Genomic DNA, 576,716 nt, shown 5'->3' with positions numbered 1-576,716 from the left:
AACAAAAATTAACGTGTGCTGTGCGAATTTTTGGGGGGTGGCACTGTGGAACTCAACACGCAGCAGAGCACAGCTGTTGCACTACTTCACAACAGCCTTGGCAGACATATAAAATGTGACATTGGGAAACAATGAAAGCATACAGAAAGGACGTGCCTCAAACTCAGCCTTGAGAGCTAGACATGTATACAAGATAACACAGTCGCGTACGCCAGAAAGGGAGAGCCAAAGGGTGGTGCCCACACTGAGAAGGGAGTAAATATGAATAGAGTAGATTGAACAATGTATTAGAAATGTGTTAAACTCTGATAGGTAGATTGTAAGCCAAGCCTCCAAAAGAGGGGCGGCAGTAAGGGATAAAACTACGGTGCTGAAACCAGATCGGGGCTCTTCGTATCCACGGGTACGGAGGGTCCGCTTTTGCAAACGCGCTAATAAAAGGGTTACCCTTATATTGAAGTCCTTTGTCAGTTTCTATCCACGGACAACTTCCCACAACTTTTGGCGCCCAACGTGGGGCTCTCGACGGGCTGCTCGGGGGGATCTCGGAATCCGGGTAGGCGCCCCTCCGTCTTTTCGGAGTGACCCGAGCCGGAGTCCACCCGTGACAGTTCACGAGGGCTAAAAGACAGGACTTGATATAGGGGGATAGAGAGAGAGAACTAGGTCTCATTTTTGGCGGTCCGGGACCGCGAGCACCCAGCGGGGACGCCCGCCTGTTCACTAGTTGCGAGAAGCGACGCTGGACTGTATTGGGTGAGTAGACATGAGAACTTTGTAAACTGTGCTGTGGGACGGGGGTGAGAGACTCGTCTCTTGGATGAAAGAGAGGCTCCATACGGACGCGTGAGTGTGGATCAGGGTTTCGGCCCTGACGGGAGGATTAGCTTGCGGTTCCGTCTCTCCCGCGAGGGAAGCGGCCAGGCGATTCCGTGTGATTGTGTGAGTGAGTGAAATTGGAGACATTGTAAACCATGGGTAAGGGTCAGAGTAAACGACAGAAGGATTCAAAGGACAAGGGCCCAATTGACCCTAACAGTCCGCTGGGTCAAGTATTGATCCAATGGGACGAGGACTATTTGAAAAAGTTCACCGGTAACCTCATAAAGGTCACCATGATCAATTTTTGCAGGGTGGTCTGGCCAAAGTACCCGATAGGGCCAGACGCCATGTACAACTGGGATCCTGAGGGGGAGACAGATAAATACTGGATGACTCAATTGCGAAACTATTTGATAGCTAATAAGAAAGATAAGGAGAAGCCTTACCTGGAGGTGTGGTTTCACGTTCAATTTTTTGGACCCGACCCACCCCCAACTAGGCAGTTTCTAATGAAAAAGAAGGAGGAGGAGTCGGACGAGGAAACACATCCCGTCCCCTCTGCTCCTCCGGCCATACAACGGCCACCTAGTCCGGTAACGCCCCCCGCTATAATAAACTCACCGACAGGAGGCCGGCCCGAAAGGGAAAGGAACTCCTCTTCCCCCGCCATTGAGGAAATTGAGACTCCAGAGGGAGGACTGAGCGATACAGCCGCCTCGCCGCCGCCATATTATGCGTTGCACAGGGAAGTACAACAACTGAAAAGGGACGTGTATAATTTCCCCCTCCCTGGAAAGACGTCTCACGCTTCCCCTGGGTCTGAGACATTTCGGAGTTATAGGAAGGAGAATGGTTGGAAGTTCGTCCAGTCTCGGGATCCGAATGAATCCCCAGTTCAGAGTTTCCCCCTCCGGGAAACCCCAGGGGGCATTGATAATGCAGGCCACCCGGTTATGGTATATGTGGTTAGTCCCATAAAGCCATCGGAACTCAGAGAACTGAAGCAGACCTTACCTAAAATGCATGAGTATAGTCAGGAGGTCGCGAACCTCCTACAAATGTGGATGGGACCACACATATATACATATACTGAACTGATGTACATTCTGGGCCATCTATTCACCCCAGAAGAAAAAGCAATGATTAGGGGGGCAGCCATGCAGTATTGGGAGACTAAGGAATTACAGAGAGTGGCGGCTCCACCGCCCGTCGGTGCAGGGCAGCAACAGGCGGTCCCCGCGGAGACTAAGTTCCCCATAGGGGATCCGAATTGGGATATAAATGATGAGGCGCACCGGACACATTTGAAAGATTTGAAGGAAATGATATTGGAAGGTATCAAGCATGCCGTGCCTCAAAGTACCAACTTGACTAAGGCTTTTGAAGTTAATCAGATGAAAGAGGAGTCGCCGGGCGACTTTATACAGAGGATTAGGGACCATCTGACTAAGTACTCGGGAGTGGCGCCGGATACACCTGCCTTTGATAGCCTCCTAAAGATGCAATTTGTGACAAAGGCATGGCCCGACATTCAGAAAAAGTTGCAGAAGATGACCTGGCAGGACGCCGTGATCATAGATCTAGTAAGGACAGCACAACAGGTATATGTTAATAGGGAAGCGGTAAAAAGTAAACAAAAATGTCAGATGATGGCAGCTACTTTACAGAAAACATGGGAAATCAAGAAACAGCAGGAGGTTGAGGCCACTAGAGGGCAGAGGGGAATGGCATATCAGGGAAGGGGGCGGGGAAGGGGAGGAAATACCTCAGGCCCCGGTATCATTTGCTATCGGTGCAACAAACCCGGCCATTTCGCCCGGGAATGCCGAACTCCAAGGGCTAAAGTACCTGAGAGGGAAGAAGTTAGAAGGGGGAACCAGGCGCCCAGGCAAAAAGGAGCGGATTAGGATACTGGAGCGGCTGAGTTGTTTAGTTTGTATGACGAATAGGGAACCTCCGGCTCGCTCCAAGGGGCCCGGAATGAGCCACTGGTGAATTTGTGCGTGGGTCCCTCTAAGAAATCAGTGGTCTTTTTGGTCGACTCCGGAGCGACCCAGTCTTCTGTATGCATATCTATTCCCGGGGTGCGCAAGACCATGTCAAACTTGAAAGTGGTAGGAGTGAGCGGAAAAGCGAAAGAAGTTGTACAATTAGAAGAAACTACTATAATGAGGGGAAGCCGAATGGCAAAGGGGTCCTTATTGTTTATTCCCGAATCAGGAATAAATCTATTAGGACGAGATCTGATGGTAGGACTGGGGTTTCAGTTGCTGGACTTAGACTTAGGAACCCCCATGTATCCCTTACAGATAGAAGACGAGGAGCAAATAGACCCAACAGTGTGGGCAGATGGGAAGACGGTGGGGAGGCTAGAAATAGCCCCAATCAAGATCACAGTAAGACCCGGGATTACCCAGTCGTGGACCCCCCAGTATCCCATGACAAAGAAAGGAAGGATAGGGTTACAGCCCGTAGTGGATGGGCTTCTGGAGCAGGGACTGCTAGAACCCACCATGTCACCTTTTAACTCCCCTATTTTAGCAGTGCAAAAGAAGGATGGGAAATATAGAATGGTTGAGGATTTGAGAAATATAAACAATATAGTGGTACCCCGGTTTCCAGTAGTGCCAGACCCTTACACGTTGTTAAGCCGTATCCCACCCACTACCTGATGGTACACGGTTATTGACTTGAAGGATGCATTCTGGACTTGTCCCCTGGATGCTGAAAGCCGAGATTTGTTTGCTTTTGAATGGGAGAATGCGAACACAGGCAGGAAACAACAGTACAGATGGACAGTTTTGCCCCAGGGGTATACAGAAAGCCCACTCCTTTTCGGGCAAGCGATAGGGGAGAAGTTGGCGGACTTTACTACCACTGGCCCCAACCTCTTGTTGGTATATGTTGATGATTTGCTGATAATTGGGGAAAAGGAAAAGGAAGTGAAACAGGATTCTATAAGATTGTTAAACTGGTTGGGAAAGCTAGGAGTGAAAGTATCGAAGGAAAAACTGCAGTTCGTCCAAAAGAAAGTAAAGTACTTAGGGCACTGGTTGGAAGGGGGAACAAGGAAGCTAGACCCAGAAAGAGTTAAGGGAATTTTGGAACTACAACCCCCAAGAAACAAAACAGATATAAGGAGGATGTTAGGGTTGCTGGGGTATTGTAGATTATGGATAGACCAATATGCAAAATTGGTTCAATTTTTGAACCAAAAGCTTATTGGGGACGAAAAAGTAACGTGGAAGCCAGAGGATGAATTAAGATGGGAAGAAATAAAACGAACACTGGTCGGGGCCCCAGTCTTAGCACTGCCTAATCTCCAGCAACCGTTTCATTTGTAAGTAACGATCAGTTCCCAGACCGCGGTAGGGGTTTTGGCCCAAAAGAGAGGGGGGCGGTATCAGCCGGTCACATACCTTAGCAAAACCCTGGAACCAGTAGTGCGGGCATGGCCCACTTGCATCCAGGTGGTGGCGGCAGCGGCTGTATTGGTGGTGGAGAGTAGAAAATTAACTTTTGGAGGAGCGCTGATAGTTCATAGCCCCCACCAGATATCCACCATAATGACTGGGGCGGCCTCCACATGGATGACGGATGGTCGTTTGGTGAAATATGAAACCATATTACGAACAAGCCCCAACATCACCTTGGGGACTGACCGAAATTTAAACCCAGCTGAGTTTCTGATCGGAGAGAGAAAGAGTGGGAGCCAGATGAACATGACTGTATGGGTACTATACAATTAATGTCCAAGGTCCGGGAGGATCTGTCAGAAATGCCCCTGGTGGGGGGGGAAAGGTGGTACACTGATGGTTCTAGTTATGTTGAAGAGGGGAAAAGAAAGTCAGGATACGCTGTAGTTAAGGAGGACGGGGAGGTGCTTGAGAGTGGGGCTTTGCCGGCGACTTGGTCGGCTCAGAAATGTGAAATCATGGCTCTGACACGAGCCCTTGAGTTAGCTAGAGGCCTAGAGGTGACTATATGGACAGACTCTCGCTACGCATGGGGGGTGGTACATACCTTTGGTAGAACTTGGAGAGACAGAGGGTACATTAAGGCGGATGGAAAACAAATCGAGCACATGGCATTACTAGAAAGATTACTAGACGCCCTCACGGAACCAGAAAAGGTGGCAGTAGTCCATGTCCCGGCTCACACCAGGGGAATGAGCCCCGCGGAAGTGGGAAATAGGTGGGCTGATTTGAGGGCGAAAGAAGCCGCCAGGGATACCCCTAGCGCCACACTAACCCAGCAATATAGTTTGAAGGTACCGGTCCTGATTAAAGAAGACACAGGAGACCTGGTTTTTACCTCTCAAGAATTAGACTACATGAGAAAGGAGGGATGGGAACATAGGAATGGTGATTGGGAGACCCCAACCGGGCAAATGGCAATACCTAAAGCTACGATGATGGGGATCCTAGAAAAGGTACATGAAAGTGGGCACTTCGGGACGGAGGCGATGATTAATATGGTAAAACCCCTGTATTGGAGCAAGGACATGTGGCCCATGGCTCATTCGATAGCTTGGAAATGTTTAATTTGTCAGAAAGTAAATAAGACCAGAGCAAAGAAAACTGAAAAAGGGGGAAGACCCCTCACAGTCTGGCCGTTCCAGAGGATACAGGTGGACTTCACAGAACTACCAGAGAGAGGGGGGCAGAAATATTTGCTGGTATTTAAAGATCATCTTACAGGGTGGGTGGAAGCCTTCCCTAGCAGGAAGGCAACGGCACAAGTGGTGACTAAAGCCATCTTAGAACATATAGTCCCCCGGTACGGTGTAATTGAGGCCATCGACTCGGATAGAGGCACCCACTTCACTCAAAGGATTTTACAGGAAGTGATGGCAGCCTTGGGAATTAAGTGGGACCTGCACACACCGTGGCACCCTGAAAGTAGTGGCAAGGTAGAGAGGGCGAACGCAGAGATTAAAAAGCACTTGACTAAACTATATCTGGAGAATGGGTTGCCCTGGACAAAGAACCTTCCACTGGCTTTATTAAGAATGCGGGTGGCGCCGAGAAAGGACCTGGGAGTTTCTCCTTTTGAATTGATGACAGGGAGACCCTACCTGGCCCAGCTGGGACAGCCTCTCGTAGAATTTAGGGATCTGTTCCTAAGAAAATATTTACAGTCACTCTCCCAGTCTTTGTTATCTCTCCATAGACGTGGTGTTTTGGTCCAGCGTCCTCCTCTCCTAGAACATCAGCATACATTCCAGCCCGGTGACCGGGTCCTGATAAAAGCGTGGAAAGCGGAGAAATTGCACCCTGCTTGGGAAGGTCCATTCCAGGTATTGCTTATCACCGAGTCGGCGGTGAGGACCAGAGAGCACGGGTGGACTCATTATCACAGGGTCAAGAAAGCCCCACAGGACTGGAGGGTAATTGTTGATCCCGATGACCCGCTGAAGGTGACGCTTACCAATCAGGGAACCAGGAACCGGAAGGAATCCAAACGCTAACCCCAATGTGTCTATTCTGTACCTGCAAGTGTCTTTTTGAATGCTGTTGCTGTTCTCACTGTGAAGGGTGTGTCTGCTGCGTCCATTGCACAGAGGAGTGCAATCTCGTGTGCATAACGGACATTATACTCCAATACTGCACGGTTGAGAGAGGAGGGGAAATTGCATATTGTAGTCTGGTTCCGACCCCCACAGTGGTTCAAGCCCTCAAGGAGTTGGAGGAGACATAATATGAAAACAAGTTGGTTGAAGGGATTCCTGTTGGGCCTTCTAATGGCCGGTGTGGTTTGGGGCTCCGCAGAAACATCGTCATGCGCAGAATGTATTCAGGTCACTAAAACTGGGAGTAGAATTACAAGGACTCTGATGTATTACAACGTTGCCCCAGAGTGTAGAGAGGCGTTAGACCCATGTGTCTATAATCAGACACAGTACTTCAGGTGCAGAACCAAAGAAAATAAAATTGAGTGTTATGAACCTCTAGCAGTGGGACCTATTACCTCCAGCATATATGTATATGGATATAAAGGGGGAACAGCAAATAAAGCGAGTGAGAGGGTACGTATGTTTTCCCTAGCACAAAACAGGCAAGGATATATAGCCCACAACTCTACTAGGGGCACGGAGAAGATACCGTATTTTTCTCTCTATTACACGCAGATTTTTTCTTCTAAAAAGGAAGGGGAAATGTCTGTGCGTGTTATGGAGCGAATGTGGGGGGGTCCCTGGAGCCGATTAGGGGAGCGCAGGAACAAAAATCAGCAAAAATCAATCGTGCGTTGTGTCCGAGAGGGAAACCTGAAAAGAGGAAGTGGCAGTTTTCCTGCATTCTGCCTCAGGGTCTTACTGCCCACCCTCCTCTGTTTCGTTGCTGTGTTTGCTCAAACGGAACAAAGAGCAGGCAAATCCCCTCCCCTCCAGGCAAGCAGAGGGGAAAGCAGAGGTCTTTCCTTCTAGTAATTCCTCTCTGTGCTCCTCGCAGGCAGCCAGAAAGCATGCAGGAGGAGAGAGAAAGCTGGCTTCGGTTTGTGGAAACTTTTGCCTTTCTTTCCTCCCTCCCGTAAAATCCCTCTCCTGCTTTCTTAGCCAGCTGCTTCTCTGCACAACGCTCTCTTGTCCCTTCTGTGTTTTTCCTTCACTCCCCACTTAAAATGTAGTTACAAAGCATGGATCCACATGGATCCTCAGGATCTTTGCATTGGGCCACCCCAAATTCACCATCAGATCACATAGCAGCCTGCCCCCCCAAAATCACACACCCACTGTTGCCTGGGGCTGCAATGGTGCAAAAATGTGGTTAAAAAGCATGGATCCACATGGATCCTCAGGATCTTTGCATTGGGCCACCCCAAATTCACCATCAGATCACATAGCAGCCTGCCCCCCAAAAATCACACACCCACTGTTGCCTGGGGCTGCAATGGTGCAAAAATGTGGTTAAAAAGCATGGATCCACATGGATCCTCAGGATCTTTGCATTGAGCTACCCCAAATTCACCATCAGATCACATGTCTGTGGCCACAGCATGAAGCACAAAAATGATACATCCACTGTTTCATTCAGAATTTTTTTCCTTGTTTTCCTCCTCTAAAAACGATGTGCGTGTTATGGTCAGGTGCGTGTTATAGAGCGAAAAATACGGTACATGTTTGTTTCGATGCGTGTACTGCTATCATCAAAGGACAAGGGCCTAACGACCAGGATGGAGTTACCTGTGGGTCATTAGACTGGGAGAGGTCTTATCTCCAAGAGAATAAGTATTTGTTTCAACAGCTTACGGGTTCTAACGTAGGGGCCACCCCCATAACCAATTACAGGTATACTGGAGGGGTGGAAGAAGCACCCTCATATAAAGGACCAGAGGGGATAAACATTACCAGGGGGGCGGCTTCAACGGCCTGTGGTTCAGGGAAATGTAACCCTATATGTTTGTGGGCCGAGGAGTTGTCTTCCACTACCCCCAAGTATATACATTTCGGATTGGGGATCGATGGTACTGGAAAGGACCCCTATGGATATCTGATAGTTCAGATCCACACCACAAGAGTAAGTAAACGGCCTATAACGGTATACGAGAGTTTTGAAGAAGAGATACAGCAATTGAACACTCTACTCCTGCCTCCAAAGGCTCATAACATGTTTTTAAGCCTGGCCGAGACCATCGCTAAAGAATTGACTGTGAGGAATTGTTTTGTATGCGGAGGGACTAACATGGGAGATCAGTGGCCCTGGGTAGCTCACGAGGTAAATTACATGGAAGTTCAGAGGAACGAAAAGAATTATTCATATCAGCATCCAGGTAATGAAGTGTGGCGCATATCAAACAGTTTGGTGGGAGTGGAGTGTTTTGTGAGGAATGTATCGGCAGAAAGGGGAGGTACAAAGGTGGGGGATACTCCTTGTGTAGGACAATGGAATAATAAACAATGGTGGAGCTCAGATAACATTTCCAGGGAATGGCCATCAGCACTAGCCAATATGACTAACATGACGTTTCTCAGGGACACCTCAAGAGAATGGACAACTCCAGACGGATTCTATTGGGCTTGCGGAGAATATGCATATAATAAACTGCCTTTAGATTGGGTGGGGTCCTGTGTGTTGGCCACTCTGCGACCAAGTTTCTTTCTGCTCCCCCTAGAGACGAAAGCCAAGTTGGGTATGCCCGTATATGAGGAACTAGGGCCCAGGAGAAAGAGGGCGATTCACATAGGGACATGGAAAGATAGTGAGTGGCCCCCAGAAAGAATAATCCAGTATTACGGCCCTGCAACCTGGGCTAATGATGGGACGGCGGGGTCTTTTGGAAGGGACCCAATCTATCTCTTAAATCGTATTATTCGCTTGCAAGCTGTAGTAGAAATTATAACCAATGAAACCGCTGCCGCTTTGACAAAACTTGCTAAGGAACGTGCAAAAAGCCGCACCTATATTATGCAGAACAGATTAGCGCTCGATTATTTATTAGCGAAAGAGGGCGGGGTTTGTGGGAAATTTAATTTGACTAACTGCTGTATCGAGATAGATGATAGTGGAAAGGTAGTAAAAGACATAGCCAACCGAATGATAAAAATAGCGCACGTGCCGGTACAAACATGGGAAGGCCTTAATTTCAGGGAATTGTTTGGCTCATGGTTCCCGAAATTGCCAGGGTTACAAGCCATCGTAGCACTAATTGGATTAATAGCCGCTGGATGTGTGTTGATTCCCTGTGTGTTGCCCATCTTTATGAAAGCAATCAACAACTCACTCTCCCTGTTAGCCCAGCGACACGTAACCACTCAGTTAATGGCGATGAGATACAAACTCATCCCCACTGATGATGAAGAACAAGACCATTGGGAATTGTTGCGTGAGTTTGAGGCAAGGTACAAAAGAGAGGGGGGATTGTGAGATTGGGAAACAATGAAAGCATACAGAAAGGACGTGCCTCAAACTCAGCCTTGAGAGCTAGACATGTATACAAGATAACACAGTCGCGTACGCCAGAAAGGGAGAGCCAAAGGGTGGTGCCCACACTGAGAAGGGAGTAAATATGAATAGAGTAGATTGAACAATGTATTAGAAATGTGTTAAACTCTGATAGGTAGATTGTAAGCCAAGCCTCCAAAAGAGGGGCGGCAGTAAGGGATAAAACTACGGTGCTGAAACCAGATCGGGGCTCTTCGTATCCACGGGTACGGAGGGTCCGCTTTTGCAAACGCGCTAATAAAAGGGTTACCCTTATATTGAAGTCCTTTGTCAGTTTCTATCCACGGACAACTTCCCACAAAAATATGTGAGAATGGTATGATTTTTGTAGAGTTATATTAATATTTTAAATGCCCCCCCCCCATTTTAGCTTCTTTTCAGCTTATATCCTGTTTGTAGTTCTTCTGTGAAGTATAAGATACAGTAGTCACTTATATTATTTACGTCTACTATCCATCAACATGTGATCCATACAACATGTATTTTTAATCTTTTGTTGGAAGCTGCCCAGATATTATTATTATTATTATTATTATTATTATTATTATTATTATTATTATTATTATTGCCAACTCCTAGAGGCCATGGGGGCTTCAGCCCCCACAATAAATATTTAAGGGACCAGTGCCCCACAAAGTTGATGGGCATTCCCATTCAAATGGTGTGTCTGTACTGTGTCATGTGATCAATTTTGCAGGGCAGGGCTTACCTGGGCCCCCACAATATTTCATTCAAGTCGGCACACCTGATGTGATCTGCTATTTCTATGCTGTCGTGTTTGCTTTATTGATTTATAAACTAAGTGCAAAATTACTAAAGCACATTTTAAAGGAGACAAGATTGAATTTTTGGGTTCCTTTAGGAGGTAGGGTAGTATATACATTTAATACACAAATAAATAAATTCCTCTGTTTCCAGACTGAGGCATAGCTGTCAACCTTCCCTTTTTTGCAGGAAATTCCCTTATTCCAGTGCCATTTCCCGCTGCTTCCCGCTGCTACCCTGGATTGTTAGAAATATTGTAGACTGTCCCCAGGACAGGTGAGGCTGCTGATCCCTTATTTTCAAATCTGAAAGTTGACAGCTATAGACTGAGGCCTTGTTTTTCTGGTGTCTGATCCTTCCTGTATGTCCCCAGAAACATTTACATTCTATAATTTCCTATCAAACTAGGTGCATGAGGAAACACCCTTTTCAGATGTGGCAAACATGTTTTCTTGTGCAATTTCTCAGGGAATTTCCAATTTTGAATTCTTGATGCCATTCATTATCATGAGCAGTGCAATTAGTTGCTGCATGTCAAAAATAAAAAGCAACGAACAAGCCAAAATGTCATCTGTGTAGTTGTAGTTACATTTATTATCATGATGAGTATTATAATTAACTGCTGCTTGCCGAAACAAAACAAAAAAAAAGGAACTTAGTTGTGGTTTCTGTTAATTAAATTAACAATATATACCATGAAGGATGCCATAAGTATATCCTCTAGCACTTAGAGGGAGGGCTAGCAACTAAAATGAGGCATTTATTCATCAGAATGATCCTCAGGTCTTTCTATTTGCAATTGCAGACTTAAGGACTGTTTGAACATTCAGATTAGGCCATTGTAATTTTGCAGGCTGTTGGGACTGTTTTATAGACTTCAACAGGAGAATCTGCATGTAGATGGAAAAATTGAACTTGTGCTGGGGATAATGGTTCTCTTGGTGTTATGGATGCTCATTCTGCTCCCTCACATAGCATGCAAGGCTCACACTGTTAAATGCAGGGTCTGGTATCCACACCCTCCATTCCACAAGTATCATCAATCAGGAGACCTCCTCATTGGTGCTGTTGTTTCCCACGGTGGCTTCATCTCCTTCTCACCAGATTTCACGATAGAACCTCCACAGCCACTGAGGGAAGATTTTTTGTAAGGGTTTAATTTTTTTACTTAATATTGGCTTCATTTATCTTAGAAGTAGAATGATTGGTGGTTAGCAAGTCTTGGGCTGATTGTCATCTGATGCCTTTTTAAAATGTCTTGTGGGAGGGGGGATTATTAGGTTGTCTTTGGTTTTGGTTTTATTATGTGTTCTGTGTTTTTTTTAATATGGTGATTATATGTGCATATTGATGATGATAATTTGTAGAATATCCTTCTGATACAAAATGTAACTCTCATTCTAGAGTATTGCCTAAGAATTACCAGCATATTGTGGCCTTGGTCTTCGCAGTGAAGGAGATTAATGAAAACTCTCAGATCTTACCCAATGTTACCTTGGGCTTCCACATCTATGACAACTATTACAATTCTATGTGGACCTACCATTCTACAATGCTGCTCATGTACAGTTTGGAGAGATTTTCCCCAAACTATAACTGTGATCTACGTAATAAGCTAACTGCAGTAATTGGTGGTCTGGATTCCCAAATTTCTTCTAATATGGCCATTTTCTTGGATATGCACAAGATTCCACAGGTAAGATATGCAAATAAGAGTATGACAAGTTTACAATTCCTTCACAACTCCTTAGTCATAGTTGGGTGCAATGGATGCTTTTGAAGGCAACAAATGAATCTTATCTTACATGTTAGTGTCATCTGTGGGAGCGGGGTGTTATTGTTTTATTTTGTTTTTCTTCTCATTTTTATTGTGCATTTTATGTTTTGTACATTTTTATGCAGTGAACCACCATGAGAGCTTCAGATGAAGGGTGGTACACAAATTTAAATCAACATCATCCTCATCATTTTTAGGTGCTAGCCCTATTCTTTGGATGAGAGCAAGTTTGCTACTCTCTCTTTTATTAAGGAAATCATGGGAGTCTTCCTTCTGGAAGAAGTGACTAAGCAGGATTTCACATAGTACAAGGGGTCAATCAGATTGGGAAGTGCATCCTCATTTTAATGGCAGTGCCACCCGCAACCTCTTATTTTTTAAATCTTCATGCCATCTACCTTTCCAATGTTTGGCAATATGGGACTAGGCATTTGACTATACAGGGTGTAAACTGGAATTGCTGGGATATTTTTAAATCAATGTTAGGTTTTTGTTTGCTTCTTTTTGCCTACTCCACGTTACCTTCTACTGATACAGATTAGCTTTATGAATTTCTATGTTTCATTTCCTAAACTGGTAGGTGGATTTGATCATCATCAAGCATCCAATTTTTCTATGCTTAGGTATGAGCACTCCTTTCACTGCCAACCAGCTTAGAAGGCTGTTTGGTATGGTGCCCTGTCTGGCCTTCTGGATGCCCCCTGTGTAACATGTACCAACAGCGGTGGGGTACACTAGTCAATCACAAACTCCCAGTGATCCCATTTAATGAGAGATGGGAAACTGCTTCATCCCATGCGATTAAACCGATGGAGTTCAGCTGGGGTAGTTTTGCAGAGTTTGGTGTTTTCACCAGTCTGCAAAGATTCAACCTGACTGCACTTAATTATGTTTGGTTATATTTAATAAATATAACCAAAACTGGCCTCCTGATTCTCCCTTCTGGTGTGCAGGAAAACACAGTCTGTATGGCCCGTTCATAACCTATAAATGCCACATTCTCATTGACTTTTAGTTCAAAGTACTTAATTACAGTGGTACCTCGCAAGACGAATGCCTCGCAAGACAAAAAACTCGCTAGACGAAAGGGTTTTTTGTTTTTTGAGCTGCTTCGCAAGACGATTTTCCCTATGGGCTTGCTTCGCAAGATGGAAACGTCTTGCAAGTTTGTTTCCTTTTTCTTAACACCGTTAATACAGTTGCGACTTGACTTCGAGGAGCAACTCATAGAACGCGGTGTGGTAGCCTTTTTTGAGGTTTTTAAAGACTTTGGTGATTTTTGAAGCTTTTCCAAAACTTTCCCGACACCGTGCTTCGCAAGACGAAAAAAATCACAAGACGACAAAACTCGCGGAATGAATTAATTTCGCCTTGCGAGGCACCACTGTACTTTGTTTTCCCCTCAGAATATTTACTGTGAATTGATTCATGAATCTCAAGGAGATTCTTCAGGACTACATATTATCATAATGCACCCCACTCTGTAAATAGCCCTCGGAAAAAGGTAATTTAGGAAGCTTCCAAACCAGCTGTTTATTGAGCAGTGATTACTGTATATTTGTAGAAAACCTGCATGGAGCTTATATAGCATTGCCTCTTTATTAAAAATATTTATATCTTATCCTTCTTAATTTCACTGAATAAAACTCTGATAATTATTCTAAAAATGCATCACTTGCAGACAGATCATAAAACAACTTTAAATTTGAGACACCTTCATACAGTTCACTAACTTTGCAAGTAAAATGGCTGTCAGAGTAGAAATGACATGTGCCAATAGTGCCAATTTCTCTAGCACTAATGGGTAATGAATGGGAGTTTAAATCACCAATAGTGATTTTTTTTATCTTCAACCTCATCTTTACATGTATCCTTAGCTAACATACAGCCCTGCTCTGGAGACGAACTATAAAACCCCAGGCCTTTTCTTCTACCAGATGGTCCCTAAGGAAGACCTTCAGTATGATGGGATTCTCCATCTGCTTCTGCACTTCAGGTGGACATGGATTGGGACCGTTGTTATGGATACTGACAATGGAGAAAGATTTGTGCAAACTGTGCTTCCAACGTTTCCCCAGAATGGTGTCTGTCTTGCCTTCATAGAAAGAATCCCCATTCCAACTTTTATCCCAGAGGTGAACAGCATGGTGGATCGTGGGAAAGAAATAAATGATAAAATAAGAAACAGCAAAGCCAACGTAATTGTGGCTTGTGGGGAATCTTATTCCTTGCCATTTTTTAGATGGTTGTCATTTCTGTCAGGTGTAGACCACATGGCAAAGAAACCCAAAGGCAAAGTGTGGATAACAACAGCCCAGATAGAGCTCAATTCATTCTCCTATCAAAGGAATTGGGATATAGAAACTTTCAATGGTGCAATAGCCTTCTCATATCAGTACAATGATGTGCCAGGATTTCACCAGTTCGCTGAGAGCAGAAACCCTTTCAGCACTTCTAGAGATGGTTTCATCAGGGACTTCTGGCAACATGCTTTTGATTGTGCATTTCCAAATACAACAGTGGGTGAGGTTCCTGAGAATATTTGCACAGGAGAGGAGAAGCTGGCGGACCTTCCGTCCATCTATTTTGAAATGAGCATGACTGGCCATAGCTACAGTGTCTACAATGCTGTTTATGCTGTAGCTCATGCATTACATGCCATGTCTTCTTCAAGACTGAAAAACATAGCAATGCTGGATGAAGGGGATCTGAAGCTTCAGAATCAACCATATTGGAAGGTAGTTAGCTAAACATCCTCATGGGGTGTAGTTAAACTAATTTGAGAAGTAAGCTGTCTCCCTATACTCTTTCAGTACTTATGGTTATATCTTCCTTAGTCTTTCTGAAAGCTAGAACCATCATATTTAATTCAACCATCAAGCTATCTCTACTTTCTTATTCATTGTGTATGTTTTGAACCCTAAAATCTTTGTAACCAGTACAGAAATCCACATTTTGAAGCTATGTCTTTTATAATCTTAGGAAAGTTTGCTCCTGCATCTGGCTGCAAAAGTGGTCCAGGCAGGATTGCTTTTGTGTGGGGACAAAAAGACTGGCATGCAGCCACTCCAGTTTCTGATACTAGAAAATTTCAGCAGGGGGAGGGGGGCAGAGGTATTTAAGGTGATGCTTTCTGCCTTTTTGTCCTCTTTCTTTCTGAGCACAGTGTGAGTTTAACTGGTTGCCTTATTTGGGGGGGAAGAATAATTTTTTGTCCTTTTCTGTGATTGGCTTACAGAGGCATTCCCCCCCTCCTATTCCATACTGTCATGCCAAGCTGCCACAGTTAGTGGTGCATAGTGGATATTTATGTTGATAGGTCATGTTGATGATGGGTGGGAAAGGTAGAGACTTAAACATGTGGTGAGTAGGGTCTGGAACCTGTGTCACTCACTCTTGAGGGGGCATGAATGGGTTTCTTAAAAAGCTCAATAACTTTGCAAAACAAATTAACAAATGCCGGAATTATGAGACAAATGCAATTTCATGACCCACCTGCATCATTTTCTAAACCTTTATATTTTCAATCTAGCTCCATCACTTTCTGAGACATATCTCATTTAACAACAGTGCTGGACAGAAGATTTCCTTTGACCAAGATGGGAAGTTAGTAGCTGGATTTGATATCATCAACTATTTATGTGGTTCAAATATATCTAAAGTAAAGATTGGAAAGGTTGATCCTAGGGCCTCTTCAGAACAAGTATTATCCATCAGTGAGAATGCCATCACATGGGCCAACTGGTTTAACCAGGTAGGATCCAGTTAATAGCAATTACCAGCTACTACTTGTTCCTTGAAGTACTGGCTGTCAGTAATGATACACAAAATTAATTTCCTGAGGTATTGCTCAAATGAAGATACTTTATATAAATTTGTAAAAGTTTATATACTTCATAACATTATGCTTGGCATAGAGAAAATGGATAAAGGTAAAGGGACCCCTGACCATTAGGTCCAGTTGCGGACGACTCTGGGGTTGCGGCGCTCATCTCGCTTTAATTGGCCAAGGGAGCTGGCGTTTGTCCGCAGACAGTTTTTCCGGGTCATGTGGCCGGCATGACTAAGCTGCTTCTGGCGAACCAGAGCAGCGCACGGAAACGTCGTTTACCTTCCCGCTGGAGCGGTGCCTATTTATCTACTTGCACTTTGACGTGCTTTCAAACTTCTAGGTTGGCAGGAGCAGGGACGGAGCAACGGGAGCTCACCCCGTCAAGGGATTCAAACCACTGACCTTCTGATCAGCAACTCCTAGGCTCTGTGGTTTAACCCACAGCGCCACCTGTGTCCCAGAGCAGTTTTTCCGCCTCTCACATAACACTAGAACCTGTGGATGAAACTGAAGACAGATAAAAGAAAGTAATTCACACAGTGCATACATTAAGCACTAGATGGCATTATAACCAATATATATATATTCCTCTAATATACATGAAATCTCCTCTACACCCACATTCCTGGTACTTTTTACAACTTTTTACTACTTTCCAGCATATTTCCAGCATATTCCAGTCCATTGGTGTAGAAGGACACCACTAGTGGTAATGGTTGAAAGACTGGACAGAGATGGGTAGAACAAGATGAATTCCAAATGCTAATCCTAATTTTCCAGTTTGATAGTGATAATTGGGCATGCATTTGTGGGACTGGAGTCACATAACATGGTCACAAGACTTCAAAAGCATGTTAGCATATGATGGAACCATGCATTACTAGCAGCCATTATGCTTCTTAAAGATAAATCTGAAAATGAAAAGCCCACCTCAAAGCTTTAAAGGTCATCAAAGGAAAGATTATTGGTTTTTGTCCTATTTGCTTTATGAATTAGACACAACCTATTTCTGAATGCGTGGAAAGATGCCGTCCAGGTTCTAGCAAGAAAGTGAAGGAAGGGAAGCCATTTTGCTGCTACGATTGCATCTCATGTCCAGAAGGGAAGATTTCACATGAGGAGGGTAAGGCTTATATTGTATAGGTTTATTAATAAAATGAATGCAGTCTAGAGGGATAGGTTTGTAAAGACCACTTTATGTAGAGATAGATAGATTTTCTATGTTGCACTTCACCATATGGCTACAGGGCCATGTAGAATATAATGAAATATGTCAATACACACCTCTAGAAATCAGTTAAAATATTAATGCAAAATAAACTCACCATAAACTAACAGTGGATAACCTAAGATAATTAAAGGTACAACAAATTGAACTAAATCTCCCCCCCCCCAAAAAAAAACACCTAGAAGAATAGTCATAAACTCATTCTACTTTTTTTAAAAAAATGTTGGCTTATTTTGGTAGGGGTGGGCGCTGCACAGGACAGCACTGAAAAGGTATGAATCAATATATGTTATTTAAATATATGTGCAATAATTCGACCTTGTGTCTGGCAAGGCCCACCACCACGAGGTCTGGTGAGACCTGCTGCCACCACAAGATTCTGTTAGGGTTGGTGCTGCCACGAGGCCCGGCAAAACCACTGGCATACTTCTGGAAGCCTGTGCCACACTGGAAGTGCACTGGAAGTGTGGCATGGTTCCTGAAGAATGTCAGGGGCCACAGCATGCTTCTAGGCCTTGGCAGAGGCCCTGTAGATGTGGTGATGGAGGAAGCAGGAAATCACAGATTGACATAAGAAGCCGGAGCAGCTTCTGTCAATCAGTGCCATCCCATACAAATTGGGACTGTTGGTGGATGTGTCATGTTGGTCTCCTACTAAAAGGAACCAGAAAATATCACCCTTGGGTCTGGAAAAAACCATACTTTCTTCTGCTGTTTTTCTTGAACATGATAACATCATAATCTAGTTTGCTTGTTTATACAAAGTAACTTGAAACAACTTACAACAGAATGCCACTTCTACACTTGAGTGGGGGCAAATTTGCCACACTCCATTTCCCCTAGGAAAGGAGATGTGGTCTCTTCCTGGAGAGGAATTGTGGTCTCTTCCTGGAGAGGAATTGTGGGTGGCCCACCTTAATGTGTGGAGCAATCATAGAGAGGGGGAGCAGGCTTTTAAGCTTTGATCCTCCCTGAATGCTGCAGACTTCTCTTTGGAGAGCCCCACCCCCCACTCCTTCCCAATGCAATGTAGGCTTGGGTTAGGTGGTCATTTCGGAGCTGAATAGGAATTTGGGAGTGAGCCCATAATTCACCTTGATATTTCTCTATTTTGCCTACTTCGTACTCTTTAGTTTAGTTTAATTGTCTGTTAGTCCAGACAGAAAATACAAGTCAAGAGAGGTGGGATAAATAACTGAGGAAGTATTGGGTTAAGGACACTCTTGAGTCACTTTATGTTGCCTTGATTGGGGTCATTGGGTGTGCCCTTTAGGCTGGCATGCACACTGGGGTGAATGCTAACTTGGTGGGGCCAGTGTGTGCTTCTCGGGTCACCTACCAAAGATTATTAGAGTTTTCTTTCCAATCTTTTGCTCCAAGGTGACAGGCATCTCCTGTAAACATACCCAGGAGTAGGAAGTGACATGTTTCCTTCTGTCTTAAGAAACTTTTCCGTTCAAGCTATATTTTGGTTTTGCTAGCTTTAATTTGGTTTTTAGATATATAATCCCAGATAATTCTGTGTCCCGAGTCTTCCTTTGGGTATTTAGACAAATACATAACACCCCCCTTAAAATCAGCATTAAACTATGAGTAAAATCTAAAATGTAGGCACCATGACTATGGAGCTGGCTAAGTAGATCACTGTCCTTAGTCATGAACAATATTTGGTGCTTTGTTCCAGATGGATGCAACAATCACAGACAAATCATTACTTGAAGAGTGATGTACATTTAATACCTCTGAGAGGAACAGATATAGATATGTTTATGGGATGAATATAAGATTGACAGAGACTCATTTCTTTTTCAGACATGGGTGACTGCTTTAAATGCCCAGGTGAACATTATCCAAACAAAAACCAGGATGCATGTATCCCCAAGGAAATAAATTTCTTGTCTTATGAAGAACTATTGGGGGTCAGTTTAGCTTCTTTTTCTCTCTTCTCTTCAGTTATCACAGCTCTGGTACTAGGAATCTTTATAAAGCACCATGACACTCCCATTGTCAAAGCCAACAACCGGGACTTGACCTACACTCTCCTCCTCTCCCTCCTGCTCTGCTTTCTTTCTGCCTTGCTATTCATTGGTGAACCTCAGAAGGTGACATGTCTCCTTCGGCAAACTGCTTTTGGCATCATCTTCTCAGTGGCTGTTTCTTCAGTGTTGGCAAAGACTATCACTGTGGTTCTGGCTTTTATGGCCACCAGACCAGGATCAATAATGAGAAAATGGGTGGGAAAAGGACTGACCTACTCTGTTGTCTTTTTCTGCTCCTTTATTCAAGCAGGCATCTGTACTGTGTGGCTGGCAACTTATCCCCCATTCCCAGATGTTGACATGCACTCAATGACAGAAGAAATCATACTAGAATGCAATGAGGGGTCTGTGGCAATGTTCTACTCAGTCATTGGCTACATGGGCTTCCTGGCCATGGTCAGTTTCACAGTAGCTTTCTTTGCCAGGAAGTTACCTAACAGTTTCAATGAAGCCAAGTTCATCACTTTTAGCATGTTGGTCTTCTGCAGTGTTTGGTTATCCTTCATTCCTTCTTATATGAGCACCAAAGGAAAATACATGGTGGCTGTGGAGGTTTTCTGTATCTTAGCATCCAGTGCTGGGTTGCTGGGCTGTATCTTTTCCCCAAAATGTTATCTAATTTTGTTGAGGCCAGAGCTGAACAATAGGGAACAGCTAATAAGACAAAATATTTGTTGAATGTGTCCATGAATTCTTCTGCAATCTGCAGTGCCCAGCACAATATGTGTATGTTCTAGAATAGCTCTAGATTTTTTCCTTGCAGCATTTGTTGTATGTAAATTTTCTTTGCAGCTCTCCAAACACTCTCTAGCAGTTTGTTACTAGATCTTGTCATATGTACATCCATGCCCATGAACCCATATCTGATATGCATAAGATCTTTATTCTTTTTAGTGTGTGTTGTTGTTTCCTTTATTGTGGGTTATGGCTTGTTCCAGTAGTTGTATAGAAGGCATAGGTGCTGAACCTCTCTCCTCCTGAGAGTCATATTTCATTCTGGACAACCTTCTGAGATGCATGTATCAGTCCCTCTCTGTCCATCCAAGGAATGAAGAAGCACTGTCAAACTTCAAGGAAATATTTCAGACAGGTAAAACCACCCAAGGAATGTGTAAAGCAGCACTGGTATATGATCTGGCAGCCAAGGGAAAGCCTCAATAGAGAGATGTGGAAGGATCACCCTTAGCCCTCAGGTCTGAGGTGCATTACCCCTGTTCTAAGCAGTCATCCATAATTTGTAACAGCCAGGTGAACTTTGCTTGCCTTTTGTGCTCATTGTCACAACTACGAAGATGAATAATACAATTCATAGGATCCCCAAATCTTCACTAGCAAGGACGTTTCTTGGACAACCCATTTGGCTGTAATTTATATTGTAATAGTTGCTTATTGAGCCAATAAACTAAATTCCAATATCTGACAGAGCTAGCATGCTTTTTAGTAACCTCTTCTTAATCTGAAACCAAGGTAGCAAGATGCAGCCATCAGTCAATAGTGGTGTATTTCCCCTTCCTATTCCCTGGCTAAGTTTCACCACCAGATATAGCCAAAGCATCTACAGTTCTAAAACTGAACTATAGGCAGTTTGAAATAAATCTAAATATTTTCATCCAGGAATACCTGTGCCTGTATGTGCATGGTTACACTGCTGGTATATTGTAATTGAGAGAATGAGTATGTGTACCCTCTACTTCTTCAGTTACCTTTTTGCTTGTCTATGAAAAAATAGACAGGGTGATGATACAATGACTACTGCAACTGAAACAAGAGAATAGCACCAGCAAGAGTGCAGTAAATAAAGAGTTCACTTGTAATTGTTCAAGATAAAATCTATTTTGGAAAGAGAAGAAATGAACTCTGAACCACTGATATATTACGAGGACAAGTGAAATCTTTATTTACTGTGTTTGTTATTGTTTAAGATAAAACCAATTTGGGAAACAAACTACTTTTGTCATTTTTATGGACATTTATGGTTTGTTTACAGATTATTGTCTAACTAGCATGTTTTATTTATGTATGGAAGGGATTTTACCTTATGCTGGTCTAGGACTGTAATAAAGATTTGGAATTTACAATATACAGTTTGTGTATGTTACTTTAAGTATAAATACATTTAAGTATATCTATCTATCTATCTATCTATCTATCTATCTATCTATCTATCTATGGAGAAATGTGAAATGTGAATTTAAAATGGTGGCTATGTTTTAATTTGTGCATTGTTTTGGAAAGTGCAAATTTTGCAAGTTTGCCTTAAAATGTGATGTAAAGATCTTCTCCAGTCAGGCATTTAAAAGCTCAAATGCATATTCCTAGTCTGATAAGTGGAAAAGAAAACTTCTATTCAGATGTGATAAACATGTTTTCTTTTGCAATTCTACAGGGAATTCCCACATTTGAGTTCATATCACACTCCCCTTTATGTATAAAAGCTATAATTAATTTCTAAAATCCACTGCACCATTACAGTTTCCCCTTAGAGAGCTAATATCACAAACTGAGGATGGCACAAAAATGCCCTCTAGCAATCAGAGGTATGATGAGGGACTAGGAACAAGCATGCATACACCACTCTTATCACTTTACTTATACTTCATATCTTGGACTAATTCAAGGATACCATCAGCCTGACTGAGGATCCAAGTCAAGTCATCGTAACCACAGAGAATATCATGATAATGATGCAGGTGGAAGTATAGGAGAATCTGGATGCAGAGTGAAAGGTGGTGATCAATATGATAGTATTAGTTGTCTTCCTGCTAATACTGCTTTCTCATATTGCATCTGAGGATCACTATGGTAAATGCCGGATCCATACTCCACACCCTCCACTTCAAAAATATCATCAGTCAGGCAACATCATAATTGGTGGGATTGTTTCTCATAGTTTCATCATTGTTAACTCAGTAGCCTTCACAACAGAACCCCCAGCACCTTCATTTGAAGATCTTTTGTAAGGAGCTAATCCTTTTTAACTTGTTTTGTTTTGTTTTGTTTTGTTACTTGGTCTTAGTCTTAGAAGCTGCAGTCGCATAAAAAAATGTTTTCTTGGACTGTAGAAAAAGCTAATGCATTTAACGGAAAGCTGCAGAAAGAAGCAAATTCCATGTGGCAAAGCAAAAAATTGTCTACCCTCAAGAGAGTTAAGGGCTTCCACATTGAAGGAAAGGAGTTAGCATTTCCCAGATTGAATCATTTTGCCCACATGGAGGAAAATGTACTGGTAACATAGTCCACCCACCATTGTAACAGGATTGGTCCAAATATTGCCTCTTCAAATATGACTACTACTGTTACTACTATTGTTAAAATTTGATGGTGGGAGATTCTATCATTTCTTACATTTCTTTTGAAGTTAAGGTGGAAAAAGAGAGAAAGAGAGTGTGAGAGAGAGCAGGAAGAATTTTAGCTCTTCTTTCTTTTACATACGCCTGCATCTCATCCTTCTCTATCCCATGGTTCCTTTCATTCATCATATACATACTGTGTCCACTTGCACTTTTTTGTGTTTTCCATTCTTTCTGATATTTCTGTTATTTGGCTTCAAAAACAGCAGTGTTTCTATGTTTCATTTTACTTACATTTCCTGACTCTTTCCAATCATGAGAGTTACCATAACTATCTCAGTGTTTCCCATATGCATATTAAAATAGACTGATTTCTTCTTCTATTTTTTTCCTTCCAAGAATGTATTTTTTGAAGGAATATTTATATGACTTTGAGGTGGCTATCATGCTATCATTATGAATATCTATACTGCAAGGTTACAACATCAATAGAAAGAGTAAATATAAATGTGAGTGTGCTTTGAATCATAGTAACATACCTTATCAATACTAACATTTTGAAGATACTGTAAATACTCATATTGCTGATTGTTTAATTTTTCCCACCTGAAAAAGCATATGAATATTAGTGATGAATCTGATGCCGAACAAAATTTCAATAATTTATTAAGGGAAGACTATATGACTCATTGTAGTTTTTAATCTTGTCCTAGTATGGTGCCTAAAAATTACCAGCACATCCTGGCCTTGGTATTTGCTGTACTGGAGATAAATGAAAATCCTCAGTTATTATCAAATGTCACCTTGGGTGTCTGCATCTATGACAGCTATTTCAGTGCGCAGAGGACTTACCATGCTACTATGCTTCTTACATCCACATTGGAGATATTTGTCCCTAACTATTTATGTGACACCCAGAATCATTTGGTAGCAGTCATTGGAGGACTGGATTCAGATATTTCTCTCTATATGGCCACTGTATTGGATATCTACAAAATTCCACAGGTGAGGTATATGTGTGTATGAATATTATAAATAATAGTGGTAAAATGAACAACTTGTGAGGACAAATGCTTTTTTCACATTTAATGAGAATGTGCACATAATATTTTCAAGAAGAAGAAATTAAGCCTCTTTGACGGTAAGCATTTATCTATCTATCATCTATCTATCTACATCTATCTATCTATCTATCTATCTATCATCTATCTATCTATCTATCTATCATCTATCTATCATCTATTTTATTAGATTTGTATCTCAACACTTCTCCCATGGCAGACGAAGGTGGCAAACATCAAACAGTGAAGCCATACAAGTTCAAATAAAATAGAAACATAGTCAAAACATTTTTAAACCTTCTAAAAACATGCTCCCTTACCCACCTTGTGGAACATGTGTATCTGAATATCATTTTGGGCATTATCCATCCAATATATGTGCTCTCTAAAAGGCCTTCGAGAATCTGTATATCTTGAAAGAGTTTTGGACTTGGCTTATCTCCAAGATAGACAAAAAAATTCACATCTTCCTTCCAAGTTTGAGCCCCATGTTATCTGTCCTTGAACTCAAAGATTACTAAAATCTTGTTTGATTAAATGAGTGCTGAAAGACTCAATGGCTCTCCAACAGGTACATAGTGTTAGGCTTTTCATTGGTCATTTGACTGACTTGTTGGGTCAGTCATGGTGATAGTACACAGGGGTCAGGAAACTGGCTGGTGAAAGAACATTGTAGATATAAAAGTCGCACTTGAGATTGAGTTAACATTACTGGGACTTCAGTTATAGAAGGCAAGGGAAGATAGACCACTAAAGAATAGAAAAGTTGTTACTGAATAGATTAGTAGATGTTGTTGTCAGGAAATAAGAGAATAATGTAGTAATATAATTTAAAATAGGTAAAAAGGTAAAGGTAAAGGGACCCCTAACCATTAGGTCCAGTCGTGGCTGAATCTGGGGTTGTGGCGCTCATCTCACTTTATTGGCCAAGGGAGCTCGCTAGCATGACTAAGCTTCTGGCGAACCAGAGCAGTGCACGGAAACGCCGTTTACCTTCCCGCCAGAGCAGTACCTATTTATCTACTTGCACCTTGATGTGCTTTCAAACTGCTAGATTGGCAGGAGCAGGGACCGAGAAACCGGAGCTCACCCCGTCACTGGGATTCAAACCGCCAACCTTCTGATCGGGAAGTCCTAGGGTCTGTGGTTTAACCCCCAGTGCCACTCATGTCCCTAAAATAAGTAAAGCATTTATTAAAAACCAAGTAAAGAATCCCTCTTAAAAACCCATCCCAGCAGAATATCTGTGAAACAAAGCAAAAGAGGTGCACCTCATGAAACAGTCAAATTTTACCTATTAAAGGACAGGGTAAGGCTGTGCATCTTTAAAATAAGCCAGAAGCTAAGCAACAAAGATGCTAGATGCATCTATGGGTGTTACATAATTTAGAAGTTGCCAAAGAAAAATCGCTCTCCCAGGTAATCATTCCCAACACTCCAGGAACATAATAAGTATTATTATCATAACTTTCACGGACATCTCCTCTTTCATCTTCAGCTAACATTCAGTCCTGCACCAGTGATGAATGATAAAACCCCAGGACTTTCCTTCTACCAGATGGTCCCCGAGGAAACTTTTCAGTATGAGGGCATTCTCTCTCTGCTTCTGCATTTCGGGTGGACGTGGATTGGGGTCATTGTTATGGATAATGATAATGGAGAAAGATTTGTGCAAACTGTGCTTCCAGTCTTTTCCCAGAAGGGTGTTTGTTTTGCCTTCATAGAGAGAATCCCCACCCTTTCTTTTGTCACTGAATTCATGGACATCATAGAAGAAGGGGTCAAAATAAATGAAAGTATGCTGGGCAGCAAAGCAAATGCAGTAGTGATCTATGGAGAATCTTATTCCATGTCATTTTTTAGATGGCTTCCGGTTTTATCTGTTGAAAATAAATTAGTGGGGAAAGTTTGGATAGCTACAGCCCAGCTGGAGCTCAGTGCATTTCACTATCAAAGGCATTGGGATGCAGAACAATTCCATGGTGCTATACTCTTCAGATATCAGTTTAGTTATTTACAGAGATTTCACAAGTTTCTTAAAAAAAGAAATCCTTTAAATACAATAAAAGATGATTTTATAAAGAATTTCTGGGAGCATGTATTCAGCTGTATATTCTTAAATGTCACTGGCAACTATGTGGATGGAGATATTTGCACAGGAGAAGAGAAGTTGGAGAGCCTCCCTCTCCCTTTTTTTGAAATGAGTATGACTGGGCACAGCTACAGCATCTATAATGCAGTCTATGTAGTGGCCCATGCTTTACAAGCCATGTTCTCATCCAGAAGGACATATGGCACAGTGTTAGTCAGAGGAAGACCTGAACTTCAGAATCAACCATTTTGGCAGGTAATGGGCATTCTCATGCGGTAACATACTGTATTTTGAAGGTAACAAAAGATACTAATTTGTCTTAAAACTGTACCTATGCTGATATTTTCAGCTTTCTTTCTCTGACCACTGCATAGAAATAAAAGAATAGTGCATGCTTCAGTCAGCTTTCCTCTCCTTTCCTCTTTTTTTTTTTTTTTTTTTGCATATAAACCTACTATCAATACAGTGTATTATGGTATTATGGGTTATGGATATTCATTTTCTGATTTGTGTAGTATGATGGATGACCATTTTTTTCCTACCAATTTTTGTTCATCCCCAATAGAGTAAATTTTTTATGCTATTGTCTTCAGAATGAAGTTAGGAAAATGCAGGTCAGGAGTTTTATAAATTCTTCTAAAGTGTCCATTTTAAGTTCAACATCTGGCACACTACAGTAGTACCTCGGGTTAAGTACTTAATTCGTTCCGGAGGTCCGTTCTTAACCTGAAATTGTTCTCAACCTGAAGCACCACTTTAGCTAATGGGGCCTCCTGCTGCCACCGTGCCATCAGAGCACGATTTTTGTTCACATCCTGAAGCAAAGTACTTAACCCGAGGTACTATTTCTGGGTTAGCGGAGTCTGTATCCTGATGCATATGTAACCTGAGGTACCACTGTACTATATAAATGCTGTTATTTATTTATCTTCTTTACGTCTAGCTCCATCACTTTCTCAGAAGTGTTTCATTTAATAACAGTGCTGGGGACCAGATTTCTTTCGATCAAAGTGGGAAAATAATAGCTGGATTTGATGTTATAAACCTGATTGTTTCCTCCAACCAATCCTTTCATAAAGTGAAAGTTGGTAGGCTTGATCCTCAGGCTCCTCCAGACAGAGTGTTAACCATCAATGAGAAGGTCATAAGATGGCACAGCTTGTTTAACCAGGTAAGAACTGACTGTCAGCGCCTTGCAAACTGTTTAATAGTTCAGTGAGTTTTAAGTCACTATTCTGACATGGTTAAATGGAATAAAATAAAATTTTAGCTGTAAACTACCTTAAATCCCTTTTGGATTCTTTTGTGAGCTCTAGGACACTATTCTAAAATATAATACTTTTTGTAAAAAATATTTTTTTAATGAAGTAGAATTAAAAAACTGGTGTATGCAAATATATACAGAACATTAAGTATATGCAAACATAAATATATATATATGTTTAAAGTTTTTGAAGGTAACATCAAATCAAATCCATCTGATCTATATTACAGTTTACTCCTATGAATCACCGATTTCAGGAGCAATTCTATAGCATGATACACAACAATGAGTAGAGTTAGAATCCAGTGGATCTCTAGCTGAACTGGAAGTTTCCTGGCCTGGTATTTTATCCCAATTGTTCCCTTCCTTTCAAAATAATAATTATGTTGTACCCACATGTGCAATAACTTTTTGTAAACAGCTTTGAGGTTGTTTTCAATCAGTGAATACATTTTATGAAATGGATAAATATGCTCCAGCTATTTATAATTCCTCAGTACGTAATGGCTTAATGATTCTCTAAGAAACAACTAAAAGTCCCCAAAATCTTAAGGCTACCAAGTTCATTTTTCTTGACCTTTTTCATTTCTGGATTAGGCACAACCTCTATCTGTATGCACTGAGAGTTGTTATCCTGGTTATAGCAAGAAAGTGAAGGAGGGGGAGCCATTTTGCTGCTATGATTGTATCCCATGTCCTGAAATGAAGATTTCAGCTCAAAAGGGTAATACACAAACACACACACACTTTACAGGTTCCCAATATCGGATTAGAAAAGTATAGTTCTGAGGGACAGACAGTGTGGTTTGTTTTTCTTCAGTGTTTGAAACGTTATAGAACCATTTGACAGTAAGAAGATATTTCAGATTTCTCTGATCTTTATTGGTTTTTTTTTACTTGATCAGGTGAAAACATTCCTCTTCAATTAGGCTTTTCACTGATTAAGAAATCTGAGGTTGGCATTTCTGTTGTTATTATGTTGTGTATTATGTGTTTTTATGTTGTACCCAAGCATGTAATCTTTAGATGAAGAGCAGCATATAAATTAAATAAATAATAACAATATGTTACCTTTGCTTTCCAGATATGCATGACTGTTTTGACTGCATGGACACAACCTATCCAAACATCAAGCATGATTTTTGCATACCCAAGGCTAGAACATTCTTATCTTATAAAGAACCTCTGGGGATCAGCTTAAGTCTCTTTGCACTTTCCTTAGCATTAATAACAGCTCTGGTGCTGGGAATAATTCTGAAGCACCACAACACTCCCATCGTCAAAGCCAACAACCGGAACCTCACATACATTCTCCTGATTTCCCTTCTGCTTTGCTTCATTTCTGCATTGCTTTTCATTGGCCATCCTGAACCGGTAACATGTCTTCTCCGACAAACTGCTTTCAGCATCATCTTCTCAGTGGCTGTTTCTTCTGTGCTGGCAAAAACTATCATGGTGGTTCTGGCATTTATGGCCACAAAGCCAGGAAGCAGGATGAGGAAATGGGTGGGGAAAAGCCTGGCCAACTCCATTGTTGCATCCTGTTCCCTCATGCAAGCAGGCATTTGCAGTGTGTGGCTGGCAACCTCTGCCCCATTCCCAGATGTGGACATGCACTCAGTGACTACAGAAATTTTATTAGAATGTAATGAGGGATCTGTCATTTTATTTTCTTGTGTCTTGGGCTATCTTGGCTTCTTGGCTATTGTCAGTTTTGTTGTGGCTTTCTTTGCTCGGAAGTTACCGGACAGTTTCAATGAAGCCAAGTTCATCACTTTCAGCATGTTGGTCTTCTGCAGCGTGTGGCTATCCTTCATTCCAGCTTATCTGAGCTCCAAGGGCAAATACATGGTGGCTGTGGAGGTCTTTTCTATTTTAGCTTCCAGTGCTGGGTTGCTTGTGTGCATCTTTGCACCCAAATGTTACATCATTTTGTTGAGGCCTGAGCTGAACAACAGGGGACAGCTAGTAAGAAGATAAGACTGAATACATGCTTTTTGTTACAATCTGTGGTCTCGATGCATTTGTGGACGCATGCACACACCTTTCTGATATGTTTCCTTTTCTGGAGCTGTCCAATATACATTTTATTCAAAATTCTCCAAGCACTTACTAGTTTGAAATACTAGTGAAACTCAGAATCAACCTTTTTAAAAATGTATGTACAGAAGGTAAGTCATACAGACTTACATATGTACAGAAAGTACATAAGTCAGACACATTCAAGAAATGGGATCATCTTAATAGATGGTCCTGGTTGCAGGCAGGCTCTCAACCTGGTTCCTCCCACCCTGGCGTAAGTGGAGCTATCACACACACGCTGGGGTGGCACCACAATTACCCAGGGCTATTGCCCAATCATGTCAAAGGGTGATAGTGGGGGAAAGTATATAATCAGTGGTTCTTGCTTTCATGGCCACCAAGCCAGGATCCAGAATTGGGAAATGGGTGGGAAAGGCTGGCCAATTCAACTGTACTTTGTGGCTCCCTTATACAAGGAGACATTTGCATTGTGTGGCTGGCAATCTCTCCTCCATTGCCAGAGGATGACGTATACTCAGTAGCTGAAGAAATTATGCTGGGATGTAATGAGGGGTCTGACACTCTGTTTTACTGCGTCCTTGGCTATATTGGCCTCCTGGCCATTGCCAGCTTCATTTTGGACCTTCCTGTCTAGGAAGTTACCAGATACCCTACTTTCAATGAAGCCAAGTTTATCACCTTTAGCATGTTAGTATTTTGCAGTGTGTGGTTATCCTTCGTCCCAAATATAGGGAAATATAGGGCAGCTGTGGAAATCTTTTCTCTCTTAGCCTCCAGTGCTGGGTTATTGGCCTGTACATTTTCTCCTAAATTTTACATTATTTTGTTGAAGCCTGAATTGAACAAAAGAGAACAGCTAATACAAAGAACTAACTGAAGAATTAAATGATTCTGTCTTCCTTTCTAGTTAGTAAAGTACAATTATTCTAATTATAAACTGACTCTTCATTTCATAAAAGTTGAGGGTTGCTTTTCATTCTACAGTACACACTTATAAGATTTTAGCTCTCAGGTGGTTAAGAGCAGAATGGTGCCATAACATTATTATCTACACACACACACCCAAACTCTGAAGTCACTGCTGATATGCGAATCCATCATCTGGGAGTGAGTCTCATTCCATTCATTGGGATACTTACACGTGAGTAGACATGCTTAGATGTGCTCTGCAAACAAATCAATTCTGAGAATGAACCTGGCCTATCAGATTTTAATATGCCTATATTTAGGTTTTTTTTGTTTGTTTTGCTCATCATTCTGTTTTCCTTTGTAAACTATGCAGTGTAATAGAGAAAACTGAAGGTGTGAAGGTTCAAAGGTAATTTTTACACATTCTGCTTCAACATGTTTAATATCCTCCGCAAAATAGGGAATCCTGCCTGATATAAGTTCCCAATTTTGATTGTAGATTTAGCAGAATGCACAAAGAAATCCTTTGAAGAAGGCCAGCATATTGACATTGTGCAAGAGTGCCACCTAGAACATCTAGGATTCTCACCTCCTGTATTAATCTCTGAATGGGTAGGTGTCTACTGGATTTGTCTTTGAATACACATCTCAAATTAAGGTGTTCTACACAATGGGTCAACTGTTCTGAACAGGTAAAGCCTTTAGTCATGAAATGTCAGGGCTGTTAGGGATGTGGAAATTTCCTCTCAGGCAAAGAGCCCATTGGCATTACATATGGACTGCATTTCTTGATAGGGCTAGTCTAAGTCTTTCTTAGGGTGATTGCCTTTTTCTACTGGTCTTGAACGCCTATACATTTGTGACGCTTTATCCTCAGCTTTATTCTTCCTGGAAGAATCTAATCATTAGACCAAAAATGCACCTTTCTGAAACTCTCTTTTGCAAGGAACGCTACTCAAGTAAATAACAAGTAGTTCAGTAAGATTGACTTCATTGATCTTATTGGTTGTGTAATCATAGCCTTCTGTTTCCCTATCGTTTTCGTCATGTTTTCTTAATAAAAGATGCCAAGTTTTACATGTCAATTTTTATAGTCCTGTCTTCTCTGTATGCCAATAAAGGTTGATTGGTTGATTGAATGAAAGTATTTATACATTGATGTTTGGTTTTCCTAGTTTTGAAAGGCAATTCAGCTGAATTTCTCACTACTACCCTTTTGGTTCTATGATTGTATAGCAAAGTGATGGAGTTCTATAAGATAATGGTTTTGAGTTTGAGGGTAGTATATTCAGAACTTCTCTCATGGTTTATATTGCCCAACTCAAGGATGTTAGGCTTCGGGTGGGAAGTCCTGAAAATGGGGTGAAAATATTTATATAGCTGGAGAGATTTGTGTGAGGTCCTGACTGATAGTAACCTATCAATACTCTAGGGGGTGTGAATCCTTATACTAAAAAATATTCTCTACTCAGGCATTTAAAAGCTCAAGTGTACATTCCTAGTCAGATAAGTGGAAAATAAAACTTCTATTCAGATGTGATAAACATGTTGTTGTTGTTTTTTGCAGTTCCACAGGCAATTCCCATATTTGAATTCATATCACACACCCCTGGCTGTGTTTTAATTTTGTGTATTGTTTTGGAAAGTGCAAATTTTGCAAATTTGCCTTAAAATGTGATGTAAAGATCTTCTCCAGTCAGGTATTTAAAAGATCAAATGCATATTCCTAGTCTGATAAGTGGAAAAGAAAACTTCTATTCAGATGTGATAAACATGTTTTCTTTTGCAATTCTACGGGGAATTCCCACATTTGAGTTCATATCACACTCCCCTTTATGTATAAAAGCTATAATTAATTTCTAAAATCCACTGCACCATTACAGTTTCCCCTTAGAGAGCTAATAACACAAACTGAGGGTGGCACAAAAATGCCCTCTAGCAATCACAGGTATGATGAGGGACTAGGAACAAGCATGCATACACCACTCTTATCACTTTACTTATACTTTATATCTTGGACTAATTGAAGGATACCATCAGCCTGACTGAGCATCCAAGTCAAGTCACCGTAACCACAGAGAATATCATGATAATGATGCAGGTGGAAATATAGGAGAATCTGGATGCAGAGTGAAAGGTGGTGATCAATATGATAGTATTAGTTGTCTTCCTGCTAATACTGCTTTCTCATATTGCATCTGAGGATCACTATGGTAAATGCCGGATCCATACTCCACACCCTCCACTTCAAAAATATCATCAGTCAGGCAACATCATAATTGGTGGAATTGTTTCTCATAGTTTCATCATTGTTAATTCAGTAGCCTTCACAACAGAACCCCCAGCACCTTCATTTGAAGATCTTTTGTAAGGAGCTAATCCTTTTTAACTTGTTTTGTTTTGTTTTGTTTTGTTACTTGGTCTTAGTCTTAGAAGCTGCAGCCGCATAAAAAAATGTTTTCTTGGACTGTAGAAAAAGTTAATGCATTTAACAGAAAGCTGCAGAAAGAAGCAAATTCCACATGGCAAAGCAAAAAATTGTCTACCCCAAGAGAGTTAAGGGCTTCCACATTGAAGGAAAGGAGTTAGCATTTCCAAGAATGAATCAGCTCTATTCATTTTGCCCACCTGGAAGAAGATGTACTGGTAACATAGTCCACCCACCATTGTAACAGGATTGGTCCAAATATGCCTCTTCAAATATGACTACTACTGTTACTACTATTGTTAAAATTTGATGGTGGGAGATTCTATCATTTCTTACATTTCTTTTGAAGTTAAGGTGGAAAAAGAGAGAAAGAGAGTGAGAGAGAGAGCAGGAAGAATTTTAGCTCTTCTTTCTTTTACATACGCCTGCATCTCATCCTTCTCTATCCCATGGTTCCTTTCATCATATACGTACTGTGTCCACTTGCACTTTTATTGTGTTTTCCATTCCTTCTGATATTTCTGTTTTTTGGCTTCAAAAACAGCAGTGTTTCTATGTTTCATTTTACTTACATTTCCTGACTCTTTCCAATCATGAGAGTTACCATAACTATCTCAGTGTTTCCTATATGCATATTAAAATAGACTGATTTCTTCTTCTATTTTTTTCCTTCCAAGAATGTATTTTTTGAAGGAATATTTGACTTTGAGGTGGCTATCATGCTATCATTATAAATGCCTATACTGCAGGGTTACAACATCAATAGAAAGAGTAAATATAAATGTGAGTGTGCTTTGAATCATAGTAACATACCTTATCAATATTAACATTTTGAAGATACCGTAAATACTCATATTGCTGATTGTTTAATTTTTCCCATCTGAAAAGCATATAAATAATAGTGATGAATTTGATGCACAACAAAATGGCAATAATTTATTAAGGGAAGAATATATGACTCATTGTAGTTTTTAATCTTGTCCTAGTATGGTGCCTAAAAATTACCAGCACATCCTGGCCTTGGCATTTGCCATACTGGAGATAAATGAAAATCCTCAGTTATTATCAAATGTCACCTTGGGTGTCTACATCTATGACAGCTATTTCAGTGCGCAGAGGACTTATCATGCTACTATGCTTATTACATCCACATTGGAGATATTTGTCCCTAACTATATATGTGACACCCAGAATCATTTGGCAGCAGTCATTGGAGGACTGGATTTAGATATTTCTCTCTATATGGCCACTGTATTGGATATCTACAAAATTCCACAGGTAAGGTATGTGTGTATATGAATATTATAAATAATAGTTGTAAAATGAACAGCTTGTGAGTTCAAATGCTTTTTTCACATTCAATGAGAATGTGCACATAATATTTCCAAGAAGAAGAAATTAAGCCACTTTGATGGTAAGCATTTATCTACATCTATCTATATCTATCTATCTATCTATCTATCTATCATCTATTTTATTAGATTTGTATCTTAACACTTCTCCCATGGAAGACGAAGGTGGCAAACATCAAACCGTGAAGCCATACAAGTTCAAATAAAATAGAAACATAGTCAAAACATTTTTAAACCTTCTAAAAACATGCTCCCTTACCCACCTTGGGGAACATGTGTATCTGAATATCATTTTGGGCATTATCCATCCAATATATGTGATCTCTAAAAGGCCTTCGAGAATCTGTATATCTTGAAAGAGTTTTGGACTTGGCTTATCTCCAAGATAGACAAAAAAATTCACATCTTCCTCCCAAGTTTGAGCCCCATGTTATCTGTCCTTGAACTCAAAGATTACTAAGATCTCGTTTGATGAAAGGAGTGCTGAAAGACAATGCATTCAATGGCTCTCCAACAGGTACATGGTGTTAGGCTTTTCACTGGTCATTTGACTGACTTGTTGGGTCAGTCATGGTGATAGTACACAGGGGTCAGTAAACTGGCTGGTGAAAGAACATTGTAGATATAAAAGTCGCACTTGAGATTGAGTTAACATTACTGGGACTTCAGTTATAGAAGGCAAGGGAAGATAGACCACTAAAGAATAGAAAAGTTGTTACTGAATAGATTAGTAGATGTTGTGGTCAGGAAATAAGAGAATAATGTAGTAATATAATTTAAAATAAGTATAAAGGTAAAGGGACCCCTGACTATTAGGTCCAGTCGTGGCTGACTCTGGGGTTGTGGCGCTCATCTCACTATATTGGCCAAGGGAGCTGGCTAGCATGACTAAGCTTCTGGCGAAACAGAGCAGTGCACGGAAACGCCGTTTACCTTCCCGTCGGAGTGGTACCTATTTATCTACTTGCACTTTGACGTGCTTTCAAGCTGCTAGATTGGCAGGAGTTTGAATCCCGTCACTGGGATTCAAACCGCCAACCTTCTGATCGGGAAGTCCTAGGCTCTGTGGTTTAACCCACAGTGCCACTCATGTCCCTAAAATAAGTAAAGCATTTATTAAAAACCAAGTAAAAGAATCCCCCTTAAGAATCCATCCCAGTAGAATATCTGTGAAACAAAGCAGAAGAGCTGCACCTCATGAAACTGTCAAATTTTACCTATTAAAGGACAGGGTAAGGCTGTGCATCTTTAAAATAAGCCAGAAGCTAAGCAACAAAGATGCTAGATGCATCTATGGGTGTTTCATAATTTAGAAGCTGCCAAAGAAAAATCGCTGTCCCAGGTAATCATTCCCAACACTCCAGGAACATAATAAGTATGATTATCATAACTTTCACGGACATCTCCTCTTTCATCTTCAGCTAACATTCAGTCCTGCACCAGTGATGAATGATAAAACCCCAGGACTTTCCTTCTACCAGATGGTCCCCCAGGAAGCCCTTCAGTATGAGGGGATTCTCTCTCTGCTTCTGCATTTCGGGTGGACGTGGATTGGGGTCATTGTTATGGATAATGATAATGGAGAAAGATTTGTGCAAACTGTGCTTCCCGTCTTTCCCCAGAAGGGTGTTTGTTTTGCCTTCATAGAGAGAATTCCCACACTTTCTTTTGTCACTGAATTTATGGACATCATAGACGATGGGGTCAAAATAAATGATAGTATGATGGGCAGCAAAGCAAATGTGGTAGCGATCTTTGGAGAATCTTATTCCATGTCATTTTTCAGATGGCTTCCAGTTTTATCTGTTAAAAATAAATTAATGGGGAAAGTTTGGATAGCTACAGCCCAGGTGGAGATCAGTGCATTTCATTATCAAAGGCATTGGAATGCAGAACTATTCCATGGTGCTATAGCCTTCAGATATCAGTTCAGTTATTTACAGACATTTCACAATTTCCTTGAGAAGAGAAATCCTTTAAACACAATAGAAGATGATTTTATAAAGAAATTCTGGGAGACCGTATTCAGCTGTGTCTTCTTAAATACCATTGACAACCATGTGGATGGAGATATTTGCACAGGAGAAGAGAAGCTGGAGAGCCTCCCTCTCCCTTTTTTTGAAATGAGTATGACTGGGCACAGCTACAGCATCTATAATGCAGTCTATGTAGTGGCCCATGCTTTACAAGCCATGTTCTCATCCAGAAGGACATATGGCACAGTGTTAGTCAGAGGAAGACCTGAACTTCAGAATCAACCATTTTGGCAGGTAATGGGCATTCTCATGCGGTAGCATACTGTATTTTGAAGGTAACAAAAGATACTAATTTGTCTTAAAACTGTACCTATGCTGATATTTTCAGCTTTCTTTCTCTGACCACTGCATAGAAATGAAAGAATAGTGCATGCTTCAGTCAGCTTTCCTTTCCTTTCCTTTCCTTTCCTTTCCTTTCCTTTCCTTTCCTTTCCTTTCCTTTCCTTTCCTTTCCTTTTTCCTCTCTCCCTCATATAAACCTACTGTAAATACAGTGTATTATGGGTTATGGGTATTCATTTTCTGATTTGTGTAGTATGATGGATGACCATTTTTTTTTCTACCAATTTTTGTTCATCCCCAATAGATTAACTTTTTTTTATGCTATTGTCTTCAGAATGAAGTTGGGAAAATGCAGGTCAGGAGTTTTATAAATTCTTCTAAAGTGTCCATTTTAAGTTCAACATTTTGCACACTACAGTGGTACCTGGGGTTAAGTACTCAATTCGTTCCGGAGGTCCGTTCTTAACCTGAAACTGTTCTTAACCTGAAGCATCACTTTAGCTAATGGGACCTCCCGCTGCCACCGCACCATCGGAGCACGATTTCTGTTCTCATCCTGAAGCAAAGTACTTAGCCCGAGGTACTATTTCTGGGTGAGCAGAGTCTGTAACCTGATGCATATGTAACCTGAGGTACCACTGTACTATATAAATGCTGTTATTTATTTATCTTCTTTACGTCTAGCTCCATCACTTTCTCAGAAGTGTTTCGTTTAATAACAGTGCTGGGGACCAGATTTCTTTCGATCAAAGTGTGAAAATTATAGCTGGATTTGATGTTATAAACCTGATTGTTTTCTCCAACCAATCCTTTCATAAAGTGAAAGTTGGTAGGCTTGATCCTCAGGCTCCTCCAGACAGAGTGTTAACCATCAATGAGAAGGTCATAAGATGGCACAGCTTGTTTAACCAGGTAAGAACTGACTGTCAGCGCCTTGCAAACTGTTTTATACTTCAGTGAGTTTTAAGTCACTATTCTGACATGGCTAAATGGAATAAAATAAAATTTTAGCTGTAAACTACCTTAAATCCCTTTTGGATTCTTTCGTGAGCTCTAGGTCACTATTCTGACATGCAATATGTTTAAAAGAAATACATGATTTAATGAAATAGAAATAAAAAACTAGTATATGCAATTATAAATAAAACATTAAGTATATGCAAACAAGCATAAACACATTTCTGTTTAAAGTTTTTGAAGGTAACACCAAATCAAATCCAGCTTATCCATATCACAGCTCAGTCTTGTAAATGTCTAATCACAGATTTCAGGAGCAGTTCTATAGCATGATGCACCCCAATCAGCAGAGTTAGGATCCAGTTGATCTCTAGCTGAATTGGAAGGTTCCTGGTGTGGTAATTTGTCCCAGTTGTTTCCTTGCTTTCAAAATAACAATTATGTTGTACCCACATGTGCAATAACTTTTTGTAAACAGCTTTGAGGTATTTTACAATTAAGCAGTGAATACATTTTATGAAATAGATAAATATGCTCCAGCTATTTATACTTCCTCAGTACATAATGGCTTAATGATTCTCTAAGAAACAACTAAAAGTCCCCAAAATCTTAAGGATACCAAGTTCATTTTTCTCGACCTTTTTCATTTCTGGATTAGGCACAACCTTTATCCATATGCACTGAGAGTTGTTATCCTGGTTATAGCAAGAAAGTGAAGGAGGGGGAGCCATTTTGCTGCTATGATTGCATTCCATGTCCTGAAATGAAGATTTCAGCTCAAAAGGGTAATATATCACAAAGGTTTCCAATATCAGTTTCGAAAAGTATTGTTCGGAGGGACAGACCTCTAAAATCAATCTGGTATGTTTTTCTTCAGTGTTTGAAATGTAATTTTAAAAAATTGATAGTTTTTTCAGATTTCTCAGATCTTTATTGTTATCATTTTTATTTGACCAGCATTCTGAATGTTTCATCGGTGGTTTTTAACTCCCTTAATCTCTAATATAATTTTCCTTCACTCCATAGTCCAAATTAACCAGAGGAACAGAGCTTTTCAATGGCATTCTCACTAACCAGTTGAGAGGGGTTTTCAATTAATTTGCTAAAATGAACTGAGGATATTGGATCAACTGAGTTTTGGCCACATAATCACCTATAGTTAATGTTACTCTTTGTTTATATGTGGTGTTTTGGCCACAAAGGCCCCAGGTTGCTCAAATGGGTTGGCTCGAATAATACAATTAAAAATGAATTAAGAAAAGAACATCTTGACATTTTCTAAAAATGTGAGAGCAACCAAATGTCATCAAGTCTCATCTGTCTTCTTCTTGTTGTTGTTTAGTTGTGTCTGACTCTTTATGACCCCCCCCCCATGGACCAGAGCACGCTAGGCACTCCTGTCTTCCACTGCCTCCCGCAGTTTGGTCAATCTCATGCTGGTAGCTTCTAGAACACTATCTGACCATGTCGTCCTCTGTCATCCCCTTCTCCTTGTGCCCTCCATCTTTCCCAACATCAGGGTTTTTTCCAGGGGGTCTTCTCTTCTCATGAGGTAACCAAAGTATTGGAGCCTCCGCTTCACAATCTCTCCTTCCCGTGAGCACTCAGGGCTGATTTCCTGAAGAATGGATAGGTTTGATCTTCTTGTAGTCCATGGGACTCTCAAGAGTCTCCTCCAGCACCATAATACAAAAGCATCAATTCTTCGGAGATAAGCCTTCTTTATGGTCCAGCTCTCACTTCCATACATCACTACTGGGAAAACCATGGCTTTAACTATATGGACCTTTGTTGGCAAGGTGATGTCTCTGCTTTTTAAGATGCTGTCTAGGTTTGTCATTGCTTTCCTTCCAAGAAGCAGGCGTCTTTTAATTTCGTGACTGCTGTCACCATCTGCAGTGATCATGAAGCCCAAGAAAGTAAAATCTCTCACTGCCTCCATTTCTTCCCCTTCTATTTGCCAGGAAGTGATGGGACCAGTGGCCATGATCTTCGTTTTTTTGATGTTGAGCTTCAGACCATATTTTGCACTCTCCTCTTTCACCCTCATTAAAAGGTTCTTTAATTCCTCCTCACTTTCTGCCATCAAGGTTGTGTCATCTGCATATCTGAGGTTGTTGACATTTCTTCCGGCAATCTTAACTCCGGCTAGGGATTCATCCAGCCCAGCCTTTTGCATGATGAATTCTGCATATAAGTTAAATAAGCAGGGAGACAATATACAGCCTTGCCGTACTCCTTTCCCAATTTTGAACCAACCAGGTGTTCCATATCCAGTTCTAACTGTAGCTTCTTGTCCCATACAGAGATTTCTCAGGAGACAGATTAGGTGATCAGGCATTCCCATTTCTTTAAGAACTTGCCATAGTTTGCTGTGGTCAACATAGTCCAAGGCTTTTGCATAGTCAATGAAGCAGAAGTAGATGTCTTTCTTGAACTCTCTAGCTTTCTCCATAATCCAGCACATGTTTGCAATTTGGTCTCTGGTTCTTCTGCCCCTTCAAAATCCAGCTTGCACTTCTGGGAGTTCTTGGTCCACATACTGCTTAAGCCTTCCTTGCAGAATTTTAAGCATAACCTTGCTAGCATGTGAAATGAGTGCAATTGTGCGGTAGTTGGAGCATTCTTTGGCACTGCCCTTCTTTGGGATTGGGATGTAGACTGATCTTCTCCAATCCTCTGGCACACTGCTGAGTTTTCCAAACTTGCTGGCATATTGAGTGTTGCACCTTAACAGCATCATCTTTTTAAATTTTAAATAGTTCAGCTGGAATACCATCACTTCCACCGGCCTTGTTATTAGCAATGTTTTCTAAGGCCAATTTGACTTCACTCTCCAGGATGTCTGGCTCAAGGTCAGCAACCACACTACCTGGGGTGTACGAGCCATCCATATCTTTTTGGTATAATTCTTCTGTGTATTCTTGCCACCTCTTCTTGATGTCTTCTGCTTCTGTTAGGTCCTTACTACTTTTGTCCTTTATTATGGTAATCTTTGTATGAAATGTTCCTTTCATATCTCCAACAGATCTCTGGTTCTTCCCATTCTGTTGTTTTCCTCTATTTCTTTGCATTGCTCATTTAATTGCTTGTCTGTCTAATTTTCCTCAACCCCCCCCCCCCCAGACCCTACTGGTGGGGCATTACAAGGATTTATTCCTCACAAATCCTCTCTTTCCTCTTCCTGAACTTCCTCACAGCCCCTAGAAGGCTGCGAAGAATAACCACCATTGATCATGGGTGTGGCCAGAAACTTTAAAAATGCCCTTCTAAGTGAATTCCAGAATTAGCCTCTTCCCCTAGCATTATAAAAAGATTGAAGCCTTCATACATTGTTTTTTATGCTTCCATACAAACTCTCCAAAGGTCAGATTCATATGTTCAGAAAAGTTACATGGGAAGTAAAACATAGCTTAGTTACAAAATGGTGAAAGTTCCTCAATTATTGGTATATTAATGCAAGAGTGTCTGATGACAGCATGCAGTTAAGCAGCAACAACCAACTCAAATATCTTCACACATTGAGCTTCTTGGTTAGACTTGCTGGGGAGGGGGAAAGACTTGATTATCATTTTTCCCCAAGGTAAGAGGAAATGACCTAACTAAGCCTGGTAGGACAGCTTAATCTATGATATTAACCCCTCCATGTGTTACTTAGACTTAAGCATATTGGTTACAGGAAGCTGATTATCTCATAGTGCCTTCATAACATATCTTTAGGTGCCAGGTGAAAACATTCCTCTTCAAATAGGCTTTTCTCTGATTAAGCAATTTGAGGCTGGCATTTCTGTTGTTATTATATTGTGTATTATGTTTTTTTATGTTGTACCCCAGCGTATAATCTTTAGATGAAGGGCAGCATATAAATTAAATAAATAATAACAATATGTTACCTTTGCTTTTCAGATATGCATGACTGTTTTGACTGCATGGACACAACCTATCCAAACATCAAGCATGATTTTTGCATACCCAAAGCTAGAACATTCTTATCTTATAAAGAACCTCTGGGGATCAGCTTAAGTCTCCTCACACTTTCCTTAGCGTTAATAACAGCTCTGGTGCTGGGAATAATTCTGAAGCACCACAACACTCCCATCGTCAAAGCCAACAACCGGAACCTCACATACATTCTCCTGATTTCCCTTCTGCTTTGCTTCATTTCTGCCTTGCTTTTCATTGGCCATCCTGAACCGGTGACATGTCTTCTCCGACAAACTGCTTTCAGCATCATCTTCTCAGTGGCTGTTTCTTCTGTGCTGGCAAAAACTATCATGGTGGTTCTGGCATTTATGGCCACAAAGCCAGGAAGCAGGATGAGGAAATGGGTGGGGAAAAGCCTGGCCAACTCCATTGTTGCATCCTGTTCCCTCATGCAAGCAGGCATTTGCAGTGTGTGGCTGGCAACCTCTGCCCCATTCCCAGATGTGGACATGCACTCAGTGACTACAGAAATTATATTAGAATGTAATGAGGGATCTGTCATTTTATTTTCTTGTGCCTTGGGCTATCTTGGCTTCTTGGCTATTGTCAGTTTTGTTGTGGCTTTCTTTGCTCGGAAGTTACCGGACAGTTTCAATGAAGCCAAGTTCATCACTTTCAGCATGTTGGTCTTCTGCAGTGTGTGGCTATCCTTCATTCCAGCTTATGTGAGCTCCAAGGGCAAATACATGGTGGCTGTGGAGGTCTTTTCTATTTTAGCTTCCAGTGCTGGGTTGCTTGTGTGCATCTTTGCACCCAAATGTTACATCATTTTGTTGAGGCCTGAGCTGAACAACAGGGGACAGCTAGTAAGAAGATAAGACTGAATACATGCTTTTTGTTACAATCTGTGGTCTCGATGCATTTGTGGACGCATGCACACACCTTTCTGATATGTTTCCTTTTCTGGAGCTGTCCAATATACATTTTATTCAAAATTCTCCAAGCACTTACTAGTTTGAAATACTAGTGAAACTCAGAATCAACTTTTAAAAATGTATGTACAGAAGGTAAGTCATACAGACTTACATATGTACAGAAAGTACATAAGTCAGACACATTCAAGAAATGGGATCATCTGAATAGATGGTCCTGGTTGCGGGCAGGCTCTCAATCTGGTTCCCCCCACCCTGGTGTGGGTGGAGCTATCGCACACACACCAGGGTCGCACCACAACTACCCAGGGTTATTGCCAAATCATGTCAAAGGGTGATAGTGGGGGAATGTATAAAAGCAGCCGCGCGACATGTGCCAGGCTCCTGCTTTGCGTTGCTGAATACCTGCCCACCCTCCCTTTAATTTAGATCCTTTGGCCTTGCTTTGGGCTCTGGTTGGTTGCCCGGCTTGAGTCAGGGGCCAGATAGAAATTTTTCCATTTGGTAAATTGGCACTGGCCACTTGGTTTTTGCCTACCTCTTAGCAATCGTCACAATTTTGTAAGGTTTGGCGGTTAGGCATTGGCTTATTGTGAATGGGGGAGGGGAGGTCAGCCATCGCCTGCCCCTCCAGTGTCAAGGGTATTCCGTTAAAGGAAGCCGGGGCCTGGTTCCTGTCTGAAGTCCGCTTTAAGGGTGAGGGCCATGCCAGGCCGCTGGGAACACCAGGGGAGATGCAGGCGGGCCAAATTTTTGCCCCAAAAACCTTAAACAAAACATCTGTGTCTGTGTTAATTTATTTATCTTAATGGGGGGGATCTGCTTGACGGTCTTGCCATGCTACTAAACAGCAACACAGAAATGAGGATCAGCGTAGGTTTAAATGGAGGTATGATGAATGCTTTTAAAACATTGTGAGGATTAAAGTAAGTTTGCATTCTGGTTCCCATTCTCTTTAATTTTATAGTAATAGGGTTTTTTAGCCAATGCAAACTTGGTATAGAAATTGCTTGGATCAGCACACTACAGAGAGAACAAATCACTAGGCAACTGCTTCTAATGAATTCTGAATTCTAGACAAAATAAATGTTGCTTTTTCAATGCAAGTCAATGTGAAGACCAAGTATTATGATTTCTGAATTTTAATTCCGAGATGAGGTCTTAGGCTACATGCACACAACAAAGTGCTTTGGATTCTGAACCATGCAACAGAAATTGCAAGCAGCAACAATAGGAACAAAAACAAACAAACAAAAAAACCCCTAGAAAAACATGATCTACAGTTTGGTAAAAATAAGATGATGTAAGGCAGCTTCCTATATTACCTGATAACCTCTGGGTACTTGGTTTCCAAATGAGATGCAAAAGCTGCTCTCATCAGAAAAGAGATTTGGGGAGCCATGTCATCAGCTGGTGTTGGTCCACTGTGCTTCATTAAGTCCAGAGTCAATGCAGCCATCTACCAGGAGATTTTGGAGCACTTCATGCTTCCTTCTGCAGACAAGCTTTATGGCGATGCTGATTTCATTTTCCAGCAGGACGTTGTCACTTGCCCACACTGCCAAAAGTACCAAAACTTGGTTCAATGCCCATGGGATTACTGTGCTTGATTGGCCAGCAAACTCGCCTGACCTGAACCACATAGAGAATCAATCTATGGGGCATTGCCAAGAGAAAGATGAGAGACATGAGACCGAGCAATGCAGAAGAGCTGAAGGCTGCTATTGAAGCTTCCTGGTCTTCCATAACACCTCAGCAGTGCCACATGCTGATAGCATCCATGCCACGCCGCATTGAGGCAGTAATTGATGCAAAAGGGGCCCAAACCAAGTACTGAGTACATGTGCATGCTTCTACTTCTCAGAGGTCCAATATTGCTCTATTTGCAGTCCTTGTTTTGCTGATTTCATTTAATATTCTAATTTTCTGAGATTATTAATTTGGGGTTTTCATCAGCTGTATGCCATAAACATCACAATTATAACAAATAAAGGCTTGACATATCTCGCTTTGCATGTCATGGATCTATCTCAGATATTAGTTTCACCTTTGAAGTTGAATTACTGAAATAAATGAACTTTTCCACAATATTCTAATTTTCTGAGTTTCACCTGTATACATTTCCACAATTAAATATCCTCCATTGTAATGATACATTCATCAACTTTCCTTCTTCCCCTTCCATGGTTCTTTTAATTTTCCCATAATTTCTGCATATTCTAATAAAACCATTTAGTTCAATTCCCCCCATTCATATTTCTTTATTGTAGTTCATACTGTTGAATTTACCTTAATTCCTGCTAGCCTTTTCACTTGTTTACAGTTATTATTCAAATATTCCACACACAAAATCTACTCCTCTATATGTATGCTTGATCTTCTTGCCCTCTTCTGCTGGTGAGGCCTGATAACTCTGCATATTCTATCATTTTAAGTAGCCATTCCTCCTTCTTAGGGGCCTCTCTCACCCGCCATTTTTGGGCTAACAAAATCCAAGCTGCTGTAGCTGGGCATCTGGGTATCTATGTCTGCACCATTCCCAAAAGTAATGCCTCTGTTCTTGGGGGGGAAATGTTTTTTTAAAAAATATATTTTTTCCATCACATTATATATCATTTCCCAGTACTCTTTAACTATTTTGCATACCCAGCTCATATGGAAAAAAAGTTCCTTTTGCTTCTTTGCATTTCCAACACACATGAGATTCAGATTCAGATTCAACACACATCTTTTATTTTTATCCTTTATTTTTATTTTTATCAGTTTGATCGGTGTTTCAGGTAAAAAGCAAAAGGCTGTTTAAGCCCTACTTTCCACATGATGGAAGTTCAATATTAATTACTATAATCCCTAAAATCACCCCACACCACATTCCCCACGATCAATGATTAATTCTTCCCCAATTTGAATTGTAAAATAGGCTGCTCTTTAGATTGATGACATGTTTGTGAAATTAGACCACATACTTTCCTTATCAGATACATGTATGAGTGACTGTTCTACACGTTGAGATCAAACCTATCCAAATAAAAACTATGATTTATGTATTCCCAAGGATATAATTTTCTTGTCTTTTGAAGAACCTGGGTGCTCAGTTGAGCCCTTTCTGCTCTTTCCTGTTCTTTGATCACAGTTCTAGTCTGCTTAACATTTGCGATGAACCACAACACTCCCATTGTCAAAGCCAACAACTGGCAACTCACCTACACTCTCCTCTCCCTCCTGCTCTGCTTCCTTTCTGTACTGCTATTCGTTAGGCAGCCTCAGAAGGTGACTTGTCTCCTCCGACAAACTGCTTTTGGCATCGCCTTCTCAGTGGCTATTTCTTGTGTGCTGGCAAAAAACCTCACTGTGGTTCTTGCTTTCATGGCCACCAAGCCAGGATCCAGAATTGGGAAATGGGTGGGAAAGAGGCTGGCCAATTCAACTGTACTTAGTGGCTCCCTTATACAAGGAGGCATTTGCATTGTGTGGCTGGCAATCTCTCCTCCGTTGCCAGTAGCTGAAGAAATTATGCTAGGATGTAATGAGGGGTCTGTCACTCTGTTTTACTGAGTCCTTGGCTTTATTGGCCTCCTGGCCATTGCCAGCTTCACTTTGGATCTTCCTGGCTAGGAAGTTACCAGAGACTTTCAATGAAGCCAGGTTTATCACCTTTAGCATGTTAGTATTTTGCAGTGTCTCCTACCAACCTAGCAGTTTGAAAGCAGGTCAAAGTGCAAGTAGATAAATAGGTACCGCTCCGGCGGGAAGGTAAACGGCGTTTCCGTGCACTGCTCTGGTTCGCTAAAGCGGCTTAGTCATGCTGGCCACATGACCCAGAAGCTGTACGCCGGCTCCCTTGGCCAATAAAGCGAGATGAGCGCTGCAACCCCAGAGTCGGACATGACTGGACCTAATGGTCAGGGGTCCCTTTACCTTTACTTATTTTGCAGTTTGTGGTTATCCTTTGTCCCAAATATAGGGAAATATATGGCAGCTGTGGAAATCTTTTCTATCTTAGCCTCCAGTGCTGGGTTATTGTCCTGTATATTTTCTCCTAAATGCTACATTATTTTGTTGAAACCTGAATTGAACAAAAGGGAACAGCTAATACAAAGAACTGACTGAAGAATTATGTGATTGTGTCTTCCTTTCTAGTTAGTAAAGTACAGTTATGCTAATTATAAACTGACTCTTCATTTCATAAAAGTTGAGGGTTACTTTTCATTCTACAATACACACTTCTAAGATTTTAGCTCTCAGATGGTTAAGAGCAGAATGGTGCCATAACATTATTATTTACACACACACACCCAAACTCTGAAGTCACTGCTGATATGCGAATCCATCATCTGGGAGTGAGTCTCATTTCATTCATTGGGATACTTACATGTGAGTAGACATGGTAACAAATCAATTCTGAGAATGAACCTGACCTATCAGATTTTAATATGCCTATAGTTAGGTTTTTTGTTTGTTTTGCTCATCATTCTGTTTTCCTTTGTAAAATATGCAGTGTAGTAGAGAAAATTGAAGATGTGAAGATTCAAAGGTAACTTTTACACATTCTGCTTCAACATGTTTAATATCCTCCGCTGAATAGGGAATCCTGCCTGATCCAAGTTCCCAATTTTGATTGTAGATCTAGCAGAATGCACATAGAAATCCTTTGAAGAAGGCCAACATATTGACATTGTGCAAGAGTGCCACCTAGAACATTTGGGATTCTCACCTCCTGTATTAATCTCTGAATGGGTAGGTGTCTACTGGATTTGTCTTTGAATACACATCTCAAATTAAGGTGTTCTACACAACTGTTCTGAACAGGTACAGCCTTTAGTCATGAAATGTCAGGGCTGTTAGGGATGTGGAAATTTCCTGTCAGGCAAAGAGCCCATTGGCATTACATATGGACTGCATTTCTTGATAGGGCCAGTCTAAATCTTTCTTAGGGTCATTGCCTTTTTCTACTGGTCTTGAATGCCTATACATTTGTGAAGCTTTATCTTCAGCTTTATTTTTCCTGGAAGTATCTGATCATTAGTCCAAAAATGTACCTTTCTGAAATTCACTTTTGCAAGGAACTCGACTCAAGTAGATAACAAGTAGTTCAGTAAGATTAACTTTATTGATCTTATTGGTTGTGTAATCGTAACCTTCTGTTTCCCTATCATTTATGTCATGTTTTCTTAATAAAAATGCCAAGTTTTACCTGTTAACTTGTATAGTCCTGTCTTCTCTGTTTGCCAATAAAGGTTGATTGGTTAATTGAATGAAAGTATTTATACATTGATGTTTGGTTTCCTTAGTTCTGAAAGGCAATTCAGCTGAATTTCTCACTACTACACTTTTGGTTCTATGATCATGTAGCAAAGTGATGGAGTTCTGTAAGATCAGGGTTTTGAGTTTGAGGGTAGTATATTCAGAACTTCTCTCATGGTTTATATTGCCCAACTCAACTATGTTAGGCTTGGGGTGGGGAGTCCTGAAAATGGGGTTAAAATATCATTCATGCAGCTGGATAGATTTATGTGAGGTCCTGATTGATAGCAACCTATCAATACTCTTGGGGGTTTGGATCCTTATACTAAAAATATTCAAGAGCATCTCTACTCAGGCATTTAAAAGCTCAAGTGTACATTCCTAGTCAGAAAAGTGGAAAAGAAATCTACTATTCAGATGTGATAAACATGTTTTCTTTTGCAGTTCCACAGGGAATTCCCACATCTGAGTTCATATCATACTCCCCTTAAGTCTATAATTAATTTCTAAAATCTTCTGCACAATTACAGTTTCCCCTTAGAGAGCTGATAACACAGAGGATGGCACAAAAATGCCATGAAGCAATCACAGGTATGATTAGTGACTAGGAACAAACATGCATATGCCAGTCTTATCACTTTACATATACATTATATCTTGGACTTTATAATTCAAGCATATCATCAGCCTGACTGAGGATCCAAGTCAAGTCACCGTAACCACAGAGAATATCATGATAACGATGCAGAGGGAAATATAGGAGAATCTGGACGCAGGGTGAAAGGTGGTGATCAATATGATAGTATCCGTTGTCTTCCTGCTAATACTGCTTTCTCATATTGCATCTGAGGATCACTATGGTAAATGCCGGATCCATACTCCACACCCTCCACTTCAAAAATATCATCAGTCAGGCAACATCATAATTGGTGGGATTGTTTCTCATAGTTTCATCATTGTTAATTCAGTAGCCTTCACAACAGAACCCCCAGCACCTTCATTTGAAGATCTTTTGTAAGGAGCTAATTCTTTCTTACTTGTTTTCTTTTGTTTTGTTTTGTTACTTGGTCTCAGTCTTAGAAGCTGTAGTCTCATAAAAAATGTTTTCTTGGACTGTAGAAAAAGCTAATGCATTTAAGGGAAAGCTGCAGAAAGAAGCAATTCCACAGGGCAAAGCAAAAATTGGTTACACCCAAGAGAGTTCAGGGCTTCCACATTGAAGGAAGGGAGTTAGCTTTTTCCTAGATTGAATCAACTGTGTTCATTTTGTCCACCTGGAAGAACATGCATTGGTAAAATAGTTCTCCCACCATTGTAACAGTATTGGTTTAAATATGCCTCTTCAAATATGACTACTACTGTTACTACTATTGTTAAAATTTGATGATGGGAGATTCTATCATTTGTTACATTTCTTTTGGCGTTAACGTAAAAGAAAAAAGAGCAGGAAGAATTGTAGCTCTTCTTTCCTTTACAAACTCCTGCATCTCACCTTCTCTACTCCATGGTTCCTTTCTTTCATATTTCTGTTATTTGGCTTCAAACACAGCAGGGTTTTTTGTTTCATTTTGCAGTGGTACCTCGGGTTAAGTACTTAATTCGTTCTGGAGGTCTGTTCTTAACCTGAAACTGTTCTTAACCTGAAGCACCACTTTAGCTTATGGGGCCTCCCACTGCCGCTGTGCCGCCAGAGCACGATTTCTGTTCTCATCCTGAAGCAAAGTTCTTAACCCGAGGTACTATTTCTGGGTTAGCAGAGTCTGTAACCTGAAGCGTATGTAACCTGAAGCGTATGTAACCCGAGGTACCACTGTATTTACATTTCACGAATCCTTCCAAAGATGAGAGTTACAACTATCTCAATGTATACTATATGCATATTAAAATAGACTGATTTCCCCTTGAAAGAATGTGTTTCCTTGAAAGAATATTCATATGACATTGAGGTGGCTTTTATGGTGAATTGAAATGCTGTCATTATGAATGTCTATACTGCAGGGTTACAACATCAATAGAAAGAGTATATATAAATGTGAGTGTGCTTTGAATCATAGTAATATACCTTATCAATACCAATATTTTGAAGATAAATATCCACATTGTTGATTGTTTAATTTTCCCCACCTCAAAAAGCATATTAATACTGATGAAGCTGATGCAGAACAAAATTGCAACTATCAAGGGAAGAATATATATCTGATTGTAGTTTTTAATAATGTCCTAGTGTGGTGCCTAAAAATTACCAGTACATCCTGGCCTTGGCATTTGCAGTACTGGAGATAAATGAAAACCCTCAGCTATTACCAAATATCACCTTGGGTGTCTGCATCTATGACAGCTATTTCAATGCGCAGAGGACTTATCATGCTACTATGTTACTTACATCCACCTTGGAGATATTTGTCCCTAACTATTTATGTGACACCCAGAATCATTTGGTAGCAGTCATTGCAGGACTGGATTCGGATATTTCTCTCTATGTAGCCACTGTACTGGATATCTACAAAATTCCACAGGTAAGGTATATGTGCATATGAGTATTATAAATAATAGTGATAAAATGAACAGCTTGTGAGGACAAATGCTTTTCTCACATTCAATGAGAATGTGCACATAATATTTCCAAGAAGAAGAAATTAAGCCTATTTGATGGCAAGCATTTATCTATCATCTATCTATCTATCTATCTATCCATCTATCTATCATCTATCCATTTTATTAGATTTTTATCTCAACCTTTCTCCCATGGGAGACCAACGCAGCAAACATCAAACATTAGATGCCATACAAGTTCAAATAAAATAGAAACATAGTCAAAACATTTTTAAAACTTCTAAAAACATGCTCCCCTACCCACCTTGAGGAACACTTGTATCTGAGTATCATTTTGTACATTTTCCATACAATATATGTGATCTCTAAAAGGCCTTGGAGAATCTGTATATCTTGAAAGAGCATTGTACTTGGCTAATCTCCAAGATACACTAATAATTCACATCTTCATCTTCCTCCCAAGTTTGGGCCCCATGTTATCTGTCCTTGAACTCAAAGATTACTAAGATCTTGCTTGATGCAAGGAATGCTGGAATACAATGCATTCAATGGCTCTCCAACAGGTACATGGTGTTAGGCTTTTTGTTGGTCATTTGAGGCTGTCTACATGCAGGGTCATATCTGCCCCAATCGGCTATAATCCCTGTCATGACTGTTTTTGAGAAATGCTTCCTCTTTCCCACTGACACACAGGGTAGATGTTAGTCAGGGAGACAAAGAGCTGGGGTGCAAAAATTCTTGACTTGTTAGGCCAGTCATGGTGATAGTACGCAGAGGCCAGGGGACTGGCTTGTGAAGGAACATTGTAAAAATAAAAGTCCCACTTGAGAATTGAACATTACTGGGAAATAGGAGGAGAGCCCACAAAAGAAAAGAAAAGTTGATACTAGATTCCTAGATGTTGTGGTGAAGAAATAAGAGAATAATATGATAATATAATTTAAAATAAATAAAGGATTCAATAAAAGCCAAGTAAAAGAACCCCCCTCAAAAACCCAGCCCAGCACAATATATGTGAAAGAAAACAGAGGAGGTGCATCCCATGAAACTGTCAAATTTTACCTATTAAAGGACAGGGTAAGGCTGTGCATCTTTAGAATAGGACAATGATGCTAGATCATGGATACGCAAACTAAGGCCCAGGGGCCAGATCCAGCCCAATTGCCTTCTAAATCCAGCCCATGGATGGTCCGGGAATCAGTGTGTTTTTACATGAGTAGAATGGTTATTTGTGGGGCATAGGAATTTGTTCATTTTTTTTTTTTCAAAATACAGTCCAACCCCCACAAGGTCTGAGGGACAGTGGACCCTGCTGAAAAGGTTTGCTGACCCCTGTGCTAGATGCATCTATGTGGGGAGGGAGTTGCATAATTTAGAAGTTGCCAAAGAAAAATCCCTCTCCCAGGTAATCATTCCTAGCACTCCGGGAACATAAAAATTATTAACATTTTTATTATTATTTTCACTCACCTCTTCCCTTTCATCTTCAGCTAACATTCAGTCCTGCACCAGTGATGAATGATAAAACCCCAGGACTTTCCTTCTACCAGATGGTCCCCCAGGAAGCCCTTCAGTATGAGGGGATTCTCTCTCTGCTTCTGCATTTCGGGTGGACATGGATTGGGGTCATTGTTATGGATAATGATAATGGAGAAAGATTTGTGCAAACTGTGCTTCCAGTTTTTCCCCAGAAGGGTGTTTGTTTTGCCTTCATAGAGAGAATCCCCACACTTTCTTTTGTCACTGAATTTATGGACATCATAGAAGAAGGGGTCAAAATAAATGATAGTATGATGGGCAGCAAAGCAAATGTAGTAGTGATCTATGGAGAATCTTATTCCATGTCATTTTTCAGATGGCTTCCGGTTTTATCTGTTGAAAATAAATTAGTGGCTAAAGTTTGGATAGCAACAGCCCAGCTGGAGCTCAGTGCATTTCACTATCAAAGGCATTGGGATGTAGAACTATTCCATGGTGCTATAGGCTTCAGATATCAGTTCAGTTATTTACAGAGATTTCACAAGTTTCTTGAGAAGAGAAATCCTTTAAACACAAGAGAAGATGATTTTATAAAGAAATTCTGGGAGCATGTATTCAGCTGTGTCTTCTTAAATACCACTGGGGATCCTGTGGATGGAGGTATTTGCACAGGAGAAGAGAAGTTGGAAAGCCTCCCTCTCCTTTTTTTTGAAATGAGTATGACTGGGCACAGCTACGGCATCTATAATGCAGTCTATGTAGTGGCCCATGCTTTACAAGCCATGTTCTCATCCAGAAGGACATATGACGCAGTGTTAGTCAGAGGAAGACCTGAACTTCAGAATCAGCCATTTTGGCAGGTAATGGGCATTCTCATGCGGTAGTATACCGTATTTTGAAGGTAACAAAAAATACTAATTTGTTCATAAACCTCTACCTATGCTGATATTTGCAGTTTTCTTTCTTTGCCTTCTGCATAGAAATGAAAGAATAGGCAATGCTTCAGTCAGCCTCCCTCCCCCACCCTCTTTTTGGTATTACGGATACTCATTTTCTGATTTGTGTAGTATGGTGGGTGACCATTTTTTTCTGCCAATTTTTGTCCATCCCCAGTAGAGTAACATTTTTATTATGCTATTTCCTTTAGAATGAAGTTGGGAAAATGAAGAAAGATACAAAAGACACTAATTTGTCTTAAAACTCTACCTATGCTGATATTTTCAGCTTTCTTTCTCTGCCAACTGCATAGAAATGAAAGAATAGTGCATTTTTCAGTCAGCTTTCCTTCTTTTTTTTTTTTGCATATAAACCTACTGTAAATACAGTGTATTATGGGTTATGGATATTCATTTTCTGATTTCTGTAGTATGATGGATGACCATTTTTTCTGCCAATTTTTGTTCATCCCCAATAAAGTAACATTTTTATTATGCTATTACCATCAGAATGAAGTTGGGAAAATGAAGGCCGGGAGTTTTATAAATTCTTCTAAAGTGTCCGTTTTAAGTTCAACGTTTTACACATTACTATAGAAATGCTGTTATTTATTTATTTTCTTTTTGTCTAGCTCCATCACTTTCTCAGAAGTGTTTCGTTTAATAACAGTGCTGGGGACCAGATTTCTTTCGATCAAAGTGGGAAAATAATAGCTGGATTTGATGTTTTGAACCTGATCGTTTCTTCCAACCAATCTTTTCATACAGTGAAAGTTGGTAGGCTTGATCCCCAGGCTCCTCCAGACAGAGTGTTAACCATCAATGAGAAGGTCATAAGATGGCACAGCTTGTTTAACCAGGTAAGAACTGACTGTCAGCACCTTGCAAACTATTTAATAGTTCAGTGAGTTTTAAGTCACTATTCCAACATGTCTAAATGGAATAAAATAAAATTTTAGCTGTAAACTACCTTAAATCCCTTTTGGATTCTTTTGTGAGCTCTATGTCACTATTCTGACATGCAATATGTTTAAAAGAAATACATGATTTAATGAAGTAGAAATAAAAAACTAGTATATGCAATTATAAATAAAACATTAAGTATATGCAAACAAGCATAAACACATTTCTGTTTAAAGTTTTTGAAGGTAACACCAAATCAAATCCAGCTTATCCATATCACAGCTCAGTCTTATAAATGTCTAATCACAGATTTCAGGAGCAGTTCTATAGCATGATGCACCCCAATCAGCAGAGTTAGGATCCAGTGGATCTCTAGCTGAATTGGAAGGTTCCTGGCATGGTAATTTATCCCAGTTGTTCCCTTGCTTTCAAAATAACAATTATGTTGTACCCACATGTGCAATAACTTTTTGTAAACAGGTTTGAGGTATTTTACAATTAAGCAGTGAATACATTTTATGAAATAGATAAATATGCTCCAGCTATTTATAATTTCTCAGAACATAATAGCTTAATGATTCTCTAAGAAACAACTAAAAGTCCCCAAAATCTTAAGGATTTTTTCTTGACCTTTTTCATTTCTGGATTAGGCACAACCTCTATCTGTATGCACTGAGAGTTGTTATCCTGGTTATAGCAAGAAAGTGAAGGAGGGGGAGCCATTTTGCTGCTATGATTGCATTCCATGTCCTGAAATGAAGATTTCAGCTCAAAAGGGTAATATATCACAAAGGTTTCCAATATCAGTTTCGAAAAGTATTGTTCTGAGGGACAGACCTCTAAAATCAGTCTGGTATGTTTTTCTTCAGTGTTTGAAATGTAATTGTAAAAAATTGATAGAAGTTATTTCAGATTACTCTGATCTCTATGGTTATCATTTTTATTTGACCAGCATTCTGAATGTTTCATCGGTGGTTTTTAACTCCCTTAAACTCTAATATCATTTTCCTTTAGTCCATAGTCCAAATTAACCAAAGGAGACAGAGCTTTAACTTAATACAATTTCTTACTTTTATTTAATACAATTTCTTAAAATCAGGCTTCCTTCTCCTGTTCTAAACATATATCAATCATTTCATATTTAGTGTCCAGTTGTCATCCTTCACTTGCTGTTAAACCATTCTTCCGACATTTCCTCCTTACAGACATCGCCCTGTTACATCATATAAATATAAAAGAAGTCCTTCATATACATTTTAGTTCCAGACCTGGTGTGTGCTGGGAGAGTTCATTACTATCTTCCATTGTTCAATTCTCGGCACTGTTTATATAGATGGTACAAGGTCACATTCCATTCCTTCAGTTTTTTCAGACTAGCAGATGGGCCGCAGCCATAAATAACTCACAGGGTGCATTTCCAGTTTCCACAGTTAAAATTTCCCTGTAGAGTTCTTTCTTGGCACACGGTTAAAAGCTAAATCATTTCTCAAATCCAGTCTCTTTTCCACATCTGTTTGGCTGCAGCTCATTCTCCTCCATCCACTGCATTCCTCCAACAACCCCCCAGCCTAGATAGTCATAAATAAAACACATTCAGCCTTAATCAAGGGGCGGGAGCAGAGCAAAACCATTTTAAATTTATTACTGAGCATAAATCAAAAGCCTCCCCCCCCTCTTTTTTGAAGTTCCAGACAGAGTAACAAAGGCAACAGCTACACACGTCTCTTTCATTGTGCAGGGGAGGACAAGAAAAGAAAAGACCATTTGAAAACCATATGAAAACTCGGAGCACCTTGTCCTTACTCTTCCTTTCCTGGCTGTTGTGAGAATTTTCAAGCTTTAGAAAAACATTCAAATGCCTTCAGAAAGCTAAGCCCAGTCCTTTCGGCAGTTGATTGATTGCAGCCTATTAGCATATGTCAGCCCAGGAGTGCCTCTTGATTAAAACCAATTATCCAGACTAAAGAGGAACCCTCCACAAATTATGCCAGTAATGGAGGCTCATCCATGGCAGGGACACACTCCCAGTTTGCCCCCACTCTGCCTTTCAAGTTGGCAGAATCAGGGTTATGTCGCACTGTGGGATAAAGTGAATGCCCCACTGGTGGGGCATTGCAAGTATTTATTCCTCATGAATCCTCTCTTTCCCCTTCCTGAACTTCCTCACAGCCCCCAGAAGGCTATGATGAATAACCACCATTGATCATGGGTTTGGCCGGAAACTTTAAAATATCCCCTTCTAAGTGAATTCCAGAATTAGCCTCTTCCCCTAGCATTATAAAAAGATTGAAGCCTTCATACGTTGTTTTTTATGCTTCCATACAAACTCTCCAAAGGTCAGATTCATATGCTTCAGAAAAGTTACATAGACAGTAAAACATAGCTTAGTTACAAAATGGTGAAAGTTCCTCAATTATTGGTATATTAATGCAAGAGTGTCTGATGACAGCATGCAGTTAAGCAGCAACAACCAACTTAAACATCTTCACACATTGAGCTTCTTGGTTAGACTTGGTGGGGAGGGGGAAAGACTTGATTATCATTTTCCCCCAAGGTAAGAGGAAATGACCTAGCTAAGCCTGGTAGCACAGCTTAATCTATGATATTAACCCCTCCATGTGTTACTTAGACTTAAGCATATTGGTTACAGGAAGCTGATTATCTCATAGTGCCTTCATAACATATCTTTAGGTGCCAGGTGAAAACATTCCTCTTCAAATAGGCTTTTCTCTGATTAAGCAATTTGAGGCTGGCATTTCTGTTGTTATTATGTTGTGTATTATGTGTTTTTATGTTGTACCCCAGCATATAATCTTTAGATGAAGTGCAGTATATAAATTAAATAAATAATAACAATATGTTACCTTTGCTTTTCAGATATGCATGACTGTTTTGACTGCATGGACACAACCTATCCAAACATCAAGCATGATTTTTGCATACCCAAAACTAGAACATTCTTATCTTATAAAGAACCTCTGGGGATCAGCTTAAGCTTCTTCGCACTTTCCTTAGCGTTAATAACAGCTCTGGTGCTGGGAATAATTCTGAAGCACCACAACACTCCCATCGTCAAAGCCAACAACCGGAACCTCACATACATTCTCCTGATTTCCCTTCTGCTTTGCTTCATTTCTGCATTGCTTTTCATTGGCCAGCCTGAACCGGTGACATGTCTTCTTCGACAAACTGCTTTCAGCATCATCTTCTCAGTGGCTGTTTCTTCTGTGCTGGCAAAAACCATCATGGTGGTTCTGGCATTTATGGCCACAAAGCCAGGAAGCAGGATGAGGAAATGGGTGGGGAAAAGCCTGGCCAACTCAATTGTTGCATCCTGTTCCCTCATGCAAGCAGGCATTTGCAGTGTGTGGCTGGCAACCTCTGCCCCATTCCCAGATGTGGACATGCACTCAGTGACTACAGAAATTATATTAGAATGTAATGAGGGATCTGTCATTTTATTTTCTTGTGTCTTGGGCTATCTTGGCTTCTTGGCTATTGTCAGTTTCATTGTGGCTTTCTTTGCTCGGAAGTTACCGGACAGTTTCAATGAAGCCAAGTTCATCACTTTCAGCATGTTGGTCTTCTGCAGTGTGTGGCTATCCTTCATTCCAGCTTATCTGAGCTCCAAGGGCAAATACATGGTGGCTGTGGAGGTCTTTTCTATTTTAGCTTCCAGTGCTGGGTTGCTTGTGTGCATCTTTGCACCCAAATGTTATATCATTTTGTTGAGGCCTGAGCTGAACAACAGGGGACAGCTAGTAAGAAGATAAGACTGAGTAGCATACTTTTTTTACAGTCTGTCGTCTGGATGCATTTATGCACGCATGCACACACCTTTCTGATTTGTTTCCCTTTCTGGAGCTGATCAATATATATTTTGCTCAAAATTTTCCAAGCACTTACTTGTTTGAAATACATGTAAATTCAGAATTAACTTTTAAAAAAATGCATGTACAGATGGTAAGTCATACAGACTTACGTATGTACAGAAAGCATTTTTAAGTCAGACACTTTTTTAAAAAGTGTCTGACTTAATCAAATCAAATCAAATCACATAAATTCCGAATTACAAAGCCGAATTTTGAATTTTGTTGAGGGAACCCATATTTCAAGATCCAAAGGGGGATTCTGATCATCTTCTTGCCACTGCGTTAATGTCCAAATCAGTCCAAACAGCTTTCATAATTCTATCCAGTCTTATCTTGCTGTTTCCACATCACATCTTGTTCATATATTTTCTCTTTTTTCTTTCTGATCTCTTCTGATAGTCTCCTTAACACCAATAATAATCCTGTGTGAATTTTTCCGTTCTTCCAATCCTCAAATCGAGATGGTTTCCATATATCATCGCCTTCATAGATAACAGCGCTCTTTCCATCAATTACAGAACTGTCGTTCTTAAGTCCCACTGAAGAGTTTCACCCACAATATAAAAACAGCTCTATTTCTCTATTTCTCCTCTCAGACTTAAGTCCTCTGACAGAACTTCCCAATATGGCGACGGAATTTTTAACTGCGTCATTCCAAAGCCCTTATACATTCCACGCTCTTCTTAAAACATGCTTTGGTTCGAAAGTTTATCTCCACACAGCCTTAAATCCACAGCTTAAGTCCTTAAAACGACATTTCTGACTTATGGGGGGGGGATTCTAGTTTAATCACATAAAGGAAAGAAAGGAAAGGTTTTTTCCCCTCCCCCATCAGTCCCCTTGCCATACCGAGTCTTGGCATATCTTCTCATGATTTATACTTGTTCCTCTGACTCGTCTTGTTTTATCAGAGATCTCTTCTGTTAGCAGTCTTTACTCCCCCTTCTTCCTTGAAATATGTGCATTCGCTTCATCCAAATTGTTTCTTTTGAAGTTCTTGCAGCTAGTGGTGTGGATCAGAGATGGCGTCCAGGAGCGCCGAAATCCCACAGGAGGGCATTGTGCCTAGTGCCCCCATCCCCACAAATTCGGGGGTGGTATAGGGCACAGCAGGCAAGGGCAGTCCCCCACCACAATCCTGGGGGGGGGTAGGGAAGCTATTTACTCCCATCACAGCCTCCAATTTACCTCGTGTGGGTCAGAGAGATGTTATTGTCAGCCATCTTCTGATGCATCCCTAGTGGTCCCTCCAAGTCAGATACTTTCAAGAACTATCCATTAACACAGAAATGAGGATCAGAGTAGGTTTTAATGGAGGTATGATGAATGTTTTTTAAACATTGTGAGGATTAAAGTAAATTTGCATTCTGGCACCCACCCTTTTTAATTTTATAGTAATCGGGTTTTTTAGCCGATGGAAAACTCCCCATCTTCAGTAAATAGGAACAAAAAGATTTCAGTTTTGATGTATGTAGATGATTTAGTGTTCCTCTCTATTTCTTAATTGTGCCTCAAAAATCTCATGGATGTGTTCACTGCATACTGTAAAGAAGAAAACCTGTTTATAAACTACAGAGAGAACAAATTTCTAGGGTGACTGCTTCTAATGAATTCTGAATTCGAAACAAAATAAGTTTTGCTTTCCCAATGCAAGTCAATGTGAGGACCAAATGTTACGATTTCTGAATTTTAATTCTGAGTCCATGTGTCTGTTCTGTCCTGTTTCTGCATTTTTAAAAATATGCAGAAAAGTAGCATTTCTTTTTATGTGCATGTGAGAAAGTCCAGCGATGTCCTCTCTCCAGAATCTCTGGAGCCGACTGAGGACTCCCACGTAGGTTACAACCTCTATTGTGCCAAGAGGGAGGTCCTGACCCTTACCTGGTCTACTCCTCTGGCTACGCCTCTCCAGCAGCAATTGGTTCACTGAAGTAAGTTAGGCGGAAACCTCAGGTTTGCAACTTGGAGAGGCAGTCCAGGACTGCTTACCAGGGAATCGCTTAGGATCGGGCATGCTGCATGCGGCCATGCAAATAGTGCCCTCCTTCTGATGTGGAGAGCGGTCATTGGGTTTATGTGCATGAGTGTAATATTTCTCAAAAATATACATTTTATAAAGTAAAATGATACCCCCTTTTTAACAAAAAAACAAAAAAACCTTAACAACTCCATTAGACCATTCAGGAACGGGGGGAGGGACCACTAATGGAAAACTAAGCTGTGAGCTGCACATCAGATCCGAGTTGTTACGCAAAGAAGGGAGCAAAGTAAAACTTCTGTCCAGATGTGGCAAACATGAATTTCTGATATTATCTACAATTATACAACCTTGACTTCGTAATTATTATCCTTTGTAATTTTATTGAAAAATAAAAAGTGCAAAATTACTAATGCACAGAGCGAGACATAAACAAAAGAAACAAGAAATAGTACCCATGTAGAAAACAAATCAGAAAAAGATATTGTGTATATTACAAAAGGAAGGGACTTGTTATTGTAGTTAGCCAGATGTTAATCTAAAATGGCATTTATGAAAATAATAATAATCAGCATATCAGCTCCAAGGCGGAAAAGGGGGAAAAGTAAAACCTCTGTCCAGGTGTGACAAACAATATTTTCTGAAATCTTCTACAGTTCCACAAAGGAAACCCCCACTTTGACTTTGTAATTATTTTCCTTTGTTATTATAAAGTAGACTGTAATTAACTCTGACACATGTATAACTACCTGCAATTATTAGTGCTGGAGACTGCAAAGGATGTTATATATGTGTCATGTTAAAAAAATATGGCTCAGGACTAACAATATTTATTCTTCCTGTTTAACGTCTATTGCAGACTGAAAAGTATTCAAATCAGCCTTTGAAACTTGCAGGCAATATATAGAGAGGTCAGTGGGAACACAATAAAGTAAGTCTAGTGAAGATTTGTCCTAACACTCAGGATGGTGCTATTTGTGATGTCGCTGCTGGCATTGCTTCCTCACATCTCATGCAAGACTCACATTGTGAAGTGTCATGTCCATGATCCACACCCTCCACTTCACAAGTATCACCAGTCAGGGGACCTCATCCTTGGTTGCATAGCTTCTCACAGTTTCATTGTCTCCAAACAATTATCCTTCACTGAAGAACCCCCACCAGCATTGTTTGAAGAACTTCTGTAAGGGGTTCTCCCATCTTTTTTTATTTTAGCCTTAGATTTGCATCTTCATAGCCAAAATTTAGACTTGGTATGCTACTCACCAAGCTATTTTAAAATCTCTTTAAAAGTATCTCTCTGGTCATAATTCAGAAAGCATTGTGAATTGTAAGTATTTTGGAAACACCAGTACTCGAAATATGAAGCTTACTAAGATGTAGTTGTTGTTGTTGGCAACTGTCCGTCTTGAGGGACAATGATGTGTGCCTCCGAGAGTGCAGATTTTTTCCTTGCTGTTTACTCCCAATGCCTTTCCCATGAATTTGTGTAGCCAAAAGGCAGCAGATGTTTAGGATCACTTTTCCTTCTCCTAGATGGGCTGCCTTCCAAGATTTACAACATCCATCTGCCCCTCATTTCCCTCTACAGTATGTGCAATAAGCACCTTCTTAACTGTTGGACCCACTCTTTGTCTTCTCTGCTCAATCCACCAGAGACTGTCTTCACATGAAGGAGAAGTCCCTAACTTACTGAGGGTTTGAGACCCATTGACTACCGTCACCTAGTTTAAGCTGGCCAGTGAAGCTGTTCCCTGGGGTGGCATGGTAACAGCTTCTAGGAACCACAGATGAGAACTTGATGTATCCCCTACCAGAGGCCCTCCCCCTCCCCTAAACCTCCATATACCCCACCTTACTGAGAAGGACCTATTATTATATATAAAGATGATTATTGATATTTACTTTGCTTAGGACAATTTAGGCTTAGAACTATTTAGGCTTACCTAAAAATGTGGCAAAAATGATGGAGTAGTGATAATTTTACAAAGCATGAGTAGGTTTCTGATGTTTAATGTCACATTTGTTCTAGTGTCGTAACTAAGAATTACCAGCAAATCCTGATCTTGGCATCTGCAGTGAAAGAGATCAATTAAAACCGTCAGATTACCAGGTTTAAATTATGGTTATGGTTATGATATAGATTCTTTTCTTTTCTTTTCTTTTCTTTTCTTTTCTTTTCTTTTCTTTTCTTTTCTTTTCTTTTCTTTTCTTTTCTTTTCTTTTCTGGTCCAAGCCTTTTTGTTGAATTTTCCTTTGGCCAAAAATGAATATCAGAGCTAAATGCATTCTTCCCTTTGGGAAACATATCAAGCATTTATGCTGAATTTTCTTTTGGCCAATGTGGGGGTGGTGATTTAAACTTAATATGCACAATTTCAGATTTTCACCAATAAAATGAGCAAGCGTGGTGGTTTCAACATGGTGGTGGGGGTTGTTAATAATATTATTTATCACCCATCCTTCGGTGTAAGGTCCCAGGGTTTGTAACAACATTAAAACAACATTAAAAACAATGCGAAACAACAATTTTAGAAAATCAATATGCAAAATTTGGGCTCAGATGTTCTAATACTACCTACTTCTATTACATGTCACATTTCAAATATTTACCCAATTACTTGCAGCAAAATCTGGGTGCCACTCCAACTGAGTGAATATGGGATTGCAACTTTTTTGAAGGCAAGAGTTGGACTTTGTATAATGTTGAGGAAAACTATGTTGAAATACATTAACAGGATGCATTGGATTATAACCTGATGAATGTTCCAGGTCATGATTAATTTGAAATTGCTTTATGCATTGCATTGGTTAATTGTAATGTTATGTATTACATTGGTTAATCATTTCATTTTAAGTAGGCCACCCTAGACTACTACCATAAATGTGGTATAAAATAATGGAAAAGATTTTAGACAATGTAGGATATGATGTAGATTGCAATTCTCATTCTAGCGTGGTGACTAAGAATTACCAGCACGTCCTGGCCTTGGCATTTGCAGTAAAAGAGATCAATGGAAATTCTCAAATCTTACCCAATACCACTTTGGGCTTCCACATCTTTGACTGCTATTTCATTGCAAAGGGAACATATCATGCCACACTGCTCCTTACGTCCACCACAGAGAGATTTGTCCCCAACTATAAATGTGACACTCAGAATAATTTGATAGCTGTCATTGGGGGTCTTGACCCCCTAACTTCTCTTCATGCAGCAACAGTCTTGGATATCTACAAAATTCCACAGGTATATCAGTCATTGTGCTGTGCATGATAGATTTAAAGGTGTTTGCTCCTCATGATTGTACTGCGTGAAATATTTCACTGTGTAGTTCAGAGGCTACAATATGTGAACTGGTGTTGTGTAGGCTTTCATAACTTAGCAAGACTCTTATTCAGAAAATACAGAAGAACGTCCTCTCTCACACACACATGCATGTGGTTCTTTTACTTTTTCTTGCCACTAGTTGTTTCATCATCTGAGCTTGTAAAGAATTCAGGATCTGCTTCAAGGAAACCTGTCAGTCTCCAAAAGGAAGTTAGATGCATTATCTCAGAGCAGAGATGAAGACTATTTCAAAAAGTTCCAATTGTAATAATCTTCAGAGGAGTTAATAATTGACTATGTCTCTCAATCAGCCACCAGTTTGTTTGTTGTTGTTGGTTTGTTTGTTTTTTTTTGGGGGGGGGATGTTCCAAAGACATCAGGGAAGCAAAAGTTCTCTAATTGCTGCAGAAAAATATAATACGATGGTTGATTTTCTCCTACTGGTAGGGTGAGAGTTGAAAATGGCACAGGAGGCAGATCAAAAGGGGAGTGGAAGGTTATGGAGTATTGACCCCATCAAAGGAACATTTTGTTAAGAATTAATGAGGCTATGCTAATATTGGAACATGCCTACTAGACTGCACCACTTAAATTTGATGTTATCTCCACTATAATCACAAGGAGGCAGGCAGGAGTGTGCCTTTATCACATTATGAAAGGCCTACACATTTTTTAAGGATTGGAGGTGACATACTGTAGTAAAGATCAATATAGATCCTTCACCAATCCTATAATCAATCTTGCGGGGAGGGCGCGAATAAGCAGGTCCTGCAAAATGATTTGATACCATCCCTGGTTGTCACTGTCCAAATGGCATTAATACAATCTTGAAAATATTAGCTAGTCTTATAACAAAATCTGTGAAATGAAAATTGGATGCAGTAAAATAGAATTTCCAGGGTTGAAAGACAGTGAGACAGCTTATTTGAAACATGGGTGAAATCTTAAAAATGCTGTGAAAATGCTTAATTATTTATTTATTTATTTTGAAAAATACATTGAATTTTGCATGGCTCACTGTCACTATCTAGTGCACTTTAAAACACAATTAAAATGTTTTATTTGCAGCTGTGTAGCTGAGTCCATGGTTTCCTCTTTCCTCACCTTTATCAACACTCATAGTGGGAGTCCTCCACCTACAGATCTCAGAGCTTCATGCGGGGGGGGGGGGTGGCTTTCATAACTACACTAGAAGTCTCAATAAATGTTCAGTAATTTTTGTATGATAAATATATTGTAGTAATTTATTGAACAATATGGACCTAAATGCATAAACCTTCCTTCCATATTTATTTATTTATTTGTATTTATTTATTACTTAAAACCACTTGTTGAAACAGTAAAAAACAGTAAAACAGTAAAAACAATAATATTTCATAACCATACTTTTAAACATACAAAAGTTAAAATACTACAACAGATCCAAAGTGTATCAACTTAAAAATCATCTGGGTAGGCATACGTAAACAATAATGCTTTTAGGAGGCACAAAAAAGAGTCCAATGAAGACATCTGCTTGATTTCAATGTGCAGGAATTCCAAAGTGAAGGCCCAGCCAAACTAAACAAACAAGTTATTAAAAATGTGGAACAGGTATTACGAAGCACCTATAAAGGTAAAGGGACCCCTGACCATTAGGTCCAGTCGTGGATGACTCTAGGGTTGCGGCGCTCTTCTCGCTGTACTGGCCGAGGGAGCCAGCGTACAGTTTCCGGGTCATGTGGCCAGCATGACTAAGCCACTTCTGGTGAACCAGAGCAGCGCACGGAAATGCCGTTTACCTTCCTGCTGGAGCGGTATCTACTTATCCACTTGCACTTTGACGTACTTTCGAATGGCTAGGTTGGCAGGAGCTGGGACCGAGCAACGGGAGCTCGCCCCGTCGCAGGGATTCAAACCGCTGACCTTCTGATCCGGAAGCCCTAGGCTCTGTGGTGTAGACCACAGTGCTACCCTGTGATTTCAATGCACAGGAATAACAAAGTGAAGGCCCTGCCAAACTAAACAATCAAGTTCTTAAATATGTGGAACAGATATTACGAGGCACCTGTAAGATTGCCAATTCCACTATCATAGCTGTAAGATAGGCACATGTGGGGTAAGGTAGTTCTCGTAGTTATGCAGTTTCGTTTATTGTGCTGCTATACATTTAAAAATGTTGCAGAAAAACTCGCTGGATATCTCCATTAAAGCATAGGAATCTGTTTGTTTTCTTTTCTGTCTCTCCTCCCTTTAGCTCACATATGGTCCTGCTCCCATCATGCATGATAAAACTCCAGGCCTCTCCTTCTACCAAATGGTCCCCCAGGAAGACCTTCAGTATGAGGGGATTCTCTCCTTACTTCTGCATTTCGGGTGGACATGGATTGGGCTCCTTATGATGGATCTCGAGAATGGAGAACAATTTGTACAAAAGGTGGTCCCAATGTTTTCCTCTAGTGGTATCTGTTTTGCGATCATAGAGAGAGTCCCCAAATTAACTTTCATCACCGAAGCTAAAGACTTGTTACAAGAGTGTGCAAAAATACATGATAAAGTAATGAGGAGCAAAGCCAAGGTGATTATCCTCTATGGAGAATCTTATGCAATGCTATTTTTTAGATGGTTTCCATATTTGTCAGAAGAAGAAGAGATGGGAGAGGAAGCAAGAGGTAAAGTGTGGATAATGACAGCCCAGATGGAGCTGACGTCTGTGGTCTATCAAAGGACTTGGGATACACAAATAATTCATGGGGCTCTGTCTTTCGCAATTCACTCAAATAGTCTACCAGAATTTCACAAATTTCTTGAACACATAAGTCCCTCCACCACAAATGGAGATTATTTCATCAAAGACTTCTGGCAACAGGCCTTTGCTTGTGTCTTCCCTAGTACAGTCACAAATGGTGTGGATCAGGAGATTTGCACTGGAGAGGAGAACCTGGAAATGCTTCCTACACCTTTTTTTGAAATGAGCATGACGGGCCATAGCTACTGTATATACAATGCTGTTTATGCCATGGCCCATGCTGTCCATGCCATGTTCTCATCCAGACTCAATTCTAGATTTATGGTAGACAACAGGAAGCTGCCATTTCAGAATCCGCAGCTATGGCAGGTAATGAGGCTGGCTTCCACTTGTAACAGTGTACCAAAACTTTGGTGTTGAAATAGTGCACGACTTGTACAATAAATTAACTCCATGAACACTTCTATTCCACTTCTATTGACTTCATTTGTTAGATTTACGTACACCCTCATTCTCTCTTTTTAAATGTAGGTTCATCATTTCCTCAGAAGTCTGTCATTTAATAATAGTGCGGGAGACAAAGTTTCCTTCAACCAGAAAGGGGAGTTGGAAGCTGGGCTAGATATTATTAATTGGGTTGTTTCACCAAACCAATCCTTTCATAAAGTTAAAGTTGGCAGGATGGATCCCCAGACTTCTTCAAATCAATTATTCACCTTCCATGAGGATGCTATAACTTGGCACAAGTGGTTTAACCAGGTACAATTCAACTGTAGTTATTTTGAGTCCTCAGTGTAAACATAGTTTCACCTGCCAATGATGAGCTCGTAATGTATGAAGATTTGATGATCTGTTTGTGCTATAGATGCATCTTTTGCATTGAATATATGTAAAATGATGATAATTGATTAATGTCCAAAGTCAGTTTCCAATTAGCCGAGAACCCTGGGAAGCAGCATTTGCTTTCCAGCATGACTGCGGTGTCTTCCAGGAGCCATGCTCCCCCTTCTTGCACAGCTAGGAATGGAATGCTCCACCCCCTTGGTTTGGCAGGCATTGGTCTGGAAACACCAATCAGGTGTCGGGAGACAGGTGGTCTTTTGGCTCTGCAAATGAGGACTGCACCCAGAATCCCCCTTCTTGGATTGCCACTGGATTCACCACCCAATCTTCTAGGAAGGCCAAGGGGCTATAGTATCCTTCCCAATGGCGCCCCTTGTGGGATCATGACACCTGGTGCATGTCAGCGGGCGGATCCCAGTCAGGGTTGACACCCCCCTCCATTTACCTAGGAGGCAGGCTTCTTGATACCAAGTACGTGCTCAATGCCTTGGCCGAAACCTACTTACACCTGTAAACAATAAAATTGTGGCCTATTTCATCTTATTTCTGGTTGGCCCCTCAGGCACCATGTGACTGGGAACGCAATCACACACACTGATTTCAATTAGTCTGTTCAGAGTAGTACATCAATGAAAATCACCTAAAATATCAAATTCCATCCATAGGATCAAACTATGTCCTCTTTAAGCATTGTATTTATGCAATAATTCCTGACACCTGCTTGAAGTCTGCGCAGTGAGCAAACCAGCTAGCATCACCTCATAGTAGTTCTCTGCAGTCTCAATATGTAGAAAATTTTATTTCATGCTTTCCTCTATCAAAACAGCACTTAATACTCTGTAACACACTGATTCAGCCACCTCACTATACTGGGTAGTTTGCATGTTTCTTTTCAAAACTGTTCTTCCTAAAATTGATTGAAAATTTGGGTTGAAACTATTAATAGTCGTTAAATCATTCAGATGAAACATGACCACTCTCTTTGGTTGGCACAAACATAAGGCAGCATTAGATAATTGTTTCAGGCACTGAATGCAGAGGAGTCATGAACTGGAATCTCCTAGAGTGAAGAATGACCACCCTTCTGTTCCTGATAGCAGCCTTCTGCGTTCAACACCCACCCACTCTTCCTAATCTTCCACACTGCCTCACTTTGAGAAAGGGCAAGCAGCATACCCTCCAACATGTTGACGGCGGAAACCAAGAAATACATCTTCCCAACCACACTCCCGTGTGAGTCACGTGACCTGCACGAGATCAGGGAGCCTAAAAGCACACATTTTGGGGCTCCACAATCTTGTGCATTTTTCAGCTGAGAGCATGGCACCCAAAAGTGGGATGTCCTGATTTTATCATGGCAGTTGAGGGGTATGCAGCAGGTCATTACTTCCTCACAATTATAGATTACAAGCTCAATATCCTCCTTTTTCATTCATGGATTAGGCAAGGCCTATTTCTCTATGCAATGAGAAATGCAATCCTGGTTCAAGCAAGAAAGTAAAGGAAGGGGAGCCATTTTGTTGCTATGATTGCATCCCCTGTCCAGAAGGGAAGATTTCAGACCAGACGGGTAAGCAACAATGTATATAGAAATAGGAAGCAGATTGCATGATTTTCAGAAGAATAGCGTTATAAAAAAATAAGTATGTGCATACACCAGGCCTGCATTCAGATACCACTTTATATTCATTTTCCTAACATTTTTTAGCTAATTATTTCCAGGTTTTATGTGACCTTTCAGGTGACGTGAAAGAAGTATGTGAAAACAGGCAGAATCTAGGAGAAGTTTAGTGATCATTTCAATGTGATTAGATTCCAGTACTAAATACATTTGCAACCCTGTTAACCTAGGAAATTGTGGGCATTTTGTGTTGTAGTTTCACATGATCAAATTTGGGGCAATATTCCAGCATATCACTCCTTCCAGCCAGAAGCTGTATCTCAATTGTTTTAATATATTATATGTGCGCAACAACTTTGGTAGAAAAAATGAAATGCAGACTACAAATGTTATATGTTAATATGCATAGGAGGGCTTTATGGTATCATTTCAGTTTGTGTGGTGTTCCAGGGAAAAAGCAAATAGCTGTTTAAGGCCCTAAAGGTTTTTCTTAGCGGGTCTCCGCTCTGCCGTAGCGGACAACCCTTTTCCGCAGAGCCCCTCTTCACAGTGTAAAGAGGACCGCCATTGCCGTTTCGCGCCGCCTCCGGAAGTCAATTCTTCCCCAATTTGAATTGCCAAATTGGCTGCTCTTGAGATAAATGGCATGTTTATGAGATTAAGCTATGTATTTTCCTTTGCAGATATGAGCGACTGTTCTACATGTTCAGACCAAACATATCCAAATAAAAACCATGATTTATGTATTCCCAAGGAAATAAGCTTCTTGTCTTTTGAAGAACCTGTCGGGATCAGTTTAGCCCTTTTTGCTCTTTCCTGTTCTTTGGTCACCGTTCTAGTCCTCTTAACATTTGTGAAGAACCACAACACTCCCATTGTCAAAGCAAATAACAGGGACCTCACTTACACTCTCCTCCTCTCCCTCCTGCTCTGCTTCCTTTCTGCACTGCTATTCATTGGACAGCCTCAGAAGGTGACCTGTCTCCTCCGACAAACTGCTTTTGGCATCGTCTTCTCAGTGGCTGTTTCTTGTGTGCTGGCAAAAACCCTCACTGTGGTTCTGGCTTTCATGGCCACCAAGCCAGGATCCAGAATGAGGAAATGGGTGGGAAAGAGGCTGGCCAATTCAATTGTACTTTCTTGTTCCCTTATACAAGGAGGCATTTGCATTGTGTGGCTGGCAATCTCTCCCCCGTTGCCAGAGGCTGATATACACTCAATGGCTGAACAAATTATACTTGGATGTAATGAGGGGTCTGTGACTATGTTTTATTGTGTCCTTGGCTTTATTGGCTTCCTGGCCATTGCTAGCTTCACTTTGGCCTTCCTTGCTAGGAAGTTACCCGACACATTCAATGAAGCCAAGTTTATCACTTTTAGCATGTTAGTGTTTTGCAGTGTGTGGTTATCCTTTGTTCCAACCTACTTGAGCACTAAGGGGAAATACATGATAGCTGTGGAGATCTTTTCTATCTTAGCCTCCAGTGCTGGATTATTGGCCTGCATCTTTTCTCCCAAATGTTACATTATTTTGTTGAAACCTGAATTGAACAAAAGGGAACAGCTAATACGAAGAACTAACTGAAGAATTATGTGATTGTGTCTCCCTATCTAGTTAGTAAAGTACAATTATGCTAATTATAAACTGACTCTTAATTTCATAAAAGTTTAGGGTGGGTTTTCATTCTACAGTACACACTTCTAAGATTTTAGCTCTCAGGTGGTTAAGAGCAGAATGGTTCCATAACATTATTATTTTCAAAAATAAGACACTCCCCCCAAACTCTGAAGTCATGGCTGCAATGTGAGCATGTCACTTTGGAGTAAGCCTCATTCCATTCATTGGGATACTTAAATGTGAGTAGACATGGTTAGAAGTGCTCTACCAAAAAGTCCATTCTGAGCATGAACCTGGTCTATCAGATTCTAATATGCCTATATTTCTTAGTTTCTTTGTTTTGTTCATGAAAAGGGACAGCCTTTAGTCATGATAGGTCAGGGCTGTTAGGGATATGGAAATTTCTTGTCAGGCAAAGATACCATTGACATCACATATGGAGTGAATTTCATAATAGGGCCAAGTCTAGGTCTTTTTTGGGTGATGGCCTTTTTCTACTGTTCTTGGATGCCTATACATTTCTGAAGCTTTATCCATAGCTTTAATATTCCTGGAAGTATCTGATCATTAGTCCAAAAATGTACCTTTGTGAAATTCACTTTTGCAAGGAACTCTACTCAAGTAGATAACAAGTAGTTCAATAAGATTGACTTTATTAATCTTTTTTACAAGCCTGTGTTGGTTGTGTAATCATAGCCTTCTGCTTTCCTATCATTCCCATCATGTTTTCTTAATAAAAGATGCCAAGTTTTACCTGTCAATTTGTATAGTCCGGTCTTCTTTGTGTGCCAATGAAGGTTGATTGGTTGACTGAACAAAAATCTTTATACATTGATGTTTGGTTTCCTTAGTTTTGAAAGGCAATTCAGCTGAATTTCTCACTACTACCCTTCTGGTTCTATGATCATATAGCAAAGTGACAGAGTTCTATAAGATAAGGGTTTTGGGTTTGTGGATAGTATATTCAGAACTTCTCTCATGGTTTATATTACCTGTCTCAACTATATTAGACTTGGAGTGGGAAGTCCAGAAAATGGGGTTTAAGTATCATTAATACACCTGGACAGATTTATGTGAGGTAAAGCATCATCCTAATTGATAGCAACCTATCAATACCCTTGGAGTGTGAATACTTATATTAATAAATATTAAAGAACATCTCAGGCATTTAAAAGCATAAGTGTGCATTCCTAGTCAGAAAAGTGGAAAAGAAAACTTCTGTTCAGATGTGATAAACATGTTTTTGTTTGCAATTCCACAGGGAATTCCGACATTTGAGTTCATATCATACTCCCATTCATTTATATAGTCTATAATTAAATTCTAAAATCTACTGTACAATTACCATTTCCCTTTAGAGAACTAATCTGAGGATGGCACAAAGATGCCCTCTAGCAATCACAGGTATGATGAGGGACTAGGAACAAGCATGCACACACCAGTCTTATCACTTTACTTATATTTCATAACTTGGACTCAGATAGATTCAGTCTATCATCAGATTGACTGAACATCCAATCTGGTCACGATAATGACAGAGTACATCCTGATAATGATACAGGTGGAATCATGAGTTAGAGTGAAGGGTGGTGTTCAGTATGATGGTATTAGTTGTCTTCCTGCTAATACTGTCTTCTCATATTGCATGTGAAGAGCACCTTGTTAAAAGCAGGATCCATGCTCCACACCCTCCACTTCAAAAATACTGTCAGGCAGGCAGCATCATAATTGGTGGGATTGTTTCTCACAGTTTCATTGTTGCTAATTCAATAGCCTTCACAACCAAACCTCCAGCAACTTCATTTGAAGATCTTACGTAAGGAAGTAATCTTTTCTAACTTTGCATACTGTCTCCTCTTACACTTCTGTTGTTCTTTCCTTTCTTTCTGAATTTTTTATTACTTGGCTTGAAACAGAGCAGTGTTTTTGTGTTGTTGTTGTTTTCATTTTATTTACCTTCATGAATCTTTCCATTTTGAGAGTTACCATAACTATCTCAATGCATGCCTTTTGCACTGTATAAAAATGGACTGAATTTTTCTTTCTTTTTTCCTTGCAAGAGTGTGTTTCTTTGAAAGAAAATTCATATCACGTTCAGTGGCTATCATTATGAATGTGCATAGAATAGGGTTAGAAGATGTGTCTGATTTTGGTTGTAACTCTTGTTCTAGTGTGGTGCCCAAAAATTACCAGCACATCCTGGCCTTGGTATTTGCAGTACTGGAGATAAATGAAAACCCTCAGCTATTACCAAATGTCACCTTGGGCGTCTGCATCTATGACAGCTATTTCAATGCTCAGAGGACTTATCATGCTACTATACTACTTACCTCCACATTAGAGATATTTGTCCCTAACTACTTATGTGACACCCAAAAACAGTTGATAGCAGTCATTGGAGGACTGGATTCGGATATCTCTCTTCATGTGGCCACTGTATTGGATATCTACAAAATTCCGCAGGTAAGGGATATGTGTATATGAGTAGTATAAATGATAGTGGTAAGATGAACTAAGCAGCTAGAGACCACAGCAGCTATTTTTCAAATTCATTGAGAATATTTCCAAGAAGACAGAATCAGGCCAATTTGACAGTCAATATGTATTTATTGATTTGATTTGATTTGATTTCTATCCCAACACTCCTCCAAAAGGAGCCCGAAGTGGCAAATGTAAAAATGTAAAAATAATATGTTAAAATGAAATAGAAACATAGTTAAAACATTTTAAAACCACCTTGGGGAACATGTATATTTGAATATCACGATGTATCTTAAAAGAGTTTTGTCATAACTGCTCCAACTGGCTATAATACCTGTGATTATTACATTTGGGGAATGCTTCATCTTTCCCACTGATATTTAAAGGTAGATGCTGGCCAGGGAGACAAAGAGCTGGGGCGCAAAAATTCTTGACTTGTCACGGCAGACGTGGTAATTGCACACAGGGGCCAAGGAACTGGCTCTTAAAAGAACAGTAGTGGTATGAAAGACCCACTTGAGAATTGGTGAATATTATTGGGATTTCAGTTATAGAAAGGCAAGGGAAATAGGAGGACAGCCCACAAAAAAGGGGGAAGTTGATACTGAGTAAATTCCTAGAATTGTCGGGAAGAAATGAGGTAATGATGTAACAATATAATTTCAAATAAGTAAAGCATTTACTAAAAACCAAGTAAGAGAATTCCTCTAAAAAACCGCCTCAGTGCAATACCTTTGAAACAAAACAGAAGGTGTGCATCCCATTAAAATTCCAAAATTATTTTCAGAAAGGCTGTGTGTCCTTAGAACATGGCAGAAGCTAAGCAACAAAGATGCTAAATGCATCTTTGTGGGGAGGGTGTTGCATAATTTAGGCACTGCAAAGAGAAATCCCTCTCTCAGGTCATCACTCTCAGCACTCCGGAGTTGGGAGGAACTATGAAGACATAAAAGTGATATGTAATTATAATAATAATTTTCACTCACATCTCCCCTTTCATCTTCAGCTAACATTCAGTCCTGCACCAGTGATGAATGATAAAACCCCAGGACTTTCCTTCTACCAGATGGTCCCCCGGGAAGCCCTTCAGTATGAGGGAATTCTCTCTCTGCTTCTGCATTTCGGGTGGACGTGGATTGGGGTCATTGTTATGGATAATGATAATGGAGAAAGATTTGTGCAAACTGTGCTTCCAGTCTTTTCCCAGAAGGGTGTTTGTTTTGCCTTCATAGAGAGAATCCCCACCTTTCTTTTGTCACTGGATTTATGGACATCATAGAAGATGGGGTCAAAATAAATGATAATATGATGGGCAGTAAAGCAAATGTAATAGTGATCTATGGAGAATCTTATTCCATGTCATTTTTTAGATGGCTTCCGGTTTTATCTGTTGAAAATAAATTAGCGGGGAAAGTTTGGATAGCAACAGCCCAGGTGGAGATCAGTGCATTTCCCTATCAAAGGCACTGGGATGTAGAACTATTCCATGGTGCTATAGCCTTCAGATATCAGTTTAGTTATTTACAGAGATTTCACAAATTTCTTGAGGAGAGAAATCCTTTAAATACAATAAAAGATGATTTCATAAAGAAATTCTGGGAGACCGTATTCAGCTGTATATTCTTAAATGTCACTGGCAACTATGTGGATGGAGATATTTGCACAGGAGAAGAGAAGTTGGAGAGCCTCCCTCTCCCTTTTTTTGAAATGAGTATGACTGGGCACAGCTACAGCATCTACAATGCAGTCTATGTAGTGGCCCATGCTTTACAAGCCATGTTCTCATCCAGAAGGACATATGGCACAGTATTAGTCAGAGGAAGACCTGAACTTCAGAATCAACCATTTTGGCAGGTAATTTTCCACACATTCTCATGTGGTAGCACACCATATTTTGAGGGTAACCAGTGAAACTAATGTGTCCATAAACTCTACCTATGCTCACATTTTCAGCTTTCTTTCTCTGCCCACTGCATAGAAATGAAAAAATAGTCTATGCTTTAGTCAGCCTTCTTTTTATGTGTCTTTTTGGTATATGAACTTACTGTACCTACAGTGTATAATGGGTGCTAGTGGTTTTTTTTGTGTGTGGTTTCATTCCTTCCAAACAGAGTAACATTGTTATTATGCTGCTGCTTAAGAGTATATACATTTAGCTCAGTTGGTCTCAGCACAAATCACAGAGATGTGGGTTCAAGCCCCACATTAGGGAGAAAGATTGCTGCATTGCTGGGAACTTGACTATATGACACTTGTGTTCCCTTCCAAGCTCCATGTCTTCATCTGCCCCAGTTTCAACAAAACCTATCTCTTCCATATCAGTTTCAGCAGCCACAGCGGGAGCTGGAACCTCCCAACAGTTTACCTCACCCCCAAAGGCACTGTCCTATATTGTTTCAGTACAGACAGATGCCAACCATGTAGTCAGAAAAACACAGCTCTCCTTTAAAAAACATTTCTAAGGTGTCATCTTTTTAAGTTCAACACTTTACATGCTACTATATAAATGCAACTGTATGTTTGTTTGTTTGTTTGTTTGTTTGTTTGTTTATTATTTTCTTTTTATCAAGCTCCATCACTTTCTCCAAAGTGTTTCATTTAATAACAGTGCTGGGGACAAGATTTCTTTTGATGAAAGTGGAAAAATGATAGCTGCATTTGATGTTATAAACTTGATTGTTTTGTCCAACCAATCCTTCCATAAAGTAAAAGTTGGTAGGCTTGATCCTCAGGCTCTTCCAAGCCAAGTGTTGACCATCAATGACAAAGTCATAAGGTGGAACAGCTTGTTTAACCAGGTAAATACTAATTGTCAGTACATTGCAAACTATTTCTGACTTGCAATGTTAATTCCTTTTTTAAATGATTATGAAATAAAAATAAAGTAAAAATAAAAACAAATATATGCAAATAAATAAAACAAAACATTAATTGTATACAAACAAGCATAAACACATTTACGTTTTAAAGTTTTTTGAAGGCAGAAGCTTTTATTCATCCAGTCAAAGGTAACTATTGTTGTTAAACAAGACCCTTGAAAGTGTTCTTTTCACTAGCATAATGAAACCATTTCATTCTAAGAATCCTTACTTTACATAGGGGACCATAAATGTCAGGAGTCCGGGTTCCCAGCTTGATAACATAGTAAGCATAGGTAATTAAAAAGGAGGATTTATTGCAAAAACAAACAGATCGCTCCGGATGGCTCTAACACAGCAGCCGACATTATCACTTGAGATGACCCTTCTGAAGACTTCTTCCGGTTCTTACAGACTATATTGAGCCGTCGTCCCTTACTTCTCTTATTGGATTAGCTACAGCCTCTTCCTGTTCTGACAGACTGTCTATGTGTCTGTTCACTCCTGTTTGAACTTCCCGAGAGCTTTGGCTGTGTTCTAGCCCGCTACTCAGTTGTTCCCTCGGCAACCGGCATTCCAATGTCCAGAGGACTTACCACTGACTGCTGTGTTCTTTGCTCAGCCTGCATCAAATCTACGCCTCTCTGTTCTGCAGCAGGCTGTAAAGTTCCACTAGGAACTGGCTCATTCCCAACAGTAAACCTCAACTTTGCCTTATTTGCTATTGAATTTTGATAAATTGCAAGATGTAGGTAATTTCTCCTATTGGTAGTCTTCATTTAAGAGTCAAGTAACAATTGTTTTGTATCCCCACATGCAATACCTTTTGTGAAACTGCTTTGAGGTATTTTACAATCCAGTAGTATATAAATTTTATGAAATAAATATATATACTCCAGCTATTTATAATTTCTCATCATAATGGCTTTCTTATTCTCTAAGAAACAAGTCCCCAAATCTTAAAGATCCAAAGCTCAATATGCTTGTCCCTTTTCATTTCTGGATTAGGCACAACCTTTATCTGTATGCACTGAGAGTTGTTATCCTGGTCATAGCAAGAAAGTGAAGGAGGGGGAGCCATTTTGCTGCTATGATTGCATTCCATGTCCAGAAAGGAAGATTTCAACTCAGAAGGGTAAGACATATACTTATGCCCTTTCCTTCATACACCTTCAAGAATCTTCTCCCAATTTCAAACCTCAGTTCCATGCAGCTGATTGCTCACAGTTATGATGTCCACCTCCTCTGGTGTGCACTTATTCTTAATCTAAATTAAAACCCAATTATTAGAAGAACCTCCACATCCAAAGGCAATTTTGGGGGTTTCGCATCATGTGAAGTGCGTAGCACCCAGTGCCCCCTGCCCATCCCCCGTGGTGAGCAATTGAGGCATAGGCAGATTGCCAGTACCTCCCATAACCTGAGAGTTTTATAGGGGATGGTTTAACTCCTTCTATCTCATTTTTTCACCCTGTTCTTCTCTCCAGTGTTGAGAGAGCCATTGCCATGGCATGCTATAGGAACCAGAAGCCTGAAACAAAAAGGTTTTAAAGGTAATGACCACACACCAGAATTCTGGATGGGCAGGGGTTGTGGCCCAGCAAATTCCCTCCACCTTTGTAAACCATTTTCTTGTGTCTGGCCATTGGAACCCTCAACAGCCGGCCATCAGAGCTTGCAGGATTGCCCAACAAAATTGAATCTGAATAGGGCAAAAATGCTTTTTCACGGGCAGGGGTGGAGCAGCAGACTGTAGTGAAGACTGTAGTCCACCTCCAGAGTATTTAAGCTGATGGTATTCAGCAGTTTGGTCTGCTGAGCAGCAACCTTCCCTCCCCCAACATATATACGTTATCTTAGTTCTTTGGTTCTTGCAGTGGTGCAACATGATCATCATATTCTTGGCCGGGAGGGAATTTGCCCTCAAACAAATTGGGCGTGTTGTGGCATTTTTTGCCTTTCTCATAGCAATTGTCTCAACTAACTAAGCCTAGCAGGACCTGGCTAAGGCTAGCAGGACAGCTTACTCTATAGTATTAACCCCATTCATGTGTTAATTCAACTTAAGTAAGTTGGTTACAGAAGACTAGTTATCCCACAGTCCCGTCATTACATTTCTTTAGGTACCAGGTGAAAACATTCCTCTTCAATCAGGCTTTTCTCTGATTAAACAATCTATGGCCCTTTGAATGAATTATGTTATATATTTTGTGTTTTAATGTACTCTACCCTGTGATATTTGGGTGAAAGGAGGTATGTAAATTTAATAACAATAAATTACCTTTGCTTTTCAGATATGCATGACTGTTATGACTGCATGGACACAACCTATCCAAACATCAAGCATGATTTTTGCATACCCAAAGCTAGAATATTCTTATCTTATAAAGAACCTCTGGGGATCAGCTTAAGCCTCTTTGCACTTTCCTTTGCATTGATAACAGCTCTGGTGCTGGGAATAATTCTGAAGCACCACAACACTCCCATCGTCAAAGCCAACAACCGGAACCTCACATACATTCTCCTGATTTCCCTTCTGTTTTGCTTCATTTCTGCCTTGCTTTTCATTGGCCATCCTGAACCGGTGACATGTCTTCTCCGACAAACTGCATTCAGCATCATCTTCTCAGTGGCTGTTTCTTCTGTGCTGGGAAAAACTATCATGGTGGTTCTGGCATTTATGGCCACAAAGCCAGGAAGCAGGATGAGAAAATGGGTGGGGAAAAGCCTGGCCAACTCCATTGTTGCATCCTGTTCCCTCATACAAGCAGGCATTTGCAGTGTGTGGCTGGCAACCTCTGCCCCATTCCCAGATGTGGACATGTACTCAGTGACTACAGAAATCATACTAGAATGTAATGAGGGATCTGTGATTTTATTTTCTTGTGTCTTGGGCCATCTTGGCTTCTTGGCTATTGTCAGTTTTGTTGTGGCTTTCTTTGCTCGGAAGTTACCAGACAGTTTCAATGAAGCCAAGTTCATCACTTTCAGCATGTTGGTCTTCTGCAGTGTGTGGCTATCCTTCATTCCAGCTTATCTGAGCTCCAAGGGCAAATACATGGTGGCTGTGGAGGTCTTTTCTATTTTAGCTTCCAGTGCTGGGTTGCTTGTGTGCATCTTTGCACCCAAATGTTACATCATTTTGTTGAGGCCTGAGCTAAACAACAAGGGACAGCTAGTAAGAAGATAAGACTGAGTAGCATGCTTTTTGTTACAGTCTGTGGTCTGGATGCATTTGTGCACAGATGGACACACCTTTCTGATATGTTTCCTTTTCTGGAGCTGTCCAGTATACATTTTGCTCAAAATTCTCCAAGCACTTACTAGTTTGAAATGCATGTGAAACTCAGAATCAACTTTTTTTCCCCAAACAGAAATGTTACGCATTTACAGAAGGTATTTTTAAGTCAGAAACATTCAATAAAAATATAAAATGTTGTCTATACAGGTGCTAAATTTCTGAAATCCAATATGTTATGAAAGATTTGGGCACTGAATTCTTACCAAAATGGCACTAAATCTAATTACCGTTACACAAATCTGGTAATGTGTCAGATTATACAGAGAATCATTACATTTTACAGAAGAACATAGTAGGATTTCAAGAAGAGGCCATCAAGCCTTCTAGTTTATTTTTTGTTGTGATATCTCTCCATATGGCGTGGATGTGATTGCCCAAAGTCGGATATCTTAAAGGCTTATAGAAGCCTTCTGGAATTGGCAGTTATACCTATTCAGGCCGGCAATTTGAAGGATCATCACTGTGACAACAGGTGACTGATTGGTGGATAACCCCACCTGCCCACCAAAATGACATTTTCAGGAATCTAAAGGTGGTGTTCAGCTAATTCCTAACGCACATGACTAACTTAGGTTCATTAATTTCAGGATCCAGCCCACTATTGGAAAGGGTTTCTCACCCCTGCCTAGGGGTCTTAGTAGACCACAAACATGACATTATTCAACAGTGTGAATTAGCAGCAAAAAAGCTAATGCTATTCTAGGTTTTGTGAATGGAATTGTGGTGTCCTGATCAAGGGTAGTAACAGTACCACTCTATTCTGCCTTGGCTAGTCTGCACCCTGTGTACTGTGTTCAGTTCAAGGCACCACAATTTAAGAAGAATATTGACCAGCTGGAAAGAGTGCAGAAGACGGTGACCAAGGAATGCTTCACATGTACTGAAACTGAAATCTACTCAAGTAGATAACAACTAGTTCAGTAATATTGAATTTATTGATCTTTTTTGCAAGCCTGTGTTGGTTGTGTAATTGTAGCCTTCTGTTTCACTCCCATTTCCATCATGTTTTCTTAATAAAAGATGCCAAGTTTTACCTGTCAATTTGTATAGTCCGATCTTCTCTGTGTACCAATAAAGGTTGATTGGTTGATTGAACAAAAGTCTTTATACATTGATGTTTGGTTTCCTTAGTTTTGAAAGGCAATCCAAGTGAATTTCTTACTACTATCCTTCCAGTTCTATCATCATATAGCAAAGTGATGGAGTTCTATAAGAAAAGGGTTTTAGGTTTGTGGATAGTATATTCAGAACTTCTCTCATGGTTTATATTGCCCACCTCAACTATATTAGTCTATGGGTGAGGAGTCCTGAAAATGGGGTTTAAATATAATTCATACAGCTGGACAGATTTCTGTGAGTTCAAGGATCATCCTTATTGATAGCAACCTATCAATACTCTTGGGAGTGTGAATCCTTATACTAATAAATATTAAAGAACATCTCAGGCATTTCAAACCTTAAGTGTACACTCCTAGTCAGTAAAGTGGAAAAGAAAACTTCTATTCAAATGTAATAAACATGTTTTTGTTTGCAATTCCACAAGGAACTCCCACATTTGAATTCATACTCCCATTCATTTATATAATTAAATTCTAAAATCTACTGTACAATTACCATTTCCCCTTAGAGAACTAATCTGAGGATGGCACAAAGATGCCCTCTAGCAATCACAGGTATGATGAGGGACTAGGAACAAGCATGGACACACCAGTCTTATCACTTTACTTATACTTCATATCTCGGGTGTAATGATTTAGGCATATCATCAGATTGACGGAGCATTCAATCTGGTCACGATAATGACAGAGTACATCCTGATAATGATGCAGGTGGAATCATGAGTTAGAGTGAAGGGTGGTGTTCAGTATGATGGTATTAGTTGTCTTCCTGCTAATACTGTCTTCTCATATTGCATGTGAAGAGCACCTTGTTAAAAGCAGGATCCATGCTCCACACCCTCCACTTCAAAAATACTGTCAGGCAGGCAGCATCATAATTGGTGGGATTGTTTCTCACAGTTTCATTGTTGCTAATTCAATAGCCTTCACAACCAAACCTCCAGCAGCAGCATTTGAAGATCTTTGGTAAGGTACTAACCCTTTCTAACTTTGCATTTGTTAATTCGTCTCAGTCTTAGGAGCTTATCAAAAATATTTTCTTGTTGAAATGTAGAAAAAGTAATATATTTAAGGGAATGCTGAAGAGAGAAAGAAATTCCACATGACAAAGCAAAATTTGTTGTCGTCCCTGAGAGTGTTCAGAGCTTCTACCAGGAAGGAATTGAGCTTTTTCCAGATCCAGTTAGCTGTATTCATATTGCCCCCCTGTAGGCTCAATAACACATTCCCCAATCATTGTACCACCACTGGTCCAAATACACCTCCTCAACTATGGCTACTATTGTTACTACTACTGTTAAAAATTGATGATATGAGATTCTGTCATGTATTTCCTTTGTCACATTTTTCTGAATGTAAGGTAAAATTCAGAGTAGAAAGAATTTTTGCTCTTTCCTTTACAAACTCCTGCATCTCACCCATCTCCACCTCCTGTTTCCTTTCTTTCATCATATGCATACTGTCTCCTCTTAAACTTCTGTTGTGCTTTCCCTTCCTTCTGATTTTTTTGTTACTTGGCTTGAAACAGAGCAGTGTTTTAGTGTTGTTGTTTCCATTTTATTTACTTTCATGAATCTTTCCATTTATGAGAGTTACCATAACTATCTTAATACACGCCTTTTGCACTGTATTAAAATGGACTGAATTTTTCTTTCTTTTTTCCTTGCAGGAGTGTGTTTCCTTGAAAGAAAATTCATATCACATTCAGTGGCTATCATTATGAATGTGCATAGTATAGGGTTAGAACATCAGTAGATGTATCAATGTGAGTGTATTTTCCATTGTGTCAGTCATAGTAATATACCTATCAATACAATTTTTTGATTGTTTACCTTATCCCACTACAAAAGGCATATAAATAAAGACTGATGAACCTGATGTAGAACAAAATTGCAACAATTTATTAAGGGGAAAATATTGTCTGACTGTATTTGCAACTCTTGTTCTAGTGTGGTGCCCAAAAATTACCAGCACATCCTGGCCTTGGCATTTGCAGTACAGGAGATAAATGAAAACCTTCAGCTATTACCAAATGTCACCTTGGGCATCTGCATCTATGACAGCTATTTCAATGCTCAGAGGACTTATCATGCTACTATGCTACTTACCTCCACATTGGAGATATTTGTCCCTAACTATTTGTGCGACACCCAAAATCAATTGATAGCAGTCATTGGGGGGCTAGATTTAGATATCTCTCTTCATATGGCGACTGTACTGGATATCTACAAAATTCCACAGGTAAGGGATATGATTTTGTTTGATTTGTATCCCAACACTCATCCAAACGGAGCCGAAGGTGGCAAACATCAAAATTTAAAAACAATATGTTAAAACAAAATAGAAACATAGTTAAAACATTTTTAAACCATCTAGAAACATGCTCCCCTACCCACCTTGGGGAACATGTATATATGCATATCATTTTGTACATTTCCGATCCAATATATGTATGTGATCTTTAAAAGCTCTTGGAGAATCTGTATATCATGGAAAAGTTTTGTCCTTGGCTAATCTCCAATAAATACGAAATAATTCACACCTTCAGCTTCCTTCCAAGTTTGAGCCCCATGAATTCTGTCCTTGCCCTCAAAGAATACTAAGGTCTTGTTTGATGAAAGGAGAGCTGAGAGAAAATGTATTCATTGGCTCTCCAACAGGTTCATGGTGTTAGGCTTTGTTGGTGGTTTGAGTCTGTCTACAGGCTGTGTCATAACTGCCCCAACAGGCTATAATACCTGTGATTACTGTTTTTAGGGACTTAAGAATTGCTGAACATTATTGGGACTTAAGTTATAGAAGGTCAAAGAAAACAGGAGCAGAGCTCACAAAGGAAAGAGGAAGTTGATACTGAAATGCATCTATGTAGGGAGGGTGTTGCATACTTTTGTTGTTGTTTTTTATCCATTTAGTCGTGTCTGACTCTTCGTGACCCCATGGACCAGAGCACGCCAGGCACTCCTGTTTTCCACTGCCTCCTGCAGTTTGGTCAAACTCATGTTGGTAGCTTCGAGAACACTGTCCAACCATCTCGTCCTCTGTCGTCCCCTTCTCTTTGTTCCCTCAGTCTTTCCCAAAATCAGGATCTTGTCTAGGGATTCTTCTCTTCTCATGAGGTGACCAAAGTATTGGAGCCTCAGATCTGTACTTCCAATGAGCACTCAGGGCTGATTTCCTTAAGAATGGATAGGATTGATCTTCTTGCAGTCCATGGGACTCTCAAGAGTCTCCTCCAGCACCATAATTCAAAAGCATCAATTCTTCGGCGATGAGCCTTTTTTGTGGTCCAGCTCTTACTTCCATACCTCACCGGGAAAACCATAAAACTATACAGACCTTTGTCGGCATGGTGCCAAAGAGAAATCCCAAAGAAAAAATTAATTTGGGTAAGGCTGTGTGTCCTTAGAACATGGCAGAAGCTAAGCAACAAAAATGCTAAACGCATCTGTGGGGTGGTGGTGGTTTGCATACCGTAATTTAGGAGCTACCAGAGAGAAATCCCTCTCCCAGGTCATCATTCTCAGGACTCTGGAGTTGGGAGGAACTATGAAAACATAACAATAATTATAATAATAATAATTTTCACTCACATCTCCCTTTCCATCTTCAGCTAACATTCAGTCCTGCACCAGTGATGAATGATAAAACCCCAGGCCTTTCCTTCTACCAGATGGTCCCCCAGGAAGCCCTTCAGTATGAGGGGATTCTCTCTCTGCTTCTGCATTTCGGGTGGACGTGGATTGGGGTCATTGTTATGGATAATGATAATGGAGAAAGATTTGTGCAAACTGGGCTTCCAGTCTTTTCCAAGAAGGGTGTTTGTTTTGCCTTCATAGAGAGAATCCCCACCCTTTCTTTTGTCACTGAATTTATGGACATCATAGACGATGGGGTCAAAATAAATGATAATATGATGGGCAGCAACGCAAATGTAGTAGTGATCTATGGAGAGTCTTATTCCATGTCATTTTTTAGATGGCTTCCGGTTTTGTCTGTTGAAAATAAATTAATGGGGAAAGTTTGGATAGCAACAGCCCAGGTGGAGATCAGTGCATTTCCCTATCAAAGGCACTGGGATGTAGAACTATTCCATGGTGCTATAGCCTTCAGATATCAGTTTAGTTATTTACAGAGATTTCACAAATTTCTTGAGGAGAGAAATCCTTTAAATACAATAAAAGATGATTTCATAAAGAAATTCTGGGAGACCGTATTCAGCTGTATATTCTTAAATGTCACTGGCAACTATGTGGACGGAGATATTTGCACAGGAGAAGAGAAGTTGGAGAGCCTCCCTCTCCCTTTTTTTGAAATGAGTATGACTGGGCACAGCTACAGCATCTACAATGCAGTCTATGTAGTGGCCCATGCTTTACAAGCCATGTTCTCATCCAGAAGGACATATGGCACAGTATTAGTCAGAGGAAGACCTGAACTTCAGAATCAACCATTTTGGCAGGTAATTTTCCACACATTCTCATGTGGTAGCACACCATATTTTGAGGGTAACCAGTGAAACTAATGTGTTCATAAACTCTACCTATGCTCACATTTTCAGCTTCCTTTCTCTGCTCACTGCATAGAAATGAAAAAAATAGTCTATGCTTTAGTCAGCCTTCCTTTTTTGTGTCTATTTGGTATGTGAACCAACTGAAACTACAGTGTATAATGGGTGCTAATGATGTTTTTAGTGGTGACCAATTCCTCAGCCAAATTTCATTTCTTGCAAAAAGAGTACCATTGTTATTATGTCACTGTCTCCAGAATATATACATCTATCTCAGTGGGTAGGGTATGAGACTCTTAATCTCAAGTTGTGCGTTGCAGGGAACTTGATTATACGACACTTGTGTTCCCTTCAAACTCTACAATTCTATGAAGTCAAGAACGGCATGGTGCATCTGCAGCAGCACAACTGGATGTCTCCATCTGCCCCAGCAGCAAAAAACATGACTCTTCCATATCAGTCTCTACAGCCACAGCGGGTGCTGGAAGCTCCCAACAGTTTGACCTCACCCACAAAGGCAACATGTAGTCAGAAAAATGCAGCTCTTCTTTAAAATACAGTCATATCTAGAGTTGAAGTAGCTTTGGGTTGAGTGTTTTCGGGTTGCGCTACGCAGTGACCCAGCAGTAACGAAATGTGTTACTTCTAGGTTTTGCCGCTCGCACATGCGCAGACGCTCAAAATAACGTCACGCACATGCGCAGAAGCGGTTAATCACAACCTGTACAGGTGCGCAGGCACAGTTTGCGGTCGCTTCAGGATGCGAAACGGGGCTCCGGAACGGATCCCGTTCGCATCCAGAGGTACGACTGTATATTTCTAAGGTGTCCTTTTTTAGGTTCAACATTTTATACACTACTATATTAATGCAACTATTTATTTCTTTATTACTTTCTTTTTTCTAGCTCCATCACTTTCTCCGAAGTGTTTCGTTTAATAACAGTGATGGGGACAAGATATCTTTTGATGAAAGTAGAAAAATGATAGCTGCATTTGATGTTATAAACTTGATCATTTCCTCCAACCAATCCTTTCATAAACTAAAGGTTGGTAGGCTTGATCCTCAGGCTCCTCCAGACAAAGTGTTAACTATCAATGACAAGATCATAAGGTGGAATAGCTTGTTTAACCAGGTAAGAACTGTCAGTTATTTGATACTTCGGTAAGCTCTAGGTCGCTATTCTGACATGCAATGTTAATTTCTTTATAATATGATTACTAAATAAAAATGAAGTAGAATTAAAATTATATATATATATATGCAGATAAATAAAATAAACAATTAATTGTATACAAACTAGCATAAACACATTTACGTTTTACAGTTATTTGAAGGCAGAAGCTTTTCTTTATCCAGTCAATGGTTACTATCTTTGTTAAGCAAGACCCTTGAAAGTTGTTCTTTACACTAGCATAATGAAAGCATTGCATTGCAAAAATCCTTATTTTACATATGGGACCATAAAACTCTGCTTTGCCTTATTTGCTATTGAATTTTGATAAATTGCAAGATGTAGGTAATTTCTCTCAGTTGTACTCTTCCTTACAGAGTCAAGTAACAATTATATTGCACCCACACATGCAATAACCTTTCGTAAACAGCTTTGAGGTATTTTACAATCCAGTAGTTTATAAATTTTATGAAATAAATATATAGGCTCCAGCTATTTATAATTTCTCATAATATAATGGCTTCCTTATTGTCTAAGAAACAAGTCCCACAAATCTTAAGGCTCCCAAGCTCTTTTTTTTTTGTCCTTTTTATTTCTGGCTTAGGCACAACCTTTATCCGTATGCACTGAGAGTTGTTATCCTGGTTACAGCAAGAAAGTGAAGGAGGGAGAGCCATTTTGCTGCTATGAGTGCATTCCATGTCCAGAAAGGAAGATTTCAACTCAGAAGGGTAAGACATATACTTCAGAGGTTTGCCATATCAGATTAGCAGAAGTATCGCACTAAGGGGCAGTCAGCTGAAAACAGGAATATGTCTGATAAGTTATTCTTCAGTGTTTGAAATGAAATGTTTTGCCATTCCCAACCCCCCAATATAAACCCAATTAAACAAATTAATTTCAAAGTAATACAATTTTGTTAAGAGCCTTCCCACACACCATTCATGGTAGATCATTATGATCTAATATTAGTGTTTCATATTCTTATTTATTTCTATTACATTCCATTTTTCAAAATTATCACATAATTAACAGCTGCATTCTTAATGGTTTCTATTTGTTTTATTATATTATTTAACTTCAAAAAAGAAAAGAAAAAAGGTTTCAATTGAAGAACCATAGCTTTTCCCTTTTCATTCTGCGTGCGCCACATCCAAAAGTCAGTTGTTAGTCTCTTGGCCTTATATGTCTCTCTTATGTTTTCCTTTTTCCTGCGGTATTTGGGGCTATCTCCTACTATTGTTGTATTCCATCCTTGTTGGTGATGAGCTGCAACTTCAAGGTTAAACCCTCTTCTTTCTCAGACTCATCTCCTTCCCATAATACTGAAGCAGTTCCAAATCGAAAACAGTAGATTCCTCCCTTCCACAGGCATCCAGAATCAACAGGTTGCAGAGATGTGCCATTTCTTCCTCTGGCTGAGAAGGGAGGGGAAAGGCAGTGCCATTCCTCTTCCAACATCCAAAGCTACTATAGCATTTTGCTTTTTATTTATTTTTTAAAAAGTTATATATCCATGATTTCTTTCAGCCTTTCAGTCTTTTTAGAGGGAGTAAGCTTTAACTCACAGTGACATCCTTCCAAACAAAACAACCAAGCTCTTTCTGTCTCTCCCCTCCTTACTCCTTTCAAGCCACATGCAGCTTTACATCTTCTGCAATGGCGCCACTGCACTCTCTCTCCCTGGCGCTGCTGTGCCAGCCCTCTCTGTTTCCCTTTCTCTCAGGTGAAATCCCCAATGGAGAATGAATCACGAGCGACAATGGGATTTTCTTTTGGGAAAACAGGTTGCAAACAAACTTTATTATAACAGATGTAAACAAGGAGTTTTGGTTCTTCTTCTTCCACAGAATTGTAACAAACAGTGAGTTGCTTTCTATTACAATGTATTCTGTTTCAAGTTATAGGCTGTATGCTGTTCAAGCTTATGGTTACTTTCTTTTGCACATCTTTCATAGATCAGACTTCTCCACAAACACTTCTTGGAATTTAGGATTTCCACTGTACTGTTTCCTTAAAAGAAAGGTAAAGGACCCCTGACAGTTAAGTCCAGTTGCAAACGACTCTGGGGTTGCAGCACTCATCTTGCTTTACTGGCTGAGGGTGCTGACGTTTGTCCGCAATTTTTCCGGGTCATGTGGCCAGCATGACTAAGCCACTTCTGGCAAAACCAGAGCAGCGCACGGAAATGCCGTTTACCTTCCCCGGAGTGGTACTTATTTATCTACTTGCACTTTGACATGCTTTCAAACTGCTAGGTTTCCTTACAAACCCCCAAATCCTCCTTGGCCTTGGAATCACTACTGCCCTTTCGTGTCAGAGTACTCCCTCTGAAGACCCTTTTTCCTGTAGACACCGTGTGGGACTGTGTCTTGTCTATTTTAACAGTGTTCTGCGATTCAGAAGCTTAGAGCATATACTGAGAATTCTTGGCTTTCCTCAGCTCTACCACCTGTCAGAAGAATGAACTCTCCTGACAGAATCCAACTCACAGACCCCATGAATCTTTCACACAGTCTCTCACTCCACTCAAATGGCCTCCCTGGGAAATATTTGGCCAGTCAGGAGCTGTTGCTAGTTAACTGTTTGCTGTAGTACAACTCATGCAACACATTGGCAACTAATATACACACAATAATTACCAAAATGATTATGCATTCTTTATCAATCTTCTGAGAAACATATACAAACTTATGCAAAGCCACAGAGACTTGTGAACTACCCAACCTAAGATGAACTTATAATGTCTGATTTCTAGTTAACTGTTTGGTGGCGGGGCGGGGGGAACACTCAGTGACTCAACCTGCTCGGCAAACAAACTTTTCCATCACATCTTCTTTTAAATCACAATGATACATTGTACATCAAACCATCTATACTTCTATATCTTAAAATTCAATATTAGGAGAGGGCTGCTGAACCATATATTTAAAAGCTTCCATAAAATATAACAAAGAGCCACCCTCTGCACCATCCACCTCCCACAGAAGATAGAATATTCCCCCAATTTCAAACCTCAGTTCCATGCAGCTGATTGTTCACCATTATAAAACCCAGTTATAATGAGAACCTCCTTGCAATTTGTGGGGTTTCAGATCAGGCGAAGTGCATAGCAACCAATGCCCCCTGCCTGCCCCACAGTGAGACATTGAGGCACAGGCAAGTCTCCAGTATCTCCCATACACCAGAAATTTATAGAGGGTTTAACCCCTTCCATCTCCTTTTTTCAGCCTGTGCCTCTATTCAGTGCTGAGAGAGTCATTGCCATGGCACAATACAGGAACCGGAAGCCCGAAACAAAAAGTTTTGAAGGTAATGGCGACTCAGAAGTATTCTGGATGAGCAGGGGTTGTGGCCCAGCAAATCCTCCCCAACTTTGAAAATAGTTTTCTTGTCTCCCGCCATTGGAAAACCCCGACAGCCAGCCATAAGAAGGTGCAGGATTGCCCAACAATATTGAATCTGAATTGGGCAATAATGCCTTTTCATGGGGGCAGGGGTGGAGAAGCAGACCATAGTGAAGAAGTCTTCACTCTGGTCCACCTCCAGAGTATTTAAGCTGATGACACTCAAAAGCGTGGTTAGCAGAACAGCAACCCTCCCTCCCACACCATAAATATGGTATCTTGGTTCAAAATGGTCATCGAATTCTTGGCCAGGAAATAATCTGCCTTCAAACAATTTTGGCCTGTTGTGGGTTTGTTTCCCTTCCTCATAGCAATTATCACAATGAGCTAAGCCTAGCAGGATGTAGCTAAGGATAGCAAGACAGCCTATTCTACATTACAAACCACATCAAGTGTTAATTAGACTTAGGCATGTTGGTTATAGAGACTGGTTATCCCACAGTGCCGTCATTACATGTTATTAGGTGCCAAATGAAAACATTCCTCTTCAATCAGGCTTTTCTCTGATTAAAGAATCTATGGGCCTTTGAATGAATTGTGCTATATATTTTGTGTTATAACGTACCCCACCCTGTGACATTTGGGTGAAAGGAGGTATGCAAATTTAATAACAATAAATTACCTTTGCTTTTCAGATATGCATGACTGTTATGACTGCATGGACACAACCTATCCAAACATCAAGCATGATTTTTGCATACCCAAAGCTAGAACATTCTTATCTTATAAAGAACCTCTGGGGATCAGCTTAAGCCTCTTCGCACTTTCCTTTGTATTGATAACAGCTCTGGTGCTGGGAATAATTCTGAAGCACCACAACACTCCCATCGTCAAAGCCAACAACCGGAACCTCACATACATTCTCCTGATTTCCCTTCTGTTTTGCTTCATTTCTGCCTTGCTTTTCATTGGCCATCCTGAACCAGTGACATGTCTTCTCCGACAAACTGCATTCAGCATCATCTTTTCAGTGGCTGTTTCTTCTGTGCTGGGAAAAACTATCATGGTGGTTCTGGCATTTATGGTCACAAAGCCAGGAAGCAGGATGAGAAAATGGGTGGGGAAAAGCCTGGCCAACTCCATTGTTGCATCCTGTTCCCTCATGCAAGCAGGCATTTGCAGTGTGTGGCTGGCAACCTCTGCCCCATTTCCAGATGTGGACATGCACTCAGTGACTACAGAAATAATATTAGAATGTAATGAGGGATCTGTCATTTTGTTTACTTGTGTCTTGGGCTATCTTGGCTTCTTGGCTATTGTCAGTTTTGTTGTGGCTTTCTTTGCTAGGAGGTTACCGGACAGTTTCAATGAAGCCAAGTTCATCACTTTCAGCATGTTGGTCTTCTGCAGTGTGTGGCTATCCTTCATTCCAGCTTATGTGAGCTCGAAGGGCAAATACATGGTAGCTGTGGAGGTCTTTTCTATTTTAGCTTCCAGTTCTGGGTTGCTGGGTTGTATCTTTGCACCCAAATGTTATATCATTTTGTTGAGGCCTGAGCTGAACAACAGGGGACAGCTAGTAAGAAGATAAGACTGAATACGTGCTTTTTGTTACAGTCTGTGGTCTGGATGCATTTGCGCACACATGCACACAGCTTTCTGATATGTTTCCTTTTCTGGAGCTATCTGTTATAAATGTAGGGGTTACTCATGCGCAAGTTGGTGCCACTCCTGGCTAGTTTGCCTTGTTAAACCTTTTCTGTCTGGACAGCCCTACACTTCGTGGCTGTTCAGTCGCTGGCAGAATCCGTCAGTGGGCGTTTCTTAAACCTTTTCCAGCATAAAAGTTGTTTGACTGCAAGTCTCCTCCTACTCTCCCTGCGCGGAAGTCTTCCGCGCAGGGAGGGCGTGGGTAGCGGAGGACCCGTGCTCTCCTCGCTGATCTCCAGCGAGGAGTCCTGGAGCCCCCTCGCCGATTCCCCCATCTGCCCCCTTTATCCCTGGTGTTATGCTGATTTCCTTCCCCAACTAGTGAGCCGCCTCTCCCCCTGCTGGGCCCTTCTCCAGCATCGTTTGAGAGCCTCGCCTCCGCCTCTGGCTCCGATGTCAGTTCCCTGACACTATCCAATATACATTTTGCTCAAAATTCTCCAAGTACTTACTAGTCTGAAATACATGTGAAACTCAGAATCAACTTTTTCCCCCCCAAGGGAAATGTTGCGTATGTACAGAAGGTATTTTTAAGTCAGTCACATTCAATAAAAATATAAAATGATGTCTATACGGATGCTAATTTTCTGAAATTCAACACGTTATGAAAGATTTAGGCACTGAATTCTTACCAAAATGGCAGTAAATGTTATTACTGGTACACAAATCTGGTAATATGTCAGATTATACACTTTTATTATTTTAATAATAACTTTTAAAATAAAAAATAGTAGGAACTCAAGAAGAGGCCATCAAGCCTTTTAGTTTATTTTTTGTTGTGATATTTTTGTTGTGATATTTTGGCATGGATGTGAGTCTGGAACAACATGCCCTTACTTACATCATTATCATCATCATAAAATTTTATTTGTTCCCCGCCCTCCCCGGGCAAGTCGGGCTCAGAGCAGCTAACAACAAGTAAAAATAGCACAGTGTACATAAAATCACATGGTCAATTAATTAAAACACATTCTAAAATCAGTAGTAGATAGGTAGCCGTGTTGGTCTGCCATAGTCAAAATAAAAAAAATCCTTCCAGTAGCACCTTAAAGACCAACTAAGTTAGTTCTTGGTATGAGCTTTCGTGTGCATGCACACTTCTTCAGATACACGTGTGTATCTGAAGAAGTGTGCATGCACACGAAAGCTCATACCAAGAACTAACTTAGTTGGTCTTTAAGGTGCTACTGGAAGGAATTTTTTTATTCTAAAATCAATTCAGTATCAAATAGCAACCATTGGGTTAGAGTTCTAGGAGAATTACAGAACGAGACATGGGGTCAGACTGTGCCTTAGCCAAAGGCCTGGCAGAACAGTTCCGTCTTGCAGGCCCTGCAGAAAGATGTCAAGTCCCGCAGGGCCCTACAGGCTTATAGAAGCTTGCTGGAACTGGCAGTTATACCTATTCAGGCTAGCAATTTGAAGGATCATCACTTTGACAACAGATGACTGATTGGTGGATAACCCCACCTGCCCATCAAAATGGCCTTTTCAGGAATCTAAGGGTGGTGTTCAACTAATTCCTAATGCACATGACTAAATTAGCTTCATTAACAAACAAACAAAAAGATTCCTTCCAGCAGCACCTTAGAAACCAACTACGTTAGTTATTGGTATGAGCTTTTGTGTGCATGCACACTTCTTCAGAATCCCACTCTCAGGATCCAATCCACTAGTGGAAAGGGTTTCTCACCCCTGGCTTGCCAGTAGTACATGTGAAAAGGATCTAGGGATCTTAGGTAAAGGTAAAGGGACCCCTGACCGTTAGGCCAGTCTCCATCCTGTGTACTGTGTTCAGTTCTAGGCACCACTATTTAAGAAGAATATTGACCAGCTGGAACGAGTGCAGAAGAGGGTGACCAAGTAATGCTTCACATGTACTGAAACTGAAATTAACTCATGTAGATAATAACTAGTTCAATAATATTGACTTTATTGATTTTTTAAAAGCCTGTGTTGGTTGTGTAATTGTAGCCTGCTATTTTACTACCATTCCTGTAATTTTTTTTAACAAAAGATGCCAAGTTTTCTTAATGAAAGATGCCAAGTTTGAGGATAGTATTTTCAGAACTTCTCTCATTGCCCACCACAACTATATTAGGCTTGGGGTTAGGAGTCCTGGAAATGGGGTTAAAATATAATTCATACAGCTGAACAGATTTATGTGAGTTCAAGGATTATCCTGATTGATGGCAACCTATCAATACTCTTGGTGGTGTTAATCCTTATACTAATAAATATTAAAGAACATCTCAGGCATTTAAAAACATAAGTGTGCATTCCTAGTCAGAAAAAGTGGAAAAGAAAACTTCTATTCAGATGTGATAAACATGTTTTCGTTTGCAATCCCACGAGGAACTCCCACATTTGAATTCATACTCCCATTCATTTATATAGGCTATAATTAATTTCTAAAATCTACTGTACAATTACCATTTCCCTTTAGAGAACTAATCTGAGGATGGCACAAAGATGCCCTCTAGCAATCACAGATATGATGAGGGACTAGGAACAAGCATGGACACACCAGTCTTATCACTTTACTTATATTTCATAACTTGGACTCAGATAGATTCAGTCTATCAACAGATTGACTGAGCATTCAATCTGGTCATGATAATGACAGAGTACATCCTGATAATGATGCAGGTGGAATCGTGAGTTAGAGTGAAGGGTGGTGTTCAGTATGATGGTATTAGTTGTCTTCCTGCTAATACTGTATTCTCATATTGCATGTGAAGAGCACCTTGTTAAATGCAGGATCCATGCTCCACACCCTCCACTTCAAAAATACTGTCAGGCAGGCAGCATCATAATTGGTGGGATTGTTTCTCACAGTTTCATTGTTGCTAATTCAATAGCCTTCACAACCAAACCTCCAGCAACTTCATTTGAAGATCTTTCGTAAGGAACTAATCTTTTCTAACTTTGCATTTTTGTTGTTGTTAGTTCGTCTTAGTCTTAGGAGCTCATAAAAAATATTTTCTTTGTTGAACAGCAGAAAAAGTAATACATTTAAGGGAATGCTGAAGAGAGAAATAAATTTGATAGGACAAAGCAAAATTTGTTGTCATCCCTGAGAGTGTTCAGAGCCTGAACAAGGAAGGGAATGAGGTTTTTCCTGATCCAGTTAGCTGTTTTGCCCCCCTGGAATATAGATAACATATTCACTCCACCATTGTACCAACGTTGGTCCAAATATACCTCCTTAACTATGACTACTATTGTTACTACTGCTGTTAAAAATTGATGATGTGAGATTCTGTTATGTATTTCCTTTGTCACATTTTTTTGAATGTAAGGTAAAATTCAGAGTAGAAAGAATTTTAGCTCTTCTTTCCTTTACAAACTCCTGCATCTCACCCATCTCCACCTCCTGTTTCCTTTCTTTCATCATATGCATACTGTCTCCTCTTATACTTCTGTTGTGCTTTCCCTTCCTTCTGATTTTTTTGTTACTTGGCTTCAAACAGAGCAGTGTATTTGTGTGGTTGTTGCTTTCATTTTATTTACTTTCATGAATCTTTCCATTTATGAGAGTTACCATAACTATCTTAATACACGCCTTTTGCACTGTATTAAAATGGACTGAATTTTTCTTTCTTTTTTCCTTGCAGGAGTGTGTTTCCTTGAAAGAAAATTCATATCACATTCAGTGGCTATCATTATGAATGTGCTTAGTATAGGGTTAGAACATCAATAGATGTATCACTGTGAGTGTATTTTCCATTGTGTCAGTCATAGTAATATACCTATCAATACCAATTTTTTGATTGTTTACTTTTTCCCACTACAAAAGGCATATAAATAAAGACTGATGAAGCTGATGCAGAATAAAATTGCAACAATTTATTAGGGGGAAAATATTGTCTGACTGTATTTGCAACTCTTGTTCTAGTGTGGTGCCCAAAAATTACCAGCACATCCTGGCCTTGGCATTTGCAGTACTGGAGATTAATGAAAACCCTCAGCTATTACCAAATGTCACCTTGGGCGTCTGCATCTATGACAGCTATTTCAATGCTCAGAGGACTTATCATACTACTATACTACTTACCTCCACATTAGAGGTATTTGTCCCTAACTACTTATGTGACACCGAAAAACATTTGATAGCAGTCATTGGAGGACTAGATTCGGATATCTCTCTTCATGTGGCCACTGTATTGGATATCTACAAAATTCCGCAGGTAAGGGATATGTGTATATGAGTGGTATAAGTGCTAGTGGTAAAATGAACTAAAGAACTAGAGACCACAGCAGCTATTTTTCAAATACTATGAAAATGTGCACATAATATTTCCAAGAAGAAGAAATCAGGCCCATTTGACAGCCAAATTTTATCTATCTATCTATCTATCTATCTATCTATCTATCTATCTATCTCTATCTATCTATCTATCTATCTATCTATCTATCTATCTATCTATTTTACTGTATTTCATTTCATTATTTCATTTCATTTCTATCCCAACACTCCTCCAAACGGAGCCGAAGGTGGCAAACATCAAAATGTAAAAACAATATGTTAAAATGAAATAGAAACATAATTAAAACATTTTTAAACCATCTAGAAACATGCTCCCCTACCCACCTTGGGGAACATGTATATATGCATAACATTTTATACATTTCCCATCCAATATATGTATGTGATCTCTAAAAGGTCTTGGAGAATCTGTATATCATGAAAGAGTTTTGTCCTTGGCTAATCTCCAGGAAACACTAAATAATTAACATCTTCAGCTTCCTTCCAAGTTTAAGCCCCATGAATTCTGTCCTTGCCCTCAAAGAATACTAAGATCTTGTCTGATGAAAGAAGAGCTGAGAGAAAATGCATTCAATGGCTCTCCAACAGGTTCATGGTTTTAGGCTTTGTTGGTGGTTTGAGGCTGTCTACAGGCTGTGTCATAACTGCCCCAACAGGCTATAATACCTGTGATTACTGTTTTTAGGGACTGTGTCCTCTTTCCAACTGACACACAAAGGTAGATGCTGGCCAGGGAGACAAAGAGCTGGGGAGCAAAAATTATTGACTTCTCAGGTCAGACATGGCAATTGTACACAGGGACCAGGAAACTGGCTCTTAAAGGAACAGTAGTGGTAAGAAAGACTGACTTGAGAATTGGTGAACATTACTGGGACTTCAGTTATAGAAGGGCAAAGAAAATAGGAGCAAAGCCCACAAAGGAAAGGGGAAGTTGATACTGAAATGCATCTATGTAGGGAGGGTGTTGCATAATTTTGTTGTTGTTGTTTAGTCATTTAGTCGTGTCTGACTCTTTGTGACCCCATGGACCAGAGCACGCCAGGCACTCCTGTTTTCCACTGCCTAATGCAGTTTGGTCAAACTCATGTTGGTAGCTTCGAGAACACTTTCCAACCATCTCGTCCTCTGTCGTCCCCTTCTCTTTGTACCCTCAGTCTTTCCCAAAATCAGGATCTTGTCCAGGGAGTCTTCTCTTCTCGTGAGGTGACCAAAGTAGTGGAGCCTCAGCTTCAGGATCTGTCCTTCCAGTGAGCCCTCTAGGCTGATTTCCTTAAGAATGGATAGGATTGATCTTCTTGCAGTCCATGGGAGTCTCAAAAGTCTCCTCCAGAACCATAATTCAAAAGCATCAATTCCTTGGTAATCAGCCTTCTTTATGGTCCACTTCTCACTTCCATACCTCACTACTGGGAAAATCATAGCTTTAACCCTACTGACCTTTGTCGGCAGGGTGCCAAAGAGAAATCCCTCTCCCAGGTCATCACTCCCAGCACTCCAGCGTTGGGAGGAACTATGAAAACATAAAAGAGATTAATAATAATAATAATAATAATAATAATAATAATAATAATAATAATAATTTTCACTCATATCTCTTCTTTCATCTTCAGCTAACATTCAGTCCTGCACCAGTGATGAATGATAAAACCCCAGGACTTTCCTTCTACCAGATGGTCCCCCAGGAAACCCTTCAGTATGAGGGCATTCTCTCTCTGCTTCTGCATTTCGGGTGGACGTGGATTGGGGTCATTGTTATGGATAATGATAATGGAGAAAGATTTGTGCAAACTGTGCTTCCAGTCTTTTCCCGGAAAGGCATTTGTTTTGCCTTCATAGAGAGAATCCCCACACTTTCTTTTGTCACTGAATTTATGGACATTATTGAAGATGGAGTCAAAATAAATGATAGTATGCTGGGCAGTAAAGCAAATGTAGTAGTGATCTATGGAGAATCTTATTCCATGTCATTTTTTAGATGGCTTCCAGTTTTATCTGTTGAAAATAAATTAGGGGGGAAAGTTTGGATAGAAACAGCCCAGGTGGAGATCAGTGCATTTCACTATCAAAGGCACTGGGATGTAGAACTATTCCATGGTGCTATTATCTTTGGATATAAGTTCCGTTATTTACAGAGATTTCATGAGTTTCTTAAGAAAAGAAATCCTTTAAACACAATAGAAGATTATTTTTTAAAGAAATTCTGGGAGACCGTATTTAGCTGTGTCTTCTTAAATACCATTGGGGACCATGTGGATGGAGATATTTGCACAGGAGAAGAGAAGTTGGAGAGCCTCCCTCTCCCTTTTTTTGAAATGAGTATGACTGGGCACAGCTACAGCATCTATAATGCAGTATATGTAGTGGCCCATGCTTTACAAGCCATGTTCTCATCCAGAAGGACATATGGCACAGTATTAGTCAGAGGAAGACCTGAACTTCAGAATCAACAGTTTTGGCAGGTAATCTTCCACACATTCTCATATGGTAAAGGTAAAGGGACCCCTGACCCTTAGGTCCAGTCATGACCGACTCTGGGCTTGTAGCGCTCATCTCGCTTTATTGGCTGAGGGAACCTGCGTACAGCTTCCGGCTCATGTGGCCAGCATGACTAAGCCGCTTCTGGCGAACCAGAGCAGCGTATGGAAACGCCATTTACCTTCCCGCCAGAGCAGTACCTATTTATCTACTTGCACTTTGACCTGCTTTCGAACTGCTAGGTTGGCAGGAGCAGGGTCCAAGCAACGGGAGCTCACCCTGTCGCGGGGAATCGAACCACGACCTTCTCATTGGCAAGTCCTAGGATCTGTGGTTTAACCCACAGCGCCACCCACGTCCCTTCTTCTCATGTGGTAGCACACTATATTTTGAGGGTAACCGGTGAAACTAATGTGTCTCTAAACTCTACCCATTCTCACATTTTCAGCTTCCTTTCTCTGCCCACTGCGTAGAAATGAAAGAATAGTTTATGCTTTAGTCAGCCTTCCTTTTTTGTGTCTATTTGGTATATGAACCTACTGAAACTACACTGTATAATGGGTGCTAGCGATGTTTTTAGTGGTGACCAATTCCTCAGACAAATTTCATTCCTTGCAAAAAGAGTACCATTGTTATTATGTCGCTGCCTCCAGAATATATACATCTATCTCAGTGGATAGGGTATTAGACTCTTAATCTCAGGTTGTTCATTGCAGGGAACTTGATTATAGGGGACTTGTGTTCCCTTCCACTCTACAATTCTATGAAGTCAAGAACAGCATGGTGAATCTGCAGCAGCACAACTGGATGTCTCCATCTGCCCCAGCTGCAACAAAACATGACCCATATCATTCTCTACAGCCACAGCAGGCACTGGAACTTCCCAACAGTTTGACCTCACTCACAAAGGCACCATATAGCCAGAAAAATGCAGCTCTTCTTTAAAATATATTTCTAAAGTGTCATTTTTTTAAGTTCAGCATTTTACTCACTACTATATTAATGCAACTATTTATTTCTTTATTATTTCCTTTTCTTTTTTCTAGCTCCATCACTTTCTTCAAAGTGTTTCATTTAATAACAGTGCTGGGGACAAGATTTCTTTTGATGAAAGTCAGAAAATGATAGCTGCAATTGATGTTATAAACTTGATCATTTCCTCCAACCAATCCTTTCATAAAGTAAAAGTTGGTAGGCTTGATCCTCAGGCTCTTCCAGACAGAGTGTTAACCATCAATGACAAGGTCATAAGGTGGAACAGCTTGTTTAACCAGGTAAGATCTAACTGTCAGTCCATTGAAAACTATTTCTGATTTGCAATGTTAACTTTTACATAGGGGACCATAAACCTCTGCTTTGCCTTATTTGATATTGAATTTTGATAAATTGCAAGATTTCTTCCAATTGTAGTCTCTCTTTCAGAGTCAAGTAACAATTATTTTGGATCCCAACATGCAATACATTTTGGAAAACTGCTTTGAGGTATTTTACAATCCATTAATTATATATATATGCTCTAGCTATTTATAATTTTTCATAACATAATGGCTTCCTTATTCTCTAAGAAACAAGTCCTCAAAATCTTAAGGATCCCAAGCTCATTTTTTCTTGTTGTTTTTCATTTCTGGATTAGGCACAACCTTTATCCATATGCACTGAAAGTTGTTATCCTGGTTACAGCAAGAAAGTGAAGGAGGGGGAGCCATTTTGCTGCTATGATTGCATTCCATGTCCAGAAAGGAAGATTTCAACTCAGAAGGGTAAGACATATACTTATGCCCTCTCCTCCATCCACCTCCAACACAAATCTCATTTCCATGCAGCTGATTGTTCACACTTATAATGTCCATCTCCTATGGTGTGCTCTTTTTCTTAATGCCAATTAAAACCCATTATAAGAAGAAACTCCACATCCAGGGGCAATTTAGGGGGGTTTCACATCCTGTGAAGTGCATAGCACCAAGTGCCCCCTGCCCGTCCCCCGTGGTGAGCCATTGAGGCATAGGCAGATTGCCAGTACCTCCCATAACCTGAGAGTTTCATAGGGGGTGGTTTAACCCCTTCCATCTCCTTTTTTTCAGCCTGTTCTTCTCTCCAATGTTGAGAGAGCCATTGCCATGGCACGATACAGGAACCAGAAGCCTGAAACAAAAAGTTTTGAAGATAATGGCAACTCAGCAGCATTCTGGATGGGCAGGGGTTGTGGCCCAGCCAATTCCCCCCACCTTTGAAAACCATTTTCTTGTGTCTGGCCATTGGAACCCTCTACAGCCAACCATAAGGGCTTGCAGGATTGCCCAACAATATTGAATCTGAACTGGGCAAAAATGCAGCAGACTGTAGTGAAGAACTCTTCACTCTGGTCCACTTCCGGAGTATTTAAACCGACGGTAGCCACCAGCAACCTTCCATCCCACAACATATATACGGTATCTTAGTTCTTTTGTTCTTAGACTGTGCTGTGGTGCAAAATGGCCATCGTATTCTTGGCCAGGAAGGAATTTGCCCTCAAACAATTTGAGCCTGTTGTGGGGTTTTTTGCCTTCCTCATAGCAATTGTCACAACGAGCAAAGCCTACCAAGACCTAGCTAAGGATATCAGGACAGCCTAATATATAATACCAACCCCATCGTGTGTTACTTAGACTTAAGCATATTGGTTAAAGGAGGCTGGTTATCCCACAGTGCCATCTTTACATATCTTTAGGCCCCAGGTGAAAACATTCCTCTTCAATCAGGCTTTTCTCTGATTAAAGAATCTATGGGCCTTTGAATGAATTACCGGTATGTTATATATTTTGTGTTTGTATGTACCCCACCCTGTGATATTTGGGTGAAAGGAGGTATGTAAATTTAATACCAATAAATTACCTTTGCTTTTCAGATATGCATGACTGTTATGACTGCATGGACACAACCTATCCAAACATCAAGCATGATTTTTGCATACCCAAAGCTAGAACATTCTTATCTTATAAAGAACCTCTGGGGATCAGCTTAAGTCTCCTCACACTTTCCTTAGCGTTAATAACAGCTCTGGTGCTGGGAACAATTCTGAAGCACCACAACACTCCCATCGTCAAAGCCAACAACCGGAACCTCACATACATTCTCCTGATTTCCCTTCTGCTTTGCTTCATTTCTGCATTGCTTTTCATTGGCCATCCTGAACCGGTGACATGTCTTCTCCGACAAACTGCATTCAGCATCATCTTCTCAGTGGCTGTTTCTTCTGTGCTGGCAAAAACTATCATGGTGGTTCTGGCATTTATGGCCACAAAGCCAGGAAGCAGGATGAGGAAATGGGTGGGGAAAAGCCTGGCCAACTCCATTGTTGCATCCTGTTCCCTCATGCAAGCAGGCATTTGTAGCGTGTGGCTGGCAACCTCTGCCCCATTTCCAGATGTGGACATGCACTCAGTGACTACAGAAATTATATTAGAATGTAATGAGGGATCTGTCATTTTGTTTTCTTGTGTCTTGGGCTATCTTGGCTTCTTGGCTATTGCCAGTTTTGTTGTGGCTTTCTTTGCTCGGAAGTTACCGGACAGTTTCAATGAAGCCAAGTTCATCACTTTCAGCATGTTGGTCTTTTGCAGTGTGTGGCTATCCTTTATTCCAGCTTATCTGAGCTCGAAGGGCAAATACATGGTAGCTGTGGAGGTTTTTTCTATTTTAGCTTCCAGTGCTGGGTTGCTGGGTTGCATCTTTGCACCCAAATGTTATATCATTTTATTGAGGCCTGAGCTGAACAACAGGGGTCAGCTGGTAAGAAGATAAGATACATGCTTTTTGTTACAGTCTGTGGTCTGGATGCATGTGTGCACACATGCACACACCATTCTGATATGTTTCCCTTTCTGGAGCTGTTCGATATATATTTTGCTCAAAATTCTCCAGTCACTACTAGTTTGAAATACATGTGAAACTCAGAATCAACTTTTAAAAAGTATATACAGAAGGTATATAGAAGTATATACAGAAGTGATACAGACTTATGTATGTACAGAAAGTATTTTTAAGTCAGACACATTCAAGAACTATACAGCAACACAGAAATGAGGATCAGAGTAGGTTTAAATGAAGATATGATGGTATGCATTTTATTATAGTCTGTGGTCTGGTAATATTTTAAATTATACAGAGATTCATAATATTTTAAAGAAAATAATAAGAATTCAAGAAGAGTGTGGCTTGGCTAAAATGAGCTTGCTTATAGGAACGTACTGAAGCCTGCTGCTATTCATCAATTCCTGCTAGCAATGTGAAGAATCTTCTTCTGCAGGAACAGCTTGAGCTGCACCTACAAAGTGATTTGTTTTTGTTTGTCACTTGATGTAACCCCATCTGTCCATAAAAACAGCCTATTGAGGAACCTTAGAGTGGTATTCTATCACGTCTGGATTTGGGTTTAGTTAGTCCTGAATCCTCCCATGTCAAATTGGTACTATTCTGTAAAGCCGAATATGCTTCAGTTAGGGTCAGAAGTGGAATGGGACATGCCAATGAGGCATTAATTGTGTATGATCTAATCAGACGTTGGAGGAAGATGTACACAAAGTCCTATGTAGAAATACAGTATCTATATGTATGAAAATGCAGCAGCTATTAATTCAGAATTTTGAATATTTACACAGAAAGCTTACGATCTCTCCAGTGTACATAAACTTTGTCAAGTTACAAAGAAAAAGCTCTGTGAGTTTGTTCATTTGTTTAAAATGAACAGCTTACAATTTTTATAATTTTAGAAGAATTGTATTAAATTCTCAAGTGTATCACACCCTACTTATGGGATGAATCCTACCTAATTTCAGAAGGATACCTGCAGTTGATTTTCTATGAGGCCATCACTAACATGTATGAGGTCATTAAAAAGAAAATACCATACATCATAGAGGTGTCACTAGGTGGGAATACTTCCAAATTACAGAGAAATAGTAATTGTCTTTGTGCATTGCTATTCATTGGCCACCCTCAGAGGGTAGAATAGCTTCTCCGACAAGCTTTTTTGGCACCATCTTATCAGTGGCTGTTTCCCATGTCCTAGCCAAAACCACCACAGTGGTACTAGCTTTCATGGCCACCAAAATAAATAAAAAATCTTTCCAGTAGCACCTTAGAGACCAACTAAGTTTGTTATTGGTATGAGCTTTCATGTGCATGCACACTTCCACCAAGCCAGGATCTCAGATGAGGAAATGGGTGGGGTGAAAGCTGGCCACGTTCATTATTCTTCTCTGTTCCCTTATCCAAGCAGTTATTTGTTCAATATGGTGGGCAACCACTCCACCATTCCCTGATATTGACAAGGATTTCATGGCTGAAGAAATTGTACTGCAATTCAATGAGGGGTCTGTGGCTATGTTCTGCCATGCCTTGGACTATTTGGGCTTTCAGGCCATTATCAGTTTCACAGTTACTTCCCTTGCTCAGAAGTTGCCAGAAAGTTTCAAGGAAGCCGAATTTACCACATTCAGTTTATCAGTGTTTGGTAGTATTTGGTTGTCCTTTGTTCTAAGCTATATGAGCTCCAAGGGAAAATACTGTACCTAGTGGTTGTGCAGGTATTTTCCATCTTGTCTTCCAGTGTTGTCATGCTGGGTTCTGTATTTTCTCCAGAGTGTTATGGAATTCTGTTGAAGCTTGAGCTGAGCAGTAGGCAACAGTTGATATGAAGAAAGATTCAGGTAGGTAGCCGTGTTGGTCTGACGAGGTCAAAATAATTTTCAAAAAATTAAAACATTTTTTAAAAATAAAAAATTGTCTAGTAGCACCTTAGAGACCAACTGAGTTTGTTCTAGGTATGCGCTTTTGTTCCTCTTTTGACAGACAGTAGAGGGAGAAGTAGGCGACTGGGGGGGGGAGGCATTGAAAGCTGAATAGATAACAGAATTTAGTGAGTAGGAGTGTCAGAGACGTTCCTCTTTTGACAGAGAGGATTCAGAATTGGAGGAAGAAAGGACAGAGCTGGCAGGCAGTGAGGAATTCCAGGGGGTGGGGGAAGGAGTCACAGCACACAGAAAGGAAATTTACCAGTTCTGATAATGACACAGACAGAGGAGAAGATACTGCAGAGGGGGAGGGGGTTGAGTCTCCCAGAAGCAGACGCTGGAGTCGCTTAATGGAAAAGCAACTCATGGGGAAAAGGAAGAGGAAAGGGTGGAGATCATGTTTCGGTCCGAAGAGATTAGTTTTGGCAACTGGTAGTGAGAGTGATGAGTAATGTAGCGAAGCTCCATGTACAAAGCTTGCTAATTGCTAATAAATCTAAGTAAGAAAATAACCAGAGAGCTTATCATGTGTGGAAGAGCCTACAGACCTGACAAGGAGGAGTTTGAGGCAGAAAGCAGTCAGTAGGATAGGAGGCAGAAAAGAGGCATAGGTGCCTCCCTCTCCCTGCTGTGATAACTCCTCTCCACCTTTGTCTCCCAGAACCAAAAGGAGGATGAAAAGGGTGGAACAAAGACAGGTATGCAGGCACAATCTCTGATTGCTTGAAAAAAAGAGAGAGGAGGGCCTTAGACAGCTGTGGGGAGGCAGGGAGCTTCAGTCTCCACTCCTTCACAGAGCCAAGGTCTACCAAAGAAGAGTTGCTGTGTTTATTAGGCCTGGCACTCCTGTGCAGAACCTGTTTTTTCTAGTAAACAGTTAACTCCATCTACTTCGTGTAATTTACAGTTGGTTGGCTTGTTCCAGACAGTGAGACCTAAAAACTGCCTTCTCACTTATGAGGCCTTTTGATAGGGTTAGGATCTCATTTGGGGCTCACTTTGTAACATTCACTTGAAGTTTGGGGCTTCCCTAACCACTTTCTAACCACTTTTGGATGCTTTTTCATCTCTGTTCAAACCACCTGCCTTTTGGCTCTTGGCTTACTGACCATACATTTTTAGAAAATGAAAATGTGCTCAACTGTTGGGGGAGTGATTTGACATAGCTTGTGTTTTCTTTCCTTGTAAAGGGCATGTGATTTGCTCTTTCTAAATTTCTGAGACCATAAAAAATAATTATTTTATTTTTACCAACTGTTACGGTAAAATCTTGGTGTGAGACTGCTCTGCCACCCAGCTCGTCGGACTAAGTCTGCGGGTCCCTGCGGAGAAAATGAGCGCAGCCGGAGACAGGAGCAAGATGCAGAAGATCCACGTTTGTTGCGCAACAGGTTCAAGGCAAGATTGAACCCCGAGGATGGGGTGACATGAACTTTTAAAACTTCCCTCCATGTCCCAGAATACAGTGCAAAATCATCATCAATACATCACGGTTACATCATGAATACATTAAGAAAGGGTTGGGTTACACAGGATTAACATATGGAGGAGAGAGGGGGGAATATGCAGAGCTGGAGATATGCACAGATAAGTACATCCTGAGTACCGGTGGTGAGAGGACAATAGTCCAGGTATGCATAGTCTGCCACCTGGCACTGCCCGGAGGAAAGGCTTGGCAGAGTAATTGACGGGATTAGGGTCTTCCTGAGTGTACGTGATACCTCGCTTGAGGGATTATGAAGGACCTTTGTACACACACAGAGAGAGACAGAGAGACACAGAGAGCAGGAATTCAGCTGCAAGGCTCAGATAGTGACACAGACATAGAAATAGTTAGTGTGCAATCACCCTGAGCGCGTAGACTCACGAGATCAGCCAAGAAGCACAAAAATTACAGGAAGAGGTGGGGGTTTTCCTGTTGAGGGAGAAGGGAGCGGAGATAAGTCCTGGCAACCAGTGGCGTAGCGTGGGTTGTCAGCACCCAGGACAAGGCAAGTAATTTGCGCCCCCTAACCCGTGGATTTGCGCCCCCTAACCCGTGGATTTGCGCCCCTAACCCTAACCCCCAGATGTTGCGCCCGGTGCGGCCGGCCCCCCCTGCACCCCCCACGCTATGCCACTGCTGGCAACTGTGGCATCGGAAGAAGACTGAAATTAGCGGACTGGCTTTTTGTTGAACCAATAAAACCTAATTAATTAACTGCCAGAGTCATCTCGTGTGTGTGGGAGAGACCCAAGCCTTACAGGAGAAGTGTTTGCAAAATGTTTATATTAGTCAAAAGTGTATTTAGAACTTGTTCATTAGGATAAATTTGCACTACAATGCTGTTGAATTTTCATGAGGATTTAAAAAAAAATTGCTTCAGAAATGTGCAGAACTGAATTAAAAATGGTAAAACTAAAAAACAGAGATTAACCAAAACTGACAAATCTGTTTATCCCTAGAGGCACATATATATTTTTCCTCCCACATATTTATATTCTCTAGCTCATAGATACCAGTAAATAATTTCTATGACCAAACACTTTTATTTCCTGTCTGACTTCAGAACAAAGCCTTGAATTTTTGATTTCCTTCCCTTGCTGTCCTAAATTTCCCCCCTTATTCAACTAAGTAGAATTAAAAACATCTGTTCAGATGTGACAAATATGTTTGTCCAAAGGGAAGGTAATCACCATTCAAAACTGGAAATTCTCTAGAGAAAACATGTTTGTCACATCTGAATAGAGGTTTTCAAAAGTGTAATTATTTCATATGCTTGTCAAAAACCTTTGTTATGTTACAGTGAACAGTACTAAAACCAATCAGACATTTGTGAATGATGGTACAAATATGCCTTTCAGTTGTCAGAGCTGGAATTAGGGACTAGAAGAAGCAAGGATCAACCAAACAATGCTTTTCATTTGCACTCCACAGTTCACACACATTAGGTGACTAAATGGCCAAGTACGCCAGGCCATTTTAGTCAGTTTATATGAAATTAGGGCATTTCTGTGTAAATAGAAGGTTTGTATCAAGAATGATTTTATTATTAGTCTTGCTGATGACAGGACTTCCTCATGCAATATGCAAGCCACAGATTGTTAAATGCAATGCCCACAACTCACACATTCCACTTCACAGTTATCATCAGGAAGGAGACCTCATCATTGGTGGCATTGCCTCTCACAGCTTCATCATCTCCAGTCCAATATCCTTTCATGAAGAACCACCACCACCATCATATGATGAGATAAAGTAAGGACATAAAATATTTAACATTAAAATTACAATTCTTTTTGATAAATGGTTATTTAGTGTATAATAAGAATGTTATAAGCATTAGCATACATGTATATGCCTGTATGAAATAATATCTTCAAATGGTTTTGATCCTTATCCATTGCTTAAGTACATCCTACTTTCAACAAGTACCTAACTTAAGCAAGTGCAGGTTATTTCAATTTTTGAATATGATCATCTGATGTTGTTTAGCTCTCTAATCATGCCTAGAAAGCTCCATGATGTGGATTTTGTCAAGAAATGTTTTTGCATCAATAAAGTAATGCATGATACTCATGGAAGTTGTGTGGTGATAATTTTACAAAGTGTGGCCTATGTTTCTGATTCAAAATATCGCTTTCTTTGTAGCGTGGTGCCTAAGCATTACCAGCACATTCTGGCCTGGGCATTTGCTGTAAAGGAGATAAATGAAAACCCTCAGATCTTACCCAATACCACTTTGGGGCTCCTTATTTATGACAGCTATTTCAATGCCAAGTGGACGTACCATGCCACAATGCTTCTTATATCTGCCTTGAGCAAGTTTGTCCCCAACTACATATGTGATACTGAGAAAAATCTGATAGCAGCCATTGGGGGACTGGACTCCCAAACTTCGCTTCATGTGGCAGTAGTTTTGGATATGTATAATATTCCACAGGTGGTATCTTCTTTCTTTCTTTCTTTCTTTCTTTCTTTCTTTCTTTCTTTCTTTCTTTCTCTCTCTCTCTCTCTCTCTCTCTCTCTCTTTCTTTCTTTCTTTCCCTCTGAGTGAGACAGGATAGGATTTTGTTTGGAAATGGAAATGTGGGCATTTCTAGTGATTAAATGGACCATATAGCTTGTTTAAATATGAGATCTAAGCTAAGGATACATTATTGATGATTTATGAATAAAAAAAGCTAGACCTGGATGAAAAGGAAAAAGTGACAGAGAACAATTGGAGTAAAATAAATTACATTATTAGGAGCAGCTTACAAGAACCAAGGCAAAAAAAAAAGTTAAGAAGTGTATCTTTCATGGAGGAAGTTCTGCAGATGCGAGGCAGGTGCAGCAGTTTGACTTTGCAGTAATGTCTCAGTAAATGTTAAAGGCAAGCATATTCATAGGTGAGAAATAATTGATTCATATAGGAACATGTGGTCATGCTTTGAACATTCAAAACTGTATTGTTAAAACAATGTCATTCAAATTCTTTCTCTTCTCTGCCCAAACATTGTTTAGCTCATATATGGCTCTGCTCCAGTGATGAATAGTAAAGTGTCAAGTGCTTCCTTCTACAAGATGGTCCCTAAGGAAGCTCTCCAGTATGAGGGAATTCTCTCTTTGCTTCTACATTTCAGGTGGATGTGGATTGGGGTCAGTGTTATGGAAACCGACAATGGAGAACAATTTGTGCAAAGTGTGGTTCCACTTTTTGCCCAGAATGGTATCTGTTTGGCCTACGTAGAAAGAATTCCCAGACCAACGTTAGTCACAGAAATTTTGGAAATGTTTGTCCGGGGGGCAAAAATACGCGACAGAATCATGGACAGCAATGCCAATGTAATAGTGATCCATGGTGAATCTTATTCTTTGACAATTTATAGATGGTTTGACTATCTATCAGAATTAGAACATGTGGCAAATAAACCCAAAGTATGGATAGCAACAGCCCAGGTGGAGCTCACTTCATTTGTCTATCAGAAGACATGGGATACAGAACTAATCCATGGTTCTCTGTTATTTACAATTCACTCCAATGACCTCCCAGCATTTTCCGAGGCTGTTAAGGACAGAAACCCTTCCAGCGTAACAGGAGATGGATTTATCAAGGACTTTTGGCAACAGGCTTTTGTTTGTGAATTCCCTACAGGTGGGGGCAAGGTGGAGGGCGATATTTGCACTGGGAAGGAGAAGCTGGAGAGCCTTCCTGGACCTTTTTTTGAAATGAGAATGACTAGCCACAGCTATAGCATCTACAATGCTGTCTATGCTGTGGCCCATGCTTTGCATGCTATGTCTATATCCAGAGTCAGATATAGAGGAGGAATGAAGCTTCAGACTCAACAGTGCTGGCAGGTAAGAGACTGAACATCACCTTGTGACTCACTCTTTGTGCTCACACTTTCACCTTCATTCCTCTTGACAGTGATTGGAAATGATACCACATAATGTGTTTTCTCTAATTGCCATCTCCAACTTGTAAACCCAAGTTTACTATCATAATGTAAAACTGAATGGATCGGGATCAATTTATGAGTAATTGTGGCATCAACTCCCAGGCTAATTTTTTTTTTAATAGTTTGACTGTATAAAACCAAAACACACTTTTTGAAACAATATCTTTGACATAATCTAACATATTTGATTAGATTTTATAATTTGCAAATCAACAACAAATAAAAAAAATAAAACCACTATTTCACGAGTCCACAACAATAAAGAATCTTAATATTATTATTTTCCTCTTTTAAGCAAACTCTTGAATATTGTTGTGAGGAATAATATTCCATTCGATAGCATTATGAATTCTAACATGGCCACATCATTTTAAAAACAGATAAATTGGTCAAGGAAATGGCTACGAAACAGCTGCAAGCTTTCCTCAGTGTTCTGAATGTGAGACCCACCAGTGTTTGGGGAAGGAGACAGTTGGGCCCCCAAGCACTGTTGATCCAGTTGGCGGGATCTGCTATTGGAGGTTGAGCAGGGAAGGGGATTTTCGCAGGGAGGGGGATTTCCTTACCTTCTGCAGTGCCTCACCCCCAAAACAATCTGAAATATGTTCTGGAGAACTGGATAAGCATCTAGAACAGTGTTTCCCAAACGTTTTTGGGCAACGGCACACCTGTTTACTGAAGAAAAATCTCGCGGCACACCACCATTAAAGCCCCGCCCCGTGACGTCAGCGCGCAGCCGCACGCCGGGAGGGACGCACAAAAGTGAAAGTTTTTTCCCTCGGCAGCTCCTCTCAGCTGCGCTCAATCCGCCTCGGAGCGCAGGAGCGATGCCTCTCTCTGGCTCTCCCTCCGCGCAGGCTGAGGGAGGGAGGGAGGGGCGCATGTAACCCGTCTCTGCTGGGAGACCAAACCCAGCGAGGCAGAGTCGCGCGGAGGCGCCCAGGCAGCGCTGCCGGCTGCGAGGAGGAGCGCCAGGCAGCAGCAGGAGGCGCGGCCTCTCCTCGCCGCCGCCGCCCCGCCTCTCGCCGCCCGACTCGCCCGCCTCCCTCCAGGCATCTCGCGGCACACCAGCCGATGTCTCACGGCACACTCGTGTGCCGCGGAACACCGGTTGGGAAACACTGATCTAGAATTGATTTTGTACCCATGTGCTGGGGATTAGAGAGGGGGAGAGAAATGTCCATAATTGCCTTTGCTGCTTTGGCTCAAAAAAATAGAATCTAGCCTGCAAGGAACATGGTGCAGCTGATGCTGCCACCTTGGCAGCAATAGCAGGTGTTGCATTCCTTGGAGCAGAGCTTTCCAAACTGTGTGTTGCAACACATTAATGTGTTGGCTGCAGCATGTAGGTGTGCCATATGAACGTTCCTTGTGCTCCTCCCTGATCAGGAGTGTGCAGATCAAGAGATATGTTGTGTCCCCATACATTTCACTTTTACAATTTATGTATGTGTCCCTATCTCTTATAAGGGGTTAGTTAAACCTCCGGTTTGCTAGTAAAACTGAATTACTGTGTCGCGAAATGATACGTGTCTAAAAAGTGTGTCACCAGCATTAAAGTTTGGAGGCTAAATCTGTTGCCTTGGAGGCTAAATCTGTTGCTCCTGTGGATCCTGATGCCTGAGGCAATCTCCTCACCTAACCTCATGGGTGTGCTGGCCTTGCCTCTTAGCAGCTGTGCTCTACTTATGTTGTCTCTTAGGTCAATCATATCTGAAGAGGGGTAGAGTTGATTCTTCTGTTCTTCAAAAATGATTCAATCTCTGGACTCTTCCGCTCAAAATATTCATCAACTGTGGCTTTTCCTTTATCACCTTACTAACTTTTTACACCATATACAGTGTGGGAACCTGTTACGCTCCAGAAACAATTGAAGTCCCGCTCTCTTCACTGTCTGCCAGTATGGGCAATGGTTAAGGATAATGGAGTATAATATCTGAAAGGCTGCAATTTCCCTCATCTCTAGTATATACTTTCAGTCAGTGCTTTTTTAAAAAGAAAAATGTTTAGGGGTACTCTCATTTTCTTACTCATATTGAAATACTGCCCCTCAATAAGGCCAAACTTAGATTCACCAAACATTTAGGGGTATGCATCCCCCTGCATTTCCCCAGAAAAAAGCACTGCTTTCAGTGCCGACTTTAGGTGGAGCTCAACACAGAGATTTGTTCCATAAACTTGCTGGAGTCGGCTGAGTCTGGAGCCAAATCAGGCCTATTCAGAGGGGTCTGTGCATCTGACATCCCAGCAGGAAAGCCACTTGTGAAGCAGCAGCCCCTGGGATCAATGCCTCAATGCAACAGCAATGAGATTTATCATGCATGATGGAGGGTGCTCTTTTAACAAGAGGCTTCCCTGCAGAAAAGTCACTTTGGAAGAAGCACCCCACAGAATTGATCCCACTCTGCTCACAGAGCGAGGGTAGCAGATGCAACATGTGCTTCTTTCTGCTCATCTTCCAGCCATCCTGGTATGATGGTGATGATGAAAGCATGGGCCAAACTGGCTGAGTCCTCTGGATTGAGCTAATGGCAAATATGGGACATGGGCTGTGTCCACCCATAGTATATACATCATTGTAATTTTGCTGATTCATGTAGTGCATCCTCCTGCAAACTCTGGGTCCAAAATAGTGAGCACTTATCTACCACTCTTCAGTTTCCAAGATCAAATTACAACCTTTTCTAAACTTTTTTCTTGTCCTTTTCAATCTAGCTCCATCTCTTTCTACGTGGTGTCACATTTAACAACAGTGCTGGAGACAAGATTTTTTTTGACAAGAATGGGGAGTTAACAGCTGGGTTTGATGTTATCAACTGGGTCAAGTCCTCCAACCATTCTTATCATAGAGTAAGAGTTGGAATGATGGATCCCCTGGCTCCCCAGGGTCAAAGGTTTACCATCAATGAGAAGGTCATAACCTGGCCCAGATCATTTAACCAGGTAGGCACTGGCTGTTTGGATGGTCTACCACTATTTTGTTAAGGGCTCTTACCTGGTATGCAAAGCTGATTTCATCTGACAGTGGTCGACCCTTGAAAAATACTGAATTTCATCTGTAAAAACAGTTATTAAGGCAAAACAACAACAACCCCAAAGACTTCTGTACTGTTTATGTATTGATCAATATATTCATTAGCAAGAGAATGGAGGAGGATTACCTGCATAGGCACCTCTTTTCCCTTCTTGTAATTTGTGGAACTGCAGTCATTGGATGTTATTCAGCTCAGTCATACTCGAAGCCAATTCATTGATATCAATAGTCTGGTTAGTCTGGATTATGTTCAGTGATTTCAGTGGATCTGCTCTTACTAGGAAGTGGAAAAGCAATATCTATAAATGAAAACACAGCCCTAAGTGAGGTCTTCTTTGGCGGGGTGGGATAGATGAACTATTTAAAACTGTCTTTTTCATCTTTGACAGAAGTCTTTGTTATTTGCAGGCATATCATTCCACTCTGAGGGGATGGACCATGCTTAATTTCAGAAGCATATCTACAGTTTATTTCCCCCTAAAGGGGCATCCTTTACCGTTTGAGAGAACGGAGCTTGATTGATTGGTTTTCCTTTCTGATATTCCTAAACTTATATAATTAGGATTCAAATGCATAGTGCACAGCAGCTGCAGTGTGCTACGCATTTACTGGAGGTCAAATCTGCTGCCCCTTTGGATCCTGCCATCTGAAGCAGTGACCTTGTTTTGCCTCATGTATGGGCTGACACTGCCCTTTTCCAAAGCACAGTGATTGAAAAAGCCATGATAAATGCATTACCACTCATTAGGAATTAGACCTGTCAGTCACAAAGAGTCTCCCCACCCTGAACCTGTCAGGTGTTCTTCAGAATCCCCCCTCACCACAATTGCTCATTTTTTGGGAGAAGGGGGGTAGAAATTGTAGCAAGTTTGAGAACAAATGTTTCAGTTTTTGCAGACACAAGGTCTATGCAGAATCATTTTAGAGGCCTCTGCTTCACTTTGGGGTGCTTTGAAGAGATCCTACTTCAGTTCACAAACCCTTTATCTGTCCAAGGGGTTCCCTCCGCTCAGCATTGAGGTTACATGCAAAGTCAGGGCACAGCACTATTAACAACATTCCCAACATGTCCAATATTAGCATGGTTGTAGAACACATTGAGTAACAGCCCCAAACTTCTTCACAAACAGTGTAAAGGCCCAGTACTTTCAAGTGTCTAAGATCATTATTCTCAAAATAGTCATTGTCCTCTTTCATTTATGGTTTAGGTTCAGCCTCGCTCTGTATGTAGTGAGAGCTGCTATCCTGGTTTTAGCAAGAAAGTGAAGGAAGGGGAACCGTTCTGCTGCTATGAATGCATCCCCTGTCCTGAAGGGAAGATTTCAGATAAGAAAGGTAAGAAATATACTCCAACATTCAATGAGTGCATCAGCTGTAAAACATACATATAAAGCAGTGATGAGGAATCTTTCTAGCCATGTGGACCAGTATTTAATCTCCTTCCACACTAGGGGGAGTTCTTATTAAGATCATAGCAGGGTATTAAAGGGATAATACAGTCAAACCTCAGTTCCCAGACGCCTCCGTTATCATACGTTTCAACTTGCAAATGCTGAAAAGTCCCCCCCCCTTTTTTTCATTGACTTTCGACCGCCCTTGGATCCTCGGATGTCAAATATTTCAGAAGTCGAAGGGTCTTCCAGAACAGATTATGTTTGACAACCGAGGTTTGACTGTACTCACCTTGCACATTATGATCCTGATCATTCACATGAATGAAAGAAATCTTGCAATTTCCAATGACATGTGCAGCATCACATCTAGCTAAGGTCTTGGCTGTGGGAGGGTGTGAATTCTTCTTTGAAGCAAGTAACCTTGAGGCCATTCTCCCCAAATGACATTAACCTGCTCAATACCTGATACAACAGGTGATGTCAGATAAGGGGCAGAATGAACTGTGTTGCCAGTGTACAATTGGGAACCTTAAAGTGGGGCTCACTGTTGCCAAAAAGCAGCTGGTTGGTGGTGAGAGCAAACTATCTGGGATCAGCTTGTGCTATGGAATGCCACATGGTGAACTCTGTAGCACAGCTGGTCCAAGCAAAAAGAGAAAGCTTATGTCAGGTCCTATCAGCTGGTCGGCACTGACTTCAAGCTCTATGAGTCTGGCTGCAGTATAGGGGCTTGCATAAAGCTGAGCAGGGCTCTTTGCAAGCTTCTTCTTGTAAACAGCCCAAGCAAAGAGCCCTTTTCATTTTTCAAAGTTAAGATTAGCCTGCAAAAAAAGTTGACAATTTTGGGTATGAAAATTAATCACCATCTCTTCATCATAGTTATTTGATTGAATCAAAATATATTTAGGGAGTGGTGTTAACATAACTGTCCTGAACAAACCTAGGCTGATGAAGACAAGTTAATGACATTTTAGTTCTTTATTAGGAAAGCACTCAGCTCCTAAGGTGCAAAGGATTTACACACTACTTCCTGCTAACTAGCTGTCTAGGCAATCTACCTCTGCATACCTGTGCTCTGTCTCAGACAGTTAATACAACTGTGTGACCCCATCCCCTATGCTGCCTTCTTCTTCTTCATTAAATTTCTATACTGCCCTTCATTCCAGGATCACAGCACAGTTTACAATATAAAAACACAATAATATATTCCATAGTAACAAATGAAAACAAAACCCCACAGTTTAAAAGGTCATCTATTGTTCAATTAGCAAAGGCATGGGAGAGGAGGAATGTTTTTGCCTGGTGCTTAAAGATATGTAACAAAGGTGGCAGGTGAGCCTTCCTAGGGAGAGCATTTGACAAGCAGGGAACTGGCTTCCAGACCTATCACGGAGAAGGGCAGAGGGAATGCTGAACACATGACTTCACAATTTCCTACAGCCCTTCCTGAAGATCTTCCTCTGCCTCCTTTTTTCCTGTGTCTGCCTGCCTGGTCTCTTCCTTATGACTCCCCTCTTCCTCCACCCCGGCAGCTGCCTTACAGGTGGAAGAGGACCCGACAAAACACTGTCTCCTTCCTCGGATGATCCTCTTCCTCACCAGCCTCCTCTGCCCCCTCAGACCCCTGTTTGTCGCTGACAATAACTCTATTCTTAATTCAGTCTGTAATTTGAAGAGAATATGTGGTATTTTACCCTATAAATATGGACCCTGTTACTTCTGTATTACAGTTTCACCTGTTTCTTTTTCATTCACCTGTTTCTTTTCATTTTTCTTTTTTTCAGAATGGTTTCATATTTGTTTTTCTATTTATGTATGTATAGTGTTTCTTCTAAAATATTAAGTAGTTTAAGAATGCAATTGAATAAAATTAATATGTATATTCTAATATGTAGAAAAGTTCTGGCATGTTAAAAAGGTATTCTCCCACAGATATGAATGACTGTCATGAATGCACAGATGAAAACCACCCAAACAAATATAAGGATTCTTGTGTTCCCAAGGATATAAGCTTCTTGTCTTATGAAGAACCTTTGGGAATCAGTTTAGCATCTTTGGCTCTTTCCTTTTCTTTGATTACGGCTATGGTGCTAGGATTGGTTTTGAGGCATCACAACACTCCCATTGTCAAAGCCAACAACCGGCAGCTCACCTACACTCTTCTCCTCTCCCTCCTCCTCTGCTTCCTTTCTGCATTGCTATTCATTGGACAGCCTCAGAAGGTGACATGTCTCCTCCGACAAGCAGCTTTTGGCATGATCTTCTCAGTGGCTGTTTCCTGTGTCCTAGCAAAAACCATCACAGTGGTTCTAGCTTTCATGGCCACCAAGCCAGGATCCCAGATGAGGAAGTGGGCGGGGAGAAAGCTGGACACTTTCATTGTTTTCCCCTGTTCCCTTATCCAAACAGTTATTTGTTCTATATGGTGGGCAACCACTCCACCATTCCCTGATGTTGACAATAATTCCACGCCTGAAGAAATTGTACTGGAATGCAATGAGGGGTCTGTGGCTATGTTCTACTGTGTCTTGGGCTATTTGGGCTTTCAGGCTATTATCAGTTTCATCGTTGCTTTCCTTGCTCGGAAGTTGCCAGACAGTTTCAACGAAGCCAAGTTTATCACATTCAGTTTGCTAGTGTTTTGTAGTGTTTGGTTGTCCTTTGTTCCAAGCTATGTGAGCTCCAAGGGAAAATACATGGTGGCTGTAGAGATATTTGCCATCTTAGCTTCCAGTGCTGGGTTGCTGGTTTGCATATTTTCTCCAAAGTGTTACATAATTATGTTGAAGCCTGAGCTGAACAGCAGGGAACAGTTGATGAAAAGGAAGACTTGAATGTTGTGCCCAAATAATGCGCACTGCTAGTTATCATAGTCTGCAATCCATACGTGTGTGTCCATGACCCCTAAGGTTTGCAAACATTTCTCTCTCAATATAGAATATTTTCGTAGTTGTTGAAACACCATGTAATATAAAAACGGCAAACTTCCATCCCAGAAGTATACAGCAACACAGAAATGAGGGTCAGAGTAGGTTTAAATGGTAGAATGATGACTGCTTTTAAAACATTATGAGGAGTGAAGCAATGTTTCATTCTTGCTCCCATGGTTTTTTACTGATATAGTATACACCCCCTCTTTAGTAATTAGGATCAGAATTTTCCCAGCCTTGATTAGATGATTTAGTGGTTTTCTTTATTCTCTGATTATGTCTCAAAAATCTTTTGGAGATCTCATCCGAAGATCTCAGGGCAGTTCATAAGATGGTTCCTGGATCAGCAGGTTATAGAAGAAACTCTTTCATTTTGATACCTGGGTGTTCTCTTTGATGAAACCCTCCCTTGGAAGTGTCATATGGATGCAGTTAAAGTAAAGACACAGAAAACCATTGGGGCATTAATGAAGTTATACTACAATAATGGAGGGCAGCTAATTGAACCTGCCTTAAAGATATTTGGCAGCAAAATGTTTACCCAAATGTACTATGGCATTGAAATCTGGGGCTCTGAGTAGAACTTCATTATGTATTGTTTTGGAAACAATGCAGAATAATTACTCTCTACCATCAGGAATAGCAGCAAGTAATCTGAGTGGCCAACAATCAAAGCAAGAGAGGGCTATGCTCTGTTAAAACTATGTTAAAAATGCTACTATGCCTCTTGAGCTTTTTCCTGCTCTGTGCTATTATAAATAGATATATGTGATGGGGAGTAAAGGAATGGGAGGGTTGCTATAAATCTTGAACAGTAGAGGAGGTGACAAAAGTATTTGGTCTACTTCTCACAGTTGGCCAACATGCTCAAGCTTTCTAGTGAATTGAAATTCAACTCTCAGTTCAATTATTTACTTACTTTATTTCTTAATTTTCTATACCACCCTTCATTCGATGATCACAGGACAGTTTTCAGTATAATTATGCAATTCTCCAGATTTTTTGATACAGCTTCTATACAAAAAATGGGCTTCTCTAGTTGCACACCTCACCTCTGCCCACAGTGCACAGCAGCTAGGGCCCACATTGTCTTGCCAGCCCTTAGGGGAATTCCCCAGCTGGCAGAATCTAGGAATCTCCAGCCAAATACTGTCTTCAGATGGGCCGGTAGGGGGCCCTGCTGAAGGGCAGAGCCTTGCCAGCCGGATGGGCATTAGCTGTTGGCCATGTCTGGTCAGTCAGCAATGCATATAAGTTGGCTACTCCTACCTTCTGCAGTGCAGATATTTGACATATAAGATGCAGACAAAATGTGCATTTTATGGATGAATGTATTGAAAAATATTTTATAATTAAATGGTTCAGATTTTACATAAAACTGTGTATTAAAGACATTCAATTTAAATTGGATTTTTTAATGAAGCTGCTAAAATATGTAAATACATACAATGAGTTGGAATGGAACAATAACTGAGCAAGAGTGATTATTATTCAATTTCTAACCCATGCTTCATCAGCAACAAGTATGTTCCTGTTCTCTGTCGCATACCACAGTACTGTAATTCGTGATGACATTCTCTTTCTGTGGATAATTCTAAATAGAAATATTCCTGTCTTGGGTGGGAGAAAATGTTCACCTGTGAAAAACAAATTTTCTTCTGCAATTCCCCAGGGAATCTTCAAACCTGGATCTGGTGATTGTCTTTCCTTTAATTATCAAAAGAGCTGTAATTATTTTGCTGCTTGTAAAAAACAAAGCAAAACTGAGGTGTTTTAGTGACCACTTGCTAAATGAGTAGCAAATACTGTGAAATATAAATATACCTAATACCATTTAGAAATAAGAAAAGGAACAAAGAAGATTTATACTCCTGTCTTTAGGCCTATCAGTACACTGAATGAATGCTCAAATCAAATTGTGACCATAGAGACTCTTATACTGCAATCCTATACATGCCTACTCAGAGGTAAGCCGTATTGAGTTCAATGAGACCTACTCCCAAGAAAGTATGTATAGGATTGCAGCCTTAATATTCAGCTACAGATGCGGGGGGGGGGGGGAGGGAGAATAAAAAAGTTTATCAAATGAAGATTTGTATTTGGATTCTAGGATGGTCCTATTAGTGCTGGTGGTGCTGGTTCTGCTTCCTCACATGGCATGCAAGGCTCATAATATTCAATGCAGGGTTCATTTTCCTCACCCTCCATTTGACAAGTATCATCAGTCAGGAGACCTCATCATTGGTGTTATTGCTTCCCAGAGCTTCATTGTCTCCAGTTCACTAACCTTCAGTACAGAACCTCCACCAGTATTATCTGATGAGCTTACGTAAGGATTTCTAAAAAAAAATATTTAATTTTTTTATTTAAAAAACTAACACCCTGCTATTTTTTTAATTCCACAAAACAGTATAGTAAAGGCAGTAAATGCATTATAAAACCAGTAAGAGGTAAAAACAGGAATTCTGAACTAACAGGATCCAATCTCATGGGTTGGGAAGAGCCTAGGCAGAATGATAACAAGACATCCGAAGCAACTAATAGATGGTCCCTTTTGTATGACAGATTATTTTTTTGTATGATTGTTGTTGTTGTTTAGTCATTTAGTTGTGTCCGACTCTTCGTGACCCCATGGACCAGAGCACGCCAGGCACTCCTGTCTTCCACTGCCTCCCACAGTTTGGTCAAACTCATGCTGGTAGCTTTGAGAACACTGTCCAACCATCTCATCCTCTGTCGTCCCCTTCTCCTTGTGCCCTCCATCTTTCTCAACATTAGGGTCTTTTCCAGGGAGTCTTCTCTTCTCATGAGGTAGCCAAAGTATTGGAGCCTCAGCTTCACAATCTGTCCTTCCAGTGAGCACTCAGGGCTGATTTTGTATAACACAGTGCCACAAGTAACCTATGTGACCTATGTGGTCTGAAAGGTCTGTTCGGGGGCAGGCACTCCTTCAGGTAACCTGGTCCCCAGTTGGTCTGGGCTTATATGGTGGTTAAGTAGCTGATTGACAAGCTGTAGTAGTACCCTTGCTATTTTCCTTCCTTCATTCCCTTGTGTTACCCAAGTAATCACTTTGAGAGTTCCTGATCCGGAGACGTGACTTATTGGATTGGACAGACGAAAATGTTGGTGCAATTGAGGGTGCTGCTGAAAAAGCGGTGTACTTTCTCCTGCTGTTTCTTGTTCATTTGTCCACTGCTTTCTGTGTTACATGAAGGGTATTCTGACATTACCTGGTACCTGGATACAAGTAATCCATGCAGGTATTAAAAATTGCCATCCACAACTGTCTGCTGAAAAAGAGAGTGTTCTGCTCACATGTCCTCCTGCATTCTTTCCAACTGGCTTTGATCACAGTTTTCATTCTATTTTTTCTATGTCAGCATACATCTTCATCCCTGTCTTCACTCATGAATTTCTTTTCTTTTTTTCTTGACACAGTAGCACAGCAAATATTAAAACACAAAATACGCCTCCAAAACATTGGGTTGTGGCCAACTTGGTTATACTCAGAGTACGCTCATTGAAATCACTGGACTTAATTAACCGTGCCCATTCATTTTAATGGGTCTGTCCTAAGTATAATGTAACTCGATGCAACTCATACATTCTTAATCATATCTGGGAATAATCAGGGCTTTTTTCCAGCCGAAACTCACCAGAACTCAGTTCTGACATCTCTCAAGTGGGCATCATTGCCAGTATAAGAGAACAAGGGAGGTGTTCATAGTGAGTTCCGGCAGCTCTTTTTCTAGAAAAATAGCACTGGGCATAATCAAACTCATTCTTCTTGGAACTTCCAAAGAGTATTTAGCGTTACAAAAAATACCAAGTGCATTCAGTTCCCACCCTGTGAAGAATTAGAAATTCACAACACAACTCTGTTTGTAGTGTAACCCTACCCATGTCTACAGAGAATCTCAAGTGCGTCTCACTGACAAGTACATGTGAATTCTATTTCAGCCTAAATACTGTATTTTGGATCATAACAGCATCCTTTTAATATTTCTTCGATTTACTAAAGGTGTTTCTCATCAGCAGGACTCTCACACAAATGTACAGATGAACTGGATACTCACAATAGGTCCCTACAGGCCAGTACAATTTACTCCTAGCAGCAATAAATCTCCAAGCACTGAAGTGCAGGTTTCTGTAACCTTGATACACACAACCTGTCTTTTAACGGGGCCATCTGACAGCAAAAGACGTGCTCAATTTGTAGTTCGTTTTGTTTCACATTTCACATTTTCTGTGAACTATGTTTTGTAGATACAGCAATGAGTTTCAATATCATCATTTCCATCTTTCCATCTATATCAGGGGTAGGCAAACTAAGGTGCGTGGGCTGGATGTGGCCCAATCACCTTCTCAATCCAGCCCGCAGACGGTCCGGGAATCAGCATGTTTTTACATGAGTAGAATGTGTGCTTTTATTTAAAATGCATCTCTGGGTTATTTGTGGGGGTTCATTTTTTTTTTAATATAGTCTGGCCCACCACATGGTCTGAGGGACGGTGGACCGACCCCCAGGTGAAAAAGGTTGCTGACCCCTGGTCTATATGCATTGTTTTTAAGACATCCCCTTTTAACAGGTATAATGATTTTTGTGACACTTTCTAATGCTATCTAGACATTTTTCATTCTCAGTCACATTTCTGGGATTTTTTTAAAAAAATAGATACAGTGTATGTTACTTTATTCATTTGATAACAGGGTTAGTTCTGATTCATTTATCATTTTTGGTACCCTAGTAGCCATCCCTCAGAATATCAAGCAACACTTACTTATCTTCAAATGTGACTAAGAAATTATTGTGTAGAAATTGTTCAGCAGATGAGAACCGCCGCCACCTTTCTTCATATTTGATTCTTGCTGTTTGGAAAGGAAATAACAAACCAAGAAAGGATGGGCTGTGTCATGTTTTATTATTTAAATATTTATATATAAAAATTCATAGAATCATAGAATTTTAGAGTTGGAAGGGACCCCAAGGCTCATGTAGTCCAACCCCAGCAACGCAAGAATCTCAGAATATATACCACTATGTCAATGAAAAAATATATATCAAGTGATTCACAGCCATAAACATAAAACCATACAATAAGAACAAGATAAAATGTTCTTATGATGATCACTGATGTTGTTTAGTACTATCACCTCACTTCTTGAAGATGATGGCTAATTCTGTTTGGTAGTTTCACCTTTGTGTAGACCATGTTATGCTAAGGAATGCCTCCAGAAGTTGTGTAAATCCTATAATGAATAATAATACTGAAAGGAGATTATGCATAACACAGTTGTGATATTTGTGCAAAGCTTAGCAAAATATACCTCTTGTTCTAGTGTAGTGCCAAAGCATTACCAGCATATCCTAGCCTTGGCATTTGCAGTAAAGGAGATAAATGAAAACCTCCACCTCTTATCCAATGTTACCTTGGGCTTCCACATCTATGACAGCCATTTCACTGCAAAGTGGTCCTATCATGCCACAATGCTACATTTATCTGGACTGAATACATTTTTCCCCAACTACAAATGTGGCAATCAGGATAACTTGATATCAGTTATTGGTGGACTGGACTGTCAAATCTCTCTTCATGTGGCCACAATCTTGGATCTATATAAAGTTCCACAGGTAAGGTTTATGTGTAGCATGAAATTTTGAACTTATTTCATACCTTCTTTATCCTCCCAGATTCCATTTCATTGTTGAGTGACATAATTGTGTAAAATGAAGGTAATGAGGTAGCTATGATATTTTCTGTGCCTGTCATGTCCAGACTAAGAGAAACAGCCATTATGGTTTGTTCATTTTGTGTTGGTTTGTTCATAAATGAGAAAAAGAAAAAGCTGAGCTGAGATTCATGAAAAAAAATCTTCTGGGTACTCATGTAGTTCAAACAGAAGAATAGATCTACAGCATCTGGCCAATTTGGATAAGAGTGCAATTTAAGGTTTTAATTCAAACTCTATTTTATTTGGTCATCTGTTATAAACACTCCTGTGGTGAGATAAGAAGGCCAGATTTAGGCTTGATGAGGCCCTAAGCTTCTGAAGGTAATGGGGCCCTTTATATGCCCAGCTGTCCTTTGTCAACAACAAATTGTTGCTGGTTTTTGTGTTGAATATATGCTGTGTGGTAACTTATGGACCTAATAGGTATCTAAAGTCATTTGCACATAACAAAACACTGTTATTTTATTTGTTTTTTTATCTTATATTTTAGAAATGTATATCCAGTTTTTTCCCCTTAAATTTTTTGGGGGGACCCAAGAAAGTAGGGCCATAAGCTATAGCTTGTTTAGCTCATACATAAATCTGGCAGTGGAGCTACATGAGTCCTGAATCTAAAATGGACCACCTGTAGGAAGGTACCCAAATTTTCAAAAGTAGATCCTGAATTTAGCTGGACTGAGCAAAAAGCTCAGAATTTGAGTAACTTGAATACAGGTAAAATGCACTTTGTCAGGCCATACGTCCCAGAGCTGCTGAGGTTGCAGAAATAACAAGAGGGGCTCCTCTGCCAATTTTTCAGAGCCCTCTTGTCAGTCCTAACACTCAAGAGGAAAGTATAGGGAAGGAGGCAGTCTTTCATGTATTAGAGATACAGTGGTACCTCGGGTTAAGTACTCAATTCGTGCTGGAGGTCCGTTCTTAACCTGAAATTGTTCTTAACCTGAAGCACGACTTTACCTAATGGGGCCTCCTGCTGCTGCCGCACCGCCGGAGCACGATTTCTGTTCTCATCCTGAAGCAAAGTTCTTAACCTGAAGCCTATTTCTGGGTTAGTGGAGTCTGTAACCTGAAGCGTATGTAACCCAAGGTACCACTGTATAACTTATTTGTGGCTTTAATGCTCAGAAATGACAACATGCAAACATGCTTACATTATACTTAGATTCTTTTCTTCTGACTGCTTGTGTTGCATTGGGTTTAAAACATTGTGTGATTAAAGGGAAACAAGTACTCCCCAATGCAGTTATTCCCTCAGCCAGTTATCTTCCTGATGCAAGGTGGACATAAAATTTGATCAGTATCAGAACTCTCTTTATAGCATGGAAATAACAATATTCACTTGCTTGCCAGCTTGCATTATTTTGTGCTGAATGCTGGACACTTGAAACTTCACAATAAATGTTGTTGTTACTATTATTATTATCATCACCACCTCCCCCTCCATTCCACATCTCTCCATTTAGCTAATATATGGCCCAGCTCCAGTGATGCATGACAAAGTCCCAGGCCTTTTGTTCTACCAGCTGGTCCCTGAGGAAGCCCTTCAGTATGAAGGGATTCTCTCTTTGCTTCTGCATTTCAGGTGGAGGTGGATTGGGATAATTGTGATGGATAATGACAGTGGAGAAAGATTTCTGCAAAGTGTGCTTCCAAGGTTGTCCCAGAGAGGCATCTGTTTTGCCTTCATAGAGAGATGCCCCATGTTATCCTTTGTCACTGAAATGGGAAGCATGATGGAAGATGGGGCAAGAATACATGATAAAATCATGGACTCTCAAACAAATGTATTGGTGGCTTCTGGAGAATCTTACTCTGTTATGTATTTGAGATGGTTGCCATATCTGTCACACCTACAACATGACTCCAACAAACCAAAAGGCAAAGTATGGATAATGACAGCCCAGATGGAGCTTGTCTCATTGGTCTATCAAAGGACTTGGGATACACAGATACTCCATGGTGCTCTGTCCTTCACATTTCACTCCAATAATCTATCAGGATTTAAAACCTTCCTTGAGAGCAGAAGCCCTTTCAGCATAAAAGGAGACAGTTTTATCAGGCACTTCTGGGAACAGGCCTTTGACTGTGTATTCCCAAATATCTTGGTTGACAAGGTGCAAGGGAACATTTGCACAGGGGATGAAAAGCTGGAGAACCTTCCTGGAACTTATTTTGAAATGAGCATGACTGGCCACAGCTACAGTATCTATAATGCTGTCTATGTCATGGCACATGCTCTACAAACTGTATCTTCATCTAGTCTTAAAAAGAGGGCAATGGTGGATGGAGGAAGATGGACAGTTCAGACTAAAGACTTGTGGCAGGTAATGGGCTAATATTTCATCAAACATTGTATTATATCCTGTGTGTTGAGAAAGATCTCAAAGATCTTCATATTTACATTTCCCTACCTCTTACCATCAGGTGGAAAATAGTTCCATATTTTCTGCCTTTATCTGTGAACACTGATGTGTTCCTCCACTCAGAAGCTACCCATGCCATCATTGAACTGATGGTGTTGAATTTAGTCTAAATGATCCCACTGTAGAATGTTCTAAACTCTTGCCTTTTCTTAAAGGCGTTTATAAAATTAATCCCAAAGCAAGATTCAGATATAACTTCTGATCTTGGAGGTTTTATCCAGAAATATCAGGGATGACAATGAGGGGAGGAATCAGAATAAAAAAAAATGAGCACAAATTGAAAGCTTTTGCTGATGATTTGGTTATTACAGCAGAGGATCCAAATAATTCTCTCCCTAGAGTATTAGAAATGTTTTAGAAGTTTGGACAGGTGGCAGGATTTGAACTCAAAAAAATAAAACTAAATTGTTAGTTAAAAATCTTAAAGAAAGAGTAAAGAAGGAGCTATCAGAATCTATAGATATAGAAATCCACAAAAAGGTAAAATACTTAGGAATATAGTTGACGACAAAGAACCTCAGTATTTACAAAGATAATTATGAAAAAGTCTGGAATGAAATAAAAAGGAATCTAGAAAAATGGAATAGGATGACTCTTTCCCTCTTAGGAAGAATTGCAGCACTTAAAATGAATGTACTACCAAAAATGTTGTTCCCATTTCAGACAATACCAATAATAAGTAATAATGTCTGCTTCAAGAAATAGCAAAAAGATATTTCAAAATTTATCTGGAGTGGGAAAAGGCCAAGGATAAAACATAAAATACTTATAGATTTAAAAGAAAGAAGAGGCTTTTCCCTTCCAAATTTTGAAATTTACAATGAAGCAGCATGTCTTACTTGGATTCGGGATTGGATAAAATGGGGGGGGGGGAGAGAGAATAGAGTTGGAAGGACATGATAACAGATTTGGTTGGCAAGCATACCTGTGGTATGGGAAAGCTAAAGTACACAGAGGATTCCATAATCATATAATAAGAAAATCATTAATAAAGGTATGGGAAAAATACAAAGAATTACTGGAACCCAAAACTCTGTGGTGGTTATCACCCATTGAAGCGCTATCAGTTAAAACATCAACAATGAAAGAAACATGGCTAACATACAGAGACTTATTAATAGAATAACAAGGAAAGTTAAAATTGAAAGACTATGACGAAATAAAAGAAAACATTCAGTGTTGGTTGCAACATAGACAATTAAATGAAATTTTAAAAGAAGACACTAAGAAAGGATTTACTTATACGGTTTCTAAATTCCAAAAGGATATTATAGATGATAATTCCAAACTATTAAAGAAGGTGTATAATATATTGTTGGAATGGGAAACCAAATATGAAGAAGTCAAATCAGTAATGATAAAGTGGGCACAGGATGTAGGCCATAATATATAGTCTGAGAATTGGATAAGATTTTGGAAAGTGAATTTGAAATTTAAAGATTGCATACGGTTGAAGGAGAATTACATGAAAATGATGTACAGATGGTATATCACACCAGTAAAATTGGCAAAAATGTATAAAACAGAACAAAAGAACTGTTGGAAGTGTAAAGAAGGGGAAGGTACTTTTTATCATATGTGGTGGGATTGCAAGATTATTTTTTAAAAATGGGAAATGATATACAATGAACTGAAAAAAAATGTTTAAAATAACATTTGTTAAAAAACCAGAAGCTTTTCTGTTAGGTATTTTAGGACAAGAGCTGCCGAAAGAAAAAAGAACATTATGTATGCTACAACAGCAGCAAGAATTCTAATAGCACAAAATTGGAAGAGTGGAGTACCATGTAAAGAACAATGGCAAGAAAAACTGATGAACTGCGCAGAGTTAGCAAAGTTAACGGACAAACTGCAAGAAAAGGGCAATAGGGACTTTGAAAAAGAATGGGAACCTTTTACAATATATTTGCAGAAACAAAAAATAATGGGCTCGTTGGCAGGATTTAAATAAACATTTACAACTTTATTTAAACAAAACAAGAAATATAACAATGTGATAACATAGTATTATATACAAACAGCAGAATGTATCATCTGATGTAATAAACCAGAAATGGAAGCTGAGGAAAGTCAGTAGGGAGGGGGTGAATTGAAAAAGGAATGTTTCTTATTGATATTGGAAATTTGTTTTGAAAATATGAAATCAATAAAAAAATTAACAAAAAACAAAAACAAAACACCACTCTTGCCTTTTCTTTTCATTCTAGCTGCATCATTTTCTGAGAAGCATTTCGTTTAACAACAGTGCTGGGGACATGATTTCTTTTGACAAGAATGGGGTGCTTGTTGCTGGATTTGATATTATCAACTGGATTATTTTCTCCAACCAGTCTTTTCAGGGGATGAAGGTTGGGGCAGTGGATCCCCAGGGTTCTTCTGACCAACTATTCACCATCAATGAAGATGCTGTGACATGGCATACCTGGTTTAACCAGGTAGAATCTAATTGTATGCAATTTGGATTGACTTCCAGGTTTAATGAGCACTGACACTGTGTTCTGATATGCAAAATGATTTTTAGTGGACAATGGATGACTGCTCTAAAATAGAGTGTGTTAATTGAGAAGGCTAAAAAACCCCACAGGAATATATAAAATTGCCATATAAAATTATCTTCCAAAGGTACTTTCCTCTTGATATTATTGACTGAGGAATTTTAATCAATTCTTAGCATGCTATATAAGAACTTTTTCAAAGGAAAGAAAGTATATGTTCCTTCAGAAACACACAATTTTTACACTATATTGCAGATATATGTATAATGCAGTGTCATCTCCTTAATCTGAATGCAATAGTTAGTTCTCTATATTGAACCCATTCATATAGTACTATTGCAGAATGGGTTGCAGGTGGATTTTTCTATAGCCCCACCTGATACTACTGTGGCAACATTGGAAAGACCCAGAAATAAATGGATTCAGCCAATCACATGTATTCTACCCATCTAACTTACATTTTCCTTTCCCACTTAAGTGACAATCAGGTTAGAGACACCCAGGTTACCTTTTGCCTTCCTATCAGAAAATAACAACAGTTCATAATTTACAGTAGACAGGAAACAAGGCAAACATTGCCAACATGATGATGTAGAAAAACGTGGGAAAACATAACTATAGTAACATTTTAAAAGGCCCCAGTATAAGGATTCCAATCTTCTCATTCTCACTCTTACAGATAGGTAGCCGTGTTTGTCTGCCATAGTCAAAATAAAAAAAATCCTTCCAGTAGCACCTTAAAGACCAACTAAGTTAGTTCTTGGTATGAGCTTTCGTGTGCATGCACACGAAAGCTCATACCAAGAACTAACTTAGTTGGTCTTTAAGGTGCTACTGGAAGGAATTTTTTTATTCATTCTCACTCTGCTCTTTTTGTTTTATGGTTTCAGCACAAAATATTTATTATTGTACTGATTATTGCTATACTGTATCCTTCATGTCTTAGGTAAGGCCCATTTCTGTGTGCAGTGAAAGCTGCAATCCTGGCTCTAGCAAGAAAGTGAAGGAGGGGGAGTCATTTTGCTGCTATGATTGCATCCCATGTCCTCAAGGGAAGATTTCAGACCAGAAAGGTAAGAAATGAATTACCGGTATATAGAACTATCATTTATATTGCTTCAAAGAATTGTTCTTGAATATACTGTTTATAATGCTTGTGGTACAGTACCACTCCCAACCAAAATGGAGGCACCATAGCCACACCCTTAGCTCCCCTAAAAAAGAAGACTCAGTAGTATTTTCCAAGGGGAGGAGTGGGCAATGACCCACTGGTCTACATGAGCCAATACTGAGAGGGAGTTTGCCACAAAATATTAGGTAGCTGCTCCCATGGGTGCCTCACTTCACCCCCAATTCTTGCATCCTTCCTTCCTTGGCAATATGTACTGTTCAGATTTTGTGAGAGGAAGTCAATAACTTTTCATTTCAGACATGAATGATTGCTACAAATGCATGGAGCAAAGCTATCCAAACAAAGAACAGGATTTCTGTCTTCACAAGATTGTCATCTTCTTGTCTTATGAAGAACCTTTGGGGATAGGCTTGGCCTGTTGCGCTCTTTCCTTTGCTTTGACCACTGCTCTGGTGCTAGGGACATTTATGAAGCACCACAACACTCCCATTGTCAAAGCAAATAATAGGGACCTCACCTACACTCTCCTCACCTCCCTTCTACTCTGCTTCCTTTGCGTTTTGCTATTCATTGGACAGCCTAAGAAGGTGGTGTGTCTTCGACAAATTGCTTTTGGCATCATCTTCTCAGTGGCCGTTTCTTGTGTGCTGGCAAAAACCATCACTGTGGTTCTGGCTTTCATGGCCAACAAACCAGGATCAAGGATGCAGAAGTGGGTGGGGAAGAAGTTGGCCAGCACCATTGTTTTCTCCTGCTCCTTTATTCAAGCAGCCATTTGTACTGTGTGGCTGGCTACTACTCCCCCTTTCCCAGACATTGACACAAAATCACTTACTGAAGAAATTGTACTAGAATGTAATGAAGGATCTGTACCTATGTTTTATTGCGTCTTGGGCTACATGGGCTTGCTGGCCACTATCAGTTTCACTGTAGCTTTCCTGGCCAGGAAGTTACCTGACAGTTTCAATGAAGCCAAGTTCATCACTTTCAGTATGTTGGTCTTCTGCAGTGTTTGGGTGTCATTTATTCCAGCCTATCTGAGCTCCAAGGGAAAATACATGGTTGCTGTGGAGAGTTTTTCTATTTTAGCCTCCAGTGCAGGGCTGTTGGGTTGCATATTTTCCCCAAAATGTTACATTCTTTTGTTGAGGCCTGAGCTGAATAAGAGGGAACAGCTAATAAAAAGAGGTTATTGAAGCATTTAAGTATCTGCATGTTTGGCTATAGTTTTTGTGCTGGATATTTGAATGTTTCCAGAACAAATTATTATGAGAGGTTCTATTGAAACTGTTCTCCTACATAGCTCTTCCTCATAGTTTTATAATTGCTGTGTCTAGCATGGTGGTGGTTGCTTGCACTAGGATGTTCCCCACATCCCAAAACTTCTTGTTTCCATTGAGAAGAAAAGCATTTTTTTCCAGAATATTTGAGGTTAATCTCTTGATCTCCCTATCTTCAAAGGAAGACCATAATAAGCAAAACTTACATCTTTGCTATCATTAATCACCTCATAATAATCTGCCAATGAAGAGTTGGCAATCAAGAACAAGCCAGTCATCTTTCCTCCTGGAGGTCAGTATCCCACATTATCCGACTAAATAGCATTTGAAAAGTCTATTTCTTTTCATGCTGAAGACCATGGTTTTGTATTCCTGGGGTCTTTTTCATTTTTATGGATGGAAAAACACTCCATGCATTCGTTCTGTCCTGTTTCCACATTATTTTTATTTTTAAAATACGCACAGAATAGCATTTTTAATACACATATGCACATTTGCGAGTAACATGTTTTTTAAAAAAATCTTTAAAGAAAGACCAAAACGCCTTGCTGGGCTTTGGAATAATAGTTATATAAGCATGGTTGAATAGTATTGAGCTGATTCCTTCTCTAAATATCTCCAGATAAAACATGTACTAACCACCTTCTATGGAGCAGCAGCTTTTACAGCCTCAGTGACCCCAGAGATATTGAAGTAGTCGAACCACTTACATCTGTAACCAATAAAGTTGTGGTCTGTTTTAGCTCATTAACCTAAATACTCATGTCAGTGTGTTTAGGGACAATAGGGAACTGCAGGGCATGGGCCCTTGACACACAAGACCACTCAACTTTCACGGTGGGTGGTGTTATGGCTGGGCATCTCGGCCCTTATTGTGATCTGGCTCGGGGGCAGGGGATTGATGCCCTCTCCTGTCAACTCCTGGCCGCGTCACACCCGCCTGGCCAATCAATGCTGGAGAAGGGCGTGGCCATGGGTGTTTTAAACTGCGGCACTGCCAGGGGGCTTCCCTCTCTCACCTTCTCATTGGATCTCCCAACCCACCCGTCCTCTTTTTAAGCTTTGGTATGACACAATCTTGCTATGGACAAATGTCGGCCAACTTATTGTTGGAGCCGGTAGGAATTTTTCCACTTAACGAAGCTGCTATTTGGTTTTCGCCTACCACAACTTTGTAAGGTTAGGCACTGAGTAAGCCTTTGTTTAATGGAGGGGAGGTTGTATCCTCCGCCTGCCCCACCTCTATAAGGGCAATCTATTAGCAGGATCCAGGGGTGTGGATCTTGTCTGAAGCCCAGGTGTGGGCTACGGCCATGCCATGACCCCAACAGGGATCCCTTGTGGTGTCCCAATTGGTGTAAGTCATAGGGCTCCCCCTATTGGTAGCTTACCCTTAGCTGGACTCCCTGCAGACAGGTGGGAGTCAAGATACTGACTGGCTTCACCCTAAGCCAAACCACTCCCATCTGTAACCAATAAAGTTGTGGCCTGTTTTAGCCAATTAACCTAAATATTTGCATCTCTGTGTTTATTAATCAATAGGCAATTGAGGGGCATGGGGTCTTGGCACGCAAATGCTCACTGCCAATATCTCCAGATAAAACACTTGCCAACCACCATCTATGGATCAGCAGCTTTTATAGCCTCAGAGATCCCAGAGATATCGAAGCAGCTGATTAATTCTTGTGCAACAAAAAAACCCCAACCATCAACATATATAAATCTTTGTTACTAGCAAACCAATTTGATATACAGGTATTGTGGGAGGAATGGAATAAAGAATTAGAGATCTCTATTTCAACCACACAGTAGGAAACTGTTTTAAGTGCTATAACAAGAGCATCTCAGAAACTTAAACTGAGGCTCATACAACAAAAAATAACATTTAGAATATACTGGACCCCATTATGTTTGTGTAAAAAAGGCTATCTAGGGTATCTAACTGTTGAAGATGCAATAGGGATAATGCTTCTCTAAAACATATGTTTTTTCATTGCCCTGTACTGAGAGATTTTTGGCAGAAGGTAACTGAAACTATCAACAGAACCATACGGAACAACCTTACATTTACAGAGCAAAATATCCTTTTGAATTATATACCCAGCATATGAAACCTTACAAAAGGACAATATGAGTGGACTCTCCATGCTCTTACCACAGCAAAAAGACTGAATTGGAAAAATAAAAATGCAGCTCCCTTCTACAATTGGATGGAAGACTTTTACAAACTCAAAACATGTGAACAACTTGCATATAAACACAGACTTGCCATGGACAAACTCAATTATATTTGGAATCCATTCTTACAAATACTGTATAATAGGTTAAGGTCTGGTGAAGTATAATAACAGCTTTGTAAAGTAAAAAGGAGAGAAATAAATAAAGATCAAAACTCAATTGGACCATTCAGGAAGGGCAAAAAACTAATGGAAAGCTAAGCTCTGAGCTGCACATCAGATCAAAATTACTAGGCAGAAAATGAAGCAAAGGAAAACTCATGTCCAGGTGTGACAAACATAATTTTTTGAAAGCTTCTGCAATTCCTCAGGGGAAACTCCAACCTTGACTTTGTAATTATTTTCCTTTGTTATTATAAAGTAGACTGTAATTAATTCTGCCACATGCAAAACCACCTACAATTTTTAGTGGTGGAGACAGTGAAGTATTTTATATAAGTGCCATGTTCAAAATATGGCTCAGGACTAACAAAATCTTATTCTTCAGGTTTAAGTTTATTTCAGACTGACAAGTATTCAATACCTGCCTTTGAAACTATAGACAATACATTAAGGGAGGTGTCAGTGGAAACACAATATAATAAGCCTTGTGGAGATTTCTCCTTACACTCAGGATGGTGGCATTTGTGGTGTTGCTGCTGGCACTGCTTCCTGAAATGACATGCAAGACTCACATTGTGAAGTGTCATGTCCATGATCCACACCCTCCACTTCACAAGTATCACCAGTCAGGAGACCTCATCCTTGGTGGCCTAGCTTCTCAGATCTTCATAATCTCCAAACAATTATCCTTCACTGAAGAACCTCCACCAGCATTGTTTGAAGAACTTATGTAAGGGATTTACCTACTTTTTGTGAACAGTCTAATACTGGCATCCTTATAATGGTGGCTTTGGGGTTTGACTGTTGAAGAAAGCTTCAGGGAAATAAAGGTATGGGGAAGGGTGTGCCAGGACTAGGGAGGAGGCTCCCTGTTCTCTAGAGCATGGACAAAGCATCATGACTCTGTGGGCCTAGACAGATATGCTAGAGATGCCGTATTCCAACTAGGCAGCTGCTATCTATGCAGGTGAGTGTTGTAGTTTTGCACACATGGTAAATAATTTAACAGCTAATCTCCAATTTCAGTATCATCTCAGTGGAAAGCTGCTGAGGGTTTGACACCCATTGACTACACTCACCTGGTTTAGCTGCAAAGAGATTTCCTGGGATGTGGTCACGATGGCATGGTGGCAGCTTCTAGGAGCCACAAATGAGAACTGAGGGCAGGGTGGGAGCCAAAGGTGGACAAACTATCCCTGAAGCAGCATGACCTGTTCACCACCAGAGGTCTTACCACTCCCTTATAAGCCCATACACCCTACCTTACTGCGAAGCACACTACCTATTATTAAGTACAAATATACTTCCTTTCTGCTTAGGGCAATTTAGGCTAAGGGTTATGAAAAAAAATGGCAATATGCAATATATAAAAATGATGCATTGGTGATCATTTTACAAAACATGGGAAACATGTCTGATGTGGAATGCAACTCTTGTTCTAGTGTAATAATTAATAATTACCATCACATCATGGCTTTGGCATTTGCCATGAAAGAGATCAATGAAAACCCTCAGAATCTCAGTTTTAAATTGATACCAATTTCTCGCTTTTCTTTTGTTAGGTCAAGCAATTTTGTTGAATTTTCTTTTGGCCCAAAATGGGTATCTGAGCTAAATCCATTCACCCCTCTAGGAAATAGAGGGGTGTGTCTAGCATTTTTGTTGACCTTTCTTTTGGCCAATACAGGGATGGTGCTTTCAACTTTAGAAAAGCAATATGCAAAATTTGGCCTTTGGGTCAGTAAACTGAGCAGAGATGGTTACATCATCATCATCATCATCATCATCATGTATTTCATTACCAAGCATTCACTGTAAGGTCCCAGGGTGGGTTACAACATTTAAAAATATATATATTAAAAAAATCACAACACAACTTTAGAAAAGTAATATATGAAGTTTGGACTTGAATCTCCTAATGAAATATTCTGGTATGATGTGCTACTTTTCAAATATTTATGTAATAACTTAAAGCACACTCCAACTGCCATTGAGTTCATTAAGACTTACTCCCAACTGAGTGACTAAGGGATTGCCACTTTCTTGAAGCCAGACTTTGTACAGCATTGAGGGATTCTATATTGATACACTTTAACAGAATGTTTTTGATCATAAGCTGAATAATGTGCCTGGTCATGAGTAATTTGAAACTACTTTATGTACTACATTGGTTAGCTGTAATGTAATGTATTGCTTAATTGTTTCTTTTTTAAATAAGACACCTTAGATGAGAGGTTTTCAATCTTTTTGAGTCCATGGCTTCCATGATCAACTACATTCTTTCCGTGGCTCTCCTGTGGGAGAACATGCTCCAAGCCTCAAAAGCTGCAGAGCTGGCAGGCCACCACCCAATTCTGAACACCCTCCCTTGTGGAGTGTTTCCTCAGGCTCCTCATCTCTCCTTGAGAGTCCTTCAGGGAGCAGCTGCAACTAGCCCTGGTCCATGAGCCACCCCCCAAGAGAGGTGACTCCTGCTAACATCCCACAGGGGCCTGGGAAGAAGATGCCCCCAGCCTTAGTGGCCTGACAGAGACTGGTCAAAGGTGAACATGAGGACAGCAGCTTACTCACCTTGGGAGGCATCAGTGACAACAGCAGACACCACTGATCCTGCATGGCGGGAGGGCTCCCCTTCAACTGCCAGGTAGGCCTTTCAGACAGCAAACACAAGAAAGGCCAGCATGGTGCATGCCTGCCCAGCCTCCCACTTGTCTGTCCATTCCCAACAGCAAGGGCTAGCAGACTGGCTGGCTGGGCTCCCTCACTCATTTGCTTGTCTACTCCAAGGCCGCCTCAGCTCTAGGCAAACAGCGCCTCCTGGCCAGCCCCAGAGGCACCATTCGCCTGAGGAGCTTGTAGCCAGGGCTGCAGCAACAAACAGCCAAACAAGCCATTGGGAGGAAGATGCATGAGGGCATCAGAGAAAGGAGGGAACCCTCCCTGACCATCATTCAAGGCACCCCAAGGTGCCATGGCACACTGGTTGAAAACCACTGCCTTAGAGTAGTACCACAAATGTGGTATGAAATACTGTAATATAAATTCATGGGAAAGATGTTTAAAATACAGTAATTTTTAATTTTTCTTGGATACCTTCTTGTGGATACTAGTAGTCCAAGGTCAACACAGCACCTACTTAATTACCAACAACTGTGATAAGCTAAGGTTTAGCATGGGGAAACATGCAGGATGGAAATGTAATCAACCAATAGTCCTTTCAAAACTCTAATTTAAAAGTCATGAGGTGTAAAGAGAATTTATGTTTTCTTCCCCTCTCCAAGACAAGAGCAAGAGGATTGAATCCTGCAGGCTACTGCTTCACAATAATCTGCACTGCTGTGAGTAGTGGATTCAATCCTGCTCGGAACGTCTTCACTACTGTGTTCCCTGCAGGGGACATACCATTGTAGACTTCCCATTCAACACATAGTACACTGATAGTGCCAGATCACTCTGTGTGACCCACCCAAGAGAAATAAGGAGCTATCTTCAGGGGACTCTTGGGAAGCTCAGATTCCCCTGAATAGGTCTGATTGTGTTCAGTCTTCTGCTGACTGTGATGTGCAGCTCTAGAAATCTCCACAATCACCATACTGCAACTAATATTTCTATGAGAAGAAAGGGGTTGGTTGCTATCGAGATTAATGTCATGTTTGTGAGATCAAGCCAGACATTTTCCACTTGCTGATTGAGGGTCCTGCAAGTTCAAACTAAACTTATTCACATTTTTAAAAAACAAAACAAAACACAACAACACAAAACAAAACATTATTTCTGTATCCCCTGGCATATAAGCTTCTTATTCTATGTAGCATGGGCACAGCCCCAGTAACATACTAAGGAAATGTCTTTCCCAGAAGCATTTGAGTCTAGTTTCAAAGGACTCAGCAGTTGGGTTTTCGAAGGCAACTGAGTTACTGATTGAAGAATAGACATGTATTTGTTAAAAGTAAATTAAGCTTCCCTACACCCCACCCTGACTGATAATTCTTCCCACCAATGGTTTGTCCCCATTTGTAATCAATGAGAGGACATTTGATATATCCCAGAATGAGTTAATAAAGTTCAGTATGAATATTCAGTGTGGTCCTCCTAAGACATGTTCATGTGTGTAATGGCTTGGGTCTCTCCCACAGAAGCGAGACAACTCCGGAAGTAACTATCTTAGATTTATTGCTTAAACACATAAATCACTGCAGAGCTCAGTCCTCAGTGTCTTCTCCCAAGTTTGCTGTTGGCATGTCTGAGCTCCACCTCTTCCTCCCCCAGCAACGAAACCCCCACTTTCATTTTCTTTCTTTTTCCTGCTTCTCGCATATTCTCCCGAGCCTACATGTTTTTGGACAGGCTATTTCCGGTGCCCCTGCTTCTGAGCCTGAACTTGAACTGACAGTTTGTGTTTTCCCCCTTGGACTCCTCCCTTCCTGCTCTTTGTACTCAAAGATTAGTTTTCTACTACAGCTCGGCTGCCCTTCCCCCCTTTCACATTCCAGGCTTATCTCCTCTCCTTGGCTCTCAGCGGTGCTCAACCTCTGAAACCTGTGTTTCGTCTCTGACAATGTGTTTTCTAATTCCGAAACGTGGTGTTGTACACCTGATTATTTGCTCTCATTTCGATACGCAACTGATTAGGGGAGATATTTTCAGAAGTGACAAACTAGCTCCCTTCTGCTATTCCACAGTGAAAACCTGACATCAAAAAATGACAATAATTAATTCTGCTGCCTCTCAAACTCCCTGTGGAATTTGAATAAAAAAGAAATTGAAAGATACCATTTACTAAATATACCAATTAGAGTTTAGAACTACTGCTTTCTATCAGCAATATTTATTATTCAAGGCAGCATGCCTCTTTACAGACTGAATGAACATACATATTAGCCTTTGAAGCTATAGACACTCTAATAAGGGAGTTGACAATGGAGATAGTGTAATGTCCCTCAAGTGAAGATTTGTCCTTGCACTCAGGATGCTGATATTTCTGGTGATGCTTCTTGTACTGCCACCTCACACAACATGCAAAGCTCACATTGTGAAGTGTCATGTCCATGACCCACACCCTCCACTTCACAAGTATCACCAGTCAGGAGACCTCATCCTTGGTGGCATAGCTTCTCACAGCTACATCATCTCCAATGCCTTAACCTTCACTGAAGAACCTCCACAGGTACTGCCTGAAGAGTTCATGTAAGGGAATCCCTTCTTTGTTCATTTGAATAGTCCACCCTATAGCTTAAACCTTACATCTGTGTCTTACTGTGTCTTGTTTCCTTTTGTATTATTATTATTTTTTTTACTTTCAAAAAAGAATAGAGCTAAACAGGTAATTTCTCAATTGCCCAGCCCATAGAAGGACAAGCTGTTGAATTTTTTTTAGAGGATACATAAATCAGATGAATGCATTGTCTGAACGCAGGATTATAGAGATATCACCCATCAGTGCTCCATAATCTTAGAAAAATGGATGGATGGTGGGGATGTTGCATAGGTCCCCGAACGTATTAAATGAATGGACTCCACATTTTTTTTTGGAGGGGGGGATTCAAACAGTCAATATGAGTTAGTTTTTTTTGCAAGTGTGATATGATAAGAACATATATTTGGTCTCATATTCACATCCTCTCCACTCCCCCAACCCACCCACCCCACTACAAAATTTATTGTTTTGGTTATTGACCACTGATACTTCCATAATTAGGAAGTGATGATTAATGGCTCAGAATGGTTGGCTACCAAAACCTAAACATTTTATTTGGGTTGAAAAAATGAGTGTCCAACGTAAAATTATAGTTATGAATACAACCTGTTCAATTTTTATTTTCAAAAATGCTAAGCTATTTCATTTAATTTTATTTTAACCCATAGAAAAGCAAGGCTTGTGGCTTCAGCTGTAGAAAGGCAATACTGAAAATGATGAATGTAATTTTCCAATTTCTTTGTTTGTGCTGTTTCAGGGTCCAAAAGAGTTGGTCAAAGGAGCTGTTTATCCTTATACAAAAAGTGGATGTAAGAATATCGGGTTTAAAGATAAATATGCAAATTAAATTACGGTTTTGATACCAATTACTTTTATTTTGAAGTCAAACAATTTTATTGAACTTTCTTTTGGCCAGAAATGAGTATCAGACCTAAATCCATTCTCACTTCTGGGAAAGATGTTAAGCATTTAGGTTGGATTTTAGCCAATACAAGGATGGTGCTTTAAACTTTAGAAAAGCAACATGCAAAGTTTCAGCTTTGTGTCTATAAAATGAGCAGGGCGGTTTCATCATCATCATCATCATCAATTTTATTCTTACCTGTACTTCATCATAAGGTCCCATGGTGGGTTGCAATATTATTATTATTATTATTTTAAAAAATACAATCCATAACCAAAACTTTAGAAAAACAATATGCAAATGTGGACTTGAATGTGATAATACCATCTCCTGCCCTTGTGTGCTACATTTCAAATAATGGTTTACAGCACAATCCAACAGTGAAATTGAGTAAAATAAGATTTATTCCCTGATGTGTGACTATAGGTTTAAAAGCTTATTTGAGGCCAGACATAGACTTTGTATCACATTGAGTAAAGCTATGTTGTTGTACCTTTAACAGAACACCTCTGCTTATTATGTGAAAATTTTCTGGGTCATGAGTAATTTGAAACTACTTTCTGGATCACATTGGTAATTAGCAAAGGATAAGCCACCAGAGTGCCATGGGTGACCCAGTCAGATGGGCAGAGTATTACTACTGCTGCTGCTATTACTACTACTACTACTACGACTACTACTACTACTACTACTACTACATTGGTGAAAAACCAGTAATTTGAATTTTACACAATGTAAGTTATCTTTCTGATTCATATTGCAATTCTCATTCCAGCGTGGTGCCTAAGAATTACCAGCATGTCCTTGCCTTGGCATTTGCAGTAAAGGAGATCAATGGCAACCCTCAGATCTTATCCAATACAACCTTGGGCTTCCACATCTTTGACAGCTATTTCATTGCAAGGGGGACTTATCATGCCACAATGCTTCTTACGTCCAGCCCAGACAGATTCGTCCCCAACTACAAATGTGACACTCAGAATGATTTGATAGCCGTCATTGGGGGACTTGACCCCCTAACCTCTCTTCATGCAGCAACAGTCTTGGATATCTACAAAATTCCACAGGTATTATCAGTCTCTGTGCTGAGCACAATGGGTTTAAGGGGTTTTTCCCTTAATGTTTGTATGGCCAACCATATTTCACTTTGTGGCTTAAAGGTTAAAATATGGAAACTGGTGTTGTGAAGAAAAATATAACCTTAAATAAAAAATCCTGAATCTGTTTATAGAATAAAGAAAAACAAAATAACATTCTCTCACACACAAACATGCATGAGGTTCTTTTACCTTTTCATGCCTCTATGTGTTTCGTTATCTGAGCTTATACAGAATTCAGTATCAGATTGAATGAAACCAGTCACTCCCCAAGAAGAGTTTAGATGCATTAACTCAGAGCAGAGAAGAAGGTGATTTAACAGAGTTCCAGCTTTGTTAATCTTCATAGAAGACAATTATTGAGAAATATATTAAAAGCCACAAATCTTTGGGCAGATATATACGAAAGGCACCAGGGATGCAAAGGTCGTAGCCTCAGAAACTTATAATATGATCATAGCTGTCAACGGTTTCCTTTTTTTAATTCCCTTATTCCGAATAAGATTCCTCGCAAGAAAAGGGAAAAGTTGACAGCTATGAATATGATGGTTGATTTTGTGGTGGAGGTCGAGTGAGAGTTGAAAATGGTATGGGAGGCAGATCTTGGAGTGCACTTCTCAGAAGGGGAGTGGAAAGTTATGGAGCATTGACCCCAACTAAGGAACATTTCATTAATAATTAGGGAGACTATGCTAAAATTAGCAAACAAGTAGCATTGCATGCCTATTAGATTGCACCACTTAAATTTGATGTTCTCTCCATTGTCTTTGTAGAGATGCAGGCAGAAGGGTGCCTATATGAAGGGGATGCATATATTTAAAGGATTTGAGGTGCCATAGAAAAGGATCAGGATAGATCCTGCATGAATCTCCCTGGTCCAGAAAAATACTTTTAATGCCATTTGGGCAGTGATGACCATCCCAAATGGCATTAACACTCTTCTGCAAATACAAGCAGATGTTATAACAAAATCTGGAAAATGGAAAAAAAAATATGACACAGTAAAGTAGGATGTTGGGGTTGAAACACAGTGAGACTGTTTCTCTGAAACATGACATCCTCTTTCATCTCCTTTATCAATACTCATATTTACACTCCTCTAGCTCCAGCTCTTAGAATTTAATTTGAGGGCATCCATTCATAACAAAGTAGAACACAAGAAACACATTTCATTTTTTAAAAGAATATTTTGCATTCATTAATTGAACCATAGGAACTGAACTCCATGAGTCATGATAATTTATTTATTTATTTTTTAAAAAAAACGCTTGATGGTAAAGAATACCATAAAAACAGTTAAGAGAAGAGAAAATTTAAAAAATCAAGAAAAGAATCACCACCATAGCTTAAAACATATAAAAGTTAAAATACAGCAGCAAATTAAAATTACCTCAGCTTTCTAAGCATCAGAGTGGGCTAATCTAAACAAAAAAATGGTTTAACAGTGATTATAAAGAGGACAGTGAAGCCAACCATTTGATTTAAACAAGCAAGGAGTTACAAAGTGTAGGCACTACCAAACTAAACAATCACGTTCTTTTTATGAATGAAGAAAATATATTATGATGCACCAGTGGCAATGCCAATTCCACAGAGCATAGCGATCACATAGGCACATGTGGGATAAGGTAGTTCTCGTAGTTATGCAGTTTCATTTATTGTGCTGCTATGTTGAATAAAATCTGACTGAATATCTCCATTAAAGCATTCCTATTTGTTTTGTTCTTTTTCTCCTCCACGAAGCTCACATATGGTCCTGCTCCCATCATGCATGATAAAACTCCAGGCCTCTCCTTCTACCAAATGGTCCCCCAAGAAGCCCTTCAGTATGAGGGGATTCTCTCCTTACTTCTGCATTTCGGGTGGACATGGATTGGGCTCCTTACGATGGAACTTGAGAATGGAGAACAATTTGTGCAAACAGTGGTTCCAATGTTTTCCTCCAGTGGTATCTGTTTTGCCTTCATAGAAAGAATCCCCAAAGTATCTTTCATCACTGAAGTAAAAGTGTTGTTACAACAGGGTGCGAAAATACGTGATAAAGTAATGGGTAGCAATGCCAATGTGATAGTCGTCTACGGAGAATCTTACTCAATGATATTTCTTAGATGGTTTCCATATTTATCAGAAGAAGAAGAGATGAGAGAGGATGTAAGAGGTAAAGTGTGGATAATGACAGCCCAGATGGAGCTGACTTCTGCAGTTTATCAAAGGACTTGGGATGCACAAATAATCAATGGGGCTCTGTCTTTCACAATTCACTCTAATGCTCTACCAGAATTTCACAAATTTCTTGAACACATAAGTCCCTCCACCACAGATGGTGATTTTTTCATCAAGGACTTCTGGCAACAAGCCTTTGCTTGTGTCTTCCCTAGTACAGTCACAGATGTTATGGATCCGAATATTTGCACTGGAGAGGAGAACCTGGAAATGCTTCCTACACCTTTTTTTGAAATGAGCATGACGGGCCATAGCTACTGTATATACAATGCTGTTTATGCCATGGCCCATGCTCTCCATGCCATGTTTTCAGCCAGACTCAATTCAAGATTACTGGAAGACAATAGGAAGCTGGTATCTCAGTTTTATCAGCTGTGGCAGGTAATGTGGCCAGATTTCCCTTGAGACCTTGTGCCATAGATTGGTGTTAAAATAGTGCAGTAAATTATCTCTCAGACAGTTCTGGTCCTTGTTAGATACAGTTAGCATGGTCTTCATCTGTAAAACTGACACAAACTTCTCTTTTCTCTCTTTTCAAAATCTAGTTTCATCATTTCCTCAGGCGTGTGTCATTTAATAATAGTGTGGGAGACACAGTTTCCTTCAACCAGAAGGGGGAGTTGGAAGCTGGGCTTGATGTTATTAATTGGATTGCTTCGCAAAACCAATCCTTTCATAAAGTTGAAGTTGGGAGAATGGATCCCCAGACATCTTCGGGTGAAATATTCACCATCCATGAGGATGCTATAACTTGGCACAAGTGGTTTAATCAGGTACAATCAGATTGTAGCTATTTTCAGTCCTGATTTTAACACAGTTTCTCTGCTCAATGTTGAGTTTGGAATTTATAAAGAATTTGGGAACTGATTATACAAAGTACACTTCATGAAATTCCTCTTCAGGAGCTCTTTGATTTTAGGTATTGATAAGTTGTTGGGTGAACAAAGAATATGCCTTTTTTGCATTGAAGATGTGTAAAATATTCATTATTGATTGAAATATATAGTTAGTCTGCACTTATTTGGTGTCCAAGGAAGTGGCATTTGGTTCCCAGCATGGCTGTGACATCATCCCAGGGCCATGTTTTCCTTCCTGTGCAGCTGGTGGTTGGATGCACATCCCCTCCCTCCCCGGCTGTACTGGCAGGAAGTGGGTTGCTTGATACCGCAGACATATCCAATACCTTGGCTGAAACCTACCTATTTCTCTGATCTTCAACCTAATACCCACGCCCTGTATCTTATCACTAATTTACCCCTCACCTGGCCTCAGGTATCACACACACTAATTTCAGTGAGTACACTCAGAATACTGCATCATTGAATATTACCCAAAATATCAAATTCCCTTCATAGGACCAAGCTATATGTCACTTTTAAGCATTTTCTTTATGCAATGATTTCTGTCAGCTGCTTGAAGTCTGCTGAGTGAGAGTCAGGGAAGTGAGCAATCTAGCTATCACCACCAGACAGGAGTCCTATTCCCTCTCAACAAGTGGAAAACTTTATTTCCCGCTTGCCTGTAACAAAACAGCTCTTAATACTTTGTAATTCACTGATCCAGTAACCTCACTATTCTGGGTACTTTGACTGATGAGAGGAGGCTACAGTGTTAGGTAATGGGCAAAGGAGGAATGGTGGAATCCATCTCCCCATCCTGGCTCTTCTAGGGAGGAAGAAGAGGTAGATGGCATATACTGTATTTACAACAGGCATTTGAGGGAGGTCACAGCTCAGAGACAGATGAGGGGGAAAGTTGGGAAATCATGGGAGAGGTGGACCAACACTTGGCTGACACGTTGTCATTAGAAATCATATCAGACCCTCCATCTCCCAGACCCTGATGATTCTTAAATGTATGAGAGCAAGGAGCTCAAAGACATAGGGCACTTAGGAGCACCTGTAGAGGAGGTGATTATGTTGATGGATGGGGAAGTTGGAAACAGAAAAAGTGAGGGTGGAGATTCACTCGGGACAACACCGTTATCCAAGAGGCAGGGTTCTATAGCCTCTCTCTGAAAAGTCTGAAATAAAAAAAAGGACTGTAAGAAACCTTTCCTTGTCTTTATACTTTCCTGGGTAACCATTCGGGAGCCGACGACAGCATCCTGGCACCATACCATCACAATAGCATGTTTCTTTAAAAATATTTATTCCTATAATTGATTGAATATTGATTGAATATTGAATATTGGCAATGAGACCAGAGTTAAATAATTCAAATGGAACAAAATGGACATGACCACACTCCTTGATTGTGGCATTGCCACTATCGTAAGGCACAATTAGAACATTGTTTCAGCTGCTGGATACAGGGGAGCCGTAAACTGTTATTTCCTGCAATGCAGCTAATATAAATGACCAGTCTTCTGTTTATGAAAACAGCCTTCTGCATTCAATGCCCACCCTCTCCTCATCCTCCTCACTGTCTCACTTTTAGAAAGGGCACATGGTTCCTTCCTCACAATGAGTGCATTCTGGACAAGGTCAGCCTGCATCACCACTTTTATGTTGTGACTAAAGGTTCAGTTTGAAATAAGATAATTTAAAATTAGCCATCCCCATAATGACTCCATAATTCTCTTTTTTCCTTCATGGATTAGGCAAGGCCTATTTCTCTATGCAGTGAGCAGTGCAGTCCTGGTTCAAGCAAGAAAGCAAAAGAAGGGGAGCCATTTTGTTGCTATGATTGCATCCCCTGTCCAGAAGGGAAGATTTCAGACCAGAAGGGTAAGCAATAATGTCTTTAGAAATAGGAGGGAGTTTACGTGATATTTAATCACAACAGGGCTATACATTCAAAATGTATAATCTGCTGCTCTTGAGATAAAAGGCATGTTTTTAGGAAAAACGTTAAAATGATATGCATTGAAATTAAACTAGGGGGATACGAGGAAGTCACTTAACAATGTTAAGAGGATTAGTTTCAATAAGGTTATGCTTTATGTTTGTCTGTTTATTTGTTAGTGTGTTTTTAATTTTGTGAAAATCAATAAATTTTTTTTAAAAAAGAGGGATTAATGGTATGTTTGTGAGATTAAACCATGTATTTTCCATTTCAGATATGAGTGATTGTTCCACATGTTCAGAACAAACATATCCAAATAAAAACCATGATTTATGTATTCCCAAGGAAATAAGCTTCTTGTCTTTTGAAGAACCTGTGGGGCTCAGTTTAGCCCTTTCTGCTCTTTCCTGTTCTTTGGTCACCGTTCTAGTCCTCTTCACATTTATGAAGAACTACAACACTCCCATTGTCAAAGCCAACAACCGGCAGCTCACTTACACTCTCCTCCTCTCCCTCCTGCTCTGCTTCCTTTCTGCACTGCTATTCATTGGACAGCCTCAGAAGGTGACGTGTCTCCTCCGACAAACTGCTTTTGGCATCATCTTCTCAGTGGCTGTTTCTTGTGTGCTGGCAAAAACCCTCACTGTGGTTCTGGCTTTCATGGCCACCAAGCCAGGATCCAGAATGAGGAAATGGGTGGGAAAGAGGCTGGCCAATTCCATTGTACTTTCTTGCTCCCTTATACAAGGAGGCATTTGCATTGTGTGGCTGGTAATCTCTCCCCCGTTGCCAGAGGCTGATGTACACTCAATGGCTGAAGAAATAATACTTGGATGTAACGAGGGGACTGTGATTATGTTTTACTGTGTCCTTGGCTATATTGGCTTCCTGGCCATTGCTAGCTTCACTTTGGCCTTCCTTGCCAGGAAGTTACCCGACACGTTCAATGAAGCCAAGTTTATCACTTTTAGCATGTTAGTGTTTTGCAGTGTGTGGTTATCCTTTGTTCCAACCTACTTGAGCACCAAGGGGAAATACATGGTAGCTGTGGAGATCTTTTCTATCTTAGCCTCCAGTGCTGGATTGTTGGTCTGCATCTTTTCTCCCAAATGCTACATTATTTTGTTGAAGCCTGAATTGAACAAAAGGGAACAGCTAATACGAAGAACCAACTGAAGAATTAAATGATTTTGTGTGTTGAGGTCCCCAAGACACCCCCCCCAAAGAAAAACACAATTGACACTTAATTTTTGTTTAAGGTTTTTGGCATAATTTTGGCCACAACTTTATTCAAATTACAGCAATGTGAGTGGTTGCTTAGGCATTGGTAGCACTAACTGACCCTGCATGGGGACAGCTCTGACATTCGCACCCCCCGCGAAGTCAGCAAGGGTAAATCACCTGGGGAGAGAGACGGGACTGGGAATCATGCCTCACCTCTCCCCAGAATGCTCCCAGGGGCTTGCGTGGCCCTAGCCCCTTGCCAGGGGGTTTTGGACAAAAGCATGGGGAGCTCCTTGGTTCCTTTAATGGAAAACCCTTGAAGCAGCAGCAGCATTTTGGAGGGGCAGGCACAGCCGAATCCATACCCCTCCACCACCAGCAGCATTTTGGAGGGGCAGGCACAACCAACCCTTACCCCTCCACCAACCAATTCCAAGACCAATGCCTAACCACAAACCTTACAAGTTGTGGCGATTTGCTACGCAGTAGGCAAAAACCAAGTGGCACACACTAATCAGCCAAATGGACACAATTCCTACCAGGCCCCTGCCCCAAAGCAGACGACCCGATGACAGGCATAACAAGGTCAAGCAAACAGCCTAAAATTAGCGAAGGGAGGGCGGGTGATCCGAAGTAAGCAGCGAAAAGAGGAAGTGCCTCACTGTGAGCATTGTATTTAACAAATAGGGCTGTCAATCAACAAATGGTAACATCTAGATTTTCCTATTAACAGCCCACCCCTGCTTAAAGGATGGCCAAACTATTTGCCTAGTAACAGTGAGGTGTCTTGTCAGCCCCACCCGCAACCTGTGCTCTCCATGAGGGAGAACACACTTTGTCTTCCTATCTGGTTATTAAATTACAATTATGCTAATTATAAACTGACTCTTCATTTCACAAGAGTTTAGACTTTTTATTCTACAGGAGACTTTGTTAACATATTAGGGCTCAGATGGTTAAGAGCCAAATGATGCCATAACTCTATCATTTAGAGCAATTAAGCATTTTTGTTTTTCTCAAACTCTGAAGTCAGGGCTGCAAGGCTAAACCTTTACCTGGGGGTAAGTAATGTTCAGTTCATTAGGATATTTACATGTGAGCCGAATGAATCTGGGCTATTTCATTTTAATACTGCAGCTTCTAGGGTAACCAAAACGGTCTCCCATTCCAAGGCCGCAACATGAAGGTGAATAGGAAGGCCTATGTTGTTCCTCCCCCTCTCCTTATAGCCCCATAACATAGTCTCAATATGCTTAGTAACTGTCTGCGACATAGCTCCCTATGCACGCAAGGAAACCAGTGCTATCAATGGAAAGGAATCAGCTGCTCTTCTCTTTAAGGCATTCAAACACACCAAGAGAGAAGGCAAAACAGACCCCTCTTCATCAGAGAAGGAAACAAGTATAGGGGAATGTTGCTTGCTAAACACAGATTTCCCTTTTTGCTTTGCTCCTTCTTTATTATTCTGAGGAGTCATAGCAGAAAGTCAACTGCAGATGCTAGGGAACAGAATATAAACAGAGTGGCAGGGAGCCCTGTCAAGCCAACTACTCCCAAAATTGTCAAGTCCTCAAAGTATCAAAAAGAAAAGGCGGCACAAAAAGCTGAAAACATATTGCAAGCTTTAAATTGCCAACAATACCTCCCAAAATATCAGATCAAAATCAGAGATGCTAGCCTCAATTCACTAAAATGGCTACAGACAAGCATGGGCTAAACAAGCTCACCCTTCGAGGCCACCTTAAGATACCTCCTTCTTAAATTACAGCTGTCTAAAGTCTTCTACTAAAGTAATGGACCTTCCCATTCACAGTAATAAAACACAATTTTCAGAGGTGCGCAGAAGTTCTGAATGTGGCTACTGTGCCCCTAAAGGATCAGGTGAATGACCTGGGGATCATTTTGGACTCACAGCTGTCTATGAAGGTGCAGGTTAATTCTACACCCAGGACCACTGTCTACCAGCTCCATCTGATACACTGGCTGAGACTCTACCTCTCTAAGCCACTGTCTCGCCAGAGAGGAATATGTTCTGGTTACTCCCACTTGGACTATTGCAGTGTGCTGTATGTGGACTACATGTGAAGGTAACACAGAAACTAAATCTAATCCATAAGGTGGAAGCTAGACTGGTGACTGGGAGCAGCCACCTGGACCATGTAACGTCGATCCTAAAAGATGTACATTGGTCCCCATTAGGTTTCTGACCACAATTCAATGTGCCTCTACCTCCATTGCTCAGCTCAGACATGGAACTCCAGTTCTGAGGGCCTTCTGGTGGCTCCCTCACTGTTAGAAGTGAAGTTGCAAGGAACCAGGCAAAGGGCTCAGCAGCTGGGTTTCTGAAAGCAGTTGACCTGCCGATTGGAGAAGCTTATCTTTGTTAAAGGTAAATGACACCACCCCACACCCCACTGTGACTTATAATTCCTCCTGCCAGCGGTTTCCTCCCATTTCCAATCTAGGAGAGGACATTTGAGATCTCCCAGAATAAGCTAATAAAGTTCTGTGTGAAACTTCAGTGTGGTCCTCCTAAGACATGTCCATGTGTTTTCCAACTCCAGACAATGGTGACCTTCATCAGATGACTTGCTCTTTTAGATTCCTGACTAATTGGGGAGGGAATATGTTCAGATGTGACAAACTAGCTCCCTTCTGCTATTCCACAGTGAAACCCTGTCATTGCAAAAATGGCAATAATTAATTCTGCTGCCTATCAAACTCCCTGTGGAATATGAATAGGAAAGAATCTGACACATGGTATTTAGTAAATATAGCAATTAGAGTTTAGAGCTACTCCTAGAGATTAACAATATATATTATTCAGGGTTCAGGCTTCTTTACAAGCTGAATGAGCATTTATATTTGCCTTTCAAACTATAGACACTCTAATAAGGGAGTTGCCAGTGGACATAGTGTAATATCCCTTGAGTGGGGATTTTTCCTTGCACTCAGGATGCTGATATTTCTGGTGATGCTTTTTGTACTGGCACCTCACACAACATGCAAAGCTCACATTGTGAAATGTCATGTCCATGATCCACACCCTCCACTTCACAAGTATCACAAGTCAGGAGACCTCATCCTTGGTGGCATAGCTTCTCACAGCTACACCATCTCTAATGCCTTAGCCTTCGCTGAAGATCCCCCACAGGTATTGCCCGAAGAGCTGGTGTAAGGACTTCTTCCTTTGTCCCTTTGTTTAGTCAGCCCCAGAACTCAAATCTGGCAGCTGTGCCTTACTGATTTTTTCTTCTGTATTTTCTGCTATTTTCAAAAAAAAAAAGAAAGAAAGAAAGAAAGAAAGAAAGAAAGAAAGAAAGAGAATAGAAACATTAAAACAGGTACTTTCCCAAATGCCCAGCTGTAGAAGGAGAAGCAGTTGAGAAAATTTTGAGGATACATAAATGAGATGAATTCATTGTCTGAATGAATGAGAGCAGAGACCTCATCTGCCAGTGTTCCACAATCTTAGGAAAATGGATGAGGATGTTGCATAGGTCACTAAATGTATTAAATGAATGGACTTCACATTAGGGGAAAAATCAAATAGTTTTGCCTTTCCTTTGGTCAATTTGTTGTTGAGTATTGTTTTGTTTTGTTGCAAGGGCAATATGCAAAATGCTAAGTTTAATTATTGTGATCATAGAAAAATAATAACAATGAAATTAATTGTATACTGAATGGGTTAAAGCTTCCTGTTCCCCATAACAATAAAATAAGGAAGACTATAATAATGATTAATTGATTTAATCAACATATAAGCCTGAATATTCTAACTGCATATCTATTAATTTTAAAAACCATTGTACACCTTATTCTGCAAATGAAACTAAATCCTAGGTCATAAATTTTATTCTTTTTTTTACCTTCATATATTCCTGATAATGGTACTGATTGATCTCATATTCACATCCTCTCCATCTTCTCCACTTGCACTAGATAATTTATTGTTTTGGTTATTGACCACTAATACTTCTATTATTAGGTGAAATGCTAATTAATGGCTCAGAATGGTTTGCTACCCAAAAAAAACACCTTGTTATTTTCCTTTAAGAATCTCTCATGGTAAAAGACTATTGACTTTAAAAATGCATGCTCTACATAAGATTACTGTCATGAATACAACCTATTCATTATTATGTTTAAAAATGCCAGGCAATGGAGTTTAATTTTATTTTGCCCCATAGAAAAGCAAGGCTGGGGGCTTCAACATTAGAAAAGCAATACTGAAAATGATTAATGTAATTTTCCAATTTCTTTGTTAGTTGGAGTACTCAAAAAGAGCTAACCATTTATCCCTATACATTAAGTAAATGTTAGAATCGCATGTTTAAAGTTAAATATGCTATTTACATAATACATTTTATTTTTTTCAAGTCAAATATTTTTGATGAACATTCCTTTGGCCAAAAATGAGTATGAGAATTGAATCCTTTTGGGAAAGACGTCAAGCATTATGTTGAATATTCTTTTGGCTGATACAGGGATTGTGTTTCTACTTTAGAAAAGCAAGATACAAAATTTCAGATTTTGGCCAATGAAAAAGCAGGATTGCTGATTTTAACATTATTATTATTATTAGTAATAATAGTAGTAGTAGTATTACATTGGTTAAAATGCTGTAATTCTAATCTTACACAATGTAAGATATCTTTCTGATGCAGATTGCAATTCTTATTCTAGCATGGTGCCTAAGAATTACCAGCACATCCTGGCCTTGGCATTTGCAGTAAAGGAGATCAATGGCAACCCTCAGATATTACCTAATACCACTTTGGGCTTCCACATCTTTGACAGCTATTTCATTGCAAGGGGGACTTATCATGCCACACTGCTCCTTACGTCCAGCCCAGACAGATTCGTCCCCAACTACAAATGTGACACTCAGATTCATTTGATAGGTGTCATTGGGGGACTTGACCCCCTAACCTCTCTTTATGCAGCAACAGTTTTGGATATCTACAAAATTCCACAGGTATAACAGTCTCTGTGCTGAGCACTATGGGTTTAAGAGGGTTTTCCCTTAATGTTTGTATGGCCAACCATGTTTCACTTTATGGTTTAGATGCTAAAAAAAATCCTGAATTTATTAATACAATTAAGAAAAACAAAACAACATACTTTTTCATTCCTCTAGGTTTTTCATCATCTGAGTTTATAGAAAATTGAGAATAAGCTTGAATGTAAGCTTGTTAAGCTTCATAGAAGACAATTATTGAGAAATATATGAAATCAGCCACAAATCTTTTGGGCAAGAATGTACAAATGACACCAGGGAAGCAAAGGTCATTCATCTCCTTTATCAATATTCATATATACAGTCCTCAAGCTCCAGCTCTCTCAATTCCATTTGAGAGTGTCCATTCATAACTGAAATAGAACACAATCTTTATAAATATTTTACAATCATTAATTGAAGATTAGGAACCAAACTCCATAAGCCATGACAATTTGTTTACTTATTATTACTTAAAACCACTTGAATGCAAATGAAACCTCAAAAGCAGTTAAGAGAAGAAGAAAAAAGGAAAAAAAACCACAACCAAACCTTAAAACATATAAAGTTTAGAATACTGCAACAATATAAATTTACCTCAGCTTTCTAAGCAACTGAGTGGGCTAATTTAAACAAAAATGTTTTTAGCAGCAATTTAAAAGACCACAGTGAAGCCAACTGCTTGATCTAAAACAGGCAGGGAGTTTCAAGGTGAAGGCACTGCCAAACTAACCAATCTTCTTACAAACGCAGACCAGATATTATAGCGGTCACATAGGGACATGTGGGATAAGGCAGTTCTCTTGGTTTTGCAATTTTGTTTATTGTGCTGCTCTACATTTTTAAATGTTGCAGAAAAACTCACTGGATATATCCATTAAAGCATTCCTATTCATTCTGTTCCTTTTCTGCACCCTCCTCCACGTAGCTCACATATGGTCCTGCTCCCATCATGCATGATAAAACTCCAGGCCTCTCCTTCTACCAAATGGTCCCCCAGGAAGCCCTTCAGTATGAGGGGATTCTCTCCTTACTTCTGCATTTCAAGTGGATATGGATTGGGCTCCTTACGATGGAACTTGAGAATGGAGAACAATTTGTGCAAACAGTGGTTCCAATGTTTTCCTCTAGTGGTATCTGTTTTGCCTTCATAGAAAGAATCCCCAAAGTATCTTTCATCACTGAACTAAAAGACTTGTTACAAGAGGGTGCGAAAATACGTGATAAAATAATGGGTAGCAAAGCGAATGTGATGGTTCTCTATGGAGAATCTTACTCAGTGATGTTTCTTAGATGGTTTCCATATTTATCAGAAGAAGAAGAGATGGGGGAGGATGCAAGAGGTAAAGTTTGGATAATGACAGCCCAGATGGAGCTGACTTCTGCAGTTTTTCAAAAGACTTGGGATACACAAATAATCCATGGGGCTCTGTCTTTCACAATTCACTCTAATGCTCTACCAGAATTTCACAAATTTCTTGAACACATAAGTCCCTCCACCACAGATGGTGATTTTTTCATCAAGGACTTCTGGCAACAAGCCTTTGCTTGTGTCTTCCCTAGTACAGTCACAGATGTTATGGATCCGAATATTTGCACTGGAGAGGAGAACCTGGAAATGCTTCCTACACCTTTTTTTGAAATGAGGATGACGGGCCATAGCTACTGTATATACAATGCTGTTTATGCCATGGCACATGCTGTCCATGCCATGTTCTCATCCAGACTCAATTCAAGATTACTGGAAGACAATATGAAGCTGTCATCTCAGGTTTATCAGCTGTGGCAGGTAATGTGGCCAGATTTCCCTTGAGACTGAGTGCCGTAAAGGTAAAGGGACCCCTGACCTTTAGGTCCAGTCGTGACCGACTCTGGAGTTGCGGCGCTCATTTCGCTGTGTGCCATAAATTGGTGTTAAAATAGTTCAGTAAATTATCTCTCTGATGGTTCTGGTCCTTCTGGAATAGAGTTAGCATGGTCTTCATCTGTAAAACTGACACAAACTTCTCTTTTCTCTCTTTTCAAAATCTAGTTTCATCATTTCCTCAGGCGTGTGTCATTTAATAATAGTGTGGGAGACACAGTTTCCTTCAACCAGAAGGGGGAGTTGGAAGCTGGGCTTGATATTATTAATTGGATTGCTTCACAAAACCAATCCTTTCATAAAGTTGAAGTTGGGAGAATGGATCCCCAGACATCTTCGGGGAAAATGTTCACCATCCATGAGGATGCTATAACATGGCACAATTGGTTTAATCAGGTACAATCAAATTGTCGGTATTTTGAGTCCTGATTGTAAACACAGTGTCACTGGACAATGATGTCCTTGGATGTTACACTTCATGAAATTCCTCTTCAGGAGGTCTTTGATCTTATGTATTGATAAGTTGTTGGGTGAACAAAGAATATGCCTTTTTTTGCATTGAAGATGTGTAAAATATTCATTATTGATTGAAATGTATAGTTAGTCTGCACTTATTTGGTATCCAAGGATGTGGCATTTGGTTCATAGCATGGCTGTGACATGATCCCAGGGCCTGTTTTCCTTCCTGCGCAGCTAGTGGTTGGATGCACATCCCCTCCCCCCGGCTGTACTGGCAGGAAGTGGGTTGCTTGATACCACATACATATCAAATACTTTGGCCGAAACCTACCTATATCTCTAATCATTTTTTTTTTGGCCTAGTTCAACCTAATACCCATGCCCTGTATCTTATCACTAATTTACCCCTCACCTGGCCTCAGGTATCATGCACATGGGAATGCTAACACGCACACTAATTTCAGTGAGTACGCTCAGAATACTTCATCATTGAATATTACCCAAAATATCAAATTCCCTTCGTAGGACCAAGCTATATGTCACTTTTAAGCATTTTCTTTATGCAATGATTTCTGTCAGCTGCTTGAAGTCTGCGGAGTGAGAGTCAGGGAGGTGAACAATCTAGCTAGCATCACCAGACAGGAGTCCTATTCCCTCTCAACAAGTGGAAAACTTTATTTCCTGCTTGCCTGTAACAAAACAGCCCTTAAGACTTTGTAATTCACTGATCCAGTAACCTCACTATTCTGGGTACTTTGACTGATGAGAGGAGGCTACAGTGTCAGGTAATGGGCAAAGGAGGAATGGTGGAATCCATCTCCCCATCTTGGCTCTTCTAGGGAGGAAGAAGAGGTAGATGGCATATACTGTATTTACAACAGGCATTTGAGGGAGGTCACAGCTCAGAGACAGATGAGGTGGGAACGTTGGGAAATCATGGGAGAGCTGGACCAACACTTGGCTGACACCTTGTCATTAGAAATCATATCAGACCCTCCATCTCCCAGAACCTGGTAAGCCTTAAAAGTATGAGAGCAAGGAGCTCAAAGACAGAGGGCACTTAGGAGCACCTGTAGAAGAGGTGATTATATTGATGGATGGGGAAGTTGGAAACATAAAAAGTGAGGGGGAGATTCACTTGCGACAACACCATTATCCAAGAGGTTGGGTTCTATAGCCTCTCTCTGAAAAGTCTGAAATAAAGGACTGTAGGAAACTTTTCCTTGTCTTTATACTTTCCTGGGTAACCATTCGGGAGCCGATGACAGCATCCTGACACCATACCATACCATCACAATAGCATGTTTCCGATAATTGATTGAATATTGATTGAATATTGAATATTGGCAATGAGATCGGAGTTAAATAATTCAAATGGAACAAAATGGACATGACCACGCTCCTTAACTGTGGCATTGCCACTATCGTAAGGCACAATTAGATCATTGTTTCAGCTGCTGGATACAGGGGAGCCGTAAATTGTTATTTCCTGCAATGCAGCTAATATAAATGACCAGCCTTCTGTTTATGAAAACAGCCTTCAGCATTAAATGCCCACCCTCACCTCATCCTCCTCACTGTCTCACTTTGAGAAAGGGCACATGGTTCCTTCCTCACAATGAGTGCATTCTGGACAAGGTCAGCCTGCATCACCACTTTTATGTTGTGACTAAAGGTTCAGTTTAAAATAATTTAAAATTAGCCATCCCCATAATGACTCAAAGGTCAATATTCACTTTTTTCCTTCATGGATTAGGCAAGGCCTATTTCTCTATGCAGTGAGCAGTGCAGTCCTGGTTCAAGCAAGAAAGCAAAAGAAGGGGAGCCATTTTGTTGCTATGATTGCATCCCCTGTCCAGAAGGGAAGATTTCAGACCAGAAGGGTAAGCAATAATGTGTTTAGAAATAGGAGGGAGATTATGTGATATTTAATCACAACAGGGCTATAGATTCAAATTGCATAAACGGCTTGAGATTAATGGCATGTTCTTTGGAAAACTGTTAAAATGATATGCATTGAAATTCAACTAGGGGGATACGAGGAAGTCACTTAACAATGTTAAGAAGATTAGTTTCAATAAGGTTAAGATTTATGTTTGTCTGTTTATTTGTTAGTGTGTTTTTAATTTTGTGAAAATCAATAAAAAAATTTGAAAAAAGAGAGATTAATGGCATGTTTGTGAGATTAAACCATGTATTTTCCATTTCAGATATGAGTGATTGTTCCACATGTTCAGAACAAACATATCCAAATAAAAAACAAGATTGGTGTATTCCAAAGGAAATAAGCTTCTTGTCTTTTGAAGAACCAGTGGGGCTAAGTTTAGCCCTTTCTGCTCTTTCCTGTTCTTTGGTCACCATTCTAGTCCTCTTCACATTTATGAAGAACCACAACACTCCCATTGTCAAAGCCAACAACCGGCAGCTCACTTACACTCTCCTCCTCTCCCTCCTGCTCTGCTTCCTTTCTGCACTGCTATTCATTGGACAGCCTCAGAAGGTGACCTGTCTCCTCCGTCAAACTGCTTTTGGCATCGTCTTCTCAGTGGCTGTTTCTTGTGTGCTGGCAAAAACCCTCACTGTGGTTCTGGCTTTCATGGCTACCAAGCCAGGATCCAGAATGAGGAAATGGGTGGGAAAGAGGCTGGCCAATTCCATTGTACTTTCTTGCTCCCTTATACAAGGAGGCATTTGCATTGTGTGGCTGGCAATCTCTCCTCCATTGCCAGAGGCTGATATAGATTCAGTGGCTGGACAAATTATACTCAGATGTAATGAGGGGTCTGTGACAATGTTTTATTGTGTCCTTGGCTATATTGGCTTCCTGGCCATTGCCAGCTTCACTTTGGCCTTCCTTGCCAGGAAGTTACCCGACACGTTCAATGAAGCCAAGTTTATCACTTTTAGCATGTTAGTGTTTTGCAGTGTGTGGTTGTCCTTTGTTCCAACCTACTTGAGCACCAAGGGGAAATACATGGTAGCTGTGGAGATCTTTTCTATCTTAGCCTCCAGTGCTGGATTGTTGGTCTGCATCTTTTCCCCCAAATGCTACATTATTTTGTTGAAGCCTGAATTGAACAAAAGGGAACAGCTAATACGAAGAACTAATTGAATTTCTTTAATTAGTGAACCAGAGTCATGTTTATTATAAATTACCTCTTCATTTCATAAGAATTTAGGGTTGATTTTTCTTCTACAGTGGATGCTACTAAAAAGTCAGCTCTCTCTAATAAACATTGTTCCCCGTCCCAAAAACACTAAAGTCAGGGCTGCAATGCTAACCCTTTATCAGGAAGTAATTCTCACTCCATTCTTTGGGATACTGACATAGAATCACAGAATTGTGGAGTTGGAAGGGACCCTCCACAGTGCAGGAATTTGCAAACATGTGAGTAGACATGGGTAGAAGTACCGGTACTAAAAAAACAAATTTATTGTGGGGATGAAGCTGGTCTTTTACATTTCAGTATGTCCATATTTGTTTGTTTTTTGCTCATGAATCTGTTTTCCATAGTATCATAGAATTTCATAGAATCATAGATTTGGAATAGACCACAAGGGCCATCGAGTCCAACCCCCTGCCAAGCAGGAAACACCATCAGAGCACTCCTGACATATGGTTGTCAAGCCTCTGCTTAAAGACCTCCAAAGAAGGAGACTCCACCACACGCCTTGGCAGCAAATTCCACTGTCGAACAGCTCTTACTGTCAGGAAGTTCTTCCTAATGTTTAGGTGGAATCTTCTTTCTTGTAGTTTGGATCCATTGCTCCGTGTCCGCTTCTTTGGAGCAGCAGAAAACAACCTTTCTCCCTCCTCTATGTGACATCCTTTTATATATTTGAACATGGCTATCACATCACCCCTTAACCTCCTCTTCTCTGTGCTAAACATGCCCAGTTCCCTTAGCCATTCTTCATAAGGCATCGTTTCCAAGCCTTTGACCATTTTGGTTGCCCTCCTCTGGACACGTTCCAGTTTGTCAGTGTCCTTCTTGAACTGTGGTGCCCAGAACTGGACACAGTACTCCAGGTGAGGTCTGACCAGAGCAGAATACAGTGGCACTATTACTTCCCTTGATCTAGATGCTATACTCCTATTGATGCATCCCAGAATTGCATTGGCTTTTTTAGCTGCCGCGTCACACTGTTGGCTCATGTCAAGTTTGTGGTCAACCAAGACTCCTAGATCCTTTTCACATGTACTGCTCTCAAGCCAGGTGTCACCCATCTTGTATTTGTGCCTCTCATTTTTTTTGCCCAAGTGCAATACTTTACATTTCTCCCTGTTAAAGTTCATCTTGTTTGTTTTGGCCCAGTTCTGTAATCTGTCAAGGTCGTTTTGAAGTGTGATCCTGTCCTCTGGAGTGTTAGCCACCCCTCCCAGTTTGGTGTCATCTGCAAATTTGATCAGGATGCCCTTGAGTCCATCATCCAAGTCGTTGATAAAGATGTTGAATAAGACCGGACCCAAGACAGAACCCTGTGGCACCCCACTAGTCACTCTTCTCCAGGATGAAGAGGAACCATTGATGAGCACCCTTTGGGTTCGGTCAGTCAGCCAGTTACAAATCCACTGAGTGGTGGAATAGTCAAGACCGCATTTTACCAGCTTCTTTACAAGAATATCATGGGGCGCCTTGTTGAATGCCTTGCTGAAATCAAGGTAGGCTACATCCAATGCATTCCCTTCATCTACCAGGCTTGTAATTCTGTCAAAAAATGAGATCAGGTTAGTCTGACATGACTTATTTTTCAGAAATCCATGCTGACTATTGGTGATCACAGCATTCCTTTCTAGGTGCTCACAGACTGTTTGCTTAATGATCTGCTGCAGAATCTTCCCTGGTATTGATGTCTGACTGACTGGGCGATAATTATTTGGGTCCTCTCTTTCCCCCTTTTTGAAAATAGGGACAACATTTGCCCTCCTCCAGTCTGCCGGGACTTCGCCTGTTCTCCAGGAATTCTCAAAGATGACTGCCAGTGGTTCTGAGATCACATCTGCCAGTTCTTTTAATACGCTTGGATGTAGTTCATCTGGCCCTGGAGACTTGAATACATCTAAACTAGCCAAGTATTCTTGTACTATCTCCTTAGTTATTCTGGGCTGTGTTTCCTCTGCTGAATCATTTGCTCCAAATTCTTCAGGTCGGGCATTGTTTTCTTTATCGGAGAAGACTGAGGCAAAGAAGGCATTGAGGAGTTCAGCCCTTTCTGTGTCCCCTGTTTGCATTTCACCATCTTCTCCTCTGAGTGACCCCACTGTTTCTTTGTTCTTCCTTTTGCTACCGACATACCATAAAAGCCTTTTTTGTTGCTTTTAACCTCTCTAGCAAGCCTGAGTTCATTCTGTGCTTTAGCTTTTCTGACTTTGTGTCTACGTGTGCTGGCTATTTGTTTGAATTCCTCTTTGGTGGTTTCCCCCCTTTTCCATTTTTTGTACACTTCCTTTTTTAATCTTAACTCAGTTAAAAGTTCTTTAGATAGCCACCCTGGCTTCTTTAGGCACCTTCCATGTTGCCGTCTCATTGGTATTGCCTGAAGTTGTGCTTTTATTATCTCCCTCTTAACAAACTCCCAGCCATCATGAACTCCCTTTCCTTTTAGTATTACTGTCTATGGGATCTCACCCAGCACTTCCCTAAGTTTTATGAAGTCGGCTTTCTTAAAGTCAAGAAATTGAGTCCTAGTATGCTTGGCTGCTCCTTTCCGCTGTATAGTAAACTTCAGAAGAGCATGATCACTCGCGCCTAATGATCCTTCCACTTCTACCCCACTAACCAGGTCATCAACATTGGTTAGGACCAGATCTAAAATGGCTGTTCCTCTTGTTGCTTCTCCCACTTTCTGGACAATGAGGTTGTCTGCAAGGCCAGTGAGGAATCTGTTTGACCTTATGCTCTTGGCTGAGTTTGACATCCAACAAATATCCGGGTAATTGAAGTCCCCCATTACTACTATCTCCCTTCCTTTTGCATGCTTGGCCAACTGTTCCAGGAAGGCATCATCTATGTCCTCCGTTTGGCTTGGGGATCTATAGTAAACTCCCACAATGAGGTCTCTGTTATTCTTCTCTCCCTTAATTTTGACCCAAATGCTCCCACTTTGGCTTTGAGGTTCTAAATCTTGGATCTCTTCACAGGTATACACATCCCTGACATATAACGCCACTCCTCCTCCTTTCTTGTCTGGTCTGTTTCTCTGAAATAGATTGTATCCCTCCATTATTACATTCCAATCGTGGGACTTATCCCACCAGGTTTCAGTGATGTCTATTATGTCATATTTAGTTTGCTGTACCAAGAGCTCAAGCTCATCTTGTTTATTTCCCATGCTTGTATCAGATCCAGTGTAATAGAGTGCTCTGTATCAGGTGCTGAATTTCAGTAATTCAACTTAAAAGGTGAAACTAATATATGAGATAGATTCATTTCATTTAATATATTCATTTAATTTAATATTCATTTAATGATTTCATTTAATATTCTAATTTTCTGAGATTGTTAATTTGGGGTTTTCATCAGCTGTATGCCATAAACATCACAATTATAGCAAATAAAGGCTTAACATATCTCACTTTGAATGTCATGAGTCTATCTCATATATTCGTTTCACCTTTTAAGTTGAATTACTGAAATAAATGAACTTTTCCACAATATTCTAATTTTCAGAGTTTCACCTGTATACCATATTTACTTGAATCTGATGGTCACCTTTTTTGACCAAATTACATTGCAAAAATTAAAGTGCACATTAAATTTGGTGGCACATTTACATTCAGAAGTAAATACTTTTTTTGTTTCAAGATTCTGAAAATTGAGATGTGCATTAGATTCGATGGTGCATTTGGCTTGGGTAAATATGGTAAGTCCTTTGAAGAATGGCAATATATTGAGATAGCACAACTGGACCACGTTGAATATATGCAATTATCACCACCTGTATTGATTTCTGAATGGGTAGATACCAAATGCATTGTCTCTGAATACACATCCTGAAATTAAACTGTTCTAAGCAATGGATCAAGTGTTCTGAACGAGCAATGCTTACAGTAATGACAGTTTAGGGCTGTTAGGGACATAGAATTTTTTCTCTCAGGCAAAGAGCTCATTGACATCACAGATTAATTGTATTTCCTGACTGGGCAAGGCACCAATCTTTGTTAAGGTGAATACCATCTTCTACAGGTCTCAGATGCCTATAAATCTGTACAGCTTTACCTTAAGCTTTAGTTTTCCTATAAGCATATGATAAGGAGCCCAAAAATATTTGGTTCTGAACTGCTATTTTATAAGGAACTCTTCACATGTACTGAAACCCAATTCTGTTCAATTAGGTAACATCTAGCTCAATAAGATTGAATTTATTTGTTTCATGTACAATCCTGTGTTGTGTATAATTGTTTTCCTTCTGTTTCCCTACCATTTCCTGCTCTTCTTATTAAAGGTTTTTATATATTAACATTTGGTTTCCTTGGTTCTGAAAGGCAATTCAGTTGAATTTCTCACTGCCTTCCTCCTAAGCTTCAAAGTTCTATAAGATATGTTATTTGTGTTTGAGGAGAGTAAATTCAGAACTTCACTCATGGTTCATACTGTACCCCACAAGTCTGTTGAGCTGGTGCTGTGAGAGCCCTGAAAATAGGGTTAAAATATCATTCATACAGCTGGACAGAATCGGGTGAGGTAAAGGATAATAATCCTGCCTCATAAAAAGATATCAATACTTCTTGAGGGTGTGAATCCTTATACAGAAACTGGTTTGTCCAGTAAAGAACCCGTACTATCTATCACAAGCCACCTTCAGACCTCTGTGCTAAATGTGAAAAAATATGGGAGGAGATACCAAGCACCTATAAATTGGGATCAAAGCTGACCTCTATGCACCCATACCTCTATTCAGTTTTAATAATCCCATGTTTAGGCACAATGATAGCCTGAAATGAGTTATGGTTATGCAGCAGCAAAACTAATTTAGCACCATTGCAGTCAAGCAAAAAAGCAACTTTTGTATGATGGAAGTGGTAACAATATGTATGGAAATACAGGCTTTTATAATGTACTTTCGGGAATTTCCAGGGAATGCTTTGCTGGGTTTGTTGCGTATGGCTTCACTTTATCTCTAGAATAAATGTGCAATTATTCCAAAAATAATACCAATAATATCAAATAAAAATAAAGAATGAAACCTGGCAAATAAGTGCAGGGGTCTTTGGGTTGGTACCCATTACATATATTTTTGAGGAGGAAGAATTAAATGAACTTGCTTTCCAAAGAATTTCCACTGAATGCAAGCATGGACCATCAGTCACTATCATCTGTGGATACTAGCAGCACAAGGTCACCACAACGGCCTGTTTAATTACCAACAACTGTGAGAATGCAGGGCTAATGTTTAATTGGGGCACCTTTGGGAAAACATGCAGGATAGTAATATAATCAGTCATAAATGTTTTTAAAACTCTACTGTAACAGTCATGACGTGGAAAGAGAACTTGTGTTTCCTTCCCCTCTCCAAGCCAAAGCAGAAGCATTGACTCCTGCAAGGTACAGTTTAACAATTCTCATTCCAGCAATGAGTGGTGGATTCAATCCTGCTTGGGTCTCTTTCACTATTATGTTCCCTGTAAGGGACATATTGTTGAAGCAAACCCCTGTAAACTTCCCACCCAATGCAGAGTCCACTGGCAGATCACTCTGGGTGACCCACCCAAGGGAGATAAGGAGCTATTTTCACAGGACTCTTGTGAAGCTCAGATTCCACTGAATAGGTCTGATTGTGTTCAGTCTTCTGCTGACTCCGGTGTGCAGCCCTAGAAATCTCCATAATCACAATACTGCAACTAATATTTCTATGAGAAGAAAGGGCTTGCTATTGAGATTAAGGTCATGTTTGTGTGATCAAGTCAGATATTTTCCACTTGCTGATTGAAGTTCCTGCATGTTCAAACTAAACTTATCCAAATACAAAACACTATTTCTGTATTCCCAGGAATATAAGCTTCTTGTTTTATGGAACATGTAAACAGCACTAGTTACATACTGTCTTTCCCAGGAACATTTGAGTATAGAGTTTCAAAGGACTCAGCAGTTGGGTTTCTAAAGGCATGAGAAGAGGCACGTCTTTGTTAAAAGTAAGCAAAAGCACCCTGCACACATACACACCGACTGATAATTCCTCCGACCAATGGTTTGCCCACATTTCTAATCTGTGAGAGGGTGTTTGATATTTTCCAGAATGAGCTAATAAAGTTCTGTATGAAACTTCAGTGTGGTCCCCCTAATACATGTCCATGTGTTTTCCATTTCTAGACCATGGTATTGTAGATCTGATGACTTGCTCTTATTCTGATACCAAAATAATTAGGGGAAAATTTGTTCAAATGTGACAAACTAGCTCCCTTCTGCTATTCCATAGTGAAACCCTGTCATTGCAAAAATGGCAATAATTAATTCTGTTGCCTATCAAACTCCCTGTGGAATCTGAATAGGAAAGAATTTGAAACATGGTATTTAGTAAATATACCAATTAGAGTTTAGAGCTACTCCTAGAGATTAACAATATATATTATTCAGGATTCAGACTTCTTTAAAGACTGAATGAGCATTTATATTTGCCTTTGAAACTCTAGATAATCTAATAAGGGAGTTGACAGTGGACATAGTGTGATAGCCCTTGAGTGGGGATTTTTCCTTGTACTCAGGATGCTGATATTTCTGGTGATGCTTCTTGTACTGCCACCTCACACAACATGCAAAGCTCACATTGTGAAATGTCATGTCCATGATCCACACCCTCCACTTCACAAGTATCACAAGTCAGGAGACCTCATCCTTGGTGGCATAGCTTCTCACAGCTACATCATCTCTAATGCCTTAGCCTTCGCTGAAGATCCCCCACAGGTATTGCCCGAAGAGCTGGTGTAAGGACTTCTTCCTTTGTCCCTTTGTTTAGTCAGCCCCAGAACTCAAATCTGGAAGCTGTGCCTTACTGATTTTTTTCTTCTGTATCTTCTGTTATTTTCAAAAAAAGAATAGAAACATTAAAACAGGTAATTTCCCAAATGCCCAGCTGTAGAAGGAGAAACAGTTGAGAAAATTTTGAGGATACATAAATCAGATGAATCCATTGTCTGAATGAATGAGAACAGAGACCTCATCTGCCAGTGTTCCACAATCTTAGGAAAACAGATGAGGATGTTGCATAGATCACCAAATGTATTAAATGAATGGACTTCACATTAGGGGAAAAATCAAATAGTTTTGCCTTTCCTTTGGTCAATTTGATGTTGAGTTTTGTTTTGTTGCAAGGGCAATATGCAATATGCTAAGTTTAATTATTGTGATCATAGAAAGATAATAACAATGCGATTAATGGTATACTGAATGGGTTAAAACTTCCTGTTCCCCATAACAATAAAATAAGGAAGACTATAATAATGATTAATTGATTTAATCAACATATAAGCCTGAATATTCTAACTGCATATCTATTAATTTTAAAAACCATTGTCTACCTTATTCTGTAAATGAAATTAAATCCTAAATCCTAAATCTTCTTCTTCTTTTTTACCTTCATATATTCCTGATAATGGTACTTACTGATCTCATATTCACATCCTCTCCATTCTCTCCCCCTGCACTAGATAATTTATTGTTTTGGTTATTGTCCACTAATACTTCCATGATTAGGTGAAATGCTGTTTATTTCTCAGAATGGTTGGCTAACAAAAACAAAACCTTGTTATTTTCCTTTAAGCATCTCTTATGCGAAAAGACTATTGACTTTAAAAATGCATAAGATTACTGTCATGAATACAACCTATTGTTATACATTAAGTGAATGTTAGAATCACAGGTTTAAAGTTAAATATGCCATTTACATTATAAATTTTATTTTTTCAAGTCAAATATTTTTGATGAGCATTCCTTTGGCCAAAATTGAGTATGAGACCTGAATCCATTCTCATTTCTGGGAAAGATGTCAAGCATTATGTTGAATTTTCTTTTGGCCAATACAGGGCTGGTGTTTCAAGATACAAAATTTCAGATTTTGGCCAATAAAATGAGCAGGGTTGGTGGTTTCAAAATAATAATAATAATAATAATAATAATAATAATAATAATAATAACAACAACAACAACAACAACAACAACAACAACAACAACAACAACAACAACATTGGTTAAAATGTTGTAATTCTAATTTTACACAATGTAAGATATCTTTCTAATGCAGATTGCAATTCTTATTCCAGAATGGTGCCTAAGAATTACCAGCACATCCTGGCCTTGGCATTTGCAGTAAAGGAGATCAATGGCAACCCTCAGATGTTACCTAATACCACTTTGGGCTTCCACATCTTCGACAGCTATTTCATTGCAAGGGGGACATATCATGCAACACTGCTCCTTACGTCCAGCCCGGACAGATTCGTCCCCAACTACAAATGTGACACTCAGAATGATTTGATAGGTGTCATTGGGGGACTTGATCCCCTAACCTCTCTTTATGCAGCAACAGTCTTGGATATCTACAAAATTCCACAGGTATAACAGTCTCTGTGCTGAGCACTATGGGTTTAAGGCGGTTTTCTCTTAATGTTTGTATTGTCAACCATGTTTCACTTTATGGTATAGATGCTAAAATATGTAAACTGGTATTGTGAATAAAGCATAACCTTAAATAAAAAATCCTGAATTTATTAATACAATTAAGAAAAACAAAACAACATACTTTTTCATTCCTCTAGTTTTTTCATCATCTGAGCTTATAGAAAATTGAGGATCAGCTTGAATGTAGCCGGGCAATCACCAAAAGGAGGTTAGATGCATTAACTCAAAGCAGAGAACAATGTGATTTAACAGAGTTGCACCTTTGTTAATCTTCATAGAATACAATTATTGAGAAATAGATGAAATCAGCCACAAATCTTTTCGGCAAGAATGTACAAATGACACCAGGGAAGCAAAGGTCATTCATCTCCTTTATCAATATTCATATATACAGTCCTCAAGCTCCAGCTCTCTCAATTCCATTTGAAAGTGTCCATTCATAACTGAAATAGAACACAAGTCTTAATAAATATTTTACAATCATTAATTGAAGCATAGGGACCCAACTCCATAAGCCATGACAATTTGTTTACTTATTATTACTTAAAACTGCTTAAATGCAAATGAAACCTCAAAATCAGTTAAGAGAAGAAGAAAAAAAGAAAAGAAAATCACAACCAAACCTTAAAACATATAAAGTTTAGAATACTGCAACAATATAAATTTACCTCAGCTTCCTAAGCAACTGAGTGGGGTAATTTAAAGAAAACTGTTTTTAGCAGCAATTAAAAAGACCACAGTGAAGCCGACTGCTTGATCTAAAACAGGCAGGGAGTTTCAAAGTGAAGGCACTGCCAAACTAACCAATCTTCTTACAAACGCAGAACATATATTTTAGCGGTCACATAGGGACATGTGGGATAAGGTAGTTCTTGTAGTTTTGCAGTTTTGTTTATTGTGCTGCTCTACATTTTTAAATCTTGCAGAAAAACTCACTGGATATATCCATTAAAGCATTCCTATTCATTCTGTTCCTTTTCTGCACCCTCCTCCATGTAGCTCACATATGGTCCTGCTCCCATCATGCATGATAAAACTCCAGGCCTCTCCTTCTACCAAATGGTCCCGCAAGAAGCCCTTCAGTATGAGGGGATTCTCTCCTTACTTCTGCATTTCGGGTGGACATGGATTGGGCTCCTTACGATGGAACTTGAGAATGGAGAACAATTTGTGCAAACAGTGGTTCCAATGTTTTCCTCTAGTGGTATCTGTTTTGCCTTCATAGAAAGAATCCCCAAAGTATCTTTCATCACTGAACTAAAAGACATGATGCAGGAGTGTGCAAAAATACGTGATAAAATAATGGGTAGCAAAGCCAATGTGATGGTTCTCTATGGAGAATCTTACTCAGTGATATTTCTTAGATGGTTTCCATATTTATCAGAAGAAGAAGTGATAGGAGAGGATGCAAGAGGTAAAGTGTGGATAATGACAGCCCAGATGGAGCTGACTTCTGCAGTTTTTCAAAAGACTTGGGATACACAAATAATCCATGGGGCTCTGTTTTTCACAATTCACTCTAATGCTCTACCAGAATTTCACAAATTTCTTGAACACATAAGTCCCTCCACCACAGATGGTGATTTTTTCATCAAGGACTTCTGGCAACAAGCCTTTGCTTGTGTCTTCCCTAGTACAGTCACAGATGTTATGGATCCGAATATTTGCACTGGAGAGGAGAACCTAGAAATGCTTCCTACACCTTTTTTTGAAATGAGCATGACGGGCCATAGCTACTGTATATACAATGCTGTTCATGCCATGGCCCATGCTCTCCATGTGATGTTCTCATCCAGACTCAATTCAAGATTACTGGAAGACAATATGAAGCTGGCATCTCAGGTTTATCAGCTGTGGCAGGTAATGTGGCCAGATTTACCTTGAGACTGTGCGCCATTAATTGGTGTTAAAATAGTGTAGTAAACAATCTCTGTAATGGTTCTGGTCCTTGTGAGATGCAGTTAACATTGTCTTTATTTGTAAGACTGACATAAACCTCTCTTTTCTCTCTTTTCAAACTCTAGTTCCACCATTTCCTCAGGGGTGTGTCATTTAATAATAGTGCGGGAGACAAAGTTTCCTTCAACCAGAAGGGGGAGTTGGAAGCTGGGCTTGATATTATTAATTGGATTGCTTCGCAAAACCAATCCTTTCATAAAGTTAAAGTTGGGAGAATGGATCCCCAGACATCTTTGGGGAAAATGTTCACCATCCATGAGGATGCTATAACATGGCACAAGTGGTTTAATCAGGTACAATCAAATTGTCGGTATTTTGAGTCCTGATTGTAAACACAGTTTCACTGGACAATGATGTGCTTGGATGTTATGAAGAATTCACGAGTTGATTAAAGAAATTAAATGTGAAGTTCCGAAACAGGGGATGTGCTTTAGATTTTATTGAGAAGTTGTTGGAGGAACAAAAAATATGCATCCTTTATATTGAATATATGTAAAATAATTATCATTGCTTGAGGTCAGAACGTAGTCTTGGGGCTCTGGAGAAGCAGCATTTGCTGTCCGCCAAGGCCACAGCATGATCCCAGGGGAAAAGGCCAATGAGGTGCCTGTAGGAAGGTGGGCTTGCAACCCTGTAAAATAGAATCACACCCGGAGTCCCACTTCTTGGATTGCCATCAGATTCACTACCCACCCACCCAGGAAGGGTTGTCATTGTCTGTCTGACCACATCGGGGCTGATGGGCCATAGTTGGGTTGGTAAGGTTTGCCTTAACTGCGGCAATTCACTCCAGCAGAGATTGTTCCATGGGCTGGATTGTGTACGTCCTTGAGCGCGCACCCATGGTTTTCACCGTTTGCGTCTGCGCAGACAAGGTTTCCAAAGCTATGGAAGAGAGTCCCCAAGCTGCACAGCACCGGTTTAGCACAGTGATTGGGGATTCACTGATTGGGTGGCTCGGTTCAGGGGAGGCTCGTGGGCTGGTTAAACGACCCCCGTGAGCCATAGCATCATTTCCAATGGCAGTCCTGGCAGGATCCTAACACCTGGTGCATGTCAGTGGGTAACCTCTGATTAGGACTGATCCTACCTTGCATATAAACCAATAGGTGGATTCCTTAATACTAGGTACATACCCAATCACTTCGCCAAAACCTATTTACGTCTGTAATCAGTAATGTTTTGGCCTATTTCAACCCAATAACCATCTTATGTCTGATTTTCCCCTCACTGGGCTTCAGGCATCATGCACCTCGTAATGCAAACACACACTGATTTCAGTGAGGCTGCTCAGATTACTACAACAATGAATATCACCCAAAATAGTTAAAATTCAAATTTCATCCATAGGACTAAAGTATATATCCCCTATAAGTATTGGATACATGCAATAAGTATATGTCCCCTATAAGTATTGGATACATGCAATAATTCCTGACAGCTGTTTGAAGTCTTTGCAGTAAGAGGAAGGGTGGTGAACAAACCAGTTAGCCTTACCTCATAGTTGTCTTCTACCCTCTGAAGGGGAAAACTTTATTTCCCACTTGCTTCTGTCAAAACAAGAAATAATACTCTGTAACACATTGATTCCATCTGCCCCACTATATTGGGTAGTCTCAGTGACAAAGCGAGGGTACAGTCCACGCCATTAGAAATGCATGTTTCTTTTTTAAAAAAAGAAAAAAGAAAACAAAACTGTTCTTCCTAAATAAAATTGTTTGAAAATTGGGGTTGAGACTATTAACGAGAGTTAAATCATTCATATGGAACAAAATGTCCATGAACACTCTCTTTGATTGTGGGATTGGCAAGATTATAAGGCAGCATTAGATAATTGTTCCAGGTACTAGATGCAGGGGAGTAGTCAATTGCTTTCTCCTGGAATGCAGCCACCATTAATGACCACCCTTCTGTTTCTGATAGCAGCTTTGAACATTCAACACCCACTCTCTCTGTCTTCTCCAAACTGCCTCAATTTGAGAAAATGGCAACAGGTTACCTGCTCAAAATGTGTGCATTCTATTTTTTCCCCCAAAATTTTTTATTGGTTTTTACAATATTAACGACAAACAAAAACACAAAACGAACAAACATAACAAACATAATTCATAACCTAATTGAAAATAATAGTTATTAACTTTGTAGAGTGACTTCCTCGTTTCCCCTTAGTAGAATTTCATTGCATATCCTTATAACGGTTTCCCAAATCCCAATTTTTATACACTTTAAATTAAACATTAACATCTTTAACTCTTCTCCTTATAGTATTAAACATATTACTTTATCAGTTAACATAGATACAATCCTAAGCCCATTAAATATCTGGAAGCTATTTCCAGTTAGTTTAGCTTAACAAATGTAGCTAAATAATTATTAAATTTCTTCCATTCTTCGTGGTATTCCTCCTCCTTCTGGTCGCGGACTCTTCCGGTTAGGTTGGCTAGCTCCGAAAAATCCAACATCTTCATTTGCCATTCTTCTACTGTTGGTAGTTCTTGAGTTTTCCGCTTTTTAGCTAACAAAATGCGAGCAGCAGTTGTGGCATACAAAAATAATTTAAGATCTTTCTTGGGCAATTCCAAACCTGTTATTCCAAGAAGAAAGGCCTCTGGTTTCTTTATAAATGTATATTTCAACATTTTTTTCAATTCATTATAAATCTTTTCCCAGAAGTCTTTCACCCTGGGACAGGTCCACCACATATGAAAAAATGTTCCTTCCTTTTTTTACATTACCAACATATATTATAACAATTATGATATATCTTTGCTAATTTTACAGGAGTCAAATACCATCTTCATTATATTTTCCTTTAACAATGTACATGCTGTGAACTTGACCCCTTTCTTCCACAATCTTTTCCAGTCTTCAAACATTGTATTATGTCCTAAATCTCTTGCCCAATCTATCATCACAGATTCAACTTGTTCATCTTTTGTATGCCACTCCAGCAAAAGCTTGTACATTTTAGATAAATTTTTACCTTCAGTATCCAACAACTCCATCTCCAACTTAGATTTTTCCAAGGCAAAACCGTTTTTCTTATCTAATTTATACAATTCATTAATCTGGTGATAATGTAGCCAATTTAGCTTATCTTTAATTTGCTCAAATGGTTTTAATTTAGAACCTTCCTCTTCCTCTATTAATAAATCATAATATCTCAACCATTTGGTATTCATTTTTTTTTTTCCTGGGCCTTTGCCTCCATTGTTGAAAGCCATCTGGGCATCTTTCTTTCTAAAAGGTCTTTGTATTTTATCCAAACATTATACAACGATTTCCTAATTATATGATTTTTAAATGCTTTATGGGCTTTTACCTTATCATACCACAAATATGCATGCCAACCAAACACATTATCAAATCCCTCCAAATCTAATAAGTCTGTATCTTCTAATTTCATCCATTCTTTAATCCAACAAAGTGCAGCAGCTTCAAAATAGAATCCCCCTCTTTCTTTAGAATCAGTAAGTAATTTATATTTAATTCTGGGTTTCCTCCCCTGCCAGATAAATCTAGAAAGAGCTTTTTGCCATTCTTTAAAACATTTCACATTATCTGTAATTGGGAAGGCTTGAACCAGAAAAAGCATCTTTGGCAGCACATTCATCTTAATCACAGAAATCCGGCCCATTAATGACAATTTTAAGTTAGACCATACAGTGGTGCCTCGCAAGATGAAAAGAATCCGTTCTGTGATTCTCTTCGTCTAGCGGTTTTTTCGTCTTGCGAAGCAAGCCCATTGACGGATTAGCGGATTAGCGCTATTAGCGCTTTTAGCGGCTTTTAGCGGCTTTTAGCGGCTTATCTGCTGATCAGATCAGCTGATAAGCAGATTAGCGGCTTAGAAAAAGGGGGGGGGAAAGGGGGAAAAACCAGCAGGAACTCGCAAGACATTGTCGTCTTGCGAAGCAAGCCCATAGGAAATTCGTTTTGCGAAGCACCTCCAAAACGGAAAACTCTTTCGTCTAGCGAGTTTTCCGTCTTGCGAGGCATTCGTCTTGCGGGGCACCACTGTACCTCTAAATCTCTTTTAATTTCATTCCATATTTTCTCATAGTTATCCTTATATAGATTCAAATTTTTCCCAGACAGGTTCACCCCCAGATATTTAACTTTTTTCACAAAATGTAGGCCCATTTTTTCTTGTAGTAGTTTTCTTTCTTCATTATCCAGATTTTTCTCTATTACTTTGGTCTTGCTCTTGTTTAATTTAAATCCTGCTACCTGACCAAACTCATGTATTAGCTCCAGTGCTTTAACTGCACTGGAATCTGGATCTTGTAATGTCAAAACTAAATCATCAGCAAAGGCTTTTAATTTGTATTGTTTCGAACCTACTGTAATACCTTTAACTTGTTCATCTTTTCTAATCATACTTAGCAAGACCTCCAGAACCGAGATAAACAGCAGAGGGGACAGTGGGCACCCTTGCCTGGTTCCCTTCTCAATTCTAATTTCCTCTGGAACCACATTATTTACAATAATTTTAGCTTTTTGTTCTTGATAGATTGCTTTAATACCATTTAGAAAATCATGACCTATCCCCATACTCTCTAAGTTATGTAACATAAAACTCCAAGAAACATTGTCAAAGGCTTTCTCAGCATCGATAAACATTAACATTGCTTTACAACTCTTTTTTGCTTCTAACTTTTCCAAAATATCCACAACATTTCTAATATTGTCTTTCATATGTCTTCCAGGCAGAAATCCTGCCTGATCTTTATGAATATACTCAGATAAAACTTTCTTTAGCCTATTAGCCAGTATATTTGCTAAAAAATTATAATACACATTAAGTAGGGAGATTGGTCTGTAGTTTTTAACATTGGATCTATCCAGACCCTGTTTAGGAATCAGAGTAATGTAAGCTTGTTTCCAGGTTTCATGTGCTTTGCCCCCCCCCCCGTAAAATTGAATTAGATATTTCTACCAGAGGTTGCATAAGCCAATCTTTCAATGTCTTATAATATTTCGCTGATAGACCATCAGGTCCTGGTGTCTTGCCAAGTTGCATTGAATTTATTGCGTATTCCACTTCCTGACTTGTAATTAAGCCTTTTAGTAGATTCTTTTTATCCTTTGGAATCTGTTGCAGTCCATTGTTCTTTATAAATTGCTCGATTTTCCCTAAATCTTCTTTTTCTTTTTAATACAGTTGTTTATAATATTTATAAAAACATTTTCTAATGTCTGCAGGGTTCTCTACCGATTTTCCGTCTGTAACAATGTTTGTAATAGTACTTTGTTTTTGTCTCTTCTTTAGTTGCCAGGCTAGTAATTTCCCACATTTATTTGCAGATTCAAAATTTCTTTGTCTCATCCATCTTATCTTCCATTCAGTTTCTTGCTTAACTAACTATGAATACTGAACCTGTAAGACTTTAATTTCTTTTTGGATCTGCAAATTCTTTGGGTTTCCTCTAAGCTTCTTCTCTTTATCTTTCAGTTGTTCCATAATTTTGTCTTTAGTCTCATTCTGTGACTTTCTCCTAATTGCGTTTTGTTGTATCAGAAACCCTCTCATTACCACTTTGCTGGCCTCCCAAATCATCCTTATTTCCGTTCCTTGATTAAAAATGTGTGCATTCTAGACAAGGTGCACCTGCATCAACACTTTTATATTGTGACCAAAAGTTCAGTTAAAATTAAGGTAACAATTTAAGGTTGACCCCCCACAAGTTCTTGAGGATTCCAAGCTCTATATTCTCTTTTTTCATTCATGGATTAGGCAAGGCCTATTTCTGTATGCAGTAAGAAGTGCATTCCTGGTTCAAGCAAGAAAATGAAGGAAGGGAAGCCATTTTGTTGCTACGACTGCATCCCCTGTCCAGAAGGGAAAATTTCAGACCAGAAGGGTAAGCAGTAATGCATATAGAAAGAGGAAGATTGTATGAAATTCAGAGAAACAAGGCTAAAAATGCACAAGGATGTGTGTATACACTAGGACTGCATTCAGATAACACTTTATTCCATTTTCCAAACATTGTTAGCTAATAATTTCAATTTTTTAATGTGGCCTTTTAAAAGATGTAACAGTAGATGCTAGAATTTAGAGGGAGGTTTCTTTACCACGTCCATGTCATTAGCATTCAGTACTAAATGCATTTGCAATTTTGTTAACCTGTAAAATTGTATAGCCATACCTCTGCTTACGTATCCTTCCGCTTACATAAACTTCGGGATATGTAAGTGGCAAACCAGGAAATATATTGTGTGTACGTGCAGAAGCAGTCCCTCCATTTGCAGAAACCTCTGTATCTGACGGAGCTCCAGAATGTCTGCAACCAGAGGTACCACTGTATTTGTGTTGTAACTTATTGTGATGAAATTGCAGGGATTATTTAAGGGATGCAGGTATAAGGGACGCTGGTGGTGCTGTGATATAAATAACTGAGCCTAGGGCTTGCTGATCGGAAGGTTGGCGGTTCGAATCCACACGACGGGATGAGCTCCCGTTGCTTGGTCTCAGCTTCTGCCAACCTATCAGTTCGAAAGCACATAAAAGTACAAGTAGACAAATAGGTACCGCTCTGGCGGGAAGGTAAATGCACTGGCAGAAGAAAAGGAGTGCGGGGGGAGCGCACCGCCCTTCAGCACGATCCCAATGGGGTGCCATCACAGCTGCCCTCCCGCCCATGCTGGGTACCACGCCCCCAGTACGCGTGCCAACCCCACCCCCGCCTACTCTCTGCCCCCCGGTGCTGAAGCATGAAGCTCCACCACTGGGTAAATGACGTTTCCGTGCACTGCTCTGGTTTCACCAGAAGCAGCTTAGTCATGCTGGCCACATGACCCAGAAAAACTGCCTGTGGACAAATGACGGCTCCCTCGGCCAGTAAAGTGAGATGTGTGCCGCAACCCCAGAGTCGTTCGCGAATGGACTTAACTGTCAGGGGTCCTTTGCCTTTGTAACAAAATATATTTCCTTCCAGCCATATGTTGTATTTCAATTGCTTTTGTCAGCTAATTTGAATTGCATGTGTATAACAGCCTTGGTAGAAGCATTGAAATACAGATTACTAGTGCAATAAGCAAACATGCATAGCAGGGCTCTGTGGTATCATTTCTGTTTGCTTGGTTTTCAAGTTAAACAAAATGGCTGCTTAAGGCCTTAAAGTTTGGAAGAATTTGAAACTTTCCACTTTAGAAAGACTCAGCCTTAATTACTGTAGTCACACTACATTTTACAGGATGAATAACTTATTCTTCTCCAATTTAAATTGTAAAATTGGCTGCTCTTGAGATTAACGGCATGTTTGTGAGATTATGCCAAATATTTTCCTTTTCAGATACGATTGACTGTGCTACATGTTCAGACCAAACTTACCCAAATAAAAACCATAATTTCTGTATTCCTAAGGAAATAAGCTTTTTGTCTTTTGAAGAACCTGTGGGGCTCAGTTTAGCCTTTTCTGCTCTTTCCGGTTCTTTGGTCACCATTCTAGTCCTCTTCACATTTATGAAGAACCACAACACTCCCATTGTCAAAGCCAACAACCGGCAGCTCACTTACACTCTCCTCCTCTCCCTCCTGCTCTGCTTCCTTTCTGCACTGCTATTCATTGGACAGCCTCAGATGGTGACCTGTCTCCTCCGACAAACTGCTTTTGGCATCGTGTTCTCAGTGGCTGTTTCTTGTGTGCTGGCAAAAACCCTCACTGTGGTTCTGGCTTTCATGGCCACCAAGCCAGGATCCAGAATGAGGAAATGGGTGGGAAAGAGGCTGGCCAATTCCATTGTACTTTCTTGCTCCCTTATACAAGGAGGCATTTGCATTGTGTGGCTGGTAATCTCTCCCCCGTTGCCAGAGGCTGATGTATACTCAATGGCTGAAGAAATAATACTTGGATGTAATGAGGGGACTGTGATTATGTTTTATTGTGTCCTTGGCTATATTGGCTTCCTGGCCATTGCCAGCTTCACTTTGGCCTTCCTTGCCAGGAAGTTACCCGACACGTTCAATGAAGCCAAGTTTATCACTTTTAGCATGTTAGTGTTTTGCAGTGTGTGGTTATCCTTTGTTCCAACCTACTTGAGCACTAAGGGGAAATACATGATAGCTGTGGAGATCTTTTCTATCTTAGCCTCCAGTGCTGGATTGTTGGTCTGCATCTTTTCACCCAAATGCTACATTATTTTGTTGAAGCCTGAATTGAACAAAAGGGAACAGCTAATACGAAGAACTAACTGAAGAATTAAATATTTGTTTCTATAGTTTATTGAACCAGGGTTATGCTAATTATAAACTGCCTCTTCATTTTATATTAATTTAGTGTTGATTTTTCTTCTACATTGGATGCTACTAAAACATCAGCTCTCTCTAATCAAGATAATAAAATTGTTGAGCTTCCCCCCCCCTTACAAAGACACCAATAAAACAAGTTTGTATCATTGACTTGACAAAGTGTCTCCTTTCAGAAACTCCTCCCCAGATATCAATTCCACCTTTGAAATCCCAATAATGTCTGGGAAAATCTGGTCTTAAGGCAGCCCTAATTTTTATATATATTTGATTTCATATTTATTTCTCAATCTGGGAAAGTTTGTGAAGGATAGATTTATGAAATTTATTAAGATTTGTTTTAAACCACTTTCAAAGAGCGCATTTTCATATCAATGTAAGACCAAACAAACAAAAAATATTGATGGAAACATACTTTTAATAACATCAAAATGCATCAAAACATTTTATGTCTGAGTGTAACCTTGAGAAATTAGTGGGGGAAGCAATTTGGCTAAATGGACTGTATGTTATGGCAAACTGCATATATTATGTCAGTGTTAGACATTCTAGTTCAACTGAAAATGAGGAACAGTAGAATGTAGAACAGAGAGGAGGAGGAGGAGGAGGAGGAGGAGTTTGGACTTGATATCCCACCTTTCACTTCCCTTAAGGAGTCCCAAAGTGGCTAACAATCTCCTTTCCCTTCCTCACCCACAACAAACACTGTGAAGTGAGTGAGGCTGAGAGACTTCAGAGAAGTGTGACTAGCCCAAGGTCACCCAACAACTGCATGTGGAGGAGCGGAGAAGCGAACCCGGTTCCCCAGATTACAAATCTACCACTCTTAACCACTACACCATGCTGGCTCTGAATAGAAGGAGCAGTTAAAGAAAAAAAATGATGATACCTTTAATTCCAATTCTCATCAAAGTCTTTTGCATCTATTCTGCCTCCATATAGCCCTGACATTTAGGATGTGGGTGTGGGAAGGAGATTTGGCAGCCACATGGCTTGGAATCCCTGACATAAATTATGACGTCCATTTATAGACCCAAGCAATTGCCTATGCAGAAACGCAATAGAAATTAATACTAAATCTTTCTAAAATTAAAAGATTGGGATGAATGAGTAAATTGTCCCTTCAAAGAAAACAATACCTCACTTATTAGAAGTAAGGATCACTGGTCTATTGCCACTTCTATTGGGGTTCCCTTATATGCTGCCTCTGGTTCCACAGTGGTGGCCATGCACGGACAATAAGGTTCTTTATAGATGAGTTTCCACAGGGCTTCTTTGACATCTTTGTTTCTCAGACTATAGATCATGGGGTTGAACATGGGTGTGATGACAGTGTACAACAAAGAGAAGAGTTTATTGAGAATGGGTGACTGTTTTGCTGATGGGGCTGCATAAACAGTACCTAAAGTGACATAGAACAGTGTCACCACAATGAGGTGAGAGGAACATGTGGAGAAAGCTTTCTGCTTCCCTTTGGCAGATGGAATTCTCAAAACAGTCGAAATAATTTTGGCATATGAAGCCAAAGTGAGAAGAAAGGGGATCATTGTCACCATGGATGCTAAAATGAATGTGGTCATCTCTGCTATATGAGGGTCAGCACAGGAGAGCTTTATAATAGGGCTTAAATCACAGAAGAAATGGTCAATTTCATTGGAGGCACAGAACGGCAATCGGAAAGTTAGCACGATAGTCACTATGGGAGTCAGGAATCCACTTATCCAGGAACCAGCTGCCATCTGAAAGCAGACTTTGATGTTCATGATGGTTGTGTAGCGAAGTGGATTGCAGATGGCTAAGTACCGATCATAAGACATCACTGCTAAGAGATAGCATTCAACGACTGCCATGGAGCCAAAGAAATAAAACTGGGTAATGCAACCAGAGAAGGAGATGGCTTCACGTACTTTAAGAAGAGTCTTCAGCATCTTTGGGACGACTGAGGTTGTATACCATATCTCCAGGAAAGAGAAATTTAACAGGAAGAAATACATGGGTGTGTGAAGGCCTCGGCTGAGTGATACAGTAATCAATATGAGGATGTTGCCAGAGACTGTAATCAGGTAGATAGCCAAGAATGTCACAAATAGAAAGATTTGTAGACCATGAAGATTCCCGAATCCCAAGAGAATAAATTCTGTGATGGTTGTTTGATTGTTTTCTAGTAAAATGAGCATCTGAATGCAACAAAAAAATTATAACAAAGAGAAGAGAAACAATAACAACTACAACAACAGTAAAATGGTTACAGTTATATGGAATAAAATAAAAGTACAATTCAGACCACAGAAAGTATTTCTAGCTGCTTCTTTCAGAATATCCTATGTACTATGTTACTAAATAGAGAAGAAACAATAGTTAGTAGCCTGTGTTGTTGTCCAGAGTTGTGGAATCACTGTCCTAAAACTGCTACAACTTATCTGGCTGATGCTGGGTAAATATACAATGTCAAGTTAGGGGCTGTGCAGGCACACTGAGAGAGGGTTGCAATCCAGCATGAGCTGCTATGGCCTCATATCCACCAGGGATCTGGAAAAATATTTGGAGTTTGGGCTTAGTACACATTTTGTAACAGGCCAGTAATTTTTAGTATAGACCCTGAAATCCTATACATGGTCAGTTAGAAGCCCCTGGATTAATTTATTTGATGTGGTTTACTGCTACACAGGCATGCAAATGATTGTAGTTCTGTAGCTTTATCATATGGATATAGGAGTAAGGTAGGGTTGCCATATTTCAAAAAGTGAAAATATGGACACAACATTTTTTGATTTCTCTCCGTTTTACTCCTATTCATTTCTCTGACAACAAAACTTGCAATTTTCCCCAAGTCTGTAAAGCCATGATGAGCATCTGGACTCAACAAATAATAATAAAGCCATTAAATCAATTTGGATGGAAATAACATTGTAATGGAAATGGCTACTCCCCACATGAAATGGGGGGCACTGTTTGTGTGGTCGTGCGCAGCCTCCCCCCAAGCCTACGCAATTCCCCGCAATGCAGCCCACCTTTGCCTCCCCAAGCTAGATACCTGGAGGTTCCTGCCTAACCTTAAACAATAACCCAACCCCAGCTGGGGAGACGTTGCCAGGGGAATGGGCCAGGTAGGATTGGGACCGCCCTGCACACACAATAGAGGGTGGAACTTACCTGGGAGCCCTCAGTCAGCTCCAGAGCTTCTCCCACCCGACCCTCCCTCAGTTTATGCCTTCTTATTGCAGGTTACCTCTTCTTTACAAGTATGCATATAAACGCCCACTGCCTAAGTCAAGGTCTCCCTACATCTGAAAGTTTAATAAAGTTGTGGCCAATTTTAATCCCATAGCATGTTGTCATGAATCATTACTCCACCCAGGTGTCGCCTGGGGTCAGGGGGTCTCCGCCTGGCCATGCAATATATTTATCACAGCTCAATAAAGACACAATTCCCCCTCCCATGTTCTGAAGGAATATTCATTTAAGAGGACTTGCTTTTTCTTGTATATTTGAGAGGAGACATTTATAGCAGAAAATTTTATCCAGTGCTATGTACTATTGTGCAGTGCGAACGAGTAGAGGTATTTTTATACATTTTTATCCTTAATTTCAGTTCCTTTCAGTTCCTGTTCATTTCATTTGAAATGCTTTCAAAAAAGTATTTATGCATTTCCCTTCAGAACTGTCAAGAACTACACTGCATCTTTCAAAGATACACAATTTCCACCAGGTAATGAAGTTTAACCCACCAGGTCATATTCAATTGGAGTCAAATTGCTTAAGCAACGCTGTGGAAAATCAGAATAATCTGGGGCAATCCAGTGCTTTAACAGGAATACTATATTGCCATGAATTGCCTGGTGGAAACAGGGCTCCCACACATATGACAATACCCACACATATATTACAATCCAACTTCTGAATAATTATGAATAGGATTTCACAGCATATAATCAGTATATTGCTCAATGTAGGTTTTATACCCCACACATCTTACTGGGTTGCCCCAGCCACTCTGGGCAGCTTCCAACATATATAAAAACCATAATAAAACATTAAACATTAAAAAAACCCTTCCCTTTACAGGATTGCTTTCAGACAGTTTGGGGGCTGCCTAACTCCATACCCCCAACATTTCTCCAATGAAAATAGGGACATCCTAAGGAAAAGTGGGACATTCTGGGATCAAATGAGAAATCGGGATGGCTTCTCTAAATCAGGGACGTCCCTACAAAATAGGGACACTTGGAGGCTCTGCAATCCAAATAACAGGGAAATTAGCTGAAGTGATCATTCTGCCTTTTATTTCTACACAGTTGCTTACCATTGTACTGAAATGAATGACACATGAAATGCAGTCATACACATTGGTTATTTAGATATAAGTTGCAGTACCTTCAGTGGAGCTTACTCTTATGTAGTGTGTGCAGAGTCTTAATAATCAAAACATGAATTTCTTTGGGGCCACAATCATATGCACACTTACTCAAACAGAAAGTGCCGAGGAAATGCTCATAGGAAATTTAACTTCTGAGTGAATGTGCTTTGGAGTTTGCTGTTCATCACTTTCTTCAGCTCAAATGAGCAAATCACAATGTGCCAGTTACTTCTCCATCCAATTAATGATTAACTAATGAAAATCACTCTTACAACATGTGGTAATGGTAACCGTTATGTTATAGCAGTTTCAAAGATACCATGTGCAACACTTGCATATATTTTTTTTTCATTTGCCAACGGCTGGATATGTGTCCTGATTCCCCTGATATGCCTTCCATTGCCCATTCAAACAAGGTGGCAGTCATGCAATCATGAGTATGTATGTGTGAGTTAGACTGATCCCAAGCTCTTTCTTACTTTCAGGATGTGAATTGAGAGTTTTCACTGTTTATCTATAGCAAGGTCCATGATCAAGAAGGTTCCAAAGCTTCTTGACCATGGGAGTTGCTAGAGTTTTATCATGTTAGAGTATGCAGACACTTGGACACAAAGGCACCGGGCAAAATAAACAAGCATAAAAAAACACAGGTGTTACTAGGATCTGAGTTGAAATGTCCTAAAGATTTACCAGTATTACCTTCCTTTAGGGTAAATTAGTGAAAATTATGAAAAGGTCTGCAGATAGATGTAAGACTGAATGGCTATAACTTGAAATAAAACATGCTGAATAAAATAAAAGTGCTGTGATATGAACCTCTGAAATCAAACTTATTAAAGATAAATTTAAAATAGCTTACCATTATAAAAAATGTCCCATGTAACCATTTCTTGATTTTCCGAGAGGCTACAAATAATTCATTTAAACGTTTTTCAGGCCGGGGAGCTGTATATTTGATCCTCCTCCCACTTTTGATATTTTAGAAACTAACTCTGAATTAAGGTTTGATCACTTCATCACCAAATCAAAAGCAGACGAATCACAGATTATGAACGTTGGGTGTATATTTAACGTCCCATTATACATCAAAGTTGATTCTAGTGCAGTGACTTAGACATTATACTACAATTGACATTAAAATATAAAGTGAATGTCACACACTACAATATTTATTCCCAAAGGAAAGCTGTTTCTAACTGAGATAGCATCAGCCAAGTGAACTTTTTGAAGAGGAAGAAAAGTTGAGTTAAAGAAATTACTTTGCTGATTCCTTTGAGGCAGCTAGAACAATGTAAACATATAGAGTATGACCTTTGCATAAGATTAGCACCAAGTTTGAAAGAAATTAAATGACAGTATAACAACCCTTTCACCCTTTTTAATAATTGATGCATTTTGTATACTGTGTATATTTTTGACTTCTTTGCATTGAGTAATTCTTTTTTGGGGAAAAGCCAAATGAAGAAAAAAACACATAAATACATGCTTTAGAATTTATTTAGGATTGTTTGTTAGTTATGTATATTATTTAGAACACACACATATATTCCACAAATGTAATAATTCAATGTTATACCCCCATATGTATTAAAGGCCAACTAGCATAACCTTCTATGCTTAACCATAGAACAATTAAAAAGAAACAGAAAAAAACAGTCCTTTGTGCAATTTTTCCCATGTAAGAAATACTGTGCAAATGTGTTGTGAATCATGATGAAAAGGAAATAAATATTTTTTTACAAAAATGGCGCAAACGCAAGATGGTGATTGCTTCAAAACATAGCTGGTTTTAAATCCTTAAGTATTATTTTAGTGCATTCCACTTACATGTAATTGTGCTGAAAAACTGGAAGTTCTATAGAGATGTGATTTGTAGATAGATAGATAGATAGATAGATAGATAGATAGATAGATAGGAAAAAACAACTAGAAGTAACTAGAGGCAATTTTGACCATGGCTGCAATGGCCAGAACCAATCACTGAGCCATGGTGTCTAAACAGTTTATAGATGCTCTAGGTAAAAGGTAAAAGGTTTTTTTATTAGGGTGAGGCAGGGAAAGCCATCATTAGTATCTGCCATCCCTGGGGATCGCCCTGCCCTACTTCCCCCAAAAAACCAACCTCTTAGAGTGCAAAACTATGCAGGTGCCGCTCTGGACATTCATTTTGTGAGAAACAACTGTCCCAGTTTTAATGTTTGCACCCAATGAATGATGGCATAGCAGTGATTAGCAATTTTGGAAATCTATCCAAATAGACAAAATGAAGTCAGTGGGTATATCATTCTGGGGAAGAAGCTTCCTAATTCATTATTAAGCCATTTTGCTTGTTTTCTGCTAGTGGAGAAGTTACTGTTGTCCCAGAGAAAGAAATGGTTCATTTTCTTTTGAGTGACAGAAATAGCTTTGTAACACACATAGTGGCCCTCTACGCACCAGCTGCAAACAAACGAACAAACAAACAAACAAAAACAGGAAATAGGACAAATGATTTAGATAAAATTGCTATACAATGTTGTGGTGATTCTGAGATTTAATCTTAAATCAAGCTTAATTTGAATTGGTTGGTGTCTCTAGTAACTGCTTTTAATAAACCAATCTTTTGCATAGCTCTGTGTGAAGAGTATTTATTGGGTTGATAGGCACACACTTTGAACAACACACAGGTTAACTCTATGCTCAAAGTTTCAGTTCTCTCATAGAAAGGTGTTTTATGGAATCATATGTGGGGTGGACACACCTAGGGCTATCCAAATGTCCATGTAAAGTGTGTGTGTGTGTGTGAGCACGTGCACAAACAGAAATCTTACTCCAGTCATCTGCAACTCTCTTAACAACTAGACTGTCTGCTGCTAAAATCTAGGCCAACTAATACAGATTTTATTTATTTATTTCCCTTCCCCTTCACATCTGTGCTTTGTTAATCACCTGCACAATACTTTTCTCAACACATCCCTCACCTCTTTATTTCTTAGAGTATAGATGAAAGGATTCAAAAGAGGCACCACAATAAGATTGAAGATGCTCACTACTTTGGTTCGTTCTAATGAGGTCTGTTTAGATGGCTTTACAAACAGGAAGATAGTGGAGCCATACCAAATAATCACCACAGCAAGATGGGAGGAACATGTGGAAAAGGCTTTTTGTCTTCCTTTTTTGGAGGGGATGCGTAGGATGGTGAGGATAATGTAAATATAGGAAAGAAGGGTTGTCACACAGGAGCCTACAATGACAAATATAGCTGTGAAAAAAGCTGTTATCTCAAGAAAGTGGGTGTCTGTGCAGGAAAGAACTATCCAGGAATCTAGGTTACAATAGAAATTATTGATAACATTGGGGCCACAGAAAGACAATGTTGTGAGCAGATAGGTTGGTATACACATAGCAAGGAATCCACCAAGCCAACAGCCTGCTGCCAACTTGCTAGAAAGATGAAAGTCCATAATGGTGCTGTAATGAAGGGGAAAACATATGGCCAAATATCGATCATAAGCCATGATGGCTATTAGAAAATGCTCTGTGCACCCAAAGGAAAAAATACAGTACATCTGCAAAATGCAACCTGTAAAAGAAATGCTTCTGCTTCTTCCGAGGAACATAGCCAGGATCTTTGGGACAGAGGCTGTTGTGTACCATATTTCCAAAAAAGAGAGATTGCAAAGAAAGAAATACATGGGAGTATGGAGACGGCGATTGGTTACTATTAGAAGGATAATACAGAAATTTCCCAAAATGGTCAAGATGTACATATTTAAAAAGATGATGAAGATTGTTAGCTGGAAATGTGAAGACCCAGGGAAGCCAAGCAGAATGAATTCCATCACTCTTGATTTATTTTGCTCTTCTCTGTTGTTTTCTCCCATCTGTTCTTTTCTTTAACCTGCTGGAACACAATTCTGAATGAATATGCAGAACATTTCTCCTTACCCTCAATATGAATATTACAGACAATCCCTGCACAAAGTTGGTAGAATTTACATCAATTGAGGTTTGGTTTTGGGGTTTGTTTGGTTTTTTTTTTTAATAAAAAAAATCTATATCCCCCCTTAAAAGGAATTCCCAGCATTGCTAATACAAAAACTGATATGAATTTTTGAATTATAACTGCATTTTGGGAGACAAGGTTACCAGAACAATATTCAGTACAGTCATAACTCGGGTTACAGACGCTTCTGGTTGCACGATTTCGGGTTGCTCACTGCGCTGAACCCAGAAGTACTGGAACGGGTTACTTCCTGGTTTCGGCGCTTGTGCGTGTGCAGAAGTGCTAAATGGCGCTTTGTGCATGTGCAGAAGCACCGAATTGCGACCCGCGCATGCGCAGACACGGCGCTGTGGTTCGCTGATGCTGTGGGTTGCGAACGTGCTTCCCACATGGATCACATTCGGAACCCAAGCATCTACTGTATTCTAATAGTATTTATAACTAGGGATCTGTTACTTTAATATGAGAAAGAAACTGAGAGAAACCAAAATGGACAGATTTGACAATTCCTACTTGTGATCCAGGATGCGGGTGGTGCTGTGGTCTAAACCACAGTTCGAATCCCCATGATGGGGTGAGCTCCCGTTGCTCAATCCCAGCTCCTACCAACCTAGCAGTTTGAAAGCACGTCAAAGTTCAAGTAGATAAATAGGTACTGCTCTGGTGGGAAGGTAAATGGTGTTTCCGTGTGCTGCTCTGGTTTCGCCAGAAGTGACTTAGTCATGCTGGCCATATGACACGGAAAAACTGTCTGTGGACAAAAGTCGGTTCCCTCGGCCAGTAAAGTGAGATGAGCACTGCAACCCCAGAGTCGTTTGCGACTGGACTTAACTGTCAGGGGTCCTTTACCTTTACCTTTACTTGTGATCCAACCAACTGAACACAGACCACCAAGCTTGCCTGAATGGTGCCAATGTGTCCATGGGAGCCTAGCAAAAACCCATTTTTGCTAAATGTCTGGAGCTGCAGAAACTCAAAAGGTTGTTTTCTTGAGTTTTCTCATTTCAGTTTGGAATTCAAAGCACCAGTGTTGCTTAGTGAAAGACCAGGGTTCAAATTCCTATTCAGTCATGAAGCTAACTGGGTGATCTGAGCTCAGTTACTGAAATCAGATGGGAAAGTGAGGTACAAAGACAATAAATAATATCAAACAATACATAAATATTTAAAATGACCATCCAGTTGGTTCCATTTTGTGTTCTGGGTTCAGTTTGTAGAGGTTGCATATTGTATAGTCTGGTCTCAAAATCAGATTAAATATGGACTTTTAGATGTTTATGAGAGTTTTTTTTTAAAATCAAAAATTTTAACAAATAGTGTTCTCTCTCTCTTTTTATATACAGGAAATCCAGCATGTAAGATTCAATATCAAATTTATCTCAAAGCCTACATGTTCTGAAAACAAACAGAGCTTGGAAGCTATTTGATTTTCTTAGGCAATATGCTTCCTTCACCTTTCTGAGAATGAGAGTTTGGTTGCAATCCTGTACAGAGTCAAGACTGCTTTTATCCCACTAATGCCCATACTTGTGCTTGCTTCTTCAGTCAGTAAAGATGTTGCTCTAAATTCACTAACACTGCAATCCTATTGACCTTGGGAAATGTAGCTCTCCCTCTCCAAGGAAACAGAGAGAGGAGCATCTTTGAACTGTGAGATCAGATTTCATAAGGCCACCCCAAAAGCTGCCATAAACCTTATCTTACTATTGCCAAAAAGACTACCAAAGAATATTTGGTCATGCTGGAAGTGGATCAGGGAAAAGCATGGATCCAAAGGAAACAAAGTCTTCCTATTCCCTGAAGCTGCCATATACATGAGAGGGACATTGTTAAGAAAATAGTAATAATAAAAAGGGGGTATAAAATACTGCTTCTCTCTCTCTTCAGCTCTTGCATCTTTAGTTTTCTCCCACTGACCAACACACTGGTACAATTGCTTTATATGCATTTTAATGTATGATTTTATAGGGTGTTAGGGGGTGGGAGTACCTCTGGTAGGAGACACATTGTGCTCTTTTTGGGTAGCTTATCCACCTTTGACCCCCACTCTGCACTCAGCTCTCACCTGTGCTCCTAGAAGCTATCAGAATGAGATAGAAGCCATATCCCAGAAACAGCTTCAGCTGGCTGGCTAAACCAGATGAGGGTAGCCAAAGGATCTCAATCCCTCAGAGAGTTAAGAACTTGCCCTGCATCTTAAGACAGGCGCCAGCAGATTGAATGCATGAGACCAATAGTGGGTCCAGTGGTCACGAAGGAGGTTTCTTCGTGTGCTGTAGAGAGAAGTAAGGGGCAGATGGGGCCCATTTACCTGGGAAGGTACCCCTCTAGGATAGGGAAAACTCTGATCCTAAACCTCTGCTGTCTTGTGGGATATCTTCAGGAGAAGAAAAGGCTAAAGAGTGAACCCTACCCAAATCTGGAGCCCATATGACATTAGGATGGGTCCTTGTGTGCCTCCTTCTGGCAACTCCTGCAGCCAAGCTGGTGCCAAACATATTTCTCTGTTTTCCTTTGGATCCCATCAGCAAGGCCAAGAGTGGGGTGTACATACTGCCCAGGGTTTTGCCCCAGGGAGGTCACTAATGCAGCACTAATATCACTCCCAGAGGTGCACTCCGTTATCTCTCAAGATGACAAATGCCAACATTTTAATGTAAACAGATCAGCTGCTTCTCAGCTGATCTTCATGCCCAGAGGCCAATTGTGACCCTCCCGACCTCTCTCTCTGCCCTTCCCCAGATGAGACTCCTCATTAGTCCTGCTCTGTTCCTTCCTTGAGTGCTTTTGCCTATCTGGAATGCGTCCTTCAGCTATCTTAATGGATGGAGGGTGAAGATACATGAGGAGTGGATTCTTTGCAGAAGCCTCAGGCTTTTGCATGGCTAGAATGTATTGCAACAGTAAGAGTCACATCTGTTGTTTCTTTCCCCTTTGTCTCTAGTTTCACCCCCTTCTGGCATGTAGCTCTTTCATGCTGCAAACAAAGAACTGCAGCCCTTGGGCTGAGAAAAGTTCCCCTACTCTGATATTTTTATTATTATTACTGGCAGGGAAAGCTGCAGCCAGCTGTTCAAAGTAGTATTTTTTTCCATTTGATGGATTGCTGATCACAAATGCATTTAATATTTAAAAACTGTCAGAAAAAATAAGTAAAGAAAGCTACTTCACAGATATTTATTGCATCATCCTTTCATATCCATACACAGACAATATTGCTTTGAATTTTCATAGCAACCCACTCACCCATCCTATAATTCACACATACTGTATACATTTTCAGTCTCTCAGTCATCAGCTACTTTATATTTATTACATCCCTCATTGTTTCTACTCACAGAGTCTAAAACCGAACCGGGAAAGCCCATCTAAGCACCTGAGATACAGACAGCTGAGCAAGGTATATTTATATCATTGACACGATCAGAGCTTCCCTTTACATTTTATCTCCAAGGAATTCATACAAAATGTTCTCAAGCAATTATGGAATAGATTCCCCCCCCAAGGATATTTCATATTTTTTTGCAGTCAATTCTCTTCATGGTTTTGGATTGCAATGATAACTCAAATTTCAATATGAAATTTCAATTTCTAATAGAGAAGAATGAAAATGCCTGGAGCTAAATTAAACACCACTATGGGTATAAATAACAAGTACTCAAACTGGCTTTTATAAAATTGTTGTTGTTGTTGCTGCTGTGCTGTTTTGTTTTATCATTATTCCATTTATATCTCACCTTTCCTCCAAGAAGTTCAAGATTTTGTACATGCTTCCTATTTCCCTTCCTATTTTACCCTAATAGGAATCCAGTGGCATAGGTTAGCTGGAGAGAGCATGGTTGGCTCAAGGTCACACTGTGGGCCTCATGGCTGAGTAATGCAACACGTGAACCATGACAGCCCACTTGCATCCTCAGATGGATGTAAACTGCATGCAGCCCATTGGTTCAGCATTTTTGAACCTGTACTTTCATTTTCCCATGGGCCTTTCTCTATTTTACATTTTAATCTACCACCTTTCTTAAGCACAGGATGGCTAACAATTCGTAGAATGATCTTAAAACTGAACTTCTTTCTTTTTTTAATTCCCAAATAATAATAAAAATATAAAAAGACCACCCATGAAACAAACTCCATACCCAAAAGAATTTCCCATTTTCACTGCCACTGGTGGCACATCTATCACCACATAGTTTTTTGTAGGTGGCCTGGGGGAGCTACTGGTGGCATAAATATGTGTGTAATGCCACATCCAAGAGCCTTTTAAGTCAGTCTTTCACGAGTTTTAGGATTGACCCCTTAGCTTGTTTCATTTGTTAATTAAAAAACACCAACCACAGAAATTAGAGTTTTTTCTCTCCAGGCAGGTGCATATTTGTGGCTCATGGGTCTTGTGGAAATAATACAAAATGAACACCAGTTTGGGGCGAAATGAAGCCATAACTTTGATGATTAAACAGTAGGTGGAGGTAGTATGGCAGCAGGGTGAGGATCAAGTCTTTATTCTACTCAGCTTCTACTGATGGAATGGCATTCCTTTCAAGGTTGGGAAGCACAACCCCTCACCTTAGGAGTCACCCAGTACTGAACTCATGTATCAGTGTTGAGCTCAGTACTGAACCAAGCATCCGGGTTCCCACTAGGGAACCCAGAGAGATATTCCAGGAAGGCAGTGTCAAGGACGAGCCAGTGGTTTCAAGTTCCCTGGAGGGAGGGGGGAACCTGGGAGCGGAAGAAGTGGTTGATGTGCCCGAAGGGGAGGGAGATACTGAGGAGAGATCTGTTAGAGTACGCTTAGAGCAAGAAGCAGGAATGGCGTAGGGAAAAATATGGATTCAGAGCTGATTTGGGATCTAACAGACCCTAGGTCACACTCTCCTGTGCCCACTTTGGTGGTTTCCCACTGTCTAACACTCCTTCTAGGGATATAGTGTGTCCTCCCTAAAAGAGGGCACGTGTTGCGGTGAGACCTGGAGACCGACTTCCTGGTTGTGGGTGGGACTATTGGATAGCCACAACACCCGAATTGGTAGGTCACTCGTTGCTGGGTGTAATCTGACCAATGGGGTGCAGCCTAAACAATTCAAGGGACCTATTTAATCCCTTGCATGTGACCCAGAGATTCTCTTTCGCCTCTTGCAAACGGAACAGAGAGCAACCTGTCCTGTGTGTAGCTGAGAGACTTGCCTTTGATGATTGTCAGTTGGTGATATTGATTCCTTTTATCCTCTTTCCTGGTTCCTTTCTAATTTAATTTATTTTCTCCTCATCTTAATTTAACCCCCCACCAACCCTTCACCTACAAAAGGGTCTTTTCCCGGCGTGGGGCTTTGCACCCAGTAAAAGGGAGCTTGCAGTTGTTCCATCCCCATCCCCCAATTAGGCTTCTGCAGCCCCTTTGAAAATGGGGATGAATTCAGCTGAGGCTGACATTTGGCTTACCCAATACAATGTGGCTTTTATTCGTGGAACTGCGCCTGCTTGGTGGTGTGCTTGTAGGCGCCCACCCTTCTTTAAAATCTGAAGTGGGGGGGGGGGACTTGGAAGAGTTGAGAGCAGCTCTTCCTGGACTCAAAAATTTTGGTCACTGATGGCAGTGATGTGTGTGGCTCGGTAGCCAGTTGCCCAGCTGCCACCAAGAGGGCCAGGAAGTGTGTCCAGAGCACAGCGGCCATGAAGTTCTGGCCTTGGGTGGGACGGTGATCTGTCACCCGGGCATTACCTTCAGTGATCCATCCCTTTACAGGCTTGATGGGATTCATCTGTCTGTGATTGGGAATGATTTGTGGCTGACTGCAGTGTTAGTGGGGTTATGGGATTGGTTACAGGTGTGAGTGGTTGGCGGTGGGTGCGGGTGCTCGTGTGGTCGATAGGCACTGGTTCAGGTGATAGGGATGGGAGAACGGTCTCACCATCCTTATGTGAAGGGTATTCCATTAAAGGAATCCAGGGACTCAACTTGGTTTGGTCAACCCCCGAGAGGGGCTGTGCCTATGCCTGAGTCCAGGGGAGCATCTGGGAGAATGGACAGAGTCTGTTCCCGGGCTTTCCACCTACCACAGGTGTTCACCCTTGGCTGACTTATGATAGTGCTCTGGGTCAGTGCTACCTGCAACGGTGTAGGGACCTAGTCAAACCAGAGCCTATGCAACCACTCACTTTTCTGTAATCAATAAAGTTGTGGCCTAAATTCTGCCAAAAACCAAAACTAAAATTTGAGTCAAATGTGTTTTTATTTAGGGGAGAGGTCTCTGGGTCTGAACACGCAACACTTTTTCCACCAGCCAATTGTTTGAGTGAGTAAACTGGTGTGATCCTTACTGGCAGAGCCAGACAGGTCTGGGCAGAGACCTCAAAAAAGCTTCCAGCGTTGTGGATTAGGGGTGTAGATTGCTCTGCCTCTCCTCATCAACTATGCATAAGATTGCATGGCAAGCCTGTTTCCTATTAATTAAACATTAAAATTATCTCAAAAATGATAGCAAAACCTCTGTGGCAGAACAACTGAATCATTTATGCTATTTGTAGACACACTGGAGCTGGAAATGGTTGCCGTAATCCAATATGTCTTCCGCACTTTTTATCTATCTGGCTTTTGGGAAGAACCAAGTGGAAACGAAGCTGGTGGTAGGGATGGTAGAATCTGTCAATTTTGGTATCTCTGTTTCTCATTGTTTCCAATCTTCTCCACATTTCATCATCAGCTTGTCTTGATGATGATGATGATTTTAGAAAGTCACTCAGTGAGCCATTTCTGCTCTGACTGCAACTGAGAGATTTAAAGGGCAGCAAGATAAAAGTTTATATCCCATTCAGGAGATATTGCGCTCTGTCTGCTCCTTAGATATTTCTTATCTGCAAAAATAGATCTTGATCACCCAACAAGAATGATAGATAAAGCAGCAGGGATGAGCAGGTCGGTTCCTATGGCTTGGTGGGCCACATGAGGACATGAGCTTTGAGTTAGCCATCCCTACCTTAAACTGACCTTCCCCTCCCAAAATAAAAGCTCTAAAATTATTTGCTTATCTATAATTTCTTTTTTCCTTCAATTACATCCTGAGTAATGATTGACTGCAGTGATGTTCCAGATGCACGCAACATAGAACTACACTTGTATATACTGTGTTTTTGTTGTTGCTTTTAAAAGAGAGATATTGAAACAGAGTCTTGTCACTATTTGTTAGCTGCTCAGGGATTTTTTTTCCAGCTGCAGATGCTATATATAAATAAAGTTTGTGACTGAGTTTCCTCCTATACCCTAGGGAGAAAAACCCATTCTCCCTGATCCAATACACCTGACACATTAAAATAAGTAAATAAATACACAGATATTACTCCTGCGACTTAATAATAAATCAAGCAGCACCCACTGCATTTACTCAAAGTGTATAAATTTATTGTCTGTAGTCAGGAGAGAATTCTCAACAAAGATGCATAAAGGTTGAAACACATGGGATCAGAAACTAAAAAATGTGTTGCAATGGATTAGGCAAGCACCATAAATTTTCAAGTGAGAATGCTTATTATTTTAATGCAAGAAAATTCACAGATAACAATAACAACTTTTTTATCTCCAAGGAATGAAGTTTTTTCTTTAATTGTGACACTGGTCTTGAGGTCTTCATCAGCTTAATCGGAACAATAGAAAGGTAAGAATTGCCTTTATTATAAATCACTTAGGGCACAATCCAGGACAAATTAATAGAACTAAACTCTACTATTTCAATGACAGAAGTTTAGAGTGTTCAGAAGAAGGGAAATAAGTTGTATTTGTAAATGTAATGGTTAATGTGTGTAGATGTGGTAGTAGCGATTTCCCCAAGAATTATATTCTTTCAAATTTCTTCATGGACTTTCCAATTAACTACTCCTGTTAATTGGAAATCAAACACAAAAATAAGTACCCACTCACATCTATCGGCTCTAAACAATTGGGACAACTGTAAATACTTTTGCTATAATATGTGATCCCTATTCCATGGGACCATACAAGATCACAGCAGAGAGAAATGCCCTCCCTCCCCCACTGTTCCACAAGACCCGACACTGCCACCTTCCCTTTTGTGTGCATAGTGGTCTGGACTTGGAAAATAATGGACTTCTCTTGCTCTATGTTGGACAGCAAAATAACACATGCTTAAAGCCATTGATAAAATCCCATTAAAGCCATCATTGTCAGCATCCTAACACCAGGAAAATCTTTAAGAAAAACATTACAAAGTGAAACTTTTCTAGAGCATCTCCTTGTTTAATAGGTTTAAAGTTTGGATATAGCCCTCATGACTACAGTTTACCATCCTAAGATTATGAAGCAAAGAAAAATCTCTGATAAATTTAATGAAAATAGAATTTTATTAATCAGTTGCTGGAATAGTAAATTTCAGGGGAACATATATTATTTTCATTAGTGTAAATCATATTCCTGTGATAATTTATTTCTGTGTTGTTTGGTTTTCCAATATATTTATTTTTTACTAATGATATTAATATGCCAAAGATCCAGAGTAAAAGAGAGTAATTTTGTAAACAGAAATCAAAGCATCTCTCTGCCCTTCTGACAGAAAATGCAGCATGTATTCTACACACCCACTAATTCTAGGCTGAAGACCTGTAACAAAAGTGTATAGAAAATAGAGGTGTAAAAATGGACAAAATAATATAAACTGATTTATGAATAGAAATCTTTACAGTAAGACAAATTGATATTATATGAGAAGTAGTGATATTTCATTTGAGAAAGAAATTATTTTGAACTAAAGTGCTAAATTAATAAAAACCTCTCACAATGAACTTTTGGCTTATATTTTTATTTCCTAATAGTTATTCTATGGAGAGCATTATTAATGTTTCTTCAAATAAGTGAGAGTATAAGAGCCACCATTTCCAATCACTAAGTTTTCATGAATGTTGTTTTGGCAGAAAAACACCTGATTCTGATGAGAGAAGGAAATGACTCCACTGTGAAGGAATTCATCCTTCTGGGTTTCTCTGGATCTCATGAACTACAAATCTTCCTTTTCACCCTCTTTTTCTTTATGTACATCCTGACAATCACTGGAAATGTGGCCATCATAGCTTTAGTGCGAGCCAGACGACAACTCCACACACCCATGTACTTCTTCCTCTGCAATCTTTCCTTCCTGGAGATATGGTACACATCAGCCTGCATTCCCAAGACTTTAGCAATCCTTGTGTCCAAGAGCCACCAAACCATCACCTTCACAGGGTGCATCACACAGATGTACATTGTTTTCTCCTTGGGATGTACAGAATACTTCCTGCTTGCTGTCATGGCTTATGACCGCTATTTGGCCATATGTCACCCATTGCACTACCACACCATCATGTCCAAAATGTTGTCTGTCCAAATGGCATTGGGATCTTGGATATGTGGCTTTGCAGCGATTTCGGTACCAGCCTTCCTTATTACCCAATTGTCTTTCTGTGACTCCAATGTTATCAACCACTTCTTTTGTGACATTGTGCCTTGGATAGTCCTTTCCTGTACTGACACGTACACATTAGAAATGGCATGGTTCATACTTGCTGGTATTGTCATCATGGGCTCATGTGTGATAACTTTAATATCCTACGTTTATATCATCACCACAATATTAAAGATTGCATCTGCTGAAGGCCGTCAACGAGCCTTTTCCACCTGTTCCTCCCATCTCACAGTGGTGATAATATGGTATGGTTCCACCATTTTCCTACATATCACACCTGCCAAGCATCAGTCACTAGAATTGACCAAAACTGTCACTCTCCTGAATACTATTGTAACCCCTTTGTTAAATCCTTTCATTTACACACTCAGAAATACTGAGGTGCAAGAAGCTTTCAGGGCCACATTCAGATTCACAACTATGTTACAAATTAGCAGAAAAGACAGAGGCTGATGTTCTGTATATGTGTCATTTGCATGGTGCATGGGACATTTCCTGGCAGTGCACAGAATCATCTGTGCTTTTGATGTAGGACTTCTGAATTGCTACAGTGTCCTTCCCTATTCTCACTGCTCTCTGTCACCACCATTCTTTATTATCCTCATCCATTTACTAAAGATGAAAGTATTAAACAGAAGCTTAAATCTCTCAAATTCACATCAAGTGAATTTCATTTCAAAGGGACTAAAGTAGGCATAGGCAAACTCCAGCCCTCCAGATGATTTGAGACTACAATTCCCATCATCCCTGACCACTGGTCCTGTTAGCTAGGGATGATGGGGATTGTAGTTCCAAAACATCTGGAGGGTCGGAGTTTGCCTATGCCTGAACTAAAGCATCCCTTTGACCCAATTCCAAATATCCGAGGAAAATAATTTTATATCTAACATTGTTTCAGAAATTGTTCTCAATACAGGGTTGGCCTTCCCCCTAAATAATGCTACATTCTCTGATTTCAACAGGTGTAGGAGAGCCCCAAGAATGTGCATTATGGCCCCAGGTGCAGTGAGCCCGAAATTGTTGGGGTTGGAGCATAGGAAGATGTAATAAAGCCTACCACACTTCTGAGTGCAAACACACCCAGTTCAAATAAAATGGAGGCTGATCTAAGGCAGGGTCAGATTTCACTCAGGTCTACTTCAAAAGTCCAGCCCCTTAGCTCGCCCATGATTGGTCAACTCACGGGCAAGTCCCGACAACCCCTGCAAATGATGGAGGAGATTACATTGTCCATTGGTCATGTGGGAACAGGAAGTTTCCCTCCCGACTCCCCCATGACTGCACCAGTCCACAACTCTCATTGCCACTGGAACGGTAAATTGACTTTTCAGAAGAAGGCAAACATCTCAGACTCATACCATGTCCCTCTGAGGAGAAATTGAAAGAAACTAAGACAAAGCAGTAAACTTATCATTGCTTCCCCTTAATTGTGTTTAACATGAAGGTCAACAGAATATGAATAAACATTTAAATGGTTTAATATGCATTATTTACGGACGCTTCAAGCTTCATGTACATTTTTACTGAACTACTGTTGCTGCTACTATTTCCTTATCTCTCCATTGGTAATAGCACATACCTTCCAAATGTCCCAAAATTGCTGGGGCTGCCACAGAAACAATTAAGCTATCACTGCCACAAGAAGTCCCAATTTAAGCTGCTCTTAAAGGGGCTTGCAGTTTTAGTGTAGCTGCAATTTTGTCCATGGCCCCTTTAATAGTAGCTTGGCTTCTCATCTTCTGCGCCGTCCATAAATATGTTATGCAGAGAGGAAGACGGGGGGGGGGGTGAAACAAACATTGATGGTGGAGGGCATTTTTGAGTTATGGTGTTTTCAGAGCCTGCAGGACCCAGTAGGAGAGGAGAGGGGAGGGGAGAGAGCACTTTCAAAATGTGAGTCTACCCTACTAGGAGGCTGGAAGTATCTTGGCTCTCTCCCCTTCCCTCTTGTGCCTTCAGACCAGGGGTTGCCAACTTTTTTTGAGCCAGTGGGCACATTGGAATTTTGAGGAGGTGCTATGGGAACCAGTCACAAAAGGACTATTGTGTGGTCATGGCACAACACAAAATGGCTGCCATGATTTCATGGCATAACATGAAATTGATGCCACAATTAAAAGAGCAGAAAAAGAGACAGGTATAGGTATGCATCCATCACCTTCCTCCATCAATTGTGGGGGAGGGGTGCATCTATATAAGTCACCACTGCAGTCGTTCATGAAGAAAAGTTTTTTGCAGCTTCCCTTTCTTCAGAATGGGGTGGAGGGTGCATATCCATTCCTCATATCAAATGAAGCATGGGACTGCCTGAGAGGGTATGTTTAATAAAGGAGAAGTTGAACCAGTGCCAACAAGATCTGAACAGGAAGAGCTAATAATCTCTGATACACTATGTTTTTTTGAAAGGATATATATTTCGAACACTTTCAGGTGCCATACTGGGGGGCACCCTGGTGTCTGTGGGTGCCATGTTGATGCATTCTTCAGAACATACCCTCATACTGCTGTGGTGATTCTACAATGGTGGCTTAGTTGATAAACACCTCGCTACAAACGGAAACATACTACATTGGGAACAGGACCCAGTGGGGAGACCTAGATTCAAGCCATCACTCAGCCAGGCTCTGGTGTTTTTGAACCAGTTACCAAATGTGGTTCTTTAGTGCACATTTCTCCTTATATAAACCATTGTGCAAGCAATTTCCAATAACAGGATGCATTTTTGTATGTTGTCTCAACTAATCTATGCATTTTAAAGCACATTTCTCCCTATTATATGCTTTTTGAGAATTTTGTTGTTGTTGGAGACCTAGGGTACTGTAGCCAAGCCAAGGTCAGTCGGCAAATGAAGCAAAGAAAGCTAAATCCCACTGATTTCAATAAAGTGCCGCCTTTCAAAATATTGTTAAATGTGTTTTATCAGTTCAGTAGAGAGGCAAATGTATGGTAACTGGAAGAGAAAAGAGAGAGGAGGAGGAAGGTGGAGGAGAGAGAAAGACACCTTGTTGCTATCATTAGCCACATTCTAAGTGGATCTCCCAGCATTCCATAAACTTATTAACGTAATAGGACAGAGGTGGGATTTGTGACTAAGCAAAGCCATAAGAAGGAAATCTCTTAGGCTATGAGAAATTAAAGCTCCAGGGTTCTACTCATTTAGGATTTCTCGTTTGACTCCTTTGAAAAATTACATCCCTCACATCTGAGCTTCTCATCACCTTGAAAGAGGACAGATGTAGAAGTGCTTCAGTAAGAACTTTAGAACCATCCAAGTATGGATTTCCTTCTTTTTTTACAGTTGCCATTAGAAAGCATGGAGAATGGGCCATTGAAAGGTCTACCTTCTCCAGAACTATTGCAATCCAATAACTAGTTAAAAAGAAGATGTGCAGTGTAATCGTGTCTGTTCAAAAGTAGGCATTGCTGAATCCAATGGGTCTTACTCTCAGGTAAGTGTGTACAAGATTTAAGTCTCAGGGTTCTAGATACATTGAAGCAGCCCATGCTCCAGCCAAATTTAGTAGGGTGCATTAACTCAATTTGAACGCAGTTCACATTCACACTATACATTTAAAGCACTCTCCTGTCACTTTAACAGTGATGGCTTCCCCCAAAGAATTATTGGAGCTGTAGTTTGTTAAAGGTGCTGTGAGTTGCTGTGGGACCCCTCACAGAGCTACAGTTCCCAGCACCCTTAATTACAATTCCTAAGATATTCTAGGAGAAGTCATACCTGGCAATGTTTTACAAATGTTATACAGTAAATGTATTGTGTGGATGTGATCATAAATTTGGCTGAAACAGACCAATGGTTTTTTTAAAAAAATATATATTCATAGTTGTGTTATAAGGATATGAAGAGATATTACAGAAACTGACAACCTGATTATGCCTGTGTTATTGTTTCCAAAGCCAGTTTCATTGGAACTTGATAGCTTCAGCTTCTTTTTCTTCCTCCTCCACTAGCTGTCTGCATTTGAACAGGTCAGTGACAGCAGTGAGGTCATCATTTTTATTTCATGTAGGTATCACATACTTTTATGTGTAACCTTATATTACATAGAGGTCAATTGGGAAATTCCTGTTTGTCATGGTATTTGACTGTATTCCAAATTAGCAATGGAGTATTTTGGTAACATTTATTACCTTTTTAGAGGGTTATGGTTTAGCTCTCAATCTTGAAAACCATAGAGAATAGCTTGAATTGGTTTTATTATTAATTGAAGGTATATACCGTAAATTGAAAGTCAGATATCACTCTCCGGATGCTAGACTCACAAACACATTTCAACTAGAATAAAACCTGAAGTGTATTTTGACAGTCCTGTACTATGTATGGCATCCAATGCTGTCTTCCCAGCTCCATAACAGAAATTAGTGTTTGCAATGCAAGTTCAGGTTTCTCTTCCCCTTCCTCCAGCTTCTCATGCACATTCCAAAATCTGGTCCTGAAGGTCCCCCAACCTTCCAGAGCAGATTTTTGGCTGTAATGGGGAGGCTGCAGTGAGGAGGGAAGAAATTTTAATCTCAGACCAGGAAATGGACCTTCAGCACACAATCAAAATTACAAGCCACTACTAAATGCAAGTAAGATGTTCAAAATGAGCAACAGATGCTCTCCTGAACTGAAGAACACTAGCAAAGGCTGAATAAATCTCTGCACACATTTTAAAAAGTCATTGAAATTGTTAATAATCACATGAGTAAGAATCTTGTGACTATTTTATTAGCTGCTGATCTACTTCTCATCTGATTTGCCCCGTTACGGATTTCAGAATTTCCAGATTGGTTTTTCAGACTATGCCATAATTACTAGTATAAGTGGATTTATTGATATGACTGATGTCACTTTGCATGAATCAATTTCACTGACTGTCGTCCCCCCCCAAGAATTGTGCTTAGCATGCTCTGTTTTTATTAACAGCGGAAGCAGCAATTAACTTACAGAAGAATGTGGAACCAAACCTCACATGTAGAATTCATAATTATGGGTTTCCCTGAACTTCCACAGCATCAGTTATATTTATTTGCATTTTTCAGCACCATCTACCTTCTAACTGTTCTGGAAAATGTCCTCCTCATTGTGACCATTTCATTGAACAACCACCTTCACACTCCCATGTACTTCTTCCTAGGAAATCTCTCTCTTTTGGAAATATTCTATGTCTCAGTAACAATGCCCAAATTGTTATCAAATCTATTGTTGGGTGAGAAGACAATCACTTTGGAGGGCTGCATCACTCAGCTGTATTTTTTCTTATCTTTGGCTTCTTCTGAATGCTTTCTCTTGGCAACTATGGCTTATGACAGGTATTTGGCCATTTGCTACCCATTACATTATGCAACACTCATGAATCACAGAGCATTCACTGTCTTGAGTCTGGTTTCCTGGCTAGGTGGCTTCCTGGCTTCCTTTCCATCAGTGTTGATGATCTCCAACTTGCAGTTTTGCAGGAAAAATACAATCAGACACTTTTTCTGTGACCTCTCACCTTTGTTGAGGTTGTCATGCACTGACACTTCATCCATTGAGATGTTGGATTTTGTGGCAGCTTTAGCAGTCCTCATGCCTTCACTGGCAGTCACTGGAACATCTTATGTATGCATCTTTTGCACAGTTGCAAAAATCCCCTCCGTCAAAGGGAAGCAGAAAGCTTTTTCCACCTGTGTCTCACACTTGGCAGTTGTTTCTATGTTCTATGCCACCACCATATTCATGTATGCACGACCCAAGGCCATCGGAACCTTTGATCTCAACAAGCTGGTGTCCATCCTCTACACAGTGGTGGCTCCGTTTCTCAATCCTATCATCTACAGCCTTAGAAACAGGGAAGTGAGGAAGACCTTAAGGAGAGCTTTACATAACTCAGCCATGTTATCAAAATGTTTTCAAACAGAGAAGCTAAAGCCATCACAAAACTGAAAATTACCAAATTCAGATACCTTCTCCATTCACCATCAAGCATCACGTGATAACTTGTGCAAAGATAAAATACACTGGAAACTACCAAAACATTAAGAGGTTCTGATATGTGGCCTCTGTGATTTCAGGGTGGGTTTCAGAAAGTTACATTTCATCTAAGTTTTAATTTGTATTTTTTTAATTGTTGCTATATTTGTATTGTTCCTGTTATACCTAATTGCAAATTCAAATGTATCCCTATCGTGTTTTATGACTTCCTTGATATTATATGTGGGCTGGAACTGGTCTGTGACCAAAATAATAAAATTCATTCATACATTTCATCAGGTTTTCCGTCATACACTAAATCAGTTTATACAGTCTGATTTTGCCGATACTTCTTCCCATTTGTTGATTCCAAAATAAAGACATACCAAGCTGTCTAAAAGTTTCTGATTGCCAGGAGTTTTTTCTAAATAAAATGTAGAACTGCACAGCGAGATGTGATCTGAATTCACATGGATAATGTGCATTGTTGCAACCCTCCTGAAAATCACATGTCTTCTGGTGTGGATAAGTGTTCCCACGTCACATCTTGGAAAGGCAAGAACATTCATTTATCTAACAGGAGATTTTGGATATACTGATAAAATATAGACCAGAACTATGTCAGACATGGAATGGATCCTTAAGGATCTCATGAAAGAAGTCAGTGAATTCATGCTGTCGCAAACTGTATGTAAATGAATTGTTTCCAGGAACCTAGGCTGCAATCTAGGTCAACTCTTCTAACTTAAAATCTGTCCATGTGAAAGCACCTTTACACCTTGATTCAAAACACATTACAGTGGTAACTCGGGTTAAATACTTAATTTGTTCCAGAAGTCTGTTCTTAACCTGAAACTGTTCTTAACCTGAAGCACCACTTTAGCTAACGGGGCCTCCTGCTGCTGCCGCACCGCTGGAGCACGATTTCTGTTCTCATCCTGAAGCAAAGTTCTTAACCCGAGGTACTATTTCTGGGTTAGCGAAGTCTGTAACCTGAAGTGTATGTAACTTGAAGCGTATGTAACCCAAGGTACCACTGTACAGTGGTGCCTCGCAAGACGAAAAGAATCCGTTCTGTGATTCTCTTCGTCTAGCGGTTTTTTTGTCTTGCGAAGCAAGCCCATTGAAGGATTAGCGGATTAGCGCTATTAGCGGCTTTTAGCAGCTTATCTGCTGATCGGATCAGCTGATAAGTGGCTTAGCAGCATAGAAAAAGGGGGGGGGGACCCAGCAGGAACTCGCAAGACATTGTCGTCTTGCGAAGCAAGCCCATAGGAAATTTGTCTTGCGAAGCACCTCCAAAACGGAAAACTCTTTCGTCTAGCGAGTTTTCCGTCTTGCGAGGCATTCGTCTTGCGGGGCACCACTGTACTTGGAAGCATGTCTCACATTTATTTTTAATATGCTGACAGATTCTGGTGCTAGTTTTCAGCAGTACAGCCCAATAGGTAGAGATAGCAGAAAAATTATAAGCTATGCCACAGGTTACTGTTTCACAAGTTCTTTCATAGAAAATGCCATCAGCACTGGTGTGCTAAAAAGACATATTCAAGAATTACAAAAGCCTAACCACAACAATCCCACTCCCTTCACCTTCACCTTGATCTTGCCACATTTAGTGGTGAGGTCTCAAGTGAGCTTATAAATATGCTTATCTGAATATGTGTATAATCTTCCTTTTAATCAGCGGTCCAAACATATGCAAAATCCCAAAACTGTGAAGCGCTTCAACTTGCCATTAAAAATGACAATGTGAGGGTGGAGAAGCTGGGCCTGTCAGACATATCTCCTCCACACATTGAATTTTGTAATGCCTTAAGAGTGATCAAAACTGGGAAGTCTGAGATTCAAATCATCATTCTGTCATGAAGCTCTCAAGGAAGACTTGGGCCAGTCACTATCTTTCATCTCAGCCTACCTTACAACTAGATACCTTCCAAATGGTGTTGGATTGTAACTCCCAAAAGACCCTGCTAGCATGGACAATGTTCAGGGACAAGGGAATAGTAGCCCAGTGACATTTAATAAAGCATCATAGTAAAGGACAGGTGGCCATACACTCACCAAAATAGCCTTGTGTGCCAAATGGGGAGGCCTCATAGGCCTAAATAAACCAATGGGTTGTAGGCTCCCCACTACTGGTGTACAGGATTGCATTGAAGAGAATTAAAATGAAGATGGGCTGTGTCTGTTCACATGGCCTGGTGGTGCACCTATCAGCACCTCCATCTGTGATAAGCCCATAATGTAATTTGGTAAGAGCAGAATCCAGTCTCATTACCATTGAACACATACCCTCCAACATTTTTCCAATGAAAATAGGGATGTTCCATTCCATAATGATAATTTTATTATTTACATCCCACACATATTATTGGGTTGTGCCAGCACTCTGGGAAGTTTCCAGCATATATAAAACACAAGAGAACATCAAACATTTTAATAAAATCTTCCCTACACAGGATTGCCTCCAGATGGCTTGAGGGTTGGATAGCTCCATACCCTCCAACATTTCTCCAATGAAAATAGGGACGTACTAGGGAAAAGCAGGACATTCCAGGATCAAATCAGAAACTGGGACGGCTTCTCTAAATCTGTGACATCTCTGGAAAATAGGGATACTTGGAGGGTCTGTTAACATATTACTTAGCTGTTAGATATCTTGAGTATATACACTTGCTTTGTAAATTCAGAACATATTGATTTCAATAGGATATTTCTCCCCAATATAAATATTATCTTCAGGAGAAGGATTTTCCTCAGAATCCCAGTGAGGGAAAATATATTAAATTTCCCCTTCATACCTGCTGCTATTAATACTTTGAAAAGAGGGCAGGGTTTTATGATACATGTTTTACATCACATTTAGCTGATCTACATTGTGTTTTGATCCACTCATTTGTTTTTGATCCACCCATATGTTTAATGGTTCTAGTATATACAGTGCACCTATTATCCAAGATAAATTAGGGAGTGGTTTGTGAAATACCCTTCTATTAATTGTCATATATGTCCATAGTGTACCTTGGATTCAAACACGAGCTTCTAGCATCACACCCAAACAAAAACCAGGAAATCAAATTGATTTGGGTCTTAAATAGAGACTGATCATTGCAGGAATGTTATGTCATCTGTTTTCATAAGATACTGACCAGGAAATAAAACAACTATTGAAGACACAACCTAAGTTTTGTGAACTTTGAGGAGATTCAGCAGCTGCAGGACTGTTCCTAGTGATTCATAATCCAACAGTGAGTAAATGAAACTGATATGCTACATTTTGCTTCAAAGAGCAGAAACTAGACCAACCTGTTTGACCACAAATACGAAAGCTAGACCAGTAAGTTATGTGGGCTTTTGCCTGCTGAAGGAAGTACATTGACAGGATGACTGCCAAATGATGTGACAAATGGAGATAAGTTTAATGCATTTAACAATGGAATAAAATGGGGATCTGTCAATCCCCTCCCATATCCTCCTTCAGCGAGCTTTGTTTTGATAAGCATGGAGACATTTTTATTCCGAAACCAAATTTTTTCCTTATAAAAAAAGGTCATTTTTATTCCTGTACTGCTATTGATCCAATGTTGCTATATAGAATTCTAATGGTAGGGTTTGTGTTTTTCTTAATTGTCAGTTGTTTTAAGGACTGTTATTCTTATGTTTCACAAGCTGTTGAGTCTAATGTATTACTTAACAATATCTAATTAATAATGACTAATGTTTTTCTTTCTTTCTTTCTTAACAAAGAAAAAAGAAAAACCTTTTCCATTTACTGTCCTTGTATTTATCTTGTGATCTGTGAAGAAAAAACCTGCAACAATTCCTCTCCCACCTTTCCTCCATCTGGTTATACTACTCTCACATAGCAACGTCAGAATTTCTAAGCTTACATCTTGCTTAGTGTGTCTGAACAGATTTTTGTTCACTGTTTGCATATTCATATACTGTACACATTTTTCATTAGACATCAGTTTTGCAAGATTCAGCTCTGGTCAAAAATCTCTGTGTTTACATTAAGAAAATAATAATAATCTGCATCAAAAATGTATACCGTACTCCTAGGATATAGGAGGAATTTTGCTCTTACTTTCACATCAATGAGCAGTTCAGTTGGAGGCAAGTCACATTGACTGGATGTCCTACCGTGAGTGCTAGCACAGTCTTATTATGTGTGTTTACTGAGAAGTATGTTTGTGTGTGTTTAGTGGAGCCTACACTCTAGTGAGTTTGTTTAGGGTTGCAGCCTTAGGCTATGCTGTTGTTCTGGCTATATTATTGTTTTCAATGCTGGCTATACTTCTCCCCCCCCCCCAAAAAAAAAAAAACTTTTTTAAAAAAAAATTATTGATATTGATGCTGCATTTTATGTTGTATTTTATGCTGTTTTATGCTGTTTTTAAGTCGCATTTTAATCAATGTTTTATATTTGCTGTTAGCCACCCTGAGCCTGGTTTTTAAACCGGGAAGGATGGGGTATAAATAAAAAGTAAAATAAAATAGATGCAATGTACCAAGAGCATTATTCTTCTGATGTCTGGCTAACTTAAGTGCCAGCACTTCAAACCACATATCTGGATTTGCAAACTGAGATGAACTGCGAAAAAATAATCTCTAGACTGAAAGAGCGCCTCAATCTAGCCATATTTCCTACAAAAAAAGCTGTAAACAGTGTCAACCTATAAAATCATTGCACTTTGTTTCATTATACAGCGTCCCTTTAATTGCAACTTCTTTCTAAAAATGAAACTTGTGCAATTAATCACCCAAGGGCAGCTACCTAGAAGTTAATGAGATGTGTCTCCCCAGATGATTTTTCTTGTAAATTCCTTGTTCCCTAATAATACTTCTGAGAATTTTGGTTCTGGGCAGCAATGATTGGGTCCACAGTGACTAATTCAGCTTCAAGCCCTGTGGACCAGAAATGCTGAGATTTTGATTAATCTCCTGAGATACTAAAGCAACATACAATGTGACATTTCTGTAACTCTAATGGGGCCCACAGGGAGCTGTTAGCAAAGAAACTTTTTTTCCCTAAGACAAAATGCATCTCTAAGCAGGGATCTCACTTCATGCTGCTTAAAAAAAAATATCCTAGCACTGACAAACATTAGACAAAAAAGGATATAGGATTTGTGTGAAATATGCTTCTCTCTGTGTCTGGCAATGGACATGAACATGCGGTGAATTTCTGCTTTTCTACAAGGACACTATGTCATCATTTAAAATGTAATCAGGCATCTCAGCACTCAAAGGAATGGCACTCTGAGTCACAGTGATTACATCCCTGCTTCCTGTCACATGGCCAAAATAAACCTTTTCTGCATGGCTGAAATTTACACAAATTAACACACTATGTCAGTGTTGCTGTGCACATTTCAGTGGTAAAATAAAAGATAGTTTGTGTTCTGCTTCTCCATCTCCAACCAGAGCAGCCAGGAATATTTGACCATAAAGTTATTTTTTAATTAAATTTATATAACCCCCCTCACTTTGCATGGTTCACAGTATAAAAACACAAAATTAACAACAACAGCCCCCCGACACACACAGTCATATTTTAAATGCCATAGATGGTTTAATCAGTCAAAGGCCTGGTAAAAGAGGAATGGTTTTGCCTGGCACCCAAAGATATGTAATGAAGGTGTCAGATGAGCCTTCCTTGGGAGAGCATTCCACAAACAAAGAGCCACACCCACTGGACCTTGTGGAGGGGACACAGGAAGAAGGGCCCCAGAATATTATTGCAGGAGAGGCAGTCCTTCAGGTACTGTGGTCCTGAGAGACTGAAGGCTTTATAGGTCAAAAGCGGTGATTTAATTTGGCCCCATAAACTAACTGGCAGCCAGTACAATCAGGCCATGATTGATGTAATATGTTCAAAATGTTGTGCCCCAGCAAGCAACCTGGCAGCTTAATTCTGCACCAGCTGAAGTTTCTGAACCATCTTCAGAAGCAACTCCAAATATAACGAGTTGCAGCAACCTAACCTAGAGGTTACCAGAGAATAGACAACAGATGTTAGGCTATCCCTGTCCAGATAGGGGTGCAATTTGGCTGAAGCTGATGGAAGGCACTCTGTGCCAGTGAGACCTTGCGGAGGGGTTGCGGGCAGATATGGAAGAAGGCAAGGCAGCGAGCGGGATGGATCCTGCTCGCTGTTTTGCCTTCCCCTTTAGCCCCGTGCAGCCTCTCCTTGCCGGAGGGGTTGCACGCGGCTATGGCACAAGCCTGCATTCGCTCTATAGGACGCACACACATTTCCCCTCAATTTTTGGAGAGGAAAAACTGCGTCCAATAGAGCGAAAAATACGCACTGACACCTTGTGAGTTATTGCTGACCTGTTCCTGACATATGCCCTGATATGACAGGCTTTCTGTGTTCCTGTGTGTTCATCTATATGGGAAAACAAACACATCTAGTAGTCTTGCTTCTAGATGTGTAACAATTTACAGTGGTACCTCTGGTTATGAACAGAAACCGTTCCGGAGGTTCGTTCGTAACCGGAAACCGCTCATAACATGAGGTGCCATTAGTGAAAGTGTGCCTCCTGCTGTGCACTGGCCTCCAGCACAAGATTTCTGCTCACATCCCGGGGCAAAGTTTTCAACCGGGAGTGGCTACTTCCAGGTTACCAGAGCTCGTAACCCGCAGCGTGCGCAACCAGAGGCGTTCACAACCAGAGGTACCACTGTATGGCTATGCCTTCATATGTACAGCGGTTCACTCAATGTCTCCATTGTTATTGATAATCATACTCTTTCCACGTAGATGGGGAAGGGGGTGACTACTTAGGACATCACTGTCCCTGAGTTAATGAACACGGGGACAGTAACACCCCAAATAGGATTCGAAAGTTAGCATCAAATGTGGGAGTTCTTCCTGCAGCAGCTGGCCTTCCCCACTCCTTCATGTAAACATCTCTGCTCGCTCTATCCTCCTGACTGTGGAACTGTGTGTTAGATATTTTTTTATGTGATAAAGCTTTTTAGGTAATATACTTGAGTGAGAAGCTGCAGCTAGCAGAGGAGTTTTAAAAATTATAATTAAGTAGCAACTAGTTAATAAGACTTGATTAAAAATATTTATGATTTTGGGCTAGTGGAGCCAGAGGCTAGGCAAATGTACACATTATTGGTAAATAAAAAAATACCTCCCTGCTTCAACAAGTAGCTGATGAATTTGATTTTACAGTCATACTGTATTAATTAATTGAAAGCTACGTGTAAATTCCCTTCTGAGGGCTGTAAACTGGCTGGAAGCCTAGAATATTCCCATTCCACTTATGAAATAAAAGGTAAGTTTAGAAACAAAGTTATGTGCAATGGTAATAGGACCTACTGGGAGCTATTAGTGGAAACAATGTTGGGGAAAGCTTAGCTCCAAGTCGGGATCCCATTGAGGGTGATTAAAAAGGAAAAGCAGCTTGATGAAATTAATTTGAATGAGCAAGACCAGAAAGGAAAAGGAAAACAGTTACCACCAAAGCATATTTAGGAGGCAAAGCTGGGCAGGCTAGATGTCAGGTCACTTAATTGTCTCTCCTGAGGACAGCAAAGCAACTGTTGATAAATTCCTTTAGACTTCTAGAGAGTGAAGGAATGTTTGCATTAACATTGCATTGAGCAATGGAGCTTGAGCAAAGAGAGGAGCATCTCCCCAGCAGGAAAGGCCTTTGTGCTTTTAGCATGATTCATTTCTCTCTAGGCTGCTGCAGAAGTGTCAACATACTAGAATATTATACAAAGTCACTGTGGATTCTGTAATGTTCCTGTATTCAAGCTAATTTGGTGGAAGGGAGCACAAAGCAAGCAAGCAGCATTTCAAACGGCAGTCTCTTGATCCCAGAAGGATGCTGAAAAACACAATTTTATGTAGGTACCTAGTTTAGATTCATATTCTACCCTTCATCCTAAGGCAGGGGTAGCCAGCATGGTGCCTACAGGTACCTACAGGTACTTACATTCCTATAGTTGACTCCTTCATAGACCTCAGTGTCTCCATTTCCCCACTGAAAATAGGTTTGTAGTCAATAAACTAGATTGTGGAGGAAGGGTGCCTGGTTGGCAGGGCTGAGGGAGTTGTTCCATCTTGCAAATGTTCCCATTGGCCCCAAAAGGTTGGTGGGTTACAGCATATATACAGTAGTAGCTACAGTAGATAGATACAGTAGATATATACAGGAGATAGTAGTAGATAGCTACTATATACAGTAGATAGCTACCAAAACAAATAATTTAAATAAAAATAAAACCTTAAAACTAATAAGTCAGACAATCACAATGTTTGCCATATCTCAAGATACAAAAACTTATTTGCAGAAATGGACAAAATGTTTCAGCTTCTGCCTTCTTCAACGCCACAGCTGGGGTCCAGACCTACACTGTTCAATAAGGAGGGGGATACAAATCAGTAGGGAATTCCAAATCATTGGGCTCACATTACTAAATGCATGATTCCTGGTAGATATGAGCCATGAGCCATGGGGGACCACTAACAGCAACTCTTCCCAAGGCCTTGTACTGAGAGTATGCAATCCCAAATTCCAAGTTCCAGGCCTCAGAAACAAGGATAATACACCAAGTTTCATAGCTAATAAACTGATACACTAATTGTACCAGTATGTGTGTATGGTCTGGCAACACCCTAGAAACACTAGCTTTCTCCAACGAATCCTGGAAACTGTAGTTCCCACCTCACAGTGCTATAATTCTCAGCATATTTAGCGAACTACAATTTCTTGGCTTTTTTTGGCAGAAATTCATCTTTCCATGGGTGGGTGTGGCATCTGAGATCTAGAACACAGAGTGTTTGGCATAAAAACTGAAAGGAGAGGTTAAGGTAACTAAGCTATCTCTTGCTCCATGCAGTATAAGTAGGAGTGGAAATTAAGTTAGGCATTGGTCAACCCTTGCCAGGATTGGGAAGCTGTGCCCCTCCAGGTGTTGTTGGACTACAACCCCCATCACCCCTAACTTTTGGCCATGCTGACTGAGGCTGAAGGGAGTTTCAGTCCAGCAATATCTGGAGACCAGAGCTTCCCTATCCCAGACATGGAGGCATCTTCAGTGTGAAGTAATAGCTTCCCAATTTACCCCTGACTACCAGCTGCCTGAAGGGAACATCCCTTTGGCCATGGGTGCTTCCCCCCTCTTTTATAATACAAAAGCTGACCCCCCCCCACAAACAAACCTCTTTCAAATCAAAATCAGAGACAGGCAGGCTAGAAATAGGTATGCTTTTCTTTCATGTCTCAGACTGATTTTCAGACAGTTTTAAAGCACTGGCAAATTTAGGAATGAAACTGAGACTGTGTCCTCATGCAGTTTTTGATTAAGCGTGTTTTCCTTCAAGGAGAGCACGTGTTGCGGTGGGGTCTAACAGGACACCCCCTCTTGGTTACTGGGCTGGACCATTTGGATGGCCATGACTGTGATTGGGCCAATTTGGGTTATATATTCTTGGCACGCAGCTTTTTTCAATCTCTTTTGTTGCGTGCATCGGAACGCCCACCCACCCTCCCTAATTTAGGGCTGTTGCGTTTGACCTTGCTATGCCTGTCATGGGGTCATCTGCTTTTGGGGCAGCGACCTGGTAGGAATTTTGTCCATTTGGCAGATTGGCTGGTACCATTTGGTTTTTGCCTACTGCATAGCAAATCATTACAACTTGTAAGGTTGCTGTTAGGCATTGATTAAAATTTGGTTGGTGGAGGGCTAAGGGTTGGCTGTGCCTGCCCCTCCAATGCTGCTGCTGCAAGGGAATTCCGTTAAAGGAATCCAGGGGTTTGCCATGCTTTTGTCCGCATCCCTGGCAAGGGGCTAGGGCCGTGCAAGCCCCTGGGAGCATGCAGGGAAGGGTGACGGTATGGTGCCCAGTCCCTTTCTCTCCCCAACATTGTTTTCCCTTACTGGCTTTCACTGTAATCCGGAAGTTAGTTCTGTCCCGGGGCAGGGACAGATAGTCGTAACCAATGCCTAAGCAACCACTCACATTATGTATTTTAATAAAGTTGTGGCCAAAATTATGCCAAAAACCTAAAACAAAAATTCAGTGTGAATTGTGATTTATTTAGGGGGTGGCTTGGGGACCTCAACACACAACTGCTGGTTCTGGGTGCTGCTGTGCTACAGTCACTGGATGGTATATTCAAATACTGACAAGATTAAAACCAGGACACTTGGTGGCAGCATAGAATAAGAAATGGACCCTAGCTGACATACCTAGCAACTGAATTACATTATTATGATGTTATTAAGGCCTACTTGGATTATAACAGCATTTTTATTGGGGGTGAATAATAGCATTTATTTTTCTCCCAAACTAAGCCTATTCCAACACAGAATTAGCTCCAGGAAAGGCTTTGTGACTAACGCTGAAATCCTGTTCATGTTAATTCAGAGCTCTATTCCACTGTTTTTAATAGGGCTTAAGTATGTTCAGAATTGCAAACTAAGGCCAATTCTGTGCACACCTTCTTGAGAGAAACCCCATTCAATACAGTAAATAAGAGTATTGTGCTTGCCAATCCCCACATTTTCTTTTTCTTTCTCCTCTTTTTACAATTCCTGGGTCTTTAATGACAGCTGTAGAAGGGATGCTTGGCTCTTTAATGTGAAAAGATTCAACTGTGACTCCTGTAGATCGATTTATTGTTAAAGGCACAAGAGCAGGCCCAGTTATTTTCCTTGTTGTCAATACTATTTTTGCTGTGCCATATTGTATGCTGCTATACACAGTGATTGGGTTGTCTGAAACCAATGGACGATGAAGCAGCAAAGCATGCAGTATTTGGGAAGTTGGATCCTCCTAACAGAGGGTCCATGTTGTGCTCAGCCCCTGAAACTCTTCCTCAACCGGCTTGTGGACGGGGCTTGTCTCGCTCCAAGCCGGTGGTGCCAAAGTCATGCCACTGGCCTTTAGCCAATTGGTATCATGGTAAAGGTTGGGGTTGGGGGTATCTATTTGGCAGTGTGACGTAGGGACCTCCTTTTGCTTCGCGCTGCCGAACACCCACCCACCCACCCACCCATTAATTAGGTCATGTTTGGCCTTGCTTTGGACTTTTGGTTGGTTTTGGAACAGGGGCCGGGTAGGAATTTTCCCCAATGTGGCAAATTGGCTGTGGGTCTGGATCTCGTCCGAAGCCCGGAGAGGGGCCAGGGCCATGCCAGGAGCCTCGGGAACCCCAGGGGTGAGACCAGTCGAAATACACTGATGGACAGCCCCCTGCTGGTTGTTTACCCTTACAGGCTTCCTGCAGGGTGGGGCAGGAGCCAGATATAGTTTGATATCAATGCCTAAGTCAATACCAGTCACATTTGTGTATTCAATAAAGTTGTGGCCAAAATTTGCCCATTAACATTTAAACTAAATTCTGTCTCCACTGTGTCTTTATTTCCACGAGGGATGGGTTTGGGGGCTCTAAGCACAAATACTAAATCAGACCAAAGGCCCATATAGTCCAGCATCCAGTGGTCAACCAGATGTCAGTTGGAAGCCTGCAAGCAGGACCTGAGTGCAGCAGCGCTTTCCTGAGCAGTGATTTCCAGCAGCTGGTATTCAGAGACATACTGCCTATGACATTAGTACATAGCTTATGTCTATTAATCATTGATAGCTTTATCCTCCATGAATTTGTCTTTTAAAGCCATCCAATCAACTATTGTCAGGGGTTCAGGAGCAGAGGCAAGGGCAAGGGAGGAAACAGAGAGCGAGGGGGAGGAGGCAGAAGAAAAGATGAGTGATGACGACGACCCGAGATCGCTGAGTCTTTCCAGTGAATCAGACGATTCACAGAAAGGAGCACCAGTGGCCAGGGCAAGGGGGGAGCCTAGGGGGACACCCCAGGAAAAAAGGGCCAGAGGGGGCTCAGAGGGGAGCAGTTGGAAATTGGGACCAGCGTCACCAACAGAGAGCAGGGGAGAGGAAGGGCGCCAGGTATCAAGCGCTGGCAGCTCACAACAGGAGGGAGGGCTCGAGTCAGGAGTGGCCACACCTCCATCGGGGAGCGAAGAAACGGTCAGACGGAAAGTGGAAGGTTGGGCGCGCGCGCCAAGTTCAAATGCACAGGAAGGTGGCGCAGTAAGCAGCCCGGAAAGGGAGCCAGGTCCTAAAGCCCGGCGCAAGGAGACAGGAGGGTCCGGGGGGTCAGCGTCAGAAGAATCCCGGAAGGAAGAGACCCCGGGGGGCAGAGGGACCCAGAGAAGAATGGTCAGGCGGAAAAGGTGGAGTAAGGCTAGGTTAGTAAGCTGGTGCACAGGGGGTGGAGACTCAGACGGAGCTTCGCCGGTCTAACCCTTAAGACGTAGAGCTGCGCGCAGCAGCTTGAGAATGGAAACTGTAACTCAATAAAAGACTTTTACAAGTGACCGCTGGCTAGCGTGATCCTCTGTGAGCTAGGATCGGGAAGCAGCTCTGACAACTATGATAGTTTTTGTTTTTACACATCTCCTGCCTCCCAAATTTTCTTTTCACCTATACATTTTTAAAGCAGTCTGATTTGAGATAAATTTATATCATAAAATATCCCAGACACAGACCAGAATCTATGTCAAGGACCTGATTGGTTTTGGGGGTTGGAGGGCATGGTGAAGAGAGAGGAAAGGAAATGTGTTCAGGTAGCGGGCCTGTTGTCAAATGTTTTGTGATGTAAGGTGTAAAAGCAGCGAGGGAGCAAAGGTGTTCCCACTCCCCTTGAAAATATATTTGAAAGATTTCCAACAACAACTAAATAAACAAGAAAGAGAGCACATATCAATCTGAGCATGTTTACTTAGAGAAGTAAGTGTAATAAAATTTATTTCCATTTAGAATTGAATCATCTATCATTCATCATGTGACTCTCCATTATTTTATTAGACAATTGAATAAATCTAAATACCCATGCATATGATAAAATCCCCCAACCCCCGCCAGTCTCCCCTGCATGAAACTAGGACCCCCCAAAAGCAGTTGTGTAATTAAAAGAAGATGAGAAAAATCAGCAAAGCAATTCTGTGGCTAATGGAACAATTCCTTTAAATAGGGTCTATTAATGAAGTTTACACTTTTGACAACCAGTCTGATGCTTTTGCAAAAAAATATTCCTAGACACAAGACTTTTTAAATTATTTTTTAAGCCCTTTCAGTCTCCCATCTCGAGGCTAAGTACAGCAAACTGTACATTTCCACCCCTCTCTCCAAGGCTGGATTATTTACTTCTGTGTGCTTGTGTATCTGTGTCTCCCTTGTACCTATTAGGGACTATTCTCATGCCTTTCTTTTGATATCTATGCTACTGATTACTTCTGCCATTTTAATTTTAGAGAAAGTGTTTAATTTAAAAAGGATCTATACTATAGAATAACAATGATAACAATACATTGAAGACAAGTAAATATTTTGGGAAGGGTGGTCCCAGAGCCCTAGAGCCACCATCCCAAAGAGGATAAAATGGGCGGACTTTGGTACTCTTTTGTCCTCCTTCCCCCAATGTCTTTCTCTCTATCTGAGCCGGCTCCCTGCCTGTTATGTTATATGCGGGGAAACCCCTGTGGGGTTCCTCTCGCTCTGTAAAGTCTTCAAGCTGTTCCTGTGCACGCCTGACAAATCCGCCCCATTGTCAAAATTTATCTTTCCCCCCACCTCCAGTCTCCGTTGTTGTGTGTCCTGGCTGAGGGGAAAAACATAAGATGGGTGGCCATTGGTCAGGGATGGTCTAGTTGAGATTCCTGCATTGCCACAGGGGTTTGGCTAGATGACCCTCAGGGGTCCTTTCCAACTCCACAATTCTCTGGTGCAGGCTTGTGCAGAGTTTTAGGTACAAGTTGGATGCAAGGGTGCATACGATTGCAGCCCATTTTATGCACCTTCGGCTCAGGAATAAGTCCCACTGATCATGATGAGACTAGATTGCTGCTGTGCAGTCCTGTTTTTTAAATAAATGTTTTCCTTTTCAGATATTACAGAGCATGGTGAAAGCACAATAAATAAACCCTCCCTTTCAGTAGTTTCAAGCACTACTACAGGTTCCACATAATTATCTGTACTGCATTGTTTACTGTGACAGCACCTGCACTTTGGAACTCACGGCCTATTTCAACAAAGCACATGCCTTTGCTAGACTCTTTTCGGACACCTGCTAAAAGCATTCTTCTTTAGGCAAGCATACCTAGATGCTTAGGAAGTTGAAGTAATTTAAATCTTAATATTTTAGCTTTTGTATGTTTTAAAGTAGGATTGTGTTTTTTAAAGAATTTTTTACTGTTGTGGTGTTTCTTTTGTTTTGGTAAGCCACTTTGCAGGTATTTAAAAATAAAGTTTATTAAATAAATAAACAATAAATATAAATAAAATAACACAAGCCAAAACATAATCCATCCTGTAGATTTAAGTATCTGTCCATAGTTGCCTACTTCTTATCACAGGGCCAGAATCCACATTCCTTTGTAAGAAAATATGAAATAACGTAAAACCACTTTTGTAGGCAAAAAAATAAAAATAAAAATAAATCAATGGGGGGGGGGTGACAAGAAATTTTCCACACCGGGTACCACCTGACCTTCCTACACCTCTGCTGCCACCATGCTCATTTGTACATCTGCACAACTATTTCACTGATGCACCATATTGTAGCTTTTGTTGTCTTCAGGCAAAAGGGCTAAGACTGGTTACAGATAATAAACCAACCTTGTTGAAGCAAGATAGGCCTGGGTTTGCCAGTGTTTGATTGCACAATTATATGCAGGCAGCCTACATAGGATTAAAATGTCTCTCCACTTTCCCATCTCTTATTTGATTTCACAGTTCATACAATACAATAAAACCAAGCTTTGACACACAGTGCATATTTTAATGGTATCTAGTTTTGAATAACATTCTTTTCTCTCTTCAGCTCTACATTTTTTGTGTTTGTTGTCTTCCCTAAAAACAAATAACCCTTCAAATAATCAACTGGGTCAAATAAATCATCAAAGCTCATGTAGCAAATGACTGCAAAAGTCTGGCAAATTGTATTTCTGTCATTCAGTTCTAACAGGCAACTTGCAGATTGTGTGCCTCCTCCACGAGAGGATCAAAGGGTAGCAACATGAGAATGGGCATTTTCTGTGGTAGCTCCCTGCTCTCCTCTTCTCCCAGGCCTTTGGCTAATTAAACAATCAATGGCCTTTAAAGCTGGGCCGTGGGTATTGTTTTTCTTTGTTACAATGGTATGCATTTTTTGCATTTTTATACAAAAATACTGCCCCATGATCCTCAGATGAAGGACAGTATAGTAATTTAATTTAATTTAATTTAATTAATTAATAAATAAATATACATGATGCTAAGCTATGGTTATTATTAATCAAGGTTTATAAACCAACAACAGGCTTCAGAGTGTGGTTTCTTCATGCTTAATCAATGATGCTTAAGCCACCAGGCCAGGATGAAACCATGGCTTAGCATTAAGTGTGAACCAGGCCTGTGTTTTGAGCCTGTAGATTTATCTTGTTAATAGGAAGGTAATGTTAATCTATGCAATGATTCAGTCACATCCTACATTGTGCAATCACTTGAACCACCGAGACATTTATTAGAAGAAAACTACTCTCTCTGGAAGAGCCTTCTGCCTACTAGCTTTGCAAGAGCTTCTTTAACATCAGTGTTTCTCAGAGAGTATATGAGTGGATTGAGGACTGGAGTTACTACTGAGTAAAGGATAGCAATAACCTTGTCTTCTTCTAAGGAGTAGGCTGAGGCAGGCCGAAGGAAAGTGTAGATAATTGTGGAATAGTAAAAGCTTACAACTAAGAGATGGGAAGAACATGTAGAGAAGGCTTTCTTCTTCCCTTCTGTTGAGCGGATTTTGACTATGGTTCTTAGGATAAATCCATACGATGTTAATGTTAAGGCACAACTACCTATTGCAATTAGCACAGAAGCTGCAAAAACCATCATTTCATTCAGACTTGTGTCTGAGCAAGAGATCTTGAACATAGGTGGTAGCTCACAGAAGAAATGGTTGATGATGTTGGAGTTACAGAAGGAAAGCTGTGCTACCAGTCCTGTGTGTACTGCAGAATTTACCAAGCCTATTAGCCACAGTCCAGCCATTGCCCCAATGCAAAACTCAGTCCTCATGATGCTTGAGTACTGGAAAGGATGGCAGATAGCAGCATAGCGGTCAAAAGCCATGAATGCAAGGAGCAGGAGCTCAGTCCCTAGAGCCAAGGTGAAGAGAAAGACCTGTGCAATGCAACCGGGAAGTGCAATTGTCTTTCTTGGTGCAAAAATAGTTTGCAGCATTTTGGGAACTGTAACAGAAATAGAGCACACATTTATTATAGACAAATTGATAAGAAGAAAATACATTGGCGTGTGGAGTTTGCTACACGTGCAGATGGCAAGGATGATGAGGACATTGCCTACCAATGCTGCTGTATAGATGAAGGTGAATGCCCAAAATATAAATATCTGGTGTTCAGAGGAGCTGGAAAGACCCTCCAGGATGAACTCTGTAATGGTAGAATGGTTCTTCATTTCCAACACTGTGACTCTGCAGACCTAGAGAAATAAATCACTCTATGTAGAGACCATACCAGTTGATAGGAGAGATCCCTAATTCAGAAAAGAAAACTTTCCACACGTTGGATTTATTAATAATAGCATATGAAGAAAATTATGGTTCGCATTTAAGTAAAGGGCAATAAAAAAAAGAGTAACAGGCTACTTGCTAAGTTTTAAAATAATGCTAGGCAGCAAATACTGTTCACAGGCAAGATGTCTACACAGTGGAACTTACAGTGCTATCCTATGCACATTTGCTCAGAAACAAACACACTAAATTCAATAGGACTTAATCTAAGTTAAGTATATACAATAGTGCAGTTTTACTATTTGCAGAATTGTATATTTAAACCAGGATCTGAAGAGCACCTGAAGCTCGCACAAGACAGCTTAAATAGGCCCAGTGTCATTTGCAACTCCTTTTTTTTTTAAAAAAAAAACCCCAAACCTTTAAACAGCTGGTCCTAATGTGATTTCTGGCTACTTGTGAGCAGTTATTGTATATATGTTGTTGTGGGGGGGGGGGGGGGAATTGCAACTAGGATTTGGAAGAAATTCAATTCAGTTCATATTTAAAGGCTGGCTTTTCTAATTTGCAACAAACCTGAAACAACAAACCAAACACAGCCATTCTTCAAAATCTACACTTTCCAGATTTTGCAGTGAAATTCTGCATCTAAGTGATGTGTACCAAAATCCATACATTGGGATATAGTGTACATACAAATGCATATATTTGTGAAAATATACAAAAAATATCCCTACTTGAAGGGAAATTATTTACAAAATACATATATTTGGGAAATTGTGTAGAATAATGTATATTTTGAGAAATTCTCACATACATGATAAATTTTCATTAGGAGTTGTTTTGTTGTTTTAAGCAAACTGATGTAGAAATGTGGAAAACTCAATTTAAGACTAGAGGGACAAGAAACTGCAACTGACAGGTGCCCCCATCCTTAGTTACAACTTTACCCTTTTCTGGTCTGATTTTTGGTTAATGATTACATTGCCTGTTTTGCCAACACACCCAAGAAGACTTGGGATAAGACAGATGGGGAGCAGGTTATATTTATTACATTTTAAATATAGAATTTGCTATCAAAATAATCCAACCAAATTAACCAAAACCTATCTAAAACAAAGAAGGAAAGACCAAACCCTCACCTCAATTTCAGTTTTTTCTGAAGAAATGTTTCACAGTCTTCTCCTGAAATGCATCAGTGTTCATGTTCACTATATTTGCTCGCTGTAAAGATTTACTGATATCCTGATATTCTAGGCAAGCCAATATTGTATTACCTTGATGCTCATCTGACAAAAGCATAACCATGTATAATTGGGCTCCACACACTTCCTTAAATAGGGTGTGGATGCCATTGGGAAAAACATTTGAGATTTCATGAGAACCAAAACAACAGCTGTGTCCCTATCTGGACAGGGATAGTCTAACTTCATCTATGCTCTTGTAACCTCTAGGTTAGGAACTCTGAAGATGGTTCAGAAACTTCAGCTGGTACAGAATTTGGTGGCCAGGTTGGTCACTGGGGCAATACAGTTTGAGTATATTACACCAGTTCTGATGTGTGCAAAGGTTGGTCACTGGGACAAGACAGTTTGAGTATATTACACCAATCCTGACCTGACTGCACTGGCTGCCAATTAGTTTCCAGGCCCGATTCAAAGTGCTGGTTTTGACCTATATAGCCATAAACAGCTCAAGACAGCAATACCTCAAGGACCACCTCTCCTGATATGAACTGACCTGGACCCTGCAATCATCATCTGAGGCCGTCCTTCATGTGTGTCCCCCATGAGAGGTCCAGAGGGTGGAAAGATGAAAATGGGCCTTTTCTGCTGTGGGTCTTACCCTGTAGAATTCTCTCCCCGCACCCTCATTATACATCTTTAGGCAACAGGTGAAAATGTTCCTCTTCAACCAGGTGTCTTGCTGATCAACATTCTGTGTCCTTTAAATGTATTTGTGAGAAGGGGGATTATTATTTTTTTATTATTATTATATATCTTTAGGCTGTGAACCATCCTGAGATCTCAGATGAAGAGGAAAGAAAGAAAGAAAGAAAGAAAGAAAGAAAGATGCTGTGTAAATTGCTTGTGTCTTAAAAGAAAGAATAACATTATGCCATAGCCATAGGGAGGTGTTCCATTCAAATGTAAACGCTACATATTGAGAAAGCACAACAGATATGAGTGCACTAAATGTTGGTTTTTAGTAATTTGGTTAAATTGGGAAATTACTTTAGGTAAAATAAAAAGAATTCCCTGGACGCCTTGATCCAGGTTTTGGGAAGTACTCTGTAGGAGAGCCACAACAAAGATTTAAAATTACAAAATATGTTGCAAAGTAAAATGTGAAAATATAGGCTGCTAGACCATTGAAACATCCCCTTCTACGTTGATTCAAAAGTTCCCTACTTCTCTTAGCACCGAAAGAGAGCACATGTTTGGTAAGTTAAAAATTGTTTACTTACAAATTCTTCAAAGGTCAGATTCATGTGTTTTTCCATACAGCAGCAAGACAGGCAGTATAACTTAGGCCCTAAAATGGGCAATGTTTCTAAACTACAGTGGTACCTTGGTTTAAGAACAGCTTAGTTTATGAACAACTTGGATTAAGAACGCTGCAAACCCAGAAAACAGGAAAGAAGTCAATGTGTATGTGTATATGTACATAAAGTTTGTTAAGATGGTATGGGTTTTTTGTAGGTTTGTTTTTTGTTCTTTTTGTTTCATTTCCCCCCCTTTTTTGGATTTTATGTTTGTAATTTTTGTTGTAAATTCACTTTGGGGAAAAACAAACAAACAAAAATAGCCACAATTTCATTCAGGCTAATGTTGGAGCGTGACAGCTTTAAAATTGGATGAAGTTCACAGAAAAAAATGATTGATGGTGTTAGAACTGCAGTAGGACAGATGCTGCAGAAGTAAAGGGTGAATGGCAGTAGAAACTATTCCTTCCTCACCTGATTGTGCAATCCACCAGGAGCCACCTCCTGCCCGGCCTGTTGCTACATCCCAGCCCATCACTATTACCTCATCCAGGAGGAGGGAAGACAAGTGCCAATGCCACATGCCAGAACAGTCCCACTTTTGCTGAATTTGGTGAGGGGGGGCATGTTCTCCAAGGCTTGGATGCTCATCTTGTCTGCCCCAGCAGGGCCCAGACTCAGCAGCCCTATGGAAGAGACTCCTCATGAGGCCAGAGGAACATCGCCCAGCTATGAGTGTGAAGGCAGCTCCCTATAAGGCCCTTTGCACCTGGCCTGGGGGGCGAGGCCCACACTCACCAGCCCTAGTAAGAGGCTCCTCATGAGGCCAGAGGAACATTCCCCGCCTATTGTTTTATTGATTTAATAAAACAATTTAATATTTAATATTGATTTAATATGCTGTAAACCGCTTTTAGATTTTTTAAAAGAATATAGAGAGGTATAGAAGTTAAATTGTTTGTTTGTTTGTTTGTTTGTTTGTTTGTTTGTTACATTTCTGCACCACCTTTATTTCCTTCTGCACCACCTTTAATAAACTCAAGTTATGATCCTGCACTGGTGCCTGCCTGCACTGAACAATATCTGTGAGGAACCAAGATGTTCTTGCTGGAAATGTCTCCACTGGCAGTGACAGGAAGAAAGCGAGTTTTTCAGGGACAGGGCGCTGGCCATAGCTGTCAACGTTTTCCTTTTTTTAAGGGAAATTCCCTTACTCCGAATAGGATTCCTTGCAAGAAAAGGGAAAAGTTGACAGCTATGGTGCTGGCAGGTGGAGTCCACTGAACTAAAAGCTCTGCAGATCCTCCAAAGGCCCTGATCCTCAGGCATAAGGGGGAAATAGTCCCTAACTTCTATCTTGGTTGCTGTGAGCCTGAAGGAATTGTGATACACCTCTGCTTCTCCCTGAGTACACTCTGTTGTATTGTTTTATTTATATGTTAGTTGAAGAATTAAAGAAAACCCAGAAACAACATATGCAGCTGATGTATTATTGTTCATAAGCACACAAAGCATATGCATCTCATCTCTTTTTTTGTAAATAATTTTTATTGATTTTCAAATTAATAAAATTCCAAATGATAGCAATTCAGATCAAATCTTGCCACATCATAATACAAACAAAGCCAATTATACATTCTGAATTAAAAAATAAATAAATGGATGTCTGGAGAAAGTCTCTTTCCGTTGTTCCTGCATTCACCTCTCTTGTTTTTCCCCAGTTTCATAAGTCTGATCTTCAATGGATCAGACTTTGCCTTCGTGGTTCCGGTGTATGACTCTCTATCGTGTCCAGCAAATCAGTATTTCTTTTAACATGCAGAAGGCAGTTCATTCTATGTTGTTATCTTTCAATTGTTTTTTTTCAGCGTAGTTCTCTTAATCTTTCATTTCAACATTTTATCTTCCAGGCTCTGGGCTATGTTACAGCTCTCTCAGCACGTGCCAACTCTCCTTCTTTTGATAAGATTTATGGTGAAGCAATCTTTCAGTCTTTTAATGAGTTAGTATTCCATAGTGTTCCAAATTAATGTTTCAAGTTAGCATTCCAAATGAATATCTCTGTAGAAAAGCAATGCTGTGGGGTATGTTTCACTATTTTGGGGGGATTGTTTAATTTAGATCCTCCAAGATCCGAGCTTGCTCCCATGGGCCCTAGGGAAGCCTGCCAAATCCAAGACTGACTCTACTTTCACATTACACCGTACAGTGGTACCTCAGGTTACATACGCTTCAGGTTACAGACTCAGCTAACCCAGAAATATTACCTCGGGTTATGTACTTTGCTTCAGGATGAGAACAGAAATCATGCTACGGCGACGTGGCAGCATCAGGAGGCCCCATTAGCTAAAGTGGTGCTTCAGGTTAAGAACAGTTTCAGGTTAAGTACGGACCTCTGGAACGAATTAAGTACTTAACCTGAGGTACCACTGTATATTGAAAAGAAAAGTTCATGCAAGTAAATAGAATTTTTAATGTGAAATATTCTCCAATTATTCCATCAAATGTTCTCAGCCCTCGCCCCTCAGAGGAGGCCATTTTCTTTTTCTCCTGCGCCAGAGCCGCCACCATTTTTTTCAGCCTGAACCTCCTTAATCTCCTTAATCTCTGATCATATTTTGCCAGTTCTAATTAGGGCTCTCCACCGAGAACTGCACAGCCCAGCTTCTAATTACTTTTTACAGTTCCTCCTGCACACCTTTTTGTGAGGTTCAGGGAATCATAAGTAGCAAATGTTGAGAAAGAAATAACCACTCACCTCACTTGAAACACCATGATGAAAGTCCTTTTTAATTCAAAACTTTGGCAACCAGTGACTGATTTATTTAGCAGGTCTTTTTTATCTCCTTCTTTCCAGAACAAGCCTGTTTTTTAGACCAAATTTTAATGATTTTTTTGCAAAACAGGGATCCTCCTGCTCATGGTGATGACTCTGGAGAGTGCCAATTCATGCAGTGCTCCTGACCCTGAGTCCCTGCCCAGGCATTCTGTAGTGAGCAGCAGTTATTGGGCGAACCACAGCTGTCGGTCAGTCCCCCCCCAAGCTTAAATGGCCCTCTGGGGTTCTAAAGGACAAAACAATGTAAGATTCCCACAGAGTGCCCTTATTTCCCCAAAAGATCTTACATTTCCTGCCTGGAAAGGCCTATTAAACCAATCCCATTAACTCCATGCATAACCGTAGAAAAGGGGGGGTCCCAAAACCTATCAGGGCCTCCCCCCAAAACAACTACTCAACACTCAAACAAGCAACCAGCAAAACTTGTACAGTACTTCTAAAAGAAGAAGGGACAATTTGGGGAGGAAACTGATCAAATAGGTTGGCTTCCTTCCTCTCCTGATTGGGCAATCAACCAGGAGCCACCTCCTACCTGGCCTCCTACTATTACCTTATCATGAACCAGGGAAGACAAGTGGCAATGTCACATGCCAGAACACCCCCACTGTTGCTGAACGTGGTGAGGGGGCACATTCTGCAGGGCTTTGAAGTTCATATTGTCTGCCCCAGCAGGGCACAATTTTTATCTCCAGTACTATTTAACATTGATACGAGGCCTCCTAAAGAAGCAGTTAAGTGGTGTGTGCCAAAATATTATGATATTTAGTTTTAATCTTCCACTCGCTCAGGCTTCTCAATAATCTTCTGCCTGTGAAAAAGGAAGATTATTCTCCAATCTGGTGAGAGATAAATTTGGATGGCAAGAAAGAATGATAAAAAAAATATAGCAGATTGGTGTCTGAGAGCATTCAAAGGACCCCTACTTGAGGAGGAATATGGTAAATATAGCTACAGGCTTTTAGCTATAACATTTAGGAAAAACCAGTTACTACAATAAAATCATTGCCTGTTATAGTACTTATGAAGGACTCCCTCTATTCATGAAATCACATCGTTTCCTCTTCAAAAACCATTCTAGTGATAAAAAGGATGATTTTAGTGTTAACTTTTAAGTATTTTTAATGAAATATATTATCTATTAGAGAGAAAATCATGAAAGCTTGAATCATATGTTCCGCAAACAAGTTCTGAAGAACTGAAGCATATTTGACTGTTCATGAAGTAATCAAACAGTTTATTGTTTACTGTTTTTTAATAGTATTTATGTGTGTGTGTGTGCGCGCACACATGTATATGTGTGTGTGTGTGTGTGTGTGTGTGTGTGTGTGTACATATATATATAATTTATATATGTATGTAGATCAATCAACCTTGAGGAATTTGAAGCAGCCTTCCTCTTGCAGTAATTGTCTTGAAAGCATCTTTGAAATCTTTGTTTCTCAGTGAGTATATGATTGGATTAACAACTGGAGTTACCACTGTATAAAGGAGAGAAACAAATTTGTCTTGGTCTAGAGAGGAGTCAGAGGTGGGCCTGATATATGCGTAGATGACTGAGGAGAAGTAAAAACTGACTACAATGAGATGTGAGGAGCATGTAGAAAAAGCCTTTTTCTTCCCTTCAGTGGAACGAATTCTGAGGATACTTCTTACAATAAATGAGTATGATGCTAGGGTCAACCCACAGCTACAAATCCCAAAAATCGCATCTGCCACAAAAGCCATAGTCTCATTCAGACTAGTGTCAGAGCAGGAGAGCTTTAAAAGTGGAGGAACATCACAGAAGAAATGGTTGATGATGTTAGAGCTGCAAAAGGAGAGTTTCAGCATGAGTCCAGTGTGAACAGCAGAGTTGACCATTCCAGCAACCCACACTCCACTTGCTATTCCCACACATACTTCCTTCCTCATAATGACTGTGTACTGCAGAGGACGGCAGATAGCAGCATAGCGGTCAAAAGCCATAAATGACAGAAGGAAAAGCTCTGTACCCAAAGCCCATAAGAATAGATATACCTGTGTGATGCAACCATAAAAGGAGATGCTGTTTGCACGGGTCCAAAGAGTCTGAAGCAATTTAGGAATTGTAACAGAGATGGAAAACACATTCACTAAGGACAGGTTAACAAGCAGGAAATACATGGGAGAGTGGAGTTTTCGGCAAGAGCATATGGTAAAGATTAGGAGGAAATTACTGCCTAAAGCAATAGCATATATGAATGTGAATAACCCAAAGAGAAAAGTCTGGAGTTCTGAGGAGCTGATCAGACCAACCAGTATAAATTCCATAGTAACCGACTGGTTCTTCATTTCAATAACCATGGCACTGGTGTCCTAAACAGATAAATTATATTAAGTAGAATTAATGATCCAAATTTATACATACACCATCCTTCTTTCTCTCTTTTTGTGCCAAAAGGAGAAAATTGGCCCTTATTTGACTTCACTAGTCATTTTTAAGATTGTGGCAAGCTAGTCTGTCATCATAGAAAATGTGGACTCTGAAGTTATCCCTTGCACTATACTCAGAAAATAGTCTCATTGACATTGAACATTACTAAAACAATACTTCCCACTGCAACCCCAAAACACACACACAAAAGATGGCCACTGCTTAGGAAAATGCAGGAATTTTAAAAAAGAACACTGCTAGCAATAATTGCTGACATTTGTATTACCTAGTGAGGATGAGAACCACCAAGTAGTTTCAGTAAATGACACGATGCTTACCCTCGTTTATATAAGTTTTTGTTAATTGTCAACATTTGTTGAGACATGCTGATTATTCCCTCCATTTCAAAAGGTCTCTGTGGCCATTTTGTTCATACTTAAGCTTCATACATAGATTCTATGATTCTATCTGATGGTGTTTCCTGCTTGGCAGGGGGTTGGACTCGATGGCCCTTGTGGTCTCTTCCAACTCTATGATTCTATGATTCTAAGCTGGTTAATTAACTATATCTGAGTGGAAATGTATTGCTGCAATGCTGCAGGATTTGTACAGGTAGATGTATCAGCCCATTCAGAGGGATGTAGTCAGGTGGAGGATCCTGTGATTGCAGATACAGATGCAAAGTCTGACAAGGGCTAATTCATCATGCACAATTGCTTGTGCCCGTCAGCTCTGTAGGGAGCAAGGCCCAATGAACATAGTGAGGCTTTCATCCAAGAAAACTTCCATCAGATTGTGCTGGTTAGGGTGATATCTTGGATCTTTGTTCATAAAGGATATACTCATTTCACCATGATATCTGGTTATACCAGTTTTGTGAGATGTTGCATTTTTAAAAATTATACTAAAAAGGAAGTTTTACTAGTGAAATAAATAACACAAAAATACATTCAATAAGAGAGATACTTTATACTTCATACTTTAATCAAACACAAATCATCAAATTTAAATGACTATTTGATTATTTGTGTTTGATTATTGTTTGATATTTTATTCCTTATTGACAAAAAATCATGTATTTATTATTCTTCATCATTTAATTTGAATTGATATAATCCAATTGTGGTTTAATTAAATCCAATTATACAACTTCTAACACCTCATTTCTATCATTCAAATATCAACTCTTATTATTTCTGTTCTTGTTAAACTTGCCCTGCTGTTCCAATCATTTTTGGGGGTGGGGCATATTCATTCATAGAATAAGCTTATATCTTATTTTATGTATTAATAATTTACTGTGCTGTAATTTACTTTGCCACTCTTTTAAAGAAGGGTGCTCCCCCATCTCTCCTTTCAAATACAGTTTTTAACCACCAGTACCTGAGCAGAGACTGACATACTCACAATCATATTTCTACTCTTAATGAAATTTCCTTCAGCCTCAGTGTTACATTACCCAGCAGACAATCTTGGTGGCACATTCCATGGCACTGCACATGAAATACATATCAAAATATAATACTATATAAAGCCTCATTTTACAACCCCTTAAAAAGTGGTTTGAAAGGGGTTTATCAAAGCACAACAGTTTCTTATTTATATGTATTTATTGTGTATTTATTTCTTCCCCACCCAAAATTAGCTGAAGAATTACATTAAAAAGGATAAAACACTAACAATAGATAATAGAAACAGGAAAACTACAGTAGGGGTCAACTGCTTGGTAATATGATGTAATTATTAGAGAGGAGCACAGAATGCCTGAAAACATGTTATCAGGTACACCTAGCATCATAGGTGATCCTATGCTTCAACTGAATGTCTTCAAAATCAGAATTGCACATCTGAAGGTCAAATTGGCCTATTACTGGTCACCAAAAGTGGCCACCATGTTTCCTTTGAACTAATAAGCTCCAGATATTTTCCTGCACAGTCACTGATGATGCGGTTAATGCTCCCTCTCACCAAAGAGTCACACTTTATTCCACCAACGTTCTAATGTTAGAAGAGAATGAGAGGACCAATTATGGGAGATTTCTAACATAGCAGCTGGCATTAGAACAAGAATGAGCTCTTTGTAAATCAATGGCTTCATTTCCATTAGAGAAATCAACAGCAGTGCCAATGTTAGTTCTGGAGGGATAATCTGTAGTACAATTGCTGAGAATTTTTGGAAAATGGGAGTCCAAACTGCTGCCATTATTGGGCAAGACCCCCACATATGAATAATATATGCCCAGCCTGCAACATACCATCCAGAACTTAATAAACAGCTTTCAGTTTATCTTTCCAAACTTGACCAATGAATAATATCATTAGAGCACTACTTTGTACATATATTCTTTGACTCTAGCTGAAACCTTTTGGAGCAGGCGCATGTACCAGGGGTTTTTCATGCTCCTGATTTTATGCAGCCGATTTAGGTTTAGAGGAAACAGTTAGATGAAATCAAATATTTACCTTCATATGTTTTTGCATTTGCTTGTTTGTTCCTATTATTCATTTGTTCATTTATTTCCCCTTCTTATAATGTAGATCCAATATCTTCCTATCAACCTGATGTCTGATAATAACCAGTTTGATATCATCGTAGGCATACTATCCAGACAAAGCTAGTAACCAGTGCTAAATATTTTTTTAAGTGACGAGATGGTGCCACTGGGAGAAAGACATTTGAGGTATCATCCGGGAGATGATTAATTCTGTTGCCAAAATAATTGCACATGTACATTTGTATCATTTCCATGTTTAGCACACTTGTCAAATTCACTTCCTATCATTCAACTTTTAGAAACCTAAGGCAAAATTCACATTCCCACTGAATTTAAATTAATATGAGTGTGCTTAACCTTGAGTGAATCATGCCACTACTATTTCTACAAATAAAGTTATTGTTTTTGTGAGATGATGCAACCCTAATATAATTGGGTTTTTCTATGAACACTACCAAAAAGTCTTTGCCTGGAAATATTATAAGGTAAAGGTGACATAATATATATACACATGTAATATATGAATGAAATAAACAACTATATTTACAATATGTGCATGTCAAGGAAAGTATTTTGGTGAATTAATTTGTATGCTGTTTTGCAGTTGCAGCATTTTGTGTACCCCTAAACATTCTTACTTTCAAGATAAACGAATATAAGAACCAGGAGCAGGGAAGAGCAATTGCAGTCATATAGCTAGTATTGTAAACACCTGAAACACTGCAGCTCTTCGGTTGAAGGAAAACAAAATTCATTTGTGTTAGGAGTCCAGGTTTCCAGCTTGCTAACACAGTAAGTGCAGATAATTTAAAAAGGAGACTTTATTGCAAAACAAACAGCTCCAGATGGCTCTAACAAAGCCTCCAGAATCATTACTCAAGATGACTCTTCTGAAGACTCCTTCCAGTGTCTACAGAATATATTGAACTTTCGCACCTTACATCTCTTGTTTTGCTTCCTGTCTAGCAGCCCTCCCATTCACTGACTGTGTGGACTTATTGGATCAGCTCCAACCTCTTCCTTTTCAGAGAGGCTGTCTCTGAGTTTGTTTGCACTGTTTTGTGCTTCGTGTGAGCTTTGGCCTGCGTTCTAGCCTGCTCTCAGCTACAGTGGTACCTTAGGTTACAGGCACTTCAGGTTACAGACGCTTCAGGTTACAGACTCCGCTAACCCAGAAATAGTACCCCAGGTTAAGAAATTTGCTTCAGGATGAGAACACAAATTGTGTGGTGGCAGCAGGAGGTCCCATAAGCTAAAGTGGTACCTCAGGTTAAGAACAGTTTCAGGTTAAGAACGGACCTCCAGAACGAATTAAGTTCTTAACCCGAGGTACCACTGCACTGCCTTATCAGCCAGCCTGTCACGGTCAGGAAGAGCTAAAGTCTGCAACTCCCTGGCTCTCCCCTGCCTGACTAACATCTTAGTCTCTCTGTTCCTGGCTGCTTTCTGCTGTTGGCTGCAAACATTCACTGGGAGCTAGCTCATTCCTGACAATTTGTTGTTAAAACTGGAACAGCCCATGTTTTGCCCTTCAGTTGTTTTTGGAGTATAGCTCCCTCCCATATTCTGTTACCATTGGCTATCATAACTGGGAATTGGACTCCAACAAAACCTGGAGGGCATGACACTGATTTCTGTGTTAAAAGGTAAAGGTAAAAGGTAAAGGACCTCTGGAGGGTTAAATCCAGTCAAAGGTGACAATGGTGTTGTGGCGCTCATCTCGCTTCCATGCCGAGGGAGCCAGCATTTGTCCACAGACAGCTTTCTGGGGCATGTGGTCAGCAGGATTAAACCGCTTCTGGCACAACGGAACACTGTGACAGAAACCAGGGCGCACGGAAACACCGTTTACCTTCCTGCCACAGCAGTACCTATTTATCTACTTGCACTGGCATGCTTTCGAACTGCTACATGGGCAGGAGCTGGGTCAGAGCAACAGGAGCTTACTTCGTTGCAGGGATTCGAACCACCAACCTTCTGATCAGCAAGCCCAAGAGGCTCAGTAGTTTATACCACAGAGCCACCCGCATCCTAACAAAACCTGGAGGGCCTGACACTGATTTCTGTGTTAAACCAATAGTTGAAAGAGCAAGTTAAACCTTGTTGTTGTTAATTCTTTTCTGTCCCCACAGCTCCTGCCCTTGCCACACACCCATGTCTAATATGAAAGGATTAATCTGTAGTTTTGGGTTTCCCATTTTTCCAATCCTAAAATCAGCTCTACACATTTGTCTTGAAAAAAGTCCTTATGTAAAATTGTCAACCGTTTACTGTGGATTACTCCTACTATACATATCTGAAAGCATGTCTTTCCTATTACAGACACTCTCTCTCTTTTGCAAAGAATTTTCTCTAATATAATACATTTTGTATGCTATGTTCAGAAATATATGCATTTAATGCACTCTATCTAGTATATGCATATTTCTCCATATTATGGTTGTGTTTTGGGTTGCATGTTGTTTAGAAAAGTTCGCATTAGGTAGATTCAGCTTTACATGCAAACTGAATAGAATTCCCCCTTTCACCCTAGTCCATACTCTCTATTTCAGCAGTTTGGGATAAACCATTACTCCTTTGGTTTTTGTTCCACTTCAATTCAGTTTGAATATCATTTCAGTTCATTTCAGTTCAGTTCAATTGTCACATTTAACAAGGTCACTGTCAGGTTAAGGAACAATATGTTTAAGTTAAGTATATTCATGCTGGGTTCAGTGGCTAAATATAATTCAGTATTAACTTTCAACTGGCTGCTGATACGTCCATTTTTAAGAATAATATTTTTATTGAATTACAGAAAATTACAGTGGTTCTTGTCTTTACTCCTAAATCCATACACAATTGTACATTGCATCATTATTATTATTTTTTTAAAAAAATTACAACTATGTGTGTCTTTAAAAGGCTTACAACTCACAAGCTCACAAAGTGCTCCTAATATTCATTGCTAACTAGACAATTTAAAGAGATCCAGCAACATCATCTGTATATATTGAACTTTAGATAATATAATGCACCGTTCCAAGTTACAAAAACAGGCAGAATATTAGGAATTACAGTGGCACTTTGGTTTGCAACCACTTCGGATTACAACCATTTTGGATTACAACCACGTCAAACCTGGAAGTGTGTGTCCCTTTTTGGGGATTACAACCCATTTTTTTGGATTACAACCAATTTTTTTTTTTTGGGGGGGGGAGAACCCATTGGCGAAAGCATGCCTTGGGTTACAACCTGTTTTGGTTTACAACCAGACCTCCAGAACGGATTATGGTTGTAAACCAAGGTACCACTGTAGACTATTTCAAACATTCCATGGGACACCATTTCACAATGCGTGTATTGGAATTGTGTCTGCAATAACTACCCAAAACCTCCATGCTTGAGTTCTGCAGTTCTAAATAAGGCTAAGGCACATGAAAGGCTTATGTATGTGCAAAAGGCATGTTCCCCAATTGTGTGCACTGATGTACATGTATACTCTCTCTCAGAAACCCCCTGTATCTTTTTTTTTTAAAGAAGCTGTTTATACACTGGGATACTGCCATTCTACACTTGTATTTTCAGCAGTAATACCAATGAGTTCAGGGGAGCTTATACTTAGGTTGTTTCCTAAAATAGATTGCTTCCTAAAATATGCTTGTTATTTAAGCACCATGTTTGATTCTCAAGTACAAAATATGTCATCTGAAACATCTTACGTCAGCTAAACATAAACAATATCCTGTTGTCAACCTTTTCTTTCAGTTCACATATTTTTAAGAATGCTGCTCTAAAAGGACATGGAGTTCATTCTTGGAGTATTGGAAGCAGCCTGCTTCTTCCACGAAATGTCTTGAGTGCTTCTTTAAAATCTTTGTTTCTTAGTGAATATATAAGGGGATTAACAACAGGGGGTACCACTGTATAAAGGAGAGAAACAAATTTGTCTTTGTCGGGGGAGTAGTCAGAGGATGGCCGGATATATGTGTATATGATTGAGAAAAAGTAAATACTGACTACAATGAGATGTGAGGAACATGTAGAGAAAGCCTTCTTTTTCCCTTCAGTGGAACGAATCCTAAAGATAGCTCTCATGATAAACAAATAGGATATTAAGGTTAACCCACAACTTCCAATCCCAAAAATCACATCTGCCACCAAAGCCATAGTCTCGTTCAGGCTGGTGTCAGAGCTTGCGAGCTCTAGAAGTGGAGGAAGATCACAGAAGAAGTGGTTGATGATGTTGGAGTTGCAGAAGGACAGTTGCAGCACAAGTACAGTGTGAATGGCAGAATTGCCCATTCCAGCAACCCATACTCCACTTGCTATGCCAAAACACACTTCCTTCCTCATAATGACTGTGTACTGCAAAGGATTGCAGATAGCAACGTAACGGTCAAAAGCCATAAATGAGAGAAGAAAAATCTCTGTTCCTAAAGCCCATATGAATAGATACACCTGTGTGATGCAGCCATAAAAGGAAATGGTCTTTGTGTGAGTCCAAAGAGTCTGGAGCAATTTAGGAGTTGTAACTGAGATGGAAAACACATTCACTAAGGACAGGTTGATGAGCAGGAAGTACATGGGTGTGTGGAGTTTTCTGCAACTGCATATGGTGAAGATGAGCAGGAAGTTTCCAGCCAAAGCAGTAGCATAGATAAATGTAAATACCCAAAAGAGAAGAGTCTGTAGTTCTAAGGAGCTGCTTAGGCTGACCAGTGTAAATTCCATAGCAGTAGACTGGTTTTTCATGTCAATATCTCTGATGCTGATGACCTAGACAGGCAAATTGTGTTAACTTGGTTATCCAGATAGAAACTTAGTTTTTCCATTCGCTTTCTCCCTCTCTCACTCACACTAGAGATTTGGCAATTTCTTTCTTCAGCTGGCAAATATTTGTAAAGCAATTGTTCTTTCATTTGAGATCACAAAAAAAATCATAACTTCTTTTGAGTCTCATGGCTAACAATATACTTTCATTCATTATTAAATTGGCTGTCTTTTCATTAAAGAGCAGCATCTACTATGGCCTAAATAACTTGTTAGTTGATCTTTATAACCTAAATTGTATTAATATTAGCCATAGCATCTTATGGACTGCCAAGCCTTGAAATAAATAAATAAATAAATAAATAAATAAATAAATAAATAAATAAATAAATAATAAGGCCTAAATAACCCAATTTCATCTTTATATTCATCCTCGGTAAATATCAACATTAGTAAGAATAGGCTGCCTAAATCTTTCCACCAGTTTTTGAAAGTTTTCCATAATTCAAATTCTTCTCTAAGAGTTGGTTAATCAGAAAATACCGGTAGTTATATTCAAATCTTCTGTGTCCTTTTAAAAACACGTACATGCAGTCATCATAACTCAGCCAGAAATATCCACTTTTAAAATATTCCCATACATATCCAACTGGGCTGTTTCAAAGCCCTTACATATAGATATATGTGAGTATCTGAAAATGAGTTGACATTTTTTGTGCAAGAAGTTAGAGTTCAGAGATTTAAGTGATTGTGTGAAAAATCATTGCTTGCAAAATGCTATGTGAAATACTATGTCAAGCCACATATTACAAACCCTTTAAATGGGGTTGGGCAAAACACAAGTCATTTATTATCCTTTAATAATTAACCAATTTACATTATGAAGAAACTCTTAAGTAACATGAAAGATTTACCTTCATCCCTATTTGCTCTTTTGTATTGTTGCTGGTATTTTATAACTTGGAGCCAATTGCCTTCTATAAGTTGGATGTCTGATGAAAACTGGTTTGATCTCATTGTAGACAGGCTTTCAAGGAAAGCTATCAGCTACCTTTAAATCTTACTTTAATTGAAGTGATGGTGCCACTGGGAGAAGGAACTCTGAGGCACCTGGAAGATGATGAGGATTTGTTCTATTCATTCTACTGATGTCAACATTTAGCCCATTTTTCAAATACACTTATAATTCAAATTTCAATGTTGACAATGCTTCATTTCCAAAAAGAGGCAGTTTTCATTTCCGAAAGGAGTCAGTTTTCACTTCAAACTGCACAACAGTAATATCTGCAATAATATATTGTCACTTCTTTTAATCTTTGCCATACATTGCTTGATCCCTATATATAAGATTAATTATAGGAGGAATTAAGTGTCATCTAAATATTACTTTGTAGGTGTTTTGCTTCAAGATATGCTTTCAAACCCACAAAGTATCTAGTGGGATCTCTTGTCCCATATCTACCCCCCATTTGAATTGATAGGTGCTCATTAACACATTTAAACCCCAGTGCATTCCAAGGTACTATAGAGTATTAGGGGGGGGGGAGGCAAAAGGAACATGATGTAACTAACAGAGCAATAATAATACTCTGAGGAAGGGGAAATGAAATTTAGTCAAACCATCACATCTAAAGCCCAGGCTCACTTAGTCCTTGTTTTGGAGAGTTATATATCTCTGGGATGGAAATAAGCTACACCAGCTCTAGGACTGTCATAGTTTCAATGACAGATCAGGAGAATGGAAAACTTTTGGACTCTGTGTATCGACAGCCTCTCCCAGCACACCTCTTTTTTACACTCTCTGACACCAAAGTTCTGATGTAGAGAAGCAACAGACGTGATTGGTTTTCTCTCCACCTGCAGAGAGAGAAATCTAGAAATTTATATTGTCCTTCAAAGATCTTATCTACGGTCATAGCATTAATTTATAAATTGACTTATTACAGGTTTATTTTTAAAATACCTAGTCAAAGGCAGGTTCATCTAGCCCCCATTTTGATGAATGAATGGAGGAAGGGAGGAAGGAAATTATACCATTGTTGCTCTTATTCTTGTTTTTACTACGATGATTTTTATAGAATACAGGCTGTCTGGCTTATGCCTTGGCTGGTCCGATATGCTTGAGAGACGACAGTGGTGCAACCCAGTCCCAGTGGGAATCAATTGTGCTTGGAAAAGGGCTAGCTGCACAATTAGGTGCTGCAACCTAGTGGCTGGGTGATCCAGCACCCCAGTATTACATTCTCAGAAGAGACATTTTCTACACAGGAAATGATATTTGGTTTGCAGACACTGAAGGAAGTATCAGGGTTTGAATGCAGATGTGAGTGGTTTGGCAGTGACTGTTTTGCTCGATTGGCGGTTGGGGCATTGGGACAATTCTTTGTCTTGGGTGGAGGAAAGGTTGTAGTCTCCACCTGCCCCTCCAAACGCTGGGGTATCCTGATAAAGAGATCTGAGGGAGTGGTCATGTCTGTGTGCCCAGGTGGGCCAAGGTTGATGGTACTCCCCCAGACAGCAGTCCCTGTGGGAGTCCACTTATTTCATGTATGTTTTAGGAATCCATGCCTGGGTTGACCTACGCATCATTTCCAGTGGGTGGGCCGGAAGTACTCAATAAAGTTGTGGCCTGTTTCAATCCAAACCAGACTTAGTCGTCTTTTATTTATCTGGGGGTTGGGGGTTGGGGAGCATGATGCCTGGACCTGCAACTACTTTGGTGGTATTATTTTTATAGAAAACAGACTGTCTGGCTTATTCACTACTAGGGGGAATTCCTGGTGCTGGAAATTAAAAGGCAGCCCTGTTGAGGGAAGTTTTTAATATTTAACGCTGTACTGTTTTGAACACTTGATTAGGAGCCGCCCAGAGTGGCTGGGGAAACTCAGCCAGATGGGCAGGGTATAAATAATAAATTATTATTAAATTATTATTATTAAAAGAAATTTGTGAGTTTGGGGGCTGTATGTGTATCATATGAACCAACTCCTAGGGGCCAAGTTCCCTTCAACACCCCCCAATGAAATATTTGAGGGGGCTGGCTAGCTCCCCCCAAACTTGATGGACATTGCCATCCAAATGGTGTGTGTGTGCTGTGTCTTGTGATCAATTATGCAGGATAGGGCTTACCTGCCCCCCCCCCATTTTATTCAAGTTAGTACCCCTGACATGTATATATCAAATCTGGTGAAGTTTTACCAAATGGGGAACAATATCTTCAGTGGCATCAAAATTGACTTGTTTTGGACATTGCATGCCCAAAACATGTGAAGTCATACCCAAGTCATGCTTTCTACCACAGGAGCACCATCTCCTAAGGACCAAGCCCTTTTGCCCCCCCCCCCATGGGGCAGAGGAGGAAAAGCACAGAGCCAAGTGTGGTGCAGCTGGCTCCTTCTCCTCCTGCTGCTGCTAGAATGGAAGAAACAGGAAAGCAGCCCCCTGGTGATGGTGGTGGCAGCAGCAGGAGGAGTCGTCATGGCCATTGAAGCTGCACTGTCAATACACTGCCACTGTGTTTGGCTCCGTCCTGGCTACTCCCAACATCCTGACAACACACACTCTGTGACATCAGCCCCCAATTCTCCCTTGGAAGTTGGCGCCTTTGGTCCACCATCTTGATTCTAAATGGCACCTGGCATCCAAATATTGATGAAGGCCACAGGCCCCACCTGAGAAACTCTCATGCAGAGTTTGATGATAATATATTGAAAGATATTATCTAACCTAGTGAGAAAAAGAAAACAATTTTTCAAAGTTTGTAGTACATTATGATAAGAAAATAAAATGTGCCACAAAAACTTTTCTAATGTTACATTGGCCATATAGAACAGGTCAGACAATCAGAGACTTGTTATGGTGATATGGAGTGGGGTGGGGGGAGAATGTGAGCAAAGTATTGGGAGTAGGTCAATCCCAGGAGCTGCATTCATTTCATTTGCTCTGATTGGGGAACACCAGGGATCAAATGATGCAATGTTCTGATGAATCTTCAGAGGGGTTGTTATCCTTATTGCAATAAAATATAATTTAACAAGGAACTTTAATGATAAATTGAAGAGAAAGGGGGGATTTGTGTGATGTCATTTCATAAACAAACTAAAATTTTAATTGTTCCTTTAGAGTCCAATATGGAGTTGCTTTGGGAATTGTTCTCACTGTAGTCACCTATATATCATTCCTCACATTCATATTGGCATGTTCTCGCCCACTGAGCGCATTGTAGCATTATCTGTGTTCTATGGTAACAGAACTAACCTAAGTAGTAAGAGAACAGAAGCATGGAAAAGCAGTACTTTGATGACATGTAAATATACTATCTTTTGGTCTTTTCAAAAGAAGCAATCATTTGTCTTAGTCCTTGCAGGACATCACTAAAATATATTGTGAGTTATAGAAATTTTACTATTTGGTGATATATCACAATAATGTTTATGATAGCTGTTGTGCTTTCTAGCCATTCCATGCTGCTAGAATTCTTAATAATAAATGTGAACTTAAAAAACAGAAGTGCCAAAATGCTTAAATTTTAATATAGATGCTCCAATATAACAGTTAGCTTTAAAGGAAGTGAAATCAATGTTTTTAGAAAAGAATGAGGAAAGCAACTGTCTATTGATATAAAATATTACTTTAACTACACTTGTTTTTCATAGCTGTTGATTCATGTTACAGAGAAGCTATAATGGATATTCTTTTGCATTAACAGATCATGTGGCCAAGTTGCAGTAAGGAACAGGAGCTGTGTGACCGCATTCATGATGATGGGTCTCTCTGAGCATCCCAAGCTGCAGATCTTCCTCTTCATTCTCTTCCTTTCCATTTATATAGTTGCCCTGATCGGAAATACAGCAATCATTGCTGCCATTGTTTCTTATCCCAAACTTCACACACCCATGTATTTCTTCCTGTTCCATTTGGCTGTGGTGGATATAGTCTGCACTTCCACCATCATTCCCAAGATGCTGGCAAACATAGCAACTTTTAGCAAGAGAATCTCCTATTCTGGCTGCATAGCCCAGCTCTATTCCTTCACATGGTGTTTGGGAGCTGAGATGGTGCTCTTCACTGTCATGGCTTATGATCGCTATGTAGCTATATGCCACCCCTTGCGTTATAGCATCATGATGAACAAGACAGTATGTGTAGCACTCTCCACAGTGGTGATCCTTATCGCCATTACAAACTCATGGGTTCACACTGGACTGATTATGCGGCTCACTTTCTGTGGCCCCAATGGTATCAATCACTTCTTCTGTGAGATTCCTCCACTTCTGGCTCTCTCCTGCAGCCCAGTAAGAATCAATGAAGTCTGGGTATTCACAGCAGACATATTTCTTGCTATGGGGGACTTCTTAATAACATGCTTATCTTACTGCTTCATTGTTAAGGCAATCTTAAACATCAGGACCTCTGAAGGGAAGAAGAAGGCTTTCTCCACTTGCTCATCACATCTCATTGTTGTGTCCTTATCTTACTCGACTGTCATCTATACTTACATACGACCAGCCTCCAGCTACTCCTTTGAGCGAGACAAGGTAGTTGCTGCCCTATACACACTGGTTACGCCAACTCTGAATCCTATAGTCTACACTTTAAGAAATAAGGACGTCAAAGCAGCTCTCAGAAAAGTATTCCTCAACTCATGAGTTAAGCAACAACATTTTACTCTTTTTCTCCAGCAGAATTGCAGTATTATATTCAGAGCTCTGGTTCTTGATTTTGGGGTTCTTTATTTTGGGTATGTGTGTAGATGAGAAGAAATGTACATTTGATTATTTGTAGGTAAATGGGTGAAATGTCCCCACTCAAATACAGTATATTGCAGGTGATGGGAAATGTTAAAGTTTTACCAGTAGAATATATACAGTACAGAGCAATCCTAACTATAGAAAGCTGGTGTAGGTTATCACTATTTCAAATGTCGTTCAGGAGGAATTTTGCCAGATATGTTCTGCCCAGCTGCTGGGTCATGCACCAAGCTGAAAGCAGTTTGAAATAGGTATAAGTCTCCCCTTATTCCATCCCACTACTGCCACATCCCCAGAATACCCCTTCTGGTGGAAGTTCTGATGACTGAACCCTGGCTGAGACTGGTGAGGGACTTTTGCTGCCATAACCACGGCTCTGCCAGGAAAGCCCAAGATCAGCCAAATCCAAACGCTTTCATCCCAGTGGACCTTGGGTTTCTACTGCACTGATAATAAACAATCTTAAATCTATAATTTCATTTACACCTCTGTAACAAAACAAGCTTCGTTAATGAATGGTTGGAAGAGCCAAAGGCAAAAGTGGGTGAAGAAATGAATGTATATATTGCCTTCATACAATAGGCTAGCATCTACACACATTCACAGACATTGTGTCCTCCATCAGACATGATAAGAGTTTAAAGGACCATTCCAGCCAGAATAATCTTATTCTCATCTTGGGCTCCTTGGAATTTGGCCTATCATTTGGCCATCTTTCAAGAAAAACTTGATGAAACTGTGAGCCTTTCTTTTTGCATGTTACAAAAATGTTCACTCCTGTTACCTGTTACTATTACAGGGAAGTAATAGTGCCACTGTATTCTGCTCTGGTCAGACCTCACCTGGAGTACTGTGTCCAGTTCTGGGCACCACAATTCAAGAAGGACACTGACAAACTGGAACGTGTCCAGAGGAGGGCAACCAAAATGGTCAAAGGCCTGGAAACGATGCCTTATGAGGAACGGCTAAGGGAGCTGGGCATATTTAGCCTGGAGAAGAGGAGGTTAAGGGGTGATATGATAGCCATGTTCAAATATATAAAAGGATGTCACATAGAGGAGGGAGAAAGGTTGTTTTCTGCTGCTCCAGAGAAGCAGACACGGAGCAATGGATCCAAACTACAAGAAAGAAGATTCCACCTAAACATTAGGAAGAACTTCTTGACAGTAAGAGCTGTTTGGCAGTGGAATTTGCTGCCAAGGAGTGTGGTGGAGTCTCATTCTTTGGAGGTCTTTAAGCAGAGGCTTGACAACCATATCTCAGGAGTGCTCTGATGGTGTTTCCTGCTTGGCAGGGGGTTGGACTCGATGGCCCTTGTGGTCTCTTCCAACTCTATGATTCTATGATTCTACCTAACCCAATGGAAATGGCTCGTCTTCCCAAAGAGTATCAGATAAAGATGCTTTTCCATGCCCACATTCCAAGTAAGTTAACACTCCTGTCTCAGTGACTGACATCTATGCTATCTTGGTCATGTCCACAGAATAGAAGATGACAGGATCTCCAAGGGCATGCTCTGCAGGGAGCTGGTTTCAGGCACCAGGCCTGTTGGCAGACCAACTTTGTGTTCTTGAACTCTGATAATGCCTCTTGCTTGGATGGATGATAATGATTCAGAGGGGTGTGTGAGTATATATAGAAACAAGCCACACCAACATTTGCATCTAGCCACGACAACCACTGGTCTGGAAAGAGACAAGGGGGGCTGAGAGGGCTCTGTGGGGAAGGCTTTTCATAATATTGGAGCTATTCCTTAAATGTCCTTGCCTGCCATGTTTCTAACAGGAGCAAGAATAGGGTCTCATATGCCAAAGTTATGGGACACCATGGAGTTTCCCTTCCTTTCCTAACCCATTCATTTCACTAATGATATTTTTTTATTATAATAATTTATATTAATTTTTCATTAATAATAATCCAATATAAGTATTGATACAATACCAAATCATGGTATTGATACAATACCATTGTATCATGGTATTGATACAATACCAAATCATAAAATAATTAAAAAAAACCCAATTATTCCATTCCACATTAAACATTTTTGGGTGACTTCCTATGTTCTGGTCTTGTGGAGATACTGTTGTTGCTCCTTCTCCTGCTTCCATTCTTATTTAATCTGAATAATACCATTCCGATGTTATTCCTTTATCTTTGCAGCCACTGACGTAATGACTTTCATTCGTATTTTTAACTGTTCCATCTCTGTTAATTTGCCAGAGGGGGTTATATCTTCTAACTTTCTCTGTGTAATATATTTTAATGTTTGTCTTTCCTTTCCTGTTGCAATCCATTATTTCTGGCATTCCCACCCACGCCACTCCGAGAACTTAATTCTTACTGCGCAACCCTCTCCACCATGCTTCTTTGGCCTCTAGCCTTGCTCCGGGCTGACTTAGTCCGTAAAAAATATAAAATTTTTGTTGATTCCCTCTTGCATTCCATTACTAATTACAATCCATTGATAATTATATTCCATTAGAAATTATTTTTCTTTCTTCAGTGAAGGGTTGCCAAATCATAAAACTATGTAGCGCATGTATAGAGAAAAAACTAAGGCTTCCCTCCACCTGCCTTCCAATCCAGTTACGACGATAGTCCTCTCCAGATGAAGACCTTGGCACTCAGTGCCTGGTTCATTTAGCAGGTTATCTTGTCTCCTTCTTCCAGAACGTGTCTGTTTTTTAAGTCTAAATTCATATCTGTCTTAAAAAACAGAGGAACCACTGCTCATGGTGACTGTGTTGGAAAGTTACCGATACGTGCAGTGCTATGCACTCTGCATCCCCTGCCCCGCATCATAGAAACAAGAAGCAGGTATCGGATGATCTGCAAGTGAGAGCTCACCCCCCCCCCCGAGCTGGGGGGGGGGCTTGCAAGGATAATTACTCTCAAATTAACCTTAATTATCTGCACACCCAGCATCCGCTATCATGGGAATTGCTGTTCGCCATGGTAGCTCCGGACTGGAAGTCCCATTCATTTCACTAATGTAATCTGCATTATTGTTAGGAAAGCTGAAAAATAATTATTGCAACCATAAATAGGATAAAGCTAAAGAATTCATGGTCCATTTTAAGGTATTTATTATTATTTATTATCCTAATTTATTATTATTATAAGGTTATATAAACATAGTGGTTTATGTATAGAATACAATAATTACAAGGTCAGTTGTAATACAACATTATCATAAAGGCAGCATAAAACATCCAGAAGGACTACTATTACAATCAAAAAGATCCTTGGAAACTAAGAAGGACTTTGGTGTTGAAGGGACAGTCAATTGAGTAATAATGAAAATTCCTTGGGGAGAACTTTCAACAACTGAGACATCACCACTGAGAAGGATCTCTTTCTGGAAACAAAACATCTCACTTCATAGTGGCATAGTCACCCATAGAAGACCTCCATTGACAACACAATCCTGCACAAATGGGCCTACTCAAAAGTAAATTCAATTGAGTTCAATGGGCCTTATTCACTAGTAAATGTGTTCATGATTGCAACATGAAGTTCTTAATATATGGGCACATTAATATGGAAACAGGTGGTCCTTCAAATATTATGATTGATTGGGAAATGTTCAGATTTTATACACATATTATAGGGTGTTTATTCTCTTTTATGAGAAACAGACAGACAGAAATCTTATTGCAAATTAGAGAGATAAAAATTGATTCAGAATTAATCAGCATGGCTTTATTATGGTTTAAATGACCACAGAAAAGTAATTCCTATAAATACAACTAATTCTATACCCACATGACAAATTTTTGAATTGTCTGCTATATGCGACTCTTTTTAAATAATAATAATAATTATATAGCAGGAGGTATCACTTTTTTGTACCCCATCAGTTTCTTGATGGCTTCTTTCACTTCTTTGGTTTTCAGACTGTAAATAATGGGGTTCAGCATGGGGGTTGAAATGCTATATTGGGTGGAAAAGAGTTCATCCAGTAGTACAGACGAGGCTGAATTCGGCCTTAAATACCTAAAGCAGGCAGTGCCATAAAATAAAATGACAACAATGAGATGGGAACTGCAGGTGGAGAATGTTTTTCTTTTAGCTTCTGCTGAATTAAGCTTCAGAACCATAGAGACTATGTAGGTATATGACACCAGCATGACACAGATTGATGAAAGCACTACTGCACTACTTGTAATTAAGAATGTTATCGCATTCACAAAGGTTTCTGTGCAAGATAAGGCCAAGAGAGATGGGAGTTCACAGCTGAAATGCCTGATAGTGTTTGGACCACAAAACACCAGCTTCAGAACAGGAAATGTATTAATCAATGCATGTACAAAACCTATTGCCCATGCACCTCCCACCAGCAGCTTACAGAACGGTATATTCATAGTTTCAACATAATGAAGTGGCTTGCATATGGCAGCATATCGGTCATAAGCCATTGCTGTAAGAAGGAAGATTTCAGTGCATCCTGTCTGGATTATGAAAAACATTTGCATGATGCAGGTACTGTAAGAAATTCTTTGGCTATGGAAGAAATTCAGGAGAACCTTAGGCACCGTGACTGAAGAGTAGCAAATATCCAGAAAAGACAGTTGACTTAGGAAGAGGTACATAGGGCTCTGTAGATTACTGTCTTTCTTTATTACCATCATGATGATCGTGTTCCCTACCAAAGTTATTGCATACATGAGTAAAAACACCAGGAAGAGGCAAATACGGACTGGAAAACTGTAAGAAAATCCCACAAGAAGAAAATATGTCACAGTAGTTTGATTTTCCATTTCCTTTCCAACAAAAATGTAATCTGTGAAAAACAAACAAACATCTGATTGCAGCAAAGTTGTTCTGTTGTTCCTGAATAGTAGACTAAAGCATCTGAAATATTGTTGAGATGGGAACCATAATTCTAAAAACTTATATCAATTAAGAGCTGGATTCAGTCTATGTTGAGCAGCTTTAACCTCCACTGAGAAGTCAATGTCCATGCTCAATTTTTCTGCATCATTGAAACCAACCAACCAATCAATAAATCTTTATTGCAGTCATAGACCAGACAGCAAGATTAACCAACAGCCATAGTAGCCCAAATCAGTTCATGTTTCCTTGAAATGAAGTCCAGCTGGTCTCAGTGGGACATAATTCCATGCAAGCTATGCATGACATTTCAGCCTTTTACTTGCCTGTAATCAATGTTAGAAAGCTTATTAAAATGAGGTGTTCTTATATAATAAATAACACATTTTAAATAAATAGTATCAAAATTTCCTCAATATGCTGAGAGCATCATTTCATATTCAAACCCATAATATGGATCTTTGGTTAAATCCTAACTGGTCTAATAACAAAAGCAGCTGCCATCATCGAGATCACACAGTTGGGAAGTTGCTATCTTTCAACATTTCTCAGCCTTATTCACCAGTTTCTAAAAGTCTGCTTGAACAGACTTCTCTATTTGTCTTCCATAAGGACTGAAGATTAACAAAAAATGAATTGATTTAGTAAATCAGTGGCTCACAAGCCTTTTTTCCTAAGGACTGTTTGGTACAATTTAACGTCCAGGGTTCCCACCTTTTCCTTGGAAGACTTTCTGTCCCTTTAAGAGCTGAATGCCAATAATAAAATCAGCAGGCAATCACATTGCATCTCATTTCTGTTTCTGAAGGTTCCCATTTGCAGCAGTTTGCTCACTCTAAATATGCAGAAATCATCATATGGAAATATTTAGTGTGTGTGTGAGTCAGCCTTTAGAAGTGCTCCTTCAATGCCACTTTCTTACACAGAATGAAGTGAAATGCAAGGAAATTAATGGCAACTGAAATTTAGACCATCACCACAGTAGGGCTACTCTTCTTCCTAACAAATACTGCAATTTAAAATATAGGAGGGAGGGAGAGAGATGTAAAAGGAATAAATGCCATGTTACTATTAAGAGTGGATTAGAACAGCAGTCTTCATTCTTTTCAAACCTGGAATCCATATTTAACCCACGTGTGCATTTGCAGGACCACTTCTTACTTTTTTTAGCCTTATGTTTGTAATTTGGTTGCACTGATGATGAAAACTACCTTGTAATGGCTCCACTTCCTACGTTCTAATTTATGTCTAGTGAGTGAGAAATTTCAAATGCTGTTTTTTTCTTTCCTTCCTGCTCGTTCTCACATAAGCAAGGATTTCTGCCTTAAAACACAATGAAATCATACGTAAACATATCTCTTCTTTTCATTTCTTCTTTTATGAAGGCCTAAGAAAAACCAATATGATCAGCAAAAGCAGAGGGAAAGAGGAAATCAAGAAATATGCAAGAAGCTTTTGGAGGACATTGCCTTGAACCAGAGACTCAAACTTTTGTATATAATTACCTGACTGAAAAGGCGGGAATGAATTGGAAAAAGCACCTTTTATGTGTCAGTAAGAATGGTTCCCTTGCTCACTAAGACTAAGTGGAGTGTTTGCCATGATGTTATTATACTTGCTATAACAAATCCTGGAGGATATATTTTTCAGTGTGGAATGTAGCAACTTATATAGAAATACTCATCCCAAGAGGATAATTAAATTCATCAGTAGTGCATTCCTGCAAATGCCTGTGAATTTTGTTCTGTTTTGTTTTAGTGGGAGAAGCTTTTCTGCCATGGTGGCAAATATGGATCAACATGCAGAGGGTAGCTTGGGACCAGTTGGCAATTAGGGTTCTTGTGCCTCTGAATATGTATGAGTATATCATTGCTCAATTGGTGTGCGTTCATCCAATTTGGCATGGTGATTCCAAACTGTGGCAACTTGAATGCCTCTAAATATATTGTTGCTATATTTTTGTTTATCTGTAACAGAGTGAAGAATGTAGGCTTCATCTAAGTTTATTTCGTTCAAGACGGCCAAGGAAACATTCCAAACCGCAACAATTTGGATGCCTCTGGAGATATTGTTGCTGAATTTGACACGACAGTTCATGAGATAAAGGACCAGATTTTGGCATACTGTATACAGTGGTACATCGGTCTATGATCTTAATTCGTTCCGGAAGTCCATGCTTAAACAAAAGCATTCTTAGACCGAGGTGTGCTTTCCCTACTGAGGCCTCCCGCCACCAGTGCCCTTCCACCGTTTAACTTCCATTCGGCTTACGAGGCAAAGTTCGCTAGCCGGAACACCTACTTCTGTTTTTGCAGAGTTTGTTGCTCAAATAGTTCGTTAACAGGACTGTTTGTAGACTGAGGTACCACTGTATTTTGATACTGCAGTTATTCATGTACAGAAGAACACTGATTGCACACTTGTTTAATATAATGTGTGAGCACCCCTAGTGCAACTGTATGAAATTTAGCTAAGGCAAACGTAAATGAGAGTTTACATTTCATCCAAGGGTAACCCTGCCATTCAGGAGGGTGAAGCAACAGGCATCAGTGAGAATTCTGAAAGGGAGATAGATTACAAGCAGGAGTTTATTGAATCATGCAGCAAAATTTTAAAAAATGTTTATCCTTGTAAGGAGTGTTTGGACTCCATATCAGGAAGCAAAATGTCTTGGTTCAACATTGATTTCAGCTTGACAAAAGTTAAATCTCACTTTACTACTGTTTTGGTGAATAGTCACATTTATTTGTTCACTATCATGTCCCACTTTCGAACAGGTTTAAAATAACATAACAAAAACACACATAATTTTAAAAGCCATTAAACAAATATTACATAAAAGTAATAGTACTATAATTACAAAAAAGAAACAATAGTGATTATTTTTTATAAAAAACAACAACAGCCCTGAACATCCTGTTAATTGTAAGAGATGTGTTAAACTAAGTCCAGTAAGAATGTAAAATATTAAAATTCACTACAGCTTTTGAAAACAAACAAACAAACAAGATTGGAATAGCTCCTTTAAAAGGTAGCAAAGAAGACCCCATATACTTATTGCTGTTACAATTCACCAATTAAGCACCATTTAAGCAAACAAGCAAGCACATAACCATACAGACTGATGACAGCTGGGTTACAAATATGTCATTTAGGCACAAAATTGCATTTTGTTTTATAAAAATAATAATTTTAGTGGCTGATAATGCTAATACTAGAACTAGGGTTCACATTATGAATTTGAGTGGCAATATACCACAAAATTGTAGTCTTCAAGCAATACATATTTAACTAACTAGTGGGGTTTCATTGCTATATGATGTGGGGATTGCTTCTCAGTTAGGTCACTTTAAATACTTGTGGAAGCTAACAACAAATATTAGCTATATTGGCTAATATTAGCTATCTTCAGAGCCTATGAATATCAGTTTCTGCTGTGTACTGGGAAGGTGAGAGGGAGGGACAAGGTCATGGTGCTTCAGATACATTAGTGTGATCAATTCAGCAATCCTGGAAGTGTGGATTTATGAATGGACACACAAGAAAGTGATATAGATTATATTAGTCCACCCATTCTTAGCTTCAAATCTCACCAATCCTACCTAGGCATGCCTCCAACACATTTCCTCAGCAATATATGGATAAACTCTCCTTTTTCATCTAACACATCTTCACTCCTAATAACCTCATGCATAAACAGGGAACTTCTGGCCCTTCAAGAGTTGTTTACATCACTGCAAGCCCAAGTGACCAATCAGGTTCCCCATTCCTATGCTTTTGTTCAGTGGCAGTTTAAGCATATGACTTGGATGCTGGAGAAAAAGTTCAGCTTCCTTACCTTCTACCTGAGCTTCCAAGAGGCATTGGGCTGGATGACCATTGGCTGGATTCAGAGGGCTAGACTAGATGAAGGCAGAAGATGTCCACCATAACAGAAGCTAAATGCAAGGCAGTAGATCCAAACCATAAACACAGAACTCAAATTTCACTCCATTTCCCCTATATAATTCATATCATTCATTTTCTCTCTCCAGATTTCCATTAAGGAAAAAAAAAGAACCCTTCTATATTTCCCATTAGTTAAATGTCCCCTTGGTCTTTTCCCCCCATGAAAGCAAATTGATTCCAGTTCTGTCTTCTTCAACCTAAACTTATGCCTCAGCTTTGTTTTGGGGTCTTTTTTAGTCTAACTCCAGCATCAAGGGAAGCATGACATTTTAAAAACAGGGAGCTGCTCTCCTCATTAGCCCTTAAGATGTTTGGCAGATATATACACATGTACACCATTTTAAATGATAGCTTGTGACACTGTACACTTTTCTAGAATTGAGTCTAATTTTATTGAAGAAACTTACACTTTCCAAACTTCTTCAACAGAGCATTTTTGATATCCTTGTTCTTCAAACTGTAAATGAGAGGGTTTAACATGGGAGTTAAGATGCTGTACTGCACCGACACTAATTTGTCCAGGTAGGCGAGTGATTCTGAACTTGGCTTCATGTACCGGAAAAAAGCTGCAATGTAAAACAATCCCACCACAATGAGGTGAGAGCTGCAAGTGGAGAAGGCTTTATGCCTGCTTTCTGCTGAACGAATCTTCACGATGGTTGAAATAATGTAAACATAAGAGATGAGGGTAAGGAGAAAGGAGCCAAGACCAAACACCAACACAGTGATAAGAAGAACAATGTAATTTATGAGGGTCTGGGTACAAGCCAAGGCCAAGACTGAAGGAAGTTCACAGCTGTAATGGTCAATAATATTGTTCCCGCAAAAATGCAAATTCACCAAAGGTGGAACATTCAACACAGCATAGAAGGTACCCATAGCCCAAGATCCACCCACTAGTTGTCTGCAGATTTCTTTTTTCATGATTGTGGTATAATGCAGTGGATCACATATAGCAATGTATCGGTCATAAGCCATTGCTGAAAGGATGAATACTTCAGCACAAGCAACTTGGAAAAAGAAGAAGATCTGTGCAATGCATCCTTCCCAGGAAATTGTTTTCTGCTTTGCTATGATATTTTCCAACATCTTGGGAACAGTGACAGACGAATAGCAGATGTCAACAAAAGCTAAATGACTAAGAAAGAAGAACATGGGGGTTTGAAGGCTACACTCAGTTCTAATCACCAGCATGATCGCAGAATTTCCTAACAATGTTACCAAAAAAATTATTAAGAACACCAAGAAGAGAAACACCTGAAGATGTGGATCTCTGGAGAGTCCTGAGAGTATAAACTCTGTAATTGCAGTTTGATTTTCCATCTCAATGAATTTAAAAGCCTTAACATCTGTACAAATTAAAAAAAGAAATAGAATTTATTCAATTTGTAGAAAGCTCTGAAAAATGATTAATAAATGTATAAATGTAGGGGAAGTATTTTCTGAATTTTTAACCCTATTTACCTGGGAGTAAGCTCCACTGAATTCAATATGATCTACTGTATCTCTATCTGGACATAGTTATGATTGCTTTGATGCAGCCAAGAACTAGACTGTTGATTCAAGCGCTAATTGTTTGTGTAGAGATTTCACATTTGCAGTTCCACACTCACTGCACAAAAGGAAATTGGATGCACACACATGTGCAACCACTTCAAGATTGTTTCTTTCTTTTTTAAGGTGGAGGTCAATATTCATGCTAATGTTTAATGTTGGGGGGGGTGAGGTTTATTTGATCTGAATGGATGGAAAACAAACTGTGTACACATAGCATTTTACATACCTGACAGGAACAAGGGAGACCACTGACCCAATAGTTCCATACTGGGCACAAGGCCATATAATTCCAAACTCTAAATTCCAGACAGAATGCTAAATGTGGGAAGGGAGGGGTTTTTTAAAAAATGGAGGGAGGTTTTTGTAGATGAAAAGCAAGACTATAAACAGTCAAACTATTTCCTAGCACACATTTGGTGGTTGGAAAACTTAGACCTGTTGTACATCTGCTCTGAGAACAGGTGAGCCCCCTTCCATTTCCAGATTTGTCCTCATAGATCAAACTTAGGTATGCTGCTCTGAATGTGGAAACTGTTCAATCTCAATTTTGAGACCCATGTCTACTTGGTAAGACCAATAATGTCATCTCAGTTCTGCTGGCATACATGAAAAAGATGCATTTTCAGATTTATGGATATGTTGATCATGATTTTTGGTTAGGTACTGGTCCTTTATTGGTCCATCTAGCTCAGTACTGTCTAAACTGACTTGCAATGGCTCTCCAGAATTTCTGAAAAGAATAAGTCTAGTCTGACCTGGAAGTACAAGGGATTAACTTGAGACTTTCTGCATGCAAAGCAGATGCTCTATCACTGAGCTTTTAGCTCTTTAGCCAGTATAGGAGACAGTGGTCCTTTCTGGTTTGTATATACTAGAACAGCCTACATTTTTCATTTTTAAAGGGTGAAATTTTGAAGCAAATTTGTAGAATTTTTAAACTGCTGAAACATTTGGGAGGATTAGAAAGTACTAAAAAGTTGTCAGAAGACTAGCAAATACGTTCGGCTTCTTTGTGAATCTTAGTTATTTACTGTGATTTCGTGTTTCCAAGTGCAAGTCACTGGAATCTTTAGGAAAATATTGAATAATTCTGCAAATTGATAGCATGTACTGGTTACTGTCTATTTAAGATCACCCAGCACATAAAACACACTGAATTAAACTATTCATAAATATCAGAAAGAGATTGCCACTTACCTGATAGCTAATCCAGATGCGCAACAACTGCCACTGCCCTTAGGTTTGACTGGAGCTGCATCTAAAAGAGATCTCCATCCACGTTACAATTACTTTAAAAAATGACGATTTGAAACAAATCTTGGTGAAATCCCCAAAGAAAATAAAGATCACTCATATTATCATATTGCTCATTTAGATCATGGCTGGGGAACCGGTTGCTGGTTTTCAGTTCATGACCTTTGGCCCTGTCATCTGGGGCTGAATGCGACCTCGAGTCCAAACAGCATCTAGCTGGTCAAAGTTTTTTCATCTGTGACAGAAAGGAAAAATATTTCAGGGTCCCTGCTGTGCACACTGAAAGGGAATGACTGAAATCACTGCCAACTCTACAAAAGCCTGATTTTTTAAATGTGCATTGTTCAGTGTCCATTCTGCCAATGTACTGGACAACTTTTTAAGTGAGCAAGATGGTATAGAAAGGATGGTGATGTGATGTCACGTTCATTTTTCTGGAATTAATCCCATGAAATTTATCCTGCCAACTGACTTTCTCCTGGGATGCCTTTTTCATTAAATGAAACTGTATTAGTTCTTCCTTCCAAAAAACAACAACACATTTATTATAGGTTTTACAAGTCAGTTGAACATTAAGGTGTGATAGACTCCTTTAGATATAGAGATGCCTTACAATGAGACAGACCAGGGCCACATATCCTACTCCATATTGTCAACAACTGCAACTTTCAGTCAGGAATGGGCAGAATGAATCTGCTTGAGTTTGTGTCCATTCTGGTATATGCCTACTGGCAAAGCCCACTCTGCTCCATGTCTACATTGCAATTTTTAGGAAATAACTATTGTGAAATCTGCATTTCTTTAACTGTTTCTTTCTGTCTCTCTCTTTGTATATGTGTAACTTTCTAGGTGGTTTGAAGGTTGTGCTTTCTCCTTCAATAATAATAATAATAATAATAATAATAATAATAATAATAATAATAATACTGTAATCATAACCCCAATTTCAAGCTGTTTGGAGCAACTGGAATGTCAAGTTCATTCACAATGTATTTAAATCATCACACTTTATTACAAAACATACTCCCCCCCCCCTATAATTGATGGGAGGTGCCTCTTGCTGGAGTCCAATAGAAATCATCAGCACACATCCAAGAAACCTGTGCATGATATAACACATATTAGCAGAGTCAGCGAAAGCAAAATTGTGTAGGAATTGTGGCATCAAGTATTTTATTATTTACAACAAAAAAATGGCATTTTGTGTCAGTGGACACAGTGTGTCAGTGGAAAATATGTACAATAATATCCCTTGCAGATTTAGAGGGGCTTCCTTAGTGGGCACAAAGAAAGGATTACACACCATAATGTACAACCACTTCCAGGTCAGTTTTAGATGCCATTTCAATGAAGCACTGTGCTTTCTAGCTGCTCCAAGCAGTTAGAAAATGTTTTTTTTTTAAAAATAAATAAATAAAAGTAGCTCTTGTGTGTATTTTGAGAAACTACTGCTCACTAAACCATACCCAGTAAAGTTTTGCAGATATTTGGCCTAATTTGCCTATCTGAAATGCCTCATTGTTTCCTTAGAGCCAGATGATGTAAATTTTAATCATATAGCCGCTAAGAATTTGGTTTCCATGTTTTTTGTGTAGTTGTTTGCGTATTTCCCCATGCATTTTAGTGCCAAAAGGGCATATGTTGCTGACCAGTCATGTAGTAGAAGGAGGACGCTAGGGAATGAAGTTCCATAACTATTTTTTAGAGCAGGAGCAATGGTGTTACTGCTGGAGTGCCAAAGCTAGGCTCTTCTGATTTTGGCAAGTGAATGAGTTGGCAGGCATGCTTACAGATTAAAAGAAAATTGCCTAAGACATAATAAAACCCTCTCTCTGAAACCAATTCAAATAAAAAATTCTATAAAATATAGTTCATCTTAAAAATCAGCTGTCATAGTTCCCCACAGCTGAGTAAAGCTGAACATAACACATCAATCATGTAGTGTGGACTGACATGTACTGGGCAATGCGTAATTACCATTGAAATTTTTGCAATCCCAATCAGTCAGACCAATGAAGAGACCCTACTAAACTGAATCTGGTTGATGGGCTCCACATTTACCTGCTGGAATACAAACCTTGTGGACCTTTTCCATGAGATCGCTTATTTGCTTTACAGATGCATGGAGAAAAGCTAAAGAGAATTGGGCATGTGTGCGTCTAAAATTTGCAATGTTTGTGGCGTGTAATGGAAGGGAAAATTATTGACAACCATGTTAATCAACTGTTTTATGAAATAAAAGATTGGGGTCATACAACCAATGGGACACGATCTTCTCATTACACACTGTTCTGTTTATTTGAATTGGGAATGAATATCAAGATTTCATTCTCAATATCCTCCTAAGCACCGCTTTCACCTCCTTGTTCTGCAAGCTGTAGATGATGGGATTTAACAAAGGGGTAAGAATGCTGTATTCTATGGACAATATTAAATCCAAAAGTACTGACGAAGCTGAGCTTGGCCTCAGATATCGGAAGTAACCTGCTCCATAGAAGAGACTGACTACAGTGAGGTGGGAGCTGCAGGTAGAGAAAGCTTTACGTCTCCCTTCAGATGAATTTATCCTCAGTATGGTGAAGATGATATGAATGTAAGACAGCACAGTGAGGAACAGGGATACAAGCCCAACTGTACTCCCAGAAATGAAGAACAGCATTTTATTGAAGAAAGTATCATTGCAGGAGAGAGAAAGGATGGAAGGGAGCTCACAACTGAAATGATTTATGATATTTGAGCCACAGAACTGTAGCCTTAACAGTGGCAATGTGTTTGCAAGTGCATAAACAAAACTAATCATCCATGCACTGGCCACTAGCTTTTGGCAGAATGCCACATTCATGATTTCCACATAATGCAGTGGTTTACATATAGCACAGTATCTGTCATAAGCCATTGATGAGAGGATAAAAACTTCAGCAGTAGCCGAGAACAAAATAAAGAATGCCTGAGTGAAGCATCCACCAACAGAGATGGTCTTCTGCTTGGCAATGATGATCTCCAACATCTTTGGGACAGTGACAGTTGAATAACACACATCAAGGAAAGAGAGGTAACTCAAGAAGAAGTACATAGGATTCTGAAGAGGTGGACTGGTTTTTACAAGCAGCATAATTATTACATTCCCCAACAGAGTTAGCAGATAAATCAACAAGAAAAGGAAAAATAAGAAGATCTGGAGCTGAAGGTTGTTGGAGAGGCCAAGAAGAAAAAAATAGTATACAGTGGTTTGGTTTCCCATTGAAAGTTATCTGAAGGATGCACATCTAAAAAAAATGACCAAAGTTTTTTTAATAAAGAAACAAACATGAACATCTCAAGAGATAAACAATTATGATTTATCTGGACTGGGAATATGCTTGAATGTAATCTCGCAACTGATATCTTAAGTAACAAGACTATAAAGTTTTCTTTATAAAAAATTATAGTAATAGATTTGCTACAAAGCTTAACTTCAATGACTGTTGTAGAGTGATTATGGCAGTTTCTGAAAAGGCAAAATACTGAAGGAAAGGTGAGGAAATGAATGCCCTCCACACTAAGATTGCTAACAGTTCAGGTAAAAATGGTGTGGGGAGATCAACATATTTATTCACACTCTCCGTGGGTGCCATATGCCACTTAAAATATATGTTTTGAGGAGATCATGTCTGCTGAAGACACTCCATACATTGAGAAAATTTAATGAGTATTGGGAAGCAAACTGACAAGATCTCACCCAAGGCAGAACTTCAGAGGAAATATTAGGGCTACTGTATCTGCTTGGGCAAGATATCTGAGGCACATGAAAGGAAAGAAAAAATGGTTTTGATAATAACTAATTGCAGTTTCGAAGGAATTAGTTTCTAGATATTCTTTTGAGATCTCAGCTCAAACTGCATCCTAATTTTATTGTTTTCAATTATCTATTATGAAGCAGCCTAGAAAGCTAATTCAACTTTTCAGTTCGCTAAACTTCCATTATGTGGTTAGTCAGATCAAGTGGTAAATGCTTAGGGACCCTCTCCTGCCACCCTGTACCAATGATACAACAGGTTATAATTCTTTCACTATGCTATAACATTGTACATCCCTACCACTAAATCCATCTGCAAAGACCAGAAATGAGTTGTCACTTACCCAGCATTTAATCCACAAGTGCATACACTATCACTATACCTAAGATCACACCTCAAGTTGAAATAAACTTCCGCCCACTCAGAATGTTCGTCATGAAATATTAATAGGAGGCAAAGTGTGTGGGGGGAAAACTCATCTATATTTATCTTCTTCATTTAAATTGATCTGTTGGGGGGGGGATATTACCTTGTATCTCCCCAGGCTATGGTGTATTATTTGGTTCAGAAGAACCATATATAAGTCTTGGTGTGATATATTGGAAGGCAGGGGAAGAAACTGGATGATGTCATACCCTGCCATATGCTCTTCTGAAAGTCATCAAACAACTTTTCTCCTGATACTATAAAATCGTATTGCGTGCGTAGGTCCCCAAGCCACCCCTCAAAATAATTCAAAAATCACACATAATTTTAGTTTAAGGTTTTTGGCACTATTTTGGTCACAACTTTATTAAAATACAAAATCTGTGAGTGGTTGCTCAGACATTGCTTATGACTATCTGTCCCCCCACCTGGGACAGAACTGACTTTCCGAACTTCATCAGAAGCCAGTGAAGGGAAAACAATGTTGGGGATCAGTTGAGCTGAGTGTCAGTCCCCCACAGCTCACCCAACCAGCTCCCCAAGGCTTGCCAGCCCTGGTCCCATTTCAGGGATTGGACGAAATTGTGGCAAGCCCCGGGATTCCTTTAATGGAATTCCCTTCCAGCACCATTGGAGGGGCAGGCACAGCCTATCCTGACCCCTCCACCACCAGCTTTTTATAACCAATGCCTAACCACAACTTTACAAGTTGTGACGAATTGCTAAGTAGTAGGCAAAAACCAAGTGACACCAGCCAATCAGCCAAATGGCAAAATTCCTACTAGGCCCCTGCACTAAGGCCAGGCAAAGCAAGGTCAACCGGAACACAGGGCGGGCCAATACACTCTGCGAAAGAGAAAGAGAAAGCAATGTGCCCCAATATTTAAAGCCTATGGTCCCACCCACCCAATTTGTTACATGCAATTTGCCCCAGCAACCCGGTCAGCCAATTGTTGCGCCAGGCAATAACTATAACCTGCCTGGCAACAGAGGGCTGGCCTGGCAGCCCACACCACAACACGTGCTCTCATTTTAGGGAGTACACGCTTTGTGGCTCAATTTGAAGTCAGAGCCACGAGGCTTGCGCATCCCCCCCCCCCGCCCCCGCCCCGCCAAAGGAAGATGTAGTAAAGAGATCAGGAATGTGCCCTCAGCTCCCATGGTCCCTTTGGAGAGCAACTCTGCTTAGAGCTGAATAGTTCGTTCATTTAAGGAAGGGAGGAAAATGACTGAAGCAGATTTGCACAGCCACTTCTCACATGCCAAATAACAGAGAACAAGGGGCTTGCTGATCATTGAATTCTGTCTATACCTCTTGCTTGCTTGCCTGGATGGAAGAGGGAGAAATGTTTGAGACTTTACATATGAATATATGCTACTGTGCAAAGATAGTTGTGCTGGTTACTCCACCTTTGTTTGTTCCTGGCCCTTGCCATCAGTGTTTAATAGCCCTGGTAGGCTGCCCATGACAGAATGTATCCTTCAAGGTGAAAAATATATATGTCCCCATCCATATTGTAAGCCATTAAGCTGAAAATCCCCCCCCCCCTCATCTATATACAGTGGTTCAGCAGCCTATTGCTTCCCCTGCTTTCCCAGGACTGCAGACATTGTGTAGCAGTGCTAACAGCCACATCCATGAGTGATGTCAACCACTTGCCAGTAAAGGCAAATGAACTGCACTCACAAATTATGCCTGTCCAGCCTAGAATAAAGCGAAAACTATTCCATGTTAGTAAACTTTCACAATTAAAACAGACTAAAAATAAATGGGCTTAATTACATATACTGAACAGTCTCTGTATTCCAGGGAGACTTAAGTGCAACAATAACATGAAAAAGCTCGTAAGGGCAGAATTCCCTAGAGCTCCAACATGAACCAATATTAACAGGCCTGGGACAGTTGCAAAGATGCATAGCCAACACATTATGCACCACTGTCTTTTTAAGTAAGATGGGTTACGTGCAATTGCTACAACAAATCACCATTTCAGTAATACTGGGTGAAACTTGGGCTAGACTGGACTGAAAGCAAAAGGGGTTGTTTCTTCTTCATTATCTTCATCTTTTACTATAGACCATTTAAGATGCATTTCTTCCAATAAAGACGACCGTAACCCTCTGTGTAGCAAGTGCTCCTTCAGGAAACTTCCCTGGTAAGTTTCTTTATAAAAACACTTATTACAATAAATGTGTTTATATTCTTACAGGAAATAGGTTCTATCAACGGCTTCATAGCCTTGATAGCTAAATGGAATACTCATGTGCAAAGGCACTTTGTCTCTGGCTACTAGATTTCAGGGAGAAACAGCAGGGGAGGCATATTTCTTTAATGCCCTGGAGACATTAGTTGACCATAGTTGAAAATGGAATTTTCAGGATCTTCTGGATCAGATAAGCTGATAAGTCTGCTCCAAGAGGACTATTCTAAATGTTGTTGTTGCTGTTGTTACTACTAGTAGTAGGAGAATCCTAAATATAACTACAATGTTCACCATCCCTGACTATTAGCCATGGTTACTGTGGTTGATGGGAATGGGAGAATAATGACACCTGGGGAGTCACAGTTTCCCATCCCTGACATTTAACAGCTTGCACATCTGTGCAGTAGCTGTATTTTGCTCAGACATAATAATCATCAGCATCCACAGTAATGGGTTGGTGGGGGTCAGACTAGCCCATCACATGTGTACAGAACTTGTCCAAGTTTTGCTACTCAGCCAGATGAGAGATTAGGACACCACCAAAAATGTTTCAAGCAAGGAATAGAGAACTAGCCCTCTTGAATTAGGTAGATTATATATTCTACACAATAGTTGTAGAACTATGTGATGGGTGTAGAATAAAGTATGAACTTTGTGCATAACCTTTGCCTGGAAGAAAACTTGTGACACCCTGTTTATCTGGAATGACACAAGTTAATTTTTTTCATGTCACTGACAAACTTAGCTACATGTTCATTTAGAGGCAGCCAACCCCTATCAACAACCTCAGATATGCAGATGACACAACCTCAGATCAACAACCTCAGATATGCAGATGACACAACCTTGATGGCAGAAAGTGAGGAGGAATTAAAGAACCTTTTAATGAGTGTGAAAGAGGAGATCACAAAATATGGTCTGAAGCTCAACATCAAAAAAATGAAGATCATGGCCACTGGGCCCATCACCTCCTGGCAAATGGAAGGGGAAGAAATGGAGGCAGTGAGCGATTTTACTTTCTTGGGCTCCATGATCACTGCAGATGGTGACAGCAGTCACCAAATTAAAAGATGCCTGATCCTTGGGAGAAAGGCGATGGCAAACCTAGACAGCGTCTTAAAAAGCAGAGACATCACCTTGCCAACAAAGGTCCGTATAGTTAAAGCCATGGTTTTCCCAGTAGTGATGTATGGAAGTGAGAGCTGGACCATAAAGAAGGCTGATTGCCGAAGAATTGAAGCTTTTGAATTATGGTGCTGGAGGAGAATCTTGAGAGTCCCATGGACTGCAAGAAGATCAAACGTATCCATTCTTAAGGAAATCAGCCATGAGTGCTCACTGGAAGGACAGATCGTGAAGCTGAGGCTCCAATACTTTGGCCACCTCATGAGAAGAGAAGACTCCCTGGAAAAGACCCTGATGTTGGGAAAGATTGAGGGCACAAGAAGAAGGGGACGACAGAGGACAAGATGGTTGGACAGTGTTCTCGAAGCTACAAACATGAGTTTGACCAAACTGCGGCAGTGGAAGACAGGAGTGCCTGGCGTGCTCTGGTCCATGGGGTCACGAAGAGTCGGACACGACTAAACGACTAAACAACAAACCCCTATTGCATAAAGTGTTTTTTGTTTTTATGGATAGTGACATCATTATACAGTTTAGCCAGCATGGGACATAATAGAATCAAGTATCTCCTGTTGCTGTTGTGTTCTGGTTGGGAAGATGCAATCAAATTCTCACCTCACTTCTAGAATGTATCCTTCAAATTTTGAGCAGCAGACTATGCACTAATCATTCAAAAAACAAGAAAATTATGGATTAGAAAATAAAAGCTAAAAGTTTTCTGTGTGTAAAAGGCAGGAAAAAAGAGGTTTGGAGGTAAATGGATTTTTAAAAAAAATAAGCTCTAACATAGAGGCAACTAAACTTTTGGCTTTTCAGATATTGGTAGATCACAAGTTCCACTACTGGTAGTGCTGCATGGAGTCCAACAATATCTAAAGGACAAAAGGATAGCCGAGGCTGTTGCAAAAAGTATGCCAGTGTATACAGGAAATTTATTCCGTTACCCAGACACAGAGGAATGTTGACATTGTGTGTACCTCAAATAAAGCTGAAGAACAGCACAGTATAATTACTTTGTTGGAACAGAGCAAGGTCCATTCACATCAGCCTTTGAATTGGACCAATTCTTTCCAAAAAGTCATTGATGATATTGATTGATTGATTGATTGATTGATTGATTTGATTTATTACGGCCATTGGCCCATATCTAAAACAATACAACAAAATTTATCCATAAACAAACAATTTAAACAGTTCCAAGTTAAAACACCCATATAAAACCAATTTTACTTCAATTAAGTAAACACTATATAAAATAAGCTCCCTCTATGTCAACTGCAATTCAAATCCCTCGGATTTTGGGGGATATGCGTCTTAGTTCTGGCACTTATTGATGGTTCTTAAGTTTGGCTAAGCTGTCAGAGTCATACAGTGATCCATTTCTCCTCTTATGAAATAAGACATTAATCAGGTATCTAGCGACTGCAATGGGATCTACTTGAGTCTTCGTCGTTTAATAAGTATATTATTTGGGCTTCCTGAGGTCTGTCAGCAATTCACGATAAATATGGGGCCAGAAACTTGGACCGTGAAGCCGAATGTAATGGACAGCAGAAGATTATATGATATAACGATTCTATAGATCCACTTTTACAGTCACAGAGGAGTGAGATCTGTCCGTTGGAGAGTCTGTTACCCAACACATTTGATGGGAAAACATTGAATCTAGCCTTTATAAAGGCATACCTGTGCATCACCACAGATAAGGTAGTTAAATAAGATGGAAGTTTTGTTGGTGGTGTTAAGCCAAGGTTTATCGGCGAACAGGTGCCACCACCTGTCGCAATATTAAATTGTAAATCGATCTCCTCTAATTTGTGAGTTATAATTTTCTTGGCAGAAATTAAATCCAATTTTAGTAGTTCAGATGGAGATAGTCCTAAGGACACAAGTTTCCCATGTATTATTTTTGCCCAAGGGCTAGGGAAGTCATCTCTCCAGACACACTGTATCAAGTGGAGATTTGGGAGTTTATGCCATAATGCCAACCAGTAACAGAGGATGCATTTCCATAGTGTGGTTTCTAGAGATGTCACATTTAGTTCGAGTCGTATAGCAGTATTGCCTACACACCTGGGTAATTTTAGCAACCTTCTTAGCAGTTGGTTTTGGATTACCTCCAATTGGGTTAGATTAACATTGATGATAATATTTACCACTGCAAATTTTACTTTTGAAATTCATCAGTCAGTACTGTGGTGCACCTAGAAACAGCATCAAATGCTTTTCATAGATTCATTGTTTCTTTTTTTCTTTTTCTTTTAAAATGAATGGAAGAAATACATGTTCAGTTTCTGTTAATTGATTCTCATGGGAACTTACAGATTCTGGCTTCACACAATTAACTCAAGGCAGTGTCAATTTACTCTTGGCAGAAAGCCAAGGTCTGCTTGACCTAGAAACTACTTACTCTGATTGGTTAACGACCAGCACTCAACTCTGTTATCTAGGAATGCTAGCACAGTTTGGTGTTAGGTGTGTTAGGAGTAGAAGTGCTGTGTATGGTAGAGAGAGAGAGAAAGAAAGGATTTATTTTGCTTTGTTTTGTATGCAGAAACTCTGCTGGTTTTATTTTTCCTTTTAATAAATCCTGTAAATAGTTATTCTGAGTCTAGCTGACTAGTCATTTCCACCTCGACTAGCTTCTTCGCTGTGCAGGAAAACTCTGCTACGTTTGGGCTAAAGCCATTAGAGCTATTCCTGACACTTCAAAGTTCCATGAATACAGATGGGGAGGGGGGAGGGGGGAGGGAAGAGGGGAGGGGAGTTATATTACACTAAGCCAAATGATTTTTTTTAAGGTAAAATGCTGAGAGGATGAATAAAGAATTTATTAAATTTTTTTTAATAACAAAGAATTTAGACACTGTTCTTCATCGTTGTTGTTGTTTTTTATAAACCATGATTTCCATTTTTATTTTTTATTTTTTGTTTATATCCCTGTAGCTTTCTGATATAATGGAGAAAGAAAATCGAACTGTGGTTACAGAATTTGTCTTTCTTCATTTCACTAGCATCCCCAAGCTTGAGATGGTGTTGTTTGTGCTCTTCTTAATCATCTACATCTTATCTCTCATGGGGAACTTGCTGATTATACTCATTGTGGCCGTGGACTCACGCCTACAGACCCCCATGTACTTCTTCATCTGCAATCTCTCGATGGTCGAAGTCTGGTACACCACTGTCACAGTGCCAAAGATGTTGGAGAATTTACTGGCTCAGAAGAGGACAATTTCCATTCCAGGATGTATCACCCAATATTACTTCTTCTTTGCCTTTGCTGCAATTGAGCTGTTTATTCTGACAGCCATGGCTTACGACAGGTACCTTGCAATCTGCAACCCTCTACGATACTCCGCCATCATGAACCCTAGGACATGCAGGAATGTGGCTGTGATATGCTGGGTTGTGGGATTCATATGCCCTACATTCCCTTCCTTCATGTTAGCTAAAATTTCCTTCTGCAGCCCCAACAAAATCAACCACTTCTTCTGCGATGCTGGGCAGATATTTCGCCTTTCGTGTACTGACACTTATTCTATTCAGATCATTGGCTACGGCTTCAGCAGTGTTATTGTAATGGCCACTCTTTTGTTCACTCTAGGTTCTTATGTGCAAATCGTAATCACTATACTGAAAATGTCTTCTGCTGCCGCCCGGAGGAAGACATTTTCCACCTGTGCCTCCCACCTCTCTGTAGTCACCATCTATTTTGCGACACTCATTTTCATGTATGTCCGCCCAGCAGTAAAATACAAATCTAATGCCAACAAAATAGTAGCTGTTTTCTACTCTGTAATCACACCCTTGCTGAATCCAATGATATATACCCTGAGGAACAAGGATGTGAAAGAAGCTTTGAAGAAAACTTTTCTCATAAATAAAGTCTAAAGCCACCCAAAAACAAATACCGTATTTTTTGCACCATAACACTCACTTTTTTCCTCCTAGAAAGTAAGGAGAAATGTCTGTGCGTGTTATGGAGCAAATGCCTGTGGGTGGTGGGGATCTGCTGCAGTCGTGAGCAGAGGATCCATGGTTTCCCTTCCTTCCCTCCTCCGTGGTTACAAAGCATGGATCCACATGGATCCTCAGGATTTTTGCATTGGGCTACTCCAAACTCACTGTCAGATCACATGTCTGTGGCCACAGCATGAACCACAAAAATCATATATCCCCTATTTCGTTTAGAATGTTTTTTTTCCTGTTTTCCTCCTCTAAAAACTATGTGCGTGTTATGGTCTGGTGCGTGTTATAGAGCGAAAAATACGGGTAGCTCTAAAATAGCTTGAAGTGATTATGAAATTCACACTGAAGGTAGTCCCTGAATTACCCTTCTTTGCACCTTCCTTGAGTGTATTTCTGAGTGTAGCTGTGTGTGCATTTGTGTGTGTTTCCTGCTTGAAAAGTGTCATTTACATGTAATCATGTTTCTTGCATGCCTAGTTAGAGACGGATGTGTGATCTAAAACAGGAAATCGGATCCTCCTAATTGAGGGTCTGCATTGTGCATGGGCCCAAGGCACTCCCTCCATTCATGGAGGGGGTGGGGGATGAGCCTGAGCCACGCGGTGGCCCCACAATCATGCCATGGCCTATTGGCCAATCAGAGAGTGGGAGCGTGATTGTGGGGGCCTTTAAAAGGTGGTGGTGCATTGCTGGGGCTTTACCTGGCTTCACGCCGCCGAACACCTGCCCACCCACCCCTAATGTTTTAGATGTCTGCTTTGGTCTTGCTCTGGACTTTGGTTGATCGTCTGTTTTGGAACAGGGGCCGGGTAGGATTTTTTTCCCCATTTGTCAGATTGGCACTGGCCATTTGGTTTTCACCTACCTCTTAGCAACTGTTACAGCTTTGTAAGGTTTGGTGGTTAGGCATTGGCTTAGTGGGATGCGGGGGAGGGGAGGTGCAGCCATCACCTGCCCCTCCAGGTACAAGGGTATTCCAGTAAAGGAATCCATGGGTCTGGGTTTCGTCCAAAGCCTGATTGGGGGCTAGGGCCATGCCAGGACCCAGCAAGAACCCTGGGGTGAGTTCCAGTTAGTTGCCATCGATGGAGCTCCCTCTTTTGGCGCTTTACCCTTCTAGATTTCCTGCAAGGCGGGCATGAGTCAGATATAGTTATTGCTAATGCCTAAGCCAATACCACTCACATTTCTGTAATCAATAAAGTTGTGGCCTAAATTATGCCCATTAACCTTTAAACTAAAATTCTGTGTCAATATGTTTTTATTATTCCTGGGGGTGCGCAAATGAGATCATCCATCCACAGATAATCAGTGGCATATTGTTTTGAGTTGACATATTTAATTTTATGAATCAGTTTTCATGAATCATATTGAGTAAATTCAACAATAAAAATGTATAATATATGCATATGATTTTTTTGCGTCAATACAGATAGTCTGGGATTTTAAAAATCCATTTGAATGGTCTGTTGGAAGATGAAGGTCTTCAACAGGTGCCAAAAATGCAATGTAGATGGAACTTGCCTAATATATAACAGGTGGAAGATGTAAAGTCTGGGTGCCACAGCACTGAAAGCCCAATTTCTATTTCATATGGAATGGATTTGCTGATGGTATGTATCTACAGGAGGCTCCTTCCTGCAGAGCACACTGATCAGCTGGGTATATACAGGGTAGGGCAATTATTTAGATAAATTTGTCCTGAGTTTTGTACACTGGTACTAGCAATTTTATCTGTGCCTGGGTACTCTGCCTAATTCTAGGCTAGAACATGTCTCAGCTTTCCAAATAAATTGCTGACCAATAAAATGACTGTGATTCAAGGTGAAGAAAGGTAATGTTGGGCTGACATGGGAATGCACCTTGTATGACAGTGTCTTACAAGTACTTGCATTAGGTCATTTTCCATTGTTAAAAACATGGGAAACAAAAAGTAGTTCTGATAGTGGTAATTATTTGCAAAGAGCTCCAAGGTGGGAATAGTCATCCCACCAGAATAAATATTTGTTTGGTTTGGGAATTAATGTATCCTTCATATAAAATGGATAATTATATGCTTACAGTACATTTAGCCAACAGATTTGTGCTTGGAAGAATTGAGGATCTGTTTTATTTTATCAAAAGGTCACATGAGTGGAGGACTTCTGTTCTCTGCTTGCTCTGCTTTACATTCCTTCCAGGACAAATCTTATTTTGCTCTGTTTCTTGTGACATATCTGGTAAGTTCATCTGTCTTTCAGAAAAGTGCATATTTATGCACACCATCTGACCACACTGATCCATTTTTGAACTGCTTTAGTTTTCCTCTTCATTTACAAAAAGCATTGAATCTAATAGATAATGTCTAATTGTTTCCATATTGATAGTTCTGCTGCAGAATGTCAGTGAACATGTTCAGTGCCTTGAACATGACAGACGATTTTGGAGGTATTTCAGGGCACACACTTTATTCACATAGGATACTGGCTGAACATGTTTATGGTGAAAGTCACTGTGCTGGCCAACCTATGTTTCAGAAACTTGATTATATTAACCTTTTCATTTAGGGACCACAACAGGCTTTCAAGGAACTCCACATTTCCCCAGAACACAGCTTGAAAGCCACTGCAATAGTATAACTCATACTCCTCATAAACGTCTTATTTATAAAACATAGTTTTATTTTTATCTCTTTTGTAGGGCAGCTCAACTTTTATGTATCATTTAAGACTGATGTTTGCCTGTTTGTTTGTTTTGAATATTTATACCTTGTGTTTCCAACAAATTAGTTCAAAGGAAGCTTACAAGCAACAAGTAAGGATACAAAAATGAATATAAAACCAAAGAGCAAAGTACGTAGAAAGGAACACAAAAACCCTGTGTGAAAGAACTTTGTGCCCATCCCTTTCTTTTCTCTGGGTCATGGAACAACATGCAGAAATTTTCCTAAAGCTTGTAATGTGAGCTTTTTGAGGACACAAAACTCTGTGTGTGCATCAAACCCTTTCTCTGTGCTCTGCACTTGAACTGCAGAATTACATTGAAATCCTTCAAATCCCAACATAGCAATGATCGAGATAGATATACATCAGACACCCTCAACCTCAGCCTTCCAGATGTTTTGGCCTACAACTCCCATGATCCCTAGCTAGCAGGACCAGTGGTCAGGGATGATGGGAACTGTAGTCTCAAAACATCTGGAGAGCCGAGGTTGAGGAAGCCTGATATAGATGATTATAGCTATAGATTTGTTTCAAATTTAAGTAAATGATTGTTTTTTAAAAAAGAATAATAACTAAACTTTTGACCATGTTTCAAAAGAAATAGTGCAAAATGTGTGAGTATGTGTTCTAAAAGATATGCTGATATATTTCATCAGTTTGTATCTTATATTATTAAGTCACACTGACCCTTTAATTTACACATGAATTCAATATTTCATCATGCTTTCGGTCCATGCTAATATTGATCCTCGCATCAATATCTCTCAGGGTGAAACATCTCAAGTATGATTGCTGAACATCGGGTACAATGAGAGAATTTATATATTAAGATTGCAACTTCATACGCACTTACCAGCCACAGTGAACTGAACTGAAATCAATTTTGAGTAGACTTTTACAGAGTTGCATGATCAAGGAGGCTAACAATGGGCTGAATTGTTCCTTTAATTATTTTTTTTCTTGTTTTATAGGTTCCTAAACAAAAATGGAAAACCAAACTGAAAGTTCAGAGTTTATTTTCTTGGGACTTTCCAGTAATCCCCAACTGAATATCTTCTTCTTCTTGGTGTTTTCAACCATTTACCTATTAACACTGTCAGGAAATGTCACCATCATTCTGGTGATAAGGAAGGAACCTTCCCTTTATACACCCATGTATTATTTTCTGTCTCACTTGTCCTTCGTTGATATCTGTTATTCAACTGACATTGTCCCTAAGTTGTTAATGAACTTGCTAATGAAGAAAAAAACAATTTCCTTCACTGGTTGTCTTACACAAATGTTTTTCAGCCTCCTGTTGAGTGTTACAGAGGTTTTTATTCTTTCAGCAATGGCTTATGATAGATACACTGCTGTGTGTCACCCACTTCACTATATAGCGATCATGAACAAAACATTATGTGCTTACCTGGTGATGGGGGCATGGATAATGGGCTTCCTTTTTGCAATAATAAACACAGTGCCCACATTAAGTTTGCAGTTCTGTGGCATTCACAAAATCAGCCACTTCAGCTGTGAGCTGCCACCTCTTTTGAAAACCTCCTGTTCTGATACCTTCCTCAATAATATGATTCTTCTATCTTCTGTTGTGATTTTTGGACTTGGTTCCTTCCTGCCAACCTTTGTCTCCTATTTCCAAATCATCTCCACCATCCTGAATATCCGCTCCCCAGAGGGAAGGAGCAAAGCCTTCTCTACCTGCAGTTCCCACTTCATTGTGGTTGGCTTATTGTATATGACAGGAATGTCCCAGTACATGAAACCCAGCAGCATGTCTTCCATGACAATTGATGAGCTGTTCTCTATTCAGTATAGCATTTTGACCCCCATGTTGAACCCAATTATCTATAGCTTGAAAAATAAGGAAGTGAAGAGAGCTCTTGGGAGAATATTTGGGAAAAAGTAAATGTTTTAACACTACAATACTATTCAGTTTGTTTCAGAAGCAAGTCCCATTAGTTAAATGGTGGCTTACTCTCAGACAAGTAAGTATAGGACTGCAGCTGTAGTTTATTAATATGAACATGACGCTAGCTTGATATATTTCATTGTATTTGGGTAAGATAATTAAACATTATAGTGAAAGGATGTTTTATGTCATTACAGTTGTAAACCGCAAAATTCAGAGATTAGTTCAATATTCATCAATATGTCATATTCAGATTTACTCCCCACCTCATTCCCATGCCAGCTCTTCTAATAAGCAGCCGTTGTTCTTTATTATGTATGCCAACATGGTGTCCTGCAGATTTTCTTGAACTCCTATGCTTATAACCCTAGACCAGTGTTTCCCAAACTTTTTTGGGCAACGGCACACCTGTTTACTGAAAAAAAATCTTGCGGCACACCACCATTAAAGCCCCGCCCCGTGACGTCAGCGCGCAGCGTCACGCCGGGAGGGACGCACGAAAGTGAAAGTTTTTTCCCTCCCCCCTCAGTCCCTCGCTCGGAATTCAGCTCGTTTGGGGCATCGCTCCGGCTGCTCCCTCTCCCGCCGCGCAGGAGCGATGCCTCTCTCTGGCTCTCCCTCCGCGCAGGCTGAGGGAGGGAGGGAGGTGCGCGTGTGACCCGTCTCTGCTGGGAGACCAAACCCAGCGAGGCAGAGTCGCGCGGAGGCGCCCAGGCAGCGCTGCCGGCTGCGAGGAGGAGCGCCAGGCAGCAGCAGGAGGCGCGGCCTCTCCTCGCCGCCGCCGCCCCGCCTCTCGCCGCCCGACTCGCCCGCCTCCCTCCAGGCATCTCGCGGCACACCAGCCGATGTCTCACGGCACACTCGTGTGCCGCGGAACACCGGTTGGGAAACACTGCCCTAGACAACATGGTCTGGGCTGATGAGAGTTGCAGTTCAACAACATACCAAAGTCCACAACTTGGCTACCTTCATTCTATGCCTTTCCTCAACACAGACTCATCAATGCCTGTTTCTCTAAGCCTCTTTTCTCTGACAATGTTGCTTCCATCAATTGACTCTTTTTTCTTCAGCAACACATCCTCTTCAGTCTGTTTTCTACTCAGCTTGCTAATCCTCCACCATGGTATCTTTCATCTAATTTCATGATGCTTCTTCTCTGGCACTGTGTATTGTTACGAGTTTGTGGGTGCAAGACCAATATAATCTCTGGATCAAGCTAGTGCTAGAATTTAATTAAGGCTTCATGCATTAGAACTAAGTGCCAGATACACGTGTATTAAGCTCTGTACTAGATACTTCTGTCCTCTGGAATCAGCATGTGTTAAAAGCTAATTAAATTTCCCATGAGGTGATAGCATGGGCTAATGGGTCATTAAGACAATTAAGCATCAAAGGAACATGGTGTGGAAACAAACATGTTGAAGAAACATTTCAGGGGGTCACATTTCCCAAGGGGAATAAAGAGATGAATTCAGCCAGTTGTGTAATTTCCAGTTATAAATCTAGAGCTTCAAATCAGGCCAAGTAAATCAATAACAACACACTGAGCAGCAGGATCTACGTTCGGTTCTTTCACTCCCAGTGATGTCTGCTAAGAAATTAGGAGGGCCGCATCACTGTCTTAAGAGTCCTTCACTGATTTCACAAATAAAAGCATTGAGTTTACTTGAATGGGTTTTTAGAATGTCACAGCCAAAGATTAGTGTTTATACAGACTGCAAACAATATGTCTGCTTCTCAGGTAAGGATTTAGACATTGAACAAAATTGATATTTTTCTCTTTGATAAATGCTAAAGTGTTAATTTTCTAAAAAATTCAATAAATTAATACCGTATTGCTTGCCCATAGAAAGTCTTGTGAGAAAACTACTACAGCATATAAATGTAGGACCATATTGGGTTTATTGATCTTCAGCCTTTGGTCCATACAACCTGGTTGTATCTAAATATATGCATTTCCAATGCTTGCTTCAGAAAAAACAGATTTTTTAAAAAACAAAATGCATTTGTATCACACACAAAAACCATGCTACATTTTCTTCTTCATCCAAAGTGTACATACAGTCAACAACAGCAAGAGAAAAAAGTTCTGAAACCTGTAATGAGAAGGATGCAAACTCATACCCTTTGCCTAAAAGACTATGTAGGCTGGTGCTCTGAGGCAGGGAGCATTCTTAAAAACAGACATCATTTTATACACTGTTATGAATTTTTTTATGGGGCGGGGGGGCAGGCTGTAGTCTTGAGCCCCTAGAGTGGAGTTTTGTGAGCTAGAAAGTGGACACTGGCAGGCTGGGTAGCTGGGAGGCAAAGCTATACCTGATTTCTGTTGGAATCCAAGGCTGTAGCTATGGGAGAAGCAAGAACCTCATGGGATGTTAATGCTGTGACCCCCCCCCCCATCATAGGCTCAGGTTGTATATACGTGTAAATAAACCACCGCAGTCTCCAGTGTCTCCATTCCAAAGGAAATAAGGACCCTGGGTGAGTGCCTGGAACCCCTAGAATCTCATACAGCTTGGAGATTTGGGTCTTTGTCCACAATACTATGCATTAAGCACTATTTTGTATATTTACATTATTTTAAACCCATTCAAATGTTCTCAGCATGTGGCTACATACAGCAGTACTAGTCTTACCACTTTCTCTATGTCTATAACAAGGAATACAGCAAATTACCCACAAAACCACCAGGCGGGGCATAGCATCCCTTTGCAAACTGCCCTTGTAATCTTTAAAGAAACCTGGCCCATCAAGACTTTCCTTACACTGCATGTCGTTGTCCATTACAACCCATTTCTTCATATCCACATTTGTTCCATTGACCTTCACTCTACTTATAGTGTCCCAGTTCCTCCATGTATTCTCACACTCACTCCTCATTTCATTGCCATGTGTGAGAGTTGCATATAGATGAAATGTTTAGCTATCTGCACTGCTCTAAACATTGTCTTGCTGAGGAACCCTGCCTCCCTGCCTGCAATCAGACATTTTTGGCCACAACTAGCCAACAGTCTTTGCCCAGTAGCAAAACAAAGGAGCACATGTTGCTACTGATGTGCTTGTTGCCAGCCTTCCTCCTTTCCTGACCTTCCCTGTCACTCCAAAAGCGCTTAGTTATTACCAGCCTTCGCCAGTGCATGGGTGCCAATGCTTCTAATACTTCAAAAAGGAGGAATCACTGGAGGTGATGCCCTGTCTACTTGTTTGCTTTAAATGACAAAAGGGTGCCATTTGGGTACAATTTCTGCCTGAGTTGCAGCGGTGGTGGATCAGTAAAAACAACAACACAAAAACACACAATGTTGTAAAATACATTTAGTGCATTTCCAATGTGATGTGTACGGAAAGTTCAGTCTTTAAATTTTTTTTCAGAAGACGTGGATAAAATTTGGATGCAATATCATAGATGTTCTTAAACATGAGAGGGAAATAACTACTGAATTTGTAAGGATACAGTTATACAAGGTAATTAACTGTGCTCACTCAATTGAGGTACGTATACTATTATCATCTACTTAACTATGCCACTAAAAATCCTACTTGTTTGGAGCACACGCTTCCCACTGATTGCTTTCCGGAGAGCATCTTTGACCTCTTTGTTTCTCAGGCAGTATATAATTGGGTTAAGCATGGGAGTAACCACAGTATAGAACATGGACACAATTTTGTTGAAATTCACTGAATCAATAGAGAAATTTGATGTTGGGCGGACATACATGAACATTAGAGTGCCATAGAAAATGGTCACTACAACTAAATGGGAACCACAAGTTGAGAAGGCTTTTTGGCGGCCTGTCGATGAAGGGATTTTCAGAACAGCGATGAGGATGAGGATGTACGATATCAGAATGAGGAGGAAGGAGCTAACAATGACGCTTGTGGCCACTATGAAATTGGACAGCTCAGCTTCATGTGGGCTTGTGCAAGAGAGTTTCAGTAAAGGTGGTGCATCACAAAAGAAGTGATTGATCTCATTTGGGCCACAAAATGGCAGCCTGCAAAGCGCAACTAATGGAGGGATGTTAACTATGAAGGCACCAATCCAAGAGCTTACAGCTAGCTTAAGGCAAACTTTGTCATTCATGAGTGTAGGATATCGAAGAGGATTGCATATGGCTAAATAGCGATCAAATGCCATGATAGCCAGAATGAAACATTCTGCGGTACCAAGTGTAATAAGAAAGTAGAGTTGAGTAATGCAGCCTGCATATGTAATGGATTTGTTCTTATCTAGGAATACTTCTAGCATCTTTGGAACAATGTTGGAGGTGTACCATATCTCCAGGAAGGAGAAATTGCTGAGGAAAAAGTACATGGGTGTTTGGAGATGTTGGTCAATACGTACTATGGTGATAATGATGAGGTGTCCACACAAGGTCAAGATGTAGACAACCAATCCCATAAAGAAGAGAAGAAGCTGAAGATTCTTCAGACTTGGGAAGCCCAAGATGATAAAATGGGTTACTGCAGTTTGATTGCCAGTCAGCATACTGACATACTTTTGGATCTATGAAGCAGGAAAGAAAAAGATACGTATATAAAAGAATCATCTGACATAGAATAATGATCGTTATAAAAAAAAGAGAATTTTTGATGCTAAACACACCTGATGTGCATCTAAGCACATTTATGTGATGTTATCTGAAGAGAAGAGAAAAGGGGAGACATAGAAAGTGATGCTAACAGTCACTGAGTAGAGTTTAAAATGTGGAAATATACCGTATTTATCATTTCTGATGCTTTACCGTTTACAAAGTTTTGCCACATGCTTCTTCAAGGTGGAATTTATAATGTTGTAAGTACTCTGAAATTTCAGATGGGAGGTGAACCTGAATGGTAATTGCTTCCCAAAAACTTTGCAGTATGTTCAAGATTGAGACAGGATTTGAGCACAAGGTTTTATGTCTCACAGATTTGTTTATTACAGTATCCTAATGTATACTTTCCATTTGGTTCACTGCTTATTATGTTCAGGGTTTTCAGTTTATTTCAATAGGTGATAGGATATTGTCATGGATTAATGACCCATGCTCATTAAATGACCATTTGTGATTTTTTCAATTTAGCTCTACTGTTGAAGTTCCCTTTGGAAGTTACAAATTCCACTTAGAAGTGATGGACAATGATTCAGGGACACAACTACAGTAGCAGCATTTTAAGAACTACTTTATTAATATGCAACTTACCTTTTTTAATTTTGAAGAAGGCTGAAACCTCACTGTTTCCTTTCTTTAAGAGGTGAATGGAAGGTGCTACTAAGGAGGTGAGACTATGCTGATCGTATCTGGAAGTCAATCAGATAGCTCAGGTGACTCAGAGCAGTTCTTCCTTTATGAATATAGATAATTGGAGGTGATGTTTAAGAGAACGTCATGAAGAACTATCTCCACTAAATAAAAAAAGAACATAGTAAATATAACATTTTTCATCTTGCACCTCAATTCTCTCTGGGAATTTTATTCCACAGAGGACCTACTCTGGGATTAGTTAATTAGTAGGTTCTGCGATTTGTCCACCTCCCTGCAGACAGACTCCACATGTGCAATATTTTCTGTCTGATGGTGTGATCCTATACATGTTTTAAATGTTTTAATTGTTTTAATTGTTTTAAATGTTTTAATTGCTTTTAATTTGCAGCACCTTAAATGGTGGTTGTTGTTTTTTATAATATTATATTATTTCATTATTATTTTTCTGCTTGGGGTGGGATAAGCATTTAGTCAGCACTATTGTTTCTTGCTTTGTTTTGTTTTGTTCTGTTTTGTGGTTTTTTATTATTATTATTCTGTTAAATTATTATATAGTTTGTATTTTGCTTTTTAAGGGGAAGGGTCATGGCTGCCTGGGAGTGGGCCTCAGCCAATAGATTGGGTGGGGCAGGTTCCACAGGGGGGGTGTATTGGGACACCCGATCTCAGTGATCACGGGCAGGAGGAGGAGTTATGCTAAGACCAGACTATGTCATTACCGAGGAGGCAGGTTTAGTCGTTGTTTGAGGACTATCCCTGCCTCCAGGTCTGGTCCTGACCGGAAGGATACAGTAATCAGCAAGGGAAACCCACATGACCTGAAAGTGTTGCTGTGCAATGCCAGGTCAATGATGAATAAAACCACTGCCATCCACGACCTGATTGTGGATGGAGGATTTGACCTGGCATGTGTGACAGAGACCTGGTTGGATGAAGCAGATGGGCCTGTCCTTGCCGCTGCTTGCCCACCAGGTTTCTCTTACGCACAGCAACCCAGGTCATGTGGGCGGGGAGGGGGGGGTTGCAGTGATTTTTAGGAAGTCATTAGTCTGCACCAGGCGTCCTATTGGGAAGACCCAGTTTTCTGAGTGCATGCTCTGGAAGTTGGGCGATAGGGGCAGTACAGGATTCCTACTGGTGTACCGACCTCCCCGCTGCACCAAGGATTCCCTGCCCGAGCTGCTTCAGGTCGTGGCGGATATGCTCCTGGAGACACCTAGCTTGGTTGTCCATGCTGACACGACCTAACAAGGGGCCGCTCGGGACTTCGTGGAAAGCATGGCCTCCATGGGGCTGTCCCTGAATAAGTTTGGCCCAACTCATAGCCGTGGACATGCCTTAGACTTGCTGTTCACCTCTATGGATGTTGGTGATCTGACACTAACTAAAAGTGAAACAAAAGAAGTGCCATGGTCAGATCACTTCCTGGTGCAACTGGACTTCTCCGCAACCCTTCCCCTCTGCAGGGAGGTGGGACCGATTTGGATGGTCCGCCCCCGCCACTTAATGGATCCAATTGGCTTCCAGAGAGTGGTAGGGGATGCTTTATCCCAAGTTGATGGCCTTTCAGCTGATTCCCTGGTGGCACGCTGGAATGCGGAGTTAACCAGGGCTATTGACTGTCTGGCTCCGAAGCGCCCTCTCCGATTGCATGGAGCCCGGACAGCCCCGTGGTTTTCCCCGGAGCTGAGGGTGATGAAACAATCGTTGAGACGGCTAGAGCGTCGGTGGCAGAAAACTCATTCTGAATCAGACCGGACACGGGTTAGAGCTCAACGTCGAGCCTACCAAGTGGCAATGGCGACGGCGAAGAGGGGCTTCTTCGCCGCCTCCATTGCATCTGCAGAAAACAGCAGCAGGAGACTTTTTCAGGTGGTTCGCAATCTATCGGAACCACCTGTACCACCGGGGCCTGGTAGGGACCCCAAGATCTCCTGCAATGCTTTTGCAAAGTTTTTTGCAGATAAAATCGCTCAGATTCAGAAGGAGGTAGACTCCACCGTGGGAGCAGGGCCAGGGCGGGAGAGTGCTAGAGTTCTGTCTGGTCCTGTTACATGGGATCAATTCCAAACTGTTACCTCCGAGGATGTGGACAGGCTGCTTGGACAAGTGAAACCGACCACCTGTCTCCTTGATCCTTGCCCATCCTGGCTGATAAAAGCGAGCTGGGAAGGGCTGGGCGATGGGCTCTGCGGGGTGGTGAATGCTTCCCTCTGTGAGGGAGCCTTCCCAGACCCACTGAAAGAGGCGGTCATTAAACCGCTTCTTAAAAAAACATCTTTAGACCCGGCCAATTTGGCCAACTATCGCCCAGTCTCAAATCTGCCATTCTTGGGCAAGGTGATTGAGCGGGTGGTTGCTGAACAACTCCAAGCACGCCTGGAGGAAACGGACCATTTGGATCCCTTCCAATCGGGATTCAGGCCTCACCATGGGACTGAAACTGCCTTGGTCGCGCTGGTTGATGATCTCCGGTGGGCTAGGGACAAAGGTGAGAGCTGTTTCCTAGTTCTGCTGGATCTCTCAGCGGCCTTTGACACCATTGACCATAACATCCTTCTGGACCGTTTAGAGGGGCTGGGAGCTGGGGGCACTGTCATACAGTGGTTCCGCTCCTTCCTCCTGGGCCGTGTCCAGAAAGTGGTGGTGGGGGATGAGTGTTCAGACCCCTGGGCTCTCACTTGTGTGGTGCCTCAGGGTTCTGTCCTCTCCCCCATGCTTTTTAATATCTATATGAAGCCACTGGGAGAGATCATCAGGGGGTTTGGACTGGGTGTTCATCAGTATGCAGATGACACCCAGCTCTACCTCTCCTTTAAATCAGAACCAGTGAAGGCAGTGAAGGTCCTGTGTGAGTGCCTGGAGGCAGTTGGAGGATGGATGGCGGCTAACAGATTGAGGTTGAATCCTGACAAGACAGAAGTACTATTTTTGGGGGACAGAGAGCGGGTTGGTGTGGGGGATTCCCTGGTCTTGAATGGGGTAACTGTGCCCCTGAAGGACCAGGTGCACAGCCTGGGAGTCATTTTGGACTCACAGCTGTCCATGGAGGCGCAGGTTAACTCTGTGTCCAGGGCAGCTGTCTACCAGCTCCACCTGGTACGCAGGCTAAGACCCTACCTGCCCGCGAACTGTCTCGCCATAGTGGTACATGCTCTAGTTATCTACCGCTTGGACTACTGCAACGCGCTCTATGTGGGGCTACCTTTGAAGGTGACCCGGAAACTGCAATTAATCCAGAATGCGGCAGCTAGACTGGTGACTGGGAGTGGCCCCCGGGACCACATAACACCGGTTCTGAGAGATCTGCATTGGCTCCCAGTACGTTTCCGAGCACCATTCAAAGTGTTGATGCTGACCTTTAAAGCCCTAAACGGCCTCGGTCCTGTATACCTGAAGGAGCGTCTCCACCCCCATCGTTCAGCCCGGACACTGAGATCCAGCGCCGAGGGCCTTCTGGCGGTTCCCTCATTGCGAGAAGTGAGGCTACAGGGAACCAGACAGAGGGCCTTCTTGGTAGTGGCGCCCGCCCTGTGGAACGCCCTCCCATCAGATGTCAAACAGATAAATAATTACCTGACATTCAAAAGACATCTCAAGGCAGCCCTGTTCAGGGAAGTTTTTAATATGTAACGCTGTACTGTTTTTAACACTGATTGGGAGCCGCCCAGAGTGGCTGGGGAAACTCAGCCAGATGGGCGGGGTATAAATAATAAATTATTATTATTATTATATGCATGCTCAGAAGTAAGTCACATTAAGTTCAGTTGGGTTTACACCTATGTAAGTAGATAAAAAGAGCTGGTGGTGAGAAATCACAGAAATAGATCTGCATGAAAACATTAATCAGTACTATGGCACTTTTTCATGTGTTACATCAACAATATAGTTGACCATCCATCTTTGACACAAGGACTTCAATGAATTGAGTCAAAGCATTTAAAGGAAGACGTGGGTGGCGCTGTGGGTTAAACCACAGAGCCTAGGACTTGCTGATCAGAAGGACGGTGGTTCGAATCCCCACGACGGAGTGAGCTCCCGTTGCTTGGTCCCTGCTCCTGCACATCAAAACACGTCAAAGTGCAAGTAGATAAATAGGTACTGCTCCGGCAGGAAGGTAAATGGTGTTTCTGTGTAGTGCTCTGGTTCGCCAGAAGTGGCTTAGTCATGCTGGCCACATGACCTGGAAGCTGTATGTGGCTCCCTCTGCCAATAAAGCGAGATGACCACCGCTAACCCAGAGTCTGTCATGACTGGACCTAATGGTCAGGGGTCCCTTTATCTTTATTTAAAGGAAAGGAGATTCTCATCTCCCAGTATTAACATATGAGTGTACCATAATGATATTCAGGGATTTATTGCATGATACTGACCTGATCTTAAAATGGAGGAGGAAGAAGAAGGAGTAGAACTGATCTTCTGAGTTTCATTCCTCTGTGTCATGGCCAGTAAACCACTGTTGCAGCTCTACTAAAAATGCTAGCTTTAAAATATACACATTTTAACAAAACACATATGTATCACACACACACACAAAAGCCATGCTCCATTTTTTATTCTTCCAAATTGTATGGAAAATAAAAAATGAATAAAAAACCAAGAGTGAGAAGGACCCAAACACACACCGCCTGAAGGGTGGTGCTCTTGGTGTTAGAGGACATTCGGCACAGAAACATGTGTGTATACCTTTAAGAAGTTTCTGGGATTAATTGGCTGCAGGTGACCGTTGCTATAAAGGAAAAAAGCTGAGTTTTGTTGCTTGCCTGCAGGAATAACATCCACCAGAGTTTGTGTTTATTTGCTTAGTAATAAAGTCTTCGTTTTCGTTTGGGTTTTTACACCTATGTCTCCTGGAGTCCATCTGTCCTCTGCCACCGGCTGGAAATTCCCCTCCAACACTTGGTATGTAGCATTTTATATACTATGCATTTTGCAATATTTTGTTCATTTGTTTCAGTATTTAACATCCATTCAAAAGTTCCCTGTGTGTGTGTGGGGGGGGGGGGTACATCTATCAGTCAATACTACTAATCTAACACTCTCTCTTCCTATAGCAACAAAGAATAAAGAAAATTTCCCAAAAATCACAGGGCAAGGAAAGGACATATCCTTGCAAACTGTAAACTTCAAAGCAGTTTGTGAGGCCCATGAACCTAAACCACCAGGCCTTTCCATTGCTACTTTAGCATGTAGCTTATCATTCTTTAATTTGGAAGAAAGCGGAAATCTCACTGCACTCGTTCCTTTCTTTCAGAGCTCCTCTGGAAAGTATTGTTAAAGAGACAACAAAGTGTTGATCATTTCTGGAAGGCAATCAAATATCTCTGTAGTCTAAGGATAGTTCTTGCTTAATGAATATCGAAGATGATTTTTCAGAGGAATGTTGCAAAAAATTACTGAATCTCATTCTATGAGGCAAAAAGGGCTATGGTAAATATAACAGGTTTCATTATGTATCTCAGTTCTCTGTGGAATTTGCGTTCCACAGAGGCTCTACTCTGGGATTAGTTCATTAGTAGGCTAAACTCTGCGGAAGAGAGAAATATTCTGAAGTTTGTCCACCTTTGTACATACACCTTATTTGCATAACCTTTCCCACGACATTTAGAAGGGGGGGGGGAGAGAGAGAAAAAAAGAGTGTATATGCATACAAATGAGTTTCATTTTTCTTGTATTTTATATCATACACATGATTATGGCAGTTCATGATGTTCTGCAGTGCATTGTTAATAGGTTATAGCACTTCCTAACATTAAGGAACACATCCTAACACGTAGCTTGAATCAACTCCTATTAAATAGTGGTCTGTCCTTTTCTCATTAATCACACTCTCATTTAGCTGCTGGGGGGTTTCTCAGATCAATTAAAGATGGTGAAATATTTTCCACCACTTTCATCAGCACAGTTTGCAGAGCCTCACTGATAAGGCTGCCTAACTTTAAGCTCTAGGGTTTATCCCTTGGAGATCAGGTCCCCATGAGTTTGAATACAGGTATGCTGATGAAATAGCTTCAATGTATAAAGTACACATGCAAATCTCCCCATGAAAAGATAATATAATTTATCTTTAGGTCTTCTTTTCACATCGTCTTGTCCCAACACCTGGCCAGTCCTCATGGTAGTCATGATGGGAACACTATTTTCAAGTGCATGATCGGCATCATTTGTGAGTATAGCCAGATCACAAAATGAAAATGGACAAAACGTTTTAAAATATGTACTTTTCTTTTCTTTTCAGGGTTTTTCTTTAATGAAATGGTTCAATGTGTATACAATTTATTGATTTTAATTCTACCGACAAAAATGTCACATTGCCAGGATATGTGAGAAAGAAATGCTTTTTTGTTCTTTCTTTCTTTCACTTAGTAAATTTTTCAAAGAAAAATTGGAGATTATATATGTAATAGCACATAAACTGTTATGAGGAGGAATGTAGAACTCCAGAAGGATTATATTTGCTATTCTTAATACTGGAAGAAACATTCAGCTAAGAAGTGTGGGGTATGTGTGAAACCACTGGATTATTCTTCAGGCAGAAATCAGGTCAGGTTGGCTTAAATTTATAGTCGAGCAGTCTAAATATTCGCTCCCACTTTAAATGCAAACACACACATTTTTTAACACCTGCAAAAAACCATTATTCTTTAGACAAGTCTGCCCAGGTATTTAGAAGGCTGATGTAATTTTAAACTGTTTTAGTATTTTAACATTTGTATGTTTTAAAGTGTGGCTGTGATTTTTTCCCTTGATTTTACTGTTTTATCTTTTCTGGTCTCTGAATGGAAGCATAGGTTCATATCCCACGTCTGACAAATCCTCATGGTCTGGATGGCTCATCTGGAGTATGGTGCTCAATTTAGTATGATTTCCTCTTAACCAAGCATTCATAGAGTAACAGCACTAGGCAGCAATTGTGTGCAATTAACAAGTTCCACTGGAATCAATGGAAGAGGTACAGTGATAGCATGCATTACTCTACATGAGCAGAGTAGAGTGGCATTTCCAAGTCCTCAAGTCTACTCTCCAAATAATGACCTTATATTATCAATAGATATAAATGCAAAGACACTCCTTTCCCCCTTCCACCACTCAAGACTACAACATTTCTTAAGCACACTGGCAATGTTATTTCCTTTGACTGCTGTGAAGGTTAATGATCATAGATTTCTTTTCTTTCTTTCAATCATAGATTTTTTCGCTTTGATTGACGTTCTGTCCTTGAAAAAAATCATCTGAAGCCTTTTCTGGGTTAAACCTCTTCAACTGATATATCATAAGAAGTACACAGAATGCTTTCACTTTAGGGCAAACAACTGTTCTTTTTTTGTTTCCACAAAAGAACAACCAATCATAAGATGGATCTCTCAAATCATACAACAGTGAGTGAATTTCTTATCACAGGATTTCCCTACCTGGAAAAGAGCAGATTTCCAATATTTACGCTGGTACTAATTATGTACACACTAACAGTGATAGGAAACATGGTTATAGTATTCATCACCAGGTATGAAAATTCTCTTAACACTCCCATGTACTTCTTCCTGGGCAATTTTTCCTTGCTAGAGATCTGTTTTACCTCCGTCACAGCCCCAACAATATTGGTTGATCTCATTAGAAAAAAGAATGTTGTATCCTTCAAGAACTGCCTTACCCAAATATATTTTTTCCATGCTCTTGGTGGCATTGAGTGCCTCCTTTTGGCTGCCATGGCATATGATAGATATGTGGCTGTACGTTCTCCTTTAAGATACAACACCATTATGAATAGTGTTGTCTATCATCAGCTTGCTACTTGGTCTTGGGTCACTGGCTTGGTTCTGCCATTGATCCCAACAATTCTCATATCTCAGCTCAACTATTGTGGGAGCAATGTAGTGGACCATTTCTTCTGTGACATTTTGCCATTGCTGAGGCTGGTTTGCAACAGGACCCAGCTCAACGAGATGCTGAGTTTCTTCATCTGCTCCTTTCTCCTTGTTGGGTCATTCACAATAACTGTGGCTTCTTATGCTGCCATCTTGATCACTGTTCTGGGAATTCGTTCTTCCGATGGGCGGAAAAAGGCCTTCTCCACCTTTGCTTCCCATTTGACAGTGGTTGGTATCTATTATGGAACAATGATGTTCATTTATGTCAGGCCCACCCGAAACCTCTCCTTCAATATGGACCAGTTGGTGGCTGTCTTCTATTGCCTGGTCACTCCACTCTTGAATCCCATCATATATAGCCTCAGGAACAAGGAGGTGAAAGAGGCCCTTAAAAAAGTTTTCTGTAGGAAACAGGAAGGACTGAATTGATAAGTTACTCTTCTGGAAAAAGCTGAGCTGAGCTTTAACAGAGGAACAAACAGAAACAATGTATAAATTTTATAATGCACCACTTATAATACCTACTTAGATACTGTACGGACACATTTATTAGCAAATCATCATCATTTAAGCTTATGGTCACTTTTTTGCAAAAGCAACCCAGAGCAACTTACAATATCAGAACTACTAAGAAAACTTGCAGTGCACTTCCATGTACAGTGGTACCTCGGGTTACATACGCTTCAGGTTACATACGCTTCAGGTTACAGACTCCGCTAACCCAGAAATAGTGCTTCAGGTTAAAAACTTTGCTTCAGGATGAGAACAGAAATCGTGCTCTGGCGGTGCGGCAGCAGCAGGAGGCCCCATTAGCTAAAGTGGTGCTTCAGGTTAAGAACAGTTTCAGGTTAAGAACAGACCTCTGGAATGAATTAAGTACTTAACCCGAGGTACCACTGTATGTATACTCAGAAGTAAGCTGCATGTGTATCTTTTAATACAAGCTTATCTTTTAATGCTTTGTGATATGTACAATTACCAAGAATTAAATCTGTCGGGATTAGATTAAGATATCAGCATTCATTATATACATGAACTGCATTGCTTTTAAAAACTCAATAAATTATTGGCGTAGAGACTCTCAGCCAATGTTATTGAGCAAAAGAAAGATAAAGATGAATGTAAATCCTTCACTGTAAAGCTATTCACCATGACTTTTAGAAGACATCTGAAGGTAGTCCTGCAGTATCCTGGGCTTGTGCAGTATCCTGGGCTTCAGCACTCACATTCCGACTGTCTTTCTGCAGATCTAATGTGATCAGTCATTTTTACTGTGACATTCCTCCATTGCTGAGCATTTCATGCTCCGACACATCAATTAATGAAGTGGCACTTTTCACAGTGGGTGTATTTGTAGGTTTTAGCCCTTTTTTCTTTACTCTGATCTCCTACTCGTTGATTCTTCATGCTGTTTTCAACAATCGGCAAAAAGGACATCGTCACAAGGCCATTTCCACCTGCGTATCTCATGTCACGGTTGTGATTCTGTTCTACTGCTCTGGGATATTCACATATTTTCGACCTACCTCCAGCTACTCACTGGAAAAGGACCAGCTTGTTGGGGTTCTCTACAATATCATAACTCCAACGCTTAACCCTATCATTTATAGCCTACGGAACAAAGAAGTGAAAAGAGCAATAAGTAAGTTATTAATTAGATAACATTATAAAGTTCGGACCTTTAACAAGAACTGAGATTAACTGAGACACACTGTTAATAAATGGTGTATCAAGACAACTGAACTTTCTTTAAATTAAAATGTTACACGGTGTGTGATGAGCTGAGAGACATGTGATTTCTGTTTTACCATATGATGCTAAATATTCCCGATAGGCATGTGATGTCCTCTAACCTTAGTTTCCCAAAAAATAATGATGATGCATTGTTTTGTGACTGCCAGTAGTGAAAGTTGCAAATAAATATGGAACCTTGATCAACTAACTTGTATGTGATCATTTCACACAGAATTTTGCTTAATGGTTGCCATCAATTTGATTTTAATTAATTTTATAATGAATGTTTTTAGAATGCTGGATTATTTTGATTGTTGTTAGCCGCCCTGAGCCCAGCTTCGGCTGGGGAGGGTGGGATATAAATAAAAATTATTATTATTATTATTCAGCATAGTGGTATGCATGATCCAAAGTAGATAGATAGATTAGATTAGATAGATGATTGATAGATGATAGATGATAGATGATAGACGATAGACGACAGACAACAGACGATAGACGATAGACGATAGATGATAGATAGATGATAGATATTTTGTCTTCACTGATAATTTCTTGAGCACAACCTTAGATGTACCTTAAAATCCCACTTTAGGCAAATTTTGGTAATTTTTTTTAGAACTGAAGTCATTCACAGGTGAATTCTTCAAAATATTCCTCTGGTTAACTTCCATCACGTTGGGAACCAATATGTTTCAGGCACTTTTGATCCAAAGGTAACAGAAAGGTGAATAAAAGAGATGGCAATTCTGTATTTTAAATAACTAATACCCCAATGCTAAGGATTGACGTAACATGGAAACCTTCAGTGCTAAGAGTTCTTTTAGACATTTCATGGATAACTCTAATCTTGGATCCCCAGTCTTGGGAGGGATATTGGCACCATTTGGAAAAGAGTATCTGTGGCCAGGAGACTGCCACCCCTACTCCCATGAGCATCTTTCACCAACTGCTTGCCATATTTCTGATATGCAAACTTCACAAAATGCACCAGCTCTCAACACTATCATCTATAGCCTATGGAACGTAGAAGTGCAATTGGCAGTTAAGACATTGGTGGGGAAGAGAAAGCATTTACTCTTGGAAATTAAGATTGTCCAGAGAAATTGAATTGAATTATGTCCATTTGTCCTAACTGGTGGAGTGAAGACTTAAAGGCTTCCAGAATAGTATGGAGCTTTTCAATGAAATCCAAACATAAAAGATTTTGTGACTCTTTGGGACATTTTAGCCAAGCCACGCTCCACTGTCCTACACCTGATATCATATCTGCAATGTATTTCATGTCAAACCTCTCTTTGTTAATGACTTGCAGTGTTCTTCTTTAATTTGTATCCCTAACATTCTATACTGAATTTGCTCTGAGTACAGGTATGGAGCGCTATACACAAATCATTCAAATGAACAGAGTTGAGAAAGACAATTTTCAGCTTACAGTAAAAGCACACTTGAATGGAACCAGGAGAGGAAACCTTAATGGCTGCAGATATATTATGAAACATGATATGCCCACCACCCCTTCACAGCTTTTCATTGTTTATTAAAACACCATTTCATTCCTACAGGTTTTATTTTATATGTAGCGCATAATGATTCTATTTTTTGTTTCAATTGCTGCTTCCTTTTTATATTGCTATGTGTTTTTAAAATGACATTGTGACTTCAAATGCAAAGTGCCTTTTGTACCAGAATGGTGTGATAATAAAGCTTTAATAAAACACAAAATAAAGGATATACCTTAATATACACATTTTTACAAGCAATCTTCCCCAACAGAATGCAATTTCTGCATTATTTTCACTAATAAAAATGCATTTCTAGGTATACTATCCCCTAGAATACACATTTGTGTACAGGTTATTTATTGGAGAACTGTATGGCAAAATTCAGAGAAGTTTAAAGAGATTTCAAAGGATAGCAGCATTTTGTTTAAAATATTGTTTCAGGAAGTATGGATTATGTAGATTCAAATTAAAATGTGAACCAAATCAAATTTGTATTCCATTCCTGTTTCACAGATCCTTTCAGTAATGTACAGTGGTGCCCTGCAAGACGAATGCCTCGCAAGACGGAAAACTCGCTAGACGAAAGAGTTTTCCGTTTTGGAGGTGCTTCGCAAAACGAATTTCCTATGGGCTTGCTTCGCAAGATGACAATGTCTTGCGAGTTCCTGCTGGTTTTTTCCCCTCCCCCCTTTTTCTAAGCCGCTAAGCCGCTTATCAGCTGATCCGATCAGCAGATAAGCTGCTAAAAGCCACTAATAGCTGCTAATAGCCGCTAATAGCGCTAATCCGCTAATCCGTCAATGGGCTTGCTTCGCAAGACGAAAAAACCGCTAGACGAAGAGAATCACAGAACGGATTCTTTTCGTCTTGCGAGGCACCACTGTATTAGTTGCAATGTCAGAATAGAACTGAAGATACTCAGGATCAAGTCCTTGTTCAGCCATGAAGCTCACTGGGTGACCATGGGACAATCACTGCTCTTTAATCTAAACTCCCTCACATATGGTTGTGAGGATAAAATAAGGAAACATATATGCTACATTGAGTTGAGGCATAAATAAAGGTGGGGTGACACACACACACACACACACACACACACACACACACATTCTATAAGACCAGAAAATGCTTAAATGCCCACAGATTTCACATTCCAGATTGTGTCTTTGCACTTGACTCTAGCTACTGACTCCCCCCCCCCCGTATTCTTACTAGAAATGAGTTTTGTCTCCAGACCTGTTGCACCATGATGTCACAGTGTGTGGTTGCAACATTGCACACCTGAGAACAATAATGTTCACATTTGATTAATGCTTACTCTGTGATGATGAAAACTCTGCTCTGTTTTGTTTTACCAAAGGTAGCATTGCCAGTGGTCAGGTTCTCCATCCCCATTTTTGGGAATAGAGAGGAAGGCTGTGGAAGAGAGGCCTCAAAATTGAACTGTGGGAGTTGAAAGCTTGTCTACCAGCACTAGAAATACTGATGGGAATATACCTAAAAGGGTAGCTTTAGCAAATGCCTATTTATTGTATTCTAATACACCAAGCATAATTTCCAGATTCTTCCCCACCAAGCATTAATGAATGAGTTTGTGATGATATTGACTGTTTCATCTCCATACCAAAAGGGAAAATATATTTCTGCATGTAGCACTTTTTGAACTCTCTAGAGGTCTTTTGACCTGAATTTCCCTACAACACTGTTTTATTATCATTCTATCCCTGATGGATTTTATCAGAAGAAGGTTCCCAACACTTTCCCTGCGGAATTAGGTTCCCTCAAGCATTGGATGGCATAAATACAGTGAATACATCAAAATTCCACCTAGATGTGAGCATTGGCTTGTGCCTAGTGACTTCACTTCAAACATCCATATAAAATGTGCAAATATTAGGGTGGGTGGTGGAGCAATGCTCCAGTTTAGCAAAGCTAATGCTGCACACCTGGTAGAAAACATGCTGATGTTCTAGCAAATGTGTAGGTCAGAAGCAGGACTTGCTACCACTCTTATGCTTCCTCTGAACATGTGTCTGTTGAATAGTCACACAAAGATAAATCATTTATTTCATAAAAATCATACACATGGTCTGATTATAAAAGGGGGAAAAACTAAACGCAGTATACATTAAGAATTTAGAAATGTTAAATATATAAAAAGCCATTGGAAAATTGTATCTTAAATGGCTTTGGAAACATAGGATTTTTGTAAATAATTTGATGTTCCTTGCAACTTTAGAGATAACACCACTTTTATTTAGTGGATTAAATGCATAGAATTTTGTTGCTTCCATGAATTCATTGGCAGGGTATTCCCAACACTTTTCTTCAATCCTGAGCTGTATTGAGGGTGAGAGCACATCTATGAAAAGACCTATGTTTGGAACTCTATTTTTCACTGTTTTGGAGCAAGAAAGAGCAAACATTCTGCAAAGTAAGTTTTTAAGGGCATGGGGGGTATGATTGTTAAATCTAAATCAAAGGTCATAAATTCTGATGAAACATGAATACGCTTGCCTGTGTTTTAATTCTGGTGTTGAGGTGTGTGTATGTGTATTAAGGATGTTCCCAGCCGACTGGATTCTGTGCTAAGTGGTTGGCCGGGATAAGTAGATGTCCATGCCACCCCAGGGCTGCCATGGATTGCCTTATTTGAGGGACAGGTGGAAACCTGTGAGCCTCCACAGTGGCCGGAGGGGATTGGGAAACAATCTAAAATGGTCTGCATGTCTGGGGGAGAGAGGAGGTGCCACGTCATGCTGCAACCGCCACTGACTGACAAGACAGTAAGCAGCCATTCTGGTGTGTGTGTATTAAGGACGGCAATGTTGACAACTAGATCCAGTTCCTAGCAAACTCCCAACAATGGGATCATATGTATATTTATTTTGATTCATTTAGAATCATAATCAAGAAAAGTAAAGGTGAGGGAAATAAACAAATGAGGAAAAGAAAGGGAAAGAGACATAATTAATGAATAAAATGCAAATGATTCAAAGCAGACTCGTGGGTGCCACTTGACGTCTCTCTTTTTAAATTATTCTACCTGCAAGGTGGATGACTTGCATTTGGGACATTTGGAAAGCGTGAGAGCTGATGAATAATCAAATTTAAATCTACACATTAGTCCAAGAGATGACAATTATGTTGACTCACACTGGAATTGTCACAGACTATGCCCATTTATTATGTTTTTAAGACAGTTGAGAATGTTGTGATGCTTTGAAAGCCGGAGTAAGAAAAGAGTGCAACATATTAATTGGCATCTACCCACTGTTCTTGATTACTGTTTGGCAAACTGACTCTATCAAATGAGCTTGCAATGTCATTAATACCTTCAGTAAGTTGGATGCAGTAATACAAGGTTACCCAAACAATTTTTAGCAAGCTGCTTGTTTTTAAAAGGGTTCCTTGCACATTATTTCCAATGAAAAAGAAGGTGTAGTCTGCATAACATCAAACAGGGATAGACCTCTCTCCCCTCTCTGTCTCTCTCAATTCCACACAGCCCCTGGAGATGTTGTTACAAAATCACATTATGCCATTTGCAGTGACATTTATGGCCCAATTTTGAATATGTGTGGCAGAATCTGTGCTTTCTAACGGCTTAGAGAGGTTTTAGTTTTGAAAAAGCTAAAGAAAACAAATAAGAGAATTGATAAAAAGTCATTGGACCACCTCATAATTCTGTAAATTATATGGCTCTCACTAAGAGAAAGTAAAACACAGAAAGTAAAAATTAACTCAAAATCAGATTTGCTTTGAATTACAAAATATTTTCTTACTTAGCAGTTTTCTAGAGTGCCTTTCCTCTCACAGGGTTATCTCAGGACAGTTCCTAATTCGGGGATAAAGTTCACATGATTGGTCAGGGCATGTTATATATTTGAGAACTGCAAACCTACTATATTTGACATGAACTGATTAGTTTTGATTTCCAGCAGCACCATTATTCATGATGTGTTTGCATTGACCATATTATCACATGACAAAATTGTGTTGTTTTAATGCAGTGCGGTCCTCCACTTATAATAATCTTAATCCAACTGCGTGTACAATTGGATCAAGTTTACTTCTTTACACTGTTTTAGCAATGCATACAAGTCAACACCTTCAACTATGCACTGTGGACCACAAAAACTTATGCAGTTATAAATTTGCTAGTATTTAATGAGCTGTAAGCCAAACCACTATTTTTGCTTCAGCAAAAAATCTACCCAGGAAAGTGCTTTTTCTGCACTTTTTCACAATATGTACAGCTGTACATTATCAACATGTAGAAGATTGGGGGGGGGGGGATATATGAGAAAGCTGAAAGTGAAATAAAACTATGCACACATAGTGCTAGAAAGTAGAAAATTGTAAAATATAAAAGGACCCAAGAGAGAATTCTGAATCTATTCATTTTACTTCAGGTAATATATCCCAAAATCTGAGAATAAATTAGGAAAATTTGGGAACAATGCCCATTTATGAGTGCTATTGTATTCACACCCTCTTGGGGGTCTTATAGAAAGCCAGTGTAAGAACAGAATGATGAACCACATAGCTCTTTTGGCTGATTCAGCAGGCACTTCTTAAATTCCTAAGCATTTTGTAAAATCTGTTTTGAATTCAAGCATGTGATAATTTAGACAATTCTTAATCCAATTTCAAAGGCATTTGTGTATGAGGTTCATGGGGTAATTACATTCATTAACAAAACAGTTCTGAGAAAGATTGCAAATGAGGGAGCGGGAAAGATAATGGTTTGGTCTGCATGCCAGGCTAAGCAAACCATAATTTAGCATCAACATATGAGAATGGGGGCTTCCAGGAAGAAAATTTAATCTACTTTGTTCTACTCTGATCACTTTGCTGCCATGCCATGCCATGAGATTTGAATCCACTCTAACTTTCTCCAGACTAACTATGGATTTGTAGAATTCCTTTATCCTAAATTACATTTTTGCCTGGTGTGACATGCAAGCCAGACCAGTATCAATAGTGTAATCATCTGATATTATTAATCTATATCTGCCTTTTCCTCTTCCATACAGGATATCCATTCTATGGAAGAGCTAGCTGAGAACCAGACCAGTCTAAATGAGTTCATCCTGATAGGGTTTTCATACCTCGCTGAATGGCAAATCTTGCTGTTTTTGTTTTTTCTGCTGATGTACATTACTGCCTTAGTTGGAAACATGCTCATAATTCTGCTTGTGAAACTCAACCATTCCCTTCAAACTCCCATGTACTTCTTTTTGGTAAACCTATCTTTCTTAGAAATAGGTTACACCACTAGTGTGGTGTCCCAGATGTTGGCACATCTGTTAACAAAGCATAAAAGCATTTCCAAAGCTAGATGTGCAGCCCAGATGTATGCCTTTACCATCCTGGGGCTGACAGAATGTTGCCTCCTGGCAGCTATGGCATATGACCGCTATGTTGCCATATGCCACCCATTGCACTACACAGTAATCATGAATCACCAAGTCTGTACAAAGTTGGCAGCCGCAGCGTGGATTATTTGCTTCTTGGTACAAGTTGCTCAAACAGCATGGATCTTCAGCTTACCCTTCTGTGGTTCTAAACACATCCAGCACTTCTTTTGTGATATCCTACCAGTGGTGAAAACGGCATGCACAGATACCTACAAAAATGAGATTGCTGTCATGGCAGTGACCATCACTTTTATCATGAGTCCATTCCTACTAATTATCCTCTCCTACGTCCGTATAATTTCAACCATCCTTAAGCTTCCTTCTGCTGAGCAAAGGCGGAAAGCCTTCTCCACTTGCTCCTCACACCTCACGGTGGTGACATTATTCTTTGGGTCAGGCCTCTTCACCTACTTAATGCCCAAGTCCAAATATGACAGAATGACCAAATGAGTGCTCTTATGTACACAGTTGTCACTCCAGTTTTAAATCCCATTATATATACCCTAAGAAATAAAGAAGTGCAGAAAGCATATAAGAAAACAATTGCAAGGGTCTTCTCTCCACAAAACCCAACTAACTGAATGTCTGAAGAATGGAGCGTAGAAAAAAAGGAAAAAAGTAAACACCAAAGACATAACTACTGATTAAGCGGATGTAAATATTTAATTCAAATACGGCTCGTGGCTGCATAATTGCAGGAAGCCAACCAGATCCCAACCCAATGCAACCTGGACTGTCTGTATATCAGTGATCATTTGGGAGGGATTCTTGCTTTAACTATAAATCGACATGTGCTTTGATTATTGATTATTTCTTTTTGCAGACTGTTTGCTGTACAGGAACCTGCTTTTTACATGTGTCTTACATGGTTATTGAAGAGCTAAGTGTGAAGCACACACTGTAACAATGGTTTTCTAGTTTATTGCTGTCATACAGTTGACATCTTTTCTCAATAAATATTAGGTATCTATTTACTCACAGACCCAATTCTGACACACACAAAGTGTGTGTATGACCACGCTTTAGATTTTACTAAAATTTTCCCCTGTGGGGAAGGCGGTGGAGAGTATCTCCCACACACGTTAGGTGCCACTGCAGCCCCGAACACCCTCCTTCAGTGATGAGCTTTTGGCACTGAAGACTGTCTTTGTTTCAACAAGTGTCATTTTGTGGCTACAACTGTGGGTGAGCTCCAGCAGCCAGTGCGCCCCACAACAGCCAGTGCTCCTTCCACAGCCAGGCTGGAGCCGGGAGGCCACCCCAAATAATTACAACCATGTTGAACCACAACTTCCACTGCCTTCAAAGTTGGTCTTCATTTGCCTTAGATTATTATCTAGACTGATGAAGGACTGTGTATAACTCAAGTCCTTGTATAGTGCACTGGATGCACCTGTTGGTATGCATACAATGCACTGCACGACCCACTCCATTCATTTTATTCTAATCAAACATGACTACCTAGTCTTTTTTATCCATCCATTCATTAAGTTCATAAAATTTATATAACTGCTTGGTTGTAGAAAAAACCTGAAAGAAGTTTGAATCCACAGGAAATTAGATGGGTGAAATTTAGATTGCATTGAAAAGCAGTATTTTCGATTCCTATAAAACTGTGAGGTTTCTGGAAGCATCACCCAAGGATTAAATGCATATATTTTTTTGTTAGCCATTCTTACCCCCATGGATTAGTTAGCAGAAAATTCCCAAATGTATTCCTTCAAAATTGAGTTGCATCAAGAATGAGATCACATATATGAAAATATCTTTGTTTGGTGCATCATGGTGCACCGCTCTGACGCATGAAACAGAAGTTACTTCTTTTGCAAAGTAAGATTTTATGGTAGTAAGGTATGATTGTTACATCTAAGTCAAAGAACTTTTGATCACAACTGACTGTGTTTTAATTCTGGTATGTTTGTCTATAATGCTTTTATAGCTAGATACTGTTAGGAGAATCTCAACTGTGAGATATTCTATCATCTATCTCTATCTATCTCTATCTATCCATATCTATCATCTATCTATCTATCATCTAGCTAGCTAGCTAGCTAGCTCTATCTATCTATCTATCTATCTATCTATCTATCTATATCTATCTATCTATCTATCTATCATCTATCGTCTATCTATCTATCTATCTATCTATCTATCATCTATCTATCTATCTATCATCTATCTATCTATCTATCTATCTATCTATCTATCTATCTATCATCTATCTATCTATCTATCTATGTATCTATCTATCACCTATCATTTATCATCTATCATATCATATATCTATCTTCATTTTTATTTTACAACCAAGAAAATTCAAGCAATGAAAGAAACGAAGAAATAAAGGAATATAAATGATTCAAATCAAACTAGCGTGTGTTTTTCAGTGTTTTACCTTACTCTACTTACATAGCCAAAGATCACAGTGAAGAAAAGTTACAGTGCTCATAGAATTCAAGCAATGGGACTTCAGTTTCATTTTCTGATCACATGTTTCCCCCCCCTTCCCCCAGTGTGCTCCATAAGGTCGCTGAACCTCCTAGAGCAGGTTTTGAGGGTGTGTGGGTGCTTCAGGAGAATGTAAGTTCCCAAGCACAAGTGGAGTCTCTTCTTCAGTGGAACAGCAGTGTTGAGTACAACCCATTGTACCTGAGTGCTTTCCATTTCATGGCTAATAGGACCCCTGACCATTAGGTCCAGTCATGACCGATTCTGGGGTTGCGGCTCTCATCTCGCTTTATTGGCTGAGGGAGCTGCCGTACAGCTTCTGGGTCATATGGCCAGCATGATTAAGTCGCTTCTGGCGAACCAGAGCAGCACATGGAAATACCTTTTACTTTCCCGCCGGAGTGGTACCTATTTATCTACTTGCACTTTGACGTGCTTTCGAAATGCTAGGTTGGCAGGTTCATGGCTAATAGACGATTGCAATTTGAAGTCTGCTTCACCAAACAGTTCAGATGAGCTGATACTGAAGCACACTGTAAAACATGGGTGGAAGTTCTGTGGGTGGCCCCCAGGTTTTAGTGGAATCCTAGTTCTATTGTCCCTGACTGAAATGAAAAATAGTCCACTAATAGTTGGAAAACCAAAGGTTCTTCATCCCAGCCTTAAAAGCTTTGATGCAAGGGGCAAAGAAATTAGTTTGTTACTTTTAAAATAATCTGCATGAATGAGTTGTGGCAGCATCAATAATAGCCATGTGATGGTACTGAACATGTGACAGCTTTTTTAAAACTGTTGTGCTTTGCTGAGATATAATGTGGCTCTGTACAGTGATAAAACACAACTGGTTATAACCATAATCCAAATGCATATACAACTGGATCAAGTTTACTCTTTTATTTTTTTTAAGGAATTCATACAAGTCATCAGAAGCATGGTGGATTATTGACCATGAAGAACTATGTAACGATAGATTTGTTAATAGTTAAAGAGCGGCATCATTGACGACAGTTTTTGGTCAACAGCAAAAAAGCATAACACTGCTTCTTTCTTGCACTTTTTTCTCAACATGTACATCTGTACACTAGCAATGTGCATGCACTTGGAGAGAGCGGGGATATATGAGGAAGCTGAAAATGGAACAAAATTGTGTCTACACAGTGCTCATTGAAAGATTGAGAAATATGAAGGGAACTATGGGAGAATTCTTGAATGTATTGGTTTTATTTCCAGGAAGAAAACCAGTTAATTTAGAATTCCAAATTCTGAAAAGGAATTAAGGAAAGTTTGGGAACTTTTTTGTATCCAGTAAGATTATCCTAATAACACACGAAAAAGTTTCAATGGCTGCTAGTCATAATGGCTTTATCTTACTTCCATTATCACAGACAGTAAGCCTATTGGGAAGAGAGGTATTGCATTATTGTCCTGTTTGAAGGCTTCCCGTAGGCTTGTGTTTTGCCACAGTGAAATTAGGATTATGCACTAAATGGGCCTTTTGGATGCTCCAGCTAGCTCTACTATAATTACCTGATTTAATACATGATTTGTATATATCTTTTCCTTTTCCATACAGGTTAAGCATTCTATGGAACAACTAGCTGAGAACGAGACCAATCTGAATGAGTTCATTCTGGAGGGGTTTTCATATCTTGCTGAACTGCAAATCTTGCTGTTTTTTGTTTTTCTGGTGACATACATAATCACCTTGCTGGGAAACATGCTCATTATTCTGCTCATAAAACTCAACCCTTCTCTTCAGACTCCCATGTACTTCTTCTTAGTGAACCTATCATTCTTAGAAATGTGTTACACCACTAGTGTGGTGCCCCAGATGCTGGTACATTTATTAACAGAGCATAAAAGCATATCCCTAGCAAGATGTGCAGCCCAGATGTATGCCTTCGCCATGCTGGGCCTGACAGAATGTTGCCTCTTGGCAGCTATGGCATATGACCGCTATGTTGCCATATGCCACCCATTGCACTACACAGAAATCATGAATCACCAAGTCTGTACACAGTTGGCAGCCGCAGCGTGGATTATTTGCTTATTGGTACAAGTTGCTCAAACAGCATGGATCTTCAGCTTACCCTTCTGTGGTTCTAAACACATCCAGCACTTCTTTTGTGATTTCCTACCAGTGATGAAAATGGCATGCACAGATACCTACAAAAATGAGATTCTTGTCATGGCAGTGTCTATTATTTTCATTATGAGTCCTTTCCTGCTGATCATCCTCTCCTACATCTGTATAATTTCAACCATCCTCAAACTTCCTTCTGCTAAGGGAAGGAGAAAAGCGTTCTCCACTTGCTCCTCACACCTCATAGTGGTGACACTATTTTTTGGGACAACCCTCTTCACCTACTTAATACCCAAGTCCAGCTACACTCCGCGGAGCGACCAAGTAATTTCTCTTATGTACACAGTTGTCAGTCCATTTTTGAACCCCTTAATATATACCCTAAGAAATAAAGAAGTGAAGGGAGCATTTAAGAAGACAGTTTCACGGTTGCTCTCTGTACAGAACCCAACAAGTTGAACATCTGAAGCATGGAGTATGGCAACAAGAAAAATAAATAAAAACAGGACATATCATTTTTGATTAAATGGCTGTAAATATATTGTTAAGGTCTAATTTATAACCGTTATTACAGAAATGAACCTGATTCCAACCTAGCAACCTATATTGCCTGTACCTCAGCAATAGTTTTGGAGTGATTCTTTGGTTTAACCATAAATCTGAACCTTCTTTGATGATTAGATTTCTTATACTGTTTGCTATACAGGAACCTCTACAGCATGATTAGTTTACTCTACTTGTATACTGTATTTTTCCTATTTAAAAAACTCATACTCAGAGACTTACAGTGTGGAATTTGAACAGGAAAAGGATTTAATTCACAACAAGAATAATAAACAGAAATAATACAGGAGTTGGAAGTCTTCAAAGAAACAGCAAACTATACACACACTGAACTCATCAGATGTCACAGGCTTTTCAATAAGTTGGTTAGTGTACAGCTTTGATTTTCTTCAGTTACTTAAACTTATCACAGACATTGTACAGTTTAGGTTTCATTAACTGGGGATTCTGAAACAGGTTGGTACTTTCTGTCAGGTGAGTTCTGAAAGAGTTGGGAAGGTTAATCCGCCAATTATCCTTCCTAATCTTTAGAAATCTCTAGAAGTCTTAGTGGCTAGGCACGTGGGTGGTGCTGTGGTCTAGACCATTGAGTCTCCTGAGCATGTCAATAGGAAGGTCTGAGGTTTAAACCTGCGTAACAGGGTGAGCTCCCATTGCTCTGTCCTAGCTTCTGCTAACCTAGCAGTGAGAAAGCATACCAATGCAAGTAGATAAATAGGCAGCAGGAAGGTAAATGTTGTTTCCATGTGCTCTGGCACTTGTGACAGTGTCCTGTTGCAGCAGAAGCGGTTTAGTCATGCTGGCCACATGACCTAGAAAGCTTTCTGTGGATAAACAATTACACCCTAAGTCTGAAAAGTGAGATGAGCCCCCCTGTCACCTTTGACTGGACTTAACTATCCAGGGGTCCTTTACTGTCAGGGAACTGACATCAGAGGCACGGGAGAAGGAGAGGGTCTCTGATTCTGCAGGAGAAGGGCCCAGTGCTAGGGGGAGACTCAGCTGGGAAGAAGGGGAAGAGAATGAGTGTAACACCAGGGATCCAGGAGAGCAACGGGACAGGGAGGTGCAGGGGCTCCAGGACTCTTCGTTGGAAGTTAGTGAGGAGAGCCCAAGCACCCACTGCCCACGCCCACCCTGCGCAGGAGACTCCCGCGCAGTGAGAGGCGGAGACGATTGGGCGTCAAACAACTCTTATGTTGGCAACGCTTTAAGAAACGCCCACAGACAGATTCTACGAGTGACTAAGGGCAGCCACGCTGAGATGGGCTGTGCAGTCCGGAGGGTTTAACCAGGCAATCCAATGCTCAAACGGGGCAGGATTACGCACGAGTAACTCCCAACCACTACATTTACCTTTTACCTAGTAGACATAGAATATCAGACCAGGGAATCAGCACTCATTCCCCTTCTAACTAGTTTGACATTATTCTTCTCTCACTAGAAGATACATCCTCTTTCTACTGGACTGAGGTTTAAGTATAGTGCTCCCCCACAACTCCCCTACTCCTACACTAAAATTCACCTTTCCAGTTCTCGCGTTTCTGTATACTCTTGAAGACAATAACCTTTATCTTTCAATCTAACTCCCAGCTCAAAGACTGCCTTCTCCAGCTGTAAATATTCCTTCAGAGTGGTTTTCACACAACTCAAGAGGTACTACTGTCGAACAACCCAATGCCAGGAACTAATTTTGGGCAGCACTTATTCTGTGATATCCCTCCACTAGTAAAAATGGTATGTATAGACACCTCCAAATATGAAGTTGCTGTCCATTCTTGCTGATCATTGTCTCCTACATCCATATGATCTAGGCTACCCTTAAATTTCATTCTGATCCTCACACTTCATGGTAGTGAAATTATTCTATGGGAAAGCCCTATTTGTCTCCATTAGGCCCCTGTCCAGCTACACTCTGATGAGTGACAATATTATTTATTTTATGAACACTGTAGTGATTCCTGCTTTAAACCCCATAACATATACCCTAAGGAAAAGAATAAGTGAATGGGGCATTTGAGAATCAGTTATAAAAATCTTCTCTGCACATGATCCAACCAACACAACATTTGGCAACAGAGTTGGGAACATTCTCATAATTCTGATTGTGAAACTCAACCATTTCCTTCAAACTCCCATTTACTTCTTTTGGGTAAACCATTCTTGGTTAGAAATTGGTTACACCACTATTGTGGTGCCCCAGATGTTGGCACATCTGTTAACAAAGCATAAAAGCATTTCCAAAGCAGCCCAGATGTATGCCTTTACCTTCCTGGGGCTGACAGAATGCTGCCTCCTGGCAGCTATGGCATATGATATGTTTCCATATGTCATCCATTGCATTATACAGTAATCATGAATCTAAAATGGTCTGCATGTCTGGAGGAGAGAGGAGGTGCCACGTCAGGCTGCAACCGCCACTGACTGACAAGACAGTAAGCAGCCATTCTGGTGTCTGTGTATTAAGGACGGCAATGTTGACAACTAGATTCAGTTCCTAGCAAACTCCCAACAATGGGATCATATGTATATTTATTTTGATTCATTTAGAATCATAATCAAGAAAAGTAAAGGTGAGGGAAATAAACAAATGAGGAAAAGAAAGGGAAAGAGACATAATTAATGAATAAAATGCAAATGATTCAAAGCAGGCTCATGGGTGCCACTTGACCTCTCTCTTTTTAAATTATTCTACCTGCAAGTTAGATGATGTTGTGACGTGGGGTTTGTGATTTCAGCTCTCTTGACATAATATGCTGGAGACAGTTCTCTAGTAACACTTCTTTATTAAAGCAAACAAGACTGAAGACTGAGGAGGGGAAAGCTACATTTATAGGGACAGGGGACTAGCAAGAAAGGATACATTTTGGAGGGAACAATATCAGGCAATCACAGTCCTGCCTTTTGGAGGAAACCAATAAGACAGAGGATCCAAATACAGCAGCTTAAATGAACCAATAGTAGCTGTACCCTTTGAAACCAAAAGGCAGTTACTTTACCCTAATGCAAATACAGACAATAATAATACAGATATAAAATCCTTTGACTCAATACACAACACCCCTCCCCCCCTAGTGAGCACAGCAGACATAATCTCTCAGGTACTGTGGGGTCCTACAACTTCTACTTGATCTCCTGACAACAGGTGTTGCCGGTTCTGGATTGGGTGTTACCTGTGGTAGAGGGGCTGCTATAGGGGTTTCATTAGGAACAGATGGAGTCCCAGACATCTCAGGGTCCCCTACCTGTACCTCGTCATCATGAGGACTAGCAGACCCTGGTTCATTAGCTGAAGCCCCTGGTGACTGCACCTCTGGGCCATTTTCACTCTGGTCTTGCAGCTCTGCGTCGTTAGCCAGGGATGAATTATCTGATTCCTCCCTGCTGAGCGCCCGGCGCCTCAGCTGATCTATATGTCTCTTCCAAACTTGCCCATTTTCCAAGGTCACATAATAGGACACAGGTCCACTAGCCCGGGTGACCACACCAGCCACCCACCGCGAACCTTGTGAATAGTTCCTCACCCAGACCAGATCTTCAGGGGCGAGATACCTTGTTGTGTCAGTCTCAGCCTGGGGGGTTGCTCTTGATTTACGATTTGGCATTTTATCCGGGTGGACATAATCCAGCACCGTTACCAGTCTTCTACCCAAGAGCAGCTCAGCTGGCGACTTGCCCGTCGCAGTACACGGCGTCGCATGCTGCAAAAATAACATTTGTGCGATGCAAGCTGACCAGTTACCCTCCATTAAGCGCGCAATGGATTCTTTGGCTGTTCTTACCATGCGCTCAGCCTGCCCATTGGAGGATGGGTGAAAGAGCGTGGATGTGACCCCTCTTATGAAGTTATCAGCCAAGAATGCCCTGAATTCTTGGGATACAAAAGCTGCCCCATTATCTGATACAATGGTCTCAGGTAACCCGTGGGTTGCAAACAGCTGCCTCAACACCTTGATTACGGCAGCTGATGCCATGCTGGGGACCATCGCCACTTCTAACCATTTGGAATATGCATCGACGATAACCAAAAAGACCTTCCCCTGGAATGGCCCAGCAAAATCCAAGTGCAGCCGGCTCCAGGGAGATCTGGACTGCTCCCACCAGTGGACTGGTGCTCTGGCCACTTCTGGCCGCACCTCTTGGCATGCCTTGCATGTTCGTACCCATTGTTCTATGTTCTGGTCCATTCCAGGCCACCACACATAACATCGGGCTAGCGACTTCATCCTGACCATTCCCGGGTGTCCCATGTGAAGCGTCTCAAGAACCCTGTTTCTCAGTGGTGCTGGTATGATCACCCTATCTCCCCACAGGAGACAACCCTTATGCATGGACAACTCGTGCTGCCTTGTCGCATAAGGCCTGAATTTGTCTTCATGCGGACCACCTGGCCACCCCCTCCCCACCCAAGTGAGCACATGGGAGAGAACAGCATCTTTCCTCGTTTTCTCAGCTATATCAGTAGCCGTTACAGGAGCCCCCGGAAGTGTTTCCAGCATCATTATGTGCTCCGCTGGAGCGGGATCCTCATTGCTCCCGCCAGGGAGGGGCAATCGACTCAGCGCATCAGCGTGGCACAACCGTTTTTCCGGCACATGGGTCAAGGTGTACTGGAACCCGTTCAGGAATATAGACCAACGCAACATTCTGGGGGAGAGAATTTGTGGCGTTTGTTTGTTTGGGTTGAACAACCCTAACAGTGGTTTGTGGTCCGTTTCAATGGAGAAATGGCGACCGTACACATAACCATGGAACTTTTTGATTCCTGCCACAATTGCAAGCGCCTCTTTGTCAATTTGAGCATAGTTGCGCTCCGTGGGCGACAACGTACGGGAATAGAAAGAGATGGGCTTTCCCAACCCATCCGGTTCCCTATGACTCAGCACCACCCCCAGGCCATATTGAGAGGCATCACATACGAGGACCAGCGGCTTTGACTCATCATAATGAGCAAGGACGCTCCTGCTACTCAGCCTTCCTTGCAAGGAGTCAAAAGCCTTCTGCTGCCCCTGCCCCCATCGCCACACATTCTTTTTCTGCAACAGTCTATGTAATGGTTCAGCTACCGAAGCTTTCTGGGGTAAGAACGAATGATAAAAGTTAATAAGTCCCAGGAATGACTGCAACTCCGTCTTGTTCTGTGGTCATGGTGCCTCGATGATGGCCTTAATCTTAGCATCTGCGGGGTGGATGTCTGATGCATCAATTTTAAACCCCAAGAAATCCACAGCTGGCACCCCAAAACTGCATTTTTCCTTTTTCAGTTGCAACCCCACCTCCTTGAACTTGAGCAACACTGCACGGACGCGCGCAACCAGTTCCTGTGGGTCTTTTCCAGCAATCAAAACGTCATCAAAAAATGGCAAGACCCCCGGCAGACCTCTTAACAGGCGTTCCATGAGCCCTTGAAAAATCCCTGGGGCCACACAAACTCCAAATTGTAATCTGTTAACTCTGAACGCCCCTTTATGTGTGACAATAGTTTGTGCTTCCGCTGATTGTGGGGTTACTGGCAGCTGTTGGTAAGCTTGTGCCAGGTCAATTTTGGCGAACACCTTGCCCCCAGCCAGTTTAGCCAACAGATGTGATACGACTGGAATGGGGTATGAGTTTCCCCTGAGTGCCTTATTGATAGTACATTTGCAATCTACACAGATCCTGACTTCCCCATTTGCTTTAAGGGGCGTGACAATTGGAGTCTCCCACTTAGCAGAGTCCACGGGTGAGAGAACTCCCTGCTTGACCAATTTATCCAGCTCTGCTTCGATCTTGGGTTGCAGTGCAAATGGCACTCGCCTTGGTTTGAGTCGGATTGGGGCCACCCCAGGGTCCAACTCGAAGTCAACAGGGGGCCCTTTATAACAACCCAGTTTTCCATTAAAGAGACCAGCAAATTCTTTGCATAATGCCTCGCTCATCTCAGGGCAGGTTTGGATTGAATTAAGCCCTGATATACTCAGTCCCAGGGCGGGGAACCAGTCAGTGCCCAGGAGACTGGGGCGACTGCCCTTCGCAATCACCAGTTTGAGTACAGCCTGTTTGTCCCGGAACTGAACTCTCACGGCACACATTCCCATAACATGGATACGGCCCGCTGAGTATGACTGCAAGGTTGCCGGGAAGGGCTCCAGAGGGGGCAACTTACCCCTGGGGAAGAATGTCCTCGTGGTCTGGTCCGACACGATAGTGAATCCAGATCCGGAGTCCACCTCCATGTCGCACTGCTGACCCTCAATCTTCACCTTGACGCGTGCCTTGCCTTGCACTGGGAACTGCACAACCCTCCCGTTGATCTCCGTTACGTAGTGTCAGTCTTTTAGAATATGGGTTGCTGTGGCCGGTCTGCGATGCTCCAGTCTAGGTGCTCCTGTCGCTCCCAACGCCGCCGATCTACAGACCCTGGCGATGTGACCTGTCTTCCCGCACGTCCGGCACATAGCATCCCGGAAACGACAACTCTTCCGCTCATGGTTTCCGCCACAACCTGGACACCTGCCTCGGTGATCTTTGTGCACTGTGCAGGCCTGACGCACTGACTCGACCCCACGGACTGGGCTCTGGCTCGGAGTAGCCTCTAGCTCGTCCATGGCATGCGCTACTTCTATCTGTGGCTTAGGTGCCTTGCGACTGGCGTCAAGCTCCTCTCTTTCATAATTCTCCGTGGCGGTGGCCTCCTTCAAGGCTGAAGCAAGGGTAACATCTTCTTTAGCCACAATGCGTCTTCTGGCTTTCTTGCTGCTCAGACCACCGATAAACCGATCCAGAAGAGTCTCTTCCAGATTTTGGAAGTCGCAGTGCTGAGCGAGCTTCCGCAGTTCAGCTAGAAATGCAGATACAGACTCCCCAGTACGCTGCTGCCTCTTATGAAACTCCTTCCGCCGGGCCATCTTGGTCTCCGTAGGCGCCAAGTGGCTTGTTAGACAGGCGAGAATATCTTTGAGAGATGTCTCACTTAGCTTCGCTGGAGCAAGCAATGCCTTGGCCAGCTTGAAGTTCTCAGGCCCACAGTAGCTCAGGAATGTGGCCCTTCTTTTGCTGGCATCGGTGATCCCTTGAGCCACTGTGAAGAACTCGAAGCGTTCGACGTAGTTTTCCCATGTGTGGGGCTCTGATGGCTGGAAGGGCTCCAATACCCTTGGACTCTCCATTGTCCTGTGGCAGGGTCGACTACTCAGCTGGCCAGTGAGTATTGTTCTTAGCTGCAATCCGGACTCTGAGGCAGGGCTGCGGTTAACCGCTCCTCAGCATTCTGGATCCCATCCTCGTCGCCAGTTGTTGTGACGTGGGGTTTGTGATTTCAGCTCTCTTGACATAATATGCTGGAGACAGTTCTCTAGTAACACTTCTTTATTAAAGCAAACAAGACTGAAGACTGAGGAGGCGAAAGCTACATTTATAGGGACAGGGGACTAGCTAGAAAGGATACATTTTGGAGGGAACAATATCAGGCAATCACAGTCCTGCCTTTTGGAGAAAACCAATAAGACAGAGGATCCAAATACAGCAGCTTAAATGAACCAATAGTAGCTGTACCCTTTGAAACCAAAAGGCAGTTACTTTACCCTAATGCAAATACAGACAATAATAATACAGATATAAAATCCTTTGAATCAATACACAACAGATGACTTGCATTTGGGACATTTGGAAAGCATGAGAGCTGATGAATAATCAAATTTAAATCTACACATTAGTCCAAGAGATGACAATTATGTTGGCTCACACTGGAATTGTCACAGGCTATGCCTATTTATTATGTTTTTAAGACAGTTAAGAATATTGTGATGCTTTGAAAGCTGGAGTAAGAAAAGAGTGCAACATATTAATTGGCATCTACCCACTGTTCTTGATTACTGTTTGGCAGTCTGACTCTATCAAAATTTATGATTAGCTTGCAATGTCATTAATACCTTCAGTAAGTTGGATGCAGTAATACAAGGTTACCCCAATTTTTTTTAGCAAGTGCTTGTTTTTAAAAGGGTTCCTTGCACATTATTTCCAATGAAAAAGAGGGTGTAGTCTGCAAAACATCAAACAGGGATAAACCTCTCCCCCTCTCTGTCTCTCTCAATTCCACACAGCCCCTGGAGATGTTGTTACACAATCACATTATGCCATTTCCAGTGACATTTATGGCCCCATTTTGAATATGTGTGGCAGGATCTGTGCTTTCTAACTGCTTAGAGAGATTTTAGTTTTGAAAAAGCTAAAGAAAACAAATAAGAGAATGGATAAAAAGTCATTTGACCACCTCATAATTCTGTAAATTATATGGCTCTCACTAAGAGCCATATAAACACAGAAAGTAAAAATTAACTCATAATCAGATTTGCTTTGAATTACAAAATATTTTCTTACTTAGCAGTTTTATAGACTGCCTTTCCTCTGACAGGGTTATCTCAGGGCAGTTTCTAATTTGGGGTTAAAGTTCACATGATTGGACTAGGGCATGCCATATATTTGAGAATTCGAAACCTACTATATCTGACTTATGAACTGATTAGTTTTGATTTCCAGCAGCACCATTATTCATGATGTGTTTGCACTGACCATGATATCACATCACAAAATTGAGTTATTTTAATGCAGTGCATTCCTTCACTTATAAGAATCTGAGAAAGATTGAAAATGAGTGAGTGGGAAAGATAATGGTTTGGTCTGCATACCCGGCTGAGCAAACCATAATTTAGCATCAACATATGAGAATGGGGGCTTCCAGGAAGAAAATTTAACCTACTTTGTTCTTCTCTGATCACTTTGCTGCCATGCCATGCCATGAGATTTGAATCCACTCTAATGCCCTAACTTTCTCCAGACTAACTATGGATTTGTAGAATTCCTTTATCCTAAATTATGTTTTTGCCTGGTCTGACATGCAAGCCAGACCAGTATCAATAGTGTAATCATCTAATTTAATTAATAATCTAGATCTGCCTTACCATACAGGATATCCATTCTATGGAAGAGCTAGCTGAGAACCAGACCAGTCTAAATAAGTTCATCCTGGTAGGGTTTTCATACCTTGCTGAATGGCAAATCTTGCTGTTTTTGTTTTTTTCTGGTGATGTACATTACTGCCTTAGTTGGGAACATGCTCATAATTCTGCTTGTGAAACTCAACCATGCCCTTCAAACTCCCATGTACTTCTTTTTGGTAAACCTATCTTTCTTAGAAATAGGTTACACCACTAGTGTGGTGCCCCAGATGTTGGCACATCTGTTAACAAAGCATAAAAGCATTTCCAAAGCTAGATGTGCAGCCCAGATGTATGCCTTCACCATTCTGGGGCTTGACAGAATGTTGCCTCCTGGCAGCTATGGCATATGACCGCTATGTTGCCATATGCCACCCATTGCACTACACAGTAATCATGAATTACCAAGTCTGTACAAAGTTGGCAGCCACAGCGTGGATTATTTGCTTCTTGGTACAAATTGCTCAAACAGCATGGATCTTCAGTTTACCCTTCTGTGGCTCTCAACATATCCAGCATTTCTTTTGTGATAGCCTACCAGTGGTGAAAACCGCATGCACAGATACCTACAAAAATGAGATTGGAGTCATGGCAGTGACCATCACTTTTATCATGAGTCCATTCCTACTGATTATCCTCTCCTACGTCCGTATAATTTCAACCATCCTTAAGCTTCCTTCTGCTGAGCAAAGGTGGAAAGCCTTCTCCACTTGCTCCTCACACCTCACTGTGGTGACATTATTCTTTGGGTCAGGCCTCTTCACCTACTTAATGCCTAAGTCCAGCTACACTTCAAGGAGTGACAAATTAGTGCTCTTATGTACACAGTTGTCACTCCAGTTTTAAATCCCATTATATATACCCTAAGACAGGGGTCTGCAACCTTTAAGACAAAAAGAGCTATTTGGACCCGTTTCCGAAGAAAAAAAAACCTGGGAGCCGCAAAACTCGTCATTATAAAAATAACTTTTTTGTCACTTTTTATTATTATTTCTTTGTTCGAACCCTCAGAATTACTTCTCCTCATAGAAATAAATGTTAAATTAACAAGTTACCTTTTTGTGTGTGTGTGTTCTTCACTCCCCTTCAAAACAGTGACCAGCGTACATGCCCCCTTTCAATGCAGTGACCAGCGTACATGCCCCTTACAATGTAGCGGGTGGGCGGGCGGGAAGGTGACGTCGGGACGGTGCATGACTAACACACGCACCGCCCCCATGCGACGTCACAGCCAGTACAGCGCCCGCCACAGTGGGGAGTGTCAGGGTGCACAATGTGCCTCCTCCCCTCGCTAGTATCTGCCCCGGAGCTGCGGCAAAGGTGTAAAAGAGCCACATGTGGCTCTGGAGCCGCGGGTTGCAGACCCCTGCCCTAAGAAATAAAGAAGTGCAGAAAGCTTATAAGAAAACAATTGCAAGGCTCTTCTCTCCACAAAACCCAACTAGCTGAATATCTGTAGAATAGAGTACATAAAGAAAAAAAAAAAGTAAACACCAAAGACGTTTCTACTTATTAAGGGGATGTAAATATTTAATTCAAATACGGCTCGTGGCTGCATTATTGTAGGAAGCCAACCAGATCCCAACCCAATGCAACCTGGACTGTCTGTATATCAGTGATCATTTGGGAGGGATTCTTGCTTTTAACTATAAATCCACATGTGCTTTGATTATTTCTTTTTGTAGACTGTTTGTTGTACAGGAACCTGCTTTTTACATGTGTCTTACATGATTATTCAACAGCTGAGTGTGAAGCACGCTCAGTAACAATGGTTTTTCCGGTTTATTGCTGTCATCCAGTTGACACCTTTTCTCAATAAATTTTGGCATTCATTTACTCAAAGACCTAATTCTGACACACACAAAGTGTATGCCCACGTTTTAGATTTTTACTAAAATATTCCCCTGTGGGGAAAGCGGTGGAGAGTATCTCCCCCACACACATTAAGTGCCACCCAAGGCCCTACTACCACTGCAGCCCCGAACACCCTCCTTCAGTGATGAGCTTTTGGCACTGAAGACTGTCTTTGCTTCAGCAGGTGTCATTTTGTGGCTACAGCTGTGGGTCAGCTCCAGCAGCCAGTGCACCCCACAGCAGCCAGTGCTCCTCCCACAGCCAGGCTGGAGCCGGGAGGACAACCCGGATAACTACAGCCATGTGAACCACAACTTCCACTCTCTTCGAAGTTGGTCTTCATTTGCCTTAGATAATTATCTAGACTGATGAAGCACTGTGTATACCTCAAATCCTTGTATAGTGTACTGGATGCACCTGTTGGTATGCATACAATGCACTGCACGACCCATTCCATTCATGTTATTCTAATCAAACATGACTACCTAGTCTTTTTTATCCATCCATTCATTTATTTCATAAAATTTATATACTGCTTGGTTGTAGAAAAAACCTGAAAGAGGTTTTGAGTCCAGCCCCTTTTAACCACAGGAAATTAGATGGGTGAAATTTGGATTGCATTGAAAAGCTGTATTTTCAATTCCTATAAAAATGTGAGGTTTCTGGAAGTAATTGTAATTTCTTGCATCACCCAAGGATTAAATGCATATATTTTTTTGTTAGCCATTCCTTCTCCCATGGATTAGTTAGCAGAAAATTCCCAAATGTATTCCTTCAAAATTCAGTTGCATGAAGAATGAGATCACATATATGAAAATATCTTTGTTTGGTGCATCATTTTGCACTGCTCTGAAGCACGAAACAGAAGTTACTTCTTTTGCAAAGTAAGATTTTATGGTAGTAAGGTATGATTGTGTTAAGGATTGATTAGCTGCTTGTGCGTAAAAGTGCTCCCTCAGAGTTTGTGCGACCCCACAAACCTCCGTGTGTGACGGAGCTCCTCAGACATGTCTGCTCTAGTCACTAGTAGAGTCCGACAGTGGCTGTCTGCGGAAGCGTTTCCAGCAAAGGAGCTCCTTAACGGAAACGCGTCTCCTGGACTCACGGCGTGACAGTTTCCGGCGAGGTGTGGGTCTCCCTATGGGAGACTCAGATACCTCCCCACTGTTCTCGCTGGAAGCGTCCCTGAGCCCTCCCTCCTGCTCGCATTCCCTCAGAGATCCACTCCTCCCCCTGCTGGTCCCTGCTTCAGCTGTTGAGTCTCTTTCTTCCTCCCTGAGCCCCTCCACCACCTGATGCTCCGATGGCAGTTCCCTGACATCCACCTCCCCTCCAGGGCCCCCCTCACCCCCTCCCATTTCCTCTCCCCTGGGAGGTGAAGGGCTAAAACCCCGAAAAGAATCTTCCTCATCTTCCGACGTCTCGAACAATTCCCTCCATCGATCGTCGTCCTGGCTCGCTGAATCCTCTTCCTCTTCAGAATCTGGGAACCCCTCCAACTCCTCTTCCTCGTCGGTGGTGGCAAAGTATTCCCTTCGGAACCTCGCTACAGGCTGAGGTTTACGTGGGAACCTCTGATGAAAAGTCTCTATTAAAACTTCGTCATTGACATCCTCTGCCCTAACCCAGGTGTTTTCCGACTCCGGTTCCCCTTCCCACATTACCAAATACTCTACTTGATCTCCCTGCCACCTGGAATCGAGGATCTCCGCTACATGGTAGCTGTGTTCCTTCTCCTCCATTGCTGGTCCCCTAGTGACCCTCCCTTCACTGTCTCCTCTATACGGTGACAGCAACGACCTGTGAAAAACTGGGTGCAGCTTCATGTGGTTCGGTAACCGGAGCCTGAAAGCCACTGGATTGACCTGCTGCATGACTTCAAACGGACCCAGCCTTTTGGGTCTTAATTTCTTACAACCTCCTTTGAACGGCAACCCTTGGGTTGACAGCCACACCTGGTCCCCCACCCTGATGCTTACACCTTCCCTTCGGTTTTTGTCTGCCTGCCTCTTATATTCCTCCTTAGCCCTGTTTAAGTTGAGTTGGAGCTGGCGATGGATCGCTTCCATTTCTTCAACGAACTGTTCAGCAGCTGGAACGCTCCAGTTCTCCCCCTCCCCCCCTGGGAAGGCTCTGGGATGGCACCCGTGATTAGCCAAAAAGGGGCTCATCCCCGTGGACACGTTCTCTGCATTGTTGTAGGCAAATTCTGCCAACGCCAGCTTCTCCACCCAATCATTCTCTCTGTCATTAACATAACACCGCAAATATTGTTGGAGAACCCCATTTGCTCTTTCCGCCTGCCCGTTGGTTTCTGGATGACGGGCCGTTGAAAAATTGACCTCTACATGCAGTAAGCTCATGAGCTTCCTCCAGAACCTGGAAGTAAATTGTTTCCCTCGGTCCGAAACCACCCTCAAGGGGGCACCATGCAACCGAAACACATTCTCTACAAACAATTTGGCTGTTTCTTCGGCTGTGACCACATGTGAGCAGGCTATAAAGTGGGCCATTTTAGTTAACAGGTCTACTACAACCATGATGGCTGTTTTCCCTCTAGACCTTGGCAGATCAGTCATGAAATCTATTGCCACTGCTTCCCACGGTCTTTCAGGTGTGGGCAGTGGTTCTAATAAACCAGCCGGCGCCCGCCTCTCCCCCTTGGCTCTTTGGCATTGTTCACACCCTCTCACATACTCCCGCACATCTTCCCTGACCTTGGGCCACCAAAATTCCCTGGTAACCAGCCACATGGTCTTGTGTTGCCCAAAATGCCCTGCTGTGGGGCTATCGTGCAGCTGCTTGAGTACCTTCTCCCTCAATTCCCCTTCAGGTATATATAACGCTCCCTTATAATACAATGCCCCGTTTCTCTCCTCAAAACCACCGGATTTGTCTTCCTCCCTCCTGAGACCCCTGAGTTTGTCCTGGGCGTATGCATCATGCACCGTACCCTCTACCAATTCCCTTTGCCCCACCAAAGTCGCCCCACACACCCAGCGGTCCTCTGGAATGATATGGGTTTCTTCGGGTGCTCCCTCCCCCTCCAAATATTCAGGTTTGCGTGAGAGAGCGTCCGCCCTAACATTCTCTGGGCCTGGCACGTAACAAATCTCAAAGTTAAATTTGGAGAACTCCTGGGCCCATCTCAACTGCCTTTGGTTGAGCACTCGCGCAGTTCTCCAGTACTCTAGATTTTTATGGTCCGTGCACACTTGCACCTTATGTTGTGCACCAACTAGCAGATGCCTCCATCTCCGGAACGCCTCATGAATAGCAAGAAGTTCTCGGTCGTACACCGTGTAGTTCCTCTCGGATTTGATCAGCTTTCGCGAAAAGAAGGCACACGGTCGCCACTCTGACTCCTCCTTCCCCGGCTGCAGAAGAAGCACCGCCCCTATGGCTCTGTCAGATGCGTCTGTTTCAACCCTTAGCTTCTTTCGTAAATCCACATGCAGAAGTTGTTCTTCAGAGGCGAAGGCCCTTTTCAGCTCCTCAAACGCTCGCTCCGCCTCCGCCGTCCATACAAACTTCTTTTTACTGCTGAGACAGTCAGTGATGGGCGCCGTCAGATGGGCGAAGTTGCGGATGAACTTACGATAAAAGTTTCCAAACCCTAGGAACCTCTGCACATCCTTCTTGGTTTTGGGTGTTTTCCATTCCAGCACTGCCTGTACCTTGCCGGGATCCATGGCCAATCCCTTGTCTGACAGGCGGTACCCCAGGAATTCCACCTCCTTGGTATGGAACCGACACTTCTCCAGTTTCACCCACAGCCTGTTGGCTTGCAGTCTGCTCAACACTTCTCTGACGTCTCTCACATGTTGCTCCTCATTCTCCGAATACACCAACACATCATCTAGGAAAGCAACGCAATTCTTGTAGAGCAAAGGGCCCAGTACGTGGTTCATAAAAGATTGAAAACACGCTGAGCCTGCTTGTAATCCAAATGGCATAACGAGGTATTCAAATGCCCCCAAAGGGGTAAACATGGTGGTTTTCCATTCATCCCCTTTCCTTATGCGTATTAGGTTGTACGCCCCCCTTAGATCCAGCTTTGTAAAAATCTTTCCCTTCCTCACCCTGGTCAAAATATCATCAATCCTGGGCATAGGGAAAGCCACTGGTTCAGTCACTGCATTTAACCTCCTAAAATCACATACAAGTCTCGGCTTGTCCGCGTTTTTTTTGTCCACAAAAAACACTGGGCTACCCCCTGCTGCTTTGGACTCTCTGATGAAGCCTCTCTTCAGGTTCTTGTCAATAAACCCTCGCAACTCCTGCATTTCTCTGTCTGACATGGCATACAACTTGCCCACGGGAAGCTGTGCTCCAGGGAGTAAATTGATCTGGCAATCAAAGGGCCTATGAGGTGGTAGTTGGTCAGCTTCCTTCTCGCTGAACACGTCGCTGAGATCTGCATACTGTGGTGGTACCTTCACCTTCTCCATTACTTCAGTCCCTGCTAGGGTGGCTTGGGCCCCTGCTGAACCCTTTTCCCCTTTGCAGTGTTCTAAGCAATGTGCTGAACCAAAGGACACCACTCTTTGATGCCAGCCAACCAGCGGATCATGTAGAGCTAGCCAGCTCATTCCCAAAATAATGGGAGCGCCTCCCAGGGTGGCCACATTAAACGCTATCAGTTCTGTGTGCCTTGCCACCCTCATTATCATTGGGACAGTCTGCAAGCTGACTCCTCCTCCCAACAACTCCCTGCCATCAATCGTGGTCACCTGCAGGGGGTTGCTTAAAGGGATAGTCTGTATCTGGTGTTCAGCAGCAAACTCCTTGCTCATAAAATTGCAGGAGCTGCCTGAGTCCAATAGCGCCTTTATTTTTAGGGGGTGCCCATTTTGCAGCTCTAGTGACACTTCAATCACTAGAGCAGGTCGAGGAGCTTCTGGCACGGGCACTTTCACTGCTCTTTGGCCTGGCTGCAGTGCCCCGATTGTGGCAACCAGGCGTTGGCTTTTACCTGCTCCGTTCCCCCCTGTTCTCCCCCCTCAACAGCTCCCACCATCCCTTGCCATTCCTTCCTCTGGGGGCAGACTCTGGCAAAGTGGCCTGGCTGTTGGCAGAGATAGCATTTCCGGGCGCCCTTTCCCTCCTTCTTAGCCCCCTCGCTGGTTTTTGAAAATGCGCGCGCGCGCGCTGTTCCGATTTCCATCGGCTCTGCCGGCGGGAAAGCTGGCTCAGGAATGTCTGGAATGCGGAACTCCTTCCAACGTTCCCCTCTCCCTTCCCGCCTCTCCAAGGCTCTTGCCTCCTGCCGCGCTCCTATGGTCAGCGCAGATTTGGTCAGCTGATCCATAGACCCCGCCCTGGGGCTCCGTGACAGCTCGTCTTTCACCGCCGAAGAAAGACCTTCTTCAAATAGCATCTGAATGGGTGGCGCCGATAAATCCCAACCCAGTCTGCGAATCAGCATGGTAAACTCAGTCCAGTACTCACGGACAGATCGACTTCCCTGCTTGCAAGCCATTAGCTGTCTGCGCACCACCCCTTCCTCAATATCGCTGGAAAACATGATATCCATTGCACGAAAGAACTTCATCGTGTCCTTTAGTACGTCATTGTGCGTTGCCATTAGGGGTCGAACCCAGTCTCTCGCCCCTTTCTCAAGATGCCCAATTACGAAAGCAACTCGCGATTCCTCATCAGGGAACTCATCGAACTGCACATTAATGGCATATTGCATCTCTGTCCTAAAGGCATGGTAATCCTTGGGGTCCCCCCCAAATTTCTGCACCAATCCTGGTACCTTTCTGGGGAACTGAGTGGCTCTCCCCTTCTTGTCTGCATCCTGAGCCCTTCTCTCCTCCAGCCTCGCCGTCTGCAGCGCCAGTTGGACCTCCAACGCTCGGTATCTATCTTCCAAGCTTGGACCAGCTCCAGCCCCCGCTCCTCCGGTTCCGGTTGGTTCGCTCATGATGCTTTCTCTTGCACAGGCAGCGTACAGAGACTGTCGGACTGCTGTTAAGGATTGATTAGCTGCTTGTGCGTAAAAGTGCTCCCTCAGAGTTTGTGCGACCCCACAAACCTCCGTGTGTGACGGAGCTCCTCAGACATGTCTGCTCTAGTCACTAGTAGAGTCCGACAGTGGCTGTCTGCGGAAGCGTTTCCAGCAAAGGAGCTCCTTAACGGAAACGCGTCTCCTGGACTCACGGCGTGACAGTTTCCGGCGAGGTGTGGGTCTCCCTATGGGAGACTCAGATACCTCCCCACTGTTCTCGCTGGAAGCGTCCCTGAGCCCTCCCTCCTGCTCGCATTCCCTCAGAGATCCACTCCTCCCCCTGCTGGTCCCTGCTTCAGCTGTTGAGTCTCTTTCTTCCTCCCTGAGCCCCTCCACCACCTGATGCTCCGATGGCAGTTCCCTGACAGATTGTTACATCTAAGTCAAAGAACTTTTGATCACGATTGACTGTGTTTTAATTCTGGTATGTTTGTCTGTAATGCTTTTATAGCTAGATACTGTTAGGAGAATCTCAACTGTGAGATATTCTATCATCTATCAATCTCTCTCTATCTCTCTCTATCTATCATCTATCTCTATCATCTATCTATCTTCATTTTTATTTTACAACCAAGAAAATTCAAGCTATGAAAGCAATGAAGAAATAAAGGAATATAAACGATTCAAATCAAACTAGTGTGTGTTTTCCAGTGTTTTACCTTACTCTACCTACAGAGCCACAGATCACAGTGAAGAAAAGGTACAGTGCTCATAGCATTCAAGCAATGGGACTTCAGTTTCATTTTATGATCACATGCCCCCCTTCCCCCCTTTATCTTACTTCCATAATCACAGATAATAATCCTATTGGGAAGAGAGCTATTGCATTATTGTCCTGTTTGAAGGCTTCCCGTAGGCTTGTGTTTTGCCACAGTGAAATTAGGATTATGCACTAGATGGGCCTTTTGTATGCTCCAGCTAGCTCTACTATAATTACCGGATTTAATACATGATTTGTATATATCTTTTCCTTTTCCATACAGGTTAAGCATTCTATGGAACAACTAGGTGAGAACCAGACCAATCTGAATGAGTTCATTCTGGAGGGGTTTTCATATCTTGCTGAACTGCAAATCTTGCTGTTTTTTGTTTTTCTGGTGACATACATAATCACCTTGCTGGGAAACATGCTCATTATTCTGCTCATAAAACTCAACCCTTCTCTTCAGACTCCCATGTACTTCTTCTTAGTGAACCTATCATTCTTAGAAATGTGTTACACCACTAGTGTGGTGCCCCAGATGCTGGTACATTTGTTAACAGAGCATAAAAGCATATCCCTAGCAAGATGTGCAGCCCAGATGTATGCCTTCGCCATGCTGGGGCTGACAGAATGTTGCCTCTTGGCAGCTATGGCATATGACCGCTATGTTGCCATATGCTACCCATTGCACTACACAGAAATCATGAATTACCAAGTCTGTACACAGTTGGCAGCCGCAGCGTGGATTATTTGCTTATTGGTACAAGTTGCTCAGATGGCATGGATCTTCAGCTTACCCTTCTGTGGTTCTAAACACATCCAGCACTTCTTTTGTGATATCCTACCAGTGATGAAAACGGCATGCACAGACACCTACAAAAATGAGATTCTTGTCATGGCAGTGTCTATTATTTTCATTATGAGTCCTTTCCTGCTGATCATCCTCTCCTACATCCGTATAATTTCAACCATCCTCAAACTTCCTTCTGCTAAGGGAAGGAGAAAAGCCTTCTCCACTTGCTCCTCACACCTCATGGTGGTAACATTATTCTATGGGTCAGGCCTCTTCACCTACTTAATGCCGAAGTCCAGCTCCACTCCGCGGAGTGACCAAATAATTTCTCTTATGTACACAGTTGTCAGTCCATTTTTGAACCCCATAATATATACCCTAAGAAATAAAGAAGTGAAGGGAGCATTTAAGAAGACAGTTTCACGGTTGCTCTCTGTACAGAACCCAACAAGTTGAACATCTGAAGCATGGAGTATGGCAACAAGAAAATAAATAAAAACAGGACATATCATTTTTGATTAAATGGCTGTAAGTATATTGTTAAGGTCTAATTTATAACAGTTATTACAGAAATGAACCTGATTCCAACCTAGCAACCTATATTGCCTGCACCTCAGCAATAATTTTGGAGTGATTCTTTGGTTTAACCATAAATCTGTACCTTCTTTGATGATTAGATTTCTTATACTGTTTGCTATACAGGAACCTCTACAGCATGATTAATTTACTCTACTTGTATATTGTATTTTTCCTATTTAAAAAAACTCATACTCGGAGACTTACAGTGTGGAATTTGAACAGGAAAAGGATTTAATTCACAACAAGAAAAATAAACAGAAATAATACAGGAGTTGGAAATTTTCAAAGAAACAGCAAACTATACACACACTGAACTCATCAGATGTCTCAGGTTTTCAATAAGTTGTTTAGTGTACAGCTTTGATTTTCTTCAGTTACTTAAACTTATCACAGACATGGTACAGTTTAGGTTTCAATAACTGGGGATTCTGAAACAGGTTGGTACTTTCTGTCAGGTGAGTTCTGAAAGAGTTGGGAAGGATAATCTGCCAGTTATCCTCCCCAATCTTTAGAAATCTCTAGAAGTCTTAGTGGCTAGGCACGTGGGTGGTGCTGTGGTCTAAACCACGGAGCTTCCTGAGCACGTCAATAGGAAGGTCTGAGGTTTAAACCTGCATAACAGGGTGAGCTCCCATTGCTCTTTCCCAGCTCCTGCTAACATAGCAGTGTGAGAGCATACCAGTGCAAGTAGATAAATTTGTCCCGCTGCAGCAGGAAGGTAAATGGTGTGTCCAGGTGCTCTGGCACTCGTGACAGTGTCCTGTTGCAGCAGAAGCGGTTTAGTCATGCTGGCCACATGACCTAGAAAGCTGTCTGTGGATAAACGAGGACACCCTTGGCTTTAAATGTGAGATGAGCGTGCAGCCCATAGTCACCTTCGACTGGACTTAACTATCCAGGGGTCCTTACCTTTTAACTAGTTGACGTAGAACATCAGACCAGGGAATCAGCACTCATTCCCCTTCTAACTATTATGGGATTATTCTTCTCTCACTAGAAGATACATCTTCTTCCTACTTGACTGAGGTTTAAGTAGAGCATTCCCTCACAACTCCACTACTCCTATACTAAAATCCAGCTTTCCAGTTCTGTATACTTTAAAGTCAATAACCTTTATCTTTCAATCTAACTCCAGCTCAGAGACTGCCTTCTCTGTCTGTAAATACTCCTTCAGAGTTGTTTTCACACAACTCAAGATGTACTACTGTTTACCAACCCAATGCCAGGAACTAATTTTGGGCAGCACTTATTCTGTGATATCCCTCCACTAGTAAAAATGTAATGCATAGACACCTCCAAATATGAAGTTGCTGTCCATTCTTGCTGATCACTGTGTCCTACATCCATATGATCTGGGCTACCCTTAAATTTCATTCTGATCCTCACACTTCATGGTAGTGAAATTATTCTATGGGAAAGCATTATTTGCCTCCATTAGGCCCCAATCCAGCTACACTCTGGTGAGTGACAACATTATTTATTTTATGAACACTATAGTGATTCCTGCTTTAAACCCCATCACATATACCCTAAGGACAAGAATAAGTGAATGGGGCATTTGAGAATCTGTTATAAAAATTTTCTCCGCACATGATCCAACCAACAGAGTTCTGAACATGCTCATAATTCTGATTGTGAAACTCAACCATTCCCTTCAAACTCCCATGTACTTCTTTCTGGTAAACCATTCTTGGTTAGAAATTGGTTACACCACTATTGTGGTGCCCCAGATGTTGGCACATCTGTAAACAAAGCATAAAAGCATTTCGAAAGCTAGATGTGCAGCTCAGATGTATGCCTTTACCTTCCTGGGGATGACAGAATGCTGCCTCCAGGCAGCCATGGCATATGATCACTATGTTTCAATATGTTGCATTACACACTAATCATGAATCACCAAGTATGTACACAGTTGGCAGTCACAGCGTGGATTATTTCCTTCTGGGTACAAATTGCTCAGACAGCATGGATCTTCAGCTTATCCTTCTGTGGCTCTCAACACATCCAGCACTTCTTTTGTGATATCCTACTAGTGGTGAAAATGGCATGCACAGATACCTATAAAATGAGATTGCAATCATGGCAGTGACCATTTCTTTCATCATTACTCCATTCCTACTGATTATCTTCTCCTACGTCTGTATAATTTCAACCATCCTTAAGCTTCCTTCTGCTGAGCAAAGGCGGAACACCTTCTCCACTTGCTCCTCACACCTCATGGTGGTGACATTATTTGTTGGGTCAGGCCTCTTCACCTACTTAATGCCCAAGTCCAGCTACACTTCACGGAGTAACCAAATGAGTGCTCTTATGTACACAGTTGTCACTCCAGCTTTAAATCCCATAATATATACCCTAAGAAATAAAGAAGTGCAGAAAGCATATAAGTAAACAAAACCCACAAAACCCAACTAGCTGAATATCTGAAGAATACAGCATAGAAAAAAGATGAAAAGTAAACACCAAAGACGTATCTGCTGGTTAAGGGGATGTAAATATTTGTGTGTTTGTTTAAAAAAAATTATTAGGTTTTCACATTTTATATTGACATCACAAACACACAAAGACAAAGACAAACATGTATAATTTCAAATCCTTGCTTTCTTAACCACATTCTCTGACTTCCCCGCACCACCCCTTCATACATCCTAATTCCAATAGTTAGCTCAGCAAGTTCTTACTCTCATCTTCACATTATATTTTTGTAATCATTTTTAACTTAGTTCTGCTTAATTAACCAAATTTAACTTATACCTCAATTATAATCATTACATCCTTTTCTAAGGTCAACCTAAGTTCCCTTCGACAAATTTCCCAATTTTAAATATTAGTTACTGAACACACTACCTAAACATAAAAATCATAAAATTATCCTCCTTTTGGATTCAGAAGCTCTCACCCCCCCTTTCCCGGTTTCGATCCCCCAGAACAGAAGATGTCCACAATATCAGTTCTTAGCCTGGATTTCTCACATCCGAGGCCTTCAAATCTCCGTCAATCCCTCTCCGCCGGTTTTGTTGATAGTCCTTTATGCTGGTCATCGGGTCTCGAAGGAGCTCTATCCCAGTAAAATCCATGTTTCTTCCAGCCAGTCCTCCATATTCCAATACGGAGCCCCAATCATATTTCTTGCTTCTTTTAAGTCCAAATGTTCCAAGTGTCCCAAAGACTTCCTCTTTCATCTTGGACAAATTTGCAATCCGTAGTTCTTCCGATCCCCCCATAAAGCGATCACTCCCTACTTCATTCTTAATTTCAGCCCAAATTCCGATAATCCAAATCTTGTTTTCTTTATAATCTACAATTTCCTTGTTTTCTTTATATTCCACAATTGTAGGCTTCTGGTTGGCCCTTTCCACCAGCAGCATTTCCGCTCCTCCTTCTCTCTCCTCTAGTTCTGAAAATATCTCTTCTGATTCAGCTGCAGAATTATTTTTTGTCAAGTCCTTAACACAGTCAACAGGATTATTTACTTTAAGATTCAAGGTCGCAAGCTTTGTAGCCATAGCTGTGCTCTGGTCTTGTAATTTTCCCATGAGCAGAAACATTTTTTCCAACTCGGCCTGTAATTTTCCATCTGCAGCCATTGTAATGTCTCAGAATCCCCCCTAGAGGGATTCTGGTTACTTAGTAGTCCTTCTCCAACAGTCAGTAACTTTATTTATTTATTTCTTCTTTGTTTCCAACAACTTAAAATCAAATGTAGCACATCTAGTCCTTAAAGATAATAAATAACAATTTTTTCTAGGTTTGAAAGCTCGTTTGACAGCTCCTTTGACAGCTGTCAAACTCCTTGTGTCTCCTCAACAGGCTCGCTCACGGATCGCTCACGGATCCGGGGGGGGGGGGTTCACATCAACTTCTAAGATTCAGTTCTCATCCTCCAGCACAAAACTTCTAATGCCAATCATGAAATTAATAACTTTTGTCTCACAAAGAGAGAGATGGTCTCTCCACCTTAGTTATCCAATTCTTGCTTTAAATGTCTGCAGGAAGGGGGGGCGGACTTCCTCTTAGCACTCCCCCGATCGTTCCAAATTCAAGGAAAAAGAATTTTTAAAATCCAAATTCCGTACTACTCACGGGTTATTTCTTTTTCAGTCCAAATGTTCAAGGAAAAAAGTCAGCGCTCTCCGGCCATGGCTCGCGGCTTCACTCCACTGAAGTAGCGGTCTACTCACAGCACCACGCCGCTCTCCGCACCCTCTCCAAAGCCTTTAAAAAAGGCTTCTTTGTGGGTCGGGGGGGCGCAAATGGTGCCCGCTGAGTCACCAAGTCCACAGGCATCCGCACCTGTGGTTTCTGAGGGTCCCCGCGTCACCGCCGCGGCAGGACCCATCCTCAGTAGAGCCGATTCCCTCCGGAGCTCGGAGGGAATCCGCCATTAACCGGTCGCACTAACCCGGAAGTCCCCAAGGGGGGGGGGATGTAAATATTTGATTCAAATGCTCCTCGTGGCTGCATTATTGCAGGAAGCGAACCAGATCCCAACCCAATTCAACCTGGACTGTCTGTATATCAGTGATCATTTGGGAGGGATTCTTGCTTTTAACTATAAATCCACATGTGCTTTGATTATTTCTTTTTGCAGACTGTTTGTTGTACAGGAACCTGCTTTTTACATGTGTCTTACATGATTATTCAACAGCTGAGTGTGAAGCACACTCAGTAACAATGGTTTTTCTGCTGTATTGCTGTCATACAGTTGACATCTTTTCTCAATAAATATTAGGTATCCATTTACTCACAGACCCAATTCTGACACACACAAAGTGTGTGTATGACCACGTTTTAGATTTTACTAAAATTCTCCCCTGTGGGGAAGGCGGTGGAGAGTATCTCCCACACACGTTAGGTGCCACTGCAGCCCCGTACACCCTCCTTCAGTGATGAGCTTTTGGCACTGAAAACTGTCTTTGTTTCAGCAAGTGTCATTTTGTGGCTACAACTGTGGGTGAGCTCCAGTAGCCAGTGCTTCTCCCACAGCCAGGCTGGAGCCTGGAGTCCACCCCGAATAACTACAGCCATGCTGAACCGCAACTTCCACTCCCTTCAAAGCTGGTCTTCATTTGCCTTACATTATTATCTAGACTGATGAAAGACTGTGTATAACTCAAGTCCTTGTATAGTATTCTGGATGCAGCTATTGGTATGTGTAATGGTTCTAGGGGTTGCTCGTGCGTAAGCTTGTCCCAACCTCTGGCTGGGTTGCCTGAGTGAACCTTTCCTGTCCGGGCAGCCACTCGCCCGTGACTGTCTCAATCGCTGGCAGAATCCATCAGTGGGTGTTTCTTAAACTTCTTCCAGCAAAGAAGCTCTTTGACGTCAGGTCTCCTCCTACTCTCCCTGTGCGGAAGCCTTCTGCGCAAGGAGGGCGTAGGCAGTGGAGGACCCTTCCTCTCCCCGCTGGTCCCCGGCAAGGAGTCATTGGACCGCTTCGCCGATTCCCCCATCTGCCCCCCTTCTCCACTGGAGCTACGTTGATTCTCTTCCCCAGAAGACGGGCTGCCTCTCCCACTCCCAGGATGCTCTCTGGGACCCCCTTGGAGCTTGCGCTCTCCCTCGGACACTGATGGCAGTTCCCTGACATCCACCTCCTCCCCAGGACCCCTTCCAACCTGGGTGCGATTTTCCGGCACGACCTCCTCCCTCTCCCCCCTCTCCTCGGCCGACGATGCGGGGAATCCCCTGAAAGAGGTGGCATCATCTTCTGAGGATTCAAAACCAGCCTCCCATCCACTTGGATCTCTTCCAGCTGGTTGACCCTCCCAGTCTGATTCTTCTCCCTCGGACACCTCCTCTCCCTCCTCTTCGGAGGCAGGAAAACCCACAAAATCCCCTTCGTCATCCGTGGGTCCAAATTCCTCCTCCCAGAATCTCGCTAATGGTTTGGGCTTATCCGGGAACAAACTGTGGAATTCTTCCACCAGATACCTGTCATTGATTGATTCAGCAGGGACCCATGTGTTTTCCGACCTAGGTTCCCCCTCCCAGGCTACTAAGTATTCTACCTGGCGACCTCGCCACCTTGAATCAAGTATTTCTGTGGCTTCGTTACAGTGTTCCCTCTCCTCTACCCGCGGGTGGGTGGTAACCCCTCCCTCCCGTCCCGGGAATTCCCGCCCCTCCCTGTAAGGTGAAAGTAGGGACCTATGGAACACCGGATGTATCTTCATGCTGTCAGGCAACTTGAGTTTAAATGCCACTGGGTTCACCTGTTGTATTACTTCAAAAGGCCCCAGCCGCCTCGGCTGCAACTTCTTGCACCCTCCCTTTAGGGGCAACCCTTTGGATGACAACCACACCCGGTCTCCCACCCGTATGGCCTCCCCCTCTCGACGGTGCCTGTCCACCTGCCTCTTGTACACTTCCTTGGCCCGCTCCAAGTTCAGCCTTAGTTGCTGGTGTAAGGCCTCCATTTCCTCCACAAATTGCTCAGCCGCAGGTACACTCCATCCTTCCTCCCCCCGCCCCAGGAATGCCCTGGGGTGACACCCGCAATTGGCCATGAAAGGGCTCATTCCCGTGGACACGTGTTCAGAGTTATTGTACGCAAATTCAGCCAAAGCTAATTTCTATACCCAATCGTTCTGTCTCTCGCTGACATAGCAGCGTAGGTATTGCTGGAGTATGCCGTTTGCTCTTTCGGCTTGTCCGTTGGTTTCCGGGTGCCTTGCCGTCGAGAAGCTCACCTCAACCTGTAGCAAGCTCATGAGTTTCCGCCAGAACCGGGAAGTAAATTGTTTCCCGCGATCTGAGATTACCCTTAAAGGAGCCCCATGCAGTCTGAAAATGTGATCCACAAACAGCCTGGCGGTCTCCTCTGCCGTTGCTGCATGTGAGCAATCTACAAAATGGCACATTTTAGTCAGTAGATCGACTACTACCATGACCGCTGTCTTTCCCATAGACTTGGGCAGATCTGTCATAAAATCAATGGACACCACCTCCCAGGGCCTTCCCGGTGTGGGTAAGGGTTCCAGTAGCCCCACAGGGGCGGCCCTTTCCCCCTTAGCCCTCTGGCATTGGTCACACCCTCGTACATATTCTCATACGTCTTCCCTCACCTTTGGCCACCAGAACTGCTTGGTGACCAGTAGCATGGTCTTGTGCTGTCCAAAGTGCCCAGCTGTTGGGTTGTCATGGAGTTGCTTAAGTACCTTCTCCCTCAAAGTCTCCCCCGGTACATACAGTGCCCCCTTATAGTACAGCAGCCCTTCCTTTTCCTCAAACCCTCCATGGACTTCCTTTCCATCCCTGAGCTCCCTGATCTTGGTCTGAGCAAACTCATCATCTCTGGTGAGCCCTGCCAGTTCTCGTTTGCCAACCAACGCCCCCCCCCCACACACACACTGGTTCTTGGGGAACACGTGCCTGGTCTCTGGTGGCCCTTCTCCTTCCATGTACTCCAGTTTCTGGGAGAGAGCGTCTGCCCTTACGTTCTCCTCTCCCGGCACGTATCGGATCTCGAAGGGAAACTTGGCAAACTCCTGGGACCACCTGATCTGTCTCTGGTTGAGCACTCACACGGTCCGCCAGTATTCCAAGTTCTTGTGGTCAGTTCGGACCTGGATCTTGTGCTGCGCCCCTATCAACAGATGTCTCCATCGCCGAAATGCCGCATAGATCGCAAGCAGTTCTCGGTCATACACGGTGTAGTTTTGCTCTGACTTGCTCAGCTTCCTGGAGAAAAAGGCACATGGCCTCCAGTTCTGCTTGGCCCCAGGTTGCAAAAGGACCGCTCCAATGGCGCGGTCGGACGTGTCCGTTTCCAGTCTCATGGGCTTCTCCTGATCCACGTGCAGGAGCTGCTCTTCCGAGGCGAACACCCTCTTCAGTTTTTCAAAGGATTGCTGCGCATCCTCTGTCCACCCGAACTTCTTTTTGCTACTAAGACAATCCGTTATGGGCGCTGTCAAGTGAGCGAAGTTCTTTATGAAGCCTGCTGAAGCCTAGGAACCTTTGCACATCCTTTCTGTTTTGGGGGGCTTTCCATTCCAGCACTGCCTTTACCTTGCGCAGATCCATGGCCAGTCCTTTGTCTGACAGCCTGTAGCCCAGGAACTCAACCTCCCTGACAGTATGCATACAATGCACTGCATGACCCACTCCATTCATGTTATTCTAATCAAACATGATTACCTAGTCTTTTTATCTATCCATTCATTTATTTCATAAAATTTATATACTGGTTGGTTGTAGAAAAAAACATGAAAGAGGTTTTGAGTCCAGCCCCTTTTACCCACGGGAAATTAGATGGGTGAAATTTAGATTGCATTAAAAAGCTGTATTTTCAATCCCTAAAAAAATGTGAGGTTTCTGGAAGTAATTGTAATTTCTTGCATCACCCAAGATTAAATGCATATATTTTTTTGTTAGCCATTCTTACCCCCATGGATTAGTTAGCAGAAAATTCCCAAATGTATTCCTTAAAAATTCAGTTGCATCATAAATGAGATCACATATATGAAAATATCTTTGTTTGGTGCATCATTGTGCACCGCTCTGACGCACGAAACAGCAGTTACTTCTTTTGCAAAGTAAGATTTTTTGGGAGTAAGGTATGATTGCTACATCTAAATCAAAGAACTTTTGATCACGATTGACTGTGTTTTAATTCTGGTATGTGTGTCTGTAATGAAGAGAGACACTTTCATAGCTAGATACTGTCAGGAGAATCTCAACTGTGAGATATTCCATCATCTATCTATCTTTCATCTATCATCTATCTATATCTATCTATCTATCTATCTATCTATCTATCTATCTATCTATCTCCCTCTCTGTCTATCTATCTATCTATATCTATCTATCTCTATCATCTATCTATCTTCATCTTTATTTTACAACCAAGAAAATTCAAGCCATGAAAGAAACGAAGAAATAAAGGAATATAAACGATTCAAATCAAACTAGTGTGTGTTTTTCAGTGTTTTACCTTACTCTACCTACAAAGCCACAGATCACAGTGAAGAAAAGTTACAGTGCTCATAGAATTCAAGCAATGGGACTTCAGTTTCATTTTCTGATCACATGCCCCCCCTTCCCCTAGTGTGCTCCATAAGGTCGCTGAACCTCCTAGAGCAGGTTTTGAGGGTGTGTGGGTGCTTCAGGAGAATCGAAGTTCCAATGCACAAGTAGAGTCTCTTCTGTGGGTGGAAGAGCGGTGTTGAGTACAACCCATTTTACCTGAGTGCTTTCCATTTCATGGCTAATAGGAGGTTGCAATTTGAAGTCTGCTTCACCAAACAGATCAGATGAGCTTAAAGTGAAGCACGCTGTAAAACATGGGTGGGAGATCTTTCGGTGACCCCCAGGTTTTAGTGGTATCCGAGTTCCATTGTCCGTGGCTGACATGGAAAATAGTCCACTAACAGCTGGAAAACCACAACTTCTCCATCCCAGCCTCAAAAGCTTTGATGCAAGGGGCAAATATATTACTTTATGACTTAAAAAATAATCTGCATGAATGAGTTCTGGCAGCATCAATAATAACAATGTGATGGTATTGAACATGTGATGGCTTTCTTAAAAGTGTTGTGCTTTGCTGAGATATAAAGTGGCTCTGTACAGTGATAAAACACAACTGGTGATAACCTTAATCCAAATGCATGTACAACTGGATCAAGTTTACTCTTTTATGCTTTTTTAGGAATTCGTATAAGTCATCAGTAGCATTGGTGGATTGTTGACCATGAACGATTATGTAACAATAGATTTGTTAATATCTAAGGAGCTGCATCATTGACCACTGTTTTTGGTAAACGGGGTGGGGGGGACATAACACAACTTCTTTACTGCATCCTTTTTTCTCAACATGTACACCTGTACACTAGCAATGTGGATGCACTTGGAGAGAGCAGGGATATATGAGGAAGCTGAAAATGCAACTAAATTGTGTCTACACTGTGCTCATTGAAAGATTGAGAAATATGAAAGGAACCATGGGAGGATTCTTGAATGTATTGGTTTTATTTCCAGGGAGAAAGCCAGTTAATTTAGAACTCCAAACTCTGAGAAGGAATGTGGGAAAATTTGGGAACTTTTTTGCCTCCAGTAAGATTATCCTAATGACTGCTAGCCATCTTACTTTCATAGTCACAGAAAACAATCCTCGTTGGGGAGAGAGCTATTGCATTATTGTCCTGTTTGAGGGCTTCATGTAGGCTTCTGTTTTGCCACGGTGAGATTAGGATCATCTACTAGATGGGTCTTTTGGATGCTCCAGGTGCCTCTACTATGATTACCACATTTAATTAATTATCTGTATTTGTCATTTCCTTTTCCACACAGGATATCCAGTCTATGGAAAAACTAGGTGAGAACCAGACCAATCTGAATGAGTTCATTCTGGAGGGGTTTTCATATCTTGCTGAACTGCAAATCTTGCTGTTTTTTGTTTTTCTGGTGACATACATAATCACCTTGCTGGGAAACACGCTCATTATTCTGCTCATAAAACTCAACCCATCACTTCAGACTCCCATGTACTTCTTTTTGGTAAACCTATCATTCTTAGAAATGTGTTACACCACTAGTGTGGTGCCCCAGATGCTGGTACACTTGTTAACAGAGCATAAAAGGATCTCCCTAGCAAGATGTGCAGCCCAGATGTATGCCTTCACCATTCTGGGGCTGACAGAATGTTGCCTCTTGGCAGCTATGGCATATGACCGCTATGTTGCCATATGCCATCCATTGCACTACACAGTAATGATGAACCGCCGGGTATGTGCACAGCTTGCAGCTGCATCATGGATTACTTGCATCTCAGTAGAAATTGCTCAAACAACATGGATATTCAGTTTACCCTTCTGTGGTTCTAAACACATCCAGCACTTCTTCTGCGATATCCTACCAGTGGTGAAAATGGCATGCACAGACACCTCCAAAAATGAGATTCTTGTCATGGCAGTGTCTACTGTTTTCATCATGAGTCCTTTCCTACTGATCATCCTCTCCTACATCCGTATAATTTCAACCATCCTCAAACTTCCTTCTGCCAAGGGAAGGAGAAAAGCCTTCTCCACTTGCTCCTCACACCTCATGGTGGTGACACTATTTTTTGGGACAGCCCTCTTCACCTACTTAATACCCAAGTCCAGCTACACTCCGCGGAGTGACCAAATGATTTCTCTTATGTACACAGTTGTCAGTCCATTTTTGAACCCCATAATATATACCCTAAGAAATAAAGAAGTGAAGGGAGCATTTAAGAAGACAGTTTCACGGTTGTTCTCTGTACAGAACCCAACAAATTGAAAATATGAACCATGGAGTGTGGCAACAAGAAAAATCAATAAGCACAGAACATATCATTGGTGATTAAGGGTCTGTAAGTATATTGTTAAGGTCTAACTCATAACAGAGCTATTGCAGAAATGAACCTGATTCCAACCTAGCAATCTATATTGCCTGTACCTCAGCAATAATTTTGGAGTGATTCTTTGGTTTAACCATAAATCTGTAACTTCTTTGATTATTAGATTTCTTATACTGTTTGCTATACAGGAACCTCTACAGCATGATAAGTTTACTTCTACATTTAATGTATTTTTCCTCTTTAAAAAAACTCATACTCGGGGACTTGCTGTATGGAATTTAAACAGAAAAAGGATTTAATTCACAACAAGAATAATAAACAGAAATAATATGGGAGTTGGAAATCTTCAAAGAAACAGCAAACTATACATGCACTGAACTCATCAGATGTCTCAGGTTTTCAATAAGTTGTTTAGTGTACAGCTTTGATTTTCTTCAGTTACTTAAACTTATCACAGACATGGTACAATTTAGGTTTCAATAACTGGGGATTCTGAAACAGGTTGGTACTTTCTGTCAGGTGAGTTCTAATTTGCCAATTATCCTTCAGATTCCCAACCTTGATAAATCTCTAGTAGACTTAGCAGCTACGCACGTGGGTGGAACTGTGGTCTAAACCACTGAGCCTCTTTGGCTTGTCAATCGGAAGGTCTGCAGTTTGAACCTGCATAACAGGGCGAGCTCCCGTTGCTCTGTCCCTGTTTCTGCTAACCTAGCAGTGCAAGAGCATACCACTGCAAGTAGATAAATTTGTACTGCTGCAGCAGGAAGGTAAATGGTGTTTCCATGTGCTCTGGCACTCGTGACAGTGTCCGGTTGCAGCAGAAGCAGTTAAGTCATGCTGGCCACATGACCCAGAAACATGTCTGTGGATAAACGATGATGCCATTGGCATGAAAAGCGAGCTGAGTGTGCACCCCATAGTCACATTTGACTGGACTTAACCATCAGGGGTCCTTTACCTTTTACCTAGTAGAATTAGTATAAAAGACCAGGGAATCAGCACTCATTAATGTTCTAACTAGTTTGGGATTATTCTTCTCTCACTAGAAGATACATCCTCTTCCTACTGAAATGAGGTTTAAGTGGAGCATTCCCTCACAACTCCATTAATCCTATACTAAAATTCAGCTTTCCAGTTCTCGCATTTCTGTATACTCTTCAAAGACAATAACCTCTATCTTTCAATCTAACTCCCAGCTCAGAGACTGCCTTCTCTGTAGGCAGTAAATATATTCTCTGTAGGCAGCAGGCTGTAAATATTCCTTCAGAGTGGTTTTCACACAACTCAAGAGGTACTACTGTCGACCAACCCAATGCCAGGAACTAATTTTAGGCAGCACTTATTCTATGATATCCCTCCACTAGTAAAAATGGTATGTATAGACACCTCCAAATATGAAGTTGCTGTCCATTCTTGCTGATCACTGTGTCCTACATCCATATGATCTGGGCTACCCTTAAATTTCATTCTGATCCTCACACTTCATGGTAGTGAAATTATTCTATGGGACAGCCTTTTTTCCCTACATTAGGCCCCTGTCCAGCTACACTCTGGTGAGTGACAAAATTATTTATTTTATGAACACTGTAGTGATTCCTGCTTTAAACCCCATAACATTTACCCTAAGGAAAAGAATAAGTGAATGGGGCATTTGAGAATCTGTTATAAAAATTTTCTCTGCACATGATCCAACCAACTGAACATTTGGCAACATGCCAAACAGTTGGGAACATGCTCATAATTCTGATTGTGAAACTCAACCATTACCTTCAAACTCTCATGTACTTCTTTTTGGAAAACGTTTCTTTCTTAGAAATTGGTTACACCACTATTATGGGGCCCCAGATGTTGGCACATATGTTAAAAAAGCATAAAAGCATTTCCAAAGCTAGATGTGCAGCACAGATGTATGCCTTCAACATCCTGGGGCTGACAGAATGCTGCCTCCTGGCAGCCATGGCGTATTATCACTATGTTTCCATATGCCACCCATTGCACTACACAGCAATCATGAATCACCAAGTCTATACAAAGTTGGCAGCCACAGCATGGATTATTTGCTACTTAGTACAAGTTGCTAAAACAGCATGGATCTTCAGCTTACCCTTCTGTGGCTGTCAACATATCCAGCACTTCTTTTGTGATATCCTACCAGTTGTGAAGATGACATGCACAGATACCTACAAAAATGAGATTGCTGTCATGGCAGTGATCATCTCTTTTGTCATGAGTCCATTGCTACTGATTATCCTTTCCTACACCCGTATAATTTCAACCATCCTTAAGCTTCCTTCTGCTGAGCAAAGGCGGAAAGCCTTCTCCATTTGCTCCTCACACCTCACGGTGGTGACATTATTCTTTGGGTCAGGCCTCTTCGCCTACTTAATGCCCAAGTCCAGCTACACTTCACAGAGTGACCAAATGAGTGCTCTTATGTACACAGTTGCCACTCCGGTTTTAAATTCCATAATATATGCCCTAAGAAATAAAGAAGTGCAGAAAGCATATAAGAAAACAGTTGCAAGGGTCTTCTCTCCACAAAATCCAACTAGCTGAACACCTGTAGAATGGAGCATAGAAGAAAAGTAAACACCAAAGACGTAACTACTGATTAAGGGAATGTAAATATTTCATTCAAATGCGGCTCGTGGCTGCATTATTGCAGGAAGCCAACCAGATCCCAACCCAATGCAACCTGGACTGTCTGTATATCAGTGATCATTTGGGAGGGATTCTTGCTTTAACTATAAATCGACATGTGCTTTGATTATTTCTTTTTGCAGACTGTTTGCTGTACAGGAACCTGCTTTTTACATGTGTCTTATATGATTATTAAACAGCTAAGTCTGATGCACACTCAGTAACATTGGTTGTTCTGGTTTATTACTGTCATCCAGTTGACATCTTTTCTTAATAAATTTTAGGCATTCATTTACTCACAGACCCAATTCTGACACACACAAAGTGTGTGTATGACCACGTTTTAGATTTTACTAAAATTCTCCCCTGTGGGGAAAGCGGTGGGGAGTATCCCCCCCACATGTTAGGTGCCACACAAGGCCCTACTGCCACTGCAGCCCCCAACACCCTCCTTCACTGATGAGATTTTGGCAGTGAAAACTGTCTTTGTTTCAGCAAGTGTCATTTTGTGGCTACAACTGTGGGTGAGCTCCAGCAGCCAGTGCTCCTCCCACAGCCAGGCTGGAGCTGGGAGGCCACCCCAAATAACTACAGCCAAGTTGAACTGCAACTTGCACTCGCTCCAAAGTTGGTCTTCATTTGCCTTAGATTATTATCTAGACTGATGAAGGACTGTGTATAACTCAAACCCTTGTATAGTGTACTTGATACAGCTGTTGGTATGCATACAATGCACTGCACGACCCACTCCATTCATGTTATTCTAATCAAACAAGGCTACCTAGTCTTTTTTATCCACCCATTCATTTAGTTCATAAAATTTATATACTGCTTGGTTGTAGAAAAAACCTGAAAGAGGTTTTGAGACCAGCCCCTTTTACTCACAGGAAATTTAGATTGCATTGAAAAGCTGTATTTTCAATTACTTTAAAAATGGGAGGTTTCTGGTAGTAATTGTAATTTCGTGTGTCACCCAGTGATTAAATACATTTATTTATTTCTTGTTGCCTATTCTTACCCCCATGGATTAGTTAGCAGAAAATTCCCAAATGTATTCCTTAAAAATTCAGTTGCATCATAAATGAGATCACATATATGAAAATATCTTTGTTTGGTGCATCATTGTGCACCTCTCTGAAGCACAAAACAGCAGTTACTTCTTTTGCAAAGTAAGATTTTTTGGGAGTAAGGTATGATTGCTACATCTAAATCAAAGAACTTTTGATTACGATTGACTGTGTGTTTTAATTCTGGTATGTGTGTCTCTGTGTAGTGAAGAGACACATTTATAGCTAAATATTGTTAGGAGAATCTCAACTGTGAGATATTCTATCACGTATCTATCTATCTTTCTATCTATCTATCATCTATCTATCTTCATTTTTATTTTACAACCAAGAAAAGTCAAGACATGAAAGAAATGAAATAAAGAAATATAAACAATTCAAATCAAACTAGCGTGTGTTTTTCAGTGTTTTACCTTACTCTACCTACAAAGCCACAGATCACAGTGAAGAAAAGTTACAGTGCTCATAGCATTCAAGCAATGGGACTTCAGTTTCATTTTCTGATCACATGCCCCCCCTTCCCCTAGTGTGCTCCATAAGGTCGCTGAACCTCCTAGAGCAGGTTTTGAGGGTGTGTGGGTGCTTCAGGAGAATCGAAGTTCCAATGCACAAGTAGAGTCTCTTCTGTGGGTGGAAGAGCAGTGTTGAGTACAACCCATTGTACCTGAGTGCTTTTCATTTCATGGCTAATAGGAGGTTGCAGTTTGAAGACTGCTTCACCAAACAGATCAGCTGGTGCTGAAGAACAGTGTAAAACGGGTGGGAGATATGTGGGTAGCCCTCATATTAAAATGCTGATGAATTTTCATGAATAATTACAAAACGCATACTGATGGAAACTTAAGTTTGAGGCGTGGGGGGATGAAGAACTGAAATTTGAGCAACTGAAAATATCAGATTTGCCAACCCTACCAACACCACCCCCTCTGTCATCTGAAAGACCACCTGCAAGTACAAGTAGTGCAGTCTAGATACTTCCTAATATTCTCTTTGTGATTACTAGGCTATTGTTTCTTGTGCATTCCTTCAGTATTCTATTGCTGATTTTACAGCTTTACTTTGAATGATTTTGTTGTCTTGCCTGCAATACAGATGAGAAAATATTAAAGAGCTCGGGAAGCTTGCACAGCTCTTTTCCATTTCATGTTTTGATTTATTTAAATATAAGCACATATCAGATTGTTCTAATTAATACCAAGACTATATCTGGAAGGGGGCGAAAAGGATTGTTACTTCTTTTTGCTTATTGCAGGAGTCGGCAACACTTTTCAGCCCAAGGCCAATTTCCCTTTTAGATAGCCTTCTGGAGACTGTAGGCCTGTGATGGAGGGAGCCTATTCACATGTTTCTCTCCACATATAAGGCTAATTCATGGACCTTGGTTGGACCACACTACCTGGCTTAATCCTTGATTTTGAACTGGAGAGTCAATTGCATACAATGCTACATGTCAGCAGCTGTTCATACATAGGTCAAACTTAGATTCACAAAATGTTTAGGGGTATGCATAACCCTGCATCCCCCCAGAAAAAAGGACTGGCACTCTCTACAATTTTGTGCCATGCCATTTCCCCACAGCAGCCATTTTTGTTTTACATCACACTCCCCTCGCCCCCCCATGGCAACTATGTTATGCTTGGCACTTTCTCCAAATTAAAAGTGCTGTCTGGTTTTAAAAGATTGTCAACCCCTGATATAAAGGCAAAAAGCAAGCTATGCTTGGGCCTCAGTACTGACTTGAATTGTTCCTTTCCTCAGCACTCTCTAGTGCTACTTTGACACCTCTACCTGAAGTTCCTTATTTTCTCCATACAATTAAAGGAAATCTTGTGCAACTTTCCTTAGATCTTGAATGCTCAGATGGATGAAGAGTCCCGTGAAACTCAGAAATGTGCACAGCACACTGGAAACAATGGATGGTATCAGGAGTGCCATCTATGTGGGGCCATGGGAGCCAAGGCCCCATGAAAATTTTCAAGGAGGGGCCGGGTCCCCTCATTATTCCACAGCCCACACAGCGGAAGGAGGCCTGATGGGGCCCATCACACCCTCAGGATGGACTGACAGAGCCTGCTGCGGCTGCGATGGGTTCTGTCGGGCCCTCCTACTGCAGCAACAGACTTCGGGAAGACCTGACAGAGCCCAACACATCCACAGCAGGCCCGGTTGAGCCTTTCTGTGGGCACAACGGACCCCATAGGGCCTCCTTCTGCCATGTGATATCATGTGTGAGGCACACATGAAATCAAACACATGCAGTGGGCACCCACAATGTTGGGTGGAACCGGGTGCACCTGTATGGCATTCAAACTGTTGGTTGTTTTACCAACTTCATTCATTTTATTCTAATCAATTCAACATGGTTTACAGATGCTGAAAGCCCCCCCCCCCGACTATTTTCCTGCACATTTTCCCCCCAGATGGGTGAATTTTTAATTGTATGGATAAACTGTCTTAAATGCCTTAAAATGTTGGGATTTATGTAAGCCATTTGTAATCCCTAGAGGTAACTTCTTTTCACCCACTTTTTTCATCATTCATATTTACTGTGTAAATATTTTGCAACTTCTCTAGACCCCAATGATTAATTAGTGGAACATTCCCAAAAGCTTTTCTAAAGAATTTAGTTACATCAAGGATGGGAAGATATAAATTAACATGTATTTGTTTGCAGCATCTCAGTGTGCTACTTCAAAGGAAGAAAGAGTGGTTATTTCTTGCGCAAAGTAAGAATAAGGTAGGTTTGTTACATCTCAATGACAGCGGTTCTGTCTAATTTGTGGGTTAAGAAGATCTGGACACTCTTCCTTAATTTGTAGTAAAATGGAAAGAGTTAAGAGAATCAACTTGTGCATATCTGTGTGCTTCCTATTGCACATTTCTGGCTAAGCATAAATAATTTATAGTATTTTTTGTGTGCTTATCAGCAGCTCTTCTGGATTGTTTTTATTTGAGGTGGTATTCAATCACATACAGGAAGATTCAAGTTGCACAATTATAGTTGATTGGGAGGTATGGACAACAAACTGATCCAAGGTGAGTGCTTGTCCAAATCTGAGCCCCATGTAATAACTGTGCTAGGGGTTTAGCTTTAAACTGAGGAAATGGTGTGAGTGGAATGGCTTAGTCCTCATCCCCGAATACTACAACTCCTGTCTAAGGCAACACTCCTCTCCATCACTGCTTTTTGGGTGGTGGTGGTGTGAGGCATAGGAAGATTAATTTAGGATTAGGGTTAGTGATCTTGTGCAACATTTGGAGTTTGGCTCTCAGTTTGCAGTACAGTTGGTTCCTTTTTAATAATAATAATAATAATAATAATAATAATAATAATAATAATAACAGGCTTGCCCTTGCGATTGAGGGGACTGGCTCCATGCAATGTGCTCACGTCACACGCACACACCACACAGCTTGCACACGTGGCATGAGCATGTCACTGTGGGATATTCAGGGGGCATGGCCCCCTTATTATTATTTTTTTGGGGGGAGACCCAAGGTCCCTCAGTTCCCACTAGCTGGCGCTCCTGAAAAAGGCTGAGTTGGGCCTCTGTCTCTGTGTAATGGCTAGTTGAGTGATGGCAAACAAATACATTATATGGTGTTTACACATAAGGTCTGGATTGAGAGGAAATGCTAAAGAGATTAATTTACCATAGTGCTGCAGCAAGAAAAACAATAACAGAGGAGCAAAGTGTTTGCAATTTCCTCCTTGGAATCCTCCACACTTGCCCATTTCTGAAATCTTCCATCTCGAGTGTCTTCTCAAAGCTAAGTCGAATGATATTACCCTGACTGTGGCAAAAAAATTCTCAGAGGTAATAAGAAAAAGAAATCAACATGCTCTGGATAAAACATAGTAACTGTCTTGGTATCTTTTCTTTGTATCTCTCCTGCATTTTGCTTCTGAAATTTTTTTGTGGGTCTTTGGACTGTAATAAAACAATGTATTTGAGTAACTATACTATACTTATTTGATCTAATTAATGTCCAGTATCAATCTATTCCTCTTCAATATAGGATATCCATTCTATGGAAGACATAGGAGAGAACCAGACCAATCCTAATGAATTCATCCTTGTAGGGTTTTCAGACTTAGCTGAACTGCAAATCTTGCTGTTTTTCATTTTTCTGGCAACATACATGATCACCTTAGTTGGGAACCTGCTCATTATTCTGCTCATAAAACTCAACCCTTCTCTTCAGACGCCAATGTATTTCTTCCTGGTGAACCTATCATTCTTAGAAATGTGTTACACCACAAGTGTGGTGCCCCAGATGCTGATACATTTGTTAACAGAGCATAAAAGCATTTCTAAAGCTGGATGTGCAGCCCAGATGTATGTCTTCACCATCTTGGGGCTGACAGAATGCTGCCTTCTGGCAGCCATGGCATATGATCGCTATGTTGCCATATCTCATCCTTTGCATTACACAGTCATCATGAACCACCAAGTATGTACACAGCTGGCAGCCGCATCATGGATTATTGGCATTTCAGTGGAAGTTGCTCAAACAACATGGATCTTCAGCTTACCATTTTGTGGTTCTAAACGCATTCAGCACTTTTTCTGCGATATCCCACCACTGGTGAAAATGGCATGCACAGACACCACTAAAAATGAAATTGTTGTCATGACAGTGTCTGTCCTTTTCATCATGAGTCCATTCCTGCTGATCATCCTCTCCTATATCCGTATAATTTCAACCATTCTCAGACTTCCTTCTGCAGAGGGAAGGAGGAAAGCGTTTTCCACTTGCTCCTCACACATCACAGTAGTGACATTATTCTATGGGACAGCCCTTTTTGCCTACTTAAGGCCCAAGTCCAGCTACACTCCGGAGAGTGACAAGATGATTTCTCTTATGTACACTGTTGTGACACCTGCTTTAAACCCCATAATATATACCCTAAGAAATAAAGAAGTAAAAGGAGCATTTAAGAAGACAGTTACAAGAATCTTCTCTGCCCAAGACTCAACTAATTGAACATTTGAGTAACTGGGTAGGGAGAGTTGTTTTAAGCCCTAACAGTTGAATCATTTGTCACAGAATGCCATTCTTATTTTAAACATTTGAAAAAAAGTTTGAAAGTTGTAACATGAAAATAAAATATTTGAAAACTCTTGATAATAGATATTAAACCTATATACACTCATAGTCTGTGTGTCTGAACAATTGTATAGGAGTATTAAACTGTTTCTGAATGGCACAATATTACATGAAGGTTGGCTCAAGCCAACTCTCTGACATGCTCATTGTGTATTGCGAAGGGGTTTTTACTTTTTATTTTTGCATGAAAAAAGTTTCATGTATATAAATCCACTACTGGAGGTATAGGAGACATTTTGGTTCAGTTGGCAAATAAGGTGTTGGAAAAAAGCAAAGGACTTGGATGGTTGTACTTTAATTGATAATAAAATGTTTGAAAACTTTGGTTAATAAATATTTAAGATATATTTACTCATAGACCTAGTTCTGACAGACAGTATTGTCATGAGCTATTTCTGAATGGCACCTTTTCAGATTGGTATAAGGTTTGATGATCCTTACAAATATTCCTTGAACAAGGGGGGGGGGGCATTTTTGCTAGGAGTGCACACACCTAACCTTTTCTCAGACATATTCATTGTGGAAGGTTTGTTTTTTGTTTTTGAAGAAGAAGAAGAAGAACCTGCAATCTGTCATCTCTAGCACCACCAGAAGGTAGAAGTGATACAGTCCAGCTAAAGGTTTACTTCTTAATATTCTCTTTGTGAGAACTCGACTCCAATTTATGATACTTGCTCACAGTTATCTATACCTGCATGTTACAACTTTGCTTTGGAAAGCTGCATTGTCTTTCTCTGTGATGCAGAGTGTGTGTATGTGTGTACACACACACACACACACACACACACCCCAACTTATTATTTTTTGGCTTGTTGTTTGCTGCCATGAGTTCCATTGTGGGAAAGGGGGAATATAAATTTAATGATAAATAAAAGAAACACATTGTTCTGTTTACTAACTCATGGATGTGCAGAATCTTAGATAATGGAAGTGCAATATCGCTTTATAATTAATCATTTTGGCCCCATAGGAGAAACCCAATTTTTATACCCAAAGCAGCAGTTTCAACTTCTCTGGGGACAATGATTTGCTTCAAATAATGATGCCAATGGGGTATCATGTCTGCACACTTTAAAATCCTTTAAGATGAGAATCATTCTCTCTCTCTCTCTCTCTCTCTCTCTCTCTCTCACACACACACACACACACACACACAGCTTCTGGAATTGGACATCCCTAGCTATTTCATAGCTGCATTAAATAGGATAGGCTAACCATATCCTTTACCTACAATGATCAGCAGTCCTCCAAAAGTAAGTGCTTGTTTCTTTCTTTTTTACACCAGAAAAGGATCAGTAGACAATGTTCTTGTTAGATGGACTTCAATCCTATTAATGCAACTCAGAACAAAGTCCCGTTACATTCAGTGAGGCTTATTCCCATGTAAAGTGAATATAGAATTGCATCTTTAGCCTGCAATCCTTTATGCACTTAGGTCTGAAAACTATGATTCAGCTAGGTCTGAAAACTATGATGATAGTTGTAGTCCAACAAGATCTAGAGGGCACTGCTCCATCTATAGCTAAAGCAAAAACAAGGTCACTCAAAGAAATATTTTTAATCAAGATCAATCTGCAAACATTATTATCAATTGAATAATCAATTATTATCAATTATTATCAATTAGATAATCAGTTGGATCACTTTCTTAAGTAAAAACCTGCAGGTTGTCAATTTATGCCAACAGGGTACAAGTTAGCTCCCTTTAAGAATATAGAAATATAGTGCAGCTTTAGTGCAGCTTTATATGTAACACTAAAAATATCTATATAGGATAAATTTTTGCTGCATGATATTGAAATGACTGAAATATTCTTGCATTTGTAATATTCAGATTAAACACCATGAGATCAACTTCCTCTGAGAATGAAACATGCATCTTGGAATTCATACTCCTGGGATTTGTAAATATCACACAAGGAAAGACCTTCCTTGCCATCCTGTTCCTCATTATGTATACTGTCTGCTTCTTGGGAAACTCACTCATACTCACCATGATTGTGTTAAATCGGTCTCTACACACCCCCATGTATTTCTTGCTTGGCAACCTCTCTTTCCTTGACATCTGCTACATCTCTGTGACAGTACCAAAAATGCTAGCAGATCTCTGGGCTGAATTCCCAGTCATTTCCTTCATGGGTTGTGCTGCACAGTTGTTTTTCCTTGTTGCCTTGGTGGGCACCGAAGGATTCCTTTTGGCTTCTATGGCTCTGGACCGCTATTTTGCCATATGCCATCCATTGGGCTATACAAAACTCATGAATAAATATATTTGCCTTCAGTTGGCTGCTATATCCTGGACTTGTGGCTTCCTCAATGCTTCTCTCCACACAACACTCACATTTCGCCTGTCTTTCTGCCAATCTAATGGAATTAGTCATTTTTTCTGTGATATTCCACCATTGTTGAGTATTTCATGCTCTGACACGTCAGTCAATGAGGCAACCCTTCTTACAGTGGGTGTGTTTGTAGGCCTTAGCCCTTTCTTCTTCACCCTGGTCTCATACACATTCATCCTTCATGTCATTTTAAGCAGCCGCCAGAAAGAACAGCTCCACAAAGCCATTTCCACCTGTGCTTCCCATCTCACAGTTGTGATTCTGTTCTATGGCTCCAGCATATTTACATATGTCCATCCTACCTCCAGCTACTCACTTGAAAGGGATCAGCTTGTGGGGGTTTTGTACAGTCTCTTAACGCCAACACTCAACCCAATTATTTACAGCCTACTGAACAAGGAAGTGAAGCTGGCAATGAGAAAGTTTCTGCTGAGAATACCTTCCCTTGGAATTTAGATTCTTTAACTGAAACCTCAAGGACCTGAAGATCAGTTGAAGAGATCTGAAGACCCATACTATCACTATAAAGACGTAAGAATATAAGAATAATCTTGTCAGATTGGGCCAGTAGCTCATCTAGTACACTTATCTCGCAGTGGCCAACTAGATGCCTGTGGGAAACCAGGGAGCAGAACATGAGCACAAGAGCACTCTCCCCTTATGTGGTTTCCAGCAACTAGAATTTGCAGTCTTTGCTGCCTCCAGCTATGGAGGTGGAGCATAGACATCATGGTTAGTAACCATTGATAGCTCTCTCTTTCATGAACTGGTCTAATCCACTTTTAAAGCCATCCAAGTTGGTGGTCAGCAGTGCCTCCTGCGGGAGTAAGTTCCATAGTTTAACACACCTACACTGAAAGATCTGTCCCAATGGGCTGATTTTTATGTTTTGATATTTGGCAAAGGACCAAAGTCTGAGAACATGGTATACTTGGGAGGTTGTGGACTCTTCTTCCTTGGAGATTATAAAGCAGAGGTTGGGTTGCCATCTGTCATCAATGGGGGTTGGACTAGATGATCCTTGGGGTACCTTTCAAGTCTACAATTACATGATTGTATGATTCTATGAAAGTCTGAAAAGTAGTGTGCAGTACGGTTTGGAAGAGAAAAACAGTGGGCTGAGTTGCAGTGCTGAACCATTCACCATGAAATTCCTCTCCCTGGGCATTTGTTGTGAAATTCTTTTGCAAGCATAGATTATAGGCCTTCTGCAGATGCAATCTCTTCAGGAGGTTCATTTTCAATGATACAGAACCTTTAGGGTGGCAGCACCCACCCTTTGGAACTCTCTTCCATTACATATCAGACAAGAAGCAAGCTTGTTTTCTCCTGCTCTGGAGAGTAGGACTCAAACCAATGGCTTCAAGTTACAAGAAAGGAGATTCTGACTAAACACCAGGAATAGCTTTGTGACAGTAAGAGCTGTTCAGCAGTGGAAGAGTTTACTTCAGGAAGCTGTGCGCTCTCTTTCACTGGAGGTTTTTAAGCAGAAGTTGGATGGCCATCTATCAGGCATGCTTTAGTTGAGATTCCTGCATTGCAGGAAATTGGTCTAGATGGCTCTCGGGATCCCTTCCAACTCTACAATTCTGTGATTCTAAGAACCATCTCTACTGCCTTTTTACCATGTGCTGAATACCTGCCTTCCCCATGAAGGCTTTCAAGTAGAAATTCTAATCCCAGTCAGTATCTCTATTGCATTTGAAATAGTTTATGCATGTGTTTTTATTTTTGATGTTTTGAATGGTGTTTTTTATGACATTTTTATTTTTAATGGCTTTGAGATGTTTCGTGGAAAGATGTTTCATAGATGAAATGAAAATAAACAAGCAACATCCATACTATTACTTCATGGTTGAAGATGGTCACTAATGATGTCTGTTAATATGTGAAATACATAAAGATCTGACTACTATATTTTACATTCCACTTTATTAATACAGGAATGTTTCTAATGGGAGAGAAATATCAAAACTTTCATATATACAGTACCAATGCTACTCTAAATAATACAAAAGCATGAATTAATACTTGCTATGTCAACACTACAGGATTCGCTTCAGCAGAACGCATTCCTGGCCATGTCTGGATGCTTTCCAGGAGCATATCTGAAACCACTCCAAGGCAAATGGATATTGAATGCCATTAGTGGTAGAATGGTAGTCTAAACCACAGAGCCTAGGGCTTGCTCATCAGAAGGTCAGCGGTTTAAATCCCCACAACGGGGGTGAGCTCCCATTGCTCAGTCCCAGCTCCTGCCCACCTTGCAGTTCGAAAGCACGTCAAAGTGCAAGTAGATAAATAGGTACCACTCCAGCGGGAAGGTAAATGGTGTTTCCGTGTTAGTCTTAGTCATGCTGGCCACATGACCCGGAAGCTGTCTGTGGACAAACACGAGCTCCCTCGGCCAATAAAGCGAGATGAGCGCCGCAACCCCAGAGTCGTTCATGACTGGACTTAACTGTTAGGTGTCCCTTTACCTTAACAACAGCAGCAAGAATACTTATCGCAAAACATTGGAAGACCCAAGATTTGCCCACCGTGGAGGAATGGCAGACGCAACTGATGGACTACATGGAACTGGCAGAGATGACTGGCAGAATTCGAGACCTGGGAGAGGAGGCAGTGGAGGAGGACTGGAAAAAGTTTAAGGACTATTTACAAAAACATTGTAAATTGTATGAGTGTTAAGAAAGATGCAGGACTGAAAACAACACGGCATCAGCAACTTAGTTAAAAGAAACATGAGATTAAGTGAGATTTGAGAAATAAGATAAGCTTTGGAACAACATTATGTCTAAATTAAGTATTTAACTATTTGATAAAAATGTTTAAAGTCGGGATCATAATATTTGAAAGTTACAAAGTAAGAATTGAAATAAGGTGATAAATTGCTGTTTATAACTCTATAACTGGGAACGCAGGAATGGGAGATGTGAGGAAGTCCAAAAGTTTAAGAAAAGATGGTTGTTGGACACTTGATTTTGTGATGTGTTTGTTATTATTTGTTATTTTTTTGCCTTTTTCTGTTGCTTTTTGTTTGTTGTATTGTGTTATATGTGAATTTAATGTTTAAAAACTTTAATAAATATATTTTTTTAAAAAGGTGTCCCTTTACCTTTACCTAAGATAGATACTTTGCTGCTGCATCCCTACAACACCAGCTTAGTCTTGGGTTGATATTACACAGAATATGCAAGTGAAAACATATTGACCTAAACTGGGCCACATATATCTCAGTGAACCATCTCTTACCAATTCACATAATATACAAAACTGCAGTGGTTTCAATGTCAAGCAGGTTATAGGCAACTCCCCACTGATCTTCCACTGAGCATCTATAGAAAAAGAAGGATCTGTAAAGTTGGAGAGAATCTTTGAATGAGAACCAAGATGGTGTGGGGCAGATGAGTAGAGCTCCTGGGAGCACTAGGAGTCTTGTGTGACAGCATGGTAATAACTGTAATGGAGGATGAGTAGTAGTAATAATTTCCATAGCAGTCTGGATTTCTCACCAACAGTTCAGGGCAAGCCTGCGTGACTTGTGACTCTCCAATCTGAAGTCAGCCCATCAGACACACATTTGTCTTCAAAGGTGTGGGATGCAAGAATACCCCCCCCCCAACCCAATACCAGAAAGGCAGCAAAAACTGGAGTTCTAATCACCCAGTAGGTTGTCCCACATATCTAAGACTTTGCATGCCTTTTAGGACTTCCTAGACATTATGTGTTATATGTTCCCTTTAATCTCAAAAAATGAGCCAATAATTTTAAACTGATTTTTATTTGAAAATTTAACATAGAGAAGGGGAGAGGAAGAGAGGAAGAAAGAAGAAAGCAAAAAAGAAGAACTACAAGAACGACTACTACTACCAGCTCACATTAGGAATACAGTAACTATGAATATACACAGATTAAGCATATAAATTCACTAGCAGAAAGTGCCCAGTGTTGCCTGGGAATTCTAAACAGAGGAGGAAAAGCAAACAAACAAACTCAAGATTTCTAAATAGATAGTGTACTTCATTATTTTTAAGGATGTGCACAGTCTTAGATTGCCCAACCAGAGGGAGATTTTGGAGCAACTTTCAGTTAACTTCTATAAATTATTAAATCACATTAAAGCCAAGCTACTGTTTCTAAAATGTTTGACTTCCAGGGCAGAATCTCCTAAGCATCATTTTTTTTAAAGCTTTCTTAACATCTTCATTTCTCAAACTGTAGATGATTGGGTTGAGCATGGGGGTCACCACACTGTAGATAAATGAGACCACCTTGTTAACTTCCATTGAGTTCTGGCCTGTGGGGTTGACATATATGAAGATAACGGTTCCATAGTAGAGTGAAACTACAGTCAAGTGGGCAGTGCAGGTGGAAAAGGCCTTCTGCCGTCCTTTTGCTGAGGACATCCTTAGGAGGGTTGCCAGGATGCAGACATAAGAAAGCATGGTCAACAGAAAAGTTCCTAATACTATGACAGCTGAACTGATGAAGATGATGGTTCTGCTGATGTACGTGTTAGTACATGACAGGCTGAGCAGTGGAGGGACATCACAGAAGAAATGGTCAATGATGTTGCCGCAGAAGTGCAACCTGCCAACTAAGATGGTAGATGGGCAAGGATTTAGGAATCCAGTCACCCAGGAAGCTAAAGCTAAGTAGATACACATTCTACTGCACATCAGTGTTGAGTATCTCAGTGGGTTGCATATGGCAAGATAACGGTCATAAGCCATAACAGCAAGTAGGAAGCACTCTGTGGAACCCAGAAAGAAGAAGAAATATGACTGCACAAGGCATGCTGTTAGAGAGATAGCCTTAGATCTTCCTAAGGATATTGCCAGAAGTTTAGGGAGAGTGACTGAAGTGTAACCAATCTCCAGGATAGCAAGATTGCTCAGGAAGAAGTACATCGGTGTGTGGAGACTCGATTCTGTCTTTAGTGTGATAAGCAGGATGATGTTTCCCCAAAGTGTAAGGAGATATATGAGAAGGAATGTGACGAAATATATAACTTGTAACTTCTTAGTACCTGTGAAACCAGCAATGATGAATGTTGTTACTCCTGTGTAATTTAACTGCTCCAAGACTGTGTCATCTTCCATCTAGAAAACAAATTTGAATAAGCAGCCATGGTGATAGTGAGCTATAAATGTTTGCACTGTATTCTCACATTTTAATGATATGGTCAATGTTAGTCAAATGAAATGCTGAGGTGAACTTGGAGGTTTGGTTGAAACATCTGAGAAATTAGGAGATTAGCAAATCAAAACTTTAATAAATTAATCGACACTCCTCCACCACCAGTGAAGGGTTCATTCTCTAAATGTAGATCCAATATTTGATTGTGCTATCTGAAAGTCTGGTTAGACATAGACCTGCTGTCTGGGTTCAAGCCAAACTGAACAGTTTTAATGTGAACTGGTCTGCATTTGTGATTATATACCGTAACTAAACAGAGTCACATAAGTACTACTCCCATAACTCACTTCTCATTGTAGTGTACTTTATAGACTCATCTTAAAAATGTAGGTATATGTAACTGCATCTCTGGGTTTTTTTTTAATGCTCAGTATGCTCTGTGTATCTCAGAAGGTAATCATTTCTCACTAATACAATACAGTGGTACCTCGGGTTACAGACGCTTCAGGTTAAAGATGCTTCAGGTTACAGACTCCGCTAACCCAGAAATAGTACCTTGGGTTAAGAATTTTGCTTCAGGATGAGAACAGAAATCATGCAACAGCGGTGTGGCGGCACAGCGGTAGCGGGAGGCCCCATTAGCTAAAGTGGTACCTCAGGTTAAGAACGGACCTCTGGGACGAATTAAGTTCTTAACCCGAGGTACCACTGTATTAGCCATATCTTATTTCTGCTTTATATGAAATATTTCAAGTGGCACAATAAGAAATAAATGTTGGCAATGATATCAGACAATGATGAGATCCTTTGAGGTATTGTTAACACCTGGAAGTAAGGTGTTTTCCCCAGGACTGTGCCATGGCAAAAACAAAAGGAAGATTCATTTGCTTTCATTTCCTTGTGTTATTTTTATTTAAAAATAGACTCTAAAAGCAAGTTATCCTGGAACTGATTCATTGAAAACTGCAACCATTATATTTTTCCTCCCTGTTATTTGGTACAATGTTAATTAATCTGCCTTTGCACATGGAAGTTTAGGCTTATTTCTTTTCTCTGTGTGCTCAAGATGTGTCAGCAGGACTTTCTCTCTGTGTGTTCTCCTCCTCCTCCTCCTTTTAAAATAACATCTCTCCTGTTGATTAACAATATCCCTAGCAGCAAAATCACCTTAGCCTTTTTCTTTTTACTGTGTGGTAGGATGTCATCTGTTGTATGACATCTTGACTTTAACATAGGTTCAGTTAAAGAGTATTGTCACTAGCTGAGTAATCCCCAAATAACCTTGGTCATCCCCAACCCATATTCTTCCTCCTTTGAAAGTCCCAGATTCAGTCTCCAATAGTCAGCATGCACAATGCTGAGCTAGCTGGACCAATGGTCTGACGTAGCATGTTTCAAGAGAGTGCGCTAAATAACTGACTCCATTTCAAAAAGGAAACCCAGACAGATGGGTGGGGTATTAATAATAATAATAATAAATCCAATAAAAACAATATTTATGATAGCATTAGGCAAAAGCATAAAGTTGACCATTTATGAATATTCAATTTATAGAAGGTAGGTGCAATCCAGGAGGGTTATGTCTCCAAAACTGTCTACATCTCCAGGTTCAAATTTCAGGTCTGAGAGAAAGAAGACTTGTCAATATCATTCAGACTTCTACCTGTAACAAGATAGAGATACAGCCACTTGGATACTCTGTGAACATTACAGTCATACCTCGGGTTACGAATGCTGTGGATTGCGCATTTTCAGGTTGCAGACCACACCAAACCTGGAAGTGCTCTTGCATGCAGAAGCGCAAAATGATGCCACGTCCATGCACAGACGCAGCACTGTGAATTGTGAACACTGTGGGTTGCGAACGTGCCTCCTGCACAGATCACATTCGCAACCCGAGGTATGACTGTAATCAAAAAAAGATTCAAGGTAGGCAGTACTGGCTCTAGGATCTGGGGACATGTTAGGTAGAGGTATCTCAGTGAAGACCATTTACCTGAAAAAGGTGAGCCATGCAGGGTAGGAATTTTCACTGTTGCTGGCCCTCTTGGATTAAATGTGAAATGCCACAATTGCAGTGGTGTTGGGGTGATTCACCCTTTGACACTGTTGGGGCCCTGACAAATTCCAGGTCTTTCTGCTGTCTGCAGCCAGACCTGAAAGGAGGCAAGATGCTATATGTAACAGGGGACACTTTTGTAGCACTGGTATTAGATAGTTTTGGATGGCAAATACCACTGGACCGCTATAGATGAGAAACAGAACATACCTTTTTGGACTAGTTTGCTTAGGAACCCAAAAACCAAATATAACAGCAATAGTCTTCTTATTTCGCTGTCTCTTCTATACTTCTTGACCAGGGGTCAGCAAACCTTTTCAGCAGGGGGCTGGTCCACTGTCCCTCAGACCTTGTAGGGGGCTGGGCTATATTTTGAAGAAAAAAATGAATTCCTATGCCCCACAAATAATCCAGAGATGCATTTTAAATATTCTACTCATGTAAAAACACGCTGATTCCCAGACCGTCCAGGACCGGATTTAGAAGGTGATTGGGCCGGATCCAGCCCCCGGGACTTAGTTTGCCTACCCATGTTCTTGACCTTTTTGCTGAAGCTGGGCTTTGCAGGAGTAGAAGATAAAATTCGCTAGGAACTGATAAAAGAAATGTATTCAATGATTCTAAAAATATACAGTAGTTTAAAAAGTCGGGGGGGGGGGGAAATGATTTGAAAATAGACCCAGTAAATTAATATGAAGTGAGCCCAATATTCTCTGCACTTTATTCAGTCTGATGTGGTGATTTCTTGAAGTTTACAAAAATATCATGTTGTTTAGTGTGCATGTGTGTCTCCTGAGAGCCAATCAATTTAAGAGTTTGGGGAATGGAAAAAGAAGGTAAATGAGCCAATGTGGAGTAGTGGCTGAGGGCCAAAACTAGACTTAACAATGCCTACTCCATTTACAGAGGAACAATCCTTTGCACAAGAAGATGGTGTAATGCAAGCCAGTGTAAGCTGATTAGGTGTTAAGTAACAAAGGTGTAAAGTTCAGCCGGTTGGGCTACTGTTGCTCCACTACTAGTTACTTACATAATAGGAGCCTACACAACAGGAAACACTGTTGCTGTATGTAGGTTTTATTTTATTTGTTTTTTATCCTATATTTTGGAAATGTACATCCAGTTTTCCCCCCTCTAAATTTACTTGGGGCCTCCAAGAGAGTGGGTGTGGCTTTGCCCATTCTTTTGGAAATGTCTGTACAGGGGGAGAGAAAGGGTTAATAGGCAGACCAATAGAAAAGCCCAGAGGCGGAGCCTACCTGTTTTTAAAAGGCTTAGCCAGAGGTTTAGACAGTTGGGAAAAAGCAGTTGGGAAAGCAGTTGGAAGACAGTTGGAAATAGAGAGACAGTTAGTGCAGTTGGTTCTTGTGTGAGGGGAGGTAGAGAAGTTAGAGTGAATTAGAGACAGGAGAAAATAAGACTAAGAGGGTAAAGGGTAACAGTGTTTCGAATGCATTTGTGTTTGCAATAAACTACAATCTTTGTTGTTAACTTGAGAACCCGACTGCAACTAAGTGTTTTACTGGGGAGAATCTGGGTTGGTGGCAGAGGATTAGTGGTGTATGGGTCAATAATCCGTGAAATGACCGGGGGCTCTGTACGAACGCCACAGTGGGGCTTGTTTAGCTTATACATAAATCCGGCACTGCTTGGGACTTAAAACCAGCTGAGCCCCCCCTGAGCTGGGAATCGGCCCCCTGAGGTAGAGATCCATTGCATCTGAAGCTGCACATCCTGGTAGATCTTACCATAGGCTTGACTCCTGTTTCTTTATTGGAGAATCTCTGCTGCCTTGCAGGATATTTTTGGGAGAAGAAAAGGCTAAGGAGTAAACCCTACATAAATCTGGATTGGAATCCCTAAAATGCTTGGATGGTGCCTTGTACGCCTCCTTCTGGCAACTCCTGCAGCCAAGCTGGTGCTAAATATATCGTTGTGCTTTCCTTTGGGCCACATTAGTGAGGCTGAGGGGAGTGTCTTATCATATGGGCAGCCCAAGACCTCCATACACACTGCTCAGGCTTGTGCCCTTTGGTGCTGTTACCACAACAATTTCACTTCACCCTTGGAAGCACAGTTGTCTCTTGAGACAGATGGATGCCAACAACTGTCACATCTTATTTGGTCCTAAGAGTTCTGACAAGAACTGTATCTGATTCAACCTTACTTGCATTGAACAAATTGGGTTCATCATCGACCACTCCATTTGCCTCTTTTCCAACCTCCAAAGCCGTCTCCTATACTTTGATTAGATGGCAGCTGACTAGAAGACAATACTCCATGTTCTGCTACTTATCATGGGTTATATCAATGACCCCGAACGGTTGAGATAGAAGATCCTCAGGATGAAGAAGCCTGGAAGCTGTGTCCAAATCCTTGTCATGGTCTCATATGAGGTCTTTGAACTAGTTAATTCAGGCTTGCCAACTCTGGAAATAAATTTAAAAAATGGCAGTGTTTCAGTTGGAGTGAGTCTTCTGGATTACGGGTTGGAAGCTGAGACCAGGCCCATAATGGAGCAAGCAGGCAGAATCCAGTGGTGGTTTTTAGGGAAAGACGTTGTTGTTGTTGGCAGCATCCATCTGTCTCGAGAGACAATAGTGTGTGCCTCTGGGGAAGGCATATCACTAAAAAACAAAGGGGGTATGTACTGCTTAAGAAAAAGGAAATACCTGGGGAGGAAAGATAGAATGACCGTACCCAGGGACGGCCCATCCCATATTTCCACCTGGGGCAAAATAGGAAGGGGCCACCTCCTACCTTCTCCCTGAAGTCTCACTTACCAGAGTCACAGTGATCACTTCCAGCAAGTGACTCAGCCGGCAATCTTACCTACACAACCCTAAATGGTTTAGGACCTAGGTACCTAAAAGTGTGTGCCTCTCCCTACATATTCCTGCCTAGGCCCTTGTGTCATCTGAGGATATTTTGGTGGTGCTATCATTGCATATTAGAAGATTTGTTTGCTTGTGCTGGTGGAGTAGATCTCTTTAGCACTACTTTAATTTTTTCCCAGAATCTGTATTAAAAATAATGTACATTTTGTATACCAAAACAAAAAGATCCTAATAAAATTTAATCAGTGGGAGGTTTAAAATCAACTGATTTGTCATCTAGATTTTGCACTCCTGCTGGAAATAAAGAGTTCCTGAATTTCTTAGTGGTATTGTTATATCTGATGAGATATCTGGAGATTGAACATGGAACCTTCTGCCTGAAAAGCAGTTCATCTACCACTGGTCAGGAATAGCACACATTGTTATTTTTCCTAAACAAGACACTCATACTTCAGAACAATAATGAAGTAACTGTGTTCTCTCGAGGTTGCAGGATTCCAGGTCCCAGTATCCATGAACTATGGTCAGTGATTGTGGTCCTATGAAATGGGGAATGACCACAAATAGTAGAGGACCTGTTCTACCTCCTTTAAGAGGGTCAGGTACCACCAATTGTGGAAAGGATCCTGAAGAGTTTTTATTCCTTTATTTAGATTTATAAATATGCCTTTCATCACATAGAAATGAGATCATTTCAAGAGAATGCCAACATAAACATCAAAACAAGTTAACACTAATTCTATCAACCAATTACCAGTGTTTTGTGTTTTGTTTTGTTTAAAAAACAACAATTTTAAAACATTAAAAATGCACAATAACAGTTTCAAATATAACAGGTAATATTCAAATGCCTACTGGCAACATTGCCTATCCTCCTCTGAAAACCAGAAAAGTAAACGGAGCATATTTAACCACCATCAGAAATCAGTGCCAGATGCATTTTCATGGAGTGGACATTCCAGAAAGGAATACACAACCACAAAAAGGGCCCCTTCTTGCACCACTGCATCATACAATGGAATTACAAGAAGGTCTCTCCTGACAGTTTTAAAGTATTTCTTTGTGATATTGTCCTTTATATCATTGAATTTTATTTTTACTTGTAAGCCACCTTTAGAACAATTTGTATCGTTAAAAGTGAAGTATAAAGCAGTTATGAATAAATGAATGAATGAATGAATGGTATTTAAAGGCTTTGATGCTGCAGTTCCCAACTTCAATTCAAGTTGTTTCATAGTTAATTGCCCATTGGGGACCAGCATCTGTCCAACACACTTTGCATTACTCAGTTAGTTTTTCTGGGAGGAATTCAGATGTTCTTAAATGTCTCCTATGCTGAAACAAATTTTCTTTCTGCAGCAGGGTTGCACCTGTGAAGGTAAGAAGTGGTGGGAGGAATGAGATGGGATTTAACTGAGAGAACTTTATTCTTCTTCCTTTTAAAAATAGTTGCTGCTTTCTAGTTCAAACTACAATAATATCTGAAAAGCTTTTATTACTGTGCATTTTACACACATACACAGTATGTGCTCAAACTGTAGCGGGTTGTTCCAGCAGTAAACAGTCAAAAAGCATTCAGTGGACACTGAACATGCTTAGTCTTCACTGGCCAGTTTTACACACACACACACACACACACACACACACACACACACACACAGACACCCCCCTTCTGATTCCTTCCGATAGGTAGGTAGATAGATAGATAGATAGATAGATAGATAGATAGAGATAGATAGATAGATAGATAGATAGATAGATAGATAGATAGATAGATAGATAGAGATATAGATAGATATAGATAGATAGATGTGTCCAGCCTTCCATGATGTCTTGGCAATGAAGAAGCCCCATGGATATGTTTGCCCACATTTGTGCCTCCTGCCCCACCCCCACTCACCCAAAGATGCTGAAAAAAGAAGGTTGTTGTTTTTTAAGTGGTTCCTGTAGATGAGTGAGAGAGTGAGTGAGTGAGATGGATAGACAGAGACAAAGAGTTTGGAAAACACACGGCACTATTGTGGCCCATACAATATACTGCCACCAGTATTTTAGAACACTGTTGCCATCAAAATCAGGCATCTACAATTTTGATATTTAACTGTGTCCTGAAAATGTTTTTGTTTCACCAAACGTTTTTAGAGACTTGATTGTATTTGTTATTAGTAACTCAGATCTGATTTTTTTGCTGTTTTTTAAAAATTATTTGATTCAATTATTGGAGTAAACCAGAACAATATTTTACCTATTAGCTGGAGGCTTATAAATACTTTTATAAAGGTAACAATCTAACCTCAGTCCTAATGTTCATATTGTAAATTATCTCATGCTTGCCATATCACTTACGTTTCAGGCTTTTCTCCAAGTGGTATGTATATGCTCCAAGGGATATCCACTTATTTTTACCTGGTCAACATTTTTTTTTTTAAACAGCACAACAAATCCTCCAGTGGGGGCTGTGTGATGATAGCCTTGCATTGTTATGTATTGAGGAAAATACTAAAGTTGTGGCAGTGCTTTTTCTCAGTTAGAGAGTACCAGAGTGCAGTTCTGGCACCTCCCAGGTACTGGTGCAACTACAGGCCAGCGCTCCTCCCTCCCACTTTGTGCTGTTATGTACTTCTGAGAAGCCCAAAACGAACATTTCCACTCAAAACAGAAGTTGGCCCGTGTGTGCGAGTCTACGCTTCTTCTTCTTTTAGATCTATGTCTCTACCTAGCTCTTAGCCACTCCTAGCCATGTCTGGTCAAGCTTTGGGGCTGCACCAATTTGTATTTCCTTTTCTTCAGTCTGTCTCCGGTGTACAAGCTTTCCAGCCAGGCCTCTACTGTGTGCTCAAGATGTGTCAGCAGGACTTTCTCTCTGTATGTTCTCCTCCTCCTCCTCCTCCTCTTAAAATAAAACCTATCCTGTTGATTAACAATATCCCTAGCAGCAAAATCACCTTAGCCTTTTTCTTTTTACTGTGTGATAGGATGTCATCTGTTGTATGACATCTTGACTTTAACATAGGTTCAGTTAAAGAGTATTGACACTAGCTGAGTAATCCCCAAATAATTTGTACCAATTTGTATTTCCTTTTCTTCAGTCTGTCTCCGGTGTACAAGCTTTCCAGCCAGGCCTCTACTATTGCAAGTGTGTGCATTTGTGCAAGGGCACTTCCAAGCTGCCCTAGCCATCTGCCCAAATCTATGAGAACAATGGAGTTGGGGGCACATTTAATTAACCAGTGCCAGAACCAGGAGTGACCCACATACCAGCTAGGGAGAGAGCTTGCTGTAGTTTTTAGCACCTCTATGGGTAGTGAATGCAGCTGTTGTCAAACCAGCATCTGTTCAGGGCTGCGCCATGTTGCACAATGTAATGGTTAGTTCCAGCACCTATTTTTCTTTTAAAAAACACACTAAGTAGTGGTAAAATGGCTCTAGGAATTGGGGGAGAGAAGGATGAGTTATTAGTGTCATAAATGCTAACTGATAAATTCTATCTTTCCGAATTCAAATTGATAACTTGCAAAATTACTTTTCAAATGTTTTTATTGATTTTCTTCCTAAAGGTTAAATAATAATACATATACAAGAGCAAAGGAAACCATCCCATTTTCTATTTTTTCTTTCTTTTTAGAGTCCACACTGAACTTTTCGCACAGCGACTCTGTTCTCATTCTCTTAGCACAAAAAAGTATCTCCATGATGGGACAGCACAATCAGACAAATGTCAAAGAGTTTGTTTTTATGGGATTCTCCAGGGAGCGAAACGTAAATTTGTGTCTCTTTGTAGTGTTTCTCTCTGTGTACCTTGTCACCCTGACTGGCAACACACTAATCATTGTGGCTATCCGTATTGACCCACGGCTCAGCACCCCCATGTACTTTTTCCTGAGCAATTTGTCTTTCCTGGACATCTGTTATACAACTAGTGTGGTGCCCCAGCTGTTGCTCCATTCCCTGACTAGTCACAAGGTCATCTCTTTCAGTCGTTGCATGGCTCAGCTCTACATCTCTTTGTCCCTGGGTGGTATTGAGTTTATCCTGCTAGCAGCCATGGCCTATGACAGATATGTGGCTGTCTGCTATCCCTTGCATTACATGACGATAATGAGCAGACGAGTGTATATTCAGATGGCAATGGCTTCTTGGATGGGCGGCTTCCTCAATGCTCTGGTACAGACGGTATTTACCATGCACCTTCAGTTCTGTAGCTTCAACACCATCAACCATTTTGCCTGCGAACTCCTGGCTGTTATCAAAGTGGCTTGCTCCAACACATTTGTCAATGAGATTGTGATTATAGTGGCAGGAGTCATTGTCCTGTTGATTCCCTGTGGTGTTGTGCTGCTCTCCTATGTCTATATAATCCGTGCCATCTTACGAATTCGCTCTTCAGAAGGTCGGCAGAGAGCCTTCTCTACATGTACCTCACATCTGACTGTGGTCACTCTCTGCTATGGCACAGCAATCTTTGCTTACATGAGTCCCAAAGCCAACACTTCACCCAACCAAGACAAGATGGTATCAATATTCTATGCAGTGGTTACTCCCATGCTCAACCCTATCATATACAGTCTAAGGAACAAGGAAGTAAAAGGAGCCCTATCTAAAGCGGTAAGGAAAAGTATCACCACTTAAAGACATTGACCCATTTTTGGATTGTAATAGGGTCTTAAAGTGCATAGTAGTGCTTGATTCGGGGGCTGAGGGTTGATTGCCTTATGCATTCCTATCACTAAGGCTGCAATTGTATGCACACTTATTACTATGCAAATCTTACTTCAGAGTAAATCTGGATAGGACTGTGGTGTTAATTATTCAGCACTTGATGATTAACAGCTGGACGTGTTGACTGAATCCACAAGAAGAGGATTGAATCCTGAATTTTTTTAAAAAATCCATAGATTCCCCCCACCTTTCCCCGCTATCACGCTCATACCATAAGTTTGGTTGGGGTGTCCCTGTGCAATGTGAGATGTGATGAGTGGCGCTGCTGAAGTGGAACTTCAGTTAACTTTCTTAAGTAAACTTATTTTAGGATTCAGGTCTTTGTGTTTTGTGGTGATATGAGTGCTCTTTGTGTGGTGTTATATCTGTCACATATCTGTCACATATATCACATATGAAGCCTATCACTTACTTTCCACTCAAGTGAGAAACTTGCAAGTTTGAACCTGATCCTTGATCCAGCCTGCTGCTTAGCCTGGACACAGATTGGGTAGTCTCTTGGTTGCCAAGCAAGCAGTGCACAGAAGCAGAAGAAGGGACTTACAAGTGGGATTGGGTGCATTGTAATTTAGCAACTCTCATGAATTTATGTGTGTCAGAGACAGGCAAGGGTCCAATTCGAGAGGAGGTTGCTAGTGTTAAAGTAGTGCTCCTACCTAACTGATCGGTTTTGGACAAACGAATTTTGAGTTGCACATTGCAGTGGCAAAAGCTTATATCCATGACCGTCAAGCCCATGTGAGGTGATGACGGTGGACCCTCGATGCACTCCCCAATCTGGAGTGCACCAAAGAAGGCCAAAGAAAAGGAGGCCTGGACAAGTTTTACTTCAAAGCTGGACCAGCATATATTGGGGAGAATACCCCATATCAGCCTTAGTGTTTCTATGGTAATTGGCTTTCTCTTGTCAGGGGTAGGCAGTGTGTGCAACGCCAGCCCACAATTAACTTCCTCACATGAAAACTGTTACAAGGGTTGGGCCACTGGCTCCACCTACTATTTATGCATCACAAGCGGACCAATGGGAAGTCTGCCCATTTGTGGTCTGCTCAGCTGGCCCCACCTCCAACAAGGCTCTGATAGATTAAACTGGGGTTTGGCGGGAACTCCCAATGGCTGATGACAGGGAGGTGGGCCAGCCCAACCAGCTGCTGAGTCCCATGAGTCTCAGAGATTCAATTAAGTTGAGTTTATTTCAAGGGTTTGTTTTCAGGGTATGCAAAGTAGAATCTGCCCTCAAGAGCCAGAAAGTGGGAAAGAGAGCAGCACTAGGCTGGGTGAAGAAGCCCCATGATGTGCAGGACTTTGTGATCTGGCTATCTTGACAATGATTTCTAGGTCAAGAGTTAGCTCTTCCATGCAACCAGTTTATTAAATAGTATTGTGGTTTTTGCAAAGCTTCTTGGAGATGCTATCTATTGGAGGTGACTTCTGCTATCTGTTGAACATCTATTCTGATTTGTTTGCACAAATCACATCTCCTACACTCCCCAGGACATTTTCCTATCACTTTCATTAACAACAACAACCAAAATCCTATATGACATGCTATGGCCTATAGATTCAACAGGAGAGTGGCTCAAAGAACGAGGAGGGAAGTCTAGACCCCTTTGCTTTCCAAATACTTAGTGTAACTATTGAATCTGTTGCTATGACTCAGGAATTGTAGCAGACAGCACTGACAGTTTACATAGGAAGTCTAACCCACTTAGGGGATACACATGCATGCACACACACACACACTGAATAGGAGGACTGTACAAGAAATATGTGGAGTTTATATTCATAGCAAGCATTCCATGTCAGGTCTTTGCACAGTAATACACAATTGAATGTGACTGGCATTTCACAACATTTCAGTCAATTTCTTCAACAAGTAATGGTACATATTGACATAAGAAAACAGGTCAGATGGTTTATATGGGGAGAGGCGGTCCTTGAAATATTGCGGTCCTGAGCCATTAAAGATTTTGTAAGTCAAAAGCAGCACATTAAATTGGACCCGTAAGCTAATTGGCAGTGTCAGGGACTCGACTGAGGAGGAATGATGGAGACGTACTCTCCCCTGAACCTTCCAGAGAAGAGCCAGTGTGGTGTAGTGGTTAAGAGCGGTAGTCACGTAATCTGGGGAACCGGGTTCGCGTCTCCGCTCCTCCACATGCAGCTGCTGGGTGACCTTGGGCCAGTCACACTTCTGTGAAGTCTCTCAGCCCCACTCACCTCACAGAGTGTTTGTTGTGGGGGAGGAAGGGAAAGGAGATTGTTAGCCGCTTTGAGACTCCTGAAGGGGAGTGAAAGGCGGGATATCAAGGGGACTTCCGGTCGGTGCCAGCGCTTAATGGCGGTCCTAGCTCCGAGCTCCGGAGAAGGACTGCTTCGCAAGTTCGGGTCTTACCCGCTACGGCAAGCGGGGGACCCCTAAAATCCCAGGCGCTGAAGCCTGAGAACAAGGAGACTCGGTGGGCACCTTTGCGCCCCCCGGTACCGTGAAAGAGCCTTTTTAAAGGCTACGGATCGACATCGGGAGTGAGCGCGGTGCTGAGAGTCGCTACCCAGCCTGCGAAGTGAAGCCGCGTCGCCATAAGCGGAGAGCGCCGATTCCTTCCTGAAAAGAAAATCTGGACTGAATCCCCGTGAGTAAGAGCTGAAATATAATCGGGACTTTTCAAATTTTAAAAATTGGGCTAAAAACGGGGGAGATCTAAACAAAGGAAGTCTGCCTCCCCCCGACTGCATGAAAGTGAAAGCAACGGAGCTCTAAACCTGCATCCGTTTAAACCAGCTCTTTGATCAGCTTAACCGGACATTCCGACCCTTTGATCTCCCCTCTAGCTAGCAGGGCAGAGGGGAGGTGAATTTGAGCAATAACTGCAAGATTTGTTGGAAGTAAAAAACCTCTGCTGTCTCACTTATTTGAAAGCATGAAACGGTCTGCCTTCTTAGTACACTGAACTGACTTTTTCCTGTGAAGTGATACTCTGATACAAAGTTTCCACAGTGCCTGGCTACTGTACAATACAACAAGAAGTAGCATAAATAGGGCAACTGTGGCAATTTGAAGCAACAAGCTTTTAGACTTTTGACTGGGTTAATCTCCCTTTTTATATTTTGGACATTTGGGACAGTCTCCTTTGTCTCTATACTTGGAAACTTTGCTCTATGGCCATTTTGATTTGCTCCCTCTAGAGGACAAAGTGAAGCCCGGCACGGCCTAAGACAGTGGAATTTTCCAAGGGAGAATAAATCCCGTGGGAACTGACCTTGACATGAGTGGCACACAAGAAGAGATAGTCACAAGGGCCAAGACCAAGCAACAACAACAACAACAGCTGCAACAGTTACAGGCAAAGAAAAGAGGCTCAATTTCAGGCGCAACAGTTGGATCAACAGGAACAACAGCATCAACAGGACAAGACAAAGGAGCAGCCGTCTCTATGGAAGCTGTGACAGATGCCTTGCTTAAGATAAACCAAACTCTGGAGTCTCTGACAAAACAGACTTCAGAGAATACACTAAAATTAGCAGAAATTTCAGCAAGATTAAACCAGAATACAGAATCTATAAATAAATTGGTGGAGGAAAACGCCACTACGCGTCAAATTGCGGAAGACGCCAAAGCTACTGCGGGAGAGACACAGGAGAAATTAGAGCCGATCGCCAAGAAGGTTTATGAGCATGATGCAACCTTGGCCTTGTGGGAGCTACAGAGGAAAGAGAGAAATTTAAAAATAAGATTGATCCCGGAGAATGAAGGAGACAACCTTGTGGAATACTTGACACAGGAGTTTGTGGATTGTTGGGAACTCCAGGAAGACGAATTCAAAATTACGACTGCCTTTAGATTGGGTAAGAAGCAAAACAGAAAGACTCCGAGAGACTGCTTGATTACACTCAGATCCAAGGAGGAAAGAGACAAAATATTGGGACTACACTTTGAAAAGGCCTTGCAGATTGGAAACTCAGCTGCACAGATCTTTAAAGACATCCCAAAATATTTTCTGGACTTAAGAAACTTCTACAAGGACTTAGCCCTTTTATTAAAGAAAAACGCTATTCGTTTCAGGTGGGAATTCCCACAAGGGCTGTCATTTGACTTTAAGGGAAACAAGGTGAAAATAAAGACAATTCAAGATAAAGACAAATTTTTGGCAAGATACCAGGAGGACTTACAGAAGGGGACTGTTGACGTACTTGCAGAACAGAGGAGAGCATTGGATATCTTGAATCTCTCGTTTGGACAAAAACCACTACCATCAGAAGAAGAGCAACAACTTGGAGCTGTTGGAGGAGCCTTAGAAAAATAACAAGATGGCTCTGCAATTCCTCAGTTGGAATTGTAATGGGCTCAATGGGCCTTTGAAGAGAAGACAAGTATTTCATATATTGAATAGAGAACAATTGGACTTGATATGCTTACAAGAAACTCACATAACCAGAGCCCACAGGAGATTACTTTCAAATAAAAGGCTAGGACAAGAATTTATTTCATCAGACAAGGTTAAGAAGAGAGGAGTTGTAATATATGTGAAGGAGAAATGGGCTCCAAAAATGATATTCAAAGATGAACAAGGGAGATATCTGGCTGTGGAGATACAAGTACAAGGAGAAAAATTCTTAGTTGTTGGAATTTATGCACCAAATGAAGGCAAATCCGACTTCTTTAAGAGACTTCATGAAACTTTGATGGACTATCTGGACTACAATATGATAATTATGGGAGACATGAATGGCGTGGTCTCCACTAATATGGACAAGGCACAAAGACTTACAGTCACCAAGGAAGGGAGACTCCCTAAGACTTTTTTCGAAATGACTGAAAATATGGACTTGATAGATATCTGGAGAACAAGGAACCCTCTGGAGAGAGAGGGAACCTTTTTCTCCCAAGCAATGATGACCTGGACCAGAATCGATCAAATCTGGGTTACTAGTGGAATGGCTCCGAAGATCAAGAAAGTGGAAATCTGCCCAAAAACTTGCTCCGACCATAACGCCGTGAAGATGGAGATGAAACTCACAATAACTGGTCAATTTAGATGGAGAATGAATGACACCCTCTTTCGAGATAAGGAGATTCTCACGAAGGCCCAAAAGACCCTAAAAGACTATTTTGAAATAAATTTGAGGACCGACGTGGAGAAAAGAGTGATCTGGGACGCAAGTAAAGCGGTGATGAGAGGATTTTTGATTCAACAAAACTCAATAAAGAGGAAAAAACAAAATGAGAAAAAAGAGAAGATTCTGGAAATGATAAAGGAAGGAGAGAGGAAATTAAGAACAAAACCAAAGTCTCAGGACATTTTAAGAGAGATTAAATTATACCAAACACAATATATGGAATTGATGAACCAAGAGATTGAATGGAAGATAAGGCAAATGAAGCAAAAGACTTTTGAATCAGCAAATAAATGTGGCAAACTTTTGGCATGGCAATTGAAGAAAAGGCAGAAACTAAATACAGTTACAAGCCTAGAGGTGGATGGAAAGAACATATCCAAACCCAATGAAATTAGAAATTGCTTTTTAAGCTATTTTAAAAAACTTTATACCCAAGGCCCGCAAAATGAAGAAGATATAGACAAATTCCTCGGAAAATATGGACTACAAAACATCTCTCATCAAAGTAAGATGGACTTGAACCAGAGAATCTCAGAACAAGAGATAGAGGCTGCCATTCAGAATATGCAACTGGGCAAATCTCCAGGACCAGATGGACTGACTTCCAGATACTACAAATCGCTGAAGGAATGGTTGACTCAACCATTAAGAGAAGTTTGTAACGAGATCCTTGAGGGAAAAAAGGCACCTGAATCGTGGAAAGAGGCATATATTTCACTCATACCAAAGTCAGAGACTGAAAAGACCCAACTCAAGAACTACCGCCCAATATCCCTGCTTAATGTGGATTACAAAATTTTTGCAGACATTTTGGCAAAAAGATTTAAAAGAGTTTTGATGGAGAAGATCCATAAAGACCAAGCAGGCTTTCTCCCTAAAAGACACCTAGCAGATAATGTAAGGAATGTAATAGATATTTTGGAGAAGTTAGAGGTGAATATAAACACCAAGGCAGTATTGATCTTTGTGGATGCGGAGAAGGCCTTTGATAATATCTCTTGGAGTTTTATGAGGAAGAATCTTCATGGGATGGGGGTAGGTCAGGGCTTTGAGAATGGTATGGCTGCAATATACTCTGAACAAAAAGCCAAACTGATTGTAAACAATGTTGTGACTGAGGAACTTAAGATAGAAAAAGGAACACGACAGGGGTGCCCGATTTCCCCATTACTTTTTATTTCAGTTCTGGAGGTGTTGCTGAATATGATAAGAAATGACCAGCAGGTCAAAGGTGTGCAGGTCGGAGCTAAACATTATAAGTTAAGAGCGTTCGCAGATGACCTAGTATTGACTTTGCAAGAGCCAAACACTAGTACGAAAAGGGTTTTAGAAATAATACAACAGTTTGGCCAGGTAGCTGGATTTAAGTTGAACAAGCAAAAAACCAAAGTTTTAGGGAAAAACCTAACAGATATGGAAAAGGAGAAATTTCAAGAGGAAACAGGTTTGACTGTGGTCAAGAAGGTAAAATACCTAGGGGTTTATTTAACATCTAAAAATCAGAATTTGTATAAGGACAACTATGAAAAATGCTGGTCAGAAATCAAGAAAGACTTAGAAATATGGTCAAATTTGAAACTGTCAATGTTAGGCCGAATTGCAGTAATTAAAATGAATGTATTGCCTAGAATGTTATTTTTGTTTCAGACCTTGCAGATTATTGATAAGATGGAATGTTTTAAGAGGTGGCACAAAGATATCTCGAAATTTGTCTGGCAGGGCAAAAAGCCCCGAATTAAATTTAAAATATTGACAGATGTTAAGGAAAGAGGGGGTTTTGCCCTGCCGGACCTAAAATTGTACTATGAGGCAGCAGCTTTTTGCTGGCTCAAAGAATGGATGCTCCTCGAGAACACGGACATCTTGGATCTGGAAGGTTTCAATAACACTTTTGGTTGGCATGCATATCTTTGGTATGGTAAAGTTAACAGTGCCTTTAAAAATCACATTGTCAGAAAAGCATTGTTTAATGTTTGGATAAGATATAAAGATTTATTGGAAAACAAAACCCCTAGATGGGTGTCGCCAGTGGAGGCTAAAGCAGTGAAGAAACTCAATATGGAGGTCGGATGGCCGAAGTATTGGGAAATTTTAGAACAGGATGGAGATAAGTTCAAACTACAAAGTCAGGAGAAATTGAAGCATAAAGTAGAAAATTGGTTCCAATACCGCCAAATAATGGAATTTTTTAAACAGGACAGGAAAGTCGGTTTCCAGGTGGAAAAATCAAAATTAGAAACTGAACTGTTAGAACCCAACACTAAGAATTTATCTAGAATGTACAACTTGTTGTTGAAATGGAACACACAGGATGAAACAGTTAAATCGGCAATGATTAAGTGGGCTCAGGATGTTGGACACAATATTATGTCAGCTGACTGGGAATGGTTATGGAACACCGGTATAAAATTTACGGCATGTAATGCCTTAAAGGAAAATATTATGAAAATGGTATACAGGTGGTACATGACCCCAGTCAAGCTGGCAAAAATCTATCATTTGCCCGATAACAAATGTTGGAAGTGTAAAGAGACTGAAGGTACCTTTTATCACCTTTGGTGGACATGCCCGAAGATTAAGGCCTTCTGGGAAACGATCTATAATGAAATGAAAAAGGTACTTAAATGTACCTTTCCTAAAAAACCAGAGGCCTTTCTCTTGGGCATTGTCGGCCAACTGGTGACAAAGAAAGATAGAGCTTTTTTCATGTATGCCACAACAGCAGCAAGAATACTCATCGCAAAGTATTGGAAGACACAAGATTTACCCACTTTGGAAGAATGGCAGATGAAAGTGATGGACTATATGACACTGGCCGAGATGACAGGCAGAATCCGTGACCAACGAAAAGAGACGGTGGAAGAAGAATGGAGAAAATTTAAAAGCTACCTTAAGGACTACTATAAACTTAATGAATGCTAAAATGTCGTGGTTTTCAGAGACAAAGGGGTACAGGGATATAAGGTTAGACTATAAAAGAGGACTAAGATGATTGAGATTGGAAAGTAACAATTGGGAGTTGCTAGTTGAACTACGGACATTGGGATGCAGAGAGGGGGGGTATGGGGAAGTCCAAGAAAAGAGGTTTATGAAAATATGTTTGAAACTATACGTGTATGTTTGTCATTTTTAATGTTTGTTTGTTTTTCTTAAAAATGTTGCAAAACCAATAAAAATTTTATAAAAAAAAAAAAAAAGAAAGGCGGGATATCAAATCCAAACTCTTCTTCTTCTTCTTCTTCTTCTTCTTCCAGAGAAGAAGAAGGCAGTATTGAATTACAGCAGTGGTTTGAGGAAGGTCACAGCTCAGAGACAGGTGAACAGAAGAGTTGGGGGGAAGTTGGGAGAAGAGAAGGGGGTGACACAACCAGAGCAGCCAGCTGACACATTATCACTGGAGAGCATTTCTGACCCCCCTTCTCCCAGAACTCAATGTGCATTGAAAGTAGAAGAATGAAGGGCTCAGAGACAATTAGCCCCTGACGGCCACCTTAAGGGGAAATGCTGTTGCTAGGAAGAGAGGGAGGAGCAGCTCAGTTGGAGCAACACCATTGTTGTAAAGACAGCATTGTTTGTCTCTCTCTATGAATAATGAATAAATTATATGGTAAGAACTCTTTCGGTTATTTGCCTTTTGACTGCCATCGGGGGAGGGATCATAATTCCCTGAAGCTTTGATAGAGCCTTGGCAGGCAGGCAGTGCAGTGGAGCTAGGGTTGGTGAAATATGCCCCAACTGTCTTGCCCTGGTGAGCACCCTGGCCTCCGAATTCTGCACCAGCTGAAACTTCCGAATTGTCTTCAAAGATGGCCATATGTATAACGTGGTGGAGTAATCCAACCTAGAAGATACCAGAGCATAGACAACAGAAGTCAGGCTATCCCTGTTCAGATAGGGACATAGCTGGGCCACCAGCCCAAGCCCATATAAGACACTCCACGCCCAAGCTATGTACCTGCTCCTTCAGAAGGAGTGTACCACTTGCTTAGTATTGGCTAAGGTTTTCTTTTCTTTCTTTTTTTTGTAGTGTTCTATCTGAAAGAATTGCTATAGGTAGTAGTATGTTTATCATTTGAGTACATTAAAATGACTAATGAATGCAAAATACTTGATAGCCAGGATTGTATTTATTTATGTATTTAGTACATTTATATAGCACTCTTAATTTAAATCAACCAACCAACACTTCTTCAGATACACTGAAACAAAAGTCACCAGACCCTTATATATAGTGGGAGGGTGGGGTGGGGCTTTTCTCAGGAGGGTAGAAGGAGATGGGTGATTGACTATATATAAGGGTCTGGTGACTTCTGAATCAGTGTATCTGAAGACGTGTGCATGCACATGAAAGCTTATACCAAGAACAAACTTAGTTGGTCTCTATATTGCTACTGGACATTTTTTTAAAATTTTTTTTACATAACATCATCTTCATCCTTAAAACAGCAGGATAGGTAATTTCATGTCTGGTGCCTCAGGCACACACAGCCTAAGAATGACCAACAGCTAATAGTTTATTTCTTTATTGACAAAACATAGTAGCTCCTGAGGTGCACTAAACACACACACACACACACATATTTCTGGTGGGTAGGCAGCTGGCACCCCCTCCAGACTTGCGCTCTGAGCTGGCCATGCCCAAAAGCAAACCTAAGTAAACGTATCTAACAGCGCAAATTCAAGCACCCTGTGACTTCTCCTACACAGAAGTTGTCACCATGCTTGCCTCTTCAAATCCTTCCTGTTACTGAAAGACGGGAGAACAGCCCTGCCCGGTGCTCCTCTCCATGAGCATTGGTTCATCTGATGCCGGGAGAGGAGTGCTGGGCTGGGCCGTGCTAGGGGCACCTGCCAGGGGCAACTGCTTTATGTCCCCTCAAAAATCTTAACCCAGGGCCATGGCCCCACTGGCACCCCCCACAACACCCCTGGCTCCTCATAAGTCTTGGTTTCCAGACCCTTGGTCATCTTGGTTGCACTCCTCTGCACATGTTCCATGTTTACATTCTATTTCAGAGGGCATGCTTGTCCCTAACTTCTTTTCCTTTAACGTTTGAGTTCCCTTTGAACTTCACTTAGAGAAATAACTGAGCCCACCAGGGCCTCATGCATTTTTCTCTGCACCAAAATAGGGTCTTTTGTCTTGGAGGAAAGAAGGCTGACTGGAAGGGTCAGGGGAGAAATAGCAGAGGCGGGGCAAATCCCGTTTTGTGTAAGGGACAGACTGAAGTGGGTTACAATTGACTCATAGTGGAACCAGATTATTTCAATATGCTTGAGAGGAACGCATAAATACTGAAGGTACTGAAGCTTAGTTACACCAACATAGATAAGAGACTCCTCTTCCTTCTTATGGAAATTCATAATGACATATCGGCCAGAGTAAAATTCGGCCCTCTGGGAGCTCTTTCTGATTCTTTCCCTCTGAATAAAGGGGTCAAACAGGGCTGCCTCTTGGCCCCTTTTCTATTTAATTTCTATATCAATGACATCGTTACAACTATGAAGGCCCTAAATCAATATGCCCCCTCCTTACAACAGCTCAAGATCCCCATATTACTCTATGTGGACGACATGGTGATATTGTCATTAACCAAGCAGGGCTTAAACAACATGCTCAGAGGGCTCATGACATACTGTGATACCAACTCCCTCAAAATCAATTTCGCCAAAACCAAAATTGTTACTTTTGGTACGAAAACTCGGAAGTCATTCTGGAACTTTGAGGGCCACTATATTGAATATTGTTCAGCATTCAAGTATTTGGGAATCATTTTTCAGCATGGGCTTAGCTGGTCAGCTCACCTAAATATGACCATCCTGGCTGCCCGTAGAACCATCAAAGCCTTGGAGAAATTCTTCTATGCAAAAGGCGGCCAGTTGGTTCCACCAATCAGAAAAGCATTTATCAGTAAAGTCCTCCCGATGTTACTGTATGGGGTTGAAATCTGGGGGTGGAATTTAAAAACACTACAACGGCTGGAGATTCTGCAAAACTCTTTTGCACGAAAGATACTGGGCCTCCCCGAGGGCTCGGTTGCTGCACAGTTAAGAACAGAATTGGGCCTCCCCTCCATTGTTGCGAGAGCCCACATTAGAATTATTAGTTTTTATTGTAAATTAATCAATGCCCCAGGTTCCCTACTAGCCAGGCAAGCCTTTTTAACTTGTTCTCATAGCAACAAATGGTCCAAGGCCATGGAGACTATTACTGCACGCTACTCCCTCTCAGATCTCGACACGCTGTCATCTTGGGACCAACATAAAATCTGGGCCTGGATTCTTACAAGAGACGAGGCCATGGACCGGGCACAGTCCACCTCAGCCCGCCTCTCCATGTGGCTCCCTAAAGTGAAAGTGGTAAGATCACTTGCCAACTACTTGATAGAACTGACAGAGCCCAATTTGAGAAGAGCGTTCACTATGGCCCGTTTCCATTCTATACCCACGGCCTTCCTCCAGGGGATTTACTCTAAGACCCCTATTACTCAGCGTCTATGTCCATGCACAATGAATGAAGTAGAGGACTTCATACATTTCTTCTTCTACTGCCCTATTTATGAGCCAATAAGATCTAAGCTCCTCCTCTTGATCCCGCCCACCATTACGTCTAAGGAAGACTGTTTGAAATCGCTTCTTGTGGACGCAAATCCCCAAATTTCATGTGGGGTGGCAATCTTCATAGTGCAGGCTCTGAAACTCAGGGCTACTCTGACAGGGTAGTGTGTCCTAGACCTGGACCTGTTTTAATTCTTTTTATTACTTTTTTTTTTAAACTCAATGTGCCGAGCTTGTTTTGGGGCCATTTTATGCTTTATATATATCCGCATATTAGATTTTTGGCGCTGGCAACTAAATCTTTGCATTATTGTCTTAGGGTAATTTAAATGTCATTACGCCAGCAATATCGCCTTGAATTTTGCTTGGTTGCTTGTCTCTAGCATTATTTTTTTTTGTATTGTCTTACTTTGCTATGGCTGTATGCTAATGCAATAAAGGTTTTGTTGTAAATACTGAAGGATGGGGAAATGTAAACATAGTATAAATAAATATATAATGAAGACATCACAATAATATCATAGTCTTCCACACCGTTTCAGGAGAATGGGCCCACACAAGTGTCTGTCTAATATACATATACATACATACATACATACATGCAGAGAAACAACAAAATCATTGGAATGGAGGAGAACACAGGTAAACTTGACAACTATTGATTTGATATTTGTCTTAAGAAATGTGCTATGATAAAAAAGTAAAGTACATTGAAAAGCTTGTGGCTGAAAAATAATATAAATGAGTATATTAGTATCATATGAATTAAATCTCATTTCTGATTCTGTTAAGGTACAGCTTGTAACATTATGTTGTGTACAATATTCACATCTTCCCCATTATGTTTAGCCAAGCTTTCTTCACATCTTTGTTGCGAAATGTATATATAATGGGATTCAACAAGGGCGTCAATATGCTATACATAAGTGGGATCAGCTTTGTATTCACCGATGACTCTGTGGGAACAGGCCTCAAATAGGTGAAGATGCAACTACCATAGAACAGAAGAACCACTGTAAGATGAGAAGAGCAGGTAGAGAAAGCCTTTTGCCTCCCTTCTGTTGATCGTATTTTCAAAACACTTGAAATTATGTACACATATGAGAGAAGGATACAGAACATTGGTGTCCAAGCTATGAACAACCCAATGGTTAACAAGAGCATTTGGTTGAGGGAAATGTCCCCACATGACAATTTCAGCAATGGTGGAATGTCACAATAGAAAGCATCTAGGCGGTTGTCTCCACAGAAGGGTAACTGAAAGGCAAAATAGGTGTGTACAGCAGAGTTGAGAAAACCACCCACCCAGGAGGCAGTAGCCAGCTGCAGGCAAACATTCCTTTTGATAATCAATGAATAGCGCAGTGGGTTGCAGATGGCTACATAGCGGTCAAAAGCCATTACTGCTAAAAGAAGGCATTCAATGCCGACAAAGGAAAAGAAGAAAAACAGCTGGAGCACACAGCCTGTGTAGGAGATGGTGCTACTTTCTGTCAGAAGGAGATGCAACATTTGGGGGATGGTAGTAGTGATGTAGCAGATGTCAAGACAGGAGAGGTTTCCAAGGAAGAAATACATGGGAGTTCTGAGCCTCTGGTCCACTATGGCCATGGTGATGATGAAGGTATTCCACAGCACAGTGAATAAATAGATGATCAAGAATCCACTGAACAGCAAGAAGTGTACCTCCTGCAGATTTTTAAAGCCAAGGATGATGAATTCTGAAAGCTCTGATTGGTTTTTTGCCTGAATATCTGATTCCAAGAGACTGGCATTCATAGGCATACTGCTTTAAACAGTGGAAGGAGAACATAGCTGTTGAGGCAAGGAGAAACTGATAGTCTTTGTCTAAAACCTTTTTAAAATCATTCAAGGGTCCCTCACAACTACATAATGCTATGATTCTGTATTTAAGTAGCTGACAATCACTGTCTCTTGTGACAATGGATTCTGTGGTTTGCCTTTGAAGGAGTACTAGCATTTGTCTGTTCTACACCTTGTAGCTTGCAGCTTCATTGCATGTCCCCACACATTTTTACTATTAGGTGACAGAGAGAGACAAACGTCAACCTATCCACTTTCTAACTTTCTCTGTTGTTGTTTTTCCCAGGCTTGAGTTCAGTTCACCACAATTTTGCAGCTGGCATTAAAAAAACACACACACACACATGAAAATTCAAAGTTGTTTACCTGCATATTCCTCCTAATTTCTGCAAGCAACATTCCCTAATATAATACATTCACATATGTTGTTTTCATTAATATATTCATTTCTATGCACATTTCCCCCTAATATACATTTCTTTATTCACATTTTCTTTTGATGGGGTGTGGTGTGGAAAGCCACATTACAGAATTGGAAGGAGCCATTGAGGATCATCTAGTTTAGCGGTTCTCAACCTGTGGGTCACCAGATGTTGTTGGACTACAGCTCCCATCATCCCTGAACTCTGGCCTTGCTAGCTAGGGGTGATGGGGGTTGTAGTTCAACAACATCTGGGAACCCACAGGTTGAGAAAGGCTGATCTAGTTCAACCCCCTCTTCTGCAAAGCAGGAATATGCAGCTGTCACATATAGAGATCAAACCTGCAACCAGGGTGCTATCAGCACCAGACTCTAACCAATTGAGCTAACCAGTTGCTTTCTGTGTCAATTGTTCAAACATTGACAACATACCCAAATATTTAGACACTTGAGTGTTCACAGATGGGAAATCCTAATTAGGCTTGGGATCCCTGACATATGTATGACATATGTTTAAATACACCTACATTTAACATGTCCTCTTCTGAAAACCCTAAACAAAACCATAGGCGTAATCTGGTAGCCACTGAGTCCATCAATTAAATTCACTATGTCATTTAGAAGCACTCTCTCTTATACACAATAGCTTTTAAAGGATGAAATTCAACAAATGCACGGTTAGTTGGATTGTCAATTATTACCGGTATATGTTAACTCTTCTTAGGGGATTTCTAATCTGATTTTTCATATTTCTATTCAATCTACTGTTACCTGCTTCAAACCTCTGGCTATCTTATAATTAAACAATCATGTAAGGACATATAGAATACATGGACAAATTCATTTGCAGCACACAAAAACTAATTCTAATCTATTGTGCAAATATTTGCTTTCCCATATGTGGAAATCCAAACACAAAGAAGATGATATACACATGCAACGTAAACAACAATAACAACAACAACAGATGTGGACAAAAGTTCAGAATGTGAAATTCCATGGATTACCACTAATGTGTGACATTTTATTAAATAATTGTTCCTCATTATCCTTTAAAATGCTTTGTGTCAGTGCCACACTATGGCTGCATACCTGTAGAAAGTTGTCTCTGAGTGAGCATTATTAAACTAATTGAGATAGACTTCTAAGTAGTTATCTGTAAGGTTGCACTTTCTATGTCAATTGAAACCACTGGGTCAAGTTATTCATGACTTAATATAAATATCAATAGGTATTAAGTGCAACTAACTTCAGTTGAGCTGTTGGCTCCGAATGAGTTCTCATTCACTTACATGCAGATGAAAATTCATAGTATGTTAGAGGTCAGTAGAGAGTCATTCTATAGTTGACTATATCACAACTGGTGCCATACCTTTATTCATTTTGATTGCATTTCTTCAATACAAACTAATGATGTGTTCCACTAAATTTTGTTCTCCCATCCATAACACATTCATTTCCTTACCTGTGAGATGAGCCTTCTCCCTGTTGGGAGCATTCAGTGTGGGTTGCTTGTGGATTTCACGGTTTCCTTTCATATATATGCAATAATGCCTTTGGGGATTTCTACCCCAAGTGCTTTTCCACCAAGGCAAGACTGCCAGAGGTTTTTCAAAGAGCTTTAGCTAGTTAATTGCATCTTAACTAAATCATACAGAAAGGTCATGTATGTTTCAAAAAATAAATAAATCTTGAATTGTATAGCCACAATTGTACCTAATGTTGCATTACTTTGTAAGGAATACTTGATGTTTATGTTCATTGTATGTTCCTCTATAAGATTATAAACACACACGCACACAAAAATGCATTTACAAAGAGAAGAGAAACAGTACATTTCCTTGAGAGAACCTCCTTGAGAGCCAGTGTGGTGTAGTGGTTAAGAGCGGTAGTCTCGTAATCTGGGGAACCGGGTTCGCGTCTCCGCTCCTCCACATGCAGCTGCTGGGTGACCTTGGGCTAGTCACACTTCTCTGAAGTCTCTCAGCCCCACTCACCACACAGAGTGTTTGTTGTGGGGGAGGAAGGGAAAGGAGAATGTTAGCCGCTTTGAGACTCCTTAAAGGGAGTGAAAGACGGGATATCAAATCCAAACTCTTCTTCTTCTTCTCTGTGTTAGCAAGAGTAGCTGTCTTTTCATAAATCAAGAACAATGCTGACCTTAATAAAAATATGGGAATACCTTGAAGGACAAGCCTCTGGGGCAATTGACAAAGGATTGGGAGGCTCCACAAATGTAACACTCACGTCTAGGGAGGCAGGGATTCCTTGAGGTGGTCCTTCCACTCCAAGTTTGACTCTGCTCAAGTGTCAGCCCCTTGCCCCAAACATGGGGCTGAGAATGGATATACGCCCAATGCTTCAGCCAAAGCCTACCTACATCTGGAATGAACAAAGTTGTGGCCAATTTTTAAATCCCATAATGTTGTCTTGTGCAGTTTTTTTACCCATCTTACACTAGGCCTTTTCCCCCCTGCAGGTAGAGTTCACTGCAATAGGGTGCCAGAAGGATGAATTTGGATAGAGCAGTTTCATTACTGCTTTCATTTTATTAGCTTCACAAAATGTTTTTTTATCTACGGACAGAGGGAGGAATGTATTGGCTGATGTATTTGTCTGTTGGAGAAACTTACATGAGAAAGGAAGAAGTATTTTAATTTTACTCTTGCATTGTAGTTTTGACCTGTTTCTTTAAAACACACACACACAAAACTATATATTAATGTTGCAACCTGTCAGGAGTCTGGGTGGATGGCCTACAGGGTCCTTCCTAATTCTGGATTACAAATTATTAGTACAGTGGTACCTTTCATTGGGAACAGGATCCGTTCCAGAGACCCGTTTGCAACATGAAAAGAGTGCAATCCTCAGCGGCGCATCTGCGCACGTGCGGGTTGCAATTTGCCGATTTTGCACATGCGCGTGATGTTATTTTACACTTCTGCGCATGCGCGAGCGGCAAAACCCAGAAGTAACCCTTTCCAGTACTTCCGGGTTGCCGTAGGACGTAACCTGAAAGAACGTAACATTAAGCAAACGTAACATGAGGTATGACTGTATTACTAAACAGTTTCCACTTACTATTTCATTTATCTGTAAATATATAATAATGTAAGCTTTGGGGCGAAGGGAGTTGTACTACATGGCCTCTAGGGTGCTTTTCAACACTTGATCCCATGAGCACACAGGCTAAGCATAGGTAGCAATATGACTTCAAGATTCTGACAGCCAAGCTCACGACTCCTACATCAGATCTCCAGGGAGACAGCAAGCACCCTGAGGTCTTGGTAGTCTTCAGACGCCAAAGCTCCAAGATGCTCTGACTCAAACTGCTGTCACCCCACAAATCATTCTTTTCACCTGAATTAATTTCATAAACCTTAGAGTGGCATTGGGTTGATATCTATGCATCTCTGGAGGTCCTTTGCCATGAAGGTTAGGGTTAGTTCTGTGCTGATCAAATGATTTTTTAAAAAATATATCATTCTGTATATCATTGAAACAGCTGATACAAGATGTATCCCCTTAGGACAGCAGGGTAGCATCTCTAAACATCTCTCTCTACGTGTGAATTAGAGAAAAGTGTGAGAAGCAAAGATGGGCATGGGCTACATTTATTGTAAGTAAGTAAGTAAGTAAACATTTGCGTCATATAAAATATATAAATAAATATACAATTGATATATCTGTAGCAACCCCATTAAGCAAATGATGCTCTTTGTCTTTTGTGATGTTACTCTCTTCACAACAAAATTGCTTGTGGATCATTTCATGGTTTGGGTTCAAGGTCTGGTGCAAAGAGAAAAGTGAGAGAGTGAAAGGTTCCATTTGTCCCCCAGAGTTGGGCCTTTTCAAATAAGAAAAGTGATGGGAAAATGCCCTGGAAAGTGTAAGATAACATTTGCCCGATGCAACATCATGTATCCGTCTTGTAAAGTAATCAGAATGAACTATCAGTAGATAACAGACATAATCCAATCTCCCCATAAACAAATCAGGATGAATGCTGAACAAAGAGGTTTTCTGATAGTGATGTTTGGGCTTAAATCAACACTGTGAGAAGCCCACTGCAGCTGTTTTTGCCTTGGCTATACTGGTGTCTTCTGCTGTGCATATAAAGTATGTGGAACAGACTAACTTCCTTGGATATGTAAGAGGTAGATACTGCCAAACTGTGCTTTCCATATCTCTAATTCTTTATTCCATTCCTCCAGCAATACCTATATATCAAATAGTTTGCTAATAACAAAGATTTATATATGTTACTTGCTGTTTTGTTGTTGTGGTTGTTTAAGAATGAATCAACTGCTTCAACATCTCTGGGGTCTCTGAGGCTGTAAAAGTTCCTGGTCCGTAGATGGTGGTTAGCAAGTGTTTTATCTGGAGATACTGCTATTGATAATTTATAGGTAATCTATATTTGTGTCATAAGATGGAAGATATATAAAATTTATCTTCTTTGTTTATCAGCTGGTCTAACGTTAATATATCCAAATTCATCCACCTCTTCCATATAACCATTTCTTTACTGATTTTTAAAGATGGGAACCCCTTTCTAAAGGTGAGACTCAGCTTACTTTCCCCATCACTTTGAATAAGGCTCCTTTAACATCCTTGTTCCTCAGGCTGTAAATGACAGGGTTCAGCATTGGGGAGAAAAAAGCGTAGAAAACAGAAGCTTTCTTCTCCTGGTCTGCAGCTCGTTCAGACCGGGGCTGCAAGTAAGTGAAGCTGATGGTGGTGTAGAACAATGTGACAACAGTGAGATGGGTAGCACAAGTGGAAAAAGCTCGTTGCCGTCCCTCTGCTGAGTTTATGCTGAACACCACCCTGGCAATGTGGATGTAGGAGATTACTATAAAAGTGAAAGGCAACATGAGCACAATGACACTCAGGGCAAAGATGAGGACTCTTACTGTATAGGTGTCCATGCAAACCAGCTGCAACACAGCAGGCTCCTCACAAAAGAAATGGTTGATTTGGTTGGGCCCACAGAAGGGGAAATTTATGGTGATAACTGTCAGTGCTGCAGCATTGAATAAGCCACCTAACCAACAAGCTCCTGCCATCTGGATGCATACTTGCACCCTCATGATGGTTGGGTACCGCAGTGGTTGACATATGGCCACATAGCGATCATATGCCATGAGAGCCAGGATGAAGCACTCAGTCATCCCACAGAACAGCATCAGGATGAGTTGAGCCATACATCTGTTGAAAGAGATATTATTGGTTCTGGAGGCCATATGGAACAGCATCTGGGGGAAAGTGACCTGTGTGCCGAATATATCTAAGAAAGAAAGGTTAGCAATGAAAAAGTACATTCCTGTATGGAGGCGGGAGTCAACCCAGATCAAGAAGATGATGAGACTGTTGCCACATAAAGTGATGAGATATATGACTAGGCACAGTGTCAATAGGATACGTTGCAATGTTGGGTGACTGGTGAAGCCAAGAAGAATGAATTCCTTCACAGAGGTTGCATTCTGAATCCACATATCACCCAAAAGACTCCACCTGTAATGATAATTGTATGTATAATTGGTGTACTGCTTGAAATGCCATATCACAAACAATCACTTGAACATGTTGATGCCACCTAGCTTCAATATGACGTGGTATTGTTCACTGCCCATACAAGTTTGCCCTTTTTCTGCTCTCTTTGGAGTCAGCTTGTGTGTTCTACCCATCTCTGTTATTGCTCCTTGTCAAAACTGCTTTTTAAAAACATAACACACATTTTGTATTCTGTATTTCACACATTGTATTACACTTCTGGTAATATCTATTGTCTTTAACATATATTGTTTAATGTAGTAATTTAGAACATACAGTTTATTAATATGCAAACACCCATATGTGCTTAATATCAAACAACTGAACTTAACCTTTTCTAACTACATAATCAATAGATTTGCCTTTAAAATTCTATTCATCTTAACAGTAAGAGTCATAGCTTTAAAATGAGTAAGTATTCTTTTTACTGACATTGATTCATGAGTTTTCACATCTCTCTCTCCCCTCCCCATGTTGTGGATAATGTCTTCATTTCTGTTGGCAATATTACTTTCTTAATGTCCAGATGTTTAAAGGAAAATTGGCATAACTTGCTTTTTAGAAATCTATCCTAGACCTTAGTAATCACAGCATCCTTATTCTGTCCTGCATAAGCTAGGCACTGAAAATGTGGTTCTTGCTAACCCCTTTCCATTACTCACAAAGTGATAACCAACCTACTTCACACATTACATAGGTATAGTAGGGAAACTGATGTTTATGCATTATAATGAGCCTCATATAACTGAAATTCTTAAGTCTAGTTTTAATCTGCTTTTATTTGTTTTTAATTTGTTTTCTGGTTCTCTATTGTAGGCTATCTTGAAAATCCAGATTAATAAAATTATGTTTTTTGAAAAGTCCAAGTCATGCATAAAGAGGCTAAAATCATGGAGTAAGCTGTCATGTTGAGCTTAGCTCACCTTGGGTCAGACAAGTTAATCAAAACGATATCTGAGCTGGTTGCTGCAACACAAACCTCATAGCTCTTACAGACCACTATTAAGTTCCAAAACCAATAATATAGGAACTTTCAACACTGTAACTAAGCCAAGTTTTACTGTCTGTGCAATTCTTTCTGAATGCTGTATGGAAAAGCACACGAATATCTCCTTTGGAGAGTTTATGAGTAAATCATTTTTAACTTACGAAACGTGCAGTCTTTTTATTGTGGGGAAGAGGGGAACCTTGGAAGGAACTTAGAATGATATTTTACAGATTTTATAGCCTATATATCTGTGCTTTACTTTGCTGCATGTTTTGTGATTTTTAGTCCAGCTGGGATTCTGTCACCAAAGAGTACTTGCCCCAGGAATGCTCTTTTATGCCTATCTTTTTCCTTGCCAACAATAGTTCTAACATCATAAACCTATTAGTAATAATTTACCTGCTTTTTACATGAAACACATTCCAGCTGCAATCTGTTTCAGATGAGATAGATTGTTTAAAATGTAGAGCAGAATTGGAAGAAACAACTGTATATTCCCCAGGAATCTCTGGCTTTTAAAAAGTTTGGTGAGTGTGTGTGTGTGTGTGTGTGTGTGTGTGTGTGTGTGTGAAAACTGGAGCAGAAAATAGGAAGTTGGTGGATGACTGGACCATCTAGCATCTTCACAGGCATCAAAATACTATTCACAAGGGTACATTTGATTGAAATATAAATCCATATCTGACAGCACAAACTCCTCATTTCCCTGAAGCATTTGAAACAACACAACTCCCTTCAGTTCCAACCTTGTTAACTTTTCCACTCCCTAAGGACAATGAGCACAGAGATTCAATTAACTTGAGTTTATTTCAAGGGTTTGTTTTCAGGGTATGCAAAGTAGAATCTGCCCTCAAGAGCCAGAAAGTGGGAAAGAGAGCAGCACTAGGCTGGGTGAAGAAGCCCCATGATGTGCAGGACTTTGTGATCTGGCTATCTTGACAATGATTTCTAGGTCAAGTGTTAGTTCTTCCATGCAACCAGTTTATTAAATAGTATTGTGATTTTTGCAAAGCTTTTTGGAGATGCTATCTATTGGAGATGACTTCTGCTATCTGTTGAACATCCATTCTGATTTGTTTGCACAAATCACATCTCCTACACTCCCCAGGGCATTTTCCTATCACTTTCCTTAACAACAACAACCAAAATCCTATAAGACATGCTATGGCCTATAGATTCAACAGGAGAGTGGTTCATAGTTCGAGGAGGGAAGTCTAGACTCCTTTGCTTTCCAAATACTTAGTGTAACTATTGATTCTGTTGCTGTGACTCAGGAACTGTAGCAGACAGCACTGACAGTTTACATAGGAAATCTAACCCACTGAGGGGATGTAATATTTATGTTTTATTTTGTTTTAAATATAGTGCAATACACCATGATAACCTTGTATACAGGGTGTTCATCAGTCAGAGATTTCCCTCTAAACTAAATGCCAGCTTTAGAAAAGGAGTGCAGCAGGGAGAAAAGGGTTCAATTCCACCTCGCCATCTATTTCAGTCCTGATAATTTCCAGTTCCTTCCCATAGCTGACGGTATTTGCACATCTAAAAACCTTGCATGCTAAATGCAAACATACATTTAATCCCATGTCTAGTTTGTCCTTAGATGGCTCCTAACAAGGCACATTCATTGAAAGTAAGTCCAGCAGCAGCTACCAGTCATCAGTGGTGCCTAGTCATGTTGACTCTGTGGAACCTCCAGTTTCAGAGACTGTGTAAAACACAGCTATTGGCTGTGTTTGAGCTTTCCACTCATCTTGTGGCCCAATGAGGGAAACAGGATGCTTGATTTCTTAGTCTGATCTAGCAGTGATCAGTAGACATCTATAGGATTGCACTGTAGCAGTGCTGGCCTGTGGTTAAGAGTCTCCAAGCAGGCACTGGTAGGATTAAATAAAAAGTGGTATATCTCTTTTTTATTACCGGAGAGGTAGCCAACATATTTCTCTTCAGTTATTTTGCATTTTCGGTGCCATTTGCCCCAAACAACAATTTCACTTGTCTGAGATAATGGGGATTATCTTCCACAATGTTTGAAAGCTGCCACATTGCCAACACCTTCCATAATTTGTTTTGAGTAAACTCTGTTCTGCCACACAACAGATTTATTTTAGCAATTCAATCTTATGTGTCTTTAGACATATAGAGCCTCATCCATAATGGTGCATAATCTGTTTTGAATACATACAACACACAAATACATGCATTACATACACACACACACACACACACACACACACACACACTGAATAGGAGGACTGTACAATAAATATGTGGAGTTTATATTCATAGCAAGCATTTCATGTCAGGTTTTTGCACAGTAACATAGAATACACAATTGAATGTAACTGGCATTTCAAAACATTTCAGTCAATTTTGTCAACAAGGAATGGTGCATAAGACATAAGAAACAAGTCAGAAACCAGCTGGTACTTTTCAGAAGTTGTGATTACTTTAATCCACAACAGACTCAATGTGTGACTATGATATTCTAAAAGCAAGCATACATTTAAAAAGTGAGTGTAGGTCTATAATCTGTGAATGTGTGTTAGATCTATCTATCACCTATCTATATCTATCCATCTATCAACTATCATCTATCTATCATCTATCTATCTATCATCTATCTATCTATTCTCATATTTATGTATGTCTAATCATGCTTCTCCAGGCACTTTTTACATCCTTGTTGCGTAAAGTGTATATGATAGGATTTAAGAGTGGTGTCAAGACACTGTATATCACTGGAATAAGCCTGGCATAATTTGAGGAGTGACTGCTGTTTGAAGACAGGTAAGTGAAGATGGAGCTGCCATAGTACAAAAGGACTACAGTGAGGTGAGAGGAACAGGTGGAGAAAGCCTTTTGTCTCCCTTCAGAAGACCTTATTTTTAAGACAGTTGAAATGATGTAGGTATATGACAAAAGGATACAAAGTAATGGAGTCCAAGCTATGAAAAGGCCAATAGATAGCAAGAGGATTTGGTTAAGGGAAGTATCACCACATGATAGCTTAAGTAGTGGGGGAATATCACAGTAGAAAGCATCAAGGCAGTTCTTCCCACAAAACGGTAGTTGGAAAGCAAAAGTTGTATGCACAGCTGAGTTGAGGAAACCCCCAGTCCAGCAGGCCATGGCTAGTTGGAGACAAATTGTTTTGCCTATAATCAGTGTGTAGCGCAAAGGGTTGCATATGGCAACATAGCGGTCAAATGCCATCACTGCTAGAAGGAGGCACTCAGTGCCAACAAAGGAGAAGAAAAAATACACCTGGAGCACACAACCCATGTAGGAAATGTTGCTTCTCTCAGAGAGAAGGTGAGCCAACATCTGGGGAATCGTGGTGGTAGTGTAGCAAATGTCAAGAAAGGAGAGATTCCCAAGGAAGAAATACATGGGAGTTCTGAGCCTCTGATCCACCAATGTCATTACTACAATGAAGGTATTCCACAGCACAGTGAAAAGATAGATGATTAATAATGCACTGAAGGGAAAAATACGTTCCTCCTGCAGAAGTTTAAAACCTAGGATGATGAACTCAGACAGGCCAGTTTCATTTTGTGCCTCCATACCTTGGCAAATAAACAATTGATTTTCTGTAGAGAAGAGGGAAATGAATTGTGATCATGTTAATAAATAGTGTGACACTGGCATTATATTCAATATAAAGTGCAGAAGATGACAGAGGTATGATTCTGATGGACCTTTCTTTGAGAAGAGATAATCCTTCTGTCTGAGGATAACTCTGTGACATTTCCTGCAAAAGCACTGCGGATTTATCACTGCCAGAAGAAATCCTAGCATACCATAATCAGCTCTTATCCCTAAAGTACTAATATGGAAGGTGATCTATGTAGAGTGCTGTGAATCCAACTGATATTTTCAAATCCATATGGGTCCTTATCACCAAATACTAGCAAGAAGGCTATCAATATGACGTGTGTGGTGAACATTTTTATGGTTAGAGGAGTAAGACAGACTATTGAGAAATAACTTGCTGTTGCAAATATGGAACTCGTGCAATCCCTACGCTTTATCCTTTGAACATAATGAGCAGAAGTTTGAAAGGACTTTTTCTTAAAGCATAACTTTAAGTATACAAATCTATCTTACCTTGGGAACCCTGATCCAATATAATTTTCAGTATGATCTCCAGTTGTAATAGGCATGAAACATTCTCCATTAGATCATTCATCTTAGAAAACTGCATACACAGACCATTGCTAGCACATCTATGCTCTCTGGTTCCAAATCTCTAGCGCTGACACTAATTTTTGAAATGGGTTATGAAGTTTCTGCTCTGCGAGACAGTGAAAGGAAGCAAATTATGTTCCAGCAAAATAGCAGAACTTTGTCTGGATTGTTCCTCATCAGTGCAAGAACCACAAGAAACAATACAGGAGGTTGTTAGTACAGATTTGCGGCAGATGTTACCTGCCTTTCAACTTTCTTGGGCATCCAGTTAGAAGTCAAGCTGAAGAACCCTTCACCTTCACTGATAGGACCCTTGATAAGATCTTGAATTGTGTTGTCACCATAGTTCATACAACACAATGTTTTGAAGCAAATCTGAAGAAACATCTGAGGAATTTCAAGGAACAAAATAGAATTTGATGAAGGCAAAAATCACAGTAGTGAGGGTGGTTGAAGCTCTCCGCAGCTGAAGTTCTCTTCCAGTTCCCAAGTCACTTCTTGAAGACTAAACCGAAAATAATAACATCACTGTGGCTGCTGATTCATCTCTTCTCTATCAACATCACCTAGTTTAAGATGCTGCCATTCTTGATGGTGCCATTTTCTTTCTAATGTTCTATAAAACAAGAAAATGACAGATATATTATAAATATGGATAAGCGACATATGGTCCAATGAAGTATTTCATCAGGTTGTATAGAAAAGTATGCTTTTGTTGCCTGTGTGGTTTTTCAACCTAGAAGGATTTCAACCTAGAGCAATTTATTAATTTCAGTGAAGCACTGTTGCTTATATAGGCACAAATATGAAGGAGGCCTTTGAGGATTTTCTGCCCAAGAGAAATCCACCCTGTTTTCCAAAGAAAAAGCAGCAAATATTCTGATTGATTGTGAAAATTAATTGGCATGCCTTGAAATAGAACAGAATAATCTTTTAATAAATGTACCTGATGATTAAGATGAACTCAGCCTTCTTTGGCTGTGACTGAGGATAGATGAAGAAGAGTTTGGATTTGATATCCCGCTTTATCACTACCCGAAGGAGTCTCAAAGCAGCTAACATTCTCCTTTCCCTTCCTTCCCCACAACAAATACTGTGAAGTGAGTGGGGCTGAAAGACTTCAAAGAACTGTGAGTAGCCCAAGGCCACCCAGCAGCTGCATGTGGAAGAACGGAGACGCAAACCTGGTTCACCAGACTACAAGTCTACCTCTCTTAACCACTACACCACACTGGCTCTCCAAATAGGAAAATAAAACAACCATATAAAATCAAGGAATTGGAAGTAAAACTGGGTTTTTTATCAAATTATCCAGAAAGAGCTTCATACTAGAATAAGAACACAATTCTAATTTTGTCTAGTCAGAAGAATGTCTGGTTGAAATCAATAGGGCTTATTCCCAGGTAAGTGGGACTAGGTTTGCAGTCTTATTGAACTGACAATGTATTTGTGACATTCCTGCTGCCACAGTGACCAAAACAGAGAGAAGAGAGGCCTTTGGTGGTGGTGGACACCTGGCTATTTATGATCCTCTCACCTTTCTCTCAGGGTTTTGTGACAGTCATCCTTTATTCATCAACATTATCCCCCCACTTCCCAAAGACACATTTAAAAGGCTGCAGAATATTTATCAGCCAAAGACCTGGTTGAAGAGGAACATTTTTGACTGGCATCTAAAAATGTATAATGAAGGTGCCAGGTGAACATTCCTGGGACGAGCATTTCACAAACAGGGAGTCACTACAGAAAAGGCCTGTTCTTGTGTTGCCGCCCTCCAGGCTTCATGTGGAGGAGGCATGTGAAGAAGGGCCTCAGATGATAAATGCAGAGTCCAGGACGGTTTATATGGGGAGAGGCGGTTCTTGACGTATTGCGGTCCTGAGCCGTTAAAGGCTTTATAGTCAAAAGCAGCACATTAAATTGGACCCGGAAGCTATTTGGCAGCCATTGCAGTCGAGCCAGGTGTCAGGCTTAAGGGAATTGGCTTCCTCCCCCATGGTGGTAAATAAGAAGATCAAACGAAAGGAACGTCTTACCAGTTAGATTTTTTAATAATCACAGTGAGAGAGAAAAATAACACAACTCCCTAGAAATGGTGGTGCTCCCAATTAAGGCTCACTCCCCCACCCTCCATCCCTATTAATTTACGTTACTCCTATGTCTTGTAATCTGATTTTGTACCCTCTGCACTTTCTATTTTAACACTTTCTGGGCTCTCTGTGTCTTTGGGGAAGGGAGGGCTGAATGCTGTCCAGAGACTAAATCTGTTAACCATCTATCTTCCACTGCTTCTTCTGCTGGCAGTCCCCCACCCAGTATTTCTCAGCTTCTGCCTTCTGAACTATTCCCCTCTGCAAACCACTGTTCCAAATCTGTACTATCCACCTGCTCCTGCAAAGATTCAGGATCAGGGAGAGGGGGTGTCTCCCACCATTCTTCCTCAGTGCAGCCCTCCTCAGCATGGTCCCTGACACCAGGATTGGTGTAATATGCCCCAACTGTCTTGTCCTGGTGAGCAACCTGGCCTCTGAATTCTGCACCAGCTGAAGCTTCTGAATTGTCTTCAAAGACAGCCATACATATAATGTGTTCCAGTAATCCAACCTAGAGGATACTGTACCAGAGTACGGACAACAGAAGTCAGGCTACCCCTGTTCAGATAGGGACATAGCTGGGCCACCAGCCAAAGCTGATGGAAGATGCTCCATGCCACCAAGGACACCTGAGCCTCAAGTGATAGCAGAGCATTTATGAGTACCCCCAAACTACATACCTGCTCCTTCAGAGGGCATGTACAACTTGCTTAGAATTGGCTAAGCTTAAAAAAAAATGGCTAAGCTTTTCTTCTTTTTTAGTGTTCTATCTGAAATAATTGCTATAAGTAGTAGTATATTTATCATTTGAGTTCATTGAAATGATGAATAAATGCAAAACACTTGATCCTTGAAAGAGCAGCAAGTTAAAGCAATACTATAGACCAGGGATAGGAAATTTCATATCTGGTGACTCAAGCACACACAACCTAATGATGACAAACAGCTGGTAGTTTATTTCTTTATTGACAAAGCATAGTAGCTCCTGAGGTGCACTAAACACACACACACACACACATTCCTGGTGGGTAGGCAGCTGGCACCCCTCCCCAGGCTTGTGCTCTGAGCTGGACTGCTGGAGCAATGTGTGGCCACGCACAAAAGCAAACCTTAGTACACGTATCTAACAGTGCAAGTGCAAGCACCCTGTGACTTCTTCTACATAGAAGCTGTCGCTGTGCTTACCTGTTCAAATCCTTCCTGTTCCTGGAAGACAGAAGGACTGCCCTGCCTGGAGCTCCTCTCCATTAGCACTGCTTCATCTGATGCTGGGAGAGGAGCGCTGGATCGGGCCACACTAGAGGTGCCTGTCAGGGGCAACTGCTTCATGCCCCTTCAAAAATCTGCACCCAGGACATTCATCGGGGTGTAGGCCCATACAACACTTCGACCCACATCCGTAGATGTAAGCACGCGTTAGCAGAAGGTAAACGGCATTTTCATGCACTGCTCTGGTTTCGCCAGAAGCAGCTTAGTCATGCTGGCCACATGATCCGAAAAAACTGTCTGCAGACAAACGTCGGCTCTCTTGGCCAGTAAAGCGAGACGAGCGCTGCAACCCCAGAGCCACAACCCCAGAGTCGTCCATGATTGGAGTCAATTGTCAGGGGTCCTTTAGCTTTTAACTTTATTTGTCCCTAGCTACTTATGTTCTCCTTTAATGTTTAAATATTTAGAGAAATAACTGAGCCCCCCAAGACCTCGTACATTTTTCTCTGCACCAAAATAGGGACTTTTGTCTTGGAGGAAAGAGGGCTGACTGGAAGGGTCAGGGGAGAAATAGCAGAGGCGGGGCAAATCCTATTTTGTGTCAGGGACAGATTGAAGTGGGTTGCAATTGACTCATAGTGGAACCAGACTATTTCAATACACTTGAGAGGAATGCATAAATACTGAAGGATGGGAAAAGGTAAACATAGTATAAATAAGTATATAATGAAGACGTCACAATAATTTCACTGTATTCCACACTGTTTCAGGAGAATGGGCCCACACAAGTGTCTGTCTAATATACATATACGTATATAAAAATAATAATAATAAATGTCCAGTAGCTTATCTGAAGAAGTGTGCATGCACACAAAAGCTCATACCAAGAATAAACTTATTTGGTCTCTAAGGTGCTACGGGACATTATATACATATATATATATATATATATATATATATATATATATATATATATATATATAAATAATTGGAATGGAGGAGAATACAGGTAAATTTGACAACTATTGATTTGATATTTGTCTTAAGAAATGTGCTATGATAAAAAATTGTATAGTACATTGAAAAGCTTGCAGCTGTAAAATAATACAAATGAATATATCAGTATCATATGAATTTAATCTTATTTCTGACTCTGTTAAGACACAACTTGTAACGCTATGTTGTATGGCAGACAGCACTCTACTAATGTGAGCCCGTTGATTTTATCTTTTTATTTTCTCTTACTCCTTTTAAAGACTATTTTAATGAATATTGAGCTCAGATAAATTTAAGCACCTCACCCCATTCTATCCCACATTTCGTATTCCTGTCTCTTCTTGGAACTTTAAAGCTGCATTGACTATCTTATCACATTGCGAAGAGCTTACAGGAAGATTCATGGGCTGTTCCCACCACAAGTTTGGAGGCACAGACGGAGCATAATTTAGTGTTATGCCAATAACCTTTGGCACACTACTCCTCCTTGAATAGGATACTTTCAAGGGAAATACTCCCTCGACTCTTTGAAAAACTTAGGGAAGATAAAAGAGTGAGGCAAACGGAGAGATGACTCAGCAATTAGACAGCCCTGCTGATGCGAGGAGGGGGGTATATTTGTCTTAAGAAATGTGCTATGATAAAAAAGTAAAGTACATTGAAAAGCTTGTGGCTGAAAAATAATATAAATGAGTATATTAGTATCATATGAATTAAATCTCATTTCTGATTCTGTTAAGGTACAGCTTGTAACATTATGTTGTGTAGAATATTCACATCTTCCCCATTATGTTTAGCCAAGCTTTCTTCACATCCTTGTTGCGCAATGTATATATAATGGGATTCAGCAAGGGAGTCAATATGCTATACATAAGTGGGATCAGCTTTGTATTCACCGATGACTCTGTGGGAACAGGCCTCAAATAGGTGAAGATGGCACTACCATAGTACAGAAGAACCACTGTTAGATGAGAAGAGCATGTGGAGAAAGCCTTTTGCCTCCCTTCTGTTGATCGTATTTTCAAAACACTTGAAATTATGTACACATATGAGAGAAGGATACAGAACATTGGTGTCCAAGCTATGAACAACCCAATGGTTAACAAGAGCTTTTGGTTGAGGGAAATGTCCCCACATGACAATTTCAGCAATGGTGGAATGTCACAATAGAAAGCATCTAGGCGGTTGTCTCCACAGAAGGGTAACTGAAAGGCAAAATAGGTGTGTACGGCAGAGTTGAGAAAACCACCCACCCAGGAGGCAGTAGCCAGCTGCAAGCAAACATTCCTTTTGATAATCAATGAATAGCGCAGTGGGTTGCAGATGGCTACATAGCGGTCAAAAGCCATTACTGCCAAAAGAAGGCATTCAATGCCGACAAAGGAAAAGAAGAAAAACAGCTGGAGCACACAGCCTGTGTAGGAGATGGTGCTACTTTCTGTCAGAAGGAGATGCAACATTTGGGGGATGGTGGTAGTGATGTAGCAGATGTCAAGACAGGAGAGGTTTCCAAGGAAGAAATACATGGGAGTTCTGAGCCTTTGGTCCACTATGGCCATGGTGATGATGAAGGTATTCCACATCACAGTGAATAAATAGATGATCAAGAATCCACTGAACAGCAAGAAGTGTACCTCCTGCAGATTTTTAAAGCCAAGGATGATAAATTCTGAAAGCTCTGATTGGTTTTTTGTCTCCATATCTGATTCCAAGAGACTGGCATTCGGAGGCATACTGCTTCAAACAGTGGAAGGAGAACATAGCTGTTGAGGCAAGGAGAAACTGATAGTCTTTGTCTAAAACCCTTTAAAAATCATTCAAGGGTCCCTTCCCACTCTATAATGATAAGATTCTACATTTAAGTAGCTGACAATCACTGTCTCTTGTGACAATGGATTCCGTGGTTTGCCTTTGAAGGAGTACTAGCATATATCTGTTCTACACCTTGTAGCTTTCGGCTTCATCGCATGTCTCCACACAGTTCTTCTATTAGGTGACAGAGAGAGACAAACTTCTCCCTATCCACTTTCTCACTTCCTCTTTTTTCCAGGCTTGAGTTCAGTTCACCACAATTTTGCATCTGCTTGCATTAAGGGGGAAAAAAATCCACATGAAAATTCGGAATTGTTTACCTGCATATTTCTCCTATATGCATTTCTGAAGCAACATTCCCTAATACAATGTTTTTGCAAAAGCTGTTTTCATTAATATACACATTTCTATGCACATTTTCTCCAATATTGTTGTTGGTTCCGAATGAGTTCTCATTCACTTACATGCAGATGAAAATTCATAGTATGTTAGAGGTCCTTAGAGAGTCATTCTATATTTGACTATATCACAACTGGTGATATAGTCAACCTTTATTCATTTTGATTGCATTTCTTCAATACAAACTAATGATGTGTCCCACTAAATTTTGTTCTCCCATCCATAACACATTCATTTCCTTACCTGTGAGATGAGCCTTCTCCCTGTTGGTAGCATGCCGTGTGGGTTGCTCGTGGATATCACAGTTTCCTTTCATATATAGGCAATAATGCCTTTGGGGAGTTCTACCCCAAGTGCATTTCCACCAAGGCAAGACTTCTAGAAGTTTTTCAAAGACCTTTAGCTAATCAATTGCATCTTAACTAAATCCTACAGAAACGTCATGTATATTTCAAATAAAACATTCTTGAATTGTATAGCCACAATTGTACCTAATGTTGCATTGCTTTGTAAGGAATACTTGATGTTTGTGTTCATTGTATGTTCCTCTATAAGATTACACACACACACACACACACACACACACACACACACACACACACAAACACACACAAATGCATTTACAAAAAGAAAAGAAGCAGGGCATTTCCTTGAGAGAACTCTCTGTATTAGCAAGTGTAGCTGTCTTTTAATAAATCAAGAACAATGCTGACCTCAATCAAAATATGGGAATACCTTGAAGGACAAGCCTCTGGGGCAATTGACAAAGGATTGGGAGGCTCCACAAATGTAACACTCACGTCTAGGGAGGCAGGGATTCCTTGAGGTGGTCCTTCCACTCCAAGTTTGACCCTGCTCAAGTGTCAGCCCCTTGCCCCAAACATGGGGCTGAGAATGGATATATGCCCAATGCTTCAGCCAAAGCCTACCTACATCTGGAATGAACAAAGTTGTGGCCAATTTTTAAATCCCATAATGTTGTCCTGTGCAGTTTTTTTTACCCATCTTACACTAGGCCTTTTCCCCCTGCAGGTAGAGTTCACTGCAATAGGGTGCCAGAAGAATGAATTTGGATAGAGCAGTTTCATTACTGCTTTCATTTTATTAGCTTCACAAAATGTTTTTTTATCTATGGACAGAGAGGGAAAATATATTTGTTGAGGTGTTTGTGTTTTGGAGAAACTTACATGAAGGAAGAAGTATTTTAGTTTTACTCTTGCATTGTAGTTTCGACTTATTTCTTTTTTAAAAAAACTATATATTAATGTTGCAACCTGTCAGGAGTCTGGGTGGATGGCCTACAGGGTCCTTCCTAATTCTTGATTACAAATTATTAGTATTACTAAACAGATTCCACTTACTCTTTCATTTATCTGTACATATATAATAATGTAAGCTTTGGGGTGAGGGGAGTTGGACTGCATGGCCTCTGGGGTGCTTTTCAACACCTGATCCCATGAGCACACAGATTCTGGCAGCCAAGCTCACGACTCCTGCATCAGATCTCCAGGGAGACAGCAAGCACCCTGAGATCTTGTTAGTCTTCAGATGCGAAAGCTCCAAGATACTCTGACTCAAACTGCTGTTACCCCACCAATCATTCTTTTCACCTGAATTAATTTCATAAACCTTAGAGTGGCATGGGGTTAATATCTATGCATCTCTGGAGGTCCTGTGCCATGAAGGTTAGGGTTAGCTCCTATAGCAGGTTAACACCTTCTTTTAAAAAGTGATATTTGCCTGACCATTTCAAAGATAAACAGTTCATTTCTTGTCCAAACTCTAAGTAGTAATGGGTGAATCTGTCAGTGTTGGTTTCTCTCAGTTTCTCCCATGCCCCCTATTTCAATTCAATTATTCAGATTTCCACATTATATTAAAGTCTTCTTCTTTTAATCCTCATGAATATTCCTCAGTATTTTATTGCAAATGTTCCCAAATATACACTTTTTTATGAATTTTAGGCACGAACACCACAACCCAGTAAATGCATGCATTATTTGGCAGAGAAGCTATGTTACAAAATTTTTAGAAGTATGCATTATCAAGGTTAACTGTGTTTCAGTTCTCACATTTTCCCCCATAGTAGCACAAAAAAAACCAAATGCTCGTGTGAAAATACGAGGTATTTGATGTCAGTTTGGGTCTCCATGCTACCCAGCTTCATCTCTTCCTCATACTCTGGTTGATCTCAGCCTGTAGTAACGCAAGTTGTAACAAATTGCCGTGAATCTTGTTTCCTGAAGCAAAACACCAACTACTTTACTTTTTAAAGAAATGTGCAGGCCCCCCATCCAGATCAAGACTAGGGGTCTGATGTGCAGGCTTTATGCTTTTCACAAGTGGACCACAGACAACACTAGTTTCTGAAAGATATCAAGTGATGCTAAAAATGGCATTTAAAAATTGCAGTTAACATCTTATATAGTTGAAGCATAACACAAGGGCAGGAAACTATGGTCCTCAGATGTAATGTGGACTCCAACTCCCTCCAGCCCCAGGCAACATGGCTAATGGTTAGGTGCAATGGGATCTATACTCAAGCAACATCTGAAAGACCAGAGGTTTCTCAAAAAGAACATATTTTTAATGAAATCAGTGTCTATTTATGTAACCACTTAATAACTGCTTTTTTAAAAGACAATATCAATACCATACCAATAATGTTAGCTCATGATTGTATCTGACAAATTAAAACTCCGAGTACAGGCAGCTCCCTGTTTCCATATGCACAATATTCACAACCTAAATAGTCACTTTGGTGCTACTAATGCTCCACTTCACTGTGGAGGTACACTCTATTGTTTCTTGAAACAGATGCCAACAAGTGTCATGATGGAAATGCATTATTTTATTGGTTATGATAACAGAAAAGAAAAAGACAATATGCAAGAATAATTACATTACAGATTAAGCAGAGCAAAACAAAAGCAACCAACATAGTGTGTGTGTGAATGTGGGTGGGTGGGTGTAGCAGATGGGGCTCATCAACCTGGGAAGGTAGTCCTTTCAAACCTGGAATTTTTATTCTTTGCCTACATTTCTATTCGTACTTGACTACCCTAACTGATTTCAATAGGCTTTCCCCAAGCATGACCAAATTTGGATCCAGCTCTCTAATTATAATTGATGTTCAAGTGGTATATTTGGAAACAGTTGTATTTCATTAAAAATGACACATACTGGAGATATAGAAATAGAATTGTTGATGGCTTATATTTCATGTATTTTCACCAAAGATTTAATCCTTTCAGGAAAAATAAAAGGTTAATACAGATAGCATCTTCCAACTAAGCAGATTTTCCATTACAATATTTTGGAATGATATGAAATAATGCTGGGGGTGTGTGTGTTCAATAAATTGGAGGAAAGATTCTGGCATACTACTAAACTGAATATTTGGAACAACACTTAGGCTTTAAAGAAAAACTGAAATCTTAAGCCCTATCTATAGTGTTCCAAGCCCCCACATTCAATTTCCCAGCACTACTACAAGATAAATCCAAGGATTTATTGACATCAGTCTATTTCAGGACAACATTTTCTTCATCATTCTCTTCTGTAATGCCCCCTTTACATCTTTGTTCCTGAGGGTGTAAATCAGTGGGTTCAACAAAGGGGAGAGAATGTTATTAAAGAGGGCAATCATTCTATCCTTGTTCAATGAGTAGCTGGAGAAGGGCCTGACATATGTAAAAAGACAGCTGCCATAAAAAAGCAAGACAACAGTGAGATGAGAAGCACAAGTTGAAAAGGCTTTCCTCATCCCATCTGAAGAACGCATTTTCAGAACTCTAAAGATGATGTGACTATAGGAAAGGAGGACACACATGCCTGGTCCAAAGCCCATTATGGGACTAGTAGCCAGCATGGCAATAATACTGCTTGAGATGTCCCCACAGGAGATAGCTACAAGAGGAGGGATGTCACAGTAGAAGTAGTTGATCTTATTCATACCACAAAGGGGCAGGCGGAATGTGATAAGGGTGTGAATGGTGGTGTTGAGTGAACTTGTGAACCAAGAAGCTGACACCAGTTGGGCACAGAGTTTGTAATTCATGACCACATTATAGCGGAGAGGATTGCAGATGGCAACGTAACGATCATAAGCCATGGCAGCCAACAGAAGGGTCTCAGTACCAATGAATAAGATGAAGGAAAAGAGTTGAACCTTGCATCTTTCATATGAGATGGCATTTCTTCCTGAAATCAGGTGCACAATTATCTGTGGAATAGTGGTTGTAGTCTGGCAGATGTCCAGGAGGGATAGGTTACAGAGGAAGAAGTACATGGGAGTTTGAAGGCTTGGTTCTATGGAGACAAGAGCGATGATGAGAATATTCCCCATCAGTGTGAAGAGATATGTGATGAGAAGAAATCCAGAAAGGAGGAAACACCATTCATAACTGTTTGAAAATGTCAGAAGGATGAATTCAGATGGAGCAGTTTCATTACTGACATCCATTTTATTAGCTTTGTAAAATGATTTTTATCTATAGACAGAGAAAAAATAATTTATTAGGTTTTTGGGGAGCTGGGGTAATTCAATGAACAAAGGAAGAAACATTTAAAACTCATGCTTGTTCCAATGTATTTACATCAGCCATACATAACTTAAGGCTTTTCTCTGAGTATTTCCAAATTGGGCACAACATTAAATCCTCTATAAGATATCACTCTCTTATATAAAAATAATGCTGATTAACATGTCACCCATCTGACTGGGTTGCTGCAGACACTCTGGGCAGCTGCCAACAAAATACTAAAAGCACAATAAAAAAATCAGACATTGAAAAATTCCGTATGTGTCTTCTAAAAGTCACATAGTTGTTTATTTTCTTGACTTCTGATGGGAAGGTGTTCTCTAGGACAGGCAACACTACTGAACAGGCTTGATGGTGCAAGCTTAGTTCTGATCATGTCAGACTTGTTTTTCCTTTCCTTTTTAAATGCTCAGCAAGCTTGGAGATACAATCAGATTTATAGACCACTTAACAGAGAGTATCATAGTAGTGTACAATGTACTATAAAACACAGTAAAGGGAGGGGTGGTTGTTATGTAATTCAAAATGGTCAGATAGATAGATAGATGATGATGATGATAGCTAGCTAGCTAGCTAGCTAGATGATAGATAGATGATAGTCACACTTCAGTGAATGATGAAGCAAACTTGAATATTTTAAACAATCTCTCAACATTGCTTGTTACTGATTGCCATGGCATCCCACAAAGCAGGTGCTCCAAAACTAAATGCCTTCCTGCAAACAAATAGGAGATTAAGATACCACCACGAATGCTTCCCCCAATGACTACAGTGACAGCACAGAGAAATAAAGAGTGAAAATGCACCAGCTCTCATTTTTTATGAACAGTAAATCTGAGTGGGGGGATATATCCATGCCAGTTCTGTACAACTGAACAATTCATGAAGGTTAAAGCTATCCATGAATATTATGACTATCTTTCTGCCTCTGCTGTCTGAGGCAATGTGTGCTGTTGAATGCCAGTTGATGGGGGTCACAAGTTGGGAGAATGCTGTGGCACTCAGCTTCTGTTTGGGGGGGTGCCCTTAGGTATCTGGCTGGTCACTGTGAGAACTGGATACTAGACTACAATGGTGCTGTACTCTGATTTGACACGGCTCTTCTTAGGTTCAATTTATTTTTAGAAAAGACGGACTGAAATATGTTTAGTATCACCTTGGCATTAAACATCAAATTTGCATTGAGAGGCATTTATATAAGACTGAGTTACCTGCAAGACTTACCAATTATAATCCTTTAAACTGTGTCTAAATCATGGATACCCAAATGGGGAGGTGACGTTCTTAATGAATATTTTCTCTGTGTTGCAGTTCATGGTAGTAAGTCCAAGATTGCAAACTGTCCTATTATCTTTCAGTGTGTGCTTTTATATATTTACAAGCATGCTAGTTGGGCCTCCCCAGTGTGGCGGCATGTGTATAAGTGTCTGGTGGTGGAAAACCAAGGGGAGTGTAGGAAAAACAAAATAAGAAACTATTCCCACTGGTATAAGTTTAATGATTCACATTATTTGGACATTTTTCATTGAAAACAAAGTTGATAAAGGTACTGTGAGGACACTTAGAAACTTTGAAGAGTTTGGGGCCATTTTTCCCTGTGAGATTCCCAGGTTAAGATTCTTACAGAGCTACATGGGTCACTGGATGACAGGACCAGTCATCCCTCGGCCCCACCGTTCTCTTGATGAAATAAGGTTTACGTATGTTAAACGTTCTGCACAACCTTATTGAAATCCTGAGTAAAAAGGCACTGGGAATGGTCAGCACAATAAAGAGGGCCTCACCCTTATACCCATACAATAGGGCTTATGCAAATGAACAGCTATGACACACCCTATACATTGTTGGAATCTCTCAACTAGGTCACCCAGTTATACCCTGCATACTTAGCTTGCACCATGACAGAATTCAATGCTAGGCAACTCCTGGGCATATCCAACCTTAACAAAGTGCCATTTCAACTGCCCCACTTCTATGACAACTCCGATTAGCTGCAGTAGTCTCAATCCTTCATCCTTCCTAAGTGCCTGCATTTCCATCCAAGCTCAGAAGTACACATAATAAGGTAAACTCTCAAGAGTCTTTTTCCAATCAGGAATCAAAGGGAGAAACGGAGGCTGAGAAATAATAAAGGAGTGTTGACTGGAAAGAAAATATTGGGCATGTTAGCAACAATCAAGTAACCCCAGAAACCTGCACCAACTGATATTCTAAACAAATCTTCAAGTGTATCAAATATGAAGCAGAAATATGTAACCTTTGGTGGTGTCCAGCCGAAAAACTTGATGGCAGGATTTTTATTTATTTTAATATTATTTTTTACAGCACTGTTTGGTATACAACCCTGATACCTTTTTGTATCATCACAATAAAATGAGATTCTGGGCCCTAGTTATGCTGCTCCAAACCCCAACTTCTACTCCCCGGCACAATTAAAAAGTAAAGCCAAGAATTTCATGGTATTTTCTTCATCATTCTCTTTTGCAGTGCCCCCTTCACATCTTTGTTTCTGAGGGTGTAGATCAGTGGGTTCAACAAAGGAGAGAGTATGTTGTTAAAAAGGGCAATCTTGCTATCCTTGCTATCCACCCACTGAGTGAGTGGAGAAGGGCCTGATATATTGAAAAATAGAACTGACATAGAAAAGCAAGACAACTGTGAGATGAGAAGCACAAGTTGAAAAGGCTTTCCTCATCCCAGAGGAAGAATGCTTTTTCAGAACCCTCAAGATGATGTGAATATAGGAAAGGAGGACACACATGCCTGGTCCGATGCCCATTACAGGGCTAGCAGCCAGCATGGCAATAATATTACCAGAGATATCTCCGCAGGAGATAGCTAGGAGAGGAGAGATATCACAGAAGAAGTAGTTGATCTTATTGATACCACAAAGGGGCAGGCGCAATGTGAGAAGGGTGTGGATGGTGGCATTGAGTGAACTTGTGAGCCAAGAAGCTGACACCAGCTGGGCACAAAATTTGTAATTCATAACCACATTGTAGTGCAGAGGATTGCAGATGGCAACATAACGATCATAAGCCATGGCAGCCAACAGGAGTGCCTCAGCACCAATGAATAAAACAAGGAAAAATAGTTGCACAATGCATCTTTCATACAATATGGCATTTGTCCCTGAGATCAGATGCACTATTATCTGTGGAATAGTGGTGGTAGTCTGGCAGACATCTAGGAAGGATAGGTTGCTCAGAAAGAAGTACATGGGAGTTTGAAGGCTTGGTTCTATGGAGACAAATGTGATGATGAGAATATTCCCCATGAATGTGAAGAGATAAGTGATGAGCAGAAATCCAGAAAGGAGGAAATTCCATTCATTACTGTTTGAAAATGCAAGAAGGATGAATTCGAAAGGTGTGGTTTCATTACTGACATCCATTTTATTACATTAATAGATTGATTTTTTTTCTGTGGACAGAAGCAAAAATATGTTATTTGTTGTGGTGATGCAGAAAATTTAATGAACAATGGAAGAAGTATTAGACTTTTACTCTTTCTATGTAGCTTCAACTTGTTTCATTTTTAGCTATCTATATATTAATGTTGCAACCTGTGAGACGATTAAGTTGATTTCCCGCAATTTCTTTCCCAACATTTGATCACAAATTCTTAGGATTACTAAGGAGCTTTGACTAATTCTTACTTTTTTCAGAATATATTAATGTAAGCTTTGACAAGGCAGAGGAGTTTTTTACTGGGTAGCCTACAGATTCCTTTCCTTCTTTTGATCCAAGAATTTATTTTATCATTTCTGAACTGGCCTACGAAGGTCTCCTTTTAAGTAAATTAAAACTGTTATGTTGCCATGGGAACTAGATAACTTGTCAATTGCTGCATGGATGGAACAGACTCTTAAGAGATGTATACATATTAAAACCACTGCAGATAAATATTATAGAATCTGGCTAGATCTCTTTGAGAAGAAAAAATATGTGGTCTGAGTCCAACCGAATCTCAATCTCTACATGAGTAGCCTGCGTGTTCACCTAAGGATGGGCAAATCTTTCAATTTCAGTTCACCTCCTACCATACTTCTCCACACTTCCACATCTAACTGGCATTTTATTAAAAGAAAACCCCTTTTGAAAATTCAGCAGCATTTTACTGCATATTTCTCATACTATACAGTTTATTAACCCATTTCCCCTAATATAATGTATTTCTGAATGTTATTTCCAGGAATACATGCATGTTATGCACATCTTACTCTACTAAATACATTTTTTTATACCATAAGTTGTTTAGTTTTGTATAGTATGCACATCTATTTGGAAACAAGTTAAATTATGTCCAATGGTGAAAATTCACAACAAAGTGCATTTAAAATTGCAGTATCAATGAAGAAACATGTTGAAGAATGGCTGAGTTCTCTTAGCTGAAGATGACTAAGGCTATTAATGAACTACAATCTAAGTTCCACAGCAGCACAAAAATGCAAATGCCAACATGTCAGTTCAGGTCACTGTGGCACCCAACAGAACAGATATCATCTCCTCACCACACCCTTTTTCATCTGGACACGTAGTAAGGAAAGTTGCAACACAACACCTTGAATCTTGCTTCCGGAAGCAAAGCACCAATTACTTTATTTCTTTTTCAGGAAAAGTAGTTTGCAGGGCCCCAATCCAGATCAGGACCATGGGAGTGGTGGGAAGGTTTTACCCTTTTCACAAATGGACTACAGAGAACCTGCTTTTAAATAACAACAACAACAACAATATGCCGCCCATCTGACTGGGTTGCCCCAGCCATTCTGAGCAGCTCCCACCAAAATATCAAAAACACACTGAAACATCAAACATTTAAAATCTTCTCCTTGAGGGTTGCCCTTAGGTATCTGGCTTGTCACTGTGATAAATGTATACTGAACTGCAATGATGCTGTAGTCTGATTTGACATGGCTCTTCTTACATTCAAATTGTCCTTAAAAAAGACAGTTTGAAACACATTCAGTATCAGCTTAGCATTAAATATCGGATTTGCATTCAGTGGAATTTACAGAAGACTGAGATACCTGCAAGTCTTATCAATTAGAATCCTTTAAAGGTAATTTAAACCTTGGCCACCCAAATGGGGAGGGGTGTTCTTTCTGAATACCTTCTCTGTGTTGAAGTTCATTGCAGAAAGCCAAAGTGTGCAAATTATCCTATATTTTTTCAATGCATTAAAGGCTTCGTAGTGCTTTTGTATATATTTGTGAACATGCTAGTTGGGCCTCCCCCGTGTGGTGGCATGTGTGTGGTTGCCTGGAGGTGGAGAGCCAAAGGGAGCATGGAAAACCCCCTGGAAATTAGTCCCACTGGTATAAATTTAATGAGTCACATTATTTGGTCATTTTTCATGGAAAACAAAGTTGTTAAAAAATACTGTGAGGACACTTAGAAACTTTGAAGAGTTTATATGTTATGGGGAAAGTAAGTTTTGTAAGATCTGTTGGAGGATTGTGCACAATGGCCAGAGAATGTACAAACTCCAGTCAATGTATGCCTATTTCTCAAGTTCTGTTGGAGACTGTGTGTACTGACTAGGGAATGTGAAGAATATCCTCTTCCACAAAGAATTATGTGCATAGTCTCCACAATGACTGTTGGACAGCCATGGGTGGTTATGCACATTAACTGCTCTACTTACCTTGCTGAGGTCCTGGACTGCAGGTCGGATGTGGGCAATGGTGGGAGGAACCAGCTGGAGAACCACCAAAGAAAGAAGGCTCAGAGCTTAGGGAGTGGCAGTGGGGTAATGATGTGTGTTCAGAGGGGGAAGAGGGGGAAGACTGGGAAGAGGAGGTATCCGAAGATGAAAAGGTAACAAGATTTAGTGAACAGGAAGAGGCTGTAGCAGAGGCAGAAGTGGAGACAAGAGAAGAAGGAGGCCAAGATAGAGTTTCTCCAGGGGAAAGCTCATAGTTTTAAAATCCAAGGCATATGAAAACGTTGAATGAAATAAAATGCAGCACAACACTGAGGCAGGCACTGGGGAATCCCTTTGATTTGTGAGTTTCACGGTGAGAGGCAGTGTATATTTTTATTGGTTTTATCAGTTACAATTGTAAAAAGTGATTTAAAAAATGCAATACAGATCTCAACTTAAACAGCTTGTTGAAAGAGAAAGACAACAGAGAGGGCAGTTGTCTAAAGTAGACACTTTTATAAGTACTTTCTTTTAGAAAATAATGTGAAGTCCCTGATAATAAAAGTCCCTAAAGATCAGTCCAAATAGACTACAGTGATAAAGCTTATATTAACAGTACCATAAGCCTGAAAATCATAAACTTTACATTGTTACCTTCACAAATTAGTGTGGTATAAGCAATAAATAAATTTCCCCTTTAAAAAACCTCCATCAATTATAGAGAAAATTGTGACTGAAAATTATCAAAAAGGAGTAGCTGAACAGTGCTTGTGAATTTCAAGTCTCCTTTTATTTTGTTCTACAGATCATCTTACCAGTGGTCTGAACCCTTCATCCAGTGCTATTTTTATAAGGGAGAAAGTTCGAGAAGCTCACAATGAACACCTCCCTTGTTCTCTTACAATGGCAAAGGTGTCCACCTGAGAGCTGCAGGAACTGAGTTCCAGTGAGTTCCACCACCTGAAAAGCCTCACCTTCATCCTTCCTGAGTGCCTGAATTTCCATCCAAGCTCAGGAGTACACATCATGAGGTCTCCCAAGGGTCTTTTTATGATCAGGAATCATAGGCAGGAAGGGAGGTTGAAAAATGAGGCATAAGCATTTACAAGACCTTGGGCATCTTAGCAACAATGAAGTAATCTCAGAACCCTGCTCCTATTGACATTCTAAAAACCTTCTCAATTACATTGAACATGAAATAGAAATACATATCCTTTGGGATTGTGCCCTCCTTAGAAACAATGACAGATTTCTTTATTTTTACAGCACTGTTTGGAACACACCCCTGAGACCTTTTGATTCCAACAGAACAAAATGACATTCTGGGTCCTAGTTACACTGCTCCGAACTCCAACTTCCACTACCCTTCAAAAGTAAAGCTAAGGATTTCATGTTATCTGTGTATTCCACCTCTTTTAGGAAATAATTTTCTTCATCATTCTCCTTTGCAGTGCCCCCTTCACATCATTGTTTCTGAGGGTGTAGATCAGTGGGTTCAACAAAGGGGAGAGTATGTTGTTAAAAAGGGCAATCTTGCTATCTTTGCTAAGAGAGTAGCTGGAGAAGGGCCTGACATATTGAAACATAGAGCTGCCATAAAAGAGCAGGACAACTGTGAGATGAGAAGCACAAGTTGAAAAGGCTTTCCTCATTCCAGAGGAAGAATGCATTTTCAGAACCCTCAAGATGATGTGAATATAGGAAAGGAGGACACACATGCCTGGTCCAATGCCCATTATAGGGCTAGCAGCCAGCATGGCAATAATATTTCCAGAGATATCACCACAGGAAATAGCTAGGAGGGGAGGGATGTCACAGAAGAAGTAGTTGATCTTATTGATACCACAAAGGGGCAGGCGCAATGTGAGAAGGGTGTGGATGGTGGCATTGAGTGAACTTGTGAACCAAGAAGCTGACACTAGTTGGGCACAGAGTTTGTAATTCATGACCACATTATAGCGGAGAGGATTGCAGATGGCAACATAACGATCATAAGCCATGGCAGCCAACAGCAGTGGCTCAGTACCAATGAATAAGACGAAGAAAAAGAGTTGCATCTTGCATCTTTCATGTGAGATGGCATTTGTCCCTGAGATCAGATGCACTATTATCTGTGGAATAGTGGTTGTAGTCTGGCAGATGTCCAGGAGGGATAGATTGCTCAGAAAGAAGTACATGGGAGTTTGAAGATTTGGTTGTAAGCAAACAAGAATGATGATCAGAACATTCCCCATCAGTGTGCAGGTATAAGTGATTAGCAGAAATCCAGTGAAGAGAAAATGCCATTCATTAAGCTTTGAAAATGCCAGGAAGATGAATTCAGATGGAGCGGATTCATTACAGACATGACCCATTGGATCAGCTTCATAGATAGATTTTTATCTGCTGATACATTATTAGTGGAAAAACCAAAATACATTATTAGTGATAAAACAGGAAATTGAATTAGCAAAGCATTAATACTTTAGCATTGCAAAATAGCATATATGCTAATGTAAGTTTGTGGGGCAGAATTGGACTAGATGGTCTCTAGGATCCTTTCCATCTGTTGATCCCAATTTTAGACAAGAGGTTGCCTTACAACTTGGCCTGTGAATGATCTCTTTTATTAATTAGAGATCATATGTTGCCATAGGAACGAAATTGCTTGCCAATTGATATAATCAAGCTAGATCTTTGTGCGAAAAAGTGAGGAGATAGCAGTTAGTGTCAGACAGAATCTGGAAGCCGTGGAGTCTAAAAAGCTAACAACATATTAGAGTACTGTCTGTCTTTCTTGAGAGCTTATATGGGAGCAGTGGATTTGGCTGTCTGCTGGGGTGGTCCAGCCTTACATCTACTTATGCTTAACTCAAATATTGCAATATTACAATAAATGCCCAATGACTACATTCAAAAGAAATCCAAACTTCCGTAAGAACTCTTCCCTAAAATGTCTCACCATTCATATTTGAGGTGTATGTAATAAACTGTGTTCTCATTCCTCACACATATCTTTTTACAATATTATATGGGCAGGTGGTCTCAGCTGTGTCTGGAAGAGCAAAGGAGTTGATTTATACCATAAACTTATACATGTCTATATGGAGGTTAAGTCCCATCGCGTTGAGCATCTCCCAACTCTAGTTGAGATTGCTACCTTGATTGCGGACAATGCTTTCAGGGACAGCAATGAATGAGTGAGCACTGTTAATTCAAGAGGTATGAGTTTATTAATAAAATACACTATTAATCCTGCAGCAGAGATAACACTTAAATGAAAACTTTTGTCAGTTCTGGTCTTCACATCACCCAGCTGAGTGGAGCACATTTTCCACTGAGTAGCACATTTTCCTTATAGTTTGCTCCCCCCAACTCATAGCAAGGTAAATTAGGATTAATTTGGAAGCCCCTTCCTCATTGGTTCAGGCCTGTAAGACGTCCCTCCAGGAAATGAAAACAGGCCAGGGAAGAAAAGCCAAAAAGGGATTAATTACAAGAAGACCCACAGTCTTAGTAATGGCAGCCTGCGTTGGATATAGAGAAAGAGTTCTTACCAAATACTTTTTCTGTGTGCAGTTCATTGCAGGAATCCCAAGAGTGAGAAGCGTTTTATTTAATTTCAGTCAAATAAATGCTGCATGGTGCTTTTATATATTTGTAGGCAAGTCAGCTGCCCCCCCCCACTGCAGAGGCGTTTGTGTGTGTTGGAGGGGAAATCATAGGAGAGTATGAAAGAGACAAAGCCACGAAACTAACCCCACCAGACCAAATATAATGAGTCACATGAAACAACTTGTTTATTTATTGTTTGCTGCCCTCTTCTGTCTATTCAGGTTATGCTATTTCACATGTCTCTTTATAACTTGATAATGCTTTGTGTTTGTGTGTTGAATGATTTCATGACATGTCTCTTATATACTCCAGAAATAAAGAAATCACTCTACATCTAACATGTTTCTGAACAGCTACCACAAATTATTTATTTGCACGTTCAGACCCAGAACCCTCCCCCCCTAAATAAATTCACACTTGACTCAAATTTTGGTTTTGGTTTTTGGCAGAATTTTGGCCACAACTTTATTGATTACAGAAAGTGACTGGTTGCATAGGCTCTGGTTCAACTCTACATCTAACAACTGGTTCAACTCTACATCTAAATCACTCTACATCTAACATGCTTCTGAATAGCTACCATAGATTATTTATTTATTTTAAAAAATTATCTGAAGTAAAACAAAAACAAACCGACTGTTCATAATTTTAAGGACACATCCCAGCAGGATACAAATGCTAAAAAGGATTAAAATTAAGGTTGGTGAGAGGTGTGGCTTGGTAGAGGGTTTAGCCTGGACAGAATACTGAGAACCAGGCAGGCCTAGACAAGTGATCCTTGGGCCTGAAATTCCCATCTCTGTTCTTGGCTAATCTCTGTTCATAATATAGAAATAGCAATTGGGTTGATATTTTGCTTTGTGCTTTTCCCTTGTTAGATGCTTTGGGCATGACTTCTTCATTAATGCACAACAGATGGGGTCTTATTTTCGCTGTGGGCACCTGGAGAATTCTTCTGGTGCTGTGTAGAAAAGATCCCCAAGGTGTTCTCCAGAGCTTTAAAGTCACTGTGCCACTGTTTCCAGAAACACATGATGCTGGAGAGCAGTAAGGCCAAACAACTCCACCATTTTTCTCTGTAGCTTTGGTGACTTAACTAAGAGCTGCAATTCCAAATGAGGTGCAAATTCTGCTCACTCTTTGAAATGAGATGAAACCATTTTGATCATCAGCCTGTTTCCCCTGCTTATTTTTCAAGACAACTGGGGTAGTTCAATTGGTGAGTTATCTGAACTTGACAATGAATATTTGGACCTATGCTTCTACTTCAGATAGGTATACTTTTAGTATAATAGTGGTTATGAAGGCAACTTGGCAACGATATGGCATTACTCAAGGTCCCTCTAAGAACTCCAAACACAAATTGAAGCCTCTAATTAAATTTAAATTAAATTTTATGCTTCATTAGATGTGCATCTGCCTTCAGAAGACCCATTTTTGTTTTTAATAATGGATGTTTTAGTCATTAGGGACCTGATTTTGTTAGTGGTTTTGGTTTGAAATATTAATATAGTTATTTCGTTACTTATGTAATTTCTTGACTATTTGTATTGGATATTTGTATTGTATATGTTTGCCTATAAACAATGGATAAAGCAGTACATAAACAACTTTTCCCTGTCCCCCTTTCTTCTGTACAACCAAGCCTGAAAAGATTCAGTGTTCTACCCTACTGAGTTGACATGTGAGACATATGTCATTCTGATTATTTCAGTAAGGATCCTATAATATTCATAGATTCATATAATGGATTCATAGCATCATAGAGTTGGAAGGCACCACAGGGGTCAGCTAGTCCAACCTCCTGCAAGGCAGAAATGGGCTTGAACCCACAACCTTGAGATGAAGAGTCTCAAAGTCTACTGACAAACTTTAGACATGCCTGAGCTGAATTCTTGAACTCTTCACACACCTTTTCATACAGGTGACCTTATTTTGGATTGGGGAGGGAGGAGAGAGGGAGGCTTCTACCGTTTTTCTCCAGTAATGTAATGTAATGGGGCTTATTTGGGTCACAGGAAATTATTTGAGGGCACTTGAAGCAGTAATCTTGCTCAAGCTCAAGAACTCTTTGTCTTGTGGTTGCCTGAATTACACAATAGTTCAGTTCAGACTTAAAGCTAAGTCAAACCATGGCTTAACACAAGGATAGTCAATATAGTGCCCTCCATATATTGCCTGACTACAGTTCCCATCATCCCTGAACACTGGCCATGTTGGGTGGGACTGATGAGATGTACCGCATTGCCTCTTAGAACAAATGGACAATTATATGGGTTACGGGGGGGGGGGGTCTCAATTTCAATGCTTCTTTAAGAGTCCTGCTGCTGCCATGCTGCTGTGAGTTAATGCATGCTTTGGCTTAGTGTGCAATGCATAAAAAGGATACCATTAGGTACACTGCCTTGGGAAAACCCATGATTAAATATTTTCATTTTCATTATCATTATTCAGACATTATGGTAGGAAGACATTATATCTGTGAAAATAGCAAATATATAGGGGAAAATGTAATTTTACACATTCATGCAAAATATGAGTTTTGATTGTACCTGTTGCTCATGTCACACAGTTGTCACAGATTTTATACAGATGACTTCCCATAAGAAGGTGATATGACACCTGTTGACACATTACGCTGAAGAAAGGTGCAAACTGTCTCTACACATGTACATCTCTTGGTGTAAAATGAATGGACATTTGTTGATTTGAACAGCTGAACTATTGTGTACATGTAGATTGATTATGCACTCCTTGAATGTTAACATCACTATGGTCAATCACTGTTTGCTAGCTTCATAACCATAACTTCGGAGAACAATAATAATTGTTTTTGTATGGGATAACTCTCCCCTTCCTGAGTCTTTCTTAAATATTAAGTGGAGACAAAAGAAAGGACTATTTCACTTGAAACAAATAACATGATATTAACTACTACAAGCTGTGTTAATGGCCATTACCTTAGGTAGCTTCAGAAAAGAATTAGTCGAATTCATGGAAAATAACTTTTTTAGATTGATATTATCCATGATAACTAAATGAGGAGGTGAGGAGGCTGTCCACCTGGATTGGACTCCAACTCTCAACAGTCATGAATAGTATGGCCAATGGACAGGGGTCATGAGACTTGTATTCCAATGATATATGGAGGGTCACAAGTCCCCCACCCCTGGCTAAATGGAGCATCCTGAGCAGCAGGTGTTAGGGACATGCCATGTCTCCAAACTTTTTAGAGGAATCTGATTGACTACTGTTGGGAACAGAATCATTGATGAGAGATCTGGTCTACTTGTTCAAATCTGTGTACTTAGTGTACTTGTACTGACCTAGGGTGCAACATAATATCTTTATTTACCACTCCTGCTGCTATTACTGCTATCACTCATGTTATTCTGTGGTCTTTCTAGGAAGGTGATAGAGTAACCTAAATTCTTATTCATGGTGCATTTTGTGACTGAGGCATACCTGCAGGGGAGCTCAAGATCAGCAAAGCAAATGAAGAATGGCAGCTCTGTGTCTGAATTTCGGCTTCTGGGGTTCCAGAGTCTTCCAGGGTGGCAGACCCTACTCTTCACCATGTTCTTACTTATCTACCTCCTAACCATCACAGGCAATGTGGTTATTATTTCAGTCGTCAAGCTAGAGTCATATCTTCATTCCCCTATGTACTCTTTCCTCCAAAACCTCTCCTTCCTAGAGATCTGGTACACCACCACCATTGTGCCCAAGATGCTCAGTAGCCTCCTCATGGAGAACAAGAGCATATCCTTCATTGGATGCATGGCACAGCTCTACTTTTTTGTCTTCTTTGGTGCAACGGAGTGCTTCCTATTATCTGTGATGGCGTATGATCGGTACCTTGCAATCTGTGACCCATTGCATTATGCAGAAGCCATGAACACACAGTTCTGCACCCGCTTGGCAATAGGGTCTTGGGTGATTGGTCTCTTCACAGGGTTGCTACCTTCATTGCTGATCTCTAGGCTGCATTTCTGCAGATCTAACCAAATCAATCATTTCTTCTGTGACATCCCACCTCTGCTGAAGCTCTCCTGTTCTGACACTTCCACCACCGAAATGAGCATTTTTGTGCTGTCTATATTGGTCCTTTTCACATGTTTCTTGCTTACCTTGGTGTCCTATGCATTTATCATCAAGACTATCCTGAAAATCCCCTCTGTTTCTGGAAGAAAAAAGACTTTCTCCACCTGTGGCTCACACTTAGCTGTGGTGGTGATATATTATGGCACCATGATCTCCATGTATGTTCGACCCAGTGCTAGTCTTTCATCAGAGCTGAATAAGGTGGTCTCCATTTTCTATACTGTGCTAACACCACTTCTCAACCCTGTCATCTACAGTCTGAGGAACAAAGATTTCAAGGATGCCTTGCAGAAACTAGTCAATAGGAAATGTTTACATAGCTTGCCAAGTAGAGAAAGGAAGTCCATTGGCTTTAGCTGTTGTTGAGGATGATCTCATGTACTTGTTTTGTTGTTATATTTTACTTTGCATTTACATTTAGAATTTCTGCAAGGTTATCTGTGAGAAAAGCCAGGAATTGCATAGCCTTATAAAGTAAATTTCTAACACCATGTTCATGTGTTTATGGGTATTTACAAATGCATACTGGTGCTGATTTTATTATTGATTTATTAACAGCAGTTGAAACTGTCCCTACACAAATCCAGAAAGGAGTCCCTAAGACAGCTGGATAGTGCCTTGTACAGCTCTTTCTGGCAACTACTGGTGCCAAAAATATTGCTCTGCTTTCCTTTGGACCATATCAGTGAGATGTGGAGGGGGGGCTCTCTTGTCATCTGGGCAGCCCTCCATACACACCACCCAGGCTTGTGCCCCAGGGAGGTCACTTTGATGCTGCTAACACAGAGCAGTTTGACTTCAAACTGGGGGGTGCACTCCATTGCCTCTCAGGACAGACCCATGCTTGCAATAAAAATGTTACACTACAATCTAAAACTGTATGGAATACAAATACAGCACCAGATAATAAAATCAATCAGTACAGCAAGACTCTCAAGCAGCAAAATCACATGTTTTGGTAAATACTTTAAAGCTTAAGGATTCAGAGTAAGCCCATTGAAATGAATGAACATGACAATGTTAGGTCATTTCAATATGTCACCGCTGAGTAGAATTTAATTGGGTGCAACCCCATTATGAAAACAGAGGAACCCATCACCTTGTTCAATAAAAAATGCATTATGGGCACTGGGTTTCTAAAGAGATCCTTATTTTTTCTTAGGTATTTTGCAATGTGAGTCACATAGAGAACATTGCTGTTTTCTGCTATAGTGTCGTATAAAGGAAGAGTGTACTAAACACCCTTGAGAAATAGCTCTGTCTGTTATACCTTCTTGTGAAATATGTTTGATAGTTCAAAGGGAAAGGTACCACCAACTTTGCTCTGAATTGTGTGTGTGTGTTTATGAATTTTTGCCACAATTTATAGGTTTGTAGAATGACACACAATTTATAGGTAATTTTAACAAATTGGGGTTCCCTTGAAATCTTTTGAAAGTTTTGCTTTGAAGACAAAACCTCAACTTTGCTTTGAAATTTTTTTGAGGGGTGGGGTGGGTTGAGTTTCCGGAACTTGAAATTTAGCAGTAACTCTTAACATTAAGCGCATGTGCCTATATATGAAGAGCAAATTTCTAATAATGTGTAAGATAACCAATGTTAATTACTGTAATTTAATAATCAAAGGGAAATCTACTGCTTCATGAAGGCATGGGTGAGGGAATATTTATTCAGTCTTCAACTCATATACAGATGCAACACTCAAACATTTACAGGTTTTCTTAGAACACTTATCTATAAATATATAAAAAAAACAAACAGTCTACAAATATGTTTAATGCTGTTCTCTGGGGCTTACTCCCTAGTAAATGTGTAGAGAAATGCAGTCTATATTAAGATCTATTTAAAAACAACAACAACAACAACAACAACAACAACAACAACAACATTTAGTTGTGACTTGGTTCAGAGACAGGGAACCTGTGGTTGTATTGTTGAACACTAGCCTCCATTAGCCCCAACCAGCATAACTAATGGTCAAGGATGACAGATGTGCTAGTCCTGCAGCATCTGGAAGGCAACATGTTTTTCAACATTCCGCAAGTTACTTTCTTTTCTGCAGTTAGGAACATTGGTAAGCAACATGTAGGGTAACACTATTTGGTAAAGGATATGTAGAAAGTGAATGGATGGCAAGCTTTGGGTTTTGGCCCAAAATAAAACTGAATTCTTGGGTTTATGGCTGAACAAAGGATACCATTTAGGGAGGTAGGCATAGAAGGAGTAAACTCTGTATTTTTTCCATTGTACCTTGAGTTTGGAGTCTAATATCAAATTCTCCTCCTTACTATTAAGCTTTTGAATGCTTCATGGACCTTGGTGTTCCTCAAGCTGTAGATGAAAGGGTTCAGAAATGGTGTCACCACACAATAAAAGACAGACACTACTTTGTCCGAATCACGAATGTCCTTCACTGAAGGCCTCACATACATATAGATGACTGAGCCATAATATATTAATACTACACTAAGATGGGCAGTGCAAGTGGAGAAGGCTTTGTGCCTTCCTCCACTGGATGGCATCTTCAATATAGCCACAATGATGTTGACATAAGATACTATTATTAAGAAAAAGCAACCCAAAACCATTGAAGAAGTGAACACAAAGAAGAAAAATTCAATGAATGACTTTTTCCCACAAGGAAGAGTCAGCACTGGGGCAAGATCACAGAAGAAATGGTTGATTATATTGGGCCCACAGAAATTCAGCCTGGCAAGAACAATGGTTGGGGGCAAGGGAGCAAGGAAAGCTCCCACCCAACACCCAAGAATCAGCGATTTACAGACTCTATTGTTCATCACTGTGGTATAGTTCATAGGGTTGCAGATGGCTAAGAAGCGGTCATAAGCCATAAGCACCAGCAGGAAGTTCTCTGTCAGGCCCAGGAAGAGGTTGAAGTAAAGCTGTGTGAAGCAACCAACCATGCTGATCACTTTCCTGTCTTTTAAGAAGTCGAACAACATTTTGGGGATAGTGTTTGTCATGTGTCCAATTTCTATCAAAGACAAATGGCTTAGGAATAAATACATGGGAGTTTGGAGTTGCTGATGAAGCTGGACTATGGTCATAATTGTGACATTCCCACTTATGGTTAAGAGGTATGCCAAAAGGAAGAGTGACAGGAGAAATTTCTGGAGCCTTTGAGGATTAGAGAAACCAAGCAGGATGAATTCATTCACAGAAGTTTGGTTTTCTAAAATCATACCTCTATCTGTTAAAACATTAAAAACAAAAAAAGAAAGAAAAAATTAGGTGTGTATAAGAGATAAGTTTGATCACTTAAGCACTCACAATTATTCCTCTTGGCAGTGTTAACACTTCCGAGAGAGTTCACCCAGGGTTTCCACCCTTTTTTGCTAGGTCTGTCTCACTCTGTGATGGAAGAAAAACATCACTTAAAACTGATACCCTCCTGATAACCGCCCCCCAACCAAAAAATCCAGCACCCAAACTTTTAACAGCAGTTTGATTCAGCAGTTTGATTGTTATTGGATGCTAAAGGGTATTGTATCCAAGCTGTGAAGAGTTTGATTTGCTAATTGCTGCACATCAACCTGCAAAAACAAGTAAGTGAGATACACTAAAATAATATGGTTCATATCCAACAATCACACTTTATAAACTTGCATTTCAACATAGAGTTACCCCATAGCTGGATGGTACAATCACAAATGGTTCAAAGCTACTTGAGGATTATGCAGTTATATATAAGGAGCAGGGCAGGTTATGTGGGGTTACATTGCTGAATCAGTGACCTCACAGCATGATGGTGACTGTAAGAGCTTATAGGGCTGTGGAATCATATAAACAAAAAGCAGCTCCTTGGCAGGTGCAGGTATGGGTGACCCAAGTTTTACATTACAACACTAGGTAGTATGATTGTTTTGTTTCAGTTAGCCCTCTGTGAAGTAATCCACCCTACAAACAGTAGGGTGGATTACTTCATCTACACATCTACAAGCAGTCCCCTTGAAATCACCACTGTCCAGACTAACACATTTTGGTGCCTGAGCCTGAAATCTGAAATAGTGAAAATAATATAATAAGGAAGGTAATGAAATACATAATTAAGTAACTGACAATTTGCTGTCTGTTAACATTGCCCTCTCTCTATCACCTAAGCCAGAAGCCACAGTCTGCTGAGACATAGAATAACTAATGGTGCATTATTCCATGCCTTTTGATTATGGCCATAACCTTGGAGATTCTTTGAGTAATGGCCAACATTCAACTCTGGAACCTATTTTCAACATAAAGGGTTTGGGAACATGAAGCTTTTATGTCAGAGGCAGTATGCTTCTCAATACCAGTTGCTGAAAACCATAGGAGGGGAGAGTGTTGTTTTGCTCAGGTCTTCTTCCACTGTGAGAACAGGATGCTAGACTAGATGAGCCACATTGAACCCAAGGATCTCTGCATCCAAAGCATATACTCTACCACTCTAGAATGGCCCTTGCCTATCTTTGCCTTTGCCTATTTGAGCAGAACATCAAAAGACTTTCATGTAGGCTTGCCATACATCAGGAAAATTCCTGACATGTCCTGGTCTTCAGGTGTAAAAATAGCATCGGGGGTAATGTATGGCAACACAATGGAAAAAGCAGCAGAAACAGCTCAAAAAGCTTAAAATCAATTTTGGAGCAATCAACTAGAGACATCAAGCATTGCTTAGTCATGGTGCTGATGACCCCAAAAGTGTAACTTTCCTATAGTTCTCCACTCAAACAGAAAGATCTGCAAGTACCCTCTACTGGTCCCGACCATTCACAGACCATACATATCATTGCTCATATCCTTTTAAGGTCCTTGATATTATGAGAAATTATAGAAAGTGGCCTCTTGCTACATATTTTCAACTCTTACCTAATTTTCTTGCCCAATCTGACCCTTATTTTCTTCTCACTTTGAACTAAAATAATACTTAAAAGATGTTGAAATCAATCCTATCTACTGGATCCCCCTAAAACCAAAACTACAGGAGGGTCATCTTTACATGTTTCTCAGATACTAGATGAATGATCTGAGCACACACAAACCTTGTAACTATGGCAGATATCTGACGGTGCATTTAATTCCTTTCAGAAAATACTGCATACAAAGAAAAATAGAAGCTGAACTCAATAAATTGCTAAATATTGTTAAGTAAAAAATGAAAACAACTATTTCCCACTTGAAGAAAGGTGGAAGGAGTATAAATAGTCTAAAGTCCATCAGCATTGTTTGGCAATCTACTTAAAGCACTCTTAAAATGAATAAGGTGATTGTTTTATGATGTCCTTACTTTGTAGATGGTGTTTTCCTATTGGAATGCATGTTGTGCTTTCTCCCAGTAGTATTTTTTTTTAAAAAAAATATCTCTATATTTCCATGCAGAGCCACAATTGGCTCATGGGAGCCAATTTATGAAACATCCACCCATTGTGATTCACATAATGGATTTTTCTTTGTCTCTCTTGGCTTGTTATTCTTGTTATTAAGGAAATACTGAGAACCCTAATTCTGTCCAATTTCAGTGCCCAATCATAGTTCTATCCCAACCCATTTGCTTGGGTATTTTTGAAAGAATGTACAAAAAGTATGTATTAAAATTGTACTCATTTTTCTGAACCTTATACACTCTCTCTGAAGGAAATCAGCCCTGAGTGCTCACTGGAAGGACAGATCCTGAAGCTGAGGTGCCAATATTTTTGCCACTTCATGAGAAGAGAAGACTCCCTTGAAAAGACCCTGTTGTTGGGAAAGATTGAGGGCACAAGGAGAAGGGGATGACAGAGGATGAGATGGTTGGACAGTGTTCTCGAAGCTATGAACATGAGTTTGAACAAACTGCAGGAGGCAGTGGAAGACAGGAGTGCCTGACATGCTCTGGTCCATGGGGTCACAAAGAGTTGGATATAACTAAACAACTAAACAACAACTACAACACTCTTTTTACATAGAATGCAATTTTCCCCATTGCATTTTGGATTTCACTAAGTTGTATACTTTGCCTGGTTGATGTAGCTATAATATCAATATAATGCTGATTTATTTTAGCTTACATAAATGAAGTATTCTTTTATTGTGATTCATTATTTCTGGAATTTAGAAATGTCTCATGTTCTTTTGGTGGAATTAGCACACTTTGTTAAAACAAAAGAAGGATTCCCGGGATGGAATAAAATGGTTATGTTTTATTCATTCTTGTAAAATAATAAAATATATTCAAACAAACAACAAAATTTTTCAACAATCTATATCATATATATCTATATGATATTCAAGTATTTAGTTTGTTGCAATAAGAAATGATGGCATTTCAGTCACACATAATATCTGTATTAGAATTTGTATTTCTGGCATTTCTGGTTTTAAAAAATTGAGCATACCTTAATAGAATACTCTCTTCTTTACTATTATGCTTTTAAATGCTTCATGGACCTGAGTATTCCTCAAGGTGTAGATGAAAGGGTTCAGAAATGGTGTCACCACACAATAGAAGACAGATACTACTTTGTCTGTATTATGGATATCCCTTGCTGAAGGCCTCACATACATATAGATGACTGAGCCATAATATATTAATACTACACTAAGATGGGCAGTGCAAGTGGAGAAGGCTTTATGCCTTCCCCCACTGGATGGCATCCTCAGTATAGCCACAATGATGTTGATATAAGACACTGTAATCAAGCAAAAGCAACCCAAAACCATTGAAGAAATGGACATGAAAAAGAAAAATTCAATGAATGATTTCCCCCTACAAGGAAGAGTCAGCACTGGGGCAAGATCACAGAAGAAATGGTTGATTATATTGGGCCCACAGAAATCCAGCATAGCGAGAAAAATGGTTGGGGGCAAGGGAGCAAGGAAAGCTCCCACCCAACACCCAAGAATCAGCGATTTACAGACTCTATTGTTCATCACTGTGGTATAGTTCATAGGGTTACAGATGGCTAAGAAGCGGTCATAAGCCATAAGCACCAGCAGGAAGTTCTCTGTCAGGCCCAGGAAGAGGTTGAAGTAAAGCTGTGTGAAGCAACCAACCATGCTGATCACTTTCCTGTCTTTTAAGAAGTCGAACAACATTTTGGGGATAGTGTTTGTCATGTGTCCAATTTCTATCAAAGACAAATGGCTTAGGAATAAATACATGGGAGTTTGGAGCTTCCAATGTAACTGAACAATGGTGATAATTGTGATGTTCCCACATATGGCCAAGATGTAAGCCAATAGGAAGAGTGCCAGGAGAAAAGTCTGAAGCCTTTGAGGATTAGAGAAACCAAGGAGGATGAATTCATTCACAGAAGTTTGGTTTTCTGAGATCATACTGTATCTGTTAATGACCTTCAAAATAAAATTAATATAATATATTCTTAATAACAAGTAGCAAAAACCTAGCTTCAGACAGATATTAATAATATATGTTATGGTGTTTACACTCACAGGACAGCTGTGGATTACATTTGTAATGTAACAATAAGTTATTTTTCATCTATGTGTCATACCCTAGGGCAGGGGTAGCAAATATATTTCAGGCCAAGGGCTGCACTTCCACTTGGGCAACATTCACACAAAGAGTGTGAACATAGCATGAAAACATAAGAAGAACCTGCTGGATCAAGCCAGTCGTCCAACCAGTTCAGCTTCCTATTCTCACAGTGGCCACACAGATACCTGTGGGAAACCTGCAAGCAGGGTCCAAGCACAAATGCACTCTACCTTTCTGAGCTTGCCAGGAACTGGTATCCAGGAGCATACTGCCTCCTACTTGTAGAGGCGGAGGATAGCCATCATGGTTAGTAGCTATTGATAGCCTTATCCTCATTGAAGTTGTCCAATCCTCTTTTAAATCCGTCCAAGTTGGTAGACATCACTGCCTCCCATGGGAACGAGTTCCATAGTTTGAATATGTGTTGCATGAAGAAGTGCTTCCTTTTATCTGTCATGAATCTTCCAACATTCATCTTCACTGGATTTCCATAAATTACAGCCTTATGATAGAGGGAGAAAAATGCCTCTACCCACTTTCTCCATGCCATCCATAATTTTATAAACTTTTATGTTGTTGGGTCTTATTTACCTTTTCTCTAAATTAAAAACTCCCAAATGCTGTAACCTTTTCTCATGGTTTAGTCGCTCCATCACCTTATTTTATTTGGTTTCCATTTCCAGAACCTATCCCAACTATACTGTCTCATTTAGAGGTGATGACCAGAACCTTACATGTTGTTCCAATGAAATCAAACCATTTATTTGTAGAACAGCAGTTTTATTTTCATTTTTAAAATAATAGTCCCTAGCATGGAATTTGACTTTTTTATATCTTCCACACACTGGGTTGTCAACTTCATTAAGTTATTCAATTTCACTACAAAGTCTCATTCCTGGTGAGTCACTGCCATTTCAGGCCCCATAAGTGAAATTAAAATTCCTCCCTTCCCTGACATATATCACTTTACTCTTGTTTATGGTGAATTGCATTTGCCATCTTACTGCGTATTTACTCAGTTTGGATAAGTTAGAGCTCTTTGCAGTCCCTTTTTGTTTTAACCATCCTGAAAAATAAATTATTCATACCCCAGACACAAAGATCTCAGACAAGTCTCCCCTCTGATTTAATTCTAATTAGGTTTGATGTGAATGTCAGTACTTCTTGATATGCAATTGGATTGTACGTCCATTAGTACTGATTTTAATTGATATGGGCTGCACTCCTGCTCCTTTCATACATAGTAAGCAAAATGCAGAAGGACCGCAGTTCACCATAGAATACAGAAAAAGCTGCTGATTTACAGCACAATACTATGCACATCTTTGCAGAAATAAGTCCCATTGAGTTCACTGGGGCCTACTCCCAATTAAATGTGTATAGGATTGCAGTCTCAGTGGGGAAACCTGTTTTTAGGAAAACAAATGAATGACTGAGAGCTGTTTTCTGATGATGCTCAAAGTTATTAACACTCTACCAAATTTATTCCCCATTCCAACTCTTGCTACATTGTACTTTTACCTGGGGTCTTCTGCATGCAAGACATGTGCCCTGGGACTGTGCTATGATTCAGACCTCTCCTTATCAGTTTTTTACTTGAGCAAAACACCAAGATGCTTTCAAAAAGACATTTCAAGTGACCATTTCAAAACAGAATTCAACTGGAAACAACATGCAGTGTTTAAATGCCCATGTTCTGAAGACCCTGAGAATGTGACCTTTTTATATTCTTCTATTGAAGCAGAAAGATTTGCAAGTACTCTATTCCAGTGTGGGCCATTTACACTCCATAGTTTTTGCACAGATTTGTTTTGAGAGAATCTATTAAGGGTCCTTAGGGCAATGGGCAAGATGGCCCATCGCTATATGTTCCCCCAACAAAACAAAAAAAATCTTACCTTTTTTGTCAGTGTGCCAAAGGGATTTTCTTGCCCAAGTTAGTCATTGTCTCCCTCTCAATATGATTTTTTTAAACAAATACCCAGGACAATTCGTCCTGCCTTAATTTCTAAAAGAACCATGGGAGGTTCACCTATACACCCTTCCTCAGCTGTCTCCTAGATAATCTGAATGCACACACACATCATAAGTACTGCAGATATCTGAAGATGCATTTAATTTCTCTCAAGAATAGAAAACTTAGCATGGAAGGCAAGAAATAAGTTTTATTCTAAAAACAATTACACCAAGTATCACTGTGAAGCATTAAAAATACAACTATTCTTAATCTAAAGAAAGATGGCAGAAACCCAGGTTGTCTATAGTTAGATCATCCATTAGTATTGCTTGGTGATCTTCTTGACTTCTAAAGCAACATTGTGAGGTAACTATTTATACACTGATTCTAATGCAACAGGGTCAACAACACCATTGATGTTGTTTTCCTATTAATGTATGGCCTGTTATTTCTCAGTAGGACTGGTTAATGTTTTCATTTCCCATAGAGATTCCCCTTTGGCCCATGGGACCCAATTTATGAGATACCAATCTCATAATGATTTCCTTTCCTTGAAATTGTTGTTATAAGAACTTGGTGCTGGTACATTGGAAATAACTTATTTCAATTATCCCCTCACAATTCACATGCCTCACATCAGAAATGACAGCATATGATTCTCAGTGTTTAGTGACAGTAAGATAGAATAAATAAACATGATCAGGTATCTGGAAATAACATGTAGACTTGAGAAATGTTGATGAACCTCATGACTTTTGGGGTCAGAGTAAAGACCAGAATAAATGGGTGATAGATGGACGTATGTACAATTTAGTTGCCATGTTTAGCAGTTTTGACTGATTCATGTTGATGTGTATGCATGGGAAGGGAAAGTGAGTAACTTCACTGTATTTTCCTTCCTTATTTTCAAAATATATTTTGAAATTAACACAAACCTAATCTGAAAACATATAAATACATTTCTAGAACTTGCCTTTTTCATGATACCCCCCCCCCCCCATTTTTGCTTTATGCTTTATTCTGGAAGATGAGCAGATATGCTTTATTCTGGAAGATGAGTTTAGGGTCAAAACAGAGGTTGATTTCTGATGAGAAAATGAAGAAGATGCCACAAAGATGATACTAGTCGGATTTCCTTATGAGATGCCCTTTAGTGTTAAGACTAGGTTTTAAAATGACAATATAACATTTTGGAAAAAAGATACAGCCAAGTAAACCTGCAGCAGAGGCTAAGATGGAGAAGATCTCCACAGCTACCATGTATTTCCCTTTGGCGCTGAGGTAAGTTGGAACAAAGCAGACCCAAACACTGCAAAACACCAACATGCTGAAAGTGATAAATTTAGCTTCATTAAAACTATCTGGCAGGTTCCTTGCAAGGAAAGCTACCAGAAAACTGATAATGGCTAAAAGGCCCATGTAGCTGAGGACACAATAAAACATAGTGACTGATCCTTCATCACACTGAACTATGATCTGTCCACTTTCAGAGTGCATGTCTAAGCTCGGGAAGGGAGGGTTTGCTCCTAACCATACAGTGCAGATTACAAATTGGCCAAGGAAACAGAACAGGACAATGGAGTTGGCTACTCTTTTCCTCAGCCATTTCCTCATATTGCTTCCTGGCTGTGTGGCTTTGAAAGCCAGGACCACAGTGATGGTTTTGGCCAGCAAAGAAGAAACAGCAGCAGAGAAGATGAGCCCAAATGCTGTTTGTCGGAGAAGGCAGGTCACTTTCCTTGGCCTACCAATAAAGAGCAAGGGGCAGAGGAAACAAAACAGGAGAGAGACAAGCAGAATGTAGGTGATATCTCGGTTGTTGGCTTTGACAATTGGAGTGTCTTGATGCTTAATGAATATTTGAAGTATCAGAGCAGTGACTAAAGACAACATGAGGGAACAGGTAGCTGAAGCCATTCCCAAAGGTTCTTCATATGAGAGGAAGTGAATTACTTTTGGAATGCATTGATTCCGTTCTTGGTTGGAGCGTTGCTCATTTAGACATCTGTCACAATGATCTGCATCTTTTAAAAGAGTAGAAACTGTCAGTGATGTAAGATACCAGGTGAAATCAAAGTAGAATCAGGGAACAAGGATTTTGTGGGCAAAGCCCATGAGAAATGTATGTAGAGCAGGGGTAGCCAATATTCTAGATATTGTTAGAATACAGTTCCCGTCATTCCCAGCCAGCATGACCAATGGTCAGGGATGATGGGAGCTGGAGTTCAAATATATCTTGACCACACCACCTTAAGTAGCCCTGATACAAAGTTTTTAATATTTAGTTGTTTTTAATATTTAGTTGTTTTCTTTTTGTGGGGAGGGGCTTTCAGCTTCATTGCTGCTAGGCTTGCTGAATTTTAACTTTGTTGCTTACCCAGAGGAATAAGTTGGCATTCATGCACTTCCCTTCTTCAGGCTATAACTTATGGTAGTTTGTATGAAGATTTCTCTTTTTAAAGTCAGATTTACAGTGCTGGGAATGGCAATACATCATCATGCAGTCTCATTCTCAGGGGCATCCCAGCCAAATGTTATGGAGCCTGGGCATTTTCTTTCCATCACCCTAACTCTTGCCTACTTGTCCACACACCTTCGCTTCATGCAAACTGGGTTGCGAAGTGGAGAAAGAAATTTCACCCAGCCCCATACTTAGTACTGAAAGAACTATGGGACTCCAGGACTTTCCTACCTGTCTGGTTAGAAATCATCCCTTCTGGGCATGGAGTGCAATCATAGCAGCAGACTTGTTTACCCTCCTGAACTCTCTGGCTGTATCCAGGATGGCAGCTTTCAGAACACACAGAACGGGGCAGGGCCTAAATAGAAAAATAAGGTGATTAAAGTATTGTTGGTGGAGGATGCTAATCCTTCACTTGGGGTAGATAGGTGTAATCCTGTGAATAGTGACATAGGGAACACCAGAGACTATTGCACTAGTTGTATTACATTCTTACCCCTGACTCAAATAAAGGTCACACTATTTACTGGCATATGACTAAGGAATGACACATCACAATTCTGTTGGGGGCAAATTTATCCATGCTATCCTTCCTTCCTTCTATTATTTTCATATTTAAATAAGAAAAGGAAGGGGGGAAATCACTGAAAGTGAAGAACGAAAGAAAAATTTAAAAATACTAATAAAAAGACAACAACAACAAAACACTATAGGTTATTTTGTGGACATAGTAACCATCAGAACATGCATCTTAAGTTAAAAGTATGAATTCATATAAACCCTCTAGATGTCGAAGTACGTATTCAAGTGAAATTGATGTCTATAGAAAATATGCTCAAATGTGATTCCCTCACACCATTGTATAATAGATGGTGGGCATTCAAGGGCACATTCTAGTGAGGCAAAAACTCTAAAGGAGGGTACAAAGCAGAGGAAATAGGAGTGTGGCTTAGTGAGAGTCCCAAGTGCCAGTTGCAGGGGGTTAGAGGCTCCCCAACCTTTCTAGATATCTGGGGGAACTTCTTACACTGCTGATGTCTCCTCTTGCATGTGGGTGGTGCAGAACTTATGGCTTATGAAGCATGACACAACGACTTTGTTATTTGTGCATATAATATTAATGACTAAAATAACCCACCTTGTTGAACCAACTGTTCCAAGTTATTGCATTATCTTTAATGATAAACTTCTTGTGTACTGATGTATGGGAGTCCATTATTCCAATTTTAGCTCGAATGAGGGATCCATTAGGGAACACATAGCAATTCACAATATCATATCCAGTTGTAGACTCCTGGTGCTCATTAAAAAATATCTCTTCCCCAGCACTATTGTTAAACCTGATGTTTCTTAACATATGGTGTAGCTTTTTTTAAAACAAAACCAAACAATCACATCATATGGTAGGGATTGTTGGAGAAATCTTAGAGCCTGGAGAATGATCAAGGATGATGGGATTTTCAGTTCAAATTAGGGAGGGCATCAAGTTGGGCAAATTGACTTTGGTCACATCATCACCATCAGGATCAGCATCATCTATCAATAAAAGAATAATAAATATTGAAACATGTTACCTGCTGCTGCACATTCCTCAGTCCGAATCTGCTTCTTTCCCCCAACTTTATGTGCTTGGAGGTGGATAAGTGCATTTCATGTAAAACATGTGCTATGACATGAACAGCATTGTAGGCACTATAGCTCTGACCAGACATGCTCATTTCAAACACAGCTCCTGGCAGAGACTCCAGGTGTTCCTCTGTTGAACATCTTATCTCACTGGTCCTATCAGAGTAGATAACTCCACAGTGAAATACTTTCTTGTAGAATTCTTTCATGAACACGTCTTTTGGATGATATCGCTGAGGATTAAAGGCCTTAAGAAAATCTTGGAAACCTGGCACAACAGTTGTGTGAATTGCGAAAGCCAGAGCACCATGGAAATGTTTTAGAGACCAGAAACTCTGAGAGTCCACTGCAGTAAAGTCCCACTGGGCATTCATGATCCAAACTTTCCCTACGAGAGCCATTTGAGCACCTTGAAAATTCACATCTATCCAGAAAGTAAATAGGATTAGGGATTGGGAATCCCCACATACAACAACCACATTGGCTTTGGTTTGAGAGAATGTGTGATACATTTTTGCCTCTTCCTTTTCTATATCTGTGTCACTGACAGAGGTTATTGCCAAGATACTATGAGTGAAAGCCACGCAGAGATTATGCTGAGTGAGCAATCCCTTCAGAGTCTGAACAAAGGTTTCTCCACTGTGATCATCTGGGGCAATGAGACCAACCCATTTCCATGAGAAATGCAGGAGTAACTGGATTACCCCTTTAATCTGCATGACTTCATTTGGTACCATCCGATAGAAGAAAGGGAATCGGGTTTTATCACTTAGCACTGGATCAAATGAACCATAACTGAGCTGGAGGAGAACACAGGCCACATGTAAGGTGTTGATTTAAAATTCTTTATCTGCAGTCCTTCCGGAAACAGTATTTCCCATCCAAATAACTGTAAGGCAAAACTGGATGAGGTGCTCAAGATCTGTATTAGCAGAATGAGGGTTTAGAAGTTGCTGTTAGCATTTATGAAAATATATAGGTTTTCTATTGTGTGTGAAGAGCATCTTTAAGAGTAAGGCGGGAGGGGGCATTAAAAAAATAGAAGCAGGAAAGGTGCAGTAACTGGGAAGCGCTCAGAAAGACATGTCCTGAGATCAAAACATTTTGTTTTCAAGGAGGACTAGAGACTTACTCCCCCCCCCCCCCCCATGGAAGCTCAGAGATCACTTCTTTGCCACTTGGCCTAATTTTATTTTATACACAAATGCAGTGGCTCAGAAGCATCAGGTACTACAGGTCTATGTAAGTGTCAGCATTGGCTACAGTTCAAGATTACTTTTTACATTCTTTTTTGAAATAATAATAATAATAAAATGTTTTCATTTAGACCATGGAACCCTTTGTAATTATGGGCCACACATTCTTTGCCACTCGGTATGATTAGTTATTGACTCAGTAGATCACATAGCTGCATTACGTTACAATTGTGTCAACTAATCTTTTTGAAACCTTTTTTAATTTCACTTATTTCTTTTATATCTGCCTGTCATTATTAAAACCCAATGAAAGTTTTTGAAAAGAAAGAAAGAAAGAAAGAAAGAAAGAAAGAAAGAAAGAAAGAGGCTCAAGGGCATCCATGGGTTGGTGATCCCTGTATTAGACATTACTAGTGAATACCCATAGATGAAGCATACTACATTGATAGCTTTGGAGTTACTCACTAGTACAAGCACTCACTAGTAAAGCCTTACCTGTAACAACAAACAGAGAAAGTTAGCCACATAAACATATTCACTACTGGAACTGGAAAAGACTAAAGTTAATTAGGTTGGTCTTATATTTAACAAAATCTAATATATAGTATTTAAGTATCTATAAATGTAAAATATGGCTGGCAAAGATTTGCAGGTTCAAAAGGTCTTCCTGAATAATACCATGTTTAGAAGATGCCTGAAAGCAAACTGGGATTATATCTGCCAATCCTCTGTTGCAAAAGAGTTGCACAGGGCCATTTCGATGGGTTTGATGGAACATAGTCACTGAATGTTCAGAAGGTACCATCTTCAGTCCTGTGCATCTAAAGTTCAAGTGACTCATGACAAACACCTCTTTAAGAATTTGCTGAGCTGCTGCCACTCAGAATAGACACAAAAGATCAATAGCTGGTTCATTATATACACATGGGCATTCACACAGGAATTTTGAGCGGGAGGCAAGATTGGGGGAGCAATGCTGGAAAAAAGGATAAAGCTAATTTCTCACACACAAGGATAATCATGTCTACATTTTGTTTCACATCTCAGGTTCTAAAAATACTAGAAAATCTCTCTCTCTCTCTCTCTCTCTCTCTCTCTCTCTCTCTCTCAACAAAGGGCTCATCAAGAATTGACCTCACCTTACCACTTTCCCCCAGAGAAAACTTGATCTTTATCACTCAACTGGAGCAAATGTCAGACAGGTTTTCTCTGGATTAACATTTGCTCCAATTTATCTCCCAGTAAAAGTGGTAAAGCAAGAGCAAAACCAGTCACACCTGCGCCTAGAAAGTGTGGGACAAGCAGAAAACTCGAACTCATTATTTCTTGGCACGTGACAAAGTGTGGATGAGTGGAAAGCTGGGAATCTGAGGATAATACTTTACCATGGAGGAGGGATTGTTCCCTATGGACATTTATGTGCAAAAGAATGACACATTGTTCATAAATCAAGAAACCATACTCAGGGGGAGGGGAGTTCTCACCCACAGCTTGCCCTCTGAGTCCAAGTAGGGGCTTAAATTGCAAGACATGTAAGACCATGAATCCCAGTGTTAACTTCTGTTGACTCAAAATGGTAAGGAAACAAAAAAAAAAAATATGAAACTGGCCCTTTGATCTCTAATGTAATATTGTATGTTGTTAATTTCAAAGGGTTTTGATTTTGTGCAGATCCATGGCATTTGTTTTGCCAGAAGAAAGTCTGGCTAGCTGTCTAGCTATCTCCATGTATCCATCTCTAGCCATCTCCATCACTTATCTTTTGTAAGGTCTGCTAAGGTAATTATAAGCACAAGCATATATATAGTTGCAATGAATCAAGTGAAAAGAGCTAAAACATCCAGGATGGGGGAGGAAAATATAGTGAAAATTTTGCAAATGTTCTTGAAAGCCTTGCAGGTTGTTTGCTTACATGAAATTCTGTTTCAGCCAATATAAACAATATAAAAAAAACCATGTGTTTGGGTGTATACATACAAATAGCAGCAACACATATAAAATGTGCACAAAGAAATGAGGGTGAATGCTTATTATCTTGCAATCAGAATGAATGCTCAATTAAGACTGCAAATCTAACCTTTACAGTGCTTTGTCTAAGCAAATCAGGATGAATGTTTAATAAATGAATCATTTTGATGAATTAATAGTCCTCTGAAAGTACATGACCCCTCTTCCCAATCCAAAAGTCCATACCTGAGCCATTTTGTAGGTGCTCGCAATATTTGATATTTCAATGGAGTTTTCAGATGCAAGTCCCCCAACAATCGCCAAGACACTATTCTTTGTATCACAGTTATAATTATTGGTCCTAAGACCTCCTGATGTGAGCAACTGCATTGTTGTGAAATAAGTGAGTCTTCCATCGCAGAAGTTGTCAAGTAGACGGAAACCCAGGGTGACATTAGGTAAAAGCTTTGGATTCTTGTTGACTTCAATAATGGCAAACCAAAAAGCCAGGAAATGTTGGATATTCTTAGGTAGTATCCTACAACATGGATTGGACTGATAGTTACAAATTTTTCAGCTGGCAACTACTTAAAGAAAAAATGTGAGACATGCCAGTACAGTATTTCTAATGCGTGTTTCCAATGAAAGAGGCAGAACTAAAAATATGAGATTACATTGACCATGCAACCTTAATTGCATTCAAATGTGAACATCAAAGTGTAATGACATTTGCATACGTATATAGTTTTGAGTTATTGAATTGCTAGTATAAGTATTCAATAAACAATGAGCCATAAAAAATTATATTTTTCTTATTCATTGCACAAAGTCTCAAAATTTCACTAAACCCCCCCCCCCCCCCACGCCGAAGTAAATGCTTTTCTAGTGTTCAGTTTCCTTGGAATGGATGTCAGCTGAGACTGTAGTGTCTTTGGGATATACACATAAGATGCAACATGAACATAGGTGTGCATTAACAACCAAAACCATATTGCTTCTTCCATTTGGATCCAGCACAGATGGCAGCATAGCAACCCCTGCTGGTGCCTGGGGTGGAGCTTTTTTTAAGAGATCAGCCAAAGTTGTTTAGCTTTTTGAAGGATGGTCAGTGGCTCTGCCATTCTCTTTCTGAGAATATTTGCATGTAGATTTTGGCATACTCTCTGAATCAGCTATCATATTAAAATGATTTCTATTTCTTTTTTAAAAAAAATATGAACCAGAGAATTATAGGGCATCTTCATGTGATTAAGCCCTTTGAAAATTAAATAGATAATAAAAAATAGATACCAATTAATTTTTGAAACACGTGTGCAGGTGTGGGGTGAGGGGCTTTTTTGTATTTATTCAAATGTAGCCAAGGACATTTTTATATTTCTAAAAAATGCATAGTGCTTACCTTGTCAGATAAATACCAGCATCAGCAGCAGATTCCCGAAAGCTGTTGAATTCAAATGCAGCTATACGGAATGAAAAAACACCACCAATAGTATGACCCCCTCGCTCATATTTCTCAGACATTACCAGATCTCTTTCTGAAGTGTGGCTACATATCATACTTTGCTGAACTGTGTGAGGAGTTAGGAGTAGCAATAGAAGGAGTAGCATAACTGTTTTGTAAACCAGCAAAGCACTTCACCCAACAATGGCCAAAACTGGATAGAAGTCTCTAGCACACAGAATTGCAACCTAAGCTACAGCAGACCTCCCAGAGAGAAGCCTTTTCTCTTTCCAAGCTGAACTTACTCATTTGTTGAAACTGGTGCCTCATTTAGCCTAATGTCATGACCTATGGACTGCACAGCACTTTTTCCTTCAGTGAACTAGCTACAGGAGTGAGGTTAATAGATCATTTAACTGCAGCATAGCACCAAAGTCAAAGCAAGTAATAGTCTACCAATATCTGCAACAGTGTAGTCAAACTGAGACGCACACACACATCTCCAACCAATACTGGTTCTTTAGACCACAAAAATCTTAGATAGACAGTATCAACACTGTCTTTTCCCACAGTCTTGACAATGTATTTCAAATGCCTTATTTATACAGGTTAACAGTTGGCAGGTATTGTATCAAACACACGCAAAATATTTTGCAAGTAGCATCTGTGTATCCACAGGGCCTCAGAAAGCAGGTGGCGGGGAGAGAAGCAATTATTTCAATAATTGCAGGGGTGGCAATACTCTCCCAACAATTGTGCTTCCAGGTATAGCAATGTAGCTGGAAAACATATCTGCAAAATCTCAGCTGTACTGTGCTATACTTTTTTGCTTTGAAAGGGAAAAAAATAGTGTAAGGCATAGGATTGGTCTTGTGAAGGGAAGCTGAGAAAGAAACGTCCTGGGATCAGAATATCTGCCTTGTGCTTTACCATATTAGAATTGGCTTTAGGACATGGATCTAAGTCTACCATGTGCTTATGGCTTTTGGGTGGGGGGGGGGGACACTTGCAAAATTAAATGTGATTTCCTCTTCAGTTAGAGAGAAGCTAACTGATTATTGCTAATGTTAATGACTCACAGAAGCAATCCATAGATGTCCCTGAAGTGCTCAGAAGAGTTTGTTCATTTGCTTATTTATATTCTGCCATTGTGCACTATGATAACTTAGATTACTCACTGAAGAAAGCCAACTGCTAATGGAGAGATATTTGATTCCATTGTCATTGTGGGACCCTTTGCATAAATCAGTCCATAATATAACTAGCAAAGCTGTGCACCCTTTCCATTCTTGGGTCACATACACAGTTTCACACACCTATAGCATGCCATATAGTACTCTCTAGTACTATACAGAGTAATTAAGAAGTACAGACAGGGATCCCCAACCTCGCCCTGCTTTGGAGAAGATATTTATTTTGCATTTATTTTTGTAGTTTACGTGTTCGGAGGCACCCCGCTGCATTCCAAGAATCATGATCTCCATTCCATCTGCATTTACAGTGGTGTCCAAACTTTTTTCAAAGAGGGCCAGATTTGATGATGTGAAGGGCCAACCAAGAGGCTGACCAAAGTTGTTGAGCTTTTACCCCAGGAAATAACTGCCACAGGGGGCTGGATTAAACCGACTGGCAGGCTGGATTAGGCCCCCAAAACGGACTTTGGACATGCCTGTCTTACAACAAGCATTCACTACTGGGTGGTGGTTGGCATGGTTTTTGCTGGGAATTTTTGCAAGTGTTGCCTCCTGGGAACATCACAATTACCTCCCGGGGCTCAGTTCCCTGCCTAACTGTTGTCTGAGAAAACCCTCACGAATGCTACCCACTATTTCATTCTTCATCAGCTCCATTTCTCCCATACACTGGGCCTAATGTGCCACAAAAGGAGAGTTCAGAAGTTTCCCTGAACCTGGAATCAAGTCATTAAACAACTTGTGCTTGTGCATATATAAACAAAACTACCAGTGGATTTAAAATTCAAATCTTATTTTTCTCTCCAGATGCTCTTCTATGTAAATAGCTGGAACAAACTGAAATAAACTGAGTTCTAGTACTAAGTTACCCAAAACAACTATGTAATGAAGTCTACCTCAGATTTTTTGAATTTCATATATAGGCATTTCAAAATATTTGATAGTTGAGTGAATAATGTATCACAGTAAAGGTATATAGCAGCTAGCAGATATACTAAACAATAAATAGTGGTAACTATTGATCACAGAGTTCTAATATTTATTTATTTAATTTATAAAAGCATTTATATACAGCTAAATCACAAAACATATCAAAGTGATTTACAACACGAGAAAGGTAAAAACAATACAGTACAATAAATGCATTTTTAATTAAAAGAAAAAAGAGAGTCATGCAATATCAGTAATCTAATCTGAAGTTTCCAGTAGTCTAAATTATGTAGTGCAAGAAGTTCTCCCCCCTCTAAGTGAAGAAGTTACACATGACCCCCTAATTAATATAAACTATACCTGAAAAGTTGAAATCTTGTGGATTATCTAATAACAACAGACAATTGAAAGGAAACACCCCCCCCCTTCATTTAATTTCACCTTCATGTTTTCTATTTAAAAACCATTATCCCAACTTTGGGTTATTCTTTGAGTAGACTGCATGCTTAATAAAAAGTGACTTGAGGGCATCTTTCACCTGCTGATTTCTCAGACTGAAGATGAATGGACTCATCAGGGGTGTCAGCACTGTATTGATCAAAGATACCATCTTATTAATTGATGGGTTGCTGCCTGAGGGCCGTACATACATGAAGATGCAGCTACCATAGCCAAGACTGACAATAATAAAGTGGGAGGAACAGGTGGAGAATGCCTTGTGGCGCCCAGAGGCAGACGGGATCTTGAGAATGGTTTTTATTATGTAAATGTAGGACACCACTGTGAAAATTAAGGATCCCATCACTGTGACTGAGGATGAGAAGAAACTCAGTAGCTCCACAAGACTAGTGTCAGCACAAGCCAGCTTCATCAAGGCTACACTGTCACAGAAAAAGTGATCAATATTATTGTTGTTACAGAAAGGTAGATTTATAATCAGGATGGTGGGAAAGATGGTAGCCAAAAAGGCAACAGTACAAGATCCGAGGACTAGCCATGGGCAGAGCTGAGTACTCATAATTGCTGTGTAGCGCAATGGGTTGCAAATAGCCACATAGCGGTCGTATGACATGACTGCTAATAGGACAAAGTCACTGCTTCCTAAGAAGAAGAAGAAATAGCACTGAGAAAGGCAAGCTGGGTACGAAATTGTTGTGAAGCCTAGCAGAAGACTAGCCAGCACCTTTGGCACTACAGTGGTTGTAATTAAAATCTCTAAGCAGGAAAGATTCCATAAGAAGAAGTACATGGGTGTGTGTAGGTGATGATCATGAATGATGATCATGATGATCATGAGGTTTCCAGATACGGTGAGCAGGTAGCATGCAAGGAGGATGACACCCATGAGATGTTCCAGCCGATGCAGTTCTGGAAAGTTAAGGAAGATGAAGTCTGTAATAACAGTTTGATTCTCTGTCATGTTTTCAAGGATTCCTGAGAGAAAGAAGTAGAACTGGTGGGTGGGAGGGGGCATTATTTATTATAAGACCTCACAAAAGTAAAACGATACAAAAATAAAAATAAAATAAAATACCACGGAGTGAAATACAATAACATATAATAACATAAAATGACAACTTGCAACTTATTTTTTTCGGGCACATAGATAATATAGCAAGGGATAAAAAAAAAGACAAAGAGAGGTAAGCCTGGTGACAGGACACACTCAAGGAAACACAACATAATCGTATGTTCATGTTTGTTGTTAAAGAATCATATTTAAAATTAATATTCCTGGAAGGCAAAATGAATATGTATGTTTCTGTGTGTGTGTGTGTGTGTGTGTGTTTCCTTTTTCTTCCAAGAGGGGAAATGGAGAAACAGAAGGTGAACTGAATAACGAAAAAGGGAAAGGCAGATGAACAGCTGAGAAGCATAAAGTTGCCTGCATGGAAAACAGTGTTTTATTGAACTACGAGGGTAGAGGTACAGCTCGGTGGTAGAGCAAATGTTTTGCATGCATTAGGTCCTAGATGCAATCCCTGGAATCTTAAATAGATTTGAAAAGGGATCTGGCTGAAAAGCTGGAGAGACGCTATGTTCCAGTGTAAAGGTTTGTAGTGGGGTTAGGGTTTTTTTGTAAGAATATGCAAGTTACTGAATCAGTCACTGCGAGTTGATAAGATTTTGCTACCTGTAGTGGCACCCAAAGGCTCTCCTCCTGCTAGCCTTATTTTACCTTTGAGACCTATATCCCCACTGTAGAAGGACGTGTGGCCTCCACAGTCACTTATGGACACACTGTTAAGACTGTGTCCATGGAAGACAATTTTACTTGGCTACGAGTGATTGCCAAAGAAGGAGGAGGAGGAGGAGGAGGAGGAGACCTTTGAGATATTCATTGATGTCCTTAACTATCCATATCCTTTATTAATGCTGCCCTTATATTCATCCCTGCATTATGTTACTTTATCCTGCTGTATGGAGGCTGCATATGGGTCTTCCTGCGGGGGGATTAAAAAAAAATTCTATTCAGATAAAAAAACCGAACACTCAACACCCAACCCACTTTGCTAAAAAATATTTTAAAAATAAATGTATTTGTAACTGACATAATATCACAGAAGATTTTAATTTTTATAAGGCATTTTGTGACTCACATAAATCATGCTCCGTGCTTCACAGGTGTTCTTTTACCATTAAACCAAATCTTCAGCAAAAAATAATCAGCTGCATTTCCAGGCGATACATTCTAAAGATGCTTGGGGACACAGAGAGATCAGAGGAATATTCATTTGTGTTCCTGCCATTGCTGTTGTAGAATTGGATTTGATCTTTTTGGAACCTCACACACTTCAGAGGTACTCCAGAATAAGCTGTTTAATAGCTTATTCAGTCAATAGAAAACCGCTTGTTCAGATGACCTCCCTGGTGCACATATGATAACTGACCTACAAAGGTTTCATATTCTTTCTAAGAGTAATTTCAGATGGTGCTAAATATTCTCTTGCTTTCACTCAGCTACTACGGCTCACCAAACGATCCTTTAACAACTATACCCTTCCAGCTGATTAAATAAAATTTGTTCATAAAATGATTCTCATGAGACTGTCAGAATCACCACAGGGACTAAATAAAATGTTATGCAATACACTAAGATCTGATGTGCAACATGTTCCATTAAAATTAATAGGATTTTAACAGCATAGTCCTATGTATGTCTAGAGATAAGCCCATCGGAATGTGCATAGCAGGGATAGGGGACATTTTTCAGTATGAGGGCCACATTATCTTCTGAGCAACTTTCCAGAGGCTACATGCTGAATCAGTTGGTTCTGAATCAGCTGATTTCAGTTCAGGATTTGGGCTTTGGCTGAACGCAGTGCACAACCCTACAATAAACAGGTCATCTGGAAGCAACCTTAGTCCTAAAATATTCATTTAATTTTGACTTGGGTTTAACATTGCAATCCCACCACATTTCCCCCCCTTGTCTTTTTCCTCTCTTGGAGTTTTTAAAATTAATATACTGTATTTAAAGTGCTTCTCATATTTCCATGACTGCTAACACAATAAGATCCAACCAAGAATTTATTAATTGATTTATTGTGGCTAAAATATATTGTCTTCAACATTTCTACCCTTATTTTTTGTTTTAAACAAAAATACAAGAGATGCTTTACAAACAATAGAATATCATCTTTTTGTTGGATGGTTCCATTATTACAGATTCTACAGAACATCTAAAAACAAATTTGAGAGAATATAGACATACAAATTTAGAACATTTTTAATAATAATTTTAAATATGTTTTGTTTGTCGTAAAGTCTAGGATGCTGTGATGAAGAAGAAATTTGGGTAAAATCCATGATCGGTCATAAAGCACATTGGGCAGCCTCAGGCCATTTACTTTTTCTCAACCTAAACTACACCACAAGGCTACCGGGGTGGGGGGATTAAAGTGAGAACCTTGTATCCTACAATTATCACCTTGAAGAAAATTAAGGGGTGTGGGTGGAATAAATGTAAATTTACAGCCCTTTTCAATCTCCTTCTTTTCTTTTCTTTATGTACTTGTTAACTGAGTCCCTAAAAACTTCCTGGACTTTCTGGTTTCTAAATGTAAAGATAATGGGGTTGAGCAAGGGTGTCACTGCAGTTGTGACCAGAGAGGCAATTTTGTTGAAGCTCATAGAATTGGCTTGGGAAGGCCTAACATAAATGAAGACAGAGGTGCCATAGCCAATTGTAACCACGGTGAAATGGGAGGCACAAGTTGAGAATGCCTTCTGCCTTCCTGTGGCAGAAGGAATCCTGAGAATGGTGTTTATAATATAAAAGTAAGAGATGAGTGTCAGTAAAAGAGAACCCAGAAGAATGGGAAGTGAGACGAGGAAGTCAATAAACTCCACAAGGCTGATGTCAGTACAGGCTAAGTGAAGCAAAGGGGCACTGTCACAGAAAAAGTGATCGATCACATTAGGGCCACAGTAAGGCAAGCCTAACTTCATCACCGTGGGAACAAGTATGGAGAAGAATCCACTCATCCAGGAACCTACAACAAGATTGACACAAACCTTCCCACTCATGATTGTGCTGTAACGAAGTGGGTAGCATATAGCTGCATATCGATCATAGGACATCATAGCCAGTAGAACATATTCAGAGGTGCCAAACAAGAAATAGAAATATGACTGACCCAGGCACCCATAGAAAGAGATGGATTTCTTTTCCAGTAGGAAGTTCTGCATCATTTTGGGCACCACTGTCAGAGTTGAACAAATTTCAATGACAGACAAGTTGCAGAGGAAGAAATACATGGGGGAATGTAGGCGGTAATCAATTATTATAAGAGTTATGATTATGGTGTTCCCAATCATTGTTGCCATCAGAATGATGAAGAATATCAGAAAAAGGAGGATCTCTATTTCCCAAGGATTTGGAAAACCAGTTAGGATGAATTCAGTTACATGTGTTGCATTCTTCCTTTCCATGTTTCATCATATTTATCTCTCCACCTAGATAACGAGAAAGCATCTTGTTACAAATGGTATCGGAACCACAGTGCTACATCTCAGATGCCTCCAGACTGCCACCATTTTGCAGGACAGCCAGCTGACTGATTTCCTGGACCTGACTTTTACTGGCTTTTTCCTGCTTTGCTGTATGAGAGAAAATAAATAGCTTAAGGATAGAGAACCTCTGGCTTTCCAGAAGTTTCACTCCAACATCCAGTAGCCATGCCCATCATAACCAATAGTCAGGGATAATGGGAACTGTAGTCCAACAACAATGGGGGGTGTCAGTTGTTCCCCATCCCTACCTTATCTTATGCTTGGTTCCCAGAAGTATATTCCTCAGTTGCTTATAACATTTAGGAATGTCTTGAGTCACTCATAAGAGACATAATGTCACAGAATGATCCTATTATTAAATGTATATTTTGACTTATCTCCAAAGAGCTCAAGGTGATGAACATCCCCCCCTTTTATCTTCACTGTCACCTTTAGACATAGATTAGGCTGTAAAATGGTTACTTGCCTCAATGCCACCCAATAATCTTTGTGGCTGAACAGGAATTTAAATGCAGATCTCCCTTGTCTAAGTCCAATACTAATCACCAAACTTCTATATATTATAGTTAGTGTATACATTCAGTTAATAATCATAAATACCTTGTTCATATAAACATACACATTGCTTCACTGATCTACATTTAATTGCTACTTAATTGATGACTAGTAGCTGGAAAAGTCATTTGGAAAACATTGCACTGGGGTGATGCTAGGGCATACAATTTTTTTTTTTCCTGTGGCAATATGTTTAAACATGAAAGTCACTCATTAGAGATGTGTGCTAGCTGGCCCCAATTGTACATTACTTGTATAAATGTACACGTGCACATTAAATCAAGCTTAATTTGTAAACTAGTCATCAAATTTCTCTGTTTGTGCATTTGATCCTGTGTACTATTATTTCTTTATTTATTGTGATATAGATAATGAAAGTGTCTGGACAACAAGTGCTTAATGCACACACAGTTCCAGTTTATAATGTTGCTCCAACACTAACTTACCTGCTGCATATGAAACAGTTTAACATAATGTCCTAATGTATGTGTATATGCACTAGCAGCATTTGTACATTTAAGGCTAGAGAGGGCAAATTTCATATATTTGTGCTATAAATTTTTAATATCAGGGTTTGATTGCTGTTAAGTGGGTATAAAATTACACACTAGGGCAAAGGACACACTAGGACACACACTGCAGAGGTTCCCAAAAATTGAGAAAAGCATTAACTTCCTTTGGAAAACTCTTTACTTTTGCAGTATGTTCTTCCAATCCAAATATCTCCCTAACCTCAAATAAACAAGCAGTAGTAACATGTGAGTTACATGAAGAAGGATGGGCAGCTACCATTTCGATCAACCAAACCTTTCCTTCTGATATCTACATTAAGACATCAACCACACACCTCAGGATGCTAGTGCCTCTTACATTTACTTAGTTGGGAGACAGGGAAGCCCAGTAATTTTGATGGGCTTTACCTCCAACTACTTGTCTTCATGATGGCAGTCTGCCAGAGATTGAATCTTAGAATATTTACATGGAAATCATTACATGGAAATGTAGTCTGCCATTGAGCTATATCACCTCATATGCTGGTATGAACATCAGATAGAGAGATAGATGATAGATTTTTGTAATTACTCACTTTCTTGTTGACTGAGTTATCCATGCTTACATGTCCATCAAAGAAGAAAAATAAAATTGTTTGCCGTATGATGGCTACTGCCAGACCATTATGGACTAGTTCTTGTAAGGAAAATCATACGTGTTAAGTGTTTCCTATAGGTTCTGTAATAACAGGTATATGAACAAGTTAAGCACACAATAAAAAGGACAATAAAATAAGTCTAGAATTTAGCATGTCTGCATTTCTTGTTAAAACATGGACAGTTAAGTGGCATAAATCCATGAGTTCTGTGTGGAAAGGAGCACTAAAGTTCTAGATTTAACATATTTTTTTATCCACTAGCAATCTAAAACCCCATGTGTCTAGCGATGAATCCTGCTAAGAGTAAAGTCTGTTCTGACCTCCATAAAGCACTAGAGCACCTTGCTGAAAAGACTGGTTCCAACACCAAGTGTTTTGAAAAACTGACCTATTTGACTTTAAAATTAGTTCCTGCAATGGCAAGAAAAATGGCAACCTCAGCCCTTCTTTCTGTCTCTCTACGTGCATCAAAGATGTCTATTCAATCCCCACACAACCTGAATAAATAAACAAACTAATTAATAAAAAAAGTCCTTGGAGGCCCAGTTAGTATGGATATTACTCTTGGGGCGATGCTGGGGGGTACAATGCATACTTCAAAATATTCTAGACTAGAGTTATTAAGTGGGAAGCATAGCAAGGCCATCAATGCTGACCAAGTGACCAAGATAGGGAGCTAGTGGCAAGAATGTGGTCTCCTGAGTCTAAGGCATCAGCAGCATTCAGAAGGTATCATTGTGTGACCAGGTGCTGCAGCCCCCAGCCCCCAGGGATCATAAGAAAGGAATAAAGATTTTGACATTATGGAATTAAAAATTAGGCCACAGCATTATTAAACTTCCGAATGTAGGAAGACCTTGGCTTAGGCCTTGTGCGTGTATCCCTCCCAGCCTCCCAGCTGGGGGGAACTGGGGCTCGTCAGGGTAAATGGGATATGGGGGTGCTCTGTGAGATGTAAGTGTAGCAGGCAGCCAAGCCCATATCCCCGCATGCAGAGTAGTTCACTGACGACCTTTCAGTGTATGGCCAGTGAAACCCATTATATATAACCCCTTTAAGAGTGGTCCCTGGAATCACCGCTGCAGGGGGGTGAATCACCACTTCAAACCTCCCCCCCCCCCATTATAGGGAAGAAAAGACTAAAGAATTCCACCCAAGGCCATAACCGCCAAAGTTATGATTAATTGCTACGGTGAAGACAAAACCTGCCAATGCAGGAAAATTCCTTCCCGGTCCTTCAACAGCTACCAGTCAAAGACCGTAGCAGCTAAACAGGAAGAAAAAGTTAACTCGCAAACAAGAAAACATTAATCAAAGGGAGGGTAGGGAGGGTGAATCTCCTAAGCCGACTGCCTGGATACTGTCGGCTCCACCCCCTAATTATAAATGGGGTTGGCCCCGCCTCCCAGCAAGAAACTTGATTACTGAGGCTGGGCACGAACCTCCAAATAATATTACTGAGAGGCAGGCCAGCCACCTCTCTACTAGATAGTTCCCTGGGAACTGTAGCACCGCGTGCGAGCCTGTAAAGGGCTCCCACATTATAAAATGTGAATGTTCATTTCATCTGAGTTACACAGACCTCATGAAGGAGTTTTAGCGCTTTGCAAGCAGATTCTTTTGCATGCAAGGAAGCTCCTCATGAAGGAGCAGCACCATTTAGAATTGGACAGCTGCTAAGTGATAGAATCAGATCCTGCAGAGTGTTGGTGGATTTCCTCCTGGCTTTTTTATATGGTTGTAAAAACAAAACAAAACAAAACAAACCTTTACCGTAACCCAAATGGCTTTGTGGATGGATTTGGGGTGAGGTGGGTGGACTCCAGACTAGACCAAGGCAAATCTGCCCAATCTTGTAGTAGGAAGGGCATAGACAAGGGCTTCAGGGCAGATTGAAATTTTTGTGCACAGCTCTAGCATGCAGTACCCATTTGTTTGCAAAATTCCCTGTCCCAACACACAATCAGAAGTCTCTTTCTGTTTGCATGTAGTCCCTAGTTACTGTTAGGATTCTTGCCCCGTGTTGCAGTCATGGGATTGGTTTTTTATCATATGACAGTGTATGTTTTCATTCCACATAGTGGGAAGTGACAGAGACAGGATGTTTATATTACTGTGTTCCAGAATGTAGGACTATTGTCCTTTGTCTCTTTCTCTTTGCTGCCTGATGAGAAAGAGGAAGGAGCTAAGTCAGAATGCTCTGAGTGTATTATATGTAAATAAAGTAGTTTAGCAAATATTGCTGCACTACTGAGTACAGAGGGCCTTCTCAATAGTGGTGCCTGCCCTGTGGAATGCCCTCCCATCAGATCTCAAGGAAATAAACAGTTATCTGACTTTTAGAAGACATCTGAAGACAACCCTGTTTAGAGGCATTTTTAATGCTTGATATTCTGTTGGGAGCCAACCAGAGTGGCTGGGGAAACTCAGCCAGATGGGTGGGGTATAAAATAATAATAATAATAATAATAATAATAATAATAATAATAATAATAATAATAATAAGTCTCCTTAATGCTTTACTGTGCTATATTTTTATAGAATAAAATCAGCAATGAAGAGATTAAACTGTTCAATATTATATTTAGAAATGTACTTTTCTCTATGTTGAAATTATTTTAGAATTATCCCACACACTATAAGTTTATACAGGAAGCATTGTGTAAAAGTACCTTCCAAGTGGATTTATGTAGATTGAACAAAATACTAAATGCCTGCTTTGGCTAATCAGAAATGTCAACCAGAAAAATATATGTTGTTGATTAATACTGTTTAATTCCATAGATAAACATTTCTAACAACTTCTAAGAACTAATTAGCTGCAAAACTGTATTTCTTTCTTTGCCATCTTACCCAGGAGTGTCAATGCTTTCATTATTCCCAAGATATATTTTCTACCTAATTTCAAAATAATGAAAGGCAAATAATTGTATCCCCCCCAAAAAACTTTTACATAAATTCCAAGAAATGCTTAACCCACATTCCCTGACTCATTAGTTCCCTGTGGAAACGCACAACTGAATTCTTATTTAAAATGTGGGTCATATTAATTAGTCTCCTGATAATTAAGTTCTGCCGAAATTCTTACATTCATGCCTACTGTAATATTTTCTATTAACACAAGAGGTGAATCATTTTTGTAAGGGTGGTGCTGGGAGCAGGGGTGGGGGGGCAGTCCACCCTGGGTGTCACCACTGAAGGGTGACAAAATGCTGGGCAGCACTCACCACAGGGCCTGCAGCGCGCCCGAGCCACACGTCTCTCCTGGAAGTGACGTGGTGGCTTGGGCACCCGCAGGCTCAACGCTGACCCAAAGGGTGCACCTGCTGCCTCCCCCTCAGCTGTAGGGCGGCTGAGTGGGAAGAGGCAGGCAGACTCCTCAGAGGCCCCGCAGAGCATTCTACCCCAGCTTGCCCCACCCTGCAGGCAGCTGGCCCTGCTCCCATGGGCGGTTGGCCCCACCCCTGGGCACAGGGCACCCAAACGGTTTGCTCCGCTGCTGGGTGGGAGATCCTGAGCCATGTCCTGAGGCTCCTTTAGGCTGTCATGCTCCACATGGCACAAGTAGTGGTCCCTCTCCTTGGGGTCTGTCTTGATGCCAAGCAAAGCATAGTAGGTCCTTTCTGAGTTGGGTGTGACCACTCCACAGAAGGTGCCCTCCTGTCAGATCTCCCCATCCTCCACCCAGTTGGCATCAATCCCCTTGGTGTAGAAGCTGTGGGCTTGGCAAAGGAAGGTCTTCAAACCTTCATAGCCTTCCTGGTCACCTTCACCTCTGGCTGTCTTGCTATAGTCCATGAGTTTCTTAAATTACTCCATACATTCCTCCTCTAAGTAGCCTTTCCAGGTCAGCGTGGCATTGCGTTCACACTCCCACTCCCCCTTGGTCACCTGGGTTGGCACCTCGACTACTGTCCAGGTCAGGGTCTTCTTGTCCAGGCTGATGAAGTTCTTCACCTCATAGCTATACCGTTCTCCAGGCCTATTTCCTCCCAGCTCACAGCCAAATTTGCATTGCCAGCTGTGAAGTCCCACAATCTGGTTAAAGTGATTCTGCAATGTTTGTTCACTTCTTTAAAGAAAACCAAAAAGTTTCTTTTTAGTCATGTGATGAAATGTTGTGGGCATCTTCTCCTCAAATTTATACGTGTCCTGGGTGCATATATACCGTATTTTTCACCCTATAGGACGCACCGGCCCATAGGACACACCTAGTTTTTTAGGGGGGAAATTATTCCCCCCCCCCCAGGTTTGCGCAGCCATCCCCAAGCACTGCCCCGCAGAGGCTTTGCACAACCATCCCAAGCTAGAAGAGGGAGACGGAGTGCTCCGTCTCCCTCTTCTGCCTTCAGGGACAGCTTGCCCCGCTATCCCGCGAGCTTGTGGGGCTGGCGGGGGGAGAAGCAGGCTTGCTTAATCAGGTCGGGGAATAGCGGGGTGGCGGCGCTCCGCCATCCCCCTATCCCCCAAGCTTGTGGGGCTGGCGGGGGGGGGGGGAAGAAGCAAGCTTGCTTCTCTCCCCCCCCCAGCCTCCAGATCAGGTTGGGGAATAGTGGGATGGCAGCGCTCCGCCATCCCCCTATCCCCCGAGCTTGTGGGGCTGGTGGGGGGGAGAAGCAGGCTTGCTTCTCCCCCCCCCCAGCCTCCAGATCAGGTTGGGGAATAGTGGGGTGGCAGCGCTCCGCCATCCCCCGAGCTTGTGGGGGGGAGAAGCAGGCTTGCTTCTCCCCCGCCCCCAGCCTCCAGATCAGGTCGGGGAATAGCGGGGTGGCGGCGCTCCGCCATCCCCCTATCCCCCAAGCTTGTGGGGCTGGCGGGGGGGGGAGGGAGAAGCAAGCTGCGCCTCTTCCGCTGTCCCCCGAGTTTGCGGGGCTGGCGACGGGGAGGAGCAGGCTTCTCCCCCCCTCCAGCCTTCTAGCCAAGTCGGGGGACAGCGGGAAAGGCGCGCTGCGACTCTCCCGCTGTCCCCCGAGTTTGCGGGGCTGGCGACGGGGAGGAGCAGGCTTCTCCCCCCCACCAGCCTTCTAGCCAAGTCGGGGGACAGTGGGAAAGGCCCGCTGCGCCTCTCCCGCTGTCCCCCGAGTTTGCGGGGCTGGCGACGGGGCTCTCCTGAAGCCTGGAGAGCAAGAGGGGTCGGTGCGCACCGACCCCTCTCGCTTTCCAGGCTTCAGCGAAAGCCTGCATTCGCCCCATAGGACACACACACATTTCCCCTTCATTTTTGGAGGGGAAAAAGTCCGTCCTATATGGCGAAAAATACGGTACACAAATATTCTTCCATTCCCTTTTTCCCTGGGGATGTTGTCAGGGGTAGCAAGCAACATTCCCTAAGGAAAAGGTGAAACAGCATAAAGTTTGAAACAACAGAATCCAACCATCCTTATAACAGACTGGGGCAGGAAAACTATTTCATCTTCAGAACGGCTGTGTTATTCTCTCTACTTTGTGTAGGGGTCAATTGTTTTTGGGTTTTATTATTAACAATTTGCATTTGCTTTCATTCTTTAAAATCTGCAGCGGGAAAACTTTGTTATTATTTTGATGTTGACCTTATATTTGATAAATGTGGAAGTGTAGTTACATTCAGAAACCACATGCAGTTTGCAGTAATAAAAACCAACCACTTTGCAGATGAGAGGCATTATTCTGGACACATTATCTGACGTCGACATACACCTAGAAATCTTACCGGTGATCTTTCCTATGCATACAGAAGAACACTTGAGCATTTGCAAGGTAAGATAATTGCGATACCTCGCTTTGCTCACTCTCACAATATACACATGTACCAACCATTTATCAACTGAATGCTTACAGACATTCTAAACTGGGATATTGTTTTCTAGAAAATGCAGATGATAATATAGATTTTATTTATTAGTCATTTCACATATGTCTAAGTCACCTTTGCAGAATATAGGCTCCAATATAGCTCCAATATGCTTTAAACTATTGCATTGATATTTATTCATTGATGCATGAAACCATTCATTTGATGGTTTCATAGAATCAACTACTTTTCCATAGCTAATTTCACAATGCAGTTAAGATTGATTTTGTAGATGGGAGTAAAATGAAACTTGAGGAGCTCAACATTTTGAAACAAGAATTTTTGTATGATAGCAATAAATTTTGTAAATCACCTTGAGGTTTGTTTGTTTTTACAATCAAGTGATGTATAAATTTTATGAAATAAATAAATTGGATATAAACTAAATTGATTCTCAAGGAAACCTACCTGTTGCCAAACTGATACTTCTCTCTCTCTTTTTTTACTCTGATAATTTACTTATTACTAAAATATTGTACAATAAAAGCTATTGCACTATAGTCTGGGATAGAACACTTAATGTCATATGCAGAACAACTTTATCTATGATTACTTGTAGTATAACCTATTGTGACGCTTACTCATAAGGAAATTTACATTCACTTGCAACCCAGTATTTTAGACATATTTCAATCCTTTAATAGTATTTATATTGTAGCTTGTTAAAATCTTCTACATATATGATACGTTGCACACACACACACACACAAACACTTTTGTTACCTGATCATCGGGTAATAAGGATGGCAAAATATGTTTCATCACTTCAGTCTTTACATTTACATGCTTCGTAGAAACAGAAAACATGATCCCATCCTTACAAAGCAATATCAAGTAATGCATACAATACAATACAACTATCATTTGCTTTTCATTATGGTACTTGTTTATGTAATATAACTCTGTGTGGAATATGGGTCTTATATTTATTCTTTGCAATGAAGTTTACAATGCTAGTACTGATGATCATCCCTTCCCCTCCTTCCTTCATTCAGGATGCCATAACATGGAAATAGAGAATGTGACAAATGTCAGTGAATTTCTTCTGCTTGGATTTATGTATGAACCAAATGTGGAGATCATCCTCTTCATAGTTTTCCTTCTCATTTACCTGGTGACAGTGCTGGGGAATGCACTCATCATTGTACTCATCTGCACTGATCATCGCCTTCACTCCCCTATGTATTTCTTCCTCAGCAACTTGTCCTTAATCGAGATACTCATGACAACGTGTGTTGTGCCTAAAATGTTAGCCAATCTCCTGGCTGAAAGAAAAACTATTTCGTTTGGTGGTTGCTTTGCTCAGTCATACTTCTACTTCTTCATGGGTTCTACAGAGTTCATCCTTTTTGCTGCGATGTCCTTTGACCGCTACATGGCCATCTGCTACCCGCTTAGGTACCCCACTCTCATGACTGGGAAAGTTTGTGTCAATATGCTGATTGGCTCTTGGATCGGTGGGTTCTTGTCTGTGTTCTTGTCAACAGTGCTGAAAGTGAGGTTGCCTTACTGTGGACCTAATGTCATTAATCACTACTTCTGTGACAGTGCCCCTTTGCTACACCTCGCCTGCATTGACATCAGCTTTATCGAGTTCATAGATTTCATTGGGTCTTTGCTTCTACTGCTTGGCTCTCTCTCATTCACTGCTGTCTCTTACGTCTACATAATCAGTACCATCCTCAAAATTCCTTCTGCAAAGGGAAGGGAGAAGGCCTTTGCCACCTGTGCATCCCACTTCACTGTTGTCTCCATGGGCTATGGAATCTCCATCTTTGTTTATGTCAGGCCATCCCAGAGTGACACCATGAGCATGAACAAAGCATTAGCCATTTTCTCTGGCATCTTGACACCTTTATTGAACCCTTTCATCTTTAGTCTAAGGAATGAACAAATGAAAGAGGTGTTAAAAGATGTCCTAAAGAAGCTAACCTCCAGAATAAAATACAACTAATGTACTATATACACCTTCAGAATATACACCTTACATGAAAGTTCACATTTTCAATAAACCAGCACAGATTGCATTGTCCATAGTGCATATTGACTGGGTTTTATGACTGTGGAGAATTGCCTTCTCCTACACTAATCTACAGAGAAACTTCTTCTCTAAAGATGTTCCCCACCATCTGAGGTTATGCGGGTTGTGAACAGAGAGTGAGAGTCTTTTCAGTTGTAGCACTACGCCCTTATTCATGACCAAGCTCTTCAACCAGCTATGGTCCAGGGGAGACTGATATACTGCCAGGTCCTCCTGTTCCTGTTCCTCTGCTCCTTGCAGCTGGATCCTCCCCCTTCTTAAGTAGATCCTTCCCCCCAAGTGTCCCTTTGGTAACAGAGCAAAACAGGCAAAATGTTGTTTGTTAAAGGTGCTGGGAATTGTAGTTCTGTGAGGAGTGACTTACAGCTCCCAGGATTCTTTGAGGGAAAGCAATTCACTTTAAATGTATGGTGTGAATATGAGGGGAAGGGAGAGACTTTGGTTTCACATGTTTTGCCCCACACTCCAAGAGCCTTCATAACTTCTTCTAGAAGAACTGTGAGGGAAAAGAAACTGTGTTTTTCATCAGTGAATGGCTGTTTCTGCTTGCTTTTCCCCATACTCCAGCCATAAGAGTCTTTATAGGGGATCCATGAAAGGTAGGAGGTTACTTGGCACTGATGCCATAGGTTTTGATGGTGCATTTGGATGTGAAACTGCTTGACTTGTTGAACTTGGCACTCTTGAATTTTCATGTATGCTATATGAACTGTTATTTTTGTTGAATATTAATTGTCACCATCATTATTATTTTGTGTCATGAAGTATTGTTATGGTTTGTAAATGTGCTCCTTCATCTGCCCCAGCTACAACAAAACATGTCTCTCCCACATTAGTCTCTACAGCATATGTATTTTTTCATCATGTCCTGAGAAAGAAGGACGCCAACAACAAAATATGTTCCGATATTTTTTGTGAACTGATTAAAGCACAGATGTATTTGTAGAATATGTGGTTTATAAATAAATTGACTATGTCTATATTAATTACCAGTACATGGAACTCTATGCTCTGGTTTCAGAGCTTTGTTCAGACACAGTAGTGATGTGTAACGAGGGGTAGTTGGATCAGTATATTTCTAGTCTGTATCACCATTGCATATATTAATTCAATTCTGCATTAAAGTGTAATGATGCTTACATATATAAATAAATCCATGTCAAAATGTTAAGTTTAGTGTTGAACAAATGTATTTTTCTCACAAGGCCTCTCCTCCTTCCGGAGGGGAGGTGTTGTGAGCGGGAGACGATTCCCACGTCATGCGTTCCGCCCCCTGCCCCATACTCTTGCTGGCGTGCCACGCCCCCCGGTTGAGCACAGAGGGGGCGTGGTTTGCCACTCAAATGCGGCCACGCCAGCCATCTCATGCCATTGCTCTCACTTTTTGCTTCGAGTTCCAATGCCTATACCTTCTCACATGCTGTAATCAATAAAGTTGTGGCCTTTTCTTGCCCATTAACCTAATATACTGTGTCCACGTGTCTTTATTTCCCAAGCAGGGATCGGGTCCTTGAATCACAAAATGTATCTTTCTAAAAATAGTTTAAAATGAACATTTGATAATGCACTTACACATTTTACATGAGCTGAGAACACTGTCACAAAGTTGGGAGAAGTGCAAAATCCACCTGATTTATTAATTTGGGAGAGGTGAGTGGAGTCTTCTCACATTGAAATTCACAAAGTTCAAATTCTTCCAACATTCAGCATTGATCTTTGAGACTGTAAGACTGAATGTTGCCTCTGGGGTGGCCCTGCCTAATGTCAATACTAGGGGCATGGCCTTCTGTGGCTACTAACTCAACATGACCACACCTGCTGCACTTTGGCATCTAGCATTTCCAGAACAGATGCAGACCCAGGCCCCACCCTCCAGTTCCAGCAACTCTCTACAGCAGGAATGGAGAACTATCAGCCTGAGGAACTAATCTGGAAATCTGGGGCTTCCTATTTGTAAGGCCATTTCATTCAAGTCACTCCCACCTCCCCTGCATGTGAAGTCATATGTGACAACAGCTGAGGGGCAGCTATAGGTGGGACTTGGACAAAAGAGGCTTTGCAGGCACTGCTGATCAGTTGATTGTAGGGCTGCCATTTGTCCTGATTTCCCAGGAGATTCCCGGATTTGAAAAGTGGAATTGAAATTGTACGGGGGAATTTCCAAAAGTCAAAAAAGCTCAACAACTGACACTCAGCTGGCGAATGGTGTTTAGGAAGTACTGCGCAGTAAGCTTTGCAAGCCTCCTTTGGAAATAAAATCATTAAACCTGTTTTTAAAAGGAGCAGTTTTTCCACTTTGCAAAGGAAGTAGTTTATATTCAAAGTTCTTTCCCCAGCAAATATGTGGATTTTCAAATATTGATCTCATGAACGGCAAACAACAAATCAAGAGCATGCTGATAATTATTCAGCACTGAACTACAATAAGATTGACAGGATGTGTTTGCTGTCATTGCTGGTCTCAATGCAAAAAATGCCTACGAGGTGGCAACAGTCTCAAGTGTCTTCAAGATTCCACAGGTATGTGTGTATTTTTTTTGTGTGTGGCACCCATTTCTTCTTGGTTATCCACTGAGCTAATTGAATTCACCTCTGTAATCTCAGAACATGGAAATTTAATATAAAGAATTATTAAACATAGAATAAGTGTCTCATGCTCTACTGACTGAGCTATCACAACATGTAATTAAAATAAATTAAGGCTATACACTTTGTCTTGGTTTAGGAGGAGAAAGTTGAAATTACCCACCCACCCACCCTCGATCCTGAAATGCAAACCCATTTCTTTATAGAAGCAAGTCTTATTGAGTTCAAGGGGGCTAACTTCCCAGTGAGTATGTGTGGGATTCCACACTTAATCCATTCATTTTGTCTAAAGCATTGAAACTTTTTAATATATTTTTTGCAGAAATTTAAGTTTGCACCACTTCATGATTATGCTGGCTGGGAAGTATTATGCCAACATTACTTGCTAATATTAGTTATGCAGTGGGGGGAAATTATGCATTTCATATATTGAAAGTTAATAGTATAATTGGATTCTAGGAGCTCCCAACAACAGCTCAGACATGTGCTATTTCTTTGCTCTCATCAGCACTGTTTTTTCTCCATCAGTTTAACTATGGTGCGTATGAGTCTACACTTATAGGTACAACAAATTTCCCATTGGGGCTCATTGTTTCAAATGATGATGATGGAGAAAGCTTTGATCAGATCCTGACATCTCTGCTTCTGCAGTATGGCATTTGTGTTGCCCGCCAGTATAAAGTAGGAGAATCAAAATATGTGTGGCATGAAACTTATCGCAACTATATGTCAAAGTTATATACAGAACTTTTCTTAAGTGAGATAAATGTGGTAATAGTCAGTGGAGACTATAATTCAATGAGTGGATTACAAAACCTCATGGGACAAAATTGGAAGATCAATCCTGGGAAAGTTTGGATCATAACTGCTCGGTGGGATTTCAAACAGCATATTGGTTTATTTGTAACACCTCCAGAAACGTACAATGGTGCCTTTTCTTTTTCAGTCCACAAAAAGCCTGTGCCAGGTTTCCATGAGTTTCTCGGAAGCTTTATGTCTGACAAGCCAGTGATTCGCTTTTTCATGGATTTCTGGTCAACTGCTTTCATTTGTTATTTTTATGAAGACAGCTTTTCACATTGTTCACAAAGCAATATGTGCACAGGCAAAGAGAAACTGGAATATCTGTCCAAGTATACATTTGAAATGGATATGACTGGTGAGACCTATGGTATCTACAATGCTGTCTATGCTATAGCCCATGCTTTACATGCCATCCATGAGTCAAGACGAAGAAGAGACAGAATTGGACAGCTGAATATTCCATCATGGCAGGTAAATACATTGCCATAATAAAGTCTATGAGCTTGACAGGATGTCTAATGAGGAAAACTGTTTACTTAGAGAACCAAATACAAATAAACAAATAGGTCAATGTTTTGTATGCTGGTGAGTTTATAAGAGAATTAGGGAAGTCTGCTATGCTGTATTCATGTGGACAGTAGACTTTGAAGAAGTAGAGGAGGAGGAGGAGGAGGAGGAGTTTGGATTTGGTATCCTGCTTTATCACTACCCTATAAAGGTAAAGGTAAAGGGACCCCTGACCAGTAGGTCCAGTCGTGACCGACTGTGGGGTTGCGGCACTCATCTCACTTTATTGGCCAAGGGAGCCGGTGTACAGCTTCTGGGTCATGTGGCCAGCATGACTAAGCCGCTTCTGGCGAACCAGAGCAGCGCACGGAAACACAGTTTACTTTCCTGCCAGAGGGGTACCTATTTATCTACTTGCACTTTGACGTGCTTTCAAACTGCTAGGTTGGCAGGAGCAGGGACCGAGCAATGGGAGCTCACCCCGTCATGGGGATTCGAATCGCTGACCTTCTGATTGGCAAGTCCTAGGCTCCCTATCACTATCCTAAGGAGTCTCAAAGCGGCTATCAATCTCCTTTACCTTCCTCCCCCACAATAAACATTCTGTGAGGTGAGTGAGGCTGAGAGACTTCAGAGAAGTGTGACTAGCCCAAGATCACCCAGCAGCTGCATGTGGAGGAGCAGGGAATCGAACCCGGTTCACCAGATTACGAGTCTACTGCTCTTAAACACTACACCACACTGGCTCTCTTAAGATGCCGTTTCCTGAAAAGGGAACAGAACTATTCTGGCATAAAGGAATGAAGATTTATTCCTACTATGCATTGGATTTGGCTGATCCCTGAGCCAAATTGTGTCTATTTGGAGGCACTGGTTGAGTTGGTTTGTGAAAGCCACAAACCACTGTAGATTAGGTTGGATGGGCCAGAAAGATCTAGGGCTGTCGGAGGGGGGGATAGAGTATTAAAAAGAAAGAAAGAAAGAAAGAAAGAAAGAGAGGGAGGGAGGGAATAAGTGGAAAAACCAGTGGAAAAGCCAAAACATACCTGACCACTGGCTGAATCTTCCCAAGAGAAGGTAGGAGCCCTGACTTTCCTTCCTGCCTGATACCCCTTCCTTGAAGCAGCACCCTGCAGGATTGATGCCTTTGTGCAACAGCTGTTGAGCTAAGTCATAAATCCTGCAGGGTTCCGGTTGCTCTTTCAATATGTTCTATCTGTCTATGCAGATATAAGTCCTGTTGAGTTCAATGAGACTTGCTCCCAAGACAGAATTGCAGAATAAATAATGGACAATTTCAGAATTTGTTTCTTCTATTTTCTTCCAATTCAGCTGAATTCCATACTGAAAAAACATCCATTTTAACAATGGTGCAGGGCATGAAGTATTGATTGAATATGGAGAAGTTTTGGCTGGCTATGATATCATCAACTGGATCATTTACCCCAATTTCTCTGTCATTAAACCCAAGTTTGCAAGTATTTCCCCAAACCATGAGTTCACCCTCACTGGGATAGATGTTGTGTGGAACGACAGACTTAAACACGTAGGAAAATACTTAGCAGCTTATAGTCACAACTGAATAAAAATATGTTACTGTCCAGATGCTGCAGCACTGTTACCCATGGATCTTAGAGGTAAGAGTAATGTTCTTGGAAGTAGGGACAGAGCAGAAACCCACAGAACTTGGATTTCAAAGTGGACTCAGCTGATTCAATCTGGGTGGATCATGAAGCAAAACAGATCATGAATCCTATAAATCTGCAGTCCCACGAGTCCCTTTATGAGCTAGTCCACGAGCTTCTTCACTTGCCTTGTACTTTTATTATGATTATGATTATTTGCATTTCTACCCACTTGCTCATAGGAGCCATGAGTGCGCTGGGCTTCTTTCTTCTGTGTGCTTTAAATAGAGCAACAAGACTTGATGATGTCCTGTTGCTCTCAGAGTCAAGTGCAATGTGAAAACATGACTGTGTACACAAACACTCTATTGTAGCTGAGACTGCAAGAAACAAACAAACAGCATTTGGCATCATTTTATCTGTTGTAGTTTACTGTGTGTTGGCGAAAACCATCATGGTGGTCCTGGCCTTCCTGGCCACAAAGCCGGGCAACAGCATGAGGAAATGGCTAGGGCAGAAAGTAGCCACCTCCATTGCTCTTTTCTGCTCACTCATTCAAGTGGGTATTTGCATTGTGTGGCTGTTAACTTCTCCTCCCTTCCCCAAAGCTGACATGTACTCACAGGCTGGACATATTATATTGGAATGTAATGAAGGTTCCATCACCATGTTCTACTGTGTCTTGGGCTACTTGGGCTTTCTGGCCATGATCAGCTTCACAGTAGCCTTCCTGGCCAGGAAACTGCCAGATACATTCAATGAAGCCAAGTTCATCACTTTCAGCATGCTGGTATTTTGCAGTGTTTGGATCTCCTTCATTCTGGGTTACCTGAGCACCAAGGGGAAATACATTGTGGCTGTGGAAGTTTTTGCCATCTTGGCCTCCAACACTGGCCTCTTCCTTTGCATATTTCTTCCAAAATGCTACATCATTGTTCTAAGATCTGATCTGAACACAAGAAAGGTTCTAATTGAAAAAAGAGTTATTAATCCTAAGTGTAACCTCTTACTAGTTGACTTTCTGTTCATTGCAGGACCGATATCATATCACACCAAAAATCAGAGATTGGCTACTGTTTGAGACAAAAGTCAAATTTCAATGTTGTCAGAGTCAAACTTTATTTCCATTGGGCAGATTGCCATCATTTTCATTGGGATGATCATAATATATTTTCAAACATCTCCTTGGAATAGAGCAGAAAATAGCAACCACACTGGCTTGGTTTACAAAAATTTGCTTTCCCCCTTGAAGTGCAAAGAAGGGTATTGATTTGAAACTTTCATTCCAGCCAACCTATCAACCCCTTCTAATATTCAGGTCTGAACTTTCAGTTTCAAAAATTCAGTCCCCTACTGGTATATTTATCTGTTCACAATTATAGTTAATGAAACCCATGTGATGTATTTGCAAACTTATATTGCACTTTGTGTGAGGTTGCCCACGGGCTTGTTCTGGAAGCTCCAGCTAGTGCTTAATGCAGCAGCTAGACTGCTGATTTTGGCAGACACCTGGGGAAAACCACTTCTTAGTGCTCAAGCAGAGCAAACAGCATTTTGGAGTTTCTTCAGATTGAGGGTTGCTCCAGTTTAGAGCTAAATAATGGGGTTTTTGTGGAGCAGGGGGGAAACTACTCAGACCCATAATTCTAGGCACAGGTCGCGTGGAAGAGCCCTTAATGTTGATTCAATCCATAATAATTGTACATTTTGTACTTTAAAAAAAGAATATGAAATTCTTAATCTCTGGATAGCAGTTTTTTAATTGCTTCCCAGAGGTTCGTTGCATGATTTTAGAAGATGGAATAATTAATACTTTGGATTTGTCAGTGATAATATAAGGAAACGTGCTATCTTTTCATTCTCTTTGCAGACTCAGAGTATCTTGAAATATGGGCCAATGTTGTCTTTCTATGGATGAAGTTGAATAGAAACAAGTAGGCATTTTTATCATCATCATTAGCATTAATTTGGCTTGAATCATTAAATAGTAGTATAACTTCTGAAATAATTAACACACTGAATATCAGTAATACACACACACACACACACACACACACACACACACTTAAAGAAAACTTGATGAGAAATACAGAGAAGTTTCCAAATTATTGGTTATAGAGAGCATTTGGTTCCATTTATCTGATATTCTCCTTCTGTTAGAACTTCTGCAGGGACATATTTGGAATATCCAAAAATAAGACTCTCACTGTTTGTCCCTCCACTTTTTTTCCTGCTGGGATTTGTAAAGGTAAGCATCATAAATCCTGCTATGGGAATATGATCTCTTTCTGTACCATCAGATGACTTTTAGAGATTTATCTGGAGTTATTAGAGGTAGGCTGATAAATGCTATGTTAGAAAAGAGGAGCCTGAAATTGGATACACAAGCTCTGCCCAAATATAGTTTCATAGACCAATTTTGGTTTCCCTCGCTTTCTCAGTTCTCCACTTTTCCGCATCAGTTTCTATTTTAAAAGATCTCATGAAATTTTATCACCAGTTTAGTGTCTATTTCTCCTAATATAAACAATTTTATGTGAAACTTTGCTCAATATGCTTCTTTTATAATGTATTTAATGCTATTTTCACTAATATAAGCATTTTCATGCACTATTTACCTTAGTAAATACTTCTTTTTTTGCTAATGGTACTTGACTGATTAACTGCACTGTGAAATTCAAAAACATGTGAATTATGAAGGGTGGCTGTGTTTCAGTTTTCATATAGTTTTGGAAATGTGAATTAGGTACATTTGCTTTGAACATGAACTGAATTATTCCCCCACCACCACTGCCACTTTAACCATGAGGCTGGGGCAACATAGCTTTTGTATACATGTTTAGGTCTGGGTTGTAAAACATTTAGTACTTAAATACTATTTCTTTGGCAAGTGGAGTTTTAGACTCCACTGGTCCTGGCTGTATTGCTCCATTCAATAACTCATCAGGAATTAAGCAGAATGTTGTAGGGAGAGGGAAGAGAAAATAATATTAATAGGGTGTTTCACAACTGAAGTAACATTCCTGATAATTTAATGAGGACCTCATAACAGCACTACATCCAGAATCTAAAATTACCCCCTGGGTTTTCTCATACCCTTTAACTAACACATGTATCTCTTTGATGACCCAAATCATCAATTTGAAACATAAGAAAACTTTCTGTTCTTGAGTTAGAAATGCATTATAAATAAAACATGATTTTTTAAAAAAATGTTTCCTTAATTTTGTAATTTCCAAGAAATCCACCTGCTACAGATCCAATGTACAAGATCATCCATCAACAGTTAAGAATTGGTTTCAAAAATATATCAGCTGACCCCCTCATAAGGACATGAGAAGGACATTGGTTCAAAAAATTTGGTTGTTTCATCAAATTTGGCATTGAGTTCCTGATTCGACATTCAATAATGACAACTTCATTTCTCTTCTGAGATACAAAGAAGCTGACTGAGAAAACACCCAGAAACCAAATGGGGAAGGGATGTTGAAGAGAGGGTAGGGGCTGATTCCTGGTGGGAGATTTTCCATTATACTCAATGGGAGCAAAAGAGAGCTTCATATTTCATATAAGATTTTGCTCCAAATAACAAATCAAAGAAGAACACAGAATCAGAACAACTGTTTTGGATGCAGCACCAATCAGGCTGCTTCCAAATGCTATAAATATGGATTAAGAGTGAATCTTGTGGTTGCTGCACATGCCTAGTGAACAACTCTGTTTCTTTCTTTTCCTTTCTTTTCCTAATATATTGTTTCCTATAAAATAGAATGCATGAAAATATGGAGAAATATAATAAGACTATTGTGACTGAGTTCATCCTTTTGGGATTTGAGACAATCCACTCTGTTGAGATTGTGATCTTCATTACCTTCCTGATTATATATGCATTGACCATTACCGGTAATGTTACATTAATTGCACTAGTCCTGGCCAATCACCAGCTTCAATTGCCCATGTATATTTTCTTGATTAACCTTTCATTCCTGGAACTCATAATCACATCAGCTGTCATGCCTAAAATGCTAATAAATTTTATCACGGGGAAGAAGACCATCTCCTTTGTAGGCTGCCTTACTCAGTCATTCTTCTATTTCCTCATGGGCTCAACTGAATTCTTCATTCTGGCTGTAATGTCATTTGATCGCTACGTTGCAATATGCTACCCATTGCGGTATGCATCCATCATGAACAGAAATGCCTGTTTCCAGCTGCTTTTGGGATCATGGATTGGTGGCTTTCTGATTATTCTAGTTCCCAGCATTGTAACAGCTGGCCTTCCATTCTGTGGCCCAAATATAGTCAACCACTTCTTCTGTGACAGCGCCCCCTTGCTCAAGCTTGTCTGTGCTGAAACATCATTGGCGGAAAAGGTTGATTTTGGGACATCTTGCATATTGCTTCTGGGTTCACTTCTTATAACAGTTGTGTCCTATATTTATATTATTGTTGCTGTATTGAAGATACCATCAATACAAGGTCGAAAGAAAGCTTTCTCAACCTGTGTTTCTCATATCACTGTGGTATCATTGTATTATGGGAGCTCAATTGTCATTTATGTCCGTCCAACCAAAGGGAATGTTCTGGATTTCAACAAAATAGGCACAGTACTGAACACAATAGTGACACCCATGCTAAACCCTTTCATATATTGTCTGAGGAATGAGAAGGTGAAGGATTGCATGAAACTTTCATTCAGTAAAATCATAATGTTTCTTAAGAAATGAATGTTACAGGATATTCCATCAATTGGAGTTTTAGGATTCTTTTATTTAAATGGGAGAGAGTCAGTATAAGACAGCTTGTAGTATGTTGGACATAGGTCATGAAGACCAGATTCAAATCTCCACCTAGACAGAGAACTAACTTGGGTTCCTTAATTTCTGTTACTCTTGCCTACTTCTGAAGGTTGTTGCAAAGATAAAATGTAGTTATTACCATGTATGTGCGCCTTCCCACTCTGTGTGTAACCTGGAAGAAGTGAAAGTGAATATTTTTGTTCAAAAAAGGAATAAATAAATAGGTGCTTTTACTCCTCTGCTTCAATGGTATTAAAGTGGCTAAATTTGACTGACTCATGTCTTTTGTGATTTAAAGGGGAGGGTTGGGGGGCATATTTTAATCTAAGTCTTTTTTATTTACTAGAGTTATACACCAGCTCTTCATTTTGGTGCTAATTATAAGTGTTTTAAATAAAAGTAAAAGCCTTAAAGTATCGTGATCTTTTGCAAACTCAAGGCCAAATCAAGAGACAGGAACAAAACCTGGGGTGAACTTGGACCTCCTTATTTAAACCCATAACAAAGCTCCTGCAGAGGGAAACAACAGACATAACTTCCTCTCAGTTGAGCAAACAAAATTGTATTTTGCACAGTTTTGTGGGTTGATGGGCTCCAACTCTCTGTCCATTGGACATGCTGGCTAGAGCTTACTGGAGTGGGTAACCAACAAGAAGGGTGTCAGTGGTAATGAAGGAAAGATGTAATGATTTGTGGACTGAGCCAATAAATTAAATCGTGGCACTGATATATTCTGTTTAGGTGTGGAGCTGCCAAAGAAGTATCCCTAATTTTAGAAGAGCATTATATTCTGTCAAAACTCATTGAGGTGCAAGTGTGTGGCTCTGCGCATTCTCACAGGAAGTTCATATCAGCACACCTGAGAATTATCATAAAATACAATGGGAGAGGGGACCTTTAAAAATATATGCACTTGTTAATGAAATCCCTTGAGGTCCAAGGCAAAAATCCTGAAAGCAATAACTTGGGTATTTGGGGAAGCTCAGTGCTGCTCTCTAAAAAGGTAAGAGAATAAGAAGACCACAATGTGCTCATTGAATGTTTCTCCACCCCCATAATGCCATTTGAAAACAGTTATTTGTTATCTCTCTATACACTGAAGGCAGCCTCTGCTAACTCCATTGTGTCAGGAAGGATTGTAGATTACTTTGTAAAACTGTGATGGATGAACACTGGAACAAATAAATAGAGAATGAGTGTATTGCATCATTGATCTAGGAAATGGGGACCTAGATAGGATGCTGGAAGCTCTCAGTTGTGTGCCTTGTTCACTTTCAAAGCTGCCTTTGAGAAGAATATTGTTGTGAAGTGGTTCTTTTTTGGGGGGTGGAGTGGATAGGCTGTATGCCTGAGTCTCTTCTAATTACTGGATCCAACCAGGATCCCATTGCTGGAACAGCCAGACATGATGCCCCTAAGTATGGGTTGTTAAGGTAACAAAGGAAGTGGCTCTCACCAGGAGGCACCCTCCCTCAACTATCTGGTAGTTACAAAGACAAAAACCAGAGTTAAGGTGTGAGAGAGCTAGAAGCTAGAAGCAGGAGGCTGCAGGCTAGGCAGCTCAGGGACAGAGCCATGCCTGATTTCTGCTGGAATCCAAGGCTGTGGCTATGGGAGAAGCAATACCATACTGGGGTGTTAATGCTACATCATAGACTCAGGTTGCATATATATGTAAAAACAACCATATATCATACAGACACCACAGTCTCCACCGTCCCTCATTCCAAGGAAGCCAAAACCTAGGTAAGCACCTAGAACCCCTGAATCTTGCACCACTCAGAGATTGGTGGTGCATACAACAATATAGCAGAATTCAAAATCTCTGCAAACAAATGTTTATCAGTTCATCTCTCTTCTCCTGCATTGGAAACTTAGAGAGTTTTCAGCTTGGTATTGTTTACGAAATGCTGCTTTACTGTACAGTTGAATGAAATTGCATTCCAAAATGTAACTCTCAGCTAATAATTTCTATCCATAAGATTTTTGTCTTCAAAAGTTTGCTTTCTCTTCCTGCTTCTCACACATTTGTCAAGAAAATGCACTATGTGAACTGAAGTAAAAAGGTTTTATACTGTTATGGTCTCTAAAGCTGCTAAAGAAATATGGTGAGCTGAAGCAAACAATCTGAAGTCATAACAAGAGAGATAATTTGTTGGAACGATGATAGACGTGGATTTTATACTTACCCACTGTGAAACTGCTTCTAAATCTTATGTGAAGTAGCTGAAACAGGTAAGACAACAGAACATCTCCTTTTTGCTAATTAGAAAATCATCTGAATCTCACTTTGTCAACTGGAAATTGTAATCTATGGCAAGGATGAGGAACCTGTGCTTTCCAGAACAGCTGTTGTTGGTTTGTAGCTGTACCATCCCTGACAAATAGCGAGGCAAGCTGAAGTTGATGAGAACTGGACTCCATCAATATCTGGAGGGCCACAGGACCTCTAATCCTGAGCTTGAGATACAAGCTAGGGGTGATTCTGTATTTCTCATGTTTTGAATCCCAGAGAAAACTGAATCACCTCTCACAGTTTGCATTAAGATGAGCAAACCAAATTTTGTCGAGTACTGCTCTCTGTGTATGCCCACAATAGCCCAACTTGGTGTTCTCTGGATGTTGATGGACTCTTAACTCTCTAACCATTGGACATGCTGGGCTGATGGAAGTGGGAATCCAACATTGGAAGAACACCAGGTTGTGAAAATCTGGAGTAAGGATTTGTGGACTGGACCGCTAAATTAAATGATGGCATAAGAATAGAGCTTGTATTAGGTTTCTCAGGTTTCTTCGAAATATGTATCTCTGTAGTTTCAATCATCAAGTGTGTCAATGCAGGATCTTCTCCTTTCCTGGAACATAGTACTGCTTCTCTAAATGTCCTGTGGCCCCTACTCCTTCAAGTAGCTTAAGTTTTAGTATCACAACAACTTGCCTAATATAGTCTGTCAATATTGAGGAACTACTTATACACACAAAGGTGGATTCTGGAAAGGGCTAGCACTACCTTTGGGTGGAATGAGATAGCTATCTTATGTGGCATATGCTGAGGGGCAGGGAGTGGTGGTGAGTGGTTGAAGTAAATAATTTCACACCTGCCCTGTGCTTTCTAAACTAGTGTACTGTCCTGAGGTGTGGTGATGACCACAGCCCCATAACCGGATATGAAATTAGATTCAGTGTTTGGCTTGTGATGCTGGAATGTTGATCATCTTGTCCTTCACCCCAGGCAAAAAAAAATTATTGAGCTGGCCTAGATTTTGGGCAATTACTGGTGCTCTTGAAAATGGTATTCTTCAACATTTTATGAGCCAAGATCCAACTTTATTCCATGTATTTGGGGATCTACATCTTTTTTGTTATATATTAATATGGTTGTGGTGCTGCTGCTGATGCGACCTACCTTAGGTCCAGCTGTAACCCAGTATAGTGGAACCTTGGTTCCCAAACAGCTTAGTTGCCGAACAAATCGGCTCCTGAACACCGCAAACCCGGAAGTAAGTGTTCCAGTTTATGAATGTTTTTCAGAAGCTGAACATCCGATGCGGCTTTTGCTTGAGCGCAGGAAGCTCCAGCAGCCAATTGGAACCCATGCCTTGGTTTCTGAATGGTTTCAGGAGATGAACAGACTCCTGGAATGGATTAAACTTGAGAACCAAGGTACCACTGTAGTGGGTCCAGGCCTACTTCATAGATGTCAGTGCTTTAAATAATACAGAAAGGCCTTTTTATTTCACTGCTGTAACTAACACTGAATTTCCCATTCACAATGAACATTTGATAGAAATAAATCATGGACATAAAGAAACTTTCTTTTTCCAAATATTTTTGTTATTATTGAAAAAGTAAATGCTCTCACTATGATTACTTTCTTTGCAGCTATATTGTAAGGACACCAAATGGCTCTGAAGAAGTATAATACAACAGTGACAGAATTCATTCTCTTGGGTTTCTCTCAGAGTGCAAAGGTTCAGTCCATTCTCTTCTTTATCTTTCTCACCATGTACATCATAACCTGGCTTGGGAACCTCACCATTATAATTACAGTGATTTACACACCCCACCTCCACACACCTATGTACTTTTTTTTATGCAACCTGGCTGTAATAGACATCAGTGATTGCACAGTAACTGCACTCAAAATGCTGTGGGACCTCATCTCTCATACAAATTCCATCTCCTACAACTGGTGCATCGCCCAAATGTTCTTCTTCCATTGCACTGGAGGTGCTGTAGTATTCTTCCTAGTTGTTATGGCTGTTGACAGGTACATAGCTATCTATAAACCACTGCGATATTTACTTATTATGAACCAAGGAGCTTGCATAGGCTTGGTTATTGGAACATGGTTGGGTGGCTTTGCTCACTCTATTGTCCAGGTAGCACTGGTACTTCAGTTACCATTCTGTGGGCCCAACATTTTGGACAACTTTTACTGTGATGTTCCTCAAGTAATCAAACTGGCTTGCACAGACACATACATTACAGAAATACTGATGGTTTGTAACAGTGGACTGCTTCTCACACTGATCTTTTTTATCTTACTTGTATCATATACTATGATTTTGGTGAAGATTAGAATGCATGTCACAGAAGGGAAGCACAAAGCCCTTTCTACATGTTCTGCACAGGTCATAGTAATGAGCTTACATTTTGTTCCAGCAATGTTCATTTATGACCGCCCTTTCCGGGTATCTCCAGTGGACAAAATAACCTCGGTCTTGTACACTGCAATCACTCCAGTGCTAAATCCAATAATCTTCACTCTGAGGAACACAGAAATGAAAAACAGCATTCGAAAACTGGTTGGTAATAATATGTTATTCAAAATAACTGAATCAAAATGACATCTTACTCATAGAGACTGCTGTTCTCAGAACCCTAACCCACGCAAGTCAAATAACTCACACAATATTGTGGCCCCAAAAGACACTTTTTTTGAGGGGTGATCCAAAAACATAGGCCCAAAAAGTGCTTTTTGGAGGGAGGGGGAGATTGCAGTGCCCAAAACAGTCTCAGTTTTACAGGGACTGTTGAAGATGTTTTAGTGTTACAGTTATATGGTGTTATAGTTTATAGTGATCCAATTTGAAAATTCACTAAGAATGGGTACTCTTAGATTTGCCACTCAATTTTAGCTGAAGTAAAAATCCATCATGGCTATATATTTTCCTCCTCAGAGGAAATATCTGAATAATTTCAAGAGAAGTTGTTTTTGGCAAGAACCCACACTTTGTCACAGTGGGTGACTTTTTGACAGAGGTGCAGAAAGGAAGGTAATCATTGGGGATACACTATCTACATGTGAGATTAAAATTACATTTTATTCTTGTACACATTTCAACAGCATGTTATATACATTCTTTGCCCTCCCTCAAATTTGTGTCTAAGTTCAATTTTGGACATTGGTATCTGCATATTATTATTTTTGCTTTGTTTTTAGTATATTCTTTATAACAACATATATAGCTTTGTAATTAAAAAAATGGTTTGAAGTAACACTGTGTCACAACTTTTAATTTTTGGCATGTGAGAAGTATGGGCCATAATCCATAGCCAAATAAGGGAACCCTGATAAGGGGTCTTGGGTGGAGTCATGTACAGTCTCAGATTCAACTCAGGGGGGCTGAGAATGGTTGCCTCACACCAATGTCATGAGTTGGGCCCTGTCAAGCATAGCCTTTGCAATGTGGCCCACTCCCTTCCCCTTTGAGTCCTGAGTCGACAAACTGGGGTGTGTGAGAGGCATCAGCCAGCAGCTGAGCTGACTGATGCCAGGATCCCTGCCTGTATGCTATGCCAACACATAATATAATAACAACCAATAAAGTTGTTGCCTTGTTTTACCCCAGCCTTGGCCTCTCTTTGTCCCATTCACTAGCAATCATGAAACAGTGACACAACATGTATGAAATGACTTAATGTGGTGAGTTCATGCATTCCTAAGTTGCCACTGAGTTTTACCTAAAGCAATTTTTTTGAATCAAGTGTAGGACCTCGTGTTAGCATGGAACAGGGATCTGAAGAATTTTGAACAAAGACAAAATGGCTTTCAACAAAGCTATGTAGTTTCTCTGTACTGTACACACACGTACCCTTTCCCTCTAAAAACTGTAAACATGGTTCTCCTCCTTGCACTTATTCTCACAAGAATATTTAAAGCATATTATTTCCTTGAAATAATCCTGTGAAGTGTAGTTTGATAAGGGTTTTGAAAATGTAGCTCTGTGAGGAGTAAACTACAGTTCACAAGATTATTTCATGGAAATAATGTGCTTTAAATATATGCTGTTCACACTGCCCCTGTAAAATGGCTTAGGCTGATATTGATTGACCCAAGTTCCTCAAGTTATTCACATATATGAGTATGGATTTGAATATGCATCTTCCAGGTCATAGTCCAAACATTCTGATTGGTTCTCTAACTGTTAAACTTCTTTTCCATACTTGCTTTGCTGTATCTTTTAAAATTATTTATTTAGGTAAATTATATGCCACTTTGTATTTCTATTAAAATCTCTACATGGTTCAAAATACCCTAAAATATCACAAATGAAAGTCAAATAATACCCCCCCCCTAAAATATCCACATTTTAGAACAGAGCAGGTAACAAATTGAAAATATACATTCTTAAACAGAAACAACTAATAAACGTGGACCAAGGTAAGTGCAGAACACAGGAATACTGTAGCTATGTATTACTTGTAAGTTCAATTGTATGTGTATGTCTTGCTCACAAAAGAGGAAAAGGAAAGAAACAATATCTGTTGTAATGTCTGTGCCAATATTTAGCTGATTGTAGCTTTGAAAATCTTTAATGATCCCCTTTGTGGTTTTGTTCCCGATTCACAGTGCAGATACAGTTATTCTCCAAAGTCTGATAAAGCTTGAGTGCAGTGGCTGGAGTCTTCCATTGTTTATTTGATTAATAAGAATCCAGCTGGATTCACAGACAAGCCTTTTGGGGAATTATTTTGCATTATTATTACCTTGGCTGTACTAAGTAGCTTTAGGCACATAGTTCAATCAATAGTTTTGTTGTTGAGGATGATGGTGATGGTTTTTTGTTTTAGGTATTACAGGTATTTAGGATGTCCGGAGGTGTTAGTGATTTCTGTATAGGGAGAAGCCTACTTAACTTCACTCCCTCTGACATACTGAAAGTTTCATTTATTAAAGCTGGGACTATGAAATTATAGAGAATCAAGAACAGAACACTTTTTTGTAACTTCTGATCCTAGCATACTTCTTGAAGAATCATGAGGTGCTTGGCTGAAAAGGGACACAAGGGTTTTTTTGGAAGTTCCCACTTCCAAAGAACTAGTCCGTATTTCCTGGCTTTTACTACTACATAAGTTGTCTAATGACATTTAAAGGTATGTTGAAGATAAAGATGATTTATAGGACATATTATTGAGGATGAAGTCCCCTTCCATTGAATTACATTCTCAGTTTGCAGCAAGCCTCCTTTCCAAGGAGGGAAGGTCATAGCCAACACCAGCAAGGTGCACAAAATCCATTTTCTCATTTGTTATTCAGAGACAATGAGCCCCAGTTCCCTATTCAGGATATTGTAGAGCTATTCTCCACCTGGTCACCAAAGACAATAACTTTAAAGATCTCAGAGTAATATGTTGTGCACTCTAGCAACTGGGACCCATCTGCTTCTGGAAAGAAAAACAAAATAAATAGGACTTGGATCTTTTTCAGTTTCTGAATGCCTGATCCTGATTATCTTAAATGTTGGTGGTGAATGGTTTGACTGGCTATCTGCACTGAACTATGTGCTTTGAAGAGGTATCCCCCAAGTGAAAGAATCTGTGCTTCTAGAAAGAAAATGGAAGTATTCCTGTATTAACTTGGTCTTTTCTAATTGTAATCAGAAAATGCTCTGCTAATGGGAATGTTGTGGCATCAACAGCATATTGAAATTATGGTTGGTTCAGAAATATAGTTGTAGAAAATTAAATACTCTGGTCTAAAACTGTGCCCCTGAGGGGAAAAAAATTTCAACAATATTTTTGTTTATTATTTGAAGATTAAACTTGCTATATAGAAATATAGGTTAGTATATTCATATGAATACACTTTGCAGCATATTATCATTTTAGCATATTAGGCAGCATATTAAAAATATTTGATGGAGATGAGGAAGACCAACATAGGAAATGTAGTTTATACTCATGTTTCCATTATCTTTACAATTCCCCAAAATGTAAACAATATAATGGCTACATAATGGAATATATGTCGGCCAACTAACTAAATGTTCTATCAGACATAGAACTGATACAACGTACAGCTCCCTTACATCTATAAACATTGTTACAGATATTATAACAACAACAACCACAACAACAACATGAAAGAAAAACCCATGATTACAGAATCCTGTTTATAAGAGTGTTCAAAAGAAATACAGTAACAGGGGTGCCAATTTCAAAACATCACAGTGATCATAAATCCTACCAATATAAAGGTCTGGTTGAATTCACTTGGACTTAAATTTTGTCCACCTAAGTTACCCAGTGTATTGTATGACCTATATTATCATTAGAATCAGGAAGAGCTTCTAATATGTAAAATTTTCTGGCAGGTGTACTTGATAAGTTGCTTTGGACAATATTTGGTGGCATGATTTTTATTGCTCCTTAGTGATCATTGCAAAAAAAAAGCTTTTTTACATCATTCAACAGGTTGCTCACATGGAAAACAACAGCACAGCAGTGACAAGATTTATCCTCCTGGGGCTTTCTCAGAATCCAAGAGTACAGTCTGCTCTCTTCTTCCTTTTCCTCACTGTCTACAGCACAACATGGATTGGAAACCTCACCATTATAATCAGCGTTATCAGAACACCCAACCTTCACACACCCATGTATTTTCTATTAGCTAACCTAGCTGTCATAGACATCAGTGAGTCATCAGTCACATCACTGAAAATGTTGTGGGACCTATTCTTCCATACAAATACCATTTCTTACAATTGGTGCATTGCACAGATATTCTTCATCCATTTAACTGGGGGTGCTGTGGTCTTCTTACTTGTGGCGATGGCAGTTGATCGGTACATAGCCATCTACAAGCCACTGCGATATTTAGTTATTATGAACAGAGAAGTTTGCATAGGTTTGGTAGCTGGGTCATGGTTGGGTGGCTTTGCTCACTCCATCGTCCAGATTGGAATTCTCATTCAGCTGCCTTTCTGCCAATCCAACATCCTGGATAATTTCTTCTGTGACATTCCACAGCTCATCAAACTGGCATGTGCTGATACGTATATCCCAGAGTTGCTGATGGTTTGCAACAGTGGACTGCTCCTCACATTGATCTTCTTCATCTTGCTTGTGTCATACACTGTCATCTTGGTGAAGATTAGAGCACATGTCACAGAAGGGAAGAACAAAGCTCTTTCCACCTGTGCGGCACAAATCATGGTCATGAGCTTAAACTTTGTTCCAGGAATGTTTGTTTATGACCGGCCTTTCAAGGTATTTCCAGGAGACAAGGTTGCCTCAGTCCTCTACAGCCTTTTAACACCAATGCTGAACTCAATGATCTTTACTCTGCGTAACACTGAGATGAAAAACACAATTAGAAAGCTCACAAGAAATTTTCTGCTTTCTGAAAGGACAAAACCATCACTGTGTGTTCATGAAAGAGAGACATAGAACATAAGCACCTTTTGTTGATGTTTTTCTAAAAGTATATACTACATATTTAAAATTTATTTTGCTTTCTACTCCCATGCATGTGAAGATGACTTCAATCACCCCCAGGAGCGCTCTCTCTCTCTCTCTCTCTCTCTCTGTGTGTGTGTGTGTGTGTCCCTGCACTTAAAGGCCTGTTCTACTGCGTATTCCACCTATGGGCAGTAAGCCATATTGGCATCCTGTCCAGGCTGCTACAGCCTGTGTGATGCTCCTGCATCACTCATATGTTTTATGCTTGGGGCTGGGGCAGACATCCTTGTTTAAGAGCTGGGCATCCACACCTCTCCCTCTTCTCTTTGCAGCAGCACCCGCCTGTCTGAGCTATCAATGTGATTTGCTGGTTGCTTTGGGGCCAAGTAGGATTTTTTTTGCTGATCTACCTTGTTTGTGGGTTTTGTTGTTTTTCACATACTCCATACTGAATAATTGAGTGGTGGGCATTAGATGATCTGGTGTCCTATTAATTTAGGGTTCCCATTGCAAAATCCTGGCTTTTAAAGGAACATAATCAAAAAACCCACTTCCGATATGGGCTGCTATACGCCTGAGTCTTCCCAGATGCTTTAGCTGCTTTACCAAAATTCTGCCCCGACGATATTTTCGATGTTTGAATCCTGGCTATGTCCAGGAAATTCTGAACATATGGCAGTCCTATATTGATTAGACAAACCAGGTCTTTAATTTAGTCACTTTGGGAAGTTCAGGTGTGGGAAGGGGAGTAATTGTGTTTTAGCCTAGGGACAAGGCTGGATTAACTATTAAGCAAAATTAGCACCAAAGAAGGGGGGGGCACAGAAATTATGTAAGATTAGTTCTGAGGATCTGATCAAAAACTTTGCAATTCTAAAAAGCAGAAGACTATACAAAACCAAACATCATTTTCCATCATATGGTAGGTTTCGTTTCATTTCAAAAAATAAAATTTTATTTCGTGGTTTATTATTGTTGATATTTTGAATTAGATATATATGGGGGCACCAACATCTTGTAAGTGCTTAGGGCCTCTAAAGGTCTTAATGTGGCACTACCTTGGGACCCTCTTATATATGGCGTTCCAACTTGAATAAAATATTATGGGGCCCCAGGCAAGCCCTGCCATGCATCAAATGATACATGCACACACACTATTTGAATGGGGATGCCCATTAACTTTGTTGGGGCCTAGCCCCCTCAAATATTTTATTGTGGTGGGTGAAACCCCCATGGCCCCTAGCAGTTGGCTCCTATGACACACAGACACAAAAAATACCATAAGAGGAGGAGGAAAAGGAATGGGGAATCATTCAATACATCAATATATCATCTAACCTAACATTTATGGGGGGGGGGAACCAACACACTCGGCATATAAGTAGTAAATAATAACAAACAACATTAACTTCTTCACCTTCTTTGTGTGGCCTAGGAATGGGATGAAGGCTGGATAGTAAAGCCTCCAGTTCTTGCATCAGGATTTTTTTTTTGCCCTAAGCTAAAGTTTCTTTCAGGTTCTGGTTTGCTCCCGAACCAGTAGTGTTTCCTTTGCAGCAGTTTTTATGGTATAGATAAATAAAGTGACCCTAGTTTGACCTATATGTATTTCTTTATTTATGTGTTATTTACTATTTCTGTGATATCTTCAAAGCAGAAAGAAAAGTTAATGTGCTCAATAATTATTGACATTTATTGGATTAGCTTGGAAAACGTCTTCTGGACTTTTTGCATGAATGACTAAATACTTAAAATATCATCTTTCTGAAAAATTTAACTAACCATGTGATGTTTTTATGTCAGATTTAGTGGAACTGAATCATTATTGCATATTGTACATGCATGATGATAACACTAATTTCCAAAAGGATGACACTGTCACTATTACTGGGAAATCCAGCCAGAAGGGCGGGGTGTAAATAATAAATTATTATTAAATTATTATGTGTTCATCAGAGAGGACAATAGAGAGCTCTACAAGCTCCACTATAGTGTTACTAATATAGTTTTTCCAATCGTTATTATTGTTTGTAGAGTTCCAAACCACTATATGTCTGAATCAAAGACATTGCTTCTTGAAATTATTTTGCACAGGTTCCTACTTTGACTTTATCAGATCGGTTTGCACATCTTATTAACATTATTTTTTTATTTTAAAAAATCACATTGACTTTATCAGATCGGTTTGCACATCTTATTAACATTATATATATATATATATATATATATATATATATATATATATATGCTTTCGTAGATTTTAGATCACATTTATTTAAAAAAATCACATTTGTTAGGGTTCCAAGTCCCTGAATGTGTGGGTGAACAACAATTCCGTTGGCATCGGGAGTATTTATTTATTTTCATTGACACTTATTCATTTAGATTTTATAAACCAAATCTTGTGGACTGTGCCCCTGACTCAGCTTATCTCACGACATTAGCTGAGCCTCTGTTGAATAAATCACATATTGGACCTTAATGATCTCCCCTGTGTTTTGATTCCCCAGTTTCTCCTAGTACAGCCTTCTTCACATAATGCTGAAACTCATAAGCAATTTCATAGCATCTCTATTATTTGCAGACATATGAATAGGAGTGACTCCATGTCCAACACCAGAGCCCCTTTGGATACAAATCCTTTGTCATCTCATATTATTACTAGGAGACAATAAGCATTGCTTATCATTTCAGGAGACTGTAGGGTTATTCTCCTTCAAAGGTAATCCTTTAAGTGCAGGTTTCTGGAGTCACTATTTCATTATAGCTCTTTTCTTACTCTTGTCTCTGTGTTCATTTCTGGTATTAAAAGCAGAAGCACTGAAGGTTAATTTGTTCACTATAGAAGATAAGAAGGCATTCTTGGAGTAATACGCTCTAGACTCTAGCAAATGGAATGAAATAATTTTGGAAGAAAGAAAAATGGGGCTTGATCCTTTTTTCAATATTCTGCCTTCATGATTTCTAATGCTCAACTTATCATGGATTACTGATGATTTAAAAAGAGAATGATGAGTTGAATGCTATATGTTGGTGATGGTTTAATAGACTTTTTTTTGCACTGAACTACATTATTCGTCTGAACAGATACTCACCGAGGAGAAATAACTGTGCTTCTCTAGGATGACAGTTTTCAACTTGTTTTGTAATTAGAAATGGAAAGTTCCCAGCTAATTGGACTGTTGTGGTATAAAATGTGGAAATTTATTTATTTATTCTGTTTCATAACATTTAGATACTGCTTGATTGTAGGGGGCAGGGGGGAAACCTGAAAGTTGTTTCCAAAATGATAGCACACTAAAATTATCACTAACATATGTACATCATAATTTAAAACATACAGAAAGTTAAAACCACCATATAATAGACTAAAACAAATTAGAATTCATACAAATTTTCTACAATAAACTGCCATAAGATTATGTCAATATGGCACATGACCCTTGCGAAAATAAGTAAAGCAATCCTTATACCTTTACTGGGGAATAAGACCCATTTACTCAATATGATTTACTTCTCCATAGACATGTTTGGGATTTGCCAACTTTTGAACCGTGGAAAATGTTTACATTTTTTAGTGATGCTGGACAGATGAAGTGATACTTGATGACGTCCAATTGTCTATCTACAACCCAAATTTATGATTTTATTGTTGTGGGGGACCTGTAATGGGTATGTCAAGAGTTGTTTGAGGAAGTAATTTGATGACATGACTTTTAGTGGTCCTTAGTGAGCCTCAGTAGGATGCTCACATGGAGAAGAACAGCACAGCAGTAACAGAATTTGTCCTCCTGGGCTTCTCTCAGAATCCCAGAATACAGTCCCTTCTCTTCCTCCTTTTCCTCACTGTCTACAGCACAACTTGGTTAGGAAATCTCACCATTATAGTCACTGTGATCACCACCCCCAGCCTGCATACTCCCATGTACTTTTTGCTAGCCAACTTGGCTGTCGTAGACATCAGTGAATCGACAGTCACATCACTGAAAATATTATGGGACCTCTTCTCCCATACTCATACCATCTCCTACAATTGGTGCATTGCACAGATCTTCTTCTTCCATTTAACTGGGGGTGCTGTGGTCTTCTTACTCGTGGTGATGGCAGTGGACAGATACATAGCCATCTATAAGCCACTGCGATATTTAGTTATTATGAATAGAGGAGTTTGTATAGGTCTGGTAGCTGGGTCATGGTTGGGTGGCTTTGCTCACTCCATCGTCCAGATTGGAATTCTCATTCAGCTGCCTTTCTGCCAATCCAACATCCTGGATAATTTCTTCTGTGACATTCCACAGCTCATCAAACTGGCATGTGCTGATACGTATATCCCAGAGTTGCTGATGGTTTGCAACAGTGGACTGCTCCTCACATTGATCTTCTTCATCTTGCTTGTGTCATACACTGTCATCTTGGTGAAGATTAGAGCACATGTCACAGAAGGGAAGCACAAAGCTCTTTCTACCTGTGCAGCACAAATCATGGTCATGAGCTTAAACTTTGTTCCAGGAATGTTTATTTACGACCGGCCTTTCAAGGTATTTCCAGGAGACAAGGTTGCCTCAGTCCTCTACAGCCTTTTAACACCAATGCTGAACTCAATGATCTTTACTTTGCGTAACACAGAGATGAAAAACAATGTTGGGAAAATAATGAGAAAACTTTTGCTTTTCAAAAGGACTTAACCATCACTTTGTGTTCATCACAGACAGCCATAGAGGATGCAAGCTCTGGAACATTTTAAATAAAATATTTTCTAATCATTAGTATAATTTGTAGGCTTCGGAGCTGTGATTCATCTGAATATAAAAGACCAATTTTGCTTCTTTGGATTATTATAAAGTAATAATGCAGCTTGCATAATATAATAGTTACTGTTAGTGCTGGGGTTTTTTAGAAAAAAAAGGTGGTAGAATTCACCATGAACGCCTCCCTTGTTTTCTTATAATGGCAATGATGCCCACCTGAGAGGCAGCAGAACTAAGAGATGCTGGAACTGGCCCACACTCAAGGATGGGAATAGCATTGTCAAGCATATAGAAGGACAGGTCTTGCTGAAGTAGAGGCAGCATGGCTTCTGCAAGCGTAAGACTTGTCTTAACAAACCTTTAAGCTTATTTGAGAATGTCAAGAAGCGTACAGACAGAGGCAATTCAGAAAACATTGTGTACTTATTTAAAATACAATAATACTTAAAGTTTCAAACGTACTTCACCAAATGTTCCTGAGTAAAAAGAAGAGAGATCTTCTTTGTAAAATATCTGTTTAATGTGCATAAAAGTTGTGTGGAGGTTTGCATTTGCAGATGCCTCGCAGAGAACTGTACCAAGTGCAAAAGGTGCTTGTGCAGTTAGAGCTGCAAAAAAGAAGATGGAGTCTTTGGAATCAGCTACATTAGTAAAAAGAAAAAAAAACAACGGGTTTTAAATGTGTTATAGCACTGTGACACCAGATGGCACTGTGGAGTTCCACCTTTGGGCAATGTGATTTCCCATTAGGAGGTTTACAGTGCATTTCCCTGCAACATTTTTTTTTTTATGTGTCTTGATTTAACCTTTGTTTCAATGTTTTGTTAATTGATGACTTTGTTTCAATGTTATGTTAATTGATGACTCATCCTTGCATGTCTGGGCTTTCCTACAAGCTACCAGCATGTAGAAGAAACAACTTGCTTATTGAGTTATATCAGGGAATTCTGCTCACATATCTCACATATTGTTGTAGATCTGGAAGCAAAGGTTAGGGATAGTCTGTTCTCCCAAATGAAGGGAGGTAGCAACTGGAATCCCCCAATGTTTGGTATTAAACATGTGCTTTTGAACTTGTACATAAACGATCTAGTGTTAGCAGTGAGTGGTGGCTGTTGATACCAAATTGTTCAGAGAGATTAAAACAAAATAAATTGTAAACAGTTTCAAAGGATCTCTACAATTAAAATGGGCAAATGGGCAGAAGAATGGCAGATTCCTGGGTGGCTTTAAAACAGGCTTAGAAAATTTTCTGGGCTAGGCCTATGTTCTGTCTCTGCAGCTGCTAGAAACTATTGTTGTGGTGAGCACTGCTTCACTCAGTTCCTGGACAAAACAACAGAAAACCTTAACAAAAATACATGTACGGGAAATTCCAGACATCTCTTAAAATTCAAAATTCCCCCCAGGATGCCATTTTAGGTCTCCGATTTCCTGGCATGTCTGGAATTTTCCAGGCGTATGGCAAGCCTAATGCATCTGAGATTTCTTAATCCATACAAGCACATCTCTGCACACACACACCATCCATGTAAACAATGAGCATTATAATAGTTCAGGGATACGTGAGCTAGGCCAGTGCACTTCTGGAGTGTCCCTGAGGCCTGAGGGTGTGGATGTTGTTGTGGCCTGGGTTGTCTTGAGCAGGGGTGGCCCATCCCATTTCACTGCTGCTTCCCACCCCTCACCCCACCCCCACTTCTGCTGCATGCCAAACTCAGCAAGAGGGGTGGCAGTCTGCAAGACGTTGACGCTTATCTTCTCCAACCAAGGGGCAGGGAAGATGAGCAGCAATGCCCTCCCATTTTGCTGAACTCGGCAGGAGGGGAGGTGTTCTGGTGGTGGTGGAAGTGATGAGGTGGGTGTTGCATCTTGTGCTTCGGCCACCTGTGGTGGGTGCTTCACTCTGCCTCACAGATTTGGTGTTGAGAACCAGACAGAGAGGCTTACATAGTTGCATTTGGCTCAGAGATTCCCCACTATTAGCTTACCTTACTTACTTACTTACTTACTTACCTACTGTGTTTTTATCCCACCTTTTCTTCCAATGACCTCAAGGTGGTATACAGTGGTACCTCGGGTTACATATGCTTCAGGTTACATATGCTTCAGGTTACATACGCTTCAGGTTACAGACTCTGCTAACCCAGAAATATTACCTCAGGTTAAGAACTTTGCTTCAGGATGAGAACAGAAATCGCATGGCTGTGGCACAGCGGCAGTGGGAGTCTCCATTAACTAAAGTGGTGCTTCAGGTTAAGAACAGTTTCAGGTTAAGAACAGACCTCCAGAACAAATTAAGTTCTTAACCCAAGGTTCCACTGTACATGATTCTTTCCCTTCCCCCAAAAACCTCCCCCAAATCCTGCGAGGAAGGTTAGGCAGAGAGACACCCAGTAAGCTTCATGGCTAAGTGGGAATTGGAACCTTGGTCTCCCATGCCTTTGTACAACACTGTAAATCACTACCCCAAACTGGCTCCTGGCAATAAATGAACATACTATTTATCAGCTCCTGTCTGGAGACTTCAGTACATAGGCAATGTTCAGCAGACAACATGCTTTTCATTTGGTTTTCATAATAATTATTTTTATTACATTGAATCAATATTTTGCCAGCATTTTCAGTTATAATAGTAATATGTAGCAATATAAAAATGATACTAATAAAGAAATAATAATCCTTGTGTTTGCATTTCCTTTTTGCCTCTTGTGGTTGAAAGAATTGATATATAATACCTTCAAGTACCACAGTGATTCATTTAAACTGCTAATTGAATATCAGTTACACCTTTAGGGTAGAATGAAATTATTTGCTGTGGGGAAAATGAAGAGAAGAGTGATGAGAATAAATGCCATTTTTGAATCATACTAATACAGTATAATATTATTAATTGAATCTTATTAATAGCTATGTTGGGCAACATTTTAAACATTGGGAATATTATTTATTTATTTATTTATTTATTTATTTATTTATACCCCACCCATCTGGCTGGGCTTCCCCAGCCACTCTGGGCGGCTTCCAACAAAATATTAAAGTACAGTAATCATCAAACATTAAAAGCTTCCCTAAACAGGGCTGCCTTCAGATGTCTTCTAAAAGTCTGGTAGTTGTTCTCTTTGACATCTGGTGGGAGGGTGTTCCACAGGGCAAGCGCCACTACCGAGAAAGCCTTCTGCGTGGTTCCCTGTAACTTGGCTTCTTGCAGTGAGGGATCCTCCAGAAGGCCCTCGGCGCTGGACCTCAGTGTCCAGGTAGAACGATGGGGGTGGATACACTACTTCAGATATACTGGACTGAGGCCATTCGGGGCTTTAAAGGTCAGCACCAACACTTTGAATTGTGCTCGGAAACTGTATGATGGGGTACTGCATACAGGATTAAGCACTGGACTGATCTATAAATCCCTAATACAGAAATATTTCATTATTCACTCCATGTTATAAAATTCTGCATATAAGGGCTTTGGAATTGACTCAGGAAAGTTTTGCCATAATTTGACCCTCAGGGATATATACCTATTGTATGATGAACAACCTTTCCCATATATCCTGTAGGAAACAGAAATGTACTGATTCAATCTCTACCAGCAAGGAAAGAACCTAAGGTAAGTGGTAAGTGGATTCCTAATTTCTCTAATACTTAAATCGAAACTTTTGAAAATTTAAGGAGTATGAAGTATTATTTTCCTCTCAGACCCATGCCCAATCTGCTTCAAATGTTAAAACTATTCCATCGCCCACAGAACCGAAGAACACAAAATTGACAAATTACTTATTGCTGTGAAATTGGAAATATGTGTTTTGTTTTCATCTCTGCAGCTATCTAAACGAGGCAAGACAGAGAACACGGAGGTCGATGGGACCATCCACATTGTTGTCATTGGTGTTGGTGTCTTTGATAAGCTGAGTTAAATTTTTTTTCCCCAAACACATCAGTGAGTATAAGAGAAAGAAAGGCATGAGGATGGGAGTTAAGGGTTTCCATGAGACACTGTGGGAACGGGTTACAGAGGAAAGACCTGAGAGAGGTACACATGATTCTCTTTTCTTTCCTACTTCCCTTGTTATCTGTACTCATGTGCCATCCACTTTCTTTTTTCCTTTGTGTTGGCCTAAAAATTATTCTACTAGGGAAGGAGAGGGAATTTCCTTCTAAAATACAATACAATACAATACAATACAATTATATAAAACTATGTATACTTTGGGCTGTATCTAAAGTTGCATGCAAGGAGCTGTACTTGCAGAACTGGGCTTCCCATTCCTCTCTTATCACCTTGTGGTCTCAAAATCTGCTCTGATGGAGCCTTGAGTGCTCTACAGCAGATGCTGGGGGGAGCACTACAGAGGAAAAGAGGGGTGCAAGCTGAAGTCTGTAATGTTAGCAGAACAGCAACATTATAAAAAATGTTTCAACAATACAATTTCAAATGGAAGATGCTATAACTTTGGATAAATTAAATGATAATCAGAACTGAGTCAAATTTGAGCACTTTTGTGTGCTTTTGATTTCAAAATGGAATATTTAGGAAATTGAAAACATTTTTTCATTTGGAAATTAATGGGATATAAACATTTTAAAATTTATTTAAAGTGTTTAAGATAAGAACAAAGACCAAATTCAAGACATTGCATAATGGGGATCAATTTTTATATTGAATTGCCATGATCTATAGTAACAAACTATAAAAAAGGTTCAAATTAGCAGCCATCTTTACACCGCTCTTTTCACTTTGTCTCTGGGTTTAAACAAGCATAGCTGATGTTTCTCATGCATATTTCCATGCATTATCCCACAGGAATCACCATCCAGCATCTTTTGTGCTTAAATAACTTACGGTGTCCCTACCATTGTATCATGTAGAGATTTCAACATAGAAGAATTGTTCATCTTGCTGCTCTCCATTTATTCAAGTGACTGTATTAGTTGTACAGCATAATGAGGAACCAGACAAGGACTGTGAATGAATTTATTCTCCTAGGATTCATTGGGACTAAGAGGGTTGAACCGCTACTTTTCATTTTATTCTTCATGACCTACACTGTTGCTATGGTAGGCAACTTTATCGTTATTACCTTGGTGTGGTGTGAGAACAGCCTTCACAGCCCAATGTACATGTTCATTGCTAACCTGTCTTTTTTAGAGATTATATTCACCACCACAGTTATCCCTAAAATGCTATTCAATTTCATGAGTCAAAGAAAATCTATCGCCTTCCATAGTTGCATCCTGCAGGCTTACATATATTTCTCAACAGGTTCCACAGAGTTCTTCCTTTTGGCTATCATGTCATTCGACCGCTATCTGGCCATTTGCAACCCTCTGAGATATGCAGCCATCATGAGCACACATGTATGTTTTCAACTTATAGCTGCCTCCTGGATGTGGGGCTTCTTTGCAGTCCTACCACCTACAATCCTGGTAGGCCAGCTGCCATTTTGTGGACCCAATTCCATCAATCATTTCTTTTGTGATGTTGACCCAGTTCTCAAGCTGGCCTGCTTTGATGTAAAGAAGATTGAGATTATTAATTTTGTCAATTCAGCCTTGCTCCTCCTAGGCTCATTACTGGTGACAAGTGTATCCTATATATTCATTATTGCAACAGTGCTGAGGATCCCCTCAACAAAAGGACGACAGAAAGCATTCTCTACGTGTGCCTCTCACCTAATTGTGGTGACACTGTTCTATGGGAGTTCTATTTTCATTTATGTTCAGCCACAAAAAAACCACTCATTGGACCTCAACAAGGTAGCCAGCATACTGAACACAGTGATAACCCCATTAATGAATCCCTTTATTTATAGCCTAAGAAACAAAAAAGTCAAGGAGGCCCTGGACCATTTAGTCAGAAGAAAGATTTTCCCCTTAATTAACCTCAGAGTCCTGAAAACAGAAGAAGGGTCCCAACACTGTGTAGTATTAAATGACAGTGTAAGTAAATGAAGATTATGTAGGGGTGTACATGCATGCATTGGAATGGGAAAGAAATATGGTTCAGCTGAAAGTTCTGGAAATATTCTGTAGGTCATTTTTTTTTGAGATATTGAATCTTAATTACAGCTTTCAAACTAACTATTGAAATTCTGTGGTGTTTAAAACTTAAAATCCTCTTTCATGGATAACTCACACAGTATATTCTTTGAACAGCCACTGTCTGTCAACTCCAGATCAGTAAGTTGCTACAAAAACTATCCACTCATGACTCTTTGAGCTTGTTTGGAAACAGTAGCCTACAAATATGGTAGTTATTAACAATTTCTATAATTGGGAATCTAAAAAAGCCCCTGAAAACTATACTATGTTATTATTGGAAGGAGAAAATTAACCATCGCTAGAAGCTGTTTTCCTAGGCTAATGAAAATAATGTAACTGTGTTTCTGAGTGGCATCAAGTTTAATGTTTCAAATTGTACTTTAATTATGATTTAGAGATCTCCAACAGTATTTTTTTCTACAAACACGTTTAGCTCTCTAGAGGCAGCTGTGAATTCCTTGAAAGTATTCCTGATAATTTTTAATTTTAGAGTTGAAGAATTAAGGAACAATTTGTGATAACAGTTTTCTGTTGTGGATAGACTGTCATTTTTCTAACATAAGTGGGATCTGAGGCAATATATTTTGGTGTGGAATGTTCCTGTTTAGGCCTCCAGCCAATCACCCAACCATGCCCTATTCCAGGGTACTCCATTACACCCCTACTAGTTTTCTGGTTCCCAACCCCACCACCAACTTGGGCCAATGAAAGTTCTTCCCAATGCAAATAGCGCCATAGACTCATATCTGATCAAGACTACAGCATGAAGCAAATGGTTAAAGGTCAACATCCAAACATAAGGGTCTGATCTAGTTGTGGTTGGTTTGTTTGTTTTAAGAAAAATATTTTTATTAATTTTCAAACTATTCCAATCAAACCAAATTATTTTAATTTAATACAATTTCTTAAAATCAGCTTTCCCACTTCCGATGCAATTGTATGTCCAAGATATGTTATTAGAACTGTTTCGCTACTTCCTTTCTTATTTAGTCTCCAGTTGACATCCTTCACTTGTTGTCAAGCCATTCTTCCAGCTGTCCATGTTTTCACCTTACAAACAGCAACCTTGGTTAAATCTTACGTATATATTTATAATCCATTACACGTGTGTAATCTTTCATCTTCATTTTTGTTCTAGACCTGGTGTGTTGAAAGAGTTCAGTTCTTTCTCTTGTTGTTTGCAGTGTTGGTATGAGTGGTACAAGGTCACATTTAATTGCATTTCACTGTTATCAAACTAACTTGTGAACCACAGCCATAAATAAATTGCAGAGTGAACTATCCAGACTTCGCCATTAAATTCCCGTCTGCAATTCTCTCTCAGCACACAACACACAGCAAAAAAATGATAATGATGATAATGATAATGACAATGAATTCATGCTGTTACTAATTGCAAGTACCATGTTATATTTAGTTTGGCACACAATCAGAGATGGAAAACAGATTCTTCAGTCTTCAGCAGTGTGCAAACGTATGTGTGACTGACGAAATGAAATGGGTTTATCCTGCCTGACAAACACCTACAATAAAACAATAAAGAGGGTGGTTGGTCTACTGCAAGAGACACAAGCTAATATCACCAAGGCAACTATCTGTAAACAAACAATAAACACCCATAAAACGGCAAAAGTAGTTTCTTTCCAAAGTATATTTTATCTTAAATAATTGCAAATGCAGTAAATAAAGAATCCATTTGTGATATATCAGTAGTTCTGTGCTCGTTTTTTGCTCTTTCCAAAATTGGTTTTATTTCAAAAAGTAATAACCAGGACACCCCAAAAGCTGTTGAGACTTTTTCTTTTTCTCAAAAACTCCAAAAAAATGATGGAAGACAGCCCTACTGTATGGTCTATCTCACTAAGTCTCTCTGCGCTGCTCCACTCCCCTCCCCTGCCTTATACTTAGCCTTCTTCCTTTGCCTGATTAGTTCACAGCCACCCTTCAGGGCACACACATTCTTCCCCCTTCTGCATCGTAGTCTGTCAATTCAATCCCAGGATTTATGACAGCTGGATTGTGATTGGCCTTGCATATGTGATTATGCTACCCACATGTCACCCTGTTCTGTGTGGAGTCCCCATCAAGGGGTTCCCAGACAAATAGAATTGTGGCTAAGCCCTGAAATTACAACACAAAACTCCTGTGATTTTCTGATTTCAGAGTTGCAAATGAATTTTTTATGGAAGCAAATAACATGGAAATGAGTGCTAAACTTCCACCAGATTCTGCTAGTTTTTCAGATGTGGCTTTTACATCATGTGAAATTATCAGGCAATAAAACATCAGGAAAATGCAGTGAAATACTGTCTGAAGCTTAAGTATGGCATCCAAAGTGCTCAACCCCTCACTGTCACCATCCCACAATCAAGTGTACACAGCATAAACATAAGGCTGGTGTCCCACCAAACACAAGGCTTAACAAGACCTTGGTGTCCCACCAAAGATTATTTTTGCACTTTTATTTGCTTAAGCCTTAATGGGTCAAAAATTGTATAGAAAAAGGGTGGGGTTTTGAAAATTTGAGCTGTTGGCAGCAAAACAAGAAGATATTTGAAGGGGGTGAAAGAGAGGAAAACTTTGAAAATAATTTGATGGTGGGGGCAAGAAATTGCACCTAAAATGTTAAATATCTCAAGTGGTTGAGGGTCATTTTCAAACTCCAGCCTTTACAGAAATGTCTTCCAAACACATGCAGCCATGCAGGGCTTTTCACAAACAGGCTGAGAGCCTGGTAACACTTCACAGAATCCAGAGAATGTCACCATGTCCCATGAGGTTTTTGTAGAAAGTGCTGCTAAACAATAAGCACAAAGACCCCTCCACACCACTGCAAGTGCAAATAGGGCTTTTCTAAAGGTCAAAGAAGAGGGACACGGGTGGTGCTGTGGGTTAAACCACAGAGCCTAGGACATGCTGATCAGAAGGTCGGTGGTTCGAATCCCCGTGACAGGGTGAGCTCCCGCTGATCGGTCCCAGCTCCTGCCAACCGAGCAGTTCGAAAGCACATCAAACTGCAAGTAGATAAATAGGTACCGCTCCGGTGGGAAGGTAAACGGTGTTTCCGTGCGCAGCTCTGGTTCACCAGAAGCGGCTTAGTCATGCTGGCCACATGACCTGGAAGCTGTACGCCGGCTCCCTCGGCCAATAAAGCGAGATGAGCACCGCAACCCCAGAGTCGGTCACGACTGGACCTAATGGTCAGGAGTAAAGGTCAAAGAGCAATACCTTGACTATAGCCCCATTAGATCATGCTATCCTTTGAGGCTTACAGCTGAGTAGCCTTTTGAAGGCCCACAGGACCCCATGGCACTCAGCCTCTTTCATGGGGACAAAATTTATGCACCACTTGGTTGTAAAAAGCAGTTTATGAAGAAAATAAAACAACAACATCAACAGTAAAAGGGGTTAAAAACAACTATTGAAAACATTTTAAAAAATAAAATCAGCAATAAACTAAAAACAGAATAAAATATCAACACTAACACTGCTATAGTGACAGGGGGCAGATCAGTACTTTAGATGAGTACCCATGCATTAATTCTTATACAGAACACAGTGAGTCTTTCTTGTTTTATTGCTCTCAACCCTGAAGCTGCACCTTCAGGCATTGCAAATTTCATTTTTGTTATTAGAACTACTCATTCAACTAATTTTAACTTCCTGAAATGGCCTACATTATGTTTTAATGTATTATATGCTCTGATGTTAGCCACCCTGAGCCCGGTCCTGGCCAGGGAGGCCAGGATATAAATAAAATTTATTATTATTATTATTATTATTATTATTATTATTATTATTATTATTATTATTATTGCTGCTGCTGCTACTACTACTACTACTACATAAATCCAACTCATTATGTCCTTAACCGTAAATATAGTTTACGGCCTGAATATACAGTGGCAGCCCTTTTGTTTCCATGCCAAATTTGAGGTGTTTAGATATAAAGCCTTATGTGGCCCAGGACCCCAAGCACTGACTTTCCCTATGTAAAACTACTGGGACTGTGACATCATCATGAAAAACCCATCTCTTTGTGCCACTGTTGAGGGAGGTCCAGAAGGTGGTGACAAGAGAACAGGCCCTTTTTGTAGTTGTATCTCATTTTTTAAAAAGAATGCTTTCCGCAGAAAACCCCACTTCTCATCATTTCAGTGCCAGGTAAATGCAGTTCTTTTTTCCTGGGCATTTGGCAGAAACTAATAATATAATATTATATTTTTAATTTTTTGGTAATTTCATCACTAAATAAGTTTAAAGCAATATATAAGGATGCTTAAATAAGAATCAATATACATTTAAATAACATTTACAGTTTTGAATCTTTCTGATAAAACCTCAGCACTTTCCTCACTAGCCTCCTTATAGCATTTTTCATCTCTGTATTTCTTAATGTGTAAATGATTGGATTCAGCACTGGGCTGATAACTGTGTAGAGAATGGAGACCACCTTATCCGCTGTAAATTTCTTGAAGGGCTGGTCATAAATATAGATACATGGGATGAAGTGTAAACTCACTACTGTGATCTGGGCTGCACATGTTGAAAGAGCTTTGTGCTTCCCTTCTGTTACATGATTTCTTATCTTGAACAAGATGATGCTGTATGAAATGAGCAAAGCAATGAAGGTTCCTGTCACAACAAGTCCATTGTTGGAGACCATAAGTAGTTCAACAGTATAGATGTCTGTGCAGGCCAATCTGACCACCTGTGGAACATCGCAGTAGAAATTATCCAGTATGTTGGGACCACAGAATGGTAACTGCAGGATCAGTGCTACCTGGACCATGGAGTGAATGGAGCCACCTAGCCATGCACACAAAATGATCCCAAAGCAGGTTTTCTTGTTCATGATGATCATGTACTGCAATGGCTTGTGAATAGCTAGATATCGATCAACTGCCATCATTGCAAGAGAGAAAACAACTGTACCCCCAATGAAGTGAAAAAAGAAAATCTGTGTCAAACATCCATTGAAGGAGATGGTTTTGTTCTGGGAAAAGAGCACTTGCAGCAATTTAGGTGCAGTTACTGTAGATTCACTAACATCCAGAAAAGCCAAGTTGGCCAGTAAAAAATATAAGGGCATGTGGAGGTGGTGGTCTGATATTACAGTGATTATAATGGTGACATTCCCTAACCAAGTAGCTATATAAACTGTCAGGAACAGAAAAAATAAAAACTGTTCAAATTCTGAATTTTGTGACATTCCTACTAATACAAATTCTGTAACTCTGCTTGTGAAGTTATCCACTGCCATTCTGAAGACTTGTGACAAATATCTGGAGGGAGGAAATAATATTTTTTAATTTCATTTTATCCACATTTTCATTTGGTTATCAGTTTATTTCTTCACAATGTTCAAAGCGTATGGGTGATTCTATTTTGGTCACTTTACCTTGTGAAAAATTTCAGGAACTTAAATTTTGTCTTAAAAAATCTTATCTGTCTCCTGCTTTTGGACTTCCTATAGGCATCTGCTTCGCTGCTGTGACTGGAAAGCAGAATGCTGGGCTTGACTGGCCATGAGCCTGATTCAGCAGTGCCTTCTTATGCCCTCCTGTGATCTTATGTTTATCCATCCAGTTTAATATTGTCTACTCTGAATGCCAGAAACTCTGCAGAAAGAATTTACTACCATCACGCTAAAAAGTAAAAAAAAAATCAAAAAAATCTCATCCATAAGAAGGCTAATATTACCTGCTGTCCAGCAACATCCATGTCAATAATAAAAACACTGAGGGGGTAAGTTGGGCTCAATAGTCTCCAACCATATGCAGATTACATCTATCAAATGATAACTTCTATACCTTTGCTTCCATTTTAATCACACTCTGCTTTCCATGCTATTCTTCTAATCTGCACATCTATGTATCTCTCTTCACTTCCCCACCTCCCTGCTCTTCATTATTAGGAATAGGCTGAGATATAACAAAAATCCTTATTATAATATTGTTTTTACTGTTCTGCTGGGACTGGCAAAACCAAGCCAGATGGGTGGGGAATAAATTAACCACCACCACCACAGTGTTTCTTGAGTTATCTGTGCCTGTTGTAGAAGAGACAGATGGATTCCATTTAAGGGGCTGCACAGCTGCTCTCCCACTTTGCTTTTCTGTGTTGACACTGGAGTCAGTGGGATTGTGTCCATTAAGATGTGACTATTTAGAACAACAACAAAGAATTCAACAAAGAAGCAATTAGATGTGGTCCAATACCTTTTAGAGAAGGATATGTACCTTCTTTGGAAGGCAATTATGCAGCAGACAAGCCTAATTTTCCCCAAAACAAAACAAAAATATATTCACCACATATGAAAATTTGCTGTTCATCCTATATGTTATGTCCCTCAATGTATTATTTAGCAGTACAATGCATCTGTACCTAGATGCTTCAATTGGGATGTTGACCTGCCCTCATTGTTTGTCCAGTCATTTTTAATGAATTATTGAATCTAAAAGCCATTGCCCAATCTCACAGGACTTTCTGTGGCTTTCACACTAAATGTGTTTAAGTAGCAAAATTAAGATGATAACTAGCTAGCTAGATGAGAGAGAGAGAGAGAGAGAGAGAGAGAGAGAGAGAGAGAATCCAGTCTGAAGGAAGCAAATTAAAGTCCCATAATGTCAATGGGAAAACCTCAAATCTGCCATTAAAATTAAATGCTTCACTTTAGTTGCCATAACATTGTGTGAGAAGCAAGCCTGAAACTCTTGAATTGATACATGTTAAATGAAATGAAATGAAATGAAATAAGTGCACCATAAATACCTGATGTGTCCAAGATCTGAGATTCTACTTCACCAAGACCTTCAAAAATCTAATGTACTTACAGCTTTGATGTAATCACTGGTATTGTAATAAGCAGAAGAGAAAATTAGCCTACTTCTGTGAGAAAACACAGTCAACTCTGGCTTCCCCATGTGGTCTCTGAAGCTGTTGCCTAAATTTAGCAAGAGACCATAACATCTCTTGGGTCTTCAACTGCTACTGCTTTAGCTCTTCCTAGAAAGGTTTCAGAGGTATCATTATGTAAGGAAAGCTGCATCAGTGGACCAGTTACATGATTGCTTCTCCAAATTTGATTCTCATTTCATTCTTTTTCTGCTGAAAGTGTGTCAGGGTATGCATTGTGTTTGTGCTAGTTGGTCACATACAGTGTTAGGTAGCTCGCAACAAGGGTGTGTGGTGACCTTTGAGGAGTTTGATGCTGCTTCTCTGTTAAGAAATCTGCCAGCTCTTGCAAAAGTGATTTGAAGAAAAAAGAAGAAGAAAATAAATGTTTCGGCTCCCTAGAGGCCATCAGATATCTACCTGCTTTATCATGCACTAGCTGCAGCTTCCAGACTATCAATGGTCTTCACTATCAGTGACTATATGCCTCTGGCTGGGAATCATAGACCAGAGAGTGCTCTGTGCTCAGTTTCTGCTTGTGAGCTTCTCATCGGCATCTGCTTGGCCACTGGGAGAACAGAATGCTAGATGAGATAGGACTTTGGCCTTATCCAGCACATGCTTCATATACTCTTAAGTTTAAAGGCAGCTTCGTGTATAATGCAGCTGCTGTAATCTAGCCTAGGGTTTATCAGAGCATAGAACATTGAAGTCAATCTATGTCTATCCAGAAAGCACTCCACAAAACACATGCCATTTGTGCATCTAAGGACAGTAATAGATCCAAGTGTACCTGTAAGGAGCACAACTGCAACTTCAGGGGGAGGGTGACCCCATACCGAAAAGGATGTACCCTACCAAAACAAACTGAGGTACCCCCCCTCAAAACAGTGTCTCTTTTTTTGCACTGAGCTTCAAATTCTTGGCCTTCATTAATTGTTACTGTTTTTTGCCTTTCCCTCATTTTGTTTTTTGTTTTTTTGCCTTTCCCTAAGTTAAAAAAAAAGGCTTAATATTGTTAGGAGTTTCTGAAGTTCTGTATAATTTGGAGGAAATGGAGTGGGCTGGATCAGCATAGAATAAGGACCCCCATAAGGGGCCTGAGCCATGTACTAAACTCAGGTTAGAGCCTCTGCCACTCTGGAATCTCTTCCCCTAGCTGCCCAGTGACACCCTGGTAGCTTGGCTTGCACCCTCCCAGTGGTCAACACTGGGCAATCCCATAGAGGGGTGTTGGGTGCTTCCCTGACCCCAATGGAGTGTCATTGCACCTGTAGGGGCTCGGAAGAAAAAACTACACTGTTCCACCACTACATTGTGGGCTGTGTAATCTCTCTTCAGGGAATCAGATTATTTGTCAGAGGTTCCAGGTTGCCCGCAAGATTGAGGGGGCCTAGCACACACTGCATGTATGTGACATCACACACGTTGTACATCACTCACGTGTGGTGTCACACAATCAGCATGCAGGACATCGCAACATCTGGAGTAGGTTGAGTGTTCTGGAAACTGTGACGCAATGTGCAACACCTGTGATGTCATGCATGTGCACTGTGTCTGATCCCCTCAACATTGAGGCGCCCTTTCCAATAAAGATTGAGGGAGCTGGAGACACATTGGCCCCCTAGAGTTGGCACATCTGTTGGTTGCAATGAAATACCTGGAGCTTTTCTCAAAGTTCCTCACATGTTTCACCTGAGGAGAGACATCCAAATTCCACAAAAGGGGTCATATTGGAGGTTAACCAGCAAAAGGGCATCACCCAATACTACCCCACATGACAATAGGCTTGTGGACAGGTTGTCTCTATACCGCATTGTGTTTAAGAGTGTGCCCTTGTTGATTTATATGGCTCAACAATTGTCTGCACACGAGGACAGGCTCTACACTCAATAAGCATTACATGAGAATAACAGAACAAGTGCACAACTCAAATTCTTATGTTCTACACACATTAAATGTAATGTGAGATCAGCCTGATTTTAAGAGATGGGAGAAACATTATACTTTATGTTAGGACATTGAATCTGAGGTCAGAGAACTCTTAAAGTTCTGCATATATGTGCTTTGGAATTGACTCAGGAAAGTGTTGCCATAGTTTGATCCTTTGGGATGCATACCTGCTGAATGATGAACAATTTTTTTTCATATATTCTGTAGGAAACAGAGTTGTAATAATTCAGTCTCTATCATTAAGAAAAGAAGAGTGGGGCATGATACAGGTTGGTGGCTACTTAATTCTTATAATATTTAAACTGCAACTTTTTTAAAAATTAAAAGAGTATTAAGTACAGTGGTACCTCGGGTTAAGAACTTAATTCGTTCCGGAGGTCCATTCTTAACCTGAAACTGCTCTTATCCTGAAGCACCACTTTAGCTAATGGGGCCTCCTGCTGCTGCTGTGCCTCCGCTGCACGATTTCTGTTCTCATCCTGAAGCAAAGTTCTTAACCCAAGGTAATATTTCTGGGTTAGCAGGGTCTGTAACCTGAAGCGTATGTAACCTGAAGCATATGTAACCCGAGGTATCACTGTATTATCCTCCTCCAATTGCTTCAAATATTAAAATGATTCCATGGCCCACAAAACTAACAGTATGAAGTTATAAAAGAAACTTGAAAAGAAGCCATATGACCCTGAATGAACAAATTACTTATTGCTGTCAAACTGGAAATATGACTGTGAGGGGTGTGTCTCCAGTATGAATCTCTATAGCTTTCTAAATGAGGCAAGACAGGTAAAAACAATGTATTTAAATGAGACCATCCATGGTAACGTGATTTAATTCTTACTTTCACAAACAAATCAAGGAAGATAAGAGGGAGCAAAGGATAATAATGGGAAATTTATGGTTCCATGAGACACTATGGGTGCAAATTATATTTGCAAAGAGAGAGGGTTGCAGAATGGTTCTCTTTTCTCTCCTACTTCCCTTGCTCTTTCTACTAATGTGCCATCCACTTTCTGGTGCACATTTTTTTTTTCTGTTTTGCTTAAAAGGTATTGCGGCAATACTACTACAGTGGTACCTCGGGTTAAGAACTTAATTCGTTCTGGAGGTCTGTTCTTAACCTGAAACTGTTCTTAACCTGAAGCACCACTTTAGCTAATGGGGCATCCTGCTGCTACCGCACTGCTGCCATGCAATTTCTGTTCTCATCCTGAAGTAAAGTTCTTAACCCGAGGTACTATTGCTGGGTTAGTGGAGTCTGTAACCTGAAGCATCTTTAACCCAAGGTACCACTGTACTGCCAAAAGAAGTAAAAAAACACACACCTCAAGCTGGGGAGGGGAGCCTGTTCTATAACAATATATATAAATATAAGATTTTGAGTAATGCTTCATGTAGGGAGTTCGATTTGAACAACTGAACTTTCAACCCTGTCTTCTCTATGTATTCTTTAAATCTGCTCCAACGGGTCTTCCTTCTCTCTGGAGCAGATATTGAGGATGCAGGAGACACTATGGAGGAGAGGAGGGGAAAGTTCTGTGGCATTAGTGGAAGTCTGAAGTGCTGCCGAAGCAGCAGCATCAGATATGGTTCATTATTTATTAAAATATTTCAACAGTAACAGTTTCAAACAGTTAAATTGAATATTAAGCTTGAAGGTAAGAACTTGTGTGTACTAGTTTCAAACTTATTTAGGAGGTTGCTTATGCTTCCCCCTTTTGAAATTTGTAGGAGATAAACATTTTTGTTGTCTAGAAAGCTTTTTAAAAGTTTTTAAATGAAACTTTTCTTTATTTCATCATTTATTCAGTTTAGTACAAGAAAGGGCTTAGTTTTCAATCTATGGAAAATAGTATATCAGTCCTAATATCTTGTATTTTTTTCAATTTCTCATGGTCCATTTCTTCCCTTGATTTAAACAAAAACAGCTGATGTTTCTCATGTATAGCTCCATGCATTATCTCACAGAAACAGGCATGTGGGAAGTTTTGTCCTTCTCTGGCTCATGGTTTCTATACCTTTCTTACATAATCCAGAATTATCACAGCAGAAGAAGAATTGGTATGACCAATACCTGTACCTCCACTATCCCAAGTGACTCTTTCAGCTGCACATTACAATGAGGAACCAGACAAGGAATGTGACTGAATTCATCCTATTAGGATTCGCTGGAACTAAAAGGGTTGAACTTGTACTCTTCACTTTATTCTTCATCAGCTATGTTTTTGCTTTGGTAGGCAACTTTATCATTATTGCCTTGGTGTGGTGTGAGAGGACTCTTCACAGCCCAATGTACATGTTTATTGCTAACCTGTCATTTTTAGAGACTCTGTACACCACCGCGGTTATCCCCAAAATGCTAGTCAACTTCATGAGTCAGAGAAAATCTATCGCCTTCCATAGTTGCATTTTGCAGGTCTACATCTATTTCTCAGCAGGTTCCAGTGAGTTCTTCCTTCTGGCCATCATGTCATTTGACCGCTATCTTGCCATTTGCAACCCACTGAGATATACAGCCATCATGACCTTGAGACTTTGCCTCCTGCTTATTGCTGCCTCCTGGATGTGGGGCTTCTTTGCAGTCCTACCACCTACAATCCTGGTAAGCCAGCTGCCATTTTGTGGACCCAATTCTATCAACCATTTCTTTTGTGATGTTGACCCAATTCTCAAGCTGGCCTGCTCTGATGTAAGGAAAATTGAAATGATTAATTTTGTCAATTCAGCTTTGCTCCTCCTAGGCTCATTACTGTTGACGAGTGTGTCCTATATATCCATTATTGGAACAGTGCTTAGGATCCCCTCAGCAAAAGGACGACAGAAAGCATTCTCTACATGTGCCTCTCACCTAATTGTGGTGACACTGTTCTATGGGAGTTCTATTTTCATTTATGTTCAGCCACAAAAAAACCACTCATTGGACCTCAACAAGGTAGCCAGCATACTGAACACAGTGATAACTCCATTACTGAATCCTTTCATTTATAGTCTGAGAAACAAGAAAGTGAAAGAGGCCCTGCGACATTTAACCAGAAGAAAGATTTTCCCCTTAATTAATTGCTGAGTCCTGGAAACAGGGGAAAGTTTCCCTACACTATGTAGTGTTAATTAACAATGAAAGTAAATTGGGACTATTGGTAAAAAAAAAATAAAAATCTTTATTACAGCTTTAAAACTTTTAGTAGTGGGTGGGGTTGAGTTTGTAGTTTTTACTGAGAAGACCAGACTGAACATTCTCACCCAGGGTCACACATTCTCACAATTTTGTGGTTTCCTGAGCTGCTTTGGAAAGCAGCAGAAAACCAATATCATTGTTATTAATAATATATATTACGACAAACCTGAAAATTATTCTGTGAGTGTTAGATGTGGAAAATAAATCCTCAAAGAAACTGTTTCACTTAGCTAATTACAATTATATAGTTGCATTTCTGAGTTTTGTTTAATGTTTTGACTGGTACTTTATATTTGAATTTATAGATCTCCAGCAGCAATATATTCCACAAATATTTTCTGGGGAATTTTTTGGTCATGCTGAAGCCAGTTGTGAAATACTTGAAGTTATTTATGATGATTTCTAATTGCAAACGTTGAAGAATTAAGCCACAATTTTCTTTCGCATAGTCAACTAGTACTCTGTTGTAGAGAGACAGTCATTTGTCTCTATTAAATGGAATCTGCAGCAAAATATTTTGGTGTGGAATGTTTCTGTTTAAGGTGCCAGCCAGCCAGTCAGATATATCCCATTCCAGGGTACTCCATTACATCCCTTCTAGTTTTGTGGTTTCCAACCTCAACTCCCACCCCAGGATTGACCCAACAATTGAGCATTCAGTCTGGTGTGGATGTGCCATGCTTCACAAGAAGCTTTCTTTTAGGAAAGCCATTGGCAAAGCCTCACTCAGAATCTGAAAGATTGCCCTTTCCCCTACACAGCTGTTGATCCTGGGGTGGGTGAGTGAGGAAATCCAATTTCAGAGTGTCATTTGTATCCTGCAGGATTACAGCTGTTATGCAGTGAGCAATCCTTTGCTGGGTGTGTGAGTGCTCCTCAAGTGTCCTTCCTCTCCTTGATCCACCTATTGAGGGGAGGGGGCAGTTTGGGGAGTGAGGCTCCATAACCAGCTTTTCTAAAGGAAATTTGCTTGTGAAACACTCTGCGGGACTTCAGCTGGTACATAGCCCTGTACAAGCTTTCAGGCTTGCAAATGGATTCCAAACTTGGAAACATGGTTTCTTCTTCTTCTTCTTCTTCTTCTTCTTCTTCTTCTTCTTCTTCTTCTTCTTCCTTGAAGCAAATAACATGGAAAAAGCACTGCAGTTGTTATCTTAGATTTCTAAGAAGTGGCTCTTATGTCATGTGAAAGCTTGAATATAATGCACAAATTAGCAGGGAAACATCCAGAAAATGAAATAAACTGCTGTGTGAACACTGCCCAGGTGTACAGCAAAGAAGCAAAGGGTAAAACTTCCACACTCAACATAACAGTCTGAGCCAGATCAGAGAGCACAAAAAAAAAAAAAACAACAACACTCATGCAATTGCTAAGTGTGTGTCCAATGTTGTTTCTAGTTTGGCCAGAAAGGATAAACCAATAAAACATGTGAAGTACAGTGTACATTTTTGATAGGAATCGTTGATAACCCTTGATATTGGAAGTGGAGTCTTATCACTGCACATTATCACATTAAAAGTGATTATTCAATAAGTACACAGTTCGTCCCATAAACAGGATAATTCCTACATAAACTGATAGAATGTCCCCTAAAATGGCTGCAAGAAACAGCACTATGTCCATGTCAGCACCCAAATGCCTGAGAGAACAAAAATGACTGCTTGGTGCTGATCAGATATCAGTGGTAGCACTAGGCAAGGTTGCCCGTTAAGAACATTCTGCACATGGGTATGGATAACTGATATGGATTAGACTGATCTGTCCATCCCTGGTACAAAGTCAAGGCATGAGGAACGTATAATACAATAGCCCTGAGATATACTGCATCTATTGCAGTATAACAAAACAGTTAACTTCTCAAATAAGTGGTGTGGTAGAATGCACTCTAAAATTTAGAATTGTGTGCTCTGTGCACAGTTGCTTGCCAAGATGTCACAGTACCTCGCCTTGCATTTATTGGCCTGGAAAAAATAACGTAAGAGTTTTTAAACTTGTTAAAGTTCTTAAATGCTTTTTCAGAGGCATTTAGAAACACTAGAATATTGTCACTTCTACGTACACTATCCCCAGTAAGGGGTGTAGCATATTAAATTCTACTGAGAGTAGACCTATTGGAATTAATGGACATACGTTAGTCATGTCTATTGATTTTAACAGGTCATTAATTTTAATATTCTATGCATAACATTAGATCTGGAAGCTGCAGTTAGCGCAGAATGCTGCAGCACGATTTCTGACAGAAGTGGGGACCATGTGCTCAGAGATCTGCACTGGCTGACAATTTGCTATTGGTCCAAGTTCAAGCTGTTACTATCAGTATATAAAGCCATTAATAACGTGGGACCAGTTTGCTTGTGAGATTGCCTTACCCCACATGTGCCCACTGAACCACTTTGGTTGGCAAAATCAGCACTACTACAAGTGCCAGAAAAACTTGATCATTTAGTGTAGCAGTGCCTACACTATGGAACTCCCTGCCTATTGAGATCAAGCAGCTGCTTTCACTGTATTATTTTTTGTGCCAGCTAAAAACATTTTAGTTCAGACAAGTCTACCCAGATGATTAGGAAACTGAGGCGATTTTAAACTATTTTAGTATTTTAACCTTTGCATGTTTCAAAGAATGGCTCTAGTTTTTTCATGATCCTATTGTTTTATCTCTTTGCTAACTGCTTTGAATAAGTCTGGGAAAGTGTCCTTAAACTGCCATATTCAACCACAAAGTGTAGTTTATGTCATCTACCGCAAGAAATCTCATTAGCTGTAATGAAATACATTTTTTTTGCTTTCCTCAAAATTCCTCAAATGTTTCACCTGATGAGAGACATTCAGATTCACACAAATGTGAATCTAGAAGACATTTTGTAGATAACTCCACAAAGGTGCAACACCCAACACAAATCCAATAAACATGCCAGATGACAATAGGCTTGTTCACATATTACATTGAACCAAGGCACAAGTTGTCTCCCTATGGAGTTTTTGTAAATATGTATATAGACTCAACACTCATTAAACATTACATGTGAATAATTGTACAGGTGTACAGCTCACCTGTTATATACACAAATTCTAAACTCATTGAATTCTGTGTGTGAATACGCCTATTGTAGCAGTGGAAGATTCAGTGATCAGAGAAACAAAATATTTCATTATTCATTCTGTATTTTAAATGTCTGCAAATAAGTGCTTTGGAACTGGTTCAGGGATATATTGGTAGGCCTGCTATAATTTGTTCCTTGGGGATACATACTTACCCTTTGATGAATAACTGTTTCCACATATCCTGTAGTAAACAACACTGTGTTCATTTGGTCTCTATCATGAAGAAAAGGATAAAGGACTATAATGTTCTAGGCTGCTGCCTTCTTCATTCACCTAATATTTACCCTGACACTTTTAAAACAGTATTAACTGCTCTCTCACACACCTATGTTCAGCCAGTTCTCTCCTGTGGGGGTGGTAAGAATCCAAGATAATGAAAAACTGAAAGAAGCTTGAAAAAAACATTAATATTGCTGAGGATGGACCCATTGCTTAATTTTGGCAATTTGGAAATATATGTTTGTTTTCGGTTTTATCCCTGCAGCTCTCTGAAAGAGGCAAGGCAGAAAAAAGTGTAGCTTAATTAGACTATGCTTCATTAATTACCTTTTATTTTGACAAACATATCAATGAAAATAAGAAGGGGAAACCAATAATGAAGACTGGGGTTTCATTGGCACCCTATGGGTGCAAGTTACATCTGTAGAGAAAAGAGATAAAGGCTTATTGCTGAAGACCTGAGAGAGGTGGGAATGGTTCTATTTTCTCTTCTGCTTCTCTTGCCATCACTGTTTATGTTCCATCCACTTTTTTCCTCTGCTTCCTCATTCTCTTTGTTCTGTTCTAAAATTCATTCCAGCAGTGTCACTACTGGTAGAAGAAGTGAAACATACTGAGATAATAATATGTGTATTTATTTTATTAAAATATTTCAACGGTAAGAGTTTAAAACAGAAGCTGGGGGCATGTTGGATGAATTAAATAATAAGAGTCAGGTTATCAATTAGTGCTTTTCAGTACCATTGATTTTAAACTGGAACATTTAGGAAATTACTCACATGTATTGCATTTGAAATTAATGGGTGATAAACATTTTTAACACTCTCTAAAGTGTTTTATTTTATTTATTTATGTTTAAAAATGAAATATTGGCCTTATTGCACATTTCTATTGTGTAATTTGATAGAGGGCAAATGTTTTGCATTCATGAAACATAGAATTCCAGTTTTGGTTCTTTCAATACTTCTCTCTTCCCTTCTTTCCCTTAGTTTAAGCAAGCATAATTGATTTCTCGCAGTGCAGGAGGCAGTGGAGGACAGAAGTGCCTGGCGTGCTCTGGTCCATGGGGTCACGAAGAGTCGGACACGACTAAACGACTAAACAACAACAACAATTTGATTTCTCCATGCCTGGTCTGACTGGGAATGCCATATGGACTCTTCCATGCCTCTCAAACTCAGTTTCCATGCCTGTCTTATCTTATCTAAAATTTCAGAGTGGAAAAAGAATTTGTCTGCCCAGCTGCTACCCATCTCTCCATTTCCTCAAGTGACTGTTTCAGCAGCACATCACAATGAGGAACCAGACAAGGATTGTAACTGAATTCATCCTCTTAGGTTTCTCTGATACTAATGTGGATGAACCAGTACTCTTCACTTTATTCTTCATCACCTACACTGTTGCTATGGTAGGCAACTTTATCATTATTACCTTGGTGTACTGTGAGAACAGCCTTCATAGCCCAATGTACATGTTCATTGCCAACTTGTCTATTTTGGAGGCTCTCTACACCACCACAGTTATCCCCAAAATGCTAGTCAACTTCATGAGTCAGAGAAAATCCATCTCCGTCCATAGTTGTATCTTGCAAGCCTACATTTTCTTCTCAGCAGGTTCCAGTGAGTTTTTCCTTTTGGCTGTCATGTCGTTTGACCGCTATCTTGCCATTTGCAACCCACTGAGATATGCAGCCATCATGACCATGCGCCTTTGCCTCCAGCTTATTGCTGCCTCCTGGATGTGGGGCTTCTTTGCAGTCCTACCACCTACAATCCTGATAGGCCAGCTGCCATTTTGTGGACCCAATGTCATTAAACATTTCTTTTGTGATGTTGACCCCTTACTCAAGCTGGCCTGTTTTGATGTAAGGAAAATTGAAATGATTGATTTTGTAAGTGCAGCTTTGCTGCTTCTGGGCTCATTACTGGTGACAAGTTTGTCCTATATCTTCATCATTGGAACAGTGCTTAGGATCCCCGCAGCCAAAGGACGACAGAAAGCATTCTCTACATGTACTTCTCATCTAATTGTGGTGACACTCTACTATGGGAGTTGCATTTTCATGTATGTTCAGCCACAAAAAAATCACTCTTTAGACCTGAACAAGGTAGTCAGCATACTGAACATAGTGGTAACGCCATTGCTGAACCCTTTCATTTATAGTCTGAGAAACAAGAAAGTCAAGGAGGCCCTGAAACATCTTGCCAGGAGAAAGACTTCCCCCTTAATTAAGCTCAGATTTCTGAAACAGGAAAATGGACCTATGCACTGTGTAGTATTAAATAATGGAAGTTGATAAAGGTGGGGAGGTTGGTGGGAAGGTGTACACACATCTACAAGGGTGGAAAAATGGTTCAGCTGAATTTTCTAGATGTGTAGATCATTTTCCTGGGAAACATCTAATCTTTGTTACTGTTCGAAATCTCTAACAAATGTGGTGTAGTGGAGCTTCTGGCTTTCAGTGAGGCAATATTCATTAAAAAAATTACTCAGTGATGAATATCACAGGACAGTCTTTGAACAGATACTGTCTTACAGTCTCAGCTACCTCAGAGAGTTGGTTTGAAAACAGTAACACTATAATCCACTTTTTTTACTTTCTGAGTTCCTGTGAAAAGGGGCATATAGCTGTTATTAATAATTTTGATAATGATGAGGCTGAGAATGACCTGAAAACTCTATTGTGTGCGTCTCAGATGAAGAAAATGTAACCTCAATATAAAATGTTTTACTTGGTTAATGACAATTATGCAATTGCATTTCTGAGAGACATCAATTTTACGATTTAAATTTGTTTGTTAACTATAATTTTCCAACAAACATTATTATCACACTGTATCCAGCTGTGAATTTCATGAAGCTAATTGTGATAAACTTTAATTGTTACGTTTGAAAACTTAAGCAACAATTCAGTTTTGGGTGGTTACACAATTCTCTGTTGTAGAGAGATTACCATCAGTCACAAATAAATGGGATTCACACACACAGTGTGTGTGTGTGTGTGTGTGTGTGTGTGTGTGTGTGTGTGTAATGCTTCTATTATGGTTCCAGCAAGTCATGTCCTTGCCCTATTCCAGGATATCCATTCAATCCCTTCCAGTGTTCTGGTTTTCTACTCTTCCTGCAACAGCCAGGCAGCATTTGGTACCAATTTCTCTCCCTCCCTGTCTCTTTTACAAAACTCACACACTCTCTCACAAACTACAAACCCAGGGATGCAGATATCTCCCTACTGTGCCTGTTTGGTACTATTTGGGCTATGTAAGTTTTTACACAACTGGAGAATGCCACGTATCATTGTGATATGGCTGTTTCATCACACCTTTTTATGAAATTGAACTGGGATCATACAGAGAGGGCATGCTGACATCCTGATGCAGGGAATGGTGATGTTCTAGTATTTTGTGCAGTATGCACATGTATTAATAGAAGTAAATATACAGGCAAGTAAATGAGAAGAATTAATTTCCAAAATTCTGACTTCACAACCTGAATCTGCATTAACTATTACTTTCAAGTTTCTGATCCTTTTGAAACACACACAATATTTCATGTATTCCCCCCCGATGAGCTTTAGAGACTACCTGAGAGTCTCCAGTTCTACTGAGAATAAGTTTGGTAGTCTCTTTCCCAATGTCTTTTGCACTCTTGGGACCACAGATACAATGTGTGATGCCACCTGTAGGCTGCAATGCATTTATTAACAAGCTCTGTTGGGGGAGAAGTGAGCTTCTGAGGATTTCAGTAAGGCAAATTGAACACATGGCATATCATCGGGGTTAACCTGAATGTTCCCTCAACCTGTTCAGTACCTATTCATATTTTGCAACCTCATGTCATCCAACTGAAAGGTAAAAATTAAGCAGTTCATAATTCTTGCCTTCCTTGTACCTGCCTGCACTTAACCAATGAGTGCCTTTCGCTCTCACAATCAAAATAGTTCATGTATTTTTCTTGACATTTCTTTCCATTTCTATTAAAATAGAGGGGTGGGGGTGGGGGATGGGGCACTGAATTTTATTTCCATGTGAGGACAGGATGAATGTTGCCATTTAATTCACACAGTTCCTAGACCCCTGCCTCCTACTCCAAATATGTGATCAGAATTGATAGCAGTTATCTGTGTCTGGGGAAGGAAAAGTAGGACCTTCTAATCTAATGTGTCCATCCCCAATCAATACTACCACGGCATGATAAACTGCTCTTCACTGAGCACTATGTGTGTGCCATGAGATTCAAAGAATTTAACTTCTATTGTAGTTCTAATGATTTGAGAGACGGGTATATTAGATAAGCTTGGTATGGGGAGAGTGGGCAGCACTATGCTGTTCTCTGGTATTAAGAGATGATGAAACTTATCTCTCTCCCCCCTTAAAACTTTAAATCTATTCAGTTATTGTTAATGGGGAGGAAATAGGGGGTGCGGGGGCAACACCCATGTCAAAATTATGACATTTTCTTCCCCCCAGATCAAAAGTAGCCTTTTTAAGGGGGGTATATGAATAACAAAAAGAGAATTCTGCCTTACTAACTTTGGTTATGCTGCCTGTTTTTTTGTAGGGCAAAATGTATTAAGGACAAAATGTCCAATGAAAGCACCATTACGGAATTCCTCCTCCTAGGTTTCTCTGAAGTTCGGGAGATACAGCTTGTATATTTTGTGATCTTTCTACTGATCTATATGGCAGCATTGCTAGGGAACATCCTCATCCTTGTGGCTGTGGTCACAGATCCCCATCTTCACAATCCCATGTACTTCTTCCTGGCAAATTTGTCTGTTATGGACCTTGGGTACATCTCAGTCACAATACTAAAAGCCATGGCTAACTGTCTCATGAACACCAGGTTGATATCTTATTCTGAATGCATTGCTCAAGTCTTCTTTCTCTTTTTCTTCATGGCATCAGACTTTTTCCTCCTCACAGTCATGGCGTATGACCGGTATGTTGCCATTTGTGACCCATTGCATTATGAAACAGTAGTGAATAAGGAAGCCTGCATCCAAATGGTGACTAGTACATGGATCAGTGGTCTCCTTTATGCAACATTACACACTGGAGCAACCTTCGCTGTTCCTTTCTGTTCCAACACCATCAATCAGTTCTTCTGTGAGATACCTCAACTACTTAAGCTCTCCTGTTCTGACTTGTACCTTGTTGAAGCTGTGGCTCTGGGCTTGAGTGCATGTCTAGGACTCGGCTGCTTCAGTTTCATAGTTGTGTCCTATGTGGAGATCTTCAAAACAGTGTTCAGAATTCCTTCGGCACAGAGTAGAGACAAAGCCTTCTCTACTTGCATTCCTCATCTCAGCGTTGTCTCCTTATTTCTTTTCACTGGCATCTTCGCCAACCTAAAACCAACTTCCAACTCCCTGGCGGGTCTGGACAGTTTAGTTGCCATGGCTTACTGTGTCCTTCCCCCACTGATGAATCCAATAATTTATAGCATGAGAAACAAGGATATCAAAGCAGTGTTGTGGAAAATATATGGCAGATCCTGGAAAATGCATACCAAAGGAAAATGTGGCTGTATAGGTCTGTGGCATAATATGCAAACATCTACTCCCTGAGTCAGATATGAAAGTTTCTGACTGGCACATAATACACAAGATGATTTGAAGCAGGGGCGCCACATATAGGGACTGAAAGGGGCTTTGGCTCCCTCAATATTGGTGGGCAGGGGGCTGAGCCCTGCAATATTGAGGGGGCAACCATCCTCCACCACCACCGGGTGCCCTCCGAGTGCCCCTGCCCTCATCCAGGAGCCAGGCAGGGACTGAGATGAACAAAGGGCACAGATCACCCTCCATGCATCCTGCCTCCTCCCAGCGCCATCATGTGACGCATCAATATGGGGGGCAAGTCAGCTCCCATGATTTAAAGTGTACCTACCCATGTTCTTATGTCTTCATTATGACCCTGTTCTGTTCTCTGTCCCATTGCTTTCTTTCTTTTTTTTAATAAAGTGGGTAGACACATACAATAGTGTAATGTTGACTAAACTAGACTAGATCATGGTGTTACTGGTAGGTTCTTTTGGCTTCATCTCTGCTTGTCTTTAGATGTAAGGCTAAGATAATGACATTTCAGCATGCATATGAAATGGATCCCACAGGGATGATCTGGGCTTTTTTAATGCATTTTCCTGGTTATTGCTGCTGAGGCTGCGTGTGGCGTATGAAAAGAGATAAAGAGATACAGTTTCTATTGACTTGTTCCTAGAACAGATTTTTTAAAACCTTTAGTTCATTATATTTACTATAACTTCAGTTGTCCTGAAGGTTATGACTGTGGATAGAAAGTCAGAATTATTCTTATTTTATTTTTAAAAATCCTATAGTGCAAATAAAAGCCTTTGGCAACTAATTTTTCATAACCATTTTGATTCATTCATCAGAGTCATTGTTACTTGAATTCATTGACCATTACTTTGTTGGGTTAGTAACAACAAGTTTTGCTTTAAATATGTGAGTGGGTTGCACTTCCAATTCCAGCAATGAAAGTCAAAGTACAGTTTTCCATGCCAGACATTAATGCTTCGAACATAAAAGAGACTCCTTAGCAGCTGGTGAATGAAATAAAAGCTGATGTGAAATGCTCTTCCAAAATCTCCTGTGCTGTTTGTGGTTGATTATTGGTAACAAAATAACCTGTGACGGGAGGGAGAGAAGGGGCTGCAATTATCCAACACACTTCTCAGAAATCTATCATATGTGAAATTTCTGTTCATTTAATGCTGAATAAAATTGCTGTGTTGGTAGTTCACATCAAAAGATCATGGAAGCAATTGGCAAAGGAGTGAGGACTGGAAAAAGTAGGGACAAGCCCATTGATAAATTCAACAACATGATTCAATATTTAAGACCGATCCACCGATCCTTCTTGCAATGAGGTTTCCAAATGCAAGAAGTGCTCACAAAATGTATTTATGTACAAAGTGGACGTTTAATAAGGAAATTAATTGTAAAGAATTGAAAATGTAAAGAATTGAAAAATGTGTATTTTACAGGAGGAGTGCGTTCAGAAAGTGTAAAAAATGGTTGCAATTTAAATGCAGAGATTGTTAATCATTTCAAAATGAACAGGGTTTGTGTTTCCTTTGGAATGAGGTACAGCAGAGGCTATTCCAGGAAATAAAATCCTTGCTTAGATTTTAACACTTGCCAGATCCTGTGATTTGATGGGGGGGGTCTAGGAATACAGATGAAACAGTAACAGTATTGTTTCTCAAACCAGCTTCAATCCAGCAAGAGTCCTTCAGCCTTTCCTAATTCATATCCACCATAGGTGTGAACACCTAACACACCGACATCCTATTTCAAAGCATAACATTTTGCTTTGGATCCATCCCAAATTTCTTTAAACAGAACTATTGTTCCAGTTCATAATCATAGACCTGTTTCAGATGGTTTGCTCCCAATATTTACTTTTTGTCATTATATCCCAGCTTTCCTCCAAGGAACTGAAGGTCACCTTCCCAAGTCTAACCTCCAGACAGCTCAGTAAGTTAGCTTAGCCTGAAAAAATTGGTGAAAGGTCACCCAGTTATCTTAATGGCTGAACAGAGATTTGAACCTGGGTTCCCTAGTCCTAGTCCAACACTCTAAGAACAACACTATACTGGCTCAGAATAGTCAGAATAATTTACTTATGTTAATCAGATTCAGTACTTCATTCGAGTTGCAGCTTGACATCTTGGTCAATAAAAAAGATATAACAACCAAGCAGATTTTGAAATCAGTTTCCCATTCTGTCTCCATTCATCAGCAAGTCACTCTTAAGCATCCTTTACATAAGGCTGAAGTTAAGGGTCAGTGGTTTAAAGATAGAGGGGAAATAATGGTAGGAAATATAGACAATTGCATCACTTGTTTTGTAAATTAGGATTTGCAAGTCCGCATGGTGATGTTCTCCAAGGAGTGATTCTTTGAAACACTACAGAAAGCAGGGAGGCTCAATTGATTCCTCTTTGTCACAAATTATAAATCATCTGCTAAAGACCACACTTCAGCATTTTGGAACTTTCTTCTTCCAGACAAAGACAGAGGTGAGAAGAATCCTATTAGTTCATCCTCAGTGCAGACTAGGGCTTGGAAGGTGCTTATATTTCAGTTATGAAAAGATCTCAAATGTTTAATACAGCAGTAAGGTTAATGCAAACATAATTTTTCTCTGATAAAAAGTGATTACATTTATAGGTAAGAGAAGATAATAATGTATTGTTTCAAAATTCTCATGTTTGGGCTTAAAAGCTTCATGATTTTTCATTAATGCTAGGAAGTGTGTAGTTTGAATTTTTAAAAAGAAAGTTAAAGCATTGGGTTAGCAAAAATACCAAAACATCAAGTGTAAAGTTCCTTTATGCAACCACACTCCAAGAAGATTTTTTTAAATTTCTTTACATCTAGTGCTCATATTTCAGTTCTGAAAAGACCATAAAATGTTTAATACAGCAGTAGGATAAATGAAGACATGATTATTCTATGAAAAAATAGGTAGTATTTATAGGTAAGAGAAGATAATACGGCGGTGTTTCAAAATTCTGGTGATTGGTCTTAAATTCTGAACGCTCACCAAAGCCAAATTATTTTTCATTAATGCTAGGTGGTATGTGATTTGCTTTTTTAAATAAAGAAGCAGCAGTATGGTTCGCAAAAAAACAAAAAAAACCCCACCATAGTAAATGTCCTTTATGCAACCAAACCAATGCGAATCTGCTTATTTACATCTAATAGCAAGGTTGCTCTGATAAGCTGTAGTTTCTATTTGATTCTACTTTCTCAATCTTGATTCAACATGAAACCAAGATGGGTCTTTGCAGAGATGCTCTCCATGCTCCTTTTCAACTCTAAAATTCTATTAGTACTGGGGAGAATGAATGGTGTCAGTTGAATGTCTACTGCTGGCATAACCCATTACCTCATATTGGGATAGGGGGCAAACCCCACATACAATTGCCTGCATGTTTCCTCATCCAACAGACTTTCATTAACTCCTTTCTAATTTTAGACATTTAGCAGCACACCTCTGCTGGTGCTGCTAAAACACAATAACAGAGCTGCTCTTCAAGAAATTGTTTAAAGAAATACTAAAGAATTAAGGTGGCCAACCAGTCTACAGTGAGAGAATTTCTTCTGATGGGGTTTTCCAGTGCCGAGAAGATTTTTTTTTTTACTTTGTGATATTTCTCTCCATTTATTTAACAGCCTTAGTGGGGAATTTCCTAATCACCATTGCTGTTGCCCTGAACCACAAAATCCACACTCCTATGTACTTCTTTCTGGTCAACCTACAATAACCAGACATTTGCTACATCTCAACCACTACCCCAAAATCCATTTCTATTAAAATAGAGGGGTGGGGGGGGTGGAGCAATGAATTTTTTTGTATGTGAGGAATGTGTACTTTAAAAGTAGCCTTTTAAAAGGGGGCATATGAGTAAGAAAAGAGAATTCCGCCTTACTAACTTTGGTTATGCTGCCTGTTTTTTTTTAGGGCAAAATGTATTAAGGACAAAATGTCCAATGAAAGCACCATTACGGAATTCCTCCTCCTAGGTTTCTCTGAAGTTCGGGAGATACAGCTTGTATATTTTGTGATCTTTCTACTGATCTATATGGCAGCATTGCTAGGGAACATCCTCATCCTTGTGGCTGTGGTCACAGATCCCCATCTTCACAATCCCATGTACTTCTTCCTGGCAAATTTGTCTGTTATGGACCTTGGGTACATCTCAGTCACAATACTAAAAGCCATGGCTAACTGTCTCATGAATACCAGGTTGATATCTTATTCGGAGTGCATCGCTCAAGTCTTCTTTCTCTTTTTCTTCATGGCATCAGACTTTTTCCTACTCACAGTCATGGCATATGACCGGTATGTTGCCATTTGTGACCCATTGCATTATGAAACAGTAGTGAATAAGGAAGCCTGCATCCAAATGGTGACTAGTACATGGATCAGTGGTCTCCTTTTCGCAACATTACACACTGGAGCCACCTTCGCTGTTCCTTTCTGTTCCAACATCATCAACCAGTTCTTCTGTGAGATACCTCAACTACTTAAGCTCTCTTGTTCTGACTTGTACCTTGTTGAAGCTGTGGCTCTGGGCTTGAGTGCATGTCTAGGACTCGGCTGCTTCAGTTTCATAGTTGTGTCCTATGTGGAGATCTTCAAAACAGTGTTCAGAATTCCTTCGGCACAGAGTAGAGACAAAGCCTTCTCTACTTGCATTCCTCATCTCAGCGTTGTCTCCTTATTTACTTTCACTGGCATCTTCGCCAACCTAAAACTAACTTCCAAATCTGTGGTGGGTCTCGACAGTTCAGTTGCCATGGCTTACTGTGTTCTTCCCCCACTAATGAATCCAATAATTTATAGCATGAGAAACAAGGAGATCAAAGCAGTGTTGTGGAAAATCTATGGCAGATCCTGGAAAAAGCATACCAAAGGAAAATGTGGCTGTATAGGTCTGTGGGATAACATGCAAACAGGAACATCTACTCCCTGAGTCAGATATGGAAGTTTCTGACTGGCACATAATACACAAGATGATTTGAAGCAGGAGCGCCACATATAGGGACCGGAAGGGGCTTTGGCCCCCTCAATATTGGTGGGCAGAGGGCTGAGCCCTGCAATATTGAGGGGGCAACCAGTCTCCACCACCACTGGGTGTCCTCCAAGTGCCCCTGCCCTCACCCGGGAGCCAGGCGGGGGCTGAGATGAACAAAGGGCACAGATCACCCTCCATGCATCCTGCCTCCTCCCAGCGCCATCATGTGATGCATCACATGAGTGGGCTCCCTCAATGTGGGGGCAAGTCAGCTCCCCTGATTTGAAGTATACCTACCCATGTTCTTATGTCTTCATCTATGACCCTGTTCTGCTCTGTGTCCCATTGTTTTTTGTTTTTTTAATAAAGTGGGCAGACACGTACGATTGTGTAATTGTGACTAACCTAGACTAGATCATGGTGTTACTGGTAGGTTCTTTTGGCTTCATCTCTGCTTGTCTTTAGATGTAAGGCTAAGATAATGACATTTCAGCATGCATATGAAATGGATCCCACAGGAATGATCTGGGCTCTTTTTTATGCATTTCCTGGTTATTGCTGCTGAGGCTGCGTGTGGTGTATGAAAAGAGATAAAGAGATACAATTTCTATTGACTTGTTCCTAGAACAGATTTTTTAAACTTTTATTTCATTATATTTACTATAAATTCAGTTGTCTTGAAGGTTATGACTGTGGATAGAAAGTCAGAAATATTCCTATTTTATTTTTAAAAAACCTATAGTGCAAATAAAAGTCTTTGGCAACTAATTTTTGATAACTATTTTGATTCATTCATCAGAGTCATTGTTACTTGAATTCATTGACCATTACTTTGTTGGGTTAGTAACAGCAAGTTTTGCTTTAAATATGTGAATGGGTTGCACTTCCAATTCCAGCAATGAAAGTCAACGTACAGTTTTCCATGCCAGAAATTAATGCTTCGAACATAAAAGAGACTCCTTAGCAGCTGGTGAATGAAATAAAAGCTGATGTGAAATGCTCTTCCAAAATCTCTTATGCTGTTTGTGGGTGCTTATTTGTAACATAAATAACCTGTGATGGGAGGGAGAGAAGGGGCTGAAATTATCTAACACGATTCTCACAAAACGATCATATGTGAAATTTCTGCTCATTAAATGTTGAATAAAATTCCTGTGTTGGTAGTTCACATCAAAAGATCATGCTTCACTTCCTGTTTCTGGCGATGGAAAATGGCTGATCCCACACAATCAGACTTCAGCCGTTCCGATAATTCAGGGCTGATATGGGGGTAATTAGCCCTGGCAGCCTCCCCAGGGCAGAGGAGGACTGTCTCAACGACCCGCAGTTTGCCCCAGATTGCCGATGTGGCAGATGGCAGGGGCACTGGGTCACGGAGCTAGGGACAGCTGACACTCCTGTGACGCCACCCCATAGCCGGACACATCTGTTTGGGAAAATATAAAGATTTGGAAAACAAACAGACACACTCTGAATTGAAGAAGCTGGAAAAAACCTGCAGTATGTACAGTCTCTGGTGCAAAAGATCGAACTTCAAAGAGATCTGCATCATGACGTTTGGAATGTGGAGGGGCTTGGTATGTAAAAAAAACACATTCTTTTATCCTTAACATCAACAATCCGTAATGCATGCCAAGTCTCACGCATTACTTAAATTGCTCTTCAAAAAGTGAGTACAGATGGACTTTCATATATAATTGGGATCTACTCGCAGCCACTTCTCTTCTAAGACCAGAAATGTCTGTTAAAGACGAAAACAAAGGACAAAGGACAAAATGGTGTCTCCCACCACGTCGTTATTGAATATCTGAAATACTTCCCTGATTAAGAGAAACAGGAGCTAACGGATGGTTGGTTATAAAGACTGGAAACAATATTACATATACAACTGTTTGCAAAAAGATGTTTTTTTGATTACGAGTGAGAGAGGGGGCTAAATGGATGTCTGGCAGCCCCCCTCTAGGGCCCGGAGGGGGGACTGGGAAGATTCCAAAGGCCAGTTGCTAACTGTCTGATATATGGCTACATTGCAAACAGTCTGCTTAAGATAAATCAACAAGGAGGGTACACATCAAAAGATCATGGAAGCAATTGTCAAAGTAGTGAAGACTAGAAAAAGTAGGGACAAGTCCATTGATAACTTCAACAACATGACTCAATACTTAAGACTGATCCACAATTGTGTCCAACACTAGCATTTACAGTGAGGTTTCCAAATGCAAGAAGACCTCACAAAACATATTTATGTACAAATGAACAGGGTTTGTGTTTCCTTTGGAATGAGGTACAGCAGAGGCTATTCCAGGAATGAAAATCCTTGCTCAGATTTTAACACTTGCCAGATCCTGTGATTTGATGGGGGGTCTAGGAATACAGATGAAACAGTAACAGTATTGTTTCTCAAACCAGCTTCACTCCAGCAAGAGTCCTTCAGCCTTTCCTAATTCATCTCCAGCCGAGGTGTGAACACCTAACACACCGACATCCTATTTCAAAGCATAACATTTTGCTTTGGATCCTTCCCAAGTTTCTTTAACCAAATCTATTGCTCCAGTTTAAAATCATAGACCTGTCTCAGATGGTTTGCTCTCAATATTTACTTATTGTCATTATATCCCCCCTTTCCTCCAAGGAGCTGGAGGTCATCCTTCCCAAGTTTAACCTCATGACAGTTCTGTAAGGTAGCTTAGCCTGAGAAAATTGGCGCAAGGTCACCCAGTTATCTTAATGGCTGAACAGAGATTTGAACCTGGCTTCCCTAGTCCTAGTCCAACACTCCAAGCTCTACACTATACCGGTTCAGAATAGTCAGAATAATTTACTTATGTTAATCAGATTCAGTACTTAATTTGAGCTGCAGCATGACATTTTGGTCAATAAAAAAGATATAACCACCATGTAGGTTTTGAAATCGGTTTCCCATTCAGTCTGCATTCAGTCAGCACTTCACTCTTAAGCATCCCTTACATAAGACTGAAGTTAAGGGTAAGTGGTTTAAAGATTGAGGGGAAATATTTCTAGGAAATATAGAAAATTGCATCACTTGTTTTGTAAATCAGGATTTGCAAATCCTCATGGTGATGTTCTCCAAGGAGTGATTCATTACAGAAAGCAGGGAGGCTCAATTGATTCCTCTTTGTCACAAACTATAAATCATCTACTGAAGACCACACTTCAACATTTTGACAGTTTCTTCTTCCAGACAAAGACAGAGGTGAGTAGAATCCTATTAGTTCATCCTCAGTGCAGACTAGGACTTGAAAGGTGTTCATATTTCAGTTATGAAAAGACTGTAAAAGGTTTAATACAGCAGTAGGATTAATGAAGAAAACATTATTCTATGAAAAAATAGGTAGTATTTATAGGTAGGAGAAGATAATAAAGTGGTGTTTCAAAATTCTGGCGTTTTGGCTGATTATCTCATATTAAGAAAGGAGGCAAGCCCTACATACAATTGTCTGCATGTTTCAAAATTCTGGTGATTGGGCTTAAAAGCCTCATGATTTTTCATTAATGTTAGGAGGTGTGTGAAAGTATTATGGTTAGCAAAAATACCAAAACATCAAGTGTAAAGTTCCCTTACGCAACCACACTCCAAGGAGGATTTTTAAATTTATTTACATCTAGTGCTCATATTTCTAGTTCTGAAAAGACCACAAAACGTTTAATACAGTAGTAGGATTAATGAAAATATGATTATTATATGAAAAGATAGGTAGTATTTATAGGTAAGAGAAGGTAAAACAGTGGTGTTTCCAAATACTGGTGATTGGTCTTAAACTCTGAACGCTCATCAAAGCCAAATTATTTTTCATTAATGCTAGTTGGTATGTGGTTTGCATTTTTAAAAATAAAGTAGAAGCATTATGGTTCACAAAAAACAAACAAAAACACCATCATTAAGATCCTTTATGCAAACAAACAAATGAGAATCTGCTTATTTACATCTAATAGCAAGGTTGCTCTGATAAGCTGTAGTTTCTATTTGATTCTACCTTCTCAATCTTGATTCAACATGAAACCAAGATGGGTCTTTGCTGAGATGCTCCCCATGCTCCTTTTCAACTCTAAAATTCTATTAGTACCGGGGAGAATGAATGGTGTCAGTTGAATGTCTACTGCTGGCATAACCCATTACCTCATATTGAGATAGGGGGCAAACCCCACATACAATTGCCTGCATGTTTCCTCATCCAACAGACTTTCATTAACTCCTTTCTAATTTTAGGTGTTACAAACACCTCTGCTGGTGCTGCTAAAACACAATAACAGAGCTACTCTTCAAGAAATTGTTTTAAGAAATACTAAAGAATTAAGATGGCCAACCAATCTACAGTGACAGAATTCCTTCTGATGGGGTTTTCCAGTAATCGAGAAGAACAATTGTTTTACTTTGTGATATTTCTCTCCATTTATTTAACAGCCTTAGTGGGGAATTTCCTAATCACTATTGCTGTTGCCCTGAACCACAAACTGCACACTCCTATGTACTTCTTTCTGGTCAACCTATCATTATCAGACATTTGCTACATCTCTACCACAATCCCCAAATCCATAGCTGCTTCTTTGTCAGATGACAAAAGGATTTCTTTTGCTGGCTGTGTTGCACAGGTTTTCCTAGTTTTCACTTTTGCAGGTTCTGAGCTTGCCTTGCTCACTATCATGGCTTATGATCGCTATGCTGCAATCTGCCATCCTCTACAGTATGAGCTAATCATGAACTGGGATGCCTGCATCCAAATGGCAGCTGCTTCCTGGATAAGCAGTGCAATCCATTCATCATTACATACCATTATCACTTTCAGGCTACAGTTCTGTGGGTCCAATATTATTGGGCAGTATTTCTGTGATGTCCCTCAGTTGCTTAAGATTTCTTGTACTGATACAAAGGTTAACCAAATTTTGATCATTGCCATTGGGTTTATTGTAGATTCATTTTGTGGAGGGTTCATCTTTCTTTCCTATGGCTACATCTTCTCTGCTGTGCTGAGAATCCCTTCTGTTCAAGGCAGATATAAAGCTTTCTCTACCTGCATCCCCCACCTGACTGTCTTTTCTTTATTTATGAGCACAGCTGTGTTTTCATACATGAGACCTAAAGCACTTTCTTCTACAACAGTGGATTTGCTCTCTGCTTTATTGTATAATGTTTTGCCACCACTAATGAATCCTGTTATTTATAGCTTTAGGAACAAAGACATCCAAGAGGCCGTGTTGAAAATACCGAAAAGAATTAGAAGTCTCGTGGCATGATTACTTGCATTGTGTCTCATACATATCACAATCCCTGTGCATTGCATAACAATGCAAATGCCATTGAAAATAGCATAATAATGCGTTATACTGCGTAATAGTGCTTTGCAAATAGATGTGTATTGGGCAAATTTGCATATAAAATGTATATATTAGGAAAGTTTCACACATGCTGTTTCACGCATGAGTGCTAAAGTTGTGTCTCGCACATATCACATTTTTTTGTGCAAATTTCTAGTGCCCACTTTTGAGTGATGCCCTCCTCTTCCAGCCCATCTCCTGTTGTTCAGAATGTACTCAGTTAAAGACTGAATAAAAATGCATTTATTATTAAAAATAGTAATGGTGCTTGGTAAAAAGATGTGTATTGGGCCTATTGCAAAGAATAGAGCTTGGGAAAGACTTGGGAAAGTACTGTATTTTTCACCCTATAAGGCGCACCGGCCCATAGGACGCACCTAGTTTTCAGGGGAGGAAATCAAAGAAAAAATATGATCTCCCCCCCCCCAGCTCTGGGAGCAGCGGACAGGCTGCACGCAGCCTGTGCGCTACTCCAAGACCTTTTTCCTGCTTTTGCGGGAGGTGGGGGAATTCCCCCACCTCCCGCAAAAGCCCACAGGAGCCACGCGCGACTCCTGCGGGCTTTTCGACCAGGAGTGAGAAGGGACTGAAATGGCCAGTCAGTCCCTTCTCCCTCCTCGGGGAAAAGCCCCCAAGAGCAGCGCACTCTTTAAAGGGTGTGCGGCTCTACGGGCTTTTCTACGAGGTGGAGGAATTCCCCCACCTCGTAGAAAAGCCAGCAGAAGCCGCACACCCTTTAAAGAGCGCACGGCTTCTGCGGGCTTCTGTGGAAGGTGGGAGAATTCCCCCAGCTCCTAGAAAAGCCGGCAGAAACCGCACAGCCCCTTTAAAGAGCACCCGGCTTCTGTAGGCTTTTGCGGGAGGTGGGGGAATTGCCCCATCTCCCGCAAAAGCCCACAGGAGGGAGAAGGGACTGACTCGGCCAGTCAGTCCCTTCTCCCTCCTTGGAGAAAAGCCCCCAAGAGCGGCACACTCTTTAAAGGCTGCACGGCTCCTGCGGGCTTTTCTACGAGGTGGGGGAATTCCCCCACCTCTTAGAAAAGCCCGTAGAAGCCGCACACCCTTTAAAAATGTGCGTGGCTCCTGCAGGCTTTTTGACCCAGCTTGTGGGGCTGGCAATGGGGGGAAGTGCTGCTTTCCCCCACCGCCAGCCTCAAAGCCGGGTCGGAGAGTAGCGGGAAGGCATCGCGCGCCTTCCCGCTGCCCCCTGATCCTCTGGGGCTGGCGATGGGGGGAAGTGCTGCTTTCCCCTACCGCCAGCCTCAAAGAGTAGACTCTTCTGGCTTCATCGAAAGCGACGCGAAGCCTCTGGAGCTCAGGCTTCCTAGGCTTAGCGTTGCTATCGCTGAAGCCAAGGAGCCTGCATTCACCCCATAGGACGCACACACATTTCCCCTTCATTTTTGGAGGGGAAAAAGTGCGTCCTATAGGGCGAAAAATACGGTATATTTTAAATTTACTGCATGGTATATGAAAATGGATGTTCACATGGTCCTAAAGTGGGCAGTGTTTGCAGCACAGGGCACAACTTCCTCGTCCTCCTGAAGCCACACTGTTCTGCCAACCATTGCTCGGCTCTCCTGGCCGCCACAGTACTTAATGGTTCCCACCAAACCCGATTCACATTCCGCCTATCTGCAGCAGCCTGCTCCAGAAGCATAAAAGGGGCCCAGAGCTGACACTGGCAGCACAGTTGGCCCAGAGCATCAGGAGCATCGGATCTAGATCCCTTCTTGATCTTTATCCCACCTGTGGAGGCATCGGTCCTTTGGAGCACCAGTTAGGAACACCCGTTTTCGGCCCACTGCCACTGCCTCCCTAGCCAGGGTCAACCATCTAGAGGCCTCATTGAAGGATCCCCCTTGTGGTGCCTTGCCAGAGCGATGCAGCCTTTTTGAGTATTTTACCTGCGATCTTCGCTTGGCCACGCTGTTGCCACCTTCTTCCTCCATGTGCCGCTTCTGTGGGAAGAAGCGCATCCAGTATCCTTCCCTTTCTGTGTCACTATCCCATTCTCACGCCAATGCCATTGAGGGGGTCATTGGCCCATGTGTCTGAGGCAAGTATGAGCCGCCCTTCTTCCCAGAGAGCAAAGTGTGGCAGCCTTAAAGCTCCAACAGCTCTTTACTTTAGTCACGTTGTTGCAGCTCTTCATCCGAGAAAACCCTGTGTGTCATATACTCTCAATTCTATGCCCATGATGCCAGGTTTGCAGGTTCATTTCCTGCAGGGGGCAACAACATAATCCCACATTGCAGGGGGTTGGACTAGATGAACTTCATGTTTGCAAAATACCTTATATATCTGGAACAAATTATGTAGCCACATAGGCATGGCAAGGAATTGCTTGGTTCCGTGTGTATGTATGTGTGTATTTATGTATGTATGCATGCATGTGTGTATCGGCATGTATATTTATGTTTGTGTGTGTGTGTGTGTAGATATGTATATGTATATGCACATATTCCATGATGAATTGATTATGGCATTTAAAAAGTCAATCAATCTCTGACTTTTGTCTTCTGGGTTTCTGGGGGTTTACTTGTTGTTATTCTGTCTCTCACAGCTACAATAAACCTACCATTAAAATTATGGACTGATCATTTCTTTGTCAGAGGGCAAATGGACAAATTTAGCAGGGGATCAAATACTTTTTTCATTCATATATATATATATAAAATATGATGTGTGGTAATCTGATGATTTGATAGAAATAAAATTAATCTGATCTGGTCACTTTTTTCTGCAATCGAAAAAATGTTTGCTCAAAATAAGCTCAACTGAATTCATTTTGGCTTATTGCTAGATAAATGGGATCTTCCTAACTGAGGGTCTGCCTTGCATGCAGGCCCAAGGTGTGTCCCTTCTACTATCCTTGAGGAGGTGGGAGATTGAGCCCAGCCCACACAATGGCCCCACAATCACACCATGGCCTATTGGCCAATCAGAGATTGGTGGTGTGATCGTGGGGGCATATAAAAGGTGGTGGCACATTTCTGGGGATTCACCTGGCTTCTCTGTCTCCCTTTCACATGGACCACTTCAGATCTTTGGCACTGGACGCACAGCAGTTGCCGGAGCCTTTTCTGGTGTACCTATGGAGCCTTGGAAGTGCATAGTTATGCAGGGAGTGGTCTCTTCCTTGGCCCCTTCCACATTTAAATCTTACAAGAAAACCTGGGCTGATTTTATAACGTTCCGTGTGCAGAATTTATCTATTGCTGTAGATCAACCCTCTTCTACAGATCAGGTTTCACAATACATAGCACACTTATATTAGCTTTGGCATGCAGCTAAGACTCTTAAAATCCAGTCGGCTGCCATTTCTTTTTTTTAGCAAACCCCTGTTTGCCCATGATCTGTGTGCAGCTTTTGTGCTCCGGAAGGCTCTGGAGGGCTGGCGTAGACTTCAACCATCTTCTGGTGTTGGCCGCAGGCCTGTCACCTTTGACCTATTATGTAAAATTCACAAAAAACTAAGATCTGTTTGCTGGTCCCGGTATGAGGCACGGTCGTTCTCTTCCAATTATTCTATCGCAATAGAATGGGTGAGGTTGTTTTTGAGGAGGTCTGTGGGGGAGTTCCTATGGGTCTGCACTTAAAGGACATATCTTTGGGAGAGGCAGAATTGGTGGTCCAGGATAGTCGGTCCAAAATGGACCAAAGGGGTAAGGGGGCCCTGCTTAAGTTGCCTGCAACGGCGCATGTAAAAAACACCAGGAGGTATTTACAGATTAGGCCTCCTGGAATCCTACAGATTTGCCCCTTCTTGATACATGAGGATAGAAACCCTTTAGCAAGGCATCAATTCACTAGGTTATGTGGAAGGCTAGTGCGGCCTGTGGCTTGCCAGCATTGGAATTTGCTGCCCATTCTTTCAGGATTGGCGCCGCTATTACGGCAGTTCATTGGGGCCTTTCAGTGGACAGGATAAAAAACTTGGGCTGGTGGAAGTCCAATGCCTATAAGGGATACATCCAGAAAAGCAAGTAGCATGTTGTCCACCTCCTAACATGTTTCGTCTTTTCCTTTTTTTCAGTGTTGCCAGAGTTGCACGTGTGGATCGTGGGTCACAGCATCGTGCACTGAGCCAGTGTGCGAGCAGTGGAGACTGGCTTTGGGTGCCAGCTCGGCTTACCTGCTCAAGTCAAGGTTTCCTGGGTGTCCAGATGTGGGATGCACTGGAAAGAAGTTTTACCACTGGTGAAGGCTCAGGTGACCACTTGGGGCCCGCCTTCTGGTTGTGCAGCTGGGCGAAAATGACTTGCCACTGCTGAAGGGCATGGACCTGAGGACTTGCATTAAGAAGGACTTGGAGGAGCTGGCAGCAGTGCTCCCAGATACCACAATATTTTGGTCACAGTTCCTGGTGCATCAGTTTTGGCACAATAGTTCATGCCCAGCTGCCACCAACACAACCAGGAAGCATGTTGACCCTGAGGTGTCAAACAAGGTGTTGGCGCTGGGTAGCATAGTGATTCACCACCCTGGTATTACCTTCAGTGATAGAGCCCTATTTCGGGCTGATAGTATGCATCTTTCTGATGGCGGAAATGATGTGTGGATGGACGAGATTGTTAGAGGTTTGAAGGATTGGTTACAGGATCTGAGGGTATTGGTGCCTCGTATGGGGCTCGTGTGGCGGTTAGGCATTGGCTTATTGTGATGCGGTGGAAGGGAGGTGTGGCCATCATCATCTACTGGAATACAAGGGTATTCCAGTAAAGGAATCTGTGGGTCTAGATCTCATCCGCAGTCCGCTTGAGGGGTTAGGGCCATGCCGGGACCCAGCAGGAACCCCAGGGTGAGCATCAGTTGGTTGCCATCGACGGAGCTCCTTCCAGATTTCCTGCAAGGTGGGCAGGAGTCAGATATAGTTATTGCCAATGACTAAGCCAATACCACTCACATTGCTGTAATCAATAAAGTTTTGCCCTAAAGTTTTGCCCATTAACCTTAATCTAAAATTCTGTTTCAGTGTATATTTATTTATCCTTGGGGATGCTCTGCGGTCTTGATGCGCAATTGGGATTAAATGGAAGCCTGAAGATAACTTCCTTTTGAGTTCCTAGCAGAACTGGCCATTACTGGATTATCCTTTGTAAGCAGCAATGTGAGTGAGCAGAGCTCAGGTGTATGCCAGCACCCCATTATGCTGTCTGCTGCTGGCTGATGTCTAAGTTTGAGCAGACCATGTACCTGTCAATCACCTGATCTTTTAATTTAAATTATTATCACTTTGTCTGTGAGAGTTTCCAGTAGGGAACAGACAGACACAACTAAAGAAAGCCTTTCAGGTGCAGGCTTCTTAACTCCTGCTAAGCAGCAGTGATGAAATTGAGTGGAGGTCAATTGAGAGCCACTGCACTACTACAATGTCTATTACTGCCATTGGGTGCACCCAGTTTCCCAACCTTCGTACCTAAGCTCTAATGCACATGATGGAAGAGCATACTTCATATGAAGGGCAATCTAAGCTCCTTCAGCTGAACACTTATGGAAGCTCAAAATAGAAGTTCATGATCAGAAAGTAGAAGTAGAAGTTCATGATCAGAAAGAATTTGCCAGTTTTGCAAACAGATGAGGTGGGGTGAGAGGACAATAAAAATAGTTGTAATGTTACGTATATGAAATTTAGGTATGCATGACAAGAAAACAAAATGAAAAAGTATCCTTGCATACTAGAAGTCAGTTAATTTTTGGAGCCTTTTTCATCTTCTTTGTACAATATTGTGCCTCAAGGGGCATCCTTCAGCAAATATGAATTAATTCAAATGGCATCAACATGGGGAGAGCACAAACTTCCCTAGAGCAAAGATTCTCAAGAGATTTTGCAATGGCATCTTTGTTTGCATATCTGAGAACAAGTAAATCTGGGGAATGCAGTTTGCTGATATTATACTGGTGTGTGTGTTTTGGATTTTTGTTGTCCATGAAACATTGCCACTTCTTTTCATTTACACATTGTGTACATTTCACTGGCAGAAATGAGTGAATGAGACAACCTTAGCATGCAAGGATTGGGTGGAAATACTCTGATGCGCTATCACTCTTCTCCTGATCGTCTTGCTTTTCACATATATTGAGGAGCAACTGGGGAAGAACTGGGCTGGCTAGGTTGAGTTTTTCACCTGCTCAGCTCCCTTTGTGCCCTTCGCTTTCTGGACTGATCCAGCAGGCTCTTATATTCTTGTGCATATTAAAAGAACTAGTAGGGAAATGGACAACATTCGTTTTGCACAGCACCATGGGACTGGTATGTTCTCCCAAGAGAGACCTAGAAATAGCACAGAAAAGGAGGATGACATCACTTTCTCCACCTTCTCCTGACAAGCCACGTACCTTCAAATAAATATCACTGTCAAGCACATTGGCACTCTAATCTGAGAGAAAAAGCGGTGAGTATAATCCTTATTGATCTCCTTAAAGAGAGCGAAGGGACTCAAGGATGCTTGAGCTTTCAATTCTGAAAAGATTGTGAAATGACTGATGTAGTAGTTGGTGTAAAGTTGAGATTAACATAATATCATAAAGTGGACTTCTTATTTTTTAAAAAAGTATCATTTCTTTTATATATAGGAGAAGGCAACAGAAAACTTGGAAAAACTGTACAGAGAAATATTTCACGCTGGAATATGGACAACTGACAAGAAACGTGATAATGGACTAAGGTCAAGTGCTACCATAACTCTCTCTTGTTCACAGCAACAATGATGGTAGGCAGATACTCCAGAATTCTTCAGTAACTATGGCATTTCCGACAATGGGAAGCTTTTAATGATTCAGTGTGCAGTCTTTTTCTTGTCAGCTCATTAGATTGGCTGGTTAAACAAATCACCTACTGCATATGACACTAATTAATTGAGAGATGGATTCATCTGGGTTATCTTTTCCAAAAAAATTAAATGAAATAAATTATAATATATGGTAATACAATCACTAGAATAGAAATTACTTATCCAAATGGAATTTGTCTTGTCTTTTTTGAATAGGATAGAAATTAGTATAATTCTGCCTGCACATTGAGAAGTATAGCCATTTTGGGGGTGTTTCCATGAGCCATGTTGCTAGAAATAAATAAAATAATGTTTTGGATTTTTTTCAATTCTCCTTGCAGGTTGTTCAAATATTTGCTGTTTCAGTATTCTGGCAATCAGTCTTCATTCCTGAAACTTAATCATTCAGGTTGATTCTTCACTGCTCTTAGGTAATATGTGAATTGCTATGCTGTTGTTCAATTGAAAAAAATTGAGAGCACCTTTCAAAACACATACACTTGCATGATAGTTTTTTGTAATATATTTCTGATGGGAAACCTCCAAATATTTGAGAACTGACAATTTTTTTATTCCAATATACTTGAAGAAAGCTTCCATTTCCATGTTTTACATTACTAAAGAAATTAGCAAGAAATAGAAAAGCCTCACTGAGAATACACATAATACAATCTTTCAAAATATCTACACTGATTTCATTTTTTGTTTTATATGAAATTTCAGATCAACCTCCTAGAATAGTGGTTCCTTTACCCCATCTAGTTAATTCAGTGTGATCTCTCTCTCTCTCTATCTCCCCCAAATGTTACATGTTTCATAAAATGGTTTATGTACATTTGATGGCAAAATGGAAGAGTTCTTTAAAAACTGCACCATTTACATCATGTAGCACATGGCTTAGAAAGTATATGTATGTACCCAGTCTCTGTTGCCTTTCCCCCAGTCTTTGAGGGTGGATAAATCATATTAGCTGAAGATATGTGAGTGCACATACTATCCCCATTAGGCTTCATGTCATATCAGAATGAAAGAACACATCAGCAGTTAATAGTGTGTGTACATGGTTCTTGGTGTGGATAAATGTGTAGTTGTGAACTAGCGCAATATCTAAGATGATATTTTTTAAAAATAGAATGTCCAAAAATTTGTAAGCTCCACTAACGCACAACTATTTAACTTCTATCTGCAGGATGACAGAAATGAGAGAAATGGCTAACCAATCTACTCCAACAGAGTTCCATCTCATGGGGTTTTCTGAAACTCGTGATATGCAGATTTTGCATTCTGCAATATTTCTCTTCATTTACTTAACAGCCTTAGTGGGAAATTCTCTCATCATCACAGCTGTTGCCCTAGACCACCACCTTCACAGCCCGATGTACTTCTTTTTAACCAACCTGTCATTGTTTGATGTTTGCTCCATCTCCACTACTGTGCCCAAATCCATCGCCATTTCATTGACAAACAACAACATGATTTCTTTTGCCGGATGTGTCACACAGGTCTTCTTAGTGGTCACATTTGTTGGTGGTGAGCTTGCTTTGCTCACTGTTATGGCTTATGACCGTTTTGTAGCCATCTGTCACCCACTACAATATACCTTAATCATGAATTGGGGTGCCTGCATGCAAATGGTAGCTGCTTCCTGGATAAGCAACCTGATTCATGCAGTATTGGAAACCAGTTTTACTTTCGTGCTAAATTTCTGTGGGACCAATATCATTGGGCAATATTTTTGTGACATTCCTCAATTGCAAAAGATTTCTTGCAGTGATACAAAAGTGAATCAAATTCTGATTTTTGTCATTGGGTTTTTTATTGACTCTTTTTGTTTTGCATTCATCTTTGCTTCCTATGGCTACATCTTCTCTGCTGTGCTGAGGATCCCATCTGTCCAAGGCAGATATAAAGCTTTTTCTACCTGTACTCCTCACCTGACTGTCTTTTCTTTATTCATCATCACAGCTGTGTTTTCATACATGAGACCGAAAGCACTTTCTTCCCCCACAGTGGACTTGGTTTCTGCTGTATTATATACAGTTTTACCACCGGTTCTTAATCCCATTATTTATAGCCTCAGGAACAAGGACATCCAGCTGGCAGTCTGGAAAATACCCAGAAAATTAAAACAGCTTATAGCATGAGTAATCAGTTCCAAATTCTTTTTAAAAAAATGTTAAACATGGAAACACTAAATGAGGATCTGAGGTCTGCCACATAAACATAGATATACCCCTTTATATTTTGAAATAGGACCTTCCTCAATATTAACTATTCATCATACTGAATGGTTCTTTTGTCATTTCCATAGATTTCGTGAGACATTTTATATGTGTAAGTTCTATTAATTATTTATTTATGGGACACTATTACAACTTTGAGAGAATTCTAGAGCAATAACTTGCTGTTCTTTAGGTCAAGTTTAGACACTTAACAGGGGTTCTGTATTTAAACAAAAAGACAAGAGTTTTTAGGAGTCTATCCTCCCAGGAGAGCTACAAATACCATAGTTACCAGGGGAGAGGGATTGATTTTTAAACAATTCATGTATTGTCGAGGTGGGATAAGATGCAACAGAAGCATCCCTGGTTTGCACTCCCCCCCCCCAACCACCCACATACATGCACCATGAATTAACACTCGAACAAGGTTTATTGGAAAATGAAGAAAAATAGGTGTGATACAGAATATTTGATTTAGCAAAACAAAATGAAAAACTACACAGCAAAAGACAATTCGGTTTTTAATCCCATATCCGATCTTCTTTCAGCTCCAGCAGCTTTATTGGTCACCATTTACAATCAATGGAAAAATAAATTCCTCAAGTAGGACACTGGACTTCACTGGGCATCCTGTACCATAAATGAATAAAATTCAAAGGGGAAATCTATGGCTTATGTTTTAATAACTAAACCCACACAACATAACAGAAACTTCCCCAGAGCAATGATTCCCAGAAGATTTTACAAGGGGCTTTTTTTTTGGGGGGGGAGAAGAAACAAATCTCTGAACTAAAGGTGTATTCTGATGTATTATAGTGATATTTCCGTGATATGTGTGCGTTTTAGATTCTTCTTGACCATTGATAATGTGACGCCATCTTTCTCCCTTCATACAGTGTGCACCTTTGAATTGTATAAATAAATAAATGACTGAGATAACCACTAGCTTATTAAAGTTCCCAAATCATATTAACCATTTACCCATAACTGCTTTACCTTGAGTCTTTTTTAAGAGTGTGATGGCAAATCCCCCATTTCCCTCCTTTCACATACATTGAGGAGGAACTGGGGCAGAAGTGAGCTAGCTAGGATGAAGGCCATTCATCCTCTTCCTCCTCCCATCCCATCCATCTTCCTCTGTGTGCTTTGCTTTCTGGTGACAAAATTGCATCCATACCTCACCAAGGCAATGGACAGCATGATGGATACTTTTCTCAGTATGGTTACAGAACAAAGCAAAATTGATCCACACAATTAAGATGGCGCTCCCGCGAAAACAAGATGGCGCTCCTGCCAAAAGACCCGGCACCCCTACAAGAAGAAGATGCAAAATGACAGCCGGGTCACTTTGTGGGGGGGGGCAGGTTTCCAGCCCAGAGCAATTCCCCACAGACCGTAAGCAGAATAAAAGGCAACCGCTCAAAGAGGGGACTCTCTGCACTAAAAATGAAATCAACTTGAATTTCTAAGCCCCAATGCTGCAGCCGCAGCCAGAGAATGAGCAAAGCCATCTGGCTGAACAGAGGCAGCGGCAAGCTCAGAGCTCAAGGGGCCGAAGCCCCATGAGGCAGAAAGCCTCCCAAGGGGAAAAGGGAAAGGCAAGGCAAGGAGGGGAAAAATGAGTAAAGGAGAAACTGAGGGAAAAGGGGGAATAAAAAGAAACAGGTTCAACAAGCAGATCATCGAAGTAGATTGTGCTCTCTCTCGGCTCGCAGCGGACACGTTGCTGGTGTTCCGATGCACGCACCAAAAGAGGAAGCTCTGGGTCATGTGCATGGGTATATATAGGTCCCTTGATCTGTTTAGCCTGTATCCCATTGGCCTGATTGAACCCTGCATCAAAGGACCTACCACTTGGGTGTTGTGCTGTCCAAACATACCCACCCACAACACAGGGTTAGGTTGCCAGGTCCCACCGCAACACATACCCTCTTTAAGGGAGGACCCGATTTACATTCCATTGTCCTCCAGCCAAAACAGTTCTTGCCAGGAATCACACAGCAATCTGGCACAGTCCAGAACACACTCTGAGGACAGTTCAACACAGTCCAGGGACACAGTCTGGGCCCATAACCATTTTGAGCATTAAATGCCCATTTGCAAATAGAGAACTCAGTCCTTTACAGCAGAATGCAGCAGAAGCAACTGTGGTTGGAATAGTAACATCAAAGATGACTCTCACATCCATCTTCCTCAGCAGAGGAGCACAGCAATCAACATTCCACAGTGCAAATATACAAAATATGACATATTTTAGGCAGTAGTGAAGAAGTTATGGGTGCCCTCCCAGATGGAAAATTAATCGGAGTGTCTGGCTCAAATGTTAATTGCTTCCTGGATATGCAATCCAGTTTTAATTTCATGCTAAATTGTTGTGGGATCGAAGTCATAGGACAATATTTTTGTGACCTTCCTCAGTTAAAAAAGATTTTTTGCAGTGATACATAGGTTAATCAAGTTCAACACTCTAACCGCCACAATATATACAATACTTTATTATAATAAAGACAATTGCACCACTTGTTGAGTAAATCAGGACCTGCAAATCATTATGGTGAGGTTCTCCAAGGAGTGATTCTCTGAAGCACTACAGAAATTTAAATATCTTCTCCATGGACCTACTGTCTGAAACATTACAGACAGCAGAGAAGCTATTCCTCCTTCTCATAAAATATATATCTTCTACTAAAGACTACACTCCAACATCTAGGCATTTCCTTCTTCCAGAGAATGATGAGGTAAGTAGCATCCGATTTGTTCAACCTCAGAGGAGACTAGGCCTTGAAAGGTGCTCATATTTCAGTTCTGAAAAGACCTCAAAATGTTTAATACAGCAGTAAGGTTAATGCAGACATGATTATTCTATGATAAAAATAGATTACATTTATAGGTAAGAGAAGATAATAATGTGGTGTTTCAAAATTCTGGAGATTGGGTTTAAACCCTCAGCTCTTATCAAAGCAACATAATATTTCATTGGTTGTTCTTATAAGATACAGTTAACGGTTGATTCTACTTTCTCATTATTGATTCAGCATGTAACCAAGATGGGTCTTTCTTGAGATGCTCTCTATGTTCCCTTGCAACTCTAAAATTCTATGAGTACTGGGGAGAATCAATAGTATCAGTTGAATGTTTACTGCTGGCATCACCCATTGCATCATATTGACATAGGAGGGAAACCCCACATACAATTGCCTGCATATTCCCTCTACCAACAGACTTTCATTAACTCTGTTCTAATCTTAGGTGCCACAACACTTCTGCTGGTGTTGCTGAAACAAAATAACAGAGCAACTCTTCTAGAACTTTTTAAAAGACATATTTCAAAGAATTAAGATGGCCAACCAGTCTACAGTGACAGAATTTCTTCTGATGGGGTTTTCCAGTGACCCAGAAGAACAATTTTTTTACTTTGTGATATTTCTCTCCATTTATTTAATAGCCTTAGCGGGGAATTTTCTCATCATCATTGCTGTTGCCCTAAACCACAAGCTACACACTCCTATGTACTTCTTTTTGGTCAACCTATCATTATCAGACATTTGCTACATCTCTACCACAATCCCCAAATCCATAGCTGCTTCTTTGTTGGGTTACAAAAAGATTTCTTTTGCTGGCTGTGTCGCACAGGTTTTCTTAGTTTTCACTTTTGGAGGTTCTGAGCTTGCCTTGCTCACTATCATGGCATATGATCGCTATGCTGCAATCTGCCATCCTCTACAGTATGAACTAATCATGAACAGGGATGCCTGCATCCAAATGGCAGCTGCTTCCTGGATAAGTAACCTAATTCATTCATCATTACATACCATTATCACTTTCAGGCTACATTTCTGTGGATCCAATATTATTGGGCAGTATTTCTGTGATATCCCTCAGTTGCTAAAGATTTCTTGTACTGACACAAAGGTTAATCAAATTTTGATTTTTGCCATAGGGATTACAGTAGCTTCATTTTGTGGAGGGTTCATCTTTGTTTCCTATGGCTACATCTTCTCTGCAGTGTTGAGAATCCCTTCTGTTCAAGGTAGATATAAAGTTTTCTCTACCTGCATCCCCCACCTGACTGTCTTTTCTTTATTTATTAGCACAGATTTGTTTTCATATATGAGTCCTAAAGCACTTTCTTCTACAACGATGGATTTGCTCTCTGCTGTATTGTATACAGTTTTGCCACCACTACTGAATCCCATTATTTATAGCTTTAGGAACAAAGACATCCAAGAAGCCGTACTGAAAATACCGAAAAGAATTAGAAGTCTCCTAGCATGATTGCTCAAGTTGTGTCTCATACACATCACATTTCCTGTGCATTGTATAAGAATGCAAATGTCCGTGAAAAATTGCATTAAAATGCATTATATTGCATAACAGTGCATTGCAAATAGATGGGTATTGGGCAAATTTGCATATAAAATGTGCATATTAGAATCGTTTCACGCAGAACAACTTTCATTTTCATTAGGACTTTAGGAGTTTTCATTAGGACTTTAAAAAACGAAGAAGCATGCCAATATGTAAATGTGAGGAACTGGATCTAATGCTAATCCTCCCAACCTGCTAAATTGGGTTTCTTTTTGAGTGGAGGTGTTAGAAGGGAGGAAGGGTAGAATAAGTCTTTGCACAAGTAATGAGGTCTCTAAACCACATTTGCATCTGATACTGATGCCCTCAGTTTCTCGCATAACTATGGCCCCTCCTCCATCACTGTTTTAGAGGTGTGCTATTCTAGCACCATACTGGCTAGGTCATGCATGTACAGGTGCAGGGTGCATTTTACTGGTATTTCTTTTTTAAAAGAGCTATGTCAGCTCAGTTCAGTGAGACTCAGAATACTCAATGTGTTGATTATTAGTAGTATTAATTGTTGTTTTGAGTCTGCATAACACACAAACACAGAGACAAGTTTTCTTTGGTTGCTTTATGTTGGCTTGAGGTTTAGGTGCAAGTTGTGATGGTCTTTTACCTAGGATTCTTGGTACAGGATTCCTGTGTAGGTTCATTTTGTGGAGGGTTCATCTTTGTTTCCTATGGCTACATCTTCTCTGCTGTGCTGAGAATCCCTTCTGTTCAAGGCAGATATAAAGTTTTCTCTACCTTCATCCCCCACCTGACAGTCTTTATTTATGAGCACAGCTGTGTTTTAATACATGTGACCTAAAACGCTTTCCTCCACAACAATGGATTTGCTCTCTGCTGTATTGTAAAATGTTTTGCCACCACTACTGAATCCTGTTATTTATAGCTTTAGGAACAAAGTGTTAGATGTCAGAACACACAAATGTAGTAATAGTCACTTATTGTGTAGGTTGAAGGATTGCTGTTCTTCATTGCTTCCACACACAACAAATGGATTATATTTTATCATATTTAAAGCTACATCTAGATATATTGCTCATTTCCAAGGAATATCTTTTAAAATTCAATTGCTTCCTGTTTGAGAGTCACTGCTTTTAATTATAATTCCTGTAAATTCTACTGGGAATATGCTATAGTGTGGACTAAATATTCATCTAATAAAGCTAGATAGATACATGATAGATAGATGGATAGATAGATAGATTAGAATGAAGCTCTTGCTCAGATTATGTACTTCCCCTGGCTTCTGCAATAAAGTTTCCAAATGCAATAATGCTCACAAAACTAACATTTTGGGTGGAAATTATTGGCAAAGAATTGAAAAATGTGTATTTTACAGGAGCAAGGTGTATAGAAAGTGTACAAAATGGATAAAATTTAGATGCAAATATTTTGTTCATTGTTTTTTTTAAAAAAAGGTCAGCACAAAAAAAGGATGGACTTGGCTGAACGGTGCATTTAGTTTTAAAAATGAAAACTGAAATGACTGCACCCTCACTCATTTAAAGGTAAAAGTAATAATACTCAACCAAAAGTACATATTTTTCACAAGTTTTATATTTGCTTTCATTTTTCACCTCCATTTTTATGCACTCTATCTAGAATTTGTTAAGTATGATGCCCTGAGGGAGAATACCTGAAAAGGTCATTTGTATGGAAAACACTTAGGTTACAGGCAGCAGAAAACATGATAGCTCTCCACAAATACCAAACAAAGAGCTAATACATTTTAGAAAATCACCTAAGCTGTTTTTGAAAAGTGGAAAAGTAGATATTTCCTAATGGCTGCCCTAGTCCTTTTTATGATATGCCACTAACTTTTTCAGACACAAAATTTTGCATACTGAAGTAATGACCGCTCCCCGCATAAAACGGGGGGGGGGGGGCGACCTTTGCGTGGACGCGCGCGGCCCCTGGATCTGGAGCGGCTCCATTCAGCATAGGCTTGGCTTTGCCTTCCCTCAGGTGGGATACCTGGAGGTCTCCGCATACCCCAGTCTGTTGTCCAATCCCACCTGGGGGAAGCGTTGCCAATGAGATCAGGCCAGGTGGGGGAGGGATTACCTGCCCACACAATAGAGGGAGGATCTTACCTGGGTATCCTCACTTGGCTCCAGAGCTTCTCCCACCCTACCCACCCTCAGTTAATGCCTTATTTTGCAGGTTAACTTTTCTTCACAGTTTTTGCAGGTTAACTTTTCTTACAGGTATGCGGGCGCTGCTACGTTAAGGTCGCTGTCAAAGGGCCGGAAAGGAATTTCCCTGCATTGGCAGGTTTCGCCTTTCCCGTAGCAAAACGTCACAACTTTGGCAGTATCAGGCCTTGGGCGGAATCCTTTTGTCCATCTTCCTCTTGCAGCGGCGATACCAGGGTTCCCCGTTAAAGGGGTTTCTGACGGGAGGCTTTGACTGTACGCCGAAAGGTCGTCATTGCTCTCCCCTGCGGCGGTGGCGTAACGGGGGCAGCTATCTCTGCTTGAACATATGTTCTCCAGAGCCGGCCCATCCCCCACACAAACACTGGATAACCCTGATGCTCCCTAGGTCCCCGGCTGGGGACTGGGGAGAGAGAATGCCCAATGCCTGAGCCAAGGTCTACCCACATTTGAAATTTAATAAAGTTGTGGCCAATTTAATCCCATAGCATGTTGTCTTGAGTCGTTATTCCACATGACGGGGGGGGGGCGCTCGGGACCTGGGGACTCTGCCTGTGCACGCAAAGAGTGGCAACAAGAGATGAAATTCTAGGCTCTATTATCAAAGAAAATGTTAATAATAAAACATTGTAAGGTAAATGGCATAGCTGCCAACCATCTGATTTTCACCAGGTTTTGCTCTATTTTGCTTCTGAAAAGGAATTCAAGATGCAAACTAAAAATGAATTCTATTCCACAGAGAACAAATCTTTAAGTGTTTATACTCCTATTGACTGTACAATCACTGTGTTTCCAGTGTTAGTTTTTAATTCAGGTACTTACAATGTTATCCAAAATGCATATGTATTCTGTACCTCTGAAATAAAATATGGGTGTTCAACGTATTGCTACATGCCACCCAAATTTCTGAGTGGTGCGAGATTCCTAGGGTTCCAGTTGGTTACCCAGGGTTTTTGTTTCGTTTGGAATGAGGTACAGTAGACACTGTGGTGTCTTTAGGATATATGGTTTATTTACACATATATACAACCTGAGCCTACATTGTAGGGTTCACAGCATGAACACCTCAAGACACTCTTGCTTCTCTCATAGCTGCAGCTTAGAATATAAACAGCAACTGTCTGTGTTTCCAGCTTCCCAGCCTGCTGCTTCCAGTTTTTAGCTCACATCACTCCACCCTCAACTCTTGCCATTGTATTTCTAACTACCAGAAAGTTGAGGAAGGGGCCCTACCCATTTGTTGACTGGCAGAGAGCCACTCCCTTTTTGTTACCTTACTCCTAGCATGATTGCTCATGTTGTGTCTCACATACATCACATTTTTTTGTGCAAATTTCTAGTGCCCACTCATCTCCTGCTGTTCAGAATGTGTTCTGTTAAACATTGAATAAAAATGCATCTAACATTAAAATTAGTAATAGTGCTTCGTGAAATGATGTTTATTGGGTCTATGGCAACTGTAGACTGGATAGCTCAGTGGCTGGAGGAGGGTGCTGATAATGCCAGGTTTGCAGGTTCTATTCCCACAGTGGGCAGCAGCATATCCCTACATTGTAAGGGGTTCAACCAGAAGATTAGCTCATGTAGACTGGCTAGCTCAGTGGTTAGAACAGTGTGCTGATAATGCCAAGTTTGCAGGTTCATCTCCTGCTTGGGGCAACAACATAATCCCACACTGCAGGGGGTTGGACTAGATGAACTTCATGTGGCTGGGATAGTTCAGTGGTTAGAGTGTGATGCTGATAATACCAAGGTGTGGGCTTCCTGATCCCCATATGGGACAACTCCATACTTCTGAGTTACATGCCTTCTTACGCACACTGTGTTTGTTCCCATGGTCTGTAATCAATGATGGCCTAATGAATTATTATGCGTAACACCCATTATGAGTTGCTATGAATGATGGCATGTTTGGCCAATTGATGAATGAAGCTTTAGACCATGTTTATCGTTAAGAACTTAATTTGTTCTGGAGGTCTGTTCTTAACCTGAAACTGTTCTTAACCTGAGGTACCACTTTAGCTAATGGGGCCTCCTGCTGCCACTGCACTGCCGCCGCTGGATTTCTGTTCTCATCCTGAGGTAAAGTTCTTAACCCACAGTACTACTTCTGGGTTAGCGGAGTGTGTAACCTGAGGTGTCTGTAACCCGAGGTGTCGGTAACCCGGGGTACCACAGTATCTCACTGGGCATCCTTTACCTAAAATAAATTAAATTCAAATGACAACACTTTTGTTTGTAATTTTATATCAAAACTTGAATTTATTTATATATGCAACAACAGCAACTAGAACTTTATATGCAGAGAAGTGGAAAGAAGAAGGATTACCAAGGAAGGAGGATTGGCTTATGAAACTGATAGACTATGATGAAATGGTGAAATTAACTGCCAGACTAAGATGACAGAATGACGAAGTGTTTAAGGACAAATGGAGACCAATCATGGATTATTTGTCTATGCTGGTAAATGTTTTTGGATATTTTTGGACACACACACACACATGTACATAAGCTCTAATGCACATGATGGAAGAGCACACTTCATATGAAGGGGTACTTAAGGTCCTTCAGCTGAACACGTATGGAAGCTCAAAATAGAAGTTCATGATCAGAAATAATTTGCCTGTGATGCAAACAAATGAGGTGGGAGTGCAATTAAAAAAGTTGTGATGTTATACCAAATTTAGGTATGCACTACAATCCCTAGATACTAGAAGTCAATTTTTGGAGCCTTTTTCATCTTTCTTTTATCTCCTGCTGTTTTCTTTCCTATAGTTCAGAATCCATGGAAAAACAAAAGGGCTAAATAAATTCTCGGTGTAAAATCTTGTGCCTCATTGTGCATCCTTCAGCAAACATGAATTAATTCAAATTGCACCAACATGGGAAAAGCACAAACCTCTCTAGAGCAAGGATTCTCAAGAGATTTTGCAATGGTGTCTTTGTTATCATATCTGAAAACAACTAAATCCGTGAACTGGGGAATGTAACATGCTGATATTATATCAATGTGCATGTTTTAGATTTCTGTTGTCCATGAAACACTGACACTTCTTTTACTTTACACATTGTATACATTTCAGTGGTAGAAATGAATGAATGAGATAACCTTAGCATACAAGGATTGGGTGAAAATACTCTGATGTGATATCACTCTTCTCCTGATCGTCTTCCTTTTCACATATATTGAGGAGTATCTGGGGCAGAACTGAACTGGCTAGTTGAGTCTTTCTCCTCCTCAGCTCCCTTTGTGTCCTTCGCTTTCTAGACTAATCCAACAGCTGCTTATGTATGTTAAAGGAACTAGTAGGGAAATGGACAACATTTGTTTTGCACAGCATCATGGGACTGGTATGTTCTCCTAAGAGAGATCCTGAAATAGCACAGAAAAGGAGGATGACATCACCTCCTCCTGGCAACCCATGTACCTTCAAATAAATATCCCCGTCAAGCACATTGGCACTCTAATCTTCTGAGAGAAACAGCGGTGAGTATAATCTTTATTGATCATCTTAAAGAAAGAGAAGGGATTCAAGAGAAGGGATTAAAGAAAGAGAAGGGATTCAAGTATAGCCATTTTTTGGTGTTTCCATGGGCCATGTTTCTAGAAATACAGTGGTAACTCCGGTTACGAACATGATCCATTATGGAGGCCCAGCCATATCCCAAAGATTTTGTACCCAGAGGACTGCTTCTGTGCATACACACGCCGCTGCAGAGCACTTCTGCACACACGTGAGCGGCAAACCTACTCACAGGTTTGCTGCGTTCACAGCCCAAAGATTATGTTGCCTGAAGGTCTGACAATTTTTTAATTGCCATATACTTGAAGAAAGCTTCCATTTCCATGGTTTACATTACTAAAGTATTTAGTAAGAAATAGACAAGCCTCACTGAGAATACACATAATACAATCTTTTCCAAATTTCAACTCTGATTTCTTTTTTTTTGTTTTATATGAAATTTCAAATCAACTTTCTAGAATGGTGGTTCCTTTACCCAATCTAGTTAATTCAGTGTGATCTCTCTCTCTCTCTCTCTTTTCCAAATGTTACATATTTCATAAAATGATTTATGTACATTTGATGGCACACTGGAAGATTTCTGTAAAAACTGCACTGTTTGCATCATATGACATATGGCTTATAAAGTATATGTATGCCCCCAGTCTCTGTTGCCTTTCGCCCATTCTTTGAGGGTGAATAAATCATAATAGCTGAAAACATGTGAGTGCACATACTATCCCCATTAGGCTTCATGTCATATCAGGATGAAAGAATACACCAACAATTGATAGTGTGCATACTTGGTTGTTGATGTGGCTAGATGTGTAGTTGTGAACTAGCGCAATATCTAAAATGATATTAAAAAAAACACAGAATGTCGAAAAATTTGTAAGCTCCACTAACTCACAACTATTTAACTTCTATCTGCAGAATGACGGAAATGAGAGAAATGGCTAACCAATCTACTCCAACAGAGTTCCTTCTGATGGGTTTTTCCGAAACCCGTGATATGCAGATTTTGCATTCTGCAATATTTCTCTTCATTTACTTAGGAAATTCTCTCATCATCACAGCTGTGGCCCTAGACCACCACCTTCACAGCCCGATGTACTTCTTTTTAACCAACCTGTCATTGTTTGATGTTTGCTCCATCTCCACTACTGTGCCGAAATCCATCGCCATTTCATTGACAAACAACAACATTATTTCTTTTGCGGGATGTGTCACACAGGTCTTCTTAGTGGTCACATTTGTTGGTGGGGAGCTTGCCTTGCTCACTGTTATGGCTTATGACCGTTACGTAGCAATCTGCCGTCCACTACAATATACCTTAATCATGAATCGGGATGCCTGTATCCAATTGGCAGCTACTTGCTGGATAGGCAGCCTGATCCATGCTGTACTGGAAACCAGTTTTACTTTCATACTAAATTTCTGTGGAACCAACATGATTGAGCAATATTTTTGTGACATTCCTCAATTGCAAAAGATTTCTTGCAGTGATACAAAAGTGAATCAAATTCTTATTTTTGTCTTTGGGTTTATTCCAGACTCTTTCTTTTTTACCTTCATCTTTACTTCCTATGGCTACATATTTTCTGCTGTGCTGAGGATCCCATCAGTCCAAGGCAGATATAAAGCTTTCTCTACCTGCACTCCTCACCTGACTGTCTTTTCTTTATTCATCACCACAGGTGTGTTTTCATACATGAGGCCAAAAGCACTTTCTTCCCCCACTGTGGACTTGGTTGCAGCTGTATTATATACAGTTTTGCCACCAGTTCTTAATCCCATAATTTATAGTCTCAGGAACAAGGACATCCAACTGGCGGTGTGGAAAATACTCATAAAACTGAAACATCTCATTGCATGATTCATCATTTCCAGATATTTGAAAAACATGGAGAAACTAAATGTTCATATTAGGTATATTCCCTTCTGCTTAAAATAGGACCCGTCTCATTTTTATTTATTTATCACACTCCTAGGCTCCTTGTCATATTAATGGATTAAGTGATAATGACTACATGAATGTTGCAATTTCTTTTGTTGTATTTCAGAATTCCTTTTCTGAAAGGTTTTTGGAGAAATGTTTTGGATGTATGTTGGAGGCAAGTGATACATCTTGTTTCTGTGGTTAAAAACAGTCATGTTCATTACCATTTCCAAAAATCTGAAGGACCATCTAACTTGGCTTCTGCTTCAGGGCGTTTGTGATTTATATTAGCAAACAATCACATGGATGTCACATTCCCACTAAATATGAGTTTATTTGACAACATTAATGATTATTTCATATGTTTCGTAGAAATATGAATCTTGTATCCCCTGGCATTTGTACAATGGGATTCCACAGGATACTGGTCTTTCCTCAGTGCTATTTAATGCAAGCTGTTTGGTGTGGTCATTAGGAGTTTTGAAACAAGGTGCCACCCATTCACTGATTATACACAGCTCTACTTCTCTATAACATCTGACTCAGAAGGGACAGTGAAAGCATTGGATCAGTGTCTGGATGCTGTAATAAACATTCAGAAAGCAGTGTAACTAATACCTTCAAAATTAAAAAGCTTCATTGCCTAATTGAACACATCAACATTCTCATAAACATTATGTTGGGAAGGACTTAATAAGTGACTGAGTTTGATATTTTTTGGGGAAACCTCATACTGAGCAAGCCCAGTCTCAGCTATTCTGGTGTAAACCACATTAGATGCAAAGTCCATTCAGAATCTGTGCTACTGCTGCTTAAGACAGGCAGAGCAAAACTTGTTTTTGTCTCACATGATCCTTTTTTTCCTACTAAACTTATGTCAAATTTCCAGGTAACATGATCCAGATGACCATGGCTAGACTCCATCCTAAGTCCTACATCTGTTGTCCAGCTATGGTCCCAGAACACCCCTTTTTGAGGCTTTATGTTGGTTTATGATTCGCCATTCTCAGCTCAGATTACCTGGTCCCAGCTCAGCCAGAATGGTAGGGATAAGCCAGTATTCTTCTGGCACAGCAGGTGATGGGTAGTCATGCTGGCATGGTTTAGTTGCATAAGGAACCTCTTGTCTCAATTGCAGGTTCTAACCCTAGTCATCCAAGTGGATCTTGCTGTAAGTTTGCTCATTAAACTGGCTACAATCTAGATTTTCTGGTGGGGAGATCAGTCTCACAATACTTAGGTAGCCTGTAGAATTCACTGGATGTGGTGATGGCCACCAATTTAGAAGGTCTTAAAATGGAAATGGAAATTAGAATTAATGCTGGAGAATGAGATTATCAATGACTGTCATGCTCAATACTCATCAATGGCTATCATTATGCTACATTTAGGTTTAAAGACACTATTCTGCTGAATTGTTTGTGTTAAATGTTTCAAATGTATTCATTGGCAATAGAACCCAGGTTTCTTCAATAAAGAGGTTGAATTATGGTATATTTATGATAAATAGTATGTTTACCTTGATTCATGTGTCTTATTTTGCTTTAACAGTCAGGAATATTATTTCTGTATTGAATTCAAGGAAACTCAAGGAAATATCATATCATATTATATTATATTATATTATATTATATTATATTATATTCAATAAAATATGTAAACATAAACACAAGCAAACAAGTCTTTTGATAAAGAGCTCCAGGCAATCCTGTTTCTTTGAAAAACCTATCATCCAGAATTCAGAATACAATATAATATAATACAATATAAGCTATGATGATGAACTCTATTTTATAAAGCTTCAAAAGTGATCTTGACACATTGATAAATAGATGCCAATTTATTAAGGGATCACAATCAGAATAGATATAGAGGAGTAATATACAGTACTTTTTAATAACCAGATTGGTGGGGAGTCTCAATAGGATAGGGCTATTGATTGATGACTTGCTTTTGAATTCATCAGCTGTATTTAGTAGGGCTGTGCAACTGTTAAATTATTCTACAAGGTCACTGGCAACATATTGGAGGATGCCAGAGTGTATTATAATTCTAAGAATAGTCATTTGATAGTAGAGAGCAGAATATTGCTGGAAGAATACTGAAACTAATTGGACTAGTTTATTTTTTCTAGCCAATTCATTTATTGTAAAGAACAATAAAAGGAGCAGAGCCTGAAAAATGAGAGTTTGTGTGTATTTAATTGAAAGCTGCTTTAGAAGCCAGTATTAAATAAGGAAGAAACAGTAAAATTGGCAATGATAAAATGGGCACAAGACATAGGTCATAACATTATGTTTGCTGACTGGGAGAAGTTGTGGACCACCGGGATTAAATTTACGGCATGTAATGCCTTAAGAGAGAATATAATGAAAATGATGTATAGGTGGTACATGACCCCAGTCAAGCTTGCAAAAATATATCATTTGCCCGATAACAAATGTTGGAAATGCAAAGAGATTGAAGGTACATTCTTTCACCTTTGGTGGACGTGCCCAAGGATCAAGGCCTTCTGGGAAATGATATATAATGAACTGAAAAAAGGTATTTAAATATACTTTCCCGAAGAAACCAGAGGCCTTCCTCCTGGGCATAGTGGACCAATCGGTGTTAAAGAAGGAGAGAACTTTTTTTATGTATGCTACAGCAGCAGCAAGAATTCTCATCGCAAAGCATTGGAAGACACAAGATCTACCCACCTTGGAAGATTGGCAGATGCAATTAATGGACTACATGGAAATGGCGGAAATGACTGGCAGAATCTGAGACCAGGGAGAGGAGACTGTGGAGGAAGATTGGAAGAAATTTAAAATTTATTTGCAGAAATATTGTAAAATTTATGAATGTTAAGGACATTGAAATGAATCGCAGGGGTTTTAGCAACAAAGTAAAATGTAAGATTGGATTAACAACTGATAAATTAATAGATATGAACTTGCTGAATTAATTTTTTAAAAAAGGGATACAAGAACGGGGGATGTGAGGAAGTCCGGAAAACAAGCTAATTGAAGATGAGAAATTAAGAAAGAGGGAATTTTTGTTTTTTGTTATTATATGTGTTTTTATCTTTTTTTCTTTTTCTTTTGATGTGTTTAATGTCTGTATTTTTGTATTGTATTGTTTTTTGTTATTTTGTATTTCCTTTGTTTTTTATTGTGAAAATTTAATAAAACATTTATAAAAAAAATAAAAATAGAAGCCAGTATTAAATAAATTGATTCATTTTAGAACAGGGTTCCTCAACTCTGTTGTGCAGACCACTAGTTGTCTGTGAGCTTCATTGAAGTACTCCAAAGTGTTTCTGAGAAGAATGCTTGTCATCTGAATTCTATGGCACTGAAAATGCAATATAATAGAATGCAAGATAAGAAATAAAAGAAATAAAAATACAATTAAAAACATACAGCATTTACCACAGCACATTACAATTGCTATAAGAGCATTGGGGGGGGGGGGAGTTGTCTACCAAGACCTACACACATTTTCAAGTGTTTTATGGAGAATAAACTTTGAGAACAACTGTTTATAATAGGAAGTACCCCTTGAAATCAGATTAATCCAGAATACTTATTGCTTGATCAGTGGAGGAGTGGAGCAGAATCAAAATAGTTTTGGAAAAAGAGAAGAAAAGATGGTGGCAAGCCAGAAAAAGACCATACTTCCTTCCCTGGCCAAGATGGAGCCCCATGGGGAGGACACTCAATGGGCGGAGGTTTCCACTGCCTTCCAGACAGTACCTGGCAATGAAACCAAACAACAAGCCCTTTGGGAAGGAGGTGTGAGGGCTCTGACAGGGCCCTAGAATCCACCCTCCTTTTTCCCAAACCCTAGTAAGTGCTTACGGGGCTTTGAGAAGGAGTCCTCACATCTCCTTCCCTGGTCAGGATTCTCCATGACCAAGTGAGAAGCTGTCATGGCTGAAGAGTTTTGCTGACCATCCTGGCATTTTTGTTGCACTTGGAGGCCATTGTTCAGGTTATTTGTTCAAGTTAGGTAGGAATTGTAAGTTAGCAGAAGCTTCCCTCCCCATATGGCCGGCCAACACTAGTTATTTGCAAAAACTGTTTGAATCTGCCTCCAGGAGGAAGCATCCCTTGCCTCTATGATCTACACTCCACTGACTAGAAGGACATTTCACAGTAAGTCCAACTTTGTTTTCTCACAGCTGAGTTACTTAAGCTAAATAATTCTTAAAAATGAGAGTGAAATGGTTAAAGCTCCTAAGCATGATGTGAATGGCTTTTTAAAAAAGAAAAAATTATATCTTCTGCCTCTTGTTGAATTAGAGAAAGGATTATAAATTAAGACATTGTAAATCTCCAAGGTACAACTCCATGATGCAAGTTATGGATCACCTTGGTGATTCACAACTTTATGACCACTATTGGGAGCAGAGATGAAACACTCTGCTGTTCAAAGCACATGCTTCTGCAAATATAATTTAGTCTCAGGCATACATGCACTGCCATCTTCAAAGAGGATCAACTTCAGATTGAGGTGAGCATTTTAATAAATTATGTCCAGAATGAAATAAAGGTCTGATCAAAATTTAATGATGCTAAGAGTAGAGCCATTTAAAAAGAAATGGTTTTTGTTAGCCATGACTAATGACTGTCACACTGATTGCAATAGATCTGCACTAAGCATGTCTAAGTCTGGTTACAACACTACAAGTTCAAGATTTCACTTCTAACAATAGTATAACATGTCTGAAACTTTAGTATTAATCTGATAATATTTCATCACTATCACGATAATGGATTTCTCAAGTTATCACCACTTTGCTGATAGGAAAAAAATGTAAAATTTGTTTGCATACTCCTGTTGAAGAATGATAACAGCACTGAATTGTATTTGTAACTTTCAGGAAAGGAAAATCATAAATACACACACACACACACACACACACACACAAGCTTTACATTTAATGTACACAATGTACACAAGTCTGATTTAGGATTTATTTTTTGCATAAGAAGCATTAAATAAATTTGCTTATAAGCATGTACCAACATTAGGCATAAATAGAGATTTTCATTGTAACATTAAAAACAATATATGGTGTGAGTGAGAACCTCTGGTCCTCTCATCACTCCAGTCAGGATGGTTGATGATCAGGGCTGATGGCACTTGCAGTTCAAAAAATTATAAATGGTCATAGCTTCTCCACCCCTGATATAGAGCACAATCCTTTGCAGGTTAACTCCTACACAAGCCTCTCTGTCTTCAATTCTGCTTACTACCAGGTAAATCTGCATAAGATTAGACCTTGGGCTGCAAACAAATGTATGTTTACTTCGGAGTAACTCCCACTGAAGTCAAAAGGATTGGGTTATATCTAAGCGCAGGTGTCGGCAAAGTTTTTGTGGCTTGGGTCGGTTCACAGTCCCACAGATGCCGTGGTGGGTCGGAGTGCAATTGTGAGAGTGCACGCATGCATGCATGTGCAAACGCTATTTCCGGTGCTCCTTCTGGCATGGAGGAAGTGTGTGCAGCTTCCCATTGGCTGCAGGAGCTTCCTCAAGCCAATGGGAAGGCAGACAGCATCTTGAAAGGTGGTCCCAACTCTGCTCCGTGCCAGTTTAGCATGGCACACAGGAGCTGACTGAGCGGGCGGTCAGGATCCATGGGCCGGTTAAATATATATTTATGTGGTGTTTGGGCCATATAGAGTTGCATCCTTCAAAAAAGGAATCAAAAGACTGCAAATAATTACCTTTCAGAAATGCAGGAAAAGACTAAGCAGAGATAGCCAATGTTGTGCCTTTTGGAAATTTTGGACTACAACTACCATTAGCTCTAGTCAACATGGCCTGTGGTCAGGAATGATGGGAGTTGTGGTCCAAAAAATGTCTGGGGTGGCACTATCATGGCTTCCCTGAGATAAGATGTGGAAGCTAAACTGCCAAAGCCCAGCTATGCCAGGAACATTCTGATGTGGCCAGAAATCTTTTTGATGTGAACCCCTTTCATTTTACTGGATGTTACTTAAATGGATGTTCTCTTAAATGAAATGCAAATCTCTTGTCCTTCTTGGCCAGCAGTATCAATTGTCCTAGTTGCTGCCCATTGGTGGCCAGGAAGAGAATAGTCTAGCTATCACTCAGCATGATACCGTTCAAGTCCCTTAAGGCAACTCACTGAGCATAAAGAGCTGTTTTGAAGGATTTGATATTTAGCCAGGTTTCTTGAGGGGTCTGATTATTTCAAAGTGAAACAGCAATACAATATTGGACTCCCAAATTCCTATCCTTTGCTAAAGATGGAAAGACCACCACCTTCAGCATCAACCCTATGTTCATTTATGAATCCGCCCAGCTTTCAACTATCAATGTCTTTTACAACAAGCCTGGCATAATAAACTTTATCTACTTGCCTCATGTAAACCATGGGAAATGAGTTTTATAAAAGTTTGTGGCTTGCACCCTAAACAATCATACCTCTTTCCCCAATAAAAGAAGCATAACATTTACAGTTAGAATGTAGCTACAGTTAGCAGTTAAGATGCTTTCTGCAGTCAATAGACAACTAAAATTCCCAAGCTTTCTGATATTACTCCATTTTATTTCTGAAGCTTTTAATTTCATTTGGTTTCATGTTTTCAACATTATTTTATGATATGTATTATGTTTCCTAGTCTATTTTTACATCACTCTGACTTTTTTAAAAATTGTACAGCAGTTTATGCAGTATAAAGTAAACATAAAATAAATAAATCTGGTATATCTATAAGCACCAGATTATTTATTTATTAATTTGACCAGTATGGGACAAAATAAGAATTTCCCATAAACAATGAAAACATACCAATATTGGAGCTTGTTTCACTTCTAGAGGAAGAGAAATCCAGTTGTTTGCTCATGGCAGTAAGCCTCTTAATTCTTAACTTCAAAGTTGTTGCAGTTAAAAAACCTTCACACAAAAAAAGGGACAATCCACACTTACCTTTGCTCCACATTTGTAGGCACAAGCCTGGGTTTTCCAGCTCCAAAACTTTCCCCGCGAAAACCCACTCTTTGACACTGAATCAGAGCAAACGACATTCCATGGAAATCCTAAATTGCTGTTTGTTCAGATACAGTATGAAAGGGCAAGTTTTCCTGGGGAAAGCAGTGGGGCAAAAAAAAGGGGGGGGGCTTGCACACAGACTCAGACACATAGAACTGTGCCAAGAAAATGTGTGGTGAAAGGAAAGTGTGGATGAACCAAAATATAGCTTTAAATGACAAGAACTTTGAAGCTTTCAACATCTGTGCTTTGATTTCTTTATGAAAAGAACTGGGCCCATTCAACAGCAATGGGTTGAGATTGCTATTTAGTGACGGAGCACAAACTGGTATTTTCAGCAAAGCATGAGAAAGATTCTCGTCTAAATCCCTGGAGCACTGGTGCTAATAATTGCAGATGAGCTAGACAGAACCATGGTTTGAACTGTTATCAGATTTTTATTTTTCAACCCAATGCTTTCATGGGTTAAAATGCTTTCATTTGTATCCATTTTAATCCAATTGTAACATTCAAAGCTACTGAGTCTTCCACTTCCTTCTTCTCAACCACAACATGTGAGTACTGATAAACCGTTCCAGAGGTTATAAACACTTAGTGGCTTCATTGTTAGCATAGTAGCTGATATTTTGCTGCAGAGTGAAAAATTTGTGGCCTTCCACATAATTTCATATAATGGGGATGAGCACGGGAGTGGATGAGAGCTGCTGTCAACAATATCCAGAGTGGAGTAGGTTGCACACACTTCTATGGTCTTTTGCTGTATGATATCATACAACTTATGCTCTCTCTTAAAGTTCGTTGGGTTTTTTTCTTTTTTTCCCTTTTTTTGGTAGCTCAAATAATAACTTACATTCCATAATATTATGTCACCTGTTTTACTCAAAATTCTTAAATTATGCTTGATATTTCTAAGGGCAATAAAAATGACAATTGAACTTCAATATGCACACTATGATTCTGTAATCATGAATAAATGCTTCCCCTTTGCAGAATCTCCATCTTAAACAAGCTTACTGTTCACTCCACAGAATATCAGAAAGAAATTAAATGAACAACCAAACTACTGCAACAGAGTTCCTTCTTATGGCATTTTCTGATGATCGTGATGTGCAGGTTTTGCATTCTGTGGTGTTCCTCTTCATTTACTTAACAGCCTTAGTGGGGAATTTTCTCATCGTGACTACTGTGGCCTTAGACCACCACCTACACAGCCCCATGTATTTCTTTTTGACAAGCTTGTCATTTTTAGATGTTTGCTATATCTCTACCACTGTACCCAAATCCATAGCCATTTCACTGACAAACAACAAACTGATTTCTTTCGCTGGATGTGTCACACAGGTCTTCTTAGTGATCACATTTGCTGGAACTGAGATTGCCTTGCTCACAGTCATGGCTTACGACCGTTACATAGCAATCTGCTACCCACTTCAATATAGTCTAATCATGAACTGGGAGGCCTGCATCCAAATGGCAGCTGCTTCCTGGCTGAGCAGCATGGTTAATGCATTATTGGAAACCACGGTCACGTTTAGATTAAGCTTCTGCCACTCCAATATTATTGGGCAGTTTTTCTGTGATTTGCCTCAGTTACAAAAGATTTCTTGCAGCGATACTAAAGTTAGTGAAGTTTTGCCATTTGTCATTGGGCTCCTTGTGGCCTCCTTTTGTATTGTGTTCATCTTTGTTTCTTATGGCTTCATCTTCTCAGTTGTGCTGAGGATTCCATCAGCTCAAGGCAGGTATAAAGCTTTCTCTACCTGCACTCCCCACCTGACAGTCTTTTCTTTATTTATAATAACAGCTGTGTTTTCGACCTTGAGACCTAAATCACTTTCCTCCCCTGCTGTGGACTTGGTTTCTGCTGTATTGTATACAGTGTTGCCACCGGTTCTGAATCCCATCATTTACAGCTTCAGAAACAAGGACATACAGAACGCAGTGTGGCTAATACCTAAAAAAATTAAAAGTCTCATTGCATAACTGAACACAGGCACATTTTTGTAAAAAATACATCTGGAAAGGCCAAATGAAAAAGTTTGTACTTTAAGGGGAACATCCTAAGCATAAGAAAGTGAAATAAAGCAAACCCAACATATGCTAAGTCAGCATAAAGTACATTAGATCCAAATGCTGTTCAGGAGCACAGCTAATGCTGGTTTAGATGACATGAGCCTAGCAGAGAGAAAATAGGCCATTAAAATAGTGTTTGAGTCACAGCATCATTTTTGCTGGCTTAGCTTATGTTGGGCTGTCAGGTCATGTGACTGAGCTGACCATACTTACATTCCAACCAAAGTCCTTTATCTCTAGTCTGTAACCCCCATCATCACCACCACCACCATCATCATCATAGTAATATATTATTTATACACTGCCCATCTGGGTGGGTTTCCCCAGCCACTCGTTTTGGGTACTTACACCAGCTTAAGATACACAGGGCTTGGCTCAGGCTGTTAGGTTTAGCCTGATGTAATAACATAGATGCACAAAGAGCCTCCTGGCTCATCTGGAGATCTGTGGGATCCTAACCTGACTCATGCAGGTGGATGTTGCTATAAGAGTGCTACCTAAAAGGATGCAAACCAGAACTCCTTCTGGACCATACAGTATATAGTTAACCTATGGAATGAATGTACACTAAATATGGTGAAGGAAACAACTTACATTTCTTTAAAAAGTCTTAAAGGCAGTATGCCACTGTATTGGAGAAGGCTGTAGGTATTTCTATAATCCTAGCTCAAGTAGCAGAAATTCATTTTGGATACATTTGTGGGCTTTCCCCCTCTGTTTTTCCCCCAGTCTGCAGGGATACTATGATATGCATCCTTGGTATATGTTGACCTTTCTTTAACTCAATCAACATGGCAGAAGGAAACAGAAGTCATTTATAAGCATTGGATATTTGAATATCCAAATTATTGCAAATGATATTAATCGTTTAATGAAGCATAATGCAGCTGACATTGCAGGTGTTCATAGAAATCTCCTGAATAACATTGAGAATATTTCCTGTACTGTGTTGACTTTATAAAAAAATTCCTTCCAGTAGCACCTTAAAGACCAACTAAGTTAGTTCTTGGTATGAGCTTTCGTGTGCATGCACACTTCTTCGGATACACTGAAGTATCTGCGTGTATCTGAAGAAGTGTGCATGCACACGAAAGCTCATACCAAGAACTAACTTAGTTGGTCTTTAAGGTGCTACTGGAAGGAATTTTTTTATTTTGACTATGGCAGACCAACACGGCTACCTATCTACTACTGTGTTGACTTTGTCCTTCTCATTCATACCACTGTGTTAAATTTGTACTTTTCTGGTTCCCTGATTTTTTATTTTTTTTTCTTTCACTTATGAGAAGGCACAGCATTTTTTCTTATGAATTGTTTGTATTAAATATTGCAAATATTAAATATTCATTGGCAATGTAACCACCAGGTTTCATCAATAAATAGGCTGAATGATAATGATTTATTATTTGCAGTTTATTTAACAAGTCCCTTCTATTTTATTTTTTTGTTTGAATAGCCAGGGTCTTTTTTTTCTGTTTTGATTTGCTTTAGCAAACCTGGGTTTGTCACTCAGTGAACACTTGACATGGAGCTTGAGGCAATCTCAGCTGTGAAAAGTCTACCAACTATTACACCAAAGAATGATTCAACATAAGGTATCATGATGACCACCATCTTGTTGTCGTTTAGTCATTTAGTTGTGTCTGACTCTCGTGACCCCACAGACCAGAGCACGCCAGGCACTCCTGTCTTGCCTCCCACAGTTTGGTCAAATTCGTGAGCTTCGAGAACACTATTCAGTATGGACTAAGGCTTGTATTGAGACCTATCACTTGTCCACACTTCCACCTGTCCCGTGCCTAGGAAGCATGAGTTCAAGTGGTTTTCCACTTGTCCTTTGCTTTCTAAGCATGGGCCTGTGCAGTTTTCTGTTTGCCTTGCCACTTTCCATGTGAAAACCTGCTCCTTGACACTAAAACAGATAAAATGTCAATCTATGGAAAACCCAAATAATGTTTGCTCTGATTCAGCAGTAAAGCTCAGGTTTTCCCAGGGAAAAGCAGTGGGACAAGTGAAAGACTGGGGGGGGGGAGGCATACATTAATAATTCTCATATAATTGAAAGGGTAGCAGTGGGAAGCAGTGGGAAGCAGTGGGAGAGCTTTCTAGCAGTGGTGTCACTCAGACCCCATCCTTTGCAGAGTTTGTGACAGGAATGAGGCAGCTCCTAGTGAAACTCCACAGCCTGCTGCAGAACAGAGAGAGTTAGATCTGCAGCAGACTGAACAGTGCCCAGTGCAACTCCCACAGGCATTGGAATGCCGATTGCCAAGGGAACAACGGAGAGCGAGCCAGAACATAGCCAAAGCTTTCTGGAAGATCAGTTAGGTGCAAACAGGCAAGGAGATAGTTTGTCGGAACAGGAAGAGGTTGGAGCTAAGATAATTAGTCCAAAAAGCTGGTGAATGGGAGGGTTGTTAGACAGGAAGCAAAACAAGAGACTTGAGAGTCGTAAGTTCAATATCTTCTGTAGATCTCAGAAGGACTCTTTAGAAGGGTCATTACTCATCTTGAGTAATGATGCTGGAGGCTTTGTTAGAGCCGTCCGGAGCTATCTGTTGATTTTTTTTATATTTTTTTGCAATAAATCCTGTGCTTACTGTGTTATCAAGCTGGGAACCTGGACTCCTGACAGTTTGTTATCTCCCCTATAATTAACAGTCACTAATCATTATCATTACTTCTCATCTCCTGTGGCTTTCCAGAAGAAAAATCGACAAGAAAGCCTATAAAAACTCCTATACCATTGAGATCTAGGAGTTATGCTCCGGGCTCTCTCTGTTTTTGTTTTTGTTTTGTTTGAGAACAAACTGAGAACAGAGTGTCTGTTTGTCTTTTTTATGTTATAGTTGAGACATGACAATTCAAGTACTAGTATTCTGTTGCCAATGGGGGGAGAAATTATCTTCAGGAAGCCTATTGACAGAATAAGCCATCATAAACTGTAGCCTCTTCCATGTAACAAGCTGCTGCTATAGAAGGACACAGGAGAGTTTGTGTCTAGAGACAAGCCTTGCTGTCAAAATGGTGAGACCAGTGGTGTTGCTGCTTCTGCTATCTCACATGATATTCAATGTTGATACCATGAAGTGCCGTATGAACGACCCTCTCCATATTCCACATGAGTGGTATCAATCAGGTAGCCTTCTCATTGGTGGAATTGCTTCTCAGATAATTTACATTTCTTCAGATGTTCTCTTCAGCAAACACCCTTCCCACGATGAGTTTGATGTTCAAGTGTGAGTAATGCAAGAAATAGACTTCTCAAACAATGTATGTAGGGGGTGAATTGCAGCAAATGAGTTTAGAGGGACAGGGAATGCATACAACCTCCTTTCCTGACCACCATGTATATTATGAAAAGGTCCAATGTGGGCCTGTTAGCATGTTTGTCTGATATATTTGAAAGCCTCTTTGGGATCAAGATCCCTTACTTTTACTTTTCAGGAAAACACACTTGCAAGCCCCCTTCAGATCATCATGCTAAATATATAAATGTCAGTGCTGAAGTGGTTGCACACCCAGCCTCCTTTGGAGAAGGGACACCTCGTTCACACACCAACATACCTTTTGTGCTTATGTGTCTAGCCTGAATGCCCAAAGAGGGCTCCTATCTTTCTCAATCACTGACTTTTTAATTCTTCTGTTGTCCTCACTTCTTCACAGTATATCCACATTTCCTCCTCCCTTGATGAAAAATTCTTCCTGTCTTGGAGTCAGAGGGTTATGTTTTCTTTACATACACCACATTTGCATATAGGCAGGCATAATATTTATAAGGTACCATAACTCTAAAAAGAATATCAGAAATTAAAGCCTAAATAAATAAGTAAGCAGAAAGCCTCATGTTTGAAAATGTTGCCTGCAAAGACATGTGGACATGAGGAAAATCAGACATGAAGATAGCAAAGCTGATGGAATAAGTTATATAGAAAGTAGTGAACTTAGATTTCAAAAGGAAAGAAACTAAGCACTTGTCCACACCAGAACAAAATTGTGGATATTTCCTTCCATTAAATGTCCATGTCTCTGTGTTTATCTCGAACATTTTGCACTTTGCAAGGATTTTAAAGACCCACAGTAAAAGAGGGAAAGGTCTGGTACAGCACTTAGATGTGGAGGTCATCATATGGATTCCCTTATACTAATAGGGAGACAGGCTGGTGCAAATCCAGATGTTTCTCCACTTTGGATAAACATGAAAAAGATGTTTGAAAACACTGATGGGTGTCAGATCAGGAGACTAGCTTAAGTAGAAAAAGATGAGAAGTATTTTGTATGTTTTTCCTTCTCTCTTAAATGGCCCTTGCTAGGAATGACAGTATAGTATAATTTACTTCAGAAAAGTATATTTTTATGCATTTTCTTTTAAATAGAGCACAAACTAATAGTGGACACAGTATTCATTGTAGTTGTTTAAAGCAGCAAGTCAATAGAAAGCCAAATAAATCACCATATATATCTGGTTGAGTAGAGGAGAGCTCTCTCTCTCAGGGCATTTCCATGGTGGGTAGATTGGAAATAGTCACTGATGATGCACATTGTTTGCATATAAAAGGTACAATCCTAGGCAGCACCACTTGAAAGCTTATCAGGTAACAAAGCTCACAGAAATCATTTTCTAACACCTTGGAGGATCACCTCTAGGTAGAGAAGGCAAACCAAAGCTCTGATTCATAAAAGAAAGCACCATACATTCATTGCGACTAAATAATTCAATGCAGCTTTTAAGTTGTACTTCACCAATTCTCTCAGTGTTGCACTGCTCTACCATCCATCTTGTTATCATTTGATCTTTCTTCCTCTGATCACCATTTTGGGTTTTCTCTGACGTTTACTCCCCTCCCATTTAACTCTAACAAATTTATGACATTTGTGTGTATAGACTTGTCTTAATGAAATGTAGTGTGGGCCATCGCAGTGCGAAAGTGATTCATATGAATTGTAGAATCCTCTTGTGAAAGAGAATGTAACTCCATTTGCAGAGTGGTGGCAAAGTTATACCAGCACATCCTAGCCTTGGCGTTTGCTGTGAATGAGATCAATGAGAATCCAAAGATCTTGCATAATATCACGCTTGGTTTCCACATCTATGACAGCTATTACAGTCTGATGATGACCTATCGTACCACTCTGGACCTACTTTTCAATTTGCGTAGATTTCCCCCCAACTACAGGTGTGACTTGCCAAAAAACCTGATGGCTGTCATTGGTGGCCTTGGCTCAGACATCTCCTTTCACATATCAGACATATTAGGTCTCTACAAGATTCCACAGGTAGGATTTGTGCGTGGAGATTGGGGGACTTTAAAAGACCATACAGAAAGAGAGGCATGTTTCACAGAAAAACAAAATATTGTGTGATGATGATAGAACATATCCTGATGAGGCATGTCTTCAGACGGACTAGGAAAACAGGTGCCATGGAATAGAATCTGACATCTTGGAAGTCTTCCTTCTTACCCCCCCCCCCCCACAAATTGTACCCCACAGTCTGCTTTTATGCTATTGCAATAGCTGCTGTTATTTCAAGTTGCTTTATTTTGCAGTGATAGTGCATTGTTTTCATGGAAATTCTTTTACATTCAAAGCAGTCCCATGCACATCTCTACTAATGCATGGCTCGTGATGGGGGAGAAAATTTGTTGATTTGTTGATTTGTATTTAACAGCAAATTTACCTAATCTGCACTTTCTGAAACCATATGCAAACGGAAACACAGTCATCTTTTGAAATTTGCACATCTGCAAGTTTTGCAATGCAGTTCTTCAGCAAAGTAATTTGTTCAAATATGTGCACACATACAAATGCATATATTACTGAAAGTTGCTTACAAAAATGATTACATAATTAAAGGGAATTTGCTTTTTAAAAATTGGATATATTAGGCAACATTGCATACAAAAATGTGCATATTAGAGAAGTCACTAAATTGCTGATGAATTTTCATGCGGACTATTTTTTTTAAAAAAAAATCTGGTGTGGAAATGTGAAGAACTGATATTAAAAGTGGAAAAATTAGAAATTGAAACTGACAGGTTTTCCATCACAAAGGCACCACTGAAATAAGAACATTTTAATTTTTTTTTATAGCTGACATATGGCTCCTTTGCCCCAGGGAAAAGTGATACAATGCAACTATCTTCCTTTTACCGCATGATTCCAAATGAATCTCATCAGTACCTGGGGATTCTCCGATTACTTCAGCATTTTGGATGGATGTGGGTTGGGCTATTTGCTGTGAATGATGATAGTGGAGAACAGTTCTTGCAGGTGTTGGAACCAATGCTTTCTCAGAATGGCATCTGTGTAGCCTTTGCAGAAAGAATTCCAAAGCAAGCATCTTGGCATACAGGAAACCAAATGAACACTATGGCCTTCAATATTAACCAACATTTGACAAATAGCACAGCTAATACATTGATTGTCTATGGAGAAACTATGATCATTTCATGGTTAATTCTTATAACAGATCTTGTATATGAAGAAAATATGATGTCTTGGAGAAAGCTGTGGATCATGACAGCCCAGATCGATGTTGCATTAACAAGCATTCAAGCCCAAGCAAATTTGCAAGCGTTCCAAGGTGCTATTTTGTTCACAGCGCACTCACACGAGCTTCCAAGCTTTAAGGAATTTCTTCAGAATATAAAACTTTGCAGGACACAAGAAAACAGCTTTTTCAAGGACTTCTGTGAGCAAATATTTGGCTGCTCATTTCCAAATTCCCAGGATCTGATGGAGGATGGTAGTGAATGTACTGGGGAGGAGAGGCTAGAAAGTCTTCCTGGATCTCTCTTTGAAATAGCTGTGACTGGCCACAGCTACAGCATCTATAATGCTGTTTATGCTGTGGTGCATTCTTTCCATGCAATGTATTCATCTAGATCCATTCACAGAATAAAAAGAAAGAAGAGAAGTCTTCAAGATTTTGGGGCTTGGGAGGTAGCATTTCTACAATGAATTTACTGCTGGTTGCATTCAGTGATAATCCTATGCAGAGTAGACCCATTCAAATTAATAGACATGACTAGTTGGTAAAGATAAAAAAATTCCTTCCAGTAGCACCTTAAAGACCAACTAAGTTAGTTCTTGGTATGAGCTTTCGTGTGCATGCACACTTCTTCAGATACACTGAAACAGAAGTTGCCAGATCCTTCTATATAGTGAGAAGGTGGGGAGGGGTATTACTCAGAAGGGTGGTGGGAATGGGTGATTGGCAGATAGCTGAGATGAGCCTGTTGACGACTCTTAATGACTGCAATAGGTCTTACAGGAAAAGGCAAGGGGTGAGAAGGTGAAAAATGGCTTAGTCATGTATAATGAGATAAGAATCCAATGTCTTTGTTCAGACCAGGTCTCTCCATGGTTTTAAGTTTGGTAATGAGTTGCAATTCAGCAGCTTCTCTTTCCAGTCTATTTCTGAAATTCTTTTGTAGTAAAACAGCTACTTTGAGATCTTGTATAGAATGTCCTGGGAGATTGAAGTGTTCACGAAAGCTCATACCAAGAACTAACTTAGTTGGTCTTTAAGGTGCTACTGGAAGGAATTTTTTTATTTTGACTATGGCAGACCAACACGGCTACCTATCTGTAGTTGGTAAAGGTAAAGGTAAAGGTAAAGGTAAAGGTAAAGGTACCCCTGACAGTTAAGTCCAGTAACAGTTGACTTTGGGGTTGCGGGACTCATCTTGCTTTACTGGCCAAGGAAGCCAGCGTTTGTCCGCAGACAGTTTTTCCGGGTCATGTGGCCAGCATGACTAAGCTGTTTCTGGCGCAACAGAACACAGAAACCAGCACACGGAAATACTGAGCAGTTCCTATTTATCTACTTGCACTTTTGGGCATGCTTTTGAACTGCTAGGTTGGCAGGAGCTGGGACCGAGCAACGGAAGCTCACTCCGTCACAGGGATTCAAACCGCCGACCTGATCGGCAAGCCCAAGAAACTCAGTGGTTTAGACCACAGCACCACCCACATCCCTATGACTATGTTTATGACTAGTTTAGGTACATTCATTTCAATAGGTCTACTCTGTGTAAAGCTTAATTGGAGACAACCATTTGTTATCAAGAAAATCTCAATACAAAGTGAGATAATATCAAACATCCAATATCCTGTTGATCTGTGAATAACTGGTGAAATGGTGGTGTGCACATTATTTTTTGATAAACTGTTATGGTTTCCCATTTTGTCTTCCTGTAATTCCATTATAAAGCATATACTCCAATATTATGCTTAAACATAGGAAAGTGCCAGTAGTGGTCAGTGGAGATGAAGAGGTGTTGCTTACCTGGCTTCCATACAGCAAGTTCCACTGCTACGTACTAAGATGGGGAGGCTCAAGGCATGGTGAGATTAATGTTATGAGTGCACAGTGCCAATCCAACACTCCTGCCACCATGCTTGCATCATGTTGAGCTCCTCTCACCTTGCTCTTCCTCTTTTCCACCTGGGTAAGCAGCAGCAGCACTTGCAAACCATGCCACCCAACCTCCACCACCCCAATGACCTTTATCTGAAACTTAGCACCACTTGGGGAGAAAGAGTATATAAGTTCAAGTAATAAGTGTACATTTCCCATCTTCCGCTATTGCAGAACAGCTGTTGCTGTTGTTTAGGCTGCACTTACATAAAACTTCAAACAACTGTAGTCAATGAAAACATTGTAAAATCCAGCATGGAGGTTCCAAAAATATTCCAAATGGCCTTTTCCTTTGTTGCTCCATAGCTGAAGATTGCTCATTCAGTAAGCTTCACCTGCCACCCACTTTATTTTTCTTCTTGTACAAAAATACATTTTAATTTGCTCATATATTTTAGAGTCACCTTATAGGACAAGGATGGGAAACCTGCGCCCCTCTGAGTGCTGTTGGACTCTAACACCCAACTAGAGTCATTGCAGTCAAAGTTGAATGTTGTCAACCATTAATTTAGACTAGTTGGGATAATATGTGTCTTTTTATTTTGGTCTTGTGTTGCTGCGCTTTTAATAAGGTTTAGGGTAATAGTTGGGAATAGGATTCGAGTTTTTTGTTGTTTGGAATATTCTTGCTTTCATCCTCTTAAAGGCTCTATATAAAGTTTCTTTAATGCAAACACACCAAACATATAGGTTATTACCCCTTTGTTTCATTTTTACCCATTTCAACTAGCTCCACCCATTTCTTCAAAGTGTTGTGTTTAATAATTCTGCAGAAGAAATTGTGTCCTTTAATGATAAAAGGGAAATGGAAGCTGACCTTGACATAGTGAACCTAGTGATATCCCCAAATAACTCATTCCTTAGAGTGAAAATTGGAAAGTTTGAACACAAAGCTCCAATGGAAGATAAACTTGTCATTAATGAAGATATAATTGTGTGGCATGGAAGCTTTAACCAGGTATGAGTTTTGGGGTGCTTTGGGGAGCTACTTTCCATTCTCCATATGGGTGTGCCAATGTTTGAGACTATCCTTTGTTGAATAACAAGATCCATGTAATGGATGATAATTTGTCTTGATAAATCCAGTGCTTTGTACTGCATCCAGAAACAAAAAAAGGTAAAGGTAAAGGTAAAGGGCCCCTGACAGTTAAGTCCAGTCGCGAACAACTCTGAGGTTGTAGCGCTCATCTCGCTTTACAGGCCAAGGGAACTGGCGTTTGTCCACTCCATAGACAGTTTTTCCCCAGGTCATGTGGCCAGCATGACTAAGCCACTTCTGGTACAACGGAACACTGAAACCAGAGCAGTACATGGAAACGCCATTTACCTTTCCTCAGGAGCCGTACCTATTTATCTACTTGCACTTTTTGGCATGTTTTTGAACTCCTAGGTTGGCAGGAGCTGGGACTGTGCAACAGGAGCTCACCCTGTTGTGAAGATTCGAATCTCTGGCCTTTTGATCAGCAAGCCCAAGAGGCTCAATGATTTAGACCACAGCGCCACCCGCATCCCTTCTTAGAAACTAAGGAGAGGTGTAAAAAAAAGAAAGCTGAATATATCAACCTCTGCATGGAAATAGTTGTTTCCTCCAGTCAGAGAATGGGGCATCTGGAAGTTCTGCAGTGACAAGCCAAATACAGAGATGAGGGAGATGAGGAAAATGCACATACATTGGCATCTGAGAGCATGGTCATGGGTCTACAGGTCTATACCACATCTCTGCAGGCCTCTATTGCCATTTCCTACACCTGCTCAGTCTACTCCTTTATCCAGTGCAGGATTTCCAGTTACTTTAGGACCACAAGTTGGCCAAGTTGTGCATCCCCCCCCCCCCAATATACTGGATGCTAGGATAGGGATTTAGCAGAGAAATTTGTTGATTTGTTTGGAAGGTGCTGGAGAAGTTAATGAGAGAGAAGGGAATAGATGAACACCATTTGGCACCTTTGAGGTGAAGAATGTTTCCAGAAGACAGCTACTCTGGGTTGTGGGCCCATATGCTGGATATGTAACATTCTTAAGATGCAGGTGCCCAGAGTCATGGGGCACTAGGAACAAGAAGGCCTCTCTACTCACCAGAAGGGAGAGACAAGACTCCAGTTCTATACCATACCCTTTGCCATTGTCAAGATATTTGACCAAAGGTTGAGGTTTTAGGTTATGCACTTCTCATATTAGTAATAAAATGTAGCCCCATTTTAACCCATTTCATTTGTCTCAACTCTTTATCCCTGAGCCTAGTCACAATAATTGCCTTGTCTTTGGCAAGGCTGTGGATATGTATAATAAAACATATTTAAGGGCCAAATCTTGTATTTCTAGCATCTATAGTCATGCCTGTTTCTATACAATAATGCACTAAGACAAGTAATTTATCTTCTCTGGAAATATAACTATTGGGCTCAGTAGTGTACTATGTAATAATGTTCAATATAATTTGATTTTTCTGAGTCAACAGCTTATTCATTTTGTTGTAAAAAAAAAGGTGATTATTTTCCTCTCATTGAGTCCATCATATTCCTTGCTTTGTTTGCTGATAGGTGCTGCCTATTTCTTTGTGTTGTGACTCCTGCCACCCTGGTTATCAGAAGAAGAAAAGAGAAGGGGTGAAGTTTTGTTGCTATGATTGTGTTCCATGCCCAGATGGAGAGATTTCAAACCAAAAGGGTTAGTGGTACCAACATTTGCTGCACATACCACCAATTTATCTAACAGACCACTGAATGGTTGTAAGTACTTGGTGAGAGTGTTAAGTTTGTACCATCTTTCCAAGGTGTTACAATAAGTTTTCTCCACCTCAAAACTGGTTCAGCAATCTGAGTACTTAACTTGCTTCAAATGCAGTCTTTGTCAATGAAAGCATTTCACACATTTATCTGTAGGTCATCAAATTATAAGAGAATTCATGTGGTACATTGATGTGTGAATCAGACTTTATCTGACAATATTATTGGGAAATCTAGAATTCCATGATTAACTGTAACTGACCAACCCAGACAATTAGTCAAGAATCATGTACTGCCGTCACAGACTATATTGTCAATGTGTGTAGAAAGAGAAATCACTCCAACATAATGAAAACAAGCCAAATTGTCATGAGTGTCTCCAGCTTAGAATCCATAAATGGCAAACATTGCACCTGCTTCTGTCTGCATTCTACAAATACCTTAGAAACCCTGCTTAGAATGTCCTGCAACAATGAATACATGCAGAATTATGTGTGTGTTGTCACCCTATGTATTTATTTATTTATTGCAGAATCTTTTTAGCCTGCCATAAATCCATCTCAAAATGGATTGCAACAATTAAAATAACAGTAGTAACTCAAATTAATTAAATAAGAGTGTGCAAAGAAAATTAAAAACTATAGCAAAAAACCTAGCGGCAGACTAATTTATTTATTTATTTTAGAGTTGCTATTCCTGCTCAAGGCAGCATTCAATAAATGAAACAGACAAAAATGCACTTGAGGATTTGCTAAAACACAAAGTAAAGGGTTAAATGTGCATTAATCAGTATAAAGAACTAGCATAAAAATAATATTATTCAATCACTTCTAAGAATGATAATAATAATCACTACATACTGTTATTCATAAGCTTTCTGGAATATAGGTTGGTAGAGCATAAGACTCTTAGGTAGAATATATACACATATAAAAAACATTGTGAAAATGTTTTTTTTTAAAAAAAATGTTTTGAAAAATAAATTAAATTTAGTATAGCTCACTGTCGCCATTTAGTGTCCCATGTGTATATTGCACTTTACAAGACATTTAAAACATTTTATCTGCAACTGTATAGATGAGTCCCCAGTCTTCAAATTGTGGGTTTGAGCCCCACATTGGGCAAAATATTTTTGCATTACAGGGGGTTGGACTATATGACCCTTGGGTCCCTTTCAACTCTAAAATTCTATGATTCTATGTTTAATATTAAAATGTCTTCTCACATAACCAATTCTGTACATGGAATGAAAAACTAGAACTCTCTGTGAGCAGCATATCCACCTCAGAAGTAATTATGATATTTTCCCCAAAGGTCTTACATGAGTTGGCACTAAAATATTTTTCTACCCCCCAGACATGGACAATTGTTTCAGATGCCCAGAAAATCAGCACCCAAGCAAAGGCCAAGATCGATGCATTCCCAGAGCTGTGAGCTTTCTGTCATATGAAGAACCATTAGGGATTAGTTTAGCTTCACTCTCAGCTATGTTTTCCCTGATCACAGTTTTGGTGCTAGGAACTTTTATTAAGCACAAAGAGACCCCCATAGTCAAAGCCAACAACCGGGATGTCACCTATACTCTTCTGATCTCTCTCCTGCTTTGCTTTCTCTGTTCTTTCTTATTTCTCGGAAAACCGAAGAAGGTGACCTGTCTTCTACAACAATCAGCTTTTGGCATCATCTTCACAGTGGCTGTTTCTTCTGTGTTGGCCAAAACCATCATTGTGGTTTTGGCCTTCAAGGCCACCAAGCCAGGATCCAGCATGAGGAAATGGGTGGGAAAAACAATGACAGGTTCAATTGTTCTTTCCTGTTCCCTTGTTCAAGGAGTCGTTTGTGCAGTGTGGCTAGGAATCTCTCCCCCCTTTCCAGATGTTGACATGCAGTCACTAGCAGGGAAGATCATCATAAAATGTAATGAAGGATATGTCAACATGTTTTACATTGTCATGGGCTATATGGGACTTCTGTCTGTTATAAGCTTCACTGTGGCTTTCCTAGCCAGGAAGTTGCCAGATAGTTTTAATGAAGCCAAGTTCATCACTTTTAGTATGCTAGTGTTCTGCAGTGTTTGGGTGTCATTTGTACCAACGTACCTGAGCACCAAAGGCAAATACATGGTGGCTGTGGAGATCTTCTCTATTTTAGCTTCCAGTGCTGGGTTACTAGGCTGTATCTTCTCTCCCAAATGCTATATTATTTTGCTGAAGCCTGAGCTGAATCACAGGGAGCAGCTAAGAAATCGAAATAATGGAAGCAACCAAGAACCTTAGGGAAAAAATGTATCTACTATGGTATGTATTGAGTTGGAACAGTGGTCCTACACTAGGATTTGAAATGGGGGCAGTGGTTTTACTGCAGTGCTACCATATATTTCAATCCAGTCCATTTTATTTTTATGAATGTGTTCCACACAGCTAACACAAATAATACATGATAAAACAAGTCATTTTATCAGTAACTGTTCTTAATTAATATATATTCTTAGTTCCTGTTTTATTTGTAACATAGGCAACCACCCAGCTCTGTAGTCCTATTGTTTCTTAATCAGCTGTTTATATAATGAAAATTTTCATTGAATCCTGCTTTTTGTATGATATTTATTGACACTGACTCATAAATTATTGCAGTGAGGATGCATTTTGTTGTTTTCCTGGAGTGGTGCTTCTTTGGAATGCATTATGTCACAATACGATATGCATCTGAAGTCAGTCCCATTCGTTCAATGGTTAATAGTCCCAGGTAACTGTCCATAAGAGTTCAGTCTTAATGTAAGAAATAAGCATGTCACAAAGTGTTTTTACATTGTTTACCAAGATTTTATAAAGATACATTACCTTTATAAATTATTTAATTAGTTGAAGTGTGACTTCCTACAAGGTTGCAGAAATTTCTGAAATTTTATGTTGTCTCCTAAAATGGCTGGAATTGTCAATGAAGGTTAACATTCACCAAATTGCAGATGTCCATTGCATTTGTCAACACATTTCACCAACAGCAAAGCTTTCCCCTTAAACTGTGGTTGGTCATAGAATTTTTATACAGATATGCTCTAACGTCTCTACAGAGATAATGTGTGCACTCTAGCTGGTGAATTGAACACATTATTATTATATTACTGTTTATAACACCCTTTATCAAAAGATCTCAGGACCAGGGATAGCACTAAGAACACATGTTATGGAGCATCAATAATAAAAACATATTACAAAGCATAATGAAGGGACGCGGGTGGCGCTGTGGTGTAAACCACTGAGCCTAGGGCTTGCCAAACCGAAGGTTGGCGGTTCAAATCCCCACGACGGGGTGAGCTCTCTTTGTTTGGTCCCAGCTCCTGCCAACCTAGCAGTTTGAAAGCACACCAAAGTGCAAATAGATAAATAGGTACAACTCCGGCGGGAAGGTAAATGGTGTTTCCATGCATTGCTCTGGTTTTTCCAGAAGCAGCTTAGTCATACTAGCCACATGACCCAGAAAAACTGTCTACACACAAACGTTGGCTCCCATAGCCAGTAAAGCAAGATGAGCACTGCAACCCCAGAGTCGTTCGCGAGTGGACTTTACTGTCAGGGGTCCTTTACCTTTACATTTTTAAAAAGCATAATAACAGGCAGCAGAATACTAAAATAATCATTTCAACACATGACTGAATAGAGTTAATGATTTCAAATTTCTATCTAAGCACTGAACCAAGCAGCTGTTAATTGCAGGTGTGGAAGGGAATGGTTTTCATTAGGACTGCAACACACAGGAAAGAGAGGGTTAATGTCTTTCATCAAAGGTCAAGGTCCTGATAAAAATCACTCCCTCCAATTTGCCATTAGACCTGGAAGGAATGTTTCCATTGGCATATATGAGAATGTTCCTTTATAAGCCAAAAGCAACTTGGGGAAGGGAAACACTGGGGATGGGTAGGAATGTGTAGGTGGGGAAGGAGTTAAAACTCCCCTCCCCAAATGTAGCAGACCTCAAATCTGCCATGCTACTAATTAAACACACACACAAACACACACACACTGATTCCTAATACATATTTAGCATCACAACTAGTTTGGCCCTAAGTGTCATGTTCTGTTCTTCAAAATAAGTGTCAGTGGTGATGCTCCAACTTTTGCCCTATGGTTACTTTTTTTTAGTGGGAGAAATAGAGTTTGAGAACTGCATGAAAAAAATAAAACAAGTGCACATTTTGAACAACAGCTTTATTTAATTCCAGACTTTGGTTTGAAAAGGGTGACCTGGGTAGTTTCTCAGTAATTTTTTTTTTTAATCTCCATCTGTAATTGTGATGAAGTGAAGTGCTCCCATTGATACCAATGTGAAAAATCAGGGTGCCACTTAAATCCACACACAGAGAAGAAAACTAAATAATATATTATTGGAAGTGGTCCTTAGTCTTAACAAATTAGACAAAGCAGCCTTGATCTCTTTATTTCTCATGCTGTAAATCAGTGGGTTCAGCAAAGGTGGGACCATGGAATATATCACTGTAAAAATTAAATCTAAATGTGTTGCTGTATTAGTCATGGGACTCAAATAGGAAAACAAGCCTGTGACCATAAATGTGGAGAATACCATGAGATGTGGAAGGCAGGTAGAGAAGGCCTTTTGTCTTCCCTGTACAGATGGCATCCTTAACACCGCACTAAAAATCTGTACATATGTCACAAGAACAAATATAAAACAGCCTAACCCAATGAGAGAAAACAAGAGGAGAACTCCAGTTTCAATCTGATTTTTCTTAGAACAGGAAAGCTTTACTAACTGTGGGATTTCACAGAAAAACTGATTGACAACATTGGAGCAGAAAGGAGTTGCAAAAGTGCTGACAGTGTGCAAACCTGCATAAAGAAACCCAGTGATCCATACAGTAAGGATCATTTCAGTGCAGGCTCTCCTGTTCATCACCACCTGGTATTGCAGTGGATTACAGATAGCAACATACCGATCATAGGCCATAACTATGAGGAGGAAAAAATCAGTAGATAAGAAGAAGGTGAAGAATAGGGCTTGACCAACACATCCGGAATAAGAAATGTGTCTAGTATTCATGAGGGAATTGGCCATGGATTGGGGGATAATGACCGAAACCTGGCCCAGGTCCTGCATGGCCAAGTTCAACAGGAAGATATACATTGGGGTGTGCAGGTGGTGGTCAAAGGCTACTGCAGAGATTATTAAAAGATTCCCTGTTACAGTTGCCAAATACAATACCAGGAACAGGAAGCTGTATAGAATTTGTAATTTCTGAACTTTTGAGAATTCCAGAAGCAGAAACTCTGAAACAGTAGTTTGGTTAGCGATGGCTTGATCCTTGCTAACATCCATGCTATCTGTAAAAAGAATTAGAAGTGGTATCTCTTAATTTCAACAGAATATTGTAATAATATAATGCTGTCTAAGAAGTGCTATAAGAGACAAATAAAACAGAGCTAGAAATAGTTGTGCCTAATCATTGAGGCTAACTGAACGTCCAGTGACAATGAAGCACGTCCAAACTATAGACCTCCTCCTTCCAGAACAGGCCATTCCCCAATCTCCTAGACTTGAGAACTCAGAGCACATGTCACCTCTGTCTTTTCAAGATTCAGCTTCAATTTATTGGCCCACATCCAGCCCATCATTGTCTCCAAGCACCGGTATAGCGCCTGAACCACATCTCCTGTTTTAGATGGAACAAAGTGATAAACCCAAGTGTCATCCACATACTAATGGCACAAAATTTCCTAATTATGGCTCCCAGCAGTGTCATTTGTGTCCAATAAGGTCATAATGAGATTTTCTTCACTTACATTTGATCTACCGTGCAACTACCTACCTATACCTCTGCTCAAATGTAAACCAAGGAGCTACAAGAATTCTGCCCGTTGGAAAAGGCCTTTGTTATTTCTCAGTTCCATAGATCAACTATGGCTTTGGAAGGAGCAGCTATCGTTCCCATAAACCTTCAGAAATTCACCAGAAACCACTACAATTGGGGGTGCACATTTTAATAGCCCCCCCTTTCCAAGGGAAAGAGCTACTAAATTGTTTAATCTCAACAGGAAAAGACATGACCATGATAAGGGTTAAGATGTTTCAGATCATTGCCCTCCCGCATGGCTGTCAGGACCAAATGCAGAATATGTCCTGATGCATGTGATGTAGTAATGACATATTGGAGCAGCCCCGTAGCTGCCATAGTGGCCATGAAGCCCTGAACCAGCACAAACAAGCTAGTCTTTTGATGGGTATTGAATTCCCCCACCACAATCATCCTGGAGGTCTCCAACTCCAACTCTGAGACCACTTCCATTAACTCAGGTAGACAAATTTCTGGTTGACTGCCACTGGTTCTTTCCACCCAGGTGGGTAGGGTATAATTATCATCGCCAACTTCTTTTTTTTTGCTCAATTGTATTCCCCATGTAAACTTGCTCTGTAAAGCTAAGTAGCAGCAAACAGCAATCCATGGAAAATCCAAATTGCCATTTGTTGCACTTCAGCTTTAAAGAGTAGATTTTCATGGGCAAAGCTCAGGGGTGAAAGAGAGAGTGCTTGGACATGGAGCTTTAAAGTGTTGGCTTGTTCCTGAAAAGAGTAGGGCAAAATGTAAGTGTGGATAAGTTCTAAGTTCCAGCTAATTGTGCATGAGACTACAACAGAACCAAAATGGGAAAGGTCTGTTCCATGGAAACCAGATACGTTGAAAATTAATGATTTTTCAGGCTTTACATATGATAAGCATCCTAGCATCAAAGCACTAGAAAAGCACTTAATGTACACAGTCATATTGTATTTACAAAAGTTGCATAAACTCCAATTAATACTCAGAAATTTCACTAGCCGTGTAAAAAACATTTTGGTTTCCCATTACATTCCTTATAAATTTTGCCTGAGGAGAATCCTTGAATTTATTTTGAATGCTATGCTTGCAAAATCCACAAACAAGCAATTGGTCTATGGAATTCTACTAAGAAATGTTGGAAATCTTGAGGAAACCAATTTCATCTTCCCCACTGTTCCCCACTAAGTTTTTTTTTTTTTTTTTTTAAAAAATTATCTAGAGGAATCCCCAAATTCACTGAGAACATAAATCTAGTTTGGAATTTTGAAGGCAGCTTTTGTTTTTTCATTGTGGTCCTACATTGTATAATACATTGTTTTTTTCAGTAAAAGATTTCACATTTTTCGTGAAGAATAAAATACCAAAAATATTCAAGTGTCCAGAAAGAAGGGTGTGTGTGGACAGATTCAATGCAGTATTTTCCTAAATAGAAACTTTAGAGAATATATATGTGAGATCAATTAAGTAACTCCTATGGTGTTAAGTAATATTTTAACTATATAAATTATTTTTTTCCTCTTACCTTCAAAAGCACTTTCTCTTCTATTGACTTCAGCTAACTGTATTTGGATAGTCATTCATGAAAATATATGAAAATCAATCAGGCTTTGATGCCAGTAATCACCTCTTCAACATGGGGAGGAGATTGTACTAATATCTGTTTTGTGTTCCTAGAGATTTGCTCCCTGGAGTTCAGCAGAGACTAGCAATAGAGACATTCAGGAAATGCATTCAACTTGTTATTCGGTTCAACATTTTTTCTGAAAAAATGGAGGACAGAAGGTACATAAAGGTAAAGGTAAAGGGACCCCTGACCATTAGGTCCAGTCGTGACCGACTCTGGGGTTGTGGCACTCATCTCACTTTATTGGCCAAGGGAGCCAGCATACAGCTTCCAGGTCATGTGGCCAGCATGACTAAGCCGCTTCTGGCGAACCAGAAGATATATGCCTATTAGCTAATTTCAGTTTGCTAATATTTCTGCCTGTGTTTGTATGCATTTGCAGGCATTCCTCAGCAGACCTCTAATTTCCCCATCCTACCATGCTGCCCCATTGACTACTGCTGAGCAATCTTTCAGCAATGGGTGGAATCAGAAATGGCCACTCACCCAGTCCCAGCAGCATACTTTTGTAAAGAGGTGACCCACCACAGTGCAGGTTGTGGCAGGAACTGTCAAAAAATATTAGCCCTCTCCACAGCACCCCCCCCCTAATACCATCTGCCCCATGGCTTCAATATGGGAGCCATCAGGATGACCTGCTCTGTGTCTGCCTGGGAACCACTGCCCTGTGCTGCCTTGGATCCAGTCCAGAATAAGCTCAGCGTGGGGCCAATGTTTAATTAGGGGTTTAAAACCCTATTTATCTATATACATTCAGGAGATGGTGAAGGAAAGTGAACTTGTATCTCCTTTGCTCCTTCCACCCAAGACAATGTTGCCAACCCCTCTACTAGTCACAACTGTGGTGAAGGTGTTGATTTTCACACTGTACATATGGATGCCAGAAGGAGGGGCTATGCAGCAAATGTGATGCCAGTCCTGGAGTGCAACTCCACTCCCCAACTATGTGTTGAAAGGATGAGGATGTCTAGGGGATTGGGAACCTTCTTCCGTCAAGGACCACATTACATCCTGGACCAGGACCAGGTACCACTGCTGGACAGTGCCAGAGATAAAACTAGATGCAGGGATAAATGTGAATTTTACATTTGCAAAGTAGGCTAGATTCTATACACTCACACTACCCTCTCTATCCTCCATCCTGACAAGTGAGAGGCATTAACAGAGCTCAAGGACACATTTCAGTCAGGCAAAACAATTCAGGAAGGTGTGAAGCAGGCATGGGGAGATTGTGTGACTGGTGAAGATTTGTAGCCTGTGGAGTGTCCCAAGAGCCACGTAGAGGAGTCTAAGGGGTTGCATTTGACTCCCACAACTGAGGATCTAAAGCAGGGCAGTCCAGCCTTTCAAACCAAGTGGGACACAAGAGTTGATACCGAAATCACAGATCACACACTGAATTAAATTTTCATGTCATTAATTAAAGTGTTCACAATAGAGTTAATACTATTTAATATATGCCACACACAATTTAATGGTTTAATGTATTTATTCATTTATTAAATAAATTTAATCTGCATACTCAGGGTGACTCCCTTACCAATAGATAGATGCAAAACACAAAAATGTGGGAGAATCCAGGATCAGTGTGTGTGAGAGAGAATCCAACCCATGAAAGATCTGAGCATATGGAAGAGGAATCAAAGTAACCACAAAACAATTACCACCACATTCCATCCCTCTCATGCAGTTGCACTCCTGACTATCCCTCTCCCTGTCCATCCTGCTGGGGGTGAAGAGAAGAGGCAGAAAGTCACAAATCCAAGGACCCCTTTCCTTATTGATACATGTGTGTGTGCTTTGGGTGTAAGAGACATTAGATGTGGGTATCTAAAAAAAAATCCCCCCTTGCTAATCTATGAACAAGAGCCCATGTTTGCTCTTCCCACCAGACAGTTCTTTTCTGCACAGCCAAGATCTACCTAGCCTGATCGCCCCAAATTGTCATTCCTCGCCAGCCCACTGATTCCCCCTTTTCTAGCCCCCAGCCACGACATTGACCTGTGTGAACAGGAGGCAATGAGGAGCCCCTCCAACTCACCAGAAGCAGCACTCTGGGGAGTTGGGGGCAGCTCTCGCCTAGCTCTCTGCTTGCTCCTTCCTGACACTGGTGGGTGGGGGGAAGCACCAGATTTAGAGCAGTGCTACCAGTTCACCCACACAGGATGCCAGCAACCCTGCCCCAAAACCCTCTTGCTGTTACCTGCCCTGCCTAGGACTCCCAAAAATGGCCTTGTAGGCTACATGTTGGGACACCCCAATCTTGATATAAAATCCCCCATCTTCATTTGGAGTACTAATGCACGTTGCACTGTTTTTATCTCTTCATATATTTTGACTATGGCAAGCTTATTCTAGTCACACTTTCCCACTTCTTTATAAAGGCTATAGATAACACATTTCACCTCATTTTTTAAGGAATGAAACACAATAGAAAACACCTTTGAGTGTGTTGCACCTGCTCTTTCCCAATGACCTTTTGTCTCTCCAGTCTTCCCATTCCTCCACTTCTGGCTCCAATCCCACATCTGCAAAATGGAGACTGCATGTCAAAAGAAGTGCTGGGATGTGAAATCATAACACAAGAGGGGATTTGTGGCCACCCAAGGGTCATTCTGAATGCTGATTGCCATATGTGCAAGTTGTGACATAAAAAGAAAACAAAAAACATTATAACATCCCTATAATGACATACACAACAATGAGTTAAAAACAAGTGAATTGGTGGAAATTTACAACACCTGCAAGAATGGGTACATAGGTAAGCTCCCATGAATGAAATTACTTTTTATCTATTGGCTTACATTTCCACAGCAAGAATTTATAACTACCGGTAATACAAATACAGTGGTACCTTGGTTTATGGGCTTAATCCGTTCTGAAAGTCATTTCTTAAACCAAGGTGTGCTTTCCAATAGCAGTGGCAGACTCAATTTACAAATGGAACACACTCAATAGGAAGCAGAACATGTTCTTCTTCCAAGGCAAAGTTCACAAACCAAAACACCTACTTCCAGATTTGCAGCGTTCTTAATCCAAGTTATTCATAAATTAAGCTGTTCATAAATCAAGGTACCATTGTATAAGCTTTTAGGGAGAACATTGTTATGAGTTTTAATATGTGATAATTTACCAGTCAACTGGCAGTCAACACAATCATCTTTATTAAATAAGTTTTAGATCCTCCTGATTTCAATGGGAAAGATTAAATCTGCAGTCCTATACACAATAGCCAAAAACTCTAAATGTATTCAATGAGGTTTATTTCTGAGTATATATTCAATTATATTCAATTATATAAATGCTAGCAGTGAGCTAACTACATTTGCCCAGTTTGGGAGTTTATTCACTCTAAAGAAGGCTTGGCTTGTATATTGGTCCTCCAATTTCTGTCTGCCTCTGCTAGCATGGGTAATGGGTAGGGAGGATCAAAGCTTTAGTACAACATCAGTCTAAAGCCCTATATGGCTACAATCTTTACCTGAGAGTAATTCCTATTGAGTTCAGTGTTGCCTAATTCTGAGTAAACAAACATATGAATGGAAATTTTGGGCAAGGCATATAGACAACAGAAACGGTTTTTTAAAATGCACTGGAGAACGGTTTTTGCCGAAGGATTGGGGGAGAAATGTTAGTAATCAGTTTCCAGAATGCCACTTTCAGTTCCTTGTTTCTCATGCTATATATGAGTGGGTTCATTACTGGTGGCACCATGCAGTAGAACATAGAAACCAGGAGGTCAAATGCTGATGGGGAACTGGAACTTGGTCTGAAATAGACAAAGGTGCCACTTACCACAAACAGGGAAATAACAATAAAGTGAGGCAAGCAAGTTGAGAAGAATTTTTGCTTCCCTTGGCTGGATGGGATTCTAAGAATAGCTCTGAAGATCTGAACATAAGAAAAAATAATTAGAGAAAAGTAAATGAAGCCAAAAGAAGACCCAAAAATCAGAACCCAAATTTCATTGAGATATGAGTCAGAGCAAGAAATTTTCAGCAGTTGTGGGATTTCACAGAAGAACTGATTGATGACATTAGAACAGAACTCAAATCTGAATGTAGCCCCAGTGTACATAGTAGAATAAAAAACTCCACCAATCCATGCACTGGCTGCCATCTGAATGCAAGCTTTTTTGTTCATAACAGTCTCATAATGCAGTGGATTGCAGATGGCAACATAACGATCATATGCCATGACACCAAGAATGATGAAGTGGGAGACCATGAAGAAGACAAGGAAGGAGACTTGGCAGATACATCCAGAGTAAGAGATGGTTTGGGTCTTCATCAATGAATTTGCAATGGACTTGGGAACTGTAACGGATATGGAGCCAAAGTCTTGGAATGACAGGTTGGCCAGAAAGAAGTACATGGGTGTATGAAGCTGGTGGCTATAGATGATGACTGTGATGATGAGAAGGTTTTCTATGAAGGCCGCCAAATACATCATGACAAAAATGATGATGTGGAATATCTGCAACTGCTGGATTTCAGCAAATCCATGAAGAAGGAATCCATTCACTCTTGACTGGTTAGACATTGTGCTTATCTGATGTTTGTTTGGTACCTGTGAACAGAAATATATCACATTACTTCTTTCTTATTCAGCTGTAACTATCTTAGTGATATCCTCTCAACATCTCTCTATCTGTTCTAACAGTGGTAAGCTTCAGCATTGAGTTTATTCATGTCTCATTTCTAATCACACCCTGAAGGTTTAATTCTCATGAGTCTTGTACAGCTCAGCAACACTGAATCAGATGTGTATTTTGAGAGTTGTGCAGGTGGTGAACTTAGATTGTCTGTAATCCAAAGTGGTGTTAGAATTAATATAAAGGACTTGGGCCATAATAGCTAACTGGGTCACCATTCACCTTATGGTGAATGAAAAGTAGCATTTAAGATTATGGCAACCCCTCTTGAACTTCTGGTCCTGGGTACAATATAATAGTGTGTTGGAATTATTTTATGAACACAGCAAGGAAAGCTTAATGCAGTTTTATTTCGACAAGAAGCAACAGTCACTGGGGAGTTCACCAGGGTCGATTCCACAGATGTATAAATTACACAGGCTTATATGGAGCCCTTTCCTTAGCTTTATACACATGGATGTAGAAATTAAGTGACATTCACAGAGGAAAAGCAGGCATTATCAGAGCTGGAAACCTTGTTCAGCAAAAAGAGGATGGAACTTGTTATCAGGCTAGCTCAAGGCTGAGTTATTCCTGCACAAATATTCTTGACACATTCTTAGCAGAATATGAGTAAGCTGATTCTAACAACATTTTTAATGCAATCTGGGTAATGGGAATCAATGACTTACAGCAGTCTTAAAAATACTTGTGTTTTAGTAGGCATACAACAGACTCAACATGGTGTGACTCCTGGAGACAGATAACATTAGGCTGGTGCTTGTGGACAGCATCAGCTACCCTTTTACATTTGCTTGGGTCTCCCAACCCTCATACGTTCCATCATAGTATCGTCACATTACATTTAGGATTCACCTAAAGGGTGAATCGAATGCAGGTCGCCGAATGCAGTATTCCATCCACTATGACCATCAGATTGAATGGGAAGCCTCATCTATATGGAATTTTCACTTTGTGTAGATACCCCATTACAAGGCTGAGTAGTGGTGGTGCCCTAAAGTGCCTCCACGTATATTTTGTAAAACAATGGTCTTGGGATCCTGGAATTTTAGCACTTTGACTCTCTCTTGAGTAATTCCTCTTAATTAAGTGAAAGGTGAATCTGACAATTATATCCTTGGGCTTTACAGTGGAACTCATATTTAAGGAAAACAGATGAGGCACATGCCTAGGTTCTTGACATTGATACCAGGAAAAGTTTGAGAACAGATAATTCAACAGTCAGTCTGTGGGGACATAGAAAAGGCTGATGTGATTACCAAGACCCAGCATGGGTTTCTCAAAAACAAGTCATGCCATACAAATCTCATTTGTTTATTCCTTTTTTTCTTTTCTTTTTTTGATGGATTGAGTGTCAAGCTTGGTGGATCAGGGGAATGCTGTGGACGTAGTGTAACTTGATTTCAGTAAGACTTTTGGCTAAGTGATATTTTTGGGAAGAAGCTGGTAAAATGTGGGTTGAGTGGGGTAACTGTTAGTTGGATTTGTAGCTGGCTGGCTGACCCAATCCAAAGAGTACACCTAATCCTGGAAACAAGTGACAAGTAGGGTGCCACAGGGTTCTGTCCTGAGCTCATTGTTGTTCAATGTCTTTATAAATGACTTGGTCAAAGGAATTGAGGGGATGCTCATCAAGTTTGCAGATGACACCAAACTGGGAGGGGTTGCTAATGCCATGAAAGACAGAATCAGGATTCAATATAACCTTAACAGATTGCAGACCTGGGCCCAAACTAAAAAAGAAGAAGAAGAGTTTGGATTTGATATCCCGCCTTTCACTCCCTTTAAGGAGTCTCAAAGCGGCTAACATTCTCCTTTCCCTTCCTCCCCCACAACAAACACTCTGTGAGGTGAGTGGGGCTGAGAGACTTCAAAGAAGTGTGACTGGCCCAAGGTCACCCAGCAGCTGCATGTGGAGGAGCGGAGACGCGAAAAATGAATTTCAGTAGGGACAAATGTAAGGTTCCACATTTGACAGGAAGAAACAACTGCACTAAATCACTGGATTGCCAGTAGTACATGTGAAAAGGATCTAGGGGTCTTAGAAGACCACAAGCTTAAGATGTGTCAACAGTGTGTTTTAACAGCAAAAAAATAAATATAATGCTATTCTAGGCTGCATCAGCAGAAGTATAGTGTCCCAATCAAGGGAAGTAATAGTATCACTTTATTCTGCCTTGGTCAGATCACATCTAGAATATTGTGTAGTTCTGGGTTTCACAATTTAAGAAGGATCATGACAAGCTGGAATATGTGCAAAGAATGGTGGCCAAGATAACCAAGAGTTTGGAAAGGAAGCCTTATGAGGAACAGTTGAGGGAGTTGGGTTTGTTTAGCTTGAAATAGAACACATTATTGACATGGATAGACTAGACAATGGAATTCTTAATTTTAAGGCAAATATTGAGTTAATTGGAATGAAGTTTGGCCTATTTATCCTCCTCACCTTCATTATCATCTAACTTTCCTTTCCATTCAGTGTTGCAATCCATGGTATCCCCCAATTACTCCACTTGGTTTGGGATTCAGCTGAATTAGGTGTACAAACACAATAAAAGCATCCTGCTAGTCTTATCTAAGGGGTTTCTATTTGCAAAAATTCCATTAAGCAAAATTATTTCAGTTAGAGTCCTTTATCCTCTTTATAGATCAGGCTGCCTCAAATCCATGTTTTACTTCCTCATTTTAACATCTCCTGAAGTGATCACCTGCAATACATGGTTGACTTCAGGAAGCAAATTAACTCCATTATTCTCAAACCCAACTGCTTGCAAAATGTTCATTTCTTTTTAAACAGTCCCATTCCTTCACGACAAGTCAGAGGGTAAAACGATAGAAATGTTGGGGATGGGTGGAGCTTACTGCACTTATCTCTCCTTGCTCTGTTTGTTTGCAGGATTTACAGGTGAGTAAAAATAGGACTTATTATATAGTTCCCTATATCTCAATAAAAAGATGTTAAAATAGAAGGTCAATGGAAGCATGTGATTGCAAAGAGCAGTTATTGTGGAACAGTCTTGAGAACAATACACTAGTGAGTACCAGAATTTGTGGCTACTATTCAATGAAGAATTAAACATACTTTAAACCATTAATGTTAATTATGAATTTATATATTGTTGTACATTTAATGTATATATTTGTGTTTGCTACCTTGGTATAATCCCTCGCCAAAAGGAGGGGTATAAATCCATTAAATAAATAAACATCCTTATGTACACCAAATATTCAATTAGATTGTCTTATGTGTGTTTGCATAAAAAATTTATTTATTTCATAAAATTTATACACCACTTGATTGTAAAAATCCTCCGAAAGGTTTGCAAAATGTCAAAGCTGTTTTTCAAAAAGAAATAGGAAGTACTTGGCAATGCTATTCAGGGCCATATCATCATAGTCAAACTAGTAGAACAAGCTGAGGTACACATAGGAGACATAGAGCTCCAGATCGATCTGCCAGTTGACGGTGACTTTGCAGTTGTGGCACACCTGGGAACGATGCAAAGCAATGGCAGAGTAGCTGTGGTGGTGTGGCTGGTCTTTCAACAAAATGCTCAAGGAGTCTACCTTGGGGAACAATGTGGTCTATGATGAAGTGAAGGGTGGAGGCATGCATTTTCCCACTCTGGAGACATTGGGGGACCTCCAAGAACAAATTTAGAAGGGCATAAGCATGCACAGGAAGACAAGAAGTAGTAGAGGTTCCTTTATGTAGACCCTTATGTCAGCAGATCCATATAGTTAGACAACAACCAATTGATGGATTCAGATTTAGTTTTATTTGGTCCCATTGAAAACAATGTGAAACATCCATGTGACACTCATATCCATACCTAAAGAAAATGACTATATTAATTTCTATATTAGAAAACTAAAAACAAATTTATTTGAAGATGTTTTCAACCTTAACATATTTGACAAAGCAGCCTTGATCTCTTTATTTCTCATGCTGTAAATCAGTGGGTTCAGCAAAGGTGGGACCATAGAATATATCACAGTAAAAAACAAATCTAAATGTGTTGCTGTATTAGTCATGGGACTCAAATAGGAAAACAAGCATGTGACCATAAATGTGGAGAATACCATGAGATGTGGAAGGCAGGTAGAGAAGGCCTTTTGTCTTCCCTGTGCAGATGGCATCCTTAACACCGCACTAAAAATCTGTACATATGTCACAAGAACAAATATAAAGCAGCCTAGCCCAACGAGAGCAAACAACAGCACAATTCCAGTTTCAATTTGATTTTTCTTAGAACAGGAAAGCTTTACTAACTGTGGGATTTCACAGAAAAACTGATTGACAACATTGGAGCAGAAAGGAGTTGCAAAAGTGCTGACAGTGTGCAAACCTGCATAAAGAAACCCAGTGACGCATGAAGTAAATATCATTTCAGCGCAGGCTCTCAGGTTCATCACCATCTGATATTGCAGTGGGTTGCAAATAGCAACATACCGATCATAGGCCATGACTATGAGGAGGAAAAAATCAGTAGATATGAAGAAGGTGAAGAATAGGACTTGAGCAATGCATCCAGAATAAGAAATGTGCCTAGAATTCATGAGTGAATTGGCCATGGATTTGGGAATAATGACTGAAACTTGGCCCAGGTCCTGCATGGCTAAGTTCATTAGAAAGAGGTACATGGGGGTGTGCAGACGATGGTCAAAGGCTACTACAGAGATGATGAGAAGATTCCCTGTTACAATTGCCAAGTACAATACCAGGAATATTACAAAGTGTATTATCTGAAATTCCCAAACTTTTGAGAATTCCAGGAGTAGAAACTCTGAAACAAAGGATTGGTTAGCTATAGTTTGGTCTTTGCTTTGGTCCATGCTTTCTGCAAAAAGAAACAGAAATACAAAGTTTTAATGACAGCAGAATATTCTAGTAATATAACACTTCAGCCTGGAGAATTTAACATTTCATACTCCTGGAGGTGCACTCCATTGTCTCCAAGACAGATGGATGCCAACCCCCCCCCCCCCAAAAAAAATGGTGCATTGGAATCCCCGATCTGGACTTTGTGTAGAGTAGAGAAGAATTTGCTCTCCAACATAAGAATGAGTTTCAAATTTTTACTGGAAACAGTCTTAAAATAGTTGCAAAACAAAAGTTGCAATTACAAAATAACACATTGCTCTTGCCTGCACCATGAGTTGCGAAGGACATCAGCAGCCTTCAGAGCTCCCATGGATGTAACTTCAGCATTCTGGGTGATGTAAAATAACATCTGAAGAATTTTGAGGGAGATAAGTAACAAACTCAACTGTAAGACAAGAAACAATGCCTAGGTTGAGTTTCCAAAAAGTTTCCACAAAAGTTATAGTACTGGATAGATATTTTGGGTGTGGGATTAGAACAGCTAAGGATGTCTACTAAATACCAGCTTGAAATGTAGCTAGGTCACTCTTCACAACTTGGATCAAATGTGGTTTGGGAGGAAATGCAGCAGTTCTTTAAAAATGACCAGAGACATGTGGCTTGTGGCTTATGCTGTGTGTATACCACTTCTCAAACCAGTGATAGGAGCACACAGAGAAATGGGGACTGTGCACACAGCCTAACCCTGCACACCAAAGGATTTTAAGCTTTCTCCTGTTGAATATCAGCACCTACTATCCCCCACAGGATGCCATTTTTGAGGGGGACAATATCAGAAGGGAACAAAAGTACACTGGGAAAAATACTATATAAATAAGCGCTTAAAGAATTGTGAGAGAAAAATTGGAAGAGTGAGGGTAAAAGACCTAAACACATTGAAAGTGGTTCTTACAACTCACTGACATACAGTCCTGTTCTACTTATGTTCAATTTGGATGTAATTTTCAGTTAAGAGTGCATGGGGCTGCAGCTGAATAGATCTACCATGTGATAAAATCTGTTACATGAGAACCAGGCACTTTGAAAATAAACAGAAAGTTAATGATTTTTTCAGATGCAGCAGGTAATAAGTATTCTGCCATCAAAGCATCAGAGAAGCCACAGTATATTATGAAAGGAGCACAAACTCTCTTTCCTCCTCTGAAATTTCACTAGCTTAGTTAAAACCTTTCAATTTCCCAATACATATGGAAACTTTCAAATAAATTTTGGAAGGCTTGCGAAAACTCATTCAATCTTTCCTTAAGTTCCTCTTCCTACTTTCCTCGGATGTTTTGCCACTGAAGAAACCCCCAAATTCACTTCAGTTTGAAATGTTAAAGGCAGCTCTTGCTTTATTGATTGTGGTTCTGCATTATAGCCAACACAACACCCTGTTTTTAAAACTTAAAGAACTCATTTATTTTTGTGTGTGTGAAGAATAAAAAAGGATTCCCATGCCCAGGAAAAAAATCTCACATTCATCAAGATTTTCTTATAAACAAACAAACAAACAAACTTCAACATTTTCCAACTCAGGACCTGCTTTTAACCCACACATAAAGTTGAGAACAATTGATTAATCCTGTACTATACATTTGCATGGTGGTGGTGCTCCTGTTGCAGCCTATACTGAATCGGGCCATGACCTATTAGTTGGCAACCAGTGATTTAATGGATATACATGTGAGATCCATTAAGTAACTCATATGGTGTTAGGTAAGGTTTGAACTATATGAATTAATTTAGTAATATTTTTTCTCTTACCTTCAGATGTGCTTTCTCCTCTAAGGACTTCAGCTATCTGTGCATTTGGATAGTCCTCCATAAAAGCATATGAAACCCAACCAGTCCTTGATGGCCAAAAAGATATATTCAGCAAGGGGAGGAGGGTACAGTAATATCTGGTTTGTGTTCCTAGAGATTTGCTCTCTTGAGTTTAATGCATTCTTCATTAAATTGTTTTTCCATTGATATATAATTTTATGGCATTACTCCAGAATAAAGTGGTGTTATGAGCCATCAAACCTTGGAAATACACTTTTTCCCAAAAGGTTTCGACAATTTTGTCCACTAGTGTAACTATAGAGATTGTAGGAATCACTCATTTCACAACCCCCTCCCCTCTACTGGTATGCCTTGGCAAAATGTATATATATAAATGATGCAAAGCTCCCACAGCTCTAACAGGACAGCACTTAACCATGTGATCCCTAGGACTCTGTATATCTGCTTCACTTTAAGGACAGGCATACTCCCCCCTTCCTCCCCATTTTTGGTTCTGTAGGCTTTTAGAATAGTTAGGGGATCTTTTGTTCTTTAATCAAAGTGTGTATGTATTGTAATGTGCTACTTCCTAGATTGTAACTTTGCTATCTAAAGCAGCATTTTTATATATTCTGTCACTCCTATTTTATATAATAAACCAAGCTTTCTTTGTTTCTTTGTGTGAGAAATTCTTGTGGGCATAAGATTAGGGGTTAACACACATCCATCACAAGAACACGTCATAACTCCAGCAAAAGATCCTAAACTTCTCAGCTGTATGTAAATAATAATAATAATATTTTTTATTTATACCCCACCCTCCCCGGCCAGAGCTGGGCTTAGGGCAGCTAACACCAGTAAAATTACAATAAAAACATAATACAGAAGAATTTAAAATACAGGTTAAAATGCAATTTAAAATGCAGCCTCATTTTAAAAGTAGTCCATAGATCAAAACAGTAAGGGGAGGGAAACATAAGGGTCAGACTGAGTCCAAACCAAAGGCCAGGTGGAACAGCTGAACATACATGAATGCTGGCAGTGCAAACAGACACATCATAACACACACACACACACACACCCACTCACAACAACAATTTGGAACACCCTCAACCCCCACCATTTCCTGCTGCTTGGCTAATCAGATTTACATCAGCCACATACCAGTCTTTTTTTTTTTTTAAGTTGAGAGGAAGAATACAGTACCTAACCATTGATGCAACTAGGCTATGATGACAGAGTATGTTTATGTAAGAATGCCAACACCAAGACAGAGGAATCAGTTTCTGACCATTGGCAGAGTGTAGCTACTTCCCACCAGTGCCAGACTTTGGAATTTAAAATTTCAGTGGCACCACGTGCAATGCCAAAATTCAGCACCCTCAACTTCTGTTCTTCATCATGGCTGTGGCGTCTTCTCGGCTTGGCACCCAGTGTGGATGAACCAGTTTCACTCCCTAATTCCGCCTCTGATCTCACTGCCTTACGGAGTGATGGCTAGGGCTGGTGTACTGAACACTCCTGATCCATGAAATCAGAGGAATGACTATGCTAGTGTTGCATGCGCTCCAGTCTCTAAGTGGTGAGAGACTCCAGGGGTGCCCAAACTTTCCCAGGTTTGGTTTCTTTGGGATGAAGTCACTGGAAATTGTGGTGTTTTCAGGATATATGGTTTTATTTTTATAAATATATACAATCTGAGCATAAGATGGGAAGAGTCACAGCATTAACACTCTGGCATACTGATATAAAAAATGGAGTTTGGCTTTTGCTGCCCAACTCCCCAAGGGACTCTGAATCCCCTAAGTCCATGATTGGTCAGAGAAAAAATGGATAGAGGCTAGATCCAGTGGAAAGCAAGGTAGATATTTATTTTTTCTGTTGAAACAGAATTCCGTCCTCTCCCTGAACAAAAGTGTGCATCCTTTAAAGACTTTTGACATGGCCCAACCCCCTTAGTCCAAAGATCACCCCAATATCATCATATATACATCATAGGAGGTGGTCTACAGCAGAAATCCTGTCTGCCAGGATATCTGATAATTTGTCGCTGATTGCATTACCTGAGCAGCCTAGCCATTGTGATGGTTTTGTGATGGTTAATATTTTAGTTCCTGTATCCAGGTCGCAGGCTCACCTTATTCATACACAAATATGCCCTTAAGACAGAATTTGTAAGCAAAAAGACAATGAGAAGGCTTTCCCTTACTATAGAGGAATATTTCAGGTCATTGGGAGAGTCAAAATGATTTCAGGATTGCTCTCCTATACTATGTCAGACACATGGTTTATATATTTAGATATGTATGCATTTATGAATATTTATTTTATATTTGAGACCTTAGAATTCTTATAACAATACCTTGCTTCCCCATTATGTCTCTATGGGTCTGCAAAACCATAGCTTTGGTTTCAGCACAGTGAGCATTTCCAGTCTCTGTCTTTCTAGTTTTCAGTTCCCTGCCTATTCTCCTTCTTACAAGATGACCTAGTCTCCATTCGGTTGAGAGGCAAAGACTTACTTCTGGAAGCACCATTAGCTAGTTGTTCCTATGGAAACATATGCAGCTCTTTAGTCATGCAAATAGGGCGTTTAACAGTCTCAGCCAGGTCTCTTATCTTAACAAAGAGACTGACGTGATCCCTCTGCTTTATTCCAACATTACATACTGTATATCAAAATTACAGCCTTGTTTTGTTTGAGAACCACAAGCATCAGCTAAACAAGGCCCCCAATCTATAGCACAAGATATGACACCTGTATAACATAGAACAGAATTATATCTGTTTGCATTTTAACAGAAAGAAACCTCACATTATATCAACATCAAGGGAATTAGAAGCGAGGGCAGGGAATGGGGATCTATGCATATCAGGCCTACATCAAGATGTTAGAATGTTCCATTCTTATTCAGATGAATGGTGTATCACACCAATTTTAGGTGAATCGCAACACATATGTCATTAACTACTCAAACCAGGTTGATGGAATGTAGAAGGAAATGTTTGAAGCTTATATTTTTATTTGAGCAACGAGTGACTGATTTTTATATTCAGTTGTAAGTTATCTCATATTTCTTTCAATATCTAAGAAAGAACCGATATTATTGTTTCAGCATTAGATACATATAGGCACACCCATTTATGAAAATGCACTAGATTGATTAACAAATTTAAAACGGGATGATTGATCGATTAAAAATGGCTCTGTTTCTTTAAAACCCTAAGCATACTTAAATTACAATAGGATTAATGCTTTGAAATAGTTCTAAAACTGCTGACATTTTTCTTCTATAACAAACAAGAGAAGATATTTAGGACTGCAATGGACAAAGCACACATTGGCCATGCTGGCTGAGACAGATGGGAGTTGAATTCCAACAACATGGGAACCACATTAACTTCCCCTACTTTGATTGTGTATCAAAACATTCATACACTTTAACATCATTACATACAAAACCCTGCATAAAGAATAACACCACAAATTGTATCCTTAGAAAGCTATTTCAATCCTAAAATCTTGGACATAGCGACCTTAATCTCCTTATTCCTCATGCTATAGATCACTGGATTCATCATGGGTGGAATCACGGAATATATGACGGCAAAGACCATATTTGTATGTGAAGAGGCATGCTGTATGGGTCTTAGGTAAACAAGTGCACCACCAAACAGGAACATGGAGAAAACAACGAGGTGGGGAATGCAAGTTGAGAAAGCTTTTTGCCTTCCCTGTGATGAGGGCATTCTCAGAACTGTACTGAAGATCTGGACATAGGTTACAATTATAAAAATAAAGCAGCCAAATGCTATAGCCACACTTAAGAAAAGAAGTGCATTTTCAAGTATGTATAACTTTGAGCAGGAGATCTTTACAAGCTGAGGGACCTCACAGAAAAACTGATCAACAATATTGGAGCAGAATGTCATGGCAAAAGTGCTGCCAGTGTGAAGCACAGCATAGAGAATACCACTGAGCCATGCACTGCCCGCCATCTGAATGCAGGCACCTTGATTCATAATTGCCTCATACCGTAGCGGATTGCAGATGGCGACATACCGATCATGTGCCATGACAGTGAGGAGGGTGTAATCTGATGCTGCAAAAAGCAGAAAGAAATAAACCTGAGTGACACATCCAGAATAAGAAATCACCCTAGTATTTGAAAGGGAATTTGACATTGATTTGGGGATTGTGACTGAAACTGAGCCAAGATCAGTCACAGCTAAGTTCATCAGGAAGAAATACATAGGAGTGTGAAGGTGATGATCAAGAGCTACTGCAGAAATGATGAGAAGATTTCCTGTGACAGTGGCCAAATAAAAAAGCAAGAACACAAAGAATTGTGTTATCTGCAGTTCTCGAACATTAGAAAACTCCAAGAGCAGAAACGTGTTCACAGAAGTTTGGTTAGACATCTTTTCATCTCTGATTTAAATTGCAAAATGCTCTATGGAAGGGAAAAAAGGAAGATAGTTGTTAACATTATTGCATTGTCTAAAGAAGAGTTAACCTCAAGTGCTATTAATTCAAATTGAATTTAGTAATGTCCGTCGGGTGAGATTCAAAAAAGCCAGAGAGCAGAATGTGTTGCAGTAGGTTTCCTATTACCGGTACTTAGAAGTTCTCCTCTCACATAACAATAGCTAAGGAGACCATAAGTTGCTCATGATAACTAGAATGTGTGAGATAAAGTACATACAACTGTGTCTCCTATAGATCCTGGCATACAGTATATTGTACTTTCATTAAGCTTACATTAAATATGAATTACTTGAGAGAAAAAGTCTTCAGAAAGATGTAATCATTGTGACATAATACGTAATATTTATATAATAATGATATATATGAGAACACATAACAGAGCAGGAGTGGCTGGTATAATGGAGTTGTGCCTTGCTGCCAACTTTTTGACAGTGACAGTGTTGCCACTTGCCAGCAAAAAGTGACTCTGCCAGTGAGCCCCCCCCCCCCAAACGGACTTCCCCACTGTCCTGCCCACCTCCCCATTAGCCTAGTAAGCAACAGCTCAATAAAGACATCTGAAGGAAGCCCTGTTTAGGGAAGTTTTTAATGACGAATGTTTTAATGTATTTTAAATCTTTTGTTGGAAGCCACTCAGAGTGTCTGAGAAGAGCGAGCCAGATGGGTGGGGTAGAAATAAATAATAATAATAATAATAATAATAATAATAATAATAATAATAATAATAATTATTATTATTATTATTATTATTATTAATTGTGCCACCTTTCCAAGTTAGTCATTCCTGGAATAAAGACAAAACCCAGAATGGTAGTAGTTGTAATAAGCAAAAAGCTTTCTAACAATCCTTAAGGTAAAGGGACCCCTGACCATTAGGTCCAGTCGTGACCGACTCTGGGGTAGTGGCGCTCATCTCGCTTTATTGGCAGAGGGAGCCAGCGTTTGTCCACAGACAGTTCTTCCAGGTCATGTGGCCAGCATGACTAAGCCGCTTCTGGCAAACCAGAGCAGCAGAGCAGACATTTACCTTCCCGCTGGAGCAGTACCTATTTATCTACTTGCACTTTGATATACTTTCGAACTGCTAGGTTGGCAGGAGCAGGGACCGGGCAACGGGAGCTCACCCCATTGCGGAAATTCGAATGGCCGACCTTCTGATCAGCAAGTCCTAGGCTCTGTGGTTTAACCGGAGCTCTTATTTACAAACACCTACTCAGAATGTCTTTCTGGGTGTCTGCAAAGAAGAAGAGAAGCCAGGATGATGTGAGGTTTGGTGCCAAAAGCCTCCTGAAATTTTATCTGAACCAACTCTTATATTTACTCCAAGGATGAGGCACCAGTGGCTCTCCTGTTAGCCCCAGGCAGCATAGCCAATCTTCAGGCATGATGAAACTTAATTTTTTGGAGGGACACAAGTTTCTTCTTAATCCCAGATATGGAGTTTTACAAACTCCAAAAACATTCACCACATGCTTCCCCACTTTTCCTTGCTAAATTTGAAAACAAACAAACAGAAAAAACACCACTTTGATTTAATATAGTTTCAGTCTTTGCTTTTTTTACCCCATGCTCTCAGGCTGAGCATTTTTTTAGCCAGTATTTGTGGTTCTAAGAAAGAACCTGTCTTATGGTTTCAGTGATTTGATGTGATGTGATGTAATGTGGTGTGTGTGTGTGTGTGTGTGTGTGTGTGTGTACACACAGAGACATATACATACACAGATAGAGAGAAAGAGAAAGAGAGAGGGGGGAATTCAGATATGACCTAGAGCCAATAATTTGTTTTGAATCTTATTGAAAACAATATTCTTATTTAAGAAATGATATGTGGATTTATATATACTAACATTATACTTCTAGTTAGCTTTAGGCTGAGAAGATGATTTGCTTTACTCCTCAAGTCATAACCACACCACACCATAGACAAATGGAGAAAGAATAGATTCATGGATGACAGAGCATGAGGCAAAACATGAAAACTTCTAATGGCATAGCTTAAAAGAATGACTTACCGTACTTTTTCATTCATATAGTCATTTCCCCTTAGCATGAAATTCTTCTCTATGCACTCAAGAATATTGTGCTGGCAAATGCTGTAACTATAATGTTTATGAGCCAGCCACAAGGTTTGCCAGGAGCATCTAAAAATACTGGCAAATGAAGGAGATTTATGTTGCTTTGGGGCTTGGGGTGTCTTGCTCTCAAGAGTCCAGCATAACTACGTAGATGAGGCAAATGTGTTCTTGACGTCTAAAAGTTTGCTTTGTGTTTCCAAAAGAACTTAATTAGTAACAAATGAGCTGAGTTATGATGAAGGAGAAAGTATGATTACTCATGTGAGCTAAACCCATCTCTTTCATTACCTTCTTCTTTTTTTCCTGTTTGATTCACATACTCCAAATGGCCACTAATCACATTTTGTTAAAACAGTGAAAAATGATAAAATGTGCCTGTCTATCTCTGTGTATGACCAAGGAGAAGATTTGAATGGAAGGTTACTTTATTGGTTTTAGGAGTCTGAAATCAAGCTGAAGGAAGTGGATGAGACTTAAAACAAATAACTTCTTAAGGAAAAAGAAAAGAAAAGGTGGACTGAAAGTGGCCTAAATGGCTGAAGACATACATCATGTATGTGGGACCAGTCTGTGAATAAATATCAGGACACTGTCCCCTGTGCTTTCTATGACTTTTCTGGCACTGTGTGGGTTAGGTATGGCAATAATTCTCATCTAAGGCCCATCTTAGACCTTTCTTTACATTGAGATGTGGAGCACCAGGATCTCTTGCTCCAAAGCTTGACTGCTGCTAGTCAGAGGTCCCAGTGGGTTAAACCCTACAGACTTTTCTTGAACTTTAACAACAGCTGCAGATGCAGTCTCCACTCCTGCAGGTTTTCAGACACCCACGTAAAGAGGTGAGCCCACCCCAGTTCAAATTGTGGCAAAATAAATTAGGACTGTTGGCACCTTCCCAATCGCCTCCATGGCTTCAATCTGGGAAGGCGCCAAGATTACATACCGTGGGTCAATCTGGGGACCTCCACCTTGTCCCAAATCCAGTCAGAAATAAGTTCAGGGGCGGGGGCTAATGCTTAATTAAACATGTAGTCCAGAAAGAGGTTGGGGTAAGGAGACTTTCTGTCTCCTACACCCTTCCAACAGAGGCTGAGGGTGCCTCCCCAAAGGATCAACCCCTCCACTCGACATATTTTCAGCTAAGAGGGTGATCCTGCAGGGTGCATGTGATGCTCCAAAGGTGTCTTTCCTTTTTCCTTCACTCTGCAAGTTCAAGGCCTCTGCTCAACAGACAAAAGGGGTGTGTCAGGCAGGAAGTTAGTTGGACCTACCTTCTTTCAAAAGACACCACCAGCTATCAAAAAGAGGCTCTGGCAGGGTTTTCCTAACCTGCTTGCCTCTCCCTCTGACAGCCATGGATCACTCTGAGCCACCCACCTTGACCCATCCTAGATTCTGATTTGAATCCAGAATGTCCCTATTTCCCCTGCTAGTGCCACCAGCTCCAAGCCCGGGGAGGAGGAGCCAGCCCTTGTGCCGAGCGGTGGTGGCAGCAGCAGTGGTGGCTGTCAAGGGAGTTGCCTCTCTATCGCCACCACTGTGGGCCTCCTCCTTTGGGCAACTCGTAGCAGGTGCTGGAGAGCAGGTGAGGAGGAGGAGAAGCTGCTGCCACTGAGCACCAACCTAGCTTGATGTGCCAACTCTGAGATGCAGGCAGAAGGCAGGGCCACCCTGGGTGGGGAGGAAAAGGGAGTGCAGCAGAGTGCAAGGAGTCTTGATTGATTGATTGATTGATTGATTGATTGATTGATTGATTTAAAAAATGCTTTGTGTGTCTGCATCTGAATTTGCTCCCTTCTAAAATTTATTTATTGGTGTGCGATTTTCTTTTTGTAAATCTACCAAAGAAGAAAATGAGTAAAAATGGGATTAAGAGGGTTTTTTCCAGGATGGTGTGCGTTGTGTCCCATTGTTATAGTGGTGGCGGCGCCTGCCCTTCTTCTGCTGGGTGGGAGATGAAAAAGAGGGGTTGAGAAGGGTCAGTTGAGGGGGAGTGAGAAATGTCCCTATTTTTACCAGAGGCATGTTGGAGGGTATGTGAATCCAGCTTGTCCAGTGTCCAAATAGGCCCAGTTTTGCTCAGGCCTTGGGCCTTGACTGAATCCAGTGCATAACCCTAAAATAAATCTTGGTCCAGTAAGAGGCAGCAAAGTAAAAAGAGGGAGTTGGCTTCAGTGTGTGGCCACCGATTTGGGCTGTCTCATTGACACTGAAGGCTGCTGCTGCTGACCAAACTGCAGCTAATTAATTACTGCTTCCTGAGTCTTCCTTCTGTATATGCAGGCAAATGAGTGTACTCATTAGAGTTTTCAACCAATCCTGGTTGTACATAAGGATATACTGTCATGAGGGCTGACAGGAAAGTGCTGGGCCCCTAGAAAAGGCTAGAGACTTGAAATGCAATGGACTCACATAAGATAAAAGGGAAGTGTCCCTGGCTTGACTCCTTCAGCTTGAGATGTTGCTGGACGCTGAGCTCCGACTCCACCTCTCCCCTCTAGCATCTCACTTTGGAGGCTTTCCCAACAGATGGAAACATGGGGATGATCCTGTCTGGGCTCTGGGCCTGTCTGGTCCGCTGCTCAGCAACACATAGGACTCTCTAGATCTGGGTTTGAGAGGAGGAGAGCCAGCAGGACTGCTGCAGGACGGCCTGTGTACTCTCTGATTCCTCCCTGTTTGTGTCTGTGTTGACACTGAGATGCTCAGCCTCCAGCCCTGTCCTGGAAGGGCCTTCTTCTGACCCCCCCCCACCCCACCCCCTGATCACTCCAACCTCCTGCTTCCATCATCTCCTAGCTTGTTCCCCAGCCTTTTCCCAGCTGTCCCAGCACCAGGACCTGGGGTCGAAGCGCTCCTCTCCCTTGAAGTCCCTGGGGGGCTCCTGGCCAGGAGGTCCCCACCTCCTCATCCAGCCAGTCCCTGACGTATACATAGTTTTAAAAACGTGTGTGTCTTTCATATGCTACATTTTATGTATACAGTTAGATTTAGTGCACTAGCTGGGAACAGATCACTAGCCTCAAGAGCATGATATTCAGTACTTTGAATGATGCCACACTTGACATGATTGTAATCTTAAACTTTTTATTGGTTCAGATCACTGAATTATTCAAATTAGTGGTTAAGAAGAATTTAGTGCTCATGTTTGCTAATGTAGTCTCATGTACCTAAAGAGACCCATTATCAGAAATATAAACGAGACTGTTAACATTTATTTACATACTTTGATTGGTTATTTGTGTTGCACTCCTGGGACCAAGTCACAAGAAACACTTTGCTGATTTTTTTCTGGACTACTCAGTACAAGCTTCCAGGGACACAATTGCTAATTTGGGTTGTGCTCCTGAGATCAAACTCCCAGGAACATAAATACTGTAGTAATAATTCTGTTCCCCATAGTAAAGGCGTCATTTTGCAAGGGTATACAAACATTTTCAAATGTGAGGGTAGACAAACAATTTCACTGCCTCAGAAAGAAATGGAGAGTGTGATTTCTTAACAAAGCTCATTGAGTGGATCAAAGAATACAGAACACCCTAAAGTAGTGATGAAATTGCATCTGGAAATATATTATCTACTAAGAAAAAGAGTAAGGCATTTGCATTTTTATAATTTTAGTTATTGCCTGGGTAGTTTCCTGAGATCTGAATGCAGACAATAGTACTATCGTGCTGGTTTATTGTTCTAATATCGATATATCAGCATACACAATGACTTGCTTTGCATGACATGGTAAGACAAAACTTAGATTTGTGGGGTTTCACAATTGTGCAGCCTTCTGGAAAGACACCTACAGTAGCTGTGCTCCTCCCTGGTCCTTATACCAAGCTTTCCCTTAGCATGTCATCCAAACCAGGACTAGTGATGAAGCTCTCTGTTCAGTAACCACCAGCAGTAACCAAGAGCAAACCTTGATTACAGATCCTAATTTGTGAGGATAGAGCTTAATCACCTTGGCTTAATTTAACACAGTGTAGCTGCAAAAAGATTTGAGGAGGAGTAGAACAGTTGTGAGCTTCTTTCCGGGAGCCCATTCATTTGTATATTCTTAAAAACATATTGAGGGCACAAGGAGAAGGGGACAACAGAGGACAAGATAGTTGGACAGTGTTCCCAAAGCTATGAACTTGAGTTTGACCAAGCTGCGGGAGGCAGTGGAAGACAGGAGTGCCTGGCGTGCTCTGGTTCATGGGGTCATGAAGAGTCGGACACGACTAAATGACTAAACAATGACAAAAACATATTCTGTGTGCAGTGTGCATTAAGATTAAAAATGGGCATTTAAAAAAATATATATTTTTTAAAAAAACCCAGTTAAATTCTGTCTGGTCTTAGCTGGGAAGGTGTTCCTGAAAATTTGGCCCAGAATAACGATACAAGTCATTTGGGTGAACCATGAGTATATGCCAAATATCTTGGTGATAAGACAGGCATATAAGGAATCAGACACCTAAGCTCTCCTGGACTTAAGTTGTTATTGACATAGTCACTTAATACAAGAACCTTGAACTTGATTTGGGTAGCAAGTTATCTTGTGAGACTTAAGAGCTAGTTTTTCAATTCTAATATTGAATTACAATATAAAAATGTGTTTTGTGAGTATGGAGATTATGGAGAGAGACATCTTACCTCTGCAGATTGTTTCTGCTGCATTTAGCATATGCATAAAGTATAGCAAGGAAAGAGATAGAACATTTATGTTTTTACAGTTTTGTAAACCACTGTGATACATTTTTAAGATAGAGTTTAGTAAATATTTGTTATCAGAACAGGATTTAATCAATGTTCATCTCTCTGTTTTATTTCAGAGGCAGAAAGCATTTTAGTTATGAATGCAAAAATAGATAACAAATCTGCTGTGTCTGAGTTTCTACTCCTGGAGTTCTCAGCAATACGAGACATGCAGATTCTATACTTCCTTCTGTTCCTAGTATTGTACCTGGCAATTATATTCGGGAATCTTCTCATTGTCTCTGCAGTAGCATTTGATCGCCGCCTTCATACTCCTATGTACTTCTTTCTGATGAACTTGGCCATCCAAGACCAAGGAGCTATTTCAGTCATTATCCCCAAATCCATAGCCAATTCTCTCATGAATACCAGATACATATCTTATGCTGGATGTGTTGCTCAAATCCTCTTATTTGTTTTCTTTATCTCATCTGAGTTTGCTCTTCTTACAGTCATGGCATATGACCGATACGTTGCCATTTGCAATCCATTGCAATATGAAATGGTGATGAATAGGGTAGCCTGTCTAAAATTGATTGCTGGTGTGTGGGTTGCTGGTCTGCTCTATGCAGTTCTGCACACTTGTGGAACTTTTGCAACTCCATTCTGCTCAAACATCGTCAATCAGTTTTTCTGTGAGATCCCACAGTTACTTATACTTGCCTGCTCTAATCTATACCTAGCAGAAATTGGAGCTTTAGTAGTGAGTATAACATTTGTGTTTGGATGTTTTGTCTACATTGTTGTCACTTACGTGCATATCTTTACTGCAGTTCTGAAAATCCCTTCCGTTCAGGGAAGGAAAAAGGCCTTCTCCACTTGCATACCCCACCTTGTTGTCTTCTCCGTATTTTGTTTCACGGGATGTTTTGCTTACCTTAGGCCTCCCTCTAAAACTCCATCTGACCTGGACTTTGCATTAACTGTGATGTATAGTCTTGTACCACCCATGTTCAACCCAATAATCTATAGCATGAGAAATAAGGAGATCAAAAATGCTTTATCAAAACTGTTGGGTTTGAGGCAATCTTCTCTAGATATATCTTCCAGGATTGTTCTGAAAAGGTGAACTCTCTGTGTGTAAGAATAATTTAAGGGAGTTCCTGAAACACATCATCATTGCCAGTTACAGCTTCCAGATAAATTTAGCTATGCAGATTCAACATCTGCCCTGTGTCACATGGTCATCTTGCATTTATCAGTTGGATCATTCACGCTTTTGCTTTTCAGATCACATGCCTTGTTGATGTACCCATTTATGTACTTACTTATAGCCCCCTGATCTGTTGCATGATTCTAAAAGTGGCCTACAGCAGGCTGAACACATTTCAGCAGACCTTAATCCTCTGATTTATGAATAGTAAGAGGCCATATTTCTCGTCTGCTCTGTCCCCCAACAGCATGCAAACAGTGATTTGACCAGAGTATTCAGGATTTCACAAAAGTGATGACACCTAGATGAACATATTGGGGCGGGGGGGGGGGAGGAATTCACAGATTTACTGGAATGTGAATTAACATCTCAACAAGAGAAGTGCATGCAGTTGGAGGCAGTCAAAGAAACAAACACCGCCCTCTGATAAGGAAGTGTCACAGTGCTTGCAAGAATACAACCTACAAAAGTATGTTGCCATCTAAGGCAGGATTAGAAGAAAATACAGGACAACGCAGAGGCAGACTTTTGCATCACTAATGTAATAAAAACAGGCCAGGGGGCAAGGGAATGACCCACTCCCTTAGAGACAAACGTGAGGGTATAAGAGCTGGACACAGGAGCACAGGTAAATGTGATTGTGATGGACAGACCTTGAGTCAGCAACTAGTCAGAGTTGTTTAGAACAAAAGCCAATCTGGAGTCACAAATGCAGAATTTGACAGTTAAACAGATAGAAGGATTGCATATTGTCTAGATAGGGATTGTGTGTCATTTAGATAAGAACCTAGGGAGACATGGACATGCCTTGATTGGGATTAGGAATTAGTTAAACAGGGATTACCAATTTGATTCCCTGAGGGGGAAATAAAAATCCTAGAAGGGGCTGTGAGATTTTTGCTATGGCAAATACCAATTATAGGTGAAAACTGTCTAACCCGAGAAGAGGTTTCAGTAAGAATGCTGACTGGGGTTTTAAAGTTCTCTGTAAATAGTGTCTGCTTGAAACTAGATATCGTGCCTCACATAAATAAGCATGTCTAAAATGAAGTGTTGTGCCTTAAAAGAGTTATCATTAAACTGGAACCCTATGAGTTTAAATACATTAAAAGTTTATTTTTCTTCCTCTCACTACTTTGACCTCTGGGTTGGCAATAAGTTGACATAGGGCATCCTTCACATACCTGTAAGTAGAACACCTGGCTGCAGTTTAAATAAACACACATTACCACAAAGATTTAAAACTGTTACTTGGGAGAGTTGAATTGTTTAAACACCTAGAAAATGAATCATGTTGTCCAGCTCTGATCTTTGGTGAGGGACTCTGACACAGAGATCACTGGCACAATCTTTAAAAATCTTAAAAATAAAATAAAAAGCCTTGTCCTTTTAGAAAACAAAATAGAGGACAGGAAGTTCACAATGGGGAAGTAATTCCACACAAAGAATTCCTAGATCCAAAGCTTCCTAGATCCAACAGAGATCAAGTTGCTAGGTAGGTGGAGTTAGCAGACTCCAAGCAGTCTCTGTCCCTCCACTCTGCTGCTTCCTGGAATAAGCTGCAGTTGTAGCACGGCTCCCAGCTACAAAAGAGCCCAAGTGAACTGAATCTTCCCAAAATGTGATTTTACAGCCTGCATCTTTGCTAACTCAAAGATTGCATCTTCCTTTCTGTAACGAAACCAAGCTCTTTTCCTTTTAAGTCATTTAGAACATTTTACTTCTTTGTTTTGTTTAGTTTTGTTTGATTTACTTCCAATGGATGGAGATTTACCTGCTGCAACTTTTGAAACTATGTGAGTAGATATCTTCACCTACTTGCTAAGCTAAAGTGTCTATCATTTATTATAGCTGAAGTATTTTCAGGGGAAATGTTTGTTTAAAGGTGGAGGGCGGCAGATGTAAATCCAACTAAGTTTTAATGTGCTTGGAGAAATCACAATTGTATCAACTCTACTATGAGAGGTTGAAGAATCTCCCTTCCAAACCTCTTTCTGCAACAAAATTACACAAAAATAGTCACAATTGAGAATAGCACTTGAGAGCTATCTTTTCCCAGGCATGGTTACCTCAGATTTTCAGGAATGATAATGACCCTCAGATTGCATCACAAATATTTAAGAAGTTTACTATATATATATTTTCAATGTTACCTCTAGTCCCACATACAGAGGCTTTAGTCTAGTGGGCTGGCATAAATCAAAGTAAAAATTGCAAAGGATTTGCTGAAAAAAGCCTATGACTAACACAGGTTCTTATTTGGCATTACTAAATTACAAGGTCACATCACTAGAAAAGGGAAGATCCCCTGCTGAGCTTCTGTTTCATGGAAAAGTCAGGACCAGACTACAATGTGCGAAACACCTTAACTCTGACGTAACACAAGGTGTTCAGTCTCAGTTACATAAGAGATTGAGACAAAAATAATATCACTGATAGCTTGACAACTAAAGGTGACCTCAGATAGACAAGAATTGCAGTGCAACAGACAGCAACTCTTCTGGAGACTGAAAAGGAGAAGAAAGAATGGCAGAAGTGGGAGGAACACAGCAGAGGGGGGAAATGGAGCGGGGAATACTGAGCCAGTCGTATGTCACACAACTCTCTGTATCATGAAACTAAATAAAAACGTTATTCAAAAAAGAAAGAAAGAAATGAGTGTAAGAAAGTCCAGTTGAAACCAGAAGGTTCCATCAGCCGAGCACCCATTCCCACCACCCTTCTGAGAAATACTCCTCCCCACACTCCCACTATATTTAAGGGTCTGGTGACTTCTGTTTCAGAGTATCTGAAGAAGTGTGCATGCACACGAAAGCTTATACCCAGAATAACTTAGTTGGTCTCTAAGCTGCTACTGGACAATTTTAAAAAAAAAATAAAAAAAAATGGAAGGATTCTTTTAAAGACTGTTTTAGGACTTTTTTTTTAAAAGGACTTGATTCTTTTAAAGGATTTTTTTGGAATAGTTTTTTTTAATAATCTTTTCAAGATTTATTTATTTATTTGCACCATGACAGACCAACACGGCTACCTACCTGATTCTAGAAGGTTCTAGAGAGACTTATATAGCATTATTATTATTTTAAATGTTATGTAGTGTGCTATTTCGAAACAGGAAGTTGTTTCTTACTTTCTATTTAAATACCTTGATTATTTGCGTTAGAATCATGTGGCCAAGTCTTTAGAAACACTGCTTTAATTTTTGTGGGACTCCTGAGTCCAAGCTTCCAGGGACACAATTGATCATTTGTGTTAGGCTCTTGAGACCAAACTCTGAGGAGTGTGTGTGGGTTTGTGTGTGTGTGTGTGTGTTTGTGTACACATGTTATAATTTTCCACCCCATGGTAAAAGCTTCATTCTGCATGAGTATACAGATAGGTTCACTGTTCCAGAAGAAAAGGATGGGATGATTATTATTATTATTTAAAAAGATGAAAATAAAGTGATGAAGAAATTGCATCTGGAAATCAACTTTCTATTAAGGAAAAAAGTAAGATATTTATAAGTTTATAACTTTAGTGATACCTGTGTAGTTTTCAGAGGAGTAAACAGACAATATTTCTATAGTGTATTGTGTAGAATCAGGAAACCTGCTTGTTGTGGTCTCTCCTGGAACTTATTGAGACTTGCATAGAATACCCAATGACCTGGTTTCCATGACATACTAAACCAAATATTATCTTGGGAAGACTGCAAAATGTTGAACATCATGAAGAGGAAAGCACAGTAGCTATACTCCTCCATGATCCTTTTTACTGTCAGCTCAAGCTGCACCAAGTTTTGTTTCAGCATGTCATAAAAAAAAAACCTAGCGGTTAGCCTCTCTCCTCACCAACCATGAACTTCAACCAAGAACAAACCTTCACTGCAGCTCCAAGTGAGTGAGGAGAGAGCTGAAGCACCTTTTCTTGTCTTAGCATAATGAGGTAGCAAAAAGGTCTGGGGAAGAGCAAAGCAGCTTTGAACCTATACATTTTACATGCAAAGCAATGTGGTTTGTGCACAGCATGCATTAAGGTTAAAAACATATAACAAAGATAAGAACAGTTGAAACCTGTGTGATCTTAACTAGCAGGGAGAGCTAGTTAAGGCCTAGAATTTAGAATATAGGTGAGTATGTGCCAAGTGTGTGAGACATGTGGAACTATTATCAGTGACTCTTGCCAAAGACCTCAGTGAAAGAACAGGGATATTAGGAATCAAGCTTTTAACATGTCCATGACCCAGATTGTTATGGACATTGCATTTAATAGAATAAACTTGATTTTGAATCTGCATCATATAGGCAGCAAGTTATCCCCTTATATTTGAGAGTTACTTCAGTTTTGATGCTGAATTACAATATCAAAATACCTTTTGTAAATATGGGAATTCTCTCAAGGTACATCTGTCCTCTGCATATTGCCATATACTAAGCAAGTATGGCAATGATGGCAGTAGGACTCCTGTGTTCCTCCTCTAGCAGTGGCAGCATTAAACTTCAAGAGCTTGAGAACATCTACTAGTTTTGAAAAAGTGGGAAGTTTATTTTAAAATAATGATATATTATCTATATGGAGTTGAAGGCTATGTTCTCATTTAAATAAATATTTGTTTCTCCTTTTTTGTTCACTTCTTTTACCTTCAACATCCAAAAACCCTCTTCCAAAGTAGTAAATATTTGTTATCACAAGAGGACTTAAACCAATGTTTATCTTTCTGTTTTCTTCCAGTGACAGGAAAATTTTTATTAATGAAGGAGAAAATAAGTAATGAATCCTCTGTCTCTGAATTTCTACTCCTGGAGTTCTCACCAATACGAGAACTGCAGATTCTACACTTCTCTCTGTTCCTGGCATTGTATCTGGCAACTGTATTTGGGAATCTTCTCATCATCTCTGCTGTAGCTTTTGACCACAACCTTCACACTCCCATGTACTTTTTTCTGATGAACTTGGCCATCCAGGACCTAGGGGCTGTTTCAGTCACCATCCCCAAATCCATCGTGAATTCTCTCATGGATACCAGACACATTTCTTACACTGGATGCATTGCTCAAGTTCTTTTGTTTCTTTTCTTCTTATCATCTGATATTTTCCTTCTTACAGTCATGGCATATGATCGCTATGTTGCCATTTGCAATCCATTACAATATGAAATGTTGATGAACAAGGCAGCCTGCAAACAAATGGTTGCTGGTGTGTGGGTCGCTGGCCTTCTGTATGCAGTCATGCACACGAGTGCAACTTTTGCAACCCCTTTCTGCTCCAACATTGTCAATCAGTTCTTTTGTGAGATCCCACAGTTACTTACACTTGCCTGCTCAAACTTCTACCTAATGGAAATTGGAGCTATAGTGGTGAGTATAATAGTTGTGTTTGGATGTTTTGTCTTCATTGTTGTCACTTATGTGCACATCTTTACTGCAGTTCTGAAAATCCCTTCTGTACAGGGAAGGAAAAAGGCGTTCTCCACTTGCATACCTCACCTTGTTGTCTTCTCCATATTTTGTTTCACAGGAAGTTTTGCTTACCTTAGGCCTCCCTCTAAGACTCCATCTGATGGGGACTTTGCATTAACTGTGATGTATAGTCTTGTACCACCCATGTTCAATCCAATAATCTATAGCATGAGAAATAAGGAGATAAAAAATGCATTATCAAAACTGTTGGGTTTGAGGAAATCTTCTCTGTATATATCTTCCAGGCTTGTTTTGAAAAGGTGTAATTAAAGGGCGCTCCTGGAACACAGCATCATTTCAAGTTAAATTTTCCTAATAGATTCAGATATTCAAACTCAACATCTGCCTTGTTTCAAATGGTCATCTTGCATTCCTTCAGCTCAGCTCTATCACACTTTTGCTTGTCAGATGTCATGGCATGTTGATAATACATTTATGTATGTATGTTTAAGTTTATACCCCATTGTTCACTTGCATGGTTTTCAAAGTGGCCTATAACAGGCTGAACACATCTCAGTAGCACTTAATCCTCTGGTTTATGGATAGTAACAGGTCATGTTTCCTGTCTACTCTGTCACCCCACATCATGCAAAGAGCCATTTTAACAGACTATTCAGGTTTTCAGAGGAGTGACAGCACCTAGATGAAATGACAACACTGGTCTTGAAAGACCTACATTTCCTCCCAGTACGTTTCTGAGCACAGTTCATAGTGTTGGCCCACCTGCTGCAGATCGGACGTGCTGAAAACTATCAGATTTCAGTCCACCGCAATTTCTGTTATAATAAAGCTTTCTTTTCCAGAGACCTTTGTGAAAAGTTTGTCATGCACAGGGCCTTGGAAGGTGGGAATAGGCTCCAACCTCACAGAACAGCGGGCAGGAAACCGGTCAATTTTGACCTTCTATGCAGTATACGCAACAAGTTAAGACTTGTCTCTGGTTAAAGATTGAGGCGAGACTCCTTTCAGTATTCCCTTGCAGTTTTAGTGTACTGAGAGTTGGGGGAATTGTGTTGGAGCAAGCGCGCTGACGAGTCTGGACTGGGGTGCCATCTTGGCCTTCCTGCCCATGTGAACGTATCCTGGATGTCCAGATAGGGAATGCTTTGGGAGGAGTTCCTCCCTTTGGTACAGTCAAGTGTGACCTGTGAAGGTCTTCCCCCAGCATTGGTGGTGCAGCTGCGCAAAAAGGTTTGCCGTCTTCCCTCAGGATAAGTTTGCGTTCCCGCGTGCAAGAGGACTTGGATGAGTTGATGGCAGCTCTCCCTGAACTCAAAATATTTTGGTTGCAATTGCTTCAGCGACATGTGTGACAGGGCAGCCACTGCCCAGCTGCCACCGAGAAGGCCAGAAAGTGCGTGGATGGTGCAGTGGCCAAGAAGGTCCTATCCTTGGGAGGTGCAGTTATCCGCCATGCAGGCATTTCCTTCAAAGATGGGGTTTTGTACAGGTCAGATGGAGTACATCTTTCTGATTCTGGAAATGACCACTCACCTCATTAAATGGGAGGCACTCTTTGCGTGGTCGTGCACAACCCCCTGGACCCTATGCAGCACCATTAGCACAGGCTTGGCTTCGCCTTTTCCAGGTGGGATACCTGGAGGTCTCCACCTACCGCAGCCAGTTGCCCAATCCTGCCTGGGGAGGCGTTGCCAAGGTGATCAGGCCAGGTACGGGGAGGGACTACCTGCCCACACAATAGGGGGAGGATCTTACCTGCGAATCATCAGTTGGCTCCAGAGCTCCCACCCTACCCATCCTCAGTTAAGACTTCTTCTGCAGGTTAACCTTTTCTCCACAGGTACGCGGGCACTGCAACGTCAAGGTTGCTGTTGAGGGCTGGAAAGAATTCTCCTGCATTGGCAGGTTTGCCTTTCCCGTAGCAAAACGTCACAAACTTGGCGGTATCAGGCCTTGGGTGGAATCCTTTAATCTATCTTCCCTAAATGGGGGGGGGGGTGCAGCGGAGACCCACGTCCCCTCCTCTTTGCGGCGGCGATCCCAGGGTTCCCTGTTAAAGGGGTTGTTTGGGGGGGAGGCTTTAGCCGTATGCCTAGAAGTTGTCATTGCTCTCCCCTGCGATGGCAGCTTAACAGGGGCGGGCTCCCTCTGATTGAACCTATGTTCTCCAGAGCCAGCCCATCTCCCCTCCCCCCACAACCCTGATGTTTCCCATATCCCCGGCAGGGGACTGGGAGGGATAAACGCCCAATGCCTGAGCCAAGGTCTACCCATAACTGAAACATAATAAAGTTGTGGCCAATTTTAATCCCATAGCACGTTGTCTTGAGTCGTTATTCCACAAGGGGGCCACCCAGGGTTTGGGGGACTCTGCCTGTCCATGCAATGATGTTTGGCTGACTAAAGTGTCAACGGGGTTAAAGGTTTGGTTGCAGGTGTGAGTAATTTTTGGTGGTGCGTGCAGGTGCTTTTGTGGCGGTTAGGCATTGGTTCAAGGTGGTCTGGAGGGGAGGTCAGATAACCTGGCCCCTCCAATGCGCAGCAGGTATTCCGTTAAAGGAATCCAGGGACTCGCCATGCTTTTGTCAACACCTTTTGGGGGGTAGGGCCACGCAAGAGTCCCTGGGAGCATTTTGGGGTGAACTTGAGTCATGTGACCATACCAATGCTCCCCCATGGTGTTTACCTGTACTGACAATATGGTGGGGCCCAGTCGTCAGTGTTATCCTGCTGAGGTCAGGTGCAGCTAGTCAGGAACCAACGCCTAAACAAACCACTCACTATCTGTAATCAATTTCATTGTGGCCAAAATTTTGCCAATAACCTAAAACTAAATTCCTTGTCAATTGTGTCTTTATTATTGGGAAGCTCCTGGGAATCTTAACATGCAACCAAAAGATTGCATGTTCCTTTTTGCAAGGAAATGAAGCTCTTTTATTTCTGAGTCACTTTTCGAGATCACTTTTACTTCTTTAATTTTTGTACTGCCAATGGATAGAGACTTGCTTGCTGTAAGGTTTGAAACTCTGTGAGTAAATATCTTCACATATTTGCCAAGCTAAGTGTCTATGATTTGTTCTAGCTGAAGTATTTTTACAGGGAATCCAGTTAAGTTTTATTGTGCTTGGAGAAATAACCATTGTGCTAACTCAATCAAAAGAATTTTGAAATAGTCACACTTGAGAGCTATCCCCCCCCCCCCCCCGGCATGGGCCATAAGTTTGCATCACAGGTACTTAAGGAATTTTTTCATGTTACTTCTAGTCTCAAAAAGTCCCACTCTAGTGGACAGGCAGAAAGTGAAGTAAAGATTATAAAGTATTTGCCGGGGCGGGGGGGGGGGGGGACAGACGGATGGACAGACCTTGGACTCAAAACAGATCCTTATTTGGCATCACAAAATTAATGTTTGGTTGGCCGATATTATCAAAGGCATAAGAGGTTGGTTGCAGGTGTGAAGGTATTGGTGGTGAGCTTTGGGCTCGCGTGGTATTAGGCACTGGAATAGTGTTGTGTGGGGGAGGAAAGGTGCAGCCATCACCTGCCCCTCCATGCTTAAGGGTATTTTGTTAAAGGAATCTGGGGATATGAATCTCATCCAAAGCCCGTGGAGCGGCTAGGGCCATGCCAAGATCCCTTCAGGAATCCAGAGGATGCTCAAGTTGATCTGCATCAGCAGGGCTCCCCCTACTGGTGGTTTACCCTTACAGACTTCCTGCAAGGCAGGCAGGAGTCAGATATAGTCTGTTGTTGCCAATGCCTAAGCCAATACCGCTCACATTCTGTAACCAATAAAGTTGTGGCCTAAACTAACATTAACCTAAAATGCTGTGTCCTTGTGTCTTTATTTCTCTTGGGGGTGCCTTAGGGGCCTTGACACACAATTACAGGGCCACATCCTTAGAGCAGGGAAGCTCCCTTGATGAGCTCTTGTTTCATAGAAAACTCAGGACCAGGCCACTATGCGTGTTAACACCTTAACTCTGATTTAACACAAGGTGTCCAGTCCCAGATACATAAGATACTGAGACAAAAATGATATTATGGAACAGGGTTATGAGCACAGACTCCTCTGCAACCAAAGGTGAGGGTTGAATGCATGATGATATCTCAGGGACACATAGGGATGTTGTTAATGAAGAACTAGCTCTCAGACAGTATAAAATACAGACCTCAGATGAGCATATATTAAAATGCAATAAACAGCATCTCCTCCAGATATCCTAAATGGGATAACACAGTGGGTAAGGGGAAATTACTGTACATGGGGAACACTGAGCTAGTTATACCTCACACAACTATCAGAAATGAGTCTGAGAAGGTCCAGTTGAAACAAGAAGGTTCCAGAAAGACTTATATGACATTAACATCATCACTATTATTAGTATTAAGTAATATGGTGGTTTTTTTAGAAACAGGAACATAAATAAATCTAAGTGTCTGTGGTTTATTCTAGCTTAAATATTTTCATGAGCAATGTTTAAGGTGGAAGTTTACATACTTTGATGGATTTGTGTTGGACACCTGGGACCAAGGCTTAACAAGCACTCCTGCTGCTTTTTGTGGGGCTCCTGAGTCCAACCAACAAGGAACACAAATGCTGATTTGATTGAGGCTCTTGAGACCAAACTCCTAGGAACATAACTGTAACAATAGTAATAAATTTCCATCCCATGGTAAACTCTTCATTCTGCAAGAGTATAGAAACATTTTCACTGCCTCAGAAGAAAAGGAGGAAGAGATTAAAAGAAAAAGAAGAAAAAGATCCATGGGTGGCTAGAAGAATACAGAACATCTTAAAGTGATAAAGAAATTTCATCTGGAAATTTATTTAAAGGAAAAGAGTGAGATGTTTCTATTTTTATAACTTTAGTGATACCTGTGTAGTTTTTGTGTAGTTTTTGGAGGGTTAAATCAACTATTGTGTATTATGTAGAATGTGAAATCCTGCTAGTTATGTGGTCTCTCCTGAAACCTATATAGACTGCACATAGAAAACCCAGTGACCTGGTTTCCATGATAACCTAAGCCAAATCTTAACTTAGTGAGACTTCACAAATGTGCAATGCCCTGGGAAGAAGATTACAGGAGCTTTGCTCCTCCGTGCTCCTTTTTGCTGTCATCTTAGACTACTCCATGTTTTGACTTGCACACCATCCAAACCAAGACTAGTGGTTAGCCTCTCTCCTCACTAACCATGAGCTGCAACCAAGAACAAACCTTCACTGCAGCTCCTAGTGAGTTAGGAGAGAGTTTTAGCAATTTGCTTGTCTTGTCTTGTCTTGTCTTGTCATAGTGTGGCAGCAAAAAGATCTGGGGAGCAGCAAAAGCAGCTGTAAGCTTCTCTCCAAGAGTCTATACATTTGTACATTTATAAGACTGTGGTCTGTCCACAGCGCACATTAAGGTTAAAAACATACCACAAACATTAAAACACTTGAAACCTCTGTGATCTGAACTAGGAAGGAGTTGCAAAGCATTCAGCCCAGAATACTGAATACATGCCTCCTGGGAAGTATGTGCTCTGTGTCTGAGCTGTGTGGAACCACTACCAGTGATTCAGTCAAAGACCTCACTGATCAAACAGGAATGTTAGGAAACAAGCTGCTAAGGTATTGTAGATTCAAGTTGTGATGGATATTGCACAGGAAATTAACACAAAACCCACAAATTTTAGTTTCCATTATATGGGCACCTAATCATCCTCCTATATTTAAGTATTACTGTAATTCTAAGTAATTATCAAAATGTGTGTTGTAAATATGGAGATGATGGCAAGAGGCATCTCCCCTCTCCACATTGTTTCTGCAGACTTCCACATAAACAGAAAATATGCTAAAGATGGACATAGAACTACAGAAGTGGCAGCATCCACCCCACTCAATCGCAATTGGCCAAAAGAGGCCTGGGGTGATTGTGATGCCACTCTGGCGTAAAGGGCATCACTCCCCCCCATACCAGGGGAGGGGGAACTGTGTTGTGGGCCTGCCTGCAACCAGGACCATCCTTTAAGATGATCCAGTTTGTGAGCAGCACCATCTACTAGTTTTGAAACAGCAGTAGTTTATTTTTTTTATTTATGGTCGTCAATTATATACATTTCAATAGTATTAAAATTATTTTATCATTTCAAAACTCGACACATTCAGTGGTTCCTTAATTTTTATTTTTATTTTCATTTCCAGCATATTCTAAATTATCTTAACAGATTATTTCATTCATCTACTTTAATTATACACTCTTATGAAACTGCAGCTTAGTACAACAATTTGTTCATAAATATTCAATAATGACCGCTCCCCACATTAAATGGGGAGCGCCCTTTGTGTGGTCATGTGCAGCTCCCTGGACCCTATGTGGCACCATTACCACAGGCTTGGCTTCGCCTCCCCCCAGGTGGGATACCTGGAGGTCTCCGCCTACCTCAGTCCATTCTTTAATAAAATGTTTGTTAGCTTGAGTTCTTATATTTCCAGTACATTTTGCCACTTCTGCATAGTCCATAAGTTTTTATATCCATTCTTCTTTTGTCAATTCTTCTTTTTCTTTCAATTTTTAGGAAAATAACTTTCTTGCCATTGTAGTAGCATACATGAATAAATTTCAATGCTCTCTGGGTAGCTCTACCCTTATACCGTAATTCCCAGAAGAAAAAAGACTACTTAACAGTAATTTATTTTAAAATATATGGAGTTGAAAGCTAACATCTCCTTTAGATGAAGATTTATTATTACACTATTTTGTTCACTACTTTTTAAAAAATCTGTATCCCACAAAAATCATATCTGAAGCAGTATTGGATAACAAATATTGATTATTAGAAGAGGACTTAAACCTGTGCTTATCTTCCTGTTTTCTTCCAGAAGCACCAGTCATTTTAGTAATGAATGCAAAGATAGGCAATGAATCCTCTATCTCTGAATTTCTACTCCTGGAGTTTTCAGCTGTACGGGAACTGCAGATTCTACACTTCTCTCTGTTCCTGGTATTGTACATGGTAATTGTATTTGGGAATCTTCTCATCATCTCTGCCATAGCTTTTGACCACCATCTTCACACTCCCATGTACTTCTTTCTGATGAACTTGGCCATCCAGGACCTAGGGGCTGCTTCAGTCACCATCCCTAAATCGATGGCCAATTCCCTCATGAATATCAGACACATATCTTACGCTGGATGTATTGCTCAAGTTCTTTCATTTTTCTTTTTCTCATCATCTGATGTTTCCCTTCTTACAGTCATGGCATATGATCGCTATGTTGCCATTTGCCATCCATTACAATATGAAATGGTGATGAACAGGGCAGCCTGCAAACAAATGGTTGCTGGTGTGTGGGTCTCTGGCTTTCTCAATGCAGTCATGCACACTAGTGCAACTTTTGTGACTCCTTTCTGCTCAAACATTGTCAATCAGTTCTTCTGTGAGGTCCCACAGTTACTTACACTTGCCTGCTCTAACATATACCTAATGGAAATTGGAGCTATAGTAGTCAGTGTAATACTTATGTCTGGATGTTTTGTCTTCATTGTTGTCACTTATGTACATATCTTTACTGTGGTTCTGAAAGTTCCTTCTGTTGAGGGAAGGAAAAAGGCCTTCTCCACTTGCATACCTCACCTTGTTGTCTTCTCCGTATTTTGTTTCACAGCAGCATTTGCTTATCTTAGGCCTCCCTCAAAAATTCCATCTAATGGGGACTTTGCAATAACTGTGATGTATACCATTGTACCACCCATGTTCAATCCTATAATTTACAGCATGAGAAATAAGGAGATTAAAAATGCTGTATCAAAGCTCTTGGGTGTGAAGCACTCTTCTATTAATATCTTTTCCAGACTTATAATGAAACGGTTACACTTCTCTCTGTAGGTATAAGCATTGGGATCTGTGGATATATGACCAGTTACAGCTTCTAGAAACATTTTGATATGCAGACTCAAAATCTGCCAGGTGTCACAAGGACCTATTGTGTTCCTCCAGCGTAGATGTACCATTAACAATGTTGCATCTCTGTTCACATACCCTGTTAATCATACATTTAGAGAGGGAATGTCTGTCATATAGTGCATGTGTACCCTTTCTGACCCAGTGCATTCATCTGACAATCAGTTTTTCTGTGGATTCTCATTTCTTTTTATTTAAAGCTAAAGTGGGTTTTCCTACAAAAAGGAGGGGGGGAAACCCACTCACATCCTTGGTTTCTAGCTATGGCAAAAGGAAAAATGTGGATGAGCCCTTGTTTAGGAACTTCAGATGAGAAGGACCTGTTCTGATTGAATTTCGGGATTAGTTTTAGAGGGCTACCCCAATTGCTTCCTTGAGGCTAAGGAAAAAACCCTAGAAAGGGCTGTGAGATTCTTGCTAGGCAGTGACACGAATATCCATTTTAGTTGGGAAAAGTCTATCCTGAGACTAGTTTTAAACTA

The 576,716-nt window shown here is 40.4% G+C and overlaps 49 protein-coding genes across 56 annotated transcripts; 28 read left to right on the top strand and 21 right to left on the bottom strand.

Moving 5' to 3' along the window:
- Positions 1-14,243: 14,243 nt before the first annotated feature.
- On the top strand, positions 14,244-22,107 carry LOC310692535 (vomeronasal type-2 receptor 26-like; the record flags this gene model as incomplete). Its single annotated transcript, XM_083473481.1, has 5 exons — positions 14,244-15,044; positions 15,839-16,060; positions 17,135-17,261; positions 19,179-19,285; positions 22,024-22,107. The coding sequence occupies 5 exons, from the start codon at positions 14,244-14,246 to the stop codon at positions 22,105-22,107; spliced, it is 1,341 nt and encodes a 446-aa protein (XP_083329607.1).
- A 100,228-nt stretch (positions 22,108-122,335) lies between these two features.
- On the top strand, positions 122,336-127,851 carry LOC310692534 (vomeronasal type-2 receptor 26-like; the record flags this gene model as incomplete). Its single annotated transcript, XM_083473480.1, has 4 exons — positions 122,336-122,929; positions 125,236-125,463; positions 126,470-126,596; positions 126,953-127,851. 4 exons carry the CDS (start codon positions 122,336-122,338, stop codon positions 127,849-127,851), a joined length of 1,848 nt encoding a protein of 615 aa, XP_083329606.1.
- Positions 127,852-174,013: 46,162 nt separating this feature from the next.
- On the bottom strand, positions 174,014-175,003 carry LOC310692533 (olfactory receptor 10A5-like; the record flags this gene model as incomplete). The annotated part of the gene is made up of 1 exon (XM_083473479.1): positions 174,014-175,003. The coding sequence occupies exon 1, from the start codon at positions 174,845-174,847 to the stop codon at positions 174,014-174,016; it is 834 nt and encodes a 277-aa protein (XP_083329605.1). The 5' UTR covers positions 174,848-175,003.
- A 4,884-nt stretch (positions 175,004-179,887) lies between these two features.
- Positions 179,888-181,087, bottom strand: LOC310691063 (olfactory receptor 6F1-like). The gene has a single exon (XM_083470663.1). It carries the CDS (start codon positions 181,071-181,073, stop codon positions 180,135-180,137), a length of 939 nt encoding a protein of 312 aa, XP_083326789.1. The 5' UTR covers positions 181,074-181,087; the 3' UTR covers positions 179,888-180,134.
- A 9,011-nt stretch (positions 181,088-190,098) lies between these two features.
- LOC310692532 (olfactory receptor 6F1-like) lies at positions 190,099-191,097 on the top strand (the record flags this gene model as incomplete). Its single annotated transcript, XM_083473478.1, has 1 exon — positions 190,099-191,097. One exon carries the CDS (start codon positions 190,099-190,101, stop codon positions 191,095-191,097), a length of 999 nt encoding a protein of 332 aa, XP_083329604.1.
- Positions 191,098-192,756: 1,659 nt separating this feature from the next.
- Positions 192,757-196,875, top strand: LOC310691033 (olfactory receptor 6A2-like). Its single transcript, XM_083470627.1, has 3 exons — positions 192,757-192,787; positions 193,943-194,093; positions 195,569-196,875. The coding sequence occupies exon 3, from the start codon at positions 195,596-195,598 to the stop codon at positions 196,565-196,567; it is 972 nt and encodes a 323-aa protein (XP_083326753.1). The 5' UTR covers positions 192,757-192,787; positions 193,943-194,093; positions 195,569-195,595; the 3' UTR covers positions 196,568-196,875.
- Positions 196,876-212,162: 15,287 nt separating this feature from the next.
- Positions 212,163-213,098, bottom strand: LOC310692531 (olfactory receptor 13G1-like; the record flags this gene model as incomplete). The annotated part of the gene is made up of 1 exon (XM_083473477.1): positions 212,163-213,098. One exon carries the CDS (start codon positions 213,096-213,098, stop codon positions 212,163-212,165), a length of 936 nt encoding a protein of 311 aa, XP_083329603.1.
- Positions 213,099-219,842: 6,744 nt separating this feature from the next.
- LOC310691649 (olfactory receptor 13A1-like) lies at positions 219,843-220,799 on the bottom strand (the record flags this gene model as incomplete). The annotated part of the gene is made up of 1 exon (XM_083471509.1): positions 219,843-220,799. The coding sequence occupies one exon, from the start codon at positions 220,797-220,799 to the stop codon at positions 219,843-219,845; it is 957 nt and encodes a 318-aa protein (XP_083327635.1).
- An 11,597-nt stretch (positions 220,800-232,396) lies between these two features.
- Positions 232,397-233,764, top strand: LOC310691648 (olfactory receptor 13G1-like; the record flags this gene model as incomplete). The annotated part of the gene is made up of 2 exons (XM_083471508.1): positions 232,397-232,422; positions 232,825-233,764. 2 exons carry the CDS (start codon positions 232,397-232,399, stop codon positions 233,762-233,764), a joined length of 966 nt encoding a protein of 321 aa, XP_083327634.1.
- A 3,926-nt stretch (positions 233,765-237,690) lies between these two features.
- Positions 237,691-238,629, bottom strand: LOC310691647 (olfactory receptor 5BS1-like; the record flags this gene model as incomplete). Its single annotated transcript, XM_083471507.1, has 1 exon — positions 237,691-238,629. One exon carries the CDS (start codon positions 238,627-238,629, stop codon positions 237,691-237,693), a length of 939 nt encoding a protein of 312 aa, XP_083327633.1.
- Positions 238,630-240,568: 1,939 nt separating this feature from the next.
- LOC310691646 (uncharacterized protein) lies at positions 240,569-266,064 on the bottom strand (the record flags this gene model as incomplete). The annotated part of the gene is made up of 3 exons (XM_083471506.1): positions 240,569-240,669; positions 243,058-243,999; positions 265,116-266,064. 3 exons carry the CDS (start codon positions 266,062-266,064, stop codon positions 240,569-240,571), a joined length of 1,992 nt encoding a protein of 663 aa, XP_083327632.1.
- LOC310691042 (olfactory receptor 14A16-like) lies at positions 257,879-500,392 on the top strand. Of its 4 annotated transcripts, none has more exons than XM_083470638.1 (5): positions 257,879-257,962; positions 495,251-495,363; positions 497,087-497,223; positions 497,625-497,714; positions 498,473-500,392. In XM_083470638.1, exon 5 carries the CDS (start codon positions 498,474-498,476, stop codon positions 499,425-499,427), a length of 954 nt encoding a protein of 317 aa, XP_083326764.1. In that variant the 5' UTR covers positions 257,879-257,962; positions 495,251-495,363; positions 497,087-497,223; positions 497,625-497,714; position 498,473; the 3' UTR covers positions 499,428-500,392. The 4 variants fall into 4 exon arrangements, with proteins under 4 accessions (XP_083326764.1, XP_083326765.1, XP_083326766.1 ...); XM_083470639.1 differs by lacking the exon at positions 257,879-257,962 and adding an exon at positions 496,751-496,905 and having other exon boundaries at positions 493,278-495,363; XM_083470640.1 differs by lacking the exon at positions 257,879-257,962 and having other exon boundaries at positions 493,278-495,311.
- On the top strand, positions 260,649-261,569 carry LOC310691090 (olfactory receptor 5V1-like; the record flags this gene model as incomplete). Its single annotated transcript, XM_083470688.1, has 1 exon — positions 260,649-261,569. The coding sequence occupies one exon, from the start codon at positions 260,649-260,651 to the stop codon at positions 261,567-261,569; it is 921 nt and encodes a 306-aa protein (XP_083326814.1).
- Positions 274,180-275,121, top strand: LOC310691645 (olfactory receptor 5AR1-like; the record flags this gene model as incomplete). The annotated part of the gene is made up of 1 exon (XM_083471505.1): positions 274,180-275,121. One exon carries the CDS (start codon positions 274,180-274,182, stop codon positions 275,119-275,121), a length of 942 nt encoding a protein of 313 aa, XP_083327631.1.
- LOC310691644 (uncharacterized protein) lies at positions 282,983-307,243 on the top strand (the record flags this gene model as incomplete). The annotated part of the gene is given in 4 exon segments (XM_083471504.1): positions 282,983-283,783; positions 283,789-283,905; positions 287,376-288,209; positions 306,275-307,243. Coding segments are annotated over 4 exon segments (2,721 nt in total).
- Positions 317,672-318,628, top strand: LOC310691041 (olfactory receptor 10C1-like; the record flags this gene model as incomplete). The annotated part of the gene is made up of 1 exon (XM_083470636.1): positions 317,672-318,628. One exon carries the CDS (start codon positions 317,672-317,674, stop codon positions 318,626-318,628), a length of 957 nt encoding a protein of 318 aa, XP_083326762.1.
- LOC310691643 (olfactory receptor 10A5-like) lies at positions 320,424-321,248 on the top strand (the record flags this gene model as incomplete). Its single annotated transcript, XM_083471503.1, has 1 exon — positions 320,424-321,248. The coding sequence occupies one exon, from the start codon at positions 320,424-320,426 to the stop codon at positions 321,246-321,248; it is 825 nt and encodes a 274-aa protein (XP_083327629.1).
- LOC310691642 (olfactory receptor 2B2-like) lies at positions 325,793-344,517 on the top strand (the record flags this gene model as incomplete). The annotated part of the gene is made up of 2 exons (XM_083471502.1): positions 325,793-327,383; positions 343,514-344,517. The coding sequence occupies exons 1-2, from the start codon at positions 326,432-326,434 to the stop codon at positions 344,515-344,517; spliced, it is 1,956 nt and encodes a 651-aa protein (XP_083327628.1). The 5' UTR covers positions 325,793-326,431.
- Positions 329,047-331,101, top strand: LOC310691047 (olfactory receptor 5V1-like). Its single transcript, XM_083470646.1, has one exon. The coding sequence runs from the start codon at positions 329,356-329,358 to the stop codon at positions 330,304-330,306; it is 951 nt and encodes a 316-aa protein (XP_083326772.1). The 5' UTR covers positions 329,047-329,355; the 3' UTR covers positions 330,307-331,101.
- Positions 333,593-340,599, bottom strand: LOC310691030 (olfactory receptor 6F1-like). Of its 5 annotated transcripts, none has more exons than XM_083470624.1 (3): positions 338,082-340,599; positions 337,262-337,644; positions 333,593-334,955 (listed from the first exon to the last, which is right to left on the bottom strand). In XM_083470624.1, exon 3 carries the CDS (start codon positions 334,953-334,955, stop codon positions 333,990-333,992), a length of 966 nt encoding a protein of 321 aa, XP_083326750.1. In that variant the 5' UTR covers positions 337,262-337,644; positions 338,082-340,599; the 3' UTR covers positions 333,593-333,989. The 5 variants fall into 5 exon arrangements, with proteins under 5 accessions (XP_083326750.1, XP_083326746.1, XP_083326748.1 ...); XM_083470620.1 differs by lacking the exon at positions 337,262-337,644 and adding an exon at positions 336,989-337,148; XM_083470622.1 differs by lacking the exon at positions 337,262-337,644 and having other exon boundaries at positions 338,800-340,599.
- LOC310691641 (olfactory receptor 5V1-like) lies at positions 357,109-358,068 on the bottom strand (the record flags this gene model as incomplete). Its single annotated transcript, XM_083471501.1, has 1 exon — positions 357,109-358,068. One exon carries the CDS (start codon positions 358,066-358,068, stop codon positions 357,109-357,111), a length of 960 nt encoding a protein of 319 aa, XP_083327627.1.
- Positions 363,097-364,051, bottom strand: LOC310691640 (olfactory receptor 2D3-like; the record flags this gene model as incomplete). Its single annotated transcript, XM_083471500.1, has 1 exon — positions 363,097-364,051. Exon 1 carries the CDS (start codon positions 364,024-364,026, stop codon positions 363,097-363,099), a length of 930 nt encoding a protein of 309 aa, XP_083327626.1. The 5' UTR covers positions 364,027-364,051.
- Positions 367,716-368,642, bottom strand: LOC310691639 (olfactory receptor 5V1-like; the record flags this gene model as incomplete). Its single annotated transcript, XM_083471499.1, has 1 exon — positions 367,716-368,642. The coding sequence occupies one exon, from the start codon at positions 368,640-368,642 to the stop codon at positions 367,716-367,718; it is 927 nt and encodes a 308-aa protein (XP_083327625.1).
- On the bottom strand, positions 374,338-375,264 carry LOC310691085 (olfactory receptor 5V1-like; the record flags this gene model as incomplete). Its single annotated transcript, XM_083470683.1, has 1 exon — positions 374,338-375,264. One exon carries the CDS (start codon positions 375,262-375,264, stop codon positions 374,338-374,340), a length of 927 nt encoding a protein of 308 aa, XP_083326809.1.
- LOC310691638 (olfactory receptor 5V1-like) lies at positions 379,305-383,596 on the bottom strand (the record flags this gene model as incomplete). Its single annotated transcript, XM_083471498.1, has 2 exons — positions 379,305-380,086; positions 383,134-383,596. 2 exons carry the CDS (start codon positions 383,594-383,596, stop codon positions 379,305-379,307), a joined length of 1,245 nt encoding a protein of 414 aa, XP_083327624.1.
- LOC310691637 (olfactory receptor 5V1-like) lies at positions 387,381-388,319 on the bottom strand (the record flags this gene model as incomplete). The annotated part of the gene is made up of 1 exon (XM_083471497.1): positions 387,381-388,319. The coding sequence occupies one exon, from the start codon at positions 388,317-388,319 to the stop codon at positions 387,381-387,383; it is 939 nt and encodes a 312-aa protein (XP_083327623.1).
- Positions 393,055-394,029, top strand: OR11L1 (olfactory receptor family 11 subfamily L member 1; the record flags this gene model as incomplete). The annotated part of the gene is made up of 1 exon (XM_083471496.1): positions 393,055-394,029. The coding sequence occupies one exon, from the start codon at positions 393,055-393,057 to the stop codon at positions 394,027-394,029; it is 975 nt and encodes a 324-aa protein (XP_083327622.1).
- Positions 395,934-396,866, bottom strand: LOC310691635 (olfactory receptor 6F1-like; the record flags this gene model as incomplete). The annotated part of the gene is made up of 1 exon (XM_083471495.1): positions 395,934-396,866. The coding sequence occupies one exon, from the start codon at positions 396,864-396,866 to the stop codon at positions 395,934-395,936; it is 933 nt and encodes a 310-aa protein (XP_083327621.1).
- LOC310691634 (olfactory receptor 6C4-like) lies at positions 400,033-400,971 on the bottom strand (the record flags this gene model as incomplete). The annotated part of the gene is made up of 1 exon (XM_083471494.1): positions 400,033-400,971. The coding sequence occupies one exon, from the start codon at positions 400,969-400,971 to the stop codon at positions 400,033-400,035; it is 939 nt and encodes a 312-aa protein (XP_083327620.1).
- LOC310691633 (olfactory receptor 6M1-like) lies at positions 414,352-415,247 on the bottom strand (the record flags this gene model as incomplete). Its single annotated transcript, XM_083471493.1, has 1 exon — positions 414,352-415,247. The coding sequence occupies exon 1, from the start codon at positions 415,228-415,230 to the stop codon at positions 414,352-414,354; it is 879 nt and encodes a 292-aa protein (XP_083327619.1). The 5' UTR covers positions 415,231-415,247.
- Positions 417,870-420,602, bottom strand: LOC310691046 (olfactory receptor 6M1-like; the record flags this gene model as incomplete). Its single annotated transcript, XM_083470645.1, has 2 exons — positions 420,544-420,602; positions 417,870-418,844 (listed from the first exon to the last, which is right to left on the bottom strand). Exon 2 carries the CDS (start codon positions 418,818-418,820, stop codon positions 417,870-417,872), a length of 951 nt encoding a protein of 316 aa, XP_083326771.1. The 5' UTR covers positions 418,821-418,844; positions 420,544-420,602.
- LOC310691631 (olfactory receptor 6M1-like) lies at positions 427,443-428,481 on the top strand (the record flags this gene model as incomplete). Its single annotated transcript, XM_083471489.1, has 1 exon — positions 427,443-428,481. One exon carries the CDS (start codon positions 427,443-427,445, stop codon positions 428,388-428,390), a length of 948 nt encoding a protein of 315 aa, XP_083327615.1. The 3' UTR covers positions 428,391-428,481.
- On the top strand, positions 437,782-443,648 carry LOC310691630 (uncharacterized protein; the record flags this gene model as incomplete). The annotated part of the gene is made up of 2 exons (XM_083471488.1): positions 437,782-438,697; positions 442,693-443,648. 2 exons carry the CDS (start codon positions 437,782-437,784, stop codon positions 443,646-443,648), a joined length of 1,872 nt encoding a protein of 623 aa, XP_083327614.1.
- Positions 447,508-448,473, top strand: LOC310691629 (olfactory receptor 4D1-like; the record flags this gene model as incomplete). The annotated part of the gene is made up of 1 exon (XM_083471487.1): positions 447,508-448,473. The coding sequence occupies one exon, from the start codon at positions 447,508-447,510 to the stop codon at positions 448,471-448,473; it is 966 nt and encodes a 321-aa protein (XP_083327613.1).
- On the top strand, positions 452,238-453,170 carry LOC310691628 (olfactory receptor 4D1-like; the record flags this gene model as incomplete). Its single annotated transcript, XM_083471486.1, has 1 exon — positions 452,238-453,170. One exon carries the CDS (start codon positions 452,238-452,240, stop codon positions 453,168-453,170), a length of 933 nt encoding a protein of 310 aa, XP_083327612.1.
- LOC310691627 (olfactory receptor 6M1-like) lies at positions 458,271-459,185 on the top strand (the record flags this gene model as incomplete). Its single annotated transcript, XM_083471485.1, has 1 exon — positions 458,271-459,185. One exon carries the CDS (start codon positions 458,271-458,273, stop codon positions 459,183-459,185), a length of 915 nt encoding a protein of 304 aa, XP_083327611.1.
- On the bottom strand, positions 463,588-464,538 carry LOC310691626 (olfactory receptor 4D9-like; the record flags this gene model as incomplete). The annotated part of the gene is made up of 1 exon (XM_083471484.1): positions 463,588-464,538. The coding sequence occupies one exon, from the start codon at positions 464,536-464,538 to the stop codon at positions 463,588-463,590; it is 951 nt and encodes a 316-aa protein (XP_083327610.1).
- On the top strand, positions 470,242-471,186 carry LOC310691625 (olfactory receptor 6M1-like; the record flags this gene model as incomplete). The annotated part of the gene is made up of 1 exon (XM_083471483.1): positions 470,242-471,186. The coding sequence occupies one exon, from the start codon at positions 470,242-470,244 to the stop codon at positions 471,184-471,186; it is 945 nt and encodes a 314-aa protein (XP_083327609.1).
- On the top strand, positions 475,917-476,918 carry LOC310691624 (olfactory receptor 6E1-like; the record flags this gene model as incomplete). The annotated part of the gene is made up of 1 exon (XM_083471482.1): positions 475,917-476,918. One exon carries the CDS (start codon positions 475,917-475,919, stop codon positions 476,916-476,918), a length of 1,002 nt encoding a protein of 333 aa, XP_083327608.1.
- Positions 479,205-480,191, top strand: LOC310691623 (olfactory receptor 14I1-like; the record flags this gene model as incomplete). The annotated part of the gene is made up of 1 exon (XM_083471481.1): positions 479,205-480,191. One exon carries the CDS (start codon positions 479,205-479,207, stop codon positions 480,189-480,191), a length of 987 nt encoding a protein of 328 aa, XP_083327607.1.
- LOC310691622 (uncharacterized protein) lies at positions 484,139-511,427 on the top strand (the record flags this gene model as incomplete). Its single annotated transcript, XM_083471480.1, has 4 exons — positions 484,139-485,090; positions 502,951-503,230; positions 503,446-503,535; positions 510,460-511,427. The coding sequence occupies 4 exons, from the start codon at positions 484,139-484,141 to the stop codon at positions 511,400-511,402; spliced, it is 2,265 nt and encodes a 754-aa protein (XP_083327606.1). The 3' UTR covers positions 511,403-511,427.
- Positions 489,178-490,541, top strand: LOC310691071 (olfactory receptor 14A16-like). The gene has a single exon (XM_083470671.1). It carries the CDS (start codon positions 489,491-489,493, stop codon positions 490,424-490,426), a length of 936 nt encoding a protein of 311 aa, XP_083326797.1. The 5' UTR covers positions 489,178-489,490; the 3' UTR covers positions 490,427-490,541.
- Positions 511,428-519,520: 8,093 nt separating the features above from the next.
- Positions 519,521-520,456, top strand: LOC310691073 (olfactory receptor 14A16-like; the record flags this gene model as incomplete). The annotated part of the gene is made up of 1 exon (XM_083470673.1): positions 519,521-520,456. One exon carries the CDS (start codon positions 519,521-519,523, stop codon positions 520,454-520,456), a length of 936 nt encoding a protein of 311 aa, XP_083326799.1.
- A 15,582-nt stretch (positions 520,457-536,038) lies between these two features.
- On the bottom strand, positions 536,039-537,028 carry LOC310691621 (olfactory receptor 14I1-like; the record flags this gene model as incomplete). Its single annotated transcript, XM_083471479.1, has 1 exon — positions 536,039-537,028. The coding sequence occupies one exon, from the start codon at positions 537,026-537,028 to the stop codon at positions 536,039-536,041; it is 990 nt and encodes a 329-aa protein (XP_083327605.1).
- A 5,685-nt stretch (positions 537,029-542,713) lies between these two features.
- On the bottom strand, positions 542,714-550,497 carry LOC310691620 (uncharacterized protein; the record flags this gene model as incomplete). Its single annotated transcript, XM_083471478.1, has 3 exons — positions 542,714-543,720; positions 547,685-548,646; positions 550,437-550,497. 3 exons carry the CDS (start codon positions 550,495-550,497, stop codon positions 542,734-542,736), a joined length of 2,010 nt encoding a protein of 669 aa, XP_083327604.1. The 3' UTR covers positions 542,714-542,733.
- A 3,443-nt stretch (positions 550,498-553,940) lies between these two features.
- On the bottom strand, positions 553,941-554,858 carry LOC310691093 (olfactory receptor 14I1-like; the record flags this gene model as incomplete). The annotated part of the gene is made up of 1 exon (XM_083470690.1): positions 553,941-554,858. The coding sequence occupies one exon, from the start codon at positions 554,856-554,858 to the stop codon at positions 553,941-553,943; it is 918 nt and encodes a 305-aa protein (XP_083326816.1).
- A 5,711-nt stretch (positions 554,859-560,569) lies between these two features.
- LOC310691619 (olfactory receptor 14A16-like) lies at positions 560,570-562,803 on the top strand (the record flags this gene model as incomplete). The annotated part of the gene is made up of 2 exons (XM_083471477.1): positions 560,570-560,592; positions 561,812-562,803. The coding sequence occupies exon 2, from the start codon at positions 561,832-561,834 to the stop codon at positions 562,801-562,803; it is 972 nt and encodes a 323-aa protein (XP_083327603.1). The 5' UTR covers positions 560,570-560,592; positions 561,812-561,831.
- A 4,729-nt stretch (positions 562,804-567,532) lies between these two features.
- LOC310691618 (olfactory receptor 14A16-like) lies at positions 567,533-568,598 on the top strand (the record flags this gene model as incomplete). The annotated part of the gene is made up of 1 exon (XM_083471476.1): positions 567,533-568,598. Exon 1 carries the CDS (start codon positions 567,621-567,623, stop codon positions 568,596-568,598), a length of 978 nt encoding a protein of 325 aa, XP_083327602.1. The 5' UTR covers positions 567,533-567,620.
- Positions 568,599-575,172: 6,574 nt separating this feature from the next.
- LOC310691616 (olfactory receptor 14A16-like) lies at positions 575,173-576,159 on the top strand (the record flags this gene model as incomplete). Its single annotated transcript, XM_083471474.1, has 1 exon — positions 575,173-576,159. One exon carries the CDS (start codon positions 575,173-575,175, stop codon positions 576,157-576,159), a length of 987 nt encoding a protein of 328 aa, XP_083327600.1.
- Positions 576,160-576,716: the final 557 nt, after the last annotated feature.

Source organism: Podarcis liolepis (assembly GCF_965112155.1).
Source record: "Podarcis liolepis genome assembly, chromosome: 13".
NCBI classification, from domain to species: domain Eukaryota; kingdom Metazoa; phylum Chordata; class Lepidosauria; order Squamata; family Lacertidae; genus Podarcis; species Podarcis liolepis.
The sequence above is the reverse complement of the archived record's forward strand: the minus strand, read 5'-3'. Positions and strand labels throughout refer to the sequence as shown.

What these genes read in the sequence shown, in the direction of transcription:
- LOC310691071 (XM_083470671.1), top strand. Translation starts at nt 489,491, where the DNA reads ATGGCCAACCAATCTACAGTGACAGAATTCCTTCTGATGGGGTTTTCC.
- LOC310691063 (XM_083470663.1), bottom strand. Translation starts at nt 181,073, where the DNA reads ATGGGAGAAAACAACAGAGAAGAGCAAAATAAATCAAGAGTGATGGAA.
- LOC310691033 (XM_083470627.1), top strand. Translation starts at nt 195,596, where the DNA reads ATGTGGAACCAAACCTCACATGTAGAATTCATAATTATGGGTTTCCCT.
- LOC310691047 (XM_083470646.1), top strand. Translation starts at nt 329,356, where the DNA reads ATGAGATCAACTTCCTCTGAGAATGAAACATGCATCTTGGAATTCATA.
- LOC310691042 (XM_083470638.1), top strand. Translation starts at nt 498,474, where the DNA reads ATGACAGAAATGAGAGAAATGGCTAACCAATCTACTCCAACAGAGTTC.